This window comes from Malaclemys terrapin, chromosome 4 (assembly GCF_027887155.1).
Source record: "Malaclemys terrapin pileata isolate rMalTer1 chromosome 4, rMalTer1.hap1, whole genome shotgun sequence".
Taxonomy (NCBI): Eukaryota; Metazoa; Chordata; order Testudines; family Emydidae; genus Malaclemys; species Malaclemys terrapin.
The window spans coordinates 47,456,645-47,942,320 of record NC_071508.1 but is presented as its reverse complement, the minus strand read 5'-3'; the positions used below and the strand labels follow the sequence as shown (position 1 = coordinate 47,942,320).

Below are 485,676 nucleotides of genomic sequence, written 5' to 3'. Positions count from 1 at the left end.
AAGTTCCTGCAGAGCAAAAGCCAGGAACAGAGATATGGTACATAATAACTTGGGCCAAAATTTTCAAACTTAGATGCCTAAAATTAGACAACCTAAATCAATATTTAAGCATCTGAAATAAATGTCTTAGTTTTTGAGCACCCACAGCGCCAGTTAAATTCCTAGGTATGGAATTGACTCTGAAAAAGCTTTGGGGTCATGGTCATAGAGGTTAATTGGCTGAACTTGAACTCCGAATGTAATGCTGTGGCAAAAAAGAGCCAATGCAATCCTGGGATGCACAAATGGGAATCTCAAGCAGGAGCAGAGGTTATTTTACCTCTGTATTTGGCACTAGTGTGACCACTGCAGGAATACCATGTCCTGTTCTGGTGTCTACAATTCAGGAAGGATGGTGATAAATTGGAGAGGTTTCAGAGAAGTCATGAGAATGATTAAAGGATTAGAAAACATGACTTTAGAGTCCTAGATTCAAAGAGCTCAATCTGTTTAGCCTAATAAAGAGCAGGTTAAGGGGTGACTTGATTGCCGTCTAGAATATCAACATGGGGAACAAAGAGAAAGGTGTAAAATGATCCAATGACGGGAAGCTGAAGCTAGACTGGAAGCTGAGAATGAAGCTTATTTCAGACTGGAAATGAGGTGTAAATTTTTAACAGTGAGGGTAGTTAACCATTGGAACCATATACCAAAAGTTATGGTGGATTCTCTATCCATGACGATTTTTAAATCAATCTTGGATGTTTTCTAAAAACTTTGTTTAGGAATTAGCTGGGGGGAGTTCTATGAGTCATTCTGAGATGATCACAATGGTCCCTTCAGGCCTTGGAACCTATGAATTAGGTGCCCTTGTTTGAAAAAGCCACCCTGAATGTATTTCTAGTCCTTATCAATATGCTACCCACTCTTGAATGCAATTGATGCGTCAAAAAAGATGATGTGTTTGTTCATGCTTCAGTATCTAAAGAACAGTAAAGAAGCAATTTTAGAAAATAGATGTTACATTTTTATATGTAATATCCACCTAGCTCAATTTTATTTTTGAGTTAAATTTGCATAACCCTCTAGAGAGGTTTTAATTGTTTTCTTAAACTATATGGAGCTATTTACTAGTTAGTTTGGCTGGTTTTGCGTGCTCAGGGCTAGCCCAGGCTGAAGGTGCAAGCTGCCGTGACTTCACTGCTGTGGTCTCCAAGCTTGCTAGATTAAAGCTAGTGCAGGCATGTCTACTCGAGCTGCAGCCACACCCTCTGAATGCAGTATAGAGCTATCTTTAATGGTAATAGCACTTAGAGGAGTCATTGTGCTAGGTACTGTACAAACACATAGTAAGAGACAGTCCCTGCCCTAAAGAGCTTACACTTAGGGTATGTCTACACTATGAAATTAGGTCAATCTTATAGAAGTTAATCTTTAGAAAGTGATTTTATACAGTCAATTCTGGGCCCGGCAAACAAGCACAGACTGGTGAGACCGCATAGGTATGGGATGATTCCCAGTGGCTGAGAAACTTTCACATGTGTAAGGCCACTTTCCTGGAACTTTGTGAGTTGCTTTCCCCTGCCCTAAAGCGCAGGAATACCAAGATGAGAGCTGCCCTGACAGTTGAGAAGCAAGTGGCAATAGCTCTGTGGAAGCTTGCAATGCCTGACTGCTACCGGTCAGTCAGGAATCAATTTGGAGTGGACAAATCTACTGTGGGGGCTGCTGTGATCCAAGTAGCCAAGGCAATCACTGACCTTCTGCTAGCAAAGGTAGTGACTCTGGGAAATGTGCAGGTCATAGTGGATGGCTTTGCTGCAATGGGATTCCCTAACTGTGGTGGGGCGATAGATGGAACACATATCCCTATCTTGGCACTGGACCACCTTGCCAACCAGTACATAAACCACAAGGGATACTTTTCAATGGTGCTGCAAGCACTGGTGGATCAGAAGGAACATTTCACAGACTTCAACAGGGGATGGCTGGGAAAGGTGCATGACGCTTACATCTTTAGGAACTCCGGGCTGTTCGAGTAGCTACAAGAAGGGACTTACTTCCCAGACCAGAAAATTACCATTGGGGATGTTGAAATGCCAATAGTTATCCTTGGGGACCCAGCCTACCTCTTGTTCCCATGGCTCATGAAGCCGTACACAGGCAGCCTGGACAGTAGTAAGGAGCAGTTCAACTATAGGCTGAGCAAGTGCAGAATGGTGGTAGGATGTGCCTTTGGACATTTAAAAGCTTGCTGGCGCTGTTTGCTGACTAGGTTAGACCTCAGTGCAACCAATATTCCCATTGTTATTGCTGCTTGCTGTGTACTCCATAATATCTGTGAGAGTAAGGGGGAGACGTTTATGGCGGGGTGGGAGGTTGAGGCAAATGGTGGCCAATTTTGAGCAGCCAGACACCAGGGTGATTAGAAGAGCACCGCTAAGTGCACTGCGCATCAGAGAGGCTTTGAAAACCAGTTTCATGACTGGCCATGCTACAGAGTGACAGTTGTGTGTGTTTCTTCTTGATGCAAATCTGTCCCTGTGGTTGATTTTAATTCCCTGTAAGCCAACCACCCTCCCCACTTCGATCACAGCTGACGAAGGAAATAAAGTCACTATTGTTTTGAAACCATGCATTCTTTCTTTGTTAATTTAAAATAAAAGTGTGATAACGGACAAGGTAGCCCGGGTGGGGTGAGGGAGGAGGGAAGGACAAGACCACATTGCTTATTGTAGCCACACTACAAATCAAAACTGTTTGAATGACAGCCTACTGTTACTTGGGCCATCCTCTGGAGTGGAGTGGCTGGGTGCCCCGTTCTTGGGCATCTGGGTGAGGAGAATATGGAACGTGGGGAGGAGGGCAGGGGGTTATGCAGTGGTGATCTGTGCTTTTGTTGCCTTTCCTGCAGCTCCATCAGACACCCAATCATGTCCATTTGCTCCCCCATTACCCTCAGCATCGCCTCCTGCCTCTTCTCATTGCGCTCACTTAATGCTTTCCTGACCTCTATCACTGAATGCCTCCATGCATTCAGCTGTGCCCTATCAGTGTGGGAGGACTGCATGAGCTCGGAAAACATGTCAGCGTGAGTGCGGTGTTTTTTTTTTTTTTTTTTTGCCTTCTAATCTGCGATAACCTCTGGGACGGAGATGATAGGGGAGGATAGAAACATTTGCACCTGTGGGGGGATAAAAAGGGAGAGTAGAATTTAAGGAGATACATTTCTGAGAACAAAGAGGAGACTTTCTCACAGTGAATGAAGCAATTCACAGCAGACAGCACATGTGCTTTAGGTACAAGATCGCATTTTGCTTTTTATATTGAGCGCCTGCCGGTATGGTGACACATCACACATGGCTGGGCAACAGAATTCGGTTTCCAGGCAGCCATGTGTAGTAGGTCCTAGCCGGGGCTCGACCCTTCCGGGCAGGAGGGGAGCCACACCGACTCACTACTCTGGGAATAAGCAGTCAGTTAGTCCTGAAACTCCGGCTCTTTGGTGCAGAGTCGGAGCAACCACAGTTAAAGCTCAGGAGCCCAGGCCCTGGATCAGGGCGGGGCAAACACAGTTAGCTCAGACCCTTGCTTGCTGGGCTGAGCGGGCAAATAGTTCAGAGCCCAGGCCCTGGATCAGGGCGGGGCAAACACAGTTAGGCTCAGGTCCTTATGGCAGGGGCTGAGCGGGTAAATAGTTCAAAGCCCAGGCCCTGGATCAGGGCGGGGCAAACACAGTTAGGCTCAGGTCCTTATGGCAGGGGCTGAGCGGGTAAATAGTTCAAAGCCCAGGCCCTGGATCAGGGCGGGGCAAACACAGTTAGGCTCAGGCCCTTGTTGCAGGGGCTGAGCGAGCAAACAGTTCAAAGCCCAGGCCCTGGATCAGGGCGGGGCAAACACAGTTAAGCTCAGGCCCTTGTTTGCAGGGGCTGAGCGAGCAAATAGTTCAGAGTCCAGGCCCTGGATCAGGGCGGGGCAAACACAGTTAGCTCAGGCCCTGGTTGCAGGGAGCTGAGCGAGCAAATAGTTCAGAGCCCAGGCCCTGGATCAGGGCGGGGCAAACACAGTTAGGCTCAGGCCCTTGTTGCAGGGGCTGAGCGAGCAAACAGTTCAAAGCCCAGGCTTCTGTAGCCGAGCGTTGGGTGAGGGGGAAGCCTGCCACCCGTACGGAGGGTGGCAGGGGGGGAACGCAGGCCCACCCACTCCACTGCGTTCCAGCCCGGGGCCCTAACAGCGGTTGCTGCCGCTGCTGGTCAGTGGGGTATCCAGACCGCAACACACTGACATAGGCTCACACTCAGTTGCAGCCGGACCGGGGTCGGCTACCCCCGGGCTACTTCCGTGATCCCCCTCACAGCCTACCTCGGTCGTTGCGCCGGGATCGGGCCAGTCCACCTGCATGGGCTCCTCTCTGCCCGGGCTCGGCGGCAAGTCTGGTAGCTCTGCCGGGAAGTCCGGCCAATGGTCCTCAGGCGGCTCCTCTGGATAGCAGCAGGGGCTGAGGGGTTCGGGTCCAGTCTCACCCTCAGGGTTAGCGGGGTTCGGTTCCCAGGGGTTCTCCCAGTGGCGGGCGTGAACGGGCTCCGGCGGCTCCTCCTCGTAGCGGGCCCGGGGTAGCTCAGGCCAGCTAGGGTCTTCGACGGTCTCCTGGCCGGGAGCTCCCGGCCGCACGTCTGCTCCCTGTGGTGGCTGGCCGCCAACTGAGCTCTGGCGGCCGGCCTTTATACTTCCTGTCCCGCCCCTTGACTTCCGGGGGGCGGGGACAGGCGGTGGTGGTCCCACCCACTCTGGTGCCGGCACGTGGGCTCCCTCTTCTGGGCAGGAGGGGAGCCACACCGACTCACTACACACCCCCCCCCTTAAGACTGGCTCCCGCCTGTCGGGGCCAGGTCCTGCCATCTCCCCCATGCGGGATAGGAAGTCCGCATTCGTATGGTCCTTACCTGCTCGATGCTGGACCGTAAATGCGTAGGGTTGTAAGGCGAGGTACCACCGCATAATGCGGGCATTATTATCTTTCATCCGCATTAGCCACCGGAGGGGGGCGTGGTCTGTGACGAGGGTGAACGGGGCCCCGAGGAGGTAGAAGCGCAGGGCATCGCAGGCCCACTTCACCGCGAGGGCCTCTTTTTCCACCACGGCGTAATTCCTCTCCCGGGGGAACAGCTTCCGGCTGAGATATACCACGGGGTGGTCCTTTCCCTCCACTTCTTGGGACAGGACTGCCCCTAATCCTACGCCGGAGGCGTCGGTCTGCAGGATGAATGGGCGTTTAAAGTCTGGGCTATAGAGAACCGGCTCCTGGCAGAGGCACTTCTGCAGTGTCCGGAAGGCCGCTTCACATTCGGGGGACCATCGTACCTGCCGGGGGCTGTCCTTCGTCAGAAGCCCAGTTAAGGGTGCTGCGATGGTCGCGAACTGGGGGATGAACCGTCTAATACCCAACGAGGCCCAGGAACTGCCGAACGTGCCGTTTGGTTGATGGGGTGGGACAGTCCAGGAGGGCCTGGACTTTCCCGACGAGGGGCTTGACCTGCCCGCCCCCGACGGTATAGCCGAGATAGTTGGTCTCTTGCCAGGCAATCCGGCACTTTTTGGGGTTGGCGGTCAGGCCCGCCTGTCGTAGGGACCTTAGGACCGCCGCAACCCGGGGCAGATGATCCTCCCAGCTGCGGCTATAGATGACCACGTCGTCTATGTACGCCGCCGCATAGTCCTGATGGGGCTGCAGAAGTTGGTCCATCAGCCGCTGGAAGGTGGCTGGGGCTCCATGGAGACCGAATGGCATCCGTGTGAATTGGTACAGCCCCGTTGGAGTGGCAAAGGCGGTCTTCTCTTTTGAGGTCTCCTCGAGGGGGATCTGCCAGTAGCCTTTGCTAAGATCTAAGGTGGTGATATACTGGGCCTCCCCCAGGCGGCCCAGTAACTCGTCTACACGGGGCATCGGGTAGGCATCGAAGCGCGAGATGGCGTTTACCCTCCGAAAGTCGATGCAGAAGCGGCGGGTACCGTCCGGCTTGGGCACCAGGACCACCGGACTACGCCACTCGCTCTGGGACGGTTCGATGACGCCCAGAGCCAGCATGGCTCTTACTTCCTCCTCGACCGCACCCCGCATCCGATAGGGCAGGGGCCGGGTCGTCTCTCGAACCACCTTTCCCGGCTCGGTCTGGATGGAGTGTTTGACCAGGGACGTGTGGCCCGGTACGGCCGTGAAGGTTCGCTTGAAGGTTTGCAGCAGGCAGTTAGTCTGTTTACATTGCTCTTCCGTGAGCGATTGTCCTAATTGGGGTGCCGGGGGGTCATCCGTCGAGGGTACCTGGGGTCCCAATTCCGGCTCGGGCGGGCATGGGTTGATTAAGAGGCCCTCCCGGTCCTGCCACCGTTTCAGCAGGTTGACGTGATACCGCTGGGTTTCCTTCCGCTTGTCCGGTTGCCGCACCTCGTAGGTGACGGGACCGACCTTACGCACGACTTCGTAAGGTCCCTGCCACCGGGCTAACAATTTTGACTCACTAGACGGGAGGAGGAGTAGGACACGGTCTCCTGGTTGGAACTCCCGGACTTGGGTTCCCTGATCGTAGGTCCGTTTCTGCCGTTCCTGCGCCGTCTTTAAATTTTCGCGGGCCAGGGCTCCGGCCTGGGCAAGGTACTCCTGTAACTGGATGACATATTTCAGGAGGCCCTGGGCTGGGGACGCTGACTGTTCCCAGGTCTCTCTCATCAGGTCTAAGAGGCCCCGCGGTCTGCGTCCGTACAGCAGCTCGAAAGGGGAAAATTTTGTTGAGGTCTGCGGGACTTCTCGGATGGCTAGCAGCAAGGGTGGAAGGAATTGGTCCCAGTGGCGGAGGTCCTCTGCGGGGAATTTCCGCAACATGCTTTTCAAAGTGCGGTTAAACCGCTCCACCAACCCGTCCGTCTGCGGGTGGTACACGGACGTCCGGAGTTGTTTGATGCCTAAGAGGGCACAGACCTGTCGCAACAATTGGGACGTGAAGTTCGTTCCTTGGTCGGTCAGTATCTCTCTAGGCAGTCCTACTCGGGCGAAGATTTTCAGCAATTCCCCCGCGATAGACCGGGCGGTAATACTTCGCAGGGGGATGGCTTCGGGGAACCGAGAGGCATAGTCCACCAAGACCAGGATGTATTGAAACCCCGCGGCACTTTTCGGGAGGGGGCCCACGAGGTCCATGGCGACCCGTTCAAAGGGCGTCTCCATCACTGGCATGGGGACCAGGGGTGCCTTGGGGATCCCGGGCGGGGCGACCCTCTGACACTCTGGGCAGGAGGCGCAATATTCTTTCACCTCCTGAGAGATTCCTGGCCAAAAGAAGCGCGCCAGGATTCGAGCGAGGGTCTTCTCTCGCCCCAGGTGCCCGGCGGCTGGCACATCGTGGGCCAACTTCATTACCGCCCGCCGGTGACACAGGGGCACTAACAGTTGGGTTTGTGGTTCCTGGGTGCGGGGGTCACGGTCCAGGCGGTAGAGCCGGTCCCGGCGTAGCTCAAAATGGGGCCACAGGGTGGCCCGCTGGGGGTCCACAACCTTCCCGTCTACTGCCGCGAGCTGCTCGTAGAAGCGGCTAAGGGTGGGATCCTCTCGCTGGTCCCGACAGAAATCGGTATCGAAGCGGGGCTGAGGGGCCGGCTCCGGCGGCGGTCCCGCTGCGTCCGTGTTGTCTATCTCGGTCGCTGGACCCTGCTCGGGGGTCTCGGAGGAGGACCCCAACCGATCAGCCTCCAGGGCCGGCGTGGACCGTAGGACTTCCTCAAAGGCCGGCCAGTCCCGACCGAGGATCACAGGGTATGCAAGATGGGGAGCTACCCCAACCACCAGGTGTCGGGTGATCCCCGCGATGGTTAGGGGGACCCGGGCGCTGGGGTATGGTCGGACATCCCCATGGATGCATTGTAGATGAATACATCCGAGGCGGTTATCACCCGGCGGTACCAGGTCCTTCCGGACCAACGTCTGGCCACAACCCGAATCGATCAAGGCCCGCGTAGTCCGTCCTCCGACGGCTGCCGGGACGGTCAGCTTGGGGTTCATGGCTGGCCTGGCTCGAGTGTGGCCCGCCCACACTTGCCCATAGCTGCAATCCATCTCCGGACAGTCTCGCCGGAGGTGTCCCATCTTCCCACAACTGAAGCAGGGTCCAAGTTCAGGTCGTCTGCTCCGGGGGCCTTCCCGGCTTGGGCTCCGGGGGGGGCTTCGTCGAGCCCTTGGGGGCCCCTGGCCCGGGGCCACTGGTCCGGTCCGAGGAGCCGGGTCCGCGTGCCGGGTCCGGGTCTCGCGGCGGGGTTCGGGCCTCGGTGCGGGGTGTCGTGGTCCGCTCGGGGTTCCCCTTTCCTTTCGCCACGGGCTGGTTCGGGCCCGGGGCGGCGGAAGGTGGGCCCTACTGCATCTTCGGCGGCTAGGAAGTCCTCCATTAGCGACACTGCCTGGGCCAGCGCCGTCGGCCGGTGGCGAAGCACCCAGGCGCGCCCTCGGGAGGGTAGGGTGTGCACGAACTGTTCCAACACCACCTGCTCGGTTACCTCCTCCGCCGTCCGGGTGCCGGGCTGTAGCCACCGTCGGCAAGCCTCTTTTAAGGTTTGGGCCACTACCCGCGGTCGGGCCCCGGTGGGGTAAGTCTGGCCCCGAAACCTTTGTCGGAAAGTCTCGGGACTGACGTCGAGGGCGTCCAATATCGCGGCCTTCACCAGGTCGTAGTCCCGTGCTTCCTCAGCCGCCAATCCCCGATAGGCCACCTGGGCCGCCCCCGTCAGGTAGGGGGCTAAGAGGGTAGCCCACTGGTCCCTGGGCCACCCGGCGACGAGGGCTACCCGCTCGAACGTGACCAGGAATGCCTCCGGGTCGTCGTCTGGGCTCATCTTAGTCAAGCGAAGGGGGGCAGCTAACCGCGGCATCTCCGCAGCCTCCCCTGCCGGCCCCGGTGCGGGGCGAGGGAGCGTGACCAGCAGCTGCTGCAGCTGGACTCCCAACTGCCGCACCAGCTGTTGCTGTTGCTCGAGCTGGGCTGTGTGCTGCTCCTGCTGCAACTGGAGTTGGGCGGCATCTCGCTGCTGTTGCTGTGCGAGCTGAGCGGCCTGCTGTTGCTGTTGCTGCTGCAGCTGGGCCGTCTGCTGCCGCTCCTGGCTCTCCGTGAGCAGCTGAAACAGCCGCTCCATATCCATCCTTAGAACGGGGGGGGGGCAACGGCCACTCCCCCTCTAGCCCCTTCTCACAGGGGCAGGGGCTCGTGCCCCACGTTGGGCGCCAAATGTAGTAGGTCCTAGCCGGGGCTCGACCCTTCCGGGCAGGAGGGGAGCCACACCGACTCACTACTCTGGGAATAAGCAGTCAGTTAGTCCTGAAACTCCGGCTCTTTGGTGCAGAGTCGGAGCAACCACAGTTAAAGCTCAGGAGCCCAGGCCCTGGATCAGGGCGGGGCAAACACAGTTAGCTCAGACCCTTGCTTGCTGGGCTGAGCGGGCAAATAGTTCAGAGCCCAGGCCCTGGATCAGGGCGGGGCAAACACAGTTAGGCTCAGGTCCTTATGGCAGGGGCTGAGCGGGTAAATAGTTCAAAGCCCAGGCCCTGGATCAGGGCGGGGCAAACACAGTTAGGCTCAGGCCCTTGTTGCAGGGGCTGAGCGAGCAAACAGTTCAAAGCCCAGGCCCTGGATCAGGGCGGGGCAAACACAGTTAGGCTCAGGTCCTTATGGCAGGGGCTGAGCGGGTAAATAGTTCAAAGCCCAGGCCCTGGATCAGGGCGGGGCAAACACAGTTAGGCTCAGGCCCTTGTTGCAGGGGCTGAGCGAGCAAACAGTTCAAAGCCCAGGCCCTGGATCAGGGCGGGGCAAACACAGTTAAGCTCAGGCCCTTGTTTGCAGGGGCTGAGCGAGCAAATAGTTCAGAGTCCAGGCCCTGGATCAGGGCGGGGCAAACACAGTTAGCTCAGGCCCTGGTTGCAGGGAGCTGAGCGAGCAAATAGTTCAGAGCCCAGGCCCTGGATCAGGGCGGGGCAAACACAGTTAGGCTCAGGCCCTTGTTGCAGGGGCTGAGCGAGCAAACAGTTCAAAGCCCAGGCTTCTGTAGCCGAGCGTTGGGTGAGGGGGAAGCCTGCCACCCGTACGGAGGGTGGCAGGGGGGGAACGCAGGCCCACCCACTCCACTGCGTTCCAGCCCGGGGCCCTAACAGCGGTTGCTGCCGCTGCTGGTCAGTGGGGTATCCAGACCGCAACACACTGACATAGGCTCACACTCAGTTGCAGCCGGACCGGGGTCGGCTACCCCCGGGCTACTTCCGTGATCCCCCTCACAGCCTACCTCGGTCGTTGCGCCGGGATCGGGCCAGTCCACCTGCATGGGCTCCTCTCTGCCCGGGCTCGGCGGCAAGTCTGGTAGCTCTGCCGGGAAGTCCGGCCAATGGTCCTCAGGCGGCTCCTCTGGATAGCAGCAGGGGCTGAGGGGTTCGGGTCCAGTCTCACCCTCAGGGTTAGCGGGGTTCGGTTCCCAGGGGTTCTCCCAGTGGCGGGCGTGAACGGGCTCCGGCGGCTCCTCCTCGTAGCGGGCCCGGGGTAGCTCAGGCCAGCTAGGGTCTTCGACGGTCTCCTGGCCGGGAGCTCCCGGCCGCACGTCTGCTCCCTGTGGTGGCTGGCCGCCAACTGAGCTCTGGCGGCCGGCCTTTATACTTCCTGTCCCGCCCCTTGACTTCCGGGGGGCGGGGACAGGCGGTGGTGGTCCCACCCACTCTGGTGCCGGCACGTGGGCTCCCTCTTCTGGGCAGGAGGGGAGCCACACCGACTCACTACACCATGGTAAGCCAAAGGGTACGTGGGGTTGGCTTCTTCCACCTTCATAACATGTGGGAATGGTTTCGAACTGCAGCGCCCTCCTTTCCCATAGCAAGCAAGGCTGGTTGGGTTTACCATTTAAAAGGAGGGGCTGTGGTTTTCAGGTGGATGTGCAGCACACCCCTCCCCCCACCTCTCTGCATGGCTATTCTCTGGGATGATCCCTTCACCCTACCACAGGGCCACCCAGAGGATTCAAGGGCCCTGGGGTCTTCAGCAGCGGGGTGCCCCTGCCACCGAATTGCTGCCAAAGACCCGGCACTTTGGCGGTGGGGCCCGGAGTGGAAGGACTCCCCGCCGCGGGTCTTCGGGGCACTTCGGCAGCGGGTCCCGGAGCAGAAGGATCCCCCGCTGCTGAATTGCCGCCAAAGACCCGGAGCGGAAGAAGCTCCAGGGGCACGGGTCCCACGAGAGTTTTCTGGGGCCCCCGGAGCAGTGAAGGACCCCGCTCCAGGGGCCTCAAGAAACTCTTGTGGGGGCCCCTGCGGGGCCCGGGGCAAATTGCCCCCCCCCCCCCCCCGGCGGCCCTGCCCCACCATGTGGCTATTCTCAGGGCTGATCCCTTTTAACAGCCCAGCATGAACGGGGTCCTTTTACAGTTCCCTTATAAAAATTCCCTTATTTCAACCACGTGACCATGAATGATATCACTCTCCTGAGGCTAACATAGAAAGATAGACTGAATGTTGCTTGAATGCGACCAAAACCCAGGACCATTCGCTGCCATGCTTTGTGCTACAATGATTCCAGACTACTGGCTTGGCATAGTAAAGTGTCCTACCGTGGAGGAAGAAATAAGGCAGCCCTCCCCAGAAACCTTCTGCAAAGCCTTTCAGAGTACCTCCAGGAGAGCTTCATGGAGATGTCTCTGGAGGATTCCCGCTTCATCCCCAGATACGTTAACAGACTTTTCCAGTAGCTGTACTGGCCGTGAATGCATCCTGATTCTTCAGGGCAAATCAAACCTTAAACACACTTGCTTTTAACCCCTGTAGTGTAGTTACAAATGTGCTCACCGGAGGTGCCTTCTCCGGTTTCAAGGTCCAGGAACCCACCTTGGGAGGGTATTGGCTCCAGGGTGATGAAAAGGTCCTGGCTGCTGGAGAGAACGGATTCTCCGCTTGCCTGCTGTGCATTCTCCTCCTCCTCCTCCTCATCCACAAAATCCTCCTCCCTATTGCGTGAGACTCCCCCCTTGCAGGTGTCCACGGACAATGGTCGGGTAGTAGTGGTAGGGTCCCTGTCCCCCAGAATGCCATGCAGCTGATCATAGAAGCGGCATGTATGGTGCTGTGACCCAGAGTGACTGTTTGCCTCCTTAGTCTTTTGGTAGGCTTGCCTGAGCTCCTTGACTTTCACAGGGCACTGCTGTGGGTCCCTGTTGTAGCTTCTCTCCACCTTGCCCTGTGCAATTTTGGCATATATATTAGCATTTCTTCTTTTTGATCAGCATTTGGCCTGCACAGATTCTTCTCCCCATACAGCAATCAGATCCAGTGTCTCCCGTTCGGTCCATGCTGGAGCTCGTGTGTGATTCTGGGGAGATTGCATGGTCACCTGTGCTGCTGACCTCACCACACTGACCAAACAGGAAATGAAATTCAAAATTTCCCTGGGCTTTTCCTGTCTACTGCATTGGAGTTGAAAGCGCTATCCAGAGCGGTCACATTGGAGCACTCTGGGATAGCTCCTGGAGGCCAATACCTTCGAATTGCATCTGTACTACCCCAAATTTGACCCAGCAAGGTTGATTTTTTTTTTTTTTAGTGCTACTCCCCTCGCTGGGAAGGAGTACAGCAGTCAATTTTAAAAGCCCTTTAGGTCGACGGAACAGGGTTGGTTGTATAGACGCATTGCTTATAAAATCGGCCTAACACAGCTAAATTTGACCTAACCTTATAGTGTAGACCAGGGCTCAGAATAGAATATCTGGGTGGGAAGGGACCTCAGGAGGTCATCTAGTCCAATCCCCTGCTCAAAGCAGGACTAATCGCCAGATAGATTTTTGCCCTAGATCCTTAAATGGCCCCCTCAAGGATTTAACTCACAACCCTGGGTTTAGTAGGCCAATCCTCAAACCACTGAGCTCTGTCTCCCACAATAGACAAGGTACAGAGGGTAGGTATACACTGTAATGCAAGCCCAGGGTTAGTGGGATTCTAGTCAGCTGACCCATGTTAGAGAATCCAGAGCTGTCTTACCCCTACATTAAAATTTTTCTAATACAGGCTTGAAACTGGGGTTGTGCTGTCCACACTGCAGCATGCAGTAGACCTGAGGCAAATCAATCATATCCCAGACTTCCTAGTGCCCTCCCAAAATGTGGCCAGTCTTGCACTTTGGCCGTGGTGCACTGTGGGAAAACTTGATAGCCCTCCCTGACCATGACAGAAATTTTGAACAGCCTGCCAAGCAACATGGAGGAGACCCCCTTTTCAAGAAGTTCTCTTGCTTGCGCTTTCACTTCTGTGGCAGGAAAGGGACAGAGCTTCCATGAGGTGCTGTTGGACATTTTGGTGGTGTTTTCTGACCTACCAAAGGCACCTGATAGAGCGTTGGATGGAACAGGAGGAGGAGGAGGAGTATCCTGGCATGGCAGACTTGCACTGGCTGATGCTGCTCAATACACTTGTTATAGCTGCTGAGATCCCCTCCGTACACCAGTGCTTCTGACCAGCCCAGACTGGCGGGATCACATAATCAGGCAGACCTGAGATGACCTGCAGGGGGTTCAGAACTTTCACATGAAGAAAGCTACGTTTCTGGAGCTTTGTGAGCAGCTTGCCCTGAGCCTCCAGTGTAAAGACACACGCATGAGGCCACCCCTGCCAGTCCAGAAGCAGGTTGTGATAGCCATCTGGAAACTTGCTACCGGGTCCATTGCCAACCGGTTTGGTTTTGGAAAGTTGACTATGGGCAAAGTGGGCATAAAAGATATTCCTGAAGTAATTGCTAGCTCTGCGAGAATGGGGTTTCCTCACTGCGCTAGGGCCACTGATGGGACATGTGTCCATAGTTCGCCATCCTCAAGGAACTCATGAGTACATAAAACACAAAGGGTTTAACAGACCCTCATCGATCACAGAGGTCCATTTACGAATGTCAGCATGGCCGCATTGGGAAAGTTCATGATGCTGGGGGGTTTTGCCAGTCAAGTCTACATTCAGGGACAGGCTAGGATACTATTTCCACCAAATGATATTATCATAAATGACATTACTGTCCCCCACCATTATTCTGGGGTTCCCCAAACACCCCCTTTTGCCTCAGCTTATGAAACAGTACATGGATTTCAGAGACCCTGGCAAAAGATGGTTTAATTACACTCCCAGCAGGTGAAGAATGGCTGTTGAATGTGCTTTTGGCAGATTGAAATCTCTTTATAGATGTCCACATCCCCATTTGGATGCCAGGGTCATCGATGCTGTATGGGTTACTGTGGCTTGCCATTTCCCCCTGACAGCGAGGGGCTGCTGAATAGGGATACTCAGCCGGAAAGTGTACCTACTGCAGCTAGAGCGGGATGCATCTGGGCAACAGAAGTCAGGGATGCTTTGTACTCCCACATTATGGACTTACATGACCCAGTTGAAGATGGGGAAGAGTACCTCTATGAATTTGCTTGTGGGAAGGATGAGGCTAATTGATTTGGGGGGAGGTCAGTGCTTGGGGTGGGGGGGCTCGATTGCCATGCAGTGTAGGTCTGAATGCCACGATGGTTTATGAAATGGTGGGGCCGGGGGGAGATGATTCACGGTATGGATTCATATGAGGAAGTGAGTGAAGTGTATATTGCTGTACATACCTGTATAGAGGAATAGTGTTTGGTTACTAATTTCTAATTGTTCCTGATCATGTGTTTTAGTTTTATTATTTCAAATCATGATTGTCTGATGAGATTCGGTGATAGCAAGAAACTTTCCTGATGACATAAAAGGCTTTATTTATAAATGTATTAAAACAGGACAGCGTTCACCCATTACCAGGCGGGCAAGCTGCCATTACAACACCCAAGCAGCAGTTACAAAAGAACAGTTCTAGAACAAAATAAAATAGAAGTGCATGAACAAGTGAAAACATGATATAAACCCCCTATTGCTGAGGTCCCCAGCTCCCCACTTTCTCCTTTCCCATCTTTCATCATTTTCTGTGCACTTGGCACTGGGGGAGGTATCCACAGGAGAGGGGGTCAAGATGGAGGGCTACATGGGCTTTAATTTCCCTGCCCAGACGCTCATGGAGCCAGATCATATGGACCATCGACCCAGGCCTGGAGTTTTCCAAGCTGTTTCCTGACTGAGGGTACATCAGAGGGTGAGGGAGAAGCAGCAGGAGCTGGTAATCTTGCAGCCAGGATTGATATCAGCAGCTCAAACAGTTCACGCTGCTGAGCTCTGTCCTCCTTTAGCTATCATTCCTGTTCCAGGAACTGCATAGGAAGTGCCTGCTCCTGTGCTGAAACCCAGTCCTCAGGTTTTGTGGTGAGCCTTAGCCTTTCCTCCTTCCTCTTGGCATGCCTTTTTCTCTAGCCTTAAGTCCTTTTGTTTCTGGTACTGGACCTAATTGATGGCCCTCTCAAGAATTTCAACTATCAGTTCGTCACAGAAACGCTTCCTCTTGGAAGAGTCCGTGACAGCACATGGGGCCAGGTTTGTGCTGCACTATGGGCAAGCTGTGGAGGGACAGCAGCCAGTAGAGGTTGCGGGGCCTACAATAGGAGAAGACACAGATGGTTATTGTCTCAAATAGTTCAGTGGAGATGCACAAAATTCATTCTTGTGGAATTTCAAGGAAATACAATGTTACATTTCAAAACTGAACTGCAATGTACTGTGAAAGGGATGCTTCAGTTCACAGAATCCCCCTGGACACACCCTGGTTAATCACAATTAAAATAGTGCAGAGACAATGGTCAGTTAAAAAATCTAACTGTTCTTGTTTGACAAAAATTGCAGAACTACATGGGGTGGGGGGTGGAATGGTCAGTAGCTTTGCTCCAAAAGTTAACTGAAATGGACTCGTTTTGAAAATGGATCACGTTTCCCCCCCCAAAATACACACAGCGTTCACTGTTTCCAGATGGCTACGCAGACCGTTGAGTGATTACTGAGCCGCACACATAAAGGCATGGCAATGTAATATTCTTGTTTTTAAGAAACAGGAATGGCCCTAGCAAAAATCTGTGCCTTTCCGGTAAAAATACTCTTTAAAGATGTTCTTTACTTTGCCTTAATCAGTCGCCATTGTGGTAAGGGGGAGGAGGACACCAGGGAACTGGGATACAATCTGCCATTAGTGGATACATGCTGCTAGCCTGGGTATCTCCTAACTTTTGCATTGGTTCTTAGAGCGGAAATCCCTCTCATTGCTGTAGCAATAAACATAAAACTGGAGCCAGAAACTTACTGGGCTCAGGGATGGCTTCTGTCCCTTCTATGTCTGCTGCAGGCTTAGTAGCAGGCCATTCCTTGGGAGAGAACAAACAACTCCTCTGAGTATGGACCTAGAATTTGCTCGTGATCCTGTTTCCAAATGTGTTCTGGGACCAGATTCAGCCACAGAATGACTTCATGGTTCTCACTCGGTGCCTGCTACTGGCTCCCATCAAGCCCCATGCTGGATTCTGGGACCAGCAGGACACCATCCCGGTTGACCAGGTTATCATGCACCACAGTAGGCTCTGTGCTGGGTACAGTACCGAGCATCCAGACAAACGCCTCATAAATCAGGCACAATGTTGGCGAGTTGCCCAAGGTGCAGTTCTGGTCCCTGGTCATCTAGTTCTCAATCCTGAGCCACTGAATCTGCTTCTTGAACTGGTCACTGGTCCAGTAAATTTGCAAAGTTGCCAGCTTCTTTGCTTTCTGCTGTTATGCCTGTTCATTCCTGGTACTTTTACTAAAGTTCACAGTTTTGCTGGCCTTGCACCAGAGAGTCTCCAAAATCAGGCTGTGCTCCCGTGACCATTAAGCAGTGCGCTTCGCAAAAGGCATATTCTGGTCAGTCTCCATTGCAAACACAGGAGGCTCTCTGATGGGGTGTTTGCAGCTCAGTGGTCAGAAGACAATGGCAAGGTTAACACTGACTCACTGAGCTGCTGGTGTACGCCAAGAAGGGTGATTTCTGTTTTTCAACTGAGTTGGTTGGAGATTCTTGGGATAGAGAGGACAAAAGAAGTTGGCCCATGGGATTGTGGATTACTTTTGTCAGACTCCCAGGACCCAAGTCAAACAGTGCTGTGTTGACACTACAAAGCAATAGGGCATGAACCCTGGGTCATGGCTTGACATGGGCACAGACCCTCTACCCCTGCAGGTTCCTAGGACTCTAGGTCTGAGCCTGTGTCTGAGAGATTTGTGTGTAGATGGAAGGGGAGGTTGGGCTCAAGCCTGAATCAGAGCTTACATTGCAGGATAGACATACCCAGAGAGATTAAGTGATTTACCCAAGGTCACACAGAAGTCTATGGCATAGATGGGAATTTGAATTTAGATTTCCCCAAGTCCCAACTCAGCGCCAAACCATGAGCCCATCCTTCCTCCCCAAATCAAACCTCCACCTTTTACTCACAATAAGGACTGTCAAACATCTTTATTCTTCCTAAGGAAATTGGCATCTCTTTTTGTTCAGTACAGTATCCTGATGAGCCCCTTCCCCCAACCCCAGTGAGGAAAAAGACCTTCTATTGCATAATCTCCTCCCCTGTCTATTACTCAAAATGACAGGTTGGATTAAAATCACCTTCTTCCTGCCTCTTGCTGGCAGCGCCCAGCCCAGGAGAGTTGCTGGACAATAGCCTGAGAAAGAAGAAAATTGCAAACCACTGTATGTGTTTAAAAAAAAAAGGCAATCAAGTCATTTCTTTGACTCCTTTGCAAATAAAATGTTAAAAATACTCAGCTAGTTCTCTATTTTAGAACCACTTTAAATTGTTTGGTAAATGGCAGCTGAACAATATCTGTATAATTTACCTTTCTGTTTTGCAGTTGCTTTAAGATCTTCTGGGAGTTACATGATTGATTTCTTCTAAACACTTGTTTTGTCAGCAGTTTTAAGAAGCTATATAGACAGTGTGGTATTCAATGATCAAAGAGGGGTTAGCGGGATAGGTCACTATATCACTGCTCATGACAGACACATTCCATTCCTGCCTCAGGCTTTGTATTTTTAATGCATGAGTGGAGTACAGATCTTTTTTTATATATTGGCTACTCCAAGGCTCTGCTATATAGTTTTATTAATGAATATTTTCTTGTGCATCTACACATTACTTTGTGAGGATTGCAGGAAGAAATCATTCCACTGGGTCTCTACACGCTCTCTTAGTCTCATTTTACAGCAAAATTGACTTTGGATTCCGTCATTATTAAGGCATAAACTAACTTCCAACTATTTAGATCATTTAATAGGCGCTATTTATATATTTCCCTTTGTTTGCATCTGCTGTATGGTAACTAAATCGGAATTGCTGTGTTTAACCTTCTGTAATCTCCACCCACATCCCCAAAGTTCTTGTGCACATCAGGGACGCAGTATAGATTTTCAGTCTTAGACAAGTGGGAAAAGGACGTGTAGGAAATGCTCTACTTAGGCCTTATTGCAGGCTTGGCTCCAGACATACCACACTAAAGATGTGGGAAGACATTTGCCCTGGGTTTTTATTTAATTTTATATCCTCTTTTTTACTTAATGATTCATCAATTGTATTCAACCAGTTAAAAACGGTGGGCCGAATTCAGGATCAATGTATCACAGCATGAAAAATAGGTGGCATTATTGTTATTTATATTACAGTAGCACCTAAAGGCCTGAACTGAGACTGGGGTACCATTGTGCTAGGTGCTGTACATACACCTAATAAGAGACTGTCCTTGCCCCCTAAGAGCTTGCAGTCTAAACAGACAAGGCATACAAACAGAAGAGAAAGAAAGAAAGCTGTATTACACCCATGTTGCAGATGGAGAACTGAGACACAGACATTAAGGGACTCTATATAGTGTTAACCATCTAAGCTACTAAACTTAAGGTATTGTAAATTCCTGACTTTTCCATGCTAAGAGTAATTGATTAAATATAAAATACAGATGATAAATATATTGCATCTATCGTACTGTAAGATACGGTGTCCACAACTCTAATCTATGCACCGTTCTGACTTGGGAAGCTGTCGAGGTGTTTTACGAGCAAGGAACGTAATTCAGTGTCTTTGAAAAAATGTCATGGTGAACGGTGTGCTACAGTGCTGTCAATTTATTTTTATGTATGATAAGATAAGCTACATTTTATTGATCCACTAATACATAATTTGTGGGCATTGTGAGACATGCCAAGGGAGAGGCCAACATTTCTCTTGTAGCCCGTTCATGGTGTCTCAGCTGTTTTTTCAGCTTTACTTTACTAGGTCACTGTGAACTTTGCTCTGTTGTTGGTTTGAGTGTGGCTCAGGAAAGAGTAATTCCAAAAACCTGATGACATTCATCTGATGGCTGTTCAGTGCCCCATGTGAATAAGTTGGTGGAAACAGTTCAGATCCTGGTGGACAAATGGGCTTCTCATGAAAGCTACAAGCAGAGAGAAAGGATGGTCTTGTAGTTAAGTAGCTCTGGATTGAATTTCTGGCTGTTACTTCCTGTATATCTTTGGACAAATGGCTTAAGCTCTGCCCCTCAGTTCCCTATTTGTAAGATTTGAAGGATAATTCTTTCCTCCCCCCACCCTTAGTTTGTTTGGTCTCTTCAGAATTTAAGCTCTTACTTTGTGTCTGTACAGTACCTAGCACTACAGGGCTTCTATGCGCTACCATACTACACATAAGTCATAGAAAACACATTTGCTATTAATTGGCACCCTGCATTGGCAAATGAATAAAGAGGCCAGGATATGAATGGGCAATGGAGACTGAACTATCCCCTCACCTTATCACTAGAGGTGGTCCCTTCTCAACAGAGGTGAGGTAGATTAGGGGGATAGCATAGGGAAGATTGTCCCATTGAACCAATTTTATGGATGATGGGAAAATTTCAGTCCCCAGAGCCACCAATCTGGCACCCAGATGTTTCCTTTTAAATAAAGGGTAAATCAGACACATTTCAATATTGCCAGTGTATCTTCTTAAGTAAAACTGAACACAGAGGTCAGACCTGGATAAGATGAGGGACTGGTGAGAAAAACCTGGTGGCACTTGTTACTGAAGTCTGAACTTCAGCTGCACCTGACTGACTTATTTCTTGCCAACAAATCTTGTTCTGATATCAGCCCTTTGTTCTCTTTGTGTGTTTGCAAACCAATCCTAATTTCTGGGCACACATTTGTTATTCATACGTGTTCACTACTTAATTTCTGTGAACAAATTCTCAGACTAAGGGCTGCACATGAACTGTTCACTTTGCTTGTTCGCAGTTCATTATTTGCAGGGTGTGATAGGCGAAAAGTCACATGCTATTGTTCTCCCATCCTGACTTTGCCAATCTCACTGTGATGGAAGATGTTTGCTGGTGGCATCACTGAATGATCAGGCAGTTGGCCTCTGTTCACCATGCCTCTACTTTTTCCCGGGCCACCTTCACATCTGGTGGTAGTCTGTCTTTTATTCAGTCTTAGCGATTCCTGAGGTGATGGGGTTCCTAGATATGAGGTTTGGCTATTGACCCCCATGAGTATCCAATCCCTGCAGTTGTTCCAAAGGGTATTTGTCCTTTCCTTTCTTCCCCTGCGGGTTGGGGGGGGGGAGCATCTAGAAAGTGAGAGGTTTTGTGCCCTTCTTAATGAGTGGAGGGGAGTTGGTTGAGGTGTCTGGGCTCTGTCCCAGGGTACTGTAAGGGTTACCAAATATCCAGCACCCAGCCTTAAGGCTGCCACGCTGGGCCACTTCCTACCACCCGCTCTCCTGTCAAAGTCTTACAGTCTGTCTCAAAGTAGTAAGAGAAATGGTACTAGTTGAACCTTCAGCCCTCCTGGGCTCAGCAGGCAGGCTCTTCCTCTCCTGCAGTGTCCTTCCTCAGGAGCCCTCAGCATAGGTCCCTCTCCCTGCCTTATCAGGCCCCTTCTGAGCTATCTCACTCCCTCTGAAACGCTACCTCCAGCTGGAGCATGCTCTACAAGTGTGGGTGGGCAGGGTCATCTGAGCCTGGAGTTGCTCCTTTTTACGTGCTCCATATGGTGACCTCAACTTCTAGCCACACAGTTTCCTTGGCTTTATGGGACTGAAGGTATGAATTATGCTAGCACTAATAATAGCTGTCACATAGGTATTACTGAAATAGATCAATGTGCATTTTATATAAGAATAATCTCTTTATGTAATATTTATTTTAAGGTAGAATTTTAATCTGAGCAGTTGTGGAAAGTATCTGCTTTTTTCTGAAGAGCACTGCTTTGAGCCATCCATCAAACACACATTTAGGTGCTTAGCTTTCCATTACACGGAGAAAATTTTGGAAAAGATTTTTTTTTTTTTTTTTTTTTTTTTTGCTTCTAGCAAAGTTATCCCAACATGGTCTGACTGCATGGCTGGACAGGCTGCAATTCTACAGGTCTGTCTGAGAAAGGCAGATTTATTTAAAAAACTGAACCATAAGAGACTGGCTAAAAAATTACTGGCTTCAAACAATATTAGGAGAAGCACTTTGAATATTTTTTCTATGCAACATGGCCAGTTGGTTCCCAGTGAAACATAACTCTAATAGCCCATCTATTACATAAAGAGATCAATATGCTGTAACTTTTTATTAGACACCCTCAGAATCCATGTGAATGTGCAATACCTGGCTGTCTGGCAAAACTGTGTTAGTGTTACTGGTAGATTAGGATAAAACATGCCATTGTAACATTTTACTGGATTGCTAATGTAACACTTCATTTTGGGGATTAGGACTTTGGTATTCAGTACCTTTTGGAAGAGGAAGGAGGTCTGATTATAAAGGCACTGAATTATCTAGATTGAGTTCCCCTCTCTACCTCAGACCTCTTGTGTGATCTTGGACAAGTCATTCAAGCTCTCTTTGCCTCAGTTCCCCTTCTGGAATATCTGTTAGTAACACTGCCTTTGTCAAATCCTTTGTTTGGCTTCTTTATTTAGATTGTAAATGCCACAGACTGGGGATTGACCCTTATGATATTGAATGTCCAACACTTAACTTAATGGTGCCTTGATCTCAGCTGGGGCCTTAGATGCTATGGTGATGGTGGTGATGATGATGATAATAATTGAATCTTGAGGTCATTTTGTAACCAATGATATCGCCTTCCAACTGAGTATCTCAACCATTAACTCATTTTAATTTTATTGAATGATATAGAATCAAACCAAGTTTTGAATTTATATTCGCCATCTTAAAATGTGCTGAGTGATGCGTTTTAAAACATTGAGTGACGTGATTAAGAGCTGCGAGCACCTTGCAATGTACAGCTGCTGCTGGTGAAAATATTAAACCTTTTCTGGTGGAGTCTGAAGAGTCTGCAGACCAAATTCTGTGCTGCCTCAACATGCCGAAGTAAATGGAATTGCACAGGATAAAAATCAGTGCAGACTCTGGCCCCCTGTGTTCTCGCTGACGGGAAAAATGGGTTGTATTTGTAATGCAGATCATCTCTGTAGAATTACAGAAATGTCAAGCTTCTTCTGCCAGAGATAGCCTCTTGTCATTGGCTTCATTCTCCATGTATAAAATATTGCAGTTATTTGAGGGTGCAACATTGCACCATCTGCAATATTGTACAGTACCTAGTTCAGTGGGGTCCTGACTCCGATCCCTAGCTGGCACTACAAATAATGCAATACCTAGGTTATGTCTTCACTGCACCATTAACTCAGGCTCTTCCTGGGTGTTGCTCCTAATACCCTGCCTGTCTACACGCACACACAAACTTTTCACCTGAGTATAGTGGTGCTTTACACCCAGGCAAGTTGGTTTGGTTGGACTGTAGGCTAAAGCCCAGGTTCTGCTTTTGCTCAGGCTGGTAACCCACCCAGTTTGCAATGAGGACATAGGCTAGAACACTTGAATCCTGATCGTCCTCCAGTGGTTTCCCACAGTTCTCCCCATGTTCCCAGAAGAACAAACAACTTCTCCCACAGGTCTCCGGGAAAGAATCATGGAGCGGCTCAGCTTATTGCAGTACAAAGGACCACGGGCTATGCCCTCAGAAGTTTTAGCAACACACACAGATCAGTGCAGCACCAGTAAGGACACAGTAACTAAAGTGTGTGGGTTTTCACACCTAGCATAATGGGGTCCTAATCTCATTTGGGGACTGTAAACCTTACTAAATTACAAATAATAATTTGTAAATAATCTGACCCCACCAGATAGAATAGCTCCTGAGGTTCCATATGCAGTTGATCCCTTCCACACACATCTTACAACACACAGGGCTGAATGGAGATTTGCAGTATGGCTGATGCTGAGTTTGAAAGGCATCAGTAAATGCAAATGGGCTAGAAACCAATTAGCTTCTAAAATGGGACCTGATTTGACTTTTTCCCCATGCTGAGCTGCAGAAGAAGAATTGGAGTGTGCGTGTGGGAGGAGGATATGATATGTGTGACCATGAGTCAGTCCCGAGTGAAAAAAGGAGCAGTGAGATTAACCTATCATCAGATCAGAATAGTTGGTGAGCCACAGAACCTTTCTGCATCAACAACTCCCTTTCCCTGCACCCATCAACAGGATTTACTCCACACTTTATTACATTTTCTAGGGATTCTTTAAAAATATATATTTTCCCTGCCTTAAGCAGAGCATTTTTGCTTTTAGCATTAATACTACTTTCTATTAGTACCTTATATTTCAGCTTCATCTCCTTGAGTCTAATGGAGAAGTAGTTTAACAGAGATTTCCTTATTTCAAGAGTAGAGTTACTGCCTCAGTGTCATCCATTTTGGCTTCTCAATCCTGACAACATTTATTCACTTTCTCCTCTTTACATGGTTGCATTTTCTTTTTGCATTCTGACACCTCATCTTCTATAGCTTTTCAGTTCTTAGAAGCAACTTTCAGAGAACCTGTTTTTCCATACACTTTCTATTTCTGTCTCAAGAGCCAGGCACCTATTTCTATAGTAATAGAGCCTGGAGACCCCAGCCAGGAACCAAGGACCCAGTGTACTAGCACTGTATGCACAGAACTAGAGCCGGTCAAAAGACAGAATTTCCATTCTGCCGGTAGCTCTGACCTTTCAATATATTTATTTTATTTAATTTTTGGTTCTGAACTGGAAATTTCTAAATTTCCCATGGAACAAAAATTGGGAACAATTTTTACTTGGGACTATGGAAATGTTTTGTTTCAGTAATGTCAAACTTCATTATTTATAAAGTCTAAATGAAATTAAAATAACAAAGTCAACATGAAATGTTTTTATCCTATTGAAACAAAACATTTTTACGTTGAATCATTTTGATTCTCTCATTTCATTTTGACTCTTCTCCATCAATTTTTTTGTGAAATCGACATTCCCACAAAGCATTTAGATTTTAGCAAAACTGCGTTGTCTGATGGAAAACTCTTCCATCAGAAATGTTTCAGTCAGCTCTGCATACAACAAAAAGACAAAAGACTGCCCCAAAGAGCTTACAATCTAAATATATAAAAAGATACAACAGCCAGACTCAGAGGAATACAAGGTAGCAGGCAAATTACTATCATCAGCATAAGTAGCAGTGGCTGAAGCTCATCGGCTACATAGCCATTGTCAAGGCGGACTTTCCATGTGTCCTGAGAGCACTGGGCAAGCACCACTTGTGGATTTAAGGCAGCATCGAAGAAACAGGTGATCTTGTGAAATCACAAAGCATTTCCCACTTTGAATGTGCACATGGTGTCTCATGCTGTATCTACAATAATGTAGCTGGCACCTCTGGAAACTGCATGGCTGAAATCCTGCCCTGTGCCTTGAGCCAGACCCCATGTGCTGACAGCAAGGCAGATTCTCCTTACTGCATTAGCCTCAAAGGCGGGGTGTATAGTCTCCCAGAAAGAGAGCATGTTCATCTCCCACTTAGCTAGCACATGTGCTCCAACAACAGCATGCATTAGCTGGGGTACACACTGCTCTTTTATACAGCAGCAGCAAACAGACCCTGAAGCAGGACATTCTTCAGCCTGCAAGATAGCTTTTGCACTGTGGCACTGTTCTGCTCCCCCCTCTCACCTTGCATGACTACATTGGGGAAGGGTAGGATTTAGTCATAGATAGTCATGCACAAGGCCCAGAAGTAAAATGCCTACAATAAATCCAGTTGGACACCCAACACAACCACTGTCCTAAGTGGAGGCCAGCGGTGACGTGTATGTTGCATGCACTCTTTCAAGCTAAGTATCTGGAAGCTTTTCAGAACATGTGGTGCTTTATTTCTCTGCTCACATTAGATGTGTTCAATGGCATACAATGCAGTCAGGAAACTCTTTGTTGGTTTAGGACACCCAAAGGCATTCTAGGCACTTCATGGAAGCCATAGAAAGATCTGCTTCCTGCTCCAAAGAATTTACAATCTAAGGCCCCAATCCAGTGATTGGATTCACATGGGCAGATTGTGATTACAATGAGATTACTCACACACTTGAAGTCAAGCATGTGTTTAAGTATTTGCAGGTTCAGGGCTCCGGTTTCCTCCATTTGTGTGTTTCACACAAATAGGGGAGAGAAAAACATTTTAAACACAGGAATTCAGGGGCAAATGTAGTACCACCGACTATTATCAACTCATCTATGGAAATGCACTATATTTCAAACTGATGGTGGCCCTTTAACTCCATCAGCAAATCACTTGCATAGAGTCAAAGGTGCTAATAGCTGAGTTTTAAGGTTCCTTGATGGAAAGACAAGAGCTTCTACATGTAACAAAGTGAATTTTCCCTGATCACAAGAGTATCTGCTTGTACTATGATTGAATAGTCTGTTATCTTTTCTGTCAGGAGTGAATTGTGTTGTCTTGATCAAAAGTGCAGTTTACTTGGGGTACAGGTAATTTAATTATTAGTGACAAACCTGACAAAAGTACTTTGATGTGACAGATTCAGGATGTCTAAGTATTAGCATGGGGTGGCGGTGGGGGAAATTGATTGATTTATTCAATCAGTAACGTATTCAAAGATGATTCTGAAACACAACCAAGAGGCCAGAGAAATGCAAAGCTGATAGCAGTGTGGAGTGAGCACAGGCTGACTGGGAGAGGATCATTAATTCTGTATAAACTAGACTCTGTATGGTGAGAAACCTGGGTAAGTCAGTCTTTTTTGAAACAGTGTTTAGATCTTGTTCTAGCTCTTCCTATGCTAAAACAATCTAAGGGCTTGATCCAGCGAGGACTTTCTTTGACTTCACTGGGTTTGGATTCGGCCCTACATCCTTGGAGATTTATGTAAGTGTGCTAATTTGTTTAAGGAGTTTACTTTCTTGGTACATCTAGCATAAATCTTAATATTTGTAAGGTGAAGGTGATCAGCATTGGCTGAGGCACTTAGACACAGACAGTGCCACCATCAACCACAGTGTGCTACTACAAGTGAATAGTTCTGTACCAAGCTAGATGACTCATGAGTGCCTGCAAAGCAAGGGGTTAAAATGCTGCCCTAGGTATCCAGAAACCCTTCAGTCCTTGACAGCAATTAGGCTTGAGAACGCAGGAGTTCCATGAGGGAATGTTGACAGGTTGGCAACGTATACCAGCTCCCCCTCAATAGAAAACCAGCAGTTTGGTAAGCCTGAGACTTGGTTGTGGGCTGAAGCTCACCTCCATATTTAGAATAAAGAATTAGACTCTCTCACTACTCTGGAAGCTGGGATACAAGAACCAATGGTTGGTGTAGCTGTGAAATAAAGCATGCTGCTGCAGTAAAAACCCTGTTGTTCTGATTCCTTCCCTTGATGACTGGCCAGTACCCCAACTGTTGACACCTTGTCAGTTCTGAGAAGGACAAGAGATGTCTCTGCTTGTGAACTAACGCTCACAGAGTCTAGTGAGGTCTGACTACACAGCAGAGGGGAAGGTAGAGCGGACAATGAGGAGACAAAGGTGTCTGAGACTAATAAGAGCCAGAATACTTGACATGGTGTCTTTTATGCAGCATATTCTAAAGAGTTTTATTAAAAAAACCTGTTGTGATTAGTATACGTTTGGAAGTATCTATATTACTCTGCAAACTCCATTTTGTTTTGTGATGGCCAGTTTGATTATAGAAGTGTTCTGTGCCTTCACCTCGGCTCTGTAACCTCCATAATGAGCTGCAATGCACAGGAGGTGTCAGGAGAAATTCATGCACCTACCAAAGGGCTAACAATGGAGGGTTGTTAAACCTTAACGACCTTCCATTCAAATGGCTGCACTCTTGGACAAAGATCTGGCTAATATCCAGGGAAAACCGGCTGGGTTGGTAACCAAACAATGGATCACCTGACAGTGGACTTTGATCACCGGATGGGGGTTTGAGATTGACGATGGAGGTCACGTGACAGAAGGGATGGGAAGCTATAAAAGGACAAGGTCTGCTCTGAGTAGCTTTCTCTCACTAACCAGAACTAGAAGGTAAGATGGGGTAGGGGAGGGGCTTGAGGAAAGTCCTGGACTCCCTGAACAGACACTGACCAAATCCCAAAGGGCTCTTGGAATGCTAAGGAAGTTGAGGCAGGGATTTGCATTCACGTTTTGTTGTTGTTCCATACAGCTGCACCTCTCGTGCTGTCTGTGAGTCAAGTGTGATTGGTTCAGAATTCCTTTTGTCAAGGCTGTGTGTTCTTGCTTCAACTATTATGCGTCCACTATCCCATGTCCCTGAAGGATTAAACTATACACCAGAGCAGAGCTGAGCACCCAGAGGGTGGAGCTCTGGAGAGCATGTGCTTGAACAACTGGTGTGTCTTGAGGGGTCGGCACTGGTCCTGGGGAAGAGGAAAGCTGGACCATGGGCTTCCATTCCCTGGAAGTGGTACCAGACAGTTTGTGCCCAAGAGGCCAGAGACTGTGGCTGAAGCCTGCTGAGACACAGAAGAGCTCAGAAATGCCGTGACCAGTGCTTGGATCCAAGCACAGCAGCCTGGAGAGTGTCCAGCAGGGAAAGCTAAAACAGGTCTGACGACTATAAAAAAAAAAAAAAAACAAGCAAGTAAATCAACAGATATGAGGGTAATCATAAATATGTCTACAATAAAAAGTGTGCTTTAACCCCTTCATAGCCATATGAGTCTTCAGTGTGCAATCATCAACATGCAGTGTATTGCATTGGATTGGGACCCAGGAGACCTGGGTTCCATTTTCATCTCTGCCACTGGCCCACCGTGTGACCTCGAGCAAGTCACTTCATCTCTCTCTGCCTCCATTTCTATCTGTAAAATGGGGGCAATAAGACTTACCTCCTTGGTCAAGTGCTTTGAGATGCATGGATGAAAATTGCTATATAAAGAGCCAAGTATTATTGCATACATGTCACAGATCCTAATGAGTGATCCCTAGAACTGCTGTGAGGGGAATCCAAGCCTCTGTGTTCTGGATCCCCTGGGGTGTGTTAAGCTTCTAGAGCCTCATAAGCTGCAGCACAGGTTCCTCCCTTGGTGTCTCTGGCATGTTTCCTGGACAGTGATGCTCAGTCTGCTATCCCGTCTCAGAAATGGAGCGCCTTAGCCCACATGACCTAGACCCCCCAGGAGCAGTGCGGGTCCCCCATAATAACTCACTTACTTATTTAAACACACCCTTCTCCAAGAACTCCAACCCAAGGGTGTGAAGCTTCTGGTTTACAGTTTCTCCCTCTCAGGGGTACACAATATGTGTGGAATACACACACACACACACACACACACACACACACACACACACACACACACACACACACACACACACACACACACACTTTGCACAGTCTAACACCTTTATGCTCCTTTTATACTTAATCATCTAAAGCACAGGCAGGGCCGGTGCAAGGAAGTTTCATGCCCTAGGTGAAACTTCCACCTTACGCCCCCCCGACCCCCAGCCCTGTGGCAGCTCCCTGCCCCCCCTCCCCCCCCCCCCGCAGCGGCGCCCCCTCCCGTGGCAGCTCCCCTCACCTCGGGGAGCCGTGCGGCAGCTCCCCACCCTAGCTCACCTCTGCTCCGTCTCCTCTCCGAGCATGCTGCCTCCGCTCTAATTCTCCTCCCCTCCCAGGTTTGCGGTGCCAAACAGCTGATTGGCGCCACAAGCCTGGGAGGTGGGAGAAGTGGAGCAGTGACAGCATGCTCAGGGAGGGGGCATAGCAGAGGTGAGCTGGGGTGGGGAGCCCTGCAGCAGCTCCCCCCCCCCCCCCGCCCTAAGGCGCACACACCCCCGCGGCAGCTCCCCACCCCCTCCGCCTCCTCCCTGAGCACACCGCCCCCGCTCTAATTCTCCTCCCCTCCCAGTCTTGCGGCGCCAAACAGTTGATTGGCTCTACAAGCCTGGGAAGCGGGAGAAGTGGAGCAGCCGCTGCGCTGGGAGAGGGAGCCTGAGCTGCACATGTCAGCATGCCGCCAGCAGCCTAGCACCGCTTTTTGGCGCCCCCAAATCTTGGCGCCCTAGGCAACCACATAGTTTGCCTAAATGGTAGCACCGACCCTGAGCACAGGTCATACAAAACAACAACCATGTGAAACTGCACTGTCCCTCACTGTCTAGCTCACCCTTCCCCCGTGAGTCCTTGAGGAATCATCTCAGTCCAAGCAGGTAGGGTGTCCCCTGCCCCATGAGACATTAGATGCTGGGTTGCTTATCCCTTATGGACTAGGAAAAAAAGGACACCTGACCAGAACAGCTCAAGCCCTTTCAGAACCTCCAGCCCCCTCTGTCAGGTGCCACCCTTGCCAGCTTCCCCACATGAGCACAGACTCCTGCCAGGTGACTTCATTAGCAAGGTGACCTTTCCCCCCTTAGGGTGACCAGATGTTCCGATTTTATAGGGACAGTCCTGATTTGGGGGGATTTTTCTTATATAGGCTTCTATTACCCCCACCCCCCGTAAACTTGCTATCTGGTCACCCTACCCCCACTGTACCAGTTCTTCTGGGCAGGGACCAGTCTTTAGTCTAAATTCAACAGATTGCCAACAAACTGGGTACTTAATTACCCTCTATTGTTCTTTTGCCACCAGCCTTTGGAATTTTTCAACCTAACATGGAGGCAAATAGAGCATACAGAAGGCAAAAGGCTGCACATTCAAAATGGAGTTTGCAACCTGACACAGACACACATGGTCCATGAACTCATGCAGAATTCAGAAATTATATAGACATATTCCTAGTTCATCACATTATGTAACTATATTTTAAGTCTCTTAGTTCTTTAGAAATTTTACATGCTGTAATAGATAACTAATTAATCTATTTGCCTACCATTTAGGGCCTGATTTAAAGCCCATTGAAGGCAGCGGAAAAACTGCTACTGACTTCCACTGGTTTTGGATCAGACCTATTTAGTGCGTGCAACACCGTAATATCTCTTAACAAAACTACCACAGTCCACATATAAAAGGCCATCAGGTGGACACTTTCCCTTCTTTCCCTGAATCAGCCACAGGATTTTTCTTCTCATCCTCATTCTGCTGCCTTTCTCTCTTGGAGCTACTTTTGTGGAAAAGTAGAGTAGGAGGATACAATGGTAGAAAATTCCTAGCTGCTGAGTTTGCTCCAGCTGTGGTGATCAAGGGGTTACCGATGGGCTGAATATTGTTATGGGCACACAGAGCGCTAATGTTCGTAGGGAGAATTTATTTCATAAGACGGAAGCCACAACACCCAGCTGGAATTGCCTTTGGCAGCAGATGAAAGGTGTGTGGTTGTAGAACAAAGAGCTCAATTTTGCATGTAGGAAATTAAGAGATCAGCTGAGTAATGTGATGCAAGCTTGGGGGGTTGCGAGGGGGAAATTAATGTTCTTTTTTTTTTTCAACTTTTACAGTTGATGTATCTGGTGGTGATGCTGACAATGGAATGCTCTGCTAATTGAAGTTTGGATACAATACAAGTAAGGAAGCTGGGCCAACAAATGAGCTGTGTTGACAATATTCTAATAACCCACTCATGAGTCAGCACATTGGTGTTATTAAAAGATATCAAAAGTTATTGTTCAGAAATAGCACCAGGTGCCATCAAACCGTTTGGCAACAGGAGCTTTGATAATAAGTGGGTCAAAGGAAAATTCCAAATGTAAACAAAAATATTTAGGTTAGTACTCTTCTAATAAAAATTGCAGGAGCTAACAGTTTATTCCTCTCACTAGTTTATTCTTAATGTGACGTGTGTGTGTGTGTATAGGCAGAAATGCAGAGGTAAGCACCAAGAGTGTTCTTCACAGAATGATTTTTAGGGGCCCGATCCAGCAAAGCATGTGCATAACTAAGGCACACGTAATCTCACTGTGGTCACTGGGACTACTCAGATGCTTTAAATTAAGCATATGCTTACGTACTTTGCTGGTTCAGGGCCTATAACCAGAAATGGAAGCAAGTTAACCAAAGCGAAAAATGGACTAACATGAGATTCCCAGCCTGGCGTCCTCCCCAGTCCTATGACCCAAGAGTGGAATAGTGCCTATTTATAGGTGTCCTCCCTTTATTATCTCCCAAGCAGCTGACTTATTCAAGGAAGGAGGGGAAGCTGAGGTTGAGAATGTCCAGGGGAAAACCTCCCCAGCTGGCTTTCTTACCCACTTCCCTTTCTCCTGGGAAAGCATAGCCAATCCGAACTGCTGCAGGAGTGCTCTCCTACTCCCCCAAGGAGCACAAAGAGGTTATTGGATATGGGATGGGGGAGAGGGAGCAGCCATTATCATTTCAAATGAGGAAAAGAGTCCAGCAGCTGAAATGTGGGTTAGGTCCTCTCTCATGCTGGTACACCACACCTAGGGAGGGAGAGAAGAGAACCCCCTTGGAACTGCCTTCCCCCAGTGTTGGGAGGGGGTGAAGAGCCCCCACGGCTGCAGGAGGAGCACAGGTACACTAGGACAAGGTTGGGCACGGGGGCTGGAGGAGTAGGCAAAATTATTGTGTGACTGGGTGAGTAGAGTTGATATGGGACTGGGGCAGATGTGAGAATTAGGAAGCACCAAATTAACTAATTGGGGTTGGGGGGTGCAAAGTTGATGTAGCGTGTGGAGCACAAAATTAATTGATGTAGGAGTAAGTAAGTAAAATCCATTTATTCATGTATTTATATTGGTGACATCATAGCAGAATTTTAGGAAGCCTTTTAGCTCCATCGCTAGCGTCAAGCACTCGACAGCTGGTCTCTCAGTGATGCGAGAAGCTCCTCCATCTCCTTGCTGGTTGTCCCCTACTAAGGTGGCCTGCCAACAGTTCCTTCCATGATAACTTTCTCAAGTTATCAAGATTGATTATCCAATCAAGATTCTTTCCGTCTCTACGCCTAGTGAAAGTACATAATTTTCCACCTGTTGATTTCCACCAGCAGGGTCTGCTCTCCAATAATATTTCTAACATAATCCTTTGTCTTTTCCATACCAGAGATGTGCAAGAGTCTTGCCAGTACCATGTCTCAAAGTCTTCAGTTTTCTTCTTACTGGTAGCATTAATTCCCATGATTCACATCGATAGGTCACTATGGAAGAAATTAAGCTTTTCACCAGTCAAATCTTTGTACACTTTCAGACAATGTACACCTTGAAATGTACAATGTAGGAGTGCAGTGGCCAAAATCATATTTCTCACTATAAAATGGCAACACTAATTGTCTCTCACACGTTGGAAAAGTTCCAAAGTTAGAAGAGAGAGCTCAAAAATTATTTAATCCATTTTTAAAATAAATCTCATTATGTTTGTGCTACTCTCATTTTTGGGGGTCTGACTCCTGATTTTTGAATTTCTTGGATTGGCAGTACTGTGGTGGTGCCCCTCTACTGTCCTCTGTGTCCTGAGGTGAGTCTCTGGTGCTGGATGGGCACACGAGCAAACAGATGCAGAGCTTGCACATATCTGCTCCAATGTGCAGCCATCAAATGTGAGACACAACTTGCCATTACGTTAAATATTAACAGCAATTACACAAAGCCAAGATTTCCCTGACTGACTCTTTGGAACAGTCATTAAGATATCCAGCTGCCAACAAGTAACAGCTACTGCTGAATCTAAGGGGCAGCTGGATATTAACCAGGGAGGGAGGGGAAGAATGTAGTGCTGTATACAATAAATCTTTGTATGTAGAGAGCCTCAAAACACCGTGGCAATATTGCTGTTTAAACCAATATCCCTGCCCATGGTAAGGGAGCACTTCTGTATACAGGTTCCACAGAGGCTGCCAAGAGAACGCTTGTGTTGGGATTGAGAGGTTGGAAAATTTAAAGATAAATTGACAGAGATGCCACTGTCACGAATGAATGCTCCAAGAACAATCCTGCCATCCCTAATAACCCACTGAAACATGTACCAAATCTTGAAAGGATAAATAAATAATGGTGCTCCATTCATAGACCTAATGGCAGAAAAAAGATCAAGGGAATAGTCAGCAATTTAAAAATAATAAAAAACTATGGGCAGCTGCAAACCTCAGGAGGGGAGAAGCAGGAGCAAAACTGATGAAAGCAATGGTGGGTCTTAATTCATCAGACATCATTTCCTACAGCACCAGGTTAAAAGAAATATGAAGCCACAGTAACAGCTCCCCGAGCTAACAGCAAGCCAGCAAAATGGGCAAGTTAACATGGAAAAAAAAGAAATTGGGAGTCCACGCCACAGCAGCTTTTCAAGGGGTCTGATGATGAAAATCATCAAAGGATAAACCAGCGTCTCGATAGTCATAGGACCGGAAGGGACTTCCTGGGTCATCAAGTCCAGTTCGCTGTTATCGAAGGCAACCCTATCATATAATTCCATTCATAAATTTATCAAGTTCCCTTTTAAAACTAGTTAGGTGATGTGCCTCTCTAGCTGTTATTGGGAGGCTGTTCCAGAACCTCACACTTCTGATGGCTAGAAACCTTCTTTTAATTTCCAGCCTAAATTTATTCATGGCCAGTTTTTACCCATTTGTTCTTGTGCCACCATTGTCCTTTAGCCTAAACAGCTCTTGTTCCTCCTTGATGTATTTACAGAGAGGGATCATATCCCCTTTCAGTCTTCATATTGCTAGGGCAAGCAAGCCAAGCTCTTTTAGCCTCCTCTTGTAAGATAGGCTCGCCATTCCCCTGATCATCCTACTAGCCCTTCTCTGCTTCTGTTCTAGTTTGAATTCATCTTTCTAGAACTTGGGTGACCAGAATTGTACAGAATATTACAAATGAGGTCTTCCCTTGTACAATGGCATTAATACTTCCTTATTTCTACTGGAACTTCATTACCCGATATATACTAGGATCACATTTGCCTTTTTCATGGCCACATTATATTGGTGGCATATAGTTATCCTGGAATCAACTAATACACCCAAGTCTTTCTCCTGTATAATTCATCCTGTATAACATTCCAATTCGCCTCCATTTTGACAATGCCTCTCATCTTCGTGTCATCAGCAAATTTCATTAGCACACTCTTACTTTTTGTGCCAAGATCACTAATGAAAATATTAAATAAGGTTGGCTCAAGACTGATCCTCGAGGAACTCCACCAGTAATCTGCCTCCAGCCCAATAATTCTCTTTTCATCCCAACCCATTATTATCTCCCCTGTAGCCTATTCCTTACAATTCTTGTACTAATCCCCATTTTCTCCAGTTTAACTAATAACATCTCATGTGGTACTGTATCATATGCTTTACTGATCACTACCCCTTCCTGCTTCTCCAAGTGGGCACCAATGATACTGCCAAGAATGATCTTGAGCGGATCACTGCAGACTACGTGGCTCTGGGAAGAAGGATAAAGGAGTTTGAGGTGCAAGTGGTGTTCTCGTCCATCCTCCCTGTGCAGAGAAAAGGCCTGGGTAGAGACTGTCGAATTGTGGAAGTCAACGAATGGCTACGCAGATGGTGTCGGAGAGAAGGCTTTGGATTCTTCGAGCATGGGATGATGTTCCAAGAAGGAGGAGTGCTAGGCAGAGATGGGCTCCACTAACGAAGAGAGGGAAGAGCATCTTCGCAAGCAGGCTGGCTAACCTAGTGAGGAGGGCTTTAAACTAGGTTCACCGGGGGAAGGAGACCAAAACCCTGAGATAAGTGGGGAAATGGGATACTGGGAGGAAGCAAGAGCAGGAGAGTGCAAGAGGGGAGGATTCCTGTCTCAGACTGAGAAAGTGGGACAATCAGCGAGTTATCTTAAGTTCCTATACACAAATGCAAGAAGCCTGGGAAACAAGCAGGGAAAACTGGAATTCCTGGCACAGTCAAGGAACTATGATGTGATTGGAATAACAGAGACTTGGTAAGATAACTCACATGACTGGAGTACTGTTATGGATGGATATAAACTGTTCAGGAAGGACAGGCAGGGCAGAAAAGGTCCGGGAGTTGCATTGTATGTAAGAGAGGAGTATGACTGTTCAGAGCCCCGGTATGAAACTGCGGAAAAACCTGAGAGTCTCTGGATTAAGTTTAGAAATGTGAGCAACAAGGCTGATGTTGTGGTGGGAGTCTGCTATAGACCACCAGACCAGGGGGATGAGGTGGACGAGGCTTTCGTCTGGTAACTAGCAGAAGTTACTAGATCGCAGGCCCTGGTTCTCATGGGAGACTTTAATCACCCTGATATCTGCTGAGAGAGCAATACAGCGGTGCACAGACAATCCAGGAAGTTTTTGGAAAGTGTAGGGGACAATTTCCTGGTACAAGTGCTGGAGGAACCATCTAGGGGCAGAGTTCTTCTAGACCTGCTGCTCACAAACCAGGAAGAATTAGTAGGGGAAGCAGAAGTGGATGGGAACCTGGGAGCCAGTGACCATGAGATAGTCGAGTTCAGGATCCTGACACAAGGAAGAAAGGAGAGGAGCAGAATACGGACCCTGGACTTCAGAAAAGCAGACTTTGACTCCCTCAGGGAACAGATGGGCAGGATCCCCTGGGAGAATGACATGAGGGGGAAAGGAGTCCAGGAGAGCTGGCAGTATTTTAAAAAATCCTTATTGAGGTTGCAGGAAAAAAACATCCCAATGTGTAGAAAGAACAGTAAATATGGCAGGCGACCAGCTTGGCTTAACAGTGAAATCCTTGCTGATCTTAAACGCAAAAAAGAAGCTTACAAGAAGTGGAAGACTGGACAAATGACCAGAGAGGAGTATAAAAATATTGCTCAGGCATGCAGGAGTGAAATCAGGAAGGCCAAATCACACTTGGAGTTGCAGCTAGCAAGATGTTAAGAGTAACAAGAAGGGTTTCTTCAGGTATGTTAGCAACAAGAAGAAAATCAAGGAAAGTGTGGGCCCCTTACTGAATGAGGGAGGCAACTTAGTGACAGAGGATGTGGAAAAAGCTAATGTACTCAATCCTTTTTTTGCCTCTGTCTTCACAAACAAGGTCAGCTCCCAGGCTGCCGCACTGGGCAGCACAGTATGGGGAGGAGGTGACCAGCCCTCTGTGGAGAAAGAAGTGGTTCGCGACTACTTAGAAAAACTGGATGAGCACAAGTCCATGGGGCCGGATGCGCTGCATCTGAGGGTGCTAAAGGAGTTGGCGGATGTGATTGCAGAGCCTTGGTCATTATCTCTGAAAACTCATGGCAATTGGGGGAGGTCCCGGATAACTGGAAAAAGGCTAATGTAGTGCCCATCTTTAAAAAAGGAAAGGAGGAGTATCCGGGGAACTACAGGCCAGTCAGCCTCACCTCAGTCCCTGGAAAAATCATGGAGCAGGTCCTCAAGGAATCAATTCTGAAGCCCTTAGAGGAGAGGAAAGTGATCAGGAACAGTCAGCATGGATTCACCAAGGGCAAGTTATGCCTGACTAACCTAATTGCTTTCTATGAGGAGATAACTGGGTCTGTGGATGAGGGGAAAGCAGTGGATGTGTTATTCCTTGACTTTAGCAAAGCTTTTGATAGGGTCTCCTACAGTATTCTTGCCAGCAAGTTAAAGAAGTATGGGCTGGATGAATGGACTATAAGGTGGATAGAAAGCTGGCTAGATCGTTGGGCTCAATGGGTAGTGATCAATGGCTCCATGTCTAGTTGGCAGCCGATTTCAAGCGGAGTGCCCCAAGGGTCGGTCCTGGGGCCGGTTTTGTTCAATATCTTCATTAATGATCTTGAGGATGGCATGGACTGCACTCTCAGCAAGTTTGCAGATGACACTAAACTGGGAGGAGTGGTAGATACGCTGGAGGGTAAGGATAGGATACAGAGGGACCTAGACAAATTAGAGGATTGGGCCAAAAGAAACCTGATGAGGTTCAACAAGGACACGTGCAGAGTCCTGCACTTAGGACAGAAGAATCCCATTCACTGTTACAGACTAGGGACCGAATGGCTAGGAAGCAGTTCTGCAGAAAAGGACTTAGGGGTTACAGTAGACGAAAAGCTGGATATGAGTCAACAGTGTGCCCTTGTTGCCAAGAAGGCTAATGGCATTTTGGGCTGTATAAGTAGGGGCATTGCCAGCAGATCGAGGGACATGCTCATTCCTTTCTGTTCGACATTGGTGAGGCCTCATCTGGAGTATTGTGTCCAGTTTTGGGCCCCACACTACAAGAAGGATGTGGAAAAATTGGAAAGAGTCCAGCGGAGGGCAACAAAAATTATTAGGGGGCTGGAGCACATGACTTATGAGGAGAGGCTGAAGGAACTGGGATTGTTTAGTCTGCAGAAGAGAAGAATGAGGGGAGATTTGATATCTGCTTTCAACTACCTGAAAGGGGGTTCCAAGAGGATGGATCTAGACTGTGCTCAGTGGTACCAGATGACAGAACAAGGAGTAATGGTCTCAAGTTGCAGTGGGGGAGGTTTAGATTGGATATTAGGAAAAACGTTTTCACTAGGAGGGTGGTGAAGCACTGGAATGGGTTACTCTGGGAGGTGGTGGAATCTCCTTCCTTAGAGGTTTTTAAGGTCAGGCTTGACAAAGCAATGGCTGGGATGATTTAGTTGGGAATTGGTCCTGCTTTGAGCAGGGGGTTGGACTAGATGACCTTCTGAAGTCCCTTCCAACCCTGATATTCTATGATTGTATGATGTCCAGATAGATTAGATCTACCCCGTTGCCCTTGTTTAAAAAAATCAATTATCTAATCAGATAAAGATATCAAGTTTGTCTGGCATGAGCTACCTTTGGTAAATCCATGTTTCATTTCATCTACTTCTCCGTTTACCTCTATGTGTTTTAATAATTCTTTCCTTCAAAATTTGTTCCAAAGCCTGCATTCTGTTGAGGTCAGGCTAACCGGTCTGCAGTTGCCTGGATCATGAGAGCAGCTGAAATGGGACAAGTTGTGCTTTGCAGGGCACAATGCCAGCCTCACCTGCTTGGCTATGGTGATAAGGGGGGATGGGTGTAAGGATCATTAGAAGATATATATATATATAAAATTGACCATATAGCAGCACTCTGATGCTGATCTCAATTACATTTTAAATCAGGTGCAACTTTATTGAGGTCGGTGGAACTGACACCAATTCACCAATTAAAGTGAGAGGAATAGCTGGCCTTGGGACTTTATTTCTATTAAAAATAGGAAGCTCATATTTCAATGGCAATAACATGGCTTTATACCTGAGTGTGGTGTTTTTTTTGCTTTCCGATACATTTTGCCTTCAGCAAATATTTTTCATCCTTTGTGCCCACAGTCTGGTCTGCTCTGAGCTCCATTTTTGCTCTCTGTAATTGAGAGGTTGGCAGTTGCTGGGTAGAGGCCAGTGTTCAGCTACAGATGTGAAGCAGGGCTGAGATCCAACCTAATGGAGTGTGGGTGACGGTGAAAAACTCAGAAATGATTAAATATGTCAACTGATCCTCAAGCAAGTGGAAAGAGAAGGGAGTGGGTGGGGGGAGGAATTCGTGAATAATAAAACTCTGAGGAGGAGCAATATAAATAATATATGATACATTTAATCCCAAAAGCAGCAAAGTCAGCATGGATAAAGTTTATTTTAACAAGTGTAAAGTGGGATGTGACATACTATTTATCCCAGAACATGCGTGTGCTGATATTTTTCATTTATTTATATGGCCTTCTTTCCTATAGTATCTAATTATTTTGGGTAGAAAGACTATGTATGACTGAGCTGGGAATTGAAGCCAGTTCCTATGTCCCAGGCCTATGCTTTTTCCAGCAGATCAGCTCCCTTGCGCCACAACTCTTCTAATAACCCCTTTCTGCACTCAGAAACCTATGCTGTCATTTTGCTTACAAGCATTTTCAGTTAAAATGGGTGTTATAATTTGTAATTAAACAAAAACCAAGAGTTTTTAAATAAGGACTAGGGTGACCAGACAGCAAATGTGAAAAATCAGGATGGGGGTGGGGGGTAATAGGAGCCTATATAAGAAAAAGACCCAAATCGGGACTGTCCCTATAAAATCGGGACATCTGGTCACCCTAATGGTGATGCATACTAGGCTGTTCTGACCTCATACATAAAATGTACTCTCCTTCCAAATAGCTGCAGATGCAATGTAAATTATTTATATATTTTAAGTGGTTGCCTCCCTGATGGATGGTTCTGCAGCTGCCAAGCAGAGGGCATGGTCCTTATGCTGCAGCATCTGATTGCTTTTTTTTTTTTTTTTAAATAAAGTCTTTCTTGTTCACAGTGTTAGTAGATCTGTTCATATCACGTCTTATATTAATAATGTTAGGGCCCCTGGCCTAAAATTTTGACCTCCCACCCTCAAAATTGCTTCAGATTGAATTCCAGTGCATCCATTTACTAGAAACACAGGCATCAAGAGAAAGTTATTATGCTGTCACAGAATGGTTCCTAAATTAGCCAGCATCTGCTGGAGTGCCAGGCTCAATGCTTATCAGGTAATATGTAATACATCCAATCTCCACTTCAGAAATTCCTGCTATGCCAAAAGCAACATTTGCTACTTTATCAAAGATGTTACCTCTCTCTTCCCCTACCCTGTGCTGGCTCTAACTGTTTTGCCGCCCCAAGCAAAAAATAAATAAAAAATAAAAACCGCCCTGCCGTAACAACCTCCCCCCCCAGTGCCACACTGCCGAACCCAAAACAAACAAAAAAAACCCAGCGCCGCCCCACCAAACCAAAAACAACAGCAACAAAACCCCGAGCGCCACCCCGCCAAAACAAAACAAACAAACAAAAAACCCGAGCGCAGCCCTACCACCCCAAGATTGGCCGCCCCTTACAAGGTGCCACTGCCGCCCCAAGCACGTGCTTGGTCGGCTGGTGCCTGGAGCCGGCCCTGCTTGTGCCTCACTGGGGAAAGCTAAGTTCTTAGTGTATGGAATCTGATTGTCAATTGCTAGAGAGGATAAATCCATGTGGCCTAATTCTGTTTCGTGCAGATGGCTCCTGGGTTTTAGACATTGAGGGCTCCAGCCAAGGGTGAAAGTAAGTTAAAGGACTTACTGGTACGCCGGAGTCGTGGGCAGGTGTGTGGCCTCAACCGGAAGAGGCGGGGCCTTTAAATCACCCCAGGAGCTACCAGCTGCAGAGGCGGCAGGGAGCCCCAGGGTGATTTAAAGGGCCCAGGGCTCTGGCCGCCGCTACCACAGTGGGCCCGGAGGCCCTTTAAATCGCCGATGGAGCCCTGCCACCGCTACCCCCGGTGTCTGGCGGCACTTTAAAGGGCCCAGGGCTCCCCACAGCCCCAGGAGCCTCTGGCCCTTTAAAGCACTGCTTGAGCCCTGGGGTAGTGGCGGCAGAGCTCCAGTAGTGATTTAAAGGGCCAGGGGCTCATGCTGCTGCAGGGAGCCCTGGTCTTTTAAAGAGCCGCCCGAGCCCCACTGCCGGAGCCTGGGGGTAGTGGCAGCAGGACTCCAGCGGTGATTTAAAGGGCCAGGGCTCCCCGCAGTGGCAGGGAGCCCCGGGCCTTTTAAATCAGTAGCCTGGGGAAGCTGGTCGGGTCCAGCATGGTGTACTGGCAAGAGCCCATACCGGCCCATACCAGCTTACTTTCACCTCTGACTCCAGACTTGCTTTGTGACCTTGGATAAGACCTTGAGCCTACATCCTCAAAGGTATTTAAGCATTAACTCCTATTGATTTAAATGGAAATTAGAAGCCTAAATACTTCTGAGGCCCTTAATCTCTTTGGCCTGATCCACAAAGGTAGTCAGGCACCTAAACCCAGACTTAGGATCCAAGTCTCAGTTTAAGGTTCCACTGTGATCCACAAAACTCCCACCAAACCCTGTAGGTGCCTAAACAAACTCGTCACCTAAATGTTCAGGGTAAAAGTTCCCTGGGAACCTATGTTTCTGCCTCTGGGTCCGCATTTTGATGCAGGCATCCAGGCCTCTATGCCTCCTAAGCTCCAGAGTAATCCAGGAACTGGGGGAAGATAGGTGTTTTCTCCCCTATCTTGTGTGCAGGGCCTAATCTAGTGGATGTACTTAGGGGACACTGATTGGATCAGGTTCCATTCAAAATCTGGAAGTGGTGTTGCCCACCTTATAATTTTCAGCCCAGGGGTTAGAGAACTCACCAGGGATGTAGAAGATCCTGATTAAATTCCCCCTTCTATCTGAGGGAGCGAAAGGCTTTGAACAGGGGTCTCCTACCTATAGGAGCTGAAACGAGGGATGCGGGGGAGTAGGAGGAGGAGAGAGGGGTGTGCTGCAGCACCCCCTGACTTGAAATGGTTTCCATTATATACAGGGTTTAATGGCTCTAAGCACCCCCACTATAAAAATTGTTCCAGCACCCCTGCTCTTACCTCTAAAGAGAGTACTCTCCCCCTGAGCTAAGGGATAGTCTGATCTGGTGATCAGACTATCCCTTAGCTCTAAATCTCTACTGTGGCTTAATAATGAAAGAGTGATTGGAGCTTTGGGACTGGATGCCAAGTCTCCCACCTCCCAGGTGCATGCTATAACCACCCAGTTACAGAATCATTCTCACTGTGTGTGTGTGTGTGTCTCTCTCTCTGTCCCAATGGCTATTTAAGTATTTATCCGCAGTAGAACAGTCATTGGGCCAGAGAGAGAAATGGGAGGGGGGCTAACTACCTTAGATGCTTCATAGAAAAATCAATAGATCTGTTACCACAGCAAGTGAAGTAAGTGTTTTTAAAGATTTTTTTTGTTGTTGTTTTCTTGAAAGTTACAATGAAGCACTAATTTGCATGGCCAGCAGTGTTATGATTTCTAGCACCCCAACTTGAAAAGTACCTAGCACAATAGTGATAATAAAATGCCCTGTTAGCTTTCTAATTTAGTCACATTTTTCTTTCTTTCCTTCTTCTGTTGCCTTGATTTGCACAGGCTTTGCCTGTTTAAAAATAAATGGGACACACAAACATAACTGAGAAAAGGGAAATTGCTAAATTGTCTGTTACTAATTAATTAGAACCAAAGACACCTTGACTAAGTGTAGAAAGATCAGAATACACTATTAGCCAGTGCCTTTAACATCTACAGCTATAGTTTGTGGGTGGTGAATGGGGGAGTTAACCAAACAAATTGTCTTTTAAAAGCTCTCAGGGCATTTTTGGCCACTATTCTGTGAGTCAGAGAAAATCCACACACGTTTCTAGTACAGGGTGCAGCTCTATTTTGGGGAAAAGCTGAACAAATAATGTCTGTCACTACTGTGAGATGCCAGCTCAATCTAACTGAATTTCTCTTCATGTCTTAGGGCCCAATCCAGAGAGGTACTGTGTAACCACAATTCCCACTGAAGACAGTGTTTCTCAGTGTCAGGCCCATTATGAAGCACATTTACTATCTGTCTTTAGCTTGGGAAAGTCTGTTTTTGAAACAGTTTGACTGCTCTGAAATATCTTGGCTCAACGAGAAGTGAAGTTTGCAATGATCCTTCCAGTGTCCTGTAGTGAGTTCTCCTAGCAGGGACAAGTGAGGGGTCCTGAGAAGGAGCCATGGCCATACCTTCTCACTGGAGAGCACTTCACTACACCTGGGGCCTTTGAGAGGGCTAGTTTAAAAGGAAACAAGAATTTGGAGAAGCACCTCCAAAAATGAGACAGTAGTGAAAGGCAGCGTGGCCAAGTGGCTAGGGTCCTGGACTGGGGGTCAGAAGCCAGGATTCTAAGCCTGGCTTGGCTACGGACAAGCTGTGTGACCACTCTTGGAGCCATGCACTGTAGGCCATGATCTGCTCTCTTAAAGGCACACTCCACAACATCCCTGCAGGGTTTAGCTGATGCATGGTGCCGATGCGCTAAGAACTCGGAAGCAAAGACAACTGTAAATTAAATCTGCTAATTTCAACTTCATTGTCCAGGCTGAGGGAAATGCAAAAAAGAATAAACAGTCAATACACAAAGAAATGCAAAAAGAGGAAACAGCCACTAGAGGGTAAAGCTGTCATGAAGTGATGTGGCTCCATTGATTGAGTGGAGCTAAGCAGCCTTGCATCAGCTGAGAATCTGCCTCTACATTTTAAAAATGCTGTTATTTTTAACATTCTGAGGGCTCAGTAGTAACCATGGTTAAAACAAATATGCACCTAAACATCAGAACACTGGACAGCAGCCTCTTCGCTAGTCTCCCTTCAAAGCAGGGGTGGGAATCCAAAGCTATCTGCCAGGAGAAAGCATGATGGGAAGGGGTTGGAGACCCAAGCTCTCATGATAGGTAAGGGAGAAGATGAAGGGAGTAGGACCAGATGCTGACTATGTCAGAGGGGAAAGAGCAGGAGGCAAATAACAACTGAAGGAAGTGGCACAGACCACACCACTCCACACTGCAAGGGAGGAGATGAAGCAGATAGAGCCCTGCTGACTTCTTTATGAGGCTGTTTGATCCATGGGTGTTCACAGAAGCCCATAGAGACATCTTCAGCACACAGGGTGACACTCTCTACAGTGCAGAGACTTATGCACCAAACAAGTAAGGTACTTGCCCTTCTATACTTCCCAGGCTTCATTTAAAGCAGCTGCCTCTGGCAAGCATCTGTCCTGCTCCTAATTGCAGTGGAGACATCATTGTGTAGTACTGTTTGTCTAATGCATTGTGAATGAGGCCTGTTTACCCAGCACACACACACAACTTGGGGTACCTCCCATTTTATAATCTCCCTCAGGCTGGCAATGCTATTTGCAAAGTCCTGTTACTGAACATTGTGTAGAGTAGCATTAAAAAATCAACTCCCTTGTTCTCCAAAGGATAACGGAAAGCCAGATCCTCAGCTGGAGCAAATCAGCATTGACTTCAATTGGACTATGCTAATTTACATAAACTGAGTATGTGACCCCTAATGCTTAGCCTGGTAATTAGCACCCTTTGGGTTCAGATTACAAATCCTAGGCCCCTGGATTCAGTTTGTGTGCTCCTAAAAATAAGATGGCTATTATGTCATTTCACCTTTTCCCTCTGGTTTCCTAAGCACTGTATTGCAACCAGAGCCCCAAGAGAGCTGAACTCTGGCTCTTGTTCCCCAGCAGGGGCCCAGTACAAGCCCTTAAAGAGAATAAAGGTTTCACTTGAAGAAGAAGAAGAAGAAGAAGGAGAAAAATATGCAAAGAATCAAAGCAGAAGATTAAAGGTACTGCCATATGAAAGGACAGAGCAGCTATTGCTAACGGAAGTGCTGTTGACCCTGTTCTGCTGTAATCCTTTTTCTGTCACAAAAATGCTCCCTTGTAAAAATTTCTCTTTATTTCAAGATGCAAAGTCCAAGCTTTTTTCAGCTTTTCACACTAGGGAAAAAGGTGTGTTCTTACCATGTGCTAGCTAACGTGGTAACAGTCTAGTGAAGATAAGGCAGTGGATAGCTTGTTAAGGTAAATGTTAAGGGGAAGTCTAGGGTTATGTCTTCACTTCCAGAAAGATTATGTTTTTACAGTGAGGTAGCTATCACAAATTAGCTAATTTGTTCTAAAACCCTAATGTAGATAAGGCACAGGCAGTTTTTATCTTTAGATAGCTAGTTGAGGTCAACACCACACCCACACCCTTTTGCCCACCTGAGGTTTACCTTGACTAGCTATGCTGAGGTAAAAACTACAGAGCTTTATCCCCACTGGGATTTTACTGCAAGATAGCTAATGTGAGTTTACTATCTCACTGCCAAAAAGCACCTTTTTTTTGGCTATGAAGCCATAGCCTAGGGTTTCTCTTGACCTGTTAATATATATAAAAACTACAGACTGTCTTGTCTTGACTAGGATGTTACCTTGTATTAGCTAACATCAGGTCAGAACATATCCTTTTCCCTTATAGTGTAGATAAGGCCTCAGGCATCTCAAGTTATTTAAGCCAAGCCTGAATGCAACTTCACAAAATTTTCTATCACTTTGTGTCATGGTGATACTACCATAGAACTTAAGTCTAGAGAATGCAGGGAATACAGGACCTCTTCCAGAAGATCTAAAGACCAGATAGTGGCAGTGAGCCATTCTCCTGCATTGGGGGCACTGCAGAGTCACACCCATTGTGCATCAGTCTTTATTCAATGAGTACTCCCCCAGCCCTCCTCTTCAGAGTTTGCTGTTGCTCCTCAATCTCATTGGGTGGGGGTCTACAGAGGCAGTTCCCAAAGGCCAGAATTTTCTGGGAATTCGTTGCCTATGCAGATTGGCTCCTCTTTCCCCCACTTCCTTGGTACTATGATCCTGAGAGCTGTTGGGGTTGAGGCTCCTTTTCTGTCCTTGCACTGGGTGAGGTACATGGCATGCTGAAACTGTGTCTGCCACGGGCACGCTCACCCAGTGGTGTGGATCTGCAGGAGCAATATGCTCAGAGAACTCCAGTTACTGTTAACCACTTTCTTTTGTTTGAACCGTCGGGAAGAGCATGAGGCAAGGTAAGTCACCAGAGTATAAGAGACTGGTGGCTTGACGAAGTTAGAAAGAAACTGATGTTTCGATGGTACACAGATCATGCCCACCCCAAACAGCTTCCTACCCTCCCCAAAAAATAACCTATGGTTGTGTTCATTGTCATTTCCTTCTTAACCCCGCCCCCTCGGTGTTATGGCTGATATGCCTCCTCTGTGTCAAACAGTGACTGACACTGGCATGGACTCATGAATCCAGAGCCTGCTGTATTGCCTTTTCATGCTGAGTTCATGAAGCACCTGCTTGACTGATTGAGTCCTTTATCCCTGTTACTGTTCAGAATTGCTCTCCATCCATTTTAACTAGATGAGTCAAGTGCAAGTTGTTTTCCAGGCAGGACATCTGTGCACAGCAGTAGTGTTGAGAGGGGCTGAATATTTGGAGAGTATCACCTTAGCATCAAGCACAGTGTTTTCCTGCACTCTGATGCTGATTTTCTTCTTTACTGGCTGATGACTGAGCCCACAGTCAAAGCAGATAGAGGAATAGTCTCCTGTGGAATGGCAGCTTTAGACAATTTTATTGGCTGATGAATCAGATCTTGTCTGGCCACTTTCCACTAGCACTGGATTGCCTGAGATTAAAATGAAAAGAAGGTTGCTCTGCCTAAGGCTCTAAAAGACTTGTTCTGAGACCAACACAGCACTCATGCCTTGCTGTACAGTGAGTATATTAAGAGAATACATATCATATTTTATAGTATTGTTGCTGCAATATTTAATGAAACAGGCAGGTGCTGTGGTCTGTCTCATTCACCGCTTAATTGTGTAAAAATGTATAGTACTTATTAGTGACGGCAAGTAATTTATTGTTCCATTACTGTTCCAATGATCTAAGTTGAAATACTGCATTTGTCTCCTCCTCTGATTAATTCCTTTGCTGCAAGATGTTGGTTTGCCATTAAAAAAACTACAGCTGCAAGATAATGATTTTAAAATATTTTCTTAAGCTTTAGCCTTTTGTTATTAAAAACCAAAACCCCAGAGGTGCCTGTTTGCTAATATATTCTGCAGTCTTCTAAAAATTGCTGATTAATTTTGCTTTTTTGTAAAATGGATAACTTCTTTGAAGTTTGATACTGTGGGTGGTTTTGCGAGTTTGGTTTCCAGCTGAGCAAAAATAGGACAGAAGTAAGTAAGAAAATGCTTTTAATTTATGTTCCCCTCCCCAAATGTGTTCTGTTTAAAGTGGCAGGATGCTGCATTGCACCTAAATTAGTTGCAAACCATTCTCCTTATGGAAGTGACTTGAAAAACTATTGCTTCCTAAGGAATTGATGGGTGCTCCAACGCACTAGAACAGATTGAAGGAATGCAGCTTTTTAGACTGCAGTAGTTTTATAATATTTAAAGCTACAGCTAAACCTGAGAACACAGCAAACCTGCTGCTTCAAAATTGCTACTATTTTTATTAACTTTAACTCTAACAGCCTGCAATGCTCCTAAAATCCAGTGGTTTGGGAAGCTGTGACTTCTTGATAGCTCTTGGAATTAACCTTTTATCACCTCGCGTTGTAAAAAAGGAGATGCTCTGAACGTGGTTTTATCACTCTTTGGGGGAGCATAATTTATTTTTTTGTGCAAACATTTCTGTGACCAAATCGCTGCTGAGTACGGTGCAGAGATGACCTAGAATTCCCACACAATCTCTAAACATCCTGAGCCAGCTCCTCAAGTACTCTTGAGCTGTGCTTGGTGCACCTGTGTGGGAGGTCCTGAGGGCTGCAGGGGGCTCAGTGCAGATGAGAGCAGCCCTGAGGCCCCTGCACCAGGGACCCAGGAACAGGTGGCATGGGGCCAGTTACAATGGCTATAAACCTTCTGGGGAATCCACAGCTGGCTGTTTACACCACCTTTTTATCCCTTTTGTGCCATCAGAGCTGTTTAGAGGGGACAGAGCAGGGGACGGGATCTGGCTCTTGTATTTTTAAGGCAGGGGGAACTAGGGTGATCAGATGTCCCAATTTTATAGGGACAGTCCCAATTTTGGGGTCTTTTTCTTATACAGGCTCCTATTACCCTCCACCCCCTGTCCCAATTTTTCACACTTGCTGTCTGGTCACCATAGTGGGGAACAGAGGAAAATGCAGTCTTATGCAGAACTGCTAACTGTAGAATTAATAACAATGCTACCCCTTGAGAAGGGGGAAAAGGGAAAGATTGGGGGTTCCAACTACACTGTAATTCTTAGTTTTTACCATGTGTGGGGACGCGTTGTTGCAACATGGTTTGGTCGTGCAGTATAGGCAAACCATGGTTTAACAGTGCTCTCCAAACAAGCAAGTCCAGTGCTATAGCCCAACACTGGGACATGATTAAAACATAATTTACTCCTGTCTCTCGTAAAAGACCAAATAATTTGTCAACCATGTTGGAAAATTACTATGTTGTGCCCAATCCCTTGCCAGTAGTAGGAAGTGCAGTATAGAAGTGGTGCTGGGATATCTCTGGTATCAGAATGCTGTAGGTTCTCAGGAAACTACAGCCCATTTCTCTATAGGTTCAGAAATGACGAAGACAGCTGCATTTTGTCTAGGCAAGGTGAGATTGCCAAAGTAGCCAGACACCCTTTTGTTGCTGAGTATCTCCTTTCTCGGACCTTAGAAATGGTCAAAACTATGGGCTTCATTTTCTACACGTTTCCACACATACACTTACTAATTAGCTGGGCTTTTCAAAGGAGCCAAAGGCAATTAGGCACCCAAATCCCATTGAATTTCAAGCTCCCTTCGGCACCTTCGAAGCCATAGCCTTCCTCTGGGCAGGACTGGGCCTGTAACATAGTAATTTCTAATTTTGTAAACATGCGTTTTCTCATTTGTTCTTATAGCTCTATAATATTTGTCTGGACTCTTCCTCCTTCTCCCCCTCACCCCGCTTATGTTTAAATCTAAATGAACATGGGAAAACATTGTGTTTATCACTTCCCTCACTATGGGCGTGATCCAAAGCCCGCTGAAGTCAATGAAATGTCTCCCACTGACTTCAGTGGCCTTTGGATCAAGATTTCTCTGAATGTTGTTATGAGTGTAAGGTCTTTGGCATGGTGGGGACGAAGGCTTCTTTTGTGTTTGTGCAGTATATTGTAGAGGCTCCTGGAAAGAAGTAATAATACCTTGGCAGCAAAGGCAAAAGCTATTTTTTCTCTTTGTTAAGGTGCTGATTCTGCTACAAATGAAATGAGTGGGAGCTTTTCAAAGGATGTCAGTGAGCACCAGATCAGGCCCTTAGTATAGTAGTATTTTTGCTTATGGTAGCACTCACAATGCGCTAGGTGTTTTCCAGCCACGCAAGAAGGTAATTGTTCTGAGAAGCTCACAGCTTGTTATTGCCTCATATTTTGGGGGTTGCTGAATGTTTCTAAGTCATGTGCTATTTGAACCAGTGATGCCCTGGTTACAAATAGTGGAAAAAATAAAATCTGAGGGAGGGGAATAAAATGTTTCATCCATTAGAGAATATCCTTCAAGTTAAAGATGATTCCTGCCTCGCTTGCTCTCTCTCATCTGTGTAAAAAAAAAAAAAAAAAAACAAACAAACAAAAAAAAAAACACCCACCCCAAACAGTTTTCACAGAGGGTTTTGTTTTTCAATTGGGGTGTGTTTTTTTTTTTTTTTTTTACAAAAATCCAAAAACGAAAATTGAAAAAATATACTTTTCTCCCATTTCTCTTACTTCTTTTACTTTTTTCTCCCTTTTTGCTTCTCCCTGCCACCCTTTGGTGGTAAAATAAGAGCCAGGGGGAAAAGGAAACAAGGGAGAGAAAATGGTGTATGGGGAGAAATAGAATTGATTTTCAGTTTTTAATTGAAAAGGAAATTAAAATGTTTGTTTTGGGGAAAAGGGCCGTTTTTTCATTTAAAAGTGTTTTTGAACAAATAACTATGACCAACTCTAGTTTTATATGCGAAGCTTCTGAAAGCAACCAGACATTTGTTAGGTGTGATGTAAGATGATAATGATGACACCTCTCCTATTGTGTCCACACTAGACTATTTTATTTTCCAATTCCCCATTGTTGTTACTGCTGGTGCAGCTCCACTAGAGGTAGCAATACTGGGACCACTAATGTAAATCAGCTACTGATTTTGTAACCACTATATTTTTCCTATTCTGTTCAGAATAGGTCTAGATGGCACAGAGGTTAAAATGTCAGTAGCTTCTGGCACAGGATTCTTCATCAGTGGCAATTTTTAAATCAAGATTCGGTATTTTCCTAACAGAGATATTCTAGTTCAAACAGAAATTGAATCAGGAAAGTCCTGTGGCCTGTGTTATACAGACAATCAGATAGATGATCAGAATGATCCCTTCTTTAACCTTATCTACTCTTGAGCTCCCACTAGTCAAAGTATAACCAGCATAATAACCATGGTAGCAGTGTTGCAAACTCTTGTGGTCCTATCATGCACCTCACGATACTTGGAGTTTTTCTTAAAGATCAAGCTTCTGGAGTCATGTGAATATCAGAACCTCCACTTTCATTTTAAACCAAAATTATAATGCACTCATGGGTTGTGGAGAACTGTTGGAAACATGAACAATGAAGACTCAAATACCAGAAGGCAAACAAAAATAACACAAAATGAGTTTTTCTCATAATTTTCAGAGCCTGACTTTTTTTTTTTTTTTTAATTCTTGCAGTTGACAATACAGCTGTAAAGTGGGGGGGGAACTCTAATGTAGACATGTCCTTAAAAAAGGTGGCTTTATCAGGGATTTATTTTAAGTTCGTGTCTTCTAAAGTGTGTTATTGTTGTGTGTCAATTACAGTGGAACCCCTCCCCTGAGGTGTGGCTCCAGTTTCCTCCCTGGTGCTTGCTAATTGGAGTGGCTTCTCCCCCTCTCCTCACATGGGTTGGGTCCTGGGTTCTTTTTGTGATGCCTGGTGCCTCCACCCAAGGTGACTCATCACTGTACCTGGGACACAAGGGGTGCTGTCCCTTGGGGAAATGATTAATGTTACTATTGCCAGCCAGGAGTCTAAAACCCAGTACGCATGAAATGATAAAGTACATCACTGCAACCCCCCAAAAAAGAAATAACACCTCAAAAATAATAGTATAACAAAGGGGATTTTACTGAGAGCAGGATAATAGGATATGGGAAAGTAAAGGGTAAAGATTAACTACTAAAACATCAAAAAATCAACACATTTTCCACCTCTTAACACTCACAACTCTTCCCAACCCTCAGTCCTTCCCAGGTGCATGGTAGGCTAAGGATGAGTCCTGAAACAAATGCTGCAGCATGGTGAACATTGGTCAGTTTAAACAAAAGAGCAAAATAAAAGGGGTCCTTTTACAGTGTCTTTGACCTTGAGGGGGGCAGGGTCCCATCATTTTGTGCTTTGGGAACTTTAAAAAGGCTCTTTTAGCGAATATAGTTTTGTAATATGTTAGTTCAGAATGCAGTCTTGCAAATTATTTTGGTATTTAACAGAATGGAACTTTAAATGTCGATATCTTCTTTGACCATTTTAAAGAGTAACTTCAATCTTTAACAGTAATCTTGTTTCATGAGGATTTTAATTCTTCAATTATGTATCTGTTGTATTTAAAAACATAATTCTATTAATGTGTGTGCAACAGAGGATATGTTAAGCTGTGTGTTGTGAATCTGTGACTAGAATATTATTGAGCTATAATTTGAAACATGTACTATCAATACTCATTCAGAAGCCTGACGTGTTGTGAGTACAGTTCAGGAATAATACGTAACACATGGAGCCAGACTATGAAACATGGAGTGTGTTTACTGTGTGTGATCCAAAAGCCCAGATTAATAACTGGAATAGTAACGGAAATATCACTTTTCAGTTTATACTGCCACCCTGACACATGGTGCATTTATTTTCCATTATTAATAAATAGCCCTAATGGTATATTCTGTTGCTTTTCACAAATATATTGTGTGCAGCTATCAGAGTTGGCCACTAATTTTCAATTAGTTTTGAAATTCCCTCGGAGTTTGTGTGTATGTCTTAAATTGAAATTGGACCTGTCAGGAATGCCATTTATGTTGAAAAAAGTATCCCCCTGGTGTCCTTTTTAGATTGAAGCCTCATTAAGGCCGATCAAATATCCACTAATCCAATGGGAGACCTTCCAATGAATTAAATCAGCTTTTGAATTAGGCCTTTAGACAAGTTTTAAGATTTGATCCAAGAAGATATATTTGTGGCCTTCTGTGTGAATATCACATCAGTAGAGTACCTCAGCTGGGGCCTAAAAGGGGAAGAAGCTTCACAGTGGTGTGGAGAAAACCTTGCTTGTTTTGGCAAAGAAGTTTTACAATATGCTTTAAAAAGGAGAGAGCCAAGAATGATTCTTTCAACCCATGCACCTCAATGTACAATGGATCTTCTGCAAAGCTAGCTGGGATTGTTCTCACCACATCTCTGCTCCCTCCGTTTGACTGCCAGCTAGATATGCAATGTGTTAGCTTGGCCCTTTGCAAAGCAAACTCCATGAATTCCAGCCACTTTCCTCTTATTGTAAGGACAAAAAGAAGAGATTCTTTTAAATGTGATCGACCAGACAACAGAATTATTTACCCTCTAATCAGAACCGAGTTTACCATGGCACTGGGCCCAGAGTCAGAAGGGGCCCCGACCAGCCCGATCCCCCGGCCAGCTGAGCCAGCCAGGAAAGCTGCCCCCACCCTTGCTCCGCCTCTTCCCCAAAGCCTCTGCCTCTGCCCTGCCTCTTCACACCCCTGGTCTTCTCCAGCCCCACCCCCACTCCACCCCTTCCTCTGAGCAACATCCCCGGGCAGTGGCGGATTAATGATTTTGCTGCCCAAGGCCCTGCAATAATTGCTGCTCCCAGGCCCATATGAACTTGTTTTAATTTTTTTACAAATTCGTTTGAACTAAAATGAATCTAAATATCATTAAAATAATTGAACATTTACAGGTTTTATTATAAATAAAATTACAAGTACTGTGGACCCTCGCTTGAACGCGTGTCTGTATAGCGTGATTTCACTTATAGCGTGGGACCATGCATGGATCCAAAACTCCGCGTTCGGCACTAACTGATGCAAAAAAGGAATCTATTTTGTGCATTTTTGCTATCATTTCATTTTCCCTTTCTTTCTTTTGTATAGCATTTTTTTTAAATTGAGAACCGCTTAATTTCTTCCTTCCGGTCATATTACGTTTAGGATTCTCGCAAGTATATTTACTAAATGGCGTCGCGCTGTCATTGATGGTTTCAATACGCGCTATGATTGATAGAATTGCGCTGTCACTGATGCCGCGATTACAAAAATGCTGCTATTATAAATTTGCCGCCCCTGCAAATTTGCCACCCTAGGCCTAGGCCGTGTTGGCCTAGGTGATAATATGCCGCTGTCCCAGGGGACAATGCAGCAGGGGTCAGGTGCACCTTGCACTCACCGGGCGGCGGGAAGTGGAGCGACCCGGCCCCAACCTACTCTGCACCACCAGTGAGTGCTGGGGGGCGGTTCCCCCTTGCCCCCAGTCCCAAGGCTGGAGCAGGCTGGGGTCAGGTCACTCCACTTCCCAACGCCCCATGTGTGAGGGGTTGGGCCCGCCCTGCAATCACCGGGTGGCAGGAAGTGGAGCGACCCGGCCCCAGCCCGCTCCGCTGGCTCATGCTGGGGGGCAGTTTCCCCCCTGCCCCCCCAAGTCTGGGAAGGAGATGGAGCAGTGGGGAAGGGGATGAGATTGGGAAGAGAAGGGGGAAAGAAGCTGAGGGGAAGGAAGGGTGTGGGGTGGGGAGGAGATGGAGTGGCATGGGAGGGGGAAGAGAAGGGGATGAGTGGGAAAGAGGCAGTGGGGAAGGAAGGGGGTGAGTGGGGTGAGGAGATGGAGTGGTAGGGAAGGGGCATGGGATGGGGAAGAGAAGGGGACAGGGGAAGCGGGGGCCCAGCATGCAGATCCCCTTGGCAGCAGTTGGGACTCCCCTGTTAAGCAGGCCTATCAAACCCTCACCCTGACAAGCCCGACCTCCCCTGCATCTGTACCACCCCGATGAGCCCGCCCAGACACCTCCCCACTGAGCCCCAACCACCTACACCTGGACCCCCACCCAAATGAACCCCACCTCTACTGCACCCAGATCTTCCCACCCACCCCTCACCCCCCCGCTGAGCTCCAACTACTTTGACTTGGTCCCCCGGCAGACTCCTATTGCCCCTGCACCTGGAACCGCCCTGTGCATCCAGATCCCGCACTGAGCTGGCTGCACCCAGACTTCCCCACACAGAACCCTCTTACCCCCATCTGGATCCCCCCACACTAAGTCCCTCTGCACTTGGATCCTGCTGCTGGGCTGAGTCTCCCTGCCCACATCTGGTGTGCCTGGCACAAAAGGGGCAGGACCCCAGGGTGTTTCTGTGGCAGACATGGCCCTTGTGCTGTGTCAGAGTCAGGTTCAGCCTCACTGCCAAGTCCCTGTCCCAGGGAGGCAGGGGAAGCTGCAGGGTATTCTCCCACCTCCATGCAGCCAGTGGCCTGTGCTCCCCACTGCTATGTCATTTTTAGAAATTTCTCCCTCCACCTCCAAATATCATTGTGGGTGATTTCACATCCTTCAAATCTTACTTGTCCAGCAAATGTGACAAAATGGCTACTTCCACAACAAATGTGTCAAGCACTGAAGCCACCTTTTACACAGAGATGGACAAGTTCACCCAGAAAAGGGGGGGGGGGGGGGGTTTGAAGTAAAAAATCAGTGCAACTTGATGATTTTTTTTTTAAAATGGCTTCATCTTCAAGTTTGTCAGGAAATGCATAAAATAACGACAAAATCCTCTAATGTTGAGTTGTTTTGCTTTATATAGGAACTATTTTTCCATTTCTTTTAGAAACAGAAGTAAACAACAAGAAACCCAGTCAGTGATGCTTAAGATCGGGGAATATTAACTTGGAAAGCCCAGCCTGCTAAAACTTTTCTTTCATACCTTCAGTGTTTCATTGTCTGTAGTTTACACATTTTTCGGTTACAGCTCTGCTTCCCTTCGCTTCCTTCCTTTCTACACCTGCTCTCATAGTAGATGGATGGATGATCATTTAATTAAATATGTCCCATGTAGTTCATATTCTTTGTGATATTACTGTGACCCCTTTGGTCCAAGCAGTTAGTCCAGGGATTCTCAAACTGGGGGTGGGGACCCCTCAGGGGGTTGGGAGGTTATTACATGAGGGGTCGCGAGCTGTCCACCTCTACCCCAAACTCCACTTTGCTTCCAGCATTTATAATGGTGTCCAGGGCCAATCAGAGGGGGGCCATTTGGCCTGGGCCTCAAGCTCAAAGGGGGCCTCAAATTTAGACACTTGTTAATTTGTTGGCATTTGATAAGTTTCACAACTTGTTTTTATGCGCATCCCTATCGGACCAAAATGTGACACATGCTCTCAGCTTAGAGCTGAAAATTTAAGCAAATAAGAAATGTGATTTGGTAAAAGACATAATTTTTTTGTTAACTGATATAGATTTTGTCATATTAAAGAGTTAAAAATGTTCATAAATATTAATAAAAATATATCGGTTCTGATGGCACAAGATTAGACTGCGATGAACGTGTCCTCTCAGATCAGCTGATTATATAAACAAACCACTACTAGTGGCTGGTGCTGGATCAAGTGCATGTTGAAAGGGGTCTCAAAAGCTAGAAGTGGCCCGGGCCTCTCTGGATCTCTGAGAGGGCCTGATGATGTTAAATATATAAAAACGTGTTTTTAATTTATAAGGGGAGCTGCATTCAGAGGCTTGCTGTGTGAAAGGGGTCACCAGAAAAAGAGTTTGAGAACCACTGAGTTAGGCAGTATTTGGGGCCTTGCTGGATTGTCTCTATTAGGAGACTAAATCAATAGTACAAGTCAGGTATTTCTTTGGTCCAATCCCGTTTATTTACAAAGGCTGTAAACAAAGTCCTGTTTCCCTGAACACAGTAGAAATAAACAGCAGTCCTCTGCCCCAAGGAGCTTGGTTCTTCTTCTCCCTCTCAGCACCACACTTACAACTGCTTCTCCCACCAATTCTCTGCTTCTCTCTCATACACACAGCTTGCCAAGCAATCCCCCATCTTTTGGGGGGAAATGTGCACATCTCTTCTGCTAATATACAGATGTGTGTTTTACAACATGTTGCATTGTCGGCATACAGTGAACCTTGCTTACAGCAAACTTAGTTGTAATAAAACTTTACTTTCGAGTGAGGCAGAGTGAAACTCTTAAACTTACTCCAATGGATGTCCATTCTCCTAGTGAAATTTCAGTTTACTCTGTTCCACTGTGTTAATCCCTTTGGAAGTTTGAAAAATTATCACCTCCCACATGAGTGTTCAATGCTGCCCTCCTAAAAGATTAGCACCTCCCCCTCTTCCTCTTCTGCTCTGGTTGTAGAGAGGAGGTGGTGTGGGAAAAGCAATGTTGCCACTACTTCATGGGAGAAAAAAAATAAACCCTGGCTCTTGGGCTTGCTAGAGTTATTTTCTTATGGCAGTGAAATTATGGGTACCTAGAGACCTCATTCACAAATATCCACTGAAGCTTCAGGAGATTAATAGAGTCCTGGCATCACTCCTGAAGGGAAATGCAAAGGATCTTTTGCCTCGCCAGTCAGAGTGAAACTCATACAATGAAGTTTCCATGTTGTGCCTGGGGGGCGGGCTGGGGGCAGGGGGAGCCCATCACTATAAAAGTTTGTCTCCATGGGAAAGTTTTACTAGTTATACCAGTTGAAACGCTCTACTTTTACTGGTATAACTTCCCATGTGGACATTTTTATTCTGGTACGAGAACCTTTTTTTCAGTTTAGCTTAAAACCCTTTCCAAAGTGTCTCAAACTAGCTACCATTATAATTATGCCAGTAAATTTCCCTGTATAGCCAAACCCTTAGGGTATGTCTACACTATGAAATTAGGTCGATTTTATAGAAGTCAATTTTTAGAAATCAATTTTATACAGTCGATTGTGTATGTCCACACTAAGCGCATTAAGTCGGCGGAGTGCGTCCTCACTACCGTGGCTAGAATCGACTTACGGAGCGGTGCACCGTGGGTAGCTATCCCACAGTTCCCACAGTCTGCGCTGCCCATTGGAATTCTGGGTTACGCTCCCAGTGCCGGATGGGGCAAAAACATTGTCACAGGTGGTTTTGGTACCTGTTGTCAGTTGCCCCTCCCTACGTGAAAGCAACGGCAGACAATCGTTTCATGCCTTTTTTCCTGAGTTACACATGCAGACACCATACCACGCAAGCATGGAGCCCGCTCAGCTCACCGTCACCGCTGCTGTTGTGGGCAAGTCTACTGTGGGCAAGCTGCTGTGATCCAAGTAGCCAATGCAATCATTGACGTTCTATTATCAAGGGTATTGACTCTGGGAAATGTGCCGGCCTTTTTAGATTTTAGGTGTATCATATTCCTGTCCTTTGTCGCTGGTGAAGAAGTCTTGCAGCCATACATTCCAGTCCGGTCGGCGCTGTAACACCCCATAGCACTTCTGTGGTTGACACATGTAACACCTCCAGGGATCTTGCTCTTTTGCCTTGGCCGAGGTACCTTGCCCTACCTGGACCTCCAAGCATTCAACACAGAAGCACCTGCAGCAGCTGGCATAGCTACACAGCAGCAGCTCCTTGCCTTCACAGCAGACGGTGCAGTAGGATGGCTAACCGTTGTTATCCACCGCAACTCTGCTCTCCTCCTGCGTGCTGTTAGCAGCAGACGGTGCAGTAGGGCTGGTAACCATCTCGTTGGACATGTAGCTTGGCAGGGGGTTCTGGGAACGTCTTCCCTGCCCGGCTCCTAGCAACCTCCAGGGCATGGTGTATGGCTCCACCATTTCCCCTGCAACTCTGCTCTCCTGCTCCCCAGCAATGAGATCGGGGGATCTGTTCATGAAGCCTGGACAGTAGTAAGGAGCAGTTCAACTATAGGCTGAGCAAGTGCAGAATGGTGGTAGAATGTGCCTTTGGACGTTTAAAAGCTCGCTGGAGCTGTTGGTCAGACCTCGGCGCAACCAACATTCCCACTGTTATTGCTGCTTGCTGTGTACTCCATAATATCTGTGAGAGTAAGGGGGAGATGTTTATGGCGGGGTGGGAGGTTGAGGCAAATCCCCTGGCATCCGATTTTGAGCCGCCAGACACCAGGACGATTAGAAGAGCACAGCAAGGCACGCTACGCATCAGAGAGGCTTTGAAAACCAGTTTCATGACTGCCCAGGCTTTGGTCTGACAGTTGTGTGTGTTTCTCCTTGATGCAAACCCGCCCCCTTTGTTGATTTTAATTCCCTGTAAGCCAACCACCCTCCCCGCTTCAATCACGGCTGGCAAAGGAAATAAAGTCACTATTGTTTTGAAACCATGCATTCTTAGTTTATTAATTAAAAAAAAAAAGTGAGATAACTGACAAGGTAGCCCGGGTGGGGTGGGGGAGGAGGGAAGGACAAGGCCACATTGCTTATTGTAGTCACACTAAAAATCAAACTGTTTGAATGACAGCCTTCTGTTGTTTGGGCCATCCTCTGGAGTGGAGTGGCTGGGTGCCCGGAGCCTTCCCCCACCCCCCGCGTTCTTGGGCGTCTGGGTGAGGAGGCTATGGAACATGGGGAGGGGGGTTATACAGTGGATGCAGTGGGGGTCTGTGCTCTTGTTGCCTTTCCTGCAACTCCAACAGACACTTCATCATGTCCGTTTGCTCCCCCATTAGCCTCAGCATCGCGTCCTGCCTCCGCTCTTCATGCTCACTTAATTCTTTCCTGGCCTCTGCCACTGAATGCCTCAATGCATTAAGCTGTGCCCTATCAGTGCGGGAGGACTGCATGAGCTTGGAAATCATGTCATCGCGTGTGCTTTTTTTTGCCTTCTAATCTCCGATAACCTCAGGGATGGAGATGATAGGGGGAGCATAGAAACATTCTACGCTCTATGATTCTTGGGGGACTGCATGGTCACCTGTGCTGCTGAGTTTGCCATGCTGACCAAACAGGAAATGAAATTCAAAAGTTCCCGGGGCTTTTCCTGTGTACCTGGCTAGTGCATTGGAGTTCAAAGTGCTGTCCAGAGCAGTCACAATGGAGCACTCTGGGATAGCTCCAGGAGGCCAATACCGTCAATTTGCGTCCGCAATACCCCAAATTCGACCCAGCAAAGTCGATTTTAGCACTACTCCCCTAAAATAAAGATAAAAATTTTCATCTTTACACAGGAAAAGTGGCTTGAGTAAATAGTGACTAGAAGGTGGGATTTTCTGACAAAACGACAAATTTCTACTTTGTCCAAACAGCAATATTTTGCTAATAGGACACAGGCTGAAATTTTGCCAGTGAAGAATGAAATTTTAAGGTGAATTGGGATGGTGAAGAAAGGACAAAAATGGGTTAGGAGGTTTCTTTAGACTCGGTCTCTGACAAAAATGATTAAATTTGAATCTAGACTTAAAAAAAAATGTGTGTACACTTGATTTCCTCCTCCTTCCCTCCCAGGCTTTGCCAGTGATGGGAGCTTTCTCACACAGCTTAATCCTGTGAAATTCGATTTTCAGATTGAACATTTCAGTGTTTGGACCAGGGGTAGGCAACCTTTCAGAAGTGGTGTGCCGAGTCTTCATTTATTCACTCTAATTTAAGGTTTTGCGTGCCGGTAATACATTTTAACGTTTTTAGAAGGTCTCTTTCTATAAGTCTATATTATATAACTAAACTATTGTATGTAAAGTAAACAAGGTTTTCAAAATGTTTAAGAAGTGTCATTTAAAATTAAATTAAAATGCTGATCTTACGCCACCAGCCTGCTCAGCTCACTGCCAGCCTGGGGTTCTGTTCACCTAGGCCAGCAGCAGGCTGAGCAGGGCCTGCGGCCGGGACCCCAGACCTGGGAGGGGGGTGTTTCAGGGGTCAGGGCAGAGGGCTGGGGTGTGTGTGGGGGGGTGTAGGGCAGAAGGCTGGCTGTGTGTTGGGGTGAGGGGGTTCAGGGAAGAGGGATGGGGGGTGTGGGGGGTGCAAGACAGAAGGCTGGGTGTGTGTTGGGGTGGGGGGGTTCAGGGCAGAGGGTTGGGGTGTGGAGAGTGCAGGGCAGAAGGCTGGAGTGCTCGGCTTGTGAGGGTGCTCCCAGCCCCCTCCCTGAGTGGCTCAGGGCAGGGGGCTGGGAGGGATATGCCCTGTTCCACCCCCTTCCCCCAAGCTTCGTCCCTACCTCTTCTCTGCCTCCTCTACGGAGCTGTGTGCATGCTGCTGCTCTTCCCCCTCCCCTCGCTAGGGCCATCAGCTGATTGGCCAGGGATGGAGAGGAGGAGGGGCAGGAAAGCACCACGCAGTGGGAAGAAGTGGGGGAGGGGGGAAGCTTGGCTGCTGCAGAACCAAGCTTCTGCCTCCTGTCCCCACAGGGGAGAGCGGTGGGCAGGGGGCTGAATGGGGCTGGGGGCCGGGACCGCGGCAGGGAGCTGCATGCCACTTAAAATTGGCTCACGTGCCGTGTTTGGCACGCATGCCATACGTTGCCGACCCCTGGTTTGGACTGTAACTGCTCATTCTTCATGCCCTTACACAATGTTGTGTCCACCTGAAAAATGCCAGCAAAGGTTAATTTAATTTTTTTTAAATGGAGGATTTAGTTAACGTCTCACCCTCTTTACAAGGTGTATTGCCCTTTCTGGCTAGGGACGAAGACATGAAAGACTATGGTTAAGGAAAAATGATTTAATGCATTAACCTTTAGTCAAACGTCGGCTCCAATATGGAGAATCCAACTCTTCCCTTCCCCCCCTGCCCCCGCTCCCCGCACAAACATAATATCGCATGGCTTGGATGGATGCGTTCATGGCTCATTTGTTTTATTTCAATACCTTCCCACATCAGCTATCCAATTTCTCTCATTGTAAAAGAGGCCTGGCTTCCACAGACTTCCTGTGTGACTTTGGGCAAGTCATTCATCTGTGTGTGCCTCAAGTTCCTCATCCTTGTATAAACTGTGGACTTTACCTGATTACAGCCCCTGGTGTAGATGCAGAAATGCAAACCCCTAGTGAGGACACGTTTGTGAGGACCCCTAGTGAGGACATGTCAGTGCTGCTTTTGCTTGCATCATACTGGGGTTAACCTGCATTTGTGCAAATCATGGCTTCTAGTGGTTTATCCAGTCTACACTAGCCATTCGCACTGGTGCAGCTATAGCTTTGGCTGGCTTCTGTAGAACTTTCCTGACTTACACCAACTGGTCTAGAATGGTCTGAGCTCTTGAAGTTTTTTTTAATTGTGATGTTTATCTCTCAAGAACACTAAGTAAAACAGAGATATCATGGAAATGCCTTTCTAATTTTTTTAATAGGATAGGATCATGCTGTGGTCATTGGCATGTATTTATTACATGCAACAAAGTTATTTCTTTGCCATGGTTTTGCTCCATATTTCTGTAAAGTACATAGCAATCACTCGTGGCTTAAATCAGATGTTTTATGGTTCTTCTGTAATAGGCTGGTTCAAAGGTGTACCTTTTTTTTTTTTTTAACACAAAAATGATCTGCAAAGTGTTTCACTTGCATCTTTTCCCTTCTACTGTTGAGCAGGTCTGGTTATGAAGGTGAGCAAGTGGTTGTCACATGCTCATAGGAGCCAATCAGATTAAATTACAATTTGGCAGAGCTTTTATGGCAGGTCTGTTGGTGTATATATTTGCTACATTGACTAAAAAAAAGGCAGTTATCTGATTTGTATATTCATGCATGCAGATTCTAATCCCGGATATGAGCCTTAGTTTGCTTTGATTTATTTTTAGTATTTTTTAACTAATATTTAGAGGAATGGAGGGCTATGCTGTGTATGTATGTGTGGCTAACCAGGAAATGAAAATACTCTATTTGGTGTGTACTGAATAAAGCAGAGTGCTGCAGAAACCATTATTAGTTTGGCCAGCATTCTTTTGAGAATCTAGTAACCTATCTATACAATTTTTTAACAGCAAAATGGCTTTTGGATTAAATGGAAATTTTTATGAAAAAATCAATTATTGTCAAAAAATGTTGGGGCTTTGTCAAACACTGAACACAGGAATGGTTCTGTTCTTTAAAGTGAAAAGTTTTGGTTTCTGAAAAAAATCATTTTTTTTGACAAAAACATGAAAGAAGATGTAATTTTTAATTAGCCCTACTTAGGGTGACCAGACAGCAAATGTGAAAAATCGGGACCAGGGGTGGGGAGTAATAGGAGCCTATATAAGAAAAAGACCCAAAAATCGGGACTGTCCCTATAAAATCAGAACATCTGGTCACCCTATTTCTACTTAAAACACAATGGGCTGGCTGAAAAGCTGTTGTAGAGGACTGTAGCTCATATTGAGGTCAATGGAAAGATGCTAATTTAACCCAACTGTAGATCTGGCTGTCTGCATGTACCTACAGAAAAGAAGAAAAAATGTTAAACCCCAAACAAATAAAAATAAAAAACATCTTGAGAAATTCAAAAACCAAAAATCTTTATTTTAAAAAATCAGTTAAGTGCCCATGTAGTTACTTATCGGATAATTTACAAAACCAATGCACTTAAAAGCAAGGAAATGATTAGTTAAAGGCATCCTATATTTGACATTGTCTGCAATGTTTCTGATCAAGTATAAAAAATGTGTATTTTACCACAGCATGGCAAGCCAACTCTTAAGTTTGACCCAAAATGCAAAGTGTTTTTTTAGCAGAAATCTCACAATATTCAAAAAAGCCAAAACCTTTTGAAAAAGAAACCTAAACTTTCTGGGTCAGCATTTTACCTGGTTAAAATTGGTGTAGCTCCATTAAAGTCAATGTAGCTACACCAGTTTATACCTGCTGAGTATCTGGCCCTAAATGTATAGATTAATGACACTTATTGATCACTCTCAAATGCAAGTCCCCATAAATACTTTATCTGACCACAAATAGACCATATGTATTACGCAGAGAGTTTCTCATTTCCCCTTCAGCATAAATCTGGCAATTTGGAGCCCAAATCAGTTGTCCAAGCCAAAGCTATAGTGTGCTAAAATAGAACGGAAACTGGATGCAACATTAACTATGGAGAAGTTGCTGCCTCTCCACAGGCAACATAAAATGTTTGGTTTTATTTTCAGTCCCATGATTTGTTTAAAAATAAGTCATTTTTTGACTGTTAATAGCAAACCTCCAAGAGCCGCTCTTTTTATTTTCCATCTGAGGGATGGGGGAGGCCTAGCTGATTACAGAATGGATTAGGCCACAGGGAAATAAGGCACTGCTTAATTTGTAATGAAAGAGGTGCCGGGGCTCAAGCTATTAGGTGCCAGGCCTCAAGCAATTTTTTTACATTAATAACTGATGCAGCAAGCCCAGAGGTGCCAGGGCTATGAACTGCCCAGCCCAGAGGTGCCGGGCCTCAGCCCTGGCACAAATTAAGCACTGAAATAAGAAGTAAAATATAATTTAAAAAAAGGCTGACTGGCTAAGGGCAAACTGCTGAAAATATACAGCAATTTGGAGACAAGTCAATTAACTACCTAGGCCTTTGGTGGGAAGCGCATGCAGGCCTGTTTAATTTGACCATATGTTGCTGCATTATAAAGTGGCTCTGGACATCAAAATTTAAGAATTAAGAGCTTCTGATTTTGTTTTAATGCTCAACTCATCTGTCAGGCGGAATTCTACCCTGCTCTTCCAGTACTGCAGGTTCATGAAAAGGGCTTTACCTTCCTCTCAGGGGTCCAGTACTGGTCTGGTCACTGTTGGAGAGATGACTTTAGATTTGATGGACCATTTTCTGACCAGTGTGGCAAATCCAGAAATGAAATAATAATACTTAGCTCTTTACATCTTCAAAGCAAATTGAGAACATTGGAGTTGATCCTGCTCTGGGCTATGCCCGATTCCACCAGCAAAATTTTCCCAGTGGCAACCAGTCTTCTTTGAGAGGGAATCTGTGATGGTGCACCCTCTGCTCTGCTGGGGCGGGGGCCTGACAGCCCCCAACATGGATGACACTGGATGAAGTGAGAAGGGAAAAGAAGCCACAGCACCCACAGGATGCCCAGAATCAGAGTATCGTCAGGTAACCAACACCAGCATGGCTTGAGAGATTCTGATTGTAGTTTGAAACTTCACATCACTAATAAAACCCAGAGGGGGAGTTTGGCATTGCAAACACGGTTAGCACTCCTCCCAGGGGAGCAGCCCCAACTGGAGCAAGCGATGTGTGTATACAGTTTGCACCAGTGGAGATGAATCAACTCCATTAACTAATTCTTCTATCCCAAGGATGGTTAGTCTCATCCCCATTTTACAGAGAGGCTAGTTAGCAAAGAGGTTGATGTCACATGGACAAGGTCATTGTCAGAACCAGGATTAGAAGACAGCAGGACAGCTAAGCCATACCTAAGGCTTCAACTAGCTCTTTGTCTTTTTCTTTGAGATGAGTTTGGGTTGCAAAATTCAGATTTAGATTCATCCAGATGTTGAATCAACCCAGGAGTTCAGGCGTGGTTGCATTTGGGTTTCTGATTCAGCACTTTATGCAGAGATGACCTAATTGTTAGTTTAAGATCAGGATTTGCATTTAGAATTCAAAACAAACTTCTCCAACTCCAACTTTTGGAGGAGTTCATATAAGGGTCTCTGATTCAAAACCCATGCCTACTCCATAGCTGGGGACACCAAAATAAAATTAATATAACCTAACAAAAATACACTCAATAAACTGCCCATAAAGGCCAACCAATATATTTCCCCTGCACATCAACAAAGCTATCAATCATACACACCCAAGTTCTCTCTGTCTCTCTCTTTTTTTTTTAGTAAGCAGCCCTGTTAAATACGACAGCACATGCCATTCTGAAACCTGCGTGTCTGAGCATAGTGAATTAATCAATGGTGCCCATAAATCAATACAGTTAATGTTGGGAAGCATATCTGAATTTCAACCTAGTCATAGGTGCAGATAGTATCCCTTTCATTGTTGGAACAAAATGAGACATCTAATCTCCTGACTTCCTCATTTTCTAAATGGAATGGAGGGGACTGAACGAATGCTACTTAGGTTTTTTATTGTATAATATAAATTTTCCCCCCTGAAGCACATTTATTTCTGGGGCTGAATCCAAGGAAATCTGAATCCTAGCTCTGAGTCACAACTACAGAGTAATTGGTTAAATGCTCATAACTAAGAAATGTGCTTTCATTTATTTTGGCATAAAATGGATAAATGTTTCCAAATCTTTTAAAATCACTTTAAAGATCTGTGTACAGAAGGAGGGGCTCAAGTCACACTGTTCAGAACCATTACAGAATCCTGACTTCCCCAAAATGTCAGCCCCCATTTGGCCTCATCTTTAGTATTAACAAACATAAGCACAACCACTGATGAGTTTTAAAAATGCATGTATTATGTATATTAGAGTTCTAATACTGATCATACATCCATTGAACTCAATGGAAAGACTTCAGTGGGCATTGCATTGGGCCCATTATCTCTTTCCTTCCTCTCTCACTATTGCCTCTCCATCATTTGTCTCCCTCCTTTTTGTTGTGATCTGCAGGAAAGATAGCTAATTTTGAAAACATTAGGCTAAATTTTGCCCTGGGTTGAATAGCTGCAATACCCACCAATTTCAAAAGGAGTAGCACGTAGAACAATCAAGGGCAGAATTTTCATTAGTGGCTGCTGGCCCAGAAAGTATGTTAGCTTGCCTAGCCAGGGCCAGCTCCAGGCACCAGCTGACCCAGCACATGCTTGGGGCGGCACCTTGTAAGGGGCGGCCAATCATGGGGTAGCAGGGCGATGCTTGGGTTTTTTTGTTTGTTTGGTTTGGTTTGGCGGGGCGGCGCTCGGGGGGGGTTGTTACGGCGGGGCGTTTTTTTGTTTTGTTTTGTTTTTGCTTGGGGCGGCAAAAAAGTTAGAGCCGGCCCTGTGCCTAGCCCACTGCTTTACCAAATACTTCAGTTTTTGTGTGGCAGAGAACCAGCCCACTACTCCCCTGATTCATCAGGAGGGCTGAACCTTCACCAACTTAGTATCCCTTTGTTAGCATGGGGGTAAAATTTCCAGAGTTTCAGACTGGGAAGAGTGGCATGAATCCAGCACTCCAGAAGATTCTAGAAACTTTCAAGGAGCGTTCAGCATGGAATGGTTGGTGATGTATATGTGTAACAGGGTGGCTTGCCCCTTAAGGCCTGGGCTTGCTCCCCTCCAAATCCCCTGATTACTGAATGAGTCAAGGTGGGAGAAATTAGGTGATTTTTCCTGGAAAGAGCAGCAGGAACTTTCAATAGGGAAGCTCAGGAAACTGTATGGAGTGAGAGAGGGGAATTTGGAAGCTGGAGCCAGAAGACTGAGCTACAGGTAGGTAAAGCCTGGTGAGAGTGGGAGCTGAATCAGAGGAGGCAATGCAGACCCCTCACGATTGGAAGAGAGGACTGGGCCCAGTTTAAAAATGGTGTTAAGATTTTGTGTTTGTTTTGGGCTACTAGGGGAAGAATACTATTGAATTCTGTTCATGACAGACGTTGTTGCTAGCCTGAGTGAAACTGGTGAAGGGCAAATCAAAGGGACCACGGAGAAGACAGCCTAAGCCCCTGAGGGTTTCCTTAGCGAAGAGGGGAAGGTTTGGGCAGGGCCGGCTCTAGCTTTTTTGCTGCCCCAAGTAGCAAAAAAAGTGCCGCCCCCCAGGTCCCCCGCCGAGCGCCGGGCCGCGCCGCCCCCCCCCCCCCAGCTGAGCGCCACGCCACCCCCCCGCTGACCGCCGCCAGAACCCCCCCCAGAGCGCCGCCCCCTCGCCGAGCGCCGCGCGCCGAACCCCGCCCCCCTGCGCCGAGCGCCGCCGGAACCCCCCCCCCCCGAGCGCTGAGCCCCGCGACGCCCCCCGGCACCGGAGCCCGACCCCTGCCAAGCGCCGCCGGAACCCCCCTCCAGCGCCGCGCCCGCGCCGCACCCCCCCCCCCAAGCGCCAAGCCCCGTGCTGCTGGAGCCCGCCCCCACCCCCTGCCGAGCACCGCCGGAACCCCCTTCCAGCGCCGCGCCCGCGCCGGCCCCTCGCCAAGCCCCGCGCAACCGGAGCCCGCCCCCCCAGCGCCGCGCCACGCCGCCGGAGCGCCCCCCCCCACAGAATGCCGCGCCGCGCTCCCCCCGCCGCCCCTTACCAGGTGCTGCCCCAAGCATGTGCTTGGGTGCCTGGTGCCTAGAGCCGGCCCTGGGTTTGGGGGCCTAGAGGGCCACTGGGGACTGTGCAAGATTAAATAAACTAGTCCCCTCCCATCCAGAAGGGGTAATTTTGTTTGAAATATAGTGGGCTGTGCTGTTTTTATGGGCCCTGAAGAGAAGGAAACGGACAGAGTGCTGCAGAGTGACCCCAGGCTACGACAGGGCAGTCAGGAGGCTGCTGATCCTGTTATAGTGTCACCCAGGGAGTTTCCTGTGTATGTAGGACCTGGGCTGTGATTGAGATAAGCACTTAAATGCATACTTAATTCCACAGCACTTGAAGTCAAGAAGATTTAAACAGGTGCTTAAATAGAGATGCTTTCCCTAATTGTAGCCCCCTGGTGCATTCCTAAGAATAATATCTTGATTGAGAACTTCAAAAACTGAATTTTTTACTTTCAACTCTTTTTCAGTGGTTGAAAATTCGAAGTTAAGGTGCAGCATTCCTCATGGCTATGTTGCTTTATTACCAAAAGAAATCTGTGCACTACCAGAAACCGCAAAGAGAAATAGGTTTCTGATTTCTGGGGGAGAGAGTTATACGAGATTTTACGTTCATTTGAAGTATATCTTTGAAGCTGCTTTTGCTTGAGCTTTGCTGGTGATGCCATGCCTTGCTAGACTGGTCCTCTGCCCAGGAATGTTAACATCAGTTTTCACTTCAGCTTTTTGCCCCTGAGTTTCCTTGTGGTGAACAGTGGTAGTATGACAATGCTGTACTTTGACAGCCGCTAGTTTCAATAAGATACGCAAAAGCAGTTCTAGCATAACTTTCCCTACCACAATTGTGATAAACTTAACAGGCCAGATCCTGCGCAGGTGTAAATAAGTGTAGCTGGCCCAACTTCACTAGTACTTTTAGTTTAAAATTAAACGTATTTTCTCTGTTTATATCCTCTGCTTTATGAAGCAACAAATCACTAGCCCTGTTAGTCAAACTTGCAAGTCTCCTCTCTCTACAGCCTCATGCTAGAAACTCAGTTATTATGCTAAATTCAGCAATGTTTCAGTCCTCAAAAGCAGTGTGTAACAAAGCTCCATTTTGAAACAAAAGATATGAATTAAGGCCCAATCCTGATTCCAACTAATGTGGCAGTGTGGGGTCTCTAAGTCCTTGCAGGCTGTACTGGCTGATCCTGAGGATGGTTGGGCCCAGTGTGCAATGGATCTGAGGAGGAAAGCAGGGCCTGGAACTGCTTGTGGAGAGAAGGACCTCCTGTCACAGGGTTTTTTCTTCCCACCATAAGTGGTCCTACTCATCTCTGGTACAGTCTCTCAATTCTCTCAGCCATTTAATTTTGGATGCCTCCATTTCTGGCTGATTTTTATAGGTACAGAAGCATCTACCCACAGTTAATGGTAGCGGTGGGGGCTCAGCATCTCTAAAAATCAGTCCCGGGCTATCTAAAGTTGGGCACTCCAAAATTAGAGTCCATTTTTGAATATGTCACTTGACCACAGTCAGGCAGTGAGTCAGTAGCAGGACAGAGAATAGAACCCTGGGAAAACTGACTCCTGGGAACAGAACCTAAAAGTGTCCTGCTATATTCTAATTGCTACACACATTCTGACACTCTTTGGATTGTAAATGTTTTCTTGGCAAACCTAATGACTTTCATTGTCATTCTCTTTGGATGACAACAGGATCATAGCAAAAACATCAGTGGAGTCTGTTTCTAACAATGAGAACCAGATGCTTTTAGATTCCAGAAATAGTGTAGTCTCATTCTGCTCTCACTACTAGTAAATCAATAAAATTCATATTGGCAAATGAACTATAAATGAAAATAAATCTCTTAAAATATATTTAGAGGCAGGCTCCCAACGTGCATTATCTATATTATAGTTCTCTTAATTAAATGCCTAAAGGAGGATGAAACCTATTGGCTAATATAAAATGCATACCAGCTAATGAAATGGAATCAATATCAGCAATGTTAAGTGACTATGTTATGGTCTCCATCAATTTGTGTTGCAATCATTTACCCTGCCACCTCTTAAAAAGAATCTGTGATTGAAAAAGCATATCTATTGAAAGCCCAAGGATACGTTTTTGAAAAGTTTCTATTCTTTTACAGTTCCATGTGACAGCATCTAATTATATCTTTAGTAGCACTGGGATGTAGTTTTATCTTTTTATATTTCATAGATTTAGTTACGTTAGCCCTCATTTATTCTAGTCAGTCTATCTGACACTAGAATAATACAGTGCTCCCTCTCTCAAAGGCAGTTCTTAGGAGCTAAGGTTTTTTTGTATTTGAGAGAGCTGTGTATTATGGGGTGAAATTTAACGCTGTGCAGAAGGCCAGCACAAAATTTAAGCATCCCTTAAAATCTCTGTTTAAGCCTTCAAAAGAGGGTGTAAGTGGAACTTAAATGGTGCATAGGTCTTGACCTGGCCCCCTGCATGAGGTGAATTTCATACTATAGTGAGTTTATAGTAGATTTTCCTGCAAGAAAAACAAGCAACAGTATGTATGCAAGATAATAAAGCAGGGTAAGAGATTACTTTATCAGCAGTTAGGGTATGAGACTGGGATGTGGGAAAACTGGGTTCAAATTCTTGCTCTGCCTGATTTGAATTGGTCTAGGATGAAAAATCTGCTCTGAATCAGTCAGAGCAGGGACTTAAGCTTGGGTCTGCCACCTCTCAGCTTAGTTGCAGTAAAGTGGTCATGATAGGTTAACTGGATCATCCTAAGTATTATGGGATGGAGCCATCCTCTACTCTTCCTTACTTCCTGTTTTTTAAGTGGGAGTTTTCCTCCTCCCACTCTGTTGTGATGCAGTTAAATAAAGCAGCAAGTTCCCACCCTGCAGTCCTGTGAGCAGAGTATTGTTTTAGTTGAACTGAGCAGTGCCTTTACAAAACCAATACCATAGAGTGTCACTCTCACACACCCTCTCTGCCTACGACACAATTCTCTTTTCATTAAAATGTTTGAAACATTTTGGGTTTTTTTCTTCCATTGTGGAATGAAAACACATTTTGAGAACTCAAAAGTTGCCACCAAATGGAATTATTGTCCTCTCGTTTGAAATGAGAGTTAAGCCTGGAAACTGAAGATTTACAAATGCTCAGCCACTATATTCAGAAATAGATGTATGTCACCATTGGCTCAGTATCAGAGGTGGCAAATAAATTCAGCACAATGGCCCCCAAGATCTTTGGCACGAGTGTGTCCTCTACACCCATCTATATATTAGCCTCAGCACACAGCTGTTTCCACAGTAGACAGCCAAAAACAAAAGCTTTCTGCTTCAGCACATGACATGTTCTGCCAAGGAGTAAATGTGAATGCTCTATGCATGGATTACTGGCAATGCATTTAGCTGTAAAATGAGTGAAACTAAATTCAAAGTAGTTGTGAATTCTGGAAAGCAGTGTCTTCCAGTTTTCAAAGTAGACACTGAGCCCACAGTGAACTCAGGTATCTGCTATTTAAGTGTAATTTTAGATACAGTAAAGGATAGTAGAGAATATCGAAGTACTGTTCAGAGCAGTGTGCTAGCAAAGAGCCTTAAGATGGCATGGCAGGGCTGCGGAAGAGCATTAATGGAGGCAAGCATTACAGAAGACCAATGTATTGAGTGTCTTATTAAAGACTAGCAATAGCATAGTGTGGGCTTCAGGGATTAAACTATGTATCCTATGATTGCTCAGAGTTCAGAAAGGAAGTGCAGGAGTAAGCAGGAAGCTGAGATCTAGCTAGGAATAAGGCTGCCTAGCTGATGGGCAATATTTTATTATTATTATTATTATTATAGTGGTGAAAGTATATTGGTTCATTTATGGACAGGTAAGAAAACAAAGTCTGCACCCGACAGAGCTTAAAATCTAGCAAGTTAACTCCAATGGGGTGATGGTTAATGAATAAATAAGTGCTCCAGTAGTACACAGAGATGCCCACTTTCGTGTAGAGACTTTTTTTTATTTTTTTGGTCAGTCTTTAATTACCAACGCATACAGTTTTGGGTGCTAAATAAATTGGGTTACCTGATTAATGACTGTGTTTTTTGGCATTGCCCCCAGTTGACATGGCAAGACAGCTGTTTCAAACCTCACTCTTGGATCCTACAACTTATACTAGGGGGACTTTCTGGAACTACTTAGAAATACCACCCAAATTCAATATTTAAATAGGAATTTTTGAACAGACATTAACTATACTAATGTATAACCTGTATATCATCACGTACAAAGTATGTACAGCCAGAGTGTGTACAAAAGTACTAAGGCCTCACTACTCAAGTATGAAACATGTTGGATACCTAATCTTGTTTGCGGTGGGAAGTAACTGGTCTGGCCTGGCCCCCTGTCATAACTATAAAGGGAAGGGTAACAGCTGTCCCGTGTACAGTACTATAAAATCCCTCCTTGCCAGAGACTCCAAAATCCTTTTCCCTGTAAAGGGTTAAGAAGCTCAGGTAACCTGGCTGGCATCTGACCCAAAGGACCAATAAGGGGACAAGATACTTTCAAATCTTGGGGGCGGGGAGGCTTTTGTTTGTGCTCTTTGTTTGGGAGTTCGTTTGCTCTTGGGACTGAGAGGGACCAGACATCAAACCAGGTTCTCCACATCTTTCTAAACGAGTCTCTCCTATTTCAAACTTGTAAGTAAATAGCCAGGCAAGGCGTGTTAGTTTTCCTTTGTTTTCTCAACTTGTAAATGTACCTTTTACTAGAGTGTTTATCTCTGTTTGCTGTACTTTGAACCTGAGACTAGAGGGCGGTCCTCTGAGCTCTTTAAGTTTGATTACCCTGTAAAGTTATTTTCCATACTGATTTTACAGAGATGATTTTTACCTTTTTCTTTCTTAAAAAGAAGGCTTTTAATTAACCTGGTTGATTTTTCCTTGTTTTTAGATCCAAGGGGGTTGGATCTGTATTTACCAGAAGTTGGTGAAAGGAAGGAGGGGGGATGGTTAATTTCTCCTTGTTTTAAGATCCCAGGGGGGTTGGAACTGTATTCACCAGGGAACTGGTGAAGAGTTTCTCAAGGCTTCCCAGGGAAGGGAATCCACTTGGGAATGGTGGCAGTGGACCAGATCTAAGCTGGTAGTTAAGCTTAGAAATTTTCATGCAGGCCCCCACATTTGTACCCTAAAGTTCAGAGTCGGGAAGCAGCCTTGACACCCCTACTATTTTAGAAAGAGATGACTTCTTTGTGTCCTATTTTCTGCTGACTAGTTTGGCTCAGGCTGCAGGAAGAGATTATAGTGCAAGGGTGGGAAGATTTGTTTTACAAACAAGGAAAGCCGGCTTGATCCCAGAAGGGGGGTTTCACCATGCAGAATAAAATGCTGGTAATGTACTAGCTTCAGATATCCACTACCCTAGCTGCATTAATTTCCTTTTTACACACCAACTTGAACGAGTTTGTGGGTGACAGATTGTGGTGAGATCATGTACCTGTTGCCAGAGCTGAACTACAGGAATCGAAGGGTTCATTCACGTGTTTCAGTCTGAAATGAGGAATCCGCCAAGTAGTAACTGTATTAGAGACAAATTGGGTTTTTCGCATCCTGCTCTGGGGAACCGCAGTTACAAAGAAACAAAAATAAAGAAGAAGAACAGGAGTACTTGTGGCACCTTAGAGACTAACATTTATTAGAGCATAAGCTTTCGTGGACTACAGCCCACTTCTGGGCTGTAGTCCACGAAAGCTTATGCTCTAATAAATTTGTTAGTCTCTAAGGTGCCACAAGTACTCCTGTTCTTCTTTTTGCGGATACAGACTAACACGGCTGCTACTCTGAAAAATAAAGAACAAAACCCTTCTTTCAGGTCCTGGCTCTAGAACTCATCTGGGGTGAGTGGCATCAATAAGAGTCAAGAAAAATTCCTTTGGCTTGCCTTTAGAAATAAGCAAGTGAGACAGTGACTTACACAGGGCCAGATCCTCAGATGGTGTAAAGCTGGCTTCAGTTGAGCCATCCCTATTTACACCAGCTAAGAATCTAACCCCAAGGGTGCTGCTTTTTTCCTTTACTCAAAAAGGCTAGAGTTGATACTGGGGGGCCTGTCTGTTTGTCTGTCTTGTCTAATGCACTTCAGTGAGGCCTTCCTCCTTTGTTTTGCTATTGTTTCTCTGTGGTGCTCCTACATGGCCTTCTCTGGGGCTGTCGCCACTCTTGGCTGTCAATGTTTCATTTCTAACTGAGGAATCCTTAAAAGAGCTTATTTTCCCTGTCCTCTCATGTGACTACGCACGCTAGCCCCCGAAGGGCAGTTTTATCTTATACTCAGTCATAAGAGTGTCAAGACCTCCTCCTTTTCCATGGGCAAACAAACATAGTGCACTTGTTGACGGAGAGAATTGTGGGGATCTAAAAGGGAAATCTGCCACTGCATTTGGTTTTTATTGTTTCTATAGCTGTGCATTTCACCCATTCAAACAACAGGACGCTGTGCAGAAAAGCATCTCCGGTGAACTCGGAAGTGGTCCACAGCAAAAGCAAAGATGCACATTAACCAGAAAGCTCTGAATAGGCTCCTGATTGCTGTGGTTTGCGGCAGTTGTAGCAGAATGAGCAGGTGAGCAAGACTGCAAGGAGGAAAAGAACTGGACAAAAGAGAGAGGAGGAAAAGAAAGTCCATCCTGTTCCTACTATGCGCCTGCTTTGCTTTGTTGAGAAGAGAAAAGGACACTTGAATAGACTGTAATCATAGACTTCTGCTCCATCCACAAAGTTCCCTGTCAGTGCCCTGGCCTGAAGAGATATCTGCACAGGGCTGGCCTTAGGTTTCAAAGTCCATGATTGAATCAGACTTGCAGGAGCCCAGATCTAGGGGGTGGGACTGTTTGGTAGCAGAAGTTAAATGTTGCCCCTTTGACCCAAGTGGCTAGCCAATATGTGGGGCCTTGTTGGGCTGTTTCTTTTAGGATGAGAACTCGATGACACAAGCAAAGTATATCCTTGGTGTAATCTTAATTACTCAAAAATGTACACAAACTCCAGCTTCCTTGAACACAGTAGAAACAAACACCACTAGGCGGTTTCCTTGCTCAGAAATCCTCTGAACCTGCCACTTCTGTGAGCTCCATGCCCAAGAAGCTCTCCTCAGTCTCTTAGCTTCATCTCAGGATCATGCTTACAATCCTCCAGGTTTTTTCTGCTTCCAGCACGCACAGACGACAAACTGATATCCTAGCTGCCGCATTGGCAACTAGAGAAACATTTCCATCCACCCAGTCTAGCTGTGACCTGCCATGAGGCCTAGTCCTGGGGTGGTAGCCTCCATTGTTTGCAACTGTCCTTACTACTTAAAGGTGCTTGGTTGCTCCTGTGGAGCCTGAAGGAAAGTGCTTGGTGCATCCATTGGCTTTGATGAGGTCTGTGATTGCTTTTGGACCCAAGACTCACAGCTGGCAGCCACTAGCACCTTTCACTGGGGTGGATGCAGGAGGATTTTGGGAAGCGAGGAAGGGGCAGGGTGTTTTTCGGTTTTGGGGTAGCTAAGAGGAGTTGCTAAAGTGGGAGGCACTTTCATTGCACAACTCATTTTACAAGATATGTGTTCATGGGAGGAAAAGGAGGCAGGTTGTCGCGGAGGCTGGTAAACTGAGCTCCCTGCAGAGAACAAAAGCTCTGTGCAATCACCTGTGAAGTGCTGGCCCTGGTCCTTGTAGCCTGGAAGCCAGACATGGTTTTCACTTCACTGAGTCTGTATAGTTTCAGATACTCTTCTCCTGCTTATACTTAGCTTTCTGCATTCAGGAATCTATAAAGTCTTTAAGCAATAACTGCTATCCCCCTTATGCAGAAGGCAAACTGACCTTCCAGTTCGGTGTGCCAGGCAGTAGCAGGGCCGCCCAGAGAATTCAGGGGGCCTGAGGCAAAGCAATTTCAGGGGCCCCTTCCATTAAAACAAAAGTTGCAATACTGTAGAATACTATATTCTCGTGGGGGCCCCTGTGGGGTCCAGGGCCACACTTGCCCCTCCCCCTCCCCCGGGTGGCCCTGGGCAGTAGCCCTCTTGACTTGAAAGAAAGGTCAGCATGTCCCTGACAATGCAGCCTTCTTGTGTCCCTCCCCATCTCCCGACAGAGCCATCCACGGTAGCCTCCACGTGCTTTGCATGAAATGAAGCTTCCACCCCTGGGAGTAGCTGATCTCACCGGGAATCTGTTTGATTCTGACACTTGGCTGCACTTTAGCAGCACTAGATCTAATTTTAGAAGGTAAGTGTCAGGTTTGTGAAAAGGACAAAGGAAGATCACAGCATATATCAAGAAGATATTTGAGGTATCTGTCTCAAGCCAGTTTGAACAGTTCAAAAGCACAGCTCTTATTGTTCGTCTCTAAATCATGCTGAATGGCAGCACAACTCAAGTTAAAACATCTAGAACTAACTTGTATAATAAATATAAACTACTGTCTGAAAAGGTCATAGTTATGTTTGCGACAGTAGCACTGTACAAATAGATATCAAAAGATACTATCTGCCCCAAAGACCTGACAATCAAAATAGAAAAGGTAGGTGTAGGTAGGAGAATTGTTTATTGGCATTTTACAGAAGGGAACTGAGGCAGAGAGAGTAACTGACTTTCCCCAAGTCACACAGGAAGACTATGGTAGAGCCAGAAACTGAAACCAGATTTTCTGAATACCAGTGCAGTGCTGTAACAGCACAACCATCCCTTGTCCCTGAAGTTTAGGGCAGAGTTAATTACATATGTCATCAACTAATTACATGCAGATTAATTTACTATAAGATTTTTTTCCCACTGTTTTAACTATAACATTTGGCTATACACACTTTACACGTACTTCTCAGACTGTCATATGCATCTGCAATGACTTCACTCATGCAGATACATTCTTCTCACAGACACAGACATGTATGTATTATCACACATGCATCATTCTCTCACTTGTACAGTCTCTTATCTTGCAGAGTTATTGTCCTTACAATCACATTCTTTCACCTCACTCATATGTGCTCACATTCACAATGCTCACATACACACTGAAATACACAGCAGTGAGCAAACCCTGGTGCGGGCGGGGGATAACTTTTCATTTCGGTGTGAAGGTCTTGGATGTTATCAATATTTATTTGTACTGCGGTATCACATAGGAGCCCGCGTTATGGACCAGGATCCGGATCCAATGTTCAGTAAAAATGCCCGTGCCATACGCATTCCATTGGAAAATCATTTTAAAACCTTAATTCAGTTTAAGTACTTGCTTTATAATTTATACATCAAATAGTGTTTGTACGTGCCTGTGCCCTTGATATGAATTGCAGTGCTATTCGTTAGAAAATCAGTGTATTTGAATGATCCAGGATTGTAATTTGTCTTTTAAAAACCACTGCAGTTTTCTTGAATGTCATGCCAAAGTCTTGTAAGTGCCAGAAAATGCCACTTACTTCTTCATTGAAAAGAACAGTGCTAAGCCCTAATCCAGGAAGATGCTGAGCACCAGTGCTATGAGCCCCTTAATTTCAATGGGAATTGCCCATGTTGATTTATGGTCTTTATGATTTGTGCATGCACCTTCATCTATTTGGATGTCTTGGAACAGATGCTTCCTGAAGGAGACTGTGCATCTCAGGTAAGCTGATTAACTCCTATCAATTATCAGAAGCTGTGTGTTGCTGTTTCAATCAACTTAACCACCTTTCATTACATATTTTTAAGCTTTTCTGTCTGGATTTATGGCTATACTTTGGGCTCAGATTGCAGCAGAACTCCCATTGGTGTCAGTAAGAGTTATACACAGGAATCCAGAGCAATGTGTGGCCATGAATAAATTCTCTTTATATTCATTTCATGAAGGTAAGGTGTAATATAATTTGGAAAGGGTAACACTGCTTATCCAAACAGCTCAGGAGAGCTATACTGTTTTCAAAGCAGTAATCAGTTTTTCAGCATATGGGATCTGATTTTTCTCCTGCACTGATTTTACGCTAGCATAACTACATTGGCTTCAATAGCGTTACTCTTGATTTAGATCTAAATTTAAGGGGGCACTGAGGCATGTGCTTAAGTTTTAAGTCCTATTGACTTCAATGGGATTTAAATCTGTGCTTAAAGCTAAGCATTTGCTTTCAGTGCTTTCCCGAATCAAGGCTTTTGACTGGTATAAATGAGAGGAGAATCAGGCCCACAATGTGGTTGGAATAGGACTGAATTATTTTAGAGAGAGAGACTTTCTCTCTCTCTCTCTCTATCATACCACTACCTTTTTAGAGATTTCCAAAGATTGAAGTAAGGGGTAAATACTGTATATACATCTCTAACCCGATATAACACGACCCGATATAACACGAATTCGGATATAACGTGGTAAAGCCGTGCTCCAGGGGCCGGGATGCGCACTCCGGCGGATCAAAGCAAGTTCGATATAACGCGGTTTCACCTATAACGCGGTAAGACTTTTTGGCTCCCGAGGACAGCATTATATCGGGGTAGAGGTGTATCTAATAAATATCCCTTTCATCTCTCCAGACCTACAGTATCTGCCGGTATTCATTTTTGGATGTTAAATCTCCATTTAGTTGTTTTTCTTGTGCACACACAGAAGAGATTGATGTTTAAAGAAAAACCTAGGCTTTAAATGTTTTGAGGGTTTTTCAACCATCATCATTAGTGGTGATGGGCCATTTACTCCGGTTGCAAAGTTTCTGTAGGATTTCTACATGTCTGAACCAGATGATGTCTCTTCACAGGGGTTGAGTGCAGACAGCTTGACTGTTTTAGTGACTTGTATTAACAAGAGGATTAAACCTTTGGGGTTTCACAACACCCACCAACATTAGAATGTTTTTATTAGTCTTCTACTACTTCAGTGTTTTCCATGGCACAGAGCCTAATCCTGTTTGCTTTGTGTGGGCAAACTCCCACTGACTTCAATTAGAGTCTTGGCTGTTGAAGAGTGTGTGTATGGAATCTGGTCCTATGACCTGATTACTACCGGTAGTGTGACAATTCACAGTCTAGCCCTCTACAGCACCACAGATCAGTGACTTGGAATCCCTGGCACCCTGCCTTAGACAGACCATTGACCCTCCAGAAGGACTCAGTTTATTGTGGCAGCCATGTTTCTCATGCCATGTGTTATATAGACAGCTGGGTAGGTAATGATTTTCCCATCCCACAAAAGCTTTTGTGATTTCAAAAGTTTTTCCTGTTCCACGGTGGAATGAAACTGAGACCTTTTGAAGTTTTCAAAAACAAGTGAGACCCTAGCATAGCCAATAGCCTTGTGGTCAGGGTACTTGCCTGGGTTTGGGAGACCCACGTTGAAGTCCCTGCTCCAAGTTTTCCTTCGTACTATTAGGGTTGGTGCTTCATGTGAGGTTTGGTCTATATTTTGAATGCCGCTTACAGTGAGTGATATTTTGTGCCAGCTGTGGTAATAACTAGGAATGTGATCCTGATTCTCCACTGCCTTGTGCTTGATATAGTCATTACCACTTGCACAAAGTGGGCTTAAAGTGTGACCAAATCAGGATTCTCCACTGAAACTGGTGGTAACAGCACTTGTCCCACCAGCACACATCTACTCTGGGTCCATTAATGCTGGAGGTAGCTCTTTCTGGAAGCCCTGCTTGTATTTCCCAGCTTCTGTACACAAATTGTGACTCGCTTCCTGTGCACATGTGCTGGAGAGTGGAAAGAGGCTCCCTGCGCCTTATACTCCCTCTAGCTCACCCAAATAGAAGCAGGCATAATTTGGCCCCTAAAGTGTTGAAAGCTCAGGTTCCAGGGTGCACTACCAGTACTTTTAGCCTGTGAGGACAGCAGTCAGGGCGTGATCTCTCTATCAGACCATTCCCAGGAGAACTGAGCAAAGGGGATTAAAAAGAATATATGCAGATGCCCCTGAGGACATTCCTCACCAGATCGTAACAACTGTAAATCAGGTCAAATCTGGGGCTTCCATTATTTTTTAGATTGCATTCTGTGTACAGCGCCCAGCATAATGGGGCTCCAATGATGACTGGGGCCTTTGGGTGCTTCTGTAATATAAATGGTTAATAATAATTATCTGGCCATCTCCCTTTAAACTTCCATGGCTACAGCATAGGAGGAAAATTAAAAAAAAAAAAATGCTTGCACTTCGTACACCAGATGCTTTTTCCCTAAATGCTCTTAGCTCTAAGTACCATAGCATTGTCAGTAATCCTGGCAAAAGTGGCTGTTTTCTGGGGGGGGCAATGTAATTTTAAATACCCTTTTCAACCTCAGAGGGTGGAAGACCAACAATTTTTGGATATTAAAATGTTTAGGCTCCAATATACTCAGAGACCCCAGTCCTTAAATTCTTACCCAGGAAAAATGCCCAATAACTTTAACTGTAGATTTCAGGACTGCGCCCAGAATGCATAGTGGGGATTCAGGTTTATTGGAAGATAGATAATCCTCTTGTTAGAAAGACCAGGAGTGAAATTTTAAGAGGAAATCTTTCATCTTGTTAAACAATTCAAAACCCAGGGCTGGATCCTCCACTGATGTAAACAGACTCCATCTACTCAGCAAGAGTTCTCCCATTCAGAAGCCCTATGCATATTGCACTTTGAGGCCTGACATAGAGATCTGTATCTGACTGATAAAGGAGCACTGTGGAGATCCATGTTTTTCAGCTGTTGAAATACATAAAATCAAATGTACACAGAAAGGGATTTCTTTTCTTTTCAAGTTCTCAGCAGTTTACTTGGCACTTTGTAGGTTCAAAGAACAGGAGTACTTGTGGCACCTTAGAGACTAACAAATTTATTAGAGCATAAGCTTTCGTGGACTACAGCCCACTTCTTCGGATGCATATAGAATGGAACATATATTGAGGAGATATATATAAACACATACAGAGAGCATAAACAGGTGGGAGTTGTCTTACCAACTCTGAGAGCCCAATTAATTAAGAGAAAAATAAGAATATCAAACTGTCTGTACTGGGCTAGCTTGATTATCACTTCAAAAGTTTTTTTCTCTTAATTAATTGGCCTCTCAGAGTTGGTAAGACAACTCCCACCTGTTTATGCTCTCTGTATGTGTTTATATATATCTCCTCAATATATGTTCCATTCTATATGCATCCGAAGAAGTGGGCTGTAGTCCACGAAAGCTTATGCTCTAATAAATTTGTTAGTCTCTAAGGTGCCACAAGTACTCCTGTTCTTCTTTTTGCGGATACAGACTAACACGGCTGCTACTCTGAAACTTGTCTTTGTAGGTTCAGTGCATGTACTTAATAGGGCTACCTCATGTGGACAAAGAGTACAGCCAGTTGGCTGCTACTGGGAAGAAATGGATGGGAGACAATAGCAAAAGTATTTGTCCAGATAGTTTCATTTCTAGTTTAAAAAAAAAACTGATCATGATTCATGTGTTTCTTGTGTTTACATCAGAGTCCTTTTATGAAAGAAACAGGTCCCATAAATGCACCAATCTAGATAAGGTGTCATGAATGACAGCTTTCTGCTCTGGTTGTAAATGGCCATAAATCATATCGTGTAATATTATTAACAATCAGACTCTCTCTGTATCTCTCACTTCTGTATAGGGTGACCAGACAGCAGATGTGAAAAATCGGGACGGGGTGGGGGGTAGTAGAAGCCTATATAAGAAAAAGACCCCAAAATTGGGACATCTGGTCACCCTACTTCTGTATAGCACACTCAATTTATCACCAATACATCTCCAAGCTCCAGAAACTTAACAGTTAAATCTTTTCTATGAGGGAAACAGCCCTGCTGTATTCATCTTCTAATTGTCATGCCATTTCCAAAGCCCTTGGACCTTGCTACAGTAGGAAAATTTTCACTGGTGTAAGTTACACCAGTGCAAGGCTCTAATGTAGATGTGCTGCACCAGTGTCTCTGAGAGATTTGCATTGGGGTGACTTAATTCAATAACTCACTGGAGTAAGAGAGAGCAATGAAGTCCTGACAGCACTGGTGCTGTCCCTCTATTTTAGTGGTCTGGTCTGGTATAACCAAATCACTGTTACTCCAATGCAAATTTCTCTCAGGTAGTCAGGGCCTAGGTCTCCACTGCCTTGCTCCTTGTATAGTCATTTCTACCAGTGCAAAATGAAGGTGAAGTGCCTGTAAAACTCTAACATGCCAGAATAGTTGCATTTTTACAACAACTTTGCATTCATCTTGCACTACTATAAATGGCTACTCAAGGCAAAGGGCAGTGGCGAATTAAGCTCCTGGTTTGAAATTTACAACGTTTTTAGTGTAATGAATTCCAAACCAGGCAAACTGAAAATTCCAAACAGTGTCATACTCGTAGTTGATAGACCACAACCTTAGTGTATTTAAATTGTGGTGGACATGTAACAAAGTTAGATATTTCTAATATTTTCAGGCCAGATCCTCAGTTACTGTATATTGGCATAGATCATTGGAGTTTATGGCTGAGGTGTGAGACAGGCAGCTCCAAGACTGGTCCTCAGGCAAGCATTGGGCCACAGTCCTTAGAAGTAGAAAGTATTATTGTTTGTTATTACATGTCACCATCATCTCTGTAATTTTCATTACCAACCAACTCCTGGATATTTCTACATTTTTTTCCAAATTGTCAATTTTAATCAATTTGTAAATTATCAGAACGTGATAAAAACGTCAATGTTTACTGATTCTTTAAGAAATAAAGACTTTCTGCAGCTGCATCTGTTATTAATTTTGGTAGGATTTTACACAGGCTCAGCACCTCTTGGGAATAGCCACCCCCAAATTTCCAACTTTACCTTTTTTTTTTTAATAGCAGCTGGGGAAGAAGTGAGTTTGTTTTGGTTCATTTTCTCCCAGCAGGTGTCGCTATAGGGCAAAGAGATAGGTGAAAATTAATAACAATGGAAATATTTGTTTCAGAAACTGAAATCTAATGATAATTGCTGCAAAAATGTGAGGAAAGTGAATAAGCATGAGTGTAGCAGGGGATTCTAGCAGCTACCTGCTGATTGAAGATCTGGAGATTTTTCCTTCAGGAAATGAGTTGCTTGGTCCTTCAAACTAGCTTTGTTCCTCAGTTAAGTCATTTTATGGGCTGCATAAGAAATCTAAATGAGATTAGGGAGGTTGCAGAAAGAGGCTTCTTTCTTTAGAAATTTCTTATTTCTAATGCAGCTTCTTAGATATTATTTCCCTTCCAGCTCTGTCTAGCTAGTGGGGACCAGGATGTGATCTAAGGGGGGGGGGTGTTGATTATCCCACATCTGCCTTCTCCAGGGTTCTAACACCTTCCCCTGAAGCATCTGGTTTTAGCCACTGTCAAATAGAATACTGGTTGCAATGGACCTCACATCAGATCCAATATGGCAATTCCTCTGGTTTTAAGAGAGCAGTGTTAGACTCTGGACTTCAGTGGAACGATGCTGATTTCTACTAGCTGTGCATCTGGGTCTTTATCTTCAGGCCTTTTTATTTGCATACAGCACATCTCTTAGTGCCAAACGGGTTTATAACAATAATGAATCAAGGATAATTCAGTGTATAAGCCTCTAACCTCACCTTTCTGCAGACATACTTGTGGCACTGTAATGAAAACATTATTAAAAACCAGAAATAATCCAAATTTGAAAACATTTCAATTAATTATTTTGTTGACATTTTAAAATGTTGACCAAAACAATTAAAGAGGAGGAAGATTTCAACAACATTTTCAGGAATTATTGTTCCTGTTTTTTCAGGCAGCTCTAATTTAAAAACCAAACGCAAGAAGAACAAACCTGGAACACCTATCAATTTTTAAAAAAGAGAGGGGCATCTGAGACAAAGGAATGAGGGGGAAGGTAACAGATAAGGCCCTATTCCTGCCATGAGACCTGCCTATGTGACAGTGGGGCTCTCCAAGGGTACAGAGGACTGCCTGACTGGCTGTCACTGCAGGATCAGGCCTCAGAGGCCAGCAGTGGACATAAGAGTTTTTAAGTATATAGGCCAGGCATTGATCTTTAAATATTGCTTAATAGTGTGAAGGAACAGGCTGAAACAGGTGCCAAAGAGGAGCAAAAGACAGGTAGCAGAAGATCTATTTGTCTTGCCCCAGGCTTCCCTCCATGACAGCATGGTAGGAAATCCTACAGGGTTATTCTGTACATTACATTGCCTGTGTGGACTCCCCGTATTTTATTCTCTGCCTGATGGAAGAGTGCCAATTTAATTTCCTCTGAAGACCTCCACGTCTATGGGGAAGGAGATGCAAAACCTGCCCCAATCATCTTAAAGTTGCTCAGAGGTGTCTCAATTGATGAAACACACTGAATGTTGACAAAATATTTTTCCTATCTGTATCCCTGCGGGTTGCAGCATATTGTAACTAAGTACATGTATAGTGGTAAAAATATAAATGTATCTTCTGGCTAATTTGATAAAGTTTTCAAAAAAGCTGCATATTATTTTATTATTGTCATTTTAATTTTATTTCAAAACCCAGAGTATTCAATTTTAATCACACTGTACAGTCTATAAAGTGACTTTCTGTTAAAAGATCTGTTGCAATATACAGCCATCCAGAAAACAGGATGTTGTACGTTTTGAGTACTAGAATGTTGCCATTTCATCTGAGGGCATGTCTTCACTACCCGCCTGATTGGCGGGTAGCAATCGATCTATTGGGGATCGACTTATCGCGTCTAGTGAAGATGCGATAAAATTGATCCCTGATGGCTCTGTCGTCGACTCCAGAAATCCACCGCGGCAAGAGGCGAAAGCGGAGTTGACGGCGGCGCGGCAGCGGTCGACTCGCCGCCGTCCTCACAGCCAGGTAAGTCGACCTAAAATACGCAACTTCGGCTACGCTATTCACGTAGCTGAAGTTGCGTATCTTAGGTCGACCCCCTCCTCCCCTCCCCCCCCCGTAGTGTAGACCTAGCCTCACTCTGCATTGTTATTCAGGGAAATAAAACCTGTAAGAGCCTGTGCACCCATATCTCCCATTTTTTATTTCAGCCACTAATCTGCTGTAGATTTAAGCCTTTAGCTTGGGGTTATTGGAATGGCATTGTCACTGGATAACATCTGTTTCAGTTTTCATCCATCTAGAATGCAAGCATTAATCACTACAAAAGGAATGTGAAATGGAAAGAAGAGTTAAATGCACATTTGATTCTGAACAGTCTCAGAGAAATGTCTTTCGGGATCTGTCCAAATGGAAAGCTCCACTATGATATAGTGGGGTTTACAATTGTGGCTAGAGTTGAACGCCTATCACATTTTCATTAGAAATATCTCCTTCCTGTAGTTTATATTATAACTGCCCTATAAATAAATGTCTACACTTAAAAAAAAAAAAAAAAAAACCAAAAAGCAAGTTGTCTTTTGTTTTATTTAGGTTACTGGAGTGCAAAGAAAAAAAAATTCCTTGTTCCAGTCTCTTTGTGCCCTTAGCACATTCTGTGCTCCTGGTACTGTCCAATAGCTTTGCTTGTTCCATTAAAATGAAAATGTGCAGGCTATTGGCATGTGGCAAAGGATTTGCAAGGCCCTATGTGAAGTAAGATATGTGGGGCCCCTTCTAACTCCCTCCTGACTGGTGACTACCCCCTCCCACTTTCGCACACTATGACAGCTTCACCTCCTGGCTGCCAAGTGAATGCAAAGGCTGCTGGGGCATTCACAAGCTAGCTGGCATTCAAACAGCTGAAGCCAGGATGCTGCACCAGATCACAGATGGATGGGGAAGAAGAATGGCTGAGGAGGGTGGGGGGACTTAGGGGATATGAGAAGTGGGTGGTCCATCAGCAGCTCTGTTCCTGGGGCTGTCTGTTTGGTACTGGAGCCCTGAATGCTTGAAGTCCTGTGCTGCAAATGGGTAACATGTACCAGGCTCTTTTTGGGGTCTGATGTAAATTTATCAAAGACTAGAGAAGATACTGGAGAATACACTCCAGGGAACAACCCTGCACTAGCAGAGTGAGGGACAAGAGTACACATTTATAGATATTTTTTTCCCATCTCCAATTTCCAATTCTAGAATTCCATGACATTTGGAGTTTGATTAGAAATATTTTTCTATAATCCAGCTACTTTTACATTCTAAGGAGCAACAATAGTACTCAGTAACCATTTAAGGAGCAATAGGAGTGAAATATTGATAGACTTTTCAGCCTTCACTCCAGATTTATTTATTTTTGTACATTTTAGTCTCTCTCTCTCTTTTTTTTTTTTTTTAAACACCTACATTTAGTTCTAGTTTGCCCTTCCAAAGCAGTGTTTTGCTTTATAGCTAGGTAAATTCATAGTCATTGAGCTGAAATTTGTGTTAAAGACAGGAAGGAAAGCAAAAAGACTGCTGAAGCATGGGTCTAGAGCAGGGGTAGGCAACCTATGGCATGCATGTCGAAGGCGGCACACGAGCTGATTTTCAGTGGCACTCACACTGCCCGGGTCCTGGCCACTGGTCCGGGGGGCTCTGCATTTTAATTTAATTTTAAATGAAGTTTCTGAAACATTTTAAAAACTTTATTTACTTTACAGACCACATTAAGTTAATTATATATTATAGACTTATAGAAAGAGATCTTCTAAAAACATTAAAATGTATTACTAGCACGCAAAACCTTAGAGTGAATAAATGAAGACTCGGCACACCACTTCTGAAAGGTTGCCGACCCCTGTTCTAGAGTTTGATCCTGCCAATCCTTTACTCATGAGAATAATCCTTATTCAGGTAAAAGAAAAATCTCTACTGAGGTCCATGTATTTGTATGGTTAAGGGTCTGGAGCCTAATTTTGGGTGCCTCACAACAGTTTGCACATGAATATTTAGTCAAGATTGTGTTTCTCAGTTTTTGGATGTTCATTCTCCAGTTACACTCTGGTAGAAGGTATACACTGCTGGAAATGAGGCAAAGAGAAGACTCAAAATCTTTTCCTTGCAGTTTTAGGACCATGTTATTGCCTAGCTATCCGTCTCCTTTTGTTCAGTGAAGCTGACATGTGTTTCTTTTACAGCTCTGTTGGGATCCACAGAACTTTAGACATTCAGATATGCTGGGCTAAAGACTTAAATAGAGCCAGTAGGTGGACAGCTGTTTCCATACTGGCCAGTCATGTGATTTAGAACTTAGACAGTAAAAACTGTCAAACTTATAAATTTCTTTTACTGAAATTGCCTTTCATCTAGGAAGGCCACTGTGGATGCCAAAATGCTTGATGTGACTATCTCGTGTATCTCTTCGTGTTCCCTATAATCAAAATGAGGCAATTTTCTGATGGCATTGTATCTATCTAATTAGTTTAGATAGAGCAGACAGTTTGCTGTTGAGAGGCACATTGAGGGGACGTGATTTGCAAATTGCTTAATGTTGCATATGCACGTGTGCGTGGATCTCACTAGTGAGGCAAATTTCTTCATAAATATGCACCTTGGGTGAAACATCCATGACAGCTGACTTCGGAAGGCACCCAACACAACAGAATGTTGGGGGTAAGTGGTCACATATACATGGGGACATTGTATCCCTGAGTCCTCCCCTGCAGGGATCCTTTGTCAGAAACTTTACCTTTAACCCCTTCCTTCAGATTTTACCCTAGGGAGGATACAATGTAGCCCTACATTTTCTGGGGATGTGGGATGGACTTACTTGTTTTCCTGGTGCTCTAAGTGTGCCCCCTATGTTGGTGAATCCATTCTGTGGCATGGCATGTCTGTCTTGTGAGATTATGGTTATTCTCCAGACTGAGAAAACAGCAAAAATCAGCTCACCCAGTATACTTATTTCGAAGCTACATGATAACATAGTGGAGATTCCTAATCAAGCTCTTCAAGTCAGGTGATCCTCATACAAATGGGAGTAATTAGTCTCTAAAATCGCAGAGAAGGTTGCTCACAGACCTCCTCAAAGAAAGTAGAATATAAGTCCCCCAGAGCAGTCAATACTGTGACGTTGTGCAGTCTATATGGTTTTATAAAAAACTTGATAATAAGTCAATATAATGTAACAGATAGTTTTAGAGAAAATACGGTAATAAGTGAATGTAAGTAACTGGGATATGCCTCATGCAAAAGGTCTCTTGTAAGGTATCATTACAAAGCTTATAATCTACTGAGTGTGATCATCTGATTTGTATAAATGTACCACTCTTGTATCTAAAACTAGAAATATAAAATGTAACTCTGAGGGCCTATTGTAATTGTGTAAAGTGTGGACCATTAATGATGGTTTGGAATCTTGATGACTCCCATTGTCTGCAGATGGCTGTATTTACCTGTGAGTCTTCCTGTATATGTGTGTGCTGGCAAGTGAGTAATGAAGTCTTGCAGTGACATGTGATCATGTCACCTGAACTGGAATCCATCTTTAACCTGGTGCTTTTCCAGTGAGGGGGGGTGGAAACCCAGAGAGACAAAGAGTTCCCGCCTTATGCAAAAGATATATAAAGGGGGGAAGAGAACAGAGAGAGGAGAAGCCATCATGAAGAATCCCCTAGCTATCACCTGAGCTGCAACAAGAGCTGCACCAGGGGAAAGAATTGTGCCCAGGCCTGGAAGGTGTCCAGTCTGAGAAAAACTTACTGAAGCATCTCTGAGGGTGAGATTATCTGTATTCAGTTTGATTAGGCATAGATTTGCGCATTTTATTTTATTTTGCTTGTGACTTACTTTGTTCTGTCTGTTACTACTTTGAACCACTTAAATCCTACTGTCTGTATTTAATAAAATCGCTTTCTATTTAGTAATTCACTCAGAGTATGTATTAATACCTGGGGGAGCAAACAACTGTGCATATCTCTCTATCAGTGTTATAGAAGGCGAACAATTTATGAGTTTGCCCTGCATAAACTTTATGCAGGGTAAAACGGATTTATCTGGGTTTAGACCCCATTGGGAGTTGGGCATCTGAGTGCTAAAGACAAGCACACTACTGCGAGCTGTTTTCAGGTAAACTTGCAGCTTTGGGACAGGAGATTCTGACCCTGGATCTGTGTCTGGAGCCAGACGGGAGTGTCTGGCTCAGCAAGACAGGGTGCTGGAGTCCTGAGCTGGCAGGGAAAACAGAAGCAGGGGTAGTCTTTGCACATCTGGTGGCAGCTCCCAAGGGGGTTTCTGTGATCCAACCCGTCACAAATACTACATGCTATGTTCATTTGAAAGGTGTTCTAATCAAGATAAGGTTATATGGTTTCCTCAGTGTGTAATGTTGGTACGACTCAATAAGTTCAGCAGACTGTCTAGTTCATCTTCCCTTTTTTGTTGTTGCCCCTCTCCCCCATATGTTGCCTTTGTTAGAAACCTCTCTCAGTGCTTTAAACAGATTCCAACTACTGAAGAAAGCTATTGCTGGGTTTAATACACCACTTTTGCCAGGCCACCGTGCCAGTCTAGCAGGTGAGTAATACCTAGACCAATGTTTCCCCAGTTTTTGAAAGTTGAGCCCTACCTTCAAGAAAATAAAATCACTTGCACTACTTTGCCATATGTTGTTATGACCTATCTATCTTAATGTATGCATGTTCTGCAACCCTGGCTAGTCCTTCATGCCCCACATTCTAGAAAATGCTGCTGCAGCCCTTCATAATATGATACTTGGTTTTCTTACATTATTTTGAAAAGTAGTGAAATAGTTAACAATATTGACATTTAAAATATCATTGTTCACCTCTGAGTTAGCATCTTTTCAAATGAACAGGGAGTTTATACCTCACAGGTGTTGTTTCAGACTCTCTGCAAACTCAGGGCTTGTCTACATGGGGAAATTATATAAGTATCATTTAAACCACTATAATTATACTGGTATAACTCCCCTTGCAGGCAGTCTTATCCTGGACTAAGAAGACCTTTCTCCACTTTAGCTTGTCACTTTCAAAGCAGTTAAGCTAAATGGGGAAAAAAAACTATTCTTATTCCAGAATAAGAGTGCCCATGTGGAATTATAACAGTATAATTAGACCAGTGTAACTGGAAAAATCTCCTGTATAGACAAGCCCTCAGGTAGCCATCTCTGCATCAGTTATACTCTACATTTTGAAAGTTTTCTTTGCAACTTTAGCAGGTCAAGACTTGCTTTTTAAAAAAAGAATGAGATCTGAAATGCTGGAGAACAATTGAGATGGGGTTCACCCCGCACTTTGAGTAAACTGACCTAGAATTTCTACCACTTCTTTTTTCCTATAGAAGGTTCCTATCCTACTTCCTCCTCCCATCTTTTTGTTTATTAAAAAAAAATTGTACTGCTGCTCTCTCCAGACCTAATGGTTTTTGCTGCTGAACTGTATCATGAATAAAATAAGGTGGTCTCTCACTCTGTGTCCCAGGGACTGGCTCTGCCAATATACATAATATATTATTGCAAGGCCCTAGCAGTTTCTTTTTCTAGAAACAGACTTCTCTAGCTGTTTTTCCTGTCTCTAAAAGCAACTTCCTGGGATTTCAGAGGCTACCGTACTAGGGCATTTGTTATATGTGCTCCTTAGTACTTGGAAAAAATGACAACCCTGCAAAAGAGATTTGAAAAACAGAAAAAAAAAAAATAGAATATCTACAATAAGTGATGGAAAGGGGCCTTTTAGTGAAACTCCATATTATTAATTATATCAGAATAGCAGTGTCTAGAGGCCCCAACCAAGATTGGGGTCCTATTGTTCTAGGTATTGCAAGTAAGAACCATCATTGATCTAAAGAGCTCTCAATCTAAATAGACAAGAGATGGGAGGAAGGGAGCGTTATTATCTTCATTTTATAGATGAACTTTGAAGCACACAGACATTAAGTGACTTGCCCAGGTTCACACAGGAAGACTGTGACAAAGCTGGGAATTGAACCTAGATGTCCTGAGTCCTATCTCCAGTCTGCATCTTTTGGCACCCTAAATCTCCACTCTGGCAGGAACGGTCCCTATGAAGCACTTTGCCAGGGAGGGATCACTGGAGCGCAAGACCTCAGTTAAACTCCTTACATAGAAAGTCTGCAGAAGAACCCAGAACTGAATCCAGATTTGCTGAATCCCAGTATGTTGCTTTACTTATAAGACCATTCTTCCTCTCCGCTGTGCTGTAAGTTTTTGTACACACTAACAGAATACACTTTTTGAAACAATGTTCGTGTTAATAGCATGAACCTCATTTGATGAGATTCATGCAAGGAAGAGGAGGAGCACAGGATGCATTCTATATTTAATGGGAAATAAGACATGGCAAATAAGACTTTGTTCTGGAAGAGTGAGTGTGTATGTGTGTGTGGACAGACACATGTACATTTTATTTTTATATATATATGTTTTGCAAAATTGTCATGAAAATTTACCAGCCTAGTCACAAAATCTACTTGCCCAGTCTTAGCAAGATCATGATTATAATAAGATAAAATCACTAAATCCTCAACTGCTTGTAAACTGACATAGCTCGATTAAGGATCTGCCTTATGGTATTTTAGAGTCGGTCTACACTGCAAAAAAAGGTTTGTTTCTAACCCACATTAGCTACCTTGGGTTAAATAGCAGTGGAGACATGGCAACTCTGCTTGTAACGCAGGTTAGCAGCTCAAGTTAAAGTTTATCAGGAGCCTGGGGTTGACCTCAAGTTAATATTCCAAGTTACAAACTGAGATGCCATGTTTTCACTGCTATTTTAGTCTGAGTTAGCTGCTGTGAGTTACAAACACACCTTTTGTTTGTAGAGTGGACGTACATTTAATTGCCCATTGAAAATAACATTTCATGCCCTTGGTGAATAGAATTTTTCAAGACCAATATATATTTATAGGTTTACTCTGGCTTTTACAGAACCCACATTGCAAAGGTGTTGCTGAGACCCTATACTCAGTGACATTCCCAAGGAGCTTTTTGGCTGACTCAAAAACCACTGTGTTTCACCTGGTTCTGCAGCAAAACTATATGGAATTCTGAGTTTTGCTACAAGCCCATAAGCTGGCTGAGGTTTGCTCAGACCCTTGGCAAAACTTAAAGAACCTTTTTCATGAAGATGGAATGAACTTTGAGCTTGTGACCAAACCCCAGACCAGGTAAACTTCATTTTGTTTCTAATTTTGTAATGAAACTTTTGTACTACTCTTGCTGAAGGTCACTTAAGGTTTTGTCACACACTGTAAGGTTATGATTGCATATTTAAGTGTAATTATTTGCCTCCTGAAATAGCTTAATGGAAAGATTTTATTCTGATCTGTTCCTTGCAGCATTTAACAAGCAGGGGATCCAGTGGAGAGTAATGGGAGGTGTTGTGACAAACTTAATAGAATGGAGTTCTGCAGCAACTCTCATCCTGGGCAGCTTAGAGCTCAATAAAGGGCCTGAGATCTAGTCTCCTTCAAAGCTCATCTAATCAACAGCTTCTCTCTAGCTCTCCTACATTAAAGTAAATACAAATATAATACTTTGAACTTGTATGCTTCATGTACTTGAGCAATTAGTACAACTCCAGGTTCTATGGTAGGGTTACCATATTTTGTGCCTCCCAAAGGAGGACACTCCACGGGGGCCCGGCCCCGCCCCCAGCCCCACCCCAACTCCGCCCCCTCCCCAAAGTCTCCGCCCCCTCCCCTGCTTCCCGCGAACATTTGAGTCGCGGGAAGCCTGAAGCAGGTAAGGGGGAGTGTGGGGGGAGGAGGCGCGGTCCAGGCTGTCCCCGGCCCTGGGGTGCCGGCCCCGGCCCACCGGCCCCGGCCCACCACCCCCGGCCCGGCCTGGCAGCGCCGGCCCGGCCCCCGAGTCCCCGGCCCGGCTGGCGCCCCCGATCCCCCCGCCGGAGCCCCCGGCCCTGCCGACCCGACCGGCCCCGGCCCCGCCAGAGGCTCCGGCCCGGCCGACCCGACCGGCCCCGGCCCCGCCAGAGGCCCCGGCCCGGCCGACCTGACCCGGCCCCGCCGGAGGCCCCGGCCCGGCCGACCCGACCGGCCCCGCCGGAGGCCCCGCCCGACCTGACCCGACCGGCCCCGCCGGAGGCCCCGCCCGACCTGACCCGACCCGGCCCCGCCGGAGGCCCCGGCCCGGCCGACCCGACCCAACCCGGCCCCGCCAGAGGCCCCGGCCCGGCCGACCCGACCTGGCCCCGCCGGAGCCCCCGAGCGCCCAGCCCCGGAGCCCCCGGCCAGGCACCGCACCGCGGGCCCAGCCCGAGCCCCCGGCCCGATCCCCGAGCACCCGCACCGCCGGCCGGCATGTCCCGATTTTCCCGGACATGTCCGGCTTTTTGGGCTTTCCCCCCGGACGGGGATTTGGAGCCCAAAAAGCCGGACATGTCCGGGAAAATCCGGACGTATGGTAACCCTATTCTATGGAGCCATGGAGATGGCTCTGTCCTACAAAAGCTGTACATTCAAAGCTAGCAGAGTGTGTCTTGTCTTTGGTTGTCAGGGTCATGGAAGCTCAGTAGTGCAATCTACCATATACTCCCCATAGCATTGCAAACTCATCATTTTATTGCATGTCTTGGAATATTTGATGTTAAATTCAAGAGTCTGCTTGAAATTCTCTGCATTTAAAAAAAAAAAGTTTCTAGTGGCTATGGTTAAAAGCTAGCAGAGGTGAAGTGAGTGCTAGCTGAGAAGCCAGCAGTCAAATGAAAAGCAACCCAAGTTTTTTTTTTTAATTTCATTATTGTGAACACTTGGGGTTGTAGTGTTGCCCCTTTATGGTGCTCAGAGCAAGGACTGGAGGCACTCAATACCATGCAAGATTTAGCCTATTGGTCCTGGCATTTAATATTTTTTTAAAATGTTGTCACAGTTACAGGGTAAGCTGCACCTTTGACTCCTCACTGGTTGCATTTAGTAGGTAAATGCAATGATGCAGAACAACTTCAAAACAAAATATTGTTATTTATCTATAGAAGCACAGTATTCAGAGAAAAGGATTAAAACAACAAAAGGCCTCATAGGAGTCAGAGAGTTTAAGAGGGACTACCAGATCTAGTCTGACCTTCTGCATATCTTACTTAAAGGTTAGCATTTATGTGAAAGCTTAGGTAGGCCCCCATTTATTCCAAGTACCCCTGCTATTAGGGACTGGCGTTCAGTCTGTTTTCCTGATGACTGTGCCTGAACTCAGGTTTTTATCTGCTTTGCCGTTTGTTTTAGTCTTCCTGCTTGAAGTCCCCCTCGCCTGTCCCATGCCAGCGGTTTTGGCCCAGTGTGATCAATGCTAAACTTCAAAGGCATTGATAACTATTGTCTGCAAAGTACTGGTGCCTGGGTTGTCTAATACAGTGAGCTCCTGCAGGAGTTGATTCTTTTGAACCTATATAGAAAAGCAGCATGATAACAAAAACAGAAGTACACAATATTAATAAAACCACCACCAATATCTCCTGTGTTCTTCACAAATGTGCATGGTATTTGCCTGTAGATGTGATGGTAGAGGTAAACAGACTTCACTGAGAGCTACCACTGGTTGTCAGAGGACTAATGGGGAGGAGAAGCTCAACCCCACCATTGTGGTGGTTGCTGTAAATGTCCCCATGTGATGGGGTCTCTGGTGTGCCACAGCACCCTTACCTCCTCAGAAATTCAGCAGTGCATCAGGTGTTCTACGACTTGAAAGCGATTTAGATGCTAGGCTTTATAGGTTCTTGAGCCCATTGGGTTGGGTCACTGAAATGAAAGGCTAATTTATGGAGGCTGTCAGGAAAGGTCACAAATACCATAGGCCCAATGGCTTAATAGCTTAGAATTGCAGTTTACAATTGGGCTTAATCGGATACGCTCCCCTCTGGGAAGTGTCCAAAGGAAGGCTGAAGCTTCTCAGGCTTAGCAGGTCCCCTTTTTGTCCATTCTTCCATTAAAAGCAATTAGCAATCCCTCATCCCTGCAGGCCCCACTGGCTTGGGTTCAGTGCCATGGTTCATCTAACCTGGGGGCCCAGCACCCAGACAGATCCACTAAACTCTTCCTTAAACTAATACTTGTGTCTGGGCCATGTTGACTGCTACCACTTACTAAAGGTAAATGCCCCTTTCAGACTCTTAGAGTTGCTGACTCGGTGCTCCTGAGAGCCTTATTCAGGCCCTTTGCTAGTCAGCTTTCTAGCTGTGTGAACCCTGCACCAATCGCTGTTACTTCCCATGGGTTCTGGGAAATTCTTGTTATTTCCTGCTGTTGTGGCAGCTTCTGTTTAGCTTGCTGGGCTTCTTACCAGACTCCAAAGGCTCCAGCTGCTAGATCCCCAGAAGGCCAGCTCCCTTCCTGGGAGAGATGGTTTAAGGGTTTTTGTGGGGGGGGGGCAGGGACAGTCACTGTATGGGCTAGGACAGGGGACTAGGTCTGCTCTCCTGTTGAGAGTTGAAGCTCCAGTGATGAAGGAAGAAAAATATTGAGTCTATTGCTCAAGACCAGGCCAGGGAACTCCATGGAGAGAAAATATCTCCAGCCCTCAAAAGGTAGAGGGTTTTTTTTAAAATTAGTTTAAGGTACAGTGAGATTTTATCTGTTAAAGTAATTGAATGGAAATACAGTTTTCTAGATAAATTTGCTCCCCTAGTGCCTGCACAACTGCCTGGCTCACAGCCTCACTTACAATCTAGTATGTGGAAATCATGCTGGGAGACCCAAACATTCTGCTCTCAACATGTCTCATTTACATTTTCTCGCAGGAGAAAAATCAGCCTACTGTATATATCTTTGTTTAGAAGGTGTCCCCTCTTAGGAACCCATCTGATTTCAACAGCTGCTCCTCTATCATGGAAGAGATGGGGGAAGTCATTACATTTAATGAAAGTCAGCTTCTAAATGCCGACTTTAAAAAAGGGCCTCAATGTAATCCACGGGAGAATCAGGCCTATTGGCTTCAATAGTAAGCTTTCTGGTAGCCACTGTGTGCATGCTCCCTATCTATTTATTTTATTTATCTGGGTTTATTAAGCATCCATCCAATGCTCTGGGCTCTGCTCAAAGACATAAATAAACAAAAGCATTCAGCAGGTAAACAGACTTCAAGCAAACACACACACATACACAAGACTATTCCCCAGTTTATTATAGATACATAAAACAGATGTTCTGCTTGACAACCCAAATCCCAACACCATTTCCCCTTCCTACCATACCTCAGTCAGTCTCTTGATCATGCCCCATTCCTCTCTCTTTCCCTAGTTTTATCAACATTCAATCTGCGAAAATAAGAATGGATCCAGATCTGAGTTTCCCCGGGAGTCATGCGACACAGCAAGAGCTGTTGCACTATTGCAAAGGACCAAGAAAAACAACACATGGCAGTGGAGCAGTACAAGGCATCGGGCTTGAAAACTGTGGGACATTAATAATCTTGTTTACCAAGCGATGGAGAAAATACTTACAGGATTCTACGGTGACCATCAAATTCCACCCTATTTCAGAGTCAAGTATTAGGTAAATCCAGCCATCCCCAGAGAACTGTGGTTTGGGGTCTTCTTACTTGAAAGATTACTAATCTCCCTGTGCTTTACTGCACAGTTATGATCAGTGGAGATGCTCAAGATGGATTTCCATTGGTTCAAAAGGGAGGGACCCTTGGCTCTGAGATTATCTCCCTCTACAGGTGAAAAAAACAGCCCTGTTCTATTGACCTTTATGGCACACGGCAAGGTATATCCATTTGGGCTGATGGTGGGTTTTTATGGGGTGAGATCTGTGCTGTGGAAGGGAATTTTGTGTTCTGTTAGGGGCTTGGCACTGCTATTTAATGTTTTTATTTTTGTGCTTGTAATTTGCGGCAGGGACCTTAGACAGGTGCTCCTATATAAGTCCTAAGAAATAATACAGGCTTCCCCCAAATGCAGATAGACCAGTAAGCCAGTTGCCTTTCAGCAGTTTTCTAGGCTGTAGAGAATATTATTGAAACTTATCTTTCTGAGCTCGTCTGAATCCCTGTGGCAATAGCAGGTGTTCTGTTCATGAGTGGCACCAACAATAATACAGCAGCCTCAAGATTAATTAACAGTGAAGCAGATTCTTATCCTAATCTCTGCTGGAGGCAGAAGAATTTAAAGTGAGAGCAAGAAGTGTGAGAGGTTACAGTAATTTAGCATGCCTGAGTAAAGATTCAGAAAAGATAAAGGGGTCAAAAATAAGAACAAACATCTAATAATGATTGGAAGCAGCAGCAGACAGAAATATGGCTTAGTGCTATTGTAAAGCTAGAGATGGATTAGCTTTGTCTATCTCTGACCTGATTGACACAATCACATTAGCTCAGGTGACAATAACCAGATTCAAAAGTTTGAAAATCAGAATGCTAGTCTAAAAAGACAAGTGATTAATAAATCAGAACTAAACTATACATATCTGGTTTGTTAATCAAGTAATTTATAAAGAGAGTCCCAAATTGTAAGTTTATGAGCAACTAACTGTAGGTGCTTCTTCTAATAGTACTTGCTTCAGACAGACTAATCTTGTTAGCATCTGCTCTAAACTTTTCTGGAGCAGGAGGAGAAATAGACTGGAAAAAAAAGTCTTGTAAATCTGACCTCGCATGAAGATTTACCTTTTGTACTAGGGAAATATCTAATCTAGGATCATTCAAGAATGTGTTAGTTAACCCTGTTGATTTTGATGTTTAAATCTAATCCAGCTATGCAGGGGGATCACATCCATATACACTTTAGTCCATCATTGTTTTATTAATGCTGGTTTGAGTTCTAGTTAACTCAAAATACACGGAGAACAAGAACCTCTGGAATATCAAACTCTTGCATTTTTATGTCATCTCTCCAATAAGGCTCTTGAAGTCTGGCCCAGATTGGGTTGCACTGTTTATCAGATTCCAGGATCAGCCTTGCTTTCTAGCTATCCACTACCTCCTATATTTCTCTGAAAGGAGGTCATTCAGCAATTATAATATTTTCCCTCTTGCTGTGTGGGCAGGTGCACAATCTACTCCAATACCACGAATTAGTTAACAGGGTGGCCTGCTAGAGAGAATGAATGGTCAGCAAACCCTTTGATCCACCTGCTAACACCAGAGCCCTGCTGGCACCATTCTGCAATACTTGTCATCTCCGACTGTTATAAGAAATGAAAACAGACCAATTGCATTCTATTTTCTATCACTGGTCATCAGAAGAGACACGAGAAAAAAAAAGACTGATCCAGCTACCATTAAAATTAATGGCAAAGCTTTTGATTTAGGTGGGAGCAGGGTTGAGCTCTAGGTTTGTGCAAACCATGTTGGAAGAACCAATCTAACCCTCAAACCAGAAGTCACTAGCATAAGCCCTAGCACACATGAGATTTGAAGACTGAGCTGGCCAGGGCTCAGAGCAGAGAGAGAACACAAGAAACACCTGCTGCCCATTAAATCTCATTGAAGATACATAACAAGATACCTGTTTGTAATTCAGGAGAAGGAAAAAGGGTTTGGGGGAAAGGGAGCTGAAATGGAGTCCTGTTGAGATTCATAGAGCAGAGGTTAGGGTTTAGTAGGGCTTGTAGGAAGGGGACATGATAAAAATGAGAACACGATCAATGTATAAAATAATGAATGGTACAGAGAAATTAGATCATGAATGTCTGTTCTGCCAATTTAGTAACACAAGAACAAGGGGCCAGTCAATGAAATTAGAGGCTGACAAAATCAAAATGGATGAAAGGAAATATTGGTTCATATGCCATGTAATTTGACTGTGGAACTCATTGTCCCAAGAAGTCACTGAGGCCAAGAATTTAGCAAGATTAAAAAAGGGATTGGACATTTATATGGATAGCAAGAGTATCCAAAGTTAAAATTGTTAATGCTAACACAAGAGATATTAAGTCATTAGAGATCAGCTGAGACCTAATGTGATTGCCCCACAGCTGCCTACTGTAGGGCTCTGTGACAGTGTTGGGACTCACCACCTGGTGCCTCCTACTGGTTGTCTTGGGAATTAGCACTGTCCAGTGGAGTGCCCCCTCCTGGTGTTGTCCCATCCGTTGTCTCGCCCTCCGTTGGTGCGTGGACCCGTGTCGCTCTCTGGCTTGCGGCGTTCTCTTCCGGACCACTGCCCTCCGGCACTGCCCCTTAGTCCATCCACACCCCCTTCTGGGAGGGGGGGGGTTAACAGGAGTCTGCACTGGCCTCAGCAGCCTGCCACAACCCCCAAGTCTAGCCCCTCTTACATCAGGGGACAGGTTGCAGCCTGACTCGGCAACTGCTCCACGGCCTGGTGCAGCACAAGGGGAAAAGGGGGGGGGACCCAGGCTCACCCGCTACTCTGGGTCCCGACCCAGGGACCCTCTGATGGCAGCCTCTCGGCTCTCTGTCTCTTCCCTTGCTTTCAGCCTTCCCTGGGTCACTTCCCCTCTGACCCCATTGCATCCTCTAGACCCTTCTACTCAGGGCTAGCAGTCTGGCAGGTATCAGGCTGAAGCTCCACTCTGCTTCCCTGAGCCTGCCCAGCACTGTGCTGTCCTGGTCTCCTACTCAGGAGACAGACCTTCCTCCCTGAAGGTCTGGGACAGACTGACTCTCTTCTCTCGGAGCAGCCTTTTTATAGGGCTGAGCCTGGCCCTGATTGGCTGTCTCCAATCTGGGCCCTGATTGGCTCCCAATAAACCCTTCTCTTATTGGCTGCTGGGCTGCACAGGTGTCCTGGCCTGCTGCAGCAGCCCCCTCTAGCATGGGGGTGGGGCAGACACCCCACCACAGCCTCTTACACCTTTCTCTGAAGCATCTGGTGCTGACCACTGTCTGGGAGAGGCTACCGGACTAGATAGACCTTGGACCTTGCAATTCCTACATAAAACAGAACTCAGACTTTTCTATAGGGGCATATAAGAACCATCTCAGGCTTCTGAATCTTTTTGTGGTTAGGCTATCATAATAAATTCATAATCAAGTAATGCTATCCTAGATGGTGAAGGCCAATCTGGACCATTACTGTGATTCAACCAGAAGAACCCTTAGATTACTTGCACAATCCACCTTGTCCAGGACTGTTCTGTTGAAGACCTGGAGCTCTGGGTAATGGCTACATTGCCAAGGCCTGTCAGTTATAGCACAATATTTTCTAAGTTGAACCCAAGCCAATGCAAATATGTGTCACTCAGGTACCATTACAGGCACAAAACCTAGAAGCGTGGAACCAGGGAAAAATAGATGAGATATAGCAGTGAAGTTTAAACCAGACCTTAACATTATGTCATCGCCCAACTCAAAGGGCGAGTGTAAAAAGAAAACAAAAATAGTAACTGCCCTGTGGTACCATTTATGTGAGCACACGAGTTGGAAGAAGAGTTATTAATAATGAAACACTCAAGAAAAATGTCCTGTAGTTGCCAGAGAAAGCGCAGTCAGAATTTGTGATCTCAAAGGGAAACACACACCAAGAGAGAGACACACACAATGTAGACAATATCGCAATCTTTATTATCAAAACACAAGTGACTGTGGGATTCTGTTGCTTTTCATGATTGCACGTTGCCAGGTATGCTGTCTCCACGATGCTGCATTTATGCTGTGCAGTATGACAAGAGAATCTCTGCAAAGCTGAATTCCCTATATTTGTCAGTTACTGTGTGGCTTGCTAAATAAAGCTCCAGTTTTCGTCAACATTCAGTTGGTGAAAATTTTCCTCTGCCTTTTGCCGCAAGAGGCCTCTCTCTGTCTCAGGAGGCGTCCAGGGGGTTGTTTGTGGGATTTTTTTCTAACTTCCCCAGAGAACAGCTCTAGCAATCTTGCAATTAAAGCCCGATTTAGCAATATCATTGTTTTCCAAAATGAGCAAACGTGTTAGTTCTAGCATTCACTTTTGCTAGTGATCTCTGAAGAGGCACAATACCATTTGCTAATAAGGATGTCTCTGTCCAGCTATGGCATTAAACATTTTAGCCAATGAATTCTGCATCAGGAAACATTTAAAGGTAAAATCGTAATCTTTCTGTTTCATTAATTTTATATGTCTGTGTTTAAAAGTTATGGATAGTGAAATGATTAAATGACTCTTGGTTTTGGTCCATGATCAGCTATAAGTTTAAGGACAAATTACTTTCATTGCTGGCAAGACCCACTGTAGTGTCAGATCAATATGGTTATGACTGCAGAGGCCTTGTGTTAATTATAGTGGTATAAATATGGCATCAGAGCTGTTGTTCTCAGATTCCATTTTAATAAGGAACAATATTTACATTTGGCTACTTTTACAGACTCTAATCCTCTTTTTAATTATACATACAAGTTTGTAGTATGCTTAAAAATGAGAACTGTGTCCACAATCATTTTTTTTATTGTTCCATATTGGGTACATCGCAAGATCAGAAAAGCATAAAATACAAGTCTTGTGTACAATCAGAAATGGATGGATGTTTGCATTTCACCCAAACAAGATCCAGGGTGTGTGTGTGGGAGGACAGTCTGAAGAAAGGAGCTGACCGGGGTAGATAAGGACAAAAGGTACAGGGATCAGCAAGTAAGCCTGTGGGGAGAGTGTTTTAATCATGTATAAGATTAAATTTTAAGCATATGAACTGAACGAATTGTGTGCTCTGTCTGTTTAAGCATGGGGCAGTGCACATATATGCCTCAGTTTTCCCTAACTTTAAAATGGGAATAATACCACATCTCACAGGGCTGCTGTGAGAATAAATTTGATACTGTTTGCAGAGTGCCAAGCATTGCAGTCTCTTCTTTAGTTGCCGCACTTTAGCCAATAAGGGTGAAACTGAAGTCAAAACTCCCATTGACTTCAGCGGACCAGGATTTCATCCCAAGTCTGTCTTTTGTAGAATACGATGAGGTGTGTAGGAGGAGAGAGAAGACATTCCAAGCAATGGAAAAAAAGGGACCTCCTGCCTTGAACAAGTTAGGAGTGAGTGGGTTGGGGCCAGGGAAGAGAAGAAGCCTGACTGTACCACACAGAGTCCTCTTGGTATTTCCCCACACAATTTCCCTTGCAGAACTTCACTGAAATTACTAGGTACAAATACAAGTGTAAATATAACCATATATAATAACAATTACCTACCTCAAAGAGGTTGGAGGACTTATTTAATTAGTGTATAGAAAACAATTTGAGTTCCTTGAATGAAAGGGATAGTATAACCACAAGAAGTTGTTATTATTCCTTCTAAGATTTCATTTTGGATTTGTTCTCAGCAGTTTTGCGTATTGTATAGAAAATGCAATCTGTGCCTAAAGGCTTGATCCTGCTGCCTTTGAAGTCAATGGGAATGTTGCCATTGACTCCAATAGGTAAAACAACAGCCCTTAAATTAGTATGCCATGTCTGCATGCATGCTTATGTTTGTTTGCAGTAGCGTCCACAAATGTACAAACAAACAGGAAGGCACTGGCCCTGCCCTGAATAGTTTACAATGCACATAAAGACAGATCTGGCTTGTACTAAAACTACCAAGAAAGAGTTAAAATAGAGTCTGAATTGTCTTTCACTCCTGGAAAGGGTGGACCTCTTCACTCCCTTGGTATCCGGGTGCCTGATCTTGCAGACGCTTACTGTTGAACACAGTGGTTACTGCTGTGAAAAAGTCCCACTGAATTCAAAGCAGTGAGCATTATACTTTGCAGGGTCGACCTCATAATTACCTCCAGGTAGCCTATATAAAGGTAAAAATGGGGATTGCACTCTGCTGTAGGCTCCTGCAGTCCATGTATAGTCCATATCACAATGTAGCCTTTTGTCAGGAGTAGAGCTCGCTGACATTTTTTCTGTGAATAGGAAATTTGCTGAAAAATATATTTTTCAGAGCATCAAAACTATTTGAGAATTTGGGTTGAATTCAGTGAAGAGTTTTGGTTGAAAAAAATTGAAACAAAATTTCCAAAGTCAAAACATTTCAACTTTTCATATTAAAATGGTATTTTATTTAGAAATGTAGCTACATTTTAAAAAGAAGGTGAAAAACATCCCAAAATGACTGGAAATGAAATTTTAAAACTGATAAAAAGTCATTCTGGGTTTTCATTCTTTTCATTTTGGTGAGAAAAACTGAAATGCTTCACTTCAGGTTGGAACCAAACCAATTGGTGAGGGGGGCGGATTTTTCAGTTTGGCTCCCAAACTAAAAATCAGTTATTCCCTCAGCTCTAGTCAGGAGAAGGCTCATCACAGGTGTCTTTTACTAACATGAGGGTCATAGACCTGGTCACATGAGGTGGTTTTGATTCCCTATACTACATCTAGGGTCTGTTTTTTATATGAATGGGCCAAAGACTGGAAAGTGAGAGGATAGTTCTGGCTTTGGTTTATGCCTCCTGATGTCTGGGGACATCATCTTAGATTCAGGTATCTTCTCCATGAAATTGGTTGGCAGCTCTTCAGACTTCTAAAGCTTCCCAGGTAGTGAGAGGGCCATTAGGGTTGATTAAAAGATTCTCCACTCATGAAGTTCTGCTGGTCATGATTTAGTCGCTGTGATGACTGAGGAGAAAAATGATCTCTTTGCTTCAAGCAGGATTGTAGGCAGGCCTTGAGCTGCAGTCTGTTTCTTCTTGTGATTTCCATCATTGATGTTCAAATTTCCTTTGTCCTTCTTTATCATCAGAGAACCAGGGTGATTTACAGGGCTGATGGAAAGAGGAGTGGTGTTTAGATGTCTGTGTAACTATAGCTGTGCTCAGTGTATAATTCTAGGGTTTCACCAGATCTTCCACATGGCCAGTTGGACAGTCATAGATTTCTTTGAGAAGATGGGATCTATGAGCAGTGGACCAGGATGGTACTCTGTCATCCTACTCTGAGGCTTGAGGTCTTATGTGTACCTATGTCCTTGACATAGGAGTAGTTTTTGTGTCCTCTGTATTCAGTGGAAATCCGACTAGGAATAGGGTATGCCCAGCTCTATGCATAAATTTGGATAATGCTTGTAGAAGACCTAGAGTGGATTCCAGTATGGATTTTTGGGCCATAGCATCTGATGCTGAGGTCTCTGAAGACAATGAGCTTTGGTGACTTCCCTGCCATACAAGTCATTATCTCTATTAGTTCTTTAAGGAATCGTTTGTGTCTGAAAGCCTGTAGATTAGTAATATGTCTCTTGACTCACAAGCTAAGTAGCGGTATTTAAAAGATTTTGTCGTTCCTGGGGATGCCCTGCTGCATTTAGGTCCCAGTTCAGAGAAACACACAAACATGCTTAACCTAAAAATGTAAGCAACCTCATTGACTTCAGTGGGGCTACTTATATGCTTAAACTTAAGCATGTGCTTAAGTGCTTTACTGAATCGGGGCCCTACGTTGGATGGAATAAGAATGGTCATTCTGTCACTACCCCTGTGTGTTCTCAGAGTGTGATTCACTGCATGTCCTGAGGAGACCATGTGGGATAGCACTGGGCAGGTAGTGTCATTTGGCCAGTTTTCAGTGATGCTGTTACCAGGCTGTATATGGCTTCTATGAGCAATGCACATAGCTTGAAGCTGTGTCTTCACCACTACGCCTGTTACAGGCTAATTACACGACCTCCACCTCCAGGGTTATTCTACAGGTTGAACCTCTCTTGTCCGGCACCCTCGGGACCTGTTCAGTGCCTAACCAGAGAATTTGCCAAACCATGGGAGGTCAATATTGTAGTGAGCGGGTCTCTTTTTATTTTTATCTCGCTGAGGCGAATAAACGGAACAACGCTTGCAACATCGCCTAGCCAAGGCTTACCGGCTCTCTTCATAACAAAGTGTTAGTGTTGTTACACAATTTTACTGTGTTGGCCAGTGCCGGCTCCAGCTTTTTTGCCGCCCCAAGCGGCGGGAAAAAAAAAGAAAAAAAAAGAACCTGATCGAGCTGCCGCCGAAGAGGAAGACAGCGAGTGAAGGACCCGCCGCCGAATTGCCGCCGATCCGGAGTGGGCTGATTGAGCTGCCGCCAAAGTGCCGCCGCCGAACCGGACCTGCCGCCCCGACAACGGACGCACTGCCGCCCCTTTCTATTGGCCGCCCCAGGCACCTGCTTCCTTCACTGGTGCCTGGAGTCGGCCCTGGTATTGGCACAAGGAAATAAGTAGGTAAAGCATAAAAAACATAAAATTAAATCATGCCGGACCAGGGATGTTGCTGGATCAGAGAGTGCTGGACTAGAGAGCTTTAAACTGTTTTCAGAGTGGTAGCTGTGTTAGTCTGTATCAGCAAGAAGAAGGAGGAATACTTCTTGAGGCACCTTAGAGACTAACCAATTTATTTGAGCATAAGCTTTCGTGGGCTAAAACCAACTTCATAAAATGGTGTGTAAATCAAAGGTGAGGTATTGTTCATGGTAAGACCTTCGCCGTTAGCTTCTTTTTACTTTAGCCTGTGCCTCCCCCCTCCCCAGTTGTTTCAGATTTTAATTAAATGCCTCTTTTGGAGATTGATTGTCCAATAGAGGGTAGCATGTCCCTTGTCTGAGTAAGCCTGCTCCCATTTTCTGTTCTGCAGGCTTTGAATGTCTAAGAGAAAGAAAATCTCAAACTCCGGGGGAAGAGAGAGCAGAGGAAGGTTTATTAGAGTGCTAGAAACTCCACATTCTGTGAGTAATAAAGTCTGTGGCACTCTTGGGCAAATAGTTGCTATACATTTATCTGGTCCTGATGTCTTGTTGTTGATTCCTCCCCCCCAAGTAAAGTAATTCCCCCTCCCCCCCTTCAATTATAAAAGTGGGCAAACACAATGTTAAAATCCAATCCGTGATTCGATGATCCTGCCCAGGTTTTATATGCTTCCTTTTTTTTACCCCCTTTCTAATGTGGTTGGATAAGTCTTCTGGTATTTCCTGCTGCAGACTCCCTCAAACAGCTGTACAGCTTTCTAATGTAAATGCCTTTCTCCTTCGCGCTGTGTTTCTCTGCTGCTGCTCTCCCTCCGAATCGGACCGAGAAGGGGCAGGTTCAGAGGCCGGCTTACGCGTAAATAGCCAGAGTGTTTTGACTGAAGGAGTTAGAGCAACAACTGCTTGGAAAAGGCAGGGGCTGCCTGCTTGCAACTGACAGAGCACAGCCCACCAGGCACCGAGCCGTGCATGGGGGAGACTTGGTGACGGTGACAGTTCGGAGGAGGAGGAAGGAGAAACGTGTCTGGCCCCACAGAAGGATCTTTAAATCCAAGAGCGGGGGTGGGAGGCTGGCAGCCACAACCGAGCTGGGCATCATGTCAGACACCCGGTGGCGATGTGTTGAGAGGAACTTTTTACTATGGTGAGGAGGACGCAGTAAGGACATGGGAAATTTGCTCCATTGATTCCCAGCAGGATTTGGGGCAGGGGCTCTGTCGGTCCGAGCTGTCAGGGATTGCGCTCTGAGAAGGTAAGGCATCCTTTCTGCTGGCCGAAAATATGTGTGTGTGTATTTGAGATAGCTGAGATTTCTTATGCCTTGTGAACTGGCAAATCTTCCTTCTCCCCACGAACAATACCTGTGCTATTGAAGATTAGATTTTACTGTCTCGCCTCTCTTTATTAATGCAGTAGTAATAACTGAATCCTGACAATGCTAGCAGTTAAATCCTTGTGAACTCGACATCACATTCAGAGTCTGCGTTTCTAGAAATGCACCCACACAATGGAGCAATCAGCATTCATTGGGATCTATTGCTTTGAAAATATGGGAATCCTCCTCAGACAGAAAATTAACATTTGCAAAGAAGCCTCAGGACTATTAATTTGTATAATATTTTACTTTTGAAATGCCTACCCATCCTTTGCTTGGGGCACAGGTACAAATATTTAAGTTGCACTTCACAAAAATCCAGTAGACCATAATAATAGCACCCAGGTAGACAGCGTATAACATGCACCATGTATCCATTCCTCGGTGAATCAGACAAGAAATGCACCAATACTTGCTTTATGGTGCCATTATCTTCACACATTAAATGCATGTTGCACTTGTTTTTCTGTGGCATTTTATTTTCATTCATAGCAACATAGCATCACTGCTGTCTTTTAAAAAAATAAAATTTCCACAGTTCCAAGCTTGCAATTAGAAGCCATACTTCCAAGAAAACACTGGGTGAAACTGAGATTTCATTTCCTGTGGAGACTGAATTGTCATCCCTTACTCATGCAAAGATCCCCATTGAAATCACTAGGAATTTTGCCTGAGTCAAGATGTACAGAAAACAAAAGAAAACAAAATCTCATTGAAAGCTGGGACACTGTGTTAAGAAGAACATAATTACAGAACAACTCAGTCTTTTCTTTTTGTTTAAATGAGATCTCATCTGACTGCACAATTATATGCATTTGCTTTTGTTTTCATTCATATGCCAGAGAATATAATTGTTCTTGGAATCAGTACCCCATGGTGGTTCTATTTGTATAAGCAGGAAACCATGGAATTTTCCTGTTTATCCAGATCACAGTTTTGTTACATCCTAGGAAAGGCTGTGTTTGTGCTGAAAGTGAAATTTGTACACATTCTAGCTGTCACTTCTGTATATAAAAGAGAATAGTTTCCTTTCTGAATGAGTTTACCCTAAAGGTCCACTGTTACAATAGCTCTTTATTTAAAATCAGGCTATTTATACCTTGTTTTCTGACAGCACAGGCTAGCTACCTACAAAATGATATCTATATATCTGTACACAAGAGCGAAGGAGACAACATGAAATACATTAGAAGAGTTTGGAATGCTCAACTAGTGAAATGATCAAAAATCTTTTAAGATCTGAAATGCGTAGTGGCTACATTTACTAACGCTTTGTGAAATGGCTCACCAAGGCCAGCACGCACAGAGCATATTACTGTTTTTAAAGTGCATTTGTTGCACTTTGGGATTTAGCAGTGAGAGCAATGAAAAGTCAGAATAGTTCAACTCTTTCTCCAACGACTAATCGATCAGGCACTCAGAGCACCTTTATACTAGAGCTAGAGATGGATTTGAACAGACTATCAGTTTTGGCCAAAGGAATTGGGAGCTATTGTAAGTGACATAGTTTCCTTTAAAAATACATTATGTCTGGCTGGCGGGACCCATTTTCAATGCACTTCCTGTAATATGAAGGGTAGGTAGATTATGGCTTTGATCCAAATACTTAAGCCTGTGTTTAAGTTTAAACACAGCACTAGTCCCAGTGAAGTAAATGGCCTTACAGTTAAACATGTGTTTAATGGTTTGGAGGCTCAGGACCTATATTTGTCAATTGCTTTGAAGACTAAACGTGCTGTATAATCTGAAACTAGTGATGGAGGTCAGTGTGGGACTAGCAAATTGCTAACCTTTACCATCAACACATTCATGTCACCCCACTTGAATTAAACACTCTGGCCCATACATTTCACCCCAGTGCATAGGGCAAAGGGGAACAAAACTGAAGAGGTTCACATAGTCACTATTCTCCCGTCTGTGGGGTACCCTTCCCCCCGCCCCCAATCTTTCTCCCTGACACACAAATTCTCAGAAGGCATGACCAGGCAATGGAGGAGGGAAGTGCTGGGGAGAGCTGCCCTTTTGCCGTTTATTTCCCTCGCTCTCCACAGGTAGGCTTTTTCTCACCAAAAGCCTGCAGAGGTTAATGCTGCCCAGAGCAGAATTAGCTTTCCCTATAGGCTTGGTAAAACTCTGTCAGTGGTTCACAGCCTGCACTGGGAGTGAGCAATGGCAGCCACTCTGCCATTGTTGGTGAGAGGGACCCTGAAATGAATGTGAAGGTGGAGGATAATATCTGAACTGGGTCAGTAATCTGTGGGGTTTGCAATGTATTCCTGTCTTTTTGTTGGCTTGAGGCTACATCCCTGTGGTTCCTCTGCCCCACATGGACTGCAAGGATAAATTCTGTCTTATTCAACAAAATAGGATTTAAACAGGCACCTTAATCTGGGTTTCATTTGGAGACTGGAGACCTGAGTCCTGTGTAAATGTACTGAGATTATGGAATGATTTATTCAATGTGGGTTGCATAAAAACGTAGCTGAGGCAAGGATTTGCTCCTGTATTCTTTTTATGGCCCCTACGTTTAATTTCCATATGTTTTATTGCAACACTGAATCACGAGTTGAGTGGGAGAGAGGGACCGAATTTCAGTTTCTGTTACTAGGCTGTGTGTTTAACAAGGCGCGTTACTGGACAGAGCATAGGAGAGGATGAGTCTCTCTGAACAACCCTGAAAAAGCTTCTATGGTTTGGAATCTGCAGTACCTTCAGGCTAATGCCACATTCTTCCCTTGAATATACCCAGGGGGATCCTTTTGAAATCAATAGTACTTGCATTCCAGGGTAGAATTTAGTCCTGCTTATTTTATATTATGCTACAGTATTTAGTTAGATCAGTCTGATTCAGCGTTCAACTGACTCATTGTCTAGGTGATCCATTCATTGCCCATTCAAGTCAATGAAAAGACTCCCATTGGCTTCAGTGGCTATTGGACCACTCTTCTAGGGCTAGATCCTGCCAAGCTCTGGAACTAGAACTAGGAGGCAGCACAGATTAAGCCGCTACTGCGTATGCTGGGCATGGTGCTTACCTGCTTCTGATTCACCAAGCCAGTAGAAAGCTGTTCCAGCCACTGTATCTGCAATTTATAGTCACTGAGTTAAAGGGCAAGAAGCCTAATCTGGGGTTTCTTCATTAGTGTTGCCTCTCTGCCTTGTGTGCATTAGCTCAGGATTTGCTCAGTGAAAACTGCTGCTTTTCATGGCTCCACTTTCTGTGGTGAGATGTCTCTTGCAGCACATTTCAGGTGTGCATACATTCCTGCAGTGGTTACTAAGGAGATTGTAAGGGAAAACAAGATACATCTTAAGCAATGGTAGTTGGCAATCAGAATGTGTCTGTTTGGAAAGGAATTACAGGGGCCTGTTTGGCTGTTTTACCCTCACGTCTCCAGCTGCTGCTGTTCTTACGCATGGCTGGTGCTCTTTAGACTGCCTGTGCTGGGATTTGCATCGTGCTTTCCAGAATACATGACTCCCGACACTGAGCACACTGCTACAATAAGATACTAGAGGTGAAGCGTGTAGTAACTTTTATGAAGTAATGTGGTTGTTGTGTACCTAACTGAAATGCATAGGATTGCACTTAAATACCAGGCTTCCAGCCTCACCCAACCTCACCTACCAACATGTTCTTTCTGGCCACTCGACACTCCTCGGTATTTTTGTGTGAAAGTAAGAGGACAACCCTGGCTCAGAATGGTGTGGCTGAATTTCACCCTCTTCTCAGCACACTCTGGGCAGCTGTTGAGCTTAAATTCCTTAGCACTTAAGGAACAGCGCTCAACACCTCCAAACCTTTCCACATTCTGTCTATTGCTCTGTAAGATTGCCATTAAGCAGAAACGCATGCTGCCTTGATTTTGCCACCTTGGTGTCCACTTTATAAACATTCCTAATTCTAGCTTCTGAATCTCTGTTAATCAGTTACTCTCCTGAAGTACAGTTTTCCTGACTGCAAAGTTTATTACCCACATTCTGCTGCCATGATGATAATTTGACACATTTTAGCATACTGTAAATTTCCAGCAGCATTCTGACAAGACTGTTTCAAACATTTCCGTAGGCTGCCATTTTGCAGATGGCAGGAGCCAAAGAGATGTACAGTATGGATGCAACATTTTTTTTCCTTTCTGCCCAGCTTCCAAGTGAGAGAACAGGCAAACAAAAAATCCTGAAATAACATATCCAGACTTAGAATGCTTCATTTAAGATGGATCCAGGGACCAAGACTTTATATCAGTTATTCCCACATACTGTCTAAAGGCCTTTTATTGTACTTGGATTTGGATCCAGATACTGTGTGTGCAGGTATCTGTATAACATAAGGAAACTGGGTGATTAAGAAGGAATATTCTGCAGAATTTGTAGCAGCTGACTGGTATGTTTGTTAATATTGCCTCTCCATGACTTCAGGCCTTCACAAAGGATGAAAGAGGATTTTTCCAAGGCAGAATTGCCAGGCTACTTGTTTAATTAGCAATGTGGATAAAGAGAAACTAAAAGGTACCCATTGTTCTGGAGACGGAGCCTTCCCTTTGGAGTGCTCTGAAATCTCAGATTATTTGTGTTCTATTTGTATAGCTATAGTGGAGGTTGTGTCAATATTTCCATTATACTCCCTTTGGTTTGTGGGCTTTGTAATGTGGAGACAAAACTTTGCTCTGGGCTGAAAACTAACATGTACGAAGTCTTAGCTTGGGATTCTTTTTTTTTTTTTCAGTTATAAAATATAACGTTCATGGTACAGCACCTTTGACAGGTGCAGGCTGTTATGCAGTTTTTCGCTCTCTAAGATATGAGAATCTCTTGTGATTCTTTGCTATGAGCCAAGATCAATAACGTTTTCTTGGTGCTTAAAGCAGCCTTCTCAATGTTTATGAAATATATTCAAAACAAAACTCTGCCCTTGTGTAAATCAACTCTAGAGTAGTGACAGTTTTGCCGCAATTCAGTTTCCATTTGAATGATATAGTATCTGTGTTACTGAATAAAAGTAACACACTGCAATCAGCCCTGGAATGGGAGTGTTAAGATTGGAAATATTACGTAGCCTTAATTAGCATCGACAATCACTGGTACACTTATGGAGCTCAGTATTGATTAATTAAGGAGGAAGAATCAAATACATTTACTATAAAAATCCCCCCCCCAAAATAATAGTAATTAGATTATTTGTATCCTGTTAGTGCCTAGAAGTCCAAACTGAGATTCAGACCCTGTTGTACTAGGAGATGTGTATATACACACACAGTAAGGCTATGTCTACACTACCACTTATGTCAGTATAGCTTATGTTGCTCAGCGATGTGAATAAGCCACCCTCCAACCCCCAGAGCAACATAAGTTACACCATTCTAAGCACCAGTGTGGACAGCGCTATGTTGGCAGGAGAGCTTCTCCCACCAACATACCTACCGCCACTAGTTGGGGATAGGTTAAGTCGATGGGAGAGCTCACGTCCATGGGCTTAGAACGGCTACACTAGTGAGCTTACAGTGGCACAGTTGCGCTGCAGTAAGATCTCTAGTGTGGCTATAGCCCAAGAGACAATCTCTGTCCTGAAGAGCATACAGCCTAATAGACAGACTAAGGGTAGCAAGAAGGAAGGATTATTATCTGTATTTTACAAGATGGGGAACAGAGCCACAGAGCAATTAAATGACTTGTCCTAGGTCACACAGGAAGTATGGTGCAAAACTGGGAGCTGAATTCAGATCTCCGGAGTCCCAATCAATTGCCTTAACCATAAAACCATCCTTCTTCAATTAATTCTTCCCTTAATTAGCACCCTCCTCCCCAAATAAAGATACAACAGGTGGTAACTGCACAACTTCTGCATCCAAAGAGTCCTTGCTGCAGAATGTGGCTAAAAGCAGCGATCAGCATGTGTGGTTTTGAGGAATGCATGTAAATAAAATCCCGAGATAACAATCTGAATGCTGTTAGCTGGTTATTTTTTCAAATTGAAAGTCAAGATTAATCTAAAAATATTTTTACACCCACACTAACGCAGCACCAGTAGAAGCTCCGGTAGCTGCTGGGTTTTCTTCAGTGCTACAAAGAGGTCGTGATTTTTGTTACCTGTAGGTGAGTGCCAGTGAAAGCACACCAAAAAAACTAAAACTAAAAAAAATCAGAAACCAGTGTGGCAGCTCTTTTCTTTGATTGTAATGACACAGGCTTCTAGTCTCTTGGTAAACAATTTACACATCTCATTCACTAGAGTTAGGGAACTCTGCTGTACAGCATGGTGTGGCTAGCTATTAGTCACTGTGGGAAATCTTGGCAAAATAGAAGGAACAATTTCTCCCTGTCTTGAACAACATCAGCTTTTAAAAAATTTCTCATAAAGGGGAAAATCCTTACTTGGTTTATGAAGGCTTTCTCCAAACACTGAATTCATCTCATTCTGGTTGGAGCATTAGCAGACAAGCTCAATAATTTGAGCTGCATTCCAAATAGATTTCTACTATTGTCAGTCCAGAGAGGGACATAGGTGTTTGTGATTCTGTTTATAATGGACCAGTTTTCCTGCCTGATGTAAATCCAGTTAACTTGGCCCAGTGTATCTGTTTTACACTATTTATAATGCCCCTCATGATGGAGAAGAGACAGAATTTGATTGGAATGAATATAAAAGGGGTTTGTTCAGTCAGGCTTGCTGGACACCGAGCCTGTCTACACTGTGATAAAAAGCCCATGGCACCGAGTCTCAGAGCCCTGGTCAGCTGATTCAGGCTTGCAGGGCTATCAAATAGCAGTGTAGACGTTTGGGCTCAGGCTGGAGCCTGGGCTCTGAGACCCTCCCCCCTTGCAGAGTTTCAGAGCCTGGGCTTCAGCCCGAGCCCAAATGTCTACACTGCTATTTTTAGCCCTGCAACCAGAGCCTGCACGCGTGAGTCAGTTGACCCGTACTCAGGTGTTGTGCTGTGGGCTTTTCTTTGCAGTGTAGACATTCAGACAGATCCTGTAGTTCTTTCTGGTTCTCTAGCTCCCAGATGAAGAAAACACATCCTGTGCTGCCTAATATCACCATACACTGTCTCCCTAAATCCTGGCCTGGGCCCATGGAAAGGTCTGTTGACTACACTATTATCATTATGTATTATTTATTTATATTGTGGTAGCACCTAGGAGCCCCAGTCATGAACCACGACTGTTCTAGGTGCTGTACAGACTCAGAACAAAAAATGTATTGTGCATCTAATACAATTTACTTTGAAGTAATGTTCAAGTTTTTGCTTTAACCCAAGGGAGGAAATGGATGGTTAATGAGAAAACCCCCATCAGTGTAGGTGTAGTGGACCTGCTCTTCTGAGTGGTGAGCTGTTTTGGGATTTGAAGAGGCTCTTTCTGTGAAGAAACTTTCAGACCTTGGCAAAGCAGTGTGGGAGTAGATAGGGAATTGGGGTTCTCTTCCTGGCTTTGCCCCGGAACAGTTGTGTGTTTTCGGGCATGTCACTTTAGCTTCCCAGCCGCTGTTTCTCCTCCCAGCCTTTGTCTGTCTTGTGTATTTAGACATAAGCTCTTTGGAGATTGGCCTGTCTATTACTGTGTGCCTGTTCAGCACCTGGTACAATGGGCCTTTAGTCTCAGTTGAGGCCGTTAGGTACCACTGTAGCTCAAATTAATAAAAATAACCCAGTAATGTTATCCCAATACAGAATAATGACTGTTGATCAGATGGGAGGAGAGATTGTGCAACTGTTCCAATTTTGCCCTTTCTATGACCAGGTACATCTTCATGAGGGAGTATAAAGTAGGTAGGGAGTAGATGAGAAAAGCAATGCTGTAAATACAACAAACGGATGGTGTGACTCAGAAGCAATTTAACCAAAATAATCCCTGCAGTGCTTGAAATTTCCCTTCCCAGAAAAGCACAATATGTTGTTCTCTGCTATAAAACTGTCCTCAAGTGATTGCATTGTGATAACGTGCACCTTGTTGTTATCTACAAGTTGCATCGTTAATAGAGAGCCACTGCTAATTATTGGTAATGTTCCCTCAACTGTTGAACAATGGTAGCAATAAGGACATTTCCTCTTATGATGACAGGTATCAACGTACTCTGTCAAAAATGATACTTCCAATAGCAGTTCAAATATTACAAGCCAATCTTTTATTTCTTTATGAAAACACCAATTCACCATGTATCAGAGTGTCACTTGGATAGCTGCTTCCAGGCAAATGATCACTTTTCCCTATAGTGCTATAAAGTTAGTTGCTTTAAAGATGAGCTGGGCTTCTGGGGAAGTTCTCATTTTGGGATTTTCACAGCCTTCTGTGGTGCAGAAACCAACTAGCATGTAGTTCAGTCTTACAAATCTTACTCACATGGAATGTCTCATTGACTTCAATGGGCTTTCTCCCCTAAGTAGGGACTACAAATGTGAGTAAAGGTTTGCAGGACCTTTGAGCCCTTATAGTTTAATATCATGCAGTTAACTGGCATACAAACATATTACATATATCCATCCCCCTCTTGGCTTCTGTGTTTCCCTGAATGATACTGTGGGTCAAATCCTGGTCATTGACTTCAGTGGAGCCAGGATATCACCCTGTATCTTTTGAAGGAAAACCACATTAACACCAGGTCATTAGTCAGAAATTACTCATACTGCAAAGATACACATTTTTATTTGTAGCCAAATTTGAATCCTTTCTTCAGATAAGTGCTTTGGAGGATAAGATTAAAATTCAAAATGATCTGGACAAACTGGAGAAATGATCTGAAGTAAATAGGATGAAATTCAATATAGACAAATGCAAAGTACTCCATTTAGGAAGGAACAATCAGTTGCACACATACAAAATGGGAAATGACTGCCTAGGAAGGAGTACTGCCGAAAGCGATCTGGGGGTCAGAGTGGATTACAAGCTAAATATGAGTCAACAGTGTAATGCTGTTGCAAAAAAAGCAAACATAATTCTGGGATGTATTAGCAGGAGTGTTGTAAGCAAGACATGAAAAGTAATTCTTCTGCTCTACTCCACGCTGATTAGGCCTCAACTGGAGTATTGTGTCCAATTCTGGGTACCACATTTCAGGAAAGATGTGGACAAATTGGAGAAAGTCCAGAGAAGAGCAACAAAAATGATTAAAGGTCTAGAAAACATGACCTATGAGGGAAGATTGAAAAAATAAGGTTTGTTTAATCTGGAGAAAAGAAGACCGAGAGGGGACATGATAACAGTTTTCAAGTACATAAAAGATTGTTACAAGGAGGAGGGAGAAAAATTGTTCTTCTTAACCTCTGAGGCTAGGACAAGAAGCAGTGGGCTTAAATTGCAGCAAGGGCGATTTAGGTTGGACATTAAGAAAAACTTCCTAACTGTCAGAATGATTAAGCACTGGAATAAATTGCCTAGGGAGGTTGTGGAATCTCCGTCATTGGGGATTTTTCAGAGCATGTTGGATAAAACACCTGTCAGGGATGGTCTAGATCAGTGGTCTCCAAACTTTTTTGATCCAGCACCCCTATCAGTAAAAATTTTTTGAGCACGCACCCCCTGCCATGCCGCAGGGCCGGCTCTACCATTTTTGCTGCCCCAAGCAAAAAAAAAAAAAAAAAAAAAAAAAGCCGCTCGGACTCCCGCCCAAACTGCCGAAGCAAAAAAAAAGCCGCTCCTCCTGCCACGCACTCCGAAGGATCCTCTTGTGTACTCCACTTTTGCACTTTGGAGACCACTGGTCTAGATAATATTTAGTCCTGCCTTGAGTGCAGGGGACTGGACTAGATGACCTCTCAAGGTCCCTTCCAGTTCTATGATTCTATGAACTTAACTGAGGTCATTGTGAGCAAATGTAAGTGAGATGAAAATTGCCTTCTAACAGCTGTCTCGGTGTTGGAACTGAAGCCGCCTTAGCTATATGTGGGGAACATTGTGCTGCTATTCTCTAGTTATCCTTTGGACATGTAACATTAAATTCAGAAATAGAATTTAAACCTCCTCCATGCTAATGTCTGAGTTGTCTACTCACTGAGCGGCAACAAGAAAGAAAGGTCACACTATTAAATACGTAGGCCCATTTTCAAGTGACAGGGTTTAAGAGAGGTAAAGTAGTAGCTCTGGAAAGGAAAGAGTTTCCTTTTCTAAACATTTTTAATTTGCCATAATTATATTAAGTACTAAATTGAGAGGGCCTTTTCCATGATGAGGGTAATGAATAGTTGTGCTGTATTACTGTAGCCAAGGCTGGAAAAGGAAGACCATTGTGCTTTTCTCCAGCTGTGAAAGCATATTTGGACCAGTGTGGGACTTAATAATTTAGTTTCCCCATTAATAAACTGCAACACCGATTCCCAAAAGATATCACATAGCTTTTGCTTTTAAAACTTTGTGCTCTGCCCTAGGGAGGTGGCAGTTTTTAAAGGGAAATCACCAGGCACTCAAAGTGAAAATGGCTTTGGAAATAGATCTAAAGGGCTAGATTATACCTTCAGGCACAGCCTGGAAGCAGGGGTGCTGCATATGCAGTGTTGTCCTAGGAATAGCTTCAGGAGGCACTTTGCCTCAGAGAGGCATCTCTGAGGCTCAGTTCCCTCCCTTCTTCTCCTTTGCTCCAGGGGAAGCTGTAATTTGCTGTTGAAAGTTACCACACCTTGACCCCCTATTCCAGCACAGCTGGTGGTATAGCCTTGATGCCATTCATTTCTCTTCTCCCCCACTCCCCACCCCCGGTCCCCAACCATCTGCTTTGTCTGTGAAAATAGGTAGGCACTGCACGCCTGTGTACCTGAACTCAAGGTCCAGGTAACTTACAAAGAGATGTAGGGGAAAAAGAACCCCACCCATCCCTTGTGTGGATGCATAATCCAAATCACAAGGTAGACCACAACTATATTTTTTAAAAATTACAGGTTATTTCAAATACACTTTCTTATTTCATGTTTAGTATAAATGGCAGGAACTCAGTTCTAAGTTTTTTGATGTAGGAACTGCTGCAAATACAGCCTAGTTCTTCATGTTATTAAAAATGATTACTTGGGGGAGAAATTTCATTCAACCCTTTTTGAGCTTACATAGTCATTGGGAGCACATGGACTGCTCCTCTGTCTGTCTGTCAACCTTTGATACTTCTAGTATGCAGATCACCACAGTATCTAGTCTCTGCATTATTACAATGTTCTCCATGCCCATTCATTACTTGGCTTCTCTGCTGGGACTGCCATTAACTTAATCCATGGCGATTTTCATGATATGGACACTAGTTTTCTAGGAATTGTATTCAGGACACTCCCTTATTTCACACAGACTGCCACCAGACTGGATTTGAACCAGTCACCTAGAGGTGAAAGGCTCAGTAGTTCGTTACTAATCTGCTGAGCATTCCAATTCCCAGCCTAAAAAAGTTTAAGCAATATAAGTCTTCTCACGTAATTACTATGAGGTCCATATTGGCCTTGGATGAACTTCAAAAAGCTCAGAGGTTCAGTTCAGATAAGCACCAAAAGTTTGTATCCTTGTCCTAAATTCTCTGGATTGCAATATTTGTACGGAAAGCTTCTAATCATAAGTTTTTCTCTGATACTTCTGGGATCTGCTTCTAGATGGGTTGGAAATATCCCAAGAATAATTTTCCTCACCGTATTTTGGTAGATGTGGTCCCAGACGGAGTGAAGAGCGTAAGCCAGCAGCCTTAGATTCAGAAGATCTGTATTCAGTTCCTGGCTCTGCCACAGGCGTCTGCTGTGACCTTGGGCAAATCACTTCCTCTTTCTATGCCTCAGTTCCCTGTTTAAAAAAAATATAAAACAGCTCTACCTCACGTGGGTATTGTGAGAGTAAATCCACAAATACCTGAGAGATGCTCAGATACTGTGGTATTGGAAAGGCCGGGGTCATATATATAAACCTAACTTCAATTAGAGTTATTTGCCATTTAAAAGTAAGGAGGAAAAACAAGGTATTCAAATGTTTTGTTGGGTTGTTAACTTTCAGTGTTTTTTTGTGTGGACTGAGTGAAAGCCCAGGTCTCCTCTTGTTGCAGCTGATTCATCCATCCTTAGTCTGCTCAAGATATTCACTTCACAATACACTTGTTTGCGCGCACTCTCTCTCTCTCTCTCTCTCTCTCTAAAGCTAGTGATAAAATCTTCAGGCACATAAATTCTTCAGATGATAATTTTGTCTTTCTGTTAAACTTGTGAGTAAAAACTAAATGGAGAATTAAATAAATACATTTCAAACTAACTTTTATAACATTTCTTTAATGAGTTGAGGTGTAATTATAAATATATCTGGTGCCCTCAGGAGACCGAGATTTGTATGATAGATTGGTTCATGAACAATTTCTAGTGCTGTCTGTAGACCTATGGCTGAGTGAGTGTCTCCTGGGTACACTGCAGATGAGACACTCAATATTGTAAATAACAATAGCATTTATTATGAAGCACTGGAATGCATAATAGCAAATGAAACAATAAAAAAGTTAAAAAGCAGTTTTTCTGTGGCATAATTTTAAAACGGAACAGTTCAACAGAGGTAGTGGCGAATACATGCAGTGTTATAGGGCTAGGAATGTTCAGCCATTTTAGCAATACTACCTCCTCATCACTGAGTGCTTTGTCGGTTGTTTTGCAATGAGTTATATGCACTTCTTAATTGTGCCTGAGAATAGAGTTTTAGAGCTCAGGATTGTACTCTATTTATATGCTTTCCCTGTAAATGAATGAGAACCAATAGAAAAGCTAGAACTTCCATATTTGAACTGGTGTTTCTCAAAAGTAATATCCTAGCTTTTAAAACCGGCAGAGGCTATTATGATCATCTTGTTTGACTGCCTGCATAACATAGGCCATAGAATTTCACCCAGCATGTCCTGCATAAAACTCAATAACTTGTGGTTGAACTAAACCATCTATTTTAGAAACACATCCTACTTTAATGTAAAGACTTCAAGTGATGGTGGATCTGCCTCATCACATGGTAATCTGTTCCAGTGGTTAATTATCCCCACCATTAAAAATGTGCACCTTATTTCCAGTTTGGCCTTTTCTAACTTTAATTTTCAGCCATGGGATATTTGACTGCTAGTTTAAAGAGCCCATTACTATCTGACAACTTTTCCCTGTGTATGTACTTATAGACCATGATCATGTTGCCTATTAACATTCTGTTCAATAAGCTAAATCCATTGAACTCCTTAAGTCTTTCCTTGTAAAGTGTTTCACCGATCTTGAATTATTCGTGTAGCTTTTCTCTTAACTCTCTCCAATTTTTCAACATGGTTTTTAAAGGGTGAACATCACACAATATTTTGGCCATGGACTTGTCAATGCCACATATCGAGATAATATCATCTTCTTATTCCTGCTTAGTATTCTCCCATGTATGCATCCAAGGATTGTGTTAGCCCTTTTTATCCATGGTATCATATGAGGAGCTCCAATTCAGTTGTTTATCTACCAAGAGCTGTAAGTCAGAGCCTTTGCAGAAGACTGAGGTACCTTCCTGGAAAGGGGGTGGACAGTTGGTTTGAGGCAATACAAGTTTTTTATTTTCTGTGCTCTCTTTCATTTACTGTTCTTACAGCACTTCAATTATCTGCTGGCAATCTGTAGGCAATAAAAATATCAAGAAAAAAGTTCTCTCCTATAAATTGTGGCATTCGAATATTCCATTTTTAAAACAAACATGCCTTGCTTGCGAGGAAGGTGGAGCCATCCGCAGTTTGGTAAAAGACTGGTAATTGGTTCAAATGAATGGAAATAAGGCTTGCAGCAGTCTTCATAAGTAGCTTCTTACTTATGTGCTGCAATGGTGCCTGCTTATTGCATTTATCCCCAGTAGAAAGCGGAAAGCAAGTGAGGAGTGACCACAATAACAAAAAAGAAGTGAGCAAACATTTGTGCTTGGAAAATAAGGCATTTAAAAAATCCCTAGAATTAACTCTATTCTCTGTAGTTTTCAGGTTGCCGTGAATTCATAATTTTCCATACTGTCTTTCAAGAAAGCTCCCTTATTCCCAAAGTACAGTATTTCAATAGAATTAAAAGCTGCATCCCTATTTTTCTCCCCAAATATCCCTATTTATAGCTCTGAAATGTTGGCAGATATGTAAGCCTAAGTCTGAAACTACCATAATGTTTTCCTCACAAATCCAAATGGCCTTTAATGATACAGAAATTATGGCACGGGAGACAGGGTTATAGCTCAATTATAGCACCAGCTATGCTGACAGAGTTGAAAATAGTAGGAGATGGAACTGATGGAGATGATAATGTGCCATGTCCATTCAGAAGGGCAGGACAAACAGCTGGGACTGCGAGTTGGGGGCAGTGAAACATACCTTACGTGGTAAAGGTGGGAGTGGTTTAGGTTTGGATTGTTTGTGGCTGTTTTACACATACTGTTGAAGTGAACATAGTGAGAGTTCTGTGTTCCTATACAAAAAAAAAAAAAAAAAAAAAAAAAAGCAGCTATACATTTCAGCTGGAATGCCTCTTAATTTTAGAGTAAGGGGAAAGAATGAAAGTAAAATCTTCATGAAGGAGCAGTCAACTCAATAACGTGCTGTCTCACAAAATGGCAACTGCCTCTGCCAAGAGAAGATTCCTAGGCCTTTAGAGGTGCAGTACACAGAAAACAAAATGACAACAGTTACAAAGCTACATTTACCACAAAGGTGCAGGGGGAAAACAGAAGTACATATTGTATGTGGTTCCAAACAATCCTCAAAATGCAGCTGAGCAGAAACTCTTTCCAAAGGGGGAAACAGCATACATAATCCCGAGATAAATGTGTCATGTTTCCTAGAGATTGCTTAGCCTTGAGAGTTGTCATTAAGTGTAAATTCAATGGGGAGAATCTCCACATTTAGCAGTCAGGGATTTTGTGTTGCTTTTATTTGGTGTCGGAGGGAAGCCAGGTCTACTCAAAATGGATTGCTTTCAAAATGTGCCAGTTTGCTATTTCAATGACTTTATCCAAAGCACTCCTGGGTAGCTCAGTGGGTATTTTTTTTCCAGTGGTAGCATCATATGTGCTGGGGCTCTGCACCTGTCAGTTCTGGCAGTGGCTGCTGGATTATAAAACACTGAAATATACAGTAGTTAGAATGATGCCCCATCTGTGTCAGGCTTGAAAAAGCAGTCCCAGCATCTTGGCATCCCAGGGGGGCTAGTATTCACATTCAGGGCTGCTTTACCAGTCCTGCATATCTAAATGGTTTAAAAGTCCATCCTGCTGCTTCAAAATAAGTAAGTATGTGTGTGTTTATTAAATGAACATGTTAGTCGTCATTATCCACCAAATGTTTGATAGGTGCAGGGTACTTACAAAGACTTAATGGAAAATGCATAAAGGTTTGAAGTTAAAATGTTTGTTTATTTATTTATTTGTTTTTAAAGCATCCTGTTCTAAAGACAGCTTGGTTTTAGAGCAGTGGCTCTCAGCCTTTTCCAGATTATTGTACCCCTTTCAGGAGTCTGATTTGTTTTGTGTACTCCCAAGTTTCACCTCACTTAAAAACTACTTGCTTACAAAATCAGACATCATATTACAAAAGTGTCACAGCACACTAATACTGAAAAATTGCTGATTTTCTCATTTTTACCATATAATTATAAAATAAATCAACTGAAATATAAATATCGTACCTACATTTCAGTGTATAGTGTATAGAGCGATATAAAGCAAGTCACTTTCTGTATGAAATTTTAATTTGCACTGACTTCACTGGTGCTTTTTGTGTAGTCTATTGTAAAACTAGGCAAATATCCAGTTGAATTGATGTCCTCCTGCTTGAGAACCACTGTTTTAGGGGACCCAGATCATCCCCTCTTGCATAAGAGAGCCTGTAAGAGGATTCCCTTGATTGTCCCATAGTCTGTTTCCACTTCCCCATAATATGCTGCTCCCCACAAAATATAATTGATCCCTCATCAGAGAGCTTCAGTAGGCCAGGGCTACCTCATCTTCTCCCTAGCCACAGCTGCCCCCAGAAACGCAAATATAGTATAATGAGTGGGGCTGGTGAAAGAGGGTCTGGTTTCAGGAGGATCTAGTCGGTAAGTGACATCTCTAGGACTCAGGAATGCAAGTTGGTGGCCAGGATGCTATGGAACAAATGCAGGCCTCTCTGCATGCAACACTAGGGTTACCATACGTCCAGTTTTTCCCGGACATGTCCGGCTTTTCGGCAATCAAACCCCCGTCCGGGGGGAATTGCCAAAAAGCCGAACATGTCCGGGAAAATGCCGGCCAGGCACTTCCCCTCCCGCGGCTGCTCTGCTCCCTCCCTGACTCTTCAGCTCTGTTTAAGAGCCGAGCGCTACCGGCTTTGGGCAGCCCCCATGCCTCCGGACCCTGCGCCACCGGAGCCCGGGAGGGGAAGTGCCCGGCTAGGGGCGCAGGGTCCAGAGGCATAGGGGCTGCCCGAAGCCCAACCGCTACGGGCTTCACGGTTTGCCGGGCAGCCTCCAGACCCTGTGCCCCTGGCTGGGCGCTTCCCCTCCCGGGCTCCAGCTGCGCTGGGGAAGCACCGGCCGGGGGCGCAGGGTCTGGGGGCTGCCCGGCAAACCGTGAAGCCGGTAGCGCTCGGGCAGCCTTTTTCGCGTGGCTGGGAGTGGGAGGGAGGAGGGGGCAGAGTTAGGGCAGGGTTGGGGTGGAGTTGGGAAGGGGCTGGGGGTGGGAAATGGGCAGGGCCAGGGCCCGTGGAGGGTCCTCTTTTTTTATTTGTTAAATATGGTAACCCTAGCAACACTGGCCTCTAGGCATGCTCAATAAAGATCTCTTTCCTACAGTGCTGCCTGCCTTGCTAATGAAACTCCAGGCTGTATTTTCTTTTCATGGGAATTTCTATGGCTTGTCCCCTTCTCCAACACAAACTTTGGACTCATACAACTGCTTCTATCGGGTCTGGGAAAATGGGGTACAGTGCTGCAGGGACCATTATTACCAGCCTCCAATTTTCCCAACCCTCCATGAGTTTTTCATTGGTTCTTAATGTGTCTTTGCTGAATTGTAAACATTAAAGCATTTATCAGGCACTCCTACATTCCTAAACGTAGTCAGAGAGAATAATTCCTCCTGCCTTCTCTTATAAAAGTGCTCTCTTATCTGATACAATATTTAGATAACCATGCAAACATCAGAAACTGTTCTGACTACCACAGTAAAGGAATTTAGATTAGTGTCATGGCATTTAATGTTTTTAAATTATTGTTTTCCATTCAGACTTTTTTAGCAAATGGTGATTTTTTTCCCTATGTGTTTATATCTCTGAGTTTGTGAGAAACTGTCATGGTCAGTGCCAGTTCTGGAAAACCTGCCAGTTAAGACTGAATAACTTGTCAGTCCCAATTTTACTGGGAAAAGAGGTTAATGAAACTCGAAGAATGTCTCAGTACCTCAGCTCTGCTATAATAAATCTGGATAAAAAGCACAGGTACTATTAATTCAGAGTTATGTTAACTTTCAGCAAACCACAGCCTCTCACTCTTTTTCACAACTCTCTCCCTTTGTGTTGTCTCAAACCTTCCCGGTAGATAAGTGTTATTATTGCCCACAATTCAGAGCTGTGCTTCTCAGGAGACTCTGCGAAGGGAATGGCAAAGTATCTCTGGTCCCCACTTGTATGAAATACACGCTTTACTTCTGTCTAATATATGTAGGTAGGTAGGGCCTAATCCAGCTCCAATTGAAACTAATGGAAAGACTCACATGGACTTGAATGGGAGGTGTTTCAGGTCCTTATACTGTACTTGTTACCAGAGTATATGAGCATCTTATCTTTGTACACATTTGAATCCACATCTTGTTTCAATCCTCTTCAACCCTTCACTATTCAACCCAGAGCACCCTACAGTTGAAGATTTGAAAGTTTGTCTGTCACTCCTAATGAGGTTTGGGAAATGCAATGTCTTTAGACCTCGGGGGAGGGGAAACTTTCTGAAGGTAGCCTCTCCTGTCTGGAGGTGATGTAACTGCTAGATTCCCAAATCCCTCCCTAACTGCCTGGTTAGACATACAGCATGTGCAGTACCTTCATAAGTGCCTTGACTCACCCATTCCCCACCTTAGACTTGTCCTCTTTTCCTGTCATCTGTAATGTGACAAGTCTTGCACAACACCCTATGACACGCACAATGGCCTCTGTTCTTCAGAGGAGCTTTGGGTGAATTGGCTACTCAGGTTTCTATGCCAAGAGCAGCCTTGCATATCCTAGTATGGGTTCAGGCCCCAAATGGGGAGCACAATAAGTCAGAAACATCAGATAACTTAGCCCAGTTCCAACCTGACTGAATTCATTGACTCATTGTTCTTGTTGAGTATATTCAACTACAGTGACTCCTATTTCACAATGGAAGGAGAGGAATAGGGATAGTGGGGATTATTAATTCCCACTTGCAGGGGAGTCTGGATTTGTTTCTTTCCTGTTTCTAGAAAGCTTCCTCAAAGCACATGGGACAAGACTGAGATGTACATTGAGGAAATGACCAAATTAGTTTTATTGTTTTTGTTTTTTTGCTATGGTAGAAATTCATAAACTTAAACGTCCGAATGTTGCTCTCACTTATACCAGTTACAGGAATGCTCTCTCTGCATATATGTAAATAGTTAGTTAATCAGTTAGGTGCCAGTGGGTTTTGTAGGGCCAGTACATCTTGTTATTTGTACTGTGAATGGGCTTCTCTGGCTGCACTTTACATTACTCTTAACAATGCCCATACAATCCTATTGACATCAGCAAGGAGAAATGGGTATAAATGAGGGTAGAATTTGACCGAAGGTTTCCTCCTCACTAAGTGTCAATACTGTTATCTTCCAATCTGAAGTAAATCAGGAGAATTAGGGCTTGTCTAAATGGGAAAATTTACCAGAATAACTGTATTGGTATAATTATGCTGCTATAAATGCCCATATGGACACTCTTATTCTGGAACAAGAGTGCCTTTTTCCAGTTTTGCTTATGTTGCTTTGGAAGCAACATAAACTAAACTAGAAAAAGGCACTTCTATTCCGGAAGTAGTGCCCACGGGGAGTTCTACTGCTATAGTTATATATAGTATAATTATATTGGTATACTTCTGCCAGTAAATTTCTCTGTGTAGACAAACCCTTCCGTATATAGGAGCATGGAGAACACTGAACTGTCGGTGGTTGAGCTGCAAACAATAGTCTAATCTGTCTTTTGTCTAAACCACTTAGGTCTCCTACTTTGTACGTCTTGCATTTTCTTCTTCCCTTCCTCTTGTGCAGTCTGTACTGTTTTAATACTTGCAACATTCCATCCCAGGGGTAGCTGATTTCAGTGCTGGGTGTGTAGGTAATTTGTTAGGTGTTTTTGAATTTTTCAGGATGTAAGAGGCTGTCTTGCTTATCTGTCTAAAATTATCGTGTGAATGACTGAGAGAGTTGAAATATCTCTGATTCAAATTATGTAATAAAGCTGATCTCCAGTAGGTAGCTTTAATCTGCAGGGCTGACCTCCATTCAGTGAGCAGAGCACAGAATACTGATCTTGGCACAGTACCACCGAGAAGTTAGTTCTAAATGGATTAATTGTTATTGAACAATTCTTCCAATATAATCGTCCCCCACCTGTTTCTTCTTTTGTCCAAAAAGCACATAGTGTACAGTGGTGACTTCAGTTATTTCCACTGCAGTCAGCAATAGTGCTACCCTAAGTGAATGCAGGTTAACATTGCTGATTCTCAAAATTTGCAAGAGATATAATGATCTTTGGGGGATCTTAGTTTTAATTGACCTAGATGTCCTCCAGCAGCAGGGGAAGAGCAGCCAATCTCCACAGTTATCGAGGATAATTCAAGGAAAGGGCCCTTCTCCATTTCTGCTTGACTTTTTGCCTTCCAATCATGTCCTAAGGTGGCAACGAAATATAGAATCTTCTTGGGTATTGCATTTTCTGGAGGTGTCCATATAAATCCTTTTACCTTTAATAGGATATAGGTGGTGTAAAGATTCTGTGCTATAGTACATACTAATCATCATAGGGATTCATTATTATTGTTTATTCGTAGTGCCTAGAGGCCCCAAACACAGCCCACATTTTGCTAGGCGCTGTATACACACATAATGAAAGATAGTTGCTGCCAAAGTGCTTACTGATGGCCCAGAAACCATTTCTGTGGCATCCCTGCATGGGTTCTCTGCCCACAGTCCCTTATATGGGGCAAAAGTGGTGCCGCGACCTTTCAGTAATTAAATGAATCCAGCTTGTAACCCATAATCAATGGAAGTTTAACGGGAGAGGCCCCTCTAAAACCATTAAATACAATCTGCTATAACAGGCAGCAGAGCTCATATTATTCATTTAATTTTGAACTGCCTTGTTAAGAAGAGATCTAGTTAGGATTTAGAATTAAAAACCATAGAACACAGACCCTTATGCTTAAAAAACCACCTTAAAGAATATGAGTTACACCAGGAACGTGTAGGGTCAAGGTTGAGACAGTGTCCTAGACATAGAACCAACGGGATAGAAGGGACCACAAGGGTCATCTCGTCTAACCCCCTTTCATTAAAACATGCATTATGCACAGGAGTAGCGTGTTTTAGTGAAACCTCTGTAATTCACACTTACACAACTTGCACAAAAAAGCCCAGCATCTCTTCCCCACTTCTCAGCCAAATTTTAATAGCAAAGGGCACTAGTCAAGGCTTCAAGGCTGTTACAAAATACACTACAGAGAATTTAGCAGTATTTTGTGAAGTATTCACTATTGCCAACTCTTGAAATTTTATTGCAAGTCTCATGATAATTGGTGTCTTTCTTTAAGACCTATCTCCTGGAGTCATGGGATTACATGAGGGTCTCCGCTTTCATGGGAAAAAAATAAAAGGAAAAAGAAAAAATAAATTTCTGATCCTCACAGATGAAAATGTGATTTTACTGTAACCTAATGGCTTGAAATTCAGCAGGCAGTGAAAAGGAACCCAACAGTTATTATTTTTTAAAAAATCTCATTTTGAACCCAATCTCTTGGTTTTTGAGGCCTTGTCTCATGATTTTTGATTCCTTGGAGTTGGCGATATTGTCCTAAACAACTAAAGCTAGACTTAACAAATAAATGAGCAAAGTACATTTCACAATGCACTGTCGCAGCTGTTTTAATTGTTTGTTTACAGACTCATTGATTTGCAACATCTGGTCATACATGATCTCTGCCTCCCAGTCATTAATATGAATTAGTAAGGGTCCCTTACATTGCTTTTGAGTTGGAGGAGGGTGGGGAGAAAAGGAGGAAGCTTCTGAAACCCAGACAATTTTTTGTGTATTTTTCTATGCTGAGATTTTCAAAGGAGCCTAAGGGAGTTAGGCACTACCAATGAATGTCAATGGGATTTGAGTGCCTGATTTAGGCTCTCATGAAAAATCCCAGTCCTGATCAATTAATAGAAAGTATCTGACTAGATTTAAATCCTTTTTTGGAGGAGAGGAGAGAAAATACAGATTCTTAAGCATGTTCTTAATTGTAAGCTTGTGAGTAACCCGTTCCCCATCCCTGTTTGTTAAAGCATCGGTAGCAATGGGATGTAAGCACATGTTCAAAGTGAAGCATGTGTTTAAATGCTTTGCTGAATTAGGCTATAGTGATCAGGCTGACAGCTTGCATGCCAACTTTGGTAATAGTAAAGGAGGAGCCCGTAGCTAAACTGGTGGCCAATTGTGGCCATTTTGACTACTCAGACTACTTATGCAGCTGTGCCTGATTGTACTCAGACGGCATCACCAATCCCATCCCACCCCATTTGACTGTCCAGCTGTTGCCTTTTTTATCATCCTCCACTGTGAGCTTTTTGGGGATCAGGTTATACAGAGTCTAACACAATGGGACCCTGATCAGTGATAGGGACTTCTAGGCACAACTGCAATATAGAGTAATAATAATTGCATGAATTATCGATCATTCTTATCCAGGCAGACCAAGGGGATGGGCAGGAGTGGGGGGATGTACCCAAAAAGGAATGAGTCACTCTGTATTTGGCGATAGCTGGAATGAGTGATAAGCATTTTCATTGTCTGTATGATCGTATCAGCACTTTCCTTGATTCATGTGCTGTTAAAGTATTTTCTGTGAGTTTTGGGCTATACTGTTTTATTCAGGGAATGGGCAACTTCTGCTGTTGTATTTCACAAGCCTTTCACAGATGTCCTTCTCTGCTTAGGGGAAAGCATCTTTATCTGTCAAATACCTTGGTACTATCCTGTGCTGAGATTATTTGTGTTGACACAGCAGACCTGTGGCAGGTAGGGAGGTTCTCTACTACTTTTGTTGGTGGTAGCATTAAAAAAGGAAGGTATGTAAATTATTATAGCCTAGAGGCAGCAGTCATTTACACTGCTACGAGTTGGGCTGGTTTGATGTCCAATTTTATACCTTTTTGTAGATATATCGTATCGTTGTTCCCAACATTCCCTGGGCTGAGGAAGGAGACTGCCAAGTTCACATCCAAGCGGATGTGCTGGAGCAACTTAGTGCTGGCTGCAACCGTGAAACTTTAAAAAACAATCTCTCCCCCCTTGTCTCCTCTGACAAGCTCCTGTGGCGTAGTAGGGAGTATCCTTCATTCTGGGCTAGATTGTCAGCTGCATTGAGTTTCCCCATGGAGCAGCAGATAGGAGAGAAGCCAGTTAGAGACTCCCCGATTCTCCGCCTGGTCCTGGTACAGGTTAGAATAGCCTGAGAGTTGCTTTAATCTGTGCCAGCTGGCAGTGGTTCCCAAGGGACTGTCCAGTAGGTGAGGAAAGTGCTCTCGCTGCATCTCTTTCTCACAAGTAACATGATTGTCCTCACCTACAATATATCCCTGCACCAGCGGCTGTAAAGGAAGGTGACATAGGTTATTCTGGCTGTGTACCTGCTGGGGGAGACTGGAGATAGTAATAGATTCCATCCCTTCAGCCATACAAAGGGGACAGGCCAGGGTAGAGTATATGCCCCTCTACTTCTACATCGTTGGCAGTACAGAGATGGGACTGAACTCTGTGTATTTTATAACACAGCAGTGAGTTCACATGGAATGCATGCAGGCGCGCACACAGCAGAGGAGATAGCACTCCCTGGGGCTAGACAGTTGATGCTGTAGGAAAATAAGTATTACAGGAAAACATGACCTGTAACCCCAAAGGAGTATTTGGGACCAGAGCCTCAGCTGACATAAGTCTGGGTAAGTCCATCACTTCAATGGAGCTGTGTTGATTTAAACCGCCTGAGGCTGTTGCTGAGTACGCCACCACACCTTTCATGTATGGAGACCGATCACGTTCAGAAAGACAAGTTGCTTTATTTTATCCACTTTTTCCCATTTAACAAATAGAATTGACTCAGCGCTTGTAATATTGGAGGCTGAGCAGCATTCATAATATGATTCTTTTCCTAGTAAGTTGTAATTTGGGGGATCTGGCTCATCCATATGAATTACTCTGTTGTGCAGAACAAGGTCATTCTGCTCTATATCTCTGCCTTCTTTCTGTCTAACCAGACACCATGTCCCCCTGGCATTTTGTTCAATGCCTGTGAAATCATTTTCAGTTCACTTCATATTTAGGTTATATGTTTCCCCTGTTATTGGTGTGTAGGGCATATAGAAAAATCAATGGTCTGTTTTGTGCTCTAAAAAATGCAGTAAATTGTGTTATCATTATTGATTGCATATTGTGGAAGATAATATCATGCCCAGCTCTTCTATAGCATATGTTAGGGCTAGAGGCCCCTAAACCTTACAGGCCCTATACTTCCACTAAGTGTTCTGGTTGTACTCAGTCAGGCACATTTTCATATATATTAGCACTTTCATATTCAACATAGAATATAAATACTACATTTATCTATGTGATATAGCACCATACATATTGTATTCTGTAGTACAATTGGAAGTATAAATGCATGTGTATGCATATAGAGACACAGTACTTATATGAAAAAGAACGTTCCATCTTGAACGTTCAACTGACTCCTGCACCCACATGGAGCATTGTTGACTTCATGGGGTTCCACACTGGACCAGAGGTTGGCTCCCGTGTATTAACTCACAGGAATGGAGCCTAAGGGCTGGTCTACACTGGAAACTTATGTTGGAATAGCTGTGTTTCTCAAGAGTGTGAAAAATCCTCACCCCTGAGAGATGTAGTTACAACAACTTAACTCCAGGTGTACACAGTGCTAGGTGGATGGAAGAATTCTTCTGCTGACCTACCTGCCACCTCTTGGGGACGTGGATTAACTACTGCAATGGGAGAACACATCTTGTCGCTGTTGTGAGCGTCTATGCTGAAGCACTACAGTGGCACAGCTTCCGTGGTGCAGCTGAAGTGTTTTAAGTGTAGACATAGCCTAAATATGTATAAAATGTCGTGGGCTAGATCACCCCTCTCCTGGGAAAACTTCCAAAAGGAAGTATGAGAGGGAACCTTTTGCCCCATAAATCATTCTCTCCGTAGATTAGGGGATGGGTGTGTAGACCCAACAACACAGGCATCAAAATCTACTGGAGCCTAAAACCATCTTGTGTGGATGCCCTTAGAGCTGGTAGGAAATTTTTTCAACAAGATGTTGGTTTTTTGGGTTGGAAAATGCTGATCTGTTGAAACTGAAACTGTTCACAGAAATGTGTCAGTTTGACAAAACCTTAATTGGGAAGGTTTCTCAGGTCCAGAATGATTGTTGATGGTGGGGTTTTATTTTTTTGGCAGGGAGTGGGGAGGAAAAAGAGAGAGACTTTATAGCCTATTGGCTATGGGGCACTTACCTGGGATGTGGGAGAGCCAGGTTTAAGTCCCTGCTCTTAATCAGGTAGACTTGAACCTGAGTCTCCCACATCTCTGGTGAGTCTACTTTTTGTTCCAATGCAGAATGAAAACATTCTGGGGTATTGCCAGCAAATTGAGGGACGTGATCATTCCCCTCTATTCGACATTGATTAGGCCTCATCTGGCGTACTGTGTCCAGTTTTGGGCCCCACACTACAAGAAGGATGTGGAAAAATCGGAAAGAGTCCAGCGGAGGGCAACAAAAATGATTAGGGGGCTGGAGCACATGATTTATGAGGAGAGGCTGAGGGAACTGGGATTGTTTAGTCTGCAGAAGAGAAGAATGAGGGGGGATTTGATAGCTGCTTTCAACTACCTGAAAGGAGGTTCCAAAGAGGATGGATCTAGACTGTTCATTGGTACCAGATGACAGAATAAGGAGTAATGGTCTCAAGTTGCAGTGGGGGAGGTTTAGGTTGGATATTAGGAAAAACTTTTTCACTAGGAGAGTGGTGAAGCTCTGGAATGGGTTACCTAGGGAGGTGATGGAATCTCCTTCCCTAGAGGTTTTTAAGGTCAGGCTTGACAAAGCCCTGGCTGGGATGATTTAGTTGGGGATTGGTTCTGCTTTGAGCAGAGGGTTGGATTAGATGACCTCCCTTCCAACTCTGATATTCGATGATTCTATGAAATGTTGAAACCTTGAATTTTTTCCAAATCAGACTTCTTGTTTTTCAGCCAGCTCTTGATGTTCTTTGCATTTATACCAGCTCTGATGCCCCCTGCCACCTGCACCCTGGCAGCTTGACTCCATTGGCAGCTGGCCTCTGCCCTCCCCAGCTCCCTCCTATGTCCTCCAGCACACCATGGGCAGGAGAATTATGCCTCTGGTGTGAGCTCATTGGGGGAAAGGGCCCCAGCACCCTCTTCCTTTCTAGCTCAGCTATCCAGGGAAAGCCACAATTCTGTCCTTTCTGTGTAACCTTGGATAAGTCATTTTAATGTATCTCTTATTTCCTCTTCTGCAAGTTAGAGGCAATAGTTCCCTGCATCACTGGAGTGTTGTGGGATTAATTACTGTGTGTAAGATGCTTTGAAGATGTAAAGTGCTATATTCAGTAAAAGCTAAGTATTATTATCAGACAAGTAGGGTTTTTTTAAGGCAAAATATGGAACTGGTTATATAATTTAAACCAGGCATCTTCACAATGAATCTCTCCCACTGCTTAGTGACCTGCCAACACTGAAAGGCTATGCATAGGGTCACACCCTGTAACTACATTGTGTTTCCCAAACTTGGGACGCCACTTGTTCAGGGAAAGCCCCTGGCGGGTTGGGCCGGTTTGTTTACCTGCCGCGTCCACAGGTTCGGCCGATCGTGGCTCCCACTGGCTGCAGTTCGCTGCTCCAGGCCAATGGGAGCTGTTGGAAGCAGCGGCCAATACGTCCCTTCGCCTGCGCCACTTCCAGCAGCTCCCATTGGCCTGGAGCAGCGAACCGTGGCCAGTGGAAGCTGCGATCAGCTGGACCTGCGGACGCGGCAGGTAAACAAACCGGCCCGGCTCACCAGGGGCTTTCCCTAAACAAGCGGCGGCCCTAGTTTGGGAAACACTGCTCTAGAAAGATCCTAGGAGAGAGCATGTATTAAAAGGAAAAGCATTTTGAAAAATAAAAATAAATAGGGCCTACCCTTCCTGACTGGGGACTCATTTGGATAATAGGTTTGGAGCGGGGCGGGGCTTGAACTGTACCATATGGGTCAGATATGGGCCCAATCTGTGCAAAATCCAGGTTTGGTCCCAGATCCCAACTTTCTCAAAGAGGGAGGTGTTTTGAAGTGACTGATGCAACACGAAGGCGGACAATGCAAATTGGATAAAGCATATCTCCAAACAAATTGGTCTTTATCCTTTAGACAGACAAAAGCTTTGAGGAAATGTCAAATTCTTTATAAATACCATGCAGTGCATAGCTGGTTGTTCCCTGAATTTGCTGGCCTGGTGGGTGTGATCTATTCAACAAGAGAATAGACATAAAAAAAAAAGAATACTATCACTGTTGTGCTCCTTTTCTTAAGAGTAACCATCTGCACATCCCCAAGCCCTGAAGGAATGGGTTGTCATTATCTTCCACACATTGCAAGTGCGTCTAGAACGTGTCCACTCAGCACCCTGGGAAATCCTGGAATATTCCATAACTGCCAAGCACACAAATGCAATCCCAGAGCTGGCAAATTTGTATGAATAATTCTACAGCTCTGTAATGTGGGCTGGAAATAGCAAGGCTAGCTCCTTACAAAGGCCACAAATCCATCATTTTGAAATGTCAGGCCTTTGTTGCCTAAAATAGGCTGTTTGTCTTCTTTTCCATGCATGCTACACAAAACGTTTATTTTTCTTTAGAGCACACAGTGTAATTGCCACCAGAGACAAGAGGATGGGTGGTTAAGGAGCTAGAAGGAGCCAGCTCACAGGGGTTGGGCTCAATAAGGACTAAATGCTCCTTCCCACCCACATGTGGACAAAAGAAGCCTTAGATGTAGTCAGATTGTTGTGGTGGAGTGGGCCACTGGGGTATGTCCGTACTGCAGTTAAAAACCCACAGCTAGCCCATGTCAGCTGACTCCGGCTCAGGTTGCAGGGCTATAAAATTGCTGGGTAGCTGTTCGGGCTCCGGCTGGAGCCTGCGCTCTGGGACTCTGTGAGGTGGGGAAGGTTCCAGAGCGCAGGCTCCAGCCAAAGCCCGAATATCTACACTGCAGTTTTGCAGTCTGAGCCCCGCCCTGTCAGCTGACACAGGCCAGAAGTGAGTGCTTAATTGCAGTGTAGACATACCCTGAGAGACTGCTCAGGAAGCTCCACTCACCTGGCCTGGGATGGAATTCTACTCCACGGTGTCGCTATGCACTGCAGTATTGTGGGGTTATGGGTGTGGCAAGGATTTAGCGGGTGGGGGGGAGGAGGAGCAGCTGCTATGCAGCTCCACAAGCCTGAGAGCCCTTTATTGGGGTTGTGCAGGGGTTGGAGCCGCTACTATTGCCCAGGGACAGCAGTAGTGTCATTCTAAATGACTGGATTCATAGCGTGGATTCTTGCTTCTTGCAGTGGCTCTTCTGTGTAGCCCACAGTTATCTGGATTATGCGTGAGAACGTGGTGTGGTCTACATCAGCATGAGCTGAGCTTTTGTAAGTGCCCTCGGTTCAAGACTCCTTTCAGCGACTTAAAATAACCTGACTGTGAGCAGTTTCTGGATCTGGATCGTGTTGGCTGGTGGGGAGGGACTGGTGTCAATGTGCGTTATAGGAAAGATTGTCTCAGAGGAGGAAGGAATCCTAGGTTAAGGTCCAGATTCAGTGAAGCACTTAAACGTGTGCTTGATATCCATGGAAATTAAGCAGTGCCTAAAATTAAACCTGTGCTTAAGTGCTTGGCTGAATTGGGGCCTTAGTGTCCTGGCATCGTTAAATCTGGAGAGGACTCTGTAGCACTGGTAGTGGAGTCTGCAGGTGCTACAAGGCCATTTCAATAGGTGGTGGTGTTCACAACAGGACAGGCCCCTGAGTAGAGAGGCACTAGTGGGGAAATATTGACTGTAAAGACAGAGAAAGGTTTCAGTGGCATGGTGTAAATGCCTCTTCTGTGTCCTGTCAATTAATTTCTTAATCTGGAATCATTTGCAGAGTTTGTTTATAGAGCATATAAGTAAAGTGGGATTACTTGTGTGAGTAAACTGCTCACCAATGTCAGTAAGGGGGTCACAGTCTGGCCCCAACTGACAGCTGCCCTGGGTTAGTTTAATTGTATGTCTCTGTCACGTTTCTTCTGGAGAATGTACTGTGTGAACCGGAAGGTTTTTAACCTGTCAAGACTTGCGTTCAGTGTTTGTGCTTCTTCTGTGACTGCCACATCAGCATACAGAGTGTCACACTTTATGCTGCTTTAAGTGTCATTAATGCCACCGAGGATTGCAGAAGAAACATACGACACCAAACGCTGATCTTGGAAGCTAAATACGGGAAGGGCAGATTTTCATCTCTAATTTAAGCATGTACATATGTCTTTTGTAGATTTGTGATCTTCCGGATTTTGTTAATTGATTTAATTTAAGAACAGTGGGTGGGGGCAGGCGGGAAGGTTTTCTGTTCTCCTTTCCCTTGCTCTTTCAGGCAAGCTCCATGAATTTTCACCTGTGTGCCACTCCCTTGGAAAGATGGCCAACCTCTATTTCCATTGAACATGTATATTTCCTGACCTTTGGGAGAGGGCAGAATATCAGCTCTGTGCTATTCTTTAAACAACTGGGCAGAGTAAAGCAGCTGTGTCGTTTTAAATGACAGGGTATCTGACATCTAGAGGAGGGTGAGAGAGGCCACTTCGACTGAGTTGGAAATGTCATTTTCAGAAACATTGTTCAAGTCCCCATTTCAAATATCTGCATATATTTCCAATGACTGGAATTTGAACAAAGGGCTCTATTTCCAGTGTGTGTGTGTGTGTGTTGGGGCGGGGGAACAAATATTTCTGGGAAAAGGCTAAATAAAACAACATCGTGTCACAGAGAGATTTTCCGAGTACGGTTTGGCCTGTAAAAAGAGGACCTTTTTCTATCCAATACAATTAATAGAGCTTGTTTGAGACTGACCATTTCTCCATGTGCAAATAGTATGAAAATTACATTTAGATGGACCTTCATTCGCCCAATGTGTGTTAATTAGTGAAGTACTATGTTGATTTTGACATGAATTCATTGGCTAGATAGATATTACTTAGTATGCATGTTGCAGTAGTGCTCAGCAACGGCCTATGAAATCAGGGTCCTGTTCTGCTAGGTAGACACAGTCCTTAGTTTACCGTCTAAACTGTAATCCTCCAATCCAATCTGCATGAGCAGACGCCTGTGCAGAGTCCTATTGAATTCTATTGTAAGGTGTAAGGGTCCATTCACATAGATCAGTTTGCATGAGCAGAGCCTAAGCGATTAAAAGACCTATGCTTCAGTGAGGAAAAATACAACACATATTGCAAATATGTTTCTGAGGAAAAGAGCCAGCATACTTGGGGTAATTAATATACGGCACTGTAATTTCTAACTCCTTGATTTTGACATTTTTTCTTCACCCTGGCTTTGGGATGGGAACTCACTGCTTCACCATTTGCTCATACATTTTTAGAGCTGTTCAGAGTTTTAGCCATGTGACACACCTTGTTTGATTCAACTCAGAGCTACACTTCTACAGCCTTGCATAGACTCTCTGAAAGCATATATGGTTGCAGGCCTTTCTGTAGTGCTCATCATCATAGTATTTGAGTGCCGGCTCTTATGGAAGATGGCCCTTGCATATGATGCTGTTAGAGAATAATTTCGGGGAAAGTGCTCCTTTCTGTGGTAGGGTTCAGGAACAGACAAATTACTTTGGGGAATGTGAGTGCTGCACCCTGGCAGATTCTCTAGGGAAAAATGCCACCAACAGTTGGGGCTTGATCCAAAACCAACTGAAGTCAATGGAAAGACTGCTGCATCAGTCAGCCCCAGTGCATTGCAGTTAGCAGCAGTAGCAGAATTTTATGCATATGTGCTGTGTGACTGGTACCTGACAGGGGAGTTGTATGTGTCACTGATAGGCTCTATAGAAGCAAATTCTCATACAGAGCAGGGAAAGCTCAGTGCTATTGTAATTTGAAAAGATTCTGTTTTACCAACAGCTTGAATTTCCTCATTTTTCTAAGGTCAGGCCGAATCATTGTAAATTTCACTAGAACATGCAGTAACATTGACTGATAACCTCAGAACATCCCACTGCTGATGTAATGTGAGCTGATTTACAGTTAATCAAATGACAAGGTTTTCACTGAACTCCTAATGGATAATGATGGAGCATCTCCATAGTGCTCTTGTCTAGATAGGAAGCAATAAGTTGAAAACACTCTGATCTTATTTTTTTAAATCTGTGTTGATTTTGTTTTAAATAGCTTCCTTTTTTACCTCCGCAATTAGCAAGTAAAAAGTCAGTCCTGCTGGGCTGAAGCAGGCTGGAGTCGTCTGAGTTGTTGCTCATCAACTCAGCCTTGCACAACACCCAGGAAAACTTATGACTTCGCTGGAATCCATCTGGCTTACTGCCCCATCCTCAGTGTGGCACAGATTGAGTTAAGGAACTAAGCTATCCCATTTGACCCTCACTGTTCAGCCAAACACTGTTAGAAACTGACTCTAAATTTGGTTTAAAGGCAAGGCCAGTGGAAATAGGCCCTAGAATATGATACTTTTGCAACTCCTAGGCTAGAATTTTCAGAAAGGTTCAGCCCCCATGCTTAGGAGCCAGATTTTCGGATGAGCGCAGCATGTTGAGTACTCTTTTGAAAACCCGGCCATTAGCATTGCAAGGGTAACTGCAGGGTGCTCAGCACTTCTGAGAATCTGGCCCTCATAAAGGTGCCTAAGTGGGAGCTGAGTTCTGGTGAGAATCTGGTCCCATTTGCGGGCACGGAGCCCTGGAAAATCAGGCCCACAGAGTATACTTTTACCACTTTATTTATGCTCAGACCTCAACATAAGTGTGTTTTCTTTTGCTCTGTGAGCGCAGTCCCATTGTGGCGATGGTTGCCAACCCTCCAGGATTGCCCTGGAGTCTCCAGGAATTACAGATTAATCTTTAATTAGAGATTATGCCGTGATTAAATCTCCAGGAATACCTCCAGCCAAAATTGGCAACTCTAGTTGTGGTCTGTATTACTGAAATCTTGTCGAAAGTAAATTTACTTTTGTTTGATCTGCATTATCAAACAAAACCCCCTGTTATTTCTCAACCCCTTCTTTGGGGCTTCTCAGCACCTGCTGTCTTCAGACTCCAAGCTCCTTGGGGCAGAGACTGTCCTCATTTTGTGTCCTGTATAGCATCAAGCATATTGTTAGGGCATAAACATATAATAAAAAGAAAAAAGATTGGAACCCCAATTTAATATATGTGTTTATACAGTGAATGGTACATTTGGACTCTTCCAGGACCCAAGCTTCCAGGACAGGAGAGCTCAATGAGTGAAAATACTGTGTTTCAGATGTATAGGTCTTAAAGGTACTAAGGAGAGAGAGCTGATTTGTTCCTGCCACTTCCCTCAAAACTGGGGTAAACTGAAGCACTCACATTCTAATAGTGATGGACTCGCAATAAAAACCTTGATGGACAGTTTGACCTCTTGTGCTAGAACTGCAACCCTGTTAATTATACATATGGGCTTGAGCCCCAAAGTTTGGGTACAGATCCAAACTTCCTCTGAAGGCTGAGGGTATTTAGCGGTGGTACAGCCTGGTCTCTGGTTAATTAGCAGTCAATGTTTGTATTGTCACCTCAGCAGCAAGAGGTCCCATATGAAGATGTACTGCAATGCTGGAATTGTCTATTCCCTGCACACGTGAAATATGAAGCCATTGAGAATGGAACTCCTGGGGAAATGATTAATGGAAACCTTGGAAATCTGACAGCTATACCACTGAGCCTGTCTGTACTGAGAGATGAAAGGTCTGGCATCAACAGAGCTATACTCGACTTGGACGCTTGAGAGAGCATTGCTGCCCCTGCTTTTCTCTCTCTGTCTTCCTCTTCCTTATTTGCAGCTCTCAGTGTTACCATAAGATGGATCAAGGAAACACAGACAGCTGGTGAATTGCTGAGCAAAGAGTAGTTTCCCCATGGTATCTGGAAGAGCATCTCTGTTAAATGAAATGTACTTTAATAAACATTCGGGGGTCAGAAATGTTGAAATGCATTAAGTAGTGACATCAAAAATACTTGATTTTTTTTCTCTCTTCAGAAGTAGGAAGTAAGTGTTTGGAGCCTGATATTGCTATGGAGATCTTTGAAATACACCTTTGATAATCCTCAGGTGCCAGACATATTAAATCCCAGATGCCCATGTGGTTCCCGACCAGAATGCTTTTCCTGGATACTCCTCATTTTGTTCAGGAATGCTTAAGCTTCCAGCCCAGTGGCTGTTGCCAGTAGCACGTTGTGATGTCATACAGGAAATCTGAGCACAGGAGCAATGCTGAGACTTCTGTTTCCAATCTGGGCAGCAGCTGGCAAAACTACAGATGAGACTCTCCATTTCTTGGAGTGGTGGCCATTTTGCAGAATGCTCACCCCATGTCTTCTAATAGCTGATCTTGGAGGTACCTTAGCAGCAGGCGGGTAAGTTTGTTAGGATGTAGGAGATGGAGAGGACAAGGCCTTATTCAGGGGGAAATGAAGTCCCAGAATAATAGGGATGGTGAATTAAGTTCCCACTCCCTTTGTCTCTTGTTCTTTAAGAGCTAGTTGTTTGACCCTTACTCTCTTTCAGGCACACTTACTCATGCAAGCAATTCCCCTGAAGCTAACAGAACCACTCATGTGCACAAGTTGTCTTAAAACATAAGTATTGCACAGTCAAGTCCTAAAACATCAGGGGCTGGGAATTGTGTGTTCTGCTGCTGCAGGGGTGGGGGAGGGGATATACTGCATTGCTCAGTATTAACCCCTCCAGCCAATTAAGCAACAGAATTAACTGGAAGGAGTCCCATTCAGGGTACATCTACACTAAAAACTTAAGTTGACCTATGTTAGGTCGACATACAGCCACTGCAGTAATTCCTTTGGAGGTGCATGTCCACACTGGTCTCCTTCGGTCGGCAGAGTGTGTCCTCACCAGGAGCACTCCCACTCACCTAAGGGGACAGTGTGGGAAGCTGAGAGCCCAGTCTCAGCTCCCTAGCTGGGAGCCTGGCTGCCTCACAGGCTTCCGGGATCCCGGTTGGCTGTTTCCCTCCCCCCCCCCCCGCCCCCCACAGCTCCCCGCCGGGAGCTAGGTCCAGCCACCCAGCTCTCCAGGGGAATGGGGGGCAGCTAGGTTCTGGGCTTTCTTATCAATTTCACGCTCTGCTGAAAGCCAGTGTAAGTAACTCTACCAAAGACACTGCTTTGGGCCCTACATCTCTCGTGGAGATGGAGTTATTATGTTGGGGTAATAGGGCACTTACATTGGCAGGACAAGACTGTAGTGTAGACAGATATAATTAGGTTGACATAAGGCAGCTTCTGTCAACCTAACTGTGTAGTGTAAACCAGGCCTCAGTCTTTCTCAGACGGTAGCTGCAACATGGGGTCTTGAAGGTAGATGTGAAAATTCAAAATATTTTGCCATAACAAGGTGCACAATTCTTGCAAAAGAAAAACCGGGAGGATGGGGAGAGGGTGGACAGAGAAATTGGAGCTCCTTGCCCAAAGAACAGTTTCCATAATGGTAAATGGTAAATAGAGGAGGTCCTGAGGATGCCAGCGCTGAACAAAACAGTTCATCTACCAAAGTAAAGGGGAAACATGAGTGTTCCCTGCCCCCATACATATTTTATTTTATTTTATCACTAGCATAAAGAAAAGCAATCAGCCACTGTTTCCATTTCTTGTGCTTCATTTCCATTCATTACACTTGGTTGCGTAATCCAGTGAGTGCCTGAGAACTAGGTAGGGATGGTTTTCAAGAAGCAGCCGTTAGCATTTTTTAGATAAACAGACCGGTTCCTCTGCGGCACTTAAGACTGAACCATTTACTCAGAAAGTGAGGTGCTTTGACCAGCGTCTTTCGGGAATAGCATTTTAGCAAAGAAAATAATTTTTACTTTAGGTTTTATCAATGTTTCTTCTCTAGGTGTATATGAGGTGGAGGGCAGCGAGAGGGGGAAAGCAGAAGCCTCAAAAGAAGCTCACAAATGTCTGGGTTGAAATAGCACTGAACAGAGAAGCTGTGTTCAGATAAACTCCCCAGAGTTTGGATACTTAACCTAACCTAGTATGTCTGAAACAGCAGAACCTGAGCTTGCTCCCAATTGAAATCAATGGCAAAATTCCCACTGAAATCAGCAGCAGCAGGATGGGGTGCTTTGGCTCTGGATGCCCAATTAACAGTGTACAACAAAATGCCGCTGCTAGGCATCGGTCTGGTGATGGCACCTTACTGCAGTTCTGGCTCATTTACATTTTGCTGACGGAGAGTCAGATCCTGAATTTACCATAAGATGACTATCTTGCTCTCCTAAGTTCTTCTGGATCCTGGTCAAAATTCTCCCTTGTGCGTGCATGTCAGCTGCAGCCATCTGAAAGCTGCCCCTTGGCCTTACCACCACTACATAGATGAAGTAAAATGCTCCCTTTTCATCTTTTAAATCAACACCACACAAGGTTCACTCATGTTCTCCTTCTTCCCCTCTCCCTCCGCCACCCCAGTCATTAGCTTGGTTCTGCAGACTGTAGTCCGTATTGTGCCATTGGAATTTTTAAACTGAACTTCCCACAGAAGTCAATAAAGAGTTTGGCTTAAAAATCAATGACCCAATATAGCCCAAAGTAAAACTATTGTACATCTTTCCTAAATTACCTGGGGATGTCTTAGTAATGACCAGATTCTTACAGAGGTTGAGGGAAGTAATGGCTGTCATTCAGGGGATGATTTGTGTGTGTGTGTGGGGGGGGTGTGCTGATTCATAGAAATCTGCTGTGCTAGGTTTAAAAGAACAGCCATTGTGAATTTGAGCTGTCCATGTTCTGAAACATAGTTTGCTTTGCACTACTTTGTGAGTTTTGATTTGATCTGTCCTGACATAGCTAAGTGGCTCATACCTAAACTCTCATAAAAATGGTCACTTGTCTTATGCTTGTTATTGGGTTATGGAACGGCTACTGATAATCAAAGGAAAAAAGCATTGCATGCTCAATTATTTTCCCTCTTGATTTATGCTCATTTACCAGGCAAGGCAGCATACATACTATATACATACTATACTGTGAGAAACATACTAATATCTGTGTGTGATAAGAGACAAAGGTCAGATATCAGCATTTTGCAATGGCTTCTTGGAACGGATGGCTTAATCTGTTGTTGCAAGAAGAAATTATATTAGAAAACACGATTTACAAAGACTTGAGAGTTTTGAGTCTACGTCCCTTCTAATGGAATATTCAAGGGGAAGTTCCAGTGTCATTCTAATCCTTTCAATTTCATTCTGTATATTTGTTTTTGTTTATTTTCTGCCACGCAGTTGTCTGTTTCAGCTATTTAACAGAGCTCAACTGACATAGATTACTATTAGTATAGGGGATTATTACTCTTATTTATTTATACTGTGGTAGTGCCTAGAGGCCCTGATTTGGAATCTAAACTTCATTGTACTAGGTCCTGTACACACCTAGTTTAAAAAAAAAAAAAAAAAAAAAAAAAAGACAGCCCTTACCCCAAATTGCTTACAATCGTAGCATATGATGAGAGGCAACAGGTGAATAACACAAACAAATGGGGGGAAGGAGCAAGGTAACCCAGAAACATTCATGGTTAATAGAATAAGCAGCACACCACCTCTCTAGCTATAAAGTGAAAAAGGCCTGTGACTAGCAGAGAAATGGATGATAATTTCTAGGAAATGTTTTTTCCAGGTGAAACAGCCTTCAGCAGAATGTTTGCCCTTTTATTACTGTTTACAGTGCTTTTTTAGTTTAGAAAATCTTTTTAGCTACTTTTTGCAAAGCCAGAGCCAAACTCTGCTAATCTGTGACCACATGAGGCTTCTTCTATACACAGAGATTATAATTGGCTGTGAAATACTGTATAAGGATTTTGCGTGATAAGCTCTAGAAAATTATATTCCTTTGAATTGAAATGTGGCCTATTCCCTAACCATTACACACATGAGACCAGATATTGCAAGCTGCTTGACAAAGGCATTCAGGAAAGCACCTAACCATATGTTTAACTCCTATGGAAGACAATAGGAGTTAAGCATGTGCTTTACGTACTTTTCTCAATCAGCACTTAGCCTGTGGGACTAGTTCAGGGTCTGTAGCTCAATTTTTAAAATAAATTCTTTACATTTGTATTTTTCATTTGTTTAATATCTTTAAGCACATGAATACAGTATTTCATATGAGCGACAGAGAAATGGTGTCACAATTAGTATTATTCTTATTTATTACTGTTTTTCCTCTTACCTGGACAGACAAATAGTCATGACTTCATGCCCTTTTGGTGTTACAATTCAGTTCATTCATTTTTATAGGGAAATTTAAAATATTTCAGGTGTTGATTTTTAGAATTTTAAATTAAAATACAAATTCTACAACTCAGCAGCACGTTCAGGTTTCTCAGAGACCGATAGTGCTTAATATACTGTGTGACCAAATTCTGCTGTTACATAATTGAAAATCCAAAGTGATGCTATTGAATTCAGTGGCCTTTCTCTGGTGTAACAGCTGAGTAGAATTTGGTCCAAAAAGTACTAGGTTTGGGATTTCCCAAGAAGCCTAAGTGAATTGAGAAGGAATTTGGGCACCTAATTCTTATGTTCATTAGAAAATCTCAGCTCTAGTACAGTCAGCCGTGATCTAAAGGAAGGTGTCCAAAACCTCCACTGCCTTTTCTTGGCATGACGGTGTGTTTTTCCAGCCAGCCTGAAAGCAAACCTGTTTCTTACCTTGGAACGGTGCAGTTCATTTTTAGTTATTCAGCTGGCACCCACGAGTAGTCTTTGCTGTTGAACTTTCATTTCAGAGGTGTGCCAGACTTAGCAGGCAGATCCAAATTTAGGTATCTGCCTTTAAATGGAACACAAGGTCTAGGATGCATCCTTTAGGATATCTAGACACCATCTGCCAATGACAAACCTTACTGGCCACTACATGCGTCACTGTTGCTTCCATAGACCTAAAATATACTAGGCTGCTGACTGTTTTGTTATTAATGTAATCAATATAGGCTGTTATAATGCCTGAGGCACAGTCCTTAATGAATCTGCAGTGATGTCCAAACCAAAGCAGCAGCTTTCAGTCAGGGACAACATGCAAGTAAAATCCTTCGTTGTCATCAAGGCCCTGCATATTTTTGCCCCAGCCTTGCTCACTTCCTTACGTTCTGCCTGCTCCTCTTGCCCAACTGCTTCTTTCGTCTGCTTTTCGTTACTGTCAGCTTCATGACTTCCATGATGGTGCCTCTGTGTGTGGAACAAGATTCCAGTCCTCTTCTCTGTTCTCCTTCGTATCCCTTTAAAACCCACCTCTTTTAAAGAATCCCAACAATCCCTCCACTCTCTCTTAACCTGCAGTGTTTTCATGTGGTTTATCTAGTGTTTATTTGCCTTGTGTTATATAGTTTATAAGGTTGTCAGAGCAGGGACAAGGGCACAAAGGGAATATAATCTGGTGTCATCTGGCTGGGTGAGAATTCCTCCAGCAAAAGGAAGTTCTCAACTGGTATAAGGCTGCCCCTGCCTGCAGGCACCGCCCCCACAGCTCTCATTGGCTGCAGTTCCCAGCTAATGGGAGCTGCGGCGTTGGCACTCGGGGCACAGGCAGTGCATAGAGGCCCCTGCCCCCCCCCCCAGGGGGTCACAGGGACGTGCTGGCTGCTTTCGGTAGTGGCGCAGGGCCAGAGCAGGCAGGGAGCCTGCCTTAGCCCCACTGCGCTGCCAGACTTTTAGCAGCCTAAAATCTCCCGGGTTGGCTTCAGTAGCCTCTGGGAGATTAGAGCCCAATTCTGTGAGACTCCCGGCGAAACCTAATTGCCAACCTGGTATAGGGGAAGTGTCCTAGGAGGGAGGGAGCATAACAGGATAAGAAGAGAGTGGAGCTCTTCTATGGCAGTTCTCAACTGGTGTAAACCATAGCCAGCTGCTGTAAGTTAGAACAGCACCGAGGCTACACTAACTCACATCATGTGAGAGGTTGGGCAGCTTGAGAATCCGGGAACTACAACGGGCTCCCTTGTGTCCCCAACTCTCTGCACCAAAGATATTCCAGTGCAGTTGATAATCAGGCACCAGAGCTGGATTGATTGGGAAGGGATGAAAGTGAATGGCCCCGGGCAGAGACATATGTAGTATGTTATGTATACAGTTCTGGAGGCCAAATGTCCCCTTCTATATGTTTTAGAGTCACTGAATGATTTGATATGATTTTTTTTTCTAAAGATTAACCTCATTTAAACTATTACAATGTATTTTTATGACTCTTTGCACCTTTGGCGTCAGTATCTAACAGTTGGGCAAGAGTCACTGCTTTCAAAAATTAACTCCCACTTAAAGCACGATTCTAACAGCAGCCCTATAAGCTTGTAGACTACTTACGTTTTCATTGTGTTTATCCTTCAGAAACATTTGAAGGTAAATGCATTACCCCAGGTCTGTATTTGTAGGCATATATGGATACAGTATTTTTTTTCAGATTTTTAGTCGCTAATGTTTGGCTAATAAAATAAAACTGAGCAATGCTATTGCATTTTTATCAGTTGCCTGATTTATTCAGTGCCTCTTTCACTTTGTTCATGAAGGAATTAGATTCTTAGAACCTGTACAAACAACTGCAGCTCTTTAACACATGCATCAAGTGGTGCATTCTCCATCAAGTCCTATGTTCTCCGAAGTTCTTGGTCTGTTTGAGTCGATATCTAATTCCAATAGAAGAGCAATACATCAAGGGTTCACGCGATTAACTCAAAAAAATTAATTGCGATTAAAAAATTAATTGCAATTAATTGCACTATTAAACAATAGAATACCAATTGAAATGTATTAAATATTTTTGGATGTTTTTCTACATTTTCAAATATATTGATTTCAATGACAACACAGAATACAAAGTGTACAGTGCTCACTTTATATCATTATTGTTATTGAAAATATTTGCAGTGTAAAAATTATAAACAAAAGAAATAGTATTTTTAAATTCACTGCATACACGTACTGTAATGCAATCTCTTTATCATGAAAGTGCAACTTACAAATGTCGATTTTTTTTTGTTACATAACTGCACTCAAAAACAAAACATTGTAAAACTTTAGAGCCTACAAATCCGCACAGTCCTACTTCTTGCTCAGCCAATCACTAAGAGAAACAAGTTTGTTTACATTTATGGGAGATAATGCTGCCCGTTTTTTATTTACAATGTCACTTGAAAGAGAGAACAGACGTTCGCATGGCACTTTTGTAGACAGCATTGAAAAGTATTTATGCACCAGATATGCTAAACATTCATATGCCCCTTCATGCTTCGGACACCATTCCAGAGGACGTGCTTCCATGTGATGACACTCGTTAAAAAAGTATGTGTTAATTAACTTTGTGGCAGAACTCCTTGGGGGGAGAACTGTATGTCTCCTGTTCTGTTTTACATGCATTCTTCCAGATATTTCATGTTATAGCAGTCTTGTATGATAACCCAGCATATGTCGTTCGTTTTAAGAACACTTTCACTGCAGATTTAACAAAATGCAAAGCAGCTATCTATGTGAGATTTTTAAAGATAGCTACATCATTCAACCCAAGGTTTAAGAATCTGAAGTGCCTTCCAAAATCTGAGGGGACGAGGTGTGGAGCATGCTTTCAGAAGTCTTAAAAGAGCAACACTCTGATGCGGAAACTATAGAACCCGAACCACCAAAAAATAAAATCAGCGTTCTGCTGGTGGCATCTGACTCAGATGATGAAAGTGAACTTGCGTTGGTCCGCACTGTTCTGGATCGTTATTGAGTAGAACCCATCATCAGCATGGACGCATGTCCTCTGGAATGGTGGTTGAAGCACGAAGGGACTTTAGCGCATCTGGCACGGAAATATCTTGAGACATTGGCTACAACAGTGCCATGTGAATGCCTACTTCCGGAGGCCCTGTTTTATGAGGCTTTCATAGACTTCAATGGTTTGGAGTCATGGAATTAAACACAATAAAGCCACCTCTAAAGTTTATCAGGGTCTTGTACTAGTACTTGTACTTGTCTCCTTTGCTGAGTGCTCAGTTACCAATAGAACTAGCAGAGTGTTGCATGCATGCAGCCAATCTCTCTCTTCTATATGGCTGACAAAATGAAAGTCTGGTATATGTAGGTGCTTATCTAGACTTTCAGAACTGGAACCTTCTTTATCAATATTACAGATGTAGAAACTTCAGTCATAGGTGGCCTCGTGTCTAGCTAGCTAAACTCTTTTACCTCACAATTCTCTCATGATTTATGGAGAAGTATGTGATACAGTGCTCTGCTCACTGCTCGATGGCACCTCCTCCTGGCTATTGTGGGGATTAGCTCTGCCTGGCCAACACCCTTTCCTGTGGTTGCACTCCACCTCTCTCTCTCTCTCTGTGTCTGCAGCCCCTCTCTCACTCCAAGAGCTGCTGCTTCCTCTTCGTGACTCGGCCATCCAGTCAGGCCACTAAGTGGTTTCCTCTTCTGGGGTGGTCTTTCAAGGTTTCTCTCCACAAGCAGCATTAGGCAGTTCTCAACTCCACTGCCCTGACAGTGTTGCTCCAGCAGTGACTCCAACAGTCTTCATATCCACTGCCCTTAGCAATGCCACTCTGCAGTGGTTGGTAGGGGAACCCAGGCCCACCCTCTATTCTGCGTTCCAGTCCAGGGCCCTTTAGTGAACAGTTAAGGACGGCATCTGTACCAATCTGACTGCTCTTACCCCTGGACTCCTTCCCACCGTGCTTCTTCTCCCCTTACTTCCTGGTGTGAAACTGCCAGCTTTCTCCCTGCCACACATTGTTGCCGGCCTTCTGGCTTTATAGAAGCCCTGCCTGTTGCCTCAAAGATGAACTTCCTTCTAATTAGCTCTGTCCACACAGCCTAAATCTCCCCAATTTGCAGCTTAATTGGCCAAACCAAACAGTCCCTACGTAAAAGAATAAATGGACACAAATTAGACGTCAAGAATTATAACATTCAAAAACCAGTTGGAGAACACTTCAGTCTCCCTGGCCACTCGATTACAGACCTAAAAGTAGCAATATTACAACAAAAAAAACTTCAAAAACAGACTCTAACGAGAGACTGCTGAATTGGAATTAATTTGCAAATTGTACACCATTAAATTAGGCTTGAATAAAGACTGGGAGTGGATGGGCCATTACACAAAGTAAAACTATTTCCCCATGCTTATTCCCCCCCCCCCACACACACACACAGTTCCTCATATCTCCTTGTCAGTTGCTGGAAATGGGCCCTTTTCATTATCACTACAAACAGTTCTTTTTGTCTCCTGCTGATAAAAGCTCATCTTAACTGATCATTCTCCTTATAGTGTGTATGGTAACACCCATTGTTTCATGGTGTGTGTGTGTGTGTGTGTGTGTATATATATATATATATATCTTCCTACTGTATTTTCCACTACATGCATCCAATGAAGTGGGCTGTAGCCCACGAAAGCTTATGCTCAAATAAATATGTTAGTCTCTAAGGTGCCACAAGTACTCCTGTTCTTTTTATATATATTAACAGTTTTAGGTTGTTAGGATAGTGCTTCCCAGGTTGCATTAGAATAGCTGGCTTACACAGGCAGATTACAGTTTTGTGGAGCCCTGGGCCAGAGCAAGAGGGGGCCCCTCCTTACTCCTTCTGCCTGCAGTCCTCCCCAGCACTCCTGCCAGGGAAATGGGGTGGGGTCACAGGGGCTTGCCCTGCCCCCCCAAGGCAGGACTCCTGCTGGGGAGCAGGGTCGGGCTGCGGGGGCTTGCCCTGCTCCCCGGCAGGAGCGCCAGGTGAGTGGAGCAGGTCAGGGCGCCCATTTTTCCGGGCCCCCCTCCCATTGGCCGGGGCCCCTGGGCACAGGCCCCAGTGGCTAATCCGCCACTGCTGGCTTAGACCTTATACATGTTAGTATGCTATTGCATTTTGTGTTTTCATTTCCTCCCGCTCCACCCCGCCCCCCTGGTTTCTTTTTAGTTACTTAACACCAGTAATTGCCATGTTTCACGGAGGATTTGAACGGCGAAATGATGCTGAAAGGAATCGTGTTCAAGGATGCATAGAACAGTAGGAGACAGTTCAGAGGGTGGTGAACTTCGGATGCAATTTGAAACTTGATTTTAAAGAAAAGATGCACCCTCCTTTTGTGTGGTTGTTCAGTGCTATTTTGTTCCAATGGCGAGAAATATTCATTGTCCGGTACAACTGTGTATTGGAATTCAAACTTGTGAGGTGTTTTTGTTTTTTTGTTTTTTTTACTGGACGTGGCATTTTTTAGTGGTTTCTATTCTGAATAAAAAGAGTAATTGGGTTGGGGACAGGATGGATCAGGAGGCTGCTAAATGTCTTTAAATTTCTAGGCCATTACTTCAAATCCCAACCCAGCTTAGTAGGGACCACTAAGAACCATGCTTTGGCTGTTTGCTGGCCAGCATTCACTGAACTGGTATCCTCAGGCTACTGCCTAGGTGCCAGGTACCCACATCACACAGACCACCAGCAAAATTGGCACTGATTGGTATTGCTGGCAAGCATCACGAACAACATGATTAATCTGTGACACAGGGCCTGCAGGGTGGATTCCAAAGGGCCTACACACAATAAAAAGAGACACTGGTAGCTGTATCCGGACACAGGCCAGGAATTGGAAACTACTTATCTCTTTGGTGCAGAGACTGTCACTGACTATATATTTGTACATCATCTGCTATAATCCAGCCTTGACCTGGCTCTCTAATAGTCACTACTATAATATAAAAGTTAAATAATAATAATAATAATAATAATATATATTTCCATCCTTCTCTAACTGCAGTTTCAAAATCACAGGGCGTTGGGGTTTTTACTGTTTAAATGCAACAAGTTTTATTTTTGTTATGCAGTGAGGTTGTTGGAGCTTTAAAGCACGATGGAGACAGATTGGTTTTGACAGTCGCTTGTGCTTCCATGCATTTGTTTAACAAGATGACGGCTGTCAGGATGCAGGAACATTGAAGTGGCAGCAGACTGGGGATGGAACAAATGATCGGTGGCTTGAGCGTTGAGCGATCCAGGGATGCAATGCTCTCCGGGCAGGTGGAGATGTGGTGTCTCCTTCCCAACAGAGCCAATTGAATTCTATGTTCCCTACTTTCTCCTTTCAGATACCTCTCTCAGGCCTCTCCATCCTTCAGCACCTCAGTATCTTTTAACCCCTGGCTTTCTCCCTGCATTGTCTCTGTTCTCTTTGCTTGCAGCAGCTCTAGGGTCACTAGCTTTAGTCCACACTCCCTCCCCTTCCCACAGAGCTGCAGATCATTAAATGGCCTTCTGGGTGAAAAAACAATAGAGTACTTACACCCCAAACCTGTCCCTGGCAATGGTGGGAACTGTGAATAAACCATAGGAAAAATCACCATGACAAGTTTTCAACTTTAGGGACATACGTTTCCATTTTCTAGGTTTTCTTTGCACTGTAAAGGACCCGAACTTATCCTTTCTCTTAAGTTAAAGTTGAGATTTTGGGGGAGAATGTTTCCCCCTCAGTTAGATACTGACCTTACATCGATCGATCTCACAACCTTGATTCTGATGCACATGGCTATCAGCAAGAGTTTCAGAAATATCTATGTGCAGGAAAAATGTCAATTTCTAGTAGACTTTTATTCAGCAATCAGGTGTGTATCACCATGTAAACTTTCCAAATTTTTCATTGAGCAAAAGGAGGGTAGGCAGGCCTCGAGGTAGAAATGGATATACTGTTAATATGTATGTATCTACAGTTCACCACATTTCTGTTTCATTGAGGTTTCTCTTGTCAAATATTTGTAATAACCCAGCCATTTGTTAAGCAAGCAAAGAAATCCTGACTTCAATTTTCATTGCCAATACTTAATTTTACACAGGCCCTTTTGTGAGAGAAGTTTAGATATCAATGATATTATTTAGATATCATTTCAGATGGCCTCTACAATTCCACTGCTACTGTTAGGAAACCGTTATTTCATGCTGCTTAAATCTGTCTCAGAAGCTGTTAATGTGGTGGTCTATTTCAAAATTGCAGAGAGGAGCACAAGCTCATCAGAAAATTTTAATAGCGATAATTTCAGCAAAAACTGTCAGTGTAGAGAGATTGATGTTTTAAATGTCTTATCAAATTAGTAATAACTATCAGGGATTCTCTACCATGCTTCCCAAAGGAACAGATCTTTCATAAATGAAGCAATTAAGTGCAGCACCTTCTGCACTGATCTAATGCAGACCTTTCTCGTAGTCCTATTAGTTAACTATTATGCCTACAAGTCATGTTTTATATACTTTCTGCTTGCAAACTGGCAAGGCGTCTGAAGCGGAGATGGGCAAATGTGATCAGGATTTATGGTAAGTGTCTACTGCAGATTTCAAATACCCTGGGTAGAATGAATTGTGATTTCACAGCTGTAGAAGTGGGATAAACCAGGAATATTTCCAGATACAATACAGTAAACAAACATTGAAATGCCAAAATATTTCGGCGAGTGGACATGTTTAAAAAGAAACATCTCTCAACTCATTAAAGGCTACAAGATGGTTTTGCTACAAGCCCTGAGCAAAGAGCAGCATGTAGTTGTACCACTGCAAGAACAGACTGGAACCAATTGCGGTTCCTTGATTTCCCCCTGTGCCCTGGAAAGGAAGACCTGTACTTGGCATACATCACTTCCCCCAAGTGCCCTGGCTCAACAGCAGTGTTAGCTGACATGTTGGGGGAGGAGGGAGCCAGAGTCAAGGCCATATGCCAGTGGTGGGCAACCTGCGGCCCGTGGGCCACACGTGGCCCGTCAGGGTAATCCATGGCAGGTCGCCAGACAGTTTGTTTATATTTGCACAGCCCTCCGCAACTCCCAGTGGCCACGGTTCGCCGTACCCTTGTACGGTAGATATTATTATAGCAGCCCACTGAGCTGCTTTGCCAGCACTGTTTGAGGCAGGTAAAACTCAGAACCCTGAATTCTGAACTTAGTAGGTAGCTAAAGGAACTGATTTTCAGCTACAGTGTTTTGTTTTAAAATATACTCATTTGCAATTAAATCTACATGGTTTTATGTTTTCTCTCATTATTTGTGACCATGTACAGTTTTTCTTGTTAACTAGCTACTGTAAAGGATTTTGAAGGGCCATAATAGAATGTTTTATTTTTATTTCTATCCATTGTACTTAATTTTAAAGGCATTTCAGACCCTTTTCAATGTAGTGGGCCTGATTCTCACTTACACTGAGACCACTTGGTAATACTCTGGCTGTGCAAAGGGGCCTTATGGTGGGAGTAAATTACCTTTACATTCACTTTAAGTCCTCTTTGCACTGCCAGAGTGGCATAAGGCAGCCTTAGTGTAAATAAGAATTAGGCCCCATAGATTTTCTTTATCTGATGAGGCAAGAAATACTATAATTGCTATTATACTGTACTTTAAAATTAGAGCAGTTGTTAAAAATGTTCATTAAAAAATTACTCTCTTGCTCGAAATCTTAATGGTCACCTTTAAAAAAATAAAATGTGGACATTTTTTCATTAAAAATAACCCATGTGGATATGATTTGTTTTTCTGTTGCATTTACCCATGTTCAGCTGATCTTATCTTTCTTTTTATGGTGATGGGGTTGATCTTTATGCTGTCAGGTCCATGGCTCATGCAGGCGCTCTGGGGATGGCTTAAGGCTTTTCACATTGGTTTCTGTTTGCCGTCTTAGTCTTGTCAGCATGTTTTATTCCCTCTGGATGTATCCAAGAATGCAAATGCCAGACTTGCTCCCTGAACAAGTTTGTAGCAGCTGCCAAAGCCTTTAGCCTTGCGCGCAAGTAAATTCTCTCCTCACCCATTTATAGCAAGCCAAACGTTACCGCTTTCCAAATGTCTCCTCCTGAAAAGCACAATTAGCATGCAGAAGGGCTCAATGATATTTCATTTTATAGGGGTTTTTTTCCCTGCAGCTTTTTCCAGCACAACAATATTTTAATTGAATTTCTTTTAATATATAAAAGACTGCTTACTCTTTTTCTTACAGGTCCAGTTACAATAGAAAATACTGTCCTTCCAACACCAAGTATTCAAAAAATCATGAGTCAGGATCCTCAAAATCATGAGATTGTCATAAAAATCTGGGGATTTTTAAAAAAAAAAATAGATTTTTCATTTTCCTTCCAGTTTCTGAGCCTTTAGAGCTCACCCAGTTCACGTTTTCAGGCTTTTCTGTATAAACGTTAGGGCTATAAACTTACTTTTTCTTTTAAATGAAAGCTGAGATGCTCACCTAATCACATGACTCCAGGAGCCATGGTCTTAGAAGAACATCAAATATCATGCGACGCACAATAAAATCGTGAGAGTCAACAATACTGTAAATATATAACAGTGATGACCCTTATATTACATTTCAACATGGCCGGCGCAACCCATTAGGTGACCTAGGCGGTCGCCTAGGGCACTAACATTTGGGGGGTGGCGACCGCGGTGACTGGATGTTTGGCCGCCCTGGTTGTTGGCGGTATTTCGGGGGCGGGACCTTCCGCTGCCTCTGTCGGGGGTGGTACTTCGGGGGCGGGACCTTCTGCCGCCTAGGGCGGCAAAAAAGCCGGCAGCGCTTCTGCATTTCAACACCCCAATCTCAGAATACTTTTAACCAGGAAAAACAAGAGACTATATCTTTAAAGCAGGGTGCCTAAATGCAGACCAACATCCATATTTCTTTAAACAGAAACAGCCTGGATTTCAGAAGTGCTGAGCTCTTGCAATTCCCATTGAAGTCAATAGGAGCTTTGAAAATCAGGCCACTTTTATTTAGGTGGGTTACGTGTGGGTTTAGAATCCTAAATTGAAGCATCTAGCTTTGCAATTTTGACTGTGGTATCTTTTCATTCCAGTTTCCTTACAAACTACAGTCTTCAAGGTTATATTCATTTAAGACTTGATCTTTGCACCCCTTGAAGTCAATAGTGAAAATCCTATTTGACTTCAGTGATCCAGGATCAGGTCTTTACTGTATATTTACCATAGTCCCTCATTATTTTTAAAGGTCACTTTATTACAGCAGAATCATAGAAGTGTAGGACTGGAAGGTCATTGAGTCCAGTCCCCTGCCTTCACAGCAGGACCAAGTACTGTCCCTGACAGATTTTTGTCCCAGATCCCTAAATGGCCCCCTTCAAGGATTGAATGCATAACCCTGGGTTTAGCAGGCCAATGCTCAAACCACTGAGCTACCCCTCCCCCGCCCCTGAAAAAAATTATATGGAGATATACCTATCTCATAGAGCTGGAAGGGACCCCAAAAGGTCATTGAGTCCAGCCCCCTGCTTTCACTAGCAGGACCAAGTACTGATTTTGCCCCAGATCCCTAAGTGGCCCCCTCAAGGATTGAGCTCACAACCTTGGGTTTAGTAGGCTAATGCCCTCCCCTTTACTCAACCATTTCATTCATTAAAATGGGGAATAAGTTATTGGCTGGTGGATAATAATCTATCTTGCTTATTTGGCAAAGGGAGGTAACTGGAGTAGTTTATTTGTAAAACTGTGTTTTTAAAATGTGGCAGGGTGCACCAGGAACAAAAAATAGGCACCCTGCTTTGTGCAATGTGTGTACAAACTGGAGGGAAATAAAATAAAACATAATTAAAGTCATAGACTTTTCCAGCCAACACAACAGTACTCATCATAATACATCAGATACAGGAGACTAAAAGTAAATCAAAGCCTCTATAACGACTTGGGAAGGAGAGGGGAGGGTTGAATACATTCGTGATCCTGGGCCTTGATGGAGCAGAAACTGAAGGTAAGAAAGTACCCTTCAGAAAGGACTTTAGGAAGAAAGTAGGCAAAGAACAGACTGTTGTAGAGACCAGTGGATGCATAACCACTAACCTATTAAAAAAAAAAAGTTAGTTTGGAAAAGTGTTGGAGGTTATAAATGCAAGACAGATGGATGGACGGCCCTCAATGAGGGTCCTGTGCATTGTCTACAATCAATTATTTGTTCAATTCTGTTTTTTTGTGGTCCAAATCTAAAGCCCCATTCATATCACTGGGAGTCATTCTATCGACTTCAATGGGCTTTGGCTTAGGAGCTATACTACTATCCCAGGGTCCATGCAGAATGTAGGAGTTGCAGATTAATCTTGTAGATCCCAATTCAACTGTCCATAATAGCATGCACTTAAAATTAAGCACATACTTCTGTGCTTTACTGAACAGGGATGGACGTGAGTGTACGCTTAAATATTTTGCTGAATTGTAGCCCCAGACAAGTTGCAGAGATGGAGTTTATCTTAGGTCATTTCCTAATGAACAACTTCAATGAGTTGTTCAGAAGAAGAAACTTCCCTGGCTTTTTATGCCAGTAATTATGCTGTTATATTTTTAAAGCTAATAGACATTCTGTCACACTATCCTTGTACTATGTACACTTTTCAAGCTTTTAATTCAAAGACATTTTCAGGGACTGTCCAATTTAATAAAAAGCTTTGATCTCTCTCTATTGCCCTCTATCTCTGAGGTGAACATGCATTCATTTTCAGCTCAGAACATTTTGTTTTGAACAGTGATGTTCCTTTTATTTTAAGCAATGACACTGGCCCTGAGATTTGTTTTTGTTTTTCTCATATGATCTAAATACATACAGATGTTTTTTTCTGAGTCCTAAAAATTAGCGTGGTCTTCTTGAGGAACTTGTGAAATATTTGCATATTAATCAAAACTCAACAGCCATACCTCTTCCCTGTTCTAGTTATCTCCAAGCTAGTACTACAATTCTTTATTAAGTCAAAAATTCTCAGATGTGCTCATAGAATGGATCACATTTAACCACAGAGGTTGTCTCATGGACCACTTTCCTTCCCATTTGTGGTTGTATGCTCCACCTCCTTTTTCCGTTCATGACAGTATTGCATTCTGTTGACAGTTACTGGAATTGTTTACGTAGGAACGCATTTACTTAATATGTTTATAGAATTCTCTTAATGTGATTTAGCAGCTGAAGATAAGGTGAAGCCATCACCATGTGATGAGCTAAACCCTTACAAACCACTAATTACTCTGCTGATCACCAATGGTCCACAGGTCACAGTTTGAGCATCTTTGTATTAAATTGGTTGCTTATCCATTATCCATTGTAAAATGCAAGACTCTTTTTTTGGCCTGGAAGTCTCCATCATATTGTTCCAGTTTATTTTTCTGATCTGTTACTTCATACATTTTTACAAGCGTTTCGAATGATGCTCTAACCCTGTGCCTTCCCTGCCTTTTGGCCAGAAAACAGTAGTTTGAGAATTCAGGGTCCCACCCTCCAGAATAGAATAGGAAAGATTTATTGAATTGTACTTGGCTCACAACAAAAAACTTCTGAAGCACCTTATCAGACAGAGACATCTTGAGATATTTTTAAAGTTTAATACATTCTGCAGAGTCAGTGATCCTTAGAAGCCCGTGACAACAAGTATATCTTTACTTTAGAGACCTAAACAAGGAGTTGGGGACATTCATGTTTCCTGTTTGAAGTTGGCACGACAGCTAAAGGCTGAGGCCTCTAGTTATAGCCAATGGCTGACCTCCAATTGCCTTAAATGGGAACAAGACCAGGCCCCAAATTCATGTCTTAGATAGGGATAATGTTGCCAACACTTGCAATTTTATTGCGATTCACACAACATTTGGTGATTACTTTAAAGCCCCAGCTTTAGGATTCATGGGGTCACTCATGATTGCAGAGAAAAACTGGAAACTTTCAATTCTTCATAGGCTTAAATAATCAAAATGGGAATGAAAAAAATCAAAATATATTATTGTAAAAAAATCAAGAGATTTTTGATTTTTTTAAGCCAATTTAATTAGCTTTTGGGGTCTGACTCATGGATTTGTGAACGTTGTGGTTTGGCATTCCGGCAGGCATGTGGGGATCCTGTTGAAGAAATTGGGAGTCACACATGCAAGCACAGAAATTGTCTTATAAGAGGAACCACTCAAAATTATTTTGATCTTCTCCCAAAAGGAAATTATGCCTGGGGTGCTCTGCAGCTGCTTGGTTTACAGATTGCAATGTTACTCTCCCTTTCTCTTAAAAAGTCTTCAACAATAAGGTGGAAAATGTAAGTAACCAACATCAACTATGAAGTCCAGAAGTTACTACTTGCTGAGCGATGGTGCGCAGTGTTTCTTTTCTAGATTATAAAGGTAACTTGCTTGCAAAAGAAAATTGTACTTCAAAAACGGGGTCTAAATGTGCATCCAAAATCTTCCAGAACTTGGCATGCCAAGAACTGTAAGAATAGATTCTCTCTGTAGAAGTCTGAAAATCCTTGCAGGCAGGAAATGGGGCTGATGAACGAAGGATAGGAGTTGTTACAGGAAACAGGATCTAGAAAACTGTCAGGAGCGCAGGCTAAAGCTATCTCCCTCATCTGGATAAGCAAAAGGCCCGATTCTGAAAACCAGCGCCACAAAGAATTTCCATTGGCTTCAATGGGAGTTCTATATCCCAAGGGCAGGAAGAATTGAGTGCACAGATGTCCTTCCAAGAGACTGGGTTCTTGCCTGAGTACCAGTATGTTAGGTTTTCACAGCATGATATGAATATTTTGTGACTTTATTTACCCTACAGAATTAACTGTTGCTGTTGTCACTGCAGCCCTAAAAGTGATACAGCAGCATCATGTGTGTCTCTGCTCAGACCCTCATGACTTTTCCCTTTCTGTCTTGGGTCTTATCTGTGTGCTGCTTAAAAGGACTCTATGAGCCAGGCCTTCTATACATAGCTGTAGCAGCATCTGGACACTCTGGAATCTCCTCAGGCAGTGAGGCAACACACTGTCACATCTAGTCTGGTGGCTCTCAACTGATACCCAGGCATACTTTGTCTTGCTCCCCCTCTCATTGCTTGCCTTCCACTTGCCATAGAATCTTCCGGATCTCTTCCCCATGTCCCTGTCACAGCATTCCCCATTTCAGCCTCTTTCAAATGTGAAAAAGGTCTCCGTTCAGATCAAGTTCCAGACCAATTTAGTTTTTAAAATGATCCTGTCTATCATAGGTGATAGGAAATTGATAACATTTTTTTTTATTCTTGCCAACATGCCCCCATCTCCCTCACAATAAATAATCATGTGATGTATTACAATATAACTTTTTTTTACAGTGGGTCTGTCATTAGAGCAGTATCCCCCAAATGCTTTAAATATCAAGTTCAAATACATAATGCATGTGTACAGGTCTCTCTGGATCCTCAGCTAGTGTAAATCAGTGTTGCGCTGTTGAAAGAGGTATGCTGATTTATGGAAGTTGAGGATCTCTCTCTGAACAGAGTTTAGTAATAAATAGCAGAGGGGAGAAATTATGAGGTATATGCAAATAGGAAAAGATGTTTCAAGCTGTGGTTTAAAATGAATGATGAGTCACTGGGGCAGACATAAGGCAGTTCCCAATGGCAGGAGCAGCAGAGGAGAGTGCATTTTCACCCACGGTGTGAATGAACAGTGAAGATACACTGATGAATAGACAGAGTGAGAGGAGAGTGTGGGGGGAAGATCATTTTCTTCAAATTCAAGAGAAAAACTAAAGCGCCTAGATGCTGAGAATCTGTATGCTAAAATTTCAACCTGGGAGGAGTTTTGCATTAGCGGCAGAGATGTTATAAATCCCTGAAAATAAGGGTTTAGAATGGAAGTCCTGACACAGCCCTAAATATAGCTTTGCAACTAAAATGCTATTAATTTCCCTCCATAACTATCTGTATAATAATAATTCTAGTGGTAGTAGCTGTGCTATTAAATCATTCATCATTTTCACAAAGGGAAAGAGAGTTCCAGTTTTCAGGGGGAAGACAGCAACAATGTATAGCTCAGGGGGGGGGGGGGGGGGTTTGAGAAGCTTGTAGAAAATGTTCATTTAAGTTTGACCCCCTCTCCCCAGGATTTTTATTCTGTTGCTTTTTATAGTTGTAACCAGGACAAAAGTAAAAGATCTGGGTTTTTCGCTTAAATAAACCTATCAAAACATGCTGACACGATCTTAACAGAGATAAACATCCTTCTCTGTGTTTAAATATGGTGTGGGTTGAGAGAAAAGGTGCTCTACAAGAGCTAAATATCAACAATATATTTGAGATTTAAAAGGATGCTATTTTGATCACATACTCTGTGAACAGAACTCCCTGTGGGTACAGCTTTGCTTTGACTTTGTGTGCTGAATTGGCAGTCGTTTTAGATTTCATGGATAAGGTTTGTGGATTTCAGCAAAATGTGTAGGGTTTTGATCCTGCAAACTCTTATGCATGTGCTTAATTTTATGCACATGAGTATTCCCATTTACTTCATTGGGATTACTCACATGAATAACATTAAGCATGTGTCTAAATCTTTGCAGGATCAGGGCCTAAGTCATTAACAACTGTTGATTTTCATCTTTGTATTTAAGTGAATCAGAATAAATAATACCTCAGATGTGGCATCTCTATTAATTGAATTTGCTTGTGCAAAACTCTGTTGAGCCTGATCCTCCACTCTCTTAGTTAGATTTTTTCCACGGTGTTCTTGGATTTAATGAAGTTAAACTGGCATAAAATTGATGTAACTGGGTAGCAAATCAGGCCCATTTTTGACAATTTAACCTGCTCATATATCTGTATATAGATTGGCCTGATCTTCAGCTGATTTAAATCAGCATAGCTTCCTTGAAGTCAGTGTAGCTATGGAAGAGGATGAGAGAAAGAACAAACGACATGTGTGATAGATGTTAGTCATATCTCTTATACATAGAGCCCTACTGAATTCACGGCCATGAAAACTGCACCATGGATCGTGAAATCTGGTCTCCTCATGAAATCTGTTCTTTTGTATACTTTTACCCTATACTATGCAGATTTCACGGGGGAGACCAGTTTTTCTGAAGCTGGGGGTCCCAACCCAAAAGGGGGCCGTGTGGGGTGGGGTCGCAAGGGTTATTGTAGGGGGTCACAAAATTGCCATCCTTACTTCTGCTCTGCCTTCAGAACTGGATGACCAGAGAGTGGCAGCTGCTGGCCAAGGGCCCAGTTCTGAGGGCAGCAGCACAGAAGTAAGGATGGCAATACCATAACATGCCACCCTTACTTCTACGCTGCTGCTGGCAGTGCCGCTGCCTTCAGAGCTGTAAGCAATGCATCCCTCTGATAGTTTAATTAAAAAAACATTGATTTTTAAACATTTTTCTCCAATATATATCTATATAATTTGTTCTAAGTTTGTCATGTTCAATACCGTTATATTTGTGGGCGAATGGGCTTTCAAATGATACCCAACTTCACCCATTTCTAACAACACTGTATGATAAAAATTTCCACCAACCGAAGGACCTGGAGCTGGGAGCCGGGTGGCAGCAAGTCCCCCCTGCCATTCCATAGAGGGTGGCCCCAGTGAAATTATGATTTTGTAGCCCTTAACGTTCTATCATTAACTTTCCCATGGAATTACACATGCTCCCAGAATACCCTTTTGCAAGGAGCAGATTCTTCTTTTAAGAGATGCTTCTAATGACTAGAGTTGTAACTCTGAATGTAACCAATGCTGTTTGCATTAAGCTGAAGTCACTTGAGTTAAGAATGAGTCATAATAAGCAAACATTCTGCTATTCAGAGGAAATGACTCCTTCCTTTCTTTTACATTCCAGCCACACAAAACCAAAAAGCCACATCATCAACCGGGAAGAAAGTGCTTGCAGTCACGCAGCAAGCAAGGTACTAAAAGGGGTCTAAGTTAATCATCTTCATATATTGCCAGTGGGAGTACAGAAAGCAAGTCATCTGCAGCAGCAGGCAGTTTTGGACTTCTGTATACAATGGGTCTGTCTTCATGCCTTTGTAAGCTTGAGTGCGCCGTAATTAGTGTTGTAGCTTTTATTATTTACTGTCCTGCAAAGAATGAGATCAGTACCTGAAAGATCTGCATAGAACAACTGTCATCTAAAACAAAGTTTGATAGGGTATGTAGAGTGAAAGTTCACAGCATCTTTCCAGCCAAATATATCTGGAGGTCGACAGTAGCCCAGACAATTGTAAGCGCACCTGGTTTATGAGATTTAACCACCTGGTGAGCCACAGTGTAACTGTCCACAAAGCATTGGTATACTACAAATATATTAGTGTGTAGAATATGTACTACGAACTGCTACTGTGTTTTGGTTTCAGTTAATTTGCCAAACACTTTCTCTTTTCTCTTTGCATCAGTATTGATGGGTATGAATTTTCCAGTTGTATCTAGCAAGGCAGCTTTTAGTCAACAAATCAAGGATATTGCCATTGGGCTTGTTTTTTTAGCAACTGATTTTCCTCACTACAGTTAAGCAGAGGAGTTCTTGGTAATTTTAAACACAAACACCAGGTATGTTTTTTCCCTATATTTGGTAATGAGACCTCTTCCTAGGCCTGCCTCAAAGAAGCAGAGGGTGAGAGTGTCAACCCTCATCTGTGTGAGAAAATTACCAGTATAATATCCATTGACAGAGTTTAATCCCATGTATCCAACTCCAGTCGAGTGTGTTCAAACAGTTAGAGATGCAATAGTATGAATTACCAGGAACTTCTGCCCTGTTGGCCTGATTCAGAGTCCATTGAAGTTGATGGGAATCTTTTTGTTGATTTTACTGAGTATTGGAGCAGGCTCTTTGTCCATGCTGGCATAGCACTGTATCAGTTGTGGCTCCTTGACCTCTGGGTATGTATGCCAAAGTTGCTGGCACCACTCTAAGGCCCAGGTTCTGGGCAGTTTTCACATGGGATTGTGGGATACCTCCAGACTAGATTTACAATCCTCAAATTGGCAGGGGCCATACAGATTGAGGAAGGTAATACAGTCACTATGTGGAGAACTATTTCCTTGTAGCCTGGTAGAAGAGGTGGCTTTAGTGTCAGTGGTTTTTCTTTCTGGATTAGACCAGTTATCAACAGACATAGTAAAGAAGACTGTGAGGGGGAGCATGATATGCCTACATACATAAATTGCCTAGGGAGGTTGTGGAATCTCCATCTCTTGAGATATTTAAGAGTAGGTTAGATAAATGTCTATCAGGGATGGTCTAGATGGTATTTGGTCCTGCCATGCGGGCAGGGGACTGGACTCGATGACCTCTCGAGGTCCCTTCCAGTCCTAGAATCTATGAATCTATGAATAACAGAGGTCTGAAATATTAAGCCGCACTTTAGCCTCGCAATACCTTTCACCATCGCCAGGGACTTTTTTGGATCATGAGATATGTTTAAAACGAAAGCTGAACCTCTTAACTGTGGGCATGTTACTGTTCCAGGGCAGCCCTCATGTGTGACATGGAAGCACCTTTCACAGTGATTTTTCCACATCTAACAGCTTACAGCAACTGTTTGTTTAAATTCGTCATTCTGTGCAAAACATTGTTGTGGGAATGTCCACTTATTTTCTGAAATGCTAGGCTTCCATTTTAGAGCTATCATTTCACTGTGGGTACATAACCACTTGTGCATTTGGAAATGCCCACCATATTTATATGTCTATTTCTCAGAAAGGTTTCACTTATGCTTTGCACTGCTTTCATTTTTAAAGGGCAAGTAATGCAGTAAGCATATAGGGTCAAAATCATGCCTGGTGTAAGCTCTGTTTAACTCAGGCATTAGTCCAGTGCTTTACTGTAAGATATACACATCTGTGGTCAATTATGACTTCTTCTGTTATGATAGAAACTAAATTTCCCCTTTAAAAAGAAGTGGTTGTTCTCATTTTGTTCATCTTGGAATTACTATGGTAAACAGTAATGTGGGTTTGGTTTTATTGCTTGATGTGCATATGGTTTCAAGCCGATGGACTGCTTGTTTGTGAAACCAAGGCCGTGATTAGTTCATTGTTAACACAGTGCGACAGCTACAGTTCATCATAAGATAGGGTTACCATACGTCCGGATTTTCCCGGACATGTCCGGCTTTTTGGGCTTCAAATCCCCATCCGGGGGGAAATCCCCAAAAGCCGGACATGTCCGGGAAAATCGGGACATGTGGGGCCGGCGGTGCTGGGCCGGGGGCGGGGCCGGCGGTGCTGGGCCGGGGACTGGGGGCCGGGGCCGGGCCGGCAGTACTGAGCCGGGGGCCGGGGGCCGGCGGTGCGGGGCCGGGGGTGCTGGGCCAGGCCGGCGGTGCTCAGCTGGGGGCTGGCCCGGGGCCGGCACCCCAGGGCCCGAGCCAACCCAGGCTGGAGATGCCAGGGGGGCCAGACTGGGCCGCACCTCCCCCCCCCCCACCCCTTACCTGCTTCAGGCTTCCCACAAATCAAATGTTCACGGGAAGCAGGGGAGGGGGCGGAGTTGGGGCGGGGACTTTGGGGAAGGGGCGGTGTTGGGGCGGGGGGCGGGGCCGGGGCCCCGTGGAGTGTCCTCTTTTTGGACACTCAAAATATGGTAACCCTATCATAAGAGTAAAAGGTATAAAAAAACTACTAGATCATTAAGTCCCTCTCCTCAAAAGGGCAAAATAGATCCTGGTAGAGGATGTTCCCAGCATTAAACTAAGATCATATTAATCTTAACCAGAAGGCCACTGCTTCAGAATTTCTCATGTTTGTTTACAGCCCAAACATGTCCACTTTTGGGGTATGGAAAAAATGGCATAATCCAAATTTAGCCCCCCTTTGAGTTTTTTAATGTGACAAAATGTTGTCTTTAACCAGTTTTGAATTTTCTCAGGTGTTTTATTTACACACTCTGGTAATACAAATGGTTTATTTAGAAAAGTTTACATGGCCTTGTTTTTCAGTGAGGACAAGTGCTTAGGACATGTCTGAAAAGAGTTGGTTTAGAAATGTCAGAGTTATAAGTGCTTGACAAATACATACTCTGCAAGCTCAATAGTTTCCTACTAAACTATTAATAGTGTTCTAAGAGGCAGAGCTCTGTGCTTATTTCAGTCCTTACATATTCAAATAACTCTGAATTGTGCTGTGCTGTATACACGCTAGAACTTTCAAATGAACACACGAAGTAGGCTGAATTCTGCACTCAAATGTATGATTGGGCCCCAATCTTGAAAACACACACTTGAGTACTTTACTCATGTGAATAGGCCCATTAGGCTTAATCGTACAAGATGCTGAGCACTCCGACTCTGACCCAGAAATTTTTACTTTGTGTGTTAATTTACATTGAGTAAACGTGCTTTACTTTAAGTAAGTCTGTACTTTAAGTAGATGGACTCTCCATTGACTTCAGTGGAATTGTATCAGGTCCTTTAATGTCAATGAGAATTTTACCATTGACTTTAATGGGAGCAAAGTTAGGCTAATGCTGAGTGCTTTTGAAAATCCCACCCTTCATGTAGGGCCATCTACATACAAGAGTAATTTATGAGTTATGACTCATAAATGTGAGTAATCACATGAGTCAAGCTACTCATGAGTATTAATGGAAGAGTCTTTGGTGATCATGAGCAGCAAAACCCAGAAGGTTTTGAGAGATATAGTCCTACAGTTTAATAAACTCGTCTAGATGCCACCTCTAAAATGTCTTATTGTTGCAATCACCTTCCTATGTGCAAACTGTCCTGCTGTCAATGTAGATAATAATGTAGCATTTTTCAGAATATATATTGCAGGCTATTATCTGGGATGCATTTATATGGACAGGTAACACGTATGCTTTGAAACAGATGTACTAGGTATATCAGTATCTGATGTAGATCTTTTGCTGCTTTTCTCTCCATTTACGGCAGGGTCATACATCTTTATTAATTATAATTATACTATCATTGAGAGCTCCCATTTCCCCCCCCCTCCTCCTGCCATCCGAACCCAAAGTTACAACAAGAGAATTCAGAGCTTTTGCTTTGTTTGCTTGTTTCCCAGTCACCCTTAATGGTTACAGATTGATAATTTCCCCCTAAATGGTCCTTTTGAGAAGTGCTGATGTGATTTATGTGCCTTCTGCGCACTGCTGTGAAAAGGTAGCCATTTGTGCCTAATGACCCTCTAGGCACTATGCCCATGAGATCTCGGTCAGTGTATTAGGATGGAAAGCACTGGGATGAAGGTAATTAGAATGGGGTTTAATGCGGTATGTCAGGTATCTATGTGATTGGGTTTACAGCTATGAACGGCAGTACGTTATTCCTTCAGTTTAACTGATGGATTGATTCATTAATTTAGTAAACATAGTGCCTATGAAAAGGGCTGACAGTCCTCAAGATTGGAGTTCTCAATTTATTCACAGAATAGGTACAGTACTGGCAGCTGCAGTGTAAGCTTTTCCCCACCCTGCCTTGCTAACAAGCCTCAGGGCTTGTCTACACTTCGAATGTACAGTGGCACAGCTGTGCCACTGCAGCACTTCAGTGTAGATGCTATCTACACCGATGGGAGGGATTCTCACATCGCTGTAGTTAATCTACCTCTCTGAGGGGCGGTAGGTAGGTCAATGGAAGAATTCTTCTGCCGACTTAGCGTTGTTTACACCGGGAGTTAGGTTGGTATAACTACACTGCTAGGGGGTGTGGATTTTTCACACCCCTCAGCAACATAGTTATACTGGCCTAATTTTCTAGTGTAGACCAGGCCTTGTACTGGAAGGCTCACCCTAGGAGTGAGAATACAGGTCATGGATTTGTTATTAAAGCACTAGGACTTAGCTTCTGCTCCACTGAAGTTATTGAGAGTTTTGCCACTGAGCTCAACATGAGTAGGATCAGGTCCTAGTTGTGAATTGGTAGTTCTATCATATTGGTTTTTGTCCCAGTTCCAGTCTCTCTCGCTCCCTCCCTTCCCCCCACTCTTCATCCAATCTTAATCTCCATCCACCTGCTGGCTTCCAGGCCTCCCACCCCCATTTCCCTCCCCAGATCTCCTTGTTTATCCAGTCCCAGTCTACCCCCAACTCCCAGTCTCAGTCCATTTCCTCCTTCTGCTGGCCCCCAATCTCAATCTCCCACTCCAGGCTACTTGTTCCAGTCTACTCTCCCCACAAGTCTAGCTGTTGTCCCTCTGCGTTCTAATCAAGAAGTTTCTTCCTCCACTGATACCTGGGCCCATCACGGGGTCATTGAGAGCACTGGAGAGACAGAATCCCTGCTGTCAGTTCCAGCGCCTGGACCCAGCACACCCACAGTAGCGGAAAGCAGCAATCTCAGGATAAGTCCTGCTCAGCCACGGACTGAAGCATGCCTAGTGCAGACAGAATCTTCGGGAACTTTAGCTATTAAAATCTAAGAAGTCTACTGAGCAACTCCCTGCGCCAAACGATGGGGGTGCTAGAGCTTTTCCGAGGAAAAGTCAGAATTTTTCAACATGAGCAAAAGAATATATTTTCCCCAGCTTCATTCTCAGAAATGGCTGGTGTATCTTGGCTGAAATTTTCCAGAAATAGTCAGCCTGAAGCATGGAAAATGTTAGCACAAATAGTTCAAGTCTGGCAAGATTTAAACAACTGATAACAGGGCCTTATATTGGGAAGTGTTGGGCAACCTTAATAATAGGCGGTACTACCAGTTCTGCCTATAACTATCCTGTCCCTCTCATCCTACCCAACAAGAGTGCCAAATAGCACCCATTACGGGGATGTTTTTGTGAGGACATCTGTCCTTTAGACACTGGACTGATACATTTATTAATTTAGTGTCTGTTGTCATAGCACTGTCTGAGACATTGTTGTCACAGTAAATGTATTTATAGGTTTAAAAGTGCATTTCTCAGTGTGTCCAACAGTAGCTTGCACTAATTAGTGTTGCCTTAAATGGCAATTTGTTTGTGTTACAATGTGTTTTGTGTGCAGCAAAGGACAACCTCTTATTAAAAAGGCACCATATTTTTGTAGTTAACTGACCCTCCCAGCCCATAGTACAGTAGTGATAATAACAGGCACCAGTTATTTGGGAGGAGGAGGAGAATGATATAGTTGCAAAACAAACAAACAAACAAAAAGGGTTGTACCCAGAGATGAATGCTGCTATATCTTTTTTAAAGTACAGGGTGACATCTGTTTATCTAACAGCAGCAGCTGTGGAATAGAGCAGACATCACCCCTTTTCAAGAAATCACTCAAGTGAAACCCATGTCGGCCTGTGTGTGTTGTATGCTTCTCTTGCTCCAATCAGCTGGGACTCTTCTGGGAGCATTGTATTTGCAAAATAACGTGATGTTTTTTTCCCCCCCCCCCTTCTTTTTCCAGAAGAATATGGTGGTAATTAACTGAATGAGGCTATAAGATGAGACAACCAAAATGCTTTTGGGTCATATCTTCCTTTTGGTTGCATTGCATATAAACAGAAGTCACTCCAGTGGAATCAAAGGAGTTACTCCAGGTTTACATCCCTGTAACTAGGAGCAGAATTTGGGTCAATAGACCAGATGGAAGATTTGGACCAGCAGCTTGAACACCACGAATGTTGGGGATGTTGGGCTCTCAGGTTGTGGTTTGAGCACATCCCTAACTGTTAGATTTGTATCTGAAGCCTCCACAAACAACTGTCTCCTGCCTAGAGAGAGAGTGGTCTCAAACCTGAGCCCTGCTTTGGCCCCTATGTGTCACTCTGGTGGTGCAAAGTCTGTCTTAAACAGTGTAGCCAGTGGTATGGCACCCCCCTCTGATTATTTTCATAGGAGGTGCATTGGAAAGAAGCATAGCACATATGGTGAGAGGACATGGCTGGAGTACATTGCATCCAGTAGTCCCTGGCTGATGTGCAGACCCATGGAAAATGTTGCAGCTGGGCTGTAATTTAGAGTAGTAGTTCCCAAAGTGGGTTCCCTGAACTCCTGAGGGTCCACCATGGCTTATGTGAGGGTCTGACCCTTGAGCCAAGGCCAGAACAATGTTTACTCAATGGAGGACCCCATTTTGTTCTCAGTATGGCATCCTCCGCATAGTGTGACCTCTTGTGTGGAGGTGTTCTGGTAGTATCAGAAATGACAGGGGTACAGGACATTTAGTAAGATGCCAAGGGGGCCCTTGGGGAAAATTTTGGGAACCCTTGGTTTAGAGCACCGTCAAGACGGGAGTTGAATTGGCCTTTGGCTAATGCCAGAATCTGGCTCCTGAACTTCTGCTGCACTCAAAATTGAGCCCTGTGTGTATATTCCCAGTATATATGCATAAGGGATTGTGTATTTGTTCAGGTCTGAGACTGCTCCTGTCAGAGCGTGTTTCACATTAAGTATTTAGCAAAGTCTGGCCTGGAGAATGTGGGTGTTATGTTTTTCCTATGTTTCTTCTTGTGGTCTCACAGCTGTGCTGGAAGCACAGTGCTTTCCTCTTACCCATGCTTCTGTTACGAGTTCTGAGTCAGACTCCATGGAACAAAAAGCCAGAGAAGAAAAGTGAGGCAAGATTTTGAATGGAATGCTGCCTTCCTGGCCATGTTTTCTTGAAGCTGATATTCCTCTAGATGTAGGAGACTTCTTGGTGCTCCCATCTGACCCACCACGGCTGCCTCCTCCTCCTCCTTTTGCTGTGCTGATGGTTTTCCCAATTGCTCTCCAGTTCACTCCTCTCATTCTCCTAGACTGAGCAGATTCATTTTTTCTTATTGTTGCACAAACCAATGTGAGATGCTGGGGCACAGAAGGGGAGCAACGGGCAGGCTGACTGAAGGAGGAACTCCTGTAATGTCTCTTGGTGTGTCATGGTTTCAGACAGGAGGAAAGAATCTAGAAGGGAGAGGAGATGGGAAATAAAAAGCTGGGAAGACTCCCTTTTAGCTTGTCTAGGAAAACTCACTGTGTTTAAAAAATGATTGTGAGGAATAATTAGCCAGCCCACAATTGATGGGTCATCATAGACAAGAATCCTCATTGTCAGCTAGTCATGGTTAACCCCTGGTCTTAATAGAGTTTAACCCAAACTATTATTTAGATAATGGTAGAGTTTAGAGGCCTTGATTGAGATCAGAGCCATACTGTGCTATGTAATATACATACATATATATTAGGAGATGGTCCCTGCCCCAAAGACCTTACAGAGGTGAAGTTACTTGCCCAAGGTCACACAGCGGGTTAGTGGCAGAGCCAGGAGTAGAACTGGAAGTTTCTTTACTCTCAATCCAGTACATTATTCACAAGACCGCAGTGCCTCTCTGACTAGCTGGCGTCATGCTAGGTGGACTCCTCCCAGTCATGTTCGAACGTAAGATGCCCTGGTGAAGATAAGCCCATGATGGCTGGAGATGAGAGGAGGCTGAGAGAGAAGAAACAGGAGGGAAATGTTTCTTACTTGCTTTAAGCATTTACTGTGCTATTTTCCAGTGTGTGCTATTGGTGGAACTGTCAATGCTCTGATGTTGAGAAAAAGAGTCAGAGAGTGAGTGTTGCAGGAGTTCACTTCAGTCCGATGTTTAATGTACATTATATATTGTATTTAGAGTTGAATAATACCTGTGAAAAAATATGTTGTTTTTTCCTCAAAGGGATGGGATGGTCCTTATCATTTTAAGAATCATCTTTCTCTCTCTGCAGTTCCTATGAAACTTGCTGTGGACATTTACATTTAATAATTGTTATGCTACCTGAATATAGAGTCTCCCAGGGAATGTGTACGGTGAATGAGATGGTCATTTAGTAAGGGAAGTGGCCTCTTGGTTGATAGTGAAGAAAACAGAATACTGAGTCACTAAATCATGGACCTAAATCATCTAAATCCACACTATCCTGGATTTTATCTATATGGCTATCTACTATATATAACTTGTGTATTACAAAACACATTAAAAAGTGTAAAAGCAGAGGACCCAATGGTTTTATTATTTATGTATTTTAAAAACTGTTTGCATCCTAAACTCTGTTCAAGGAATGCTGCATGGGATCTATTTTCCTTTTCATCTACCCTTTTAAGAATTACTGTCTTTTTAAAGATGAAAGCAGAGTTAATATATGTATCCACTCCCCACATGCTGTTAGATTCATCTCATGGAACACTTCCTCTTTCTTAAATGCAGAAATAAAGGCAAATTTTGTCACCCTTGCTCACATTGACACCTTACTCATCATATAGTCTCCTTGATATCAATGGGACTACTCATGGAGAATGGGAATGAGGTTATCATAATCTGGTCTGTTTTACGAAATCATTGTTTTTTCTGTGTGTTTTCTGTGGAATCACAGGACATATTCAACCAATGTCAGCTAAGCATCCTTCAGATCTTCTGGCGTAAATCAACATTGACTTCAATAAAGTTATGCCAGTTTACATCAGCTGAAGATCTGGCCCCATGTTATTAGCTTAGCTGTGTGTATTTAAATGCTGTTGGGAAAGAGATCTAAAGGCATATCCTCAGCTGGCATACGTTGTCATAGTGACAACTTATATTAGCTGAAGTTCTGCCTGCTGATCATTTGCAAAGATGCTGAGATATGTTCACCCCGACAGACTCTTACTTCCTAGTTTCCTTTAAATACATTTCCAGCCTTGGCTCTGAGGAAAGGCTAAGTCCTGTGCTGAGAGTAAATTAAGACAGTTGAAGCTCAGCTCTTAAGACTAGACAAATAAACAAGGTATTTGAGTTTAGACTGTGTCCTGTGTGGCTTATAATTATTACCTGATTTGCTTTAACAGAAAGGCCCAAGTTAGTCAGCTGCCACGACATTAGACTAAGTTGTACATTTTGATCTTTTTCTACAAGCAAAGTTACTCCTGTTTATGAATACTCCACATTCATCAAGCAAACTTGGTGCACTGACTCAGTAAAACGCCAGGAAGATATGTGACTTTGAAGTTAGAGTCCTGATTTGTATGAATGTCATCTAAGGATGGTGAGGTGAGGTGGGAGAGGAGGAGGGAAACCCTTTTTTTCATCTTGAAAGCCTCCTTATGGTGGATTTGCTGGGGACCAGATACTCAGTGAAGCTCACAGATGTCTCAGGATCAAAGAGGAGCCTTTGCCAGCTCAGTAACTGGAGTGTTATTGATAACAATTCCAGACGGAGAGGAGGGTATTAAGAGTAGCATGCTGTTTGAGCTGGCAGAAGTTAGGATCATAAAGTTGTAGCTCTCTCTGTGGAGAACGTACAGCCAGCACTTAATTGGTTTTATTCTTTGAACCTAATTCCTATGAAACTAATGCAAAAACCTTTCATTGACACCCTATGCTTCATAATATCAACAGTTGGGATTAGGGACTACTAAATCCTGAGAGGTGCTGAGCAGCTCCAACTCCCATGACTGAAAAGTAAAAGGCAAATGAGGTGTCAGCTGGAGCTAAAAAGTAAAGGAGATGGGATAATATAAACACTTTAGTTTCACTCCCTTTGCCAGTCCACATCAGTGAGGTTTTTCACCTACCAGCCAGGATGCAGCAGCTAATGGGAGCACTAAGAATTTGAATATTTCCAACCTGGATTTCCATTATTCCTCAATAGTTCACCTCCATCTGGAGTGGCTCATGGCAGGGTAATTTCCTATCTCATATGGGTTCCTAGAGTAACTGTACTGTTGCCTGTGAATCGGCATTAAGAAGTTGCAAGGGAGAGATTTTTTTCAGTCAAGGTTTGTCTGTTGTTTACCTCTAGTATGTCAAAATTTATTGTAATACATGTTCATAAGCTAAAACCTACCCCTCTTTTTACTGTACCTTACTGATGAATGTTCTGTAGCATTGCAAGAATCTTTCTCCATAAGAAAAGAAAAATTGTGACACTCAATCCCCTACCCAGTATTTTGCATTTTATGACATAATATATGTGTATAACCATAGTGGTAAACATTCTCATTCTTGTATATTTTTAGCTTGTTGTAGACAATTCTAAAATACCACACAGCTCTTCCCTTCGGTATATATTTTTTCTGACAAACCAGAGTTATCTATAAATTCTATTTTTTATTTTTAAATCAGTTTTGTACAAAGCTATAATGGCATGTGAGGGAGTACAAAGCAGGGGTCCAATGCTGCAAACCATTGCTCAAATGAGTAGCTTCATTAACTTCAAAGTGACTACTTTTGTGAGTAAGGCTTTGCTGACTTGAAAATGAGAGTATTTTGTCTTGTGGTAAATAAAGCCTTCTTACCGCAAGACTGCATTGCAAGAATAGGATAATTTCCTGTCTTACAGTGAGTAGGTATCATTGTGGATTGAAATCACATGGTCACTCACATTTGATTACCTGGGGCTGGATCCTGCTCTTTTTGAAGTCAATTCGAGTTTTGCCGTTGACTTCAGTGGGAGTGGGAACTTGCTCCCGTGTTTTGAAATCACCAGTTTCAATATGTCAAATTAGACTAAACTTCAAGACTGCTTATTTTTATGAGCGGTGGTTCAAATATTGTTAAATTATTCATGAAATAGATCAGTGACTTGCAAATATATGATGGGTGTAAAAACCAAGGATGGAGAGAATTATTGACGGTGATGCCTAGGATATAACTAGGAATAATACAATGAAATTAAGAAAAGGAATCTCTAGACTGAATTTCAGGAAGAATTCCCAGAGAGATGGGTAAGCCTGAGGAATTCTCTCTCAAAGGCATTGATAGAATCCCCAGTACATGGGATGCTTAAAACTAGACTGCACAAAGCACTATAAAATATACTCCAAAGAACCTCTGGTAGAGGGTGGATGAGATGATCTAATAGGTCTTTTCCATTTCTAATTTCTGTTGGTTAGTCAGTATACATTGGGTGTGAGCAAAGTAGTTGAGATAAAAATCAGAACCAGCTTCATATTTTGCTCAAAACTTAGACTTTCTAAATTTACACTTTTTTTTTTTTTTTTTAGTTTGGAAAATATTCAGGAACTTACCCCCACCCCATATCACTGCTCCCATCCTCACTGTACTGTGGCATTTGTTAGGTGGCCTGTTCTAATCATAGAAGATTAGGGTTGGTAGAGACCTCAGGAGATCATCTAGTCCAACCCCCTGCTCAAAGCAGGACCAACCTCAACTAAATCATCCCAGCCAGGGCTTTGTCAAGCCGAGCCTTAAAAACCTCTAAGGATGGAGATTCCACCACCTCCCTAGGTAACCTATTCTAATGCTTCACCACCCTCTTAATAAAATAGTTTTTCCTAAAATCCAACCTAGACTCCCCCACTGCAACTTAAGACCATTGCTTCTTTTTCTGTCATCTGCCACCACTGAGAACAGCCTGGCTCCATTCAGGTCCTTTTCAGCAAATGACCCCTAAATTATTGCCATTTGTGTCTTATGATAGGTTATGAACTCAGGTGGTATGTTAATTCACTGTCCTGGCCAGTATGTTGTTCTGATCAACATTTCACAAATCACTGGCCTCTTTTTCTATTATCATGTTTTTTGTCAAAGTATCGAGTACTTCATTCTTCCCTCATTTTCTGCTAGATTTATGCACCTATGGGAGTGGTCGCTGCTTTCACTGTCAGCAGTTGCTTTAGCTTTCCAGTCTTACATATTCTGTGAGTTTATGTCAATTATTTACCATGCATCTGTCACCAAAAAGGCACCAGATGCCATACATAAAATAAAGAATCATAAACCAGGTTCAGTGGCTGAGTTACAGGGTTCTCAACATCAACTGTCCCCGCCCTTTCCCGTCTGTGCAGAAGAATAGGCAGAAACAAGAGAAGATAAATGGTCATGAACAAAATGACTCATGCTAGGACTTCAGTTCTCAAAATAGCCACACAAGGGAATCCAATCATCACACTGAGGGAAGGGAGTTTCACTGAGGACAGCCTGCCACCGAGAAGGCCTGACCTAGATTGAACCTCAGAAAAATGAGCAAGCTCAACCTCACAGGTCTATATTACTTTGGTGGGATATAGGCTGAAAAGCAATCCTGCGAGTACCTCATTGTGGATCAGTTTTTGATTTAACAAAATCTTCCCTCCTCGTCATCTCTAGTGACTTTAACACTTTTCATAAAAGGAGTGGGTTTGTTTGTCATGGATTGTCTTTCCAAGTTTACTTATTTCACCTGCTGCAGCTTCTTGAGCTTCGGAATATGATGGTGGAAAAGAGGCTGTGAACAAAGTACTTACTCTTCTGAGGAACTTGCACAAAGTTATCCTACAGGCAGACATTCTGAGGAAACAAGTCAGTGAATAAAACTAAGTTAAGTCAGGATTTAATCCTCCAGGAATCAGATTTTGAATCCTGAGCTAATAGCCTTTAAGATTTGAGTCAGGACTTTGAGAGTTTTAAGTGGGCCTAGAAGAAAGATCTTTGGAATGATTTTTATAATAGTAGTTGTTTAAAGCTGGCAATGAGGGGGTTTCAAGAAGCTAACATTTAGATGACAGTCAATCTGATTCCCATCCTGAGTTAGAAGAGAGAGGTCACTGTGTGGTGAAGAACAAGTAGTGGAACTGATCCTGGTGTTTTTAAGGGAGAAGATGTATCTTGTGTTTACAACTACAAAGGGGCGAGTGTGCTTTTAGGAGTTCCTATTCTCACCTCTTCCAATGAGTTTATTTAGTTTTTCCCAATACATGTAATAGTAGAAGGCACCTGGACAACTGGGTGTGTGCTAGCCTGAAGGTCTCATGCCTTTTGGACCATGAAAGCCAAGCGTGGTATTTTCAAAGCTGCCTAAAGGAACTGGATTCCCAGTTCCCAAAACCACCTAAGGGGTTTGGGCATCCAGTTCTTAGAAATTCCCACCCTAAGAGTCAAATCCTGCTTGTCTTCCTTATGCCTCTAGTCTTATTTACTGTGAGCAAGAAACTCCAGCACTGAGGGTGGATGAAGAGCTCATAATAACAATACTCTATATTAAAGATCATTTTAGTAGTAATACTGTTGCAATAGCAGCTGGAGGCCTCAACCAAAATTGGGGCCCTATTGTGCTAGCTGCTGTACATACACATAATAAAAGTTCCTGCCCCGGAGAGCTTACTATTTGCATTGCCCAATTCAGATAATGGGTGGGAGGAAAGATTATTTTTCCCTATTTTACAAATGAAGGAGGTCAAAGACTGATAGAATGAGGAATTGAATCTAGGATTCCTGAGGACTAAGCCAATGACTTAACCACAAGGCTATCCTTCCAGACCTTTGGAAAGGGTACTATGTTAGTGTGTCAGATGCTCCTCTTCTTCCTTTATTGCCTCCCACCAGCAAAAAAAACTTCAGTCAGAAAATGGGGGAACCCCTTTGAAAGAGAAATTTCCCTGCCATACCCACTGACCCAAATCAACAGGCGAATAAATTCAAAAGAACCTATGAGATATTAAAAGAATCCTCAGAGCCAAAGTCTTGAAGTCAACTAGGCTTGTGCAGTGTGGCGCTTTTGGGTGAAAGTTAAAACTCAGCTATTGGTTCTGGGAATCAGGGCCATTTCCAGGTAGTTTTATTCTATTCTGTTCTTTACAAGTTCTTATTCCACACTCATCACCATAATATCTGAGTGCCTTCCAGGAGTGAATTAAGGATTGTGAGTATCATTATCATTTGTCATGTGTGGTTTGTTGTCTCTCTCATCCCTGTCTCAAGGGAAGAAGTGTGTGTGCAGTTTTGGTTGGTAGGGATTTTTTTGTTTAGTTCTTGTGGGAGGTTTTTTCCTACTGTCTTGGACTGGCCCCTGAGAAACTGCTGTCTCCTGCACAGACAAATTTACTCTCATTGTAGAAAGTTCTCTTCTGCTAGAGAAGCAGAGTTATCAGCCACAGACTTCACCAGAAAGCATTAGGCATTTTTTTAGATATCCTGGGGCCAGGCCAGGAGTGTCTTGGAGATAAGAACCAAAACCTTGAAGCAATACTTTTCCTGCCTGGCAGTACTGCTACCAAAATAGGCTACCAAAAATGCTTTCAGATGTTTGCTATCTATTGATCTTTGAGCCACCCAGCCTTGGGTGAACCATCAAGAATTATGCCAGAAGGAGGAAGTGTATATTCTAGTTCTGAAGGAAGTATACTGAGCACAGATGATGAGGGGTGAGAGAGGAAGGTGGAAGTTAGCAGTATTTATTATCACAATAAAAACCTTGCATACATTAGTTGGGAGTTGGGTAATGTAATAAAAACTCGTGGTATTCCTGACACTTCCGTGAAATGAGTCAAGCATTGGCAGGGCTGTAGCCTAACTGTCTTAGATCTCTCTATATGATAACCCTACTGTAAAAGTAAAGCAACTTACTGTCTGTTCTTTTGATAGGCTTAACCATCATATTGCGTTGGATCATGGCTTAAGCCCTCTTGTACCTAGGGTGACCAGATAGCAAGTGTGAAAAATCGGGACAGGGGTGGGGTGTAATTGGCACCTATAATGAGAAAAAGCCCCAAATATTGGGACTGTCCCAATAAAATCGGGACATCTCGTCACCCTACTTGTACCTACATATATTTCACATAATTTGGAAATGACTGGAGTTTTTCATGTGAAGGAGGGCTTGATATGGCATCTTCAACTGACTTTAATACTTTGGAAGCTCACGGTCCTTCTGAAAAAAAAAAAAAGACGAGATTGGACACTGAACACTTTTTATCTTTTCTTTATCTTCTTAGTATCACTAATTTAGAATTGAAGCCTGGTTTTGAATGGAACCCACCTTAACACATGCAGACTAGTAGACTGCTTTGTGGACAATTAGCAGCCATTGTGTATCTGTTTGTAATACAGGTATGCAGCTCAGAAGCCACCTTTAATTCCCTAATACACTGGAAAGCCTGTGGGGAGTTTGGAACTTTGGCATGGATCCTCCCTAAAGCTTCCTCTACCACTTGAGTCAGATGGGCAGCTTCCTTGGTTCACGGCTGCTGCTGTTCTCCCTGCTTCGGCTGCCGGTGTAAACTTGGAAGATTTTCTTCTTTTTCATGAGTGAGATCTCCCAAGCTGTTTGGCAAGATGATAAGCCTCGAACGAACGCATTTGACTCTCACTATTAAAAATCTGCCCACTCTTGCACAATGCCAAAGCACGAGCAGGCATATATTACAATAGCACATCTAAAAATACCATACTCCTGCTTGCTCTGCTCATAGCTGCAAAAGTACACCACTCGCAACAAAGCGATTCAAAAAGGAATGCTGTGTTCCTTGCCCTTATCCCAGCAGCTGCCACCTAGCTATAGAATTCCAACCCAGCTTCCACCTTCGTATTAATTCATGTATTTCCTCTCTTTAATACAAGAGTAAATAATCCAAGAGCCAACCTTCGCCACGCAGTCAATTGTTGCTTCTCAACGGCAGTCCCATTGGACCACTAGCAGAGCCAGTTCAATGGCTTGACAGCATTTCTGGTATCTCTAACATCATTTTCTCAGACTCACAGGAAGGTTCTCTTGGCAGAAGAGTTCACAGCAGGAATGTCTTTAGAGCATAACTCTTTGTAATATATGCTATGTTGCATTTTTTTTAAATGGTGTGTTTTGTGGGAAATGCTCTCTATTTTAAAGAACTGCCTGTTTGGTTTAGAATTAGAAACCCAAACAAATACTCCCTCAGATGATATAGATTCATAGATTCATAGACTCTAGGACTGGAAGGGACCTCGAGAGGTCATCAAGTCCAGTCCCCTGCCCTCATGGCAGGACCAAATACTGTCTAGACCATCCCTGATAGACATTTATCTAACCTACTCTTAAATATCTCCAGAGATGGAGATTCCACGACCTCCCTAGGCAACCTCCCTATCTGTCTGTCTATAGCAACAGACAGTGTATAAACCTCCATGGACAGGACAGAACATCAGTCCTCTCTCAAATAGCCCCCGTTCGTTACTAAACACAAAGGGACAGATCCTAGGCTGATGTAAATAGGCGTAGTTTCATTCAGGTCAGTGCCCGGTGCCACAGATACCTGGTGGGTTTTTTTCCAGCAATGACTACTTAAAAGGGACGCTATCGTGATTTTTAGCTCTCACCAATGACTTTCCTTCAACCATGGTCCCATTATTGAATTACTTTCCATTATTTTCTAAATAATACCTATCTCTAATGGGTTATTTTTGTCGGTAGTATTTTGGCGGGGGGGAGAAAAGCATTGTGGATCTGAAAATATATGAAAGCTATAGGCTTTGTTTAATAGTAAACAAACTAAGGAGTGTCTGGCTTTGATTACTCACTGCCGGGTGCACGAGAGATCTAGCATTTGGTCTGTTGTGGTGCTGGCATCATTTTAAAATATTCTACACAGCTTTTGTCTGTCTAAACAAGCATATAGCTTGATGAAAAATAAGGGTGTTGGAGAGAGAAGGCTGTTTGCCTTTGATGGGAGTGCCTGGCTTTCTGTTTTAATAACAATAGTTCAGCCTCTTATAGATTGATCAGTGAATGGTGTGATCTTTAAGCATTCAGAAGCAGAACACTGTAACATGAATGCCTGTTCCATTCATCAGGTCAACACAGGCTGGGTTGAAAACCCTGACCACAAAATAAACTGTTAACATAGTCTGTTAAGTTCTCACTTTTAAAAAACTCTAAAATGTACATAAATATCAGTATCATGTTAGAAGGCATCAAAATAACTGATGCACTCTGTTGGCTTCAAAGACATAAGGTCTTGGATATTGAAGGATAAACCTCAAAAGGGTTTGGATAAGTACTTCAAAGTCTGGATGCTTTGTAGATTCTCTGGAGACTGCTAAATATGGATTAAAAAAACTTACCAAAATAGGCTTTTTTGCAGTATTTCACCCCCTTGAGGCTCTGTTTCTGGTCAGAGTCCAAAAGTCCAGAATTGTGCAAAAATGTAAATTAATTAACCAAACATTTCAGAACCATCCAATAGGTCTGAGTCTAAAATTGGGCAAGGGATTCCACAAAAGTACAGGATCTGCCTATGCAGAATAGCTAGCAGGGAAGGGGTTTTGGATTCTCACTGATCTCTGCCACAGTCTGTCCACTAGATTTGAGTCCATGGCTGGATTTATATTTTTTTGTATTTTTTTTTTCAAGGAATTTGGTTTTGAATTAGCCTCCAGAGGGAGCCTATCCAGTTGTTGGAGTCCAATGGAAACAGATTGAAACTGACAGAGTAAGCAGTAGTGTTCAAATGTCATTCAGTGGTTCATATTGGCTTTTACATAAATGGAAAGTCAAATGAAAGTCAGACATTGCTTAGTTTTACTTTTTTATTAAAGGAAACAAAAATGCTTTTGCCCACTTTTTTTCTTGTCATGGGAAATAGACATGCATAAGATCTATGGGTACAATTTTCAAAAGTCCTTCAGCATTCTAGAAGCCTAAGTGCCATTTTTCAAAAGTGATTTAAACAGTAAAGAGCTAAGTCCCATTGATTTTCAATGAGGTTTAGGCTCCTAAGAACCTGCAACAGTTTTGAAAATGGCATTTAGCCTCCTAAGTCACTGAAGCATTTTTTAACCAAGAAAATAAAGCTACAATAATTCAAAGTCTCACGTTGTGGTATTAACCTAGATTCTCCATGGAGTTTGCTTTTGCTTTGTTGTATTTAATGTATGTTTAATGATGATTTATCTGTATAAAGGCTATGGATAAACTTTGATTGCTTTCTTTAGTAGAAAAATGAGCCTGATTCTCCACGTGCAAGTCATTTACACCTTTGTAGAGTGAGCAAAAAGTGAGTGTAAAACATTGCTTTTCAGATTTGGTATCGTTTTTACATCCACTTTGCATGGAGGTAATAATTAGGCAAGGTGCAAGGCGGTGGAGAGTCAAGCCACAGGAATTCATTCTCAGTATAAATAATAGAATCACAGAAATGTAGGGCTGGAAGGGGCTGTGAGAGGTCATCTAGTCCAGCCCCCCGCACTGAGGCAGGACCAACGTATGTATTAAATGACATTTAGTACATAATTTGGGCATTTCACTATAATGAAGCATATGTTTCACAAAGCAATATTTCCTCGCTAAGGCTCCAATTCAGGAAAACATGCCTATTGAGGAAAGCACTTACGGACATGCTTAACTTTAGACACATGCTAAGTTCCACTGATGTCAATGGGATTTAAGCACATATGTTTAAATGCTTTCTTAAAAAGCAATCAGTTTATGCAGATGCTTAAATGCTCTCCTGAATTGGAGCCTAAAGGGCCGATCCTGCAAACATTCTAAAGGACTTAGTTTTTACAACCACACTCACAGTAGTAAGCACTAAGCCTGTTAGAAAGTGTTTGTGGGATCAGGCCATAAGTAAGCCAGAGACATCCAGAGAGAAGTGATTTATTAGCTTTAACAAGGTGTTTAGACAAGGTGGTGAAACTCCTTTGGCCACTCTCCTGAATCCATCTCCATCATTGTCCAATACACCTTCTGGGCTCTGACCCTTCTCTATTGCCTTCTGATAACTCTTGTTATTTTCACACTAGTTCTCCTTACACTCCTGCATGGCTGCAGGGCTCCTTGTTTCTCAAAACTGCAAGATATACTGGCTGTAATTCCCTCATTTTTCATGAAGTCTCTTAGGTATCTATCTCTGCATCACCAAACCTGCACCTCTCTAGTCTGATACTTTTACACTAATTGCTCAGTATACCTGTCATTATCATTACTTCTTTATCCTGTTACCACAGTATTTCTCTGTGTATGTGCAGTGGAGTTCTTTTGAAGGCTAGTAGGCTATGGCACTTCTGACAGATTGGCTCTGTAATGAAATGGAAATGTGTCACATGCATTAATACATAGTGGGGAGAATGTCAGTGTTTGACTAATTCAGGACAACATAAATTAGCACAGAACTGAACGATCGTGATCGTTAAGAATTGCAATTGTGGAGCTGTGCTACTGTTGTTGTATCAGGTGTGGTTATATGATGACCACTGTTTTTAACGTTGTTGTTATTATAGTTAGCAATTGAGATCACTCTGATTTAGAAAGTTTCCTTTTTCGACATAGGCTAAATTGTTAACAAAGCCTAGTCACAAATGCACTCTGTGCCAAGCAGCAAACATGGTTCACTATTGTGCATATCCTGCTTCCGTGGCCAAATTAATTTATAAGTGAGGAACGGGTAATATTTGGAAGAAATTAATTTTTAGACGCATATAGGACCCTGAGCATCCAGGTTTAGCATACTAATGAAAGGATGACATATTGCCAAGCTGCCTGCTCTCTCCCATGTTATTTCTTCAGACATGAAGCAGCAAGGTTTTCCATATGTGGCATTCAGCTTCTTTTCATTATTATTTTTATTATACATCCATGGTGGCATAGCACAGTGCAGTGAATAGTAATAGTAATCTCAGTGGCTGGAAATGTATTATAATACTTCTAGATCCTGATTCTGAACTCATTGTCCCTGGTGCAAAATCAGGAGTAACTCCAGTGAAGCCAATGGAGGTAGACTGTTGTAAAACTGATGTGAGAGGAGAATCAGGCCTCTAATAATTAATTAAATCCATCCAGAGGAACTGGACTGCAAGGGTGAAATTCTGGCTCCACTGAAGTCAATGCCAAAACTCCAATTGACTTCAGTGGGGTCAGTATTGCACCCCAAGTTGTGTGTGTGAAGCTATATATCAAATATGAAGTGGTATCATATATAATAATAAACTGCAGAGTCGTCTGATAGATAGACTAGGTATGGAACTTATGGTGGTGATTATCAGTGTGAGACTAGAATGGCTGCGCTATTCACAAGTAGCAAAGTCACCAAGTGCGTTATGCAGGTTGTCCCAAACAATTGCAGATAAAGGCCCATATTTTTTTGAAAAACGAAAGCTTGGTTTCTGAAACACAGTTCTGCAGAAAGGCGTGAAATCTGAGACAACTTTTTGGTGGAAATGGTAGGGTATGCGGGACCCTGGTTATAAAGTGTAAGTGTCCTTACAAGAAGCAATTTTAAAAATAGCCCAATGAAGTTTGGCTGTTTTTTTTTTTTTTTTTTTAATCCAACTTTGGGCTGAGAATAGTACAAGAAGGTCCAGCTAACTGTTGAGCTGCTGGTTCCTTTGTCATTATAAAATGTGGAGTCCTGAATGTGTGCAGTTAATGGAGAGTTTGGGAGCAGCAGTAAGATGCGGCAAGGGTTACAGTGCAAAGCAGCTATGCCCAAGTCTGCTTGCTTCTCAATCAATAGAAAAGTAGGGTTGAATTCAGGTTCTTTTTGTTTGTATGTGTGTGGTGCTGTGGTCACCAAAAAATTCAAAGCTTGAGTCATTTTTGCCTTTGTGATATTTCAAAAGCATATTTCACGGCATTTAGAAGAGTCACTTATTTAAAAGCTAAAAATACATCATTGAGACTGTACTAACTGAAGACTTAAGGTTCAAGGGCCCAATCCTGGAAACCCTTATTGATGTAAACAGTCTTTATTGATGCAAGTAGTCCTATTGACTACTGTGAGACTACGCACATGAGGAAAGACTGTGCAGGACTGGGCCCGAAACTGCTGATGTTACTGAACTGGGTGTGAGCTCAAGAATCAATAAATTTGAACCATTGTATGGTGGTGTCTATTCTCTTTTTTCTTACAGTGGTCAATGTGCTTTTGAAATGCAGAAAAGCATCCGATGTAAACATGCATATGGCAGGAGAATGTAGAAATCCCTTGTAGAATAAAAGAAGCTGGTACAATGGTACTCTACCGAAACAGGCCCTAATCAAACTAAGAAATAAAATTAATAGTAATAATAATATTCTGTACGTAGACAGTGACTTTCAATAAGAGTCTCCAAAATCGGTGTAAAGATTTAATCTACATGGACTGGATCCAAGCAAACCACCACTGACTCAAAGTCAGAAGTCTAATTTAATGTTATAAGCCAGGGAGACTACACCCACGTACAGACTAATCAGAAGTTGGTTTCAATTTTGGTTTTAACCCTGAACCATTTTGTGTGGGAAAGGAAGCACATCTAACTAGCAGTGGCTGTATTTCTCCCTAAACCTAACATTGGTGGATTTCTTCTCATTTTATTATGTCTGAGATGGCTGAGGTGGGTGTCATCATTTGCTAATGAGGCTCCCCTGGTTCTCCTTTTCAGATGAGAAATCGTTGTATCACATCTAGCCAGGGCCAGATGCGTCATAAAGACAGGACTTGTGGTTGCCTAGGTCAGCAGAACATTCCCAAACTGTTTGTGAGAGTGACTGCAGGCTGCTAGGGGCTGACATATATTGATCTGATTAAGGGCAGGCAGGGGACTCTTAGAGGTGCCTCTGCATTGAGCCAACCAAAAATTCATCACCTTTTCACAGGAACTCCTGACTAAGGAACTGCTTGTTTTTGGTTATGCTGAAAGAAGAACAACAAACCCCAAATATCCTCAATAACCACTTGGAGACTGATTTTCCTAGAGGCCGAACACCCAGAGCACCCCCTGGTTAAAGTGGAGCTGTGGGAGCTCAGAACTTAAGAAAATCATCTCATGTGACTCGTGCCTGGAAACCCATGTGGATTCTCTTGCACCCAGCAGGGCTAAAGAAAGTCAGCAGGGATTCCCCAGCAGGGATTCCTCTGGATTCTTGGGGCCACTGCTGAGCAGCAAAACCAGATGGCCTCTCTGCCTCCTCTCCCACTGCTCCACTTGGTGACTTACAGCCATCAGGAAGTGGCAGGTGGGCATCAGGAAAGAGCAGGCAGGACAGAAGGTGAGTAGAAAAAACTTGCTTCAGCGCCATAATCTCCCAGGCACCCAACCCAGCAAACTGCCCCAAAATCCTCCAGCCGTCTCACCACACATGCACTCAGCTTCTCAAGCACCCACTGCACACACTCACAGAGTTACCCCAGGACCCACCAGGTATCCCATCTCCCTAACAGCACAGCATCCCACCACTCATGCAGCTGACTCTGGAATTTCTCATCAACAACTTGAGTTTCCCCAAGCATCTCCTCCAGCTGCTTCCCTCACCTTCCCTGGAAATGGGGTTCCTGTGTGTGTGAGGAGGGGGCTGTCCCATCTGTCACTTCTGAGGAATAACAAGGAGCCTGCTGAGCCCATTTTCTCCTAGGGCTTGAGGTGGGGAAGGAAGGAGGTAGGTGGGCCCCTTTGTCTCAACTCTGCCACTGCTTGTGGAGGAGATTGGAGAAGGAACTGTCATTCATCCATGAGAAATTTCATACCTGGAGCTGCCCAGAGCCCCGGAGCTTTGTGCAACCCTTACACCTGTGAGCATTGGCATAACTATCCTGTGAGTGTAAGCACCACTTGTGGGAACAGGAGTAGCATGACTGAGCCCTAGAAATTAAAGCTAGTCAAACAGTTTTATGATGTCTACATGGAACCTGAGTGACGGGGCTGCTTGCTGGTGGTGAGTCCTGTGCCACCGGGGGAATGACTTTCACACAGATTTGTGGAATGGAGAATCAGAATACAGGGTACCAAGTCATTTGAAAAGAGGCTTAGTTTATATTTGAAAAATAGAGCAGATTAATAATAGTAATTAAATGGGCCAAATACTGCTGATTTGCAACAGATCTTACTCAGGGAAAACTCCCATTGAAATTTCATGGCTGTTCAAAAGTGGCAATTTATTATTATTATTATTAACCTTACAGTAGCACCTACAGGCCCCATCCAAGATTTGGTCCCTATCATGCTAGGTATTGTACATGCACATAATGAGAGACAATCCTTGCCTTGAAGAGCTTACAAACTCAATAGGCAAGATGGACAAAGGTTGGGAGAAAAGTATTGTTCTCCCCATATTCCTGGGGAACTGAGACAGAGAGAAACAAAGTGTCCAAGGTTACGCAGGAAGTCTAGGGCACACCCAAGAATTAAACCAAGACTCCTTGTCTAGTATCTTAATAACAAGATCTCCAGTTTCTTAAGTTGTTGGGGGTGCCACAATCATTCTGCTTTGCCTTACAGTTCTCATGCTCTATAGGCTCCAAGAGAAATGACTCCAGTTGCCAAATTGTGCGAAGAATGTTGTTTGTTTGTTCGTTCTCCTTGCTGTACCTACCACAGCTGGCTGCTGCAGCACACTGGTTGGATTGTTTTAGCAACTCTGCAGTTACCTGAGAGGTATTTTTGTGGCATAGTTATGGTCTGGCTCTGCTTCTGTACCTTCCAGAAAGGTTTCAGAGAGTGGTGGGGCCAATGTCCTTCAACTGAAAATTCCCACCAGTCTCTCGTGTGTCTGTCAAGGAAAGAGCGGAGAAAGCCAAATTGAAACAAACCAACCCACTTCTATATCTTTCTCATCTTATTATCTAAGGGCCAGATCTCCAGATGGTATACATTGGTGTAGCTACACCAGCTGAGGATCTGGCCTTAAATTTCTCCTTTGTGCTATCAAAACACTTCAACTATCTACATCAAGGTGAGATTTCTGAATATACTTATAGTTTAGAACTATACAGGATGGTACAGGATGAAATTTTCTTGATTGTTATTCAGAAAATGGCTACATGTGGTTTTTAGTTGAACTGTAAATCCTGCGTTGATTTAAGAATTATATTGAGCTGTGGGGCCCCAATCCTGCAACTGGTAGCATGTGGGGTATAGTGCTGTACCAGCCTGGAGCCCCATGAAAGCCAGCGAGGCTCTGCTTGGGCACAGCCATCCATGCACACATTATCCACTGCAGGATCAAGGCCTAATTCTTCATAGATAAGCAGGGCTGGATTTCCAGTTAGACACAGTAGGCACGTGCCTAGGGACGCCGGCGTTCTGGGGGCGACTTACCTCTCTAAAAGTATGTGCAACATGAAGGTCAGCTGTAGGAAGGGGTGGCACTGAAGATGCTATGCCTAGGGGCGCGTAAGATGTAAATCCGGCCCTGTGGATAAGGCCAAAAACACTGCCAGCCCCTTTCCTTTCACATGTCAGTAGGCCCATATTTCCCTGCTCTGACATCACTACATTCCTCACTCCATCTTTATAAGATTCATAAACTCACACACAGCAACTCGGATTTGGGAACGGGAGACTATGGCCCTGATCCTGCAAACACCTGCGCGTTTGCTTAACATTAAGCATGTGAGCACTGGTAGATTTCAGTGGCCTTGATGGTCACCTGATGCAGTTCTTGCTGCTGTACGGGTTGTCATTGCCCTAGAATGGCATAATGCTAACACTGCACATCAACAAATGGCTTGTACAAGCTGAGGATGTAGTGAGTGTGTGACCAAGAAGACAACTAGTCTAAGGAGTGCTATTGCAATGAGTAGCACCTTCACCTCTTTTTTCTCCCTTCACCTTTCATGCGACTTAGGTCAGCAGAAGGCAAAAGAGTAGACCCAGTCTTAGGGTTACCATACGTCCGGATTTTCCCAGACATGTCCAGCTTTTTGGGCTCCAAATCCCCGTCCGGGGGGAAATCCCAAAAAGCCGGACATGTCTGGGAAAATCGGGACATGCGGGGCTGGCCGTGCGGGTGCTCGGGGGCCGGGCCGGCGGTGCGGTACCGGGGGGCCCGGGGGCCGGGCTGGCGGAGTGGGGCCAGGCCGGGCCAGGGGCTTGGGGGCCGGGACGGGCCGGCGGAGCGGGGCCGGGCCGGGCTGGGGGCTCCGGGGCCGGGCCGGCGATACGGGGCCGGGCCGGGCCGGCAGTACGGTGCCGGGCCGGCGGTGCCGGGCCGGGGGCTCCGGGGCCGGGACGGCGGTGCCGGGCCGGGGGCTCGAGGAACGGGCTGGCGGTGCCGGGCTGGGGGCTCGGGAGACGGGCCGGCAGTGCCGGGACAGCGGTGCGGAGGGCTGGGCTGGGGACCGGCGGTGCAGTGCCGGGGGTGCTCGGCCGGGGGCCGGGCCGGGGACCGGCAGTGCTGGGTGGGCCAGGGGTGCTCGGCCGGGCCCGGGGCCGGCACCCCAGGGCCCGAGCCGACCCAGGCTGGAAACGCCGGGGGGGCCAGCCTGGGCCACGCCAACTCCCCCCACACACCCCCTTACCTGCTTCAGGCTTCCCGCGAATCAAATGTTCGCGGGAAGCAGGGGAGGGGGCGGAGACTTGGGGGGGGGCGGAGTTGGGGCGGGGGGGCGGGGCCGGGGCCCCGTAGAGTGTCCTCCTTTCGGAGGCACTAAATATGGTAACCCTACCCAGTCTCCTCTCCTGGAGAAATAGGTCGAGTGGGGAAGAAATGTTTTACATGGGTCTGCCCCAGGTAGAGATTTGGCTTTCTAGGGACCCCACCAGCAGGGGCCTGAAGCAACCTGAGGGCTGGGTGAAAAGATGAGAGCCTACCAGAGGAGCTGGCTGGTGGTGATATACTTCGACTCCCAATCCAGAAGTCCCTTCATGTGTAGTACTCCCATCTGTAGGGTCCATCATGGTAGAGAAGTGACAGAAATCTGTTGGAATGAATATAAAAGGGAAAAAGAAGAACAGGAGTACTTGTGGCACCTTAGAGACTAACAAATTTATTAGAGCATAAGCTTTCCGAAGAAGTGGGCTGTAGTCCACGAAAGCTTATGCTCTAATAAATTTGTTAGTCTCTAAGGTGCCACAAGTACTCCTGTTCTTCTTTTTGCGGATACAGACTAACACGGCTGTTACTCTGAAACTTATAAAAGGGAATTCTCTATTGAGGCTGCTGGACACAGATGGGACCCTGTAGTGCTCTCTGGCTTTCTAGTTCCTAGACTAAATAGAGCCTCTATTGCCTAATGTCATCACACAGGATCCACAGGGGTTTCCTGACACTCCGAGGGAGCATGTCCACTGCATGGAAACATTTCTATTCCTTCCCACATGAGAGTAGCTGATGCCCCAGGGGGTGCTAGTAGGGGCTGCAGTGGTGAGAAATCCGCATTGTACTTTGAGCACCTTGTCGCAAAGCTGTCCATGATAGAGTGCCCCCTCTAGGAGTTACATGGTGAGTACACACATCTGAGTCCAATTATCCCCCACTCTAGCAGGTATTGTAGAGGGCTGGCGCTCCATCCTCTGGCTGAGGCCTCTGGAGTCTCATCCCTTCTCGGGGTCCCCTGCAAAACCACAGAACAGCCCGCGGTAAGTAAATGGGGTGAAACAAAAGAAAGGAAAAGAAAAAACCTGCAGGGAAAAACCCTGGGAATATCACTGTCCACTTTAGAGGCCACTGAGGTTCCAGTATAAGTATCAGTCCTCTTTCCGCCTCTGCTCAGTGGTCCTGCACCATGTATCTGGGAGGAGGGGCTCTGCAGTCTGTCACTCTTCTCTTTAGGGCTGGAGAGGCTCAACAGCCTGTTCCCTTCCTCCGGTTGCCCAGGTCTGAGAGGAGTTCCCTCTCTTTTAACTCCTCCTCCAGTCCTGCCACGATTTGCAGGTGTGGAGGGCAGGGCCATTACAGCCCAAAGCAGGTCCTTAACCCCTTCCATGCTAGTGAGGGGTTTATATACTCCGTTATATAGACGGGGCAGGCCACAGTCTGGCTGCAAATTAAGTCCTGAGTAGCTCTTGATTGTGTTGCTTCTGTGGTTGCCAGCCACGCAGTGTGAGTATAACTACTTCAAGTATGGTTGGGGATTGTGCCTTTTTATTTTCTGAACCTTGGACAACTGCATAATTTATTAATAACCAAATGCAAGCGGGGTAATAATTTGCAAATGTCTGAGGGTAGGTCTGCAGTGCAGGCAGAGGTGTGACTGCAGTGCAGCAGCACAGGTGGCCGCATGGGATGTACAAGCCCACCCAGGACTCTGGATATGTATTCAAGCATCTAGCCTGTGCAGTTTCCTGCACCATCACAGCTTCACTGCTATTGTTATTTGAGCTAGGTAGATAAAAGCTAGCTTGGATATGTCTACAAGTGCTGCACTCACCCCTCTGATTGCAGTGTAGACATACCCAGAGTCTTCACATGCCCTCTTCTGTACTCTGTTGTTGAGTAAATAGGTACAGGCTCTGAACCCCTAGACTAAGGATCACGTTTGTTTGTATAGTTTCCTGTCAAGGGGCAGTCATTAGACTCTAGGAGATGTTCTTTCATGCAGCTTTCCTTGTGAACATAGCCTCCCACATGGGTTTCAGCAGCCTCCCCAGGCAAGAGTCTCTGAGATTGCTGAAATTTCTGATTTGATGAAAGATCTTCTTGTCTCAACAGGTACTATGGTTTCATCAAACCGTGTACTGACAAGCATATGGAATGATGTTTATATGCTCACTTTACTTCTTGTTTGCACAGTGCTTTGTAGATGTAAAATATCATAGGAATGCTAGCTTATTATTATTATTTATTACAGTTATTTTTATCTTACTCGCCTGTAGTTTTGAACAGCGGTTATTCATGAGAAATCTGTGCAACAAGTGGGAGTTTTTCAAACCTTTTCCGGTCAGATTGTGTCCAACCACATGATGCCAGGTGTCTCAATATAACCCTGATATGATGCAAAAGCAAATAGGCTGGTGTATGACAACTGGAGAAGCCAGCAGGTATTTACAGAAGAGCCAGCAATACAAATACAACATCCACCCACCATACAAAGGATAATAAACAAAAATAACAATTGATAATAATAAGGCCTTTTGGCTGATTGCAGATGTGGTCGTGTAATTGCGGAGGCAGTTGCTAGAATCCTCCATGGAGATGCAGGATTATTTTTGCTGACTTACTTTGATATTGGTTCAGGTAAGTTCTCTTATTCCAACATTCAAGCCTATCTCTGAGATAGAGGGAACATGTTCTACGGGGAAAACCTTAGGAACAGCCACATTCAAACAAAAGCTTACGCTTACATTTTATTCTTAAAGGGAAACCCCAGGCAGGGGGAAATTTGGACCCACTTCCAGTGTCTGATGCATTAAAAGCAGGGTGAGATGTAAAAACACTTATTTTCTGAAGGGATCTGTGTATATATTGCTAAGGGAGATAATGAATAATATCTATTTTACTATTTTTGAAGGTATAATAATAATAATAATACATTAGTGGGTCTATGTTGAAAGCTATGACATTGGTGTTTGCTCCTAAGATATGTGCACGTTATGCACTATAACTGTCTGACCCACTTGATGCTTGGAAAACTGTCCTCTAGAAAATAACTTCCAAGCTGCTTGGCAAATGGTGCTTGCACCTTTTCTCAGTGTAGCTCAACTGACAGGTTTCTATCAAACTCGGTATGGCTGGGACCTTTGCAAAATTCACTGAATACTTTTTTTTCACTGTTGCAGGGATTTGCCTTGTTCCTTATAGATGAATTACAAGGAAAGATTTGTAGCCCAGTGGGCTAGTTTGCCTTTATTGTATTTACTGCTTTGCATTATATTCTGCTTTGCATTATATCCAGCAGTAATGCAAGAAACCTACAGGCCTGTGTCATGTAAGACATTAGCTTCAGCAAGTTAGCTTAAGGCTTGAGGCCTCTGACCTTCGAACAAATAAACCACAGATAAATAGCCAAAGGAAACCCCAAGTATTGGGGAGCCAAAAATAAAGTGTTTAAGGGGAAGTTTTGACCACAAGTGCATGATTCAACCACAAAACTGTCATGGCAACAAGTTAACGTATATAACAGGTATATGAGCTACCTAATCACAAGAGGGCCATGGTAACAAATTGGCATACATTTTAATAAGTTGAAATCATTGATATATTAAACTACAGAAGAAAAACACTCCAACATTAGCAAGGTAAGAAAATACAAATAAGGAAAAGGAAAAAATCCCTTACAGAATATGCATCAAACATAGCGGCACCCGTGTAACATATTATAAAAGTTGCATCCCAGCCTAGGGAGGGGGGAAAAGGAGATGTAGTCCGTGGGATGTGCCAGAATGATGGCCACTGGTAATGAGGGAAAAGGTAAAGGTGATGAGGAAGATGATGGCTAACATTTCAGATTGTTCTACAAGGGATGGTGAGAGTATATGGATGTGCAGATGTACATTCTGCAGTATTTTTATGTACCTTACTGAGTTGGGGTGTTTGTGACTGTGCTAAATGTGTTAATAAACTATTTGTAAATATAAACAAGTTCCTATAGTGCAAATGTTGCAACTGGGCGTATCGGGGTTCCCAACTATATAATAATTTAAATAATACAGGGCCTGATCTTGGAACACAAACCTAGTCAACCCTCAAAGTGATAACGGGATTCTTAAGTAAACAATACATATATAATCTATAAATCCGGCTACAGATTGATCTACTTTTCTGTATTTTGCCTGAAGCTTTTGTGAGCCAAGAAACTACTTTTTTTAAATGATATACTGTAAATGTCAAAAGCAGAATCCTGCAAAGAGATGCAGTGTTATTTTTGCTGACTCACTGTAACGTCAGTTCAGGGGTCCTATTAGTTCTAGTGCTCTCTATGCCATCATGCTGCTCTACAGCTTTTCACTTACCCTGGAAATATTCATGAGTACATATTCCACCTTACTTTTTCATTACCCTTCTCTTGCCTCTTGCTGATGTCCAAAGGAGGGGAACTCAGAAATGCAGCTGCATACTCATCCAGAAGGCTCAAACTGGGGGGAAAGGAATGATAAGTTTCTATGTTTCTCCTATGAACCAAGTGTTTCCTACTTGAGTTGCCAAAATGAGGTGCCACACAGTGGATTGTGCAGATCTTCGTAATAGGATAGTCTCTCTTCTTTCTTGCTTGCTTCCATCAGCAGTGAAGTAGTTAATGATGACAATTAATTTATCATCATTGGGCATAACAGTAATAAACTCACTGTGATGAAGGTGGCAGTTCAGACCTCTCAGGGCTTTTTACAAACTCAGACAGATGTCACAGCATCAGTTTGTGCTCTCTTAGTGTTCTCCAGAGTCATAGGTTATATGTAGGAACACCACCTCCCTGAATGATGTTGGCTAAATCGACAGAAGCATTCTTCAGTTGATATACCTACATCTACACTGGGGATTTTGTCAGCACAGCTTTTTCAGTCAGGGATGTGTATGACTGATGTAGCTATGCTGATTTAACTTGTAAGTGTAGACAAATCCATCATAGCTAGAAACTTACTTAAGAAAGAAAGAAAGAAAGCTGAGATTCTAGACACATGATGGCAACTTGTGTGTGGTATGCTCCATACCTACATGCCCCTCCAATATGAGCTCTGTGTGTGCATGTCGTCTCTGGATCACCAATTGAATCTGAGCCAACAATGTGATGCAGTTGGAAAAAAGACTAGTATACTGGGTGTATTCACAGGAATGTCATATGTAAGACATGGGAGGTAACTGTCTTGCCTTACTCAGCACTGGTGAGGCTCAGCTGGAGTATTGTCCAGGTTTGGGTGCCACACTCTAAGAAAAATGTGAACGAACTGGAGAGGGTCCAGAAGAGAACCAAAAACATGGTAAAAGCTTTAGAAAACCTGACCTATGAGGAAAGGTTAAAAAAACATGGCATGTGTAGTCTTGAGAAAAGAAGACTGAGGGGAAACCTGCTAGTCTTCAAATCTGTTAAGGTTTGTTATAAAGAGGACAGTAATCAATTGTTCCACATGTCTACTGAAGGTAGGGCACAAAGTAATGGGCTTAATCGGCAGCAAGTGAAATTTAGGTTAGAAATTAGGGGGAGAAATTAACTGTCAGAGTAGTTAAACTCTGGAATAGTCTTCCAAGGGAGGTTGTGGAATGCCTGTCATTGGTTTTTAAGATTAGGTTTGACAAACACCTGTCCGGGATTGTCTGCCTACGGTTGGTCCTGCCTCAGTGCAGGGGGGTCGACTAGATGACTTCTTTAGGTCCCTTCCAGCCCCACCTTTCTGGGATTCTATGGTTTGAAGCCTTGCAGATCTGAAGGTTGAAGGATCTTAGGAGAGACTAATACCCAGGAAGGGAACAGAAAGCCCTCCTATATACACACTCAAGGAAATGCACGGAATGGCTCCTGAAAAGTGACAGTGATCCTTGCATAGGTGCATCATGAGAGAGAAGAAAGATTGTTCTCTATGACTCCATTCTGAGGTGAATTATCTTGCCCACAGAGTCACTGCACGTGTAACACCGACAGACCCCGGTTGTCAGCAGGCAGGATTGAACCAAGGACCTCTAGAACTTAGTGCATGAGCCTCTACCGCAGGAGCTAAAAGCTGTTAAGTAAGGCTGTGGAGCAGACTCATTTTATCTTTCTCTTTAAGTGGTCTCCGTGCCACTAGATGGGACAAAACACCACACTCAGAAGGTATGCGGGTTACACATGCACATAGCCTTTCCTATGTCTTTCCTTAAATCTCCCTTCAGACTATATGCTTTCTTCAGTCCTTTCTATTTTCTTCTTTCCCTTTTATCTTTTCTTCTTTCCCTCTCACCCCCTGTCAGGGCTGAATCCCCAGTCTGGCACTTCGAGTGCAGAAGGTGGGGGGCCCACAAGGATTCTAAAAATTAATACTTGCCACTCCAGGCTTGTATTAAACTCCCAAGGTTACAGCTTTTCTCTGACCTTGGCTTAGTAAACGCGGCCACCACCCAAATGCAAAGAACCCCCTGGACTCAGGAAGGAACACTTGGGAATTCCTCCCTGTAGGTACCCTCAAGCCCTTACACACACAGAGACACCAGAGAAGAGCTGAGAAAGAAAAAGAAAATTAGCTGTTGCGACCAGCTAATCAAGCAACATGCTTGATTCTTGATTCTTCAACCTCTTGGTCCTGCTTTGAGCAGGGGGTTGGACTAGATGACCTCCTGAGGTCCCTTCCAACCCTGAGATTCTATGACACCAAAAATCCAATCCTGTTCCTAAAAAGGGTAAATTTTATTAAAAACAAAAGGGAAGAAAATAATCTGGAATTTAGGCTTTTGCTAGATTTTAAAAGAGCAATTCCAAAAATTAAGCACCCAAAATAGCTTTCTTGGGGGTTTAGTTTAAAGGTTACAAGCAAACAAAAGCATCTGGGCTTAGCACATAGGAGATCCACAAGCTAAAATAAAGAAATAAACCTGATCACATTTATCTAAACGTTCCCTGTCCAAATGATTCCTTCTAGGTATGGAAGATAATTTTTCATACCTGGTTCAAACCTTACACGGCATTCCTGCTTATAGCATTGCTGCTCCGTTTCCCTGCAACCCAGAGAGAACAGTAGACAAAGGGAAAGTTTCTGTCCCAAATTTAAAAAGTTCTAGCCTTCCCATTGGCTCCTTTGGTCAGGTGCCCTTTTCTTTACCTGGGGGACTTTTTTAACTCTTTACAGGTAAAGCAAGCAGAGAACAGCTACACCAAGAGGGATTTTACAGCTAACTGACTGGCTGGGTGTCCATCAAAGGGGGAGCTAACCCCCCCCCCCCTTCATTTATCACACCCCCATATTTTTTTTATCTTCAGTTATTCTTTCTCACCCACCCTTCCTTTCATTACTTCCATTCCTTCCCCTTTAAAATCAGATGCAGCATCATGGTAATAAGCCAGGTTCTTTGAACATTTCTAATGTTGTGTTTAAAAACTGTTGACTGGCAGATACTGTGTATGAGGGATTTATAAATACCCTAGCCGCTGTATGTTGTAATTAGCTTCATTAATTGATACTGTCGTTAAGTTAATATGTTATAAATGGTTGGCCTTGTGACTGCCCTCTGCTTCTAAATAATTTGGGTAAATTTCCAGCTGTCGATATGGGATAGAGAGGTTATTTATTTGTTAAGTAGCTTACGACTGATACTGGGATTTTTTCACTCAGACAAAAATCTCATTCAGTTCCACTGTCCCTTTGCCCTGGTTCTTCCCTAAATCTATAAGCTGCCCCCACTCATATAATTGGGAGTTTTGCCAGTGACTTCAAGGAAAGCAGAATCAGACCTAGAATAAACCCATACCTTGGGTACACATAAAAGGTGTACTGCTTTAACTTTAAAATTATAGTTAACAAGGACAACCCCCCCAATGTGGATGCAATTATACCATAATCAATGTTCTTATACTGGTATAGCTTATTCCCGTATGGGAAAAGGAAATAAGTTCTACTGGTATAAGGTATCATTGTATCAGCATAACTACATCCATACTCGGGGTTGTAATGGTAGAACTACATTTGGTCAAAAATCACACCCCTAACCAACATAGTTATACAGCTACAAAAACTGTATGTAGATCATGTCTTAGGTCACATATACACGTACAGTGCTGCAGCATGTCTGGTGAAGAGCTCTCCCGTCGGCATAATAAAACCACCTCTGCGAACGGCAGAAGCTATGCCGGTGGGAGAAGCTGTCCTGCCGACGTAGCACTGTGCACATGGGCACTTATGTTGATGTAACTTATGTTGCTCAGGGGGGTGGTTTATTCACACCCCTAAGTAACATAAGTTATGACATTTTGGAAGGTGTGGTGTGATTAATGGAGAAGAAAAGACAGGGCATTTGGATGACTACAATGCTGTCCTATTGGAGATGCATTTTACTGTGTTACTGATGGTACTGGGATCAGCTGATTGGTTTGTTGAAATAATTACATTGAGTGGCTGGTGAGGAAAATAATGTTTACAGAACCTAATGGATTCCACTTGTTGAGTTAGTGACACCTCTATTCTATTTAATTCACATATATACTTACTGTTACTATCATTTCAAGGCTGCATTTCTGGACCTGTCTTACCACAAAACATCAAGACTGCCAAGGTCATGGCTGAGCAATGCGTTTTCACTTTCCAAACTGTAAACAAATTACTTTGCCACACACTCTGTATTGCACTCTCCCCATTGGAAATACTTCTTTACATTTGCTTACCAAGCTTTTTTCCTTCTCTCAACACCAGACATTTTAAAAAGAATTATTTGTGCTCATTTCCATATTCAGTTTGCATATTCAGATCTTGGATCTTCACAAATAAAGATCATCTTTGCTGTTGACTCATGATGATGATATTTTCTAGACATTGTATATGTGTCATTATATGTTACTAGGGGTGTAGCCAGATAGTCAGAGCATGGTACTGGGAGTTAGAACTGCTCAAAGCCATTGACTTCAAGCAAGACATTTGTAGCTGGTTTGTAACCCTACAATCCAGCTCACTAAGGCTCGGTGCATAATCTGATCTCTGCTGCTTCCTCTATGTTTCAGGGGGGAAGTGATCTGTTGCAGCTCGTTTGCTGGTTCAGATAACTTTCCCCTCTGCACTGGCTCCAGTGCACAGGCTGGAGCTATGGTTCTGCCCACCCCTTGCTCCTTCTTGCATATTCCCCACCTGTCTTTTTGAGGATGGGAGTAGCACTGGCAGGCTGGCTGGTGCTGCTCTCCCTTCTTGCAGGTTCTGGCAATGTGGGTGGCCCATGCAAGGAGTAAAGGAGTCCCTTAAGTTCCTTGATCTAACCCTTACATGCAGTTGAGTTTACAATCTGGACCCATAAAATGGGATTTTCAAAAGTGCTCAGTGTTGGCCTAATTTTGCTTCTTTTAAATCAGTTGGAGCAGAGTAGGGGAACAGTGGGGCATTTTTGGAAATCTCACTCTTAATCCCTCATTGCTGCAGTTTATCAATCTGTAAAAATGGATATTATAGCAATAATATGTACCTAAATCCCATCATTAATGTCTGTAAAAGCACATTGCGAGCCTCAGAGGAAAGGGCCTATGAGTGCAAAGCACTGCCATTATTGTTACAATACGTGCTACAATATATCCAGAGCTTTCCTTAAGGATAAGAGTCGACTGCATTATTATTCTTGCTGAGAATCTAGAGGATGAAGTTAAAATTAAAGTATCTTCTTGTTCAGCTTTCTCTGGCTTCACCCAAGCTATCAGCACAATAGACTCGCCACTTCTTTGTTGTGTATGTGTACTGCTGCCCTCTGCTGAATGGAATCAGGCCTGTTTAGGTATCGGAGGCTATTATAACCCCAGTAATAGGGCCGGGACTGCTATTTACTGTATACTTGTACAGTGACTAGCACTATTGCTGAAACCAAGTTGTTTGTTATGGGTTTTTGTAAGAACAATACTTAGAGGCATATGATATGTCATAGTGGACAGAGCACTGGACTAGTACTCAGGAGGCATGAATTCTGTACCTGCCACTAACTACTGCGATGGGAATGATAAATAATTAAGGGAGATTCTTTTAGCTCTGGTAGTAGAAATCTGTGTTTATGCCATATGTATGCAGAGTAGACAGTATATACACAGCCATGGAATGTTAGCTCTTAATCCTATGTTCCCACAGACTCTGGGTTAGACCCTCTGCCGCTCTGAATATGATTATGGTCTGTGGGGACTGCCTCACACCAGGGTTATTTATTCTTTCCTTCCTTTCCTTTTCTCTCCAAAACCCATCAAGTCTTTTTTTAGTCTTTGTGCCTATAAATACATACATACGTGTGTGTGTGTGTGTGTCTGTGTGTGTGTCTGTGTCTGTGTCCTGTATATATAAACTCTAAATTGTGCTGGGTTTGGAACTGTTAAACAACAGCATCTCTATAGTATGCTTTTGTACTATAGACCAAATTGTCCCCAGAATGAACTGTCAGCTTTGCCCTCCCCTGCCCCTATTAGAACATTCTAGATCTTTTTGTTATGGTTCCCTTTTGGTCCAGATTATTTGAGTGTGACTGTAATGGCTCGATCCTCAGCTAGTGTAAATCAGCATCGCTCTAGTGGAGTTCTTGGAGCTATTCCAGTTTACAGCAGTGCAGAATCTAGCCTTAGATCACTGATGTTATATTCATTTGATGTGCTTTGTTCCTGCTAAAAGTGATAGTGCAGCAGCCACAACCGTCCCCTATTTTGTAATCTTAAAGTCCTTTTCCTGCAATAGAAAAAAGATTAGGCAGGCAACCCACACAGTGGGTGCAGTGTGACTCCACTTCAAACTGTCTGTCATCTTTCACCAGTTCCCCCTACTGCTTCCTCTTCACTGTGGAGATAGTGGAAGAGTTTCCTGTGAGCTCATATCTCTTTTTGATAAATTGCTGTGATCTGTATTGAAAAGCATTGTCTAGCTGCTCTTACGTTGTGATAAAGGAATTCTGTAACTGTCTGCTTTGTGTTTTGCTTCCTCTCAACCAGAGTGTAGCTGAACGGGTCAGGACCAGATCCTTGGCTGGGCCAAGGCTCTGCTCAGCACAGCTGAGGAAGTTCGGGAGGCAAAGATAATTTTTCAAACCCACTTTGCATTTGTCCTAGCCCCTGGAGGTGATGGAGGCTAATCTGTCCCATGGCATAAATTATGACCTGCTACAGTGGCCCCTACAGGCCTCTTGTGGATTACAGGAGCACAGCACACTCCAGCCACACTCTGCCTCCACTGGCTCGTGCCCCTCTGATTGGGGAAGTGGCATGGGTGACATAGAGCATGCTATGCTGGATGAGCCAGGGATTCCTCCCAGAAAATCCTCAACTGCCTGCATCGGGAAGCTCTGTGGTCCCTACACCCGAAGATTCCAGGCTGTAGGGTTTGGATGGTTGCAAAATTTGATACTATTCAGTTTTTTGCTTAAATCCTTCCATTTAATTACATAAAAATCCTGGGCCAGTATAGCTCGACTCTAATCTTTAAAGTGATATCAACGATCCTCCCACTAAATCTAGCACTGCTTTCAGCTTTGTATTTTTTAAAGAGTTGTATTGCCATCTTTTTACCTGAGAGTCTGGGGGCCAGATTCTGCTCTTGCTTACATTGGTGTCAGTCAGGAGTAACTCCAATGAAGCCCATAGATTTACCCAGTATAAGAGTGGTGTAAGTGAGAACCCGATCCAGGCCCTAGGAGTCAGATGTTTCCAGATAATAACCACTGAAATATATTGGATACTGTTAACAAGAGAGTTTGTAATCTGTGCAGAGCATATTTAAGTCACTTGAGGGCCTTCCTTTCTCATCTAAATGAATTCAGCAGCAAAATGTGCAGTGCATTATAATTGCATTATTTCTGTGATCCTCACAGGCTTTTGCTTATGGTTGATAACTAACACAATGACTTAGCTCCTCCAGCTCCATGAAAGTAGCAGCTGCCAGCAGGCGCACAAGAATGCACACTCACAGGATGCTCTCCCGGAGTAACTGAGCAGACAGCAATAGTGCTATTGTAGTAACTATTTGGATAGCTAGAAAACAGCAAAGTCAAGTGTGTGTGCGAGCTGTGATCATTACGGGTGAGTTCACCCTCCTGCGCAAGGTTCTCTACACCTGGAAATCTCCTTTTAGCCCTCCCTGGGGAGTAGAGGGAGAAATCACCACAGAGGGAGTCTTCCCCTAGCTCTGACTGCTGCATAGCTGAGCTTTGGATCTGCTCTGAATAGGCTGGTGTGGAAGGAGTGATTGAGTGGGCACGGGGAGGGGCCAATACATCCAAGTTTATGTAGATCCATGCAGCAGCCTCAAAACACTGGAACAAAGGGCAAGTGCCAGTATGCTGCGGGGGGGAGGGGCTGTACTGGGGCTGAGGATTCCAGCCCCCGACCCCTGCAGAATTCTGCACAGAGCCCAGTTCCTCTGGATTTGGGTAATACAGGATGAATTCCACCCTAAATGTGCTTTGCAGGCTTTCTCCCCTAGAAAATGTCATTTTAAATCTGGAACTGAAACAACTGCAGTGTGGTCCTTTAGCCATTGGGATGGGAAAACGTGATGCTTTAGTGAGGCTTATGAAAGATATATATGTGTTAATCTCTATTCGAATCTGATGGATGGTTACCACTTCAAAGTAAGTGTAGTTGGCGTGCTGGACATAAACTACTACTTTACAAGGGGTGCTTGTATATAACAGAGTCCAGAAATCTGAGACACTAGACCAGGGACTTATAAGGATCTTTTCAAAAATAGATGCACTTCCTTAAAATGTATTTGGCCTGGCTTATCCAACCCTCCCTTGTTAAGACCCCTGATGTTTAGATTGCTTGTTTGGGTATGAAAGAGGAGACAAGAAAGCAAGAGACTGGAATTTTCACCACCATTGGAACAGCTTACCAAGAGACATGGTGGATTCTCTATCACCTGGAATCTCTAAAACAAAGGTTGAATGTCTTTCTAAATGAGTTACTCTAATTCAACCACAATTTATTTGGCTTGATATAGGAACTACTAGTTGAAATTCTATGGCCTGTGTTCTGCAGGATGTTAGACAATATGCTTCTTGGGGCAGGGACCATGTTTTTGTTCTGTGTTTGTACAGCGCCTTGCACAATGGGGTCCTGATTCATGACTGGGGCTTCTAGGCACTACTGCAATATAAATAATAAATAATAATGAAAGACTAGAAAGTCGAGAGGTAATCATAGTGGTCTCTTCTGGCCACAAAATCTATGAAATAACTTATCATTAATGGAGAAATGGTCTGAAGTTAATAGGGTGAAATTCAATAAGGACAAATGCAAAGTACCCCATTTAGGAAGGAACAATCAGTTGCACACATACAAAATGGGAAATGACTGCCTAGGAAGGAGTACTGTGGAAATGAACAGTTTCAGGAAAAATGAGGACAAATTGGAGAAGGTTCAGAGAACAGCAATAAAAATGATTAAAGGTCTAGAAAACATGACCTATGAGGAAAGATTGAAAAAATTGGATTTGTTTAGTCTGGAGAAGAGAAGACTGAGAGTGGACACATGATAACAGTTTTCAAGTACATAAAAGGTTGTTACAAGGAGGAGGGAGAAGAATTGTTCTTCTTAACTTCTGAGGATAGGACAAGCAATGGGCTTAAATTGCAGCAAGGGTGGTTTAGGTTGGACGTTCAGAAAAACTTCCTAACTGTCAGAGTGGTTAAGCACTGGAATAAATTGCCTAGGAAGGTTGTGGAGTCTCCATCTTGAAGATTTTTAAGAGCAGATTAGACAAACTCCTGTCTGGGATGGTCTAAGACAGGGGTCGGCAACCTTTGGGAAGGGGTGTGCCAAGTCTTCATTAATTTAAGGTTTCGCGTGCCAGCAAAAGGTTTCGTGTGCCAGACCGGCAGTGCGGGTGGCAGACGGAAACCCAGACCACCGGCCCCTGCCAGCCAGGGTCCCGGCCACCAGCCCCGCTCAGCCCGCTGCCGGCCCAGGTACCATCCATCCAGGCCGGCAGTGGGTTGAGCAGGGTTGGCGGCTGGGACCCCGGCTGGCAAGGGGCCAGCGGCCGGAACCCCAGACCGGCAGCAGGCTGAGCAGCTCATCCCGCTGCTGGTCTGGGGTTCCGTAATCCAGGCCGGCAGTGGGCTGAGCGGGGCCGGCGGCCAGGACCCCGGCTGGCAGCAGCGTGCCACTAAAAATCAGCCCGCGTGCTGCCTTTGGCACGCGTGCCGCAGGTTGCCGACCCCTGGTCTAAGATAATACTTAGTCCTGCCATGAGTGCGAGGTCCCTTCTAGTCTTACGATTCTATGAAGTGAGGTGCATGGATGAAATATACAGGACATTTAGATAGACTACACCGTAGCACCATTTTGATGGGAGATTTATAATTAAAAATTTGCTGTTGTCTCAGCTGCTTTGACTTTGGTATGGCAGGGAATTCCTGAGAAGAAAACCTGGTGGAAAATACATCCACAAAAGATAACTTGCCATATTTTCAGGTCAAGCCAAAGTCCCTGTGAATGATCCTGAATTGATCTATGCCCTGGGAAATCTTTGTGAGACTGCATAGCACTTGTGCTCTCTTTTTTTCAATGTTGTCCCCATGATATTTTTAGCGTTCCTGCTGTGTGTTTGCATTGTACTGCCGCCTTGCTGCCTTTGGGCCTACAAATTGTAAACGCCTTCAAATCCCAATGCAGTCAACAGGATTTGAGAGTCCACATCTGGCCTTTTCTGAATATAAACTTCTTACAAGGGAAGAGTGCTTTACAAACAACAACAACTAGGATGGTGCTAGGAAGACACTATTTATCATGTAAATAGGTCTTAAAATGAGATTGGTATTTCCCAGTAATTGTGTGCTGGGAGCCTAGATTTGAGGCATAATCTCTCGGATATTTAATTATATGAAAGCAAAGGTGGGTATTACAGAAAGCCATCAGTGAGGTTTGCAGTACTCCATTTTCATTAAATGCCATTAAAGCATAAAGTAGTGTCCTTCCTTTAAGAGGGGATGATTTTTTATTATGTTGTTTAGATAGCAATGTGTAACAGTAATGATGTTGTTCATATGTTCTTTTAAAAAAAAATGCAAGATAAAAATGACCCTGAAGTTGTGAGCTCCTTGAAAATGACATAACTGTGTGATGGAAAAAGTTAATTCTGTTATGGGGTTAAGAGCTCAATGGGTTTAAGATAAAGCAACTTTGTTAATTTGTCATTCCTGGGTTTTTAAAAAAAATATTTCCACATGACTTGTGTATCTGCTATTTCCCAGCCAGCACTTGACCTATACTCTATATTAATCAGGGGCCCAGTCCTACTGGGGGCTCTGCTTGTTCAACCTCCACGGAAGTCGATGAGAATTGAAGAGCTACTAACAGAGGGCCTGATCCAGCAAACTCTTACTCGTGTAGTCCTACTGGTGTGCAGTCTTGGGCCCAGAATTATGACCACAGAGAGAAAACTTCTAAACAAAGTCAAGGAACACATGGTACCAATCACCACTCTAAGGGCCTGCCAGCCACAACTCAGCCAAATAGGAGAGCATAGCCCACAAATGACGGCGCCCAATTCTGTTCTCAGTTGCCCTGTTGCAAATCTGCATTGATAGCAGTGGAGTCACTCCAGATTTGCACCAGCGTGAATGAGAATAGAACTAGGCCCGCAAAAGCCAGTCTTTTTGAGGAGATGGATGTGAGCGGGTCTAAGGCTTCTATACTATGCAAACATAGACTATATCCAAGGCATTCAGTAAATCTATGCAAAACCACAAGTGAAATGTCTTCTGAAAGGAGCAATAATATCACAATCAAGATTTAAAATGTATTTCTCATCTGAGAAGTGACCATGTGAAAATGGGATTGTGGGTCCCATGTTTATTATTGCTCAATGTTTGTGTCTCAATGATTTCCAGATAACACAAGTTCAGTTTGCAAATTAAAAGTATTTTTGCGAATTGCCAGCTTGGCAGACTCAACCTTGGCAGGGCTCTTTTCTTCCCATGCATCATCATCAGCACCAATAATAACTATTCTTAAAGCCAACTTCTGCCCTCAGTGACATCTGTATCACACAGTTGTCTTCAATGGGTTTGCAGTGGTGTTAAAATTCGAAACTTAGGCTGTGTCTGCACTGCAAGTGGAGGAATAATTGCAGCTCAGGTCAGAATACCCATGCTAGCTTTAGTCTAGCTAACACAGCTGAAAATTGCTAGCCGGCATCTTCACTGCTATGTGGATATGTAATCAGGATTATAAACAGGCTTGTACAACCTGCACTGGAGCCCATACCATGTGACTTCACTGCTACTTTTATCAATTTTAGCTAGTATGGGCAAGTTTACCGAAGCTACAACCATAAATGGGTCATAAATGTACTATATTTATCTGTGTAGTTCAGTTGTGTTTGGTCATGTGAATCACATGTTGTGATTTCTGTTCCTTGATTGGATAGACATGCTAGCTGTACCAGTACTGGAATTTGCCCTTTTTGAACATTTGTACCTGTAAACTATATTGCAGAAAGCAAGGATGGCAGGAGCATAAATATATTCAAAACGAATTCATTTAAAAAAAAATCCAAAGATAATTTTTGTTATTCACCCAACTCTAATCCTTTGATAAACTCAGCCTTTCATCTTTTCCAGTGTTTTGCTAGGTTTTTAAGTGAATACATTTATCCGTATCTTAATACAGCATAAATAGATTATTCAGAAAAATAAAATCTAATTTTTCCAGACATCTTAATTTGAAATATCATACAGTACAGATCTGATTATCCAAAAGTCTCATGGGACTCCTATAACTTTCACAGTCCCAGGGGTTCAGATAATTGAGGACCAACAAGCTTTGAAATCCATGTGCATGCTTCCCTAATCCTACGTGTAGATTCCAGATTATACAGGCCAGATCACTCAGTTATAGTCAGAAAGCAGATTTCCCCAAGGCCAGATAGCTGTGTATTCCACTGTTGTGGAATTTAGGACTTCTCAAGAGTCAGACTTCAACCTTGGGAGACTTATCTGACCTTTGGGTAACCAAGAGTTTCAGTTTACCTGGAGTCTGGATAATCTATGTTTGACTGAAAGTAAGAAATTGGGCATGATTCACTGTTGCCCATCATCTTGCATAGTCATTTACAGGAATGCAAAGCTGGTGTTAAACTCTACCATTCTTCATTTGTAGCACGTTATACCCACTTACTTTGCACTAGAGCAAATAACTACAATAAGTGAGGTGAAACAGCGAATTAGTTTACAGCTGTTAAAAAAACACCCCACACATTTATGCCGTACTGACACTTCCTAGCATAACCATATTACTGGAAACTGTTTTCAAGAATCCATAAAAATGTGTAAAGTTGTTGCAGACTGCTTGGGATCACATTTGCATTATTCATCCAATAGCATTATGGGTTTTCTTGGTTGTGTGTGTTATTTTGGTGGTTCATATATCCTCTTCTTTGGGGGGCATTAGTCATTGGCATTTTGATTATTAAAACTGCATATATTTAAAGTAAAAGTCAAGTTAAGATCACTGGTTAACTTATGCCGAACAGTAGCCTATGGATAAGGGGTGAGTAGCATGAATAAATATTCAGATACATGATTTATACTGAGAGTGGTTTGATTGTCAACATTTTTAGTTGTGTTCTGGTCAACATATAACATAGGACTAGAACATAAGAATGTCCACACCAGGTCAGACCAAAGGTCCATCTAGCCCAGTATCCTGTCTACTGACAGTGGCCAATGCCAGGTGCCCCAGGGGGAGTGAACCTAACAGGCAATGATCAAGTGATCTCTCTCCTGCCATCCATCTCCATCCTCTGACAAACAGAGGCTAGGGACACCATTCCTTACCCATCCTGGCTAATAGCCATTAATGGACTTAACCTCCATGAATTTATCCAGTTCTCTTTTAAAAGCTGCTATAGTCCTAGCCTTCACAACCTCCTCAGGTAAGGAGTTCCACAAGTTGACTGTGCGCTGTGTGAAGAAGAACTTCCTTTTATTTGTTTTAAACCTGCTGCCTATTAATTTCATTTGGTGACCCCTAGTTCTTGTATTATGGGAATAAGTAAATAACTTTTCCTTATCCACTTTCTCCACATCGCTCATGATTTTATATACCTCTATCATATCCCCCCTTAGTCTCCTCTTTTCCAAGCTGAAGAGTCCTAGCCTCTTTAATCTCTCCTCATATGGGACCCATTCCAAACCCCTGATCATTTTAGTTGCCCTTTTCTGAACCTTTTCTAGTGCCAGTATATCTTTTTTTAGATGAGGAGACCACATCTGTACGCAGTATTCGAGATGTGGGCGTACCATCGATTTATATATGGGCAATAATATATTCTCAGTCTTATTCTCTATCCGCTTTTTAATGATTCCTAACATCCTGTTTGCTTTTTTGACCGCCTCTGCACACTGCGTGGACTTCTTCAGAGAACTATCCATGATGACTCCAAGATCTTTTTCCTGACTCGTTGTAGCTAAATTAGCCCCCATTATATTGTATGTATAGTTGGGGTTATTTTTTCCAATGTGCATTACTTTACATTTATCCACATTAAATTTCATTTGCCATTTTGTTGCCCAATCACTTAGTTTTGTGAGATCTTTTTGAAGTTCTTCACAGTCTGCTTTGGACTTAACTATCTTGAGCAGTTTTGTATCATCTGCAAACTTTGCCACCTCACTGTTTACCCCTTTCTCCAGATCATTTATGAATAAGTTGAATAGGACTGGTCCGAGGACTGACCCTTGGGGAACACCACTAGTTACCCCTCTCCATTCTGAGAATTTACCATTAATTCCTACCCATCTTTTAACCAGTTCTCAATCCATGAAAGTACCTTCCCTTTTATCCCACGACAGCCTAATTTACGTAAGAGCCTTTGGTGAGGGACCTTGTCAAAGGCTTTCTGGAAATCTAAGTACACTATGTCCACTGGATCCCCCTTGTCCACATGTTTGTTGACCCCTTCAAAGAACTCTAATAGATTAGTAAGACATGATTTCCCTTTACAGAAACCATGTTGACTATTGCTCAACAGTTTATGTTTTTCTATGTGTCTGACAATTTTATTCTTAACTATTGTTTTGTCTAATTTGCCCGATACCGACATTAGACTTACCAGTCTGTAATTGCCGGGATCACCTCTAGAGCCCTTTTTAAATATTGGTGTTACATTAGCTAACTTCCAGTCATTGGGTGCAGAAGCCGATTTAAAGGACAGGTTACAAACGTTAGTTGATAGTTCCGCAACTTCACATTTGAGTTCTTTCAGAACTCTCGGGTGAATGCCATCTGGTCTCGGTGACTTGTTATTGTTAAGTTTATCAATTAATTCCAAAACCTCCTCTAGTGACACTTCAATCTGTGACAGTTCCTCAGATTTGTCACCTACAAAAGCCGGCTCGGGTTTGGGAATCTCCCTAACATCCTCAGCCATGAAGACTGAAGCAAATAATCCATTTAGTTTCTCCACAATGACTTTATTGTCTTTACGCGCTCCTTTTGTATCTCGATCATCAAGGGGCCCCACTGGTTGTTTAGCAGGCTTCCTGCTTCTGATGTACTTAAAAAACATTTTGTTATTACCTTTGGAGTTTTTGGCTAGCCGTTCTTCAAACTCCTCTTTGGCTTTTCTTATTACATTCTTGCACTTAATTTGGCAGTGTTTATGCTCCTTTCTATTTGCCTCACTAGGATTTGACTTCCACTTTTTAAAGGAAGTCTTTTTATCTCTCACTGCTTCTTTTACATGGTTGTTAAGCCACAGTGGCTCTTTTTTAGTTCTTTTACTGTATTCTTATGTTATGTTCTTCTTAAAGCCACAGCTCCTAGAGTCATGTGATTAGGTGAGCATCTCAGCTTTCATTTAAAAGAAAAAGTAAGTTTATAGCCCTAACATTTGCATGGAAAAGCCTGAAAACGTGAACTGAGTGAGCTCTAAAGGCTCAGAAACTGGAAGGAAAATGAAAAATCTATTTTTTTTTTTAAATCTCCAGATTTTTATGACAATCTCATGATTTTGAGGATCCTGACTCATGATTTTTTGAATACTTGGTGTTGGAAGGACAGTATTTTCTATTGTAACTGGGCCTCTAAGAAAAAGAGTAAGCAGTCTTTATATATTAAAAGAAATTCAATTAAAATATTGTTGTGCTGGAAAAAGCTGCAGGGAAAAAAACCCTATAAAATGAAATATCATTGAGCCCTTCTGAATGCTAATTGTGCTTTTCAGGAGGAGACATTTGGAGAACGGTAATGTTTGGCTTGCTATAAAGAACTAAGGATCTGATTCAGGAAAGCAGTTAAGCACATGCTTAACATTAATCATGTTTTGGGACTTAAAATTAAGCATATGCTGAAGTGCTTTCTTGAACAGGGATGCTTTCCTGAATTAGGGCCTGAAAGAGATTAATAAAAAGCTCAATTTGCTGAAAATAAAATGCAGGATGTAGAACAAAGATAATAGAGAAAATTGTTACCAACATCAAGTGAAAGGTATCTATAAACCACCTCGCCATTCTGGAGTAGTTTGTTAGACAGGCTGTATTGTCAGTGATATTCTAAAGGGCAGAACTCTGCAGATGAACACTTTTATGAGGAGAAGCGATTGATGCAGATATACTAGCTTTAATTGTGATAAGTGAGGTATGATTTCTGCAGTTAGCAAGGGGACAACCAGTAAAATTGCTAAGTCAGGAATGTGTCCCATAATGCAAGCGAAAAATGTAATGTGCTTTGTTAAATTAATGAAAGGTCAGAGGAAATTAAAAAGTGGATGTAAAAGCCCTGGAGCATTTATTTCAATGACCCCTCCAAACCAGCTCTAATTCTCAGAAAAGATCAGCAATAAACTCCCAGTGTAATGTTCACTGAGAAAATGGCAACTAATTCAAGGCAAAACAAAGGATGATCATATAGTTAATATTTACTGTAAATACATTAGATCCCATTAAAATAAGGCCAGTTGCGGTGTTCTTCATCCCTTTCATCCCACCCGCTTAAGGTCAGACTGTAATTAATACTTAAAATGGTATGCCACACGGGCAGTCTTCAGTGAGATTCACTTTTGGCTGATTTTTCCAGATTTCTATCATCATATTCATAAAACTGATTGCCTTAGGCTGCTGTCCTGGCCTAGTCAGAAACATGTCAAAAGTAAATGTGCATAGGATTCATCCCTGATTTTGTTTTCATCAAAAGATGTTCCCTGATGACACTACTTCAAGCCACTGGATCCCTGTTCTGCATAGGATGACTAGGGAGGTGTGTGGTACCAAATGTCATAAGAGTAACAGTTCTGAGGTTACTTCTATCCTCCTCTTCTTCCTCTTCCTGCTCCACATCATTAAAGCTGGATTTAAAATGTCTATGCTGAGGGAAAGAGGTCCAGGGAGTAAAAGTTGTCTGAATGAACAGAAAGCAGGACACAGCAAGTGGAAAGACATAGCTTGAAAAGCAATACATTTCCCAGCATGGAACCAGAAATAATAATACTAATACAATGATAAATCAAAGGAAAGGGAAAGCTGTTCTGTCATCTAAAGCCAAGTCCCATATTGCTTTGGTATCAGTTTAGTGCCTACTAATAGTAAATGTTTATCCAAAGCAGAGGTGATTCATAAGATGTTCTTCAGGGTCAAGCCATACTAGACATGAACAGTTTCCAAGTGGCTCTAGCCAATTATCTGATGACTGAGCTAATTCCCAAGCAATATTATACATCTATTAAAAAACGAGTTGTTGATACAACCTGAGCTGTAACATTGAGCCTGTTATACGTGAAAGTGGTAGGTCACATGTAATTACCATGCAATTACATTGTGGTTTTGCTTTGTGATATATGAATTTTAGCAATAATTACAAGTATCTGCAAAGTTTATTACCTGAATGAAAATAATCTCAGTGTAAATACAATGGGCCAGATCCTCAGTTGAGGTCAACTGTCATGGAATGGAGCTATGCTGATTGACACCAGCTGAGGGTCTGGTTTTCTGTAATTAATTTACCTGGATTCTAGTAGTATAATCTATATTAAGAGGAACCCCTAAATTGTGCTAACTTGTGAGGAAGGTAGTCCATTGCTGTTAGAAAAGGAGTGTTGATCAAAAGACATTCTCAAAGATTCGGTTTTCCTTGGCTGTTTATAAATTTTCCTCAGTTGGAATGACTCTGAACATCCAAGCTGGGAAAAAACAGTTTTATTTGTACAATTCAGTGTGTTGGCATGTGCAGTGTCACGGGGTGCACAGCCGGCCCCTCTTCTTCGGGGCCCGGTTGCCCTCCCCAGGGCCAGCTCCAGACACCAGCCGAGCAAGCTGGTGCTTGGGGCGGCAGCTTGTAGGAGGCAGCATTCCGCCCAATCCTAGGGCGGCACGGCCGCTTTTTGTTGTTGTTGTTGTTCCTCTCCGGCCGCCCTGTAGGGGGCAGCGGCGTGGAGGATGGGAGCGCCCTGCAGCAAGCCCGACAGGGCAGCCCCTGTTCTTCCCTCCCAGCTGACCAGAGCGGCGTGGAGCCCTCCTAGCAGGGGGCACGGCGGGAGGGGCCGCGTGGCAGCACCCCGCTGAAGCCCAGGCCGCCCCCCTTGTCTCTCCCCCCCCCCGCTCTCTCCCCCTCCCCCCGCTAGCCGGGGCACATCTGCAGGGCAGGGAATTCCCCTGCACCCTGGCTCCGGCCGCGCCACAGGTTTTTGTTTTTTTTTTTTTGCTTGGGGCAGCCAGAAAGCCAGAGCCGTCCCTGGCCCTCCCAAATAAGTCCAGGGAGACTTCAGTTCTGAACACCCGTGTCCTTTATTCTTTAAGCATTTTCCCACCACCAGTGTCCAACTATATATAATCCTTATAGGTTTCTCCCCTACCGTAGGCTGGGTCAGTAACCAACTGGAGAGGTAGCCGTGTTAGTCTGGATCTACATCTGTTGGTCTTAAAGGTGCCACAGGAGACTCTGTTGCTTTCAACTAGAGAGGTTCTACCTCCCTGACTGACCTCTCTCTCTGGCTGCCCCCCCCCCCTCCCTTCTGGCTCCTTCTCAGCCTTTGTAACTCTTGCCTATCAGGCTGGCAGGTGTTGCCAATCGCCAGGCAGACATAAGGCTTTTCAACCAGCCTCAATCTATCCCCCTTGATTGGGACTGGTGTGGCAGGGGCTGATTAGGTGTGTTTGCAGCAGCACCCTGCCACAGACAGCAAATAGACAAATCTCACATATATGCAAGAGTTTAGATCCCAAGCTTGAAAAATCAAACAAGTTTCATCTCCTTGGTATGCATCTCATACTGTATGCAAGCTTAGGTGTCCAGCTGGCATGTTCTGACTTGTACCCAACCTGCTGCAGCTTGTGTTGAAACTTGTTATAAAACTTTATTTGTTCAGGTCTCCAAAGTATGGTACAGGATTACAAAAGTCTACGTGTAATCTGCAATATGCTGGATTTCTTTTTTTTTGCCATATTCCCACCCAAACAAGTGGATTAATTGAGGAGAATTTGCCTAGGAAGGAAGAATTCACTGTACTACACCTTCCTTTTTATTGAGCTGTGATTAGGTGGGCATTTCTCCAATTTTCTATCCTGTAGCTAGACATATATTTTAGGAATAGCATCCTGAAGTGGAATTCGGGGACATTTAACATTGGTCACACTGCTACAGCTGATGTAAATTGGCAAAGCTCCATTAAAGTCATAACAGCTACAATGATTTACACCAGCTGGGGATATAGCCTGCTGTTTTCTGGTTTGTGAATATTCTGAATCTTCACTCTGGTGGGTCTATAATAGCAGAAATGCATAAACTAACAATCTGCCCTGCTTTTTTGAACATGGAAATTTTGCCTCCTAGAGTTAATTGAATCAGGAAATGTCATCTTCTTTACATTTCATCTTCCTTTTCAATGCAGATTCTAGAGATTGAGTTACTACTGTGAATACAAAATACAGTTTAATTTAATATCTGAGAAAATTTAATGACCAGAAAAAGAGAACGTTGCTTGAAACAAGCCTTGAATAAAATCAAATACTCCCCTTTCACTAACACAGTCGGGAAAGGCTATACCAGACCTTTAATTAACTATTTATAGAGATGTGCATATTTCCAATCTATTTTAAACCCTGTAAATGACAGTAAGCAAACCATTCTACCCACCAGTTAGCACAAAGTATGGACAGCATAATGTCCGTGCAGTGTCTAGCTACTTGGTAATTACATATCAGCAACCCCGAACATGTGAAGGCAGAGTGCCTAGCTTGATGCTAAAAGCTGAAATCTTCTGCCATCTTCCTCCACAGATGCAGAAGGCACCACGTGCATCATGGAGGGCTTCACTGCACATGCATGTGCCATTGTTTATCTATTATAAATATAGGAGTCATCGTGACCACCCAAAATGGGTCCGCTGTTCAGAGATGCTGAGCGTTGACAGCTCCCATTCAGTTCAAGGGAAGCTGTGGGCATTCAGCACCTCTGAACAGCCTATACAGTATTCTTACTTGTTTGCCTCTTCATTGATTTGTACTTACTGGTGAACTCATTTATGCACTAAAGACAGCACCAGGCAAACACCAGGTCCTGTCATGTTCACGGCTTTCATTGCCTTCTATTTTATAAGAGTTTGGTTCAGTGGGTTTATTTGGTGACTGGGGTGTTTCCTCTTGTGCAAGCCCTGGACATTGGAAACCAGGTACACAGCTCCCATTACATTTTATGTTGACTCTCTTAAAGAGCTGCTGATACCTAATGGGCAACCTTGAAAACTATTCTATTTAGGAGCAGTGCTGTCAATATTCTCTGTATTTCTCTTCCCTCATCTTTATGGTCAAGAATATGATGGAAAGCTGGAGATTCGTAGTTTCCAAGGCCAGAAGGGACTTCTATCATCATGTAGTCTGATCTTCTGTAAAACAGAGACCATAGAACTTTCCCGAAACAATTCCTAGAATAGTATCAGGGGGTAGCCGTGTTAGTCTGTATCTACAGAAACAACAAAGAGTCTGGTGGCACCTTAAAGACTAACAGATTTATTTGGGCATAAGCTTTCGTGAGTAAAAACCTCAGAAGTGAGGTTTTTACTCACGAAAGCTTATGCCCAAATAAATCTGTTAGTCTTTAAGGTGCCACCAGACTCTTTGTTGTTTCAATTCCTAGAATGTATTTTTTAGAAAAACATCCAATCTTGGTTTGGAAATTGCCAGTGATAGAGAATCTACTATGACCTTTGGTAAATTATTTCACTGGTTAATTACCCTCACTGTCAAAAATTTATATCATCTTTCCAGCCTGAATTTGTCTAGTTTCAACTTGCAGCCAGTGGATCGTGTTCTACCTTTCTTCGCTAGATTGAAGAGCCCATTATTAAATATTTGTTCGTATGTAGATATAGACGGTAATCAAGTCACCCTTAACCTTCCTTTTGTTAAGCCAAATAGATTGAGCTCTTCGTCTAGCACTTTAACATGTTTTCTGATCCTTTAACCATTCTTGTGGCTCTTCTTTGAACCTTCTCCAGTGTATCAATATCCTTCTTGAATTGTGGGCACCAGAACTGGACACAGTATTCCACCAGTGGTCACACTAGTGCCAAACACTGAGGTAAAATAACCTCTCTGCTCTTCTTTGAGATTCCCCTATTTATGCATCCTAGGATCCCATTAGCTCTTTTGGCTACAGTTTCACATTCGGAGCTGATGTTCTGCTGATTATCCACCATGACCCACAAATCTTTTTCAGAGACACTGCTTCCAAGGATAGAGTCAACCATCGTGTAAGTATGGCCCAGGTTCTTTGTTCTTACATTTGCATTTAGCTATATTTAAATACATATTAGCTGCTTGCATGCAGTTTAACAAGCGATCCAGATCATCTGTATCACTGACCTGTTTTCACTTCTCTCCCAATTTTTGTGTCATCTGGAAACTTATCAGTGATGATTTTATGTTTTCTTGATAAAAAATGGCAAATAGCATAGGACCAAGAATTGATCCCTGCGGGACCCCGTTGGAAACATTCATGCTTGATGACGATTCCCCATTTACAGTTACATTTTGAGACCTATCAGTTAGCCAGTTTTTAACCCATTTAATTTCTGCCATGTTAATTTTATATTTTTCTAGTTTTTTAATCAAATGTTGTGTGATACCAAGTCAAATGCCTTACAGAAGTCCATGTATACTACGTCAACAGTATTACCTTTATCAATCAAACTTGAAATCTCATAAAAAAATCAAGTTAGATTTACAGGATCTATTTTTCATAAGCCCATGCTGATTTGCATTAATTACATTACTCCCTTTTAATGATTAATCAAGTCCCATATCAGTTGCTCCATTATCTTGCTCAGGAGCTATGTCAGTCTGACAGGCCTATAGTTACTTGGGTCATTCCATTTACCATTTTAAAAAATTAGCATAACATTAGCTTTCTTCTGGTATTTCCCCAGTGCTCAAAGATTTATTGAAAGTCAACATTAACAGTCCAGCAAGCTATCAGCCAGCTCTTTTAAAACTCTTGGGTTCAAGTTATGTGGACCTGCTGATTTTAAAAGTTCTGACTTTAGTAGCTTCTATTTAACATCCTTCAAATATATTAGTGGAATGGAAAGAGTGTTATTATCACCATCTGATAAGACTATATCATCTGTTATTTCCCCAAATACAGAACAGAAATATTTATTGAGCACCTCTGCCTTTTTTGTATTATTATTGATAATTCTACCATTTCCACCTAGTAATGGACAATGCCACTGTCAGGATTCTTTTTGTTACCAATATATTTTAAAAACTCCTTTTTATTGTCCTTCAGTCTGCTGACCATAGATTTTTCCTTGTGTCCCTTTGCTTTCCTTATCAGTTTTCTACAATTACTAACTTCTGATTTATATTATTTACTTTCAACTTCCCCTTTCTTCCATTTGCTGCCTCTACTTCCCCTCTAACTAGGTCTTTTTTTAAACCAAGACAGCCTTCTTCCTCAATTGTGGAGTTCTGATTTTTGGACATCTAGTAAGGTGTTCTTAAATGATTCCCAATTATCATTCACATTTTTTTGATAAATTTTTCCTAACAGCTGATTCGGCTCATAATTGTTTCCAGCTTTGTGAAATTAGCCCTAGTAAAGCTGTGTGTGTGTGTGTGTGTTTATTCTGCTTACACATTTATAAATGTGATCAAGTCATGATCTCTTGTACCTAAGCTACCTTTAATTTTTAGTTCTGTGATCAGTTAAACTTTATCTGTTAGAACAAGGTCTAATAAAGAATTTCCCCGTGCTGGCCGCAACTTTTTTTGAGTTAGGAAATTGTCATCTGTAATATTAACAAATTCCAAGGATGTTTTAGGTGGCCTGACCTACAAAATACAGTAGAGGACTCTTTAATCTACCAAAGACATGACAAGTTCCAATGTCTAGAAGCTAAAGCTGGATACAGTAAGGTTAGAGATAGGGTGTAAATTTTAACAGTGAGGATAATTAACCATTAGTAAAGCTTACCTAGACGTGGTGGATTCTCTATCACTTGGAGTCTTTTAATCAAGTTTAGATATCTTTCCAAAATATGTGCTCTAGTTCAACTAAAAGTTATGGGCAGGGCTGGTGCAAAAATATTTTGCGCCCTAGGCAAAACTTCCACCTTGAGCCCCCACTCCTTCTCCCCTCCCCCCGGAGCATTGCTTATTATAAACTTACAAAAATGAATACTGCATAATGTGGCATTGTTCATTAGAATTCATACACGTTCAGCTTGAAAATTTATTAATTTCATTATTTAGTCTACATATTTAATGAAAATAAATACACCCTTTTTAGTCACGTATACTTCCTTTCTTCATTCTTTCATATCAAAATCTACTACATTTTATTCTACCTTTAGAATATCCAATTATTGTTGTTGTTAATAAAATTTATAAAATTAGAATGGCGGATACTCTGTCATAGAACAACAACTGACAATACCAATATGACAAATTTCAACAACAAACACACACATATTCACACATGATAAACATATACACTCAAATACTTAACAGACACACACAATTGACACAAAGTATTAGTGAAATGATGCAGCAGCAATTGCCAGAGTCTTAGATCTGAAACAACTCAACAAAAATAGTTAGCCTCAGTCGACAACCTCCAAAAACTAGTAAACTTAGCATTACAAACAGCCTGTCAGAATGGGTAGCGGCTGCGCGGGGTAAGAAAAACGATGTCCTTGCCACCTTGTACCGTAGTGAAGCAGTTCGCTTGTGCCCGCAACACAGAGCTGACGTATGCCATAGCTGTAATGTACGAGAGAAGAATGACAAGTTAAAATGCAAGTTCAACGACGTTTCTCTTTTCTTTATTCATTCATTTTCCAGCAATAGTGTCAAAAATTTTGGGGCACCGCTGTTTGGCGTCCCCAAATCTTGGCGCCCTAGGCGGCCACATAGTTGGCCTAGTGATTACACCGGCCCTGGTTATGATGTAGGAATTACTGTGTTAAATTCTTCGCCCTGTATTACACAAGCAATCAGGCTATGTTCATAAGGGTCCTATTTGGCCTTAAAATCTATGAACCTGATCTAGATTTTGAAACCCACTCTCCATATTTTCAAATCTAGGGGGTTGTTTCAGCTTGGAGCAAGTTCCAAAATACATATCTAGATCTAGGCTAGGATTTCAAAATAATTCCACTCCCCATAAAACCAATAGCAATAATGTAATGTCCGAATCCAAGGTGTTTGGTTCAGGCCCATCTTTAACAAGAATGAGAGTGCTCTTGCTTGGATGTTCACTTCTGATGTTGCATATTCTTCAGCTGAAATCCTAGGGCCAAATTCAGGCCTCAACTGATTTTTGGGTCCAGATGGTCATACATCAGTGCTGCAAAGGCAACATTAATATGAGCCTGTGTTCTGAATTGGTTACAATCTAAACACAGCCCCCACTCCCATCTCATATAGATTATTCTGGACAGTGGCAGGAGTAAATTATATAAGACATGCCAAGTCAGGGACTGTGTGTGCTAATCGACATTGAGACCCATACCTGTTGGACCCAGGCCTTGCCTGTCTCAGGAGACCAGCTGATTTTATGAGATTTTGGTCATCTGGAATGGTGGAAATCTCACAGGATCACTTGTTCTTATGAAATTGCACCCACGTCCAACTTAGAACCACAAAACTGGCCTCTTCCAATGTTGGATCTGACCTGGAGCCAAAACAATAGAGATTGAAATCCAGCCACTCCCCTTGAAATTCAAAGGGCTTCACACCTGCTATTCCCCTTTTGATCCCTCTCAAGTAGCAATGGGTTTGGAATGTCATCTGTGGGAAGCAAAATGAATTCCCTACATGAAAGTTTCTCTTATGGGCAAAATCTGCTCTGGATCGATGGATGCTAAGCACCCCATGCATGGAGGAACCAGTGCAATACTGCTGTTGGATGGGCAGAATTTGGGAACTCATGCAAGAGGTCCACATCCTGAGCATGGCACAAGGCACAAGTCTGCAAGGGCTTCCTGTGCAGTTTTGAGGAGGAGTGAAAATGAGGCCTAGGGACAAATGAGTGGAAGGTTCTTGGCCAGAAGATCAGCAAAATCAGCTGACATGAATATTCCTCAGTTCTCCTTCCCCAGTGTGGCACTAGAGTAACAGCGCCTTATGCATCGCCCTGGATTTTCAAAAGCAGAAAACTAAATTCGCTTCCTAAATCCATATTTAGGCACCTAAATTAGGGCCTGATTTTCAAATGTGCTCAATACCCAGTAGTTCCCACTCAGATCAGTTCTGAAAATTTTGCCTCTGGTGCCTGCAAGTGGATATTACCCAGAGATCTCAGGAATGCTATATAACTCTAGACCAGGGGTAGGCAACCTATGGCACGGGTGCCGAAGGCAGCACGCGAGCTGATTTTCAGTGGCACTCACACTGCCTGGGTCCTGGCCACCGGTCCGGGGGATTCTGCATTTTAATTTAATTTTAAATGAAGCTTCTTAAACATTTTAAAAATCTTATTTACTTTACATACAACAATAGTTTAGTTATATATTATAGACTTATAGAAAGAGACCTTCTAAAAACGTTAAAATGTATGACTGGCACGCGAAACCTTAAATTCGAGTGAATAAATGAAGACTCGGCACACCACTTCTGAAAGGTTGCCGACCCCTGCTCTAGACAGAAACAGGCAGGAGAGCCCATATGAACAGCTATAAAAATTACAAGTACAGTATGTAATCCCAACTATCTAAAGGAATTTGAATTACAGCAAACAATAAAGTGTTCTCACACACACACACACAAACACAACATTGTTTCATGTGATTTTTCTACTTCATTGTGCACTGAACTCAGGAATGGAGTAAAATTCTCTGTCTACTAAGTTAAGTCTGCATATCTCAGCCCATTGCTGAGAAAGCATCATGGGAATCAAACTCTTCACATTTTTGAGAAATGAAATCTAGAGATATGTTTACACTACAATTAGACACCAGTGGGTGGCCAGTGCGAGCTGACTCGGGCTCATAGGACTTGGGCTAAGGGGCTGTTTAATTGCAGTGTAGATGTTCAGGCTCTCGCTGCAGTACAGGCTCTAGGATCGTGAAAGGTGGGAGGGACCCAGAGCTCGGGCTGCAGCTCAAGCCTGAATGTCTACACTACAATTAAAAGCCCCTTAGCCTGAGCTCTGCAAGCCTGAGTCAGGTGGCACAGGCCAGCTGCAGGTTTTTAATCGCAGTGTAGACATACTCTAAGAGACCAAGACCAAGTCAACATCTGTTTTCTATATTGTTTTCTATACCAAAAATAAGGAAGCAGTGAATCTGGCACAGAGGGTTTCTACACCCCAGGGTTCAACATAGAAAAGGCCCTGTCACCTGTCAAATTTAAGTTGCAATGATGAACATAAGAACATAAGAATGGCCATACTGGGTCAGACCAAAGGTCCATCCAGTCCAGTATCCTGTCTGCCGACAGTGGCCAATGCCAGGTGCCCCAGAGGGAGTGAACCTAACAGATAATGATCAAGTGATCTCTCTCCTGCCATCCATCTCCACCCTCTGACAAACAGAGGCTAGGGACACCATTCCTTACCCATCCTGGCTAATAGCCATTAATGGACTTAATCTCCATGAATTTATCTAGTTCTCTTTTAAACCCTGTTATAGTCCTAGCCTTCACAACCTCCTCAGGCAAGGAATTTCACAGGTTGACTGTGCGCTGTGTGAAGAAGAACTTCCTTTTGTTTTAAACCTGCTGCCCATTAATTTCACTTTGTGACCCCTAGTTCTTATATTATGGGAACAAGTAAATAACTTTTCCTTATTCACTTTCTCCACACCACTCATGATTTTATATACCTCTATCATATCCCCCCTTAGTCTCCTCTTTTCCACTGGGGGTCACTAAAAGATGGATGATGCATGAGGACAGATGCTTATCAGGATGAGGCTCAAGGGTGAAGTCTCAAATATAGCCAGGGTCTACAGACTACACCCTTAAGAGTTTTATAAACCAACAGTGGCAATGTGAAGCCAATCCATTACTTGAAAGGAGGCCAGCAGAGAGAATGCATGGTGTGTGAATAGAATCACATGTGTTCAAACCAGTGGACAAATGTGCTGCTGCATTCTGAACAAGTAGGCAATGGAGATGCTCTGCGTCAGGGATCCCTATTTAGCGGGAATAACAGGAATCGATCTTCATGGTCACAAGGACATGTGTTGTTGCAGCAAGGTTATGATTACAGCCTGTATGAAGTGTACACTGGGGAAAACCTGTTCGTACACTGTCACCCAGTGGCTTCCCCCAGCTGACAGGGACATCAATGTTCCTTGCTGCAAACAAGTCCCCTCAGTAAGTCTGATGAAGAAATAAGAGAGAGTAACTTCATAATAATGAGACTTTTTCTGTGACTCAGTGATGTGAAATAATAAATGAAGAACACAATAGTGTATAAAACATGTGCCCCGATGTCATCATAAATATGTAGATACAGTAGACAAAGACTTTTAAAGTAAATTTATTCCGCCTGGCCTAAGCAAATACAGAGCACTATCCTGCTCCTATTGGAGGCTGTAGGAGTTTTGGCATTGATTTCAATGGAGCAGGCCCACCGCTCTAGAATCGAGTCTCTTGTATTATTACTGAGATGGAGCGATGCACATTCTCAGCTTTCTATTAAAAAAATCAAAGAGAAACTCTGCAGTGAAAACTGGGACTAGTGATAAGAGACAGATGGAAAATAGAGTTAAAGCTTGTAACTTATTCCTTAGCCCTCTTTCCATTGGGTGGACATTATGTTTCTGAATGATTTCTTGTTGCTATTTTTGATAAAATTGGCCTGTCTGGGCCAATGCTATTTGGGGAGAAAATCCCAAGGGTCTGCTTTTGCTTATGGCATCTTAAAAGCAATTCCAAAGGTGGAAAGTTCAGACAGGCTTTCTGGGAATAGAGACAGAAAATATCTCAGTGTGAGTATTCTAAAAAGAGTTATTTAAGCCAGTGTTATTTTTAAATATTTTTCCATGAGATAAGTGAACAGTTGCATTTTCTTTTTCTTTTTATTTAAATTAACTTTGAATTTAATGTTGTTCCCCAAGTACTCTATAGTCACAATGTAGAAATTTACACAACAAATGGATCTGTCAGCATCCATACAATTATTCTCTCAATCCAAATTGGCCCCAAACTGAAACACTGACTCAGCACCCTCTCAAACCTGTGGAGCAGTTTGGATCTGGACTTTGTGGCTCAGGCCCATCTAAGATTGAGCTGTCCTGTCCCCCAAAAGCAAATACTGGGACTGATTCTCCACTGCCTTCATTGATCCCCGTGCAAAGTAGTCACAATGAAATCCTGCTACTGTGACTCCTTAGCCTTTTACATCCATTTTGCAGAGGGGTAAATAATAATATTTAGCAGTTTTAGAGAACTTTGTATGCTCAAAGCATTGTACAGACCTTAATTCATCTTCTGTGAGGTAAGTGACATTATCCCCATTTTACAGATGGGGAAACTAAAGGCAAGAAAGATGAAGTGATTTGCCAAGGTCACAGAGTGAGTCGGGGTAGAGCTGGGATTAGAACTCAAGACAAACACTGAACTCATTCTTCTGGATGACACTGCCCTCGCTTCTGTAAAAATGCATATAATAGTGCATATTAAATTAGGTTCACATGCCCTAAAATTGATCTATGGGGAAGAAAGGAAACATCTTTCATACCATGACACGCCCCAGGATTGTGAGACACCTCGTCACCATCTGCCCTAAGTGTTAAGAAAGTGTGGTCTGTGCGTCAGTTCCCTTAAACCACCAGCCTCAGGCAACACAAGCACTGCCTTCCAGGCCTCACTCTCTCTATAGGGGAGCATTAGGCCCAAGTCCTCCCAACTTTCCCTTTAGTGTCCAGCCCCTTACCCACTGAACTGGCACAGAATTACCAGGCCTGCTGCTCTCTGAAAGGAACCCAGTACACCGCGGTTTATTACTTATCCCTTGGTACAAAACTCTGTTAAACACACAGCTCTTAGATATATTTATAGTGCAAACAAGAATAAATTGATTATCAAAGACCACAGGTTCAAATGATAGTGAGTATGAATAGTGGAAGCAAATGGTAACATATAAAGAAGAACAAACTTCCTAGAGACTAAACTTTAACTAACAAGTCTAGCTAGCTGTCTAAAGAAGCTTATCTCACCCAAAGTTCTCACCAGCATTTTCAACGAAGCCTGGATGAGACCCCCTTTTTCATGAAGCAAACTCACTCTGTTTACTTCCTAGCTGAAGGATGCCAGAATGTCTTCTATGTCCACCAAATATTCGCGAGCAGACCTCTGATGTGCACACCTTTCCCCCTCCCCCACCCCTCCACTGTTTACTTCTTCCTGCAACCTTTTTCTCTTTGAAGATTTTGCAATCCTTCATTAGTATTCGGTTCAGACTGGTGAGAGGAGACCCATTGTGAACCGTACAATACCTAATTGACATGTAAACAGCTGGATAGATTAACATTTCTTGTCTGGTGACCAGTCCCTAGATACAGACCGTAAGAACATAATTTTCAGTGTATATACATAACTCCTTACATAACATCCGTACATGCATTTTGCAATTACAATGACAGTTATAACCCATGTCACACTGGCTTTTATTTGAGACCTCACATGACACTCTTTGGTGAACTAGGTTGAACATGCCAGACCCAGAAGATCCCAGTAACCCTCATGCACCCCCTCCGGTGCCCCTTACCAGCTGGCACTAATAGATTCCTGGCTCACACTTACTTTTGGGCAGTGTAAGTGCTATTTACAGGGCCGGCTCTGGCTTTTTTGCCACCCCAGGCAAAAAAGCCTCCCGCTGCCCCTCCCCCCCCCCGGCGGGGAGCCCGGCCGCAGCCCCGTTCTTCCCGGCTGGCCGGAGCGCCGGGGGAGGGTGGCGAGCCTGGCTGGGGCCCCACTCTCCCCGGGTGAGCGCCGCCCCCCTCCAGGTGCCGCCCCAAGCACATGCTTGGAGGGCTGGTGTCTGGAGCCGGCCCTGGCTATTTAACTCAAAAAACATTATTATTGTTATTGCTTCCTATATGGATCAACGTAGCAGGTGCCAGAGACACTGCCCTAGCAAAATACAAGAGGATGTTTTCTCACATTCTGCTAGATTCTTGCCCTCCCCCCCGCCCGCCTCCTGCTTTGTACTGCCTCAGTAGTGAAAAGCTCCCCTGAAGGGGCAGTTGAGGCTTCTCCTATCAGAGACGGAGTGGGGAGGGTTTCAGATGCAGGGAGGCGGTTTTCCCAGGAGCAGGGTGGAATGCGCAGCATCCCCCATGACCTTCAGCCAGTACAGTGGTCCATGTGGTATCACTTCAGCCAGTGTAATTTAAAGAGCCCCTAGGCTGCTTTAAATCATGCTGGGAGCTGTTTCCGCTGTGTTATCCTCAGCTGCACCAAGGAGCTGGCCCGTTATTTCTTCATAGCACGAAGAGATAGGCAAATTTACAGGCCATTTTTCAGGAAACAGTGCCCTGAAATTCCAGTGGGTCTCCCCCAAGCTCTCTTTCTTGTGCAATAATTCATCCTGTGAGAGAAAACATACCATGTATTCCCTTCAGCAAAGCCTGAAGCCAAAGTTAACTCCTACCACTGCTCATGAGAACTCTGCCTCCAATTGCACATCAGAGGGAGAATAAAGCCTAGAAATCAGGAAGATAATCATAATACTCAATTGTGATGGGTAAAAAAGAACTGCTTGTCAGAAAGGTATAAAAGAAACCTTTAATTCCAGTCAGGATAATCTGTGCTTCAGCTGTGCGGTGGTAAATAGCACAGCACTACCCAGCTTTTGTACTGAGATGTAGGGAGGCTTTCAGGAAGATAAGTGCTGTTCCGTAGCCCAATAGAGAGGAAAAGCTTACCCCTATTGATCAAACTTTGAAGCTGATCTAATGGCCATTTGAAAGAAAGTGTGATGCTGCTCAAATGTGCTGTTTGAAGAAATCGGGCAGGAGGGACACTGGCTTTTCGGTGCTAGTTCCCTGTGCAGCTCAAGTTACTCATATCAGGATCCTGGCAGCTGATCTTCCTCTATAAACCTTAGATTAGACTCTGATCTCAGTGACTGCAGCCTAAAGCCAGAACCTTCTTTTTAAAAAAGGTAGCAAAGCAATTCAGTGTTCTGCTCTTGCTAGGTCCAGAAAGTAACCATTACCTAGGAAGTATCTTCAGAGCCTCATAAAGGAATGGATGTTACACCGGCTGGATCCATGAATGGGAGTTTGTAGCAGTGTCACTCCACTTCCCCACAGTTCATGAATGGCCAAGAGTCAGAAGAACAGGAATTTGGCTGTTCCTACTAATATAGCAGTTTCTTTGAAGAGCTCTCTGGCATTCTAAAAATGGAATCGACACTCTGTTTAGGTAGCTCTGAAGAATCAGAGTCATCTGCATGTGAAACTTTGGTTTCTTGTGTCTTGGCATTAACTGTTGTTATTTCTGTCCCTTCCTTTTAGAAAACCCCTACTGCTCATGCCATGAAGGAGGAGAATTTTCTTCGTCGCAGGTTCTCTCTCTGTCCTGCTTCTTCCACCCCTCAGAAAATTGACCCTCGCAAGCTGACACGGAATCTGTTCTTCGGGGCTGATAATGAGATCTACCCACTCAGCCCAGGTCAGTGCTTGCTACATGGCTTCACAATGTGCCACATGTTGCTCTCAGCCTATCTTCAATCATCTCAAATCTCAGTGCAGCGCATATGCACAAACAAACAGTACCACATCTACTGAACTAATCCTCTGGGTGGGTGAGTGTAAGTGGATTTTATTAGAGCATCTGCAAGAAACAAAGATAAACAGCTTTATATGGAAGCATGAGCAGGAGATCAAACTTGTTCAGCAAAGGAGGCCCCCAATCCTCCCCCCAATGAGGTATTGAGTGGTTCCTGTCAAATGCTACAACCCTTCTGCTCCCATTGATTTAAGTAGGGAATGAAGGACATTCATGCCTCAGAGATGGGGCTCAGAGCTAGTTAAACACTGAATGGCCTAAAATGTAAGAAGTGATTTTGGATATCTCTGTTTTGGGGTGCCCAATTTGAGGAACCTAAAATGGATCACCCTAAAAGGCAGATCCTTTTAAGGCATCACATGGGCACCCAAAAATTGAGGAACCCAATATTTCCAGCCCCTTTTGCAAATTGTGATTACTACTTTTAAGTCACTTGACCCTACAGCGCACAATAAACGTTACAAATGCAAATGCTCTTTCACCAATGATCATAAATATTTTCAGCACTTTTCCTGGCAATATGCTGAGCTGCAGTAAGTATAACACTAGCTTCAAGAGTTCACAATACTTCCTTCAGGTTTAGTCTAAAATTGCTAGCAAACATCTGCTCTACAGGAAATGAAAGTCATGATATTGTTTTGGTATTTGCTGTGTGTAATAAATACTCAATCAAAATGTTTCTCTGATTGCAATTTGCAAACAGTGCTTCAGATTCCAGTTTGTAAACATGTGCTTTAACCTTAGATGAGGGAGCAATCATATTTTTGCAAAGTCATAATTTGTGGTTGTCATTTCTGTACTTAATAATCAAGTCTAGTAGCACCTCAGTGAGTTGTCAGCACATTGATATTTCAGGAGAAAAGGACACAGCACCTGCAAAAAGCAAGGCAATATTTAGTATTTATATAGCACCCAAAAAGATACTCAGGGTTAGATCCACAAAGGAATCTATTTAACTGCCTTTTTAGGCACCAATGACATTCACAAAACCACTGCCCAACTATCATCTCCCCCAGTAGGTGCCTAAACTCCATAGACATCTATGTTTCTGCCAGTGGGCATATGCAAAGCTGACTGAATACTGATGCCTCCAAGCTGTTTGATACCTGAGCTCACATCTAAGCCCTGCTGGGGTTCTCAAACCACGCATTTTCTTGCCTATCTTGCTGGCATGCCTACCTAACACAAAAGATATCAGGGATGAGCAGATGAGGACTCTGGGAGGCTGGCTGGCATGAGTGTAAGTGCCTAGTGTATGCACCTGAGATATGGGAGATACCCAAATTTGAATCCCTGATTTGGAGCAGGGACTCAAACCTGATTCTCCCACATCACTGGTGAATGCCCTAACCACTGGGATATACAGTCAAACTTGCCCTACTTTTCTCTTTGGCCTATTGAATATTTAATCATTCATACTAAATGGAACAGTTTCAATAGGAGAGATTGAAACCCATCCTAGAATAGCCTGTAGCTCTGGCATTCTCCCGGGACAAGCAGACCTAAGTTCAGGTTCTTGCTCCAAATCAGAAAGAACAGAGATTTGAAAACAGGATGTCTATGTGCCAGGTAATTGCCCTAGCCACAGGGCTATAATGACATGGGAAAGGAGCGGGGGTCTGACTGACTCCCAAGAAGAGGGAGACACCTTCCTCTGGCCCAGAATTAGGCACCCAACTACCTTTATCCCGGCCGTTCTCTGTGGCATTGTTTACTGACTAGCTTAGGCAGCTCCATGCTCAGCTTTCTGGCTTCTGATTCCCTTTCTTAGGCACCTAATTCTCTCCATGGAGAGCCTGGGCACCTAACTCAGGACTGTGAATTCTACTGGGCAGCAGGCACCTAAGAGACCCCTTTGTAAATCTGACCCTCAGTGCTTCACAAACAAAGAACAAGGTCAGATCTGGAACCAAAGAGCTGACAAGCGAGGGCCAATCGTAGGCCTGGCCGAAATGCTGAATTTTTGGTTTGGGGCAAATTTCAACATTTTGAACAACAAAATTAATTACAATTCAGAACAGAAATAACTATTATCAAAATTCCTTTAAATTGGAATTTCCTGAACAAAAAAATCAGTCTTGGAAAATTTGTTCAGGATTTTAGAATGTTGTTTCAGAGTTTCAAAATTTAATTTCAGATTTTATTTCATTAGTTTTATTCTCTTACATTTTTATTTTACATTATTTCACGACCTGTCAGTAGTGCGAGGTTAGGGTTAACAGTATACGTTACAACTATGTAGGGTTGTTAGTAGTACCACTGACGTGTCATATTATGCTATAATGTTCTATTGTAAAATTCATTAAGGGCAGCTGCAACTTTGTACCAATTGAAACATCTTATCTTCTGTAGATCGAAATGTCTCCTGTTTGTGTTGTAATGAAACAGTTTAACTAGCAGCTGCCCTTAATGAGTTTAAAAGTAACATAAAAATAATAGGATTTTAACTATCATGTCATTCTGACATGCCAGTTGTACTAGTGCATATTATACACTACTACAACTCACATCATGAAATAATGTAAAAATATAAATGTGAGAAAAATTCCAAAGAAATTTTGAAATCCAAAATGAAATTCCAAAATCCCAGTAAATTTCTAAAACATTTTTTTCCAGTTCAAATTTTCGGTCACTCTGTCCTTTTAAAAATATTTAGATTTTGATTAAACTAGCATTTTCCATTGAAAAAAGGTGTTGACAAAAAATTTCTATCCAGCTCCAGTCAATAATTTAAAGATTTGTGGGTGTCCAGCTTGAGATAGGTTGGGCCTGATTTTGAGCAGTGCTGACCAATTGAAAATTAGTCCACAAGCTTCTCAGCCTGAACATTTAAACGCTGAGACACCTAATATGTTTGCCCACTTTCAAAAGTTTGACTGCAGACAACTACAACTCCATATAGATATGTGGCAGGAGTAAAAAGCCTTTGCAGTAGACTACTTTGTCATTGCTAAGCCAACCCAGCTTTTAGAGTTTGGGAAGCCTATTTGTCAACTTTAGGGAACTTAAATTTTGAAGAGCATGGGCAAAGAGTTTTCCTGCTGTCATCAGCTTCCTCTGCTGCAGGATAAATGGAGATCAGCTGCTTGTCATGAGGTCCATGCAGAATAATTACCAACAGTCTCAAAAATTCAATTAGCTCATCTGTGAGGTGCTGAGTGCTCTTTAACACCCACATAAACCAAAGAGAGCTGAGGGTTTGTAGCAGATGCTCAGCATATCCTGGGTTGAGTCCCCTCTTACCACAGGCTTTGATTCTTTATCGGCCTTTTACATTGTTTCTCCTTGCTTCTTGTAGATGGAGCAGTCTAATTGGCCTGGCCTAGACCCACTGGGTGTATGTGTGTAACAAGTGCAGTGTGCTGGATTAGAGTTTTTGTTGCCTTTCTCTGCTTAGCTAGAGGAACCTGGAACATTGGTACAAGTGATGAAAACAGCCACCCATCTTTCATCCCCTCCATCCTCAATTTAGGAGAGTGTGGGCCAGAGATACAATTTAAAAAAGCACAAATTAGTACAAGTCACTGTTCTAACTAAGAGTTCTGGGTGTGTGTGCGGGGGTGGAGGAGTCTTACTTTTGTCCTCCTTCCTTGGATTTTTATCCCATTTATTTTTCCTTCCAGCTCATTCTATCTCCACAACACTTCTTACGTTTGCCTTTTATTTCTTTGAAAGAACAGACTCTCTTCCACCATCTCCTATGTTTGCTTTCTCCCCACCCCCAATTCTCTCTTCCCCACCTCTCTCCCCCATGGTGTGTTGTAGCTTCCTCTTTAGTCCTTTTCTTCTATTCCCTTTTTTCCTACTGTATCTCATTCTATCTCCTTTCCAACGGTCAATATGGTGTCTCTCCTCACTGGGAATCACCTTTCTAGTTCCCCTCCTCCCATGGGCTCTGATAGATGCTGCTACTCCTGTGAAGAAGTCTGGGTTTCCCTTCTCTCTGTCCGCTGTGAAAGCTTTTCCACTGATCACTCTCTTCCTCCCCCCACCCCCAAGTTTGTGTCCGGATGCTGTATTATCAGCTCAGAGAAGGAACTAAGGTAAGTTGTATGCAGCCCCATTATGGGCTAGGAAAGAGCTTGCAATGGCCTCGCACCATCAGCAGAAGTTCAGCTATTTCTCACACAGAATCAAGTCGGTCATAGTTGCTCTCTACCACAGCTGGGGCAACAGGTTTCACAAGCCCAAAAACTAGCCTTGGGTGGCTTTAGGACATGTAAATAAATATAGTAAAAAGTTAGTAACAGACTTTACACCCCTGTCAAACTATATTAGGAAGGTTCTCTGAAGTGAGGAAACTAGTACTGTTGTTTTGTTTTGTTTTTTAAGGGGGAGATCAACTGAAATAGCTCTTCTGGCTCTTTGCCTACTGTTACATATAACACTTCTGATTACTGTAGCTGAAATAATTTAGAGGAAGATATATTTCTCTGTATATAGAAGGTACACAAACTGGAGAATCGGTTTCATTAGTTTCTCTTATTTATGTTTTTTTGCCCACATAAGGAAGAGAAACCATTTTTAGAAGAAAGTAGGATGTGGTTGGAAGACCACAGAATTTGGCAGGGGGAGTTACACTTTTAACCATTTTTTTTTAATTGGCTACACTTCAGGTGTAGCTTAGAGTAGCCCTGGCACATATAGGTCCCCCCAGCATTAGAGATCCACACCTCACATGCTATGGGCCCTGCCTAAGAGCACATACCTGCATGTATAAAGGGCCAAAGGTTCATATAAGTATAGTCCCCTGGTATTTCTACCATTCTGGGTAACACTTTCTTCCAGAAAACACAGACTCTATTTGCAGTGGAAGTTTATTGCTGTGTATAGTATCAGTTATAACTAAAGTTTGAGTGTTATCTAAATAGAAAGAAAACTAAGGGAAAAATTTAAAAACCTTGCACCTTTCAAGTGAATGCATCCAAAGTTCCCTTTAAAGTGAAGGGAGAGGTGAATTGGGTTTGTGCCCTTTTTAACTTCTTTTTCATGGATAAAGAAGGCTTGAAAATAGTTCATATAGGAAAAAAAAATCAGTTCTCTCTTTGCCAGAGAACTTTGGAGAGGACTGGAGAGCTAGTAGGATAATGACATCACAAGCAACAATGAAAGGTTAGTAATTGAGAAAGGGATTTTTAGTCTGGCTGTTGAAAACCCTGAGTTTTTTTCTTTAATTTTGTGAACCCCTATTTAACAGAAACACCTGACAAACACTTGGATGAAAAGCTCTTTCTGATAGATTCACACCTGCCCACCCTCTCAATTACAGGCTAAGAGAACTCCCACTCCAAACCACAAAGAATTCCTCCTGCAGAATCAGAGAAAACAAGACTTGGTATAGAGATTTTTTTTAAGTCTCTGAATGCTTTTCAGACTTTAAATATGAGACAGGCATCAAACCACCACCAAAGAGCACTTTGAATTATTAGTTACAAAGGAACAAGAGGATTAGTACAGGCACAGCTACCATTGTCGGAAAAGTGGAAGCAGCATTATCTACAGAATGAACTTTGTACAACTTAAAGCGAGTCTCCCTTGGAGACAAGCCATTTATGCCTACGTGAGTTGCTGAACAAGGGTGAAGGCCTTACAAAAGCTTCTGTAAGGAGACTAAAGATACTTTAAGAAATGCTTAGATACCTAAGCAGGTTAGGCGCTTAATATCTATTGACTTTTAGTGGGAGTTAAGCACTAACCTGCTTAAGCATTTTTGTAAATCCCAGGTGCCTATGTGCATCTTTTGGTTCCTAAATACCTTTGTAAATCAGGCCCAAGATCCATACACACAACTACATTTCAGCCTAATATCTACTTTATGCAGTTTTAACTCATTGTGATCACACTAGCTGGGCATCAGTGCAGGTTTTGCTCCATATTGTCTTGTTAGGGGGGAGGGATAGCTCAGTGGTTTGAGCATTGGCCTGCTCAACCCAATATTGTGAGTTCAATCCTTGAGAGGGCCACTTAGAGATCTGGAGCAAAATCAGTACTTGGTCCTGCTAGTGAAGGCAGGGGGCTGGAGTCAATGACCTTTCAGGGTCCCTTCTAGTTCTATGAGAGAGGTCTATCTCAATATATTAGTTATTATAGCCTGTGTTTTTCTATGTGGTTATTCATATGCTATACCAGAAAGATTATGAAGCAACAATTCTCCTATTGTATTAAGCTAATCAGTGCACTCCTTATCCCGCACTTATTTAGCTTCATGTTAAGAGAAAGTGACCCTAGTAGTTATCAGTCACGCTTATTAGATTGTCACTTACTAAGGGAGAAGTAAATTGAACCTGTGGGTCAAGACATGGTAGTGAGCCTCAAGTAAAAAAAAAGCTGCTACTCTTCCAGAAAGGATCAGGATATTTATTATAACTATATAGAAGAACAAACAGAAAGTATCAATAACTCAAATGCATAACATATGGTATATAACCACAGACTATATTATTACAGGCTTTCTCCAGGATGTTTTTAGCACTCAGAAAACTGTGATTTCACTACGCTTTCAATACGATCAATTAATCTTTCTTCTGGACCCATTGCTATTACTGAGCTCAAAGCTTTTGCTTTATCCTTTTATAGGAGCCTTTCCCAGCATGCTGTCTGTCTTAGTAGCTGGCCCTTTAAATCTGTGAGGGAATGAGCTGTAGCTCTAATATAGTCATTTTGTGATTGGGGGGGAAGGAACTGCTGCTTTTTAAAAAGCTGGTAAGTGTTTGGCTTTTTATGTATTTGCTTGTTTTTCTTTTTCTGGGGGGGATAATGTGCTTTCTGCTGTGGAGGGGGGTTTATCTTTTGGGGTCTGCTGCTTTTTTCACTTTTTGTGTTTGATACTGGGAAACTTCCAAAGATCCTTTGAATCTGCCATCAAAAGAAGGGCTTTCAGTCTCTCTGCAGTGCTCCAAGAAGCCTGCTTGAGATCGTCTGTTAAAGTTACCTGAAAAACTGATATCTTACTGTGTGAAGTTCTATGCAATTAATGAAGAGGATAAGGACACAATATAACCTAGATGCTGACACATAGAAGCATTTATCAGCATGTATCCAATGCTTCTATTTAGTAGGGTGAACAAGAGGAAAGTATTCAGCTGCGGGAGAATTACAGACTGCAGAGCTAAGTACACAACTGCATAGATGTGTGAATGCATTCTAACTTCCACCCAGTCTCGGATGCCTGTAGGAATATGGGGAGGAAAGTGCCAGCAAAGGTGGCAGGGGATCAGTCAGAGTCCCGGCTCCCATTTACATGGTTGAGCTCTGTGTACTCTCCCCCCCCCCCTTCCCTCCCCTCCCCCCCCCCCCAACCTCCCTGTGGCTTTTTTCTATGTGAGCTGAGGGTGTGAGGTTTTGGAGTACCCTGTCTGCAGGGTTGGACAGGGGTATATGAAAACTTCACAGGAAGATCTCCAAGCTATGGTAGACTGAGCATAAGTTCCCCCAAAATCTATGTTTGGTAGGGGGCCAACCCAACTGAGGTCCACAAAAGCATCAGTGAGGTCAGAGGCAAAGGATTTGGAGATTTCATTTGGGTTGGGGACTGACCTGAGGCTATGTTCTAGCATAATATGCTGCCATATGCCCCCTCCTTCCTTCACTTCAGTGTTGTAAAGAGGCCTTGAACAAGGAGCTTGGTTTTGACTGGCTGTCTGTGACAAAATATATATTGGGTCACCCCAAGTGACACTTCCCTGCAAGAAATCTTTCATTATGAAGAGATGAGGATATGCCACTTGCAGAAGTCAACCTTTTAATTTTGCTCTGGCATACATACTACACCAATGTTGATTTGAGTTTTCTTTGTTAGTAAATGTACAATAGGTATGTAAATAAAATCAATATAAAAAGCCATATTCAGCCAAATTGTTGCAAAATACAGTTATGTTTTCCCAGAAATTATGATAGTTTTAAATGAAGTCTATAGGATCTGTGGTTTGCTGTTACGTGAATTAAGAACAGGAAACATGGGTAAACTACAGATGCAAAAACATTTTAATGTTTTGTCTTTTGCTCATTTCACACAAAAAAAATATATGAAGGCACTATTTGGACACAGCTGGCTCCCAATAATCATGTTTATTAACTGTCTGCAAACATACAAGGCCTAGCTCAGTGCATACTGCTGCTCTGAGTGATTTCTGGTGGTTCTAAAACTGAAAACAGTGCTTGCAAATTACTTATGCCTTTATACTATTGTCAGTTGAAGCAGCTAGTTGAACTGTGAGACTCACACAGCAGCAATGTGGCTTGGTACACTTCAATGGAATTTGGAAAACTCTCTCTGTGGTTAGAATATCTTCACCTTCTTTGTGTTAATTCCAAAATTCCATCATAGAAATGCCAGCCCTCAGTTTGACCATGTTTGTGGGAACATGCAAAATGGTTCCCAGTGTTGTATGTTGTCCCAACAACTTTGTAGCTATAAGGACAACACCTTTGCTTCAAAAGACTCCGTTTCATGCAAATAATTTGATGGCTTATTGAACTAACCAGTATTTTGAAACATTACTTTAAATGTTAATGCTATATTCAGTTTACTTGGAAAAGAGCTACAGAGGGCAGAGGAAGGATTTTTCTGAAGTAGGGCATTTCATTTTTCTCTGATCAGTGAATGGTATTTGAAAAGATACAGGAGTTGATCACCCTTACTGTTAAATGAGGCACACATCTTTCTAATTTGAATTTTTCTGGCTTCAGCTTCCCGTCATTGGTTCTTGTTCTCTGCTGGGTTAAAAGAGCCTGTTACGACCCAGTATTTTGTCCATGTTGAGGTATTTACACACCATAATCAAGCCATATCTCAGTCTTCCTTTGAATAAGCTAAACCGATTGAGCTCTTTAACTCATACTGTAAGGCATTTTCTACAGCCCTTGAATCACTTTTTATCTCTTTTCTGTGCCCCCTCCAATTTTTCAACATCCTGTTTAAATGCGGACACCGGAACTGAATACAGCATTCCAATACTGGTTTCACCACTGCCATAATCAGAGGTAAAATCATCTCTCTACTCGTATTCATTACTCCTATTTATACATCCAAGGATCACATTGGGAGCTCACATTCAGTTATTTAGCCAAGTCATTGATAAAGTTGACAATAAAGTGGAAAGTTTGCTTATGAAATTTGTGGATGACACCAAGATGGAAGGGGTTGTAAGCACTTAGGAGGGCAGGATTAGAATTCAAAATGATCTTGACAAATTGGATAATTGGTCTGAAATTAACAAAATTAACTTCAATAAAGACAAGTGCAAAGTACTTCACTTGGGAAGGAAAAATCAAATGCAAAACAGGGAATAACTGGGTAGGCAGTAGTACTGCTGAAAAGAACCTAAGGGTTATAATGGATCATACAGTGAACATGAGCCAAGAATGTGGTGCAATGGTGAAAAAGGCCATTAGCATTCTGGGGCGTTTTAAGAGGAGTGTTGTATGTAAAAGCAAGAGGTAACAGTCGTGCTCTACTCAGCACTGGCTAGCCTGGGCGGAGAACTGCGTCCTGTTCTGGGCACCATGCTTTAAGAAAAACGTAGAGTAAATTGGAGAAAGTCCAGAGGACAGCAACAGAAATGCTAAAAGGTTTAGAAAACCTGACCTCTGAGGAAAAGTTACAAAAACTGGGCATGTTTTGTCTTGAGAAAAGAAGACTGAGGGGAAACCTGATAAGTCTTCAAATACATTAAGGGCTGTTATAAGGAGGATGGTAATCACTTGTTCTCGATGTCCAAGGAAGGTAGGACAAGAACTCATGGGTTTAATCTACAGCAAGGGAGATTTAGGTTAGATATTAGAAAGATTTTCCTAACTACAAGGATTGTTAAATACTGGAATAGGTTACGGAATCCTTGTCATTGGAGATTAAGAACAGGTTGGACGAATGCTTGTCAGGGAAGGTCTGAGGCTGAATCAAGAATATCTAGAACAGGGGGGCTGGACTAGAAGGCCTCTCAAAGTCCTTTCCAGCCCTACTTTTCTATGATTCTATGACTTAAATCCTTTTCAGAGTCACTGTTTTCCAGGACACAGCCCTCCATTTGATAGATATGGCCGGTATTCCTTGTTCCTAGATGAATTAAAATGGATTTTGCTTGAATCCAGATCGCTCTATAGGACTGCTCTGTCCTCCTCATTTGCCATTCTTATTTTTATATCATCCACAAACCTTATCAGGAATGATTTTTATATTTATCCTGATTGTTGGTGAAAATATTAATGAGTGTTGGGCCTAGTACTGATTCCTGCAGAGCCCTCTAGAAACACCTCCATTCAGAGAACTTTGTCAACTACTTCTTGAGACCGGTCAGTTAGCCATTTTTTAATCCATTTAACATTTGCTTTAAAAAGTGAGTGCTATACAATATCAATAATCAGCATGTCATACGGTACTCAGTCAAAGTATATTATATCTATTCTGGAGAGATTGTTATAGCACATTCACTGCTGCAGTATTTGAGCACCTGGAAGTATTGTATTAAGCAATGTGACTATACATCTATCTTTCGGTGTTTGTTCTCTCATCCTCCCCCACCCCCAGGGATAGAAGCAAGTGCAGTGGATTGTCTTGTTTAGGTTTGTTTGTTATTTAAAAATACATGTTGCTATTATGTGTGTGTTAGAGAAGGCAAGGTCAAAGAAATTAGCCTTGCACTTGGAGTAGAAGGTGGTGACGTTTGTGATTGTCCTGAGTTCCTGGTGGAGTTCATTTCACAGTCTGAGAACTGCCCCCCTTGAAAGTTCTGCCTACTGCATGTACAAGCTTTACCCATGCACTGCTACAGACTAGGGACCGAATGGCTAGGCAGCAGTTCTGCAGAAAAGGACCTAGGAGTCAACAGTGTGCCCTTGTTGCCAAGAAGGCTAGCGGCATTTCAAGCTGTATAAGTAGGGACATTGCCAGCAGATTGAGGGACGTGATCATTCCCCTCTATTTGACATTGGTGAGGTCTCATGTGGAGTACTGTGTCCAGTTTTGGGCCCCCACACTACAAGAAGGATGTGGAAAATTTGGAAAGAGTCTAGCGGAGGGGAACAAAAATGATTAGGGGGCTGGAGCACATGACTTATGAGGAGAGGCTGAGGGAACTGGGATTGTTTAGTCTGCAGAAGAGAAGAATGAGGGAGGATTTGATAGCTGCTTTCAACTACCTGAAAGGGGGTTCCAAAGAGGATGGATCTAGACTGTTCTCAGTGGTACCAGATGACAGAACAAGGAGTAATGGTCTCAAGTTGCAGTAGGGGAGGTTTAGGTTGGATACTAGGAAAAACTTTTTTACTTAGGAGGGTGGTGAAGCATTGGAATGGGTTACTCTGGGAGGTGGTGGAATCTCCTTCCTTAGAGGTTTTTAAGGTCAGGCTTGACAAAGCCCTGGCTGGGATGATTTAGTTGGGGATTGGTCCTGCTTTGAGCAGGAGGTTGGATTAGATGACCTCCTGAGGTCTCTTCCAACCCTGATATTCTATGATTCTATATTTAGAGTTACATTGTGCCTGAGGAGCAGAGCTGTTGACCATGGAATTTCTTCCACATCTTAGGAAATCTTCTAGATAGCCTGAACCCAGGCCATCGAGCACCTTGAAGATCAGGACCAAGATCTTTAAATTGCTTAGAAATTCAATGGGAAACAACTGCAGAGAGCAGAGGATACATGTGATGTGTTTGTGGTAGCTTCGGTTGCTGAGGAGGTGCCCTGCTGTGTACTGTACTAGCTGGAGCTTCCTAAATGCTGAAGGTTTCGTGCCCAAGTTTATAATGTGGCTGTAGTCCAGCTGAGAGGTGACAAAGGCATGAATAATTGAGGTCAGGTCATTGCCCATGAGGATGGGATGGAGTCTCCTAGCCAACTGGAGATGGCAAGAAAGCATGACTTGTAGCTGCTGCTATGTGAGAACTTAGCGTCAGCAAGGAATCCAAGAGTACTCTTAAATTTATGGATCTAATTATAGCACAGCTATAGCTCTGTTATTGTTACAGTTAAGACCTGCTTTCTATTTAAAGCTCAACTCTGAGTGCTCTAAAGTCCACATGGTTACTTGAATTGCTTTGAAATTTGGCATGTCTCATGGGGTCATGGGGCTCTGTTAGTGATTCGAATTTGGGGTCATTTGATGACAAGTTTCCCAAAATACAGCGCCTGGTGGGGGATGGGGGAAGAGACCACTTTTCTTAAAGTTGACCCATTCTGGCAATGCTTATTTGTGCACAAAAAGTGATCAAACCAAGGTTCAGATCATTGTACCAGTGCTCAAGGGTTACCCCCAAAACCCTTTGGGGGAATCAAATTAAAATGTTATTTGAAAGAGTTTCGTTTCTTAACTTAGGTGCCTGAGAAGGCTCATGTACCCAGTGGATTACACTGTGCATGTGCAGAGAGAGGCTAACTATTTGTAAGATAACTTCTCCGTCACAGGATCTGTGTGGCTCCCGGGGTGTGTTATGGTTCTCTAATCTAAGTGCTATCCCAGGCACCAACCCAATCTGCCTCTGTCAAAGGGTTTTTTATTATTGTTGGGAAATATCTGAGTACAGCAGAGTATTCAGAAAGCTCTGAAATGACTTTTTTTTTTTTTTTTTTTTAAGAAAAACTGCACGTGCTTTCTATGAAGGTGACTGGGGTGGAAGAGTAGGTGGGAATGAGAGGCAAGTGTTGGGGGATAAGGTGATGGGGACCTAGCGGGAATGGGAGGGCCCTTCCATTTTAGAAGGAAAATGCCCTTCTTTGACAGTCTCTTAGATCTGTGGCTCTCAACTTTTCCAGACTACTGTAGGAGTCTGATTTGTCTTGTGTACCCAAAACATAGTTGCTTACAAAATCAGACATAAAAATACACAAGTGTCACAGCACACTATTACTGAAAAATTGCTGATTTTCTCATTTCTAACATATAACTATAAAATAAATCAATTGGAATATAAATATTGTATTACATTTCAGTGTATAATATAGAGAGCAGTATAAACAAGTCATTGTCTGTATGAAATTTTAGTTTGTACTGACTTCACTAGTGCTTTTTATGTAGCCTGTTGTAAAACTAGGCAAGTATCTAGATGAGTTGATGTACCCCCTGGAAGACTTCTGTGTACCCCTGGGGGTACAGGTACCCCTGGTTGAGAATCACTGTCTTAGATGGTATCAAAGATGGTAATCGCCGTCCTTTTGGGGAAAAGAGAAGTTAGTTGAGAGGGGCTTGAGCTAGGATTGCCAACAGTCCATTATTATTACAAGAGACATCCCTTATTTTTTTCATCTCTGTACAACAAGATGCTGAGTGCTGCAAAAAGCAGCAAGAAATACCCCTGGCAAATGTAGGTGAGCACTGCTGATTATTATCATCAATAATAATAAATAATATCTGGAGGAGGGTGGGGTGGGGCGTGGCAGGGATGCTAAGAAAGCAGTCCCTTATTTTTTAAATGCAATGTTGGCAACCCTAGGCAGCTGTTTCTGCTGCTGGTAAAGTCCAATCCCATTTCATCTCAGGTGGTGTTTGAGATTCAGCTGAAGCTGGAGCTGGTAGCGGTGGCAGTGTCATCTGGCTCCCTCTCTCTGGCCTGGTCTGGTCAGGACCTCTCTCAGGATCAGGATGACAAAGGCATGGGGTTCCAGGAAATGGTAATGGTGGCAGTCATGAGGGTGAAGCTCGTTCCACTAGCCTCCATCTGTTCTCTGTTTTCTTCCCCAAATCTTTCTTTAAGGACCCACAGAGGGAAGGATGGATGGAATAGCCCATCCCCTCATTATTTTGTCTACCTATTAGGCCTAATATCCGACGAACCAAAATTGGTTCATTAATTTCTGGTTCCACATTGTCTGCTTTTCCATAATCCTTGGGAATTTCAGCATAATCCTTGAATTCAGCATAATCCTTGAATTATATCAGCATGACCTTTTTGTTTGGACTCCTCTAGTCTCTCTGTCTGGTTCTCTTATGCCTGTTTATAACACTTGTTATTGAAAGCAACGTGACTTTCTGTTACATTAACCTGCAGTAACAAATGTTAACATGTTGTGAACTTTCCTATACTTTTTTTACAATTGAGTTTACAATTAAGGTAAATTTGTAGGCCCAAGTATCAACACTCCTGTAAGGTCAGCAAGTGGTATGTCCTAGCTTTAGAACAGTCTGATGGTTGCAGAGATGTCACTTGAGGTGACCTGAGACCTAATTTGTCATGTACAGCCAGTCAAAACCCAGCTCCTTATGTGATTATTTAATTAATATATAATTAAGTAATTCGTAACTTAAATTTTTATCACAGTCACTAATTTGATAACATTTCTAACAACTTAATCTTGCAGTGCTCTATTTTAAAACTGCTTTGGCCTTTGTTCGGTGATGTGTAGTCACTATATGCAAGGCATGCACTGCATTCCCCAGGACCTCCCTGTGTCTCTGTTTCCCATGTGTAAAATGGAGATAAATCCCCCTCCCCTATCCTCTCCCTTCTCTGGAGGCATTTGCTTTCTTAGGTCAATTCCTCTGCACTCCACAGCAGGAGGAGCATAGGGACTTGTCTGAATTCACGGGGGCACTTAACCATGATGCTGGAAGCTGAAGGTGCTCAGTTCAGTGATATCCTGAGTCCAGAGAGCCTTTTTGCAATTGTAAAATTAAATTTGAGAAGCATTTATACTATTAACTAAAGCGAGGAGGCTCTGAATTGCTGATCAGTGACTGTAATCAGCAGTTTTCTACACAGAACCTCAACAACACTGACCAGTGAAATCCTATCGACTTTACTGTCACAACTCTGATTATTTATCAATACAGGCCAGCCAAACAGATTGTTCTCTCGCCCATTTTATAATGAAAGTTTAACAGAAAAAATGTCATAAACTTAATTTCCTCCACAAGTTTCTGCCTGCCTCATTGCATTTGGCTTCTTAAATGGCTGATAGATGCATTTTTAAGACTTTACTTCTTACTGATGCCGAGTTTGTACTTGATTCAGTTGTACAGTTATTTAATATACCTCTTGTTTCATTGGCCCAAGCCGAGAATGGTACTAGAGGTACTATATATAGGACTACTTGTCCAATTTCTATGATTCTCCATCACCATGGTATCTGAACATTAATTAATGTATCCACAGCACCCCATCAGGTAGGCAAGTACTATCCATATTTCTCAGATGGAGGAACTGAGGCACTAAGGTGATAAGACTTGCCTAAAATCACACAGGACATCTGTGGCAGAGCAAAGAATAAAGCTTCAAGTCCTGACTTCCAGTCCACTGCACTAAATGCTCTAAGTGAAATTCTGATCCCATTGACGTTAGTGGCAAAACTCTCATTGGCTTCAATAGTGCTGCACCAGGATTTCCCCCTGTGTTTTTTGTATCTCTGAGACTTGTCTACACTGCAATAGCGTTTGAAAATTTGTCTATGAACACGTCTGGTGGTAATACATTGTCACTGAGTTTTGGCCAACAGTTTTAGTGGTTATTTACTGTATCAAGCATTGTGAACCCCTAAGCACTAATAATTTTGAAAACAAAGTTACTTTGGACTTGGAAAAGAATAGTGTCAAGACAAATAAAAATCGAGTCTAATAGGATGGGTTTTTCAATAGGGGTTATAAGTTTTCCTTTAGTGTAAGGACATCATTACAATTTACCAAAAATACAGAATTTGTGTAGATAATAACATTGTATTGTCCTGAATAGAATTACATATTTTATAACATTAAAATATTCAACATGTATGAAATACATGTACTTTGCTTTGAAAATATAAAGCCCTACATAAATGCTAACTATATTATTGTTAATATTTCTTATTGTATCCAATAACCTCATGGTCAGGGGATCTTAATAGTTGATTCCAGAAAACCTGTAATCTTTTGTTGTTTCATTCTTTAATTACATCTAGATACAGTTCTCGTTTTATAAGATTTTATAATTAAGGTTAATATTTGTTGAAAAGAATGTACATTGTCAAATACATTTAGGTATGGGGCCATGCATTGAGCAAGGAGGATACAACAAAATATTGAAAAGCTTCTTCTTAATTCACCAGGGGCTCATTTGTGCACTAAATGAGGCAGAAGGCCAGTGGAAAAATAGTATGTGAACATGTAGTTAAAGACCATCTCCTAATGAATAGGGGGCCAAATTAAGAGTGCACTGGCAGCCTTAATTCTGGCATTTCTTACTCTGAGCACTTGACTTTGCAACCTTAACACTCATTTTTTAGTGTTGTTTGGATGTAGTATTTAAATAGTAACAACTGAAAAGACCAAACATTTTAAATGGTGCCCTTTGTTATCTGAAACTCTTACAGCAAATCTGTAACATGTTTTCTGAAGTTAATTTACATATGGACTAGGTTATTTAAAGCAGCACTGTCTTCCTGGAGCTGCCCTACTGTGTCTATCACCTATGACAATTTCTCCTGCTCTCTGTTAGCAGAGGTCTTTTTAGAGTAATTGCCATGACTTTCCACAGAAATTCTCAGTTTCTTGTTTATACTGCTCTGTTGCAGGAAAAGACATGGAAGGAAACAGCCTGTCAGCACTGAAGGATGAGGCTCCACAGACTCCAGTCTCCATTAGTAAGGTATTGTGGGGCTTGTTTTTAGTCTCATTTGCATCTCTTCGCAGTGTGGGTTATTTTTAAACTCCTTCAGAGAGCATCTTTGGCAGTACATACGGTAATGCTGTGTGCATGTGTGTGATGTCCTGATTTTTGGGTCTTTTTCTTATATAGGCTCCTATTACCCCACCCCCTGTCCTGCTTTTTCACATTTGCTGTCTGGTCACCCTATATGAAAGAGAGCATGCTTAGAAGGATACAGATGAATCAACGCCTTCTCATATGCCTGTATAGCACCTAGCACAATAGGACCATGATTGTTTGGGGTCTTGGAGGGGTAAGGGGGCTACAATAATGTAGATATTAATAATGATCACTATAAGGTTGCTATTTAAGAGGCATCCCCTGAAACAATGTTTCTGGTCAGGGAGGAGAGCCTAAAGCTTAGTTGTTGGGAGCTGAGACTTATTATGTTGTTGTACAGCATCCACCACAATGGAACCTCTGGGCATTAGTGCAGTACAAATAATTAATAAGAGCCAAAATCCCAGATCAAAACATTGCATCTGTATCATAAGCCAAGCTGAAAACCCGGATCTGAACACTCCTGAATTTGGAGTTCAAAATCAGGATCCAAATCTAAAAAATTCTGCCTGTCGGGATTGACTCAATGTAGCTATAGGATCAACCTGTGAACCTGGATCTAGATTTGAAACTGGGACATGGGATTTTGGTTTAATTTGTTTCCGAAGAACAGCTAGACATAAAATTATTAAGAGGCTTCTGTTTCTAACTTAATATATTCAGATATGAAGCTCTAAAATGAAATAAAGTTTTTCATCTGAAATTGAAATACAGCACAAAGGAAACAGCTGGAGGTTGAAGTGATTTCCTATCATACAGAGCACACTTTCGTGTATCTTTAAATGCATTTGGTTTGCCCAGGGCTTGTGACTCCCCTATAAGTGTGGGCAGAAGATTGTAAACACTTCCACAGTGGAATCCTGATCAAGAAGCAGCAGGGAGAGATGCTGTTCTAGAAAAGCACTGGGGACAGTAACCTTTCTTAGTACAAAATGGCTTTGTGTGCATGTGTATACCCTGTTGCTGTAACTAGACAAGCTGAGATCCAGTCCAACCTCTGTTTTTCAGCTGAGTTCCTAATTTGAACCCAGGCTCCCAGATAGCTTGACAGTGCAAAAAAGAGGTCCAGTGATTTGTCCACAGTCACCTGATAGCTACGATCTGAACCCAGGGCTCTCTTTAATCCCAGTCGTCTTGGAGACTCAACCAGACTGATATTAAACCCATGATTTAGGAAAGTGGTGGGGAGACTTAGCTGATTTTTGTCTGTGGTTAGGCCACTCATGCTAGTCAAGGGACTGGCCTACAGATAATGGGCAACAGAATGGCATGTAAATCAGAGTTTGATTTCTCAGTTACATTCCTGTGCTTTCCCCCCCCATTGAAATGCATTTATTGATGTTGCAGGGATTTGAGTATTGCTCTGCTGTATATTTCCAGGTTGAGTGCTTGCTTTCTGATTTATGTTCCTATAGGTGTGTCTGGGTAAGGGGTGAAGGCTGCAGAGCACTCAGACACCCAGAAGGGCTTTCACTGTTTATCAAGCAGACTTTTGACTGGTTATTCTTTCCTATATGCTGTTAGGGGCATTTATCACCTAATAATTAGATAGAGATGAGGCAAAACTGAAACCTTATCCAGCCCCTTCCTGCAGCTTTGGAGGCTGAGATGACATGGAACCTAATTCAGACCCAGGCCTGGTTCTGCTTTTGCCAAACCAGGGCCCTGCTCCTGCACTGGGAGGTAGGCAGGTGAATTCCTTCACCCACACAGAGAGAACTCCTTTGAAGTGCATCTGGGCCCCCATAACTTAGATGCTGAGAGTTTGTGACAATCAAAACCTGGCCACCTCTGCTCATCCCCAGTATTGGAAATTGGTGATTGAACATGCTAGACCTGGAAAAATGTAGTTAGTTTCCTATTTCATTTCCTACCTAAATGATGTAAGCAGACTGACTCTCCATTACTAAGAGAGACAAGGTGGATGAGGTATTATCTTTTATTAGGTCAACTTCTGTTGATGAGAAAGAGACACTTTTGAGTTTACACAGAGCTCTTCTTCATGTCTGGGAAATGTACTCCATGTGTCACAGTTAAATACAAGTTGGAACAGATTAACATAACTCGTTAACACACATTTCAATGGACCTTTAAAGGTGAGGTGGTCTGTTAACGTCCCTCTAGACCTAGAGGGAAAAGGCAGCTGCGGGGGTGGTAGTGAGTTATAGATTGTTGTCATAAGCAATAAATCTAGTCTCTATTCAGTTCATGATTTTTAGTGTCTAGCAAAGTTATGAATTTAAGCTCCCAGGCTTGTCTTTTGAAATTGTTGTGCAGGTTTCCTTTGAGGATGAGGACTGATAGGTCAGATATAGAGTGATTGCTTTGTGAAAAGTGTTCACCCACAGGTGATATGGTGTCTTTTCTCATTTTCCTGCATGAATTCAACACTCCATCCATGTCCATTACTAAGATGTCTGTGTTGCGTTGTTTAGAAACTATGTGTCAAATGAATTGTAGCTCTTAATTGTCAAAGAGCCTAGAGCTGGGAACAGGCATCTTTTTTTTTTTTTTTTTTTTTAATATTTTCATTTAAAATAGGGCTTCCATCTATGGTGAGTCAAAGAGAGCTTATTTAATTAGGTCATATTTGGATCCGCAATAAATAGAAAAGAAAACACTTTTTTTAGAACCCAAATTGTAATTTTCATGGATTTACAGTGACTATTCTAAATAAACACAAATAGAGGGGAGTTGGGATGGGAGTAGAGAGACAGACAATAAGCCAAATGTATCCCTTGGGCAACCCTATTGGTCAGAGGGGGCAAATTGAACCAGGTTTGTAGATGTGAGACGTGCTGATATTTTCTGACCATTGCAATCATGATAAACAGGGCCGGCTCCAGCCACCAGCCGAGCAAGCTGGTGCTTGGGGCGGCAGATTGAATGAGGCGCCATTCCGCCCAATCCTAGGACGGCACGGCTGTTTGTTTGTTTTGTTTTGTTTTTGTTCCGCTCCGGCCACCCTGTAGGGGGCGGCAGCGCGGAGGACAGGAGTGCCCTGCAGCAAGCCCAGCAGGGCAGTCCTTGTCCTTCCCTCCCCGCTGACCGGAGCGGAGCCCTCCCAGCAGGTAGTGTGGCGCGAGGGGCCGTGTGGCAGCGCCCCGCTGTAGCCCTGGCCGCCCCCCTTCTCTCTCTCTCTCTCCCGCCCGCTCCCTCCCCCACTAGCCGGTCCCCCTGCACCCGGGCTCTGGCCGCGCCGCAGGTTTGTTTTGTTTTGTTTTTTGCTTGGGGCGGCCAAAAAGCCAGAGCCGACCCTGATGATAAAATACACATCTGAAGTGTCAGTCCTCATCAGCCATTCGGATCAGTTCCTCAGCTCTTCCCCAGGGCTGAATGCATGAACAAGATGTCTGGGGAAGTTTAGGGATGAGGTTAAAATAGTGTTCAAAGCAGTTTACGACAAGTCTTGAGACTTCACAATGGGTCTCAAACAATAACTTTTAGTAGCAGCCCCCCAGCCTTTTTGAACTAAAGTTGCCTGCCAGCGAATGAATGTCTGGATCCACATTGGGCAGCTGCTCGTCTGCCTTTCTGGATAAAAGAGAAGGGCTGGACATGGTGTAGAAGGAGCTGTTGCTGTATACCAGTGTTGGGATTTGCCAGAGCACACCCCTGCTGGGGCATGGTAGCTCAAGAAAGGAGCCTGTTAATTCCTTTTTATTTAAAGTGAATTCCCTGCTGGTGAAAAGTGACAGCGTGACAGCATTGTAGGCAGGCCAGTGGAACGGGTACTGCGGCAAGCAAGTTTCTCCAGCTGCCCCACAATTGTGCCTCTCGGCTGTCGCAAAAGTGCATTCTCTAGGAGTTAGATTCCATCTCCAATCCTTGGCCTCTCTGAGTTGGCCACCCAGTGAGCGCAAATCTGATGTGGACATCTGTCTGTTTGGAGCTGCCCTGAGACCACATTAACATAGGCTATGGTCAGCACTCAGATGGTCATGCTTTTCAGCCATTGCTGATCTGGGCTTTCTTTGTTCCTATGACTTTAACTTAGACATGAAAGGCTGTGTGTCATTATCAACCCATTAAGTCCCCTACTTCTCTGTCACAACACTTCTCAGATGGAATTCAGAGTCAAGGATGAAACCGGTTGTGTAGGACTGGAGTAAATTAAAGCCATCATCCCACCCTACCTCAATTCTGGCAGTGCAGGAGAGGGAGCATTATTAGGCTCTTTCCTAGGAAAAACCTTAGTATTGGTTAGAGAACATGAGGCTGTGAATACTTGGGCTTTATTTTGCACCAGCAGGTTTAACTGGCTTTATTAAAAATATGTGCATCTTCAGTTTAGTTACTGTGACATATGTACTTTTCCAAAGCTTGTTGACCTTTTCACTGGCTCCAGCGAAGGAGAAGAAAGATGGCTTTGTGGTTAGGGCGCTCGACCGGGTCTTGGGAGACCTGGCTTTGCTTTCCATCTCTGCCACAGATGGCCTGTGTGACCTCAAGCGGGTTACTTGGGCTCTCTGTCTTAGTTCCTCATTTGTAAAATGGAGGTTGCACTACATTTCTCCCACTCATTTTCTTGTCTGTTTAGATAGTGAGCTATCTGGGGCAAGGACTGCTTCTTTCCAGGTGTTTGTACAATGTTCAGCACAATTGGGCCCTGATCTCAGCTGGGGTGTCTATGCTCTATTATAAACAATAAGAGCAGGAAAAACAAGAGGTATCACTTTCTTTTTACATGATATCATCTTCCTCTTAATTCTAATTATTCAAAACATTTTTAACGTCTTTCCCATCTTCACCTAGGGCCTTTTAACTTTGCTGTCCACTGGCAATTAGGATTGCCTGGAGGTTTCATCACATAATATAATCATTAATTAAAGATTAATCTTTATCAGGGCCCCATAAACTTTAATTCCTGGAGACTCCAGGACAATCCTGGACTATCGGCAATCCTACTGACAATGCTCATGACTGGCAGTGATGGGACTGTGAAACCACCACTAAGCTTCAACTTTCTCTTAATGCAAACTTTCATACTTGAGTCTAACATAAGACTCTGATCTCTCATCATCAAGCTCTGTTGTTGTGCTTTAATGTCAGGTACTAAGGTGATATGTGCGTTAGCTAAGTGGTTAATCTCTTTCTTGTCTTCCAGCTGCTTTGATGACCGGGTTACTATTACTTAGTGCCCAGAAATCTGTTGCGATCCCATGATTTGCTTGCAAAGACCTAAAATGTTGCTCATTCTAAGGGATTAACCATAAAATCTTGAAGTTGGATTTCAGTGCTAGTTCCTTTTCCTGTTAAGTCACCATATGAGTGTCATAATTACAGCTACAGTTAATATAGGACATGAGTTCAGATGTCAGTGTACCATAATGTATTGGGCTAGCTGCAAAGCTCGAAAGCTTAGCTGAGCAGGAGTGAGGGTTTTTTGTATGTTGAGAGTTTGTTTTGTATTAGTTTCATTGCTTGATTTGTAGTGGAAAGATGAGTCAAAATTTTTGCTAGAAGCCTCCTCCACTGGCTTTATTTTAATTGCGATACAATTACCAATAGAGTGTTTATGATATATCAGTTTGGCTTTAATAGAGTCACTACAAATCCCACATTGTCTTAAATCAGTCTTTTGAGTTCCAAGTGGCAGCGTGCCTTTAACTTTTCTGAGTTAATTAAAGCCACGTTTATGCTTAAAAGTGCTATAAAAGATCAGTCACAAGTCTGGCAACTTACAAAGTTTTTGCCATTTATCCAGTGAACCAATAAATCAGGACCAGACTCAGCTGGCAGAAAGATCTGATAGATTCAGGATCCAGGAACAAAACGTTCTTTGTGCTCCCTGAGCATCGCTTAAAAGAGAAGAGTCCAAGCATTCCAAACTTCGCTCTTGCCAGGACACAGTCCTTGTTGACATTTTATTGCAATAGTTCACATGCAAAAGTGGGCAGTGTGTGTGCACAATTATGTACTACATAATACAGCTTCCTCCATCAAGATTTGAGTATATTCTCTCCTGCTGTCCTTTCATCAGCATTTTGCCACAAAAGGTGACAATGAGCCAATCCAGTGTCACAAGCAATTTAGGAAGCCAGCTCCCACTGCAGGAGGCAGGTGGTGCGAGTCATTGTGGGCTCTCTCACTTACCTGGACAAGATAAATCAGGTGTGAAGTCTCAAGGGCTGAAAGTTGAATGAAACAGGACAAAACATGGGAAGAACCCTTGAGTTTTATTCCTCCCCAGCATCCACATGCTTTACTCCTATATATGAAATTTCCATGCCCAGGTGAGGGAAATAACTTACTCCTTCAGATTCCACCTGGTACAGTGTGTGACATTGTAACTGTTACATGCACATTGTAACTGTTACATTAACGGTCATCCAGGAGTGCTTTTTCAGTTGAACTAATTAGACTACAATGCTGCTCAATTTGTACATTAGTAGACATTATTTGTGTTTCAGCGGTGCCTTGGGGCACCCCTCTCTCTTTGTGTTAGCCACTGTACGAACACAAAGGAACAGACAGTTTCTACTTGAGAGATGTTCCAGACTGAATGGGCAGGACAGAGGCTGGGTAAGGGAAAGGGGGTCTAACACATGAGCAGAGTGAGTAATGAGAACATCATGTTAATGCCACAATTTAAAAATAATAATAATTAGGGGTGGGATTGAATGGAAAGGGGAGAAGCTAAATGAAAAACCTAGGGATGGGATGATATTTGAAATGAGGGGGATGGGAGAGGAGGCGGAGGTGTGGAGTGACATTGAGCTGAGAATATGAAGGAGAGGATTGGAGCACACAGCCAATCGGCACAAGGCAGAGAATGTCCCACTCTGGTGCCATCAGTGTCCATCAGTCCGTGCTTAAATCGCTCCTGCAGCTCCTCTGCCAGTTTCAGTCTCAGTACAGCATCTTTCTCATGGAGTGAATGATGACCACTGAATTGAATAATAAATAGCATGTGGGGTGATTAAGACTTGGTCAAGAAAGGAGAATGGTTTTCAGATGAAATTTGAAAAGAGGTGAGTCAAGGTGGAGCAATGCAAGAAGGACTCTAGATGGCAGAAGTTGTAGGGGAGAAAAACATACACACTAAGAGTGGGAAGACTGAGTTAAAAGGCAGAGACTAAATCTGGTGCAAGACAAGGAGAGGGGCCAAGAAGAAGGAAGAGCCTGTGCCCTTGAGGTGGGCTGGAGCAAGTTTATGGAAGGTTCAGAAAGCAAGCAAAGCCATTTTTAAGTGGCTCCTGAAATAAATGGAGAGCCAGTGGAGGTTTTTGAGGAGGAGTTCTGTGTTTAGTGCTTCTCTGTTCCTTTGGGAAGGTGAGCTGCTTGATTCTGCACATATGGAGGTGTAGTCTGCTTGGACTCTGGCAAGCCATTGGGGAGGGGATTGTAGTAGTTAGAAGGGAGCTGAAGACCTGGAGGAAGATTTTGCTAGTGTTGAATGTTGGGGCAGTTGCAGGAATAGTGGTAAGGAGGTTGTCAGAAGGGAAGAAAAGGGCTGGGTGGAGGAGAGGAGAGTCAGGGATGGCTTGTGGGTTACTGAGAACACAGGCAAACAGGAGGCCTGCATTGGGGTGGAAAACAGAAGAAATTCAAGTGGTTTAGGATGTTTCTTGGGGTTGTTAGAAGCAATTAAAAGCCACAGATGGACTTAGTGAAGCTATGCAAAGAAAGTGGAGAGGGAAGAGGCAATGAAGTGGGGAAAAGTAATGTTAAAAATCATGAATATAAAAATAGTCGTTAAAGTAAGTGGGCAGAATAAGTGTTGAGGCTAATATGGAGATAACTGATAATGATTCATGTGGTAGAAAGAACACCTGGATTCTCTGCAACCCCAGTGGAAGCAGTGATATGTGATTGTGACCACTTTAGGTGAAATCCTGGTGCCACTGAAATCTACAGAATTTTTGCCATTGATTTCAATTTTGCTGTTAGTGTCCAAGGCAAAAGGAAGTCATACATGGGGAAAGCAAGAAAGCACCAGTACATTATCTAGATGCACCCAGCTATTAATATTCCTAAGCACTTTGCTGAATGGAAATTTTCCATTTAAAAACAATAAAAACTCATGTTAAGCCACAATAGCACTATCATGTAACCTGGGGTTAATGGTGATCATACTTCCATACTCCATCTGAGGGAGGGCAGAAGAATTACTAAAATTTTTAAAGGATTTTGTATAAGGTTTTGACAAAGCATGTTTCCAGCCCTAACTTCAACATCCCCTCAATGCCCGTTTTCTTGATATGCTCAAGTAATTTGATAACTCAACCTAGAAACCAAAGCTACACCTAGCAGAGCAGAAAGCATTTCTTTGCTTGAGAATTCTATTCAGAATCCAGGGTCGGCTCTAGGCACTAGCGCTCCAAGCATGTGCTTGGGGCAGCACTTTCCAAGGGGCGGCATTCTGGCTCCTCCTTCTCCCCCCCCCTCCCCCATGGGGCACAAAAACCCGGGAGCAGGCCCTGAGCAGAGGTGAGCTGCGGCAGTGGGGGGCGCGGGGAGGGCCGCAGGAAGTAACCCTGCGGGGGGAGGGGAGGCAGAGGAACCGGCCCTCACTGCCGCAGCTCACCTCCGCTCCGCCTGCTCCCCTGAGCGCACCGCCGCCGCTCCGCTTCTGTCCCCTCCCTCCCAGGCTTGCCACACGAATCAGCTGTTTTGCAGCAAGTCTGGGAGGGAGGGGGAGAAGCGGAGCGGCGGCAGCGTGCTCGGGAGCAGGCAGAGTGGAGGTGAGCTGCAGCGTTGGGGGGCGCGGGGAGGGCCGCAGGAAGTAACCTTGGGGGGGGGGCAGAGGAACTGCTCCCCCCCACCAGCTCACCTCCGCCTCCTTCCCTAAGCATGCCGCCGCTCCGCTTCTCCCCCCTCCCTCCCAGGCAAGCCTGGGAGGGCGGGATAGGAGGGGAAATGCGGCACGCCCGGGGGAGGAGGCGGGGTCAGGGATTTGGGAAGGGGTTGGAATGGGGCAGGGAAGGGGTGGAGTTGGGGCGGGGCCGGGGGGCGCTGGAAATTTTTTTTGCTTGGGGCGGCAAAAAACTTGGAGCCGGCCCTGTCAGTATCACAAGGTAGCTAACTTCCCAGTGGTGCTTCTAATACAATTAGATGTTCTTTTAGGTCCGTACTTAACAATAAATTAACTTTATATTTAAGTGCAACCTATCCCCTGGAATGAAATGACACTACAGGAATGCCCCCGTGCCGGTGACCCTCCTTTATAATAATTGCTATAGTACTTTGGTGTAATGGGGAAAAGTGTTTAACTAAATTGTTGTAGGATTTAATGCTCTAGGCTGTTATTGTGGAACACATTTGAAACTTTTAATTATGATCTTTCTGAGAGATTACCGCCACTTCATCTTATTTATTTTATTGGCTTTTCTATTGTGCTCAGCACTCTAGTATCTGAGTACTTCTGTGTCTCTCTCTCTCTCATGAATGTATCCTTACCATCATCATGAAGTATGTTAGACTAAGAAGCTGAGACATGGATTAAGTGACGTGCTCAAGGCCACACAGGAAGGTTATGGCAGGGCTGGCACTGGAACGCAGATGATTTGAGTCCTAGGCCAGTGTAAACATGAGACAATCCTTCCTTTTAAAGGGCCTGATCCAAAGCTCATTTAGGTCAATGGGAGTCTTTTCATTGACTCCAGTGGTATTTGGATCAGGCCCTTAAATAGCCTTCGTATAAAATAGTAGCTAAGGTAAATGGAAAACAACGCCGATTAAGTGCTGTTGAGGATGATGTGGCTATTCCATATTGTTTCTAAGAGAAACCCTCCATCTGATATTAGATTAAGGGTTCCCAAGCTATTTCATGGTGTAGGTCACTTTTGAAGTGTTGGTGTCTCTTGGGCCACCTCCTCTCCTATTTACAATGGCAAAAGAGCCAAATTCCTGTTGGCGTAGGTAATCCACTTCCTGGAGAGGCAGTAGTGATGTTAATGGAAGAATTCTTCTGCCAACCTAGCACTGTCTACACTGGGACTTAGGTCAGCTTAGCTATGCCCCTCCAAGGTGGGGACTTTTCACCCCCCTGAGTGATGTAGTTATGCTGACCTAATTTTCTCATGCTGACCAGGCTGAAGTGTTCTTTGTACTTAATCCCTTGTGTTTCACTTCCCCCGATGTTTGGCTCATAACTGCAGCTCAAGAACATGGCATTTTCCATGCTGACTGGTACAAAATAAATATATACAATTCTTCTGACAATTTTTAGAGGCTAATTCTCTGGATTTATTAAAAACATAATGTTGTTATAATCCCAGATAATTCTCTCCCAAAAAGCCTTCTGGCACTTAGAGAAGTTCCCTCATTTAAAAAAAAAAAAAAAAAAGTGGCAGTGTAGCTCTCAAATATGAAATACTGGCCTTTGAAACGTGACACAGATGCTAAGGGCAGAATTCTCTCTGTATGGGTATGTCTACAGACCCCTATAAATGCTACAGCCACTTTCTGTTGTGTAGATGCCAACAGAAGAACCCCTTCCATCACTGTAGTAAAATTCTCCTTTCCAAGGAGTAGCTATGTCAATTCTTTCACTGACCTAGCAGTGTCTACACTAGGGCTTACATTGGCTTAACTACCTCACACAGGGCGTGACATTTTTCACAGCCTTGAATGATCTAGTTATGCGCACCTAACTTTTTAGTAGAGGTCTTAGCTGCAGGGTGGGTCTCTGTTGTAAATCCTGTGTCTGTCAGAAGGTGGCCTATGTGGGGAGGCAATATAGAACATGCAAGAGACTGCATTGCAGCTAGAGAGTGAGAACATGGTCTTCCAGAAAAATTAAAACCCTGAATAGTTGGGCAGAGACAGAAGCTGAAAATTACACAGGAATTGTCTCTGAGTGAGACTAATTAATAAAAATGCTTGTAATATTGTTGGTCAAATCTATTTATAGAAAAAAGGTAATGATATACTATTCAAGTTTTCATTTCTAAGTGTCATGTGTAGTATTTATTTTATTTATTTATTACTATTTGGTTTTTGAGTGGAAGAATACTAGCAGCAAGTATTTAAGAACCTGTAATAGGTTATACAGTGTTCCTGTCCATATTAACTGCAATTTTTGCACTTATTTTTCATACTCTCTATAGAAAGTAGTGACTAGTTAGAAATTTGCATTTCAAATACTCCAGATGGGGGTCAAACCCCTCACGTTTTAGTTACTGCAGCAGTTCTCAAAATGTAGTCTGCAGACCATTTGCCAGTGGCTGAGCACATGGTTCTAACTCTCTCTCCTTGTTTCCATTAGCTAAACCACAGGAAAAGAAGCAATAAAATATTCAAGTTCTTCCATAATGCTCCTTCTCAATGTAACTGATGGGCTGTAGTTGCTAAAGTGTGTTCATGCAGCGGAGAGAAATAGGTGCATGCAATCCTAACGTGAAGGAGGGACTTTGTGCGTAAGCAAGCAGTTTCTGTCCTCTTAGATTCCTTGAGGTCTGAAATTCTGCTGAACACAAAGACTATTGAAAACATGTGGTGGTAAAATTGATGCTCATCAGGAAAGGCCAATTTTTACTTCAGGATGTTAGATGTCCTAAAATTTGTGATCCAAGAAGGGACAAGATGTTTTCAAAGACAGGAGTGAGAATAATGGGACTGTTTAGAGATAGAAATCTGCAGAAGGAAATTGTGTAGAAACATGGGGGGGTGGGGGAAATGCTAAGTAATTGTAAGTGTAAAAGGAAGTGTGACAGTGTACCCTATAAGGCTTTATGGGGAGGGGGTGCTTATAAATGTATGTATGACATAACTGGAATATGTTTTGTGCTGCCTGTGCCATGTAACATATCTCCGTAAGGGTTATGATCTACTATATCTATTCATCCTATTTGTACATATATATCATTTTCTACTCGAGCTTAAGAATATGGGCTGTATGCTTGCCTGATTTCTAAGTAAGCTTTGTGAGGCATTTGGTCAGCTTCTTTAGGAAGGAATTCGCCAGGTTAAGTACCTGATCAGGAGACACTTAGGGAACAATGCATCTTGGAATGCTCCAATCCACATGAGAAGTCTTCCTGGAGACATGCAAGATGCCATGTGGACAATGGCGTCGGCCTGCAAAGACTGAGTCATGCAGGGGCATGTGACTTGCCCAGGTGACTCCAAAACTCCATCTTGGAGCTGGGCTTTGCATAGGAGGGAGGATGGGGGTCTCCACCCACAAGAGAGAGTCTACTTAAACCTGTGGGAGACCCCTCCATGTTGTCTTCAGCTGGCTAAAGAAAGAGCCTCTCCACCCCCCCCCCCCAGGATACTTGAAGGAGACTGAAACAAAGGACAGTAACTACAGGGGGTGTGAGTGATTGCTGGACCCAGGCTAAAAGGAACTTAGCCTGTAAAAGGGAGCACTCTGGAACTGGTGAGGAAATTATCTGTATTCAGTTTGATTAGGCATAGATCTGCGCATTTTATTTTATTTTGCTTGGTGACTTACTTTGTTCTGTCTGTTACTACTCTGAACCACTTAAATCCTACTGTCTGTATTTAATAAAATCACTTTCTATTTAGTAATTCACTCAGAGTATGTATTAATACCTGGGGGAGCAAACAACTGTGCATATCTCTCTATCAGTGTTCTAGAGGGCGAACAATTTATGAGTTTGCCCTGCATAAACTTTATGCAGGGTAAAACGGATTTATCTGGGTTTAGACCCCATTGGGAGTTGGGCATCTGAGTGCTAAAGACAAGCACGCTACTGCGAGCTGTTTTCAGATAAACTTGCAGCTTTGGGACAAGTGATTCAGACCCTGGGTCTGTGTCTGGAGCCAGACGGGAGTGTCTGGCTCAGCAAGACAGGGTGTTGGAGTCCTGAGCTGGCAGGGAAAACAGAAGCAGGGGTAGTCTTTGCACATTGGGTGGCAGCTCCCAAGGGGGTTTCTGTGATCCAACCCGTCACAGGAAGTTCACAGATTACACTAGAAATGTGCCCTTCCTGAGTGAGTTTGTCTAATGTGCTGATGAAGTCTACAATCTGCCTTCAGTGGATTCCTGGAAAATGTAATCAACTTTTCATTAAAGCATTTCACTTAATCATTTTAACATTAACACATTCCTCGTCTTTTCTTTTTCAGACTGAGTATAAGCTTTGCAATGGGTCTGATAAAGAGTGTGCGTCTCCCACAGCCAAATTTACTAAGAAGGAGACATTGAAGGTATGTACAAAACAATAAGGATTGCCTTGGGCTGCAGTGTCACCAAGCTATTTCCTTTTAGAAAATATTGATAGTTTGGAAAAAAAAAAAACCCTCTTGTAAACTACTTCTCCTTTTACTTCTGAGTGTTATTTCCCATGACCCATCAAGCTGCTCACTCTTTTTTGGTCATTGCAGGTTCAGAGCTGTTTGTTCCTGTATCCAGTCTTGCATGTGGGAGTTGTTAATATTCTGTAATTAGAACAAAACAACACAATCACCATGCATCTGAACAGTTATCTATGTATTCCAGAGCCCTTCGACCAACAGGAGGATTGCAATCCATTTTAGCTCTTATTAGTAACACACAGAGTGTGCTCTAACACCATCTAGTTAGCTCTCATCACCATCTCAAAGCAATAGGTCAGCTGGTACTTTTGGGTAAGGAAGGTGGTTCACAAAACCAGTCTTGCATAAGAGGCTACTATTATTATGGTCAGTAGTAGCTTTAGAGCTCTTCTTGCTGCCTTTGGCAAACTGGGAAATATCAGTGCCTTGTTCCCTACATTCATGTATCTTGGAAATGGTTACAAATGTTTGGCTGCCATAGGCAATTCTGCCCACATGGTAGAGCCTGCCCCTCTGGTATAACCTATGTGATCCACACAATGAAAGTAACCTTGAATACTGACATCGATATGACACCACTGCTTGCTCACCACTGCACAGGTGTGTCACACCCTAAGCCTGACATGTTGATTTAAAGCAAGTGGCCAAGTTTATATCTGGTGTGATTCAAAGGTTTCAATTTGTGTACATGAGGGATGACTTTCCAGGAGATTTAGTCTAGGTGAAAACGTGATTATATATGCCTCAATTCCAATCTGCTTCTGCATAGCTTCTCACAGGGATTCCCTAGTCTGCCTCCATTGCTCTGTAGGCAGGGAGACAGCAGATGGTGTAACCTTTGTAACTGACAGAGCTAAGTTTAATTAGAAAAACATTAAATCAAGAACTCTTGTAGAATTTTGCTATCAATGAAGATACTTGATATCCTGGGTGCTGTCTGTGTTCCCTTATACTTTTGTCACTACAACATACAATTTTGTTGATTTTCTAGGGAACCCGTATGAGGCCGGGTAAGTTTCATGAGGGCTCTCTCTGCACAATAAATTGCTTTTCCAGATGCATTATGTAAGCAGTTCCCAAAGGACATGTTTACAGCTGCTATTTTCTCCATTCTGAAACAGGTACAGAAGAAGAATTACAGACAGGAGAAGAAAAGAGCCACCAAGCAACTCTTCAGTGCTCTAAAGGATCCCAGTGTGGTGATTATGGCAGACTGGCTGAAGGTATTTAATGCAAAACATCACTTATGAGGGTGGAGGGATAAATAAATGGTTGAGAAAATCCTGTAGCATTTTGGATTTTATGCAGTAATACCAATAGCATCATCCTTCGAGTGAGCGGAGAAGACTTGCTCGCTTTCACTCAGTCAATTTCACTGGAATTGGAACAAAGACATTTCAGATCCTCTCTCAAGTACTTGCTTCACTTAATTCTGTCCTGAGTTGTAGTTTAAAAAGTAATCACATCTTCTCTGGAAGCTCTCTCAATCCAGGAGAGTTCTTTTGTTGGGTCCCAAATAGGCACAGAACTATAAGGTGGTAGAAAAAGAAAATCAAGTGTCCAATTTTTCACATGCAGACAGGAATCACTTTGAACCAAGGTAGGGAGAAGAGAATTCCTGTAGCTAATTGAAAAGTAGTGTTGGATTCCATTCTAGTCCTCAGACAGAAGGAGCCAGAACTTCAAGGGAAGGACAATCACAAAGGCCTTGCTGATTTCTATAAGGGAAATGGCAGGATCCCCTGGGAAACAAACAAACAAACAACATCTCGTTTTGGTCAAATCTGCCCCTTCCACTGCCTACTCATCCAGTGTCTTGGAGATAACATGTTTACCCCAAGTCCAGCAGTTTTGGATCCTCTCCACACATATGTTAAGGGGTTGGATTCAGAATTCTCTTCTTGCTAATCTTTCCTGGTTCTTAGCCTCTTTGATATTCCTGTATAAAGGAGGTTGGATCCAAGATGGATGCCTTCTATAGGTGTGTGGGGTTGTTTTTCCTGACTCTCATTGATGGGGTACTTGCTTTGAAGCTCATGCAATCAGACTCTTTCCAACCAGGATATTGAAGTTGTTTTCCCACTCCCTGCCTTGGCCATTGTGGCCTGTCTATGTTTAGTGGCTCATGTGACAACCAGCCTTAACTGAATGCTCATTTGCACCCTGCCTGCCCTAGCTTTGTTTTTTGGCCAAAACATAGAAGCCAGCTCTGTTCAGCGCACAACTGATTCCTGTAATCCCCTCTCCATTTGTGTGTGTGTGTGTGTGTGTGTGTGTGTGTGAACTCTTTTCCCTTCTGCCTACGGATTCCAGGGTGTTGCTTTACCAAAAGGCTGGATTTTTGTCTGGCCTTCTTGTCCCTGTGATGCTGCTGAGTTCCCCACTGTGTTTCTTCCTCTACCCTCCTTCCCAAAATGTCTGCCTCCCATTGTTGCCAGGTGTGTCCAATACCAGTCTCCTTCCTCATTGGGAGTTGGGGAAAAACTGCATTTACCTTTCAGACTAGATAGTCAAAGAGAATATACATGGCTCCTGCTGCAACTTCTAACAGTTTTCTGTAAAGCCATTTTACAATCTCAGTGGAGCTGAAGTGGGAGTATGTGCTGCTATCTCAGAATGAAGAGATGAGTGGAAGTCTCAGCACATTTCCCCTCTCAATCTTCCATCCCGGGCTTCTGCCTTGGAGATTATCATGTCCCCAGTGCTTATCTTTTTCTGTTTTGGGGGTATGAGGGAAAGTCCACCCTTGAATATCTGCTGTAAAATGAGTGTTGTGAGAATAGGGAATACCTGCTTAACCTTGTCTAGTGATTCCATTTCTTGAAGCTATATGCTACTAATGCTGTAATTGCCAAGTGACCCCAGGCTATGTGAAAGTGAGAAGAATGAAACGGGAACCAGGTCTCAGCAGCCATGTTGGAAAGACTTGCAGGTCTTTCCCAACCCTTTTGTCCTCCTTGCAAAGAAACGTTGTTTCTTAACTCACTGCACAAGGAAGAGATGTGGCAGTTGCCTGGAAGCAGACTGATACAAGATGTTTCATTGATGTTTGAAGTTTGTAGCAGTTCGTCTTTTGATTTTTAGATTGACACAGAACAAACTTTGGACCAGTTGACAAAATGTAATTTCTCCTTGTCCAAAGACTTATGGATATTGACAGTTTATCACTGAGCCTTGGAACTTATACATCACAGAACAAATATTTGATTGAAATTGTGGGGTGCAGATACGGGAGACTAGCAAATATGTCCATGTTTGTGTAGCATTGCTGATTTATCATAGGGACATCTTGTTCTGTACATTGATTCCTGTCACTGTAGGTGACCATCTAATGTCCAATAAAAGATATTACTTCACCCACCTTGTCTCTCTAGTATTCTGGAGCCAACACTGCTACAACAACACTTCAAACTGTAGTTAAGGGTCAGTTGCCCTTTCCATGATAAACCCCCAGTTTCAGACACTTATAAAACAAAGGTGTTGTGTAATTTAAAAAAAAAAAAAATTATGGACTTTGAGACAATAGGATTTATTTATATTTGTTACAAATCTAAAAACTGGTGTTCGTGGTCAGCAGTGGATTCTAGGCAACAGAAGACAGCATAGCCTACTAGAGAACTAAAATTAATAATGTCTTTGTACAACATTTAGGATTTATTTTATTATTTGTCTTCATGTGCAAAAAGTTTGAGTTTGAAGCTGTTAAAACAACTTCAGCTCAGTGACAAGCCATTTATTATGTATTATCACAGCAGCAACACCAACAAAAGGGTTACATATGGAGATTCAGCCCATGTGTGGTGTTGGGCAAGAGGAGCTAGGTCTCACTTGGACACTCTTTTACCCTCAAAATGGCTAAAGCCGAACCTGTTGACCTGCAACGCATGCTATCCAGCTTCATGTGTTGCCTATGAGAGAGAATTTACATTGAGCATGACCGAAAAGTAAATCAGTCAGAGAAGGTGCTTTACAAAATGAGGATATTTAATTGTGGTTTCCTACAATGGATCATTAAAGTAACTTCTAAGGCCCCTTAGCCTAGACATAACCTTTTAAATACTTACTGTCCTAATTGAAATGTCCACCAGCATTGTCACCAAATCATTCTCATGTGGTCGACAACTAAAAGATAAGTGTCTGTGTGTCATAAAAGGGGGCTGTGAACTCACAAAATGGTAAGGGCTAGATTCTGATATCCTGACTCATGTGGAATATCTTCTTCCATGAATATGCCTACTGAAGTTGACGAGACTACTGAAGGAGTACAGTGCTAGGCAGTGTAAATAAAGGAATGAAAATCTGTCTTTGAGAGAGGGGCGCATGCTGAACACATTGCACTGGATTAAAATATGTTATGTAAGAATTTAAAAACAAAACAAAACAAAAAAACCTCTTTGCTTATTTCCTTTCCAGATCCGTGGGACTCTGAAAAGCTGGACCAAGCTGTGGTGTGTTCTGAAACCAGGAGTGCTGCTGATTTATAAAACACCAAAGATCGGTCAGTGGGTGGGCACCATCCTGCTCCATTCCTGCGAGCTGATTGAGAGACCCTCCAAAAAGGATGGCTTCTGTTTTAAACTCTTCCACCCCTTGGATCAGTCCATCTGGGCTGTGAAAGTAAGAATTGTGCTGAGCTGAACAACCTTCCCTCCCGCCGCCGTTTCCCCCCCCCCCCAAAAAAAAATTCTCTGAGGCAGAGAGGGATATGCTCAGGGGAGGGGAATCAGGGTTCCCAGCAGGCTGCAAGGGCAGTGTTGTCTCTTCCTAGTAAAACAGATTACACTGCTCTACAGCCAAAAAGCTTCTGAAATAAATGTAGTCAAACTTTACTAATTCTGGGTCACTGAGAACGAAAATGATGCTTAAAATTGTTGATTGGCTCTAGTTTTCAAGATATGCTATTGGGTCAATATATACGACCCTTGACTTGGGAATGGCGGAAGATAAGTGAATTATAAAGGGAAGGGATCTCAATTTAAACCAGAAATGACTAAAATACATCTTTGACTGGATCTATGAATAAATCTGTGACTGGGTTTGGACAGTACTTGCTTTTTTAGGCAAAACAATGAATGATGCAATCTGAAGCTGGTATTGCGTCATACATGATATGAATTGCATCATGTTATTCCTGGAAGTCGTGGATGATGCAATCATAACGAAGCTTTCATCACTCTGCTGAACAAATTGCCCTATATCTGCTCTAGAAATCATACAGTGTCGTGCTCTCTTATTTGTCAGTGTTTGATTTTGCAAAGGGACACATTTCTGTTTAGCCAAAGTGAGCAGAGATGCCTCGTACTTGTGTGAACAGTGCAGATAACTTCTGCTATGTTTGTGGTGAAGTGACTTTTGCATCACAAAAGCACAGTATAACCACTATGGTTAAGAAAGCCTATCACCTTTATTTTGGCTGCAAAACTGGAGATCAGGACAAGAGGTGGGCCCCACACATATGCTGCAACACTTGTGCAACAAATCTTCGCCAGTGGTTGAACAGGAAAAGGAAATCTATGCCTTTTGCAGTGCCAATGATTTGGAGAGAGCCAACAGATCATACCAGCAATTGTTACTTCTGCATGGTGTCTCCAGTTGGGAAAGGTGTGTCAAAGAAGAAAAAGTGGACTGTGCATTATCCAAACATTCCATCAGCTATACGCCCAGTACCCCACGGAGAAGGGCTGCCGGTTCCTGATGCAGCAGAATCATTCTCATTTGAGTCAGACGAGGAAGAGGAAGAGGATGAAACTTCTGGTCCTGAACCATCAATGTCACAGGACCCACATTTTCTCCCATCCTCCTCCTCTGAACCACACCTCCTAACACAAGGTGAACTGAATGACCTTGTCAGGGATTTGGAACTACCCAAGAATAAGGCAGAGCTGTTGGAAACCCTAACATCACCTGCCAGGAGATTCCACTGCTGTAGTCTGGAGCCCATGTTCCATGACCGTCAAAAGGATCTTGTCCCATTCTTCTTCATGGAAAGCGATCTTGTAGCCTGCAACAACATCGATGGTGTGATGGCAGCACTCAACATCGTTCACGATCCAGAGGAGTGGAGACTGTTCATTGATTCATCAAAGACGAGTCTTAAAGCTGTTTTACTGCATAATGGCAATGTTTTGCCATCAATTCCAGTTGGTCATGCTGTCCATATGAAGGAAACCTATGACAACATGAAACAACTTTTGACGTGCATAAACTATGGCCAACATCAGTGGCAGCTTTGTGGTGATTTGAAGGTTGTTGCTCTCTTGCTTGGTCTGCAGACTGGATACACAAAGTACTGCTGTTTTCTCTGCGAATGGGATAGTCGTGCAAGAGATTCCCACTACATCAAGAAAGATTGGCCACTCCGACAGTCATTGGAGCCTGGGAGGAAAAGTGTTCAGCATCCACCACTTGTTGAATCAAGGAAGATTTTGTTACCACCCTTACACATCAAGCTGGGTCTGATGAAGAACTTTGTCAAGGCCATTGACAAAACACAAGCAGCTTTCAAGTACCTCCGTGGAAAACTTCCAAGGTTAAGTGAAGCTAAGATAAAGGAAGGTGTCTTTGTTGGTCCTCAGATTCGTAAACTTCTTCGAGATGATGCATTTGACCACGCACTGCGTGGCAAGGAAAAGACGGCATGGAAAGCCTTCCAGTTAGTGGCAATAAATTTTCTCGGAAACAACAAGGCAGACAACTACAGGTTGTTGGTGGAAAACCTCCTGAAGGCATACAAAAGCCTTGGTTGCAACATGTCACTAAAGATACATTTTTTGCACTCTCCTCTAGATTTTTTCCCACCGAACTGCGGAGCAGTGAGCGACGAGCACGGCGAGGGATTTCACCAGGACATTGCAACAATGGAGAAATACTATCAGGGCAAATGGAGCCCATCAATGCTTGCAGACTATTGCTGGACAGTGACAAGAGATGCTCCATTTAATGAATACAAGAGACAAGCCAAGAAGCGTTGAGTAGACACTGAATAGGACTAAACTGTGTACATAATAGTTTTTTGCCTTTTGTTTCATAAACAATTTTATTTGTATAACTCTTTTGCTGATTTTTAAAGTGTTACATAAACAGGACAGGTGAAATATTATCATGTAAAGCAACCATAAACACATGAAAAGACCTAGGTTTACAATTTATGATTAAAACTCTACTATCTACACAATATACATAGACATAAAATGTAAAAACTTAAATATCTTAGAAACAGTAGCCAATCAGTTGTTTTAATTGTCATATTTGAATTCAGCACATCAAAATACATAATAAATAGCACATTTTATCTCTGAAGCAGATGACTTCTCAAAAATTGTAGACCAGTGTTACATTATTTAAGGCAAATTAGGGACTTGATTAAATTAAATTTGATTTTAATACCAGATCAAAAAAATGTGGAGCCTTTGAGGTGGGCTATATAAGTGTAATTCAAAGTGCATAGATTCATGACTGAAATTAAAGAAAGGGGAGAAGATTGTCTGAATACAGGGAAAAGCTCCTCGACAGTCAGATGTGTTAGACTATGAAATAATCTGCTGAATGTGGGAGGGTTAGTTAGAATTTAAAGTGCTGTACAGTGCAGAACATGAGACAATCTGCCCTGGCAAAGCGAGGTGGAATGAATGCTCTGATCAGTCTTTTCCAGCTCTAATGTTCTATGATTGAGGGGAAGTCTGGTCTTGTGGTTACAGCATTGGACTGGGCCTGGGGAGATCTGTGTTCAAAACCTGGCTCTTCCACAAACTACTTTTGTGTGACTTTAATCCTTCTGTGCCTCCGTTCCCCACCTGTAAAATGGGGTTAATGATACTTCCTTAGTCCCTATTGAAACTGCAAACTCTTTGGGACAGTGTACAGTGCCTAGCACAACAGGATCTTGATCTCAGTTGGGGCTTCTAGGTGCCACTATAATATCAATAATTGATTCCACCCATCTGAAAGATGTAGATCCTGTAATTTATATTTTTTCACTAGTAGCTGAAAGGCTGTGCTATCACATGAGTATAATTCATAAAGTCATGGGGAAGCTGAGAGCCAAAAATGGCTGAGAATTTAAAAACTGGATGGTAGCAGACCAGGAATACCAGTGATGACTGACCCTGTTGATATTCTAAACAAAAAGAGCTCTCATCCATGCTCATTGCTGTTCCCATCACTTCAGGCTGAATCACCAGATACCCTAGGCTGCAGAGTGATGTTTGGGATTATTAAGTGGGGGTTCTGTTGGGAGACTTGTGTGGGTGGTGAATGAGGGATACATGCTGTGGTGAGGGGCTCTGTGTGTTTGGGGTTATTGCGTGTGCTGGTTGTGTTAATTTGTGTCTAAGAGGGTTTGTGCTGAGAGGCTTGTGTTTTTATGTGGGTGTCTGTTTTGGGCCAGGTAATCCACCATCTGTTCAATCTCCCTCATATAACCAATGAAATTGTTGCATGCAAATTAGCTGTAGAGTAAGGGTGGTGATTGGTTGAGTTACATGTGATCTCTCTATGATCTACAACTCTTGACTTAGCATAGATGCATGCCTTACTGTACCTGTACACCACACAGGTATAATTCATTAAATCAAACTCCCTGAACTTCTAAAAATTGGACAGTAGCAGCCTGCAAAACTCAGTGATGAGTCAGCCTGGTGATATTCTGAACAAAAAAAGCTCTCAACCATGCATATAGCTGTTTCCATCACTTTTTGCTGACTCTGGAGACGTTTTAGGCATCAGAGTGATCTGCAAAGTGGCATTTCTGGAATCTTATAATATCAATAACGCACCCAAAGTTTTAAAGAACTATATTTATTTCTCTAAGGTTGGATGAAACAGCATTTGCCATTAGCTGTGATCAAGGAGGATGCCCCCACTGCTTACAGACAGTAACATCTGTCTGATGCCCTGAAGAAAAAGCATTTAGCTACTCAGACTCTGTTTCACTATTAAAAATAGCATCTGTGCAGAGTTACTACAGATATAAATTCCCTAAGAAATATTACCAGTCTAAACAAGGCATTGCTGATTATGGTGTTACTGCAGGGAGGCCAGCATAGCAGAGATGCCTGGAAGGATTCATGTGCCAGGGCTGATGGCATTTGTTACTCTGGCACCAAAAAGTCTGGCAAAAATGGGAGAGCAGATGTATGAGGCCAGCTTCTGATAGCCTTACTCACATTGAATTGTGCTGTGCTTCATGGGTAGTCCCTTTGAAGTCAAAGAAACTATTTGTAAAATAAAATTCTGCTAAAACTGGGTAAAGGGTATATGAATCCAGCTCGTGGAAGAAACTTAAATGGACCTCCGCAACAAAGAGTAAGAGCTACTGTTTCCTTATAAGGTTTTTAGCCTAGCCTCAGTCTGTGTCTTGATGCTTTTCTTTGCACTATACCCTCTTGTCCAAAGGTGTATGAGGCGTTATAGTTCACCTACCACTTGGCTTTTGTTCAGCCTTGAAGTTTCTGTTCATCTGATTCATGTCCTGCACCCAAGAAAGCTGACATTCATTTGCTGTCCATCACCACAACAATTCCTTGTGAGCAGACAGAGGTCAACTGAATTCATCTGAAAAGTGCAGTGAGAATGAACGATTAGAAAGTAGTAAGGTTTTGAAATTGGAAGCATCCTGTAATGTCAGAATGCTTTTTCCTTCAGCAGGACTGACCCAAAAGAAAGGAGTCAGATAAAATACATATATTCTATTTTGCATATTAAAAAGTGGAAGGATTTTCCTGAACACTGTTATGAAAATCATGAGATATTTGGGTTTTAAAGTCAGAGTAATTCATTTGAATATCTTGAGCTGGATATTAGGGAAGCTGCATTTGAACTGTGTATTAGGAACCTCCCAGGTTGAATTGTTGTGTGACACAGCCACTTTGGGCCACAAGATGAACACCAAAAGAGCAGCAAAAGACCGCCTCTAATGAACTGCTTGATGTCAAATGCTGAAGCTGCCAGAAATACTGTTTTGTTTTATGTCACTTCACTGCATACTTTTAAGGCAACCAGTGGAACATTTACTAGTGTAAATTGGTTTTTGTCTAATGGTACAAAGAGAGCCCGTTTCTCATGAATTCTAGATGGGTTCTTTGTTCCAGCACAAGTTAAAATTATTACCTATAATACTGGAACCAAGATGTGGCCAAGAATTCCCACAACCTGTTAAAACAAGATGACAGATCCTGAAATGTAGGGATTGTCTAGACTAGAATTTGTGGTTGGGTTTTAACTCTAGTTAATTGATTGCCAGTTAACACAATTGTCAGTGCTAGTCTGGACGCTCCATGAACATTTGTTCAATGACACAAATATTTGTGGTTACCCCAGGGCTCAGCCATAAGCTCTAGAACAAATGTTTGTGGAGCTGTCTAGACTAGCATTTATAGTCGTGTTCATCAACTCAGTTTAATGGGCAATCATTTAATTTAAACTAAAACAGAATCTCAGACTCTGAGGTGCCTGTCAATTGATTACCAGTGTATTTAGGATGAAAGATCGCTGAATTTAGTAACTTCAGTAATACTACCAAGAGCCCAGTGGCACCTTAAAGACTAACAGATTTATTTGGGCATAAGCTTTCATGGGTAAAAAAACACTTCTTCAGATGCAATAGTAATACTATTAAGGCGGGCACCTTCTAAATGTTAGAGTAACCCATACTTTAAGAACACCACCTGATGTGCATTAACTTTGCTAAAAATGGCTGGCTTCCACGCTATAAATTAGAATAATTTGCCTGGATAGAGAGTTTGCTTCATTTTACATGGCTCACCAGGCTTGTGAGCCTAAATAGCTTCTCTAAGTTAGCTGCTTTTAGTCTAGGATGTGATCATTCCTGCTTCCTAATGAGAACAGATTGGGCATTTTTATTTCATGGTTTTGAAAGGTGTTAAATTAACAGCACTAAGATCTTAAGTTCTCTATCAACAGCACAGGTGGTGACCGAGAGACCTTCCCCACATTATCCTGGCAATATCTTTAAACCACTTTATAACGGGAATGCAGTTTGGGTCCGTGCCTGTTCAGGCTACTGCAGAGTATCAGTTAATGCCAGTACAGTGATTATTTTGGGGTTGTGTACAGGGGCACTGTATAGCAGTCAGATGGTTAGGTTTGTGGTAATGTGTTGGATGGTCCTATTGTGCTGAAACACTTTTAGATTTTTTTTTTTTTTCATTTAAGTTATCTTAACTGGATGGACAACACAGTGTGGAAATGTTTGTTTGTTTCAATTACTCAGGCACCTACCTATGGCAGCAAATAATCCAGTGTGGGTGCCAGTGAAGTTGAAATCAATAAATAAAATAACAAATATACCCATTGTTTTGAATGTGCCCCCCCCCTTATATTTTATTTTTAAGGTAACTGAAGTGATGGAGCATCCATCACTTCCCTTCGGAAACTTTTACAATCCGTTAATTTTTAGATCATACTGTTAGGCACACTTTCCTAATATCCAGCCCAAACTTTTTTTGCTCATTTTCGTCCATGTGGCTGATACTTCTCTATCATATTTTTAATGCCTGTCTTTTTTGATAAAAGCAAAATTAAAATTAAAAACTACATACTAAATGTCTGTAGCTTCAACGTATGCATTGACTTACTACTTTTTTAGTTTTCATGATTCTTCCTGAGTCCTGACTCTCTGACATGGTAATGTAAATCCTGTCCTTTTTTAGAACTACAAACGTATCCTTTTCAGATGGTGCCCTGAAGATGAGTGACCCAAAGACTTCCCTGTATTAATTGTATTACAGTAGCTGCCGCTGAGGTTGGGGCCCATTGTGCTAGGCATTGTACATTAATGGTAAGAGACAGACCATTGTTTAGTCACACTAATATTTTTCCACTTGCATAAAGATCTCGCAAAACGTTGTGCTATCTACTCTTCTTTTAAATGTCAGTACCCTGGATTGGCACCATCTATCTGTTCATGGGCTTCCCCCTATAAGGCAGGTTTCAATCTGTGCATTGAAAATCCATGCTATGGTGTTATCAACAATTCTCCAAAGTCTCGTTCAGCCGAAAGCTCCTGAAAGGAAAAATGCCACAAGGAATGCTGCTTGATTGCATTTATGTCAATAGTAATGTTTTGAGCTGCTGGGCTGCGGATCACTTATCAAATCCCAGCTTTGCCAGTCCTGCATATCAAAGCTCCATACAGATGTTTTTGGTTTCTAAATCTCAAGCACCTCGTGAAAGGAGTGTTTCTTGGCTCTCCCTGTTTTGATGTGTAATAAAGACCTGTAGTTTCCCTGGCAGAGGAAGACAGTAAATGAAGCCTCTGCAGAGCCTGGAAATCCCAGGGATTAGAAATTGGGTCAGAGAATGAATGTAAACTACTGGACACGTTGTCAAATCCATGTCTATATCCACATGTCCCCCATCTTCTGACTTCCCCTTCTTCCCATTCCCAGTCCTACAAACAGGGCTTAAAAGTTTAAAAAAAAAAAAAAAACCAGGTAACTTTGCACAATCCATCTGCCAGACATTCATGCACAGGAGCAATTGAGAGTAGCAGGCAATGATGAAGAATTCTAGGATGAGTTTGGGGCTTAGGTGGTCCCCCTTAACTCACTGAAAAAAGTCAGATCCTCCTGCCCACTGCACTAAATATAATTTTGGGGATAAAAATTGGTGCAGTATGGTGCACAGAGAAAACAGAAAACCATTTGTAGGAGAGGATGGGATTTGGATATGAAGATATGAAGTCTTACATCAGGCAGGAGATGCCTGCAGAGATGGAAAAAGCTACCTTATATCCATGTGCTAAAACATTTTTCAAATGCTGTGTTCACAGCTTTCTATAAGGTACAACTTCGAATGGGGCCTTGGAGAGAGCTGTTTTAGGTCAACTGCAGGGTGGAATAAATATGTGCAGAAGTCCGTGATGTCTCCTTCTACACAGTGACTAATTTGTTTGTCATCCTTGTTCTCAAAGGAAATTCTGCTTATGTTGTTTCTTTACAATGTGATTTATCCTGCAATGCATTCGTGGGGAAGGGAGGGAACAGAGGACTAAGGGTGTCACTTTGGAAATAGAAAACCAGAAGGAGAGAGGCTCCCCCTTCTCCATAGCGAGGTTGTGTCCTGCTGCATATAGGTGGAGGGCAGAGGTAGCCTCCAACCCCAACCCCTTGCACACCTGTGCGTCAATCAGGCATAGCTGTTGCTCTTAAATGTACATCACAGATGGGAGAATGCCACACTCCCTGAAGGGGTGGAACATCGAATGTACTCTTCCCTTTGCACCCGGGAAACCTGAGCTGGAGTCTGCCTTTGAGAATTTTTTATGCACCTTCCCATGGAGGATCAGTGCTGGTCAGTGTCTGCCCCCTAGCTGCAGACTGCAAAGTAAAAAAACCCTCCCCTATGTCCTTGAAGTAATTCTCTACTTAGAACCCCTAAGGTAGGTGTTTCTAGAGAGAGATTGCACTACAGAACACCTAGTTACAGTGAAGCCTTCAGGCCCTCTCCTAGCTCACTTTTCAGAGCACCATATCCTTCTTTTTTTCAGTTGTGGCCTTTCAGAAAAGCTGCCACTGAAATGTCCCAGAATGTTTCCCTCTGTCAGCCACATGAAGCCAGTGAAGGATCCAGGTTAGAAGCCTGCACTGGGCCACTCCAATCCCCATCTGCTGACTTCCAAGCTTATCCACCTCTAACACTGGCAGAGAGATGGAAGGCACTCAGAAGCCAACAGGGGGAAGGGACAACACACAGTGATTTACAGGCATTAGCAGGACTAACTAAATAATTTAAGAGCAAACTGGCTTACATGGCACCAGCCTGCTGGAAAGGCTGATGCCACCATCTGAGGTGTGAGTGCCACCTGCTGTTCTTGCAGGGATGGAGAAAGTTTAGGCTTTTTGCCACTGGTGTTGCAATACTGCATATGGACTCAGCAGCGAGCACTGTGCTGAAATGTCTTGTGTAAGAGATGCAGTAAATGCACGTTTTTCTCTTCCATTTCTCTGTATGCTTGTTCACAAGCCAAAGAGACAAAATCTTTTCAGTTCTGGGCGTATACTTCTACATTTCTAGTGGTACTGACAATAAATCAGTCTTTGGGCTGAGCCAGACTTGTATCAACATCTTATTACTACTTTGGAGCGGTGGCTGGAATATTCTGGCTACTAATGGATCTCTCTAAATTACTTCATCTGTTCCTCTTCTTCCCCCTCACAAATGCACTCGGCCCATGTAAGGGAAAAATTCACAGAACTGTTACAACCTCCCCCTTGCCTTACCTTTTTCTTGTTTGTGTGTGACTCTAGGGTCCAAAGGGAGAGAATGTTGGTTCCATCACTCAGCCTCTTCCCAGCAGCTACTTGATCTTCAGAGCAGCCTCGGAATCAGATGGTGAGTTCCGGTCTGCCTCTCCTCTCTCTCCAGTTCTTTTCCACAGATATGAATGTTCGTCCTGAATCAGAAATAAGAGTTTGATCCTGGGAGCTCAAGTGCCTTCTCTGGTTTCTCTTTCCTATTTAGGAAAATAAAGGTTGTGAATGGATAGGCAGAAGGATTTTTGTGGCAAAGATTTTATGGCTTAGACACTAGGTTTGGACTCAGCAAGGCAGGACAGAGCCAGCGATGGGACGTGGGTTCGATTCCTGGTTCTGCCATAGACTCTCCACGTGACTTCAGGCAACTCATTGACTCTCTGTGCCTGTTAAAATGGGGATAATACTTTTTTTCCTATTCTTGACTATGTAGATTGTAAGCTCTCTAGGGCAGAGGCACTCTTATTATGTGTTTTGGTCCCCTGTTGTGTTATGCACTTTACACTGTCTGGTCTTTATAGGTTCTATTGTAATATAAAAATTTTCCTCGCCAATGTTTAAAGGAAGAAAAATAGATTTGCCATGACTGATTTCAGTTAGGGATCCAGCTTGAACTCTAATTCACATGTACATTTATTCTTCTTCTAGGCATGTGTCGTACAAATTTTGTTTTGTACCAAGTCATATAATTAGTTAGAAATATTTGCTCAAATATAAATCCATCTGTATCCCCACACAGTAACAAAATACAGATTTATTTGAGTTGCTAGCATTATGTATCATGATATCTTGGATGTGTCATCTTTACTTCCCAGAATAGAAGGTGGGGAGATATATGTACTACAACAAAATTACAAACCTATAAAAGGTTTGTACACTACGTTGTGACTCGACTGAAGTTGCAACTTCCTCCAGTCTAGATGCTGCTGAGAACTATGCTTGGGGTTTTCAAAGGTGTTTAAGGGAATTAAATGCTCAACTCTCATTGACTTTCACCTTTGAAAATCCCACCCTATATGAACAATCTACTGCACCTGGCCAACCTAGAAGCCCATGGATAATATGTGGCTTAGGAAACCCAGGCAAAGATGTGAATCTGAGTGTGTTTCACACGAAGGGCCAGCAGAGCTCAGGTGGGTCACAAACATGCTCCACCTACTGCTGAATGATGGTGGCTCACTGAACAGCCATCTTTCTGGACTGATTGGCAGTGTGTCTGGGAACAAGATACACTCTTGCAGATGGAGGGAAAGTGCTGGGTCAACAGACATGTAGAAGATGAAAGGGAGGTGAACACCAAATTTGGGATCAGGAAGGGATTATCCCCTGCCTAAGATTGGCAGATATCTTGAAATTTCCCCTTTCATTGGAGCTTTCAGAAGGAAGCATATGTTGGTTTCATGGGGCCATGCTCCAAATGCTCAACTTCCTGAGTGCAGAAAGCTTGGTCATACACTCATCCTCTTTCTGCAGATAGTCCTTGAAATAAGACAGAGGGAAATTTGTAGGACGTCCACCTGGATCCTCCTTTAGGCAGGGGCCCAAAGAAGAAAATGTGTTGGTGAGGAGAGGTCTCTTCACCCATCCTTTCCCCTAAGTACTGTTCCAGGGATAGAAATGTGATCAGCACAGATAGTCCCCAATGGATCCACATCTGCCTTTCTTCTAGAATCCACAAAACTAAGGAAGGTGTATGTAGGTCAATGTATGATAAACATGCCAGCTTGCTATGTGAAAATCTCTCTAACTCTGTAATGACCACAGAAAAGCAGCGGTTTGTAAGTAGATAAGAAGATTAAAAACATGTTTTCATTCCAGTTGACCTTCAAAGTAGTGTAATTCTTGGCCATATCAAATTAACCCCTGCTGTTCCTTATAGACATTTTCTGCCTGCCCTAAAGGGGCACCCAAGTGGCCATCCATGCACCTTGAGCCTGATTTAAAATCTACTTAAGTAAATGGATGCCTTTTCATTTATTTCAGTGGGCTTTGGATCAACAGTCCTTCGGCTAAGTGTTTGTTTCACCCAGCCCGATTAGGTGTCAAATGAAGCACATGGGCTGCTGAATGCATTTCTGGTTGTGCACTTGGAACAGTTACATGGTTAAGTGCACCAGCAAATCAAAGAGAAGGCATTCCAGAGATCTGGTTTATTTCTTTTGTTTTTTCTTTGGGACTGTGCCTGCTGTCCTATCTTCCATTGGGAAAAGAGGGTTATTCATGGTTTGGGGGCGGGGGAGAAGGCATTTTTGATGGGGAGAAGTGCTTTTTCACTGCAGTGAAATTAGGTGGAATTTGCGTAAAGCCAAAAGAGTGCAGGTTTTTCTTTGAGTATGGTTGGTTCCTCCCTTATTCTACCACTCATACATCTTATTTGTGGAAAGAAATACAGAATTCCACCTCACTCTAAATATCTCCTATGTAGAAACAGGTATGCTGATTATAATACACAGACCCCTTTTTTTAAGCTTTCAAATATGCTTACCAAAAAATACAAGCATTTCAAATCTGTCAGCCCATCTGATAGAGAAACAACCAGAACTATTCCTCAGGCTTTTGAGGCAATTGAATGACTTCAATAACTATCTATCTACCCAAGCCTTAAAAGCTGCTATTTCCTTAGAGATCAATGTTACTTGTCATTCCATTAACTTAATTAGAATATGGGCAATGCGTACAGTATGGTCTCTGTGGCGTGTGCTTGTTTTTAAAGGAAAATTGCTGTTTGACCTCTTAGCATTTTAGTCTTTTTCTAAAAGAAGACTTCAAACTGGAAAAAGCTTTTCAACATCTGACTAAAATTTTAGGGCCAAGCTGGCAAAGGGTGGTGCCTGCATGCCATCTTTATGATCCCCTTATCCCTAGGGCTGCTGTGGGCTACATGTGTAAATTCGAGCAGACTCACAGCTGCTCTAACCTACACCATCTAGTAATGGCCTCCAAGAAGTTGGGAATCTCCAGACTAGAGCACTGCTCCAGTTGTGCCCTATTCCTCTGGCACACCCACAGTATGCCCTGATATATTGTAGGCCAGAGGGATAAAAGGGGCCAGAATCCCCCCTCCCTGAGGAGTTTTCAGGGTTTAGAATCCTTTCTAAGCTTTCTGCCAAATGAATTATTATGAATTTGTGATAACCAAGGGATTCAAGTGGTGGGTTATTGTAGCATATCTTTAAGTCCAAAGCTAAGTAAGGATTCTTAGGAAGCAGATCTACACCATTCAGGTGAAATCACAGCTAGTACCTGAGATTTTTGCCTCTTCATTTGCAGCAGGTGCATGTGACCTGGAGAAAAGCTAATGTGATTTCTTACTTTAAAAATGGGATCAAGGGAAAAAGCAAGAACCCAGAGATCTGAAATATGACATCTCTATTCAGAGAGTCTAGAAACAGTGATTCAGGATGAAAGATGAGAATGCTCTTGTATGGCTACAAGAATAATCAAGGGCACTCAGCACAGATTTGGAGAAGGGAAGTCATGCCTAACAAATTTCATCAACTTCTCCAAGGACGTGTCAATGAGAGTTGACAGAGGTGAAGCCACAGGCATAATCTATGTGTTATTAGCCTTCGTGAAAGCTTTTGATGCAATATCACACCAAAAGATGTTAGCATGAAACATTAATGAGTAGAGTACTGACTGTGGAAATTTCAATTGGATAAAATATTGGCTTGGTAGCTGAAATCCGTGAACAGTGATAAATGGGTATGGATTGAGAAGGAGATATATAAATAGCCAAAGGCATCGCTGTTAAGATCCATACTCTGTATTGATAATTTGGAAAATGTAATACACAACACTGCATTCACATTGGCAGATGACATGAAGTTGGTACAGTCAGTGTCACAAAGGAAGGGAATGGTTGCATGTAGAGAGTCCTGAATAAAATGGGGCAGACAAAGTAGGGACGTGTTCCTCGTACGATGGAGAAATGTTCATTTCAATATGGATTGAGTTTAAAAAGAGACAAGGAGGATTGTGCTTAAGTCATTGTAAGCTATGGGACAGTGGTCAAATGGTGACAGATTAAAATATAAAGGGGTATGAACTGAAGGTAAGAAAAGACCAGGCCATAAGGTGGTTTAGGAGACACTTGCATACAAACAGTTTTTGTTTAATGCATTGGACAACTACAGATAAAAGCCAGTCAAGAAGGTAGGCACTTGGAGAGAGCAAAATAAGCTAGGGAGATGAATAGACCCAGATGGCCTCTTTCCCATTGTATAACGTTAGTATATGTTTACAGTGTGTCCATGGATCATGAATCAGTCTCCATGCAGCCTTGACTACGTGCTTCTCGACACAGCCTCTCATGCTAATAACTAGTGAGAACATTTGGTAATGTTAATTGTAATTCATGAGGAATTCCTATTTTCTAGAGTACTGAGTTACATGATTGGTTTAGAGAACAGTCCAGACATTCAGCTACATCACAATCAGCAGCTTGGTGTCCTATTTTTCCTTTTACAATTTCAGAATACATTTTTCTGCTGCACCATCTGTGACAGACTGTTAGTAGGATTTAAGGCCCTAGCTTATGGACAGCCCATGGAAGTGCCACTAATCTACAGTAAATTTCACATTCCATAAAGTCCAGTAGCAATTTGTTGACTGCCTTGTTTTGTCACATATGGTTGTATTTGGAGACCTCTGGAAGGTCAAAACAGCCCACAAGCTCAACGTCTACAAATATAGGGTCTTTCTCTTGACATTTCTGGTAAAGCAATTTTATTCTGGAGGTTAGCTATAATGTAAACAAGCTACACACTACACAGTGAAGATTTCTTCTTGTTAGTGGCTTTAGTGTATTGATAGAAGTTGTCATAACATGGCGCAGTCCCCCTCTGTGTACGGACTGTTGTGAGTGGACCCAACCACTGAATCCTGCATGTCTCTAAGGCTCCTGGGTCTGGGTAGAGCCAGGTCACTGTTCCTAACTCTGTAAACGATATACAGTTGTCAGATAACAGTACATTGCTGCTGATTGTTAGAGGCCTCAATCAAATAGGTGTGAGGAACAAGGCCAGAAACTGAATGACTTTAACCACTCAAGAAGTGTGATATTCTCCTCATGATGCACTCTCTGGAGTATTGTATGGCCATTTGGTAATAGGACTTCTAAATAAAATCAGGAAAAGGGATTCAGCCCAACCATCCTGTGCCCCCAATTTTGTGGATGGGGGAAAAAGTGCTCCCAGACTGAAACTTTAGTGCACAGCAATAAGCTTTGGGCTAGAGCAGATTTTTACGTTGGAGTTAATGATGAGCATTGAGAGAACCTCAGTTATCCCATTTGTTGTTATCCTATAATGCAAAACATGACGATCTGGGGTCATCTTGATTGTGTGACTGATATTAGTTGATGTTTGTGAAGGACTTCAAAGGTGAAAAGATGCTTATATTCTAATTGCATGATCTTCCTATAAAATATCTGATTAGCCTGGTTATAGATCTGTTGAATGACTAGAACATGCCTACTGTGTTTTGTGACCAAGAGTTGAATAGAGCTAGAGGGCTGTTCAGGATGATTGAGTTTTTTTGTTTGTTTGGGGGTTTTTTTTGTTTTTTTGGTTTTTTTAAATCATTCATTCCCCCTATTTAAAACAAACAAAAACCAACAGTGATTATTTGAGCTGCATGCTCGCTCCCATCCAAACTTACAGCCCCAGGCTTTGAGAGCTGTAGCATCAGCTCTCCTCTGATATGAGCAGTGCATCCAGGGCTATGTCTAGAGCATCTTTACAGGGAGCAGTCGTGATTTGAATATACATGGCTGTATTTCATTACTTGTCTCAAATGGACATTAAGAGTTAGTCCGGATACCACGCCTACTGAGCCAAAAGGCATGGGGAAATGTATAGAATAGTTCGCATCAAATTTAAATTGTGGTATTGCAGGGCCAGGCAATAAATGCAAGCCGATGTTACCTTCCTTAGGCCCTTTTACTAGGGGGAGTAGTTTGGAATACAAATAAAATCATAGCTGTACCCAACATCCTTTGTTTTCAGTTTTTATTTTGTTTAAAATTTCCCAGGTATTTCTTAGTGTCTATTACAAATATTTTAAAATGGGTGAAAATCAGTGCAAAAAAATAATTTCCCAGTTTTCTGGGTAAATATCAGCGTTAATACTGGGGGGCAGGAGGACAGAAAAAAGCAACAAATAAAGAACAATAAGTGTACCGAAAGTAAAAGCAGTTTAATGCTGTGGTTTATTTCATGAATAGTCCATTAACAGCATGTACATCTTCCACTACATTGTGTTACTTTAACAGATAGCTTATTATTAACACAAAGACATCTACCTAATGTAATGGACTGCATTTGCTCAACACAATCAGCATTTTCAGGAGTGGTCCAAAATTCATGTGAAAATCCAGTAAAAAGTGAATAGCTTTTTTTAAAAACCCAAGAATTGTTCAGTAAAAACTGAAAACAAAGGGCCTTTGTTGTATTGCAATATGTTTAACCAGTTTTTTTCAAGCTCTCTATTTTTATTGCAATTAATTAATCAATTGTCACTGTTTTTACTGCAACCACTGCAAAATCATGCACACGAGTGCCAGAGATGGAGTGTAAGTAAGGTCCGTGCCAGAAGTCAAGGGAGACTCCTCTTCTTTCATCATTGTGCTATGTAATCCTCCAGGACCTCTCCGAGGTTGCAAATGACTGTTCTGGAATTTCGAAAGTGAATTGGTGTCTATCCAAAATACACTTGTTGTAGTCTTAGATTTGCCTTCGTGTTTGAGTTTAACAGTTTAGTTTTGGGAATTATTTTTCTTCTCTCGCGAATGGATTTTTGTTCCATTTATTGCCCACTGTCAAATCTGGTTACAATTTTGAAAAACATTTTATCCAAAAATGGCAAATTCTTCATGACATTGTGTTGCTGGTTTTGATCAGTTCTACCTGCAGTGAACATATACAGCTATGGTAGCTATCTTTGGGTCAGGTGTGAATGAAAAGGGTATGTGAATGGTCTGTGTTTATAATGCCTGGTGGCAGAGGTGGGCTTAGGAGTGGCTGTCCAGAGCAGTGAAGTGTGTTCAGGTGGTTGGGTAGCTGGGAGGTCAATTGGTATTACAGGCAGTACAGGGCAATGGTTGGAACTCTCGCAGGGGTCAGTAGCTGGAAGAGCCAATCCAAGGGGCCAGGACAGTGGGTTGGGGAGGCGAGGTGACAAGGCAACCACCAGGCAACAACATGTTGCTCAGACAGCTCCCTCTTCCTGTTGGGGTCTTTATATAGTCCAGGTACCCAATGAGAGTGCTGTCTGTCCAGCCAATCAGGGGCCTGGGTATGGCTGCTACAGGGCTGTAGGCCTTTAGCACTAAGGCTGTTGGTCAGTGGCAGTGGTTCAGCGCATTACTGTGTTGCTAAGGATGCCACCTGGGGACCTGGTAGACCAGGGTTGAATAGTGGGGTCCTGATGGTTTTACTGAATTTTAGCTCCATCCATCCTTTCTAACTGGTCCTGCAATCAGACCCTGCACTCAGGGTCTTTCCCAGCGCCCTTTGACAAAATACCCATTGACTTCAATGAAAGTAAGATCAAGCTCAGAACACTTACGAGACTCTTGAGAGAGTTCTTGGGAAAGAGTCTCTTGCTTCAGAGAGGGGACAATATGGGTATTTTTGAAGCAACATATACCTTTTTGCATAATTTCTATCATAAAGGAGTTGTATTACAAGAATTTGAATAATCTGCATTTAAATGCTATGAAAAATGCTGCCAACTACTCTAGTTGGAGACTATATTCTTTCATCTTAGCCTGTGCTTAGAACAAAGCGCTGTCCACTAAAAAATAATACAGCATATTTTATTTATTGACTTTAGAAAACTTTTATTGCACTGTTGCATGTTACAATTTTAAAAGTGCCAAAGCTTGAAGCAGACCTCTCTAGCTTTTAAGCACTGTCACAGTCTGAGCCTTATTATCTAACATAGCCCAGCCTCTCTTAAGGAATCAATTCATGGCCTTCAACCTGTGTGTGTGTGTGTGTGTGTGTGTGTGTGTGAGAGATATATCTTCCACACACAACTACACAAAAAGAACATTATTAAGGTTGCAAAGTCAAACACTAGAAAATTAGCAAATGCCAGAATTAAAGTTGCCTGTGCAGTCTTAATTTGGGCCCCGTGTGCATATGCACTATCATTCTGTCTTTAATTACATGATCACATACTGTTTTTCCATATTTCAATGTGAGATGGCTTGGACCCATCTTGCAAGCACCACAGCAACCAAAGCAGCAGTACCTGCAAACAGGATAATACAAAGAAACCTTTCATTTTCATTGCACGTGTGCACACACAAAAGTAGTAATATCACTTCCATATGACACGTTCTGTTCAGTTCTTCAGTAATAAAACAGGCTTATCTAGCCAGGGCCAGCTCTAGGCACCAGGCACCCAAGCACATGCTTGGGGCGGCACCTGGTAAGGGACGGCGGGGGGAGCGCGGCGCGGCATTCCGCGGGGGGGGGGGGGCGCGCTCCGGCGGTGTGGTGCTGGGGGAGCGGGCTCCGGTTGCGTGGGGCTTGGCGCGGGGGCGGTGCTGGAAGGGGGTTCCGGTGGCGCTCGGCGGGGAGCGGGGGTGGGCTCCGACAGTGCGGGGCTCGGCGGTGGGGGGCAGTGCGGGGATCGGCGCTCGGGGGGGGGTGCGGCGCGGGCACGACGCTGGAGGGGGGTTCCGGCGGCACTTGGCAGGGGGCGGGGGCGGGCTCCGGCAGCGGGGGGCGTTGCAGTGCTCGGGGGACGGGGGGTTTCCAGTGGCGCACAGCGCGGGGGTGATGGGCTCTGGGGGGCGGCGCTCGGCGGGGGGGCGGCGCTCTGGGCGGGGTTCCGGCGGCGCTCGGCGGGGGGGCGGCGCGGCGCTCGGCTGGGGGGGAGTGGTGCGGCTCGGCGGGGGGTCTGGGGGGCGGCGCATTTTTTTGCTGCTTGGGGCAGCAAAAAAGCTAGAGCCGGCCCTGTATCTAGCCTGCAAGTCCTCAAAATTATAGATGGTATGTTTTCAGCGTAATGCGCTGAAATTAGCACACAGTTGTGCTTAACTTACAGAGAATGGACCCTTTCTTCTTTGCAGAGGAAAGGCCGCATCTCATTTCTAACTTTGTGACAGGTATTTGAGTCTAGATTCACAGCACCACTCGATGGACAAGGGGCCGTGCTATAGCTTTTATCCTGATCTGTCTCTCTTGAATGCACTTTTGGTTTAAAGTGAATAAGTGGCCATTCTTTGAATATTATTGATATGCTTTGTGGGTGAGTATCAAGTTTGAATGCTAACACAGGATGGGCTATTATAGTAGATACTCTTTTGAGTTGGGTTTAAGAATGACATTGTTAGGGGTTTCTGCATTTGAGTATTAAGACAAAGATTTTCAAAAATGGTTGGCTGAATTCATGCTTGTAGGCCAGATTTCTAAAGGTGTAGAGAGGACCTAGTGGAATCTACAGAAGTGTCTAAATATCTTTTTATAAATCTGGGTGCTAAATCCTTAAAGCCATGTCTGCTCTTAATGTGTCTTAAGCACATGCTTGACTTCAGTGGGTTTTACGTACATGCATTAGAGGTTTTTTTTCTGAATTGGGGCCTAAATTACATCAGTGGGAGCTGCTGGTTTGTAAACCAGACCACGTTCAAGGTCTATATTTGAACGTAGGCTCTTAGTTTTTTAACTCTATTTTTGAAAATCTTGGCATGAACAAAATACACAACAAATATAGCATGTGCAGTGTTTCCTAATGGAAACTGCAGTTTCCATCCGATAAGACTGAAGAATCAAAGATTAAATTGCAGTACATTTTCCTCACATGGAGTAAGCTGAATTGATTTTCATCTTGATGAGTCAGGTGTGTGTGTGGGAGGGGAGGTGTATTTATGCTCAGAACACCCATTAACACTGATGAGTTATCCTTGTAAATCCTCCATGTGGTGCAAAGAGAATAAATCTCTGCATGTAAAGCCTTTGATATGCAATACTTGTAAAATACAAAATAATATGAAATCAATTACAGCAGTCCTGACCCTGCCTGAGCATTTATTAAACATTATGCATGGTGTTATTAAATAGCAAGCCAGTGCTGAAGGAATTTCAAGGATGAAATAAGACAAAATTACTGAGCTCTGATGTTTTACGGTTTGGTATTAATCTGGAATTCTTCAAGATCTTCATTCCTTTCTTTCTCTTACTACTCTTCTGTAGCCTTTTACAAAAGTGATTCATCAAAACATAGAAACCTTGTAGAACTATAAATATTTCTTTGTATATGTGGTGTTTAGATGCTGCATGTGATTATTAGAACTGGGAGCACTGGCTGTTGGGAGTCTGAAAGGACAGGAGACAGGAAGGATGGGGGAGGAGTTGAGGAGGCTGGGAGAGTTACAGAGTGTGCAGCTACAGCTTGGAAAAGAGACTTCCACTGTAAATAAAGTTCTGTTGAAGTTGTTAATAATTTGCTTGGTGGATACAACAGTATACAAATGACCCAGACCTTTTTGAGCTCTATTTGCTGTCCTCCTAGGGCAGAGGTGGGCAAACTATGGTCTGTGGGCCACATCCAGCCCGCAGGACTGTCCAGCCTGGCCCTTGGATGGGTTGGGAGTTCTGAGGGGGGCAGTCTGGGGGTGGGAAGTGTGAGGGGGCGGATGGGGGCAGGGGCCAGGGCTGTTTGGGGAGGCACAGCCTTCCTTACCCAGCCCTCCATACCGTTTTGGAACCCCAGTGTGGCCCTCAGGCCAAAAAGTTTGCTCACCCCTGTCCTTGGACCTGGTTTCTGTTAAAGTCAATGGAAGTTTTGCCCAGTGGAGATTTTGTGAAAGCTGTTGAAGTCAATGAGATTTATGTGTGTTCTTGAAATTAAGCATCTGCTTTCCTGCATGGAAGTGTGTCCTGAGAGTGGGATTTGATCCTTAGTAAAATTAAACGTGAAATTCATGTGTTACCGTATTTTCCACTGCTATTGCTATGTCTTCCCTTGTTTTCTTTACAGCCTCTCAAATACATTTTTAATTATTCTGTAATGTAATATGAGATGCAGAAAAAACTCTCTTTTGTACATGTTAGACATTACTGAGTGCCTCTCTCGATACCTCAGTTCTTGAATGTGCTGCAGATTTGCCAGGTGTCCTAGCCTCTGTGACCTCTTGTTTGATGTCACCCAGGACCTCTTATTTGGGGGCTAATAACTTTTCAGTGATCGCATGGAGAACTGAATAGGGTTCTGGGACTTCTGTGCAGAATGGCACCTCAAAACCGAGAAAGGTGGACTGTGCCCACCAGTGAATACAAGGACACTGACTGTAAAATGATATAAATCTTAATACTTACTCTGCTTTTGTTAGGCTAACTGTGGATACTCTGAGCTATTTAAACCTTTAAAGTACTCTACCTGATGTCTCTGTTAGTAAAAACTAATTAGAACACTTGACTCCCAAATGAGAAGCTTTTGAGAAACCTTAGATGAACGTTTTTGCTGTCATCTCTGACCTCCTATGCTTAGATAAGTCCTGTTGTTCTACAGGCCGATGTTGGTTGGATGCTCTGGAACTTGCCCTGCGTTGCTCCAGTCTCTTCCGACTCAGCACCTCCAAACAGGGGAAGGATGGAGACCTGAACTGCTCTTCTGATTCTTCACATGCTGGGCTGTATAACCTGTTGCACACGGCCACCATCTCTGACCAGGAGCTCTTCCAGTAAGACTGTGCTTTTAGCTATTGTACATGTAAAGGTGTTGGTTGGTTCATACACATGACTCATTTTTAACCATATTATTTTTTCAGAATACACACTAGCCACCATTGGCTTGGTGAGGGGCTATAGTCTAACCTGTCTCTGTCAAGGTTCTTGTACCACACCCATCACTAATATCTGGGTATCTTTTGGGAGAGATGGGGAATAGCTCTCTCTTTTGGGTGCTGTCCTATAGCCTACAAACTATGAAAGGCTTGGTTAGAGTTCCAGCTGTGTGAATGTGCATAACAAAGGACCCATATTGCCCTAGTTGGGCCAAACTTCTGTTAAAGCTGATGGAGGTAGACAGGGCTGTCCTTACCCAAACGCAAAGTACACAGCTGTGTAGGGCACCAGGAAACTTGGGGTACCAAATTTCCTGGTGCCCAGCGCAGCTGCATGCTGCTCCAGCCTCTGCCCTGCCTCTTCCCCAAAGCCCTGCCCCCACTCCACCCCTTCCCCAAAGCCCCTGCCCTGCTCCACCCCACCCCAGCCCTGCCTCTTCCTGCCCCTGAGGAGTGCAGCAGGGCTGGACCTGCACTCACCCACCGGCAGCGGGAAGTGCAGGGCCCCGATCCTAGCCACGCCACCGGTGAGTGTTGGGTGGTGGTTCCCCCCAGCCCGCCCCCCATACCCTCGTTGAGGCCTGGGACCCCCACAAACACCCCCGTGGAGGAGGGGGGCTGTGTAGGGCCCCAGAATAGCTGAGGACGGCCCTGGGGGAAGGAGTGGGGATAGGCTTTACAGAGGTTAGCAGTCTACCAGTGAGTCCAGCCAACAAATGGAGTATGCTAATCAGACGTACTCACTCTAGCACAGGGATCGGCAACCTACGGCACGCGTGCCAAACACGGCACCTGAGCCGATTTTGAGTGGCACGCTGCCTGCCCGGTGAGAGGAGGCGGCGGAGGGGCAGGAACGCACCAAGCTGTGGGAAGAAGAGGGGGAGAGGAGAAGCTTGGTCCTTTCTGCCTCCTGCCCCCGCAGGGGAGAGCGGTGGGGGGGGTCCCGGCCCCCAGTCCCACTCAGCCCCCCTGCCCACCGCTCTCCCCTGCGAGGGCAGGAGGTAGAAGCTTGGTTCTGCAGCAGCCAAGCTTCCCCCTCCCCTGTTTCTTACCATAACGTGGTGCATTCCGGCCCCTCCTGCTCCCAGAGGAGCAGAGCCAAGTGGCAGAGAGAGGTAGGGATGGGCCTTGGGGAAGGGGGTGGAACAGGGCATATCCCTCCCAGCCCCCTGCCATGAGCCGCTCAGGGCAGGGGGCTGGGAGCACCCCAGCCTTCTGCCCTGAACCCTCCCACCCCAACACACACCCATCCCTCTGCCCTGAACCCCCCCACACCCAGCCTTGTGCCCTGCACCTCCACACTCCCCCCAGCCCTCTGCTCTGACCTTGAGTCCCCCGCAACACCCAGCCCTCTGCCTGAACCCCCCCCCCCACGCGCGCACACACATAGCGGGCTGAGCAGGCTGGTGGCGTAAGATCAGCATTTTAATTTAATTTTAAATGAAGCTTCTTAAACATTTTGAAAACCTTGTTTACTTTAAATACAACAATAGTTTAGTTATATAATATAGACTTAGAGAGAGACACCTTCTAAAAAAACGTTAACATGTATTACTGGCACGCAAAACCTTAAATTGAAGTGAATAAATGAAGACTCGGCACACCACTTCCGAAAGGTTGCCTACCACTGCTCTAGCATCTGGCCACCAATTGGTAGATATGGCCGTGAGTGTGATTTTTCTTATAGTGAGGTACTCTCAGTGCTAATAGTACTATGTTATAGACAGGAGAGCACACCTGCTCCAAGGCTATAGTTTCGTAACTGCTGTCTCCACTGAGTTGGTGGGTTCGTGGTTTCCTGACTCTTCCCCAAATGCATCATAAGATAAAATTTACATTAAAAAAGTTATTGCAACCATCTTCCTATGCACACTCCTAATATTACAGTAGCATCTCATAGCACTTCACTTTAAAGACTGTTGGAGTAAACATAGGGGTTTTCTCTGCACCTTACAGCTAGACAGGTTGCCTGAAAAATCTCACTGCTCTACCAGATAGGATGCTGGGCATAAAGCCAGCCTGGTTCTGCCTCTGAGTTGTTGTGTGACCTTGGGCAAGTCATTTTGCCTTCCTGTGTTTCTGTCTTGTCTCTCTTTTCTATTAAGACTGCGCGCTTTTGGGGGCAGGGATTGTCTCTTGCTATGTGTACATGCCGCAACTAGCAAAATGTTGGCCTGTAGACAATACCACACTATGAATATAAGAATATTATAACAATAGGAGAATCCAGGTCCTTTTCAGAATGTGGAAGTATCTTTGCTAATCACAAGGCAGGACACAGACTTGTCAGAAGCTCGGTGATCCAAAGCAGCAATGTATGTGCAGTTCTCTTGTTTTGCAGGCCTGTTGTATTTTCAGCACTTTATGCATGCCATTGTTCTTCAGCGCTGAGCGGAACTTCCTTTGATACACTGCTATAATTTGCACCATAAACAATGATCATTTGTTCTGAGTGTCTAGTTCTTTCAAGGTATAACATGGGGTGGGACAGAGCAGCAGGAAATCGGATGTGTTACTAGGACCTGCAGATTTAATTGTGCATGTATGTGTTTATCTTACGGGTCTGTCCTTTTGATGTTGATGTCTCAGATCTCCAACTCTCTTCTTAGGAATAAGTATACAAATAATAATAGTGCCTGCACTGAGAGCCTTTTCGTTGATAGTGAACCAATGAGTGTAGCTAGCCTTTAAATGGGGATTGGTTGACTGTAAGGTTCTAAGTACAAAGAAACACTGAGATATATGTTATGGCAGAGAGTTTGTGCCTTTCTTCAGACGTGTGCATATGCCAATCCTGTGTAAGACTAAAATCAGATACAATGTGCTGGTAATGGAAATGCTATTGGCACTTACTACCGTTTTGGCTGAGGGTGTGTTTGTGCTTGTTTGTTCGTATAATACTAGTCTTTAGGAGCTTCAACCAGGGTTTGACATGGGGTGCTAGGTGCTGTACATATGAGTAAAAGAGACTGGCCCCAGCCTGGATAGTTCACAGTCCATATGCCACCCCTTCTCTTGAGGGACACCATTATGATGTCATGCCACAAATAAATCCACTACTGTGTCTGTCTGTGGATCAGAAAGGAGAATGGTGCCTTGGGAATGTGCATTCAGACCTACAGCTGCAGTTAATAGAAAGTATAGGATAAAGAAGAGAATGTGTTAAGCTTCTAACTTAAAGATAAATCATGCATGTACAACAGCTACTCTATTCTCTGCTCATTGGTTGAATTTTAAGGGCCCTACTTGGGCCTCCTGATTTACAGAACTCAGCAGCTTCCCATAGGGCCAGAATTTCAAAAGAGCTCCGCCCCTAGGCCATACTTGTGGATGCCAAACCCTCTTCAGAGCCTGGTGCACCGTGTAGATCATTCTCAGTTCTGGTGCATTGTGTGGCTCTACCACAGGATTCAGTTTTTCTCAAATATTTTGAGCCTTGGAGAATTTGGCAGCTATGTAACGAGGGTAAAAAAATTCCCTAAAGCAGCAGCAGCAGTGGTGCAAAATGGGGTGGGAAGGGGAGTACGTGGAAAACCAGCTATCCAAGTGTTGAGGAGATTCTTGGTTTGCCACTCACAGGGACTCATTCATTCTAATTAAATGCCTTCCCTTCAGGGAATCCTGCCCAATTAAGTTGGCACGCTGTTATTAGGGGGCCAGTTAATTACATTTAACTGTATCTTCAAATTAGTCAAACTACTCTGCCAAAAAATAAAATGGAGCCAGATGTTCTATATTTGGGAGGTGCACTCCTCCCCTTGTAGGGAAAATCTTCTCTTGAGCCAATGCTGTATTTTTCCACTGGCTGTTTCTGTTCCTGTCTTGGTGGGAAAGAAATAGAGGAGACAACGCTAGCAAAAATCAATCTATTTAATAATCGGAAAGAGGGTGAACTTTCAAAGCACCTTGCAGGGTCACAGCCTCTTGACTTCTCTGGAAATAAATAGGAAATTGGTGGCTATAACCCTGCAGAAGTCTATTTTGATGTTAAGCATGAGGCTTTCAGGGGCATAGAGACTACTGTTTTTATGCGTAAGCCTGTCTGTTTGTTGTTGCTTCCCCCACCCCCATTTGTGTGCCTTCTCTAACTGTGGTCTGTTCTGTTTGACACCTTGATTGTAAATTCTCTGGGACAGGTACTGTTTACTTTAAGTACAATGGTGCCTTGACCCTTGTTTGGGGTTTCCAGGTGCTGCCATAGTAGAAATCATGAACAATACTATGCTGCTCTGATGCACATAGTGCTCTTTGATACAGTACACGTGGATGGAGGGCAGTAACATAGCCCTGAAACAAAGGGCTTCCTCTTGTTTGAGTGAGTGAAGGTCTCCCGCTGCCTTTAAACACTGTTATTACAGCTCTGCATTTGGGATTTGATCCAAAGCCCATGAAAGTCAATAGGAGTCTTTCCATTGATTTCAAAGGATTTTGAATCATGCCCATAATTTGACTTTTGTTTTTAATGTATGTATTTACTGATTTTTAATTTTTTTTAATGATCCTGTTTGAAATGGTGTGGCTCCATTTCATTCTCCCCATCTGTGAAGTTTGATATTCACTCTGAATAGCATGTCTTCCTTTGTGCTCCCCAGAGTAGCACTATAGCTCTAAGTATATTGAGGTCTGACGTGTAGCAGGCTGATTTGGTAATTACTGCACAGAGCTAATATTTGGGGAATTTCAGGTGAATTAACTCCCTCCTGTTCCACTGCTCTGGAATAACTGAAATACCAGAAAAGTGTCATTGCAGAAGGATTTTTTTGGTTAGGAAAGAGCAGAAATACAAAAGGAGTAAGACTTGCCCCAGCAGAAAGTTTAAATCCTCTCACAAATTACAGGAAGATCATAATTAACAGAAGTTGGGCTTTTTACAAATGCTGTTAAATTAAGCATGTGCTATTTCTCAAACATTGACACTGGCCCATATTGTGAACCTTTCTCTCAAGTACGCACATCCCAAAGAGAAGATTTTCACAAGGGAAGGGAGCATAACACTGACAAATTGTGCTGATCGTTGACCCCAAAGAAAATAAATCAAGCCTGAATTGTCAGCAACAAACAAATGATCTGCCAAACCAGCAAGTATCTGTGCTGTGAGATAATGGGATAATCTCTTGCCTCCTTTCTCTTCCCACCCCACTACCCCTTTTTTCTTTTTTTCTTTTATGGTCTTAAATTCACATATGCACTAAACTCTACTTCAGATTAACTTTTCAGTCATTATGCTTGGTAGTCATTGTCTGACACAAAACACAGAGGCCCGATCCTGGCACTGAAGTCATTGGAGCTGCATAGTTTATAATATCAGAGCATCAGTGCTGGAATGTAATAGCTATTAATCCTCTGGCCCTAAACCTATAATCATACTGATCATTGCAAAAAACTATCATTTAAATATAGAGATTAGAAAAACCACTCCCACATGTATAAGACGCTACTCGCCAGACTTTCAAAAGAGCACAATGGACTGAATACTGGGCTGTTCTAGAAATCTGACTAGAAGTGTTGCCATGGAGACTGCTGGGCACTGAGCACTTCTTGAAAATCTGGCCCTTATATGGGACCCTAAAGGGGAACTGAAAATCTGACACCAATTCTGGATTCTGAGCACTTAAAAATCTGTCTATTGGCAAAACCTAAAAACAAAGAGAGAGAGAGAGAGAGAGTGAACAAGCGAATTCTCAAAGTCATATAGAATCAAAATAGCAATGTCTCCAAAGAGAGCTGATGGGGGAAACCCCATCGTGGAGCCATTTAAAACTAGACAAAGCATTCTAATATACTGAAGAGAGAGATCCTGCTTTGGCTGGGAGACCGACTAGATGACCTAATGAGTCTCTTCGATCTCCATTTTCTTTGATTCTCTGAAATATGTTGGTAATGCAGAAAATCTTTTGTTACTATTGCATTTAAATTATGCATAGAGTTTGTGTGCCGGTTAGGATTCACAAGATGAAACCTAATAAGCTTAGTGTATGCTAGTAAAAATCACGATCTCTACTGTCAATATCACCTACTGATTAAAATTAGGACAGTCATTGATATTGGACTCTGGGATAATTCCCAAGGATATAAAACAAGACACTGCATGGAGGCTTCATAGGAGACTGTGACATTCCAGAGTGCAAGCCAAGCCAGTGAGGGACTCCGGCACCCCTGCTCTGCAACCTTGGTGCCTTACAATGCCTAACAGCAGTAGCTCCATCCTGGGCCTGCTCACAAACAGTCTTCCAGCATGGAAGCCACACCCTGAGTGTCTGTGTGTAACTGCAGCCTGCCAGCCACACTTCGCTTACACTCTGGCTTTTACCAACCTTGGTTATTCCTGTAGGGTGACCCGACATGCTCCCAGTCCCAGATTTCCTCCCTCTAAATGTGTGTTCTGTACTGGCTAGCCCCCTTCTGGACAGTCCAGAGATATTAGGTCCATTGTCCCTTTAAGGGAACAATACACAGCTTGCCACCTTAAATGGAATTACCCAGACAATTTAACTTAACTATCCAGTGTGTTTTCAATTAAAGAATAAAACAAGTTTATTTAACTACAAAGAGGTTTTAAGTGAGTACAAACAATGATGCATAAACATTAGAAATGATTATAAGAAAAATATAAAACGCTTCCTAGTGCCTAACTTAACAAACTATACTTGATTCAAAGTACAATTCTTACCAAAGTACAGTTCTTCCAAAAGCATTACCGACCAACCTTTTCAGGTCAGGACCCCTCCCCCAAAATCCAGTGGCCATTTCTTTTGTCCTCTTAAGTGAAAAGAGGGAGGTGGACAGGGCAAGAGATAACGTGGGGTGTTTGCCCCTCACTTGTATACTTCAGTCCCCCTCATAAAGTTCTTTTCAGTTGAGAGCAAGTAGATGTCTGTTGAGGAAAGATGCTTCATGCTGTTTTCTTGCTGAGATGTAGATTTTCTTTGTTTCCTTTCTTTTCTCTCTTGCAGTCTGGAGACTCTGTTTACAGTTTATATGCAAATTGAGGTAACCACAAACATCCTTTTGTTTAAGACCTGCTTGACCACTTGTGCCTAATTGGAGCTTGAGATTGAACTACCTGAGTTTGAGCATGTCCCTTTAACATTAACATTATACAGGGTGGATTTTATAACTTTTCACACAATGTTGCTACATACATGTCACTGATATTATTGACCAGTGACTTACTAGTTTTCAGATGATCCCTCACAAGGCATATTTTGTATAAAGATTATTACATGAGTGTGTAGGGTATGGATGCAGGGGTGCATTTGGTCACAGAGGCATGGGCCATATCCCAATAAAACAGTTCTTATGTTGGCATTCTAAATTGCACGGAGACCCAGAGTATCCCTATTAGCTGGAAGGAACATAGATAAATCTGTGTTGCTACAGCTGACTTGCCATCTTATAACCCATTTAACGGGTGGGTGGGGGAACAGTGGGTTCATGAACAGAAAAGAAAGCTGTGAGATGTGGTGGGATTGCCTTAATTGACTGAGTGGTAGGCCCCTTCCTTGCCATATTTTAAATTAACTAAACTTAAAGTAATAGTTTCTCATAGATAAGAAACTAAGTATTAATATGGAAAATAACTGAGCACTAGGAACTAAGTTTTACTTTGAAACAAAGGAACTGCCACTCTGGGTCAGACCAGTGGCCCATCTAGTCTAGTATCCTGTCTGACATTGACCAGTACTAGCTTCTTCAAAGGAAGGTGCAAGAAACCCTGCAGTTGGCAATTCATAGGATAACCTGCCCCAAAGAACTTCCTCCTAACCCTCTTTATTTGGAGGTTGGATTATGCCCTGAAGTAGGAAGGCTTCTATCCTTTCCAACTCCTGTTTTTGGTTTACTATACTATAACTCTGGATATTCTTGTTTTCCACATAAATGTCCGATCCTTGTTTTGAATGCTGCTAAGCTCTTGGACTCAACAATGTCTGGTGGCAATGAGTTCCACAGGTTAATTGTGCATCATAGAAGGGGAGTGGTATTTCCTTTTATCAGTATTAAATTTGCCATTGAATGTTCCCTTGACCTTTATTGTTTTGACTTAGCATCTTCCTCTATTGAAATAGAGTAGTAGCGGTGGTGGTGATGATGAAAATAATGTATTCCTTTATGCCATTCTTTGCCTTAGCCAGTAGCGCATAACATGTGGCAGGTTTTTATGCAGGCAAAAATCTCTCTTCTTTGAGACACGCTGCAGATCTCTGTCTGAAGAAGCAGTCAGTGTTGTATATTTTGCATTCATTCTGTATGTCGAGTTTTGATTGAAGCCAATAGGAGTTTATTATGGGGGAAAATGCACATATGCAGTGGAGTTCCACAGTGTGGACTCAGAGGAGAATTGTGACCTAAATGTTTTACTGCTTCCATGGTATAGACCCAACCACTCAGCAAGTTGTTGTCCTTCACTCTTTCTGGTTGCAAGCCTTATTTTGTGTCCTGAGGGCTTTTTACATATTGGCTAAAATGCTGTTCATAATCTGGTTTCATAAATCAAATTGAGGCAATGTAACAAACCATGTATTTCAGTTTTAATGAATCAGCCCTGGAAAATCACCACATGGAAAATGATGCTTTTTCGGACAAGTCTGAGAGAGACAACATAGAGGAGTCTGAGAATGAAACTCAGGAGAACAGCCGGAAGACGAATGAAAGCGAGAGTGACCAGTCTGAAATCCATGGGGATATGTCCCAGGAAAGGAAAGGGACGACCTATATGGAACAAATCTATGAGGAATTTGGGGAGGTAAAAAAAACTTTCTGAACTCTATCTATTCCACTGAAATGTGTCTGGGTTCATATTGTTCATCTCTCCATTGTATTCAGACTCCAGGATGCAGGACAGTCGAAAACTGCTCTGTGGGTTCAGATATTTTACAGGTAATGCTATCTGAAGATTTCTGCCAAATTATGTTGAATTGTCCTTACTCGGTAATTGTGAGTGTTATGAACAGCAGCTCCACTATTGCCCTTTGGCATGTTTCCAGGATCAGTGAGCACTTCAACTGGACATTGCATTAAGGAGCTGTATAGCATTGCCACAGTTCATTACACTGCAGGAGGGGAGTTATCATTCCAAGCCTGTATCCTGACTAACTAGGAGGCTTCAGTCCATTGCCTGGTGCAAAATATGGTACTTTCTTTCTTATTCATGTTGCACAAAATGAACCTTTTGTATGTCCTAATGAACATCTGAGCCACTTGGTCTCCTATGCGAAACTGCCATTTAGGAATCAATTTTTCACACCGTTTAACATTAGAATGCATTCATGTTTAACATGAGCGCCTTTGTTGGCTTTGTCACTGTGACTTCTTTGATGACGATAATGTTAGAGCAGCTTGTGGAGTTGACAGTATTGGGTGAAAGTCAGCTGGAGGAGGCTGGCAGCCAGAGGTGGTGTTCTGGATTTACACCAGGAAAGCTGAGATCGGAATGTGGCCCACTGTTTAAACAATGAAATTAGATTCCTGTTGATGCATCACAGAGAAGCATTTTGCTGTAGAGATGTCTGCCCTGGGGATTTACTCTGATTTCAGCCATCATTGGCCAGACAGCGCCGTAGCTGCAGCAGTCCAAACCTTTAGCATAGATGGGGTAAATAGCTACAAGCCATGACTTGCACCAGTGCAGTTTAACCCTGGTTTCTAGCAATGATAAGCTACACCGGTGCAAATAGTGGCGTTAGCTGTCTATATTAGTAGGTTGCATCAGTGCAGCTACACTGCTGGCCAGAATCATGACAAACTCCCAGTGTAGACAAGGCCTCTGTCTCATGGCTTGAGACATCCCACCCATGTTTATGGCTAAGGAGGTGTGACTGGAAGGGGGGGGGAAAATGTTGTTCAGGGGCAGCCATTCTTCTGCTTGGTCACTACTCCTGCTGTGTCTTGCTCACTTCAAATCCTAATGTACAGCAAGCAATTACAACACAAAGTATTATGACTCCAGAGTAAGACCTTGCAGCAGGAACAAAGAGAAATTAGCTCCGTCCATGGAAATAGGTATTTAGACCATTTCTAAAACATATGTGTGTCACATGATAGACTGTCATGAAGGTGTTAGCAGGGTAGATAATTTGGCACTTCTTGAAGCGGATTTTTGACCCAACTGACTAATCGCGCCATTCACTGGTGGAGAGTACACCTGTCTAAAGTATGTGGTGCCCTTTTTAATTTTAAATGTCTACCAAAACTATAGCACAAGTGCAATGGATTAAACTTTGATTGTATGGAGTGGTATCTTTCATGCTGAGTGTAGCCTAAAACGAGATAAATACTGGCAGAAGATTGACTGTGCAGGCAAATTTGGCACCCAGTATGCCCTCAAATAGTTCACATGCTGCTTTGATCATTGGGTGCTGTGTTTCATATTTCTGTTTAGAGAGAGTGCGTGATCTTTTTTCCACCTGGACTTGCACCTGAGATAGGTGAAAGGGACCTACGTGTAATATCTCAACTAGATGATGCCACTGACGAGTAAAGTACACCCCTCCCTTCAATACTGCACTTCATTATCAACACTGGTATGGGATGGGCCTGAGATATTGAGCTGCAGTAGCCAATTTACAACACAATCTTCCTGAAATATATGCATGCTTTCTACCCTACAAAGGATGTATAAACCTTTGATATTATGGCTCAAATTCTATAATTATTTTTTTTGTTCTGTACATTTTCAGCAAAGTTATGGAAGCTCAATTGAGGGGTATGTACATGCACTTCTACATAACTTTGCTTTAACTAAGCTTCCATATTTGTGCTAGAAATCTGCAGCACAAAACCAGTTGCAGGAATAAATTCATGCTTACAAAATTTGTCCCATAATATCAAAAATTACCCATCTTTATAAGATGGACTGACAGCAAAAAGAACTTCATTTGGAAAGCTTTGAGATAAGACGTATGAAAGCTTCTCTCCCCTACTCCCTCCCCCCCTCCCCACTCCCTATGACTTAGTCTCAGGGTAAGTCTTTGTATATCAAGTCCAATCTGGAATTAATTTGTATTGCCAAGATATACACACCTGAAAAGCTGGGTAAATAAAAAACAAGCTGACAGACCCAGAATTATGAAGTCCTAGCTAGCACTACTGAAATAAGTTAGCTAGTGGTTTCCATTTCTTCTCTAAGGCTTAAGCTGCGTGAATCTCTGTCACCAGAAGGATGGTAACATAATAAAAATCAGTGGAATAAAAAGGGCTTCACTGTTCCTCATTCCCAAGTTTTCCAAAATACTACTTTCACTTTTTCCAAACCTTGCTCTAATGCAAGAAGTGCGGTGACTTTGTAACATGTTATTTTAGTAAGCTAGTTTGAGATGCTGCACTCAGATCTGTTGCGTGCATCCTAAAATTCTGCTTTTGTGGCATTCATCAATGCATAATTCATCCCCAGGCATGTTAGGTCATCTGCTTCCCTGTATCTAGCACTAGACTTGGGGCAACTTTTGGGAAAGAACAGATGCTTGATGTGATGGGTAAATTTCTGCATACAGAGTGTAGGAAGGAGGGATTGATAGACTGTATGGTAGCATTCAGTACAGAGAGTTAGGTAATGCATTACGGGGGCAGGAGCAAACGCCAGCATAAGTGGCTAATTGGCATCCAGAAGGTGTGGGAGCAGATTTTCAGCTGCTGGTGTATATTAGCTCTACTGACTTATACCACCTGAGAAGCTGGCCGTTGCAGGGTGTAAAAACACATTGTCCCCCAGAATTAAATTGCATTTTCAGAAATGGACCTATTTCACTCCCCTGTAGAAATCTTTTGCCTGGGGCTCTAAAAGCAGCAGAAATCCTGATGAGATAAATAGACCATTATGTTCCCTTTCTTCATTTAACTCTAATGCCTAGGGTGGCCTTTGGGTACCAGCTCTGACAACTAATATCAGTGTTAAACTTCACAGTGTAACTTTTAATCCTGCTGCTTGGGAGGGCTGTGCATCCTGTTCAGTGATACCCCATGTAATTCCATTGAAATCAAGGGAAATACCTAAGTGACTGAAAGCAGTATGTGGTCCCTGACTTCTGGTGGTGAAAGGTGCTGGATTGAGAGTCCTGCAGGCTATAGTTCTTTATTAATTCCACATGACTGCCTGAACAGGGGTGTAGAGGAGCGGACTCACCCCTGCGGCACCTCCTGCTGGTGACTTCCGGGAATTAGCTCTTTCCAGCTCTGGAGCGCCCTCTGCAGGCCGGTGATCCGCCTGTCCTCTGGCCCCCATGTTCCTCCCTGGACCCTGGTGCCCTTTTACCTGGGGTGCTGCCCCCTGGCAGTAACGCCTCAGTCTTAGGGTCTCCCCTCCCCAGGGAACACCCACCCTCTATTCCCACCTCGCCTCAGTATAAGGCTACTGCCAGTCATCGTCTAGCCCCACACCCTGGGGCAGACTGCAGTATCAGCCTACTCATCACTGGCAAGGTTGGGTTTGGACCTGCTGCCTTGGCCTAACCCTGGGCTGCCCTCTGCAACCCCCAGTACCTTTTAGCCCAATGCTAGGCCGCAGCCTGGGGCTTTCCAGGCTGGAGCTCCCCAGCTCCTCTGCCTTTCCCCAGCCCTGCTCCACTCAGGTACCCGTCTCTAGCTTCCTGCAGCCAGGCCCTTCTCTCTTTGAATGCAGAGAGAGACTGTTGAGATCCTAGCTCACAGCCTCTTATACAAACTAGCTGTGGCCTGATTGGGGTGTGGCCCAGCCAGAGGTGAAAGTAAGCCGGTCCGGTCCGGCGTACCGGCAAGAGCCAGTACGCCATGCCAGACCACACCGGCTTCTGCAGCCGGGATTAAAAGGGCTCTGGGCTCCCTGCAGCGGCAGGGAGCTCCAAGCCCTTTAAATCCTGCCCGCAGCTCCGGCGGCAGGGCTGGGGCCGGGATTTAAAGGGCTTGGAGCTCCCAGCCACTGTGGGGAGCCCAGAGTCCTTTAAATCCCGCCTGCAGCTCCAGCGGCAGGGCTGAGGCCGGGATTTAAAGGGCCCAGAGCGCCCGCGGGAGTTCCGGGCCCTTTAAATCCCATCCCCAGCCCGGCAAGGCTCGGGGCTCCCTGCAGCTGCGAGCCCTTTAAATCCCATCTGGAGCTGCGGTGAGGATTTAAAGGGCCTAGAGCTCCACGGTGGCCAGAGCCCCGGGCCCTTTAATTTGTCTGTGAGCCCCGGGGGCTCCCAGCCACCTCTGCAGCTGGGAGCCCTGGGTTGATTTAAAGGCCCTGGGGCTCCCAGCCACAGCCAGTGCCCCAGGGCCTATAAATCCTGAGAGGCCCCCGCCTCTTCCGGATGAGGCCATACCTTTTCCAGATGAGGCCACGCCCCCCTCAGGACTCCGGCAGTAACAGTAAGTCCTGTAAGTTACTTTCACCCCTGGGCCCAGCTGCGGCCGCTTCCCCAATCAGCCCAGCTTTTAGAGTTGCAGCCCTCTCCGGGGCCGCTTTCAAGCCCTTCCAGGCAGGAGGGGGTGTCCACCCCGCTACAAGGGACCATGGCAGTGTAAACTGTGTCATGCTTGCCCCACTAGTATGTTCGATCGTGAAGGACCGCTTCCACTCTCCATTGTCTCTTCAGCCATTGGTCCCTCTGCTAAGATTGTCAACAAGACGGTGGGTTTTGCAGTCTTTTACTCTGGACAGAAAAAAAAAAAGTGAGAATATCACTCATTCTACACAACCACCATTACATACTGTAATGACTTTCGCTCCCTGTTGAGCTAAGGCAGGTTTGAACTGTTGACAATGGAGGATTTTACTATTCTCAATTCCCTTGGGCCATCCAGGCATATTCGCTTTGCTTTAACCGTCACCTTCTGTGCTGACTTTTTCTTCTTTCATTTAGACGGGTGAATCCTCTCAAACAGAAACGGTCTCGGAAGAAAACAAGAGCTTGATGTGGATTCTGTTGAAACAGCTGCGGCCTGGCATGGACTTGTCCCGAGTGGTTCTGCCCACCTTCATCCTGGAGCCACGTTCTTTCCTCAACAAACTCTCTGATTATTACTACCATGCTGACCTACTTTCCCAGTAAGCAGCACTTATGGCAGGCTTAGCAGGGATGTGTTTCCCAGCTGTGTGAACATGTGCGCTAGCATTAATCTGGTTCTGGCTGGGCCATTTGTATGCTTGAGAAGTCTCCCAAATAATGCAGGAGTTTCTAATTTGATCTGTGTAGCTGTAAATTAGTTCAGGAGTCAACATCAGTGACCTTTAAAAACAGACGGTTCTCAGTGGAAACCAGGGGTGTGCAGGGAAGTAAGGAAAATGGGGAAACTCTAGACAAAGCTTCCTATGCACCCTTCCCTCAAGTATGGGCTGGAATGGACAGAGATCCTGTTACTTATTATAAGCCTGCAATAATCGTACTACTCCACCTTCTGGTGTACCTGTGGAAAGAGATTTATAGGACAAAGTTTACAGGAGAATATGTTTAAGCAAACTGCCACCACCTGAAACCAATATAATTAGTGGCACTTGGAGATAAATAGGGGCTCTTCTTCTAACTCCATTGAACTGAGCAGTTTTTTGAAGGGCAGAGTGGAAAATACTAAATATTTTGCCTCTTGAATGGGCATGCTTGGTATGTTCTAACAAATTGAAAATATGCAATATTCATATATAACATCACATGGATGGTTTGTGCTTTATTATTATTCTGTTGCCTTCAGCTTTTCTTAAAATCTCGGGGCATTTTCAAGTTTATTTGTCGAGATCTAGTTACACTGTTTGTAAGATGCAGCTTGCTAGGTGACTGTGTTTACCCTGGCTATTATTGATGGCTAAGTGAACCTCAGGAAGGTTGGAGGTTTTATTCAGATAGGCATCTTGAAGTCCAGACGTTACTTCTCAGTAGATTTCCAGTTCTGTATCAGGTTGGAAATACACTGAGGAATGGAAATACACTGAAGAAAGTTTCATCACAAGATCACTTCCTGCCCCATCTAAGGGCTTGTCTTCACTACCCACCTGGATCGGCAGGTAGAAATCAGACTCTCAGGGATCGAATTATCGCGTCTCATCGGGATGCGACCATCGATCCCTGAATCGACGCACGTACTCCACCAGTGCAGGTAGGAGTAAGCGCCGTCGACGGGGGAGCTGCGGCGGTCGATTTGCCGCCATCCTCACAGCGGGGTAAGTTGGCTCAGATACATTGAATTCAGCTACGCTATTCGCGCAGCTGAATTTGTGTATCTTAAATCAACCCCCCCCCCCCCCCCCCCAGTGTAGACGTAGCCTAAAGCTGGGAAGATTTAAAGGGGTCAGGCAAGAGCTAAACTTCTGATTCTCCAAAGAAGTTAGAGGTGGTGGTTGATTTTTGAGCAATAGGACTGGACCAGTTACTATCTTATGACCTCTACACAATTTCAAATCAGGTGGCAACTCTAAAGCCAGTTTATTGCCCTAAAACTGAAATGATTGCATTGGGATTTTTAGTGGGGCACGTACCTGCCAGTCACTTCCAAGAAATCCCACAGTTTGTGTGTTTGACTGGCGTACACCACTAAGAAACCAGTATCCACTGGGTGATGTACTTTCCTCTTCAATAGAAGCCGCATAGTGTTTGTCAAGACATGTAGGGCCTGGTTCATCACTGCCTTACTCAGTTTTATGCTGGTGCAATGCTGAAAAATCAATGGCATTAGGCTGGAGTCACACACTGGTGAATCAGACACGTAAACAGTTCAAAAATCACTTTGAGTAAACATCCCATGTCCCTTCTCCTACAGAGCTGCACTCGAAGACGATTCATACAGTCGAATCAAGCAAGTTTTGAGATGGTATTTGTCAGGCTTTTATAAGAAGCCAAAGGTAAGACCTTGCTTAAACCTTGTAGATATAGTAAACATTCAGACCTTTTGCTTGTATAGTTTGGATTTATTTTCTTGCCTTTCTCTTGATAATTCATTTCTCCTTTTGTTGTTCTTACCATTTTACTAATTTAAAACCGAATTTACATGGGACATGGATGTGGGGGTGGGCAGGGAATGGCAGCAGTTTATCAGAAATGAGCTCAGATCTCTGGCACTGGACAAAGGAAGCTAGGGTTGGTCATGTGCCACAGAGAACACTCTGTAAATTGTTAATTAGGGTCAACACTGCTTATGGTGCAATATCAGGAGTCTTTTCTCTTCACAAGTTCTAACAACCTATTACTAGATCCCTGTATCTGCCTGTACCTGCTGTGTGTAGTAATAAAAATGTACTGTAACTCTTTTCATCAGTAGATTTCAATGTCCAGGTTAGCAGAGGCTATAGATCAGTCTGTGGATCAGGTGGAAGTGGTTTGAGTAGACAGAGGATGAGAGTCAGACGCGCTGGGGTTTTGTCACTGACTTTGCCATTTGATTTGCTGTAGAACCTTGGGAAAGTCACTTGATCGCTCTTTCTGTTTTTCCCCCATTTGTAAGATTGGATGATCAATTTTCATTGATAGTAACTTTTGGGTCCTGGGGCCATGTCCACACCAAGAAGAACACAGCTCCCAGGCATGCATTCCATGCTGTAATATTTCCATAGCTGTGTGTGCATGAGATTTGTGTCTTTTTATTTTACAGGGAATAAAAAAGCCATATAACCCCATTTTGGGAGAGACCTTTCGCTGCTGTTGGTTTCATCCACAGACAAACAGTCACACGTTTTACATCGCGGAACAGGTAAATAACTTTGTTTGCAATCCAGACTTTTGTAAGCACTAGAACTGCTTGAACCGATGTGTGAGCAACAGTGTTTCTTACTCCTTCTCTGAGACTGCGTTTTTTGCACAGGGATATAGAATAGGTTATGGCCATAAACTAGTCCTTTTCTTTTTTTTTTTCCCCCCCTCTCCAGATCCTTAGCTTGCCATTTGCTTCAGCAGACACTTTTAGAGATTCTCACAGCTAAAATCCTTCTATACTGCTTTGTTAATACGATGAGTGGAACTGAAAAAAGAACAAGTTGTAATGGGGATCTAGTTTGTGGCACCAGAGGCTCAGAAATGTAAACCAGGGCCAGGCTGCTGCCATTCAAATAGTAGAACAGGGGTAGGCCCCCTATGGCACGGGTGCCGAAGGCGGCATGCGAGCTGATTTTCAGTGGCACTCATACTGCCTGGGTCCTGGCCACCGGTCTGGGGGGCTCTGCATTTTAATTTAATTTTAAATGAAGCTTCTTAAAAATTTTAAAAACCTTTATTTACTTTACATACAACAATAGTTTAGTTGTATATTAAAGACTTCTAGAAAGAGACCTTCTAAAAACGTTAAAATGTATTACTGGCACCCGAAACCTTAAATTAGAGTGAATAAACGAAGACTTGGCACACCACTTCTGAAAGGTTGACGACCCCTGTAGTAGAATCATAACATATTAAACAGCCTGAAAGGCCAGTGTTATAAAGCCTCTTTTCCTGCCTGCCACATCACTCACTTCAGACTGATGGAATACTATTCAAGTTAGTGTGGTTTGTGTCTACACAGAGTATGAATCACATGGATCAAATTCTACATTGATTTACACCAGTACAGCCCCACTGACATCAGCAGGTGTAAATGGGGGGGGGGGGGAAATTGGCCCCTTATACTTCACGGATGAAAGAAAGACCGTATGTGAGTGATTTAGCCCTTTAGGACATAGGCTGCTAGGCTGATTTTTTTTCCAAAGCTGCCAAAGGCTATTGAATCCCCAGTTGAACTGGGCATCTAAATCCCCTAACTTGCGTTAAACTTCCATTTTTTTATCTACTTAATTGAAGCATTTTCTCATAGGCAGGAACTAAATCAAAATTCAAATCTCTAACCTTTTTGCTACTATGTGCCTGTTTATGGAGGTTATTTAGACAATGGCATGAATATACAGGAAAAAACCTCAATGTTCTGAATTGTGCTGCAGTGTGTAGCTGCACTATTTCCAATTGCCAACTTCGTTTTCAGTGGTCTCCTGCAACATATGTGAACCCCTTATGCTTAATCTGTCTCACCTTGAGTTTAGCTTGGATGCTCAGGTTACCTTCTCCACACCTGAGGAAGAACTCTGTGACACTCGAAAGCTTGTCCCTTCCACCAACATAAGTTGGTCCAATAAATATTACCTTACATACCTTGCCTTTTTCATATCCAGGAACCAACATGGCTGTAAAACTGCAAACAGCATTATTTCTAGGCATTTTGGAGCAGAGGGGGCATCAATTTTAAAATCTAGAATTTAAAGTAATGTCATGTACTACATCTGTCCCTGAGCGTGCCCCCCCCCCCACCACCACCAAATTTTGTGGTCCTATGATCATACTTGCCTATTCTAAAAATATTTCTTCTTTGCTGTTGATATGAAAAAGACTTGCACAAACAAGGAGAAACTACTGGACCCACAAGGCCAGATTTTCAAAAGCACTCATCACATTGGATGCTGAGTGCTTTGAAAATCTGGCTGCGAGAATTATAATGGGAGCTGCTGGATGCTGAGCTCTCTTGCAAATATCTTGCACTGCACCCGTTAAAAATCTGGCCCACGCTGATCTCGTATACAAAACGTAGAGCAACAAAATAGATCTCTCGTTTGCAGTCCTCCATGGGATTACTTGGAGTGCTGCTCCATTAATTGGCTAGAAAAGTACATGAAGCACTTCCTTCAGGCCCATGGACTACATTAAATGAAATTCTTAAGCCCTAAAGAACTGTTTGCAGCTCTAGAGCCACAGTTTGGGTATCATTGCTTTAGATTCACTAGGTGTAGAGGGAGGGGGGATAATACGGTGGGAACCTCCTCCTTCTCACTACAAGCCAAAAAAGAATGCTAATTCTTCCCTAGGGCAGATCAGAGAGTCCCAAGAATGTGCCTGTTCTAGACATCCGGTTTAAAATGTCCGTCTGCAAACACTCAGTTACATCATTTAAGGCTGGTACACACCTTTCACTCTGAATAGAATGCAGAGAGTGCTGTTAATGATGGAGGAAGCTGAGAGTTTCACTTTTTTCCTTGTAGGTATCTCATCACCCACCAGTGTCAGCCTTTCACGTCAGTAATAGGAAGGATGGGTTCTGCATTTCTGGCAGCATTCTAGCCAAGTCCAAGTTTTATGGTAAGATATCAAACCTAAACACCCTTGAGGTTACATGCTGGTGTCTTTTGCTTCCTCTGATGGACTTCTTACTCACGCCAGTGTACAGTGAAGATTAAGAGCAGAGAAAATGCCCAATTAAAGTCTGTCAGCAGCATAGCCTAAAATGTCATCAGAGCTCCCACTGGATTTTCCAGTTACCTCCTCCAAGCAGGGCAAGAGGGATACTCTCTGGGGAAACTGTCATCTAAAAAAACAGAGATATTCTATGGTGTGTCTTGGCAAAAATTCAAATCATTCAGTTGTGTTGCCCACACAGGGAACGATAGGTAGAAGTCTGAATTCTGCTCTCAGTCACACACATGACAAGCCCATTTGCTTCAGCAAAGTTGTACATGTAAGTGAGTACAGAAGTTTGCCCACAACACAATACTTCACAACTCAAATGATTCTTCAAGATGAGACTGGCAGTGAGATCTCAACTGAGATTTTTCACATCTGCATTTTTCAAATAGAGGTGTAGGACTGTAAGGGTCTGATTTCTCCAGAATTTAAGGTTCTTAGGGATTTGTGGGTGCTCAGTTGTGCACTTGCTTTACATGTGCAATTACTGCGATTGTACTCACAAATCGGGCTTTTTACATATACCCATTAGTGCACACAAAATACCTGACTTGTGAATATGTGTAAATACACAACCTACTCTGATCTCAACTTTCTAAGAGTGGGGCCCTAAAGTTCCACAACAGAATCTACAGATCTGCAGATATGAATATGTAAAAGAACACTGCTACTTTTGGGCCTAAAGATAATATAATTATTTAAACTAATTTGTCATATGACACAACATCGATCAAGTAGTTACACTGGCTGGAATTTGTGACCAGTCACTGCTGTCCTTACAGTATTTATGGCATGTTTGTTCGAGATCATACATAATTAGAAGAACTTTATATAATAAAGACTTTGGAAAAAATCCACTGAGCTCTAAATGACATAAGAACATAGGAATTGCCTTACCACATCAGACCAACAGTCTGCCAAGTCCAGTTGCCTCTCTCTAGCAGTAGCTAGTACCTGTTGCTTCAAAGGAAGGTGCAAGAATCTCTGTAGTGGAGTATTTTAAAATAGGTTTCCACTCTCATTAATTAGTGGCTGGTTTATGCCCTGAATCAATAGGGTTTATTTATTTCATTTAATTAGTGATCCTACATTAAATTGAAGTCTCATTTTTAAGTACTGGAAAATGCGTGAATTAGCTTAGACATTTGTTTTACAAATATTCACGTATGCTAACCTGTACTCCTATATCTATAGGTAACTCACTTTCTGCGTTATTGGATGGGAAAGCCAAGCTTACGTTTCTAAACAGGGATGAAGACTACATCATTACGATGCCATATGCCCATTGTAAAGGTAGGATGTGAACTGAGTTCAAATATTACGTCTGAAGAAAGCATGCAGAATAATATTATGGGATCCTAATGACTCTGGGTTCAGTTCTGCTTTAGTTCTGCTCTCTCACGTGTCCCACACGAAGTCAGTGGACACTAAATGCATTAGAGGGTCCTGTGGCACCTCTGTTGCTCTTTACAGATTCAGACTAACACGGATACCCCTCTGATACTAAATGCATTGATAGTCATAACAATCAAGCCCTGTACTGGTGACAGGATTACACAACACTCATTTTTTACAGAGGTTTGGCAACTCTCACTAAAGTAATTTGAAGTTGCCAAGCATGGCTAAGGGCAGAATTAGTCTGTTGCATATTTCTATCAACACTATGCAGAAATTATAATGCAGAATATGTCATGTGCACTATGGGTGAGGTGACAATGAACATTTTTTCTTTTTACACTTCCTGGCTTTTGAGTATTTATAATTGAAATGTTGATGTTAAAATACAAAGCTTAAGTTAATGCCCTTATCTGGCTTTTTAAGAAAGACTTAAGGATTTTTATTATTATTATTTATTAACTTATGTACTTATTTCACCCTGAATCCATTTTTGTGTAGGTAAATATTTGTGAAATTGGAATTCCACAGTAAAATAGCGGCCCAAAACCACAGTGAGGTTACTATTCAATATTGTGTGTAAATAGTATGGACCAAAATCTGCTCTGTTTATACTGGTTCAAATATGCAGTAACGCCATTCGAGTCAGTGGAACTACTGCTGACTCAACATTGTAGCTAAATACAGAATTTGTCCTTATAACTCTAAACTTGATATGTTGGCCTGCATGAGTAAAGCCAATTTTTCAGAAGCTCAGACCACTTTTTCTTTTATTGGCCTGGAGACTAGCCTTCATTGAGGATTAACCACCTGGAAAACTTTAGCTTTTATAAATTATGCTGTTTTTGAGTTATGCATGCACACAGTCTTAATCTTTTTACAGCACCCCTTCCTTCCACCCACACAGTGATAAACATGCGAAAACATGGAATTCACATAACCTTAACTTGAGTGTTGTCTACCAGAAGAGAATGCCCAGAATCCTTTTGTTAGAAGTCCTCCCCGTCCCATCCACTGCAACACACGGGGCTGGATTTTCACAAGAGCTCAGCTCCAGTTTAGGCATCGAAATAAGTGGAGCTGCTGGGTGCTGAGCACTTCTGAAATTCTGTCCCTTCTCTGCCTTCTGGATCCTAAGCTAGTATCATCACTTTTGAGTGACTGATCTCCTTCTAAAGATAACATCTTGGAACCCCTCTGCAGGGTTTTGAGAGCGTGTGGGGAAGGCGAACAGGGGGAGTGGATGCTTTGTTTAGGTTACATGGCCAATTTTAAAAAATCCCAGGCCTTTGCTGTAGAAGTCATGCCTTTGACTAAACATCATTGTGGTGCCCACAATTCAAGAAGGATCTTGGTAAATTGGAGAGAGGGTTCAGAGAAGAGCCACGAGAAAGATTAAAGGATTAGAAAACCTGCTTTACAGTGGTAGACTCAAGAAGCTCCATCTATTTAGCTTAACAAAAAGAAGGGGAAGGGGTGACTTGATTGCTTCTGTAAGCATCTACATGAGGAACAAATATTGAACAATGGGCTCTTCAATCTAGCAGAGAAAGGTATATCATAATCCAATGGCCAGAAGGTGAAGCTAGACAAATTCAGCGTGGAAAAAAGCATAATTGTTTAACTGCGAGAGTAATTAACAATTGGAACAATTTACCAAAGGGTTGTGGTGGGATTCTCTATCAGTCACAATTTTACAGTCAGGTTTGGATGTTTTTCTGAAAGATCTGCTCTAGGAATTCTTTGGGAGCAGTTCTGTGGCCTGTGTTATGGAGGGGTGAGACTAGATGAGCACAAGGATCCCTTCTGGCCTTGGAATCTATGAATTTATAAGAATGTCTGAATTTAGAAACCAGCCCATTGCCTCTTCAAACATCACATCCTATTGTTTTGTTTTAGGAATTTTATACGGTACCATGACAATGGAACTTGGAGGGAAAGTTACTATTGAATGTGAAAAAAGCAACCACAGGGCAGAGCTGGAGTTCAAACTAAAGGTAATAGACATAATGCCCTTGATCTGTCTCAGGCCCTCCATTTCTTTCTTATCAGTGCCAGACATCCGGGAATCACACACACAATCTTATAATGGAAGTTCCTAGTGAGGGAGGAAGTATAATCTTGTGATTTAAGGCACAGGACCAGCAGTCGGGAGACTTGGGTTTTACATCCAATTCTGTCACTGATTTGATGTGCGACCTGGGCCAAGTTACTTAGGGTCAGGGCTGGCTCCAGGCACCAGCTGAGCAAGCTGGTGCTTGGTGCGGCAGATTGTTGGAGGTGGCATTCTGCACAATCCTAGGGCGGCACGGCCACTTTTTGTTTTTGTTTTTTGTTCTTGTTCCGCTCCAGCCGCCCTGAAGGGGGCGGCGGCGCAGAGAACCAGAGCCCCCTGCAGGGCAGTCCTCTTCCTTCCCTCCCCGCCGACCGGAGCGGAGCCCTCGCGGCAGGCGGCAGGAGGCGGCGCAGCGGGAGGGGCCGCTTGGCAGCACCCCTGCTGTAGCCCTGGCTGCCTCCTTCTCTCTCTCTCCCGCCCACTTTTCCTCTCCCTCCCCCCCCCCCCCCCCCCCGAGCTGGTCCCCCTGCACCCGCGCTCCGGCTGCGCTGCAAATTCTTTGTTGTTGTTTTTTGCTTGGGGCGGCCAAAAAGCCAGAGCCGGCCCTGCTTAGGGCACTTCTACATTGCAGCTGGGACTGTGCTTCCCAGTGCAGGCCGGCGGGCTCAGGCAGAGCCAGCGCGTCTAACATGCTAACCATAGCAGTGCAGTAGCAGCAGCATGGGTCTTCAGGCAGTTAGCCCGAGCTGCTGCTCTGTGCTGCCACAGCTACGCGGCTGGTTTTAGCATGTGAACTCAAGCAGAGCTAGTGCATGTGTGTCTACTCATGCTGGGAAGCACACTCCCCGCTGAAGGGTAGCCATCCCCTTAGGGACAGATTTTTAGACCCTGGATTCTATTTTTGTGGGTGCAGTTATTTGTGCATGCAGTTTAGGTCACCTGTGAAGTCAAAGTTTGTGGCTTGCAGGCAACACTGGGGCCTCTTGTAGGCATCCTAATAGAAGTGGGCATTCAGGAAGGATTGAAGGAGAAGGCAGTAGCCTGTCACTTTTCAGGGATGCTGAAATCACTTTTTTTAAAAGCATCAGTTCATTTCCTATTCTGATGAGCAGTCTCTGCCTAGCTGCAAGCTAAATACAAAGGGGTGGAGTTCTGCCTAGCTGCAAACTAAATACAAAGGAGTGGAGTTGTGATGGCAGCAAGTCTCGCAAGGTGGGATAGATCCCTTAGGGCAGAGCTGGTGCATTGTTACAGATTTCCAGCAGATGCTGAATCCATTACAAATTCTCCCTGCGGGATTCTGCAGGGAAGGACGATGTTTTACTGTTTTCAACTTGTCTTGGCAACCCTACACAGTTCACTGTAGCTTCCTCAAATACCTTTTCAGCAGTGGGGCTGCCATTGGGTTTCAAACCAGTGGATTTTGCATCAGGCTCATGGAAAGACTGAAGTTAAGGAAAGTCTTTCCATTGACGTCAGTGGGCTTTCCATCATGCACTCTACATATAAAATTGAACTCCAAGTACCTGATATAACTTAATGCTTATGACCCTGAAATGATTCAGTGTGTAGACCCTGCCTTTACTGGCTTAAAAATTGTCTGCCATGGCCCAAATCTGGTTTGGGGCGGTCACTGTAGCTTGCTTGTCAGATATTTATATGTACTGTACTATGGCTATTTCTTAGAACCGTAGCCACATTTGCAATAGACTTACGAGTAATTAAAGATGTGATTTGTGCCCTTGTTAATTTGGGTGCTTGCCTGTTCTCTGGTGGATCACATATGTTCGTTCCTGCCATATTAATTACCAAAGAATCCTTTTTTCATGGATGATGTAGTAATGAATGTTTTACAGTATAAAATAATCCTGTGCAGCTCCATCTTGCAAACAACGTTGAAAAGCAGCAGTTAGAACTGATGAAGAAATCTCACTGGATGGTGGAAATGGAGCAGCTGGTCACTCTGTTGCCTTCATTTCCTGTGTTAACCAGGTGCAATGCGAAAAGGAATTTTCTATTGTTCTAAGAAATCTCTGGAAATACCCTTTTGTATTACCCACTTAAGCCTGGTCTACGCTGAGGATTTGCGCCTATTACAGCCATTGGTGGCCAGACACTGGTATAGTTGCTCTGGTTCAAAACCCTGTTATAAACTGGGAACACCACTATTTGTAATGCTGCTATTTACACCTGCTTGATACGGGGCTTAAGCTGCACTGTTGCAAACTTAATTTTGGAGGAGTTTACTCGGTCTGCACTAGGAATTTGCGCTGGTGGGTGAAGCTAGATCAGGCTCCAGACACCAGTGGATGAAATTGACGCAAATTCCCAGCATAGACATTGTTGGATATCAATATACTTGAAAGTACGTCCCTCTTCCCCTGTGTCTGCTGCAGCAACGTCAGTATCAGAGGCAGACAGGATGGGGCACACTGCTAAAGGGTATAAATGCCGGAATTCTTGTCTTTCCTCCCAGTGACACTGGAAATCTAGCAAGTTTTCAGCTTTGTTCTTGCATACTGTTTGTTTTTTGGCTCTCCTCCAGTTTTATCCAGACAGATTGTGATTTTTTTTTTTCCCCCCCCTCAACAGCCCTTCTTTGGTGGCAGCACAAGCATTAATCAAATCTCTGGGAAGATTAAATCAGGAGAAGAAGTGTTAGCAAGCCTTGATGGACACTGGGTAACACATCTTAATCTACATTGCTAACATTTAAAAAAAAAAAAAAAAAAAACAACACAACTGTGTGTGGTCGTGGGGAGGAGGGAGGATTACAGCTTGAAAACTTTGAGAGCATTTTGTTATTTTCTCTTTGTTTGAAATGGAGCCTGGTTCCAAACTAACATCTCTGCCTTACCCCACATCATTCATAGTTAACAGTGGAGGATGGAGTTCAATGGGACATAAAACAGAGGTCCTGACTACCTCTGGTCTTTAAAGCTCTGGTAACCTAGTCAGACTTAAGTGCAGGTGACTATAGTCTGAGTACCTGGACTTCTAGGAGCCCATTGGAGTCTTTCCAATTACTTCAGTGATCTTTGGATCAACTCAGAGCAGATATTGATGGCAGCAGACAAATTGCCAGCCCTAAACCAATCAGGATACTTGTCTGGCCTCCATTACCAGTGTATTTGAATGCCTCACAATCTTTAATACATTTATCCTCACTACATCCCTCTGAGGTAGGGCAGTGCTATTATCCCCATGTCACAGATGGGGAACTGAGGGAGAGAGAGAGACTGACTTGGCAATGGTCATGCCATAGTCTGTAGAGGAATTGAACCCAGATCTTCAGAGACCTAGGCTAGCACCCCAACCACTGGACCATCCTTCCCCTCAAATGCGATGTTAAGCAGTATTTGAAATTTAGTCCGAATGTATTCAGTCTTCAACATGGGGTGGGGTGTGTGTGTTTTCAGTTCCAACTCTAATCACCACTGTGTGCACCTCTGCAATTTTGAGTAGTGCTGGATTATAGATTACATTCTCCATGCTGTTTTCTGTGAATGCTGTTGATTACATTATATAACACAGTCATGCTGTCCTAGAGTCTAATACCATCCAATTGCATGCCACTCGGCTTCCTACATTTGTAATTGGGTTTCGTCAACCCTGAAACAATTTGTTCCTCCCTTGCCTTTTGCAAGGAACAATATGCACAATGTGTTATGTAAACTTCATGGCTTCAAAAGAGCAAATCTGCAAAATGCTCTTTGGTTTTGGGTGCTGTGTGTGTGTTGGGGTGGCATGGGGGGAGGGGATGTTATTGTTCAGGAAATAAGAATATCAGCCTATTCTCCGAGCTCTGTCTGCTTTCCTCCAGCATTATGCAAAATCTGTCTCTTGTCCATCCACCTCATACTTTAAAGGAGCCACTCCTGATTCCATGCTTTGGGAGCACAATCCCCAGGGGACAAGGAGAGGAGCTGTTTCTGGGTCAAGAAGCAAATCCCAAAGCTTCGCTAGGCTCTGGGGTATGATATACACGTGGAAGCTGTCAGCACCTGCAACATGTTAGAAGATATGCACGTGGTTTTTTTAATGGACTTGTAGATACAGATCTTATAAACCTGCCATTCAGGCTGTTAGTGCCTGCCTCCTCCCAGCTCCACAGCTGGAGAGTATCTTGGGGATCTATTATCCTGACTTGGGACCAACTCCTCTGGTCTTCCCCGACCGGGGATTGGTTCCCAGACTGAGATCTTGTCTCACCTGAGAAGGGCTATGGAAGGGGTTAGGGTTCTGGAAGGAATCTGAAGGTGAGGAGGAGACTGGCGGACTTAGCTTGGGGTGAAAGAGGAACTGTAAGTGAGAGAAAGTGGCTGGAAGCTTTGCATAAGGTGGGAATGAAGCTGAGCCTAGGAGGCAGGTTATAGGTGTACCAAGGTCCATTGCGTGGGAAGGAAAGCAGCTGGGAGGCAGGTGGATAGACAGTGATGGGTGAAATAACTATCCATGATCTAAACATGGCCTGGACAATATACACGCCATGTTCAGATGGCTGAAGGGCATCAACCTTCTTGCTGTTCAGCAAATGCGGTAATATATCATTCATTCCAGCCTAGTGATGTCAGGCTGTTCACTATGCTGTGTAAATTACCAGTCTCATTCATTTTGTTTGGGGTGTTGCTTTGTCTGTAGGCAGGCCTACGAAGTCACTTCGTTAGGCAGACACTAAGACATCACCTAATCAGTCTCTAAGCGGTGAAGCTCTATTAGTAGTTAGATGCCAAATAAATTGACAGGGAATGTGGATGAAAGGCTGGTGGTGGCATTTGAAGAACAGAGTCCCCCTTTCACATGGTGTATTTCCCATTTCTATTAAAATTGCACTGTGAGGTTTTGTAGTCTCTGCTGTGCAACTTCCTTGGGGTTTCAGCAGTGACGGTAGGGAGAAAGCGTTGGTAAGGAAGGAGAGGAAGTTGCCTGATGTTGAGCTTTGGCTCCTGTAATTGTGTTCAGATACTAAACTGAGGGGGGCCATGTTAGCACCTATATAAATAGTCTTGTGGGGATGAACATGTGGTCAGCTGGTGAATGTGGTTCCTTCTCTTTTGCCCTCTGATGAACTCAGCCAGCGTTTCTTATTTTCAGTAAACTCCCTGCTCTGCTTGGATAGTTTTCAGAAAACATTTAGTGAACCTGTCTGGAGATGGGGAGGGAACCGACCTTCGAACTAACTCCCGCTCCCCAGCCTGGCACCAATCTTCTGCCAATGTTCCTCAGGATTATTTGCCTGCGTGTTCCTGCAGTCACTAAACCTTGCCTTTCATTTTCCCTCTCAGGATGGGGAAGTGTATATAAATGACTTGAAAAATGGGAACACTGAAATATTCTGGAACCCAACCAGTGAGGTGCGGAGGCAGAGACTGAAACGCCACATTGTGCTATTTGAAGAGCAAACGGACTTTGAATCGGAGAGGTGGGTAGTTGGCTGGAAACCAGCCTGCTGAGCTTCCTGCTGGTTTTCGTTCAGTTGAAACTAAATAAGAGGTCCCTGAGACTCCAGCAAGATGCTGGTAGGATTATGCCCTTGCTTAACCTGTGCATGTTTCCCTGCTGTATGTTGTCTTTTGTTCCGTGTGTATTAGCGATGATGTATTCTCAGGGCCGGCTCCAAGGTTTTGGCTGCCCCAAGCAGCCAAAAAAAAAAAAAGCCCCGATAGCAATTGCGATCACGATCTGCGGCGGCAATTCGGCAAAAGGTCCTTCGCTCTGAGCGGGAGTGAGGGACCGTCCACCGAATTGCCGCCGAATAGCTGGACCTGCCGCCCCTTTCCAGAGTGGCTGCCCCAAGCACCTGCTTGCCACGCTGGTGCCTGGAGTTGGCCCTGTGTATTCTTTCCAAGGAGTATTAATGATAGCATGACCAAGTCCTAGATTTCAGAAATGGTAGAGGCCACTCTTTTGTCAAGTAAAATAAGATAATTTTTTCAGGACTCTGGAGAACATGAAAAGAAATCTGTTATAACCACTGGAACTGAATAACAAGGGATATGATGGATTCTTCATCTGGTGTCCTTTAAATCAAGTTTGGATATCTTTTTTTTGTTTTGTTTTTTTTGTTTTTGTTTTTAAAGAAGTGCTCAGCTTCAACCACAAATTGTTAGACTAGAGACAGAAATCGCTGGCCTCCTGCATAACACAGGCCATAGAATTTCACACAGATTGCATGATCACAATGGCCCCTTCTGGCTTTGAAAATCTAAGAGACATTAGATGCGTAAGCCCCAAAATCATCAATTGACCTCCATCAATGGGGGCACCATTTTTTTTTTCCATACAAAACCCAGCATTTAACATGCTGATCAGGAAACTGCCTACCTGAATTACACATGCAAATGTACCTCTGCATACATAAATGCAGGGGCCGCATGCAAATGAATGCCCCTACACACTTTGCAGGCATGTCAGGAAATGCCATCTGAACATCTAGGCCTCCATTGCAATGGAATATCTATGAAATGAAAGTACTGTACCAATAAAGTCCACATGTGCAGCCTATATTTAGTGCTATAAATACTAAATAAATAAAGCTGACTTCAAAAGAACATAGACTTTTTAAAAAAATCATTGTGAAAGATAATTTGCCTGCACCCCAAAACAAAACAAAAATCTCAGAATTTGGAGCAAATAGTTTGTAGTTTTTATTTACCAGGGTATCACCAAAGCTGCCTAGCTGGCTGACTCCCTTCAGCATGCCAAAGGCTAATATGTGCAACATGTTGTATTTGGGGGGCAGAAGGAATGGCTGTTATGGTAGTAGCTGCATGAATGAATTACAGTCTAATACTGAATCAGCTATTCATCCCACAGCCCTGGATATCAACTGCCCATGTGTAAACTTTGCAGTCCGTGACGCATATGCTGTTGTGCAGCAGAGTATGAAAAGCCTCAGATTGTGTAGAATCTGCAGCTCTCTGAGGGGATGGAGAAAACTGCCCGTGTCACAAAATTCACTTTTCCTGCTGCTTCTGAGCCTGCAAATAAAGGAAGGAAGGCCCAGATTTTTAAAGCTATTTAGGTGCTGCCATGACTGCCTAAATTTCTTCCTAAAATGAAGTTAGGCAATGCTGAGCACACCGGTGCCTAAATAGCTTTAAAAATCTGGGCCTAACTCTTCACTACATTGATGTGTAGTGCAGTTACATCAGTAATACGCTGGTGTAACAGAGTGGAGACCATGGTCCAAAACCTAATTTTTGCAAGACCTCAAAAGGCTGAGACTATTGGACACAGGCTCACACCTATTACTATTCATATTATAGTGGTGCCTAGAGGCTGCATTATACAAATGCAGAGTATGAGAGAGTCTGCACCAAAGGCGCACAGAAATGAAATGATTTGCCCAAGGTTGCACAGCAAGTTAGTGGCCAAACCAGGAGCAGAACCCAAGTCTTTTAGCTCCCAGATCAGTACCGTACCCACTCCACTCTGTTACTGTTATCTGCAGTGACTGCAATAGGCTCCCTAACAAGAAAAACAAGGTAGAGGGTACAGCTGCTCACCTCTCCACTGATGTGATTCCCTGCTCTTTGTGCTTTAAACTCGCTTCTTATTGCTATCTCTTTGTCTGGTTCAGATCTAACTCTGGAAGCTCTTTCTGAGATCAGAAGAATGGGCAGTTTTCCCTGTAAAAGGTTCTAAAAAGCTGGAGGCCATTTCCTTTTCTCACAGACTTATTGGAACAAGGGTAATGGTGGCATTGTTCTAAAAATAATGCTATCTTCCCATCTCAGCTGCTGGGAGTCCTAGGATGCAGGGAGGCTTTGATCTGTAACTCAGCAAGAGCAATGCACCTTGTGCTTCTAGTGTATGTTCATTGGAAAACTTGCTATGCAAATCTTCTGTACAAATGAGCAGACCACCCCAGCACCTCTTCTTGGCCAGTGTCAAACAGAAATCTAGAATACGGCGGGTGAAACCCAGGGCTGAGTTGCCACTGACAGGCAGAATGGTCCCATGGATGAAACACTAGGCTGGGACATTGGAGTCCTGGATTCATTTCCTGGCTCTGCTACTGACCTGCTGGGTGACTTTGGGCAGGTCACTTCCCCTCTCTGTGCCTCCAGCCCTTTGTCTAGTCTATGTAGCTTACAAGCTCTGTGGGGCAGGTAGTGTCTCTTCCTAAATGTTGTGTACAGCACCTTGCTCACTGAGGACCCAGACAAAGGCCCTGATCCACCAAAACCTTGAGGAGTGTTGTTGTTCTCAATTTAGCTAATCTGGTGCAAACCCATCAATCCCCTAGGTAGACCCTTGTAATTGAGCTGCTTCTAGCAGACAGACAACTGGCAGTTTTCAGCTGTGTGCTACTCTGTCTCCGCTGAATCCTGGGTGCTCTAACCACAGGATTTAGATTCCAAGAGTTCTGCCTTATCTTCCCCCTCCTCTCCACAAAATACTAAGTATGCTCACATCTTTCTCATGATTGTCTGAAAGCCCTACTTGCTCTCAGTACAGCATATGAACTGCACATCAAGCAGAAAATAGAAAACCTAACACTCTGCACATCTGTCTAGTCTAGGTGTTTGCAATGTGCCATCACCTGTGTACCTGAGGGCAGTTCCAGAACACAGATGCTGTGTCATTTGAGGATCTTGGGGAGCTTTACAAACATAAATTAAAGAACACCCTCAGAAAATGAGGCCATGTCTATATTAGAAAGTTGGGTGACAGAACTTTTTGCTAGCTTCCAGCTGCCACCGTTGCTAAAATGGTGGAGCGCCTGCACGGTTGGCTGCTTTTGCTGGTGTTGCATGTCCTCGTGGCAAGAGCCTGTGAAGACAAAAACCACACAGAACAATGGGTAGCTTCACGTATTGCACCTGCCCTGGAAGCCTCTAGGCCAATTATTGTGCTTGTAGAATCACTTTCCTGCATGTGCGTGTAGTTTTAAAACAAACCAAAAAAAACTTTCCCTCCCCTCTTGCTATGTGAAAGACCCACATAGAAAGGAAACAGTAAAAGTCTAATCACTAGATTATTCCCTGCCATTTTTGGATGGCTAAAATGGCTAAGCTATTATCTGTCTGACCAGAGTGTTTCAAGTCTTATTCATCTCTTTACTAATGTTTGTTTCAAGCTTAGAGTGCAGCAGAATTACACCTCTACCCCGATATAACGCTGTCCTCGGGAGCCAAAAAATCTTACCGCGTTATAGGTGAAACTGCGCTATATCGAACTTGCTTTGATCCGCCGGAGTGCGCAGCCCTGCCCCCCCCGGAGCACTGCTTTACCACGTTATATCTGAATTTGTGTTATATCGGGTTGCGTTATATCGGGGTAGAGGTGCATTTATTAGATTCCAGTGGAAAGGGAGGCACAATTTGACTTGTGTTTCCAAGATGAAGGGAATAATGGTGGTGGGGGGGGGGGGAGAGATGTCAATAAAACATCAAGGGCCAAATCTTATAAGTTAGAAGCTCTCTGTACAGGAAAATATATGCATGCAATTGGACACCTACATTTGTGCCTTCAGTTTATGGTGTTTGCAAGTGCAAATCAGCGAATTACATATTTAATTGGTTATTTAGACCATCTAAATAGACATTTTCATGTGTGAATATCCAATTTGCATATACAGCTGCAGTCCTTTTCATGTGCATTTTTCCCCACATTTAGAATTTAGGCCTAGTTGCAAGGCTACTCTGACTCAAATCTCCGTCTCCTAGACTTAAATAGTTAAAAGGGCCAGTTCAACAAAAGGTTTTCCTTTTTACTATGGTCACCTTTTAAACTTACCACTGGTCCCAGTCAACTACGCATTACTGCCTTACTATCTTTAGTGTTCAGATGATCTTATCTGAGGAGAAGATGGCCAGTTCTTAAGGTGGTCATATATGCTGTATTCATTTTCATCCTCCTGCTAAAAGTCCATTTTAAGCCAGAGCTCAGGCTGACTAAGCCTATTATAATTCTCCTAGTGCCTCTCAGTGGACTAGACAAACATTTTTTAAGGCTCCAGCTATCTGAGCGTGGTGCTGGTTTTGAGGCAGTTGTATTTGATTCCCTGTTTGTTTCTAGACTTTGGCAGCATGTAACAAGTGCAATAAACAAAGGAGATCAACACAAGGCAACTCAGGAGAAATTTGTATTGGAAGAAGAGCAGAGGAATGCTTCACGGGAGCGGAAGGAGAATGGCACGGAGTGGAAGCCGCTGCTCTTCCGACATGATGCTGCTACCAATGAATGGCACTACAAATACGAAGAGTGAGTGACTCGAAGCATGTATAATAAGTGTGGCTATAATGGGTTAAGTGCAGACATTGGTTCTTGGGGTCCAGTCAGAAATACAAGGTGCTACGTGCATACAGCATACACTGGCCTGCTGCACTTCCATCTGGTGCTTGGGAACACTGGTCCTGCTCTTGACCAGATTGCATCTTGACCAGGCAACCTTCCTCCTGAATTCTCCCCAGTGAGTACTTGAATGTGCAGTCCTTTAAAGTGAAAGTAGACAGATCAGTGGAATATCTCCTGTGTATTGGTACAAATCGAGGCCAGATCTGTAGTGTCGAGGTGGTGTGTTACCACTGCAGGAGGTTCAGCAGCCTGTGTGATCTGAGTTGTCAGTCTCAGCTCAATTTCCTGAAGACACATCCATATTGCAAAACCTCCACCGCAGCTGGTTCTCATGAGCACCCTTGTTAGCAGCCGTGGCAAAGAAAAGAAACCAAGGACTCAGAGAACTGGAAGACTTCTCTGCCTTCCTGCTGTAGGTTTGTTACCTCTCTGTCTGGCTCAGGGTTGAGGCACACAGATGGGCCAGGATGGAAGCAACTTATGTTCATAAATGCCTAATTGCGCCCACCCTGGTTCTGTGGGCACACCAGTTAAGCCCAGGGCTAAATATTTGCTCCTGTGTGTTTGGAATTCATGCATTGCTTTTAATAAACCTGCTGCAGTTCTGTTTTTTAATACTTTCTTTTTGCTTCCAAAGTTTAAGGCCCTGGGACCCTTTAAATGACATTGCCCAGTTTGAGAAAGATGGGATACTTCAAACCATGGAGAGGCACCTATCCACGAGGATGTTGTCCCACAAAACCATGTGTATAAACAACCAAGTTATACGACACAAGGTAACCAGCACTCATCCAGAAAGCCCCTCTCTGGGAAGTGTTTTTCTTTGCATCTTTCTTCATATACTTGTATTTCTTTGATCAAGTGCTCAGCTCTGATTTGCCATGGTTTTTAGACACCACAAAATCCAAGGGCTGCATCTGACATTAGAGGCTTCTTTCTCTAGCTGTACTTTGCCTCTGATATTTCCCTGGTGCCTACTCCAGGTGCTAATCTGCTAATATTTTTTGGTAAGAGACTGACTGGGTGAGTTCCTGTTTGAAGGATCATTGTAATTGTGCTGGGATTTGTTGTAATCCTAATTACATGCTAGGACACCCAGAGCCAGAGCCGGCTTTAAGCCGATTCACCCGATTCCCCGGAATCGGGCCCCACGCCTAAGGGGGCCACACTCCGGGGGTCTTCGGCAGCATTTTGGCAGTGGGGGGTCCTTCGGCGCCGCGGAAAACCCAGAGCGGACCCCGTACTGCCAAAGTGCTGCCGAAGCCCTGGACCGCCGCCAAGTATTCCAATTGGGCGCCACAGGTCATAAAACCGGCCCTGCCTAGAGCCTGGTATAGGCAACACTTCTTATTTAAATCTAAAATAAAATCAGAATCATTGATTAATTGCCACTGTGTGATTTGTATTAGATAATATCTTCCCTGCTACCAATTTAAAAACCTTTGATTCTTTTCTTATGTTGGGTGGTGGATGGGGTTGAACTGAACTTTACTGTTCAATATTTACAAAGCACTTCTTTAGGCTGGATGTGATCTAGGGGTCTGAGCAGAGGACTGAGGCCCCGGAACTCAAATTCTAATCCTGACTCTATCACTTACTTACTTCTGGACAAGCCTGGCAATCTCTGTCTATCCACTTTCCCCATTTATAAACCATAAATAACTAATGAGAATAAAGCAGGGAGGTAGATATTGTTCCCTTTTACAAAGTGCTTCTGAAATGTGAAGAGCTATATAGAAGTGCTAAATACTAGTTAGATATAGTCTATACCAAAATCCTGAACCTGGATCTGGATACATAGTTCACGCCTTTTTATAATGGCCTGAATCTGAACACCTCTGAAATTTGGGGGAGTTTTTAGATTTGGATCGGGATTTCAAACTCCATGTTCACTGGTGTCTGGCTATATAGCTTTGGTACTCCCATTCTAGAGAGATGGGGTAGAATTTTCGAAAGCACGTGGGAAATGAGAACACAAGTACCTGTGACTCCTAATGGACTTGTGCTCCTAAAATCTCTTTGGTGCCTTTGAAAATCTCCCTCATGAGATTTGGATCCAGATCTAGGCTATTGGTGTGGGCCCATCCCTGTTATGCACTAGTAGCATAATTAGAGCCAGCAAGAGAACCACAAAATCCAGCAGGCCAAATTCATCCCTGGTAAAAGCCTGTTGAAGTTACACCAAGGGATGAATTCGGCCTGCTGGATTTTGTGGTTACTGAAAAATCTTAGCTTTTGGGAATCTCTTTTTTTGGGAGGCGGGGGGTGGGAGGGGAGAGAGAGGTGCGTGTGTCTCTCTCTGGCTCTCTCTCAAAGTCAGATATTTAGGAACTGATCCTGAGAGATTCTGAGCAGGTGTTCAGTCCCCCTCATGATCAAACCCTTAGATTCCAGAGAATTTTCCCTACCAGACTGGATAATACTTAGTCAAATTGTTGTCAAATTTTTGACAGTGTTCCTTTTAATAACTCCCATTGATTTAGAGATCTGCGAAAGACTGCAGGCGTCGTAAAACCAGTGACCAACCATCCAACCACAGCCAAAACACTGAAAGCAGCTGTTCAACACCAGAGTCTGTGCAGGAGCTGTCGGACGATGATGGCAAGTATTTGGCAAACGCTGTGCCAGATTTTAATACCTTTGCTCAAATTTAGCACCTTATTGCTTTTGAGGAGCTAAGGTACTTCCCACTCTGATTACAGGTGTCAGGATCTGGCCCATTGAGTTCCTTTGACATTGTTTTACTGATAGTGTATTCAAAATACCTTTCACTCACCTTTTCTGTCTTCTGTCCTTTCCTACCTTACTAGTAGTAACACATGTCAGTGACAGGCTGTAGTGCTTCTGAGGGCTTCCCAAGGGCTGACTTAGCAATATCAGTCATTTCTGTGGCATGAAACATTGAAAAATGTGCACTGTGACCACTCAATACCACTTTAGGAAGAGAGCAGGCCTACTTTTCCACTATTCTTTTCTCTCTCCACCCCCTGTTAGGTTTCTTGAAGGGGCTAGCAAGGCGCCCTTGAAGATGAGAGCGGGGAGGGAGGGGTTGCAAACCACTATATAGTTGCACTCACCCTACAAAGGAGGAAGCTGGGGATATTTGTGGGGGAGGGGTTCTGTGTGCTGAGAGGATACCAGTCTGACTTCATATCAGCCTCACTCCGGGGCTTGATTTTCATGATGAAAATTCCACTCTGCATTAAGTTCCATGTTAGTAGTGCCCTTTACTAACTAACAGGGGGGAGGGGTAGCTCAGTGGTTTGAGCATTGGTCTGCTAAACCCAGGGTTGTGAGTTCAATCCTTGAGGGAGCCACGTAGGGATCTGGGGCAAAATCAGTACTTGGTCCTGCTACTGAAAGCAGGGGGCTGGACTCGATGACCTTTCAAGGTCCCTTCCAGTTCTAGGAGATGGGATATCTCCATTAATTTATTTGAAGTACTTCACTGCATACAGCTGCTCACTTGCTGGGGGATTTTGTGGCATGTGTCAGAGGTCTCCCTATCACCAGAGATGTGTGGTAAATCTGGTTGTCCCTTCAATGTTTTGCCATAGGTTTTGAAAGTCCATGTACTCGGTGCGGAAAGGAAATGAATCACCTGAAGGAAATCCACATGACTGTCTTATCCCTACAGAAAGCCCAGCAGGACATACACAGGTAAGATTTGCATTCATTAGCAGCATGATCTCAATAGGACCAACATAACCTCTGGTGTTTAACTCCTCTGAATCGGCCTTTGGAGACTGGTTAATTCAGAGGGGTGCAGTTTCAAGGTATAACAATAAGTATCTTATTAAAATCGGAAAAAAAGGCTTAGCAAGCCTTCACATAAAATACTGAGAGGTTCTTCTCTTAGCCCCATCTGGGAGCATTATAGATCTTCCAGCTTGTAAAGCTACAGCATAGATGCAGACATCCGGGGAGTTCAACAGGGTGCTGGCTAGAAGTCTGATTGCTAGCTGGCCATAGAAGGCCCTAATCGTCAAGGAATCCAACATGCCTACATTTGACCTGCAGCCCCAGGGATGGAGCTCCACAGAGATCTCGCTGCTCTGCTTCACTGTTTCTCCTCTGACAGCCTCAGTCATTGCAGGAGAAACAGAGGCCCGAGGGCCTATAATTGGATTTTGGCAGATTCAGTTCATGCTTTTTAATAAGGTCTCTGTTTTATATCATGTCTGAGAGATTGGTGATCACACCTGCTTACTGCACTGGCAAACTGGAGCTGCACCTTCTGAAATGGTCATGTTTGCAGCAGGGGTCCATTATGGCTTTTATACTCTGACTCGCCTTGGGGTCAGGGTGCTGCTGCTCCATCCCTGCAGGCAGGGCTGGTGCAAGGAAGTTTCGCGCCCTAGGCGAAACTTCTACCTTGCACCTCCCCTCCCCCCCAGCCCTGCGGCAGCTCCCTGACGCATTCCCCCTCCCCCTGCGGCGGCGCCACCCCCCCGCAGCAGCTCCCCCGGCCCGGGGAGCCGTGCGGCAGCTCCCCACCCCAGCTCACCTCTGCTCCGCCTCCTCCCTGAGCACACTGCCCCCGCTCTAATTCTCCTCCCCTCCCAGGCTTGCGGCGCCAAACAGTTGATTGGCGCCAAACAGTTGATTGGCGCCAAACAGTTGATTGGCGCCAAACAGTTGATTGGCGCCAAACAGTTGATTGGCGCCAAACAGTTGATTGGCGCCAAACAGTTGATTGGCGCCAAACAGTTGATTGGCGCCGCAAGCCTGGGAGGCAGGAGAAGTGGAGCGGCCGCTGCGCTGGGAGAGGGAGTCTGAGCCGCACGTGTCAGCGCGCCGCTGGCAGCCCAACCCAGGAACGATGTAAAAATAAAATTGGGGGCACTGCTTTTTGGTGCCCCCAAATCTTGGCGCCCCAGGCAACCACCTAGTTTGCCTAAATGGTAGCACCAGCCCTGCCTGCAGGAGTATAAGGAAATGGAGCTCCCAGGGATGCAGGGCGAACATGGCTGCTGCTACATACCATATGGGGGCTGCATTCATTCTCCTGTGCACCATGGGTTGATCCTGGGTCCAATACAATCCTTTGTAAAGTTCCCATTGACTTCACTGGGGTAGGAACAGGTGCCAGATCAGCAGAGTCTCTGTGTGCAGAAGTGGGTGGAGTCATAGGTGCTGATTCCATGGGTATTCCAGGGCTGGAGCATCCATGGAAAAAAATCGTGGCTGCTCAACACCCACCAGTAGCCCCATGGATCAGCGTCTCCTCTCTCTCCCCTCCCCCCTCCCCGTGCATCCTGCCTGCCGCAATCAGCTGTTTAGCGGCGTTCAGGAAGTGTTGGGGGTGAGGGAAAGGAGCGGGGGCAGGAAGAGGTGGGGGAAGGGGGCAGAATGGGGCAGGGGCAGGAAGGGGTTGGGGTGGGAGCTTGAGGGAAGGGGCGGAGGGGGCTGGGGCGGAGAGGCGGTCGAGGGCCCCCCCTTCCCTCCGGAACTGGGGAATTTGGCGCCTCTGGGTGGGGCCATAGGCTTACTGCCTCATTCCCACGATTGGGGTGGCTGGTGCCCATTGACATGCTGGTAGGGAGCCAGTTCCTGCATTCAGGGGAGGCCAGGGAATGGGATTGTGTCTGGCTGTGGGTGGAGGGGATGCAAGAATGAGGAGATGTCTTGTGCCCTCCTGCCTTTCCCAGCCTCATGCCATCTGGCTTTGAAGGCTGATTCTGTCCATTAGAATGGTTCCAAAAAGTACTGCTCAGAGGGAGAAATGTGAGGGTTAGTGACAATTCAGATACTCTTCGGGAAGCTAATTCTATTTTAGGCTGTTTGATAAGACTCGTAAAGATTTTTCCAATGGCAATACTCCTCCTGATGACTTTGGAAAGCTAATAAGTTTGTGTAGGCTTGAATAAAATGCAGCAGATTGCTATTTCAGTAGACAAGGCCAAGAAACCTGTTCTCTCGAATTACTAAATCCTGGCAAGTACACAGAATTTAGTGTCTTACAATGAGTTGGCAATTCCTGAATTTTGCACTGTACTCTGTTCTTTGCTGTCTTTCTCACTCCTAGTGCTAGGTTTTCGAGTAACGTGGCCCCAATTGAGGGTACTGAACCTCAGAAGTGCTCGGCACCTAGCAGTCTCCATTGTGAGCGGGCCAGATTTCCTGAACAGCCCCGCACTCACCATGCTGAGATTGCTTGAAAACCCAGCCATTTATTTTGGTGCCTGAGCTAGACCTGGGCTGTTCCATAAATAGGGCCAGATTTTCCAGGTGTTGAGCCCTTCTGAAAATTCTTTTCCTACTGTTTCTGTTGCGTGGGAATCAACCCTTTTATAATAATTGTTCATATTAGAAGTAGCACCATGAGACCCTAGCTGACATCGGGGCTCCATTGTGCTGGGTTCTTGCATGCACATAGTGAGACAATCCCTGTCCCAAAGGGCTGATGGTCTATATAGAAAAGATAGACAAAGGATAGGAGAAAGGAATATTCATATTATTCCTTTGTTAAAAGAGAAAAGCATGTGGGCCTGATCCTGTACTCATCAAACAGGCTTGTAAATTTAAGCCATGGGGAGTCTTGCCTGTGTAGGATCTCCAGGACTGGGAACAGTAGCTGAGTGTTCATGGGTGTCCAGGACGGGGTGGGGGGGCGGGGAAGAATATCTGTAAAATTCTTTCCTACATGCAAATGGATTTATTACTACTTGTTGTTTCAGAAACCTCACTGCTCTGAACAAAAAATCTTTCTACAGGAAGGCCTCTTCCGAAAACTTCCTCCTGGACTCTCGCTGTTGGTTTCTCATTTGCATCTTTCTTACATGTCAATTGTTCATTAATTATGTCTTCAAATAAAAGCACTACGTTTGGCAGCAATAAAAGTTACTGGCTGCAGGAGGGGGACACTCACGCAAGGAGCCCATCGAGGCACCAAGCACTTTAAAACCAACGCAGCAGAGCTGGAAGAAAAAGCCAGGCTAAAAGGGGACCCAGGGAACCAGCAGTTTAGTTCCTTCAGATTGTCATTTGCCTTTTTCGTGTACATCTTCAAGGACCTCTTTACCTGTACGGGCCTTAATGCTAAAGCCAAATGTAGCTTTAATTGTGCAATTTGTTTTCTATGTCTTGTCATTTTCTGATGCAATCAATAACTACCAAGCAGTATTGGTGCCCCAATAATGGCAAACATCTACATGGTTTTAGAATGGTTCCATTGGCTTGTTTTATAGCTCTAAGGGTTGGGGGAGGTGGGAAGGGTTCTTATTGTCAATTTTCAAGATGTCTGTCGGGTACATTCAGTTATGGGACGGGAACAACAGATGAGGGTCCAAAAATCCAACCACTTGGTTATCGGTCACAGTTTCTCCTAGGATCTTGCTGTTGACACACACACACAGTTGGACCTGAAAATATGCATCACACTCCACTGCACAGAGATTGTAAATGTGCACGATTGCCGCCTTTAGGAAAAGGGACTCATTCAGTAAAGCTCCTCATTCTGTTACAGAGCAGATAATGTCCTGAACTAGACCCACTGAGTCAAATGTCAGACATGCTTGTTTATAAATCCTGATCACTTTTTTTTTTTGGGGGGGGGGGGCGCTATATGGCTGTTTTTACATTATAACCACACAAGAATTGTACATAAGTCCTCTAAAATTTCCCATTGCCCCCTTGGAGAGGGAGCAAGTATGTGTGTTTGATCGTAGGCACATCTATTATTAAAGGTCAGGAAGGGTAAGGGTTTTGCCACTGCGTTGTTAACTCTGTTAATAGTCTTCCTATTTTACACCATTTTTTAAAAGATTTGCAATATTCTCTGTAGATTGCAGTCAGTACTAAGCCTTTCTTTTCTGGCCTGAAGTAGTTCCAATTGGTAAGTACTGCTATATATACAGCCTTAAAATACTTAGTGGTGGTGCCAGACTGGCAAACTTTAAATGTAAATGTTTCCAAATTTTTAACTACATTCCTTGTCATGTTCTCCAGTTAGGGGAAACCTGTTTGTGCTTGATATGTTGAAATAAAATTACACAGAACTTTCAATAACAATGTCTTTGGATTATTTGTGTTTGGGATTTTTCTCATTTTGTAGCAGTTATGCAATGCGTGAGTTATGTTGTGCTTTCCGAATAGATAGTATACAGTAATAGATGTACAGTTGGCTACCATATGAACACAGAAGAGAGACGCATTCCATACTAAGTTCTGAGTGACACAATGAGTTGTCTTCCTCCCTGAAAGAGGAGCAACAGCTCATAGATGGTGTTCATGAAAATGTTTGGCAGATGTTCTCTATCTTGCATGGAATGGGAATAGCAAAATTCTATGATCTGACATTTGTCTGACTCTCAAATTAGGCTATGCTTTTCAAATGTAACAGCTGATTTTTGGATGTCTGTCTTGCTGAAACACCTTTAAAGATCCACCGTAGTTGTCACCTTCTTGAAAAATGCCTTCACAGGGAGAAAATACCTGGTACTAAAGGGCTCTTTCATCTAGCAGAGAAAGGCATACCAAGAACCAATGGCTGGAAGCTGAAGTCAAACTCAAATTAGAAATTATACACAAATTCTAAGTGATTTAACATTTATGAATAAATTACTAAGGGAAGTGGTGGACTCTCAATCTCTTCATCTCTTTAAATCAAGACTCTAGAGCCTTTCTGGAGGGTGCTTTAGCCAAACACAAGTTATTGGGTTCAATATAGGGGGTAACTGAAATTCTATGCCCTGTGACATACAAGAGGTCAGATTAGTTGATGAGAATGATCCCTTCTTGCCTTAATATCCATGAGGGGGGGCCAGCTTTCAGAGGGCAGGAACTCAGCACTTTATAAAAATCAAGCATCCCTAAAGGCCTGGCTACACTTGCAGCTGTACAGTGCTGTGAGGTAAACCTGTCTTCGTACAGCTGAGTAGGGAAAGCGGTGCAGTCGGTCCACACTGACAGCTGACAGCGCGGTGGCGTGGCCACACTTGCAACATTTGCAGCTGTGTTGGGTAGGGTTACCATACGTCCTCTTTTTCCCGGACATGTCCGGCTTTTCAGCAGTCAAACCCCCATCCGGGGGGAATTGCCAAAAAGCCGAACATGTCCGGGGAAAATGGCGGCTCTGCTCCTCCCCGACTCTTCGGCTCTGTTTAAGAGCCGGGCTGCCCGAGCGCTACCGGCTTCGGGCAGCCCCCGTGCCTCCGGACCCTGCGCCCCCAGCCGGGCGCTTCCCCTCCCGGGCTCCGGCGGCGCAGGGTCCGGAGGCACGGGGGCTGCCCGAAGCCGGTAGCGCTCGGGCAGCCCGGCTCTTAAACAGAGCCGAAGAGGAGCAGAGCCTCCAGCCGCAGTGGCTCCTCTTCGACTCTGTGTAACTGACACAGTGTAAGTTACGCAGAGCCGCGGCGGCTGGAGGCTCTGCTCCTCTTCGGCTCTGTTTAAGAGCCGGGCTGCCCGAGCGCTAACGGCTTCGGGCAGCCCCCGTGCCTCCGGACCCTGCGCCGCCGGAGCCCGGGAGGGGAAGCGCCCGGCTGGGGACGCAGGGTCCGGAGGCATAGGGGCTGCCCAAAGCCCCAGTGCTACCGGCTTCAGGGTTTGCCGGGCAGCCTCCAGACCCTGCGCCTGCGGCTGGGCGCTTCCCCTCCCGGGCTCCAGCTGTGCTGGGGAAGCGCCGGCTGGGGGCGCAGGGTCTGGGGGCTGCCCGGCAAACCCTGAAGCCGGTAGCACTGGGGCAGCCCTTTCCCCCTGGCTGGGAGTGGAAGGGAGGAGGGGGCGGAGTTAGGGTGGGGAAGGGGTGGAGTTGGGGCAGGGCTAAGGGTGGGGAAATGGGCGGGGCCAGGGCCCGTGGAGGGCCCTCTTTTTTTATTTATGAGATATGATAACCCTAGTGTTGGGAGCAATGCATTATGGGCAGCTATCCCAGCATTCATGTGGCTGCAATGTGCTTTTCAAAACGGGGGTGGGGTGGAGTGTAACAGGGAGTGTGGGGGGAGAGAGAGTGGTTTTTGGAGCGTGTCAGCACTCTATTTTGCAAGTTCCGAACTCCCGGCCCCCTGCTCATTCATTTACTCACTCAAAGCAAGCTGCAAATTGTTTGCTTTTCTCTGTGGTACGAGCTTTGAAACCAGCACTTCCGCATTCCTGCAGCCAGTCACAACAATGGGGAGGATTGGCCACTTGACAAGATGATCACTACAGTGCAGCAGGTTGATTCCTGGTACACACTCACAGGGGAGAGTCGTAGCCACTCCACTGTATCTCTTACGCTACTCAGGGAGGTGGAGTACCTGCAGCGGTGTACCCAGGGAGATACAGCGCTGTATGTGCCTTGCCAGTGTAGCCGGTCAGTGAGTTACAGTGCTGTGGGCGGCTTTACAGCACTGTAACTCGCAAGTGTAGCCAAGGCCTTGTTTACACGGCAATTTTCTCACTATGGGGTGTGAAAAAAACATCCCTGAGCACTGCAAGTTTCAGCACTGTAACGTGCCAGTGTAGACAGGGCACCAGCGCTGGTAGCTACTCCCCTCATGGAGGTAGGTTTTTTTTACAGCTCTGCCGTGACTACACAGCCACGTTAAAGCGCTGCTGTGGCAGTGCTTTAATGTTGCTAGTGAAGACACCCTAAATGTTTCAGTCTGGACTGAATGATTCCCAAGGTCACTAGTCACTCTTGAAAATCTTGGCGTTAGCTGCTTAACAGACAGGTGTAGTTCCAGCATCCACTTTCTAAACAATGTTCATTCCAAACAACCTGCCTCCAAGCTCTTCGTTTTTAGCAGCAGCCACTTATCTGGCCTCTCCTGTCTGTCAATGCTGTCTGTGGCCTTTTCTTATGTTTTCATACTTTTGTGTTTATCTCCTTTCCAGACCTTGCCTTAGACAAGTGAGGAATGTGCTGATAGAAACCTGTTCTCTTTTGCAGGAGTGTTATGTCTTCAGGATATGATTATGACATAAGTTTTGGAAAAGAATGTCAAGAACAGTCTGAACCAAAGAGCAGGGGTGCTGATTGGGACAGGGCCGCCCAGAGGGAGGGGCAAGTGGGGCAATTTGCCCCAGGCCCCGCAGGGGCCCCCACGAAAATATAGTATTCTATAGCATTGCAACTTTTTTGTATGGAAGGGACCCCCGAAATTGCTTTGACCCAGCCCCCTGAATCGTCTGGGCGGCCCTGGATTGGGAAGCCATTAGCAGGTGCTAAGTAAGCAAATGCTTGAAGTTGTTAGAACTCTTCCACTTTAAGAAACAAAATGCACCCTCAAGGAATTCCATTAGAACCTATTATTTATTTTTATTAGTCCTATTAGTAGTAATATAAAGGTTCTTGCAAAGAGATTTGCAGTGCAACCAATGAAATGTTACCTATATACACCAATTTCACATCAGCAGTGGGGCATAGGGGAAGTCTCCCAAATCTATCACTGTTTCCCACATGGGATCAAAATTATTCCAGTTTAAAACAAACAAAAACCCATACATCCTGCTAAAACAGAAGCTGGATTAAAATCAACAAGCAATTGCTGTAGATGGAAATCAGAAAGGGAACATTCATGTGGGCATGGGAGAACATTCATTTTTAGTGAATAGCACAGATGGAAAATACTTGTCATAGTCATCCATGAGGATCCAATGCAGGTCCTTAGTAGGTAAAAGTACAAGCCCCTTCTATACAAACTAGAGGAGAAACACCTTTATCTCTAAATCTCAGGATGTTACTGTTTCTGGGGCTAACCACTGTAGGCAGACATGATCAGAGTAAAGCCATGACATTATATTACACTACTTATTCCACCTTCAGAGAGGATAATCCCTCGAATTAAATGGCAAAATGGACACAGTTGAAACCATGCCTTGCCTACCACCTTTCCTGCGATTCACAATTGCCTGATATGCCCATAGGAATTGCTTAAACTGAAAAGTAATATTAGGGAATGTTAGTGTACTTTTATCTTCTCATGCAGTTTAGAACTGGGAAGCAGCTCATCCATAATAAAAGTTTTGCAGGTCAAATCCTACCATCAATAACAGCTGTGACGTCCCCTTGTTTTCAAGTGCAATGTACAAGTGCAACTGCTTGGAATTTAATAAACAATTCTGATGATAATGTGCAAAAAGGACTAAAAGAATACAGCTCACTGTTCTCTAGTGGGGTCGGCTCTGCATAAGAGTTTGCAAAATTTGTGGCCTTAGGGCTTGAGCCATTTCTCATTAAATTTAATGGGAGTTGCATTAGGCCTTTAATTTGTAAAGAGGACATTAAAAGTGTATAAGGAAGAGAAGAAAGGTGGTCCAGTGGTTAGGGCACTGATTTAGGAAACTGGAGTTCAAGTCTCTGCTCTGCCACAAATGTTGAATGATTTTAGGTAAGTCACTCAGCCTCTTTCCTCCCTTCCAGCTGTAAGAATGGTGAATTGTGAGGTACTCAAATACTCCAGCAATGGGAGCCATATAAGTACCTTAGACTAGTGGTCATATTGAGTCCTATACTCTAATGACCCTGTTTATGGGTGGGCATAGGCCTCTCCCGCAGACATCACAGTTGCATGCACCATATGTAAGGGGTCCCCTTACTAACAGTCAGTGGGGGTGTTTTGGTGGGCCAACTCCCTGTGCCAAAAGAAAGGGGAAGGGTCGATGGGAAATCAGGACCCAGAGACTGACAGTTCGCAGGAACAATGGGGAGAGGCCAATGCTCCAGGTCAGCCTGATTGACAGGGCAGGCAGGCTAATCAGGGAATGAGGAGGCCGGGAGGGTCCTGTTCTCCGTGTGAGCTGGAATTGCCTGGGTCAGAGAGAGTGGGGCCAAGCTGAGCTAGGGAGCAGAGCTGTGTCAGATCCGGAGGGGCCAGAGAAGCAGGTCACTGCTGGAAGCGGAGTCACAGAAGCAGCCTGCAGAGCAGACCTGTCATGGGAGGAGAGCTGCAGCAACCAGAGCCAGAGAAGCAGCCCACGGAGCTGGAAGCAGAGCATCAGCAGCGCCGTGCTGAGGCAGAATGGAGCTGGAGCTGGAGCAGTCTGAAGCCAGGTGTGGTGAGCAGCTGGGGAGAGCAGTGGGCCCAGCGCAGGGAGATGCCCCAGCCAAGCGGCCCTGCAGGCCACACTTGGAGGGGGATCGTAACCCTGATGGGGCGGGGGCAACGCTGGAAAGAAGGGTCCTGCCACCTAAAGCCTGAGAGTGTGTCCACTGCCAGAGCAAGTGTCCAACCCACAGCATCTCTGCAGCACAGCCAGGGCCTGAGAAGGAGCCTGGGACCTACAAGGAACAGACTGAACTGCCCTGACATTCCAGAGACACTGTTTGTGATGTTCCCTGCCACTTTTCCCATTTTTCCTTATTGCTTTTTAAATTAATGCTGATTAGATAAATTGTATTTGATTTAAACTGTATGTAATGATCAGTGGGTCAGGGAAGTGTCCAGTGCAGAGAGAGTACCCCAGAGTGGGGACACCCTAGCCCCTGTCCTAGGTGACCACTGATGATTTTTTTTTTTTAAAGTGAATATGCTCCAACCTTAAAGGTCAGGGGTCAAATTCATTGCAGCTATAAGCAGCTGTAACCCTGGGCTTTAGTTCCACAAAATCTGGATTTGGGGCATTTTTTCCCCATAGTGAAAATGTCTCAGCAACAATGTTGTGACTTAATTTCTGGACACATCTACACTAGGGAAAAGTAGCCGTGTTCATTTCAACCAGCTACCCTGAAGTGAAACTAAAATGTGTCCTATCTACACTAGGATTTTACAGATAAACAATCTTCTTTTAACACTTTTTCTTTCTTTTCCTTAAGTGTGGACATGGCATTGGTGGCCCAGTTAACGCAACTGCAGCATGCTTTTTACGCTATCATAGTTTTGAGTCAGGGACTGCATCTGTCTACACACACATGCAACATGAAGCATGATGATGCCCCATTCTGATTAGGGTTGTGGGCTTATCAATAGTTACAAGCAGTGAGACAAGCCCATGGGCTGCATTAAAGGCAGTGTATAATTCAGTATATAACACCCTGCTCATTTAGGCTGTTTTCTCAGCAGCTAGGATGGCTCATTGGTCTGTTTAACAAAGAAGGATTTCTGATGTTAGAAAAAATGCTCCCTGCACCCTGTGTTCTTGGGCTAGCAGTAGCCATGGATGCCATTTTTACCCCAGGAATTTATTGTATTAGCTAGGGTATCTATAATGGAAAAAAGGGGAAGGCAATTTTAACTTAAGACCCTCTGCTCGGGGGCTAGGAATGAGGAGGTGGAGGGAGACGGGCTGTCTATAAATTAAGGCAGCCAGGGAGGGGTGAAAGGGGATCCTTAATTTTGCCTGTTTGATGCAGTTACAAAGGAGGGGTTGGCCATAAAGAAAATCACTCAAAACTGCGTTACTTAACTTATTCAGAGAAAAGCAGGGGTGGAGGCGGGGTCCCTGGGGCTAGAGGGAAGGGGAGTGGGACGGGCTCCACCCAGCCGGACCCCCTGGCTCAGCACCCGGGTGGCGGGGCGGTTCTAGGGGAACTAATTACATCAGAGGCAGCAGCGGGAGAGGTGCAGGCTCCGCCCAGGACATGACCCATCCCTAGAGCCGGGCGGTACGTTACAGGTTCCCGTGATTCCAGGCCCGGCAGGCAGCTCCTCGGGACGCGCCATGGGAGCCGGGCGCTTCTTCCTGCTGCTACTGCTGGGGGTGAGTGCGGAGCAGCGCGGGGGGCGGCTCTCCTGTCCTTTGGGGGGAGAGTAGCGGGCCATGCTGATCGCCGGGCAGCAGAGCTCTGCAGGGGGGCTGCCCGCGCCCCCGCAAGCAGCAGCCGGGAACGCCCAGCCTCCTGCCTCGGCCCATTGACGGGCTGGTTGAGCTCCAGCGATCGTTCCCGCAGGCTCTGGGCGCCGGGTGGGGGACACTGCTTGGGGGACGGAAAAGGGGTTTTGGTTGGGGGGGAAGGCGGAATCCCCTGCGGCCAAGTGTTTCCCGGCTGCCGGTGCAGGCTTTCCTGTGTTTGGGGCGGGGATGGTCTCTCTTGCTTTAAGAAAAACTTTTCAAATCTATTGAATAATAGAAACTAACTCCCTGAAATGCCCAGCTGAGCCGTGTGGAGGGTTGCCAATTTTGGTTGGAACTAATACCCGAGATTTCATCACATGACATAATCTGTAATTAAAGATGAGTCATTCATTTCTGGAGATTCCAGGACTATCCTGGAGTGTTAGTTGGCAACCTTAGTCATGTGGCACGTGGGCTTGGTTTTATAGGGGACCAGGAGAGAAGATCAAAGTTTTCTCTGTATCACAGCAAGGTGTGTCTGGAGCTGGCTTGATTGCTAATCCGAGGAGATCAAACAAGAAATTGGCTTTTCCTAATCCTGGCCTGGCCCTTAATCACAAGCGTTCAGACCATTTCCCCCATCAATGCCCAGCTGCAGAAAACATCAGTGATGTGTGCTAGCCTGCCAGGCTGATGCATGTCATCCCAGCTCCAGGAACTGACCAGAGTCACACCTTTCCCTTTTCACAAGTCAGACACATCTGAGTCACAGAAGCAATGTGGGCTCAGACCAGCAACCCCCTAAATTTGGTCTCAACCTGCCCCTGGTTCCACTGTGCTGCACTCTGGAATGCCAAACTGGCCCTTTCCTGTGTGTCAGGGGACGCCTATTATTAGCTCTGTAGCTGTTGCAGTGATAAAAGAAGAACTTCTAAGTTCTCTTGATCCTGTATGTTTCAGAAAGAAAAGCTCTTTCAGAGAAAGAGGGGGTTTGATAAAGCATCTATCAGTGGAAGGGGTCAGGGATGGATGGATGGATGGTCCCTGAGTTTTGTTTTAAATGTAAACTCCCTAAATTCTGTTTTTACAGTTCCTACTACGATTTAGCTTGGCCTTGCTATGCTGCTTGTATTCCCTGTAGAGCAGGGGTTCTCAAGCTGGTGGTTGGGACCCCTCAGGGGGTCGCAAGATTATGACATGGGGGGTCGCGAGCTGTCAGCCTCCACACCAAACCCTGCTTTGCCTCCAGTATTTATAGTGGTGTTAAATATATTAAAAAGTGTTTTTAATTTATAAGGGGGGTTGCACTGAGAGGCTTGCTATGTGAAAGGGGTCACCAGTACAAAAGTTTGAGAACCACTGCTGTAGAGGCTCCAAGTAGGGATCAGGAACTCCTTTTGCTCTTCTCTGTATAGCATACATATAACAAAAGGCAGGTCTGTGCCCCAAAGAGCTTACAATCTAAATATGTAATGAGACAAATACATGCATACAGATGGAGGAGCACAGGGTGACAGGGGGAGACAATTTTTCTATCAAACTAGCTACTGTCTCCTGAGGAGGTGAATTAACTACCCTTCCTGTAGGAAGTGTCTACACTGAAGCGTAGACCAGCCCCAAGACAGACTGAGTCCAGGGTGCTATAGGAAGGCTGTGTTGGAGCTGGGAATTAAACCCAGTCTCCTGAATCCTGGGCTAGAGCACTAACTCCTGGGCCATCCTTCCTCTTGAAAATCAAAATCACAAGTCATTGACAAATTGCTAAACAGCTCTGTGCCTCGGTTTACCTAATGTAAAGTAGGGATTCATATTTATCTCCTTGCTTAGGATGTTGAAAGGATTTTTAATTAATGTGTTTTTTAAAGTCAACATGTAGATCCTCAGGAGAAAGGTACTACTGAAGTGTGTATTTACTATTTATTTTATTTAGTAACAAATTTAATTTTCTTTTGCTAGGGATCCAGTTTCTCCCTGAATGTGTTATTGGCCTGAGATGTGGGTGTACTGTATATTTAGTACAAAAAGGCAGGGAGAAGTGTTATAGGTAACCTATAAAAAGGGGAAAATTGGGGAGTTGCCCCTTTTTGCTTCTTTATGTTGTGTGAAGGTGGCCTGAACGTTGTGATATGGGTTTTTTCTCTTGTAATACTCTGCCTTGTTTTTTCATGCTGGAAATTGAGGTCCTTGGTAGGCTGGAAGACTGGGAAACTAAGGCAATGGTAATGTGAACTAATAGTCAAAGTTCTAGTCACACCGTCAAAATACTTTCATTTTGCTTTTGTTTGTTTGTTAACGTTTATTTAACTTGAGTTAATGCTGTTGCTCCTTCTGCTGAGGTAATAGAGCACACAATAGACATGCTCTCAGGCCTGCCCAGTGATCCTGCAAAATCAAGAAAGACCAAACTTGATATTCCTGACTCTTCCAGAGTTGGGGGAGGGGAGGAAATCTTAAAACCCCAAAACTCCTTTCAGGCTTCCTTTATACACCGTAAAGGGCACAGGCCTAATCTTAAAAAAATGATCTTTTGCAGGTCACCTTTAGGCATTCTTGCAAAAACAAAGCCCACTTTGAGATTACAGTGTGGTGGTTTTTGGTGGTGTTTTTTTAATATATTCTGTTGCTTGCTTTACATTGCTCATGCCCCCATCATGCTGTTTTACCCTTACTGAACCATTGCAGGTACTTGTGACTTGAAAACTTAGCAAGAGGGAATTTGTTTCTCCTCTATTTCTGATTGAGTTATTCTAAAGACTTCAACATGTCCTTAGGCCTCTCACTGAGAATGTACAATGTCATGGGGGGTTTGTTCATTCGACACATTGCCGTGTATTTTCCATAGGTTGAATCATCAGCAATATCTGAGAGTAGAGCTGAGCCAAGCAGTCGCAACTGTGGTGATGGAGAATATCTGCATCAAGGCTACTGCTGTAAATACTGTCCTGCTGGTAAGCACTTAGTGATCTGTAGTTCACTTGGCTAACAAAGCATTTTTCAGAGACCATGTGTGTACTGGTTGGTTTTTATGCTATAAGATAAAAACCATGAGCGAACAATACATATTTGCGAAAGCCAGTGAGGGCCATTTTATGCTGTTCCTCCTCCTATTCAGCGATGCAGCTCACTTTATAATGGTGTCCAATTTTTCACAAAATAGGGTGTGCCTGGGTGACCTTGGCAGTCGGTCAGGAAACGTGGGCATGCTATAAAAGGCAGAGTCTAAGTCAATACTAAAGGAAGCTGTTATAGCTTTGCAGGGTGGATAAAAACCAATGTGTTTTTTTTAATCAGGGTTTTTGTTTTTTTTTTTTAATCTGATTTTTGGATAGGTTTTTTCCTCAAAAAGCATTTTATCTAAAGATAGTTTTAATTAAGATACATTATAGCTCAAAGATCTCTCATCATGGAATAAGGATTATAAATTGTAATTCTATAGTATGAGACCATATATTCATGTAATGAGTTCCAATAGTTCATGGATTAGGGACCCAATCTTATGGGGTTCCACAGACTTCTGTATAGATTATTTAGGTTAATCTTTCTATCTACCCAATGGGACTCTGTGCTCAGTCTAGAAGATCCCATCAGAGATGCTTAGTTTTGCAGTTCTCAAACTGTGGATTTGTGTCAGAAGTAACATGCTTGTTAATAGCAAAAAGTATTTTTAAATAAAGAAATAATATCTAGAGGTGAGAACTAACAGACCTCAACTCTATTATCCCTGTGCAAATTTGTGTATACAGAGTCAATCCCTTACCTCTCTCTAAAAGTGCAAAGTTTCAAAAAGTTCAATGAATAAAAGATTGTTGGGGGCAGAATAGATCTGGAAAGGAAAAGTCTGGAGATAAATGTGAGAAGCGAGGGGCATATGCTTGTTTTGTTAAAATATTATGTGTTTGCTGTTGAAGAAAAAAATCCAGAATACTTAACGTTGTTGTTTTTTAGTTAAATAAAACAATTTAAATGTCTGTCTGATGATGATCTCCTCCTAATACAACATGGCAAGAAAATCCTCCAAATATTAATGATTAACCTGTTGAATTGGAGGTAGTTCACTCCCAATGACTTCATAAATATCTGCTTCAATTACGTTTGGTAAATGAAATAACCAAACAATCACTTCTTTTCTGATATAGTTGTAAAACGAATCTGAAAAGTTTTCAAAATAAATCACTGTTTTAAAGTGTATAGTATGTACCTTCTAAAAATGAAACCTACATCTATCTCTGAGTTGTGAAGACTATGTATTAAGGTTATAACAATCAACAAGAATGCACTTCTATGAAGAAAACCATGATTAAATAGTATTCCTGACTAGTGATTTAAACCAATTTTGATTTAAATCAAATTCACCCTGGAGCTTTGTCTGAACTCTTGAAAACTGAGCCAATGCCCTGACCACACATTTTATTCCCCCAGCATCACCTAATTGTAATAATGCTTGTCAGATACAAACACTCAATACCACCACTCAGCAGAAGTTGTATGTATTTTAAATCTACATGCAAAACTTTCTTTATTTTGTAAACTATATGCATGTCCATCTTGGAGATGGGTGTAAAATTAATTCATTCTTTATAGGGCCATTTTCACTTAGCTTTGTGGCAAGCTGCAGTCTATCCTCAGTTTGTTATAATCTCATGAGAGTTTCCCTGTGGATTTCTTAAATCTTGTGAGTGAATTTAGTACTCAAGTGTCAAATTCACCCTTGCACAGAGACCTTGAACAAGGCATATACATTATTTGAATGTGACTTGAGCCCTGTTTTAAGGACTTAGGCCATGATTGTGCAGTTGATAGCAGATGGGCATAGCGGCCTATCTGAGTGCTCTCCAAAGGCTCAACAGTTCACCCACATGGTATGAACCGCAAGAGCGGAGCCACGAGTAAGATTTAAGTGCAGTGTAGGTCTCATGTGGGGTGGATTTCACTCAAAGTGAGGAGGTAATGACACTGGTTTCAGAGAGAGACAATGTTAGCCAGAGCTGTATGAGCTCCCCTACACACTATCTACCACATCAGTCTCACCTGAGGCACTTTCACTAATCTATTTCTAGCCTGTTCTGAGCACAAACTGTTAGTTGTGCTGAACTATGACAAACTGCTTATTAACAAATAGGGATGTGAATACGCATCCAAATAGAACTAAGAAAAACATTGAAACAATTATTTTATTGCTAAAACCTTCCATTTAAAAATGAAATACAGACATCTTTATAAGTAGAGCATATCAGAAAAATGACAAAAACACAGGGAAATATTATTGATGGAAACTTTTGTAAAACATTTTCCCCTCTATCTATAGAGGAGGAAAAACCCCAAGCCTATTGGCCTCTTATTACTAGTTATTTACTTGTTTTTCTAATGTTATCTGGCCACTGACGTCTAAGTGTTCTTCCTGGTTTTGTTGCGTATACTTAATCTCATTCAGCTCCACTCCTTGCAAGGAGTGGCTGAAAGGAGTCATGTTGCAGTACGCTTGAATCCAGTTAACTGTATCCTAATACTACTTGAAATATACAGCTATAGTGTTGAATTTCTGCTTCTCCCTTTATACAGGCACTTATGTTAGTGAACACTGCAAGGTTCCACATACTGAAGGAATTTGTTACCCTTGCACAGATGGAGAGGATTATACTGCTCATGCAAATGGCCTAGACGAATGCATACGATGTAAACTGTGCAAAGAAGGTATAGTACAAAGCTCGGGCTGATCTGTAAATACGTTTGGGTTGCTGTGGGCAAAAGCTTTGATATTCTTTGTTCCGCAGAAAAATCTGTTGCCTCAATCCCCTTGCTTATTTTCACAGATTTAAGAACACTTACACTTTTTTTTTTTTAAATAACTTATGCTTGGTAGAAAAGAAATCACAAATTCAGTTTGATTACATATGTAACTTGTATGATTCTTATTTTTCTCAGATCAAGTAACTGTGAGCACCTGCACTTCAACGAGAAATACTGAATGTCAGTGCAAGCCAGGCTATTTCTGTCCTACTCTAGGCTGTGAGATGTGTTACAGATGCAAGTCAAAGTATGTACAATAACTGATTTAGGCAGTTGTCTTCCATATAGTACAGTAAAATGTAGAACCTAGCTCCTCTAAATGCTTACCCACATGTTTACCTTTCGACACGTGAATAATCCCATTGAAGTCAATGGGGTTGCTCGTGTTTGAAGTTAAACGCATGCCTGAGTGTTTGTAGGATAAGTGCCTAGAACTGCATGTATATAAGTATTGCTGTCCTGTTTTGATGCTTCTGCCTGGACACAAATGTTCCCAACATGTTTCCTGATTCCTTCACCTGCCACATTGAATAGACTTTGGAGGGCTACCAGTTAGTACAGCTAATGTCAGTAGAGCTACCCAGAATCTTATAAGATGGGACCAACTATTGAAGGAGACTAATTATGTGCGTGACTACTTAACACTTCCTCTCAGTATTATTTCCCTTTGAATAAATATTTGTGTACATGAATCTTTCCCCACGGACTTCTGTGTTTTTGCTGTGCTGCCACATAATCTTCTAGCATCCTTTAGTCTTCATCTGTTTTTTCAAGTACTCTTTCTTAATGACTGGTGAGAACAGACTACTTTTTTTTTTTTTTAATTTGCACATTCTGTCCATGTATATAAGTTATTCCTGTGAGAGTAGGAGTGAGCACGAGTACAAATTTGATTTTGTAACATAATTATATTTTTATCATCAATTTTAGGTGTCCAGAAGGGAAAGAAATTGTACAAAAATGCAATGCTACAGTTGACCTGGAGTGTGGCCATCCTCCCATAGGTACAGTATAAACTATGCTTAGGGAGGTCTGATGACTTTCTGACTCTTCGTAGGTAATTCAAAAGCAGATTATAAAAGTGAGGCTTTGAAATCCTACTTTTAAGTGTTTGACGAGCCTATGTAATTCACACTGGCAGCCGCTAGATGGAGACAAAGACTCTCCATGTGTGGGTTGTGTAACCAACCAATATTTGTGGTGATATTTAAACTAGTACAGGGGACTTGTCTTTGTAGAAAGGATTACATAGTGGACACGCCTTTCCAAGGTGTCACATTAACACATTTGAAAGCTATAGGTAGTATGCCTTGCAAATACTCAGTTAAATATTAAAACCTGAAAAATATCTGGTTTTTGGCATAAATCTGAAAAGAGATCAAATGCATTGAATTTCTTTTCCCCTGTAGATTCCCTTCTTCTAGCTTTTAATTTGCACTGATACACACCAGCACCTAGATACTCTAATGGTGTATTAATATCTGAGAGATGGTGGTTTTCTTGGGGCAGAGACTAGAGGTGTCACTGTAACAAACTGCTGAATTTCACAGGCATTAGTCTCTATTGTTATCTGCAGCATCAACATTCTTACACTGCAAAAACAACTGTCTTATGGGTGGCTTTCGTATTTCAAGCTTGCTTCCTTTTTTTGCAGGGACTGCGACCACTGCAGGTTGTATTGCTGGGGTCATCGTGTTCATTGCTTTTGTGGCTGGGTGCCTTCTTTTATTTAAGAAAAGGATATCATATAATAAAACAAATAAAGGTAATTAAAATTCCTTTCCATGGATAACTTGAGATGCACAGAGACTCAAGTTTCCAAAGCTAAACGAAGTAAGAACTGAGGTGGTCCTTATGGCTTCTGTCCGCCCTCGCTCCAAGCCTTTGCACTGCTCCCAGAAATGGCTGGCATATTCCTGCGGCCCCTGGGGAGGGGGTCTCCATGCGCTGTCCCTGTCCCAAGAGCTGACTCTGCAGCTCCCATTGGTCGGGAACTGTGGCCAATGGGAGCTTCGGGAGCGGTGCCTGTGGGCAGCAGCGCGTGGAGACCCACTGGGCCCCCCGCCTAGGAGCCGCTGCCAGAGGGGTGTGCCAATCACTTTTGGGAGCTGCCCAAGGTAAGTGCTGCACCCCTGCCCCACCTAGAGCCTGCACCCCAACCCCCTGCTCCACCTAGAGCCTGCACCCACACCCAAACTCCCTCCCGAACCCACAGCACCCAAACTCCTTCCCAGATCCCGACCCCACACCCTCTCCTGCACCCCAACCCCCTGCCCCAGCCGAGCCCGCACCCAAACTCCCTCCCAGAGCTTGTACCCCACAGCCCCTCCTGCACTCCAACCCCCAGCCTAGAGCCTGCATCCCAACTCCCTCCCAGAGCTCGACCCTGCACCCCCTCCCACACTCCAACTCCCTGCCCCAGCCTGGTGAAAGTGAGTGAGGATGGCGGAGATCAAGCGACAGAGGGAGGGGGGCTGGAGTGAGCAGGGGGCGAGGCCTTGGAGAAGGGGCAGGACGGGTGAGGTCTCAGGAGAGAGACAGGGCAAGGGTCTTTGGGTTTGTGCAATTAGATAGTTGGCAACCCTACCGGGCAGGCATATAGAAGCCCAGGCCATGCTGGAAGAGCACGCCCAGCCAGCACAGCTGGCAGCTCACTGGGCACCAGCCAGCACAGGTGCAGCACCGCCCAAATGTCAGACGGACCGCGTCCGCGCAGGCGTGGCTTGTGTGTGCTTGGGGGCCCATTGACTGTTCTGCCCTGGGACCCAGAATTGCTGTCAGTGGGCCTGCTTCCATCCTAGCTGCATCTACAGCAGGAGTTTTGGTTGACCTAATTATGTTGCACAGGGCATGACATTTTTCACATTTTTCCTGAGTGATATAGCTAGGTTGACCTAAGTTTTAGCTGTAAACCAGGTCTCTGACTAGCTTTTGGAACCGAGGCCTAAAAAATGTTAAAGATCATAAACTCTGAATAGATTAAGTGGAACTAGACCCCAAATGGAACTCTTGGTTAATATCTATCTAGTATGTACAGTATGCCTCATCCATTTGTGCTCCAGTAGATTTGGCCAGAAGGGAGTCCTTCAGTTCCTTGAACTTGTCAGCCTGCTCTACAGGTTACCTACATTGTAACTTCTGGTTGAGATTGAGAATCTGTGTCAGAGAGTTATGCAGTGTAACCAATGTACTAATTCAGCCATATTTCAACAATATAACTTCTTAGAGAGAGTTTAATTTATATTCTTCATCTGTTTCAGAAAACAAAGATACAGAAAAAGATGTGGTAAGTTTCCTTTGGACACATGCCATTTTTTCTTTTACCTGTATGTTAGTTTCAATTTAATTAATTTTTTTTATGCAATTATCTGTTTAACTATAGATGATACACACCTTAGTCACTTTCTCTGCCCTGATTGCTGTTGTATATTGGGACACTTTTCTTCACTTCATACAAAAAAACAAAACTTTTAGGTCATCTAGTTCACCTCCTGTTAATGTTGGATTGTTCTCTACAATATAATGTATTCTTTAGTGTCTTGTTTAATTTCAAATGCCTGATACGATGGCGCTTCCAGTACTTCTCTTGGAAGAATATTTCAGAGCCGTAATACGTCTCTATCAGGAAGCTTTTTCCTGGTAACTTAACATTCATTTTTTTAACTACATACCATTATTTGTAGTTATATCACCTTGTAATGTCCTAAATAGTTCCGCTTACATATTAGCGTTTACACTCTTCAACTGTATATCAATAGTGTTCTCCTTCCCCTAGTACCCAATCATTAGTCCGTGTTTAGCTTCTTTCTCTCACTTTAAAAATAACTTGTGTTCTTACATGAGTAGTTCCATTTGAGGTTGATAGAACTCATAAAGTGACCAAGATTTTTACCCTAATCTCTGTTCATAAATCAGTCCCTGTATGGGGTCCTGATCCATGCTTGGTGTTTGGAGACACTGCCACAATATAAATAAATAATAGCCCCATCATTTTTGCTGCTCTCCTTGGAACACTGCAATTGTAAATATCACTGTGATATTGAGATGCCAAGAACTGCACATGTTACTTAAAGACAACCTGCTTAAGGAAAATAGTAATTTGTAGGGAATTTTGGCAAAATCTTCAGTTTCTCTGTTAAGTATGTAAGGTGCTCCAATTTTTGTATTTGGATTAAAGTGCAATACTAGATATAATTGGAAGGCACAGATAAGAGTGTCTGTTACCTTTTTAAGTAAAAGTCTGTATTAAATAATAGTAAGTAGAGAGATGGTTCAAAGACATTTGTTTATTAACTGCTGTTCCTAGGACAAGTTTAAAAAAGGAAAAAAACCAAAACTCAATTCTGCAAGATGCCTTAGGGAAGTCGGTCACTTTAAACTGTGTGTGAAACTTTCAGAGTAACAGCCGTGTTAGTCTGTATCCGCAAAAAGAAGAACAGGAGTACTTGTGGCACCTTAGAGACTAACAAATTTATTAGAGCATAAGCTTTCGTGGACTACAGCCCACTTCTTTGGATGCATATAGAATGGCTTTTTGCGGATACAGACTAACACGGCTGTTACTCTGAAACTTGCCATTCTATATGCATCCGAAGAAGTGGGCTGTAGTCCACGAAAGCTTATGCTCTAATAAATTTGTTAGTCTCTAAGGTGCCACAAGTACTCCTGTTCTTCTTTTTGTGTGAAACTTGAGGCTCAACTATCTGAGCACCCACCTGTGTTTTGTCATTGTTTTTGTTCTGAACTTGCTTAGCAAAGCAATAGGTTACAATAAAGATGCCGAGAGAGTACAATCGGTTTAAACTGGGATAGTGGTAAGAGCTGGGGAAGTATTCTGCTCAGGTTCTCACAGGCCCAGAGCAGATCTCTCTGTTAAAATGATCAGCAGTGAAATAGTTAATGTTTACATTTTTAAATGCAGTTAAACTTCAGAGTAAATACGAAATGTGACTAGCTCACCTCCCTGCCCCTCAGCCTACTTGGCATGGGGTCGGTTATATGGATGGAGAGTGCAGTTTAGTGCTAAGGGAGTTATTGTAGCCTTTTCCTTAAAAACACCAAAATCCTATTTTCAACAGATGTGGCTCTCCCCTTGCCTAACTACAGAAGCTCACATGTAACTTCTTTGCTGTTCGGTAAAGGTCTAGTGATTAAAGCTGCTCCTGTTTGTCACTTGTTAACGCTTCAGCTTCTACATTTTTATTTGGGATGTCTTGCTCGCAATGAGACACTAAGTATGAAATGTTCTTCCACTGCAAGGTTCTTGAGAGTTTGCCTACAAAGTTATGTATGCTTTAATAGAGCACTCTTAATTAGCACTCTTTAATAGGTCACTCTTATTCCTTACAGGAGTCTGAGGATAGCACTGAAATTTTCTTTGCACCAGAAATGGAGAATGCTAACGCTAGTGCATCCATTTTAGAGATCCAAAACTCTGTTCAGAGTCCACCAGTTTTAGCAGTTAATAGTCCTGATTCTGCACTAAGAAATGCGTTGCCTGAGGATACCAGTGTTGCCTTTTCTGAAAGAAGTGGCCTACTAAATAGTGAAAACAACTCATGGGAAGAGTCTTACCACAGGACTGCAGGATATTCAGCACCAGTAAAGCCTCCAGACAAGCCCAATTTTGTCTTTCACCCTGGACAGTCAAATGGTGGGATGTCCGTATCCCGGATGGTAAGTGGGAAATACTCAGTGTTTCATGAAATCTGTTGTGTAATCTCATGGAAGCAATGTAATAGCTGCTTCTTTTAACATCTAGAGCAGGCCTGCACAACTCGTAAAGTGGCGAGGGCCGTATTACTCCAAAGAAAACAGCTGAGGGCCGTAACCCCCTGAGCACCGCCCGCCCCACAGAAACAAACCCTCCTTCCCCAGCGCTGCCCCACCGAAACAGCAATATTGAACCTCGGTAATATGTTATAGCGGGCCCCTAAGGTAGTATAATTAAGGTAAAAGAAAAATGTCTTTTTGCTAGAAGTAGAATAAGATCTTCCCCCCCACTTTGTAATTAATTGCCCTGTTGAATGAATGAGGTGTGAATGAGGAAGGTGTGGAAGGCAGGCACCTCCAGACAGCTGCAACCCTTGGAGAGGGCAGGGCCGGCTCTAGGATTTTTGCCGCCCCAAGCAAAAAAATTTTTGGCCGCCTCCCCTTTCTTTTTCGTGCCCCTCTGCCCCTGGCCTCACCCCAACTCCACCCTTCCAAACCCCTTCCCCAAATCCCCAGCACTGCCTCCTCCCCCGGCGTGCCACATTTCACCTCCCCCCCCCCCCATTGCTTTCTGCGGGCCCCCCGCGACCTCCCGCCCTAGCTCTCCCAGGCGTGCCACCGCTCCGCTTCTCCCCCCTCCCTCTCAGGCGAGGGAGGGCGGAGAAGTGGAGCAGCGGCATGTTCAGGGGAGCCAGTGGAGCAGAGGTGAGCTAGGGTGAGGGGGAGCAGGAAGTAACGGGGTGGTAGAGGAACCACTCCCCGCTCCAGCTCACCTCCGCCACCTCCCCCGAGCGCCCCGCCGCTTGGCTTCTCCTCCCTCCCAGCGTGAAACAGGTGTTTCGCGCGTGGCAAGCCTGGGAGGGAGGGGGGAGAAGCGGAGCGGCGGCGGTGCACTCAGGGGAGCCGGTGACAGCAGAGCGGAGGCGAGCTGGGGTGGCGAGGGCACTTTTTCCCCATGCCCTGGAGTCGGCACCTATGATGGCCGGCGCCAGAATGCCGCACCTAGAAATGTGCCGCCCCAAGCACCTGCTTGTTTTGCTGTTGCCTGGAGCCGGCCCTGGGAAAAGGGATGGGAGCCAGACCAGATCGGTAGAACAGGTCAGCCACCGACTCACCACTGGCCTCCTCAGCCCCCCCCCCCCCCCCTCGCTTACTCACCCTTCGCCACTGCCTGCTCGCTCGCCTCTTCAGCCCCCCACCCTCACCCACCACTTGCCTACTCACCCCCCACGGGCCGCACAGTGAGCCCACGTGGGCCGCATGCAGCCCCCGGGCCGCATGTTGTGCAGGCCTGATCTAGAGCTTCCTAGCTTGCAGAATCAATTGGTAATAAAATAGACCCCACCACCACCCAATAGGATATGAAAGATGCTTATCTTTATTTTTAAAAGGGAGGTATGGGAAAATTTGTATGTTTGTTGAAGTGGTATCAGAAATTTCCATAACTCATCCAGTCAACATGGAAACATTGTTTTATTAAGTGACTGCTATACTCTTCTTTCCACTGCTCAGTACCAACAAGGAAGATAACTTTTTTTGTTTGCTTGTTAATACACCTCTACCTCGATATAATGCAACCCGATATAACACGAATTCAGATATAACGCAGTAAAGCAGTGCTCTGGGGGGGCAGCAGGGCTGCGCACTCCGGTGGATCAAAACAAGTTCGATATAATGTGGTTTCACCTATAATACAGTAAGAATTTTGGCTCCCAAAGACAGCGTTATATCGAGGTAGAGGTGTACTATGCCCGATATACTGCTGCATCCCTTATTAGCTAGTGGCAGAGCTGGATTTTCTGGCTGGGCAGTTTTGTTTACATTTTATTCAGGTTTTTGAACTTGAGTTTATTCTGTGAAACTTTTGAATTATCATACCTACCTTTATAGATACTGTGAAATCAAATCACCACATCAAGGATAGCGATTGTAAATGAGCAAAGAATATTTTGTTCTGTTTGAATAAACATAGATGTTTATATTGCAGGTCAGGGATTCTGAAGCCAGGCCTGATATAATAGTTAAAGAGCTTTCTCAAGAAGGTGAGTAGTTCAAGTAGCCCATCTTATTAGGGATCTAAAATTGGTAATAGTCAGCAAAGTACTGGGCAAAATGTGACTTTCTGTCTTGAGTTCATTGTATGTAATTATGGGACATCTGAATGAGAGAATAATAGATATTAATTTGTTTAAATGTTTACAAACATTTTGTCCTGCTTACTGTATTAGCACTTCTAAACTGCAAATTGTTTGCTGCATTTTAATTATTTTTCTACTTCTAAGAAATTGCTTTAAAAACAAAACACCCTCCGCCCCCCCACATTTCATAGCAATTACCGTATATACTCTTTCATAAGCTGAATTTTTTTTAGTAAAAAAGGGAAGCACCAGAGATGGAGGTTGGCTTATGAACAGGTATAGAGAGGGAGAGCTGGGACACAGCCTCTCCCCCCAACAGAGGGAGCAAGGAGAGGCAGCACAGCCAGCAGAGACAGAAGGGAAGAGGCTGGGCCATGCTGCTCTTCCCTTCTGGCCATGCTGCTCTCCCCCCAGCCTCCAAAGCAGCTGCAGCTCTGGGGCTGGCAGTCTGCAGCCGTGCCGCTTGGGCCCTCTTTTTCCCCCCCCCCTCCCCCGAGCACACTGCGGCCACACCGCCCAGCCCGCTGGAACATGTGGCCGCGCCGCCCAGTCTGGCCCGCCGGAGCAGGCTGCGGCCGCGCTGCCCAGCCTGCCGGAGCAGCTCCAGCCAGGTCAGAGACATCCTCCCCAGATAAGGTGGGAAGGGATGGGATGGGGAGAGTGTGGGGGTCCTGGGCTAGGGGTGGGGTCATGTGAGGGGTGGTCACAGGGGTTACTCCCCTGACTCCCAGCTTCTCCCCTCAAAAAAATTTCCCCACCAGTTGCTATCCCGGCCCGTCTGGGTAAGCAGCTGGCACGCCGGCTTAGGTTGTTTACTTAGGTTTACCTCTGTGCCTGTGGACGCTTGAGGTAAACAAACCATCTCAGACCACCAGGAGCTTATCCTGGTGGCCCGGGAGCCAAAGTTTGCTGACCCCTGAATTATATGGTCGGCTTATGAAATTTCAATTTTTACTTTTCCATCTTGGGGTCAGCTTATAAACGAACCGGTTTATGATCGAGTATATACGGTAATTATTTCTAGATAAGGACATCGCTTTTTCATAATATATTCATAGGGACATGGGACATAGGACTAGAAGTTACATTATGGGTCAGAGAGTCCAGTTCCCTGCTATCACAGGCAACCCCTGTCATATATTCATGTTGTTAAAGATCACTATTCAAAGTGTGTGTCAATAACTTTAGGAACAGTAGCTTTTTAGAGCTAACCATGCTCTAGTAAAAGGTCCATTTTATGTACCAGCAGTGTAATCTGTAGCATGTCATGTAAGGACAGAACAGGGGTTTTTTTGTACAGCAGCTTTACCATTCAAACAAATAAAATGCCAGGGTGTATCAGATACCAGTAAATACACCAGTGAACTGGTATATTGTATGGCACTGAAGGAAGTAAACCATGTTCTGATTGAGGGTACTGGTGATATCAGACTTACCTTGGCAGACTATATCACACTGATAGCTGTGTAGATGGATGGGTAAAATTAATTAAGAGTGGTTAGAAAGCTATCAAACGTGAACAAGGACCTTAAAACTACAGTGAAATCTGTACAAAAGGCATCTTCAATAGACTATCTCCCATCTTAAGAGACCACTTTGAAGTATGCATATTGACATCTTTGACCTTTTTTAAAAAATTGTTTTGAATAGGAAACCAACTGGTTACTTGTTCCTTGGGTATTTACTTAAAACAGGCTTCACCACTTTTGTTGAACTGGATCTTTTTATTGTATTGACTTTCAATAGTATACACAGGTTTTTGTTTTTAACCTAAAACAGTTCAGGTTGTGCTAATCAGATTCCATAAAATATATGGGTACAACTTGATTTTAAAATCATACTCTCTGCTCCTATCCTACACTTGGGGCCTGTTTACACGGTGCAGCAATGTGTACGAGAGGGGTGAGTTCTAAAGTGCAGCTGTTTCACACTAACTGGCACACACTAAAAGTTCCTAATGCACATTAACATAGTGCAATTTGACCCACACTAAGGAACTTTTAGTGCATGCCAGCAGGAACTACATGGGCCAGTTAGCATGCAATACGGTGGTGCGCAGAGGAATTCATACCCCATGGCACTGTGCAGCAACATTATGTAGACAAGACCTAAGTTGTGTGTTAAAGGAATAAAATGATTCCATTTAGAACAAATTAGTCATGATTTTATTATGGCGTAAGAAAATTTCAGGTTTGTGTTTCCTGAAGTCTATGTAAAAGTACATTTCATCTTCTACAGATAGCTACCATACAAAGTAAAACATACTTCTCTATTTGTATTCCCAATTTATCAATAGCTGGTTGAACAGATACTGTCTAGGCCAGCAATGCAGTGTGGGACTAAATGGGGTATATTGCTGAAACACTCTCTTGTTAAGAATTTGTTTAAGCCCTTAAATCAAATTGTGTGCCAGGGAATGTTAAACTACAAAGGGGAAAGTCAGTAAAATGGCACATGAACTGGATTTATCTGATAACCTATACAAGTGTACATAGGCATCTAGAGAAATGGTCACTTTAAAATGTTCAGTGATGCTTTTTTTTTTTCCAGCATTAATTGAAAGTTTTTATTATTTTATAAAAGAAGTGCCACCACGCAACTGGAACATGTTTATGAGAACTCATCTAACAGATAATGAAATTGATAAAACAACGTTTGAACATCCAAAAAATATTGAAGAGGGATATTATCAGATGCTGATCATTTGGAGAAACAAATTTGGAAATGAGGCTTCCATTATTAAATTATTAGATAGCCTATGGAATATAGGACTTAGAAGGTGTCATGAAAATATAGTAAACCATTTAATAAGTAAGGATATTATAACTCTGCTAGAGGCCAAAGACTAATGAGTATACTATTATCAACAAACAAAAGAATCTGTAAACTCTATAGATACGTTTCTATATGCAACCTTGCTTTAGTGCATGGTGCCAATTTTTTTTATTGTTGGTTTAAGAAAACTTGAAAATATCAACATAAAAACTACTGGTAAAATAAGTAGAGAAATTAGTTCAGATATCTTCACTGCGACTCATGTCATCTGGAATAGCTGAGTCTCAGAAATGTATCTTACAGGACTCTACTTGTCATTCATTAATCATGACAAGGATTCAAGTAGCTGTGTTCACTGAGAATGTGTCCTGAGTTGTAAGACATGGGTACCCTTTTCATGTTCAGTTGAGGAAAGAACATAAGTGTACATTAAACTATATAATAAACTTTGAATGCTGTTATGTCTTGGGAAATGCGAACAGTAAGGGGAACTTCACAGTAACTGGATGGAGTGATATTTGTTATTGAAGGTTTTGAAGTATATTGTCATTTTATCATCTGCCCTGATAAACAGGACCAAACAACATCCAGAATCTTAAGTTATTTTTTATGTGCAGTGAAGAATGTACTTATTTGAACACTGTAATGTGAAGCGATTCATAGAGTTTTATGCCAGAAGGGAACATTAGACCATCTAGTCTGATCTCCTGTTAACTCAGGTAATTAAATTTCACACAGTTACCTTTGTATTGAGCCCAATAATTTGTGTTTGGCTAAAGCATATCTTACAAAAAAAAAATCCAGTCTTGAAGTGAAGACAGCAGGAGATGAAGAATTCACCACATCCCTTGATGATTTGTTCCAAGGGCTAATTGCGCTCACTGTTAGGAATTTCTGCCTTATTTTTAATTTGAATTTATCTAGCTTTAGCTTCTAGACATGATTCATCTAGTAGAGAAAGGCAAAATAAGAAAGTACCTGGTATTTTCTCCCCATGAAGGGACTTGGATATTGGAATCAAGTACCTCATCTTTTTGATAAGAAGAAAGAGCTCTTTAAGTCTTCCACTGTAAAGCATTTTCTCTAGTCCTTGAATCATTTTTGTGGCTCTTTTCTGTAACTTTTCCAATTTTTCACACCAGAACTACATGCAGTATTCCCGTTTCACTGGTGCTGTATACAGAGGTAAAATCATCTCTCTAATCTACTCACTATCCTGTTTATGCATCCAAAAATTACATTGGCCCTTTGCCACAGCATCACACAGGGAGCTTATGTTCAGTTGTTTCTTTACTGTGGCCCTTAAATCCTTTTCATAGTCACTGATTTCCAGGAGACAGTTCCCCATTCTGTAGATATTGTCTACATTCCTTGTTCCTAGATGTAGAACTTTGCATTTGGCTTTGCAAAGTGCATTTTGTTTGAATGGGCTCAGCTTACCAATAAACAGTAAAAGCAATAAATACATAAGTCTATAAATCTGTTTTTTTACAGTACATTTAAATGCTGTATTGTTTTTATTGTCCAATCTAAATCTTAAAATTATGCAAATGGAATTTCTACTTAAAACCTATTGTTTATTACATACTTTATATATTTTGCTATTAAAAGATTTTCACTCTTTTAAATGTGCTGTCATTTATGAATGAATATTCTATCTCTGATTTTGAAGGGTTTTTTTAGTAATTGGGGACTGTGCTTTTAAAAATAATGCTATTAGTAGTATTGGAGCAATTTTGTTTTATGGGCTAAATACATTGAGGTAGCAAGATTAATCATCTACTTTTTCCTGCCCTTGGACTGAACAGAAGAAGTGGTTAATGACTATTTGTGGTTATGGGATTGTGTATAATATCTCACATCCTTCAGTAATGACTTTTTGTTGATTAAATTCACAAATTCTTTCCCAAGGCCTCTTTTTAGGCCTGTCTGCGTTAGTGTTTTAGCCACTGGTTTAGCTGCACCAATGTATATATCTGTGCTAGTGCAAAATTATTTCACTAATGCTGAAAGATTTCATAAGCTTCTTAATGCTTCTAGGATCTCTTTTTCAGCCCACAGGGAGAAAGCACGTTACCAGATAGACCAGAATTTAATGCACTTCAGGTTTCAAGCCATATATTAACTTTCGCTTTGCTGAAGTATTATAATATTGAGGAATTGTTACACTATTAAGGGGTAAATAAAGCAAGAAAAATCTGAATTTAATCACTGTGTCCTTGCATATTGTACAGGAACTCCTCACTTAATGTTGTAGTAATGTTCCTGAAAATTTGACTTTAAACAAAATGTTAAGCAAATCCAATTTCCCCATAAGAATTACTGTAAATGAGGGGGTGATGAAGATGATTGTGAAGAGTGGTTGAGGTGGAGGAATCCGAGGGTGGGATGTTTGGCAGGGAATGCTTTACTGCTAAATGAACTAGCAATTGACTGAGCCCTCAAGGGTTAACTCTCACACTCTACAAGGCAGCAGGAAAGGAGGGAGGGCAAACAGACACACACACCCTGTGTTTGAGAGAAAAAATGTGCATTTCCCCTTTAAGTAGCTGATCCCAGGCTTAAGTACACTGACTTGTTAATTAAATCAGCTTGCTGAGATCTGGGACCGCAGCTACTGCCTAGAAGCTCCCTCTGTTGTGTGTCCCCCCTGCAGTATGGAAGATGGGGTAAGTGGGGTGCAGGAGTGGGGTGGGCGAGACACCCTGACATTAGCTCCTCTCTTCCCCCTCCCCTCATACAGCAAGCAGGGGTCTCTAGGAGCAGCTCCAAGGCAGAGGGCAGGAGCAGCACCAAGGCAGTGCGGAGAGGGACAGCTGCTGCACAGGGAACTTAGGGGGCCTTCTGGTCAACCCTGATTCCAACCACCTACCAGCTAGCTGCAGTGGGCTGCTCTTCCTGCAAGCAGTGGGCAAAACAGGTGGCTGCCAAACAACAAGGGAGCATTTCACAACTTTAAACCAGCATGTTCCCTAATTGATCAGCAACTTAACATCGAAACAAGGTTAACTGGGATGACTTTAAGTGAGGAGTTCCTGTACATCTGCTATTGTGTGGCCAGGGAGGTTGAAGTGTTGTCTTACAGGTTTTTGTATATTGCCATTCCTGATATCTGACTTGTGTCCATTTATCCTTTTATGAGAACACACAATAGCAGATGTAAAGGTAGCCATCTTACAGCAAAAAAACTTCAGGACCAGACTCCAAAGAGAAACTGCTGAGCTTCAGTTCATTTACGAATTTGACACCATCAGATCAGGATTAAACAAAGACTGTGAATGGCTAGCCAACTACATAAGCAGTTTCTCCTCTCTTGGTGTTCACACTTCAACTGCTAGAACTAACCTCGTTATCTTCAGACTGATTCTTGCCAGCATATTTATACCTGCCCCTGGAAATTTCCATTACATGCATCCGACAAAGTGGGCATTCACCCACGAAAGCTTATGCTCCAATACTTCTGTTAGTCTTAAAGGTGCCACAGGACTCTCTCTTGCTTTTTATGATCCTCTGGTTGGCACTGTGGTCCTCAGCCTGTGGGTTGCTTGCAGCCCAATCAACATACAGCTGCAGCCCATGTGACATCCTCAGGGCCATACAGGTAGTGTATATATTGTGTGGAGAGCTGCATATGTGGCCCTCAATGGTAAATAGGTTGAAAACCACTGGTTTAGAGGAGCATAAACACTTCCCTGCATGAGCTTGCTTATCATGATGCTCTGGCTAGAACTGAAACTAAGTAACATCAGCACTGTTAAAACAATGTCCTACTCCTTACTTTGATTACCAAGGCAGACAAGTATAGATAGGGAAGGGAAAGCAATTTTAATACTCTTGGCTAGGAATCATACCCTCAGCTTAGATAAAACTAGATTCCTCATTGTGCATGTTTTCTTGATGAGCTGGAAGAAGAGAGTAGATAAATACAAATCTGGATTTGAAAAAACTTTTCACAGAAAAACAGGGAAGCTGTCATTCTAGAACAGAGCAGTCCCGATCTTGCTAGCAATGACCCTGGCAGGCTGGATCCCTCAGAGTGCAGTAAAACCTGCTGCACTGCATCTATCTCCTCTGTATTTTAATTATGGTGCATCTATCCATTTGACTTCTAGCTGTATTAATTTGCAGCTATGTAATATGAACCCAGGCCTTCAGCTTGGATCTGCAGAGTTGACGTATTCCTGCAGTGCTCGGGCTGCCTACAACAGTGCTCCTCTGTGCACAAAATATCTATAGTCAGCCAAGTGCCTTCTACAATTCAGTCTCTACCTGCTCTTATCTTAAGCTCCTTATGGCAGCTGTGTCATTATTATAGCAACCATGATGGCATGGGTAAATTGGATGAATAGAAACTAGAATTCTCTGTAGTGCCAACTCTTGTGTGATTTTATCCCGACTCTTCTGATAGTTGGTGTTTTCCTTAAAACCCCCGCTCCTGGAGTCATCTGATTCAGAGAGACTCCCACCTTCCGTTTTAAAATACATGCACGTTTCTAGTCTTTGTGGTTGCGGAGAGAAGGTGCCTTGCAAGTGTGACCTGAGGGTGCCCTAAAGGCTCAGCAGCCAGAAGGCAAATATAGAGAACCCACGATTTATTATTTACAACTCATTATTTTATGCCAATATCAAGGTTTTGGGGTTGAGGAGGGGATAGGGTGACCAGATGTCCCAATTTTATAGGGACAGTCCTGATTGTTGGGTCTTTTTCTTATATAGGCTCCTATTCCCACCCCACCCCGTCCCAATTTTTCATACTTGCTGTCTGGTCACCCTAGGAGAGGTCTGATGCATGGTGTTCAGCATGCCAGGGGGTGGCAGCACTGCCCACCCTGCAGAGAGCATGGCGTCCTGGCCTGGGGTGTGCGCAGGTCCTTCCCCCATTGGCTCAGTGGGGCAGGGAAGCTCTCAGGCTTTAACTCCTGCAGGGAAGCGGGAGCACAGTACCCCTGGCTAGCCCCGCCCCCTCTTTGCAGGGACCAAGCAGAGGGAGGGGGAGGAGCCTCACAAGCCCCGCCTCCCAGAGCCGGGCGAGGGAGGGAAGGAGCTCGCAGACCCTACCTCGGGAAGAGGGGCGGCAGCTGGCAAGCAGAGACAGGAAAGGGCCATCCCATTCGCGCACGCGCACTAAGCTCTAATAGCGCCGGCTCCGTCACGTGACTCCGGTGGCTTTGGAGGTGCGTTGCTCCCCGTTGCCTGGTTACCCTGCGGTCACCGGAAGTGTCGTAGAGAGGCGGAACAATGGTTTTCCATCCGGACGCGGTCTTGCATCAGCCTGTGAGAGGAGTCGGCTAGACGCTGCAGAGCGAAGTAGGAGGAGGGAGCAGGATGGCGGCAGCCGGCGGGGAGTCCAGTAAGTGCCGGGTCCCGGGCTCGGGCGGGCGCGGCCCCTTTAAGGTCGCTCCAGGTGCAGGGCAGTGTGGGGTGTCGTGTCGTGTCTCGGGGTCCCGTCGGGCAGGTGTGCCGTGCCATGGCAACGGGTCACCGCGTCCTCGCGCCCTGCCAGAGCCGTGTGTCCCGGCGTGCTCGCCGCCCGGTGCTGGGGCTGCACATGGTGGAGCGTGATGTCACCGCACCCTGGGGCAGCAGCGTGTCGTGTTGTGCCACCAGTGCCCGGCTCTGGGTCATCCCGAGGCGTAGCTTTGCCCTAATGTGTCGTGGCAGCTCTGTGTTATCCTAGCACTGAATCAAGACGTTGCTGTGCTGGGATGCTGTCACCTTGCTCCTGCAGGATCTGGAATGCCCTGTTATAAACTGGGGTGAGCCTACAAAGGCCAGGACCGTGGCAGGTGTTCTAGCCGTGGTTTGTGACATCAGATTTTTACTTTTTTCTAATATGTCAGAAAGGGGCAGTATGAATTCTGTGTTGTTTCAGGATCTCGAAGACCTAGTTTAGTGCGTATGAAGGTCACTCGGGTATCTTCCTGCCATATGAATCAGGAGTAGTGAGACACAAAGGCTTAACAGTTTTGGGGTCTGAGAAATGTAAAGATATTGGATTTAAAGATACAGCTTTCAAAGGCACAAATGACATTTAGTTACCTAACTACCCTAGGTGCCTAGCTGTTATTTGTGCCTTTGAAACTACACCCTGGGAGGTTAGAGAAGATGCTATCGTGTAACGAGTCCTATGGATCTTAAGCTTCCGAGGCAAGTGTGTTGGGTTAGTGGTAGCACCGTGAGACTCTACAAGGCAAAACTTGGGATACCAGCAATACAAGCCTGAAGTACCATTACTGATATGTAAGTGGCTGGGAACCCCTGTCATATAGGTGAAATATCCTTAAATTCCCATGTTGTCCCTTCTCCTTTGTCTCCTAAAGTTGCTTTATTTCCTGTTCATTAATCATAGTACTGTATGTCAATGGGACGGACTCTTCTAGTGATGGGCTGTACAGGTTATAAGAATCGGTGCAATATAGGGTTTGTTTCCGAAGCATAAACTTGGCACACGTGATTGTGTTTAAAAGCGAAGGAGTGACAGTCTGCATTCCAGACCCCTTACATAAGACCTGTTCTACAGAATATCTCCTACACTCTCCCCATGTGAGCCATATTGTGGTACTTTTTGTGTGCTCCTTCGTCCTGCCCCTTATGTTTCAGGAAGCCTCCTCTCCAAGGGAAGGTCTTAAATAAAAATGTTTGGTTTTGTAAGAAGAGTGGTTTTTTTTTGTTTTTGTTTTGTTTTGTTTTGGTTTTTTTTTTTTCAGCCAACATTACCAAAAAGTCTTGCATAGTAGGATTGCTATGCTTAAATATGGGGCATGGATGTGCAGGACATTGCTAATTAATATGGGAGCAAGAGCTCAGGTTCTCCTGGATAATTGAAAGTATTCTATCTGGGGAGCATCTGGTGTCCTTCCAATCTTCTGAAAACACCTGATTTTTAAAAAAAAACTTGGGTTTATTTTAGTAGAACAATTCAGAGTTTTGCTCTTTTAAGTTATTATTTATATATATATTGTAGTGCAGCCCCATTGTGCAAGGCACTGTACAAACATAAAACAAAGTGATGGCCCCTCGACACTTAATGAAAATATTACCAGTAGTTCTATTTTACGAGTAAGAATAATATTCTCATATTCACCAAGTGGCTGCCAGTACGCCTCTTCTTTTTCTGATTTATTTTCAACAGCTTAAATAAGAATAATTGAAATATCAAGGCATGAGCTTTCTTGAAAACTTCTGGTTCAGTTTATTATAAGGGCTACCAGTATTACTTATTGCTTAAAAGTCCACTGTTGAGTTCTTTAAAATTTAAATTTTGTTTACTTAAAAATATATATTTGCATAGTCTAATATTATTAAAAAAAAATTTCATGATTTTTTGTTTTGAAATTAAGTATTCTCCTCCAGTGTTCCACCAAAGTACTGTAACTTCAGGTAAGTCTATGCTGCAAATGCCTTTTGGTGGTGTCTAGCATACATACACTACTTGCCAACCTAGCACGGGTATAAATAGCAGTGTAGATGGTGAAGCACTCCTTAGGCAAATGGAGTACAGGCATGCCTGAGCCCAGTGGGTATGTACTCAGCTGTATCCCTACATGACTCTCTACAGCCCAAGCAGTGCCTCTCTATCCATGGGCCTATTTTTAGTGGTGTAGTGTCCCGCTACCTCCCCACTGCTGGAGCCCTTTGCTGCTGCAGGAAGGTGTTAGAGACTATTCCTACCACAGGGAAAGGCACATGGAGTGAGGGAGCTGCCGGAGACTTTCTCCACATTCTCCCCTCTGCCAGAGCCTTTCATCGATGCATGTAACTACACACCGCAGTGTGTACATGGTCTGCTTTTCACTGTGGCATGTAACTGCACATATCCTACAGGCCTCTGTAAGTGGTGTGCAATGTAGAGGTAACCTTTGTATTAGTTCATGAGAATTTGAAAGTGAAACTGACTAAAAAACAAAAATGAAACTGACTACATTAGCTTTTGCTTTATTTGAGCCTTCCATCTTACAATCCCTATTGCCAGAAAACAGTTTATGCCCCCAATATATATCATTTACCTTGAAACATCATCTGTTTATCTGAATGAATTTCTAGACCCTCCATTCTATTTGTGTACATTCTTTCATCCAGCAGTTGCAAAATTATTATGAAAATGTAAAAAGCAACAAAGAGTCCTGTGGCACCTTATAGACTAACAGACGTATTGGAGCATAAGCTTTCGTGGGTGAATACCCACTTTGTCAGACGCCGAAGTGGGTATTAACCCACGAAAGCTTATGCTCCAATACGTCTGTTAGTCTATAAGGTGCCACAGGATTCTTTGTTGCTTTTTACAGATCCAGACTAACATGGCTACCCCTCTGTGTGTCTGGCTTACTACATTTTCATAATCAATCTACTCATCCACCTTTACCATGTGGCTGAGGATAATTTTTTGGGGGGAGTGGAGGAAGGAAAATGACTCGCCTCCGATGAGCAGAATTTTTGCAAGGCTCCTGTAATCTTTTCAGTGACCAAGATCAGGGCCAGCTCCAGGGGTTTTGCCGCCCCAAGCAGCGCAAAAAAAAAGCCACGATCTGCTGCGGCAATTCGGCGGGAGGTCCTTGGCTCCGATCGGGAGTGAGGGACCGTCCGCTGAATTGCCGTCGAATAGTTGGACCTGCTGCCCCTCTCCGGAGTGGCCACCCCAAGCACCTGCTTGGCAAGCTGGTGCCTGGAGCCGGCCCTGACCAAGATGAGTAATATGCAAAATGTAAACTGGCAGCGGAAATGGTGAACAAGTAATCTGAACTGCTGTTAGTAATATAGCAAATTATACTTTTATAAATACTATTTTTAAAGTGCCTAAAGAATGCAGAAGAGAACCAGACCTTTAAAGTGTCTTTTATTGTATATAAAATAAGAGTTTGTTGTGAATCTGTATGAATATTTGTGATCCTTTCCCATTGCCAATGCCTTTGCAGACAGCAACCTTCTCTGTAGTAGAGATTCCCGAACTGTGTCCATTTGGCTTGTACAAATCACTAACAATGTTAGAGGAACTCCATTGAACGTGCTGAGCCCAAAATAGCTGGTACTCCACTGAAGTAAGGGATCCCCATATATTTGTATGTGGGTACTCTTTTCCTCTCTAATGTCCTTTCTGTCCCTGCTGTGCTGACAATGTTTTTGACAGCAGAAAGGCTTTATATAGAGAGAATACACTTTGTGGGATTCTTGTCTTACAAAAGTGAGAAACTGATGACACTGGTATCGTTTAAGTAAAATTATCTAACTAATGGATTGCATAACAAGATTTCAAGGTGGTTGTTTTTAATCTTTCATGTAAATGGTATGTAGAAACTAATATGTCTTAGTCATGGGCTTTGTGTCTTATTTTAACATTCCATACAAGGTCACAATGTCATATAGCATTAGGTGGCATAATTTTCTATATATGGAAAGTAGAACACATTGACAATTATATCACATGGAGGGTTCAGACACCTATATTAATTAGCATACCAAAAAGTAGCACTTTATTAGTCTCTGCAGTGAAGCTAAGTGGTGCTAAACTTTTGAACATTGGGGAAATTTCAAATTTGCTACATGTTAATAGTTAGAAAAACAAGAATTTTTAAAAAGTTATGTTGCATCTCAACTACTGATGTTCAAAGTGTATATTTAAAAAGAGAAAGTTACCATTGGGTGATTTAATAATTGCCAATGGATCATTCCAATCAGATGAGTTTTAATCCTGTGTTCAGTGCTTCTGCAGCATTCTTGTTCTTCTGTAGAGAAGAAGCTGCCTATCATGTTGAATTCTAATAGATTATTTGATTTTTTTTTTTCAGTATGGACATTAATACATTAGGGAATAGGATGGTGGGCTTTTTTCATTGTGGTATAAATCAAATTTGAACTTGGTACACTAATTTTTTTCTTTTAATAAAAAAATAGTTCAGGCTTTAAATGGGTGTGGTGGTTTGTTTTGTTTTTCGCTTGAGAAGTTCTGATCACTGCAATCTGAAGTGTTCTATCTGTATAAAAGATATGGCATGAAACCTAGCAGTGCAATCATTCCCATTCTGCCTCACTAATATGCTTCAACCTTGTTCTGGAAGGATCACATCTAAGTTTGAGAGAGGGATGTTTTATTCTTTGTGTTAATTCACTTGTACTTGGGACTGCCACCAAGAATAGTAAATGTGGAGGTGACTTCTGGTATAGCTGTTGACCACCAGGATGAACTGGACAGAGACCAGTGTATTTATATGTCAACAAACAATTATTAGATTGTAATGACTGTTGAATTTTGGCTGAATTTGAGACCGTAAACTAACAGTAAAAGACTGTATCTTATTAACAATCCCCTAAGCCATCTAGATTCCCTTGCATTCAGAAGGACGCATGTGCTTTTGTATCTCTCAGTTAGTTGATGCCTTTGTGTAAACAGAAGACACAGGATACTATACAACTTCCCTTTCCAAATGGTTTCAGGGTGTGGAGGAAAAAGATCATTACTCAGACTTACCAAGTCTCCTTAATTTAGTTAAAGTTCATACCTGCAGTAATACTTGTCAAAAAGAGTGTTGCCTCCTTTGCAATAACTTAAGAGGTTTTTTTGAGACTTATGTATTGTGATATGAATCTTTCTCCTAAGGAGTATGTTGTTTTCCTGATCTTTCATACACACAATAAATATATTATGGGGCTCATCTGGCGATTCTGATTTCAAACAGATCGACCAGTTTACATCTTACATTAATGAATGTTTCCTTTTGTAAGCAACTACTAGAGATTCATGGAGATGTCCTATCTCCTAGAACTGGAAGGGACCTTGAAAGGTCATCGAGTCCAGCCTCCTGCCTTCACCAGCAGGACCAAGTACTGATTTTGCCCCAGATCCCTAGGTGGCCCCTTCAAGGATTGAACTCACAACCCTGGGTTTAGCAGGCCAATGCTCAAACCACTGAGCTATCCCTCCCCCCGAATAAATATTCCAATATTTACAAACATGAACCATTTAGAGAGAAATTAAGTTTATTGGCCAATCTTAATCCCATTTATAAGATTGCACGTATTGTCTAGTTAAAACTACACATATCCATTTTTCTTTTTACTTCTTATCCACCATGGATAATATTGCATTGACTTAAATTTGAGGGAGATTTTTTAATGCAGTGAGCTGACTCTTTGAGAGTGTGTGTGTGTGTGTGTGTGTGTGTGTGTGTGTGTGTGTGTGTGTGTGTGTGTGTGTGTGTGTGAAGAATGCAAAGCAACTGTTGTGACTGTGATTTTTCTGTCACTGGTTCTGTTCATTGCACTAAACTTTAAACATCTGGTATTAAATCCTGTGTGTATTTTAAAGGGTCAAATACGCTTATCTCACTAGCATTTATACATCATCCCTCTATATTACTGTCTTCTCGAAAGGTTGCTTGATGTAAATAGACAGTACATGCAGTATTAGATTTGGTTTTAGAAGTGTAATTGACTAATATTTTCCTCTTTGTTTTATAATTCTAACTGCCACAGTTCTGCATTGCTTCCAGTCATTTGTAGGGACCAAATGAGCAGCTGAAATATTCCATTAAAGCGAAACAATTATTTTGTTCCCCATAGGAAATGGGCCACCTCTATAATACACCTCTACCCCGATATAACGCTGTCTTCGGGAGCCAAAAAATCCTACCGTGTTATAGGTGAAACCGCGTTATATCGAACTTGCTTTGATCCACTGGAGTGCGCAGCCCTGCTGCCCGCAGCACTGCTTTACCACGTTATATCCGAATTCGTGTTATATCGGGTTGCGTGTTAGAGGTGTACTTACACACATCTGGAAGAATCCCCCCCACCTCCAGGGTTCCCACACCCACTTGTAACTATTGCTTTTCCCTTCAAAAGCTGTGCTGTGGCAATAAGCTTAGTGCTACAGAAGCTATATGGAAACTTCCTTTGTAGAACAAGATTACCCTACTGTCTTAGAAGCAAAACATTGGTTTAATGGCCTGGAACATGGGATTTGGAGACAGGAACTCATGTGTTCTAATCCTGGCACTGACGCCAACTCATTGTATGATCCTGAGTACATATTAATTTTTCCTTTTCACTTATGTACCTCATGAGACAGTTTAACGTTTGTACAGTGTTTTGAACATGGAAAGCACTATAAAGTCTAAATTGTTAGGGAAAGGTTTAAGGCTGTGTATACTAATGTGAGTGCTAGCACAGATTTTATAAACGCCACTGGGAGCAAATCACAATGCTTTCTATACACAGTGGTTCTCAAACTTTTCTTTTTCTTCTTTTTTTTTTTTTTTCATGGACCACTGGAAAATTGCTGAGGGTTTCAGCGAACCACTTAATGATCTTTCCAAATGTGGTTTGTACCATTAGCTAACTATCGTAAAGTGCTTTGGATAAAAGCACTATATAAAAATAACTTAATGATAAATTTTTTTTGTTCTACAATTAAAAGCACACAGCTCATATTTTAATATCAGTAGTCTTCCCTTTCTGATGCAATGGATGTGCCCTCTCTCCTCCACCTCAGCAGCTCCTGAGCTGGGGCTGAGAAGTGGGGGGAGGTCTCTTCCCTGCCATAGCAGTCACAGTGCTGAGGCTGGGAAGGACGGCCATCTCTCCCCGGCAGTCGCAGTCCTGGAGCTGGGGAAACTCGCCTCTTTCTGTGGCTGCCGCAGCCCTGCACATCCCAAATTCCCCCCACCCCCTCTTCTCACACCACTGGCCCCTCCCACCTACCTCCTATTTTCCCCCCAAGGCCACCACCTCACTTTACATGTGAATCTTCTCCAGGGTCCAAGCACCTAATTAGTGAAGTTACATCTGTGTGGCTCCACTAATTAGGTGGGTGGCCCTTCATTCTCTTGTGTGCGGCCACCCAGACATGCAATTTAGAGGAACTATCCGTGGACCACCTGAATGGAGCTCGCAGATCACTGGTGGTCCATGGACCATAGTTTGAGAACCTCTGCTATACAGTACCTTATTGTGAGTGTCCCTCCCAAACCACAGAACTTCTCCCTTTGTAAATGTGCTATGCTCTCTTGAGTATAAAAGTTACTTAGTGCTTGTAAAATAAACTGTATAAAACAAAACCTGTTTTACATTTGCATGATGGAAGATGAGCTGAGTACGTCATAGGGAAGAATGGGGGTACATGTGGGATAGTCTACCATCTCTTCTGTCAATTAATATAACTCCTGTTCATTTTAATGCACAGGGCCGGCTCCAGGCACCAGCGCAGGAAGCAGGTGCTTGGGGCGGCCAATGGAAAGGGGCGGCAGGTCCGGGTCTTCGGCGGCAATTCGGCGGTGGGTCCCCTCAGTCCCTCCCGGAGGGAAGGACCGGCCGCCGAATTGCCGCTGAAGAATGAAGCGGCGCGGTAGAGCTGCCGCCGATCACGGCTTTATCCTTTTTTTTTTTTTTTCCCCCTCCCTTTGCCGCTTGGGGCGGCAAAAAAGCTGGAGCCAGCCCTGTTAATGCATATTACATACACATTTGAGGAAAGAAACTGATGCAGGGGACACACAGGTAGTAGCACTCATGGCTGTAATTTAACATTCTGCAAACATTTGTCAGTCCGAGCAAGTAGGGGAAAGTGGGCATGAAATTAGAACCCCACACTTAAGCCCCAGTCCTGCAAAGATTTAAGTATACTTTTATAGATTTAAGTACAACCTTTATATGTTGAGTAACTCCATTGACATTAATATGACTACTCATGGTGCATACAGTTAATCATTCATATGTAAATCTTTGTGGGACGAGGGCTTTAGTGGACTAAGAGGGTGAAGTGCTGATTAAGCCCACTAGGCGTGGAAGATACAATTTATAACAGTTATAGAGTATTTTTGTTTTCATGCAAAAGACCTGGGTCTGTGCCTTTGTCTCTGAGCCATGATTTCCCCCTGAAATTTACCATGGAAAAAAATAGTCCTAATAATATATATATATATTATTAGATTTTTAAAAAGGCCGTTTATAACAGCTTTTTATGGTTGTTCATTACATTTGACAAAATATTTTTCCTTCAATTTTGCTGTCAATTTCTAGTATACAGCTGATTGTTTCAATGATATTATTTGCCCTACTAGCTTTAGGGTATATTTTTGGTCATTAATATACCTTTTTTTACTTTAGTTCTGACCTTATGTCCTGTGCCTCTGTCTTTGCAGCTTCCAACTACAGTTTCATTCTGAGCATTAGTGAAGAGGAAGCCAGGCTGAAGGCTTTGGACAAGTACCTCAGCACTCGTAGTTATATCCAGGGGTTCACATTTTCACATGCAGATGTGGAAGTATTCAGTCAGTTTTCAAGGCCACCTATGGACCAGCATTTCCATGTTGTTCGGTGGTACAGGCACATAGAAGCAATCTATGGTGGCAGCAATGAAAAAATTGAACCTTGTAAACTTCAAACAAGTGAGTAGTGACCTGGAATTGATGGGAAAGTTACAGATTAGTAGACATTTTGTTTATATATTTATTTTGATTGCAGAGAACCTCAACAGTTGCCCACCCATGCAGTGGGTGATTTTACACAATATTAAATTTCACAATATCAAAACAATATTTAAATCCCATATAATAGGCTGCAGACTCTCTAATAATCAAACCACCAGCAAGTATAAAAAATAAACCCTTCAATCTCCCCTCATCCTCAAATGGCAAAGGAAGAAAAGGATGGCCTTTGGAGAGTGTCCAGAAGTATGACAAATCTGGGCTCTGGCAGGCTAAGGGGGAAAACAAATTCCAGCGTTAGAATCATAAGACCGGAAGGGACCTCGAGAGATGGTCTAGTCTAGTCCAGTCCCCTGCACTCATGGCAGGGCTAAGTATTATCTAGACCGGGGTCCCCAACATGGTGCCTGCGGGTGCCATGGCATCTATGTGCGCCCGCCTACTGGCCGCTGAAATGCCTCCAAGAAGCAGCAACATTAAGAAGCGCTGCTGCCAAAATGCCACTGATTTTCGGCGGCATTTCAGCAATGACGCCTCTTGATGACGCTACATTTCAGCGGCGATGCTTGTTGGCGTTGCCGCTTCTCGGCGGCATTTCAGCAGCTGCTTGTCTGGTGGCTAGTCATCAGGCGCCCGCCACACTGAAAAGGTTGGGGACCACTGATCCAGACCATCCCTGACAGGTGTTTGTTTAACCTGCTCTTAAAACTCTCCAATGATCTTTCTGGGTTCAGAAGTTTAGCTGATTGGTCTGTAATTCCCCAGGTTGTCCTTATTTCCCTTTTTATAGATTGGCACTATATTTGCCCTTTCCCAGTCTTCTGGAATCTCTCCAGTCTTCCAAGACTTTTCAAAGATAATCGCTAATGGCTCAGATATCTCCTCAGTCAGCTCCTTGAGTATTCTAGGATGCATTTCATCAGACCCTGGTGACTTGAAGACCTCTAACTTGTTGAAGTAATTTTTAACTTTTTCTTTCCCTATTTTAGCCTCTAATCCTAGCTCATTTTCACTGGCATTAACTATGTTAGATGTCCAATCACCACCAACCTTCTTGGTGAAAACCGAAACTAAGAAGTCATTAAGCATCTCTGCTAGGGTTACCATACATCTGGATTTTCCTGGACATGTCTGGCTTTTTGGTCCTCAAATTGCCGTCCGGGGGGAATTGCCAAAAAGCCGAACATGTCCGGAAAAATACTAGTCCCCTGCTTACCTTAGAGCGGCTCCGGCAGGCTGCGAGCTGCAGGCAGATTTCCCCGCGGCGGTGGCTGCTGCTGCTGCTGCTCCCCCCCCCCCCCCCCCCCCCGACACCTCAGCTCTGTATAGCGCTCAGGCAGCTCCGCTCTTCAGCTATCGGCTTCACAGTTTGCCGGGCAGCCCCCAGACCTCCAGACCTTCCCCAGCGCAGCCAGAGCCCAGAGGGAGGAGGGGGAATGCGGGGCGCTCAGGGGAGGGGGCGGAGTTTGGGGGGAAGGGGCAGGGAAGGGGCGGGGAAGGGGCGGAGCCAGTGACCCATAGAGTGACCTCTTTTTTTTTTTTTTTTTTTTAATTTTTAAATATGGTAACTCTAACCCCTGCCATTTCCACATTTTCTGTTGTTTTTTCCCCCTCATTGAGTAGCAGGCCAACCCTGTCCTTGGTCTTCCTCTTACTTCTGATGTATTTATAGAATGTTTTCTTGCTACTCTTTATGTCTCTAGCTAGTTGAGAGCACCTTGCCAACAGTTTTCCCCACCTTTATATCACGGAAGTTAGGTGTCTTTGCAGATCACAACTGTGGAAGAGGTGGTCCCTTGAATAATTAGGTCCCATAGAGCTTAGGTTAAAAGGGGAAACCAGCATCTTGAACTCCACTTGGAAACCCACAGCCAGTTAGTACAGTTCCAGTGGCACTACGTTATGTGCTTCTGGTAGGAGGCTTCACTTAAACAGATGCCACGTTCATTCTGCATTAGCTGAAGTTTCCAAATGTTCTCAAGGTGTAGCTCCATGTAGAATGTATTACAGTAATCGAGTTTCAAGGTGGCAAAATCATGGATAACTCTGGCATGGTCCATGGTAGGATAAATGTGGCTGTTTCTATCAGATGGACAGAAAATTGGGTGCCATTAGTATACTGAAGATATCATAGCACTTGGCTCCTTAAGAACTCTCCTAGTAACCTTATATTCACATAAATAAGAACAGAATGGAACCCGTCAACACCTTGTGTGACAGGGCCCTTGGACCTCACAATTGCTATCACTACACTCTGAGTCCTTCCAAATTAAAAGGAGTAAAAACACTCCAGAGTGACTACATCTGTTCCTGCTAGGTGATAGGAGATGTGTCACTAGCAGTGTAACACACACTCCAGATTACATCATTAGCAAATGACCACAGAGTTCTACACTGGGTGTAGCTAGTAATGTGGCATAATTGATGGATCCAGAGGTGTTTGAAATAGTGAAGCTATTTCCTTATTTGTTTTGTTTGATAGTTTCTCTGCTTACAGAAATCAATTATCAGTGTTTTTAATAATAATAAAAAACCTAACCATTAGGTATATGACATTGTCATAGATCCACAGGATCAGTGCTATGCCTCAAACTTTGGATCTGTCTCTTGGAGGAACCCCTCACTCTTCCTTAAGAGTAGGCCATATAGCCTCACCATCTTCTGAGACTGAACTGCTGGGGCTTCAGCGCTTCTGCTCACACCTCCGATACATCACGTCCTACTAAACAAGTCCAATTGAGATAGACTCCGGGTTAGGGACTTGTATGCTTTTCAGGGACTAATGCACGTCACACAGTATTTTCAGTGACACTCAAACAGTGGTTTCAAAACAGTAGGGTTCATTAGTCGACTGGATGCACAGCACTGGAAGTCCTTAGGTTAGCATAGAGATATAAAGGCTAAACCATAGTCCATTCTGGTCAGCCCAGCACAATTCACCAGTCAAGCTGTAGTGAACTCCATTTTCAGGCTCTGTTTCTCTGACTTCCTTCCTTAGTCTGTTCCCAGATGAGCGAGCTCCCAAACTTCTTCCAGAGCACACACTTGTCCTTCCCCGTCACACCTCTTAGTCCTTTGTTCTTGAGCTGGGGCTCTGCTCAGCTTCCCTGCTGAGAAGTGGGGGAAACCCTCCTCCCTCTGGGTTGTTAGTTGCTGGGTGTCAATGTCCTGGTGATTGGGTTTTCCATTGTTTTTTGTGGGTTTTCCATTGATGTCGATCAATGTTTGTAATAACCCATTAAGTCCACTCAGACAGCTAAGCAACACTCCACCTGCCCGCTCCCCCACCCCCCCCGCCCTGAGAGCAAACATAATCCTTTCCCTCGCATTGGGTAGCAATGCAAAGTAAGGGGAAAACAGGCTCATATAAGAAATTAAAATGTTAAAATAAAAAATATTACCAAAAAATCCTATTCTGTCTCAGATGTATACAGTTTTTGTTTTGACCGTGTGAGGGTCCACTCAATTGCAGCCATTCAGTTTTTTCATAAAGAGTTACAGAAATACAGATTTTGTATATTATACAAGTTTATAGTAATGTAAACTGTGTTTACTAACAGGGTAAATGCACATTTCTGAAAAGAATGTAGCTTTTCCTTGGTAATTGTTTAATTACAGTTCATGTGAGGAAATTCGAACTGGTTAATCTAGGTTATTGTGTAACCTCTTGGGAGTTTCATTCTTCTCTGATGCTTTCCTATGCGCCAGCTGCCTTTAAACAAATGCTTTATAGTGAGATCCCTGCTCAAGAAGTCATGTAATAGTTATTATATTATTCATAGTACTTAGCTCTGTACAATGCTTTTCAATAGCTGCATGTTAACACCCAGTCTTTTTTGATCAAGGTTATTGAGAAGGTAGTGCTGAATTAACCCCGGTAGCATCCTGTCATCATATGTGTTGTGAATGCCTACCAGTCTGGTATTAGTTGTTAGTCTGGCACAGACAAGCTTGGTTTTGTTGGCTGATTTCCACCTACCAACAGACACAATGAAGGTTCCCGGGCTGATTTGTTGGCTCGGGCAGTAGTCTTTGATAGCACTAACTATAAGGCTTTGTTGATTCAACCACAGAGTTTTATGGGTGGCGATAGGATAGCCCTTCCATAGGTTTGTGCCTTTCTGTCTGAGAAACCGTACAGGGAGGTAATGAATCTGCCTTCTCCCAAGGTCTCCTGTTAAAGATGTATGTCGGGCTGCTGGTGAGATAATGAGATATTATGTCTTACAGTGTCCAATAGGCAGATAAGGAGATGCAGCGCTGCATCTCCTTTTCCTAGAACTTGGATATTGCTGTTTGTATTGTCCTAGTGTCCAACAGAGCTAGGGATGTGGATGAGAACAAACTCACTTAGGCTCAACCTAGAAAAGACCAAAGTGATGGGAAGAAGCATATAGATGAATGGGCTGGGACTGTACATTAATCTCTTATTGAAAGTGTATGTTTGAACTTTGCCGTTATAGTCTATATATATCATTGCTCCTGGATCATGAGCTGACAGCGTTGGCACATAGGATTTTTTCTTCTTCTATGATTAATTTGGCTGTTGCCTTCACCACAGTAATCCATGTCATTGTAACCTTTGTAAATCTAAGAGTAAACATTTGTCTTCTGGTATTTGGACTCGTTTATGGATAGGCTGGTTTTCTACTTGAGGTATGTGTTAACTTATATCTCATTTAAAGTAAAATACTTAGAACTAATGATACAGCTCAATGTACAGTATACAGATTAAATATTGTATCCTTGTCTGGGACAGGGTATTACATTAAGCCCCTCTTTTCTAATTACCCAATTGTTCAAAAGGATAGTGGGGATTATATATGAACTGATTATAAATAATGTGGTTCTCAGTTGCAGTACACACAGGAAGATATTTCCAGGGAAACTGAGTGAATGATGGGCATGCTAAGAGACAAAACATGAAAGCCATTTTGACAATACAAGTTGCAAACAATTGGATAATGTTTTAGTTGCAAGCAAATTGCATCCCATACAAATTCTTAACAACAGTACTGAAGTAAGTGGGGTGGGAAAACTTGTTGTATTTCTCAGTTTTCTGTTTTGCTGTTATTCTTCCAGTTTTCATGTAAGTTAATGTGTTAACTTAATATCCACACATCACATCACTGAAATACAGCCACGGGTGGTATGGAGAGTGGCAGCCAGGCACAGCACACTGCAGCTTCTTGGAGGGGATGATACTCTGCTGCTACTTGTTTTTTAAGCACATCAGAGGTGTAATATCTAAGATTGTAAAATTTTTAGAAACATAATGGAAAAGAGAGTCCAGTTCTGCTCAGTGCTTATGTGCAGGTGGGCAAGGAAAAGGGAGTACGTGAGGCCTTTTAATCCCTCCAGTTCCCCAGTGCAAGCAGCAGGGCACCCTTCTGCCTCACAAATGCCAAGAGTTGTGCCCAGCTATTACCCCAGCATCTAGTGGGCACACACTGCATCCTCAAAGAATCACGGTCAGCTGTTTAGAGGTGTGTCCACGCCTCATGCTTGGCACGCTGTGAGCTACCACATACAGGGAAACCCTGCTATAACGCGCCACGCGATAATGCGAATTCGGATATAATGCCATCATAAGGTGGCTCCCGCCGCCCCAAGAGCGCAAAGACAAAAACAAACAAAAAAACCACACCGGCCGGAGCGCCGCCAAAGCACCAAACAAACAAACAAAAAAGGGAACGTGCCTTCCCCACTGCCTCTTCCCCCCCACCCCTGCTTTTCCTTTTGGCAGGAAGAGCCATTCTCCTCCCCAGCTGCTCCTCACTCTTCCTCTGCCCCTTGGACATCTCCCCTGCTCTCTGCCCAAGAGAAATTGACCGGCTTTAAATGGTAAAATTTTCATAACCCTGCTATACCGTGACCCCACATTTATCGCGATCGAATTTTTTGGACCCCAATCATCGCATTATAGCGGGGCTTCACTGTATGATATGCTTCTTTTTAAAGGAGTCTTAAATATGGCCTGGCAGTGCATTGCAGTGCTTTGGCCTGAACCATCCTGCTATCTAAAAGCAAGATAGCTCTATTAGACCTGCTCAGAAAAATTTCTACTGAATTTTTCTGTTGGAAAATGCAAGTTCATTGAAATAGAAACGGTTCATGAGAACATGTAGATTTCAATTGGCGTTTTGGTGTGTTTCTACTTTTTTGTTTCACTTTCATTTTGTTTTGACCTTTATACTTACAATTATTTTATATATTTGAATATCATACTCAATATTTTGTATTTTGACATTATTGAAATGTTTCAATGTTTTCATTGTACTAGAAATTTGAAATTTCCATTCTGATTTGAAATGAAAACAGATTACTAAAATTTGGAAATTCCCACAGTATGGAAATTCCATTTTTTGACCCACTCTACACAATATTAGGACTGTAGCTAGCACTATACTGGTCTTCATCCTCTCTTTGGCCCCCTCCTCCTCACTCCTTCCTCAAAACATAGTGCCCTCGGGTAAGGGCTGGATTTTGCCTCATAATTTATCATACTTCTTCTTTTACCATAATGAATCAGCTCCCTGCAATAAATACTTCAAAGACCAGATTGTGCCTTCTACTGAATGTGCTCCACTTGGATATGTATTTGTAATAAAGGAAGGTGTTCAGAGAAGCAATGTCTGATAAAAGGGCGAATTTCTTTCTAAGCTATGCGGTCTGCCCTTTTCTCTTTCTCCGACTAAATGTCTGTTCTTTGATACTGGCTCTGGACTTTGTGGAATTTTTTCTAAATATTGCATGAATTTTAAGATATTAAGGTCAGAGGTGTTACAAAGATAAAATGTTACAGATCTTTTTGAAAACAGTTACCTCAATGATTGACTATATTTCAAAATCTTTGTACATGCTTTAATGCACACTGTACTGCATTTTTTCCCTGTTTTAGATTTATAATTCAAAAAGGAATATAAACTGATGGCAAGCAAGAGAATAGAAAATAAACTTGTATGGAATTGAATACATCCCTTATACCAGCTCTATGGGAAGGTCTACGTAATATAATTAGTTTGGGCTATTTTGAATGGAGCTGTTTCTGTACATTTATAAAAATACCTTTTCCTTTTAAGATAATTTAAGGCAGATGGTTTTGAAAACATGTGGAAAATCCTTTGCTATAAATCCATAGTATGGTGCTCTTTAAAGATTCTTGAGGTTGTCTTTACGTTCTTTTCTAGGTAAAGGCAAACGTACACAGCCTCACTGGTCTTCCCCAGAAGGAACAAAACAGTCTAAACTCTGCCTCTACAACAGCCTCACTCGCAACAAGGTGAGTGAAGGAAAAAACTGCGGGGTTTTCTGTAGAGATGCAAATATAATTGATTAAATTTTTTTAAATGGTTTTCATATCTATTCACAAGTTTGTGGCATATTAAAATAGATGTATTATTTTGCTGAATCTTGTTAAATATGTGTCAAAGATACCTAGTTTAGTCACATATGTCTGTAAACATAAAAAGTGCTATGATATTCCAGGGATAATATATGACTGCAGCCTTCCATCACCCAAGAGTGCATAACATAATACAACATAACATACACAAAACCGAACCAGATCGGAATTTGTCTTGTTAGGGCTTGGCTACATGAGAAAGTTTTACCAGTATTGCTATAACAGCTCCATCTGGACACTGTTGTTCTAGTATGAGTTGCTTTTTTGTTTATTAGGTTTTAAGCTAAACAAACATTCTTAAGCACCATAAGCTAAATCAAAAAAAGCCACTCTTTTTTTATGGGAATAAGAGCATCTAAACTGAGAGTTATACTAGTATAACTATGGTGATTTAAATTCACACCTCAGGTTATACCGAAAAAGTCTCCATGTAAACTAAGCCTCGCTCTCCCCTTTGCATGTCTGGGTAATATCTGCTAAGGGTTAAATGAAGATCTGACCCATCTGGCTGTCTAGACTTTGATATCATATTTTGTAGACTGCAGCTGATGGGAAAAAAGACAAATTATGTTATCTCTTTTATGTGGTGAAGTTAGCATTCTTTTTGTACAGTAAAACTGAGAGTGTAATTGTTGTGTTATAATCCAGATTCATATAATCCCATATGTCTTCAATTTCTTCTGCTCACTGTACCTTCCTTTCCATTTAAGGATGTATTTCAGCCCCAGAATGGCAAAAAAGTGACATGGTATTGCTGTGGCCCAACAGTATATGATGCTTCTCACATGGGACATGCCAGGTACCACAGAGTTTCTTCCTGGGATAAAAAGCTAACAGTTTATGTTGTAAGCAGCTAAATAACAAAGCTGAAAATCCCTAGGAATATGTCAAGCCAAGTACAGTGAGTTAGACATACTGCTAGACAACAACTCAGGTACTCTAAGGTGGAAAAATTATATATATATATATATAATTATTTATATTTGTTATCATGCAATGAAAAGTCTGTTTGTAGTGGGGGGAAAGTTAATGTTGCTATGGGAACTTCAGCTGGGAATTTACTGACACTGTGGGATTTAAAATCTCATTCAGTGCTGCATTAATATAGTTCTTGCATATAATAGATTGTATATGAGGTATCCACTAAGTAAAAGTAAGTTCTTCCTTTTGAATTTTTTTAGGTCATACATCTCATTTGATATCCTGAGAAGAGTGTTGAGGGATTACTTTAAATATGATGTCTTCTACTGTATAAATATTACAGATATTGATGATAAGGTAAGGTGTCTTTCAAGGTGCATCTAAACGACAATAAGCTGACCAAGTCCAGGGATTCAGAGTCAGTATGCATATAGTGTGTTTTATCAATTTGGTAAGGCTAGACACCTAGACTAGTAACTTCAATTGCACTATGTAACCTGATTCTAATCTCTGTGACAAAGACATTGATTTTCAGTCACTGGATCTAATTCAGTTTTAGTATACTGGCTAGACTTTAGCAAAACCTCTAGTAATTTAGATCCATGCTGCTTTTGTGTATAAGTAGGCTTGGCAGAATTCAATTTTTTGTATATAATTTCAGTGAATAGTATCTGTTTATTTTTAAACATTTTTCCCTTTTTTATCAAATTTTAAATTTTCACAGTTGTACAGAATTGTGAGTTTGAAGCATTTTAAATTTTTTGTTGATTTTTAATTTTCAGTTGTGGGAAGGGGCGAGCCAGACAATGAGGGGTGGTCAGGCAAGAATTATTTAATGATAGTAAATGTTGAAATTCAGAAAGTTGAAGCTTTATAGCCATTAAAACCAAAATTATCAACTTCATATGTCAAAATATATAAAAGTAAATACTCTTAAATCAATCTCCAAGTTCTCGAGCAGCCCTTTTCTTACTTTGCCTATCTTTAAAAAACTTTGATGATCATGGATGGAAATATTTTGTCAGTTTCTGTGCATGGTGAAATCAACCAGTACCAACATCTACAGATTTAAAAATCTAATTCTTCCAAGCTGATGTATAAGTGAATGTGGTTAAAAACAATTAAGATTATCTCCTTTTTACAAAGGTAACTTATTTTCCTGGCCTGCTTCATTATTGGTTATTAATGCATTTAATTTCATGATTACTTTATTTGATGTGCTTCAGTGGTGTTAATTATATATGTAATTCTTGTAGTATGTTGAATTTAGAGGGGTACTAAAGTATGTAGTAGGAAAGTACATTGGTATTTGGACTTTGTCTGCCCTTTTTAGAAATATGTTTTAATATTCTTGCCTTGTAGATCATCAAGAGAGCAAGACAAAATTATCTTTTTGAACAATATAGAGAGAAGAAGCCACCTGCAGTCCAGCTATTTGAAGATGTTCAAATTGCTTCAAAGGTGAGCTCATAGTTTTTCCTCTGCTAGTAACTTAGGCTCTGATTCAGTAAGGTACTTTAAGCACGTGGGGAGTTCCATTGACTTATGTAGGACTGCTCATGTGCTTAAAATTAGGCATTTGCTTAGAGTACCTTGCTGAATCAGGACCATCTACAGGAAAACTTCTGATGCTGTATTACTGGAAATAAACAGCCATCTTCACAGCTGTAGAATTTTTGACCATTTTTTAAATGCCCGCCAGACTTTTCTGATGCATTAGGCATAAAATTGCATGTGCAAAATGCATGCCTAATTTTGTCCCCAGACATCTAATCTGCATGTATGTGTGTACTATTTTGAGGAAAATTCAGATGTTGGCTGCAATATTACTTGAGCTTCTGACAAATAAAACACAAATTTAAGGAAAGGCCACGTCTGAAAAATATTTGTGTAAACTTTCTTTATGCAGTAAGTTTGAACATGAATTATGCTGCCTACTGTGCCATTGACAGCATTGAGCTGTTGGTGCTACAATTTAGGGGGGTTAAGGGTGAGTTTTTGGCCTTTTTGTGCATCATGAATTGTAAAAAAGACAAGTGATTCTCAACCGTATGAGTTGAAGCACAGAGCTGGGAGGTACGGGGGAGGCGGGGGGAGGGAGAGGGCTGCATTTTATGTCTGTCACTGACTTGTCACTTAGCTTTTCTGTGCTTAAAATTATCCCATATATAAAAGGGGGCTTATGCTTATTCACTTTTGTAGAGAGCATTGAGATTAAGTGAAGGTACTAAATAGTGGTGGTTTTTAATCTTTACAACATTACAACTATCTACAAGGAACACGTATTGTGATACAGCTGTTAATTCAGATTTAGACAGTCAAATGTGAATGGAATTTTATATTCCATATCCTTTTGGATCATTAAAACTAGTGGCCTTATTATTGCTGCTTTACTGATGTTGAGTCGTACATTATTCTCTGAGTAGTCTGATAGATTTCAATCTGACAGCATGTGGGGAAACATACTACTCATCTCAAGTAAGGAATTATGTGCTTAGAACATATTTTACATGAGGAATAGACAGCTGTTGAATAAGCTGCGCTTGCAGCACACCAGAACATGAAGAAAGTGCCTATAGTTCTGTCATCCAGTTAAAGTTCTTGGATAGATTTTTTTTTTTTTTTTTTTACTGCACATTATTTCATGAACATTTCTTAATGTAGCCTTTTTCAGCTATGTTAAATGACACCACTGATCCAGATAAAAAGCAGATGCTGGAAAGAATTCAGAATGCAGTGAAGTCTGCTGTGGAACATCTAGAAGAAGCTGTGCAAAAGAAACTTCCCGGAGAAGAGATCAACAAACATGCTGAGGTCAATATGAATGGATTTTAAATCTCATTGGCTTGTAACAGTTTTCTGAAACATATTTTATAAATGGTCTGAGAATTTCCCAATACTTAACATTCAACGTGGTAAAACCAAAAAAAGAAGAACAGGAGTACTTGCATATGCATCCGAAGAAGTGGGCTGTAGTCCACGAAAGCTTATGCTCTAATAAATTTGTTAGTCTCTAAGGTGCCACAAGTACTCCTGTTCCGTGGTAAAACCGTATCACTGAGCTCAGTTAAATAGTTTTCGTATGCCACTCAAACTAGCCTCAGACATTGCAGAACCTCGTCATGATCTTTTTTGATAGCTGCTATTTCCAGTTTTCCGTAAAGGATTTTCTCCTCTACAATAAAAGACTCAGATCTTTAGCCTTATTTCATGGAATTTCTGTCTTGGGAAGGGATTCATGCCATAACTGGTTGTACATACAGATCTGTCCACAGTGCATATGGAAATACCTTTGACAGTTTTATTGCTGTGCTGCTCAAGTATTTTATGCCTCTTGTTCACAGAATTGATGTTTCCAAATTATTTCAGAAATATCTGTCCTTTGGATGTGGGCCTGAGCCAAAGCCCATTAAAATAAATGGAAAGATTCTATTGACTTCATTGTCCTTTGGATAAGCCCCAGTAAACACAACAGATATTGTAACTAATTTCTTTTAGTAATTAGAACCCTGGATGGTATTGCCTCTCTTTCAAGCTGTTTGGTGCAATAACTATTGGGGGCACAGACTGTGTGCTCCCTGCCTTTGTGAAATGCATCCTTTTTGGTCCAACTTATGTAAAATTCATCCAGCCACTAAAAGATGGGTGCCTTTATAAGTGTCTTTGTTTTTAAAAACAAATCTGTTATGTCACCAAGTAGGCATTCTTTTGAAGCTGATTCTGTATATCTGTTCTCAAAATGCATGGTGTAATTAGAGTGTTAATGGAAAACTAAAGAGAAAATAGCCTGAATGATATTTAGGGTGCACTTTTTTTTACTGAATTATCTTTATTCATTTACATGATATTTCTCTTGATCTTCAGCAAAATGCAAATCCCTCAGCACTTCTCTGTATCTTTTATCAGAACACCATTAAGACTCTCTAGATATAAATTATGTACCCATCTTCTATTTGCTCCAAGCACATGGAAGGCTACATGGCTGCAAAGAATGATAGGTGCAAGAATATTCATGCCCAGACGAATTAACAGTGTGAAAACATATTTTCTATTAAAAGGCATTACAGTCTAGGCTCATAAATAAGACTTTTTTCTAGATTTGTATTGCACTGAACTGTTATATGTATATAATTTTCTTTTCATAGAAATTGTTGGAAGAAGCAAAAGATGTGCTGTCCGAGTGGCTAGACACCAAGTTTGGCAGTCAGGTGACTGACAACTCCATATTCTCTAACCTCCCCAAATTCTGGGAAGAGGAGTATCATAAAGATATGGAAGCCCTCAATGTAAGTAAACAAGCTGTTCCATCTTATGAACTTTGTATGTGCCAAGCATGTGTAAGGCTGGCTGCACCCTTAGAAGGCCCTGAAGTAAAATTCAATAACTCAGTTTTAATTGAAGGTCTTAGCCCACCACCTTATTGATAATCTTGAACCTGCAATGACCCGGTAGCTATTAAATCAGCACCTTAAGACCCTGCTGTCCTCTTCTCATCAGCGTTGCCACCCTGCAACTGATCACATTAACAATAGTTTCTCCCGTCTGGAGATCAGGCACTTCGTACTGCATAGCTACGCCCCATCCCTTCCCCTTGACATGAACTGGGCAAATCCATCGGAGTGGGTGTCTCATTCCCTTACTCATTAATAAGGTCTATTTTCCTTCCTCCAATGTTGCTAATTTCTGTCTTTCCCCATGCTGTTGTCCCAGGCTGAGTCTGGAATTTGAGATACAGTACATGTCTGGGGTCACTAACTGCGCCACCAGGGGCCCTGCTAACAAACATCAGCATTTAGCATGAGAGTCCACCATCGCTGGGTTCCTAAGAAATTCTGACTAACTCGATGGTGGCAATAAACAAGCCCACCCTGAGAATTTTATATCTGAATGCTGTTGCCTATATGGAGGTTCAGATAACTGAAAGCTGTTTTTCTACATGGCAGGTAGCTTAGAAACATGGTGGGGAATAATCCCCTGCACAGCATAGATGCCACAAATGGAACAACTTTCATCTCCTGCAGCAGCCAGATCTTTAGTAACTTGGCTGATGGGATAAGAAGTTTAGAAAAGAGGTCCAGTAGCTCTTTCAAGTCCCAGAGTAGGAAACTAGGAATTAGAATGTCTGTGTTCCTTGAGCAAGTCGCTTAACTGCTTCGTTTTTCCATCTTCTAAAATAGTTATTACCTATCTCACAAGGATGATGAGATTTAATTGAGATTCTGGCATGAAAAGTGGTATGAAATGCAGTGTATATATAAATGACCATTTATCTTTATCTATAGGTGTTACCTCCTGATGTCTTAACTCGGGTCAGCGAATATGTACCGGAAATTGTGGCATTTGTTCAAAAGATTGTGGATAATGGTTATGGGTAAGTGCCGTTATGAGTTCTGTGCAACATTTCAGAATTATCGCTGCAATTATTGTGTAATAAAGCAAAGCTCTAATGCTGAAATAATAGTTCTACAATATACAGTGGAGCCATCTTACTCTGTTTCTATAAGCAATGGTACAAAAGACTGCATTCAAGCAGTGTTTTTTGGGATAAAAATAATCAGCTTGTTCCTTCACCCCCAAGAAATAATCTCAAACCTGATTTAAAAATTTTTTGTTACTGTGGTTTTCATTTTCTTTTACAAATGGGGACTTCAGATCATAAAAATATAGGGTGAAGTTACAACCCCATTTCATCAATGGTAAAACTCTGATTGACTTTAACAGGACCAGGATTGTACCTGTAGTGTTAGGCAACAATTTTCAGAAATGGAAGTGTAAAATAGGCCACTAAATCTTCATTTAAGCACTTAAGTAGAAGTGGCTTGATTTTTTTCACATGTGCAGATCTGCTTCTCCAATTGACTTCCCCAACTCTTGCTGCTGCTTAGTACCTTTGAAAATCAAGCCATTTCTATACAGGTGCCTAAATATCCAGGCATCCCGACTTAACATTTTTTCTGTTTGTAGCTTAAGCAGGTACAGATTTACTGTATGATAGGATTGTCATCACAAAAACATCTTATCTCTGAACAGTTTAAAAAGCAAATTGTTTTTTCTAGAACAGCAGGGGAAATTCATACACTATGGCTCAAACTGCCATTGGGTGTCTAATATACATATGCCCAAAACCTGCATTTGTGCCTATGCTCAAGCCATAGGTCTGCTGGAAAATTGGCCCTGTGCTCTGAGTGCTGCACACTCCTAGTGGTTTTGAAACAGAGAAGGAGGGAAAAAATCCTAAGGCTGACCCATTAAAGCCAATGCAAAATAAATTGGCCAAATAGAGGAGGACAAAATTGATTGGAAAATAAATGAGAGACAAGGTAGGTAAGATAATATCTTTTAATGGACCCAAAGAGCTCAGCGTAGCTCGAAAGCTTGTCTCTGTCTCTTGGACCAACTTCTGTTGGTGGAATAAAAGGAATCTCACCCACGTTCTCTCTCAAATATCCTGGGACCAACACTGCAAACAACCTGGAAAGTAAATGTAACTTGTAATTGTTACGTTATTGCAGACAATCAAAAGACGGGAGGAAATGTTAACATTTATAAAGGAGAAATATCTAATAGTGTCCTTTTTATATCTTGCTAAAATATTTATTTAACAAATTAATGTTAATTGGCTTTCCTATTCACCCTGGCTTTTTACAGTTTTTACCTAAAGTTTTTACCATGCACTTTAACAACTTAGGAACAAATTCTGTCATCCTTACTCATGTTGAACATACTCCTCAAGTACCATACTCCTCAAGTAGTCCTGCTGAAGATCTTATATAGGATGGATAGAGATGCTTATTGCTGAGTTTTAGTTTTATATTGATAGAGCTTTTGTTAATCTTTTAACCTTCTAGTTATGTATCAAATGGCTCTGTCTACTTTGATACAATGAAGTTTGATGCCACTGAGAAACACTCCTATGCTAAGTTGGTTCCTGAAGCTGTAGGCGATCAGAAAGCTCTTCAGGAGGGTGAAGGTAATAAAATCAATATTCACTTAAGTTACTACAACATGCACACCGTCAGTCATTCCCATTGACTTGGTTCAGGCCCATTAGCATAATGGAAACATTTTGTAGTCTCCACATTGCACTTCTTTTATTTTTGGAGTCACAAATGAGTAGAGTTGGGCTGGAAACAGTTTTCCTGTCTTGCAAACAATTTTAAGATTTTTGAAACAAATTTTTGTCCCAAGTCTGGACAAGAAGTCAATCTCAAAAAATGTTATAAACCAAAAATCTGAAAGAAAAAAAAATCAGTTTGCATCAGTCAAAACATTTAAATTTCGACCACTTTTTATATTCTAAAAAAATTATTCTAGCTTAAATTTTGAAACAAAAAGTCATTTTGAATTGGGAAACCGGAATCTTTCATTCTATGTTGAAATAGGGTGTTTCAACAACTATGAAACTTTTTTCCAACAATTTTGAGTCAAGAAATTTGTCAAAATTGACCCTTTCCTGCAAAAAGTTTTGGTTTCAACTAATCAGAATTTTTTGATGTAAAAACATTTAGTTGAACTATTCCCGATCAGCACTACAAATTAGCTGTTTTCCTGAAATCAGTGACCAGCAATGGGGTTGGATCAGCTTGTTACAACTTGCCTGCTTCAAATGTAAATTACTTTTATGTATTGAGAACTGTCCTTAGCATTGTAAATATTCGTGTTACTGAGCTGAGCTAAATGGGTGCAGCCCTCTTTTAATTAAAACTTGTGGTAGAGGGTGATGCCAAAATTTGTAACAAAGCACAATGCCCAGGAGGAAATTAATAATTCTATATTCAGTGCAAGGTTTTAATGGTCTGCAATAGATAGTACATGGGGTCACACAATGAATGATGAGGATAAAAAGAAATATTGAATAGCTACACATTCAGTGATTACTATCCATCCTGTGTCATCTCCTGAATGAGACAGAGATGCTATGGAAAAAATAGTATGTGATCATGTAATTAAAGAACAGATCATAATGCATACGCAAAAGGGACCTGAATTAAGGTTGCACAGGCCTTTATTCTGGCATTTTCTAACTTCTGACTGCTTGAATTTGCAACCTTAATATTGTGTGTGGGGGGGGGGGGCGGGGGGTTGTAATGCTGTAATTATGCATGCTGAGAGAGAGTGGCAGTTGAATCACATATTTCAGGGATTAAGAAGCTTCACAACTGACACTTTTATTGGTAGTCTCAGGAGCCTCAAATTTTTAGTGCGGTGGCTTTTTGTTTTTGTTTTGTTTTTTGGGGAGGTTTTTTGCATTGAAAGTTACAGCAGAGCCAAGAGTAGGTAACGCTAATGTTTAAAGAAAGTGCAACTATGTACAAAGTTTTCTCCATTGACAGGTGACCTCAGTATCTCAGCTGATCGTTTGAGTGAGAAACGTTCCCCGAATGATTTTGCTTTGTGGAAATCCTCCAAACCAGGAGAGCCCTCATGGGACTCCCCTTGGGGAAAGGTAAGGATCAGTGTGTTCAAACCACACACATCATACAGAAGCTAATCATTCTACAACTTATGAATATCATCTGTACTAGCTTGTACAACAAATGATCCAGCCTCATCTTGAATCTAATGAAGTCTAGATTGCAATAATACTTTGTTCAGTAGCATTGCTGTGTTCATTTAATAATCTCCTATACCAGGGGTCGGCAACGTTTGGCACGCGGCTCACCAGAGTAAGCACCCTAGTGGGCCAGGCCAGTTTATTTACCTGCTGATACGGCAGGTTCGGCCGATCGCGGCCCCCACTGGCCGCGGTTCGCCGTCCCGGGCCAATGGGGGCGGCAGGAAGCCGCGGCCAGAACATCCCTCGCCCGCGCCGACCCTATTGGCCCGGGACGGCGAACCGCGGCCGGGGGGGCCGCGATCAGCCGAACCTGCCGCGTCAGCAGGTAAATAAACTGGCCCGGCCCGCTAGGGTGCTTTCCCTGGCGAGCCACGTGCCGAATGTTGCCGCCCCCTGTCCTATACAGTGTGTAGTTAGCCAGTTATTAGCCACTGCTCAAATAGAAGTCTGTGTGCAGAAATTTTGTCCGTTAAATCAATATTATCAATGTGCCTTTTCACATAGGGATCTGTCTACCTTGTCCACTTTCCCATTATTAACCTCCCAAAGTTTCAGTTTGGTATTCTGTACTCAAATCGAAATGCCTGTTGGAATGAATGGGGAGAAGGTTCCACTCATTTGAAAGTAGTTTGCATAAGAATGAATGCCTCACTTTAAGGCAAGGGTTCCAAGACTTACAATCCCTAGAATAAATGCAAATTTCCCTTGTGATGTTAAGAAAGACAAAACCATTACCTGAATGCAATACTTTATTTTGAAAGTATTAGCAGGCCCAGGACTGTGTTCTGTATATTCATCTGCTCATAGATGCATTTGGCATGTGTGATTTATTACTGTATGGGAGATAAAAATTTGTTCTCCCTCATACTTCTGTGTCATTTTAATTTATTTGTATTTATTAGTGGACAAAGGTGTGGGTAGAAAGTAGTTTCTCCTAAGAAGGGTTTCTTTAAATACTCTTTGTGGGTTTTTTTGTTTTTTTTTAATCTGTACTGAAGTCACTTGTTTATCTCTAAACAGGGCCGTCCAGGTTGGCACATTGAATGCTCTGCTATGGCTGGATCTATTCTGGGAGAGTCGATGGACATTCATGGAGGGGGATTTGATCTTCGATTTCCCCACCATGACAATGAATTGGCACAGTCTGAGGTAGGTGACGTTCACCATCTGTCTTTAGTTTCTATTATACAAAAATTATAGCAGAAAAGCCCAGAAACCCCAAACTCTTAAAGTACAGTTTCCCTTAGTTGATGACTATCAACAAAATAGTGAAGTTGATCATATCCAATGTGGTGATAAATGCACAAAGGAAAAAACTGAAAAATGGAATTTTTTTATTTTTCCTCCTTTTTCTTTGGTTACTGTAATCTTGGATATTTATAACTACAGTAGGTACAAATTGTTGGAGAAAAACAGAGTTCTCACTCTCAGGTTGGGTGCAGCAAGTCATGTGGTACATGCACGGAATCCCGTGTTGCAGCTGGATCTGCACAGGTGGGAGTCTGCATCTATGTGGAGTCCACTGAAGTCAGTGGAGCTCCAGGCATATGCATGTGCCCATGCAGATCCAATTGTAGAATTGGGGGCATAATCTGAACAGTATTTTAGCTCTAGAAGAGTAGCATTTTGTGATTCCTGATCATGTTTAGGAAATGTGCCTTCAGAAAATCCTTTTTGTATCATCATGGTGCTTTTGTTTTGTTATATTTTTTCCTGTTCAGAAACCTTATGTGTGTGGACGTATGTGTTTAAAAAAACAAACCAAAAAAACCACTTATCCTTTCTGTTTGTGATTTTGCTGCAGGCATACTTTGAAAATGATCACTGGGTTCGATATTTTTTGCACACTGGTCATTTAACAATTGCTGGCTGTAAAATGTCTAAATCTTTAAAAAACTTCATTACTATTAAAGATGCGCTGAAGAAACATACAGGTAAAATCTTATTTGTGGAAGAAACACTTTTCTATGAAACTTGTAAAATGTATTTTTTAAGAAAATTAAGCCAAGAAAAGTAGCAATTTAAAAAAAAAAAAAGCCATAAATTGAACATTATTTCTTGTACTATATACATTTCCTGATTAAAATGGGAATTGGCAAGTGTGGGTTGTTTGTTTATTTTATTTTATTTTATTTATTTTATTTGTAATTGAATTTGTGCTTAACAATTCTTTTTAGTTCATACTACAGTAGTTTAGGAATACAGAGCATTGGAATCAATTTCAAGCAAAATCAATTTTGTGGGTAAGAGAGGATGGTTAAGGCACTAGCCTAGGACTTAGGAGACCTGGGTTCAAGTCCCTACTCCACCATGTATTTCCCATGTGATCTTGGGCAAGTCTCTTAGGTCCAGATTTTTCAAAGGCATTTAACCTCTTAAAAATGGAGATAGACACCCAGTGGATTTTAAAAAGTGCCTTTGAAAATCCCACTACGCACCTATCTGCTTCTCAGCAGCTAAATAGCTTCACAGATCTGGCCCTGAGCTTCTCTGTGCCTTGTCTCCACTTTACAGATGTAGAACCAACAGTATTTCCATACCTCACAGCAACATTGTGAGGATTAGTACATTAAAGATGATGAGTTGCTCAGATACTATTATTTTGAGGCCATATAAGTATATTAGATAATGATGATTTTCCATCTGTATCTTAAAATTCCTAATAGCACGACAGTTACGGCTGGCTTTCCTGATGCACTCTTGGAAGGATACGCTGGATTATTCAAACAACACCATGGAATCAGCTATTCAGTATGAGAAATTCCTGAATGTAAGCAAGCTTTCCTCTCTTTTTCCTTCAAAGACTAGGGTTTATAATTTTAAAAAGGCTAATTTTAACAAATTAAGAGGACTGGTAAGGGAAGTAGATTGGGCTAACATATTAATGGATCTAAAGGCAGATGATGCCTGGGATTATTTTAAGTTAAAGCTGCATGAGCTGTCGGAGGCCTGTATCCCGAAAAAGGGAAAAAGGTTAGTAAGCAAGAGATTTAGACCGAGCTGGATGAGCGACGGTCTCAAAGGGGCAATTAGGAAAAAACAGAAAGCGTACAAAGAGTGGAAGAGGAGAGGGATCAGTAAGGAAACTTACCTTAGTGAGGTCAGAGCGTGTAGAGATAGAGTGAGAAAGGCCAAAAGCCGTGTAGAGTTGGACCTTGCAAGGGGAATTAAAAGCAATAGTAAGAGGTTTTACAGCCATATAAATAGGAAGAAAGCAAAGAAAGAAGTGGGACCGCTGAAGACTATAGCTGGAGAGGAGATTAAGGATAATCTAGGCATGGCACAATATCTTAATGATTATTTTGCATCGGTGTTTAATGAGGCCAATGAAGGGATTAGGAATATTAGCAGCGTGACAGAGGGGTATACAGGAGGGGGGATTACCGTATCCGAGGTAGAAACCAAACTCGAACACCTTAATGGGACTAAGTCGGGCGGACCGGATGATCTTCATCCGAGAATATTGAAGGAATTGGCACGGGAAATAGCAGGCCCCTTAGCGATAATTTTTAATGAATCTGTAAACTCGGGGGTGGTTCCATTAGACTGGAGAATAGCTAATGTGGTTCCTATTTTCAAGAAAGGGAAAAAAAGTGACCCGGGTAACTACAGGCCTGTTAGTTTAACATCTGTAGTGTGCAAGGTCCTGGAGAAAATTCTGAAGGAGAAAGTAGTTGAAGACCTTGAGGTTAATGGCAATTGCGACAAATTACAACATGGTTTTACAAAGGGCAGATCGTGCCAAACCAATCTGATCTCCTTCTTCGAGAAAGTAACGGACTTATTAGATAAGGGAAATGCGGTGGACCTAATATACCTAGATTTCAGTAAAGCGTTTGATACTGTACCACATGAGGAATTATTGGTTAAACTGGAAAAGATGGGGATCGATATGAAAATCCAGAGGTGGATAAGGAACTGGTTAATGGGGAGAATGCAGCGGGTCGTATTGAAGGGTGAACTGTCAGGTTGGAGGGAGGTCACCAGTGGAGTTCCTCAAGGTTCGGTTTTGGGACCCATTTTATTTAATCTATTTATTACTGACCTCGGAACCGATTGTAGGAGTGGGCTGATAAAGTTTGCGGATGGCACAAAGCTGGGAGGTATTGCCAATTCGGAGGAGGATAGGGATATTCTGCAGGAAGACTTGAATGACCTTGTGAATTGGAGTATCAGAAACAGGATGAAATTTAATAGTGAAAAGTGTAAGGTGATGCATTTAGGGATGACTAACAACAATTTTAGTTACAAGCTGGGGACGCATCGGTTAGAAGTAACCGAGGAGGAGAAAGACCTCGGGGTCCTTGTAGACCGCAGGATGACTATGAGTCGACAATGTGACGTGGCGGTGAAAAAAGCCAATGTGGTCTTGGGATGCATTAGGCGAGGTATATCTAGTAGGGATAAGGAGGTGCTGCTTCCATTGTATAAGGCGCTGGTGAGACCTCATTTGGAGTACTGTGTGCAGTTCTGGTCTCCCATGTTTAAAAAAGATGAACTCAAACTAGAACGGGTACAGAGAAGGGCCACTAGGATGATCCGAGGAATGGAAAACCTGTCGTATGAAAGGAGACCAGAGGAGCTCGGGTTGTTTAGCCTGACCAAACGAAGGCTGAGGGGGGATATGATTGCTCTCTTTAAATATATCAGAGGGATAAATACCAGGGAGGGAGAGGAATTATTCCAGCTCAGTACTAATGTGGACACGAGAACGAATGGATATAAACTGGCCGTGGGGAAGTTTAGGCTTGAAATTAGACGAAGGTTTCTGACCGTCAGAGGGGTGAAATATTGGAACAGCCTTCCGAGGGAAATGGTGGGGGCGAAGGACCTGTCTGGTTTTAAGATTAAGTTAGATAAGTTTATGGAGGGAATGGTTTAAATGAAAAAACATGATTTTAGTCAAAGGAATACCGTGCTATGGCAGGTAAATAGTATAATGGCTAACGAGGGTCAGGCTGGAGAATCTTGCCTACGTGCTCGGGGTTTTACTGATCGCCATATTTGGGGTCGGGAAGGAATTTTCCTCCAGGGTAGATTGGCAGAGGCCCTGGAGGTTTTTCGCCTTCCTCCGCAGCATGGGGCAGGGATCGCTAGCAGGAGGATTCTCTGCTAATTGAAGTCTCTAAGCCACAGGATTTGGGGACTTCCAACAGCAGAGTCAAGGGAAAGGGTAGGGACGGCTTTGTGGCCTGCATCATGCAGTGGGTCAGACCAGATGATCATAATGGTCCCTTCTGACCTTAAAGTCTATGAGTCTATGAGTCTATTCTTTAAAGTTTGTGCTATTCTATACCCCAATAATGTAAACCAATCCCAAAAGGAGCTAAGTGCACTCAGCTCCACTGAACTCAGTTGAAACTCAGAGCTAGATCACTTCTCAGGACTGGGCCCATTTTTATATTACTGTAGTGAATGCAATGACGTTTTTTGTGTGTTATGGAAAATCAAATAAAAATTGATTTTAAGGGTGGTAGCACATTATCCAGTATAACTAAATTAAAGTTATAAATTATTTACATTTGTTTGAGTTAAGGCTGCTACTCTCTATTTATAATTCTTCATGCAGCAATCTGAGACCCCTCATAATTGTGTGGGCTGGAAAACAAAACCAACCTAACAGCTTCCAGAAATGCTGTCTAGTGAAATACTTTAGCTATTGCCTCTTTTTACATATATTTCTGACATATTTCCTTTTATGCCAATAATACCTAAAGTGGTGAGGAAAATGTGGAGAGATGATTAGGTATCCAGGTGGCACAAGAATCACACGTTCTGCTGAATATATCTGTTGTCTTTCATTTAAAAAAAAAAAATTTAGTACCACTGCCAGTATCTGCTCCTTATCCCTACGTACACACATCTCAAAACCACCACACAGTTCGGCACAATGGAAATGTCTTCTTGAGTCAGGCCAGTTACTGAAATAAAAAAACTGGTGCATGTCAGGGCTGAGGTGCATTTGCAGAGCTGTCTGGAAAAACTTGCATGGCACCTGTGCACTGTGAGCAACTTAGATCACTCCAGTTAAGCCCTGCCTTTTCATGACTGGTAACTTGACACACTGTTTTGTTTTTTAAAGTGTGGTGTGCAATTAGTTTTGGTCTATCAATTAGTGCTAATGACAGTCGATTTATTGTGGTGATACTAAAAGCATTAAGCAATACACATTACTCCCTGCATCAACACTAGAATGAAATTGTTGCTTGAGGGAAATACACAAGTCTAATGAAGGAAAGTCATTATGTACTAGAATCAGAAACACAGCAAAAAGACTTTTCTTCCAGACAACACAATTCATATTTCCACAACCTGAAATACAGTAAGCAAAGGAGAGATTCATAACAAATGTAAGTTATCATTACCTCACTTTGTTCACAACTGACAAAATTGTTACAGGGACTCCAAACTAAAAAGATCATAGTATAAAGAAATTAAATTGCAATGGTTTGTTGTTAATGTCTAATATGTTGTGTTAGGTCACAACCTTGACAAAGAGCAGCTTAATGCTCATAATATGATACACTTATTTTGCATTACCCACTGTGTTTTTCTTATTTTGGGAGGTATGTAGCAGCAGAACCTTGCTGAAATCTAGGAACAAGTATTAAAATGGCTAACTGAAAATTTACTTTGGTATAGTAAGCATAGGTTGTGTCTGGCTTACGCTGATTTCAAACTGCATCCCTATTTTTTAGGAGTTCTTTTTAAATGTAAAGGATATCCTTCGGGCTCCTATTGATTTGATAGGCCAGTTTCAAAAATGGGAATTTCGAGAAACAGAGCTGAATAAAAGGTGAGTGAGCTACGTTTAATTTCTATATGAATAGCCATTTATATGCATACTTAAGGTTCCCATTTTTCTAATGGGCATTTCCTTTTCTTGAAAACGGATCTAATAATAATACTTTACGCTCTTACTGCACCTTCCACTGAGAATCTCAAAGTACTTTACAAGCTGATGAATTTAACCTTGCAACAGTTTTGAGGTATTTTTCAGCATATAATATATGGAATTAATCACATCACTTCTATTGGCATTAATGCGACTTGGGTGCCTAATTTTTGAACGCCACTCTGTATATGTGTGTTGAAAGGGAACTTCTTCTGTTTGAATCTCCTCTAGATTATATGGCTATCAGTTTCTTAAGTATACACCTATCTGAGAAGAGGCAGATCACGCTGATGTAATGTGTTTCAACTGTAGTAATAAAATAATACTTGGCACTTACAACACTTTGAAAATGCAAAGTGCTGTGGGGAAACTGAGACAAATGGAAGTTAAGTGACTTGCCCAAAATCAGAGAGCAAAGATAAGAACTCAGAAGTTTCTGACTTTTGACCTTACCCTCAATCCAGTAAAACAAAATAGTGATATTGACATCATGGTCTCTTTCCACTTAGATAATCCTCCTTCACATTTTAATGAAATCCCACTTCAGTGGCTGTAATTTAAACAACACTGTGCATGATTTGGTTCTTCTTTTTAAAGTCAAAGCAACATATAGTTAAGCTTCAGAGTAGCAGCCGTGTTAGTCTGTATCCGCAAAAAGAACAGGAGTACTTGTGGCACCTTAGAGACTAACAAATTTATTAGAGCATAAGCTTTTGTGGACTACAGCCCACTTTTTCAGATGCATATAGTTAAGCGTGTCCTTGGGAATTACCAGAGTCATTGTGTCCCCAGTGCTGGAAAGACTGGTACCTGTTTCTCAGTAGCAGATAATGCTGCTTCTGAATTTTAAACTTTGCATAGCAGGCAGGTGGGGCAAATTGATTGTTAAAGGGGGGGAATCAAAACATAGAAAATGTGGAGTAATGGAGAGTGAGAAAGGAGAAAACTAGACACAGGAGGGAGAAAGAGGATAGGAACAGAAAAAAGAGAAGTAGTGGGGGAAGAGAGCATTTCCTTCCTCCTTTTTCTTGTCTTTCTCTACCTCCTTTTCTTTCTCCTTTCCCTTTTGGATCTTAAGTAAAAAAAAAAAAAAAAAAAAAAACTACTTCCTTAAATCTCTTTTGCCTGACGAAATGGGGGACACATACCATATGTATTACAAATCAATTCATGAACAGTTTAAACAGTGTTTCCATGGAAATATTCATGATTAAGGCTGCATGTCTGTCACGGAGGTTGCGGCTGTCACGGATTCTGTGACATACCGCGACTTCCGGTGTATGACCTCTGCAGCAGCCAGTGTGGCTGTCCTCAGGGCCACCCAAGCAGCAGGCCCTGTGGTCAGCTGTTGAGGCGGCCCCGGGGACAGCAACACCAACTCCTGCTGGAGCAGCCCCACAGCCAACCGTTTCAGCTGCTGTTGGAGCGGCCCCGGGGTCAGTCGCTGCTTGGTCAGCTGGCCCTGGGGACCACCCGAGCAGTAGCCCCGGAGGCAGCTGGAGCAGCGGCCCTGGAGGCAGACAGAGCAGCTGCTACTCGGCGGTTCCTGGACCCAGGGGCTAACTGGGCAGTGGCTGGTGCAGCTGGACCTGGGGGCAGCTGCACCACTGCTGCTCAGCAGCCCCTGATTGCCTGCTCCAGGAACCACCCGAGCAGGGGCTAGTGCCGCTGGCCCCGCGGACTGCCTGAGCAGCAGCCAGAGAGGCTGGCCTCAGGGGCCCCGCCAGAGAAGCAGTACCCCAGAGCAGCAGCGCCACAGGGGCCCCCAGCTAAGATTTAGTCAAGGGTATTTATAGTAAAGGTCATGGACAGGTCAGAGGCTGTAGATTTTTGTTTATTGCCCATGACCTGTCAATGATTTTTACTAAAAATACCCATAACTAAATCATTGCCTTATTCATGATACCTGCTTGGAATGGCTTCATAACATGTAGCTTCAGAACAAGTTTCCCCAAATTAGTGGCATTGCATAGGAATTTATTTAACAGAACACTCAGCTGGCACATTGTGAGAGTAAGCAGCACTATAATGAAGCAGTGAAAAAGGGAAGAGACTGAACAAGCGAATTGTACTGCTTCTGCAAAACATACAGAAAAGTGAGCTCTGAAGTTATGCTAGGTCTGATTTATCCGACAAGTAATAGCTGACAGGACAACTCACCCTTTCTGAGTCTTTGTCAGCAATATAGAAGCAATATTTTATTATGCAGGTAAAATATTTTAACAAATCACCTATATAGTGGACACCAACACCTGTCTCTTAATCATCTGTTTTTCCTTCTTCAGGTATCAACTATGACCAAAGAAAGGGAAATCCTTCCCTCCCCCCCCCCCCCCCTTTGCCCCTCTTACAGAAGCACTCCAGTGTACTGATGGAGCACAGAAATTTTGACATAAATGTTATAATGACGATATAAATTGTAAACTTGTCTGCTTTCCTCTGATTTAGTTTTTATGACAAGAAGGCAACCATTCATGAAGCACTGTGTGACAACATTGACACTCGCACTGTCTTGGAAGAAATGCGATCTTTAGTCAGCCAGAGCAATTCCTATATTGCTGCTAAGAAAACTGCCAGGCAAATGCCAAATAGACTGCTGCTAGAAAGTATTAGTTCTTATCTCACTCAGATGTTAAAGGTAAGTGATAGTGAGATTTTACATTAAATTAAAAAATAATAGTTGCCATCACACTATGCAGCTGCTACAGCAATATTTTCCAAACATGTATGGATCAGTACAGTCATTCTGGAGATCTTGCAGGATTCTAAAGAGCCAGTTGCTTAAAAACAAAATCGTAACATTGGGGGGAGGGGAGGGGAACTACAGTTCTTTATCATTTTGTTTTACATTCATTTGCACTTGGTGAATGGCAGAAAAACCAGTACATGGAAAATTGGATATTTGACAGTGAAGTTGGCAATCAACATCACTAAGGCAACATTTGACTGTCAACTATTTAAGATGCTTTAAGCATAAAGAGCAATCTCCTAGTAGGTTGCCAGAATATGGACTAGATGAGCCTTGTGGCCTCTTCAAACACCAGTATGTCTGATTTCAGTTAGCCTACTTCTATTGAATGAATGTGTCTTTAATTTCCTTTTCCTTGACTAGATCTTTGGTGCCATAGAAAGTGATGAAGCTCTTGGATTCCCTGTTGGAGGAAATGGCCAAAACCTAAATGTAAGTGGAGAACAGAGTACATTCTACTAACTTAGGGTACGTCTATACTTATCTCCAGGTTCCACGGTAAGCAATCGATCTTCTGGGATCGATTTATCACGTCTTGTCTAGACGCGATAAATCGATCCTGGAAGTGCTCGCCGTCAACACCGGTACTCCTGCTCCGCGAGAGGAGTACGGAGTCAACGGGGGAGCCTGCCTGCCACGTGTGGACCTGCGATAAGTACCTTGTAGTTCGAACTAAGATACTTCGACTTCAGCTACATTATTCACGTAGCTGAAGTTGCGTATCTTAGTTCGAACTGGGGGGTTAGTGTGGACCAGCCCTTATTCTGACTACATATAGTACTTGCTAAAGTACGTGTCTCATTACAAGTACTACATGTATAAATATTTTTATAAATAAAAACACAAAATTATACTGATTAGGGCTCATTGAAGTGCACCAAAAACTAGCAGGGAGGCAGTTGGATTTTGATTTTTGATTTCAGTCTCACTTTCTGATCTCTTTGTAACCCATAATGGTTAGTTAATGGATAGTTAAAGGAGCAACATTTATCTGGCTTCTATAGGCAGCCTTATTCTGTTCATCTAGCAGTACTACTGCAGTGAGGTATTTCTGCTGAGAGCAATTAGGACACACCTTTTGGGGGATGCTGATTAAGTTCTGTCATGTAGGAGCAATCTTTGAGGGGCAATAGGGGAGTAACACTCCAGAGTGAGGGGAGGCCAGTGATTGTGGTCTTTGCACTGGAGCAAAATCTAACCTGAAAAATGGCACTAGATCTTTCAAGTGTTTTTCCTTTAGTTCGACATCTGATGCCAGTATTTCGAAACATGGTCACATGAGACCATTCAGATTTAAGTGAAGTACATTTAGAAAGGTATTTTCTGTTTCTCCCAAAGAATAGCAATGAAAACATTCACAGAATATTCTAACTTTTTATAGAATAACAAAACAAAACTACACCACCCATTATGACTCACCTAGGGAAAAAAAACTTCCTGTGTTTGGATTTGAAGCAGATGGATGATGAACACCCAGACTGTGTCTCTGTCTAGCTAGGTATTTATATGGTCCCCATTGCTGTAGTACTGAGTGCTATAGCAGTGGTCTAAATAAATATTTACTAGGAGTTCTGTACCTTTTTCTCTTTTCCAAGACTGTATGGGAGAGAAGGCTGTGTGAAGAAAATGGTACTGTTCCATATTAGAAATCATGAATATTGGATTTCTAATTTAGTTCAGAATTAGCAAACACCATTATCTCAAATTCCAGCAGAAAAGCCAGGACCTTGTTAGTAATCTTTCATAGGTGAGATTAAAAACTTATTTTTTAAACAGTCCTCACAGTGCTAAAAGCAAATGTGCCTTGTAGAAGGACTGGCATTAGTGCAGAACAACAAACAAAGCCTTTCACTGTTAAATCCTGCCAAGGTTAGTAGGCATTAAAATGGGTTGATCTTGGAAGGGGTTTTAACATCTGTTTGTAAAATCCATGTAATTCTTTATATCTCTTCTTTTGTAAATCAAACACGCTGGCAATTTTAAATATGAAAAATGAATGTCATCAGCCAAGCACACATGAACAAGCCTATAGTCTGTTTTTTAAAGAAATAGACTTTCATTTCCAGCATCCATTATATTACTAATGATTTGATTTTGACGGTGTCCACCTTAAATTTGTTACTTGCCTTAAATTTGTTACTTTCCTTGAATCTTTTGGCAGCTTTCCTTCAAGGTTTTTGTTGTTCTTCTTCTTCTTAGCAAAGTTATGTCCAATTACTTCATTTGGGACCTGACCCATAGCCTGTTGAAGTCACTGAGTCTTTCAATTGATTTCAGTGGGCTTTTGTTCAGGCCCACATTCTTCTTGTTCATGACTGAACAGGAGGGGATGAGTAAAAACTGAAACAGGCACTCTCTCAACAAAGTCATAGTCTTTGTTTGAAAACTTTAAAAATTATGACTAGTATATATCCAGTGCTAACCCATTCCAGTTGGTTAATTCATTCAAAATCCATCCTTGTCACTTTGCAATTTGAAAAACCCAGATTCCAGAAGACTTAGGTTTTCAAGTGAATTTAGTGATTTTTTGACAGGTTCACTACTCTGGAAACCAAACTCATCCATCAATATCCACAGAAGAGAATACCGCAAAAGTAGTGGCAGTGCATGGTTCCCCATACCGCCCTGCTCATGTGCCTTAAGCTAGCTTCAGTGAGGAAAAGATAGTGGGAACAAGAGTGTTTTTCATTCTCCATGGCTTACACCATTCTTGGTCTTTTTGCTGAGACTGACAGCAGCTGTGATAGTGGTTTTTATAGTGTGGATTCTTGTTCATGAGGATTTGGACTGAGCCCATCAACTCATTTCACGTAGGCATTTCCACCTTTTAACTGGGTAGGAGCCCTAACGCAAAGATGTTGGGACTCCCCCAAGGCCTTTTCCACTCATTTCCAAGAACTCCGTTCACCTCCAGTCTCCTCAGTTAGGTTCATTTATTTGGCATACAGCAAAGCTACGCTCAGTTGATCAGACTTAAGCGTAGGGGATGAATATAGGGTGCACCAAACATCCAAAGTTAAATAGCAAACCTCTTCCTGTATATACAGGACTACAAAAGGTTTAACAGATGGGAGAAACATTTGAATGGAAGACATATCATGGAAAATAAATGTGTTCACATTTTTGTCTCTTTTCCTACCCTTTAAGAAATGAAACATTCAGGATAATTCTCTTAAACTTTTGGATTCTGCACTTGGGATTTCTAGAGAGCTGCCCTGGTGCAGTGCTGTTGTGTGAACAGCAACAGCTTGTGTTCCCCAGACAGAGCACTAGTCTTCACTAGCCTTGCAAACAGGAGTCTTCCTGTGGGTTTTTTTGCAAGTGGTATTATCTGAGTTTATTTAATATTACTTTCTTGCCATAGCAGAGCCTAGTGATGCAAGTAATCTCTCTCTCTTGGAGACACTCAAAGGAAATAAATACTGTATGTGTAACCTAAGGTCTGAGAAAAACTTCAGCCCAAGTGCATAGTGAACATTGTGTCTCGTACAAGAATGATACAAAATGTTAAACATGAAGTGCAGTTCCTCAGCTGATTTAAATAGTCATAGCTCTGTTGAAGTCAATGGTGGTAGCTATGTCAGTTTTCACCAGTTGAGGATCTGCCCTGAAGGGTTAGCTTCTACTTTATATTATATTCTGTCAAGCTTCCTTCTCCACTCTGAGTTTTAGGGTACAGATGTGGGGACCTGCATGAAAACCTCTAAGCTTAACTACCAGCTTAGATCTGCTTTTGCTGCCACCACCCAAATGATTTATGAGTTATTTGGGAAACTCTGTCTTCCCCCCCCCAAAACCTTTCCCTCCCTGGGTAGCCTTGAGAGACTCCTCTACCAATTCCCTGGTGAACACCGATCCAAGCCGCTTGGATCTTAAAACAAATTAATCATTCCCCCCTTCCCTTTCCCCTCACCAATTCCTGGTGAGTCCAGATCTAATCCCCTTGGATCTTAAAACAAGGAAATATCAATCAGGTTCTTAAAAAGAAGGCTTTTAATTAAAGAAAGAAAGGTAAAAATCATCTCTGTAAAATCAGGATGGAAAATACCTTTACAGGGTAATCAAATTCAAAGAGCCCAGAGGAACCCCTTCTAGCCTTAGGTTCAAAGTTACAGCAAACAGGTAAACCCTCTAGCAAAAGGTACATTTACAAGTTGAGAAAACAAAGATAAACCTAACACGCCTTACCTGGCTGTTACTTACAAGTTTGAAATATGAGAGACTTGTTCAGAAGATTTGGAGAGTATGGATTGATGTCCGGTCCCTCTTAGTCCCAAGAGCGAACAACCCCCAAAACAAAGAGCACAAACAAAAGCCTTCCCCCCCACCAAGATTTGAAAGTATCTTGTCCCCTTATTGGTCCTTTGGATCAGGTTTCAGCCAGGTTACCTGAGCTTCTTAAACCTTTACAGGTAAAAGGATTTTGGTGTCTCTGGCCAGGAGGGATTTTATAGTATTGTACACAGGAGGGCTGTTACCCTTCCCTTTATAGTTATGACATATCCCTTTTAGCTCCAGAGAAGAACAGGGCAGAGTTTGGCCCCGTAAGTGCATACATATGAAACAGTTAAGGAAAATGGTTTGAATTTAAATTATTAACTAATCCTAGAAATATTTTGTTCTACAGCTTGAGTCTACAGTGATGCCATACCTACAAGTGTTGTCTGATTTCAGAGAAGGAGTGCGACAAATTGCCAGAGAAAAGAAAGGTAAGGGTTAACTTTTCTAACATTATTGTAACTGATTTCAAGGGGGAGGAGGGGGGAGAGAAAAAATTAAATGTCGTTTTTTGATTATCTGATTTACATAAATAGCGTCTCTGCTTTTGCGAATAAAAATGGCATATTTTTATTCTATACATATACACATTTATCTGTGTATACAAAAGTAAACCAGAGTTAGTTTGAATCTTCAAATCTTTGCCAGGTGTCCTTTTAATTTATGATTAATTTTCATGTTAACCTGTTGTTAAAGTATTCAGAATTTTGTATAATTGGGAGAGGGAACATGAGGAGTGTGAATGTTCTGTTTCCTGTAGTGCCCACAGTGTGCCAGTTGATTGCAAACATAAAAGAAGATGTAGTCCCTGACCTGAAGGGCTTACACACTCTAAAAAGTGTAAATTGTAATTATTCCTTTTATTGGAACCCTCAACCAGTTTGAATACAAACAGGCTCAGTTGTTTCTTCGTGGTTTGATAGCATAGTCTGATCACAAATCCCCAGATAGTATTTTGTGATCTCTTTGGAGTATTCATAGGGGAGTTTGCTGAAGGTTGCTGTGGACTTTTTTCTTCTCCTTAGAAGCTTTGATGCTGCTTTGCGTATTGGCAGCAGAGCTGTATTGTGTTACAAATGCTGTTCTATTAATCTCTCTATGCTTTCGCTTGTTGATGAGCTCCTAATGGATTTCTTGTTCTGCCTACTATTCCCCATGGGTTTTGTGCATCTTCAACATATATTTGATACTGATTTTCTTGAAATTAGTTTCATGACAGAGAGAGAGAGTCTTGAAGGCAAAATAGGAAATATTGATTGGTTTTTTTTTTAGTAAAATGGCTTGGATTGAGTAGATTGATAATAGTTAGCAAGGAATTCTAATTCTGTTCCCATACTGAAACGTATTAGCCAGAACAAACAGAATAAATATCTTACAAACACAAAAATGCTTCCAATGATGTGATCATTCAGGTACAATCAACAAACTTATGTTGGTCTAGTTGATCTTAAACATAGTCTTACTGGTTTCAAATTTTATATATTTTAATTTTGATATATTTTTTTTAAGTTTCAATTCTTCAGTTCACAAGATGAGTTTGAGTGCCTTTTACTATTTAAAACATACATAAAATTTATTTTTTCTTTATGCAAAAAAACCTCAGCAGTTGAGGTCAGATGATTCACACTCTAATAGTTGTGAGGTTTGAATAGCTAGGGCAGGGGCAGGCAAACTTTTTGGCCTGGGAGCCATATCGGGAAATTGTATGGAGGGCCGGTTAGGGGAGGCTGCGCCTCCCCAAACAACCAGGCGTGGCCCCCCCCACTTGCCCCCTGTCAGCCCCCCCCCCCGAGACCCCTGCCCCATCCAAGCACCCCTTCTCTCTGTCCCCTGACTGCCCCCTGCCACCCCATCCAACCCCCCCTCCTTCCTGACTGCCCCCCTGGACCCTACCCCCATTCAACCCCCCTGTTCCCCATCCTCTGACCACCCCGACCCCTATCCACACCCCCGCTCCCTGACCACCACCCCGAACTCCCCTGCCCGCTATCCAACCCTCCACTCCCTGCCCCCTTACCGCGCTGCCTGGAGCACTGGCGGCTGGCAGCACTCCAGCCACGCCTCACAGAGCACCAGGACAGGCAGCCATGCTGCCCGGCTGGAGCCAGCAACGCCACCACGCAGCACAGAGCACCGGGTCATGCCAGCTCTGCAGCTGCGCTGCCTGGCAAGAGCTAGTAGCCCCGCAGCCCAGAGCATTGCACCGGCGCCGGGGCGAACTGAAGCTGCAGGGGAGGGAGAACAGCGGGGAAGGGGCCGGGGACTAGCCTCCCCGGCCAGGAGCTCAGAGGCCAGGCAGGACGGTCCCGTGGGCTGTAGTTTGCCCACCTCTGCTCAAGGGGCTGCTGGTAGTATATTTTCAGGAGAAGAAACCCAGTTCTGGAACTCATTTACCTTGTTGATCCAACAGAACTCAGATTTGTTAATCTTACAGGGCTTCTGCCTGAAATAGGTCTTTTAAAATGGTTTTGATTAGTGGTTGGGAATATTGCCTCTGAGTTTATACTTTTTTTTTTTTTTAATTGAGGTTGTTGTATATTAAGGGAATGTCTTCTTTTTTTATAGCCAATTGCTGGCAGGATAATGTTAAATATGAATAATTGTGTTCTAATTTTGTAAATGCACCCAGAGGCTTACGTTAATAGGTATGAGTCTTTTATAAAACGAACTATAAAAATAAATGTAACTTTTTTGCCAGTAAGGCAAGCCACAAAGCATTCCACAATCCAAGCACCTGTAATCTGTGAATCTTGTCAGAGGACCAGAGGGAGCTATAACAAAGTGTGTATTCAAACATTATTGAATAAACTCTGTCTTCAACCAGAATGGCCTAATTGTAGGACATTAAAACATCATGTGAAAAGAAGGCTTTATCCATTTCACAAGACTGGCAGACATCTGAATCTGAAACCTGCATTATTCATTTTTAGTGGAGTCTTGATTAACCTGTGACTGTTTCTATTGATGATGATAAATGAGGAAAGAAAAATACTGATGGTGTTTGCTAGTGTACAGTGAGCAGAAATGACTCTAAATAAAATGCTTTTCATAACTTCCAGGAAACGTGGTGGGTTTTTAACTCATCCCATTGTGTCAAGTAACTTCACATCATGTGCCTTTAGGTTCTGTTTCTGTACTTGGGCAACTGCAGAGTTCCTCTATCTCTCCCTCTTAAAGCATACACATTATAGTAGATTTGCTGATCTGTCATGGGGTTCTTAATGATAGAGAATGCTTGACTCTTTTTGCTTGTCCTCTATTTTAACTTCATTCTTATTTCTTGGATTCCCGCTAAGTCTATTACCTTACTGTAAAGTCTTCCATTACTGAAATCTTGGTATTAGGGAATCTGTCACAGTGTATGGGGGTCTCCCTATTCTACAGCCAGAACAGAGTTGGGACAACCTACTCCATTTTCCTAATATATCAGATAGACTAAAAGTAGAACTACGCCTCCATCCTTTTTACTGTGCATCCTCTATCTTCACTATTGGCTATAATGTATATTGCTCATTTAATCTTTCAGGGTGACTTATGAATTAACCCTCTTCCCCCTCCACATCTCCCCCCCAAAAAAACTTATTTTACTAGTTCCTGCCCCCAGCTCTGCCTGGCTTCTGAAACCCATTACCTTGAAGTTCACAGCAAATGTCAAGAATGGGCTAGGAGCATCCTAATCAACAATGTGCACCTGGGCAGTGTTACTGAGACAGCGCCAAATCTGGTTTTCCTATCCATTCCCTTCTGTGGACAACAGCAATCTTTGGTGACAGTGACAACTTACAGTTGGTGCAACTGAGATCCATAAACAAGTTCCCCACTGTCAGTTAAAGCCTCTTGCTGGCGTGGTGCTAAAATAGAGAATTGGCACGGTTCAGCCGTAAGGTAGTGCATGGAGCCACTGTGCTGACACTTCTAGAGGCACCAGTTGATAACCTCCTCTTATAAATTATGCATTTCTCATGTATAAATTCCTCATTCTCCTCTACACTGAAGGATTTCTTCTGCTTCTTATATTTAATTATTCATAGGTTCAGACTGGTAAATATTTATAACTCAAGCAGACACTGCTTTTATTATACAGTCAGTAGATTTATCATATTAATTCCATGCACGAGATATCATCAACACCTTTCAATATTAACAGATAATGGGCTAAACTAATCTCTGGTCTCACTCGTTGACTTTGTTAGACTTATACCGAAGATGAATTTGTTCAGCTGTGCCCACCTACCCAGGATAAAGAAAAACAAACAATTCACTGGAGATAGACTGCAGACTAAAGCAAACAGTTCTTTTTAAAATGGAACATTTTCATATGCATACAAAGGCCAGGGTTGATTCCAGCTCTTCAAGCAAAGAACAGATGAGACACAGGTTCATAACACCAAGCAAAGCCAAGGACTCTGATTTTAGTAGTTTAGACAGTGAGGAGGTGTGCATCTGCACCTATATGTGTCAGTGAATAATTGAAGAAAATAGACCCTCTAAAATAATAGCTTACATTATCCCAATTGGATACTTTGATTCCCTTCTCTAAGCCTCATAATGGATGCTGAAGACTTTCCCTGGTATGTGCAAGGTATTGAGAATTATCATCAAATGTTAGTGTTTCTTATACAATATGTCCACTAAGAACTACTTGGAAGTGTTCAGTATATTGAACCTACTGAAACATGGGTGCAAGAACAATTTACTGGGGGGGAAGAACCTACTTATTAAAAACTCATGATATAAGTTGACCCAAGTAATCTTGTCACCATCAGCCTCCTCTAGGAAAAAATGCTTACTATGAATCAAACAAGGATCCTAAATTTGGATTGCCAGCAACATAAATACATCCAGAAGTTCTAATTTCTGTACTTGCTCTTGGTGTTGTGTGAATCACTTCTGTTGCTTCTCAAGTAACCAATGTATTTCCTCTTTTCATCACTTTCTTTTATCTCTGAGTAAATACGTGTAGTTTTTTCCTCTCTTTACTGTTCAAAGACATATGTACTTATTTTTGCTTGAGTGATAAATCTGAGACCCTGATCACTTGTGGCCATTAACATCCAATGGCACTTCTGCAAGAAAAGAGATGTTAGCCATGCTGTCCTAGTCAATTTCCAATTCAGCTAAATCACATTCTCCTAAAATCAATCAGTGCTTTTGCAAGTGACTGACTTGGAGAAGGCTAGAGTGAAATGGATAATGAACAGAAAAGCACTTTGGGAAAGATTTTCCATAGAAATGGCCAATGCTTTTATTTAGCACAGCTTTGAAAATGTGTGATATTGGAAGGATACAGGAAAATAGCTTCTCCACTGTCCTGTTGTGTGTAGGTGGGATAGATGTGATTCAGTAGGGCAGTGGTTCCTGATTTTGGATGGATTGGCAATTCCCTACATACCCTCATGCCATGCCTTGGCAGAATTCACAGGATTTAAGCCAGAAAGGACCATTCTGATCATTTAGTCTGACCTTCTGCATAACACTGGATAGGATTCCACCAAGTAGTTTCTGCCTCAAGCCCATACCATTGTTTATCTTTAAAAAAGATAGCCAGTCTTGAGTTAAAGACTTCAAATGATGGAGAATCTGTCAAATCTCTAGATACATTGTTCTAATGGTTAATTACCCTCACTGTTAAAAAATGTGCACCTTATTTCTACTCTGAATTTGTCTAGCTTCAGCTTCCTTGCTGTATCCCTTCTAATTTCTGTCTCTCTTTTCCTCATCTCTCTCTGTTCCACTCATCCCCTCCTTTCTTGTGATGTCCTTTTCTTTCCTACTTACAACTTTATTCACTTTTACTGTTTTCCTTGGGGAAGCTTTTAGTGTATTTTCCCCTGCCAACTCATTCTGCCACTCATCAGCAGGCTACAAACAAATTGGGGCAGGAGACATTTTTTGATAGCTTTGTGTTGCTGGGACACCTGCTTTTGCAGCAGAGCTATGTTATGAGAGCAGAGACAAACACAGCGCTTAGTGTGACAGACCGCTTCCTATATCTATAGTACTGTACACAACCTACTCCTGTGGCTATTTTTATTAGGGGACCACGTATCACAAGAGCAGGGAGGTTTCAAGTATTTTCCTAGAGCATTAATCACAGCAGTAAACTCACGAAGAGCAGTCAAGTGGCTCCAGGCAGGGTGCAGCTTTTCCAGCTGCCTTGAACCCTTTCTTGTCCACTCCACTCTGCCCCGTGCCATCATAGACTAGGTTAGGAAATTCCATCCAGGTTAGGAAATGCTGCTTTAGGGAACATTGCTGTGAGAAATTCTGAAACCACAATTCAGTATAGGAAATAGAGCTACTAAGAAATGCTACCATGAAATAAGGCCATGTTTTCATTCATTTAGCAATCAGCCTGAAAGAGAGAGTAGACAGGAAACCGTGATAATGACAAAAGGCACTTAATATCTAGAGATTTTTAATATATAAAAAGCTAAAAAAGTTCTGTGTAGTCGCATTTGTTCTGGTCAGCTCCGGTTTCTTTCAGTAGTGATGGCGCTTTCCTGTTTTGCGAGCCAAAACTAAAACTCCGGGCAATCCTGCCAGAAAAAAACATGCTTTTAATCTAACCTCCAAAATGTTGTGTTAGAAACTAGATGTCTATAAAGATTTGCTAAATACTTATCTGAATTAGTGAATCAATATTAAACATTAAGCTGCCTGTCTTTGAAATTTCTCTTCCCCCTCCATTGCTAGATTCTTCAGCAGGTTTTAGAGGATTTGACTAAGCACTTGGAAGTAGACATTAGGGGAGCCTTAATATACGTTTGATTAGGTGGGGCTGGAGATTTAAAATATATTTGAACAAAAATTTTATTTCAAGCTCGAGCAATTAAGATTTCTTTATTAAAAATCTTTTTAATTAAAACTAAAGCATGTTAAATTATTTCCCCTGACTGACATGATCAACTGATAATGGCTACATAGGTGATCTGCTTCAAGTCTTTAAAACGTGTATTACCATTAACCCATCCTTCCTTCCCCACCTGTTATATTTGATTCATCCATCTGTTACGTCATGTCATTAATGTATAATGTAAACTCTTTGGGGTTGGGGCTGTCGTTTTATTGCATGTATGCTACACCTAGTAAAATCGGGCCCCGATCCTTGACTGGGGCTTTGCGGCACTACAGATAATAATGGTATCAAACATTTAGGCAAAATATATCCTCAGTTTCACCCACGTGTAGTTCAGTTAGCCCTCTGTGAAACAGACTTACAGTCATGACATCCAGTTGTTTTACGTAACTTGCAGTGATTTTTTTAAATTATACTTACTGACATTCTGGAAGATAACTAGATGTAGCTGGCAAAAAAAATAGTGATTATAGCTTTTTGTGTATAAAACATTCAAATTATAGCTCCACTTTTACAAAAATTGTTTAAATAGTTAATCAAGTAAAGGAAGAAACAGTTTTGATGATTTCTGAGAGAGGAAATGAGAGGACATGATCAAAGTATATGCAATACTGAAAAGTACGGAGGAAGTCTCCTGAGTTCTGAACTCAAGTAAGGAGACAGTCAATGCAATTAAAAGTGGCAAATTCAAAACTAATAAAATGATTATTTTTTTTACACAATGAATAAATAGACTGTAGAACTCATTGCCTCAAGAAGTCATTGAGGCCAACAGCTTAGCAAGATTTAAAAAAAGAGTCTCGGCAATTATATGGATATCAAGAAGATCTAAAGTCATTAAATCAACAACATTTTGGAAAGGATATTAAACTTCATACTTCAGAGCTTAAGTCAGTCTAACTATTAGAGACCTGGCTGAGACCTAATGTGAGGGGGCAGATTTTCCCACATCTGCCTACTGTGAGGTTCTTACACGTTTCTCTGAAACGTATGGTTTTGGCCACTGTCTGATACAGTATATTGAACTAGATGGACCTCAAATCTGTAGTATGGCAATTCCTATGTTCCTTCTTACAGGAACTAGTTGGACACCAAAAGTTGCTATTTTTCATCCTTGTATAGAATGTTGAAGAAGTCGTTAGTAGAAGAGCCGGTGCAAGGATATTTTGCGCCCTAGGCGAAATTTCCACCTTGCGCCCCCCACTCCCACTCCCCAGTAACATCGGTTCATTGAGGGGCAAATCCCAACAAGCCTTTATAGACCACAGGGGCCAGCCGTGCCCAGGTTCCCCCCTCCCTGCCCCCTGAACTCCCCTGGAGGGTGCACAGCCCCCTGTGAGCCCTCCCCCACCCCGAGTCCACTCAGTGGCTTTGCCAGGCTTGGGCCACTGCAGCAGCTTGGCAGGGAGGAGCTGTCTTCTGGGGGCTCCTGCAGCAGATGCATGTGGGCAGAGGCCCCCGTGCATCCCCCTGGCTCCCCCCTCACTGTGCTCGGGCTCTGCCACTCCCAGGAGTGTGAGCTGCCGCTGCCCCTCCCGGAGCAGGCTCAGGGCCTTGCGCCCCGGCGGCGGCTCACATGCCCAGGAGTCGTAGAGCCCGAGCGTGGCGAGGAGGGACCTGGGGGGCGCATGGGGGCCTCTGCCCACATGAATCTGCTGCAGCCTGCAGGAGCCCCCGGAGCGGGCGCCAGACCGCAGCCTGGGCAGGAGGGGCGGGGGGCGCAGCTGCTCCCCGCTAGCGGTGCCGCTGCCTTTGCAGGGCTCCTGTCCCCCTGCGCCGCGCCAGCTCCTCCATGGCTGGGGCTCACCGCCAATGCTCTGGCTCTCTGGTGGCTCCGGAAGGCGGCTTCTCCCTGCCGAGCCAGGGCACTGCTTTTTGGCGCCCTCAAGGCCATCCTTAGGATTTATGGGTCCCTATGCAGTATTATTAAACTGGTGCCCCTATGCCCGATGGCAGCCTGAGTTTGCAGCCCGGCCGGGGCGGAGGGACAAGGCAGAAAGAATAACAAGACGCCCAGCCCGCCTCACGGTGGCAGAGAGTCACAGTTCCCCGCAGAGACCCCTGTAACCTCTCCCTCAGGCAGAATGGACATGCAGAAGGTACCTAATTATAAAAGCACTAAAATTGGGAATAAAAAAAATGTCAGTCACAGGTTTTTTTATATGCCCTGAAGTTTCAGACATTTATTTGCAAAAACTTTGTAGCAAGGGTGAGTCAGCTGTCTTGCTGAATACAACATTAAATATTATGGAATACGTGATGCAGCTCTTCTCTGTTTTACATTTTCTTAATCAGTATTTCTAAGCTGATTTTATATTTTAAATGTACTCTTAAGCCTTCATAAAGTAATCATTCCAGATGACTACATATTTAACTCACTGAAACAGACATTATTTTAAATTAATCTGTCACAGAGGTTTAGTGTGTTCATTACAATGTTCATTGCTTTTAGAAAAAGGGAACACTAATTTACTCTGTGTGATCTCCATAACAATCCACATGTTTATGAAACTTCACCAACTTCAAAAAATATGTTACCAAAGGATTTTATATCTTACTAAGGTACTGATTTTGCTTAAAACTAGTTCATCAGATAGTCAGAAATAAAGAGAAACTCTCTGTCCAGCTATCTGGAAGCAAAGGGCTGTTGCTTCCTTCAAGTGGGGGTGTGGGGGGTGAAGGGAGAAATGGATGGACAGAAAGGACAGGAAGACAGTTTTTGGTGTGTGTGTGTGTGTGTGTGTGTGTGTGTGTGTGTGTGTGTGTTTTTTTTTTTTTTTTTAACTATAGTAATTAAAATGTGTATTTTAGATAAGGGTGGTCTTTTGAAGAATTTATTTAAAAAACCATATGTCTGAAGATGCAGGCATTGAAGGCTAAAGATGATTGTGCATCTAAAAATCTATGCAAGGATTTTTTTAGAGATGTGATTTTTATAATCTTCACCAAAGAAATATTTTAAAGCAAATTTTACACTAAGGTCCTGTAGACTGACATGTTCTGAGTAAATATTAGTCGTGCACAACTTTTTTTGTCAGTACATTCAGAAACTGACAGTAGATACCTGGGGGTTGGCAAATGCCTGTTTCAGTGTTGTGCTAATAGGTCTGGCAGGCTGGAGACTTCTTCTCTTAACTACTAGATCCCCTTCCCAGGAAGGCTCAGAGCCTGCAGGAAGGGTCAGAACAGGGAAAGGAAAACCAGGAGGGTGGACACCAAGACCCCATGGTGCCCCAAATTTTCAGGTGCCCTACCCAGCTGCCTATGCCTGAGGACGGCCCTGGGTGCCCCCAACCACTTGTCACCCTAAGCCACTGCCACTGCCTAGTTCGCCTAGTGGTTGCACCGGCCCTGGTTAGTAGCATGCTAAAGTAATTTTAAGAGACAAATTCACAAAGTACAAAAGGCTAAATTCACAAAATATCTTTTTTCTTAAAATGCTGAGATGAGGAATTATATTCAGGGCTGGAAATAGCGCATTGTAATGCCACGTGATTAGAGGTCTGTTTAACAGCAACTGTGAGACTCCTGGGCCGCTAAGCAGTTACATCACAGAGCTTGAGGTATCTTGTTGGTTTTTTGGAGTAGTAGCAGCAGCATCTTGGGAAGAGGCGACAAATTCCAGGTCTATCTAGAAGAAACATGCTTCTCTGGCACACAGGGTCAAGAGATTAAAAGTTCTTTCTTCCTCTGGCTCAGTGTAACCTTACTTACACCTATCACTTAAAAAAAAAAAAGGAGAGAAACTGGTCTAACTAGTAATTTTTTACTTTCATTATATAACTACATAGGAGTGTGGAAGAGAAGTAAATTTTCATTTTTAAATTGTCAGAACTTTTACTTTTTCTGTGCATTGTAGTAACTGAAGTACTGCAGTTGAGTGATGCTCTTCGAGATGACATTCTTCCTGAGCTTGGAGTTCGATTTGAAGATCATGAAGGTAACAGTCTGTCTGTATTGTAAACTGTAGCTGTTGCTAAAATATGGAGAATTCTTTTCTTAAGATATTGAAAAATGTCAATATGATCAAGAATCATCAGAAATCCTTGTCAAATTTACTGAATGCTTAGAGCTTTAACAGATTTAGTTTTTAAACTTTTAAAAGCATTCAGATAAAATGTATATTTGCATCTCCTTGTATGGTGGTTAGCTCCTCAGTCATTTCTAAATGGTCATTTGGTGGCATTTGCATTTAACTTAGTAATACAATTTGAAAAGACTACTGCAGGATGTTTTTCAAGAAATGTTTGTGGTACCAGACATGTAAGTGTTGGAACTGCTATGTGTTTATTTTTCTTTGTTATTTCTCCAGGACTCCCAACTGTGGTCAAATTGGTGGACAGGGAGACCTTACTAAAAGAAAGAGAAGAAAAGAAAAAGGTTTTAAATTCTTTCATGTTAAACTAGTTTGTGTATTGTATTATTTTGCAAATGTAAAGTAAAACACATGTTAATTATTGACATTACATATTTCCTTGCTGATTTGTGAGAAATTACAATTTTAATACAAACAAAATGGAAAATAGCGCACCCAAACTGATAGCAAAACTCAAGTGGCACTTGAGAAAAGGAATTTGAGATAATTGCTTGAAAGTATGCTATGGGGGATTTAAATACCTTTTCAGGTTTCAAAAGCCTTTATACAATTATGATGTGCTGAGTATGACCTATTTTTGCTTGTCTCTCCCTGGTAGAATAATTCCTATGAGTAAATTATTCTGATATTTGTCAATACAAAGCAAAGGTAAATATTTTCATATAGTTAGCAGTACTGATTTGACATCTGCTGATAAAAACAGAATGAAATTGCTAAGTCTTCAATAACGTAGCACTGAATGAGGCAGGATTCCTGTGGAAAAAATAGCATGTGATCATGTAATTAAAGACTGAATCGTAATGCACACCCACAAGATGACTGAATTAATGCTGCATAGGAACCTTAATTCTAGTATTTCCTAACTTTTGAGTGTTTGACTTTGCAACCTTAATAGTCTTTTGATGTATTTTTTTTGTGTATAACGTCTATGTTTTAAAATAAAGTGGGGAAAAAAGGCAATTCCATCATTTGGAGTCATAGTGACTAAAGCTGGTTTGGAAAATTTTGTTGTGTTTTTTCCATGGAAAATTTTTGACTCTGGCAAAAAATCAGAAATGGAAAGTTTTCAGCCAAAAATTTGAATATATTGATTAGGAAATGTCATAGTGCCGCATGGGAATTGCAGTTCTGGTCCTTGTGCCCTCATTCTTTTCTGTGGGCTGGGCTCCCTGGCTAGACTATACATCTCCCCTGCTGAAGTATGCTCAGTACTGAAAGAATCTTTGGAGAATTTAGCTGTCAGACTCTAACAAGTCTGAGCTTGGTTAAACTGAAGCTAGGTCTACACTGCGCGGAAGGGAAGGGTGGGGGTCGACCTAAGATACGCAACTTCAGCTATGTGAATAGCGTAGCTGAAGTTGCGTATTTTAGGTCGACTTACCTGGCTGTGAGGACGGCGGCGAGTCGACCCCTGCCGCGCCGCTGTCGACTCTGCTTCCGCCTCTTGCCGCAGTGGATTTCCAGAGTCGACGGCAGAGCCATCGGGGATCGATTTATCGCGTCTTCACTAGACGCGATAAGTCGATCCCCAATAGATCGATTGCTACCCGCCGATCGGACGGGTAGTGAAGACGTGCCCTGAGACTTTTCAGAGATTCATAACTTGGCCAAATTTGGACTTTTTTCCCGTGGGAACAGCAAAAGGCTCATCCCTGATACAAAGATGACCCACCTCCCAAATTTCAAACACTTTTTTCAAAGCATGGCGCACTAGAGCTTCTCAATTACAATTGTAAGGATTATTTAATATGGACCTAATAATGTATTGATCCCTAATCTCTTTCTGAGTAATGGCTGAAACACTTCTCTTGAAACTTCCCAAAAATATTCCGGCTGAGGCAGACACCAGGCAGGGAAAATTTCAGTGTGAAGAGTTGTTTTGACAAAGGTATAAGCAACTGAAAACAGGGTCTTATAATAGACGCACTGAGCAACCATAATTATAGGTGTCATTACCAGCTTTGCCTATAATCAAACATCGAAAACATAGAGCTACTTAGCTGACATTAGTAAAAAATAACCTAATGCAATGGTTTAATTTTGATTAAGTAATGCTGTTTTTCAATTTGACTTTTTATAGATTGAAGAGGAGAAAAAAAGAAAGAAGGAAGAAGCATTTAGGAAAAAACAAGAACAGGAGGTAAATATTCAAATATCTTTTTAATTTACATTAAAATGGGCATTGTTTTTGAAGATGTGCGTTAATGGCTATAGTCTTATGCAGGCAACAATATACTGTGGGCCGAATTTTCAGCCCAGCCTCAGCTGGCCCTCCATTTTTTATTTATTTATCTTTGGGGGGTGAAAATTAATGGGGTGGGCAGTTTTTTGCTCACAATTATTTGTGCCTACAAGTTAGGTCACTTAGATGTTCATGTCTCTAATGGCACCATTAAAAAAAAATTACCACAAAATCTGAACAGAGGTGGTAGGTGCTTCTTAAAATACCTTGTAGCACATTTTTTAGTGCATAGCTGTGAGTAGGATACAGCATGCATAACCGTTTTAGAGCTCTGGCAATTAAGGAACATTTCACTTAGAGAGGCTTCTGCCTGTGTTGTTTATAATTTCTTCCCTCTGTTTATTATTGTATAGATATGCATGAAAACAGCATCTTTTTCCTTAAGAGTCCATCTGTTGCTACTTATGCTTCACCTGAAGTCTAATTCTCTGTGAAGACACATTCATCTCCACAGCATCCAATTGTGCTTAGCACAAAGACTTAAGACTTCAGGTGAGGAATAAGCACCAGGAGCCAGATGCCTGCTTGTAGAGCAAAGATCCTATTTCCATGCAAATCGCACTAGTAATGCAATACAGGAAAGTAAACCTTCAAAGTATGATCTACAGGGAAAATTGCCTGTAAATAGAATGTTTCCTTTTCATGAACCTCCAAGCATATTTATCCATTCTTTTTAAAATTGTTCATGACTTCATTGCTTTTAATGATTTTGAGAAGCCACCATTTTCATTAAAACCAAAGTTTAACTTTCCTTTAATATGGTTTAGTTATTTTGGGCCCTGATCCTGCTATGCCCTGTAAGGAGCCCTATTCAAATCAATGGGATTTCTGCTTGGGCATAGGGAAACATCTGCAATGAGCTCATTCCCAAATAGCTTACTTTCTATGTTTGTACTTAAAATACAACAAGAGCTCAAATTAAACAAAAAGTACATGTGGCTTCTGCACCACATAAGCTGGCTATTCTGAGCTGTTGTAGGGGGAAACAGCACTTTTTTTTTTTTTTTTTTTTTTGGTCTTAATTGGATCCTAACTGAGTAGTTGTTGCAACAAAGAACTAAGTTAATTACTTATTCCCCCAGACAGATATGTTCAAGATTCATATAGAGTTGTCCCTCACTGATGATTCCTTTCTCTCCACATAATGGACAAGTGTGATGTGGTCTCCTTGATTTGCAATTTAGATGTTCTGTGCATCAATTCATGTACACCCAGGGACAGCTTTTCAGAAAAGGACAAGTGACAGTGTAATTCGTTAGGATGCTAATTAACTGTAAAGTTGTAATGCATATTTTATATTGTAGGCAGCAAAACTGGCAAAGATGAAGATTCCACCACATGCAATGTTTAAATCAGAGCTTGACAAATATTCCAAGTTCGATGAAAATGTAAGAAATACGGGGAAATTTTCTTTATGCTAATTGAAAAGAAAGAACTTAATAACTGACTAAAGTGCCTGATCATTTCCCCACTGAAGTCAATAGAGCATTATCAGTTAATTTGATGGGAGCAGGTTCATGCTCTTAAGTGTTCACGAATTGTATAACACTGATGTCCTGTGTAAGGGTGTATGTAAGATAGGGTTACCATATTTCAGCGAGCAAAAAAGAGGACGGGAGAAGCCCCGCCCTAGCCCCGCCCCTGCCCCTCCCACTTCCCGCCCCCCCTGACCTCCCAACCCTCCCCCCGTTCCTTGTCCCCTGACTACCCCCTCCTGGGACCCCTGCCCCTAACTGCCCCCCAGGACTATCTAAGCCTCCCTGCCTCTTGTCCCCTGACTGCCCCAACCTTTATCCACACCCCCACCCCCAGACAGACCCCTGGGACTCCCACGCCCCATCCAACCACTCCCCACCCCCTGACAGCCCCCCCCAGAACTCCCAACCCATCTAAACCCCTCTGCTCCCTGTCCCGACTGCTCCGATCCCTCTCCCCACTCCTGCCCTCTGACAGCTCCCCCCCAGAACTCCCAACCCATCTAAACCCCTCTGCTCCCTGTCCCCTGACTGCTCCGATCCCTCTCCGCACTCCTGCCCCCTGACAGCCCCCCCCAGAACTCCCAACCCATCTAAACCCCTCTGCTCCCTGTCCCCTGACTGCTCCGATCCCTCTCCCTACTCCTGCCCCCTGACAGCTCTCCCCCAGAACTCCCAGCCCCCTACCCCCCCGCTCCTTGTCCCCTGACTGCCCCCTCCTGGGACCCCTGCTCCTAACTTCCCTCCAGAACCCCACCCCCTACCTAAGACTCCCTGTTCCTTGTCCCCTAACTGCCCCCTCCTAAGACCCCCCCCCAACTGCCCACCAGGACCCTACCCCCTACCTGTACCCTGACTGCCCAAAACTTTCTCCACTCCCCCCAAAAAGCCCCCCCCCCGTTTCTTGACTGCCCCCTCCAGAACCTCCCTGTCCCTTCTCCTGCCCCCCCTTACCCTGCTGCTCAGAACAGGGTGTTGGGCTCTGTGCGAGCCGGACACGTGGCTAAGCTCCCCAGCACAACAAAACCCGGTCCCTGGCCCTGCACAACAAAACCCGGTCCCTGGCCCGGACCGGGTTGCAGGGGAGAGCTGCCCTTGTATCAGCACAAAGTGCTCTCGCTCCCGTTTTGCTACGCTGCATGGCAGTAACCGCTCCCAGTTGCAAAAGGGGAGGGCTGCACTTTGTGCTGAGACACTTGCTCAGAATGCAGGGCGGAGCTCCTCTCCAGCTGCTCCGGAGTCCAGCCCGGGACTTTCCTGCAGCCCTCCCAGCCGCTCCAGGGGAGGGGGGAAATCCCGGACATTGTGAGTGCTTTACAAATTCCCCCCGGACGCTATTTTTAGCACAAAAAGGAGGACATGTCCGGGTAAATCCGGACGAATGGTAACCCTAATGTAAGAGCCATAACTTTTAGGGGGGTTCCATAACATGTCTTTGTCTTCCTGACCATCCTGCTACTGGGGAAGACTTCTGTGACTTTTGGGATAGAAATCTTCTTAAGGATTAAATTGCAGAAACTTCCAGTTGGGAGGTAAAGATTATGCACACACCCTGTCTCCCCCCTCCTCCCACTCTAAGACCTGGCAGATTCAGGGGATTTGTTGGAGACCCAGACCATTCAATGCTGTTACTCTCTTCTAGCAGTAATGCATGATTCTGGTAGAAAGAGGTGATAAAATCTAGCCACGAATTTATCAGATTGACCAAAGGCAAACAAAGTATCTGGATGAAAATTTCTAAGATATTAGTGTTCTTAATATTCCAGGGATTTCCTACCCATGATACAGAAGGCAAAGAACTCAGCAAAGGACAAATGAAGAAACTGAAGAAACTTTATGAAGCACAGGAAAAAATTCACAAAGAGTATCTACAAATGGTTCAGAATGGAACTGCAAATTGAGAACAAAACCAGGACATTGTTCTTTTTTAAAATAAAGGCGAGAGCTGGATTATTATAGGAACAGTAAAGAGCATACATTGATGCTCGTATTGTGTTTACATGTTCTACTGTGGACAAGCTAAAAATACTTGTTTATGTGGATTAATATATCATCTAGTTTAGAGTGTCAATAAAATTTTATTATTAAAAATAAAAAGACCCTGTAGGATGTTTGTGTCACAATCATTATAGATTGAACACTTCTCTTGGGGAAGACACTGTTCAGTCAGCAAATCCACATAGGTTTCTTGCTCGTTATAATCTCTTCAGGCCCCTGGGTAATTTCTCATGCATGTCGCTCTTTAGCTAACTAATATCCAGTGTAGTTTGTGCTTTGGAATAGTTAATGTCACAACAAGTAGAACTTACGGAGACCTACAGCAAAGCCGATCAGTTTGTCCCACAGCAAGAACCATAAATATTTCTCAAATGATTTCAGTGACATTACATAGGCAGGAAGTACTATAAATAGTTCAGGTAGGATGCTTCTGTTGCTGGTTTTCAAAACCCCAATTATAGACAAATCCTGTGGTATAAGCTAACAGTCATTTCTAGAAGTTGGACTGTCTCAGCCCTCACTTGGCCAAACAGGGAAGAATGTTCCTCCCTGTCTGGCCCAGCTCAGCTTGTGACTTCAGTCATGGAGATGAGTGTAGGGGCTAATCATCTGCTCTGTACTGTGGGTGGGGAGAGAATGGACAGGGCCAGAGAGTGGGAAGAGGCCTGCTCTCTTTCTCCCCCACCCCTCACTGGCCAGAGGAACAAAGGTGCTCCACATAAAAGGGAGAAATAACTCTCAACCTCCTCTGAGCAACATGGAAGCAAGGGAAAAAATTTGAATATTACAATTCACTGTCTGGTCTGCTCCTGGGACAGTGCAGTTATGCACTCTACTGAACTAAAAACATCTTAACACTGTTAAACACCGCAAATTCTGAACAGATGATTGAGTCTTTAAAGACTCAGCCTATATTGTTTACTTTCAGTCCCGTGTTCTATCTTATGTGAATTTTATAGCTCAAACAAGATGTTCAAAAGTGACTAGTGGTTAGGTGCCTCAATTTTTGGGTGTTCAACCTGAGACATCTTAAAGGGTTCTGATTTTCAGAGATTGAGAACTTAGCATTCTGAGAATGCAGATTTCAAGTTGTGTAAGCCTAAATCACTGGACACTTCTAAAAATCTTGTCCTTGGTATCTGGCGATAATCTACATTGCAACAGAGGGGTATATGTTAAAACACAACTACTTCAAATTCAGGTGATCTTAATAAAAAAGAAACTGCAGAATGGATGTCATAAATAAAAAATTTAAATAGTGGTTTTCCTGTGGGACATTATCTAACTTATCAAAATGCCTAATGTCTAAACATTTAACAGCAAACAAACAAAAAAATTAATATTGTTTGCCTAAAGCATTGTCACCACAATGAGCATTAAGGCCTTCCTTACTGCCATTTGGTGGGCAACTAGAAACAGAAACATAAAATGCTTTCATAAATCATTTTAAAGGGGTAATGTTGGAGTACAGACATTTCTCACAGTGTACACTGTTATAAGGACAATAGGTTCCTCGGCAAGATATGTTTAGCAATGCATGACAAGGTGTCTCTCATCATGCTTATCTACATATGATAGAATAAATTTAAGGTAACCCAATACTCCTGTTGACATTTGTTTCCTGTGCATAAACTAGGCAACACCTGTCTAGATTCACCTATCTTTGCTGTGAATCCCTAAAGCCAGTTCTCTTGCTGGGCTTCTGCCATTGCTGCTGGAAACGTGTAAAACCCTTCACAAGCGATGACCCCATGATGATGGCCTAGGACCATTGCCTTGTATGGGAGAGATTAATTTTGTGGCAGCATGAATGATATGCTTGTTGTAAATAGCAGCCAGTCATATAGAGCCTCTCAGCAAAATTTGACACAATGGACCATGCGTAAGATATTGTAGCAGTAATAAGGGACATTGCTGAAATGAAAGGCGTAACTGCCTTTCAATAGTACAAGGCATTCCTAGAAGATGGAATCAATCAGTAATAGTGGACATGTGCCTCACAATACTGGAAATTCAGCATCCCTCGAGCTATCCTGTAATCCATGTAACTCAACATAGGAGGTTTACCAAGATAATGTCTAAATATGGACTAAAATAGCATCAGCACAATTCTCTCTCTCTTACTCTGCATTTTTCAAATTCAGCCTCAGCCATGGAGAAATGCTCACATGCTGCTGCAAGCTGAGTATGTCAGAGTTTCTTCATCCACAGCCCTGGGACGACAAAAGCCTTTCTACCAGGTAGAAGTTGCTGGATGAGGAGGCACACCCTATAAAGCTTACTCCCTATGGAGGGGACTTGTTTATAGGTAGTGAGTAAAGTTAATACATTGCGGGTATTATTTTATGGAAAGCGGAGAGCCAGACATGGTAGCCGTGTGTTTCACTTGAGCAATCCCCTGTTGACCACCAAACAGCAACATATATCATTTCCTCTCAACAGGGCACAGCAGGGTATTTCCATCACTTGCAGCTTGTTCAAAATGCAACAGTAAATTAGCTTGCAGTATGTGCAGCCACGGTGTAAGTGTGCTCAGTCTCACCCGGCGCCGCCTCCTGCTGGTCGTCTCTGGGAATTAGCTCTCCAGCCGTTGGAGCGCCCTCTGCAGGGTGGTGTCCCACTGCCACTTGGCCCCTGTGTCCCTCCTGGATCCAGTGCCCTGTTGTCTGGGGTGCTGCCCCCTGGCAGTAACCCCTCACAGCTCTGGGTCTCCCCCTCCCAGGGGAACCCCCACCCACTATCCCTACTTCACCTCAGTGTTAGAGACTGGGCAGTAGCCTATCTAGCCCCCATTCACTGGGGCAGACTGCAGTATAAGCCACTCATCACATGCAAAGGGTTTGGACCTGCTGCCTCTGCCTACCCAATGGCTGCCTCCTGCAACCCAAGTGCCCCTTTGGCTAGGGTTACCATATGTCCGGATTTTCCCGGACGTGTCCGGCTTTTTGATCCTCAAATCCCCGTCCGGTGGGAATTGCCAAAAAGCCGAACACGTCCAGGAAAATGCTTTGCCGGCATCCCTGTCCCCTGCTTACCTTAGAGTGGCTCCGGTGGCGGCGGCTGCTGCTGCTCCCCCCAGACACCTCAGCTCTGTACAGCTGAAGAGCGGAGCTGCCCGAGCACTACCGGCTTCACAGTTTGCCGGGCAGCCCCCAGACCTCCAAACTCTGCGCCCCCGGCCGGGCACTTCCCCTCCCGGGCTCCGGCTGCGCTGGGGAAGTGCCCGGCCGGGGGCGCAGGGTCTGGAGGTCTGGGGGCTGCCCAGCAAACCGTGAAGCCGGTAGCGCTCAGGCAGCTGTTTCACATGGCTGGGAGGGAGGAGGAGGGGGAAGGCGGGTGCTCAGGGGAGGGGGTGGAGTTGGGGCGGGGACTTTGGGGAAGGAGTTGGAATGGGGGCAGAGTTGGGGCAGGGCCAGGGGAGGGGGTGGAGTTGGGGTGGGGACTTTGGGGAAGGAGTTGGAATGGGGGCAGAGTTGGGGCAGGGCCAGGGAAGGGGTGGAGTTGGGGCGGGGACTTTGGGGAAGGAGTTGGAATGGGGGCAGAGTTGGGGCAGGGCCCCGTGGAGTGTCCTCTTTTTTTTAAATGTTTCAATATGGTAACCCTACCTTACCCTAAACCTGCAGCCTGGGGCTCCCTAGCTCCCTTGGCCTTTCCCGAGCCCTGCTCCACTCTAGGCACTTGGTTAAGCACCCTGCAGCCAGTCCCTTCTCTCCCTGAACACAGAGAGAGACCATTGAGCCCCTGGCTCTCAGCCTTTTTCTACTGGCCAGCTGGGGCCTAATTGGGGTGTGGCCCAGCTGCAGCCGTTTCCCCAGTCAGCCCAGGCTTGCTGCTTTCCTAGCAGCAGCCCTCTCCCAGGGCTGATTTCAAGCCCTTCAGGGCAGCAGCGGGTGTCCACCCCACTACACATGGTCATACACATGATGCACTGTCCTAGGGATGGGGGTTCCACGACCACCACTCCCAAGAGGAGGAGGAGGGTGGTGGTGGTCGGGGACTCCCTCCTCAGGGGGACTGAGTCATCTATCTGCCGCCCCGACCGGGAAAACCGAGAGGTCTGCTGCTTGCCAGGAGCTAGGATACACGATGTGACGGAGAGACTGCCGAGACTCATCAAGCCCTCGGATCGCTACCCCTTCCTGCTTCTCCACGTGGGCACCAATGATACTGCCAAGAATGACCTTGAGCGGGTCACTGCAGACTACGTGGCTCTGGGAAGAAGGATAAAGGAGTTTGAGGCGCAAGTGGTGTTCTCGTCTATCCTCCCTGTGCAAGGAAAAGGCCGGGGTAGAGACCGTTGAATCGTGGAAGTTAACGAATGGCTACGCAGGTGGTGTCGGAGAGAAGGCTTTGGATTCTTCGACCATGGGATGGTGTTCCAAGAAGGAGTGCTAGGCAGAGACGGGCTCCACCTAACGAAGAGAGGGAAGAGCATCTTCGCCAGCAGGCTGGCTAACCTAGTGAGGAGGGCTTTAAACTAGGTTCACCGGGGGAAGGAGACCAAAGCCCTGAGGTAAGTGGGGAAATGGGATCCTGGGAGGAAGCACAAGCAGGAGAGCGCAAGAGGGGAGGACTCCTGTCTCATGCTGAGAAAGAGGGACGATCGATGAGTTATCTTAAGTGCCTATACACAAATGCAAGAAGCCTGGGAAACAAGCAGGGAGAACTGGAAGTCCTGGCACAGTCAGGGAACTATGATGTGATTGGAATAACAGAGACTTGGTGGGATAACTCACATGACTGGAGTACTGTCATGGATGGATATAAACTGTTCAGGAAGGATAGGCAGGGCAGAAAAGGTGGGGGAGTTGCGTTGTATGTAAGAGAGGAGTATGACTGCTCAGAGCTCCGGTATGAAACTGCAGAAAAACCTGAGAGTCTCTGGATAAAGTTGAGAAGTGTGAGCAACAAGGGTGATGTCATGGTTGGAGTCTGCTATAGACCACCAGACCAGGGGAATGAGGTGGACGAGGCTTTCTTCTGGCAACTAGCAGAAGTTGCTAGATCGCAGGCCCTGGTTCTCATGGGAGACTTTAATCACCCTGATATCTGCTGGGAGAGCAATACAGCGGTGCACAGGCAGTCCAGGAAATTTTTGGATAGTGTAGGGGACAATTTCCTGGTGCAAGTGCTGGAGGAACCAACTAGAGGCAAAGCTTTTCTTGACTTGCTACTCACAAACAGGGAAGAACTAGTAGGGGAAGCAAAAGTGGATGGGTACCTGGGAGGCAGTGACCATGAGATGGTCGAGTTCAGGATCCTGACACAAGGAAGAAAGGAGAGCAGCAGAATACGGACCCTGGACTTCAGAAAAGCAGACTTTGACTCCCTCAGGGAACAGATGGGCAGGATCCCCTGGGAGAATAACATGAAGGGCAAAGGGGTCCAGGAGAGCTGGCTGTATTTTAAAGAATCCTTATTGAGGTTGCAGGAACAAACCATCCCGATGTGTAGAAAGAATAGTAAATATGGCAGGCGACCAGCTTGGCTAAACAGTGAAATCCTTGCTGATCTTAAACGCAAAAAAGAAGCTTACAAGAAGTGGAAGATTGGACAAATGACCAGGGAGGAGTATAAAAATATTGCTCAGGCGTGCAGGAGTGAAATCAGGAAGGCCAAATCACACTTGGAGTTGCAGTTAGCAAGAGATGTTAAGAGTAACAAGAAGGGTTTCTTCAGGTATGTTAGCAACAAGAAGAAAATCAAGGAAAGTGTGGGCCCCTTACTGAATGAGGGAGGCAACCTAGTGACCGAGGATGTGGAAAAAGCTAATGTACTCAATGATTTTTTTGCCTCTGTCTTCACGCACAAGGTCAGCTCCCAGATTGCTGCACTGGGCAGTACAGCATGGGGAGAAGGTGACCAACCCTCTGTGGAGAAAGAAGTGGTTCGGGACTATTTAGAAAAACTGGACGTGCACAAGTCCATGGGGCCGGATGCGCTGCATCCGAGGGTGCTAAAGGAGTTGGCGGGTGAGATTGCAGAGCCATTAGCCATTATTTTTGAAAACTCATGGTGATCGGGGGAGTCCCAGATGACTGGAAAAAGGCTAATGTAGTGCCCATCTTTAAAAAAGGGAAGAAGGAGGATCCGGGGAACTACAGGCCAGTCAGCCTCACCTCAGTCCCTGGAAAAATCATGGAGCAGGTCCTCAAGGAATCAATTATGAAACATTTAGAGGAGAGGAAAGTGATCAGGAACAGTCAGCATGGATTCACGAAGAGGAAGTCGTGCCTGACTAACCTAATTGCTTTCTATGATGAGATAACTGGCTCTGTGGATGAGGGGAAAGCAGTGGATGTGTTATTCCTTGACTTTAGCAAAGCTTTTGATACGGTCTCCCACAGTATTCTTGCCGCCAAGTTAAAGAAGTTTGGGCTGGATGAATGGACTGTAAGGTGGATAGAAAGCTGGCTAGATCGTCGGGCTCAACGGGTAGTGATCAATGGCTCCATGTCTAGTTGGCAGCCGGTTTCAAGCGGAGTGCCCCAAGGGTTGGTCCTGGGGCCGGTTTTGTTTAATATCTTTATTAATGATCTGGAGGATGGTGTGGACTGCACTCTCAGCAAGTTTGCAGATGACACTAAACTAGGAGGCGTGGTAGATACACTAGAGGGTAGGGATCGGATACAGAGGGACCTAGACAAATTAGAGGATTGGGCCGAAAAAAACCTGATGAGGTTCAACAAGGACAAGTGCAGAGTCCTGCACTTAGGACGGAAGAATCCCATGCACTGCTACAGACTAGGGACCGAATGGCTAGGTAGCAGTTCTGCAGAAAAGGACCTAGGGGTCACAGTGGACGAGAAGCTGGATATGAGTCAACAGTGTGCTCTTGTTGCCAAGAAGGCTAACGGCATTTTGGGCTGTATAAGTAGGGGCATTGCCAGCAGATCGAGGGACGTGATCGTTCCCCTTTATTCGACATTGGTGAGGCCTCATCTGGAATACTGTGTCCAGCTTTGGGCCCCACACTACAAGAAGGATGTGGAAAAATTGGAGAGAGTCCAGCGGAGGGCAACAAAAATGATTAGGGGTCTGGAGCACATGACTTATGAGGAGAGGCTGAGGGAACTGGGATTGTTTAGTCTCCAGAAGAGAAGAATGAGGGGGGATTTGATAGCAGCCTTCAACTACCTGAAGGGGGGTTCCAAAGAGGATGGAGCTCGGCTGTTCTCAGTGGTGGCAGATGACAGAACAAGGAGCAATGGTCTCAAGTTGCAGTGGGAGAGGTCCAGGTTGGATATCAGGAAAAACTATTTCACTAGGAGGGTGGTGAAACACTGGAATGCGTTACCTAGGGAGGTGATGGAGTCTCCTTCCTTGGAGGTTTTTAAGGCCCGGCTTGACAAAGCCCTGGCTGGGATGATTTAGCTGGGAATTGGTCCTGCTTTGAGCAGGGGGTTGGACTAGATGACCTCTTGAGGTCCCTTCCAACTCTGATATTCTATGATTCTATATTGCCCCAAACCTGCATTCTTTAGCTTGATCTTAAGTTGAGCAAACTGGGCCCTACTTACATTCAAGACCTCCTCCTTGAGCCTTGTTCTGTTAGATATTTATACTGAACTCTTAGGGCTCCCCAAGCTGCATCCCAAATCAGCAGACAATTGTACCTTTGTCAAAGTGCTCCCCTCTCAACCTCTCCCTCCTCACTTTTTTTTTTAAACTACACTTCACATTTTACTTACTGTTGTTTTTTTGTCAGACCACTGTTAGCACCTTATTTATTATTTCCTTTTCTTTCCATGTGTTTCTTGTGTTGGAGTCTACTACTACTCAGTGTAGTAGACTCTTCATTTTAGAAGAGGTTTTTATTCAGTATAACTTTCTAAAATTATGTTTTAGAATTTTTTAAAGGTATGTGTCAAAAACAATGTTAAAAAGGGTATCATATACAACATTGCTTCAAGTTCATCACTGCCACTAAGTATGTATGTGACCTGACGTTAGCCTGATACAGCACTAAAGCATATTAACTATTTATTAGTGTGACTCTTGACTTAGTGATGATCAAAGCAAACACAAGAATACAAGTAAAATGTTATGATTTGTTTATTGCTAGATCCTGAACACTATTGTTATCCAAAAAAACTTGAGTTCCAAATATCTGGGGCTGTACTAGTATAGTTGATTGGCAGTCAAGTATCAGAGGGGTAGCCGTGTTAGTCTGAATCTGTAAAAAGCAACAGAGGGTCCTGTGGCACCTTTAAGACTAACAGAAGAAAACATTACTTTTCCATTACTTGCATCTGAAGAAGTGAGGTTCTTACCCACGAAAGCTTACGCTCCCAATACTTCTGTTAGTCTCAAAGGTGCCACAGGACCCTCCGTTGATCGGCAGTAACACTAGTTGCTTTCACATTTCTCCAGAGTATACATACACGGTATAGAAAATCCAAATGTAATGGTCTCCTAGAGTTTGGCTTTATTGATAACTGAAATAAAACAAGACTCAGCCTGAGCTTTCCCTCTCAGCTTGTCTGTTGCTAGTGTTTACCTGCAAGACCACTGTCCCTTCTGCATCAAAGAAATGCTCCTAGCCCTCATATATATCTAAACCGGACACATCTGTTCCAGGCCCAAGGTGACGCTGCAAAATATCTCCACGTTTATGCAGGATCACTGAAGGAAGGACCCTGTTTCCCCATGCAGAGTCCTAGAATGTGCCAGCATGTTACAAAAGGTTAGGCAGCTGTCAGTACAATAATTAATATAAAATGGGGTCTCAATCTGAGGGGGAGCACTAAAAAACCACCCAAGGAGACAAAGTACTTGAAATGTACTAGTTTGCTTAACATTTGTAGGAGTACATGTATTACAAGATTCTGTCCTCCTCAATACTTTGGTTCTTACACAGTCTGTCCACAGCCTATCTAAAATGGAATTTAAAGGAGGGGTAGTAGCATTTACAGGAGTAACTGCTTTATTGTTAAATATACCCTTGAACATCCATCAAATTCATTCTTTCCACAAGGAATGCAATATTAGAACAAAATCTGAATAACAGCAATAGACATCTTATTGAAATAGAAACAAACAGTCTGATTCTGCACTCACTAAAGCCTACATGGAAAGACTCTTATTGATTTCGGTGGGAACAAGCTCTGGCATAAAATAATTTATTTGAAAAATGCTTTTAGCAGAGTATTGGGGATACTTCTCCAGGACTTTTATGAATAACAGCCATAAAAATCTAGAAGAATCCTAAACAACCCTGAGTCTGAAAACAACTGAACAGAAATTTTAACTGGGAATGCCTGAACACCTTCTGGGATCTCTCCAGATCCTCCTTTCTCTACAGTACTGTATCATTAGAGATTTGCAGGGAGTCAGAGAAACATGTGGCCTCATTCTGTTTTTACTTATGCCAGTGAGAACTGAGAGTAAATCAACTGATATGAATGGAATTACCCTGGAGTAAAACCAGTGAAATTGAGAAGAGAATTAGGCCCATACACTTGTTAGTGACTGGAAAGGGTTAGTTTGGGTGAACAGGAAGAAAAAGGGGGTGGGTGGGTGTGTGCGCACACAACTGATTGACTGTGTCCACATTAAACTGAATTCTCTTTCCCAAGCTTACAGGATTCCTGCAGTAGTTCAGCTCTTTAAATTTAATTTCCTCATTAGCCTTATTGTCTAACTACAGTATTAATACTTAATGTAACTGTAATTTCATCAATTATTGCTGTATCTTTAAATACCTAGAGTAACTGAATTCATCCACGATACCTATCTAATCAGTAATTATATTATGTGGTAACTGACTCTGGAGATTAATTACTAAAACCTCAGGCTTAATCAGGAGGATTGAGTGATTGAATCAGTTCTTTCTGTAAAAGAAGTGCTCAGTGAGAGGCCCACAGATGTTTAAGGTTTAAATATTTTTGCCACACAATGAAGGTAAACTCTAAATGATTCCCATAAAGCCAAAACTGCATTGTTCCTTGTGTGTTACTTGGGCCTTGTCTACACTGCCACTTTACTTTCTCGTTAAGGGGTGTGAAAAAACACACCCCTGAGCACTTCAAGTTTCAGCGCTGTAAAGTAGCAGTGTAGACAGCGCTCCCAGCACTGGGAGCTACTCCCCTCATTGGGGTGTGTTTTTTTTCTAGCGCTGGGAGAGCTCTCTCCCAGCCCTGGTGCCACACTACACAGCCATGTTAAAGCGCTGCCGCGGCATGGCTTTAACGTTAATAGTGAAGACATACCCTTACTTAATACCATGACTTTTAGCACTTTATGCTTGCAAAGCACTGTACAAACACAAGCCAATTAATTTTCACAACGGGAAAGAATCATACCTGTTTTTACAGATTGAGAAACAGACACAGAAAGCTTGAAGCCTACATTTTCAAGTGGCTATTGATTTTGGGTGCCCAACTTGAAACACCTTAAAGAAGACTCCTTTTCAGAGATTGGGAGCTCAGCACTTTCTGAAAATTGGACACACATAGAATGTTTTAAGTTGCTTTAGATGCCTTTAATTTTGAGTGTTCCATTTTTAGACTCTTAGGGCCTGATCTTCAGAGGAACTGATCACTGACTGCTCCTAATGAAATCAATGGAAGGGATAGGTATTCAGCACCTCTAAAAAGCAGTTGCAAACTGTTCAATACTTGACACTCAGAGTGACACATTCAGGCCTTCTGGACTGATTTCCAACATGACTCCCCATCGCTTAAATTAAAGCTGTGGCTCATTGGCACTTCTGACAGGCACACCCTTCGTGAGCTCACCATGCCCACTCAGGAAGTCTGCAACAGAGCTTGCCTTAACCATTATCCTTCCTGTCTATCTTTACGATCATACACATTCAGGTGGTGCAGCAAAAGGCAGGTGTCTATTTGTATAAGGTTGTCTTAACACTTGGCTTGACAGAAATGGATCACTGAAATGCATTAAAATTGCACTAAAAACAAGTAATGTCCAAATTTTAAATATCAAATTTTAAACATCTGATCCTGAAGACTCTTAGGGCTTGTCTACACTACTGTGTGGGGTTGATCTAAGATACGCAACTTCAGCTAATAGCTCTACTCACCGCGGTGTCTTCACTGCGGTAAGTCGACAGCTGACGCTCTCCCGTCAACCCTGCTTGCGCTTCTCATTCTGGTGGAGTACCAGAGTTGACAGGAGAGCGCTCTGCAGTCGATTTATTGCATCTATACTAGACGCGATAAATTGACCACCATTGGATCCATCGCTGCCCACCGATCGGGCTGGTAGTGTAGACAAGCCCTACATCACATAATTATAAACCCATAGAAGTCTGTGCTCCCACTGGGGTACTGCATAGGTGGTACTCACTATAGGGCAGGAGTAAGGGTTTACAGCATCAACCTCAGAAGCTGTGGTAACTAAATGCTACTGATTCACTAACTGTATTCTATCAAAAGAGGCTTCAGACTCCTGCAGGCCTATACAACAGGAGCACTGTATGTAGGCACCTTGCTGCATACAGTTAACTCGGGAAGTGCAAGGGGGGAACTACCCACACCTACCACAGACAAGCGAGGGGGCTAGGCAAGCGCTTGCTCAGAAGGGAGTTGGACATCGTAGCCCCTCAGTCTGACTGACTCTAGCCACTGAAGACACCGAGTCAGGCCACAAACATGGAGGGCAATAAAAATAACACACGTGGGGCCTTATTTCACCTGGGTTTTCCTGGACCCTTCTCCTTGCAATCACTGGGGACAGAAATGTACTCCGGGTGAGTCACAGCCATGCCTGCAGGGGTTTGAGCTTTAAAGACAAACTAGGGTTACCATATTCAAACATTTAAAAAAGAGGACACTCCACGCGGCCCTGGTCCCGCCCCTGGCCCTACCCCAACTCTGCCCTGCCCCAACCCCACCCCTTCTCCGCCCCCATTCCAACCCCTTCCCCAAAGTCCCTGCCCCAACTCTGCCCCCTCCTCTGAGCACCCTGCATTCCCCTTCCTCCCTCCCGCTCTGATCTTGGTTGGGGGTTGCTAAGTGCTTCCCTGCTCCCCACTCGCCCTGCAGCCTCTATGCCCTTGCCTGCCCTGCTCCTCCTCACCCTGCAGCCTCTGCGCCCCCCGCCCCTGCAGCCTCTGTGCCCCCTGCTCCCCACTCGCCCTGCAGCCTCTGCGCCCCCTGCCTGCCCTGCTCCTCCTCGCCCTGCAGCCTCTGCACCCCCTGCCTGCCCTGCCCCTGCAGCCTCTGCACCCCCCGCCCCTGCAGCCTCTGTGCCCTCTGCTCCCCACTCGCCCTGCAGCCTCTGCACCCCCTGCCTGCCCTGCCCCTGCAGCCTCTACACACACCCCTCCGCCGCCTGCCCGGCTCCCCCCGCTCACCCGGCAGAGGGAGAAATGCAGGCTTCACGTGGAATCAAACACTGCCGCGCTGCTCTGTGGAGGAGGAGGGGGAGGGACTCTGGCTGCTAGAGGCCCTAGTGGCTGCGAGCGGTTTTCAATCAGGCCAGGCGTCCAATCAGCCGCGCCGCACTCCGCATGAGGGGAAGGGGGAAATCCCGGACATTTCTACTTGATTAGAAATCTCCCCCCGGACGGCCATTTAACGCTGAAAAAGCCAGACATGTCCGGGGAAACCCGGACGGATGGTAACCCTATGTAAATCCTTAGATCATTAAGACAGTCCACAGCCTTGTGGCAACTTGGGCCTCCTTACTGCTTCTGGATACTGTGACAATTAGGGTCCAGACACCCCAGAGGGAAAACAGGGGCTCTGACTCCCAAATATTAAGCAATTAAATCAGCTGATTGTATACAATATTATTGTACTATAAAAGTGCATCAAGCAAGGTCTTCTCTGAAAGCTGGTGACATACTGGTCACAAATATCAATGTGTGATGCATGTATGAGTGGTGTATAAAGAGTTATGTATGTGTGCTGGAAATATGTTCCTAAACTATGTTGTGGAGAGAGTTGATAAACCAGCCTGCATTAGACAAAGGAATGTGGATGTACCTGTCTGGATCAAGCTTTGTAAGCCAGAAGACAATGAAAGTACATTTACTTGTAAGGTAAACAAAGCTAATGAGCACATCAGGGGACAGAGTTTTCACCCCAGCCACTTCCTGGCTCTTGAACCAAAGACAATGGACTTTGGAAAATAAAAAGGGGTGCAGAAAGACAGTCTAGTTATCCATTACTTAAGGGGCATATGGAACAGCATCCTCTCAGCCTGTGAAAGTTGGGTCCTCTTGGCCTGAAGGGGGAAAAAAGTGCTGATAACTTGCTGTGAGAAACAATGAGAAACTGTTTTAGACAAAGGTATACCTTGCTAGGATTAAGTTTTAGTCACTAGAAATAATGTTTTGTTTGTAACCATACCAGTATCTTTTTCTCTCGCTTAGTACCACTTAAATCTCTGTTCTTTATTAATAAACTTATTTTTAGTTTATTACAAAACTATCTCAATGCTGTGTTATTACAGCAAAGTGTGAGTTTTCAGCTAACCTAACAGGCTGGTGTGTGCCCTATCTCTTTGGAGGTGGCAAACTTCATAATTTCTGCGAGAGGAACATGACACTGCATACAGACATCTCTGGAGGAACTTGGGAGCTGAGGTTCACTGTCAATTACTTGCAAGGCAAGATTCAGATTGGCAGAGTCTCAAAGAGTTTGCTGGTGAAACAGACAGATTAGTGTGGCAGGGAGTTGGCACACAGTCTAATCTCCAAAAAAGCTCTCACTTGCTGAGGCAGAAGTGTCACAGTGGGTTACAGTTTTGGGTGCCCTGAACAGAACATCACAGATAATCAAATAGTCATGGCTACTAAGTACACCATTTTCCATCTTTCTGACAAGAAGCCTGTGCCTCCTCCTTGCAGATTTAGACTTAGTGACAGTAACTCGTTCATTTGTGATCTCCAGGCTTGATAACTGTAATTCTCTGTGCCTAGTTAAACCACCAACCTAATAAAAAAGTAACTACAGTTGTTTCAGAACACAGCAGCCTAGCTGCCGGGCTGCTTAGCAACACAGGTTGCAGAGAGTACATCACCTCAGTACTTCAGTGCTGTCCGCACTGGCTGCCTGATGAATACTGTGATGGATTCAAGGTTTTGGCCCTATATGGAATTGACCCATATTACCCGAAGGGCTGCTTCACACTATGAGATCATGACTTCCCAAAACTATGTTCTACTACAAATTTAATCTCATGTGTGCAGTAGACAGAACTTTCTTGGCCACTGGCCCACAAATCTAGCATTCATTCCCAGAAGATTACAGGATAATCATAAACCAGAGTATCCTCAAGGCAAAATGAAAAATGTGCTGCTTTGAACAAATTTTTCCACAATAGTACCACATTAAAAATAACTAGTCTCTCTCTAATTGACTGGACAAAAGAGAGAGAGAGAGAGATAAATATCTTTATGTATACATTGTAATTCTGGGAGGTGTTCAGATATGATGATGGGGGTCCATATGCGTAGGTACATAGGTAGATATTTTCAAGTCTAGAAATGCCAAAGTTAACATTGCTTGTACAACCTTAACCCTTGTATATGTGCATTATGACAGTCTTCCATTATATGATCACATACTACTTATCTAGAGTACCTATAACTCATTCTGTGTGAGGATGGACAGTGCTCTATGAATGAGGTAGCTTTTAATATCTGTTTTTAATCTGCATTGTTCAATTGTGGCCCCATGCCAAATACATTGGACACTATGCAAGTCTCAAACAGAATGAGGTAGGGTTCCTCCTTCCTGACACAATCATTGCATACCAGTCAAATTCTATGGTGAAGGAGGCACTACACCTCCAGAAACTTACCTCATTTACTACAGAATCCGGCCTTATTCAGGATCTTACCTGTATACTGCAAGAGGCAGCAGTCAATAATCATACATGAAGTTGGGCATCTCTTCCATGATTAAATAATGTACGGCAGAAACTTTTGCCACTAGCCTTGCATTAAGTAGTATGAAACAAAGTGCAGAGAGCCTGAAAGCTAATGCCTTGAGCTCACAAGATGAAACCTCCAGAGAGACAGATGGAATTGATAACTTGTTTTACTAAAGCCCTATGTCTGAAGACTCTTCCCCCTTGCCTATTCCATATTATCATAATTTTTATCTTATTTATTATTTGTATGATGCCAACAAGGTGCCTGGAGGTTTATAAGCATTTACAAAGGCAAGTTTCCTGCCCCAAAAAGATTATGATCCATACTGACAACATACAGACACAGGAAGAGAGAACAGGAGTTGACAAAAGAACAGTGATTGGCTGGTGAAGTTTTAGTAGACAGCAAAGGAATCAGACAGCCAAAGGCCCAGAAACAATTATCTCATCCTCCTTTCACATCCCCAACTCACCACTGCATTGCTTAGTCTTCTCAACCATTGAAAAGACAGAGCTGTCACAGCTGGGTTCTCAAGGAAGCACCTCCAGCACAAGGCACTAGATCCAGAAGGCTTTACAGAACATGTAAACACTCCACATCAAAAGGTCCCCAATCAGATGAGAGAAAAACTTCAATCCCACCTCCACGTGCATAGGAACTATACCCCCTTCTGTCAGTGATCCAGCCGCCAAGACTAGGTAAGGGGAAAGGTCTGCCTGAGGGATAGTGCTCAACCCCTTTGGTTCTCCTGCCATTCAGTACAGATTAACTTTAAAATCCAGAAAATCCTCCGCCACATACAAATACCCTTAAAATAAGAAGAAACAACAAACACCATTGTACTTATAATGGAGAGCATATACACACAATCAAACCGGATCCAACTGATAATACCCAATAAACCATCCTCGTCCCACCCATCCCACCTCAACAAACCACTCCATTCATAATCACAACTTTTACCCCCTCCCCCTCGCCACAACTTTATCCCTGTTTTCAACTCACAAATTACCTTATACCTCACATCCCTTCTAGGAAATGCATCATCATGTACACCAAACTCAGTAATTCAGGCACCCTCAAACAGATTCTTAAATCATTCTAACATTTTGTGTCCTTTTTTGACTACCACTGTGCAGATACATTCATTGAGCTGTCCACGACTGCCCCTCTCATCTGCAACTCTTTTCCCTGAGTGGTTGCCATTAATTTACAACCCAGCAATATCTATGAGTCGTTCAAATGGCTCCTTTCAATGTGCCCTGCCTTGTACTTATTCGACATGACTTTCATGTATTATCAAGTTGCCAGTCACCAAGTCATCCTTCAGGCTCAAACAACAGCTACAGAGCAGCTCTGTAGCCTGCGGGAGGAGAATTTCTCCTCGCAGAGTTCTTCAGTACCTATTTCAGTTACTTGTGCTGGATGCTTGGAAGAAGATTTGATCTATCTTCAACACAGCACCTAGGCCTGACCCTGTGAATTAAACAGCTGACCCTCCCCTTTGTTCCAGAAATAAAATTCAGTATAATTAATTACTCTTTCAACATTTAGATAAGTATATTTTGCTGCAATCAAATCAGCCCATCTCCTCCAAGATTAAATTGTGTTTCTTTCACTTGCAGGCATTCTTTGACCACTTAGTAAAATACTGAATAAAAGGGGATTCACTGGGTGTAATGTACTTGGAGTTTCATAAAGATGTTAAAAGTGTCCCTTATAGGGCTGGATATTTTATGCAGATGTCTTGCAGGTATAACTTCTAAGAACCACATTCTGATACCCTTATTCACATTAACTAGTATCTTACTCCCCAAGTAGTCCCATTGATTTTCATGGGACTACTTTTGGAATAAGAGAGTCAGCATCTGGTCCTGAATTTGGCTCCATTTCATCCACGTCTTCAAAATGTTCCCAAAAATGTATAAATGCCACCACCCATTGGCCCAACTCACCCATCCTGCTGACCTGACTCACTTTTCCCATACCATCCCAGCTCCTGGGACCCAATCACATTTGCAAGGTTCACTTCCATCACTTCTTCCCAACTTCTGGGCCCCTCTTCTGTTTTATCCCTGACTAGCTTGCCTCCTCCTGCCATCCCTGTGACTTTATCATTAAACTTGCCAGAACTTTTCACACCAAGGGCTTGATTCAACACTGTTGTTCTAGTTTTCTGATGGTGTAACTCTCTTGAAATCAAAGGCAATACACTGACAAAAATTGGAATAACAGTGGTGAACCAGGAACTAGGTTTACAAATTTTCACTTTAATGGCTTTGTAAAACTCCTAACCTGCACAAGAATCTATTAAGAGAAACACATCACCGCAGGATAAGGGGCAAAGTCATATAATATTTTAGCCCCTCTCCTTAATGGTAATAGACATTGGGGCCTAGCAAATAAGTTTCTTGTTGGAGGACAAATCAGTTATGCAGAGTGTGTGTATTTCCTTAGTACATGTTGTTTATTTTACATTATGTATAGCAGTCCTTGGATACAGGTGGTCATAAATAGCCGGCTGGCAAACCTCCCTTTCAGAAATCTCAGCCCAAACACCAGAGCCAACTCTGTACAAAGAACTGATTCTAGTTAGATTAAAGCAGAAAGCAGACTCTCTTGCTGTGTGCAACAGCTCCTCACAAAAGAAATTACATCACAACACCAATAACTGTACAGCAGGTATTCAAAAACTGCTCACATGATACTAAGAAGAATGTATAAAATTATGTGTAACAGTGCCACCTGGTGATTCCCACCATTACTATATATTCAAAAGCAGTTATAGGAAATGGAGTAACAATAAATGGCTGTTCCTCAGAATGGTGAAAAATAAAGAGTGGAATATCTCAGGGTTAGTATTACAGAGTGCTAGCGAAAAACAGGCGACTCAAGCAATACAAGGAGCTGACATTTCCTAGGGACAGAGCATTCTGTTTTTCTGCTACAAGCCCTGCTAATGTGCTAATTCAAGAAACAAGAAGCCTGAATGCACATCCCTGGCCTCCAGTACAAAGTGCAGCCATTACAACAATTCACTAGACCAAGTCATGTTTTTGTTTCACAATTCTAAGACTTGCCAAGGAAAAATGGTTGAATTTTTTTCACTGTTCCAAAAATAGCAGCCCATTTTTCTCCTGATTTATGAAATACCGCTTATTTAAACAGTAATATGTTAAGATGTAATATATTATAGAATACTGTAGCTATGTATTTTTTGTGAGATATAGTTGTACAATAAATTATAACGGGAGTTGGCAACCTTTCAGAAGTGGTGTGCCGAGTCTTCATTTATTCACTCTGATTTAAGGTTTCGCTTGCCAGTAATATAGAAAGAGACCTTCTAAAAATGTTAATGTAAGTCTATAATATATAAGTAAATTATTGTATGTAAAGTAAATAAGGTTTTTAAAATGTTTAAGAAGCTTCATTTAAAATTAAATTTAAATGCAGAGTCCCCCAGACTGGTGGCCAGGACCCAGGCAGGATGAGTGCTACTGCAAATCAGCTCGCATGCCGCCTTTGGCACACGTGCCGCAGGTTGCCTACCCCTGAATTAGGAGCATCCAACCCCTCATGTATAGAATTACAGATTTTTAGATACAGTTTTATTTCCAAATCTGTGCTGCTGGACCTAATCCAAAACCCACAGAACTCAATGGACAGACTCCCATTGACTTAAGTGGGGTTTGGATCAGGCCCATTAGAGTGTTGTCTAATGGCAAAATTCTGCTCAGTACCAGACATAATTTTAACAGTCATTGCAAACTACATAAAGCCCTTTCCACCCAATAAATAAATAAATAAATGGACATGTGAGAAGATCATCCCAGTGATAAAAGTGATAATTTACCCAGACAAATGGCTGGTTTTTAAGCTTATATAGAAAAGCAGGTTTAAGACTAATTCCCAGTTCTTCTGCCTGAGGAGTAAGGTTTATAATTCCTACAGAATAATAATAAATAATAATAAAGACTAATAACATTCTTGACAGGGAAAATTAAGAAAATAACAGCAGTTGCAGGAATGACTGGTAAAATTATGTAATTGACACTAACCTGAAGATATAGGTTTAGACAAAATGTATAATGGGGAAATGATGGATTAAGCCTTTGAGAGTATAAAGAGGCTTTCATCTACTTCTGATTCCAACAAAGATGAGGAGATTATTTTATGACATGACTTGACAAATTGATGCAAGAATTATGTTGATAAAAGAGAATAAGAATCACAAGTTAAAAATACATTGTTCCAAATACATTTGAGAGGGACACGTAGAACAAATGCAGCTAAAGATAGGAAAATTAATGCATTTTTATTATAATGCTGCTTGAATTTAGTTTTTCACACCTTTGTCCTTTTATTTTAATACACAAAGAAAACATTTTGTGTCATACAACAGCCTCAAAGTTAGAAATGAAAGTAACTGATGAAGGCTAGACAATTTCAGTAAAAAATGCTTCATTGGAGAAGTTAAAATAAAAGGCACTTTGCAAAAATTATTTTGCTATTTCCCAGATGCTTTTACACATCTATCTAGTCTGAATTCTAAGGATCATGCAGGTCCTGGCTGACAGACTATCCCCAGTAAATGACATGAAGTGTTGAATAAGATTTGCAAAGTTTACTCTTCACATTGATGTGCATTCATATTTAAATACTGCAAGAAATAAACTATCCATATAAGACTGTAGAACTGCATTTTTACATCAGGGTTCTAGTGACATGTTTAAACTAATATAGCCCTGCTTTTCCTGTCACAGGGAGAACATAATTGCAGGTAGTGGGAGACCTAGACCAAGATATGACCTTTTCCTCTATCCTGGGTCTTGCTACACTCTAGTAAAAACACTACCTGCCTTTAAACCTATGAGGGATACTGTATCTCACACTGTTCAAAACCCCCTTCCTTCCACATGTTTATTCCTATGGCACAGCATACCCTAGGAGCTGTAGAAGAGTGAGGTAGTGTCTAGTTTATCCTGTACAATAAAATTAAATTACCAGCAAATTTGTGGTAAGGTAGAAAGCTCTCAATGTAGTTTTCAGTTCTCAAAAGGAGTTTGCAGGACCACTAGTTAGAAAACTCAGTTTATGCCTTTTAAACTGAGCAAATTTGATCTGGCAATCATTGAGGGAAACAAAATTTGGAATCCCCTTTGTGTTATTTTTATCATCACTTTACTGACTATAACTATATTTAAGATAAATAATAATAATAATTATTATTAATTAATTAATCATTATTATTATTACTGACTATAACTATATTTAAGATAAGAAAAAACAGTAGAACTAAAATGTCCAAAAGTGAACATGTGGAGTATAAAGGTAGTGGGGTGAGTTTGTGTTACTTTTTCACAAAAACTTGAGAAAAAGAATGCTTACATTTGCAAAACATCAATTAGTATATCTGCTGCTTCTGTCTGAGAGTGACAAGACTTGTGAGTATTCATCTAAGTTGTCACTTTTTAACGGTATTTCTTTGCATTGAAAATATATCACAACCTGACATAACCTAATGTAATGCACTAACTGAAAGTATACTGTGCTTCTTGGAAACAAGTATATGCTACAGTGGGTGGTAAAATAGTTGCATTACATAAAAGAATGGCAGGTATCACCTATTTTCCTCTGTTTTATAAGCATATAGTTTGCCGCATCTTAATTTTATTACCATATGAACATACCTGCATGTTGTATGAACCAGTGCCTTAAAAATGAAAGGCCTCAAATACAGGGAAACCTTACACTGTGGGGTTCTTGTTTTTTGAATTATTTCTATACATTTTCTATGCTGAACAAGGAGAATGGGATTGTAAATTTAATTCTCAAGTTGATTTATTTAGGTGCAACATAGGATAAGAGTTCATGTTTTTACACATTGCAATTTGGCTGAGGGTCTCTATGTGGAATGCCCCTTTGTCTGTCTAATGAAAGACCAATCCTGGTGAGACAATGAATTAACTTTGTTTCAGAACCACCACATTTCTAAAAATCACCATTTTGCTGTGTAAGTCACCAAAGATAACTGCTGCATCTCATGCACGTTTTCTCTGGGACTCCAGGAAACGTAGCCATTAGCTACATACAAACCCATTGGACAATCCATAGAAGAAGACTGTCTGCAGCTAAGGAACTGCATCTTGTCTACCCTCATGTTTAAAGCAGCACCCACCACATTTCCAAACATCTTTAAGGGGAAAGGATTAAGACAGTCAAATGGTAATGCCAGAATGGTGAAATCTAGCATTCTCTGGTCTCTGCCTGGAGAGGCTCTGGGTAGGGCCATGGAGAATCAACACACAGTTAATGAGGAAAGCAAATGGGGAGGGAGGGAGAAAGGAAAAAAAAAACTGAGCAGTACCACTCAAAAAGGTATATAATGGAAATTTTAAAAGCAAAGTAAAGAAACCTTCACAGTTCATGGTTGCTATGAAATTAAATGCTTTTTGTGATACCTCTCTTCCCTGGGATTCAAGGTTGTGTTCCTTTTAGACAGTCTTTATATCACACAGAGCCTAAGCAGCATAAAATGTGGCAAGTACTTGTCAGAGCAACTGTATATAAAAGGATCATGTAACATATACAGTGGTGATCAGTACAAAAATAACTGCTGCTCCAGGGCTATAACAACATTAACAGCCCTGTAAAGGAAAATGTCAAATTTATCTTTAGATTGAGAATATGAATATTTTCTGACCATTATCTTGTTTTGACTCTGCCACATAATTTTTTTCCCTCTGGGTTTCACACAAATTTGATACACAAGTTTGGGAAGAGGCCCAGATGCATAGTCATGTAAATATTGTAATGCAGGAACCCGACAGAAGTGGGCCAGATAATTTTTATTGGGTCAGATACAGTGTGCAGGCAAGGAGCTTATCAAATAAGCCTTACTGCAACTGGCAGGCATAGCATCTAATCAGACTACTGCAGCAACTTCACAGTGAATTGTCCTTTTGGAGCTGCAGAAATCATTCACTATTTATAATGACCACTGACCAATCTGAATTAAATTAGCATTGACATATTAGCTTGTAGGAGAATTTTTTATTAAGAAAATATTTAGGTTTGACTCTCAGGTTTTAAATGTTACATATGTAATTGTAAGTAGTGCAGTTATCAATGCAATTTTACATTCCTTAAGAGAATGTAAATATAATTGGCACAGGAAGAGTTTGTTTTTATTGTACATGTTGAAAAGGATGATAAGTCTTATGTTTTTTTTATTTGGAGCAAATAATTTCTAAACATGGTTTGTATTTCATTTATCTTAGAATGTCAACTGCATGTAAATAAAAATGTGCTCTTTTGGATGTAAATCTTATAAATGCACAGTGAATGTAGGTTATCATTAATTAAAAATTTTTTAATCTTCCTATCCTCTACATTATGTACACACAGTGAAACTGCTCAGTTTTGTTTGCTTAAGTTGTATGAAAGTGACAGTTTACCTCTAATTTTGTAGTGTGGTACCCATAATACTAAGAAGCATGGCCAAGTTAAAATATTGTGTATATATTTAGAAAAAATCTTGATTGGTTGATTCTCAACCAGTGATTTAAGGAGGACAAAGCTAAGGTTGAGTAGACTCATAGACTCATAGACTTTGAGGTCAGAAGGGACCATTATGATCATCTGGTCTGACCCCCTGCATGCTGCAGGCCATAAAACCGTCCCTACCCCTTCCCTGGACTCTGCTGTTGAAGTCCCCAATCCTGTTTTTAGTGACTTCAATCGGCAGAGACCCTCCTGCTAGAGATCCCTGCCCCATGCTGCGGAGGAAGGCAAAAAACCTCCAGAGGCTCAGCCAATCTACCCTGGAGGAAAATTCCTTCCCGACCCCAAATATGGCGATCAGTAAGACCCCGAGCATATAGACAAGAGTCTCCAGCCTGACCCCTGTTAGCCATTATACTATTTACCTACCATTTCTTGGTTTTCCTTGACTACTATGTTTTACCATTAAACCATTCCCTCCATAAACTTATCTAACTTAATCTTAAAACCAGACAGGTCCGTCGCCCCCACCGTCAGGCTAAACAACCCGAGCTCCTCTAGTCTCCTTTCATACGACAGGTTTTCCATTCCTCTGATCATCCTAGTGGCCCTTCTCTGTACCCGTTCTAGTTTGAGTTCATCTTTTTTAAACATGGGAGACCAGAACTGCACACAGTACTCCAAATGAGGTCTCACCAGCGCCTTATACAATGGAAGCAGCACCTCCTTATCCCTACTAGAAATACCTCGCCTAATGCATCCCAAGACCGCATTGGCTTTTTTCACCGCCACGTCACATTGTCGACTCATAGTCATCCTGCGGTCTACAAGGACCCCTAGGTCCTTCTCCTCTTCCATTACTTCTAACCAATGCGTCCCCATCTTGTATCTAAAATTGTTATTAGTCATCCCCAAATGCATCACCTTGCACTTTTCACTATTAAATTTCATCCTATTTCTGATACTCCAATTCACAAGCTCATTCAAGTCTCCCTGCAGGATATCCCTGTCCTCCTCCGAATTTACAACGCCTCCCACCTTCGTATCATCCGCAAACTTTATCAGCCCATTCCTGCAATCGGTTCCGAGGTCAGTTATAAATAGATTAAATAAAATGGGTCCCAAAACCGAACCTTGAGGCACTCCACTAGTAACCTCCCTCCAACCTGACAGTTCACCCTTTAATACGACCCGCTGCATTCTCCCCATTAACCAATTCCTTATCCACCTCTGGATTTTCATATCGATCCCCATGTTTTTCAGTTTAACCAATAATTCCTCATGGGGTACAGTATCAAACGCTTTACTGAAATCCAGGTATATTAGGTCCACCGCATTTCCCTTATCTAATAAATCCGTTACTCTCTCAAAGAAGGAGATCAGATTCGTTTGGCACGATCTGCCCTTTGTAAAACCATGTTGTAATTTATCGCAATTGCCACTAACCTCCAGGTCCTCAACTAGTTTCTCTTTCAGAATTTTCTCCAACACCTTGCACACTACGGATGTTAAACTAACAGGCCTGTAGTTACCCGGATCACTTTTTTTCCCTTTCTTGAAAATAGGAACCACATTAGCTATTCTCCAGTCTAACGGGACCACCCCCGAGTTTACAGATTCATTAAATATTATCGCTAATGGGCCTGCTATTTCCCGCGCCAATTCCTTCAATATTCTCGGATGAAGATCGTCCGGTCCTCCCGACTTAGCCCCATTAAGGTGTTCAAGTTTTGTTTCTACCTCGGATACAGTAATCCCCCATCCTGAATGCCCCTCTGTAGTGGTGCTAGTATCCCTAATACCTTCATTGGCCTCATTAAACACTGATGCAAAATATTCATTGAGATATTGCGCCATGCCTAGATTGTCTTTAATCTCCTCTCCGGCAATAGTCTTCAGTGGTCCCACTTCTTCTTTCTTTGCTTTTTTCCTATTTATGTGGCTGTAAAACCTCTTACTATTGCTTTTAATTCCCCTCGCTAGGTCCAACTCTACACGGCCTTTGGCCTTTCTCACTCTATCTCTACATTCTCTGACTTCACTTAGGTACATTTCCTTACTGATCCCTCCCCTCTTCCACTCTTTGTAGGCTTTCTGTTTTTTTCTAATCGCCCCTTTGAGTCGGTTGCTCATCCAGCTCAGTCTAAATCTCTTGCTTAGTAATCTTTTTCCCTTTTTTGGAATACAGGCCTCCGACAGCTCATGCATCTTTTACTTGAAGTAATCCCAGGCTTCTTCTGCCTTTAGATCCATTAATACGTTTGCCCAATCCACTTCCCTTACCAGTCCCCTTAATTTGTTAAAATTGGCCTTTTTAAAATTATAAACCCTAGTCTTTGACTTAATTCTGTTACTCCTTCCATGTATTTTAAACCGAATTAGCTCATGATCACTGGAGCCCAAATTGTCCCCTACTACCACTTCCTCAACGAGGTCCTCACTACTTACCAGAATCAAATCTAAAATGGCCTCCCCCCTCGTCGGTTCAGCTACCACTTGATGGAGGAATTGATCAGCAAGCACATCTAGGAATATCTGAGCCCTATTATTGCTACTAGCGTTTGTTCCCCAATCTATATCCGGGAAGTTAAAGTCCCCCATAATTACACAGTTTCTATTAGTAATTACTTCTCTAAACACATTAAATAGTTCCTTATCCATATCCTGGGTCGATCCTGGCGGTCTATAGCACACCCCAAGCACTATCCCCGGAGAGGCTCTAGTAGTCCTATTACCCAGTGTGAGTATTGCCCAGACGGACTCTGTGTTATCTAATCCATCAACTATTATTTCTTTACAGCTTATTTCACTATTGACATACAATGCCACCCCCCCACCTTTACCTTTGTTCCGGTCTTTCCTAAACAGCGCGTACCCCTCCATACCTGTGTTCCAGTCGTGACTGCCATTCCACCACGTTTCTGTTATTCCTACGATATCTGGTTTCAGCTCTTGGACCAAGAGCTCCAATTCCTCCATTTTATTACCTAGGCTTCTGGCATTGGTGTATAAACACCCTAATGTATGTCGTTTAGCCTGTCTCCCATTAGTAGCACTATATGTTGCGGGCCTCCTTGCATCCGTCCCCCCTGTCCTTCCTATGTCCAATCTCATCTCCCCGGCTATGTCTCCTCTCATTTTACTCACCTTTTCCAGACTGGAATCTGGCGTGGAGATTAACTGTGCATCTCCCAACCATCTCCCCAAACTTCCTAGTTTAAAGCTCTTTTGATAAGATGAGCCAGCCTCCCTCCCAGAAGTCTATTTCCTTCCCTACTCAGGTGAAGCCCATCCCGCGAGAACAGGTGTCTGTCCCCGAAAGCCTCCCAGTGGCCATACATCCCAAAGCCCTCCTTATAGCACCACTCCCTTAGCCAACTATTTATTCTCACAATCCTATCAGCCCTTTGCTGCCCTTCCCTTGGAACGGGCAGAATCCCACTAAAGATAATCTGAGCCTCTATCTCCTTGAGCGTCTTCCCCAGCCTGGCATAATCTCCCTTGATTCTCTCTAACGAGAACCTAGCCGTGTCATTCGTTCCTACATAAAGGATTATCAAGGGGTTCTTACCTGCTCCTTTTAGGATCCTTTTCAACCGCAGGTCCACATTGCGTATCTTTGCGCCCGGTAGACAGCACACCCTTCTGTTCTCCGGGTCTGCCCCGGTTACAGGCCTGTCCAATCTCCTCAGTAAAGAGTCTCCAATTACATACACCTGCCGTCGCCTGGCAACAGTGCGATCTAGTAATCTAGTCTCTGATCCCTCTAGTCCTGACCTGTGCCTGTTCCTATCTTCCCTTATGCTCCCCCTTATGCATCCCTGAATCCTCCCGTAGGAGGCAATAGCATTTGGTAGGAATTATAGTAAATCAGTTATTACATGGCATTGAGGAATTGGCTGGACAACTCAATTGTGCATTTCCAGATTTTCTAATATTTAGCTTTTTGGTGTGATTTGGGAAACTTAATATTTAGGTGTTAACACTTACTCTGGTTGATGGCCCTAACTATTTTTAAAGTTTTGTTTTTTGTTTTATGGTGGGAATATGGATTAGAGTGTCTGACTTTAACCCCACAAGTTTAAAAAAGTTCCTAATTTATTATGCTTTGTACCATAGTGATTTCCTATATCGGATTTACTAATTTATACTGGTTTTATCATGCTCATTTACTCCACTTGTACTATCTTTTCATCAGTTATTTACATCTAACACTTCTACTTTGTGCTTTAATTATATTTGTTCTGCCTTTCTGACTCTGAACAATAAAAATTAAGGGTTTCACAATTTCACTCATCCTTTTGGAGTCTTCTTCCTTACCCTTTGCTCCCATGTCTCTGCTCGTGGACCTAGGGTTACCACCTTGTCAGTATTTGAGCAGCCTGGCTTTTTTTTTTTTTTTTTTAAACGAATTTGCCAGTTGCCAGAAAAATTATTTAATCTACCAAAGTTGTTTTTTATGTAGGTCTAAAGATTTGTGTAATTATCATAATACACTGGGATATCTAACGTTAAAAGTTTGTGTCCAGCTAAAGATGCTGCAGTGTTCCCACTTCCACGGTTTAAGCAATAACAGATCAAAACTGTTGAAAATACAGCAGCTGTATGCTAGGGTTTTCAGGCATCTGGTTTTCGACCAGAATGCCCGGTCAAAAATGGACCCTAGTCGCTCCGGTCAGCACCACTGACCAGGCCACAAAAATCTGGTCGGCGGTGCAACAGGGCTAAGGCAGGCTCCCTAGCTCTGCACGGCTCCTTGAAGTGGCCAGCATGTCTGTCTCTTAGGCACGGGGTGGTTACGGGGGCGCCGTGTGCTGTCCCTGCCCTGAGCGCTGGCTCCACAGCTCCCATTAGCCGGGAACCAATTGGCTGCGGGGGTGGCTTCTGCAGGTGGGGATAGGGCACTGAGCCCCCTGGCCTCTCCACCTAGGAGCCAGACATGCTGGCCGCATCCAGGAACTGCCTGAGGTAAGCGCTGCCCGGCCAGAGCCCATACCCTGGACTCCCTCCTGCACCCTAACCCTCTGTCCCAGCCCAGAGCGCCCTCCCGCATCCTGAACACTTCATGACTTCACCCCCAGAGACTGCACTCCCAGCCAGAGCCCTCACCCCCTCCCGCACCAGTGAAAGTGAGCAAGGGTGGGGGAGAGCGCTAGTGATGGATGGAGTGAGCAGCGGCAGGGCAAGGTTGTTAATGAGAGATTTGCCTCAGATGAGAGTGAGACAAATGTTAATCTTATCTATATATGTTATCCCCATAGATACTGTAAGTGGCTGTTGGGGGGAAGGGAGGAGTTGCCTTGTGACTGGGGGTTGGCGGTGCTGTGGGCTTGCCTGGGGGGACGGGAGAGGACAGGTTTTTTGCATTTCAAAGGTGGTAACCCTCCATGGACCTGTAAATCCACATGCTGTTGAAGTCTATTAGAATAGAATTGCTTAAAGGAGTGAATGTGGGAGATCATTTAACTACATTTAAAACGTTTGCAGGAGCACCTACAGCTATGGCTCTGTGATCGTTTTAACTTTATTTTTAAACACCAACAAAGACTCAGGCACAACAACGCTAGTTCACGCCAAGTGTTTGGAAGTCGGGTAATGATACGGTCGTAAGGATAAAAAGGTGGGCACTAGAGGGCAGCATGGGGCTAGGGCCCTGAGAGGCCGCGCCCTCCTTGCATTAGAGCTCAGGGGGTATCAAAAGACACCTTGGTGGTTTTCTCCTTAAGCCTCCAGCTTTGTTTCCTTACCCCAACCTCTCCCCCCCCCCTATTCTGAAGTCTCCGTGCTCGCAATGCATGAGTACACGCTGCTGAGCACTGTCCCCACGAGGGGAACAGACGGACCCACTCAAAATGGCCATTGCCGGGCTGGGCCGGAGGCGGCGTGGTGCAGAGCGCACTCTCTGGTCCCTTGCCCTCCATCCTCCCACGCGCTGCTGGGCCGGGCGGGGGCAGCCATGCGGAAGCTGGGGAGGGACTCGGACACTGCCCTAGAATGCAGCCCTGCTTCTGAGCGCGGCAGCATTCCCGGGGCTCTCGCGCCCGCCTTTGTTGTCCTGCGCACACAGCTCTCCTTGGCCAGCCCGCGCGAGGCCTGAAGTGGGCTGGGCACCCGCCTTGGCCCTCGCCACGTGACTCCACCAGCCCTAGAGAAGCTCCCTCCCGCCCCCCTTCGCGGCTCTCGCACAGGCGCTCCCGGTCCCCCTCCTCTCTCTCGGCCCCAACGGTCTCAGGGCGCGCGGCGGCGCAGACCCCTCCCAGGCCCAGCATGGAGCCGGAAGGGGGATGGAGGGGGAAAGGCGGGAGTTCGCTGCGGGGCGAAGGGAAGGTGAAGGAGGCTGCAGCCTGATCGCCCCGGGGTAGTGAGCACATCCTGTTGCCCCACCCACGGGGCGGGGCATGCTCTCCAGCCCCGACATGGGATGTCCCATTGCACATCCCCCTCAGCTGCGGGGTGATCCCGGGATTGGGGGTTCCAATGCACATTATACCTGCAGATAGAGGGAGTATCGTGAGCCACACATGGGAGAGCTGTCCCTAATGCAGCCCACAGTGCTCTGGCGGAGATGGGGGTCACAATCCAGCCTCCCTTGTGCCCCACTGGGGATCAAACCCATGTCCCTCTCATATGGGGCAGGCTCAAAATCCAGTCATACGCACAGAGGGTTGAGGCTCATGATCCCACTGGGGTCCCCGTCTCCCCTTTCTTCTTCTGCAAATGATAACACAGGCAGTGTTTAGAAACCACAGTGTACTAGTTCCTCCAGACACCCCATCCTGGAGTCTGGGCACTAGTTATTTCTTGCCCAGATCCCTGGAGATTCTGGTTGCAAATCTATCACTCCGGATCCTAGGCACAATAGGAATAATAAAACCTTTTCTCTTGTCACTACCCTTCTTTGCACTTGCCCTGTTTTCTCTCCTCTGTCCCCTGGGGTTAAAGGATTGTACCTATGTCTCCCCACCACACTCCCGTCTCCCTTGGGGTTTAATATGAGAATCCATCCCACCCCCCTTTGAGTATTGAGAATGATAGTAAACTAGTCTTCAGGGTATGTCTCTCTGTTATATATTTGTAGAGTGGCTAGCACAATATTGCCCTGGACTCTAGGCACTACTGTAATATAAATAGTATTTATATGGAGCTAACGTGACTAACAGTTGCTATAATATAACAAAGTGTTGGATTTGCATTTTTTTTTAAATTGCTAAAATTTCGGCTGCAAATTCAGTTCTGGTTATGAATTTTGCCAACATGTGGGTTTGTTTGGAATTAGACTTCGGTTTGGGCTCACCTTTAATTGTGTGTGTTTGTAGTTTTGTTAAAACTATGCTATTTATTTTATAGAGGAAAGACTTACCAAGAAGAATTTTGATCTAGAAAAGTTACATATCCCCAAGGAGAAAAACAGATATGAACAAACTGAGATTCCAACTGTGGCTATGGAAAATCAGGCACTGCTTGGTGGAATTTCAAGTACAGAAGATGGATTTATCACTGAAATATTTAGTCAAAATACTCCATTTAATTCTGAAAACCTTAACTTTGAAAATACAGTAATTAATAAACCTGGTGAAGAAGGGTTTCACTCCAGTCAAGACAGTCATTTATGCGCTATGGCTGTTGGAGAAACTTTGCTGGATCAATTCAAATACCCTCTTACTATTGAAAGTCAAAATACAATACTCAAGGTCAAAATACAGCCACTTGTAGAAGACAATCATGATAATGAAATCCTTGGAAAATGTCAGAAGCTACAAGACCTAAATCCTTCAGAAGAAGCTAAACATACATATCCACCTTATCCACTGTCGCACTCATACAATGTCCATTTTCTGTCTTCCTTAATGATGCAACAAAGAAATTCTAATGTTTTGTCACTAAGTACCTGCCCTCCAGAAGGAACAATCAATCAAAATGTCAGAATGATACCAGCAAGATTCAACAAAATAGAGATTTCTATTTATAAACGTTTTCTTGATTTATGTGTGTGAATAAGCACAGTTCCCACATAAAGAGAAAGCATAAGATGCTTTAAAGTTATTACTATATAAGTTGTATTAGCTACAATTTCTTTGCCTCTTTTATTCTTCTCTTCTATATAGAACATAGGACCTTCACCACTGCCTTCCATTTTTGCCAGTCTCCTGCTGCAGTCTTAGGTTCACCATGTCATTTTGATAGCTTTCAATTCTGCTTGTATTGTACATTTCCATGTTATCCTTGGTCTTGTTGCTGCTTACCCCAGAGGTTCCAGTCCAACACCCATCTTGTTATTCTATTTGGGTCTTTCCTCCATGTATGTCCTAGCCATCTTCATTTTTTTTCTGTAATTTCCTGTTCTACTGGTTTCTGTTTCATTCTCCTCTAGAATTCTTCCTTAGTGATTTTTTTCTGGCCATCTGATATTGAGGATTTGTCTAAGGCTGCTAGTTGTTTATGCAAATTTGGAGTTTAGATAGTAAGGTCTTAATAAGTCTCCAAGTTTCAGTACGATATAGTAAAACTGACTCTACAATGGTGTTAAATAGTCAAAGTTACTTTGGATGGCAAGATTTCTGTTTCTACAGATGGGCTTTAGAGTTACAAAGGCATGTTTGGCTTTCGCTATTCTCTCTTTAATGTCTTTGGTCCACCTGTTGTACTTACAATGCAGCCAAGATATGTGAAATATCCAACCTTTTCTATGGTTGTTTGCAGTGTTGTAGCCGTGTTGGTCCCAGGATATTAGAAGGTGGGTGAGGTAATATCTTTTACTGGACCAACATCTGTTGGTGAAAGAGACAAGCTTTTAAGCTAAGCAGTGCTCTTCTTCAAGTCTGGGAAAGGTACTCAGAATGGTGCAGCTAAATACAAGGTGGAACAGATTGTTTAGCATAAGTAGTTATCACACTTTCTAAGGAACCTTTCAAGGTGAAGTGGCTCATTAGCACCTCTGCAGTCATAGGACAAAAAAGGGAGGCTAGTGGGTTACAGATTGTTGTGATAAGCCATGAATCCATTGTCATTATTAAGACCATGATTTGTAGGGCATGGCTACACTTGCGAGTTAGAGCGCATTAAAGCAGCCCCGGGCACCCTAACTCACGATGCGTCCACACTGGCAAGGCACGTAGAGCACCCAGACTCCACGGCTGGAGCGCGCCTGGTAATCTACCTCGAGGAGAAGTATAACGCTTGCTGTACCCCAGCCGGAGTGCCGCAGCGCCAGTGTGGATGCCCTAGTCTATTAATGCGCTCTGATTAGCCTCCAGAAGTGTCCCACGATGCCTGGTCTAGCCACTTTGGTCATCACTTTGAACTCTACTGCCCTGCCCTCAGGTGACTCACCGTCAGACCTGCCCTTTAAATTCTCTGGGAATTTTGAAAATCCCCTTCCTGTTTGCTCAGCAAGGCATGGAGTGGTCTCAGCAAATCTTTCCAGGTGACCATGCCTCCATGCGCCAGGCGATCCCCAGTATGGAGCAATGGTGAGGTGCTGGACCTCATCAGTGTTTGGGAGGAGGAAGCTGTTCAGTCCCAGCTGCGCTCCAGCCGTTGGAATTATGATACCTTCAGTCAGATAACAAGGGACATGATGGAAAGGGGCCATGACCGGGATACACTACAGTGCAGGGTTAAAGTGAAGGAGCTGCGGAATGCCTACCACAAAGCCCGCAAGGCAAACCACTACTCCGGTGCTGCCCCTGTGACCTGCCGTTTCTACAAAGAGCTGGACACAATACTTGGGGGCGACCCAACATCCACTCCGAGGACCACCATGGACACTTCAGAGACCAGTTCAACAAGTCAGGAGGAGGAAAGCGGGAGCAAGGGTGCTGAGGAGGAGGGAGACAGCCTGGCATCCCTAGATGCATGCAGCTAGGAGCTATTCTCAAGCCAGGAGGAAGGTAGCCAGTCGCAGCAGACAGTGCTTGGGGAAGGACACACACCAGAGGAGGTGCCAGTAAGTGGCTTTTATTTTGGGAAGTAAATTGTTCAGTGCTGGCTCTTGGAGCAAGGAGGGTTAGGGCTGCATGCATGCCTAGATGTGGAATAGGGCGTTGATGTGCTCTCACATCGTGGTAATCGCCCTCCGTGATCTCTTCAAAGGTCTCATGCAGAAGCTGGGCAATGCGTTTGCGCAGGTTCCTTGTCAGAACTACTGTGCTCCTTGTCCCAGTCAGGCTAACATGCCCGCGCCACTGGGTCTGGGGGGGACCATTGCTGCACACAGGCAAGCTGCATATGGGCCAGGGCGGAAGCCGCATGGTAGTAGAAGACCCTCCCTTGCTTTCCAGGTCACCCTCAGCAGCGAGATATCTTCCAGGACAAACTCCTGTGGAAAATGTGGGGACAGTGTTCAGTATAGGGGGCCCCTGCAGCTGTTAGCTCTCCCCAAAGCACAGAAATCCAGAGGACAGTATGGCTGTGAAACAATCAGTCCCCCTTGCCCCTGTGCTTACTCACCATTTTGGGGCTCCTGTGGGTTATGTGCGTTGGCTTTGAGACGGGCAAACTAGCTCAGCCATGAGCCCCAGCAGGGCGGGACGGGACGTGGCCCCATCTGCTCCGTGGCCACAGGAAACGCCAAGCGGCCGAGAACAGGGCCCTTGTACCCCCGCCGCCCGGCCCGGCTGCGGGGATCGGGGGCAAAGCCAGAGCCCGGGGGGAGGGGCGTTAACGCTGCCCCATTTCACCCTGCCTCCCGACGCTGCCTGGGGCAGGGGAGCGGGCTCCTGCTCCGGGGCTACCGAGCCCCGCTTCCCCCGCGCACTTGGTGGAAGATGGGAGGCGGCGCAGAGCAGCTTCTCCTGCCCCCTTAGCCCCGCCACAGCCCCACGTGGCCGCGGGCAGGGAGCGGGGCCCCGCGCAGCTCTTACCCAGCTAGAGAAGACGGGGCCGGGACTGCACCCGGCAGCGCCCCGAGCCCGCCCCGCTCTTAAAGGGACAGTCCCCGGGGGGCGATCTGCAGCCCAGTGTGGAGCGTCCTGGGGACCGGCCCCTCCCGGCTGGTCCAGGCGGCTGCTCGCGGCTTGAGGAAGCGGGAAACAGGCAGCTTTGCTTGGCCACACGTGCAGACACGCTGGTGCACCGTGCATGGACCTGTTGGCTCACCTCCTCCTAAAGCAGCACCCACACAGGGGTTTATTTATATTTGTGTGGGGGGGTACCACTGGAGTTACACTTCCAAACCAAACCGATTTAGCCAGCAATGAGTTTGCATCCTCCTCCTCCTCCTTTCTGCCAGTGATTAGACTGAAGTGTAGGGTCCCAGAACCTGGGCTCCAGTCCCAGCGTGAACAGCTACAGTGCAATTTACAGCCTGAGTCAGCTAACATGGACCAACAGGCATTTTATTATTGCCTGTGTAGACATACTCCAATTGCAGTAGCAGGGAGAGGGTGCTGAGGCAACCTCATGTGTAACTCTCTTAGGGTATGTCTACACTACGAAATTAGTTCGAATTTATAGAATTTTTATTGAAACCGGTTGTATACAGCCGATTGTGTGTGTCCCCACATAAAATGCTCTAGGTGCTCAAGTCGGCGGACCGCATCCACAGTACGAGGCTTGCGTCGACTTCCGGAGCATTGCACTATGGGTAGCTATCCCACAGCTATCCCACAGTTCCCGCAGTCTCCGCCGCCCCTTGGAATTCTGGGTTGAGATCCCAATGCCCGGATGATGCAAAAACAGTGTCGCGGGCGGTTCTGGGTACATGTCGTCAGGCCCCTCCCCCCCGTCACAGCAACAGCAGACAATAGATTCGCGCCTTTTTACCTGGGTTACCTGTGCAGACAACATACCACGGCAAGCATGGAGCCCGCTCAGCTCAGCTGAGCTCACCGTCACCATATGTCCTCTGGGTGCCGGCAGACGTGGGACTGCATTGCTACACAGCAGCAGCTGCTAACTGCCTTTTGGCGGTAGACAGTGCAGTAGACTGGTAGCCTTCATCAGTGATCTGGGTGCTGGCAGCCGTGGGGCTTGCCTTTTGGCAGTAGATGGTGTATTACGACTGGTAACCGTCCTATTACAAGTCGGGTCATCGCACATTAGCAGAGTCTTTCCCGAGCACCCGATCGTGCAATAGGCCTGAAGACCATCGTCATACACTAACTGCCAAGCGCCCAGTATTTGCTGCCAAGCACCCAGAAAGATGCCGAGGGCTATCAGTCACGCTGCACCGTCGTCTTAAGATGTAAAAAATAGATTTGCTCTGTATTCATTTGCTTCCCCCTCCCTCCGTCAAATCAATGGCCTGCTAAACCCAGGGTTTTCAGTTTAATCTTTGGGGGGACCATTCTGTGTGACAGTTGTTTGTGTTTCTCCCTGATGCACAGCCACCGTTCTTGATTTTAATTCCCTGTACCTGTACACCATGTCGTCACTCGGCCCGCCCTCCCTCCTTCCCCTAGTCCGTCAGATACTATTTTCGCGCCTTTTCTTTGAATTCTGGGTTGAGATCCCAATGCCCGGATGATGCAAAACAGTGTCGAGGGCGGTTCTGGGTACATGTCGTCAGGCCCCTCCCCCCTCGTCACAGCAACGGCAGACAATAGATTCGCGCCTTTTTACCTGGGTTACCTGTGCAGACAACATACCACGGCAAGCATGGAGCCCGCTCAGCTCAGCTGAGCTCACCGTCACCATATGTTCTCTGGGTGCCGGCAGACGTGGGACTGCATTGCTACACAGCAGCAGCTGCTAACTGCCTTTTGGCGGTAGACGGTGTAGCATGAGTAATAGCCGTGGGGCTGGCAGCCGTAGGGCTGCATTGCACCAGCCCCTTCCAGGCGATGGTATATTATGACTGGTATCCATCATCGTCGTACTGGAGTGGCTGTCAATCATGGCCACCTGGGCAGACATGCTACTGTTTCGATGATGATGGCTACCAGTCGTAATATACTATTTTCTGCCAATTGCCCAGTATTGTCTGCTAAGCACCCAGAAGAGGCCGAGGGCGATGCTGGGTGCTGGCGGACGTGGGGCTGGCAGACGTGGGGCTGCATTGCTACACAGCAGCAGCCCCTTGCCTTTTGGCAGACGATGGTATATTATGACTGGTAACCGTCGTCATCATACTGGAGAGGCTATCACTCATGCTGCACCGTCGACTGCCAGCTTAAGATGTAAAAAATAGATTTGTTCTGTATTCATTTGCTTCCCCTTCCTCCGTGAAATCAACGGCCTGCTAAGCCCAGGGTTTTCAGTTTAATCTTTGGGGGGACCATTCTGTGTGACAGTTGTTTGTGTTTCTCCCTGATGCACAGCCACCTTTCTTGATTTTAATTCCCTGTTCCTGTACCTGTACGCCATGTCGTCACTCGGCCCTCCCTCCCTCCCGCCCTCCCTCCTTCTCCTGGTCCATCAGATACTAGTTTCGCGCCTTTTTTCTGACCAGCCAGGCGCCATAGCTAGCACTGGGATCATGGAGCCCGCTCAGATCACCGCGGCAATTATGAGCACTATGAACACCACGCGCATTGTCCTGGAGTATATGCAGAGCCAGGACATGCCAAGGCGAAACCCGGACCAGCCGAGGAGGCGATTGCAGCGCGGCGACAAGAGTGATGAGGAAATTGACATGGACATAGACCTCTCACAAGGCACAGGCCCCAGCAATGTGGAAATCATGGTGTCACTGGGGCAGGTTCATGCCGTGGAACGCCGATTCTGGGCCCGGGAAACAAGCACAGACTGGTGGGACTGCATCGTGCTGCAGGTATGGGACGATTCCCAGTGGCTGCGAAACTTTCGCATGCGTAAGGGCACTTTCATGGAACTTTGTGACTTGCTTTCCCCTGCCCTGAAACGCCAGGATACCAAGATGAGAGCAGCCCTCACAGTTGAGAAGCGAGTGGCGATAGCCCTGTGGAAGCTTGCAACGCCAGACAGCTACCGGTCAGTCGGGAATCAATTTGGAGTGGGCAAATCTACGGTGGGGGCTGCTGTGATCCAATTTGCCAGGGCAATGAAAGACCTGGGGATAGCAAGGGTAGTGACTCTGGGCAACGTGCAGTCAATAGTGGATGGTTTTGCTGAAATGGGATTCCCAAACTGTGGCGGGGCCATAGACGGAACCCATATCCCTATCTTGTCACCGGAGCACCAAGCCACCGACTACGTAAACCTCAAGGGGTACTTTTCAATGCTGCTGCAAGCCCTGGTGGATCACAAGGGACGTTTCACCAACATCAACGTGGGATGGCCGGGAAAGGTACATGATACTCGCGTCTTCAGGAACTCTGCTCTGTTTCGAAAGCTGGAGGAAGGGACTTTCTTCCCGGACCAGAAAGTAACCGTTGGGGATGTTGAAATGCCTATCGTGATCCTTGGGGACCCAGCCTACCCCTTAATGCCATGGCTCAGAAAGCCGTACACAGGCAGCCTGGACAGGAGTCAGGACCTGTTCAACTACAGGCTGAGCAAGTGCCGAATGGTGGTGGAATGTGCATTTGGACGTTTAAAAGCACGCTGGCGCAGCTTACTGACTCGCTCAGACCTCAGCGAAAAGAATATCCCCATTGTTATTGCTGCTTGCTGTGCGCTCCACAATATCTGTGAGAGTAAGGGGGAGACCTTTATGGCGGGGTGGGAGGTTGAGGCAACTCGCCTGGCCGCTGATTACGCGCAGCCAGACACCAGGGCGGTTAGAGGAGCACAGCAGGGCGCGGTGCGCATCAGAGAAGCTTTGAAAACGAGTTTTGTGACTGGCCAGGCTACTGTGTGAAACTTCTGTTTGTTTCTCCTTGATGAACCCTCCAAACCCCGCCCCCCGACCCGGTTCACTCTACTTCCCTGTAAACCAACCACCCCACCCCACCCTCCCCTCCCCAATTCGAGCACCGCTTGCAGAGGCAATAAAGTCATTGTTTTTTCACATTCATGCATTCTTTATTAGTTCCTCACAGAAGTAGGGGGATAATTGCCAAGGTAGCCTGGGATGGGTGGGGGAGGAGGGATGGAAAAGGACACACTGCATTTTAAAACTTTAACTCTTATTGAAGGCCAGCCTTCTGATGCTTGGGCGATCATCTGGGGTGGAGTGACTGGGTGGACGGAGGCCCCCCCACCGTGTTCTTGGGCGTCTTGGTGAGGAGGCTATGGAACTTGGGGAGGAGGGCTGTTGGTTACACAGGGGCTGTAGCGGCGGTCTCTGCTCCTGCTGCCTTTCCTGCAGCTCAACCATACGCTCGAGCATATCAGTTTGATGCTCCAGCAGACGGAGCATTGACTCTTGCCGTCTGTCTGCAAGCTGACACCACCTATCGTCTTCAGCCTGCCACTTGCTCTTTTCATCCCGCCATTCAGCCCGCCACCTCTCCTCTCGTTCATATTGGGCTTTTCTCATCTCCGACATTGACTGCCTCCATGCATTCTGCTGTGCTCTATCAGCGTGGGAGGACATCTGCAGCTCCGTGAACATATCGTCCCTCGTCCTACGTTTTCTCTTTCTAATGTTCACGAGCCTCTGCGAAGGAGAAACATTTGCAGCTGGTGGAGGAGAAGGGAGAGGTGGTTAAAAAAGACACATTTTAGAGAACAATGGGTACACTCTTTCATTACAAGGTCGCATATTTCGGCTTGCAGGCAGCCATGGTAAGCCACAGTGTTTTGGCTTTTTTAACCTTCTTAACATGCGGGAAAGGTTGCAAACAGCAGCGCATTTCCCATATCAAGGATGAATTGGGTTGTCCATTTAAAATGGGTTTGCAATGTAAAAGGAGGGGCTGCGGTTCCCAGGTTAACATGCAGCACAAACCTAACTAACCCCCCTCACTCCCCCACACCCAATTATCGGGGATGATCACTTCACCCCTCCCCCCCCCACCGCGTGGCTAACAGCGGGGAACATTTCTGTTCAGCCGAGCAGCAACGGGCACCTCTGAATGCCCCCTTAATAAAATCACCCCATTTCAACCAGGTGACCGTGAATGATATCACTCTCCTGAGGATAACAAAGAGAGATAAGGAATGGATGTTGTCTGCATGCCAGCAAACACCGGGACCATACGCTGCCATGCTTTGTTATGCAATGATTCCAGACTACGTGCTACTGGCCTGGCGTGGTAAAGTGTCCTACCATGGCGGACGGGATAAGGCAGCCCTCCCCAGAAACCTTTTGCAAACGCTTTGGGAGTACATAAAGGAGAGCTTTCTGGAGATGTCCCTGGAGGATTTCCGCTCCATCCCCATACACGTTAACAGACTTTTCCAGTAGATGTACTGCCCGCGATTGCCAGGGCAAATTAATCATTAAACACGCTTGCTTTTTTTGTGTAATGTTTACAAATATTTACAAAGTTACACTCACCAGAGGTCTCCTGTGTGCCCTGAGGGTCTTGGGTGAGTTCGGGGGTTACTGGTTCCAGGTCCAGGGTCACAAACATATCCTGGCTGTTGGGGAAACCGGTTTCTCTGCTTCCTTGCTGCTGTGAGCTACCTACAGTACCTCCATCCTCATCTTCCTCGTTCCCCGAACCGTCTTCCCTGTGTGTTTCTCCAGTGAGAGAGTCATAGCACACGGTTGGGGTAGTGGTGGCTGCACCCCCTAGGATCGCATGCAGCTCTGCATAGTAGCGGCAAGTTTGCGGCTCTGCCCTGGACCTTCCGTTTGCTTCTCTGGCTTTGTGGTAAGCTTGCCGTAGCTCCTTAATTTTCACGCGGCACTGCTGTGTGTCCCTGTTATGGCCTCGGTCCTTCATGGCCTTGGAGATCTTTTCTAATAATTTTCCATTTCTTTTACTGCTACGGAGTTCAGCTATCACTGCTTCATCTCCCCATATGGCGAGCAGATCTCGTACCTCCCGTTCGGTCCATGCTGGAGCTCTTTTGCGATCCTGGGACTCCATCACGGTTACCTGTGCTGATGAGCTCTGCGTGGTCACCTGTGCTCTCCACGCTGAGCAAACAGGAAATGAAATTCAAACATTCGCGGGTCTTTTCCTGTCTACCTGGTCAGTGCATCTGAGTTGAGAGTGCTGTCCAGAGCGGTCACAATGAAGCACTGTGGGATAGCTCCCGGAGGCCAATAACGTCGAATTCCGTCCACACTACCCCAATTCCGACCCGCAAAGGCCGGTTTTATCGCTAATCCCCTCGTCGGAGGTGGTGTAAAGAAACCGGTTTAAAGGACCCGTTAAGTCGAAAGAAAGGGCTTCGTTGTGTGGACGTGTCCAGGCTTAATTCGGTTTAACGCTGCTAAAGTCGACCTAAACCCGTAGTGTAGACCAGGCCTTACATTCCCACTTTTCCTGTACTTCAGCTTCACTCTGTACTGTAGCACATTCAGAGTTATGCCTGTTCAGAAAGCATTAATGGAATGCAGCTGTTACAATTTGCAATCAGCAAAGAGTGAGTGGTGTACAGTACAATTACTTAGTAAACAAATATTAGCACACACAAAAACATTGTAAATAATATTTGGAGTACTCACGCATAATTTTTAAACAAAAGCTGCTAGGTAGTAAGTCTACCAGCCTTATACAGGGCATGTCTACACTTAAAATGTTGCATTTGTATTGCTTTAATTAAGATTCTGTACCCCGGGGGAGAGAGCACTGTCCACACAGAGGAGAAAAGGGTTAGGTTGGTTGCTCAGAGGTGTGGATTTTTCACACCCCTGAGTGACATAGCTATCCCAATATAGGTCTGTAGTGTAGATCAGATCACAAACTTCCCCCACTTTGTTGCTGTTACATGTATTTAAATGCATGGTTCCAACATAAGTTAAAGTTCTCAACTTTAAAACACACATCTCCTATGAACTTCATTCAGAGATAATTTCTCAGTCTCTATAGTCACCTGCATGCTTCCGAGCTTGAGAAAAAACAGCAACATCTGTGTTTTTTACCAAATACTTAAGAGGCAAACAAAATTCTCGTACTCAGGGCTGGCGCAACCCATTAGGCGACCTAGGCGGTCGCCCAAGGTACTAACATTTGGGGGGCGGCAACCGCAGCGGCCGGATCTTCGGATGCCCCGGTCGTCGTCGGTATTTCGGGGGAGGGACCTTCCGCCGCCTCTGTCGGGGGCGGCATTTCGGGGGTGGGACCTTCCGCCACCTAGGGCGGCAAAAACGCTGGCGGCGCTCCTGCTCGTACTCCATATAGTGTGCATGCGTTCTCCACACTTCTCTCTTTCTTTAGGCCACAAACAAACAAAAATCAAATGCTGCAGTATAAATAGGCTTGATTTGACTTGATTTTTATTGGTAAATGTCAGTAAACATTGATTTCACTGTACACACACACAAACCAGCAAAACATATTGCTATTGATCATCAAAATTTACATATAGGCAAATTAAAAAAAACCCACTGCTTGAGAACTTAAGAGTTTGATTTAAGGATATTATTTACTTTTTATATTTTGACATGTGATGTTGACAATTTGTGTTTTAATAATAATAAAGTATAACTTTTTGAATTTCAGTATCTACTGTTATTAAATAATTATTGTCTGACCCTCCATAATTTCCCCAAACTGTGAAAATTTAAATAGATAAAAATGTTTAAAAATAAACATTGATATTATCTGCTGACATTATAAGAACATAAGAATGGCCAGCCATCCATACTGGCCATTGACTCTAGGCTCCACATCCATCTTCTCTCTTGTGTGGTGACCTGTGTATCTCTACTTCTTCACTGGGATTTTTCCAGGATGCACAGTTCCCCAGCAAAGTCAGACAAGTAAGGCCTGCTTTATTTTTTTTCCTCTGAGATGGTAAACAGTATAATTGCTCACAGCTAAATTACCACACAGCTCTTTCTAAGGAAGCAGATTCTTAATGTAAAAGCATTACAGAGAAAATACACCTCTACCTCGATATAACGCTGTCCTCGGGAGCCAAAAAAATCTTACCATGTTATAGGTGAAACCGCGTTATATCGAACTTGCTTTGATCCACCAGAGTGCGCAGTCCCGCCCCCCCGGAGCACTGCTTTACCGCGTTATATCCGAATTTGTGTTATATCAGGTCGCGTTATATCGGGGTAGAAGTGTATATGAAAAACAATAAAAGAAGTTACCCATCTGCTAATAAGCTTACCAGAGATCACCCCAACTCCAGCAAGGGCTCTGGTAGGAGTCAATCCTTCAAATCCCACCAAGAGATTTTCCTGTGGTTACAAATTCACAATGGCCTTGGCTCAGAACAAGCACCCCCATGAATCTGAGTCACTCCTTTATCCAATTGGGGTCTTTGATATGCAGAGAGTGCCACAAGGACTCCTCGTTGTTTCAGCCAGACTGTAGTGAGATGGACAGGCCTCCCTCCCCCGGGGGTGAGTGAGGGAGTGTTACACACCCCTTGGAGGGTGGAGCCTAAACCTCCCCGCCCCCCTTGCCAGAAGGAGAGGGGCAGGGCCGGAAGTATAAAAGACCAGACCCGCAGCCCATTTTTGGGGAAATCTGCAAAGGAGAAGGATGTCCTGCTGGTTCCAGAGCAGCCTGAAGTGGATTCCCCGCCTAGCTCAGTCCACGGCCCCAAATGCAGATGATGACTGGTCTGGAGTGCCAGCTACTGTTTACCCGGAGGAGCCGGACAACGCCTGGACACTAGAGGTACCTACCCACTAGAGGTACCTAGAGGCAGGAAGTGGCCCAGGGGCAACTACTGTAGGGCTGGCCACAAAGCCCAGACCCCCAGCATCGGCGTGTTGCAGCTGGATCCCCGCCGACCCCGGGGCAGCTGGTGTTGCTTCTGACAGAGTCCTGAACTGGGACACGGTGGAGTAGGGAGGGCCTGTGTCCCCCTGCCCCTCCCCATGGGTGGCTGACCCTCATTCCTCTGCAAGGGGCTCCCACTCTGAAGAGGAGTAGCCCCAGCCCCCTGAGACTGTTGTCTGCTGGCTGCCTGAGCCCTGTAAGCCCAGGCCCCAGTCTACCTTTAAGACTGAGGCGGTTACTGGCTGCCTGAGCCCAGGCAAGTCCAGTACTCAGCTAAGCAGAGATCAGCCTGGAGGTGGGCTACCGCAGCCCTCCAGGGGTCTCCCTCCCCCGGGGTGAGTGAGGGAGTGTTACACAGACAATGGGATTCTCCTCAAGTATTTCCTAGGAAATGCACTCAACTAAAAACTTGTCCACACTGGCAATTTACAGCGCTGCAACTTTCTCGCTCAGGGGTGTGAAAAAACACACTCCTGAGCGCAGCGAGTACAGCGCTGTAAAGTGCCAGTGTAGACAGTGCACCAGCGCTGGTAGCTGGTAGCTGTGCTCACAGTGCCGGTAGTTACGCCCCTCGCAACCACAAAAGCCATGTTTAAGTCCTCGTGCTTTAGCGTTGTCAGTGTAGACTAGCCCTAAATCTTGTCTGGTCTGTTGTTTCAAGAGTGTCCTTTTGAAGCTCATAATACTTCCCACGCTTTACATTAGTCCTGTCTCCCTCTTAAAGAAATTACATACAATCCCACAGCAATATATAAACATTTGCATTTAAAATACAATGAACTCCTAAGATATTTCAACTTAAATCAGTAAGGTTTAACGTAACTCAGTAAGGCTTGTCCAGGATAGTGCAGGGAAGTGCCGTATCTGTCACAGTAAGTATAAGACAAGAGACAACATATGGATACATAATGACATATGGGCTACATTCATAAGCCAGCTCCATGCACCTACATGGGAAACAGCCATTATTATTGGTACCCTTTCTGCGGCCCAAGCAGTTAGTCAATATTAGGGGGTATTGCTGAGAGAAATTAACGATATGAGTCAGGTATTTCTGGGTGCAACTCTGCTTATTCACAAAGAATCTACACCAACTTGTTTCCCTGAACAAATAGAAACAAACCACAAAAGGCAGTCTCTCTGCTCAGAAATCCAAATCTGCCTTTTCAGGAAGTACTGTACCATAAGCCCTATACCACAGCTTCTCTCCAGGGCCACATTCACCATTACTTCTCTCTCTGTAGTGTATCTTGGCTTTCTGCCTCTCACACATACAGGCACACATAGCTGCAAGCAAACAATCAATCCCCGTCTAGCCCCTTTATTTGCAGGTACATGGTTTAACTCTGCTCAGGTTTTCTAATGCAGCCTATTACCTTGGGCAGTGGCTTCCTATTGTTCCCAGTGATCACTATATAAAGGGGCCTAACTGCTCTTTCCATCAAGCCTGAATGAAAGACTATTAGCACACTCATCAGTTTTAACTAGGCCTATGGTTATTGGCAGCCATTTACTTTCCAGCATAACACTATTTTCTGCATTTTAATAGTGTCCAAAGGGCCCCAGCAGGATCAGGGCTCTATTGTGCTAGGTGCTGTACAAATACACAGGAAAACATGGTCCCAGCTCCAATGTAATTTAGCTTTCTAATCTAATCCAGAATGCCATCTGAGCATATTTGTACAGGACAGTGTGAATGCCCTGATATAACAATGTGATGTTATAATTCAGAGAGAGTTAAACTCTGTCTTTGACTAGAGGGACAACAAGTGCAACAGAAACAACTCAGCCATGAGGGGAAGGTGGCAAGAATGAGACTGGTCTCAGGTGAAGAAGATGATTGGTCATTCAGGGAGTATAAAAAGGAAAGGCTGGTGGTGTTTGTTTGGAGTGGTATTAATGTAGGTAATATATTTTCCTGTGTGGTAGGGAAATATGGTAAGACTGCTTGGAAGGAAATTCGCTCAAAGCTGTATATTTGAAGAAGAGGACTTCAAGAGTGCTTTACTGTTTTGACCTCTGGCTGTGAGAAATCATTTGCTTTGTGTTTAGCTTCAGTGGCTTGGGTCTGCATCTTGCAATGAGTACTTTGTAGAGAGAGTCCCTATTGGCTTAAATGGGATTCTATGTGGCTCTCTATGCATAGAGGTCATATCAATATTATGGGGGCCTGGTTTGGTTTTATTAAACCATTGTCCTGGCTTGTGGATTGTGATAATAGGGTAAGATGTTCCCACCATTGGATGTCAGGTTTAGATTCTAGGGCTATCTGGTGTTACCTGTAAAGACCAGTGCTTTGTCTGATTGTCTAGGTCAGTGGTTCTCAAACTTTTGTACTGGTGACTCCTTTCACACAGCAAGCCTCTGAGTGTGATTAAACCCCCTCCCCCCCCCACACACACATTAAAAACACTTTTTTATATATTTAACACCATTATAAATGCTGGAGGAAAAGTGGGGTGTGGGGTGGAGGCTGACAGCTTGGGGACCCCCCCCATGTAATATCCTGATGCCCCCTTGAGGGGTCCTGACCCCTAGTTTGAGAACCCCTGGTCTAGGTGCACTGTTAATACACATAAGCTGTTTGGGTTTGTGCTTTAAACTCTTTCCAAGCCCACTTTCAATCTATTTGACATACAAAGTGCAACCCCTTGTACCTATTCTTCAGCTGCAAGTGGTTTATTTACAGGGATTTATTCACTATTCAGGGGTCAAAATGCTTCTTCTCTACATCTCATTTATGCAGTCATTTTATTTGACACTTCCTATGGTGTCAATAGGTGCTCTGATGCTAAAGCAGCTGTAGCAAATATCAGTAGAGCTGGATTTCGGTCTCTTCAATTTTCCCACAAAACTCTGCTCCTCTAGTCATGTGCCCCTGCACAAGGAAACATGCTCATGCTGCCATCAGACCACTCTGTAGGGTCCTTATGCTCCCCCTTCTTTTTTCTTTTGTTGTTGTTGTACTCTGAAACAGACCTATATAAAATGGCTACTTTCTTATTCAACAGGTCTTTGTTTAGTTTACTTCAGGGTTCAAAATTAATGTTAACTCTTCAGAGCCTACCTAGCTGAGAGCAGGAGCTGAATTCTATCCTGGCTCATGCATCATCTACAGACTGTTAATTAAATTCCAATTATCATGTCAAGTCTCCTGCTCCAAGTTTATCTGTATAACCCAATTGAAGATAGGGGAGCTGCACAGATGTAGTAATGTCTGACAATGGGGCTTTATTCAAGATGTATGATCCAAGAAGAACCTGCTGATTGCAGTTCTGGTTTGTAGAGCTGGCAGTTAGAAAAAGCAGCTTTTACTTGTAAAGTGAGCAAACTTTCTCTGGAAATCATTGTGAATAGAGCTGGCTGAAAATGTAGTAATGAAAGTTTTTTTTTCTTTCATTCCAAGCTCTTCACAAAGCTTCTTTTTCCATGACAAACCTTTAAAATGGAAATTTGTCTAAAAAAAGTCTTTAACTTTAGTAGGTTAAAAAAATACTCCACTATAATGTAAGCAGAGTCAGGATGAGCTCTACCCTGACATCTGGTGGTGAATTATGGTGAGTGTGGAAAAGAACTTCAGGGGCTGATCTTGTTTGCATAGGTACACCCACCACACCTAGCATGAGCCCATGGCAGCCCAAAATGGTCACTTTGGCAGCTGTGGGATCCCCAGTTTCTCTGTTATTGGGGCAGGAGGAATAAAGTGTTGTTACCCTGATTATGTGAATAAGGACAATGAAACTATTTTATGACAGAGAGTCTCACCATCAGCTAAGTAGCACTCGCTAGACAAGGGACATGGTCCAAAACCCAGTGAATGGAGAGAGATATGTGTACTTGGTGGTATGGACCCCTTTTGAGGGCCTGGAACACCAATTGCACCATCTTCTCTCTTCACTGTTGAATAGCAGAGCTAATTTTGATTCCATTAAGAGTCTAGCTAGAGACTGCTGAGCTAAATTCACTTTGGACCAATGGTGCACCAGCACTGGGGCTCCCCTACCACAACCTGAAATCACTAAAAGAGCTAAAATTACTGAGCTGAGATTACTGAGTACTGTGTTAACTAGTGGGGGAGCCTGAAGATATATTAAGTGGCTGGCAGAGCGGAGCAGTTTGTGAGACGGTTGGAGCGGCCCATGGAACAGCAGAGCAGTTTGTGGGGACAGCTGGAGGAGCGGCTGGTAGAGCGGAGCTGTTCGTGGTGAAGGCTGCAGTAGAACTCCACAGAGTGGTGGGGCAGTCAGCCCCGGACCACGTAAGGTGCCCCTTAACACCTTGTGTGTACCCACCCCCCACCCCCATTTCCACCTAGGCTGTGAGGGTAAAACTCTGCAGATAAACTTTTGAACTCTGGGGCGGCACTGACCAGAGACAGACACTTTTGGGTTGTTGGACTTTGGGGTGATTGGACTTAAGACTCTGAGGGGAAAAGGACACTGCCAAACTTACTTGGAGGTGGGTCTTTTGCTCATGGTTTGTGTTATGAATCCTGTTTGTGGCGTTTCCCCAACATAATGCTGCATTGTTTCCCTCCTTTATTAAAAGGCTTTTGTTACACTCAGACTCTGTGCTTGCGAGAGGGGAAGTATTGCCTCCTAGAGGCGCCCGGGGGATGGTATGTAATTGTCCCAGGTCACTGGGTGGGGGCTCAAGCCGGTGTTGCATTGCGTTATTGAAACGGAACCCCGAGATACTGAATCTGGCCCTTGTTGCTGCCAACTCAGAGGAGCAGAAGGGTTACAATAACGAAAATATTTTCCATCAAAAAATGTTGCACATCAAATCGGTCACGAACCAATCTGACCAGTTTTTAGTGCAGGAATAAACCCCACAGTGCAGTTTTACAGCTTCAGAGCAAAACTGCACTTGGTTTATTTGTAGGCTTGTCAAAGAACAAAAATGTACTATTCAACATTGCATTTTTTTTTCCTATTTCACTTCCTAAATTTAAGGTGCAGTTCTGTCCTCACAAATGAATGTTTGCTTGTTTCTTTTTTATAAACATTGTAAGGTTGCAAGTTTATTCTTGCAATTAGAACTGGGCAAAGCAACACTTTTTTTGTCAACTTGGTTTTGACAAATTATTTGAAGAAATCAGATTTTGTGAAGTTTGAACTTTTTTGATAAATTATTTTCACTTTGAACTTTTCAATCTAAAATAAAATGTTTTTTATTTTTGAGGTAGATTTCCATTTTAAACTTTGTCATGGAAAAAAAGAAAAACTTTACAACCCCAAGTTGCTATTAGAGGGTTTTTCCTGGATCAGACAGGTGTTAACTCTGCATAATACCATGTTCTGACTCAGTCTAACCATGGCACATGTTATTATCAATTTGTAAGTAGCAAGTAATGGAGGATTTCCTATAATTGCAGGTTTCTGAGCAGCACATCTATACTCTGGGCCACCATTGTACTGCTGTGCAATGGGAAATGTTTGTCCACCTGGGATATGCAGGTGACATATGGTTCCCGGATCCCACCCCCCTTCTGTTCAAAGGTAAACATTGGTTCAGCAGTGCCTCCAGGAAGGTTTGTGATCTTGGAGGTAGCAAAAGGATAGCGGTCTTCAAATAAATAAAAGGCTGCCATAAAAAAGATGGAGAAAAGTTGTTCTCTCTTGCTGCAGAGGGCAGGACAAGAGGTAATGGGTTCAACCTACAGCATAGCAGATTTGGATTAAATCTCAGGAAAAACTTCCTAACTGTAAGAACAGTAGGACAATGGAACGAACTGCCTAGGGAAGTTGTGGAATCTCCTTCACTGGAGGTTTTCAAAAGGAGGCTGGACAGTCATCTGTCTTGGATGGTTTAAACACAACATATCCTGCATCTTGGCAGGGGGTTAGACTAGATGACCCTTGCAGCCCCTTCTAACACTGATTTTAACGAAGTCATACTGTGTGTGTTTTAATTTACCATGTTGCTTTTCTGAAGCTTTACTTCAGTCAGATAGTCCAGTGTCTGAGCTGCTTATAGAAGGCACCTAGTTCCAATAGCATGGAAGTGCTTATAACTGCGTATCAGTTTTATTGTTTGCTGTATCCAGGATAGGTACAGCATGAACAGTGGCAGTATGTTTCCCTGCAATACTTCCACCATTGTGTTTCAAGCTTAACTGGGGCTTCTGCGTGTTATAGCAATATTAACTGAGTCTCCATGCCTATTTTAGTCCTTAGCTTCTTTGCCAAGATTGCCAACCATGATGATGAATCTCAGCTCTTGCTATGTGGATTCTTATCTGCTAGAAAATTGGCCAGAAACAGTTAAACTTTTTTTGAACACATCCATCAGGAGGTGATAATTTTCAGTTACTGCTAATTCAAGATGGATTTGAAGCAGAAAACTAAACTTCCTTATCCTGTCAACAATCCCTTCAGCCATCCAGTCTCCAGAAAATAAGTATACTATGGGTGTGATTCTTCTGTCACTTGCCAGGACTTTGTGATGACTGGAGGTGCTCTGGATTTGATAATGTGATGATGAATTAATTACTTGGGTAATGGGGTGGAGAGTATGCTCATAAAATCTGCAGATGACACCAAGCTAGGAGGGGTTGCCATCACTTGGGAGGGCAGTCTTAAAATTGTCAATGACCTTGACAATTTGGAGAATTAGTCTAAAATCAATAAAATGAAATTCAATAAAAACAAGGGCAAAATACTGCTCTTAAGAAGGAAAACTGAAATCCCCAAATACAAAATGAGGAATAACTGGGCTAGGCAGCAGTACTGCTGAAAAGGATCTGGGTGTTATAGTGCAGTGGATCTCAACCTTTCCAGATTACTGTACCTCTTTCAGGAGTCTGATTTGTGTTTCCCTAAGTTTTACCTTACTTAAAAACTACTTGCTTACAAAATCAGACAAAAATTAGTGGCACAACACCCTATTACTGAAAATTGCTTACTTTCATAATTGTACAGTAAAAATGAGAGAGCAATTGGAATATAAATATTGTACTTACATTTCAGTGAATAGTAAATAGAGCAGTATAAACAAGTCATTTTATGAAATTTTAGTTTGTACTGACTTCACTAGTGCTTATTAGCCTGTAGTAAAAGTAGGCAAATATCTAGATGAGTTGATGAGTCCTCTGGGAGGACCTCTGCGTACCCCCTGGGGTTTGCATACCCCTGGTTGAGAACCACTGCTATACAGTAGTGGATCACAAATTGAATGAATAGTGCAGTTGTGAAAAAGGCAAATATTCTGGACTGTATTAACAGGAGCATTGTATGTAAGACTTGACAAGATAACTGTCCCGCTCTACTCAGCACTGGTGAGGCCTTAGCTGGAATTCTGTGTCCAACTCTGGGTGCCACACTTCCATAAAGATATGGAGAGAGTCCAGAGGAGACCTACAAAAATGTTAAAAGGTTTAGAAAATCTGACTTCTGAAGAAAAGCTTAAATAATGCTCGGCATGTTTAATCTTAAGAAGAAAAGGGGGAACTGGATAAGTCTTCAGCTATGCTCTCTTTTTATAAAGAGGACTGTGATTATTCTCCATATCCACTGAAGGTAGGACAAGAAGTAATTGGCTTAATCTGCACCCAAGGAGGTTTAGGTTCGATATTAGGAAACACTTAAGGCTTGTCTACACTGGCACTTTACAGCGCTGCAACTTTCTCGCTCAGGGGTGTGAAAAAACACCCCCCCCCCCAGTGCTCAAACTTGCAGTGTTCTAAAGTGCCAGTGTAGACAGTGCACCAGCGCTGGGAGCTGTGCTCACGGAGGTGTGGGGTGTGTGTGTGTGTGGGTTGTGGGGGTTTATTTATTTTAAGCACTGGGAGAGCTCTCTCCCAGCGTTATGCTGCAACTACACATGGCACGTTAAAGCGCTGCCATGGCACAGCCTGGTTTGTTTTTCCAAAAAATGGAGACAAACTATTGTGTGCCACAGGCAGAGCATAGGAGACACTGAGGTGGACCAATGTCTGAGACCCCTGCAATGGCATGGAAGTAAATGAGAGATACCCAGATGATACAATATCTAGGAAAAAACAGACAAGATTCTGCAGGGTTAGTGTCAGCGAAGAGAGATTTAAATACTTCTCAATGAGGTGGAGCTTTCATTCTTTGTGTGTTTTAAAGGGTATTGAAAAGAAAACAATTGATAAAATTCTATAGTATTTTTTCCAATAAGAAATCATCTTATTTGCAGACACTGTGTCAGATATTACAAGAGATGCATTGAGAGATGATGTTGGGGAAACTAGGTTTTTCAGATGGATAGTTGTAATCTTCAGAAAGCCAACCAGCAGAGTGGTTAGTTCTGTGCAACCAGAATACATGCAGTACTAGGATATAGTTCTGCACTCTGAAATAGAGGTTCTTATTCAGTTGTGTGTTTCAAATTGACACTTTTTTTTTATTATGGTTTCCAGGGCCTTCATAACCTCTTTCACTGATCATCCCTTTCCCACAATGTTACGTTGGAATTTGTTCTTGTCGTCATTGACTTATCTGTATTTAATACTGACCGGATCTTACTCCAATATAACTCTAGAGGACTCTTCAAACGCACCTTTCAGAGTAAATAAACACAAACACGGCAATTCATATATTGCATGCTTCACTTGAGCAGGAGATTAGTTGTTGAAAAATGTTGTTTAGATATGTTGCTATCGCTGAGCTGCAATGTACTTTTGACATTACAGTTCCTATCTTTAGAATCTTGCCTCCATTGTTTACATTGGTTTGTGGCTCTCCATTATCCTGCACTGCTATCCAATAGCTGAAACACACCTGGAGAAGCTGCAGCACCCTTGACCTTTAATGCTTGTTTCTGAGGTGGTAGCAGTTTGTTTTCCTGTTTAATCTTTCCCAGCCTGGACTCCAACTTTGATAGTAAAATTTCCATTCCAGTGAAAAGCTGAAATGATCAGCTGGGCTTTAGCATATGTCAGAGTACTGAGGAACACACAGCATTTTAGGATGCTGGTTCAGGATCCCATGCTGCAGAGCATGCACATGGGAGGGGGTACAGCATCGGTCTCATAAATGCCTAACAAACCATTGCAGAGGGTCTGTTTTGTGACTTCTTTATTGCTGTCAGCTTCCTAAATTCATTGTGAACTCACTGAAATGGATTTCATGAGGAGATGACTACAGAAAAGCACAGATGCTCCAGTGTGTCAGTCTTCAGTTTTCATCTCATGGCACACTTAGTGTTTATTTCCAACTGTGGACTTGTTTAGATTTCAGTGTCCTATAGAGTGGATTGTATTTATACTTCTTGGTTATTCTCCTAAAAAGAGATTGAAATATGTTGATTTGCTCCTAAATATAGCTTTTATACTAAATTTGGTCCTGCTTTTTGCTAACTATGTGGGCACACTATGTTTACATAAGCAGTTATATAGCTTAACTTGCATTTATTTTTAACCTTTTTTATGTTAGAAAATGATGAATGACACTTAATTACTAGATTAATTTTTTACTTGTGGCTCTATTTGGATGGAAATTAAATGCTGTTTGTGGTTTTTTTTTTTTTTTTTTTTTTTTTTTTAAACTGAATTTTAATTTTTGATTAAATAAAATGATCTTGAATGTGCTTGATACCTAAGGAAGAAAGTTTATCAAAACATGTTTTGCAGTTAAAACTGATTTATTAAACATAGGAAATATTATCTATAGTTGTTGAATTGAACTGATTATTTCTGGTCACTGTGTCCTTATTTTTAGAACTAGCAGATCTCATAATCACACTTAACTTTTATTCATTGATTGGAAGAAGAAAACAAGTTTTCCTGCTTCTTCAGCTCCCAATTGGTTTCTTAACTTTAAATGAACTAGTCATTGAACTGAGCCAGGGGAATAAAGTGAAATGAAGAAAAATATTCTCTGTAGAGAGGCTCCTGCTGTCAAAATCTGGTTTAACACTTCAACAAACTCTGGTTCCTGGTGCTTAACCAGTGCTTTTCCCCAGTTCAGTGGGTTGACTTTCTTTAAAACTTCAACAGCAAACATGTACTACTTTAATACTATTTTTGTAATTATTTTAATAGATCATAAGTTTAGGTCTTAACATACGTTGTCAATTTAAAATTAAATTTTAAATAAGTTATTTTAAAAAACCTTTATTCATTGTTTCTCCTGAGAAATAAGGCAAGATGGAATCTTACAAGCAGCTGGTTAGGTGGTATTGCACAGAAACTTGATTGAATAACACTTAAAACAGCTTATCAAACAACTTGTTTTAATACTTTGTAATTTCCTTAGGATATTGGTGAACTGAACAGAAAAAATATAGAGGATGTCATTGCTCAGGGTAAGTAAAATCTCATGGTGTTGGCATGGGGGTGACATTTATGATGATTGCCTCTCTAGTTCAGTCACTAATTTAAAGACCCTTAAGGGCAGAGAATTACCAGATTTTGTGTGTTCCTCATTTTGTTTTTTCTTCATTAAATCAGACTTGCTTTAGAGGGCTCTCAATTACAATACAAATTGGGATAAATCATATAATGGGTAGGGGTCCATCCTAATTCCTGCAGGTCAGTGCCAGTACCTGCTAGGTTTTGCTTGTGGACCAGATTAAACTGGAAAGTGCTCTTAAATATGAGTTTACAGTTAGTCTGCTCATAACAAGAGTTTTCTGGACATGTTGTTAGGTGAGAGAATGAGCCAGACTTTAGCATTCTAAATTGTAGTTCTTGGTTTACCCAATTGTGTTCTTGAACTTTCTTTTGCAGAGAAGTCACTTCATGAACTAAACACTTCATTCACACGCCTTCTGTTCTTTATTTCAGGGAGACCTAGAAATGATCTTATTGAGAGAGAACACTGAAGTGAGAAATCACATTTTATTTTCAGTGCAAAATTAATAAATATGAATTTAGAAAGGCACAACAATTTGAATGTTCCACTTGTGGAATATTTTGCTCTGACCAAATACGTTTTTAGATAGCCCAAAGCTCTCTAATGATCTAATCCCCATTCCTTCAAACACTTAAGCAGATATTTTTGTAACTTTACTCACATGCCTAAGTGCTCACAGGATCAGGCATTAATGATTATCCGTAATTACAGCAGCTATTAGATACTTCTGTGAATGTTGTATAAAGACCTGAGAGAGCCATTATGCATGCAGAGACTTAAAATGATTCAGTTGTCTGCTGATGGAATAATTTTATTTTAGAAATACAGTAGAATCTCAGAGTTATGAACTGACCAGTCAACCACACACCTCATTTGGAACCAGAAGTACATAATCGGGCAGTGGCAGAGACCCAATAAAAAACAAAGAAACAAAGAAATATATAGTACAGTGCTGTGTTAAACGTAAACTATTTAAAAAAAAAAAAGGGAAAGCAGAATCTTTCTTCTGCATAGTAAAGTTTCAGAGATGTATTAAGTCAGTGTTCAGTTGTAAACTTTTGAAAGAAGAACCATCATGTTTTGTTCAGTGTTATGAACATTTCAGAGTTACGAACACCCTCCATTCCCGAGATGTTTGTAACTGAGGTTCGACTCTATGTGGCTTCCTAGAATATCTGACATGATTCTAAAACATGTTTATTTTGCTAGTTATAGGAATCTGAAATTCTAAGGAATTATTTAGAAATTGATTCTTAGAAATGGAGTACAAGCAAAAAGACTTGAACTTTGAAAGCAGAGGGAATCTCAGTATTCACAAGGGAAAAGGCAGAGAGCTAACTTTCCAGAAATTTCAGGTTTCAGAGTAGCAGCCGTGTTAGTCTGTATCCTCAAAGAACAGGAGTACTTGTGGCACCTTAGAGACTAACAAATTTATTAGAGCATAAACTTTCGTGGGCTACAACCCTGTGGGTTGTAGCCCACGAAAGTTTATGCTCTAATAAATTTGTTAGTCTCTAAGGTGCCACAAGTACTCCTGTTCTTTTTCCAGAAATTGGAGACATTAAGCAGTAGTGAGTTCACTAATCTCAAAGGTCCCCATCTGTAATGTAATTCCTACTGTGTTGGAGGGGCCTGGTTATTACACAGTACTCCTTGGAACAGCTAAAATGTTGTTTTTCTTCTATACATGGGAATCTAATCATATTCCCAAATAGTGCTGCATTCCTGCGAAGTCCAAGGTTGTAGCACATCATAGACAATATAGACTAGACAGGACCTAGCAGAGGTCGTATTGGAAATGCTCTTCTCTAAGGATACCTTTTTCTTTCTTTGGTAAAGTTTGCTTGCTGTTGATGTCTTACTTTTTAATATGGATTTAGAGAGCTTTGGGGGATTTTGTAGGCAAAAAAATTCTGCCCAAAACTATTGTCAACACCAGGTTGGTTTTTTTGGTAGACTAGCTGCCCAGTGTTTCAGTCTTAAACTCTGGAATCTTGTTGTAGAATATGCTGTATTTTAAACAAACAAAAATACCCGGCACCTTGTTGTTCCTTGCAAGTGGCTAGTGTGGGTTAATTTGTCAGAGGCTAGCCTATAATCACCTCCCTTATGTATTTTTATTTTTCTCATAGACGTGTCCATATACCATATTGACTAGGTGCCATCTTACTACATAACTTTGGTTCTGCACGTTGCAGTATTTGCAGGGCCAGGTCTACTCTGAGTGCTTAATTACTATTCTCCACCCTTTTGTTCCTCACAGGTAACGGCAAACTTGCCAGCATGCCAGTTGGTGGAGCTGTAGCAGTCTCAGCTGGACCAGGTTCTGCTGCTCCTGCTGCTGCACCTGCTGCTGGTGAGTATACATTAAAATCTTAGTGCCTTAATTCCCATCATGTAAATTTAGGAAGCTTTTCCTTCTTTTATTGTAGTTTGGCTTCTTGTCCTGAGATTGAAATATTAACTGACATAGTTTAGTGCTGAGGACAATCTCTGCACTGTACCTGGGAATGAACTGTTAAAGTGGTGTACAGAGAAGGCGGTTAGTTAAAACCAGCCAACCAGTAAGAGTTATACACAGATGCTTGCTCCTCACCTTCACTAATTTCTTCTGGTTTAAGTCTATAGAGCCAAAATGGACCCTCAGGTATGTGTATGCAACTCCTGTGGATGTAATTGAGAGTTGTGCATGTCTCTGAAGGCAAAATTTGGCACTTTATCTTTAAACGTATAGGTTAAAAAGAAACTGAATCCGTTAGCACCGCACAGAGTAGATATGGAGACTGAAACTTAAAGGGGTGACTTGTGTCCATTTAATTGGAAGATATGCTTCCATGAAGAGAGCGTGTTTTGGGATCTCCTCACACTTGCAATGTCCAAAATGTACTGTAAATATTCCCAGATGAGTAAACACTGTTTAAAACTTTTCTCTCTGCAGCTGAGGAGAAGAAAAGAGAAGGAGGAGTCTGAGGAATCTGATGATGACATGGGATTTGGCCTATTTGACTAAACTTTTGCTACAGAAGCTAATAAAACACTTTGTTTAAAATGGATGTTGAGGTGTTTTGTTATAATAACCCTAATGCCCCTGGAGTTTTTTCTCTTGTCTAACAGTGATCTGGATTTGGGCTTTGTTTAAAGGGAAGAAAAAAATCTTATGTAGCCTCGTTGATTCTGCATGTAGGTGAAGCCAATTACATTTATGCTCCTATATCACTTAGACACCTTTGAAACCCCACCCTGAGGCACCTAAACATGCACTTGATGCTAAATCATGTTGTGAAACCCAATGGGCAGAAAATCAGAATTAGCTTGTAAATTCTACTGCATCACTTCAAAGCTAATTCTCCTAAATTATTATATTATGTAAATGACCAAAATGGCACTGATTTCTTTGCCGATTTAGATCTTATTCCAAAACTTATGCAGGTGGAAAGGAATGCACATTGCCTACAATGCTGTGAGTAACACATTCTGTAGGGATTTCACTTCCATCTCCAACAGATCTCTAAAAGCAACGCATACCTCAACTTCATCAAATGTGCAAACACAAAATCTAAAATCACTTCATAGCTTTGATATCAATTATATTAGCAGTTCTCAAAGTGTGGGTTGTGACCCCACTTTAATGGGATTATCAGGGCTGGGGTTAGACTTGCTGGGGCCCAGGGCTTAGGCTTTGGTCCCCTGTCCAGGGGACGTGTAGTAATTTTTGTTGTCAGAAGTGGATTGCCGAGCAATGAAGTTTAAGAACCTCTGACCACAGGTTGACTTGCATTCCATGTGTTTGGGACATTATTGTGGCTAACACTGCTGAAGTGATGTATAGTCTTATGTTGTCTTGTCTACATACGGGTATGGCTGAGATGTACAACTTGTATATTTAAAATGGTACAACCCATCCACTAGAGGATGCAATTCTAGATTGGTATAAAGATTCTTATACCAGTAGAGCTTATTCCTGTATGGGAAGGGGAGTAAGTTCAGTGTAAGATGCCTTTACAGCTGTATAACTGCATCCACATTAGGGATTATATATGTATAATTTTCAGTAAAATATACCTCTAACCAACATAGTTATACTGATAGAAAATCTGTCTGTAGACCAGGCTCAAATATGAAAGGCAGTGTTTGGGGGTGGGGGTAGGATTGTGTTTTGTCAAGTTACAGTACCATTTTCAAAAGGTCTTTAGCCACCGACAGTCACTAGTATTTAGGTGCCTAACTTGCTTAGGCACTCTTGAAAATCTTACCATTAGAGACCCAGGTTTCGTGCATGCACCGTCCTTGCCTAGGCTCTGTGCTAACTTATTTTAAACAGGGGGAATTCAACAGCTCTTCCTTGACTGCCTTCTAGGTTACAGTTCATGAGCTTGGCCAATATTAAGGGTAGTTTAAATTGCATGGGAATTTAAACAGGTGAGTTTTGAAATGGCTTCCTCTTTCCCAGCTCAAAGACCTTTCCTCTAGGTTCCCTATCTGACTCATTTAAAGTAGGCTGGTTCTGCTTTGCATCTCTTTTCTGTTAAGGCTAAAACGTTATAAAATACTCTATAAACTGCTCAATTATCAGTTATAAATAGATAATCAGCATAAGATGACCAATATTGTGGTCAACGGACAGGCGCCCAGAGTGTTGGGTCCTTTATAAAAGGATACAAAGAAAAGAGTGAATTTGCCAAAAAGGAGGTATTTTTTAACTTTATTCTCCATTTTTCATCAGCCCTCCATGAGAAGATAAAGCAGTGCTCACAGATAACTGACTTTGGTTTTTGCCATTTCAATGAGGTTTGTACAAAATAAAGGTTTTAGGGTTGCATCCCAGATTTCAGTTCAACAGGAACTTAACTGTGCTACAGTTCCAATGTAATAAATAGCCAGTTTTTCCATGGCCTGCAATGGTGTCAAGGCAAGATGTGTCCATAACCAGTGAAGCCAGCATCAGTTTCTGGATCGATTTAAGATGCATAGCACCACTGATCATGTTATAGTGGTTGCACAAGAGAGGATGAAAGCACAGTTGACAGTTGCAAATGTCTATGAAAGAAACAGGCATAGCCTCTTGCTTGTATGTAATTGAAAAAAGCTGATTGTGGCTGTAGCCTCTACCTAACTTTCTAATAGCAGCTGGAAGGCCAGCCAGTCTCCTAGGTTGCTCACTTGCCCCACAAATGCTGAGCTAGCGGCTAGCCCCTCCCTCACTCAAAGGAGGTGATATTATCTCTTCCACTTATTCCCCTACAATCAGTATCTTCTCCATGTTCTTTGAACCAACGATAAACCAGCTCGTTCTCATCCAAACAGCAGCTGAGGCACTTGACCCTTCTGGCTGGTCGGAAAATAAAAGAGCTGGGCCCCCTCAGCATAGCGAAGACACAGCCATCTCCACCTCCTCACCCTTGTAACTGCCCCATAGCTCTCTAAAGAGGACAAGTGACAAGATAGAACCCTGTAGCACTCCCTGGGAGGGCCCCACCAGCAGCCTTTGAGAGCCCTTACTTATACAAGAATGGTCCCACCCCAAAGCAACCCCATTCACTCCTGGTACAGCCCCCAACTCAGTCCACACACCTTATACTTAACAGTATCAAAGGCAGCTGGCAGTTCTAAGAATATCAGGGTGGTGATGCAATCTTGGCCCAGTGCCAGGAAATTATCTACTGATGTAACAAGAGTTGGTCTGTCACATACCCCCAAATTAACAAGTGTCCAAAGGTACTGTGGCCACCTGATTGTCACCATTTGTTCAATAATTGTAACTAGAAAAGGCAGCTGAGATACAGGCTGATAACTGGCCTAGCCAAGTCTCAATGGCTCCTAGTCTAGCACTTTGCATGAGCTGTGCTGACCCAGGGAACTCCTGGGCTGCTGGCGGCGCGCGGACCAGGGCCAGTGCAAGTTTCGTGCCCTAGGCGAAACTTCCACCTTGCGTGTCCCCCCCCACCCAGCTAAGCCCGTCCCCCCACGGCAGCTAACCCAGCCCCCCACCCGGATACTGAGCTAGATAGACCATTGCTCTGACCGAATATGGCCACTTTTATGTTCTTACGATGACTGTGAGCCACCAATGAGCTGCGGCCGTGAAAAAGTAATGCAGTCCTAGGATCCATCAGGCGAGGTATTTCCAGTAGACACAGGGAAGTGTTAATACCATTATACAAAGGATTGGTGAGACCTCATCCGGAATATTGTGTGCAATGTAGGTCTCCCATGTTTAAGAAAGATGAATTCAAACTGGAACACGTGCAGAGAAGGGCTACTAGGATGATCTGAGGAATGGAAAACCTACCTCATGAGGTAGGAGACTCAATGAGCTTGGCTGAGGGGAGATATGATTGCTCTTTATATATATACTTCAGAGGGATAAACACCAGGGAGGGAGAGGAGTTATTTAAGCTAAGCGCCAGTGTGGACCTGACAAAAATGGATATAAACTGGCCATCAACAAGTTTAGGCTTGAAATTAGACCAAGGTTTCTAACTGTCAGAGAAGTAAAGTTCTGGAGCAGCCTTCCAAGGGGAGCAGTGGGGGCAAAAAAACTGATGTCCAGACTGAGCTTGATACATTTATGGAGGGGATGGTATGATGAGACTGCCTACAATGGCATGTAGCCGATCTGTAACAAACATCTCCAATGGCTGGTGATGGGATACTAGACGGGGAGGGCTCTGAGTTACTACAGAGATTTCTTTCGCAGGTGGGTGTCTGGTGGGTCTTACCTATACACTCAGGGTCTAAGTGATCACCATATTTGGGGTCGAGAAGGAATTTTGCCCTGGGTCGATTGGTAGACCCTGGGGGTGTTTTGTCTTCCTCTGCGTCATGGGACACAGGTTGCTTGTAGGTTTAAAATAATGTAAATGGTGGATTCTCTGTAACTTCAAGTCTTTAAATCATGATTTGAAGACTTCAGTAACTCAGCCAGAGGTAGGGGTCTATTACCAGAGTGGGTGGGTGAGGTTCTGTAGTCTTCAGTATGCTGGAGGTCAGACTCGATGATCATGATGGTCCCTTCTGGCCTTAAAGTCTGAGTACCTTTGGACTCCAAGTTACTTAATTTTAATTAAATAATGTTTTTCAAGTATATTACAGGAAGATGCCATGTCTGTCACACATAATGGCATTGCTAAATTTTATTAAAAAATCTCAGATCATTGAGTATTTCTAAGAACTCTCTCATAATTCTGAATGTTGCCAGTGACAGCTGCCAAATTTCTTGTTTCCATATAAGAAACATAATGGATCTAAATCAGAGAGACAGAAAAATTAACATTAAAATGTATATTTTTTCACTATGTGCCTTTGTGTAGCCAGTACTTGAACATAAAAATATGAAAGTATTGTAGGGAATGAAGGGTAGGATTGGAAGTATGGACATCTGGGTTGTCTTTCTGACTCCACTTTTGTCCCTCTATTTCCCTATCTATAAATTGACCAGTACTGATCTACATCATATGGCAACTATGGGTTGTAAAATTGCTATTTAGGCGCCAAATGTGTGTAGATTTGTCTTTCTAAAACAATAAATTGCTATCTAAGCCATATATAAAATTTTAAAGTATTTAAGAGATTGCCAGTTACTGTCTGACTTTCTAGAACTACACTGCTGCTTGTTGTGTTCAGTGAAAAGACCCCAGTATGTATAATCAAATCCTTTTGAATTTGTCTTGCAGGATATGTTCTTTAAATACACATGGAATAACTTCTTGCATACTCAAGTAGAAATCTGTATTGCATTGATTCTTGCAAGTCCCCCTGAGAGCACAGAAAATGGCACAATTACAGATCAGGACTCCATTGGGGACAATCTCTTACTGAAACATGTAAGTTGTGCTTTTGTGGACCTTTTGATGTTGTAAGCCTTGTTCTTAACTATTGTAGCTGTTTTCTCTTTCTAGTGGAAATAAAACCGTGTCTTATTAAATAGAGGCATGGAATAAAAAAAAGATTTAGTGACAGTTCATTACCCATGTTGAAAGCATGGTTTTGTTGATGCATGGTAGATTGCTCTCCAGTCTGCTAGGGGCTGGAGGGCTGCAGCAGTAGCTCATCCATCCCTAGGATGAGACTGTTGTGTGGGACAACTAGTGTCTTGGGTCTGTCTGAAGAGGAATCCCTTTAACTTAAGAGTAGATTTGACTAGCTCTGAAGAGAATCCTTTTTGGTTTGCTGGGAGGCTTGTAAACGATGTATGATTTGGGACCCAAAGTTAGGGTAATCTGGACGTTCTGAACTATTAATTTTGTCATTCATGAAAATAGATTTTTCTGAATATAGCTCATAGTTCACTTAGGGACAGATTTTCAAAACTGTTCAGTACTCAGCAGATTGTGTTGAGAACAAAGGGACCTGAACACTCACTTAGGTGCCTAAATAGGAGTGGTAGGGTGCTGATCTCAAGAATTTTGGTCTTTAATATTGTGAAAAGGGCTTAATGCACTTTGAGTTTTGTTTTGTGAACTTAAAAACACATTATGTGATCTAATAGTTTTCTGCCTGAAACTAATTGCTACTTCTATTTGAAATTATCTTAATATATGATACTTTGTACTTAAGCTTCTAGAAACACTAAGCAAACACTTTATTTTAATAGCTTTTTCTTAAGTGCCAATTAGTGGAACGAATACTTAAAGCATGGGAAATGAATGAGAAGAAACAGTGAGTAACAAAGACTTTACTCCTTTCCCAGAAATTGAAGTGCTACATTAGGGAGCTCAGAGCTGGAGGTTGGGGTGCAGGAGGGGGTGTGGGCTGCTGGATCCAGGCAGCACTCACCTCTGGCAGCTTCCCACAAGCGGCGACATCCCTTCCGCTCCTAGGCAGAGGCGTGCCTCCGCCCGCGGGCGCTGCCCCCACAGCTCCAATTGGTCACCTTTCCTGACCAATGGGAGTTGCGGGGCCAGTGCTCAGGGTGGGGCAGAGGCAGTGCACAGAGCTGCCTAGCCTCTGTCTAGGAGTGACAGGGACATGTTGCCGCTTGCAGGGAGCTGCCCAAAGTGAGCACCGCCCTCCCACTCCCCAATCCCCTGCCCTGAGCCCCCTCCCGCACCCAAACTCCCTCCCACAGCCCGAGCCCCGCAACCTCTCCCACACTCCGAACCCCTCGTGGCCATTCCTCCACCTAGAAATAGCAGGGACATGTCGCCCCTTCCGAGGAGCCACGGGGCGTCAGGTAGGGAGCTTGCCGGCCTCGTGCCAACCGGACTATAAATCGGACTTTCAATGAAGATCAGAAATGCTGGTTTATAGAGCTTTCCAGTTAGTAAAGTGCTGGATAACACAGCTTTTACTGTAATGTGTTCTTCCCTACCTCACCTTAAAACAAATTTTACAAGAGGCATAAACAAACATGGAATATGTTGAACATGCTTTTCTTCTTTTGTCAGTAGGTGTGAGGTGTAATTATCTTTTGTACATGAATAAAAATACAAGTTAAGCTGGTAAAATAACTTGGGCAAGGAAGTACACTGACACTTGGACTAGAGTTTCTGTTGGCCTTTAATTTTCTGATTTCAATTCCTTACACTTTTCTTCCCCTGGCAATGTTGATTCTTCACAGACTGAACCTGTTGGTCCAATAAGTATAGGGTTTGGAAATTCCTAACTGATTCTGGTGTGAGCCCTTGGTCCAATTCTTGTCCATCAGACCCTCCTGTAAATCAGGAAGAGGTACTGAGAAGTGCCATTCCTGGCACACTGACCTCCAGCTCTGGGGTTCACAGCCTGGAGGAATCCTTCGCTCTACTCCTCTCATCCAAAAAGAGGGCCTCTTCTCCAACCACTTCCAAGTTGAGTGAGAGGCCATGCCCTGATACAGGAGTGTTAGGATCTCACAAGGAGAATGCTACCATTCTCCCAGCTCTGATGGGCAAAAGCACTCTGAAACCAGCACTGTGTGTAGGGGTGGGGCAATCCCTGGTACGGGTAAGAGGAAAAACAAAAGTGGGTACCTCCTACACAGACACACAATTGTAATGAGTCATTGGTACCAAAGACTGCAATGAGACTGATGCTGGCGGCGCCATGAAAAGAAGGGAGCCCATCCCACTCCCTTGAGTCTAGGGCTAGGTATGCTGCCCAGAGGACATGGCCATCTTCACTAACCTGGAATCCCCGCTCCTGTCAGAACAGATCCTGAGCAGGGATATCTCCGCACCATTGGTCCAGGGCATGCAGGAAAGGGAGTGTCGCTCACTGATACCATCTACCAGATGGGTGTAAGGATCCCGGGATCAACGGCACCGCCCATGGATTTTTGAATCTGCTACCTCATCTGATGAGTGTTAGGGGGGGAGTGCTATCATTGAGACAAGGGGTCAGTCCAGACAGAGGATCCAGAGTCTCTTGGGAATAGTCTGTATCTCATAAGAGAGATTGTGCACCTCAGAACCAATGGTACCCTACTCCATGGAGACCACCCCAGTTCCCTTTTGTCTCCTCACATTAGCCTTACTGGGGTCCATGGGATCCATACATGCGACATCCTGAAATCTTACAGTACCACAGGGAATCCAGACAGCCCTCCCTTTGCAGAGAAAATCCTGAACCACAAAAACTAATGGAGGGAAGAGGAGGAACCACCAGCTCAAACGGGGTTGGAATCTTCAAGCGCAGGCGAGGTGGTTGCACCAACCTCATCATTACCACGTGATGACTACAGACAATTTAAAGACCAACTGAGGAGGACAACTGACAGACCTTTCCACATGTTCCACTTTTACCTCAGGTTCTGAGGAATGTGAAGCAACAGGGAGTATCAATGATGTTGATTTGCTCCCAGATGGCCCAGGCAATTCTGGTTTCCCAGCATTCACCAGATATCAGCATGCCCATGCATCCATATTCAGCTCTTCCCAGACCTATTGACCAAGGACAGAGGCAAGATCAGACATCCCACTCCAGCATCCCTCCATCTGATAGCCTGGTATTTGGATGGGCAACAAACCTAGAAAGTGCATGTCCAGAAGCACTACAATCTGTCCTTAACAACAGTAGGAAGGATTCCATACAAGTGCTACAGAGAAAAGTGGAAAGGTGTTTTCGGCTTGGCACCAACATTGTCTAATAACCCCGAAAGATGACAACATCCCTGTCATTTTGAACTACCTTTTCTCCTGGAAGACTTTGGAAGTATCTCTTAGCTCTATGTGGATTCACTTAGCACTTATCAAGACCTGTCACCCTCTGGAGAACAACCAGAGGGGTGAAGAATGTTTTTTAAAAGATAGTGTTGGTGTTAGAACCTCTGATAACAAAACCTACCTTGACTGGGACCTCAGTCTAGTCCTGTCAGCATTAACACAGACTGTGTGAACCCTTGGCATCATGTTCATCTGTCGATGAAGGTTGCCTTTCTGGCTGATATCACCTCAGCCAGAGGAGTAGGTAAGCTGGGGGCCCTCCTGGCTGATCTGCCTTACACTTTCTTCCACAGACAAAATTTCGCTGAGACTACTTTGGAGGTGAATTTTTTATGTAATCTCTGAGTTCCATCTAAATCAGAATATTCACTTAATCTGTTTTCTTTCCAAAGCTTCATGGAACCAGTGAAGGATAGGAGACTTCACTCCGGACATCTGTTGGACCTTGGCTTTCTACCTACAAAGGGCAAAGTGCTATTTAAATCCTTTGTGGAATGTAAGGGAGGGGAAGTAATCTCCTCTGAACCTTTCCAAATGGATTTTGGGCTCCATCCTGCTTTGAGTTAACGATGCCCCTTCTCCACCATTGTGTGAGGATTCACTCAACTAAAGTTGAGGCTGCATCAGTAGGTTCACTTCAAGACACCCCTCTCCTCAAAATCTGTAAAGCGACAATATGGGGCTCTGTTCGCACCTTTACAAAATATTACAGCCTTGTGCAAGCTCCTTCATCTGATGCTTCCTTCAGCAGAGCAGTCCTCTGATCGGTGGTGCAGCAGATGTCCTTGCACCCCTCTCCTCAATTAATACTGCTTGTTAGTCATCCACAGGATTTACACATATAGACCATTACTTGAAGGAATGTTACCTATCTTGTATAGTAATTGGAGTTCTTCAAGATGTGGGGTTCCTATCTCTGTTCTGCGACTGCCCTCCCCCTCTGAAGTCTTAGGGCTATTTGTGGTAGAAATTGTTGGTCTGCACCACTCCTTATGCCCTCAGTTCACCACATGAGGAGGAAAAGGGCACAGGCACAGACCAATGGACACAGCTGGCAAGAATCTTCTGGTGTTTGGCTCATGGAGCGCATGCATACCAGCAGTGGAATACCAGTAGAGACCCATATTTTGAAGAACTCAGTTACTGTACGAGCTAAGTAACTTTTCATTCTGCAAAGATCTTGGTGTGCTTTGTTGGACAGTGTTGTTGACACTGAACTCTCATGAGGAAGTAGTATGGAAAATGACTCCCTACAGATCTACTAACCTCAAGCTCCCATTAAAAGATGTGCAGATTTTCTCAAAGATGAATCAGTGTTTAGCACACAGGCCAGTTCTCTGACTTTTTCATGTAAAGCAGCTTGATACCTGTGGCTGATAACCTACTACAGTAAAGAACTGACAATGTATTGCGTATGCATGGAAGGGACTCGTGTAAGAAATATGCAGTATGCAAACCTACCTTTAACTCTTATTGCACACTGTAGTAAATGTAACGAAAGAAATCCCAGTTGTTTTGTTCTTCAGTAAGTTTTTTTTTTCCCTAAGGATTATTAAAATTGGGAGCCTAATGTGAGACTTAGGCTAGGTCTACACTGGGGGCGGGGAGAGAATCGATTTAAGATACGCAAATTCAGCTACGCAAATAGCGTAGCTGAATTCGACGTATCCGAGCCGACTTACCCCGCTGTGAGGACGGCGGCAAATCGACTGCCGCGGCTTCCCCGTCGACAGCGCTTACTCCTACCTGTGCTGGTGGAGTACACGCGTCGATTCAGGGATCGATTGTCGCGTCCCGCCAAGACGCGATAGATGGATTTCTACCCGCCGATCCAGGCGGGTAGTGAAGACAAGCCCTTACATTCCTGTGACAGGACACCAATTAATTAATATTACACACTATTTATATAGCACTAAAAATTATGCCTGACACTTCAGACAAGGACCTTCAAGTGCTTACAATCTAAACTTCAGGAGAGTTGTTTTGGGGGAGGGGATGCATTATAAAGCAAAATTACTGAGGGGCTGTACTTGGCTTGGTTCTTTAACTTCTACAATCTTTTTGTCTTTATAATAGAACATAGTATCTCATTTTCTGATGTTGAATCCATATTCTTCCTCCTTTCACTGTTTCTATTCCTGGCCAAATGCTCTGGTATTGTGGAGTCTGCTTCTCTACTTGGTATAGACAGAAATGAAAGAGACCAGCTATTAGTTAGGTTTTCATACTATGCCCATTGCCGCGATATCCAAATACTTCCAAACCCACAATAGGAAGTAGTACCTCCAACCACCAAAATAGACCATGATTTAAATGGGGAGAGAAACTGCCGGTCATTTCTCTGCCTCATATATGGACAGTTATAAGGATAACAAGTCATCTGTTATGCTAATTTATACGTTTTAGGCTGATAGGTGCACTGTAGGAATGAGGGAGAGGGAGGAACTGGTAATTAAATAAACAAAAGCAGTCACTCACTTCAGGCCTTCAGTCTCCTTAATTCGTTACCAAAAAATAAATTAATTAAATAAATAAATTCCTAAACCCTGAGCAATCACTCATGTAGGATTTATAGAGCACCAGATAGAAAGGGAGAAGTAAAACAATGTTTACGCCTGAGGGCATTCTGCGCCAAAATATTAAAAATTCTGCACCAAAAAAATTAAAATTCTGTACACAATATTTTAAAATGCTGCAAAATTCTTTAAATGTTATTTGTCAAATAAATGTGGAGGCTCCAGCATGGCACTGGGGAGCACAGGCCACTGGCTGCACAGAAGTGAGAAATCACTGTGCAGCTCCCTCCACCCCCATCCCAGACAGACTCAGCAGTGAGGCTGCACCCAATCCTGACACAGTGCAAGGACAGGGCCTGCCCCAGAAACACCCCAGAGCCCCGCCCCTCTGTGCTCAGTTGGGTATCCGGGTGTGGAGAGGATCTGGATGCAGAGGGGCTTGTTGGGAGGAGGAGGGGTTTGGTACAATAGTAATGGGACTCTGCAGGGGGTCCAGGTGAAGGTGGTTGAGGCTCAGCAGGGTCTGGGTGTGGGAGGCTAGGCTCAGTGGGGTGGGGGGGTCCAGATGCTGGGGGAATGGGGCTCAGTGGGGTGGGTATTGAGGTGCAACTGGTTGGGGCTTGGTAGGGTGGAGATCTGAGTGTGGATGGCTTGGGGCTCATCGGGAGGGTTCTGAGTGCAGGGGATGGGGGGTTAGGTTCGGCAGGAGGGTCTGGGTATGAGGGCATCTGGATGCACAGGGGTTGGGCAGATGAGGGAGCAGCTCCTTGTACAGAGAGCCTTCCTCCTGCAGCTGAGGAGCGATGGGTGCAGGAAGCAGAGGGAGAGGGTGTGCGAGTTTGCAGAGCTTTCTGCAGCTAGGGGAGAAATCTGTGGGTGGGTCTGACCTGGCCGCGAATGCCGTCCAGGGGAAGAGGAAGTCCAATCCTCCCTAGCCCAGCCTGGATTAGCAACTGAGCCTACACATGTTAGGAGCCACCAGCTGGGTCTTCCTCAGTTCCATCTCATGCCCAACAGTGATTTACCTCTCTGCCGGCCACCCTGGGCACCCAAAACATACTGCCAGGAAGGGTTGCTTGACCGCTCCTGTGGCTTCCCTTTGCTTCCCCATCAGAAAGTCATTTTTCTGCAGGGAAGCAAAGAAATTTGCGGGGGACATAAATTCTTTGCATGTGCAGTATTCCCCCAGGAGTAAATGTTGTACAGATTAAGTCTGTAAGAACACCACACTAGGCTGTAAGTGTGCGCACAGTGTATGTCAGTGCTTAAGCTTGCAATTCTTAAATAACTTCTCTGCTTTCACAATGCTCAAAGAGGTTCTGCTTGATGGCTGTGTTTTTCCATTGAGGGGCTTGTCTTGCCTCTCTAAATACAGTAACTGACAACACTCCATGTGGATCTCAGTGCTTTAATCAATTAACTTTAAAAGCAAGACCAAGTGAGTTTTAAATTGGATTGAATTGTAGCTAAAAGACTCATGAGAACATCTTGTCTTGGTTCTTATTGTGGGTTGGGGTGGTGAAATATTCACTATAATCAGGTTTGATTCATATCATCAAGAAAGGGCATCAGTTAAGAGACTCTGATAAAAGTGTAACTCTTAAGAAGGTGTCTAATATTAAAATGGGGTTGAGACCCACTTTGGGGTCGCAACCCACAGTTTGAGAACCCCTGCATTAAGCTATATTTGAATTAAGGCCACTTCCATTCTGAATGTGTCTCCACACAGGGGTTTAATGCAGTCTTTCAAACAGGGCTATGTTAATGTGAATTACGCATCTTTTAGTTTGTGCCAGCAGCATCCATGTGGTGCAGTTAGAGCATAACATTTTGGTGTACTCTGCTTTTCACACCTCCGTAGTGTGCACTGTGGCACAGTGTAGACAAGTCTTTAATTCAGTAACAAAACCTAATTAAGATCACTTTAATTCTGCATGAGTTTCCACACGGGTTTAATGCATTTTAACTAATCCACTTTAACACCTTTAGTTAATTTGGATTAATTTTCCTTAGGGCTGGTCCCCACTTAGTCCGGACTTCGGACTAAGGTACGCAAATTTAGCTACGTTAATAACGTAGCTGAATTCGAAGTACCTTAGTCCGAACTTACCGCGGTCCAGACGCGGCCGGAAGTCTCCCCCCGTCGACACCGCGTACTCCTCTCGGCGAGCTGGAGTACCGGCGCCGACTGTGAGCACTTCCGGGATCGATCCGGGATCGATTTATCGCGTCTTAACCAGACGCGATAAATCGATCCCAGAACATCGATGGCGTGCCGCCGGACCAGCCGGTAAGTGAAGACTAGGCCTTAGTGTCCCTATGTAGACAAGCTCTTTGTGCAAGATATGGCTTCTAAGTTTTCTTTCTCCTGAGCTGCCCATCTAGTTGCTTTTATAACTGAGAAGCTCCATTTGAACAGCAGACTGGATGCCTGCCTGCAGGGCTGGCTTTAGGAAGTGCGGGGCCCAATTCAAACATTTTCGGCGGGGCCCCGGCAGGGATGATGAAAAAAAAAAACCTATGTGTATATAAAAAAAAAAAAAGCCTTTCATTTCTTAGCAACCGATTCCCTATAAAAAGTTCTGATTTAAGAGATGTGCCACAGTATGTATTTTTTGTACCAATAGGGTTACCATACGTCCGTATTTTTCCAGGAGGCAATTTAAGAACCAAAAAGCCTGACATGTCCGGGAAAATACGGATGTATGTTAACCCTACCTAAAGTTCTTTTTTAATAAGATGGGCCTGAACTAGAAATGAGCTCCGTTTCATGTGTGTGGGTCCCCACCACTCCCTGGGATGTGCTAGGGTGACCAGATGTCCTGATTTTATAGGGACAGTCCCGATTTTGGGCTCTTTTTCTTATATAGGATCTTATTACCCCTCACCCCCTGTCCCGAATTTTCACACTTGCTGTCTGGTCACCCTAGGGTGTGCACGTGTGCGTCCCAGCTGCTCCCTGCCCTCCTCATTGAAACAGGTGTGCAGGGTTACTGCCCTGGGAACTGCAGGGCACCACTGGACATGGGGCTGGCTGGAGGCAGGGCAGGGGCTGACTAGAGGTAGGGTCTGGCTGCAGGCAGGGCAAGGGGCGCGGGGCTGGCTGGAGACGGGGTGTGTGTGGGGCGGGCTGGCTGGCTTCAGGCAGGGTCGCAGGGGTGTGTGGCAGGGGTTGGCAGGGCTGGAGACAGGAGTGCGGGACTGGCTGGCTTCAGGCAGGGGGATGCGGCAGGGGTTGGCTGGAGACAGGGCAGGGGATGCAGCAGGGGCTGGCTGTGGGCAGGGGGTGCAGGGCTGGCTGCAGGCAGCGGCAAGGCAGGGGGTGCGGGGCTGGCTGTGGGCAGGAGGTGCGGGGCTGGCTGCGGGCAGGGCTGGGGGTGTAGGGGCTGGCTGGAGACGGGCTGTGCGGGCAGGGCAGGGGGTGAAGGGCTGGAGACAGGGCAGGGGGTGCGGGGCTGGCTGGAGACAGGGGCTGGCTGCGGGCAGGGCAGGGGGTGCGGGGCTGGTGTGGGCAGGAGGTGCGGGGCTGGCTGCGGGCAGGGCTGGGGGTGTAGGGGCTGGCTGGAGACGGGCTGTGCGGGCAGGGCAGGGGGTGAAGGGCTGGAGACAGGGCAGGGGGTGTGGGGCTGGCTGGAGACAGGGGCTGGCTGCGGGCAGGGCAGGGGGTGCGGGGCTGGCTGTGGGCAGGGGGTGAAGGGCTGGAGACAGGGCAGGGGGTGCGGGGCTGGCTGGAGACAGGGGCTGGCTGCGGGCAGGGCAGGGGGTGCGGGGCTGGTGTGGGCAAGGGGTGCGGGTACAGCCCACCCTGTACAGTAAGTGCCCCCCCCTCCTCCTCCTCCTCCCTCCCCCACCAGGGTAGCAGCAGCAGCAACAGCAGCCTGGGGCTCCCCTGCTTCCACTGCCCCGGCCCTGTAAGTAGCCGAGGGAGCCCTGGGGAAGCAGCGGGGCTCTGGCGGCTATTTAAAGGACTGGGGTGGCAGAGGCAGCTGGATCCCTGGCCCTTTAAATAGCCCCCGGAGCCCCTCATTACCCCAGGGCTCTGGGAGCTATTTAAAGGGCCTGGGGCTCCCCTGCTTCTACCGCCCCGGCCCTTTAAATAGCCACCAGAGCCCTGGGGAAGCAGGGCTATTTAAAGGTCTGGGGCAGAAGAAGCAACGGGAGCCCCGGACTTTTTAAATAGCCCCCAGAGCCCCGCAGCCCTACCCCAGGGCTCCAGCAGTGGGGCTCTGGTGACCATTTAAAGGGCCTGGGGCTCCAGCCCTCTTAGGGGCGGGGCCCGCTTCAGGGGAATTGGTTGAATTGGCCTAAAGCTGGCCCTGCCTGCCTGCCCAACTGGGCAAGTGGTTCCTTAACCCAATCTTGCTTGTCCTCAAATGAAGCCAATATGTCCAGGCTGAGGACAGATATCCCTGTCCTGCAACCAGCTGCTGGTGTTTGGCAGTGCAGCTCAGATCTAGATGTTTGTCTAACTTTCAGTTTCTCAAGGCTAGGCTAGCTCCAGCTAGGCTTAACTGTTGTCCTTCAGCCCTGCAAGGTGTCATTCTGGGAGCGGTTATTTCCAGTTCCTTGTCAGGCATGTTAGCTTTGGCAGCGGAACACTTTGGACAAAGACCTAGGAATTTCTAGTAATGTCCAGAATGCCATTCTCAAACTACAGTCCCAATTAATCTAGTATGTAGAAGTTTGTTAGGCTAGCCCTGAGACAGAATTTACAAAATCTGGGAATATTTTATTGTAGCCTAAATTAGTGAATTGTCTTAGCACTGTTAGAGACTCAAAACTCCCTTTCTGGAATATTTTGAAGTATTAAGTGAAAAGTATTAGTTTTCAGGAAAGGTGTCTGAGCGTCCTATGTGAGGTAAAAAGCAACAGAGGGTCCTGTGGCACCTTTAAGACTAACAAGTATTGGAGCATAAGCTTTCGTGGGTGAATGCCCACTTCATCAGACGCCAGTGAGACCCTCTGTTGCTTTTTGCAGATTCAGACTAACACGGCTACCCCTCTGATACTTGACACTATGTGAGGTAGGTTCTCCAAACCTGTTAGCAAATTGGATCTAATATTAAATGGATTTTCGCTCTTATTCTGACCAGACTAACTTCCCTCAAAACTATGTAGAAGCAGGAGAATAACTTGATGACTAAACATGCTTCTCTTTCTTTATGGATAGCTTTATGCATTTTAAAAACAGTTCAGAGAGGGAGCCCAAAAAACGTGTTTTAGCAGCCCAAAAACGTTTTGGTTTGAAGTATACATTACTCATTCTCCTTACGAGTATTTAAAGTACTTTGCTTCCTCGCTTGTCTGGTCTAACTTTTTGTGTTGCTTCCTTGGATTTATAGGCTTAGCATTCCATAACTACAAAATACTTCAACAGCCAGCTATTTGGGAAGATGAACATTTGAACTTCTCTTTTTCAGGGCTGAAGGAGGAAGGCGGCATGGTTATATGGGTCATTTAACAAGGCTAGCTAACTGTATTGTGCACAGTACTGATAAGGGGCCAAACAGCGCACTAGTACAACAGCTATTAAAGGTAACATTAAACTTCTGCAGGTTTGTTTCACCATTCTGTTAGTTGGATTTGTAGAATTAAATTATGCTAGGAATTTAAAAGGCAGCTTTTAATAGGGGCTTTCTTTCCAAAAGCTGTTTGTCCAAGGGAAAGAAGCAAAGGTCTTACTGTTTGTGTAAGTCCAGGTAACCTGTTAAATTAGGATACCCTTAAATATGTGACTTGCTCTCCGCAAATTTAGGGAAGCAGTGTCCTGGCTTCTTCAAATAAATGTGAGTGGGGGTTGCCTGCTAAATTCCCTGTGAGCTGTGTGGCCACGCAGCAGCCTATTAAGCACTGTGCAGGGGCTTAGGAAACCCAGCCCTGGCGAACCTGCTGCAGCCGGGGGACAGATGCTCCTCCCCCAACCTGAACCCAGCTCTGGCCTGGACCTGCTGTGGCTGGGAGACAGGTGCCTCTCCCCCAACCCGGCCACGGCTGGGAGAGAAGTGCCCCGACCGCACCTAGCCTGGCCCCTCGACCTGCTGTGGCCGGGGGACAGGTGCCCCTCTCCCGGCCCCCACCTAGCCTGCCCCCTCCTCCCCAACCTGCCATGGTCAGAGGATAGGTGCCAGTCTCCTGGCCCCAGCCCACCCCTCGACCTGCCATGGGTGGGGGAGAGGGACCTATCGCATGGCCCCAGTCCCAGAGCTGCTGCAGCGGGGAGAGGTGCCTCTCCCTTCCCAGCCCAGATGCTGCTGTGGAGAGAGAGCTGGGGGGGAATCCTCACTCCCTGCCATAGCCCCGGGGCAGCCTGCACCCCAAACTCCTTATCCCTGGCCCCACCCCGGAGCCCACACACACACACACACACACACACACACACACACACACACCATCCCAACCCCAGCCCTGAGCCCCTCATCTCCAACCCCACCCCAGAGCCCGCACCCACAGCTGGAGCCCTCACACCCCTGCACCTCAACCCACTGTCCCAGCCCTGAGTCCCCTCCCACACTCCAAACCCCTTGGCCCCACCCCTACCACATGAATTTTGTTATGTGCACCAATATGAAGGTGCTATGTCACACATCTCCTCCATATTGGTGCACATAACAAAATTCATTCTGCACATGGGGGGAAAAATTAGAGGGAACACTGGTGGCCTGCCCTAATGAAAACTACACTGAATCAAGTATCTTCTTCTGGAGAATGGCTTATTTACACAGGTACTTCTAGAATAATTACTCTCCAGCATAGACCTTCTCAGTCTCAGCTATCCCTTGTGTTCTTTCATGCAGTGTTAATCTTTCCCAAGTCCTCACATGCTCGAGGTTACTCCCACATTCCTTATACTCATGTACAGTTACAGGCTTACTGCACCGGTGAGCCATTGAGATTGTCATCTAATAGACTGGAAATGTCTGCCTGAAAACCACACCTTGTTTTATAAACAGTGCCTGAGAAAATTTTCAACTGTATGTATAGCAGAACATGTTCTGCAGTGATTTTTGCAAGTTTAACTTTGGGAGCTGAGAAGAGAGTGAAAACTAACTGCCTTGAGTGATATTGGTACTAAAACTTTTTTCCTCCATTTTACTCTAGAGCTTCCAGATGATGTCAGGGAGCGATAGGAGATCTTCTGTACAAACTCTTTAGGAGAAACTAACAAAAGGAACACAGTGGATCTAGTAGGTTTTGTAAGACTAAGTTTGAAAAGTTACTGCAGTTATAAGGCCATCCTTTTCCCTTCCCATGTGTCAGGGATACAGTTGCACTGCAGCCTTTTCAGCCATCATGCTTCTCAGACAGAATGTCAGCAAACCTCTCCAGTAGCTGCACTGTGGAATTGGCACCTCCCTGTTTCTTTGCAAATATGGCTGCCTTATTGGCACTTTAATATGGTTTTGCAAGGGTGTCTGGAGTTTGACTCATACTGTATTGCACCCTCACTCTTAAAGTACCACCCAACAGGAAGATGTCACTTTGGTGTCTTCGCAAGTCCAAAACTGCTTGAAGAATTGAGACTAAAATTGCTGAAGCTGGGGTTTTTCATATGCAGTATGTAAGCAAGCCTACATACAGTTAAAGTGAAACTGCTTCCTGCATCATTGAATGATGCACACAAATACCTACCTCACTTCTAATGAAGAAATATAATTTTGCCTTGATTACAGTCCTGTCATGACTATTCTGTTCTGCACTGAGTGATTCAGAGATTACATTGGCCTTTTAAAGGCTAAACACATCTAATTGTGAGGTGCAGAAATAGTTCTAAACAGAGGCAGCATTTTCTGTTTGTTATATTTAAAGTCAAAGTGTCAGTGAATCAGCAGTCAGGTCCCTCAATTCAAAATAGGACAAACTTGATTTTTTTTTTTTTTTAAACTGAGGTGGTTGCCTACTTGGGCCTCATTATAATTGTGGTGTGTTTTTTTTTGTTTTGTTTTTTTAATTTCTCCAAGAATCACTGGTTTATTTGTGGGTTCACTAAGTGGCAATTATACATCACTAATTTGGACCAAAAAATGAATAAAGATTGTTAAATCTGTTCTTAATTTATTAAAATTTTCACGTGAGAGTACAACAATGCAATATTCACAGCAGAAGGCCATGTGTGAAATAAAAATAATTCAGAACCCTAGAGTTGCCTAACAAAGGCATAAAAACAATGAATTCATGGGGTTTTCTGATATCTAATGGATACTAGTCAGAACTGCATTGGATATTTATTCAAGAAAACAATGCATCCTACTGGGGAAGAAAAATGATTTTTTTTGGATCTATAGCCTTATTGGAAATGGCCCACAGGTCTGCAGTGTGATTCTGATCCAACTTATCTTCATAGACTCCTGACATTTAGAAATGTTGCATGGTTTAGGTAAATGTGTGGAACCATTAAATTTCTTTGTTTGAGAAAAGCTTTTTCTTGATCCTGGGGTAAAACAACCTGCCACGATTAATAATAACCTAACCGAGAAACATTAATCCAAAATATAGATTACTAGTGTTGTGAGGTCAGAGCCTCCAGCAGGTTTTCTCACAAGTTTTCTCTAGGTCAGTCTAAATTTTTAAGCCAGGTAGAATATTGGATTATTAACTTTCTTTGATATAGATATGCTCCATTCCTTTTAAAACTGTATATCCAACAGAATTCCAGTCAAAGTGGGGCCAGCAAAGTTTAATGCTGAACCGTCTCATGTTCAGTTTAAGTTTTTTGAATTAACTGCAAGACTCCTAGCTCTTCTGTAGTAGATCCCCTTGAGTCTGACAACTGCAAGTCTCTCACAAATGGGGGTCTGATCTCTCCAGGTACACTAACTGGTCTGACATAAGCTCTAATTAAAATAGCACTTTTAAGCAACTTTGCTGTTGTAAGTTCATTGAAATAACTAATCGTAAAGATCTCCAATTTTTCATGATTATGGTATCCCTTCCATCAAAAATAAAGCCTTTCTTACATTATTACTTTGGGGCCTTTAACACAATTCTTATTTTGAAAATCTTAAATAGTTAAGGAAAGTGAACCCAGCCTCTGGCTTTTTATACAGCATAAGTTGGAAATTGGCTACAGTGAGTAACTTAGTGTTTCTGTAGTTGTTGTGATTCACTCATGTCTTATTTAGGCTGGTTTATTTATTTTGACTTTTTAAAAATAATTTTAGAATCATAGTATCATAGAATTCTAGAAGATTAGAGTTGGAAGAGACCTCAGGAGGTCATCTAGTCCAACCCCCTGTTGCTCAAAGCAGGACGAACCCCCAACTAAATCATCCCAGCCAGGGCTTTGTCAAGCCGGGCCTTAAAAACCTCTAAGGAGATTCCACCACCTCCCTACGTAACCTATTCCAGTGCTTCACCACCCTCCTAGTGAAATAGTTTTTCCTAATATCCAACCTAGACTTTCCCCACTGCAACTTGAAACTAGTGCTCCTTGTTCTGTCATCTGCCATCACTGAGAACAGCCTAGCTCCATCCTCTTTGGAATCCCCCAATTCAGGTAGTTGAAGGCTGCTATCAAATCCCCCCCTCACTCTTTTCTTCTGCAGACTAAATAAGCCCAGTTTCCTCAACCTCTCCTCGTAAGTCATGTTCCCCAGCCCCCTAATCATTTTCATTGCCCTCTGCTGGACTCTCTCCAATATATCCACACTTTATCTGTAGTGGGGGGTCCAAAACTGGACGCAGTACTCCAGATGTGGCCTCACCAGTGCCGAATAGAGGGGAATAATCACTTCTCTCAATCTGCTGGCAATGCTCCTACTAACGTAGCCCAATATGCCATTAGCCTTTTTGGCAACAAGGGCACACTGTTGACTCACATCCAGCTTCTCATCCACTGTAATCCCCAGGTCCTTTTTTGCAGAATTGCTGCTTAGCCAGTTGGCCCCCAGCCTGTAGCAGTGCATGGGATTCTTCCTTCCTAAGTGCAGAACTCTGCACTTGTCCTTGTTGAACCTCATCAAATTTCTTTTGGCCCAATCCTGTAACTTGTCTAAGTCACTCTGGACCCTATCCCTACTCTCCAGCATATCTACCTCTCCCCCCAGTGTAGTGGATAAGGTTATATTTTTAAGCTTTTCTAATTTTTTTTATCAATTTCAGTTTTCACAGTTGTGCAAAATGGTGGGTTTTAAGCATTCTTTTCCAATTCTCTCTTTAAATTTTCACAGTTTTGGTAAATTATGAAGGGTTGGACAAGGGGGGATCAGACAATTGAATGAAAAATACTGAGCTTCAAAAAGATGAAACTTTGTAACTGTTAGAACACAAATTATCACCATCACGTCTAAATATAAAACATAAATGTCCTTAAATTCAGCTCCAAGTTCTCAGCAGCATTTTTCTTAATTTGCCTATCTCTAAATTTTGATTATTAATAGAAATATTTGTTCATTGGTTTGTTTGTGTATGATGAAATTGCAGTTTACTGACATTTACTGATTTAAAAAAAGAAATCTAATCCTTCCAAGCCTAGTCTTATGATGATAGTGATTGTTAGTAGGCCATACTGACTTTTTTAGCTCAATAAATTGGTTAATATACTAGATTTCTATGGAGAAAAGGTATGCATTTAAAGATTAATTTGTGTATCCTAATGGTAAATTGCTCCATTCATGAGACATGAAAAATCTCAAAAAGAAAGACATTAGAACTGGTAGTGAATACACAATGGGTACTTGTAAACAACACTAGTAGCTTCTAATTTTTCTTCTCAAACTGTAAAAACTGTTTTGCTACTGTCTTTGATAACTACTAGAGAAAAAGTTCAGATACTGATCTTTTAATCTAGTACTTACTTGAGCCTACTGTCTGTGTTAAATGAAGAGCTTGATCAGAATCCTGAAGTGTTTCTTGCAGATATGCCTAAATTTGGTTTCAAGCTCATTCAGTTAGCTGGAATTTTGACTTGAGGATTTAAGTGTTTACTTTGGTTTGATTTTATTTCTGTGTTTTAGTTACCTATTATTTACAGATTTACTAGTTAAAATTTAAGAAACTTGAAGTTGAAACAAAAGTGATTGGGATTGTGTTTAATCCTGAACAGATGGTTTTGGTAGACTAGAAAGCAAGATCAGATGACATGATTTACTCAGTTTCATATTATAATGCCTAATTGAGGCCTAAAACAATTTTTCAAGTGAAAAATATACTATATGCACAATTCACACTATAATTTATAAGTAATTTGCAGTTTACTATTGAATTGTTCCAAGGACTCATTTGGTTACTTAAGTTGTTTAAAACAATTAGTATTCCATTCCCCTGTGGGGCCGGGAATTCAAAAACATTGCATAGAAAAATCTTGCTGTTTTATTTTTACATTTCTATAATTCTTTCTTTGATCTCAGATTATGGTTAGTTTTTAGGGGGTGAAACTGATTTGTTGTTATGCATGAATTGAATGTCAAAGGCATTCTTTTTGAGGCTGTCATATTTATTTGAGAAAGTGGATCATTTGTTTCAAAATAACAAATAAAAGAATTGATCCCTTTTCTCTATGCCAATGGTTTTCAACCTTTTTTCATTTGCTGACCCTTAAAGTTTGAATGGAGGTGCTGGACCCCTTTGGAAGTTCAACCTGTGGTCTGTTGGCTCCTGCTGTAAAAATCATAGACTGAAAACTGAACAAAATTCAGCTATAAACTTTGCATGTTCTCGGCACGGCATTTGACACCGAGTGAGAGAGGGCGCTAAACTGTGGGCTTCTACAGTAATGACAACACTTCTGGGGTTTGACCTATAGGTGGGGGTGATCAGATAAACGGAACACCTTTTCTTGGATCTGAAACTTTATTTTCATAGTCACCTTTCGCGGACCCCTTAGCAGGGCCTTAACCAGAGCGGAATAGCTGCCCAGGGTGCAAAATCATGGAGGTGAAAAAATGGGGTGGGAAAATAATGAATAATGAAAAATGGCAGGGGCCGCAAATGTGCTTGCTCACCTTGGGCACTAAAATGCCTAGTTTTGGCTCTCCCCCTTAGACACGGTCTGTGGACCCCCACGGGTCCGCAGACCACAGGTTGAAAACAACTGTGCTATACAGTGTTTTAGTTTTCGTAGAAAGCATTACTAGGTAATTACCAGGTTCTGAGACTTAATTAGGAGTTGTGGGCACTCAGCACTTCTGAGGATCAAGACCCTGATGTGTAACTGTAAAAATGTGGGGTTTTGGTTTTGTAAATCTGTTTTTTCCCCCTTGTTAAATCGTCTCCAGATTTATGGGCACATAACAATTGCTATATTGGACACTGGTGAGGCAAGACGGGCTGACTCCAGCAGTGGCCAGTGCTTCAGTGGAAAGCAAATTGAGCTTCTACCCTCAAAAACAGTGTTCTTATTCAGCTGTGTAGTGCTGTAACCGGGTAAAAGGTGTTTTGATTCACAGAGGATGACTACTACACTTAATTGGTAGAATTGTTAATAAGCACACCTTCACTGAAGAACTTCCTTATTAGCCAGAATAATTTCATATTGTATCTAAATGGTAAGATACAGTTTTGTTCCTGTGTTGTCCTATTTGGCCAGTTTGGACCTATTAAGTAGCATCCGCTGAAGGAACTCTAGAGTTAGTTTTGCTAGATGTTAAAGATGGAATTATTCACCAAAGGTGTCAAACATTAATGTAATAACTGGTGACATGCAAATATAATGTTAGTGGATGAAATATATGCATTTACAGTTGAAATAGTGTGGTTGCTGGGCTAAAAATCTTCTAGTTCATATTTTTGTGATGAAATTAATGACCTTGCATAATAATTCTAATTTACACTAAGCCTTTTGTTTAATTAAATAGATGTCTAAACTTTTTTGTCTAGGTTACTACCTGCCACATTCATTCATCCAGCGATGACGAAATTGACTTTAAAGAAACTGTTTTTTCACAGGATTCTTCTTTGCAGCAAGTGAGTTAAATTCATTTAACAGTGTTGTTCACAGGTGTGCCTTCTTTGTAAAAGTAGCATTTCTGTGGGATTTTTGTCTTTGGGGATGGGTGGTTGCATTTGATGCAAAACACCATTTGAAGAATTCGGTGGTGAAACTGGAAAGTGTATAAAAAAAATGTAGGCAGTGTGCAGTTTAAAATTCTATACGTATTTATAGTTTGCCAATTGACAATGTTACAGGATTTAATATGGTAATGCCACACAAGTGAATGGTGTTTTTCAGAGCACCAACTAACTGTATAGTGGTCTACTTGAGTTAGCACTTTCATTTAGAAAATAGTTTTTGGAAGCACTTTTAGTACTTTGCCATTTTTGACGGGTGAAGGGTGACAGCTATTCTGTACTAGCATCATTCCATTTGCAATGTATGTCTTCTTTATTCCTCTGTTGGCACTGGAGGAAGGTGAAAGCTGTCAAAATCTGAATACAGTGTACATTGATTTAGATCTCCAATCCTGAAGGTGCTATAGATTCAAGTTACTAAACAAAAGTTATTTAAATTGCTGCTTGTACCATTAGCTGTTTGTAACTGCCTCAACCCAAGCACTACAATCTGTAGTTCTTAAAGTTTATATACCTTTATCATTTATATAAAGTGCAGTTGTTCCAAAAGTTTGGTTGGGGTTTTTGTTAATTTTAGAAACTATAGTTAACTTTTTCATGTCTGATATTTCAGTGATTTATTGCATCTTAGTTGCACCAATCTAGATTTGATGGGGTTGGTGTCTTCAGCAAGGTAGCAGCTTCTGTAGGAACGTGGAATCTTTTAGAAAACCCTTCATAGTCTTCAAGCACCATCTTCTGACTGTGTTCTTCAGTGTGAGCTCTGCCTAGACTGTCACAGCAACTGCATGTGTTTAGGTAGTTAATCCAACAGAGAACTGCAGATGGACCACTGCTGTTGCATGCTATATGGGGTAATGGTGGAACACAATATTTTTAGTGTCTTAGCAGAGTTTGTCATGAGGCTTGACAATAGAATAGAGAACTGTACCTTGATATTGTCTTCTGTAGAAAATTGAGTATGACGTGAAAGACAGTAGACTGGAGACACCATTGTAAGGAAGAGCAGATCAGTTTTCCAGAATAAGTGAAGGCACTGTAATGTCTAGCGCACTGGTAGTCTTTTCCTTCCACTCTTCTGATCTTCTGGGAACCTATTAACCTTTCTTAGGTGGGTTTGCTTTGTTTGCCAGATTTACTGAGGCCCAGACTAAAACAGGCAGCTTCCAGCTTTCTTTTCTTCAGCTTCCTTACTAAGTCCCATTCTAATGTTCGATTTCTCTCTAATGAAGAATCCTCAGTCCAGAAGTGTCTTCATTCTGTCGATCTCTGATCAGTGGAATGCCTCAGTCAGTTCAGTCTCCAGAAATAATTTTAAAACTCTATCATTTTGAAAGAAACTTTCATTATCTCATTCTCAGGACAGTTTTTTTGAAAGACCTTCCTTACTTTAAATATTAGAGGGAGAGTCTGCTGCCTCATAACTGGAAATTGGTTCTCCCAATTTGCAAAGCATGCAGCAGGAAAGAATTGGTAATGCACACACAAGTAATTATAAACATTGAGCTCTTTGGGCAAAAATTAAGACTCCATCTAATCTAGTGCTGATAAGAGTGGGAGTGATACTGTAGATCAGCTGCTGGCATTTTTACTATTGTGTTGTCTGGACCTGCTGTGAGCAAAGTTAGATGACATAGTGGTAAAAATTCTGACAACCAACCAGTGTACACTAATGCTCCTACAATTGATAGCACCAGAGGAGCTGTGCTGATGCTTGTGCAGTATCATGAGATCTCCAGAAAGTTGCTGCTGTAGGCAGAGTTAAGGAATAAATGCAAGTCTGCATAACTGAATATGAAAAGTGGTGTTTTCCTTTTAATGCAAATCTCTCCAAATTTATCTTCAAAGACCTAAGTAAAATCTCAGGCTGCCCTAGAGGATAACACCTAAAGTAGATTTGATCATGATGACTCAGGCAAAAGGGATCTTTTGGAAATTTTCTTTACGGGCCCTGGATAAGAAATTAATGCTTATAATCACTTAGGTGACTTTTTTTTTTTTTTTTTACTTGCCAACCATTTTTAATTGTATTTACATAGCCTGTGCAGGCAAAATGTTTTTCTTTATCATTAACATAACACCTTTATGAATGTCTTCTCATCCACATGCATTCAGTAATAAGTTCTTTTCATCCATAGCTATCAAAGTACTCTACAGAGGAAGTGTTTAGTGCCTTTCTACAACCCAATAATGCTTTATATGGACAGTCAGCGCAGGAAGAATAAAGGTCTAATATTACTAGGCCAGCCATATGTTTTGCCCAACGTAGTGCTATTTACTGTAAAAGACTTGAGGGATTGATTGGCACTTGTGAATGTTTCAGTCAAAATTCTACCTGAAACATATGCAAAAAGGCAGGCTTCTGCAGTAGCTGCTTAGATGGAGGTTCCCCTTATTCACTCCCAATCCCAGGAGTGTGGAAAGCTGCCATTGTATCCCTCTCCTTCCTCATCACTGCCCTGTTTTATCTTCCTCCAAGCTCCTCCATAATTTCCTGTCCCCAACCCAATCCTGTATTTTTTTTCCCTCTGCCATCACCTATTCCTCTATACCTTACCTTCTCAGCACCTTGCTCACCTGCTCCTTTTTAGGCCATCTCTGGCTTCCCATATTCCCACGTCCTGTCTAGCTGACTAACCATACAGTCCAGAGAGCAGCTATCTTCCCTGAGGGTAACCTGGGTTCAGTTTCATTAAAAACAATGAGTTTGCAGTCTCCCTTCAACATGCAAAGTCTGTAGAGAATGGTGACTGGTTTGGCAGAGAGCAGTTTGGCTTCAGCCCCACTGAAAATAATAGTTATTTTAAATAAGGGAAATTTCACAAGTTTTAAAGCCAGTAATCTGAGGTCAGTTGAGACTTTATTTAAAAACAAAAAGAACCTTAAACCCCCCAAATCTCATGAAATTTGTGATAAAATTGTGAGAGTTGGCAACATTAAATTTAGATGTGTGGTATGTCTGCATTAACTCTTTTGGTTTCCACTTGTGTTTTCTTTTGGGTAATTGAGAGATACTGTTAGTTAGATCTTATAGTTGAGATTGATAACTTCTTACACACACATTTTTTTCTATTTATCACAATGCGCTGCTCTCCCTTCTTCCATGAGTCATGTGGTTTAAAAGTTTCATGTTGACAAGGTTGAAGGCAGCTTTTCTCCTATACCTAATAAGCTGTCCTGTCACACAGTGTGTCCTGGGAAATGCATTTGGAAAGGTGGTATTTAAGACTACATGTACAGTGAAGATTAACTTTCCTATTAGAGCTGCTACCAAGCTGGCATCAAAGCCATCAAATGTGGGTCAGTGTATATTCAGTGGCTGAGATAATTTATAGATTTAAAACAAATTAACTTTTTATAATCCCCTGTGTTTAGATTAACAAAATTTATTTCTGGAGCAAAATGGGCAAATAGTATTCAGAGTATTATTAGAATCTTTATATCACTGTCGTTGGTCCTGGGATTGC

At 43.5% G+C, this 485,676-nt stretch overlaps 3 protein-coding genes, 1 long non-coding RNA gene and 1 other non-coding gene across 10 annotated transcripts; all 5 read left to right on the top strand.

Moving 5' to 3' along the window:
• The first annotated feature begins 104,376 nt into the window (after positions 1–104,376).
• On the top strand, positions 104,377–318,222 carry OSBPL5 (oxysterol binding protein like 5). Of its 4 annotated transcripts, none has more exons than XM_054027032.1 (23): positions 104,377–104,885; positions 221,087–221,243; positions 237,833–237,906; positions 251,068–251,148; positions 252,378–252,479; positions 255,670–255,873; positions 265,524–265,608; positions 277,056–277,227; positions 285,856–286,072; positions 286,153–286,206; positions 291,141–291,325; positions 293,029–293,110; positions 293,857–293,955; positions 296,261–296,357; positions 297,654–297,752; positions 299,754–299,851; positions 302,503–302,592; positions 305,196–305,332; positions 309,937–310,122; positions 310,853–310,991; positions 312,699–312,816; positions 313,773–313,875; positions 316,896–318,222. In XM_054027032.1, the coding sequence occupies exons 2-23, from the start codon at positions 221,108–221,110 to the stop codon at positions 317,029–317,031; spliced, it is 2,694 nt and encodes an 897-aa protein (XP_053883007.1). In that variant the 5' UTR covers positions 104,377–104,885; positions 221,087–221,107; the 3' UTR covers positions 317,032–318,222. The 4 variants fall into 4 exon arrangements, with proteins under 4 accessions (XP_053883007.1, XP_053883011.1, XP_053883008.1 ...); XM_054027033.1 differs by lacking the exon at positions 104,377–104,885 and adding an exon at positions 181,871–181,889; XM_054027034.1 differs by lacking the exon at positions 104,377–104,885 and adding an exon at positions 191,283–191,301.
• A 6,537-nt stretch (positions 318,223–324,759) lies between these two features.
• On the top strand, positions 324,760–342,946 carry LOC128837459 (tumor necrosis factor receptor superfamily member 6-like). Its single transcript, XM_054028686.1, has 10 exons — positions 324,760–324,837; positions 327,755–327,860; positions 330,472–330,603; positions 330,835–330,946; positions 331,630–331,703; positions 332,354–332,464; positions 333,960–333,985; positions 336,049–336,375; positions 338,399–338,453; positions 341,100–342,946. Exons 1-10 carry the CDS (start codon positions 324,799–324,801, stop codon positions 341,396–341,398), a joined length of 1,281 nt encoding a protein of 426 aa, XP_053884661.1. The 5' UTR covers positions 324,760–324,798; the 3' UTR covers positions 341,399–342,946.
• A 1,030-nt stretch (positions 342,947–343,976) lies between these two features.
• CARS1 (cysteinyl-tRNA synthetase 1) lies at positions 343,977–403,324 on the top strand. 3 transcript variants are annotated; one of them, XM_054028210.1, is made up of 23 exons: positions 343,977–343,993; positions 355,454–355,699; positions 362,929–363,020; positions 363,854–363,942; positions 364,325–364,421; positions 365,427–365,525; positions 366,729–366,878; positions 368,210–368,350; positions 369,347–369,435; positions 370,913–371,034; positions 372,398–372,510; positions 373,642–373,770; positions 374,426–374,555; positions 375,288–375,391; positions 379,320–379,417; positions 381,965–382,154; positions 382,629–382,697; positions 386,893–386,974; positions 397,262–397,342; positions 397,715–397,782; positions 399,579–399,638; positions 401,045–401,128; positions 402,982–403,324. In XM_054028210.1, exons 2-23 carry the CDS (start codon positions 355,603–355,605, stop codon positions 403,114–403,116), a joined length of 2,319 nt encoding a protein of 772 aa, XP_053884185.1. In that variant the 5' UTR covers positions 343,977–343,993; positions 355,454–355,602; the 3' UTR covers positions 403,117–403,324. The 3 variants fall into 3 exon arrangements, with proteins under 3 accessions (XP_053884185.1, XP_053884182.1, XP_053884184.1); XM_054028207.1 differs by lacking the exon at positions 343,977–343,993 and adding an exon at positions 346,569–346,674; XM_054028209.1 differs by lacking the exons at positions 343,977–343,993; positions 355,454–355,699 and adding an exon at positions 346,573–346,674.
• Positions 403,325–455,446: 52,122 nt separating this feature from the next.
• Positions 455,447–458,600, top strand: LOC128836994 (uncharacterized). The gene is made up of 3 exons (XR_008444870.1): positions 455,447–455,497; positions 457,811–457,903; positions 458,486–458,600. It is a non-coding gene; the product is annotated as an uncharacterized LOC128836994 (long non-coding RNA).
• On the top strand, positions 455,702–455,834 carry LOC128837534 (small nucleolar RNA SNORA52). Its single transcript, XR_008444972.1, has one exon. It is a non-coding gene; the product is annotated as a small nucleolar RNA SNORA52 (small nucleolar RNA).
• Positions 458,601–485,676: the final 27,076 nt, after the last annotated feature.

Excerpts from the sequence above, each read along its gene's own strand:
- OSBPL5 (XM_054027032.1), top strand. The coding sequence starts at position 221,108 with ATGAAGGAGGAGAATTTTCTTCGTCGCAGGTTCTCTCTCTGTCCTGCT. Across the intron at positions 286,207-291,140 it reads TGGGTTCAGATATTTTACAG|ACGGGTGAATCCTCTCAAAC; the intron begins GTAATGCTATCT and ends TCTTTCATTTAG. Across the intron at positions 305,333-309,936 it reads ACGGACTTTGAATCGGAGAG|ACTTTGGCAGCATGTAACAA; the intron begins GTGGGTAGTTGG and ends GTTTGTTTCTAG.
- LOC128837459 (XM_054028686.1), top strand. The coding sequence starts at position 324,799 with ATGGGAGCCGGGCGCTTCTTCCTGCTGCTACTGCTGGGG. Across the intron at positions 332,465-333,959 it reads ATATAATAAAACAAATAAAG|AAAACAAAGATACAGAAAAA; the intron begins GTAATTAAAATT and ends CATCTGTTTCAG. Across the intron at positions 336,376-338,398 it reads GGATGTCCGTATCCCGGATG|GTCAGGGATTCTGAAGCCAG; the intron begins GTAAGTGGGAAA and ends TTTATATTGCAG.
- CARS1 (XM_054028207.1), top strand. The coding sequence starts at position 346,650 with ATGGCGGCAGCCGGCGGGGAGTCCA. Across the intron at positions 369,436-370,912 it reads ATTGTGGATAATGGTTATGG|TTATGTATCAAATGGCTCTG; the intron begins GTAAGTGCCGTT and ends TTAACCTTCTAG. Across the intron at positions 372,511-373,641 it reads GGGACTCCCCTTGGGGAAAG|GGCCGTCCAGGTTGGCACAT; the intron begins GTAAGGATCAGT and ends ATCTCTAAACAG.